At 39.5% G+C, this 562,462-nt stretch overlaps 12 protein-coding genes, 2 long non-coding RNA genes and 3 pseudogenes across 21 annotated transcripts; 12 read left to right on the forward strand and 5 right to left on the reverse strand.

Moving 5' to 3' along the window:
- Positions 1-8,587: 8,587 nt before the first annotated feature.
- On the reverse strand, positions 8,588-19,686 carry LOC127420302 (zinc finger protein ZFP2-like; annotated as a pseudogene).
- A 2,104-nt stretch (positions 19,687-21,790) lies between these two features.
- Positions 21,791-318,235, forward strand: LOC127420192 (zinc finger protein 850-like). The gene is made up of 10 exons (XM_051662245.1): positions 21,791-21,841; positions 22,391-22,552; positions 122,315-122,666; positions 255,163-255,233; positions 284,147-284,663; positions 292,778-293,611; positions 308,382-308,461; positions 310,603-310,797; positions 310,879-311,374; positions 316,052-318,235. Exons 2-10 carry the CDS (start codon positions 22,391-22,393, stop codon positions 317,521-317,523), a joined length of 4,179 nt encoding a protein of 1,392 aa, XP_051518205.1. The 5' UTR covers positions 21,791-21,841; the 3' UTR covers positions 317,524-318,235.
- Positions 26,773-31,360, forward strand: LOC127420334 (zinc finger protein 239-like). Its single transcript, XM_051662548.1, has one exon. The coding sequence runs from the start codon at positions 29,250-29,252 to the stop codon at positions 30,279-30,281; it is 1,032 nt and encodes a 343-aa protein (XP_051518508.1). The 5' UTR covers positions 26,773-29,249; the 3' UTR covers positions 30,282-31,360.
- Positions 107,763-157,151, forward strand: LOC127420320 (zinc finger protein OZF-like). 2 transcript variants are annotated; one of them, XM_051662526.1, is made up of 4 exons: positions 107,763-107,836; positions 140,369-140,439; positions 140,536-140,887; positions 152,971-157,151. In XM_051662526.1, the coding sequence occupies exons 2-4, from the start codon at positions 140,416-140,418 to the stop codon at positions 154,065-154,067; spliced, it is 1,473 nt and encodes a 490-aa protein (XP_051518486.1). In that variant the 5' UTR covers positions 107,763-107,836; positions 140,369-140,415; the 3' UTR covers positions 154,068-157,151. The 2 variants fall into 2 exon arrangements, with proteins under 2 accessions (XP_051518486.1, XP_051518485.1); XM_051662525.1 differs by lacking the exon at positions 107,763-107,836 and adding an exon at positions 138,694-138,845.
- LOC127420316 (zinc finger protein OZF-like) lies at positions 168,926-183,180 on the forward strand. Its single transcript, XM_051662516.1, has 2 exons — positions 168,926-169,098; positions 171,603-183,180. Exons 1-2 carry the CDS (start codon positions 168,972-168,974, stop codon positions 173,054-173,056), a joined length of 1,581 nt encoding a protein of 526 aa, XP_051518476.1. The 5' UTR covers positions 168,926-168,971; the 3' UTR covers positions 173,057-183,180.
- LOC127420341 (uncharacterized) lies at positions 200,899-214,995 on the forward strand. Its single transcript, XR_007893791.1, has 3 exons — positions 200,899-200,913; positions 214,579-214,702; positions 214,799-214,995. It is a non-coding gene; the product is annotated as an uncharacterized LOC127420341 (long non-coding RNA).
- Positions 255,542-266,773, forward strand: LOC127420331 (gastrula zinc finger protein XlCGF17.1-like). The gene is made up of 2 exons (XM_051662542.1): positions 255,542-255,774; positions 265,352-266,773. The coding sequence occupies exons 1-2, from the start codon at positions 255,579-255,581 to the stop codon at positions 266,284-266,286; spliced, it is 1,131 nt and encodes a 376-aa protein (XP_051518502.1). The 5' UTR covers positions 255,542-255,578; the 3' UTR covers positions 266,287-266,773.
- Positions 299,784-301,399, reverse strand: LOC127420340 (uncharacterized). The gene is made up of 2 exons (XR_007893790.1): positions 301,317-301,399; positions 299,784-300,390 (listed from the first exon to the last, which is right to left on the reverse strand). It is a non-coding gene; the product is annotated as an uncharacterized LOC127420340 (long non-coding RNA).
- Positions 318,236-339,996: 21,761 nt separating the features above from the next.
- Positions 339,997-368,035, forward strand: LOC127420311 (zinc finger protein ZFP2-like). Its single transcript, XM_051662510.1, has 5 exons — positions 339,997-340,035; positions 340,417-340,519; positions 340,616-341,120; positions 356,299-356,445; positions 366,721-368,035. Exons 2-5 carry the CDS (start codon positions 340,451-340,453, stop codon positions 367,749-367,751), a joined length of 1,752 nt encoding a protein of 583 aa, XP_051518470.1. The 5' UTR covers positions 339,997-340,035; positions 340,417-340,450; the 3' UTR covers positions 367,752-368,035.
- LOC127420333 (zinc finger protein 239-like) lies at positions 341,329-347,900 on the forward strand. Of its 2 annotated transcripts, none has more exons than XM_051662546.1 (2): positions 341,329-341,488; positions 345,460-347,900. In XM_051662546.1, exon 2 carries the CDS (start codon positions 345,465-345,467, stop codon positions 346,542-346,544), a length of 1,080 nt encoding a protein of 359 aa, XP_051518506.1. In that variant the 5' UTR covers positions 341,329-341,488; positions 345,460-345,464; the 3' UTR covers positions 346,545-347,900. The 2 variants fall into 2 exon arrangements, with proteins under 2 accessions (XP_051518506.1, XP_051518505.1); XM_051662545.1 differs by lacking the exon at positions 341,329-341,488 and adding an exon at positions 341,503-342,224.
- Positions 368,036-374,227: 6,192 nt separating the features above from the next.
- On the forward strand, positions 374,228-388,927 carry LOC127420325 (zinc finger protein 664-like). Its single transcript, XM_051662534.1, has 4 exons — positions 374,228-374,265; positions 374,607-374,709; positions 374,806-375,146; positions 386,028-388,927. The coding sequence occupies exons 3-4, from the start codon at positions 374,849-374,851 to the stop codon at positions 387,047-387,049; spliced, it is 1,320 nt and encodes a 439-aa protein (XP_051518494.1). The 5' UTR covers positions 374,228-374,265; positions 374,607-374,709; positions 374,806-374,848; the 3' UTR covers positions 387,050-388,927.
- LOC127420313 (zinc finger protein 436-like) lies at positions 374,242-407,167 on the forward strand. Its single transcript, XM_051662514.1, has 4 exons — positions 374,242-374,265; positions 374,607-374,709; positions 403,721-404,213; positions 405,230-407,167. The coding sequence occupies exons 2-4, from the start codon at positions 374,641-374,643 to the stop codon at positions 406,357-406,359; spliced, it is 1,692 nt and encodes a 563-aa protein (XP_051518474.1). The 5' UTR covers positions 374,242-374,265; positions 374,607-374,640; the 3' UTR covers positions 406,360-407,167.
- A 30,179-nt stretch (positions 407,168-437,346) lies between these two features.
- LOC127420304 (protein-glutamine gamma-glutamyltransferase K-like) lies at positions 437,347-451,628 on the forward strand. Its single transcript, XM_051662493.1, has 14 exons — positions 437,347-437,456; positions 439,261-439,385; positions 440,037-440,228; positions 441,774-442,025; positions 442,105-442,223; positions 443,371-443,478; positions 444,499-444,676; positions 445,143-445,281; positions 445,395-445,587; positions 446,204-446,357; positions 447,250-447,534; positions 447,729-447,889; positions 450,985-451,121; positions 451,381-451,628. The coding sequence occupies exons 2-14, from the start codon at positions 439,274-439,276 to the stop codon at positions 451,523-451,525; spliced, it is 2,175 nt and encodes a 724-aa protein (XP_051518453.1). The 5' UTR covers positions 437,347-437,456; positions 439,261-439,273; the 3' UTR covers positions 451,526-451,628.
- Positions 451,629-453,573: 1,945 nt separating this feature from the next.
- On the reverse strand, positions 453,574-458,627 carry LOC127420321 (E3 ubiquitin-protein ligase TRIM39-like; annotated as a pseudogene).
- A 26,187-nt stretch (positions 458,628-484,814) lies between these two features.
- LOC127420315 (E3 ubiquitin-protein ligase TRIM39-like) lies at positions 484,815-487,509 on the forward strand (annotated as a pseudogene).
- A 2,100-nt stretch (positions 487,510-489,609) lies between these two features.
- Positions 489,610-504,551, reverse strand: LOC127420305 (protein-glutamine gamma-glutamyltransferase K-like). Its single transcript, XM_051662495.1, has 14 exons — positions 504,518-504,551; positions 502,583-502,701; positions 501,740-501,931; positions 499,941-500,192; positions 499,743-499,861; positions 498,482-498,589; positions 497,326-497,503; positions 496,721-496,859; positions 496,415-496,607; positions 495,641-495,794; positions 494,464-494,748; positions 494,109-494,269; positions 490,087-490,223; positions 489,610-489,856 (listed from the first exon to the last, which is right to left on the reverse strand). Exons 2-14 carry the CDS (start codon positions 502,686-502,688, stop codon positions 489,712-489,714), a joined length of 2,169 nt encoding a protein of 722 aa, XP_051518455.1. The 5' UTR covers positions 502,689-502,701; positions 504,518-504,551; the 3' UTR covers positions 489,610-489,711.
- An 8,851-nt stretch (positions 504,552-513,402) lies between these two features.
- Positions 513,403-555,051, reverse strand: LOC127420336 (AP-1 complex subunit sigma-2). 6 transcript variants are annotated; one of them, XM_051662550.1, is made up of 8 exons: positions 554,944-555,051; positions 553,310-553,488; positions 540,324-540,432; positions 540,111-540,248; positions 534,626-534,656; positions 525,462-525,539; positions 517,449-523,502; positions 513,403-514,876 (listed from the first exon to the last, which is right to left on the reverse strand). In XM_051662550.1, exons 2-6 carry the CDS (start codon positions 553,486-553,488, stop codon positions 525,487-525,489), a joined length of 510 nt encoding a protein of 169 aa, XP_051518510.1. In that variant the 5' UTR covers positions 554,944-555,051; the 3' UTR covers positions 513,403-514,876; positions 517,449-523,502; positions 525,462-525,486. The 6 variants fall into 6 exon arrangements, with proteins under 6 accessions (XP_051518510.1, XP_051518516.1, XP_051518512.1 ...); XM_051662556.1 differs by lacking the exon at positions 534,626-534,656; XM_051662552.1 differs by lacking the exons at positions 525,462-525,539; positions 534,626-534,656 and adding an exon at positions 530,203-530,285 and having other exon boundaries at positions 517,449-523,196.
- Between the last annotated feature and the right edge of the window lie 7,411 nt (positions 555,052-562,462).

Here is a 562,462-nt window from a genome sequence, read left to right on the forward strand (position 1 = left end):
GACATGTAAGGCAGGTGCTTCAGCGGCTGTTAGAGAACCGGCTGTTTGTCAAGGTGGAGAAGTGCGCTTTTCACACACAGTCAGTCCCTTTCTTGGGGTTCATCGTTTCATCCGAGGGAGTACGTATGGACCCGGTTAAGGTAAATGCCGTCTCTGAGTGGCCAACCCCAGATTCTTGCAAGGCATTGCAGAAGGTTTCTGGGGTTCACCAACTTTTACAGGAGATTTATTTGCAATTATATCCAACTCGCTGTGCTGCTGATGGATCTCACCTCCACGCGCACTGACATTAGTTGGTCCCTGTGGGCTGAAGCCGCATTTGAGAACCACATAAGAAGTGGTTTTCCACTGCACCAATTTTGATTACCCCCGACCCTGCTAGCCAGTTCGTTGTGGAGGTGGATGCGTCCGAGGTCAGCGTTGGAGCGGTCCTTTCTCAGCGCTCTCCCTTGGATGGAAAGATTCATCCTTGTGCATTCTTTTCGCACCGGCTGACCCCTACAGAATGGAATTACGACATTGGTAAACAGGACTTACTGGCTGTCTGGTTGACTTTGGGTGAGTGGCTTCATTGGTTAGAGGGTCCGGAGATAGCTTTCGTGGTTTGGACTGATCACAAGAACCTAGAGTACATCTGTTGCGCCAAACATTTTAACTCTAGGTAGGCTCGCTGGGCATTATTTTTCACTCGTTTTGATTTCACCTTCTCATATCGTCCGGGCTCCAAGAACGTCAAGCCCGACTCTTTATCTCAATTTTTCAAAATCGAGACCTCCACCGCTCCAGTGGATACAATCCTCCCTGCTCCTTGAGTTGTGGGCATGGTATCCTGGGCAGTGGAGGCTGAAGTCTGCACAGTTCTACGACACCCTGTGTCTCCCGCTGCCTGCCCAGTGGGCAAACTGTTTGTTTCCGCGATCAGTTCGAACGCACATCCTTCAGTGGGGTCACTTGTCTAATGTCGCCTGCCACCTGGGAGCTACTCATACCCAAGTGGTCATTAGACAGCGTTTCTAGTGGCCATCGCTTGTACGATCAATAAGACTTCCTGTAACCCCCCAGTCGGGCTCCTCCAACCACTGTTATTGCCTTTGTGACCCTGGTCGAACATAGCCATGGATTTTGTAACTGGTCCCCCCCCCCCATGGTAATACAGTCATTTTGACTGTAGTGGCTCATTTCATTCCCCTCCCCAAATTACCTTCAGCGAGGGAAACATCGGTAGCGGTCATAAGTCACATCTTCCATATTCATGGCCTCCCGGTCGACGTGGTGTCTGACAGAGGCCTCCAGTTTATGTCACGTTTTTGGGAAGAGTTCTGTCGACAGCTGGGGGCAACAATTAGTTTGTCTTCTGGGTTTTATCCCCAGACAAATGGGCAAGCAGTGCGAGCAAACCAGGAACTGGAAACGACCCTGCGGTGTATGGCCTCCCATTACCCATCTTCTTGGAGCGAGAATTTGGTTTGGGTCGAGTACGCTCATAACTCATTACCGTCGGCGTCTACTGGGTTATCGCCCTTCCATTGTAGCCTCAGCGACCAGCCCCCTCTTTTCCCTGCCTAAGAGCCTGATGCTCAGGTCCCGTCCGTCCATGCATTTTTTCAGAGGTTTCGATGCACCTGGAAAGCCGCCAGAGAAGCCTGGTTACGGACTGGCGCTCGGGTTAAGAGGTCAGCGGACCGATACCAATCTAAGCCCCCAGCTTAAATGTGCAGGCAGAAGGTTTGGTTGTCCCGCCAGGACATCCTAATCCATCTCCCCTCACGTAAGCTGTGCCCCAAGTTTATCTGAGCATTTCTCATCGCCAAGGTCATTAGTCCGGTGACGGTCTCCCTCAAATTACCTCCTCACCTTCGTTGTATCCACCCTGTTTTCCACGTTTCAAAAATCAAACCTTTTTTACGTTCCAATTTGCACATTGTTATTCCTGTCCCGCCCCCTCCACATCTGGTTGAGGGCTCTCCAGCGTACTCGGTCAGGAGACTGATTGACATTAGGCGGAGGAGCAGAGGGTAACAGTAATTGATGGACCGGGAGGGTTATGGACCTGAGGAGAGGTGCTGGGTCCCAGCGCAGATATTCTGGATCATGTCCTCATCGATCGGTTTCATCAACAACGAAGTAAATCGGGGGGGTGGGGTACTATCACAGTTCCGGTTCAAACTGTGTGCTGGCTCAAACTGTTGTTTATTTTTCTCTGCCTCGTGTCTCACAGGTGGAGCAGGCACGCGTGATCAGCGTTTCCTTGGGAACACTGATCGGTCCCAGGGAGATGCTGATCGCCTTCCACCTGCTTTCCTCTAACTGCACTCCCTACTTATTCCTTGTGATTCCCTCCTTCTTTGCCAGTTTATTGTTCACTGTCATGTCTAACATTTCTCTCTTGTGTAGTTGGAGCATGCTCGTGTATATGTTGGTTGCCTGGTTGAGGTGCGGTTACCTGCCTGCTTGTAGTTGCTCTCACCAGTTGGTGCCCAATATTGTGGAGGATATGTGATTCCTCAGTATCTGCCCACGTCTTGGGAGATTCGTCTGGGCATCACTTCCCACCACACCAGCTTCAACGGACTCTCTTCGGGTTGCTCCTGACTACCACAATGCATACACTCATCTTAAGAACACACTAATTCTTACCAGTGGCTTGGTGTATCAGCCATCTGCAGCTTTTCTGTGACTTCATTACATTTGTTTAGTAAATAATATTGAACTGTCTCTGCTTTTGGGTCCTTTATCCTCCCCCACTCCCCAACCGTGACACAGTATGACATGACTATTGTCATTTGGGTGTACTACTGAAATTAAGTTGTGCATCTATTAAAACTCAATAAGTTCCTCAGAAAATACTTGTGTAGCTTGTTTGTACCTTATGTGTATATGTGTAGCTGATGTGTAGATTATGCTGTTCTGTGTAGCTCAATAGGTTTTTAACAGCCAGTTGCGTCTCATGAAATTTCAGCGTGAAAGTAATGAATCCTGTTCTAGAATTGTCCTGATTTGTTGCATTCTCTCTCTGATATGTTCTTACATCCCCTAGGGGTAGGACAAAAAAGTAAAGGGAGGTGTGCTCCCCACACAACATTCAGACCGGAAACCAGACATCAACTGATCATAGATCCAATATTGGTTTTTATTGGAAGTTACCTTTTTACATTTTTATGCATCAAAACAAATTCATCAGCACGGACAGCGGCCTGTGCGAGTGTGGTCCCATTTTGTTAGTTCAAATGGACCAAACTTTTGTCCGACAATGAATTCTTGAAATCTTCAAGCAACAAGAGTTCGCAAATGTTCTCAAAAGTATTCTCCTTACTGGACTGGCACCATTTATCAAAAAGAGTTTCCTTTTTTAGGGGCAAACTGAATGAAGGTCTGATTGGCTGTTTTTACATGATTTCAGAATATTTGGAGAGAAGCTTCCGGCACTAATTCGTATGCTTCAAGAACAGAAGCTTTCAAAACATCATAATTGAGGCTATCTTCAAAAGGCAGTGGAGCACAAACCCCCTTGGCTTTTCCAACAAGTTTACACTAGAGTAAAAGCAGCCAAATCTCTTTAGGCCAATGCAAAGTGGTAGCTATGTGTTCAAACGCATTAAAGTAAGCGTCATCCTCAGTCTCTCTAAACGGTGGGACTAACTGAATTTGCGTACTGATATCAAAATCACAAGTGGTCGAAGTGGCACAGGAGCAGTGGCACCTTCAGCTGTACGGCCAGACGCTCCGACTGATCTAAGAAATATTTAATCTCTGAATATTTCATCAATCATGAAGTGTGTCCCGTATTTCTGTTGGCTGTTTAAAAGAACTAGCAGTGACCAATTTGTGAATGAATATATCTTTTGAGTGAATTTAATTCAGTGAATTGGCCAGACGGGCTTGCAAAATGATTTGAATTGATTTGTGATTCAGTTCAGAGCACTTTCTCACATTAACCATTTGGAGCGGTAACTCACACAGTAAAACAGTATATGGATATTTACGAACACGGAGAATAAACAGCACTGAATATAGTGGAAATTCACCTAAAATCAACTGAAACAAAAGCTGTCTTTTTGAGAGGTACCTTTGAGAAACTTCAGCCAGTGCTGTGTCATGTGAACAAGGGGCTGTTCAAACTGAACGTGTTTTTGCGTCTGCCTGTTCTGTTTTCAATCATTTTCCATGTAAGCATTAGCTAGATGGATGTCTTTTTGAAAACTGCATCACGTTTCACTGTGTTTTTACAATCTCACACAGGAGCACTGCATTTTTAGAAGCTGTGTCAAGTTTAAAAGAACTTCTTCAACCGATAAAAACGCGAGACACCTGCATTCTGCCCTTTTCGTTGTGGTGCATTTTGCTTATTTTGCGCAACAATGCGTATGTTTGAATGGTTACTGGAAGAAATGCTTTAGCCAATAGTTACATGAACGCTACTCATACTCGAGCAAAAAAAAAATGCTTCTCTCACCACTGTCACAGCACTGAACGCTTTGGTGTTGTTTTTTGCATGCCCCCGGACCCCCTAGATACGTATAAGGTTTATTAGCCAGATTTCTGTATGTACCCTCAGATTAAATCCTGCAGGCACCCATGAACAGGAGAAAGAGTGTTTGGAGCTAAAAGCTGAGGTGACATAGGAGTTTGTGGAAAACACTCCAGCGCTACTTGGGAACAGCATGCATTTTGAGCTTCCAGCTCACACTGCATCAACCGCAAAAGCTGTGTAGAGTATTCTTGGCATTGGACTTCCAAGACAAGCTCTTTAAGTTGGACTGCAAGTTTGAGATCCTCTGTATTCTGACCCACAAGTGGATGAGAAGAAACACTTGTGACTATAGGCAACACCCCGACAGAAGCTTCTGCTGTTCGTCTCAGATGCAGCAGCCTCAACATTCAACAACTCTACACTAGTTACTCCGACTTTACAGACTCCAGCCTCTAACAATTTCTCCTGCAACACTTCCATAATTGCCTGCTCAATTGATGCTTTAGGAACAGGTGTCCTAAATTCTTGCTATCAGAATTGTTGGGCCTCATGTATTCAGATAGAAGACAAAGGCAGGCCTAACACCTAGATCAAGAGTTCAAAAGTCTGATTGCTTGGGGGAAGAAGCTGTCATGGAGTCAGCTGGTGCGGGTCTTGATGCTGCGATACCGCCTGCCTGATGGTAGCAGTGAGAACAGCCCATGGCTCGGGTGGCTGGAGTCTCTGATGGTCCTCCGAGCTTTTTTCACACACCGCCTGGTATTTATATCCTGGAGGGAGGGAAGCTCACCTTCGATGATGTGTCTGGCAGTTCGCGCCACCCTTTGCAGGGCTTTGCGGTTGTGGGCGGTGCTATTGCCGTACCAGGCGGAGATGCAGCCAGTCAGGATGCTCTCTACAGTGCAGGTGTAGAACTGCGTGAGGATGTGGCGGTTCATTCCAAACTTCCTCAGCCGTCTCAGGAAGAAGAGGCACTGATGAGCCTTCTTCACAACGGCCTCAGTGTGGACCGACCATGTGAGTTCCTCAGTGATGTGGACACCCAGGAACTTGAAGCTGCTGACTCTCTCCACTGGTGCTCCATTGATGGTGATGGGGCTGTGTTCTCTTTCTCTTCTCCTGAAGTCCACCACAAGCTCCTTTGTCTTACTGACGTTGAGGGAGAGGTTGTGCTCCTGACACCAGTGTGTCAGAGTGTGCACCTCCTCTCTGTAGGCTGTTTCATCATTGTCAGTGATCAGACCTACCACCGTCGTATCATCAGCAAACTTAATGATGGCATTGGAGCTGTGTATTGCCACACAGTCATGTGTGTACAGAGAATACAGGAGTGGGCTGAGAACACAGCCCTGCAGGGCTCCAGTGTTGAGGGTCAGTGATGAGGAGATGTTGCTGCCCATGCTAACCACCTGGTGGCTGCTTGACAGGAAGTCCAGGATCCAGCTGCACAGCGAGCTGTTTAAGCCCAGAGCCCGAAGTTTCACATAAAGCTTGGAGGGCACTATGGTGTTGAATGCTGAGCTGTAGTCTACAAACAACATTCTCACATAAGTGTTCTTTTTTTCCAGGTGGGAGAGAGCAGTGTGTATTGTGGATGCAATGGCATCTTCAGTGGAGCGGTTGTTGCGGTAAGCAAACTGCAATGGGTCCAGTGATGGAGGCAGCACAGAGCAGATGTAATTTCTGATTAGTCTCTCAAAGCATTTGCTGATGATGGGGGTCAGAGCAACAGGATGCCAGTCATTTAAGCAAGTGATTTTTGATTGCTTTGGAACAGGCACAATGGTGGACGTTTTAAAGCATGTGGGGACCACAGACAAGGAGAGGGAAAGGTTGAAAATGTCCGTAAAAACACCAGCCAGTTGGTTCGCACACGCTCTGATGACGCGGCCCGGAATGCTGTCTGGACCCGCGGCTTTGCGTATATTCACCCGTTGGGAGGATCGGGTTACATCCGCTACAGAGACGGAGAGTGAACTAACCTCTGTAGCATCGGCCGCGAGAGCTCTCTCCGCGAGGGCGGTGTTATTTCCCTCGAAACGAGCATAAAAATGATTTAGCTCATCCGGGAGAGAGGCAGCGGTGTTCACGGCGAGAGTTTTTATTCCCTTTAAAGTCTGTGATGATGTTAATTCCCTGCCACATGCTTCTAGAGTTGGTGGTGTTGAACTGTCCTTCAATCTTGTTCCTGTACTGACGTTTTGCTGTTCTGATTCGGAGAGCATAACTGGCTTGTTTATGCTCCTCAGTGTTCCCGGAATTAAAAGTGGAGGTCCGCGCATCAAATGCCACGCGAACATCGCTATTAATCCAAGGTTTCTGGTTCGGGTAGATCCGTATTGTTTTGGTCGGAACAACGTCCTCTACGTACTTTCCGATGAAACACGTTACGCTATCAGCATAAAGCTCAATGTCATCATCAGAGGCAGACCGGAACATCTCCCAGTCCGCGTGATCAAAACAGTCTTGTAGCGTAGAGTCTGATTGGTCCGACCAGCACTGGATTGTTCTGAGGGTGGGTGCTTCCTATTTCAGTTTCTGCCTGTAAGCGGGCAGAAGTAGAATGGAAGAGTGGTCCGATTTGCCAAATGGTGGGCGGGGGAGGGATTTGTAGCCATCCCGGAAGGGAGAGTAGCAATGGTCCAAAACCTGGTCCCCTTGTGTGTTAAAACTAATGTGTTGGTGGTATTTTGGTCGACTGATTTGAGATTGGCTTTGATAAAGTCCCCGGTCACAATGAACGCGGCCTCAGGGTGCACGGTTTCCTACTTGCTTATATTCCCGTACAGTTCCTTGAGTGCCCGGTCTGTGTCGGCTTGTGGCGGGATGTACACAGCAGTGATAATGACCGCTGTGAATTCCCTCGGTAGCCAGAATGGTCGACACAGAAGCATGAGAAATTCCAGATCAGGAGAGCAGAAAGACTTGATAGAATGTACATTCCTCTGATCACACCATGATTTGTTGATCATAAAACATACACCACCACCTCTGCTTTTACCTAAGAGGTCTTTCGAACCAAAAATTGTGAGTTGGGTTTCCCCCCACAATTCATCGCACAATCAGGCAATGCTGCATGGAAACACAAGCCCTTCCATAGTTTTTGACACCTGGCAGAAACAAACATAGATATGGGAACGGCTACTTCTGTTCTTCTGTGTTCCGTGTCTTGAAAGAAATGGGCCGAGCACATTTGGGTGCATTCTTGGGTGTGAAAAGGAGGCCAGCATGGCCTCTAGAGACGACAACAGGAGTTGAGGTGAGTGTTGTTTAAAGTTAAACTCCACTTGAGTGCTTGTTTGCAGTCTCTGTTCCTTGAGCTTCGTGGCCCCATGGGCTCAGTTTCCACAGGCTGCTCACCATATTACTTTACATTTAAAGGTGCATTAAAATTGAATTTTCAGAAGTATGTCGAAGTGGCTTACATTTGCTTACACTGATTCCTAGTGGCCTGGATGCTGCATCATTCAAACACAGTAGTTTTCAGTTACCAATGCTATTGTAGATATTCACTATACACAGTAAACCAGGATTAATTTAATCCATGAATGAAAGTGTCCAATAACAGGGCAGTTACTGATTTTATCGAGTAGTATTCAGCTGGTCATGTGATGCTAACATGGCTGCCCTCTTGTGGCACCCCTGCTCCATGTAGAATAAAAGAGCTTATATAAGGTTACTGATATAACTGAAATCTTCATCTCACATGAGTGGTCATGCAGTCATACAGTATGTTTCAAAATTTAAATTACTATTAATTTCTTTAGAAGTAAAACTTGTTAATTGAGGAAAAAATTACTGAGTAAACCTTAAGTCACTGAGTGTCATACACTACAAGATTTCTTCTGTAGTCATGGATAGTCACCTCAAAAATATCAAACATGTTTGATATCCTCAGACTAGATGGAATCATTGTCCATCACTTGTCTCAACTAAATGCATAACCTAATTGAGTCAGAAACAATTAAGCTGAAAGTAAACAAAGGTCAATGTTAATAAATGTTACAGTAAGTGGAAAAAGCTTTATAATGTTAATATTTACATTTTACACACACATGCTAATATTAGTCAGTGCAAATCAAACACTAAATACAGCCTCTGATTATTAAGGATGGGCTTTAATAGTGACATCAGACAAAAAAAGTTCACAGCATCACAATTTATTTTAAATCAGATGAACAGAGAAATTCATTTAAAGATAGACTCAGAAATTTTTTTGTGTGTCGTCATGGCCTGGATGCAGCATCATGGAAAATACAGTGGCATGCAAAAGTTTGGGCACCCCTGATCAAAATTTCTGTTGCTGTGAATAGCTAATCGAGCAAAAGATGGCCTGATTTCCAAAAGGCATAAAGTTAAAGATGACACATTTCTTTAATATTTTAGGCAATTTTACTTTTTTATTTCCATCTTTTACAGTTTCAAAAAAACAAAAAAGGAAAAGGGCTCAAAGCAAAAGTTTGGGCACCCTGCATGGTCAGTATTTATTAACACCCCCTTTGGCAAGTATCACAGCTTGTAAATGCTTTTCGTGGCCAGCTAAGAGTCTTTCAATTCTTGTTTGGGGGATTTTCGCCCATTCTTCCTTGCAAAAGGCTTCTAGTTCTGTGATTCTTGGGCCGTCTTGCATGCACTGCTCTTTTGAGGTCTATCCACAGATTTTCTATGTTTAGGTTGGGGGACTGCGAGGGCCATGGCAAAACTTTCAGCTTGCGCCTCTTGAGGTCATCCATTGTGGATTTTGAGGTGTGTTTAGGATCGTTATACCGTAGTAGAAGCCATCCTCTTTACATCTTCAGCTTTTTTACAGATGGTGCGATATTTACTTCCAGAATTTGCTGGTATTTAATTTAATCCATTCTTCCTTCTACCAGTGAAATGTTCCCCATGCCGCTAGCTGCAACACAAGCCCAAAGCATGATTGATCCACCCCTGTGCTTAACAGTTGGAGGTGTTCTTTTCATGAAATTCTGCACCCTTTTTTCTCCAAGCACACCTTTGCTCATTGCAGCCAAAAAGTTAGATTTTAACTTCATCAGTCCACAGGACTTGTTTCCAAATGCATCAGGCTTGTTTAGATGTTCATTTGCAAACTTCTGACGCTGAATTTTATGGCGAGGATGCAGGAAAGGTTTTCTTCTTATGACTCTTCCATGAAGGTCATATTTGTGCAGGTGTCACTACACAGTAGAACAGTGCACCACTACTCCAGAGTCTGCTAAATCTTCCTTAAGGTCTCTTGCAGTCAAACAGGGGTTTTGATTTGCCTTTCTAGCAATCCTATAAGCAGTTCTCTCTGAAAGTTTTCTTGGTCTTCCAGACCTCAACTTGACCTCCACCGTTCCTGTTAACTACCATTTCTTAATTACATTACGAACTGAGGAAACGGCTACCTGAAAATGCTTTGCTATCTTCTTATAGCCTTCTCCTGCTTTGTGGGCATCAATTATTTTAATTTTCAAAGTGCTAGACAGCTGCTTGGAGGAGCCCATGGCTGCAGATTGTTGGGACAAGGTTTGAGGAGTCAGAGTATTTGTAAAGCTTTGAAATTTGCATCACCTGGCCTTTCCAAACGATGATTGTGAACAAGCCATAGCCCTAACAAGCTGAGACCTTGGTAAAAGTTATCTGAGAGCTAAAATCTCTTGGGGTGCCCAAACTTTTGCATGGTGCTCCATTCCTTTTTTCATTCTAAAATTGTGAAAAACAAAAATAATACACTTATCTTGCTTAAAATGTTGAAAAGAATGTTTCATCTTTAACTTTATGCCTTTTGGAGATCAGTTCATCTTCTACTCACTTAACTATTCACAGCAACAGAAATTTTGACCAGGGGTGCCCAAACTTTTGCATGCCACTGTTTTACTGAGTTCTTTGGGTTTATCTGACTTTCCTACTATTTCCTTGATCTTGTTGGACCTGAAGATGATTTTTGCTCACTGTGACTACTTGAACAATTCTTTTCTACATGTTTCCATAGAGTACTGGCTGCTCTGAAACTTTTCCCACATGAAGAGCAGTGGTATGGTTTCTCTCCGGTATGAATTCGCTCGTGATTTTTCAGCTTTTGTGACTGAGAGAAACTCTTTTCACAGTGTGAGCACTTGTAAGGTTTTTCTCCAGTATGGATTCTCTCATGTGTTTTCAGGTTTTGTGACTGAGTGAAACTCTTTTCACAGTGTGAGCATTTGTATGGTTTTTCTCCAGTATGAATTCTCTCATGTGTTTTCAGGCTTTGTGACTGAGTGAAACTCTTTTCACAGTGTGAGCACTTGTACGGTTTTTCTCCAGTATGAATTCTCTCGTGTGTTTTCAGGTTTTCTGACAGAGTGAAACTCTTTTCACAGTGTAAGCATTTGTAAGGTTTTTCTCCAGTATGAATTCTCTCGTGTGTTTTCAGGTTTTGTGACTGAGTGAAACTCTTTTCACAGTGTGAGCACTTGTACGGTTTTTCTCCAGTATGAATTCTCTCATGTGTTTTCAGGTTTTCTGACAGAGCGAAACTCTTTCCACAGTGTGAGCACTTGTAAGGTTTTTCTCCAGTATGAATTCTCTCGTGTGTTTTCAGGTGTTCTGACAGAGCGAAACTCTTTCCACAGCGTGAGCACTTGTAAGGTTTTTCTCCAGTATGAATTCTCTCATGTGTTTTCAGGTTTTGTGACTGAGTGAAACTCTTTTCACAGTATGAGCACTTGTACGGTTTTTCTCCAGTATGAATTCTCTCGTGTGTTCTCAGGTGTTCTGACAGAGTGAAACTCTTTTCACAGTGTGAGCACTTGTAAAGTTTTTCTCCAGTATGAATTCTCTCATGTGTTTTCAGGTTTTGTGACAGAGTGAATCTCTTTCCACAGTGTGAGCACTTGTAAGGTTTTTCTCCAGTATGAATTCTTTGGTGCTGTTTCAAGTGGCCGGCTGTAATAAAGGTCTTCTCACATTCAAGGCACATAGGAGCCCTCACATCAGTAGGAATTGTCTGGTGCTCTTTAAAATAGGACATGTCTGCAAAACTCTTTCCACAAAAAGAACACTTGTAAGGCTTCACATTTGTGTGAGTTTTCATATGTAGTTTTAGGCCTGAATTTAAAACAAATGTTTTACCACACTGATCACATTCAAATGGTCTTTCTCTAGAATGACAGCGGAGATGATCCTTAAAATTGTTTGGATATGCAAAACGTTTCCCACACTCATGGCACGTGTAAGGTCTCTCTCCTGTGTGAATTCTCATGTGTGTATTAAGATGACTTTTACATGTGAAACTCTTTCCACACAGAGAACAGGTTGAAGTATTTTTGGTTGCTCTTCTTAAAGGCTTTTTTGGTTTGAAATTATGTTTAGACTTTAAGTTTTCTCCAGTTATTAAATCATGATGTTTCTGATCCTGAAGTTTCTCCTCCACTTCATTCAGCTCTTGACTTTCCTCTTTCGCTTCCATCAGATCTGCAATGAACACATTAAAGTGACAAAAAACAATTCAAGAGGGTCAAATTTAAATAATCAAACTGAACCCTAATTTAATGGCAGAACACAACAAACGTCCAGTATTTGTGATTTTTGCTGTGCATAAGGTATATATTTATACCATCAATTTTAAATAATAACTGCATATCATGATTATGTATTTCATTTAGATTGAATGTGAACTACAGTCACAGAAAGAAAGTCATACATGTTTGGAACAACATAAATGTTGAGTACATCAGTGTTTCCTGAGTGAATCCTACAGGATGTGTTAGCAGTGGGGGGATTCATCTTTTTTTTCTTTTTTTTTTTAAAGGGTGAGGAATTTGTAAATTAACTTGTAGTGGCCAATCATGTCTGGAATTCCTCAAAAGTGAAATTAAAATGAATCTGGAGTGCTGTAGCTAAATATAATGCAACTAGCACACATTTGCAAATGGAAAAGAACTCAGAGCCTCATGCCATCACAGATGTGTATGACTTTCTTTCGTCTGCAAAACAACGATTTTTAGAAGAATATCTCAGCTCTGAAGCTCCATACAATGCAAGTAATACACAAGTAAAAAAGAAGAAAAAAACCTCCACTTAATTAGGCTCTTAATTATTTAAGTCATTTCTGTATAGAATATTTGAATATCTTATGGCAAACTTGGCCAGTTTTTCATATTATCAAACATAATTCAAACTGAATTTCATTAAGGATGATGATGTGTAATTTAAAAAACCTGCATTACACATAACCATAAAGAGTAGCGCGAGTGATCCCGCTCTGTGCTTTCTTGTATCTGGAGTACAAACGGGAAGCATTCAGGACTCATGCGCACTTGAAACAAATCACGTGAAACAAAGCTGCGCATGTCAGATGAGAAGCATATTTAGATTGCAAGATGAACGTCACTGAATTTGCTTCTGCACCCCGAATTTTGGCTTGGGCTTTTGGTTTATCATGTATACCAAGGGTATGGTAATATATCAGGGTATGGGGACACTGCCCACCCCTAAATGCAAGTGAATGGGGATTACAATTTTGAAGTTCCAAAAAGCACATAAAGGCAGCATAAAAGAAATCCAGAAGATTCCTGTGGTCTAATCAATGTCTTCTGAAGTGATCCAATCAATTTTGGGTGTAGACAAACCAAAATGGAACTCCTTTTTACTGTACCAGTCTCTAAATTTTAAGCCCGATTAAGTTCTTTGCACACCAAATGTGAATTTTCTCCACAATTTCTCACCGTGATTAACATTTTGAATCGAAACATTGGATTCCTATAAAGCCATTCACAGCTAGAGCGAACATTATTGAGATTGAACATTAACTGAGTTTTTTTTTTTTTTTTTTATGGTGGGTGTGTCGATTTATTTATTTATTTTTGCCGGGTGATGAAATTACCTGATCAATAAAATATGATCTTCGGATCACGTGTCAGGAGGCACTGTAGTTTGCGCTAAAGCACAAAAATCTGTTTTGACCACTGAAATTAAATGCTGAAGAAACTCGAGGAAGAAATCCTGAACAAGCAGTGAGGAAAATTTTTCTCAACATATAACGGACACTGCAGCATCACTGCCTTGCATCCTCTTTAAAAAAAACTCTCTGATCTTCCATGGATTGTCTTCATAATTAATTAAGTGTTGCTGCATTTTCTGCCTTTGCATTTAATCTTACCTGAGTTCTCTTATATCTCTTATATAATATACATAGGGGTGTAAAGCAATTGAGTAAAAATACAAGTATTATTCTTAAGAATTATTTTTTTGGGATTTGTACTTGGGTGCAATTTAAACAGAATACTTTTACTTAATTACATTTCCAAACAAAAAAAATAGTAATTTTTATATTTTATATAAACTTGAAAAGTTCTCAATACATTTTTGAAGGTCATTTTCTTTCATCTAACTGGACTTAAGCGCCTTTTACTGCATCCGGCAAACGACCAATGACAGACCAGAGGTCAGTCATTTTAAATGGAGTGTTGCACGGCGGCAGTGTGGAGTTCCGACCATCTGCAGAAGCAGAATTTCGGATCTAATTTGAGCTTTGGATACGTTGAAATATTTGTGCGTCTAGACAGTATGTGACTATCCAACTGAATGTGTTGTATTCATTCAAAACTATGAGCAAGAATTGGGAAACACTGACAGTATTTTTCTTAAACTTTATTCTAAACGATTGCTACTTAGGGCTGCACAATTAATCATATTTTGATCGTGATTACGATTTCTGCCTCTCACGTTTAATTAAGCATAATCGTCTGCGATATTAGTGAGCTAGCAAACAGGAGGTGTCAGCCAGGTAAAGTTGCAAAGTGTCGTTCATTTTCATTATAGGCTGTGTCTAAGGATGATAGACCAATCACAAACTCTTTCCTAGTCTGTTTTCACCTCACCTTACCAATCACGCTCTCTTCAGAAGTTCGCTACTAACCAATCACTGTTTCTCTTTCGAGCAGGCGCTGAAATACAGAACCGCTCTGCAGATGTTTACGAGTCTCGTATGTGCAGCACACGAGGATAATGATTCGGCTTCTGTGCACATGAAATTAATTCCAAATATATCTGGCCATAACAAGTGTGTAACAAATCTAAAGTAACCACATGGCACTGGGGTTGTGTGGCGCGAGGAAGAGACAAGAGCATTTCTCCATGTATGGAAGGGGCACAAAACGCCACTGTCACCTGTGCTGGTAACACACAGAAATATTCTGAATAAAAGGCTTGATAAAATAATTAGGCTTCTTTCAAAATAGACACTCGAGACTGTATAGCAATTCTGCACGCTCAGTTATTACAGAAATATATTACTATTAGCCTATATATTACTGCAGGGTATGGGGATATAATAATGTGGGGATGGGGGCGTGGTTGTGTGTCTGTCTGCAGTAGAGTGGTAAGGCTCATCACCTTGGCTGTCATTATCATTAACACCTGTCTCTTGTTATAGTGATGGCGGAGGGAGTCCTGAAAAGGCTGAAAAAGAGCATCAGTTGGCAGAAAGAGAGGGACCAGAGAGAAACTCTTGCTGTGTGTGTACAACCCAATTGAGTGACTTGTTTGTATGTGATTATATGGCCACCGAGTGCCCTTTTTGTTTGAGTTTTGTGAACGAAGCTGAAGAGTAATAAAGTACACACGTTGACTGTTTTTGCTGCCTCCTGACTCCTCCATTTGCCCTGAGAATACTATCTCTGTTACACTGGTGCCGAAACCCGGGAATGGATGATAACGTCGTCATGGACCCTTCACCACTGGGCGAAGTAATCAAGTTCCTTACCAGCATTCAGCAGAACCAACATCCTGCTCCAGGCATAAATCCATGAGGGCTTGAACAGCATTTCCAACTCCTGACCAATGGGCAGCCCGCCTGTTACAACTGCTCTCCAGGGAAGCGCAGCTAGCGGCCCAGCAACTTCCTGCCGCCAGCCTCCTCAGTTATGGACACCTGAAGGCGGCGATCGTGCAACGGGTTGGCCTTAGTCCTAAGCAGAGATGTCAGCACTTCCGGACTCTGAAGTTTGAGAAGGCCGGCCGCACGTTTGCTTTTGCACAACAACTCTGGGATGCCTATCAAAGATGGCTGATGGTTGAGGGAACCCATGGCGCCATGGATATCGTCAACCTGGTGACACTGGAGCAGTTCATCTCTCAACTCCCTCGGGGGATGACCGAGTTGGTCCAATGCCACTGCCCAGCGTCACTGGAAGAGGCCGTCCAGCTGGCAAAAGACTACATGGCAGCGTTCCCAGAAGGCAGCAAACCAGAGGCCCTTTCTTCTCTCTCTTTCTCTCCTACCTCTCAAACCCACCCCCCCCTTCTTGTCCTGTTCCAGCCCCACCCAAACCCTTCCCCTTGTCTGTGTCTCACCCTTCCCCTATCTCCCTCCACTCTCCCAACCCAAGTTGTTGAGACTGCCCCAATGGGCACGATCTGTGTGAGCTGCAGGGAAGCCGGGCACTGCCAGGATCGGTGTCCAGTTATGGAGGCGGGGACACTGATCTGGATCCCTGGTTACCACTGAGATACTATTTAGGGAGAAAAAGCATAGAGTAGAGGCCGCAGTTAATTCCCGCCTCACCCATCCACTGATTTTGGGAACGAATTGGCCAGATTTTAGGAATTTATTAAGGGAAATATGTGTGGATGGGTCCTGTAAAATGCTGTCTCGGTGTGTGACGTGGGATGCTATGGGAGGTGGTGCCAGGGCTGTCTACGTCTGCTCCGTGTCAAGATGACGCAAGAGGGGAAATTCCTGTCCTCAGGGGGTTCCCTGAGGGGGATTTCCCTCTAGAGCAGTCATGTGATGTGTCCCTCAAAAACGCATTTGACCAAGTGAGAGTCATCAATGGGCAACAGCTCCAGCCCGATGTTGCACTCACATACCCATATTTTTCAATTATTAAAGATCGGTTGTATCAAGTGATGCAGGACACTCAAACAAAAGAAAATATTACCCAGATATTAGTACCGAAGAGCTGTCGGGAAACCTTCTTCCAGGCAGCTCAGTATAATCCAATGACTGGCCATCTTGGTCACAAGAAAAAGCTTAACCGAATAATGGCCCGTTTTTTTGGGCTGGGCATTCACGGGGACGTTCACAAGTGGTGTGCGCTGTGCCATGAATGTCAGTTGGTGAATCCACCGGCCACCCCAAAAGCAAAATTGCGCCCTCTACCGCTAATCGAGGTCCCTTTTGAAAGAATTGCCATGGACCTCGTCGTGCCATTAGAACGGACAGCACGTGGGCATCGCTTTGTATTAGTTCTGGTGGAATATGCAACATGATTTCCGGAAGCAGTGCCTCTGCGCAACATCTCAGCATGTAGTGTTGCGGAGGCACTCTTCAGAGTCCCACAAGCCTCCACAGGGTTTTCCCCATGCAAGCTGCTGTACGGATGTCGGCCACGCGGCGTGCTCGGCGTGATGCTGGAAGCTTGGGAAGAGGGACCTTCAAACAGTAAAAACGAAATTCAGTACGTTCTTGATCTTAGAGCAAAACTCCACACTTTGGGTCAATTAACACAGGAGAATTTGCTCCAAGCTCAGGAACGTCAAAGCCGACTGTATGACAGGGGCACTCGACTCGCACCGGGAGATAAAGTGCTTGTATTACTGCCAACCGGTGAAAACGGTGTCCAAATTTGATGCGTACCCAATGCCTCAGATTGACGAATTTCTCGATCGGTTGGGCGTGGCTCACTTTTATTAGACATTGGATTTAACAAAGGGTTACTGGCAGATCCCTTTAACTCCAATCTCCAAACAAAAAATGGCTTTTTCCCACACTGTTCGGCTTACACCAATTTGTGACTGTTCTGTTCGGATTGTTCGGAGCCACGATTCAGCGTCTCGTGAACAAAATTCTCAAACCGCAAACAGCATATACTGGCGCGTATTTAAATGATATTATTTATATTAATGACTGGCGGCGGCACATGCAACTTCTGAAAGCCGTCCTAAGGTCGCTGCGGCAGGCGGGACTGACGGCCAACCCGAAGAAGTACGCAATTGGGCGGGTGGAAGTTCAGTATCTGGGGTTCCACTTGGGTCTCGGGCAGGTGTGTCCCCAGGTTAACAAAACCGCAGCGATCGCGACCTGCCCTAGACCCAAGACCAAAAAGGAGGTAAGACAGTTTCTGGGGCTGGCTGGCTACTACCGAAGGTTTGTGCCTAGTTACTCTGACGTAACCAGCCAATTGACTGATCTTACTAGAAAGGGGGCTCCCTATCTGGTCCAGTGGACGGAGTCGTGCCAACAGGCTTTCCTAAAAGTAAAGTCCGCGCTTTGTGGGGGACCGCTTTTACAACTTCTCTCTCCCCTTTATTTTGCAGACGGATGCATCTGACAGGGGGTTGGGGGCGGTGCTCTCGCAGGAGGTGGGAGGGGAGTAACGGCTGGTACTGTTCATAAGTTGCAAGCTCTCCTTGAGGGAGACTCAGTACCATCGAGAAGGAGTGTCTTGCAACCAAGTGGGCTGTCCTCACCCTCCGCTACTACCGGCTGGGGCGGGCCTTCACACTCTGCTCAGATCACGCCCCACTCCAATGGCTCCACCGCATGAAAGATACCATTATTATTTTGATGCACCCTAAATATGCATTTTGGACTGTCAAAAAAAAGGAGTACATTCACTTGCATTTTTTGAAGGAGGAGGCCTGAAATTAAATCCTAAAAAAAATTCTGTTTTGATGAAGAGGGTGAGTAAATTATCAGCAAATTTTCATTTTTGGGTGAATTATTCCTTTAAGTCTGATGGCAAGCGCACATCAGCACTATTTTTAATTTTCCTTCTTTCTTTTTTTGTGTGTGCAGTAAATCCAGAAGTGGTGCAGGAAACACTGGAGTACATGCACATTTTTAAAAGACAACGGAGCACTAAAACAAAAATAAACAGGGGAACATTTTTGTGTGACTTCTGAGTGATAAAACAATCTTTCTTGTAACAGATTTTGACATGACAGATGATTGTCATGAAAAAAAAACATCAAAGAAACATACCTGAAGGAATAAAATCACCATCTTCATCATTCTGTTCCTCTTCTTCTATCTCCAGCTTCACTTCCATTTTCACTGGTATCTGCAGCATCTGCTGTTCTCCAGCATTACAGACAGAAGCTAGAGACTCTGTGGAGGTTTTATCATCATCATCATCATCACCATCGCCATCTTCTTCACTCTGTTCCTCCAGTTTCACTTCAGTCTTCACTGGTATCTGCAGCATCTGCTGTTCTCCAGTGTTACAGACAGAAGTCAGAGACTCTGTGGAGGTTTGATCATCATCATCATATTTATTACTCTGTTGTTCCTCTACTTTGATTTCTCCTCTCATCTTCATCAGGTTCCTGCAGTCCAGCAGCTTCACTGAACACATTTTCACTGGTATCTGCAGCATCTGCTGTTCTCCAGCATTACAGACAGAAGTCAGAGACTCTGTGGAGGTTTGATCACCCTGATTACCATCAGTAGAACAGAGTAAAGTGAGCTGTGAGTCCTGTGTGTCTCTGGATCTCTGTTCAGAGAGTTTGTCCAGCAGTCGCTGTGGTGTGGACTGATCTCTGCCGCTCCACACTGAATCCTGACATTCTGTGGAGTTCCCATCAGTCACACACACTGAAGATTGACAGGAAACCTTTTCCAGCTCCTGACAAACACAACACAATCACATCTGTACCGTTCATCATATCACATCATTTGAAAGCTTACAATCTTAACTTTAAGGATGAAATGAATGTTTAACCTGTAACCTGTCCTCTCTCTCCATCAGCTCTGTCTTCAGTGACGTCACCTCTTTCTTCAGCTCTCTCATGATGAAAATATAAACACAAACAACACGAACAGCTCTGTAAAACAAAATAAATGTTTCTGAGATTATCTATAAATGTGTGCTTTGTGTTTGGTTTAGTTTTCCTGACAGCAGTATCGGATATTAGCCTTTAACAAGTTTTATTCAACATATAATCGCCTTCATTGAAATAATTTACAATCAGTTGATGGATTTAAAGAATTCATACATCAGAAACTAAACATGATATTGTTAGATTTCTGCTTGTTTTTCCTGAAACTGAATATTTTGAAGTGTCCACCACAAAACCGCTTCATTTAAACGCAAAAGAGAAAAAAACAACATGCAAATAAAAATTCACATGAAAACAAATATTAAATTCACAACTTACCTAAAACACATTAAACGTACTGCACTGTGCGCGCAAACTGTGAGTTCTTCTTGTGTTTAATGAAGGTTTGCAAAACAACTTCTGGCGCTTTCCCGCCAACTACTGGACTGGAGTGTGGATGAGTTTAGGAAACCTTTTGGGTTTTATAGTATATATTATAACATCGCTTTTTACAATAAATAAAATATCATACACCCGATCTCCTATTAAATCATAGCAATCATCTTCTCTATATGCCGGTCGATTTGACACCTCATTAATAGGTGTACTTCAAACATCAAACATCAAACATTTTGTACAGAATAAGAATTGGTTTAGGGATTTTGGACAATCACTAAATGAAGGTCAGAGTAACAGTAATTGTGGCTCCTATGTTAAAATAAGCACCACTAATAAATCTTGACATGACTAGGAACGTTCTCTTTTGGTTCTGTTTTTAAAACTATAAAGTAACGTTCATAGAATGTTGCAAGGAGGTTTTATGTGTGACAACTTAAGAAAAAAGAACTTATACAGAATGTATACTTACACTGTATGTGTAATGTGTTCTTACAGCTATTGACTTGAACGCATAAATTAACAGATGTAAAAGTGTACAATTAATCATATAATCAGGGTTGAAAGGGTTACTTTTCAAATGTATTCCACTACAGATTACAGAATACATGCTGTAAAATGTAATTTGTAATGTATTGGATTACTTAAAGTCAGTAATGTAATCTGAATATTTTGGATTACTTCAGTGCTGTTAAATTTTTTACTATAAACAAGTTAATAACAAGTGAAAAAAACATCTGCAAGAACAGTGAGACAAATTATACTTATATTAAAAATACATTTTCTGATAAAGTAAATGTATCTTGTTTAAACCATTTTTTTAATTATTTTTTTTATGGGAAAACAATAAAAAAATTCTCATCAAGAATAAGATTTTTCTAGTATATCTTTGCCCTAATATCAAAGGTCTTACTAGAGAAAAAATATATGTATGATCGAACATGGATTTTCTTGTTTAAAAAAAATGTAATCGTGGCTGGTAACATGTACATGTAAAAGGGCTAGAAATAGCATTTTAGCTTAGCATAAAGCTAAATGTTTACATTACAATTTACACAAGGTTAACTATTTCAGCTGCCCCAAACTTACTTCAAACAGAGTGCACGCAATGACATCTTTTTCGTCAATGACGTCACATACACCTTTTAAACAGTATAAAAGTGACCTGCTGTCTGCTCGTATGAATGTTACACACTATAAGAAAATGTTACACCGCTGTTCCAACGTTTCTCGGATTGCATCATTTATACAAGCAAATATTTTCCAACTGAATAAACAAATATTAAATGAAACAAATGACAATAAAATGCAAAGTAATCTCTTCGGTAATCAAAATACTTTTTGAATGTAACTGTATTCTGATTACCAATTATTTCAACTGTAACTGTAGTGGAATAAAGTTACTTATATGTTGTATTTGAATACGTAATCCTGTTACATGTATTCCCCAACCCTGCATAAACATGCCTTCTATCTTCCTACTTTGCGGCATTGCATATTGTATTTGAATCAAAAAGAAAATATAAATGTAATCAATACATTTGTGTGAAAGAACAAATGAAGAGAAATAGAGATGTCTCTGCTAAACTGTTCACTTCACTGGAAAGATATTAATTTTATATTGGCATAGTTAAGGTTAATTAAATGTTTATTCAATTGTAATGTCTATCAATCATTTTCTGACTTAAAAACACTGTGCTGAAGTCATATTTGGAAGGATTTGCTTCATATCTGCACATTAATATCCGGTGCTGAAATAGTGTTTTAATAAACCCAAAATCAAGGCTCAGTTTTCAGTGTGGTGTTGACATGACTTCAACAGTGTTATTAATTTAATTAATTGAATTGTTTTGTAAGTATTCAAAAGGGTTTTGACTACAAATGACAAAACATTATCTTTTTGTGACTTTTATTATATATATAAGACAATAATACAACAAAAATAGTTTCTAAAACTACTAAAATGACACTTTTAATTATAATGCATCTGCATTCTTTCTCTCCAAAGTGAATTATTACTAGTCAAAATTGAACTTCAAGATTAACTTTGCGAGTTTTTCAGGTTAAATCAGTTTGTGTGATTCACTCCAGTCCAGTAGATGACGGAAACACACCGGGAGTTGTTCTGCAAACCGACATAAAACACGAGAATAAACAAGAGCTGCTGCCAGTTTAAACACTCAGGTAAGTGTTTAATGTGTTTGATATCATTTTATGTGTTTATGTGGGATGCACATCAAGATCTGTGTTGATGTGTATTTTTCTGTGCATGTTGTTTTTATGGCCATAAACAAAGCTTATTATCTCAGCATGGAGCTTTGTTTTGTGACAGACGCTTGAAAATATTCAGTTTCAGGAAAAACAAGCAGAAATCTGAGAATATCATGTTTCATTTCTGATATATGAACTCTTTAAATAAAGCAGCTGATTGTAAAGGAGTTCAATGTAGGTGATAATATATTGGACAGTTTATAGCCTTGGTTTAACTATGGGTGTAGTAGTAAAACCTTAGTTACTACAGTTTTACTACAGTAAAATCATGGTTATTTTGCGTAAGGGCTGAGCTGATAATATTCCTGCTGTCAGGAAAATTAAACTAAACACAACACACTTATTTTTTAAACCATATCAGAATTTTTATTTAACAGAGCTGTTTTTGTGTATAATCATTTAATAATCTTTTTAGGTCTGATGAATGTCAGTTTATTATAATGATGATGATTTTGTGTTCAGATGTTCATCATGAGAGAGCAGGTGGATGTGATCTGCTGTAAATCAGTAGGAACTGATCTGTCCATGCTGGATATTGATGATTTCATCACAGAAATCTCTCAGCTGAAGAAAGAGGTGACGTCACTGAAGACAAAACTGATGGAGAGAGACGACAGGTTACAGGTTAAACATTCATTTCATCCTTAAAGTTGAGATTGTAAGCTTTCAAATGATGTGATATGATGAACGGTACAGATGTGATTGTGTTGTGTTTGTCAGGAGCTGGAAAAGGTTTCCTGTCAATCTTCAGTGTGTGTGACTGATGGGACCTCCACAGAATGTCAGGATTCAGTGTGGAGCGGCAGAGATCAGTCCACACCACAGCGACTGCTGGACAAACTCTCTGAACAGAGATCCAGAGACACACAGGACTCACAGCTCACTTTACTCTGTTCTACTGATGGTAATCAGGGTGATCAAACCTCCACAGACTCTCTGATTTCTGTCTGTAACACTGGAGAACAACAGATGCTGCAGACACCAGTGAAGATGTGTTCAGTGAAGCTGCAGGACTGCAGGAACCTGATGAAGACGAGAGGAGAAACCACAGAAGAGGAACAGCTGAGTGATGAAGATGATGATGATGATGATGATGATGGTGATCAAACCTCCACAGAGTCTCTGACTTCTGTCTGTAACGCTGGAGAACAGCAGATGCTGCAGATACCAGTGAAGATTAAAGTGAAGCTGCTGGAGGAGATAAAAGAACAAAACACAGCAGAGGAAGAACAGAGTGATGATGATTTTATTACTTCAGGTATGTTTCATAAATGTTTTTCATTTTATGGCAGTAACCCCTCCAATGCTCCGATCCGAACATGAGTCCAGAACCGGAGGTGCACACTCGTAAGCCGCCACATGGGAATTCTACTTTCTCAACCAGGCCCTACAGTGAGAGTAAGCATGTAGGGGATACCTCTCCAGGCCAGCTCGCACCCGGTCGGGGACAGAGAAAACACAGGATAAACATGACAGCCTCAACCAACCGCAGGGTAAATGCTTATTAAGTGCCACTTACACTTATGATGGTTGAGAGGCCATCCCCATGGATTCTCTGTCCCGCTCCAGGCTTTCCATCTTACCAACAAATTAGAGGGCGCAGGGCTCGCAAAATTTCAAATCTCTGGTAGCCCTTTGGGCAGGCACTCTTCAGATTTTGGTAGCCCGAAATGAATTTTACTAGCCCAAATAAAAAAAGAATTTTTTTTTAATGTAGAAAATTGGTTAGGAGTCAAAACATCAATCAAAAACTTTTTCAAAACACAAATATTAACAATCGGAGAGAAAATAATCAAATTAGAATCATAAATACAAATATGCATCTGGTTCTAACTGAACTGAAATTTCTATGAATTAATAAATTTTGCCAACGGTAATTCATTTTTTGCAACATAGTATGCTATTCTGAAAAGTTTTTTCAGGACTTCATGTTGTGCTTGGTTTATTTTTAGTATGTTTTTTGCAATTGGCGTTCGTTCTGGGAAAGACGCTGCAGACTGGGCACCAATGCACTTTTTGTGATGCAGGGATTTGTCATGGGATCTGATGGGGTCTTTCCTAAAATTACTGGTTCCAGTGACAAAAACACTCGTTGAGTCAGAAATAGTGGGGAATTGTTGACACACTTGACAGAACATTGTGTCGTTTACCATGTCATGTTCCAGCCACAGAAATTGTATTGTCCATGACACCACCATTTTTGCCTCGTAGTCAGATTTTTCTGAACTCTTCCGCTTTGTTGGCTGTCTACTTTTCTTTGTCTGTCCCTTCTTCATCCTGACCTGTTTTTTTGGGCCGAGTAGAACTGAAATACCGCCGTAAATCCATGCTCCTTTTAACATTGTCACACATGCACACACAAAAGTGTCAGCGATTTTCGCAATGTTCTCCACTGCGCACGCGATCTCTATCACTTAGCAACAGTAAATTAAGTGAGAACGACACTGCTTTACAGGGGGTGGCAGCACCAATTGTCTTTCCCAAATGTCAGAACTTGCAGTTGGATTCAGGAGGGATGGAGAAATAATGACTCTTAAAGGTTTGACGCTTAAAAGATTCTAAGCATCAGGAGTGTTGAAAACAGTGTCACCTTGTGGCAGGTCAAATTTATAGCAGCCATAAACCCGAGCGCGTAGCTCTGTTGTGTTATCCATTAAGCACAAATAAAAGCCTGACATCGCTAAATGTGTTCAATTTCTGATGGAATAATTCACATATTAATGTGTGGCAATAAATTCAAAATTCAGTTTGAGGCAAGTAAATGGTGCTCTAATTATTTTATGCTGTTTATATAGCAGAATATATGATAGTGTGTGTGTTAGCACATGGATTCAAACATTCTGACACGCAAAGTGAAGCATTCACGTGAAAGTGGGGCTTCGTTTTTTATTGATCATGTGTTTCTCTGAAAACAATAGCTCTGGCACGGAGATTCATGAGAAATTGCGCTGCGTACTCGATACACGTTTTGAAGCTAAACTTCACTGCGGACAAATCGGCATGATCAAAAATGTTTCCTTAAAATAACAAGTCAAGAGAGAGAATAACGTGAATTTGATTACACTATTTCAGATAGCCCGTTGGGCATGCCGGTGATGCATTTTGGTAGCCCGACTGGAAAACACAATAGCCCTGGGACGTCGGGCTAGCGATTTTGCGAGCCCTGGGGCGAGTGTATTGGGGTTAGCAAGAAACAGGCCTTCTAGAGGTGGTTATTTTAAATAATAAACATAAAATGTTCAAAATGGGGGAATAAAAGTGTTCATAGGGGTCTAAAAATAAAGGGGAATCTGGCCTTCTCACAGTGCAGTGGGGGCTGTGTGAAGATTGGGGAGTGCCCATGGGATGGTCCAGGACATGGGCGAGGTCTGGCGGTCACACACACGCTCTCCTCATAGGTTCTGGGCGTGATGGGCGGTGGCTTCTGTGGTGGCCTGTCTTCCCAGTGTGTGAGGGGATGGGCAACCCAGCATCCAAGCCCATCGACTGCAACGGGTGCTGTTAGGCCTGTCACGATTATTAAATAATCGCCTAATCGCGATTATTTGATCTAACCCCGGTTGTTAGTGATAACCCCGATTATTGTGCAATTCAAATTCCAGTCACATCTTAATGCACAAATATGGTAATTTTAAGGGCATATATTAATACCATGAACACCATGCCATCTGCTTGTCATTCAGTTGAACTGCGAGTGTCACTGAGCCACACCGCAAAAGCGTGTGAAGCACTTCTTATGCACTCTGATTCGCACGCCCGGCAGAGCCTTGCGCAAAAATATAAATGAATAAATATAAACTTTGACAGCGAATGCAAAGCGCACCGGTTTAACTTTAAAGAGCCCATATAATGCTAATTTACAAGTTCATGACTTTATTTTGGGGGTATACTAGAATAGGTTTACATGCTTTAATGTTCAAACACATTATTTTTCTCAATGTACATTTCTGCTAAACCTATTTTCATCCTCTGGCTGAAACGCTCTGTTGTAGCTCCTGTCTCTTTAAAGCCCCCCTTTCCGAAAAGCCCAGTCTGCTCTGATTGGTCAGCTGGCCCACTCTGTTGTGATTGGTCAACCGCTTGTCGGAAATGTAACGGCCCTTACCATAACTGAATTTCAGGCTTCCTTAACAGCTGTAAACACTGTTGTAACTATGGTAACAGTGGCATTGGTTTTTGCCGTACCAGCTCTAGCCCGAGTCCGATAATGATAGTTTGGAAGAACAAGCTAACCGACCCGAACCACCTTGACAAGCACGACTTGAGCAGGACATTTCACAGTGGTAAGTTTTAATTTTATAGCTTTCTTACAAGTACACTGATTATTGTGAACCTAACAAAGCTTCAAATTAAAGACACGTAGTGCACCTAAGTTAGTCATTTTTTGCTGGAGCGGGTGTAGCCAAACTTTTTCCACCCGAGCTATGAACAGAGAACAGAGGCTTACTTCCGGTTGGACATTTCCAGGTTGTATTTGAGAGTTAGTGAGCAAGTTAGCCATTGAATACCGTGAATAGTGGCTGTAACATTACAGCTTGTAATTATAAGTAAACTTCCACACTTTACCACTTATAAAGACTCTTGAGATCGACAATTTTGTGACACAGTTTTAGGTAAAAGCCGGCCCAAAGCTGAATAGTACACCCTTACCAAAACAATAACGTTACATAGCAAGTTAGCCGAGCACTACCGTGGATTGCAGACGTAAAATTACTGTTTGTAAAATAAATCCATCCCCACACTTGATCACTATTTGTGATAGTAAGAATGACAAACAATCTGCATGATTCTACACAATTGTGGGTAAAAGTGGGCCTGCAGCTGATTAGCAAAACTATTTCAACACAATAACATTAGCTAGCAGGTTAGCAGAGGCCTACAGCTGTGCACTGGGTGTACACCGTAGCCATAACACAAAACTCTGCATTTGAACTCTCGGTAGCAGATGAATCCACAAATAATCAAGCATACTTGCAGGTTGTAAGCACCAGATTGTCCCAACAAAGTGGGAACTGCACCATCTTTCAGGAGTAACCATCTTGAAAATTCGATATTGGTTATGGTTGTACTGCCGTGGAATAGTAATAAAAATCAATTTTAAACACTTATTCTTCAATTCGTCTGCCTTTGGAAGTCCAAACAAAGAGGTTTTGCTTTTGCAGTGAAGAAAACAACGTCTTCTCGACATGGCGACAACACTAACCCAACTCATCCTGGCCTCGGCATTAACTACATTTGTTTGAGGGCAGGCCAATGTAGCCCGTAGGCGGGCATTTTTCAAATGTGTTACATAGTGACGTAGATACCTCAAGGAAGGAATGGCCGGACTACAATCCAGCCGTTTATTGTAGTTCTTGAGCAGTGTTGTCTGTGGGAGAAAATAACTCCTTTTTGCATGGACTTTGTGCTTTATAACTTTGCAGACCTTTTACATGCACAAGCAGCTACATTACACACTAAAGGAAAGGTAAAATCCTATAAAGCATAATAGGGCCTCTTTAATTTAAAGATTGTGTAATGGCAAATGTTAAAAAAAACTTTTTTCTAACAAAGCAGCGTTCTGAAACATCATGTAAATGAGAACGCCAATTCTCTTACGCTGCTTAATAGATTAAGAGAAAGCGGCTTAACACACCTAGGTTTCTCCCAGAAAACGCAGCTTAATGTGGCCATGTAAACACATACGTGGCATTCTAACGTTTTTTTGGAGGAGTGCGAATGTGTGTGGAATAGACCGGAGAACAAACGTCTTAGGTTGGAGTCCAACAACAAGTTAACAGCGGAAAGAATTCAACATTTCTTTGAATACAGCGGGAAAAGCACATACACTATAAACAATACCCATTTACACACACCAATGTAAAATATCGATGGTCCCTCACGTTCACGTATATGCGCTGGTACATTGAGGGAATCCCAGAGTTTTATTTAAGAGTGAAACCCCACTATTGCAGCGCAATTCTGCTGTAGGTCACGATAGAAATTTAAGGAAACACAGCAACAACTCTGGAATATCTGGAAATAAAGCGAAGCAACAGAGAGTAAAGTATTGAAGTCTTCATCGGATACCATATGTATTATTTACACAAGCGTCGCGGGGAAATTACATTGCTGTGGAGAAAGCTGCTTATTGATTGAGCCGATTGTATATGGGAATAAAGAAACGCCGCTTAAAACGTGCATGTAAACAGGAATGCTGCTTTCTCGCAAAAAGCTGCTTTCTGGTGTCCATGTAATCGTAGTCAGTGTTAATGACACAGTGACACAAAGGAGGAGATGCACACTTTATTTCTGTGGAGTGATAAAATGATGAAACGAAATCTCAAAGGTTTTGCTTCATGAGAAATAAGGACTCGTGGGTTTAATCAACGAGCGTGTGAAAGTGAAGAAATTAGGATGGAAATATTTTACCATTGCATAAAATAATATACAATATTATATAATTATATAATATAAATATAATTTTTTTATGAGTTCCAAAAACAATGCAAATCTAAAATTGACCAAAACTAAAGTTAACCAGAAAGAGAGACATATTTTAAGTATTTAGAAATATTTTGATATTGAAAACATTATTTTTCATGTCATTCATAAGTTTTTAAAGACTTAAAAGGAAATAATATATCCCTATTTTATTATTTGATGTATATATTTGAAGTTACATATGTAAAAATGACTTCTTAAGGTGTATGAAGCACACATGCACCTTAAGAAATATGACAATTTATATGACAATTAATCTTCATAATCACAATTAACTGACAATTAATCGTCAGCCAAATTTCTTAATTGTGACAGCCCTAGCTGCTGTCCTCCCCTACAAAACATCTCATGCTGCGGGTCCAGCGGCGCAACTAATATGTCCAGTACCCTCCCCGCTCTGCTCCTGGATCTGCGAGGATGCCAGTGTGTGAGCACAGGGAGATAGAAGCCGTGGTTAAGAGGCTCTTCACATCAGGTGCACCTCATCATCCGCTACCCAAATGAGGCTTATTAAATTGCGCCCTTCCTCTCTCCTGCCCACTCCCATTGTGAACCGGGCTGAAGGACGGACTTCAGTTCCTCCACATTTGTTTCTGACTAGTGAATACTGTTCATGTCACTCATAATGCAAATTGAACACTCAGAATTATATGAAAGCTGAATTTTCTCACATGTATTTAGTTCTTGAAAATGAAAAATTGGTAGTAGTTTGCACATGAAAAATAAATTAATAGTAGATGTTTTTGTTCTGCCGGTGTGATTTCATTTTTGTTTTTTTTAATACATTTGTTCCTGTTGAACTGATTTTTGTAAATTTACTGTGTTCATTGTAGAGCTGATGGAAGTGAAAGAGGAACGTCAAAAACTGAAAGAAGTGGAGGAGAAACATGTTTTCACAACTGGAGAAAAATCTTTGAGTTGCTCAAAGACTAAAAAGAGTTTCTCTCTAAAAAAGCCTCAAAGAACAGCAGCTAAAAAATCATTCACCTGCCCTCAATGTGGAAAATATTTCACAAATGAAAGACGGCTTAATATGCACATGAAAGTTCACAATGGAAATGTCACACCTTACACGTGCAATCAGTGTGGAAAGAGATTCAGAAGTAAAGAAGGCCTTAATTATCACATAAGGATTCATACTGGAGAGAAGCCTTACACGTGCCATCTGTGTGGAAAGAGTTTCACATGTGCAGCTAGTCTCGCATATCATATCCGCTCTCATTTAGGAATAAGGCCATTTGAATGTGATAAGTGTGCTAAAACATTTGTTGGGGAATCGTGCCTAAAACAACATCTGAAAGTGCACTCAAAAGAGAAGCCTTACAAGTGTTCTTTTTGTGGAAAGAGTTTTGCAGACCTGTACTATTTTAAAGAACATCAGAAAATTCATACCGGTGTGAGCGCTCATATGTGCTTTGAATGTGAGAAGACCTTTATTACAGCCAGCCACTTGACACTGCACCAAAGAATTCATACTGGAGAGAAACCATACAAGTGCTCACACTGTGAAAAGAGTTTCTCTCAGTCAGAAAACCTGAAAAAACATGAGAGAATCCATACTGGAGAAAAACCTTACAAGTGCTCACATTGTGAAATGAGTTTCACTTGGTCACAAAGCTTGAAAACACATGAGAGAATTCATACTGGAGAAAAACCTTACAAGTGCTCACACTGTGAAAAGATTTTTACTCGTTTAGGAAACCTGAAAAGACACAAGAGAATCCATACTGGAGAAAAACCATACCACTGCTCTTCATGTGGGAAGAGTTTTAACCAATCAGCTCATTTACAGAAACATGTAAAAACAATTTGCCAAAGTAGTCACAGTGAGCAAAAATCATCTTCGGGTTTAGCAAGATCAAGTAAATAGTATGAAAAATTTGGTAAATGCAAAGATGGAGTTTCTCTCATAAGGGCAACATCATCTACAGTAAGGCCCCATTTGCACCATTTCATATCCGGATAGTATTTGGCTATTCTTTAGCTGGATTTGATTTACACCTTGTAGTCAAATGCGGTAGTTGAAGGGAATGTTTCCTCCTCTGTCCAAACGGAACTCATACTTTTCCATTGTTTAACTCATTACCTCTAAATCATCATTTCTTGTAGTACGTATTAGTTCACCAAAAAATTACAATTATAATTTTCTCACCCTCATGCCATCCGATATGTATGATTTTATTTGTTCTGCAGAACACAAAGCAGGATTTTTGGAAGAATCATTGTTTTGAGGAATGAATGCTATACAATGCTTGCAATTGCCAAAAAACTGAAGATTTCACACAAAGGTGTACACTACAGTCTTCAAAGACAAAGGACAACTGGCTCTAACAAGGACAGAAAGAGATGTGGAAGGCCAGATGTACAACTAAACAAGAGGATAAGTACATCAGAGTCTCTAGTTTGAGAAATAGACGCCTCACATGTCCTCAGCTGACAGCTTCATTGAATTCTACCCGCTCAACACCAGTTTCATGTACAACAGTAAAGAGAAGACTCAGGGGTGCAGACCTTATGGGAAGAATTGCAAAGAAAAAGCCATAAACAGAAAAACAAAAAGAAAAGGTTAGAGTGGGCAAAGATACACAGACATTGGACAACAGATAATTGGAAAAGAGTGTTATGGATCTTAACCCCATTGAGCTTTTGTGGGATCAGCTAGACTGTAAGGTGTGTGAGAAGTGCCTGACAAGACAGTCACATCTATGGCAAGTGCTACAGGAAGTGTGGGGTGAAATGTCACCTGAGTATCTGGACAAACTGACAGCTAGAATAACAAGGATCTGCAAAGCTGTCATTGCTGCACGTGGATGATTTTTTGATGAGAACTCTTTGAAGAAGTTTTTTTCAAATTGTAATAGTAATGTTTCTTGTTGTTAATTTCCTGACTATATACACTGTAATCAGTTGAATGCCACTTTGGTGAATAAAAGTATCAATTTCTTTCCATAAGAGCAAAATCTGTACATTATTCCAAACTTATGGCCGCCAGTGTAAATCGAGGCATTTACACATGAACGAGTTTTGAATGGAATGCATCTCAAACCAACTCCGAAGGTGATTTGAGTGATCGGATTTATATCCGCCTCTAATCCGTCCTGGGGGGCATTTACACTTGGTCTTTTCGTGATGGTATAGCTATCCAATCAGTAAAAATGCATGAAGTGAAAGTGCAAATACCGCCAAAGAAACTTAAGTAAACTAATACTTTGAGTTACAGAATATGAGTTAAAAATAAATGATTGGTTACAAAATTCTTTGTTTTCTTTGTAACACCATGGTCAGGTTTGACTGTAAACAAAATGTGACAGCAAAAAATAACACAAATGATAAAAAAGACAAACTTTGACATAATAGTTTGATAACATCTGAATATAATTTGTGAATCACTGATCTCTCCAACAGTGCAGCACTTTATGTAAAAGTTCATTTCTGATACTACAAGTATGGCATTTTTGGCATAATCTACACATCAGGGTAGAGTTCTCACGTAAGTTAGGACGTGAAGTTCACACTAAGGACTTAGTAACTACAAGTTAGTTTATAACTAAGTCAGTGCTTAATTTGGTTGCACCACCTGTTCTTAAGGCAAGACTTAACTAGTAAGTTGTGAGCTCACCGTGAAGTAATGCATAGTCGCATAATATGACGTTAATATTAATTGATCCAATAAGCAGCCTTCAAATTTGTATACAGAAGTGTTAAAAATCCATCAGTTTCAGTTTTATTTAGTTACAGTTGATGTTCAAACCTTGTTTTCTCACGTAATTGTCCACTGTAATAAATTATATCCCTATTAATATATGAAACGTAATAAAACAAGATTTCATTAATTATTTATTTAGCTTATGTAAATAACAATATTCAATAACTGTATCTAAAATGAATAAGGGACAATACATAAATAAATACTAATACAATAGGCTGGAAAAATAGACATTTATTCATTTTAATATCTATTTCGTATATGTTGAAACTTGACACCGGGCGGCGTACACAGGAAAGTGCACCGTTAGTTCGGTTTCATGCTGAAGAAGTACGTTTTTTACATAATGTGTTCTCCTGTAAATGTAAATGAGTGTAAATGCCAACATCATCATATACATGTCGAAAGGATTGGAGCCTGTCAACCAAAACAGCTCATTGATGTCATTAAGTGAGTCTGCTATTTATTCCATCCGTTACTTCTGGTCGGAGGCTTCCGTAAATATTTAGTTCGTACATAGGGTTATGTCCTACATAAATATAATGGTGCAACGCTCAAATATTTAGTAGTGCTTAAAATTGTGACTTAGTGCCCATTTACGCCACAACTAGGCTAAGTCATAACTTACGTATAGTTGGTCAACTGGCCCCAGTTGCCTTGGTACATGTTTATAGGGTTTACATACTAAACTCAGCAAAAAAAGAAATGTCCCTTTTTCAGGACACTGTATTTTAAAGATAATTTTGTAAAAATCCAAATAACTTTACAGATCTTTATTGTAAAGGGTTTAAAAAGCATCTATTATGGTTTTTCAAATATTACCTTTCATGTAGTGTGTAATATAGCTGTTTGTGAATGTAAAAAAGTCTGCAAAGTTTCAAAAATCAAAGTGCATGACAAATGGAGTTATTGACACCCAACAGAAAGAACCGATTCTGACCACCTGAAACGAGTCGTTAGTAATTCCAGACTTACTTCCTGTACTAACCTACGTAATTTGGTAAAAAACCCGCCTCTGGTCTTCTTTGGCTGCTCGCAAACAGCTTTGACCCACCCTCAAACACTACACTAAGCGGTAGACCAATCACAACAGACTGGGACATCTGACCAATCAGAGCAGTGTAGGCTCTCTGAAAGGAGGAGTTTAGAATGAATCCTTTAGAACTAGGGGTGTGACAATACACTTAGCTCATGAGACGAGATGATACACGATACTGGGATCACGAGAACGAGACGATATTTTAACACTATATACACTACCGATCAAAAGTTTTGAAACACTCATTCTTTATTATAATTGTTTTTTTTGTTTTGTTTTTTTTTTCACATTTTAGAATAATAGTAAAATCATCAGAACTATGTAATAATATAAATGGAACTATGGGAATTATGTTGTGACTAAACAAAATAAAGTTATATTTTAGCATCTTCAAAGTAGTCACCCTTTGTCTAGAATTTGCAGACATGTACTCTTGACATTTTCTCAACTTCTTGAGGTATCACCCTGGGATGCTTTTTAAACAGTATTGAAGGAGTTCCCATCTATGTTGGGCACTTATTGGCTGATTTTCTTTATTATTTGGTCCAAGTCATCAATTTCAAAAACTTTTTTTTTTTTAATAAATTTTAGTTTTATAATGAAATAAATTAATATGGTGGCACAATTATATTTTTGTCTACAAAACTAATTTCAAACATTTAAGCATACACCTTCAGATCAAAAGATTTTTAAGATCATGAGAAACATTTCAGTCAAGTGTTTCAAAACTTTTGACCGGTAGTGTATGTGACTGGAAAAATAGTCTTTTATTCGACTGAAAGTCACAAAATGCAAAACAATGCAGGTGCATTTTGAAATGTTTTAACTAATCATCTTGTAGTGAATGTCACTTCAGTTCTACTGCAGTAAAAGACAGAACAATATGCAAGCACTGTAAAAGGTTTTGCCACAAACTCAACTGACTGGCTTCTCTCCTGTATGATTTCACATGAGTCTCTTCAGACCTGGTTGATTTTATTTGAGAGCTGCAGTGGTTCTGTATGTGTCTTTGCATAGTGCTTGTGTTAGCCGCGGTGTACGGCACTATTTTCTTACAGTGCTTACATATTGGCTGTGTCTCGTTTGGAAGGCTGCGTCCTCTGGAGGTCGCATTAGTCGGCCGCATACGTCATCGAGGCTGTCTCGTTTCATTTATTTATTTATTTATTTTTTTGGGAATGCAAAAAAGGTTAACAATTGTATAAATGTAAGTGCATGTACATAATTGACAATAGATAAAAAATAAGGAAAAGACAAAAAATAAATAAATAAAATGAAACAAGAGGATGCAGCCTTCCAAACGAGACATGGCCTTTGTTCGTGTCTTGTCTGTTACTCTGTCACCGTTTATTGTTTCCACCGGGTACCTAAAATGCTGCCACACAAACGATTTAAAAGTGGCGGGGGCATCTTCTATGCTAATTTCACCCTCACACGCCGTCATGCTGATATCGTGAGACAGCTTTTCACCTCAATGAGAAATATCGTCACGTTTTAATATCGCGAGATTTCGTGGCACGAGATCTCGTCACACCCCTGTTTAGAACGAATCATTGAACGAGTCGTTTTTGACACTGGGGGAAAAAAACGCTGCATTTTAAATTATGAGCAAATTAAAGTGTTTTTTGACCTTGGATGCATGTAATTCTATTGTATGAGACCTTTAAAACAAAATTAGGCACGTTTAAAAACCATAATAGGTGCTCTTTAAACTATGTTTTCCATGCTTGTTCAATGAACCATAAACAATTAATGAACATGCACCTGTAGAATGGTCGTTAAGACACTTAAAGCTTACAGACGGTAGGCAATTAAGGTTACAGTTATAAAAACTTAGGACACTAAAGAGATCTTTCTGCTGACTCTGAAAAACACCAAAAGAAAGATGCCCAGGGTCCCTGCCCATCTGTGTGACCGTGCCTTAGGCATGCTGCATGGAGGCGTGAGGACTGCAGATGTGGCCAGGGCAATAAATTGCAATGTCCTTACTGTGAGAGGCCTAAGACAGCGCTACAGGGAGACAGGAAGGACAGCTGATCATCCTCGCAGTGGCAGACCACGTGAAACAACACCTGCACAGGATCGGTACATCTGAATATCACACCTGTGGGACAGGTACAGGATGGCAACAACAACTGCCCGAATTACACCAGGAACGCACAATCCCTCCATCAGTGCTCAGGCTGTCCGCAGCAGGTTGAGAGAGGCTGGATTGAGGGCTTGTAGGCCTTTAACAATGTCGCTTATGGGCACAAATCCACCTTCGCTGGACCAGACAGGACTGGCAAAAAGTGCTCTTCACTGACGAGTCGCGGTTTTGTCTCACCAGGGGTGATGGTTGGACTCGCGTTTATCATAGAAGGAATGAGCGTCACACCGAGGCCTGTACTCTGGAGCGGGATTGATTTGGAGGTGGAGGGTCCGTCATGGTCTGGGGCGGTGTGTCACAGCATCATCGAACTGAGCTTGTTGTCATTGCAGGCAATCTCAACGCTGTGCGTTACAGGGAAGACATCCTCCTCCCTCATGTGGTATCCTTCCTGCAGGCTCATCCTGACATGACCCTCCAGCATGACAATGCCACCAGCCATACTGCTCGTTCTTTGCGTGATTTCCTGCAAGACAGGAATGTCAGTGTTCTGCCATGGCCAGCGAAGACCCCTGATCTCAATCCCATTGAGCACGTCTGGGACCTGTTGGATCGGAGGGTGAGGGCTAGGGCCATTCCCCCCAGAAATGTCCGTGAACTTGTAAGTGCCTTGGTGGAAGAGTGGGATAACATCTCACAGCAAGAACTGGCAAACCTGGTGCAGTCCATGAGGAGGAGATGCACTGCAGTACTTAATGCAGCTGGTGGCCACACCAGATACTGACTGTTACTTGTGATTTTGACCCCCCACCCCGTTCAGGGACACATTACTCCATTTCTGTTAGTCACATGTCTGTGAAACTTGTTCAGTTTATGTCTTGGTTGTTGAATCTTTTTATGTTCATACAAATATTTACACATGTTAAGTTTGCTGAAAATAAAAGCACTTGAAAGCGAGAGTACGTTTCTTTTTTTGCTGAGTTTATGATGCTTTGAGGAATGGATGTAATCTATTTCATCAGTTTCAACATAGATTTTTTTATATCTACAATTGAGTGTTGTTGCATGTTCAAATGTAAAATTTAAGTTGAAAGGGTTTTTAAGAAATCTTTTATATACCAATTATTTTCATCATATAAAAAGTGTATACATTAACGGATATAGCAAATAAAGCATATTGCACACTTTTGTAAGAGTGGGTCCCAGGAAAACACAAAATGTCTCATTTGTGCCCTGGGCCGAGAAAATTTAAGAACCCCTGCCTTAAATGTATCTTTAGCAACCTGTCCTGACAGTTGCCTCTATTATCAAATATTTATACGCAAATTGCATACATGTTAAATCACGTTAATGACAGTTAGATAAATAATACATTATTTTGTTGAACTCTGATTATTTCTGTTTCAACATGTCTGGCCTGCTGTGTGTTTACTTGTTATCTTGTCTGATGTTCGTTCTCTAAAGGTTTGTCTATTGGTTTGCATTGACTCACATGTGCACAGAAAATATTTCCATTGACATTAAAGCTTTTTAAAATGTTATCATTTGAATGCATACATTTTAAAACACACACATACATATACAGTAATATAGAGTATACAGTATAAATATACAAATAAATAAAAATGAGGGTTTCCTAAACTCATCCACACTCCAGTCCAGTAGTTGGCGGGAAATCACCAGAAGTTGTTTTGTAAACCTTCATTAAACACAAGAAGAACTCACAGTTTGAGCACTCAGTTCGGTACATGTTAATTGTTTTTTGTGTCATTTTGAGATTTATATTATTGTGCCTGTTGTTTTTCTCTCTTTGGCGTTTTAATGGTTATAAAAGAAGCTTATTATCGCCGTATGTGGCGGTTTTATGACTGACTCTTTAAAATATTTAGTTTCAGGAGAAACAAGCAGAAATCTGAGAATATCATGTTTAATTTCTGATATATGAGCTCTTTAAATCCATCAGCTGATTGTAAATTATTTCAGTGAAGGAGGTTATATATCAAGCATCTGGAACATTGTGAATTTGAGAGGGTTTTTACATTAAGGTGCTGTTGGAAATCAACCTAAAATCTCATTATTTTATTTCTATAGTGTTATAATTTTCTGACTGTACATGAATACACACATTACTGAGTTGAGATTGGGATTTTAGTGAAAATGTTTCTACTTTTTAATAGATTTTACAGTAATTATTTTCATTAGGCTGTTATTCATTTAAATCTATGAATATCTGAAGGCAAACATGGCCAGTTTGTTTCCTAATATCAATATCATCAAAACAGAATATATATTACACTGGAGGACAGCTTTATTCATAATATGTCCATCATTTTAGGAGATCCTTTTAAGCCCTTTATTTTACTGGAGAAACAAGCAGAAATATCTGAAAATCATTTTTTATTACTGATTTATGAGCTTGATAAAATGGAAAAATTGGAAATTAGTTCAATGAAGGTTGAATAAAGGTTGCTATGGGCTAACATCTGATAATATTCCTACTTCCTACAGGTAAGTTAAACCAAACTCAAGGCACACATTTATATATTTACCATCTCTCAGCTGAAGAAAGAGGTGACGTCACTGAAGACAAAGCTGATGGAGAGAGACGACAGGTTACAGGTTAAACATTCATTTCATACTTAAAGTTGAGATTGTAAGCTTTCAAATGATGTGATATGATGAACGGTACAGATGTGATTGTGTTGTGTTTGTCAGGAGCTGCAAAAGGTTTCCTGTCAATCTTCAGTGTGTGTGACTGATGGGACCTCCACAGAATGTCAGGATTCAGTGTGGAGCGGCAGAGATCAGTCCACACCACAGCGACTGCTGGACAAACTCTCTGAACAGAGATCCAGAGACACACAGGACTCACAGCTCACTTTACTCTGTTCTACTGATGGTAATCAGGGTGATCAAACCTCCACAGAGTCTCTGGCTTCTGTCTGTAATGCTGGAGAACAGCAGATGCTGCAGATACCAGTGAAGATTGAAGTGAAACAGGAGGAGATAAAAGAAGAACACAGTGATGAAGATGGTCATTTTATTCCTCCAGGTATGTTTCTTCCTTTAAAGTTTTAAATTTTCATGTCAATCGACTATCATGTCCGTTTTACTCAAAAGTGAAAATAAAAAGTTCCCTGTTGTTTTTATTGTTTTTAAAGTGTTCAGTTGTCTTTTAAAAAGGTACATCTCTTTATTTTAATTGTTCCAAAGTCATAAAAGTTCTGCAGTATTAGTGACTCTGGATTATAGTTTTAGTCTTAATTTGATATTTTAATGAACAAAATAATTAATTATTGCATTAAAGGAATAGTTCAGCCAAAAATTAAATTGTCGTTATGTACTCACCCAAATGTTGTTCCAAACTAGGAGTGTAACGGTTCAAATTTCTCATGGTTCGGTTTGAATCACGGTTTTTGGGTCACAGTTTTGGTGCGGTTCGGTATTTGCTATGTTCAGAAAAAAAATATATTACTGCCAAATCCAAAGTAAGAACACTCTATTTGGTAAATACTTCAACAGGTTTGCCCTTAATAAAAATCACCATGGTATTACTACAGTAACCATAGTTTAACCATGTTATTTGTAGTAAAATCATAGTAATAGTTTGGAGATAATTGGAGTGAGGCGGCACCCCCTTGTTGGCGACTCTGCCACCTGTGCGTCTGTGCGTTTGTGATTCACTTTTTTTTGTGTGTGTGTTTTTTTAATGACTTTTGATTTATGATTATCAGCAGGATTGAACTTTGATGACGCAATTATGGCTGCATTCAATAATCGCACTTTGGTTCGCCTTCTGTGGCTTTGGGTAATAATTGTTTGGAGAGCTGCTCAAACACCAGGCCTACAAACTGGGAATGAACCAGGCCCACCTTTCATCACCTATAGTTGTGAGAAGCTTCTGCAGCTACAGCCTTTTGCATCAGGCAGATTGGATCTTGATGCTGACTTGTCGGAAATCAAGCTCAAGACTAGAAAGAGAGGCCGCAGAGGAGGGGTCCGGGTCAGGAACAGGCAGCAGAGGTACAAACCTGTGCTGCCCTCAGTTATCATGGGGAATGTCCACTCTTTGGTTAATAAAGTGGATGAATTGACAGTTTATTTGCAATATGATCGCTTATACCAACAGAGCAGCCTACTGTGTTTTACAGAAACTTAGCTATCAGACAGGATACCAGAGTCCCATGTGAAAATGGAAGGTTTTTCACTACACAGGATAGCAAAAAACAGGGTGGAGGTGTCTGACAGGTGGTGTCTTCCTGGTCATGTCATGGTGAAGAAGATAGTTTGTGACCCAAACATTGAGATATGTAAGTTGCCGACCTTACTATTTGCCAAGAGAGTTCTCTCATGTGATTGTACAAGTGGTTTATATTCCTCCATCGGGTAATGGGAAGTTGGCCACAGAGACAATTTCGAGGGTCACCCATGACTTGCAACGCTTCTCTCCAGATGCGTTGGTTATTAATAACGGGGATTTTAACCATTGCTCTCTCTCTGCTACCCTGCCCTCATTTAAACAAATGGTGTCATGTCCTACGAAGGGTGATAAAACTGTCGATCTGTTTTATACGAATATTAAGGAGAGTTTTGTTGCAAAGTTGCTTCCCCCTCTTGGGAAGCGGATCATAATTCAGTATCTCTGACATCCAGATATTTTCCTGTGGCTCCGAAGCAGCCGATTACATACAAGAGTGTGCGTGTGTGGTCGGTGGACGCTTCTGAAAAGTTAAGAGAGTGCTTTGATTGCACAGACTGGACTGTGTTTTTAGATGATGGCAATGATCTGGACAGTATCTTTGACAAAGTCAACTGTGTTGAGTCTGTCATTCCCTGTAAACGAATTAAAATGTTCCCTAATAATAAACCGTGGGTGACAAGGGAGGTCAAAGCTGCTATTAATAGGAAAAAAAACGGTATTCTTTAGTGGTGATAAAGAAAAGATTAAAATTGCTCAAAATGAGCTGAAAGCAATAATCAAACAGGGTAAGCATTAATATATGGAAAGGGTTGAAGGACAGATGTCCAGTTGTAACATAAGGGATCTTTGGAATGGCATGAAATCTGTTACTGGTTATGGGACAAGAAATCCCAGTTCTGGGATAAATGTAAATGAGGCAAATCAGTTCTTTGCAAGGTTTGATGAATCAGATTTTTCTGCTTCTCATGAGAGCATGCTTACATCTCTTGGACAGAGCAGTCCTGAGGACTAGTAGCCCAGCTATTGTTAATAATGTTGATGAGGTTCGACAGCAGTTAAAAGGCCTTAAGGCTAACAAGGCAGCAGGCCCTGATGGTGTTTTTTCCAGCAGTGTGGGAAAACATCTTGTCTTGTTCCAATTCCTAAAAAAAACTAATGTGAGTAGAAATCTTTAATCTTAGACCCATAGCCCACACATAATGAAATGTTTTGAAAGGATTATCCTTGGTCATCTAAGTAGACAAGTATCAGTCTTTCAAGACCCCTTGCAATTTGCATACAGGAAGGGTGTGGGAGTAGATGATGCACTACTTTTTATGCTTCACAGCATTTACAGCCACCTGGAAATAACAGCAAGCTCCGTAAGGATTATGTTTTTTGTTTTCTCTAGTGCTTTTAATACAATTCATCCACATCTTTTAGCTAATAAATTCCTGAATTTTAAACTGCATAACACAACTATTGCTTGGGTCCTAGATTATCTCTTATCTCGTCCTCAGTTTGTCAGACTTGATAATAAATTGTCTGAAATGATCTTAACTAAAACAGGAGCCACACAGGGCACGGTTTTATCCCCATTTTTATTTACACTTTACACCACTGATTATAGGCATAGTCAGGTGTCTTGTCAAATCCAAAAGTTTTCGGACGATACTGCCCTAGTGGGTCTACTTAGTCAAGGCAACTGGTGTGATGCAAATTTTTTTAAATTGAATGTTGGGAAGACTGAGTTAATTATTGATTTTAGAAGAAAGAAAGAGGAGATCTTCCCAGTGATAAAATAGGATCAGTAAGATGATTAGGAAGGCTGGCTCGGTGAATGGCCTTACCCCAGACTCTCTTGAGGTCACTGTAGAAACTAGAACAAGGGCCAAATTAAAATTGGTTTTGTATTTTGAAGGTCATCCATTACACAGTGTTTTTAATAGACTTAGAAGCTCATTAAGTGAGTGACTAGTGATGCCTCATTGTACTACTGAACAACTTAGAAGGACTTTTGTCCCTCCAGCGGTCAGATTTTTCAATGAACACTGGTAGATATGGTATAGATCTATAGCACCTTCAGCTGATAATCATGTCTCAGTTGTCATTTTATGGCTTTTTTATTCATTTGTTGATATCTGTGAATGCAGTGTCTATATTGTTTGCTGTTTGTGAACAGTTGATGTCAGAAGTTCACATACACTTAGGTTTAAGTCATTAAAACTCATTTTTTAACCACTCTTTTCATATTAGCAAACAATAGGCAAGTCATTTAGGACATCTACTTTGTGCATGACACAAGTAATTTTTCCAAACAATTTTTACAGACCGATTTTTTCACTTTTAATTGACTATATCACAATTTCACTGGGTCAGACGTTTACATACACTTTAACTGTGCCTTTAAGCAGCTTGGAAAATTCCAGAAAATTATGTCAAGCCTTTAGGCAATTAGCTTCTGATAAGCTAATTGGAGTCAACTGGAGGTGTACCTGTGGATGTATTTTAAGGCCTACCTTCAAACTTAGTGACTCTTTGCTTGACATCATGGGAAAATCAAAAGAAATCAGCCAAGACCTCTGAAAAAAAATTGTGGACCTCCACAAGTCTGGTTCATCCTTGGGGGCAATTTCCTCCCAATAGCCTGAAGGTACCACATTCATCTGTACAAACAATAGTACGTAAGTATATACACCATGGGACCACGCAGCCATCATACCACTCAGGAAGGAGATGCATTCTGTCTCCTAGAGATGAACGTAGTATGGTACGAAAAGTGCAAATCAATCCTAGAACAACAGCAAAGGACCTTGTGAAGATGCTGGAGGAAACAGGTAGACAAGTATCTTTATCCACAGTAAAACTAGTCCTATATCGACATAACCTGAAAGGCTGCTGAGCAAGGAAGAAGCCACTGCTCCAAAAACTGCCATAAAAAGCCTACAGTTTGCAAGTGCACATGGGGACAAAGATCTTACTTTTTGGAGAAATGTCCTCAGGTCTGATGAAACAAATATGTTTGGAGGAAAAAGGGTGAGGCTTGCAAGCCAAAGACCACCATCCCAACCGTGAAGCAAGGGGGTGGCAGCATCATGTTGTGGGGTTGCTTTGCTACAGGATGGACTGGGGCACTTGACAAAATAGATGGCATCATGAGGAAGGAAAATTATGTGGATATATTGAAGCAACATCTCAAGACACCAGCCAGGAAGTTAAAGCTCGGTCGCAAATGGGTCTTCCAAATGGACAATGACCCCAAGCAAACCTCCAAATGGCTTATGGGAAAATACCTTAAGGACAACAAAGTCAAGGTATTGGAGTGGCCATCACAAACCCCTGACCTCAATCCGATTGAAAATTTGTGGGCAGAACTGAAAAAGCGTGTGCGAGCAAGGAGGCCTACAAACCTGACTCAGTTACACCAGTTCTGTCTGGATGAATAGGCCAGAATTGCAGCAACTTATTGTGAGAAGCTTGTGGAAGGCTATCCAAAACATTTGACCCAAGTTAAACAATTTAAAGGCAATGCTACCAAATACTAACAAAGTGTATGTAAACTTCTGACCCACCCTGGGAATGTGATGGATGAAATAAAAGCTAAAATAAATCATTCTCTCTACTATTATTCTGACATTTCACATTTTTAAAATAAAGTAGTGATCCTAACTGACCTAAGACAGGGAATGTTTGCTACGATTACATGTCAGGAATTGTGAAAAACTGAGTTTAAATGTATTTGGCTATGGTGTATATAAACTTCTGACTTCAGCTGTATTTATGAGTTGAACTGGTGGCAATGAGTTTCCGCACAGGGATTAATAAAACTGGCAAGTCAAGTAACCACGAAATCAACATGGTTACAATATACACTGATGAGCCAAAACATTATGACCACCTTCCTAATATAATGTTGGTCCTCCGTATGCTGCCAAAACAGCACAGATCCACCCGAGGCATGGACTCTAAAAGACCCCTGAAGGTGTCCTGTGGTATCTGGCACCAAGACATTAGCAGCAGATCCTTCAAGTCCTGTAAGTTACGAGGTGGATCCTCTGTGGATCAGACTTGTTGGTCCAGCATATCCCACAGATACTCAATCGGATTGAAATCTGGGGAATTTGGAGGCCAGAGCAGCACCATGAACACTTCATCATGTTCCTCAAACCATTCCCGAACAATGTGTGCAGTGTGGCAGGACTCATTATTCTGCTGAAAGAGGCCACTGCCATCAGGGAAAACCATTGCCATGAAGGGATGTACCTGGTCTGCAGCGATGTTCAGGTAGGTGGCATATTTTAAATTGATGTCAGGACCCAGGGTTTCCCAGCAAAAAATTGCCCAGAGCATCACACTCCCTCCACCGGCTTGTCATCTTCCCAAAGTGCATCCTGGTGCCATCACTTCCACGGGTAAATTACGCACATGTACATGGCACGTAATGTAAAAGAAACGGGACTCATCGGACGACGACCATCTTCCACTACTCCAAAGTACCAGTTCCAACGCTTACGTGCCCATTTTACGCGCTTTCAATGGTGGACAGGGGTCATCATGGGCACTCTGACCTGTTTGCAGCTATGCAGCCCCATACGCAGCACTGTGTGTTGTGACACATTACTCCCTTAACCATCATTAAAACATTTTGTGACTTGTGCCACAGTAGACCTTCTGTCAGTTCGGACCAGACGGGATAGCCTTCGTTGCCCTCTTGCATCGACATGCCTTGGGCGCCCAACACACTGTCGCTGGTTTGTTGTTTGTCCCTCTTCGGAGTACCCCACAAACCTTGCCATTTCAGAGATGCTCTGACCCAGTCGTCTTGCCTTAACAATTTGGCCCTTGTCAAAGTCACTCAGGTCTTTACTCCTGCCCATTTCTCCTGCATTCAACATGTTGACTTTGAGAACTGATTGTTCGTTTACCATCTAATCTACCCAGACCTTGACATGTGGCCTTGTTAGGAGATGATCAAAGGTATTCGCTTCACCTGTGTGTGGTCATAATGTTTTGGCTCATCAGTGTATAGAAAAATCATAGGTACTACATGGAAACTACAGTGTTACTGTTGTAAAATCATGGTTAATTGTATCAAAACCATGATTTCTGCTTAGAAAACCTTGGTGACTGCAGCCATGGTTACTACAGTGTTAGTAAAACCATGGTTAATTTAGTAAAAAAAAAAAAAAACTTTTCTGTATTTATTAAATCAACATTATGGTAATACCTGCATTATTATGCTACATGCATCAACATAAAGTGCATTTCAAACTCAACATATATTCAACATTCGGAAGCTGTGCATCACTATAGAACGAATTACCTTGCTATTAAAATAGATATGAGAAGGGATGTCGTAATGGCTCGAGTGTTTTAATCATACACTGAAATCCCAAATCTTCATCAGTGGAGTAGGGCAACATATCTTTGGCAATGAATACTTCAAGCATTTTAGTTATTGTTTCATGTCTGTCCGAAATAGTACTGAGTACCTGCTTAAAACCGGAAGGGAGTGTGTGCAGTTTCAGCTTATCTGCTGCTCAGTGCGCCGGTGATGTCGGCGAAAATGATTAATCATATATCCATGTTGAGCGATGTCAGTAATCAGTGCCTGTTTTGTAACGTTTTTTGATAATCGCTGTTGTAATTGATTGCAAAAACAAAATGTTCCCAGACAGGAGACTTGAATAACATAGGGGGATTCTCTATCAGCGGCTTGTTTTCTCCACTTGCCATTTTCATCTACATACAACATAGGGCTGGACGATTAATCAAATTTTAATTTCAATTACGATTGTGGCTTCCAATGATTATGAAAACGAAATAATCAAGATAAAACGATTATTGTGCTGCGTTCCATTTCGCAATGATGATCTCATTTTATTTTGTGTTATAAAAACAGAGCACCCCTTTCCTTTAAAGCGGTGTGCTTTTGCCCCTCCCTAAAAGACCAAACTCACTCCCCTCCAGGCTGTGATATGTTTAGTTCAGCTTGAGCCAAGATAACAGAAAGAGAACCTTTTGTCATTTTTATATATTTAATAAATGTTCAGTAGTTTTCAGTTGGTTGTTTAAGTGCACTAGGTCTGGGCGATAGGACTTACAAAGAACCCAATGCCGATTACGAAACTCAATTGATCAACGATGATCAACAATATCAGGAAATGGCAAAATCATGGATCTGGGAAGTCATAAAATATATTAAACAGTGGCCAGGGTGTGAAACTAGCACCCGCCACCAGCTAAATACGACGAGGTTGAATTCAATTCGCAAGCTCCTCGTCCAAATGTATTTCATGCGCGGGTAATTTTGGTCGTCTACCCGCAAAAGGTAGGATCTGTAAGACGTCTCAGAGTGACACATGACAAGAAATGCTGTTAGTCACAAAGACATGAGCTTGAAGAAACACACTATTATATTTTTAGAAACAGATAAAAGAAAATCTGTCAATGCTTGTGTCTGATTCACTGTTTCAGGGCTCCAGACTGCAACTAAAATGGTCGCAAATGCGACCAAAAATAATTTATTTTGCGACTATAATTTAAAATCTAGTCACCAATGGCGACAGTCGGGTTGTGTGTGTTCATATGCGGTTTCATCAGATATCATCTTGTGAGTTATTAAATACATCTTTAGAGTGCGCACCATCAGTGTGTCTCGCGCTGCTTTTCAACCGTTCAACAACAACAAACCCAGTGCGAGAGAGTCGTGACCAAATGATTCTTTTGAACTGGGTCTTTTTCATGAATCACCTGAAAAGAACTGAGGGTTTGAACTCAGGAGCTTAGGTTAGCAGTTTGAATCAGATTCACTTTTTCAGCGAATCAGCCATTAGTGAGCTCACAACTGGGGGTGCTGTCATTTCAATATAAGAGTCCTATGTGTATTTCGGGCTACTTTACAATTAAAAGTCTCATATTGTGTACCACTTTTTTTCTCCTGTTAATTATTGATTGAGACTGGAGTAGTACAATAAACTGCATCAGGGATTTCATCCAATTTGCACTCTTGTAGTCTTTGTGTCTGGCCATTTGGTAACAGTAAAAGACTAAGGCAATATTGTACAACATTTTATACACACACACACACACACACACACACTACCGGTCAAAAGTTTTGAAACACTTGACTGAAATGTTTCTCATGATCTTAAAAATCTTTTGATCTGAAGGCATATGCTTAAATGTTTGAAATTAGTTTTGTAGACAAAAATATAATTGTGCCACCATATTAATTTATTTCATTATAAAACGAAAATTTAATAATAAAAAAAAAGGTTTTGAAATTGATGACTTGGACCAAATAATAAAGAAAAGCAGCCAATAAGTGCCCAACATAGATGGGAACTCCTTCAGTACTGTTTAAAAAGCATCCCAGGGTGATACCTCAAGAAGTTGTTTGAGAAAATGTCAAGAGTACATGTCTGCAAATTCTAGACAAAGGGTGACTACTTTGAAGATGCTAAAATATAACACAGTTTTGATTTATTTTGGATTTTGTTTAGTCACAACATAATTCCCATAGTTCTATTTATGTTATTCCACAGTTTTGATGACTTTACTATTATTCTATATGTGAAAATATATATATATATATATATATATATATATATATATATATATATATATATATATATATATATATATATATATACAGGTGCATCTCAATAAATTAGAATGTCGTGGAAAAGTTCATTTATTTCAGTAATTCAACTCAAATTGTGAAACTCGTGTATTAAATAAATTCAATGCACACAGACTGAAGTAGTTTAAGTCTTTGGTTCTTTTAATTGTGATGATTTTGGCTCACATTTAACAAAAACCCACCAATTCACTATCTCAAAAAATTAGAATATGGTGACATGCCAATCAGATAATCAACTCAAAACACCTGCAAATGTTTTCCTGAGCCTTCAAAATGGTCTCTCAGTTTGGTTCACTAGGCTACACAATCATGGGGAAGACTGCTGATCTGACAGTTGTCCAGAAGACAATCATTGACACCCTTCACAAGGAGGGTAAGCCACAAACATTCATTGCCAAAGAAGCTGGCTGTTCACAGAGTGCTGTATCCAAGCATGTTAACAGAAAGTTGAGTGGAAGGAAAAAGTGTGGAAGAAAAAGATGCACAACCAACCGAGAGAACCGCAGCCTTATGAGGATTGTCAAGCAAAATCGATTCAAGAATTTGGGTGAACTTCACAAGGAATGGACTGAGGCTGGGGTCAAGGCATCAAGAGCCACCACACACAGACATGTCAAGGAATTTGGCTACAGTTGTCGTATTCCTCTTGTTAAGCCACTCCTGAACCACAGACAACGTCAGAGGCGTCTTACCTGGGCTAAGGAGAAGAAGAACTGGACTGTTGCCCAGTGGTCCAAAGTCCTCTTTTCAGATGAGAGCAAGTTTTGTATTTCATTTGGAAACCAAGGTCCTAGAGTCTGGAGGAAGGGTGGAGAAGCTCATAGCCCAAGTTGCTTGAAGTCCAGTGTTAAGTTTCCACAGTCTGTGATGATTTGGGGTGCAATGTCATCTGCTGGTGTTGGTCCATTGTGTTTTTTGAAAACCAAAGTCACTGCACCCGTTTACCAAGACATTTTGGAGCACTTCATGCTTCCTTCTGCTGACCAGCTTTTTAAAGATGCTGATTTCATTTTCCAGCAGGATTTGGCACCTGCCCACACTGCCAAAAGCACCAAAAGTTGGTTAAATGACCATGGTGTTGGTGTGCTTGACTGGCCAGCAAACTCACCAGACCTGAACCCCATAGAGAATCTATGGGATATTGTCAAGAGGAAAATGAGAAACAAGAGACCAAAAAATGCAGATGAGCTGAAGGCCACTGTCAAAGAAACCTGGGCTTCCATACCACCTCAGCAGTGCCACAAACTGATCACCTCCATGCCACGCCGAATTGAGGCAGTAATTAAAGCAAAAGGAGCCTCTACCAAGTATTGAGTACATATACAGTAAATGAACATACTTTCCAGAAGGCCAACAATTCACTAAAAATGTTTTTTTTATTGGTCTTATGATGTATTCTAATTTTTTGAGATAGTGAATTGGTGGGTTTTTGTTAAATGTGAGCCAAAATCATCACAATTAAAAGAACCAAAGACTTAAACTACTTCAGTCTGGGTGCACTGAATTTATTTAATACACGAGTTTCACAATCTGAGTTGAATTACTGAAATAAATGAACTTTTCCACGACATTCTAATTTATTGAGATGCACCTGTATATATATATATATATATATATATATATATATATATATATATATATATATATATATATATATATATAATAAAGAATGAGTAAGTGTTTCAAAACTTTTGACCGGTAGTGTGTATATATATATATATGAGATCAAGCTTTTGACACTTAGGACAATTGTAGGACTAGTTCACAACTGTTACACAAGGGAAAACATTCATTGATGCTCAAGCAGACAACACACTACTATATGCATACTATATTTTATGTAATTATCTGTAATATAGATTGTGAAGAGCAGTATTAAATAAAAAAAATATTTGATCTCTTATATTTTATAAATTATGAAAGGGGTGTGAACATTGATGAGACAAAAGGGGAATGCAAACATATGTATCTTCTCAACTATATATCCTGTTTATTAAACCTCCGATTAATGGGTTATCAGCTGTCTTCCTTTTCTTCTGCTTTCTATCTTGTTTCTGAACAGCAATCTAAATCGCGCAATTCTGTGATTTGGCGACTAAAAACAGCCATTTGGCTCCTTAATGTTTCAGTTTAGGAGCCAATGGCTCCTTAGTCATTTTTTTAGTCTGGAGCCCTGTGTTTGTTCAGAGGCGTGCAGCATGAGCCTGTCATGTGGAACAAGCACATATAAAGAGTTTTCACTCTTTTTTTCTCTGATTCATTTGTCTGAAAACTGTTTGCAAGAATAATGTCATCTGTGAGAATGCTGCAAATTATCTTAGATCATCACTGGACGGGAGGTGCTGTGAGTTTAGTAAACTTTATTTCCACATGGGTAAAATGCATTGTGAGCACAACTCTGCAAGTTCAGTAATGTATATCTTTGTATTAAAGAAACAAAGATGAAAGTGATTAAATCATAAAGTAATACAAGACACGTTCACCTTGAACCTAAAATGTAGTTTTATTTTCTTTCGGCAGTATTAACTATTACCAAAATGCAATACAAATTCAAATTCGATAAAAACACATTTGGCAGCATTATTTTGGGAACACAAGGGAAATTATTATGCTTTTTTATTTTGATTACATTTATAATTGTTTTTGTTCTTAATCTGTAGGCTATTCGTAATTTTCCATCTGTGTTGACGGATGCTAGCGTGATTGCAAATGGGGCCATTGGAGATGGTGAATGTTTGGATTTGGGGACATGGTTAAATAAGGTTTTTTAATCACTTTTTTATTTTAATTGCTTATTTATATATAAAATAAATTTTATGTATTATATGTTATTTTATCAAATTTTTTTTCATTTAAATTTTTTGTTTGTTTTTCAGTTGAATTATATTTACAGTTCAAGGAAAAAAGACTAGTTTTTTTTAAAGTTCAATAAATGCTTGATGTTTCCAAAGTCAATGAGTAATCCTGTTAAATAATCGTGATCCCAAAATTGACTAAAATAATCGTGATTATGATTTTTGCCATAATCGAGCAGCCCTACTACAATGCGTGCAGAACTGTGATGTCGTCAAGTTGACCCACGTGAAACACAGGTTGAGCGTATCCATCTACAGCACCATTCAGGTGCATTAGCGGAGCTTGTTACTGTGTCCATCTCTTTGATGCTTTGTTTTCTTCCCCAAACCTTGTGCTCCATATTCATCATAAAACTTGAGGTGAACCGCAGTGCCAATGCTTAACGAATCGTGGGTGGCGAAGTGTACGTTTTGTTTTTTTGCAGAGAACCGTTACACCCCTATTCCAAACATGTATGATTTTCTGTAACTGTGGCTCACATTCAGTCTAAATGACTATAATCAGGAAATGCATGTATTGGTCAGAATTGATGGTATAAATACTGTTTGCACAGCAAAAATCATAAAGATATTATGTATGTTGTTTATGTTCTGCCAATAAATTTACATTTGTCCATCTTGAATTGATTTTTTGTCAATTAACGGTGTTTATTGTAGAGCTGATGGAAGTGAAAGAGGAAAGTCAAGAACTGATTGAAGTGGAGGAGAAATTTCATTATCAGAAACATGATTTCACAACTGGAGAAAAATCTTTGAGTGGCTCAAAGACTAACAAGATTTTTTCACTAGAAAAACATAGAAGAGTAGTCAAGAAGCCTTTCACCTGCTCTCAGTGTGAAAAGAGTTTTTCATATAAAAGCCAGCTTAATATACACATGAGAGTTCACACAGGAGAGAGACCTTACACGTGCCATCAGTGTGGAAAAAGTTTCATTTTTAAAGGACACCTTATTGTACACATGAGAATTCACACAGGAGAGAGACCTTACACGTGCCATCAGTGTGGAAAAAGTTTTTCATCTGCAGACAATCTCAACAATCATCTCCGCTGTCACTCTGGAGAAAGACCATTTGCATGCAATGAATGTGGTAAAACATTTGTTTTGAATTCAGTCCTTAAACAACATCTGAAAACGCACACAAATGAGAAGCCTTACAAGTGTTCTTTTTGTGGAAAGAGTTTTACACGGCTGTACTATTTTAAAGAGCATCTGAAAATACATACCGGCATGAGCACTCATATGTGCTTTGAATGTGGGAAGATCTTTACTACAGCCAACCACTTGACACCGCACCAAAGAATTCATACTGGAGAAAAACCATACAGGTGCTCACACTGTGGAAAGAGTTTCACTCAGTCATATAGCTTGAAAAAACATGAGAGAATTCATACTGGAGAAAAACCTTACAAGTGCTCACACTGTGGAAAGAGTTTCACTCAGTCACAAGACCTGAAAAGACACAAGAGAATCCATACTGGAGAGAAACCATACAACTGCTCTTCATGTGGGAGGAGTTTCAGTGCAGCAAATTATTTAGTTACTCATATGAAAAGGTGTTGCCCAAAGTAATAACAGAGAGAAGTCCATCTGTAAAGAGATGGACCAATGAAGCAGAGCTGGAACTACAAGCCTGCTTTGACTGCACTGATTGGAGTGTTTTGCAGGATGCAGCCACAGACCTGGACGAACTCACAGATATTGTGACATCATATATCAGTTTCTTTGAGGATATGTGCATTCCTACTAGGACTCATTTAACATAAAACAATGACAAACCATGGTTTACAGCAAAACTCAGGCAGCTTCGTGAGGCCAAAGAGGATGCTTACAGAAGTGGGGATAAAATCTTGTACAGTCAGGCCAAAAACAGACTGACAAAGGAGATTAAAGTGGCTAAAAGAAGCTATTCTGAAAAGATGAAAAAACAGTTTTCAGCTAACGACCCTGCATCAGTGTGGAGAGGCCTGAAAGGTTTTACCAATTACAAGATAACATCCCACAACACTGTAGGGAATCAACAACTGGCTGACGACCTGAATGTGTTTTACTGTAGATTTGAAAAGCCCAGTCACACACCCCACACCCACTCCGACCTTCACAGCACACAAACATTTACACCTCCTGCAGCCGCCCTCCTTCCCTTTCCTGCTACTCAACCTGCACTTAAGATCTGTGAAGAGGATGTGTGCCGAGTCTTCCAGAAACAGAAGACATGAAATCACAGGGCCCAGATGGCTTTTCACCCACTTGTCTAAAATCCTGTGCTGACCAGTTGGCCCCCATCTTCACACAGATCTTCAACAGATCGCTGGAGCAGTGTGAAGTCCCCTGCTGCTTCAAATAATGCATCATCATCCCTGTTCCAAAGAAACCCAAAATCACAGGATTAATGACTACAGACTCGTCGCTCTGACGTCTGTGGTTATGAAGTCATTTGATAGACTGGTGTTGGCCCACCTGAAGGACATCACTGAACACTTCCTGGTTCCCATGCAGTTTGCCTATTGAGCAAACAGGTCTGTGGATGATGCAGTCAATATGGGACTGCATTACCTACTTCAGCATCTAGACAGACCAAGGACTTATGCAAGGATACTATTTGTTGACTTCATTTCAGCTTTTAACACCATCAACCCCGCTCTCCTATGGACTAAATTAACCCAGCCCTCTGTTCCTGTCTCTATCTGTCAGTGGAACACAAGCTTTCAGACAGACAGGCAGCAGCTAGTGAGAATGGGGAAATTCACCTCCAGCACATGTACAATCAGCACTGGTGCCCCCCAGGGATGTGTGCTCTCCCCAATAATCTTCTCCTTGTACACTAATGACTGCACCGCCATAGACCCCTCCATCAAGCTTCTGAAGTTTGCAGATGACACAACAGCCATCTGCCTCATCCAAGATGACAATGAGTCTGCAGTTGAACAGCTGGCCGTCTGGTGCAGTCAAAACAACCTGGAGCTGAGCACACTCAAAACAGTGGAGAAGATTGTGGACTTTAGGAGGAACACCCCAACATTAACCCCACTCACCATTATGAATAGCACTGTGGCAGCAGTGGAGTCATTCAGGTTCCTGGGCACTACCATCTCACAGGACCTGAAGTGAGAGACCCACATAGACTCAATTTTGAAAATGGCCCAGCAGAGGTTGTACTTTCTTTGCCAGCTGAGGAAGTTCAATCTGCCACAGGTGCTGGTTATACAGTTCTACTCAGCAGTCATTGAGTCTGTCCTCTGCACTTCTATAACTGTCTGGTTAGGTTCAGCTACCAAGTCAGATATCAGAAGACTTCAAAGGTAGTTCGGACTGCTGAGAATATTATTGGTGCTCCCCTACCCACCCTGTGATGAAAAGGGCTGGTAAAATCACACTTGACCCCATTCACACTTCCTTTTTGACCTGTTGCCCTTTTGGTCGTCGCTGCAGAGCACTGAGCACCAGAACAGCCAGGCAAAGGAACAGTTTTTTCTTCAGGCCATCCACCTCATGAACATTTAAAACTGCCCCCAAATACTTTCCTTTTGTCAATACAACCATGTGCAATATTCAATCCATCCATCCATTCCTACTTGTATCCATATTTCATTTATATTCGTTAACATATTGTACCTCTTCTTCAATATATTACATCACCTGCACATATCTGTATATAAAATATTTGAACAACATTATTGCTCTATTGTATATTTCTCTTTTATTATCTGTTATATCTTTTTTTTATGTCACTTTATGTATATATGTTTAAATGTATATGTTTGTATGTATGTATATAATGGTTTCATTCTCTTTACACTGGAAGCTTCTGTCAACATTACAAATTCCTTGTGTGTGTAAGCATACTTGACTGTAAAGCTGATTCTGATTCTAATCTTCAGGTACAAATAAATAGCTGTAAAATTCAGATAATCCCCAAGATGGAATTTCTTCCATACGAGCAGCATCATTTGCTAAAATCACCTTTAGTGGTGAAGTTTCGCCTTGTTTAAGATTAGCTGCTTTTCCACTATCGGGTAAAATGTGGGCTTGCTAGTGCGTGCCAGTTGCGTTCCCACTGTCACTTCCAGGGCTTCATTGTGCCTCCTCTGGGCTTTATCGGGGCCAACAGCAAATGGCCTTTGGCCAACGATTACCCTTGGACCAAACATGGCCAACTCGGGATTGAGGCAGAGTTACATTGGCACCAGGGAGGCATATTAAGTACGGGTTTTAGGGCAACGCTGCGGGGGCTATTGACCTTTTGGTGGGAAAGCAGATAGATTTTGGTATCGAAGTCCAAGGCTTTTGGCCCCGGCTGGCCAGTTGATAGCCCTGGCTCACACTGGCCCGATAGTAGAAAAGTGGTTATTGTATTAATGACCCATTTCCACCTGTTATTAAGATGTATTTTTAAGTCCCATTTACACCACCAGCGACACAGAGTGACAGGATGTCATTCATTTTCAATGAGAGCACAGTGACATCAGCGATAGAGACCGTTGGCGACAAGATGTGCGCGTGGCGATCGACATGACAAAGCTTAAATGTGGAGTGCAGGCAAGATTACAGAAAAGTTATAATGTTGTGAGGGAGTTCAATATCATTTGTCTGTAACCACATGGATGGATATAATAAAACAAGGATGCATGGAAAACCGTGTCCGAAACTGTTGGCATTCTGAGTGAGTTTGATTTATATATTGATAGATCATTCATTTTGTTAATACATTGATGCAGTTAGCACTGCAGCAGGTTATATAAAAACACTCTCCCCTGAAGAATTTTTAGAAGCAAGAGAACTAATTCCTCATCAGATTAGAATGATTTCTTATTTTTACCAGCAGTACATCTCATCTGTGAACAGATTTTCAAGAGGTATGGCGAGCCGTGCAGTCCACCAATAACGTTAGAGCAGCAAAAGTAGGAATGCCTACTGGTGACTCCAGTACAGGTACTAGCAACGTCCAGCGACAAAGTCACTGGTGGTGTGAATGGGGCTATAGTGATCACAAGTGGTCAACATTAAATACAGATGGAAATGGGGTTCAAAACGTTTTGTTATCCGATCACTGAAACCATATACAGAGAGGAAGTCAAAAGCTCATGAATATGCGAGAAGTGAATCTCTCTCTCCATGTTTCCTGCAATTTGCTGTTAGCTGCAAACGTCACTCATCCATGTGAACATGTGTGAACTAATCTTGCATCAAAGCCTGAGCTGACGGAGAAAGTTGATGAGCAGCATCATGGTACCAATTAAGCTTGATTGGATTAGTTTGGTTTGGATTTGTCAGCTGGAAACCAATCTTGCAACCCAGAGTTTGTTCAACTAGCTTGAAGCTCAGGTTAATAAAATAAGTATAATTCTGATTGAAAAGTTGAGTTTCCCTGTTTAAAAAACCCCCAGCTTAACCAGCATACAATTGCCATGCTGGTCTAAACTGGTTTTCACCAGCAAAACCCAACTGGTGAAGGCGATTGACCAGAATTGACCAGGCGATTGACCAGCCTGGGTGAAGACACCAGTATCCCATGCCGGGGGACAGCACCCAAAACAAAAATATAAGCTGGTGGCCAGCAATGCTGGTCTTTTCAGCAGGATTGTGCTTTGATTAAATTTCAGTTGCATCTGGTAGAAACGGTGTGCCAGTTTTTTTTTCACACTCTCTTTGTCTTTTTGTACTTTTTTGTGTATTATTATAATGCAGTATCACACTGACATAGTGATTAATGTGTGTCATCTTAAAATCAGGCACCTTCCTCTCGAAATCCAAACACAAATGGTCACAGGAGACGCATTTGAGACTGATGACAGTACCAGGTGGAAACAACAATGCATCTCAGCTGACCACTTGTAATTGGATCATCAAAATCTAATCTAAATACCATATGGAAACAGGGTCAATAAGGTCATGCAACACTGTATTAATAAGTAAAGACATTGCATTCTGAAAAGTCATAAATGACTCTATGGCGATAAAAGCTTAACCACTCAACAACTGTTACAATATGGATTAGAGGTTGACCGATTTATTGGTTTTGCAGATTTATAGCCCATAAATTTGCTTCTGGATAATAAACCGTGTTCCCTTATCGTTGTAAAGGCCATAAACGGCTTATGAATGACCTGATTGATATGGGTAGATTTTTGTCCATTAAGCCGATTTCGTGTGCCATGTAAACACCTTACCCGGTGTTCTTACTGGCTCATCCGATGTGCGCACGTGTTGAGTGCATGCCTCCACGGTTTGACGTCAAATGTAGAGAATAACGCGATTATTTCAAATGTCATGTAAACGAGGATTTCTTGCATTTCAGATTTTTAAAAATAAGCTGATTTTAGAGAGTAATCAGTGTATTGGTGTGCATGTAAACGTGCTCACTGACACCTTGTGGGGATTTGCTGCATTTATATCTGTCCTAATTGACAATATTCATCTATACTTTATCTTCACTTGGATAGAAAAATTTTAGTATATGGACACATGCTCCATCAGCACATACATTTTGTCTACAACTTCATCTGGTGCAAAATAATTAAAATGTAAGCTGGTGAATGAATACTGTATATAGGCTGTACATAAAAACTTAAGGCTAAATATCAATGGCTTTTTATCAACATCTTAGTTATTGGTATCTGCAAAATCCAGTATAGGTCAGCCTCTTATATGTATGAAAATGTATCCATTTCCTTATTGTTTAATTTCCAAAGATTCAAGACTGGCCATGTGGTTGCTTAAAAGAGTACATTAGAATCGACTAATGTGTAGTGTGCTGATTTTACATGAATTAATAAAAATAAAAGGACCAAAATCTATTACTGAGAGACCTATTTTTTATTTTTTAACTTTTGTATTATTTCAACAACATTTTACTGTTATTTGGCTTTTGGACATCCAATTTGCTGTATGCTCACAGCAAATTGGATGTGCTAACCCTAACCCTAACTGACATGTTTATTGTTCTTAACTCCTGGAGCCAAATAGACCAGTATCACATAGCAGTCGTAGCATGCATGCATCAACTGCCAAGTGCCAACATAAGCACTCACAGTCAAATTTGAAAGGCTATAAGTGTTCAATAGTACGCAAACATGTATCACTTTGGGCTTTAGAAGGCAGTAGACAGCAAAGAATCTGCCTAGCATTTTAGCTAATTCTGTACCTTTTTACATCTTTTTACACACTCAAAACTACTTGGGACAGTCAAGTGTTTACCACTGTACATATCTTTCTGCATTAATGGTGTCCTCACAGATGTGCAAGTTACCCATGCCATGGGAAATGTCAGACACTAGTTTTTAGACAACTCTCAATGGAGTGGATCAGAGACGTCAAGATACCAACACTGTATGATTTCTCTTCTTCTGTGTTTCTCTGATAAATTACATGAATTAACAAATTATTTATGTACTTATTTAAAAGGACACCTAAATATGAAACACACTAACGACTTCTTGCATCTTGCTGCTCTTTTTAAATTCATGGCAAGTCTTTTCATATTATTTCACCTTTGTAAAGGAAAGATAACTTTTTGAATGGGTCCACGTGACATTTCTCTTTGAAGTGACATCCACATTCCAGTCCAGTAGGAGAAGGAAAAGCACCATTAAACACAAGAAGATGAAAGAAGAATCTGAGCGCTCAGTTGGAACGTTTTGAATTTGTTTAACTTAATTTGTGAGTTTATTTATTTGTTCTGATGTGTTTGTATTTTTCTGTGCATGTTGTTTTTCTGTCTGTGGCGTTTTAATGATCGTAATCGAAGATTATAATCGGCGTATGTGCCGGTTTTGTGACTTGACATTTTCCTGTGTGACATTTTTTTCTTTCCTGAAAAAGAAAATATATTTTAACCATGATATTCCTAGTGAAACCACAGTAATACAGGAAAACGAAAACTGTTGTAAAACATTTTTTTTTTTATTTCTATGGTTTTACTACAAATACAATAGTTTAACTGTGGTTACTGTAGTAGTTTTACTATGTATTTGTTGTAAAACCATAGTAACCACAATACTATCCATGTCTAAATTATTGTAAAACATGGTTACTATGTTTGTTACTACAATATTACTATAGTAAAACCATGTTTCACACCAAAAAAACATACTGTCTTGGTAACCACTGTAGTAAAGCCATGGTTTTACTACAGTATGGTTAATTGGCTACAGTGTGTTTTTTTACTATAGTAAAACCATGGTTTCCACAAAAAAAATTATTGTTACAACAATTACGGTTACAATGTTAGCCTACTATAGTAAAACCTTGGTTTCCACCAAAATTCTGGTTACAACAGCCTACAATATTTCTATAGTAACCAGGTCATGCTAATTACTAGTAATTTTTTTCTACAGGATGATTTATTGGCTCAGTGTGTTTTTTTATAGATTAACCACAACATGTGTGTGACAGTAATCAGGGTTCTCAAACCTCCACAGAGTCTCTGGCTTCTGTCTGTAACGCTGGAGAGCATCAGATGCTGCAGATACCAGTGAAGACTGAAGTGAAGCTCGAGGAAATAAAAGAAGAAAATGCACTAGAGGAACAACAGAGTGATGAAGTTGATAATGATAATAAAACCCCCACAGAGTCTCTGTCTTCTGTCTGTAATGCTGGAGAACTGCAGATGCTGCAGATACCAGTGAAGATGTGTTCCGTAAAGCTGCTGGACTGCAGGATGATGAGAGGAGAAACCACAGCAGAGGAAAAACACAGTGATGAACATGATGATGATCAAAGCGCCACAGTGTCTCTGGCTTCTGTTTGTAACGCTGGAGAACAGCAGATGCTGCAGACACCAGTGAAGATTGAAGTGAAGCAGAAGGAGATAAAACAAGAAACCACACTAGAAGAGCAACAGAGAGACGAAGATGCTCATTTTATTCCTTCAGGTATGTTTCTTTCTTTAAAACAGCTCCGTTGTCTTTTAAAAATGTACATGTACTCCAGTGTTTCCTGCACCACTGTTTAGAGGCGGAGCTGCACTGCTTCTGGATCAAAAAACAAAGAAAGGAAAAAAAAAGTGCTGATATGCTCTTGCCATCAGAATAAGAAAAAGACTGGATGCCGTAAAATAATAAATAAAGCACACTTTTTTTCTATAATGCTTTCCTGTATGGGTTGGATTTCTAGAACAAACATAAAGTCAGATGTTGCAGGGAAACTCTCGTCTACAAGTGATCGCGTGCTACAAGCTGATGAGCAGCCGGTTCTGAGGGAACTTCTCTACGTAAAAAAAAAAAAAACTAAGATGAACGATAAAAGTATAGGGTCACTACTGGGGCTGCAAAATTAATTGAAAAAATAAAAGTAGCAATATGACCTTTTGTTATTATTAAACCGCAAAGGGCTTCGGTATAATGAAATAAGTAGTCTGTGTGCACTACTCGCTGTAACCTCCTGAGACCCGAGCGTGACTGCTGTGTGCATTTTCCATTTCCCTTTTTGATTTGTAACTAGTAGCACCTAATAAACATACACAAAAAAATACAAATTCTAGAGCAAATAATTTTCCTAAAAATGTATGCCCTCATATGAAGACAGCGGGACTAAGTTCAGAAATTTTAAATAATACCAAGCTATAGAAAGTCAGATTTTATCAAATTGTTTATGATGTTTCCAGAAATGTTGGTTATTCATTTTTAGACATTACAGACATTACAGCTGGTTTTCTGTAGAGCTGCTTTGGAAGGATGTGAATTGGGAAAGGCTGAAACAAATATCTATACAAATAAAAATGATTTGACTTGATTTTATGCTGCAGTGTTTTTTTTTTTCTACTTTTGCAACAAAATCTCAATTTTCTCTCTTTGCACAGGTAAACAAACAAGTGAAAGCAAGTGATGAAGCATTTTACCAATCAGAAATTAGCATAAATAATTCTGATTCAAAGTAATGGCTAGTATCATCCAATCACTGACAGCCATGTTAAAATAACATTTAGCATTATAAATGATAAATCTTAGTACTGATTACCATTGTCCCATGTCTGCCAAACATGTTGAGTGGTCCAAACATCATCTGCAGCCTGAAACTGAACATTTGATCGGAAGTTTGGAGTCAATGCACTTGACTTCATGGGAAAGTTATAGGATGCTCCCCTGCTCCTTATTTAGTGAATGACTTAACCTCCATTGTGCTGACTGTCTGCACTGGTCTCAGAACAGTTAGAAATGCACCTTATTTTCATCCTAACGCCATATAAAGCCTTTGAAATGCACAGTAAATACAGGATTTCTAATGAAAAACTAGCAGTGTTAGCTGTATTGTTGAGAGCCACTATGTACAAGAGTCCAAATTGTTTATTGTTTAACCAAAATCCCCAAATTAAACAGAAACAAATTAAGATTTGGTGCATAATGTGGGAATTTTAACTATATCACAGTTGGGGAGTGGGGAGGATGAAGGACCCAAAAGCAGAGAGAGAGAGAGTTCAAATAAACTTTATAATCGATTTCTCAAACAGTCAAGTCAGAGGCACGCCATCGCCAGCTGAAGCAGGATGAGAAGCAGCAAGCCACACCTCACCAGTGAAGTGTGTGTTCATGTGGGGAATGTGTGCGTTGCGGAAGTCAGGAGCACTCAGATGAGAGTCCGTAGGAGTTGGTGAGGTGCAAACGAAGCCCAGACGAATCTTCCGAGACGTGGGTAGAAATTAAGGAATCCTCCAACACAGTCTTGGGCACCAGCTGGTGAGAGTGAATGCAAGCAGACAGGTAACCGCACCTCAATAGATAGGTAACTAACAGATACTTGAGCTTGTTTGAACTACACAAGAGAGAAGAGTTAGACTTCACCATAAACAGCACGTCAACAGTAACAGGGAACAATAAACTGGCAAAGAAGTGAGGAAACACGAGGAATTGGAATGGGGGGTGGGGGGTGGGATGGGGTGCAAATTGGAATGTAAAACAGTGAAACACCGGGTGAACACGACAAAGATGAGGTGGTAATTTGAGGTGGATCGCCACCGGACTAATGACCTTGGCGATGGGAAACGGTCCGATGAACTTGGGGCCCAGCATACATGAGGGGAGACGGAGAGGGATGTCCTGAGAGGACAACCAAGCCTTCTGCCCGGACACGTAAGCTGGGGGCTTAGACAGGTGTCGGTCTGCTGACCTCTTATCCTGAGCGCCAGTCCGTAACAAGGCTTCTCTGGCGGCTTTCCAGGTACATCGGCACCTCTGCAAAAACGCATGGACGGATGGACCCTGAGCATTGGGCTCTTGAGCGGGGAACAGAAGGGGTTGGTAGCCGAGGCTACACTGGAAGGGTGACAACCCTGTAGATGGCGATAGCAACGAGTTATGAGCGTACTCGACCCAAACCAAATTCTCATTCCAAGAAGAGGGGTTATGGGAGGCCATACAACACAGGGTCTTCTCCAGTTCTTGGTTCGCTCGCTCCGCCTGCGCATTTGTCTGGGGATGGAATCCAGAAGACAAATTAACTGTCGCCCCAGCTGTCGGTTGAACTCTGCCCAAAACCGAGACACAAACTGGGGGCCTCTGTCAGAAACTACGTTGACTGGGAGGCCATGAATATGGAGGATGTGATTACCTGCTACTGCTGTCTCCCTCGCTGAAGGTAATTTGGGGAGGGTAATGAAGTGAGCTGCCTTCGAGAACTGGGCCACTACAGTCAAAACGACTGTGTTGCCATGCGAGGTGGGGGGACCAGTTACAAAATCCATGGCGATGAGCGACCAGGGTCTCGAAGGCACCGACAGCAGTTGGAGGAGCCTGGCTGGGGGGTTGCAGGAAGTGTTATTGATCACACAAATAGGGCAAGTGGCAGCAAATTGGCAAATGTCCCATGCAAGCAATGGCCACCAGAAAGCTGTCTAATGAGCGTTTGAGGACGAGTAGCTCCTGGGTGGCAGGCGATCTTAGACGAATGGCCCCACTGAAGGACGTGCATTCGAACTGATCATGGAACAAACAGTTTGCCCGTTGGGTAGGCGGCGGGAGACACAGTATGTCATTGCACTGTCTGGACTTTAGCCTCCACCTTCCAGGATACCATGCCCACAACCCGAGGAGCAGGGAGGATGGTATCCGCTGGGGTGATGGAGGTCTCGATTTCGAAACATCGAGATAAAGCGTCGGGCTTGCCGTTTTTGGAGCCCGGATGATACGAGGGGGTGAAATCAAAACGAGTGAAAAATAAGACCCAGCGAGCCTGCCTAGAGTTTAAATGTTTAGCACTACAGATGTACTCTAGGTTCATGTGATCAGTCCAAACCATGAAAGGTATCCCCAAACCCTCTAACCAATGACGCCACTCACCCAGAGCCAACTGGACAGCCAGTAATTGTTGGTTACCTACATTGTGATTCCGTTCCGTGGGGGTCAACCGATGCGAAAAGAACGCACACGGATGCATCCTTCCTTCCGAGGGAATGCGCTGTGACAGGACCACTCCAACATCGACCTCAGACACATCCACCTCCACAATGAACTGACTAGCAGAGTCTGGGGTAATTAAAATGGGTGTGGTGGAAAACCGCTTCTTGAGTATAGAAAACGTGGCTTCAGCCTGCGAGGACCAACTAAAGTCAGTGTGTGTGGAGGTGAGATCTGTAAGAGGCACAGCAAGTTGACTATAGTTATGAATAAACCTCCAATAAAAGTTGGCGAACCCCAGAAACCTCTGCAATGTCTTGCGAGAATCTGGGGTTGGCCACTCGGAGACGGGTTTTACCTTAGCCGGGTCCATATGTATTCCCTCGAATGAAACGATGAACCCCAGGAACGGAACCGACTGTGTTTGAAAAGCACACTTCTCTGCCTTGACAAACAGCCGGTTCTCTAACAGCCGCTGAAGCACCTGCCTGATGTGCCGCATATGGTCCTGCATATTCTGGAAGGTCAGAATGTCGTCAAGATAAACAAAGACAAAACGATTGACCATGTCTCTAAGTACAGCATTCATGAGCCCCTGGAAGACGGCGGGGGGCGTTGACCAATCCAAAAGGCATAACCAAGTATTCAAAGTGCCCCCTATGAGTGTTAAACGCCTTCCACTCATACCCCTTCCTGATATGAACCAGGTGGTAAGCATTGCATAAGTCCAACTTCGTAAAGATGGACGCCTCCTGCAAGAGCTCGAGGTGAGGACATCAACGGCAAAGGATAACAATTCTTTACCGTGATGTCATTCAGCCCCCGATAATCTATGTAGGGTCTAAGCGAGCCATCTTTCTTCTCCACGAAGAAGATCCCCACCCCTGTGGGCAATGAGGAGGGCAGATGAGACCAGCTGCCAAAGAATCAGTAATGTACCTGTTCATGGCCTCCCTCTCAGGAGCCGAGAGTGAATACAACCGTCCTTGAGGAGAAGTGCCATGAAGCAGTTCAATCACACAGTTGTACGGGCGATGAAGAGGGAGGGTAGCGGCGCGGGACTTGCTGAACACCACCCTCAGATCGTGGTACGCCAACGGCACTCCTGACATATCAGCCGGCTCATCCTGCAACGAAACACAAGACTGGACGGGGAGACAGCAGAGTTAAGACAATGTGAAGAACAAAAAGAGCTCCAGGCAAGTACAGTGTTGGTTGCCCAATCTATGTGTGGGTTGTCTAACCAACCAAGGGTGTCCCCCAGCACAAAAGTGGTCGATGGGGATCAGATGAGGTAGAAGAACAGCTGTTCAGTGTGGTTTCCTGAGATCAAAGTGACCGGCTTAGTGGTATGGGTTATGACTGCAAGGGGCGTACCGCTTAGCATGTGGGTGGTGATGTGCTCGTCCAATGGGATCCCTGGAAGCCGCCATTTGGAAGCCAAGTCAGAGTCAATGAAATTCCCTTTGGTGCCGGAATCCACCAGGGCAGAGATAATATGACTATCTGTACCAACCAACAGCCTAGCCGGAAGGAGCGTGCGATGTACAGGGGCTTTGTCCAAGGGTTTCATGCTTGCCAGTAAACCCCTAACTTCTGATGAGCATTGTCTTTTAACGGACAGGAGGCAAAAAGGTGGCCTGAGCAGATGTAGACAAAACACAAACCCTTTTGAAGTCGTCATTGCCTTTACTTTAGGGGCATGGGGAATCTTCCCACTTGCATAGGTTCAAAGTCAGGAGGGGAATCGGAAACTCTGGAAGCATGCGTAGATTGTGAGTAAGGTTTAACTGTCTGTGAAGGGGAAGAGTGGTGGTGACCAAGCGGTGATTTCCACCGTCGAACTGCGGGGGGAGGTCCAGAGAGTAAATTTCATCTTGAATAGAGTCCAAGAGCCCTCGCAAGAACAAATCCCACATAGCGGAACCATTCCAATTGCTGGAAGCAGCCAGGGTGTGGAATTCAATGGCGTAGTCGGCAACTGATCGATTACACTGAGACAGTCCTGACATTATCCTCCCAGCTTCCCAACCTTGAATTGCTCGGCAAAACACTCTGCGAAGTTCAGAGGAGAAAGCTTTATAAGCAACATGGATGCCGGTTATCCCACATCACTGTTCCCCATTCTCCAGCCCTCCCGGAGAGAAGTGTGATGATACACACAATCTTCATAGCATCTGAGGAGTACGTGGAGGGCTGCAAGGAGAAAAACAGTGAACAACGTGAGATGAAAGCCCTAACAGACCCCTCACCTGAGAATGGTGGTAGAGGAAGGGCACGTGCATCTGATCGCCAGGGGTCATGAGAAGCTGCCATAAAAGTGGGGGGTGTGTCTTGCGCTGGACTCGGATCAGAGGGAGAGCAGAGCTGCTGAACCATCATGGTCAGATCTGCTAGCTGTGAAGCCATAACCTCTAAAGCCCGGTTAGAAGCAGAAATCTGGTCTTGTTGTTGTCCAAGTAAAGCTCCTTGTTGAGAGAGGGTGGAGCGTAGAGTCGTCTCCTCTGCTGGGTCCATGGGGCCAGTTAGTCACGGTTGGGGAGTGGGGAGGATGAAGGACCCAAAGCAGAGAGAGAGAGTTAAAATAAACTTTATTATCGATTTCTCAAACAGTCAAGTCAAAGGCGCGCCAGCTGAAGTAGGACAAGAAGCAAGCTGCACCGGGCTAGTGAAGAGTGTGTTTGTATGGGGAATATGTGTGTTGTGGAAATCAGGAGCAATCAGATGAGAGTCCGTAGAAGCTGATGAGGTGCAAACAAAGCCCAGATGAACCTTCCCGAAACACGGGCAGAAATCAAGGAATCCTCCTCCACAGTTCTCGACACCAGCTGGTGAGAGTGAATGTAAGCAGAGAGGTAACTGCACCTCAATAGATACTCGAGCTCATTCCAGCTACACAAGAGAGAAGAGTTAAACTTCACCGTAAACAGCGCACATGTCAACAGTAACAGGGAACAATAAACTGGCAAAGAAGGAGAGGAAACACGAGGAATAAGAGGGGAGTGCAATTAGGGGAAAGCAGTTGGCAGCGGGCATGTAACTCATCAATTTGATCAGCGTCTCCATGGGACTGATCCCATGGAAACTCTGATCACGTGTGCTGGCTCCTCCTGTGAGATACGAAGGAGATAAAAATAAACAACTGTTAGAGCCGGCACACATGCCGGTACTTTGACAAACTATAAACACACTGAGGACTATTATTTTTAAATGAAAGGGAATTGGCTCCGTTAAAATGCTCTATATTAAGTATTAACTAAATTTATCTTTTTATAGCCTATGAACTTCACCAGATGAAGGGTTTTGTATGGGCTAAATATATTTCATTAGATGAGGTTTAATAAGCAATAAGGTTTATTATTATTCACAAAATATGAGGTTACAGATGTTCTTATACTGTAGAACCAAACGGTTCTAACTGTAGACTTCTCAGGCGCTGGTTATAGAGAAACACAGAGGAATAAAAACAACACTATCGGCATAGATTTTTTTAAATAACTGATAGTTCCAAAAATGCAAATATTGGCACAGATTAATCTGTAAAACTGATATACCAGCCTTCCTCTTATTCTAAGAGCACTTTTGATGTTTATAATAGTGTATTCAGAGCGGTTACTTAAACGAATAGTTCACCCAAAAATGAAAATTTCTATGAAATTATGTACTCACCTTCATGCTATCCCGGATGTGTATGACTTTCTTTTTTTAGCAGAATACAAATGAAGATTTTTAGATGAATATCTCAGCTCTGTAGCTCCATATAATTCAAGTGAATTTTTACCAAAACTTTGAAGCTCCAAAAGGCATCATAAAAGTAATCCATTCGACTCCAATGGTTTAATCAATGTCTTCTAAAGCGATCTGATTGGTTTTGGGTCAGAACAGTACTGACCTAAATTGCACTAATCCACAAGCAATTTTACTCCAGTACAGTAGGTGGCTCAATGAACCTTTGAGCTGGTCTGCTCTCTGCCCATGATGGATAAGAAGAAAAAACACATGTCAAGTTTGCAAAATTATGAAAGTAAAGGAGTTCTCTACCAGCTGCAGTTATGATGATGAGTGTGTTGTTGATTTGCTCATTGAGAAGGAAAACTTTCAAGACACTTTCACAAACTATTTCTGTTTACCTGCTGGACAAGTTGACTCACAGTATTATCATGTAGACACAGTCTGAGGGGTGATTAAAAAGAATTGAGTGTAAAAAATTATATTAACGATTTAAACGTTATCAATTGGAACAGTACTGATTATATGCCACTGCCACGCATACTGTGTTGTGTAATGTATTAACTGACAGCATTATCATGTAGACACAGTCTGAGGGGTGATTAAAAAGAATCAAGTGTAAAAAAAATTATATTAACGATTTAAACATATTATCAATTGGAACAATACTGATTATATGCCACTATCACGAATACTGTATTGTGTTAAGTACATTGCATTATGAAGACAATCCACATAAGAGAGTTTTTTTTTAAAGAGGATGAAAGGCAGTGATGCAGCAATATCATTTACATGTTAAGAGAACCCATATGAAAAAAAAATTGATGTGCTTATTTTGATGCAAATAAAATGCATGTCCTCACTTCTTGTTCAGGATTTCTTCCTCTAGTTACATCAGCATTTAATTTCATTACTAAAAACAGCTTTCTGTGTTTTAGCGCCACCAGCTGCATTGGTTTTGGTAACTACAGCGGCTCCTGGCACATGTTCCAAATAAAATATTTTATTGGACAGGGCATTTCATTGCCCATTGAAGAAATAAAAAAATCGACAAACTCACCGTAAAAAAAACCCTTGCTTTGTCGACCCGTGAATGTTCGCTCCAGGTGAGTATGGCTTCATCGGAATCCATTGTTTCGATTCAAAGTGTTAATCACTGAGAGAATTTGCGGCAAAAATTTGCACTTTGTGAGCAAAGGGCTTAATTGAGTTTAAAATCATGATCGTGCCTAGAGACTACAATGGCATTTTGGAGCTTCAAAATTTTTATCCCCATTCACTAGCATTAGATGGACCTACAGAGCTGATATTTTCTTCTAAAAGTCTTTGTTTTACAGAAGAATGTCCTACACATCTGGGATGGCATGAGGGTGAGGAAATGAGAAAATTTTCATTTTTGGGTGAACTATCCCTTTTATTCCATTTTGTGCTCAGAGTAACAGATGTGCTCTGAGTTCGGTTGTAGGGAACACTGATGTACTCAACCCTTGTTGTTCCAAACATGTATGACTTTCTTTCTGTGACTGTGGTTTACATTCATTCTAAATGACTATAATCATGAAATGCAGTTATCAGCCAGAATTGATGGTATAAATATATACCTTATGCACAGCAAAAACACAAATAAATACTGGACGTTTGTTGTGTTCTGCCATTAAATTAGGGTTCAATTTGATTATTTAAATTTGACCCTCTTGAATTGTTTTTTTGTTTAGTTTTTTTGTCAATTTACTGTGTTCATTGCAGATCTGATGGAAGTGAAAGAGGAAAGTCAAGAGCTGAATGAAGTGGAGGAGAAACTTCAGTATCAGAAACATCATGATTTAATAACTGGAGAAAATTCTTTGAGTGGCTTAATGACTAAAAATAATTTCTCACCAAAAAAGCCTCAAAGAAAAGCAGCCAATAAATATTTAACCTGCTCTCTGTGTGGAAAGAGTTTCACATGTAAAAGTCAGCTTAGTAGACATATGAGAATTCACACAGGAGAGAGACCTTTCACGTGCCATGAGTGTGGGAAAAGTTTTCCATATGTAAAGTATTTCAAGGATCATCTCCGAATTCACTCTGGAGAAAAAACATTTGAATGTGATCAGTGTGGTAAAACATTTGTTTTGAATTCAGGCCTAAAACTACATCTGAAAACTCACACAAATGAGAAGGCTTACAAGTGTTCTTTTTGTGGAAAGAGTTTTGCTCACCTGTCCAATTTTAAGGAACACCAGAAAATACATACCGGTGTGAGCGATCATATGTGTCTTGAATGTGGGAATGTCTTTACAACAGCTGGCAACTTGAATCAACATCAAATAATTCATACTGGAGAAAAAACGTACAAGTGCTCACACTGTGGAAAGAGTTTCACTCAGTTAAATTCCCTGAAAACACACGAGAGGATTCATACTGGAGAGAAACCTTACAAGTGCTCACACTGTGGAAAGAGTTTCACTCAGTTAAATTCCCTGAAAACACATGAGAGAATTCATACTGGAGAAAAGCCGTACAAGTGCTCACACTGTGGAAAGAGTTTTATTCAGTCACATAACCTGAAAACACATGAGAGAATTCATACTGGAGAAAAACCTTTCAAGTGCTCACACTGTGAAATAAGCTTCACATGGTCAAAGTCCCTGAAAACACATGAGAGAATTCATACTGGAGATAAACCATACAAGTGCTCACACTGTGAAAAGAGTTTCACTCAGTTAAATTCCCTGAAAACACACAAGAGAATTCATACAGGAGAAAAACCTTACAAGTGCTCACACTGTGGAAAGAGTTTCATTCAGTCAAGTAACCTGAAAACACACGAGAGAATTCATACTGGAGAAAAACCTTTCAAGTGCTCGCACTGTGGAAAGAGTTTCACTCTGTCACAAGACCTGAAATCACACGAGAGAATTCATACAGGAGAAAAACCTTACAAGTGCTCACACTGTGAAATGAGTTTCACTTGGTCACAAAACCTGAAAACACACGAGAGAATTCATACTGGAGAAAAACCTTTCAAGTGCTCACACTGTGGAAAGAGCTTCAATTGGTCAAAGTCCCTAAAAACACACGAGGGAATTCATACTGGAGAGAAACCATACCACTGCTCTTGATGTGGGAAAAGTTTCAGAGCAGCAAGAATTCCCTATGAATTATTTAAGTAGTCACAGTGAGCAAAAATCATCTTCAGGTCCAACAAATCAAGTAAATAGTTGGAAATTCAGATAAACCAAAGACCCATCTACACCCAGATGTCTATTTTATGTGTGTTTACATCTGGAAGAAGTATTTTTTAGGTTTGTTCATCTGCAATATTTATATAAGACGTTTCATCTTGGATGTCAATAAGACATCCATCAGATGTCTTTAAGGTGTTTATGATTTATAATATTTGTAAATCTGATATTTTTAAGATGTTTAGCAGATGTTTATTAGATTGCAATGCTTTCCAGATAAAAAGATCTAAAAAAGACATCTCAGAGATGTACATGTGCTATCTGGGGATATAATTTCTCCCAAAAGAGCAGCACCATTTAAGAATGTAATTACAGTACTGTGCAAAAGTTTTAGACACTTCCGAAAAATGATGTAGAGTAAACATGGTAGTCCACCTTGATCGTTTTCACCTGTGCCACCCTTTCACCTATGGTTCTTCCCTAGTAACAGCCTTGTATGAAAGCTTCAAAAGGTTCAGTGGTCATTCAGCATTCTCTGGGGCTGGGCAGGGCGCTCCCTCTGCTGACATGAGACACATGTAGCATATTCGGGACAGTTTAGTTTTCTGTTCATTTAAATTTAAAATGCATTTATCTGTTTATCTCATTAAAAATTAGTTGTGATGCTCTGAATAACTTTTTTGTCTGATGTCACTATTAAAGCCCATCCTTCATAATCTGAGGATGTGTCTAGTGTTTGATTTGCACTGACTAACATTAGCATGTGCATGTGCAGTTTATATATTCACATTATAAAGCATTTTTTGCATTTACAGTAACATTAATTAAAATTGACCTTTGTACTTTCATCTTAATTGTTTCTGATTTAATTAGGTTATGCATTTAGTTGATTCAAGTGATGACTGCTGACATCTCAAAGATTTAGGACATAATAATAATAATAATAATAATAATAATAAATATTAAACCAGAAACAATGTTTGCTTTTTTTTTTTTTTTTAATTGTTACAAATATGACAGAAAGGGAAAAGCACAGTGAGGCTGCAGGAAATGGCAGAGAAGAGATTACAGGGAAGACTGCAACAAAACTGCAATATTTGCTTTTAACATAATTTTTTATTGTTTTAAAATTATGCCATTTTAAATCAGAGTTCCTAGGTATTAAAATATAGAGTTTGTCAATGGCATCAAATAAACAGTAACCATTTTTTATTTATAATGAAAAAAGCTAATTTTGTAACAATGCTTTCAATACATTCAACTATAAAATTTATAGTAACAATCTGTATAATGGACATTCATGTTACACAATACTATAAGAAAATAATCCTGAAAAATCAGCTCCTGAAGTCACCAGAACTGAACAATAAAACCCAAAATGAGATTTCACAAATGCGAGCACACTCCAGTCCAGTAGGAGACGGAAAAGCGCCATTAAACACAAGAAGAAGAGAAGAAGAATTTGAGTGATCAGTCGGTATATGTTCAATGTGTTTAATTTAATTTGTGAGTTTATATTTGTTTTAATGTGTTTGTATTTTTCTGTGCATGTTGTTTTTCTGTCTGTGGTGTTTTAATGAACGTTTTGTGACAAACGCTTCAAAATATTTAGTTTCAGAAAAAAACGAGCAAAAAAACTTCGAATCCCATTTGGACAGGACATTTTTTTCTGAAATAGATTTACGTTCTCTCGCAAACAATTTACCATGGTTTTACTACAGTAACCATATTTTAACCATGATATTCGTAATGAAACCACAGTAATACAGGAAAAAGAAAACTGGTTAAAAATCATGATTTTGTGATTACTGTAGTTTTACCAAAATTACCATTGTTTAATTGTGGTTACTGTAGAAATTTTACTTTGGTATTTGTAGTAAAACCATAGTAACCACAAGATTATCCATGGCTAAGCTATTGTAAAACATGGTTACTATAGTAGGATACAGTATACTGTATCCAAACCATAGTTTTCACCAAAAAAACATGGCCCATCTTATTCATGGTTACTACAATATTACTATAGTAAAACCTTGGTTACCACCAAAACTCTGGTTACAACAGCCTACAATATTACTATAGTAACCACGTCATGGTAATTACTAGTGTAAGAAATGTATAGTAGAACGCTTAACGTAATGGGCCGATTTAAATACACCCACATTTATCCACCATTAATATGTTGGAAATTTAATTAAACTGTTCGCGTACTCAACCATTAATATGTAGGATACATGACAAATGATCAGATTAGAAATCTGAAAAAAATTCTCCATCATTGAAAATGTAATGCAACGGCTCGTTGCATGTGCTCACAATTTATAAGGAATTCGCTTAAGGGAATTATGATTAATTCACTTACTGGAGTAATACAATTCTCATGGCTTAAAATAATATCACAACTATGTTTAGATATGGTTTGAGCTTCAGAGCGCAGATCTTTTAAAAATCAAATGACAAGATTATTTATCAAAATACACAACAGTCAAATTAGCTTTGAATACAAACAAGACTTTATTGCTAATCTAAAACATCAAACTAACTAACACATCAGAAGAATCAGAATCAGAATGAGCTTTATTGCCAAGTATGCTTACACATACAAGGAATTTGTCTTAGTGACACGAGCTTCCAGTACACAACAATACAAAAACAGCAACAAGACTTTTAAAAAATAATTAATTTGAATAAAAAATAGATAAATATTGAAAAGAAAAAAGTATATATAGAATACACAATAGACTATATATATATATATATATATATATATATATATATATATATATATATATATATATATATATATATATATACACATACATATATACACACATATGTACATACATATACACATATATACACAAATGTGAATATATATATACATACATACACACATACATACATATACATACATATACACACACATACATATACATACATATACACATATATGAATATATATACATATACATACATACATACACATACGTAGTGCAAATCTAAATACAAATCAGTTATGTACAGTGCAAGGGAATGTAATAGCAGAAGAGGTAGGATGTGTTGGATAATATAAAAAGACTAAGCTGTGTATTGCACATTAATTATTGCTCAAAGGGGCAGTTTTAACTGTTCCTGAGATGGATAGCCTGGGGGAAAAACTGTTCCTGTGCCTGATGGTTCTGGTGCTCAGAGCTGTGAAGCGTTGGCCAGAAGGCACCAGTCCAAAAAGATAGTGGGAAGGGTGAGTGGGGTCCAGAGTGATGTTTCTAGCCTTTTTCCTCACTTTGGAAGTGTATAGTTCTTGAATTGGTAGGGGGGGGGGGCAATCAATAATCCTCTCAGCAGTCCAAACTGTCCTTTGTAGTCTTTTAAAGTCTGATTTCATAGCTGAACCAAATCAGACAGTTATTGGAGTGCAGAGGACAGACTCAATGACCGCTGAGTAGAACTGTATCAGCAGCGCCTGTGGCAGGTTGAACTTCCTCAACTGGCGAAGGAAGTACAACCTCTGCTGGGCCTTTTTTGCAATGGAGTCAATGTGTGTCTCCCACTTCAGGTCCTGTGAGATGGTAGTGCCCAGGTACCTGAATGACTCCACTGCTGCCACAGTGCTGTTTAGAATGGTGATGGGGGACAGTGTTGGGGGGTTCCTCCTAAAGTCCACAATCATTTCCACCGTTTTGAGCATGTTTAGCTCAAGGTTGTTTTGACTGCACCAGACAGCCAGCTGTTTAACTTCCCTTCTGTATGCAGACTCATCGTCATCTCGGATGACAGTGGTGTTGTCTGCAAACTTCAGGAGCTTGACAGAGGGGTCCTTGGCAATGCAGTCACAGGTGTAGAGGGAGAAGAGTAGTGGGGAGAGCACACATCCCTGGGGGCACCAGTGCTGATTGTACAGGTGCTGGAAGTGAATTTCCCCTGTCTCACAAGCTGCTGCCTGTCTGTCAGAAAGCTGGTAATCAACTGACAGATAGACTCGAGAACAGAGAGTTGGTGTAATTTAGTCCGGAGAATAGCTGGGATGATGGTGTTGAAAGCTGAACTAAAGTCCACAAAAAGGATCCTTGCATATGTCCCTGTTCTGTCCAGATGTTGCAGGACATGATGCAATCCCATGTTGACTGCATCATCCACAGAACTGTTTGCTCAATAAACAAATTGAAGGGGATCTAGAAAGGGTCCAGTGATGTCCTTCAGGTGGGCCAACACCAGTCTCTCAAATGACTTCATGACCACAGACATCAGGGCGACAGGTCTGTAGTCATTAAGTCCTGTGATTGTCACATAGACAAACATAAACAACAGGTTGTTAAGTGAGTTGTAAAAGAAGGTGAATGGAAATTATCTGTACAAAGAAAATTGAACTTCATGGGGTCTACAGACAATGCCTTGAGAATAATCTATACTTCATCTAGTCTGACTCGATTTCCAATCGGGCTACCCAAAGTATTCAAATAAAACACCAGCACTTTCAGCGAAAGTTTGGAGATGTACTTGCGTTTCCTTGTGTTGCTTTGGTTCTTTGGCTCTTTGTAGAAATGTTTGGTTGTTCCATCAATGTTTTGGACCTCTGTTAAGATCATCAACAGTTTGTTTCTGGAATGATAAGGCAGGGCTTTGAAGTGAGGCCTTCTGCAAGGAAGACTCGCGACTCCCGTCACCTATGTGAGTAGCAGAGCAGAGAGGGAGAAAAGCTTCCTCAGAATTTTGCGTTCCAAGCTTTCCTGGACTCTACATTGTGCAGACCTGGGCAAGAGAGGAAAGACTGGACGGGACAAGAGCACGAAGAGAAAAGAGGAAGAAGAGGACGTTTGTCCTAGGCGGGGAGGCTTTGTACTGTTGAGGTTGGATGCACCCCAAAGGTGTCTTGAGCCAATCAGAAGTGTGTTTTCAGATACCATATGATCATCTCTCTGTCCCTCCTTCTGAAGGTGATTAATGATCATTTGTCTGTGAAGATTCACGTTTCCTGCTCAAAAAGTACGTTTTAATGATACATTTTATATATCTCGGATACAACTGAATATATCAAAAAATTAATTTACATAAACATTCCTGAAATGCAAAAAGAATCTCAACGATAGTAAACATGATGTGCTTGTCATGAATTGTTACCATTCCAGTAAAATGACATAAAACAAGATTAAAGATTATAATCATCAATTTGTCAGTTAAAAAACTGATTATAGTTCATCACATCATTTTCAGAATTATCTAGCAAGGCTAGGTATTGTGTACATTTTGGTACAAAAAAATAGATTCTGTGCATTTTATAAGGTTAAATCAGCAAAGTACTGTTACTTTGTGTGAAATGTTCATGTTATGGTTTCACTTCAAATACCATAGTTAAACTACCACAGTAACCATAGCTATGGTATTTGCAGTAAAACCTCAATAACTACAAAATCAGGAGAGTCACGTGACACCATACGAGGTTCGGACGGTTGAATGGCGAGCTCTGCACACTTTGCTAGTTTTGATACTTTTAATGATATAAACCGGTGAGATTTGATACACCCTGATCAATAACTGTTCTAGGAAGACATGTCAAAGAATTCAAAATCCTCGGGCTCTGGAGACATTAAAAGACAACCCCCCCCCCCCATGTAGGCCTCAGACCAGGGAGTCAATTTGGCTGGAGAGGTGAAAGAGATTCAGCGAGATTTGCTTAACGTATCGGCAATGCTGACGAAGGTCATTGCTGACTTGGAGGATCTTGCCATGGAGGCGAAATGTACTGATGTGGTCACAAGAGTGGTGGATGTCGAGAAACAGATCGATTATCTGGAGTCATTGGAGAGGGAATTATCTGCTAATCCGCTAGCGACCAAGGTGGATTTGGAGCATGTCTGGGTGAAGTTGGAGGACATGGAAAACCGTAGCCGGCAGAATAACATCGTAGGAGTCCCGGAGGGAGTGGAGGGACAGGATATGGTGAAATTCCTGGATGGGCTCTTTCCGAATCTGCTCGATATAATAGGATCAGAGATCCGCGGAGGGAGACAGGCCCCAATCAATTCTGGCCAAATTTTGAGATCATCCGATAAAGATCTTGTGTTGCGTGAGGCGAGGAGTAAAGGAAGGCTTTCTTGGAAGAACCACAGCATTTTCTTGTTCCCAGACTTTGCAAAGTCGACAAGAGAGAAACGTGATCGATTCAAGGAATGCAAGAAACATTTACATCAAAGGAAGGTCGCTTTTGCAATGATATTCCCGGCCAAGGATGGCCGTAAAACATTTACATACCCACAGCAAGTGATTACCTTCATAAAGTCAATGGAGTGAGTGATTCGTGTTGTTGTACTCACGTTGCTGCCGAGTGGAAACCTCACTAAACATTCGGTTGACTGTTTGAAGATTCTGCGCACTCTTTTTACGCTGGTTCCGCCTAGCGGCTGGAGTTTATTTTGTGGAGCAGCACTGAGTGGGCCGGCTCACTGAACATCTATTTTACAGTTTGAGGAACCTGCACGTTTTTTTGTTGTTGTGCTGGTTCCGCCTAGCGGCTGGAGTTTATTTAGTAGAATAATACTCCTTAAGGACTATTTTATGGATGAAGCTACATGTTCTTTGTGTTTATTCTGCCTATTGGCTGGAGTTTGTATTATAGATTGAGTGATGGTGGCATAGTGGACTAAAGCACTGAACTGGTAAGCAGAAGGTTGTTGGTTCGATCCCCACAGCCACCACCATTGTGTCCTTGAGCAAGGCACTTAACTCTAGGTTACTCCAGGGGTATTGTCCCTGTAATAAGGGCACTGTAAGTCGCTTTGGATAAAAGTGTCTGCCAAATGCATAAATGTAAATGTAGATTATCTTTTGCTGTGTAATTCTGAAACACTGGACTTGAGCAATCCAACGGCAAAGTTGTCACAGAGATTCTCGTAGGCATACATGGACTGTTTGAGTTTGGAGGGATGGACGCCATTTGCCGCTGTCGTGTGCAGGGTTATGCGCACATTTTTCTTTTTTCTGTTTTTTTGTTTTGTTCTAGGGATTGTTTGGGGTTCGATTGTTTCACTAATGTTGGAATGTGGTCTTTATAATCTAGTTTTTGACACACAATCTTTTTTTTTTATGTCAAAATGTCAAATGTTAATATGAGTGGATTGTCTCTCTCCACGTGGAATGTGAATGGGTTGGGGCACCCCATAAAAAGAAGGAAGGTTATTTCTCTTCTTAAGCATAAGAAATATGATATAGTGTTTCATCAAGGAATGCACCTTTCCCCGCAGGAAGCTGAAAAATTTTGAAAGATATGGGGTGGGCATTTTTTTTTATAGTGCTGACTCGAGTAAGAGCAGGGGAGTCATTACATTAATAAGTAAACATCTACAATTCAAATGTCTCAAACAGAGTAAAGATAAATTAGGAACAGTCATTATTGTTTTAGCTGAAATTCAGGGACAAAGTCTTTATTTTGGCTAATATATATGTACCTAATGTTGATGGTCAGGGCTTTTTTATAGATCTTGAAGGGATGTTGCAAACTGCTGGCACCCCTCATGATATAATATTGGAGGGAGACTTTAATCTTTTGATGGACTCAGTCATAGTGCCTGTGCTGCTCTTCATATGAAGCTTTCTTTTCAGAATGTCGCCAAGTGTTTGATTGGGCAGCTCAAGTTCAGGAAGCTGGGAGGATTTTGTCAGGACTGTCCCAGGGAAATCGATCAGTAGTCAATTATGCGATAGAATTCCACACCCTGGCTGCTTCCAGTGATTGGAATGGCTCCGCTATGTGGGATTTGTTCTTGCGAGGTCTTTCGGACACTATCCAGGACAAAATGTATTCTTTGGACCTTCCCCCACGATTCAACAATTTGGTGGGCCTGGCCATCTGGGTTGATTACCGTTTGACTCAATGCAGTGAGCATCGTCGATGCCACTCTCAGCCCTCTCAGGCAGTTAATCCTCACTCTCAATCCATGCCTCTTACCAGAGCTTCTGATTCTCACCCCGACTTTGAACCCATACAGGTGGGTAGACTTCCAGTGTCGCATAAGGAAAGGCAGCAACAACTTCAAAAAGGTTAGTGCTTCATCTGCGGCCGCTTGGGCAATCTCGTTGCTTCCTGCCCCTTTAAAAGACAAGGCTCATCTGTAGTTAGGGGTTACTGGCGAGTACGGCATCCTTGGACAAAGCCCCCGGACATTGCACTCTCCTGACCCGGCTTGCTGACTGTCTTGTTATCTCGGCTCTGGTGAATTCCGGCATGGATTCCAAATGGTGGCCTCCCAGGATCCGATTGGATCAGCACATCACCCCCCACATGCTTAGTGGCACACCCCTTTCAGTCTTCACCCATTCCACTAAGTCGGTCACATTGATCTCCAGAAACCACACTGAACAGTTGTCCTTCTATCTCATCTAATCCCCATTGATTTTCTTGACGATATTCTGATCTTGTCCCAGAATATGTAGGACTATGTGTGGCACGTCAGGCGGGTGCTTCAGCGGCTGTTAGAGAATCGTCTGTTTGTCAAGGCGAAAAAGTACGCATTTCATGCACAGTTGGTTCCATTCTTGGGGTTGATCGTTTCATCCAAGGGAGTACGTATGGACCCGTTCAAGGTGAAGGCTGTCTCCGAGTGGCCAACCCCAGATTCTAGCAAGGTATTGCAGAGGTTTCTGGGGTTTGCCAACTTTTACCAGAGATTTATTCATAATTATAACCAACTCGCTGCGCCACTAACAGATCTCACCTCCACACGCACTGACTTTAGTTGGTCCCCGCGGGCAGAGGTCGTGTTTGCTAAGCTTAAAATGTGGTTTTCCACCACACCAGTTTTAATTACCCCTGACCTCGCTAGCCAGATGGTGGTGGAGTTGGATGCATCCGAGGTCGGTGTTGGAGCAGTTCTCAGATGGAAAGATGCATCCATGTTCTTGGAGCGAGAATTTGGTTTGGGTCGAGTACGCTCATAACTCGTTGCAGTCAGCATCTACGGTGTTATCACCCTTCCAGTGGAGCCTCGGCTACCAGCCCAATCTGTTCCCTGCCCAAGAGCCCGATACTCAGGTTCATCAGAACATCCCCATTACCCCTACCCACCCACCCCGGATTATCCCTCAGAAAATAAGGGGAGAGAAAGAGAAAAAAAGGTGGGGGGGGATTCAGATCTCCAGTGATGGTAGTGTCTCAAAAAAGGAGAGAATAGGATTCCAAGTTTTATAAAATGAGTTAACAGAATCCCTAATCTTGTTTTTAATTTTTTCCAGGTGTAGAAAGGACATTAGGTGCTTGAACCAAGAAACATTAGGAGGGGGGCTTGAGGATTTCCAATGCAGCAGTATCCATCTTCTGGCTGCTAATGAAGCAAGAGCAAAAACGTCAGCTTGGCTTTTATTGTTCAGGCCTTCAACAGGAGATACTCCAAAGATTGCAATCAATGGGCAGGGTTTCAGTGTAATATAAAGGGCCTTTATGAATTCAGTTTGGGGCATGTGTAGAATGTATGTGTATGGTCTGCTGGAGATAGCAAGCATCTAATGCAACAGTCATCCTCTGTTAAAGAAAGTTTCTTCAGTTTTGCTTTGTGTAATGAATTCTGTGAACCACCTTGAATTGGACAAGATTCAAATGAGCACAAATACAGGTAAAGTTAATTTTAGCAAGGGCATTATTCCACAGATCCCCATCAAGTTCTAATGCGAGCTCCTTGTCCCAGGTTTCCTTGAGACCAGAAAGAGAAGGTGATTGTGAGGAGCATAGCAGGTCATATATTGAGGATATGTGGCTACGTGATTTCAGAAGTGACATTGTATCCTCTATCAAAGTTTTTTTTGGCTGGTGAGGAAAGGATGCAAAGTGTACTCTAGCAAAGTCCCGTAATTGAAAATATCAGAATAGATTGGATTTAGAAATATTAAACATACTTAACAAGTCTTTGAATATCACAAATGTGTGACTGGAAAACAGATCATGAAATGGCACTGAGCCTTTCTCCCTGAACTGTACAAAAGTTTAATCTAAAGTGGGTGGTACGAATAAATGGTTACCACAGATAGGCATAAGAGTAGACAGTGTGTTTAATCCTAAATGCTGACAAAACTGTTTCCAAATTCTTAGCGAGGAATGCACAGTCGGGTTGTTGGTGTAGTTAGAGAGGCATAGTGAGCTGGAGTCAAGAACTAATGTGGGTAACAAGGACGACTTACAGGAGTTAGCTTCTATGATACACCAGTTAATCTCTGGGGAATTACACCATGCATATATTTTCTGGATGTTAGCTGCATATTTGGCAGTGCGAGACCTCCATCTTGTTTGGTTCTTTGAAGAGCGTTCATGCATTTTTGCTCCGGCGCACCTGGAAAGCCGCCAGAGATGCCCTTTTACGGACTGGCACTCAGGTTAAGAGGTGAGAGAACCGACACAAGTCTAAGCCCCCAGTTTACGTGTGCGGGCAGAAGGTTTGGTTGTCCTCCCAGGACATCCCACTCCGTCTCCCCTCTCGTAAGCTGGGCCCCAAGTTTATCAGACCATTTCCATCGCCAAGGTCATTAGTCCGGTGGCGGTCTGCCTCAAATTACCTCCTCACCCCCGTCATATTAACCCCGTTTTCCATGTTTCAAATATTAAACCCGTTTTACATTCCAATTTACAACCCGTCACTCCCAACCTTGTTGGATCAGCCAGCGCCGGGAGCGCCTTTCAGTAAATGTAATTCTTTGTTTAATAAAAACTATTGAACTGTTATCTCTGCTTTTGGGTCTTTTATCTTCCCCCACCCCCGCACCTCTGACACGCCGAGTCATAGAGGAACATGGAGGAATAAAAACAACACTATCGGCATAGATTTTTTCAGATAACTGATAGTTCCAAAAAGCAGCTATTGGCACAGTTTAATTGGTAAATCTGATAAATCTGTCTTCCTCTAATTCTAAGAGCACTTATGAGGCTTATAATAGTGTTTTCAGAGCAGATACTTAAACGAATAGTTCACCCAAAAATTTTAATTCTCAGTCATTTGCTCATCTTCATGCCGGATGTGTATGTGTATGTGTATGACTTTCTTTCTTCAGCAGAATACAAATAAAGATTTTTAGACGAATATCTCAGCTCTGTATCTCCAAAAAGCACATAAAGACATCATAAAAGTAATCCATAGGACTCCAGTGGTTTAATCAATGTCTTCTAAAGCGATCCGATTGGTTTTGGATCATGTAGGAATTTTGGTAGTATAAATGCACATGATATGGATTAAAGTGTCCACGTACCTCCACCATAATATGTAGGAAATTGTATAAAAGAACGCTAAATGTAATGGGCATATTATGCACCATTAATATGTAGGATAATTGACAAATGATCAGACTAGAAATCTGAATAAAATTCTCCATCATTAAAATTGTAATACAACGGCTCATTGTATCTGCTCACAATTTATATTTAAAGAGCCCATTTTATGCTCATTTACAGGTTCATAATTTTAATTTTATTTTCAGGGTCTACTAGAATTGGTTTACATGTGTATGCATGTGATGCTCTAAGTGATTGGTCAACCACTTAGAGCATCTGTCGGAAATGTAACGCCCCTTACCATAACTGAGTTTCAGCTCCTGTGAGGCTTCCTAAGCAGCACATTCCTGAGGCGGGCATTATGCCAATGTGTTACATAGTGACATAGCTATGTCACGGAAGTAATGGCTGGACTGCAAACCAGGCGTTTCAGGCACTTCAGGAGCAGTGTTTTCTGTGGGAGAGAGTAACTCCCTTTGGTGTGGACTTTGTGCTTTCTAACTTTGCAGACCTTTTACATGTACAAACAGCTATATTACACACTAAAGGAAAGGTGAAATCCCAAAAAGCATAATAGGGCCTCTTTAAGGAATTAGCTTAATAAGGGAATTATGATTGATTCACTTATTGGATTAATACTATTCTCATGGCTTATTGAAAATAATATCACAAATATTTTAGATATGGTTCAAGCTTCAGAGTGCAGATCTTTGAAAAATCAAGTGACAAGATTATTTATTAAAATATACCACAGTCAAATTAACTTTGAATCCAAACAAGACTTTATTGCTAATCTAAAACATCAAACTAACTAACACATATAGACAAACATAAAAAGGTTGGTAAGTGAGTTGTAACAGAAGGTGAATGGAAATGATCTGTACAGAGAAAATAGAACTTCATGGAGTCTATAGACATTGCCTTGAGAACCATTCAATACTACTTTTAGTCTAACTCGATTTGCAATTGGATACGATTTGCAATCGGATTACTCAAATTATATTAAAGAGACACCAGCACTTTCAGCAAAAGTCTGGAGATGTACTTGCATTTCCTTGCGTTGCTTTGGTTCTTTTGCTATTTGTAGAAAGTTCTGGTTGTTCCGTTGATGATTTGGACCTCTGTTAAGGTCGTGGATAGTTTGTTGCTGGGATGATGAGGCAGGACTTTGAAGCAGGGCCTTCTGCAAGGAAGACTCGTGACTCCCGTCATGTGTTTGTGTTGTAGAGCAGAGAGTGAGAAGGACTTCCTCTGAACTTTGTGTTCCGAGCTTTCTTGGACTCTACATTGTGTGGATCTTGAGGGGCGCTGGAGAAGGCTAAGAGCCACGAGGGCAAGAGCGTGGAGGATGAAGAGAGCTGAAGAAGCAGCAGAAGAAGAGAGAGGGTTTGTCTGAGGCCGGGAGGCTTTGTACTGTTGAGGTTGGCCACACCCCAAAGATGCCTTGAGCCAATCAGAAGTGTCTTTTCAGATACCATGTGATCATCTCTCTGTCCCTCCTTCTGAAGGTAATTGATGATCCCTTTGTCTGTGAAGATTCCTGTTTCCCACTCAAGGTAGGGCAGTGTTTAATCATGTCCTTTTATATGTCGGATACAATTGAATGTATCAAAAATTAATTAACATAAACATTCCTGAAATACAGAAAGAATCTCAATGATAGTAAACATGATGTGTTTTATCATGAATGGTCACCATTCTAGTAAAATGACATGAATAAAAGAATCATTATAATCATCAATTTGTCAGTTATAAGTGATTACAAATTACTACATATATTTTAAAGATTACATCAGGCTACAATAATTTGTGTAAGATAAAATTTTACTATAAAACCTGGACATTGTGCAGTGTAGAAAAATAAAAAGTCTTCTGATAGCATTATAGCTCATAATATGCATTGTTAAAACCCAAGAAAAGTTAGTTTTGTGATTGTGTCAAAGTTCCTGGATTTAAGATGAGATATCCTGATGTGTGTTTACACTTGAAAAGTTAATTTTGTACATTTCAAGTTATGAGTACAGCATTAGTTTTCTGTCCTGCTTAGAAGTTCAACAGTTCAGATCCAGAGAGTCTGTTCAATCTCTGTGTCTTAAACAATGACGACAGTCATGTGAGGTTTTGTTCTGACCATCACGTCTGCCCTTTAGGAGTGTCCACAGAACTCTCGTTGTTCTCAAGATGGTCACTATTAGGCAGCTGCGGGTTTTAGCTAGACTCCTTGGCAGAGTCTTTAAATTTATGACTTTGAGGAATGTCCGGAGTGACTGCTGGCCTGTGTTTCTTAGTTTTAATAACTTGGATGTAAATCCTGGATTTAAGTCGTTCAGCGTGGAAATTAATAATTCTTCTGCCCATAAGATCCTACAGTCAGAACAGGCCAAAATGTTACTCCTTTTTCACTATAAATCTTGACATTAGTAGTCTCCTTGGTGATCATGATTTCAAGCTCAATTACATTTCCTAGCACTCTGCACATACGTCAAGCACTAGGAAGTGTAATGGCCTTTGCACTCCAAAGGTGAAACGATTATGAGAGCCGAGTCTCAGACGAATGGACCATTCACATAAAAAGCAACGCAAATGTTCACTGTTAGTACATTCACCCTTTTACAATATATTGCGCTAATCCACAAGCAATTTTACCTCAGTATAGTAGGTGACTTTATGAACCTTTGAGCTGGTCTGCTCTCTGCCCATGATGGATAAGATGAAAAAACACTTGACAAGTTTGCAAAATAACCAAAGACAAGCAAAAGAGTTCTCTAGTGAGCAGATCGAATAAAAGAAAACAGATTTCTCTACCAGCTGCAGTAATGATGATGTGTGTATTGTTGATTTGCTCATTGAGAAAGAAAACTTTCAAGACACTTTCACAAACTATTTCTGTTCACCTGCTGGATAAGTTGGTTAAAAAGAATCAAGTGTAAAAAATAATATTAATGATTTAAACATGTTATCAGTTGGAACAATACTGATTATATGCTACTGCCACACATACTGTATTGTGTTATGTACATTACAATATGTAGACAATCCACTATTTTGTGTTTATTCTGATGCAAATAAAATGCACATACTCACTGCTAGTTCAGGATTTCTTCCTCGAGTTACATCAGCATTTAATGTCGGTAGTAAAAACAGCTTTCTGTGTTTAGCAGAAAATGATTAGCAGATCATTTGGTATCTACAGCGGCTCCTGGCACATGTTCCAAATAAAATATTTTATTGGTCAGGGCATTTCATCGCCCCGCAAAGAAATAAAAAAATCGACAATCTCACTGTAAAAAAAAAAAAAAAAAAAAAAACTTGCTTTGTTGGCCCACGAATGTTCGCTCCAGGTGAGAATGACTTCATAGGAATCCATTGTTTCGATTCAAAGTGTTAATAACAGAGTGAATTTGCGCCAAAAATTTGCACTTGATGTGCAAAGGGCTTAATCGAGTTTAAAATCATGATCGTGCCTAGAGACTACAAAGGCATTTCTGAGCTTCGATGTAATCTCCATTTACTAGCATTGAATGGACCTACAGAGCTGATATATTCTTCTAAAAGTCTTCGTTTTGCAGAAGAATGCCCTACACATCTGGTATGGCATGAGGGTGAGTAAATGTTGATAACATTTTTGGGTGAACTATCCCTTTTATTCCATTTTGTGCTCAGAGTAACAGATGTTGTAGGGAACACTAATGTACTCAACCCTAGTTGTTCCAAACATGTATGACTTTCTTTCTGTGACTGTGGTTTACATTCATTCTAAATGACTATAATCATGAAATGCAGTTATCAGCCAGAATTGATGGTATAAATATATACCTTATGCACAGCAAAAACACAAATAAATACTGGACGTTTGTTGTGTTTTGACATTAAATTAGGGTTCAATTTGATTATTTAAATTTGACACTCTTGAACTGTTTTTTTTGTTTTTGTTTTTTTGTCAAATTACTGTGTTCATTGCAGATCTGATGGAAGTAAAAGAGGAAAGTCAAGAGCTGAATGAAGTGGAGGAGAAACTTCAGTTTCAGAAACATCATGATTTAATAACTGGAGATAATTATTTGAGTGGCTTAATGACTAAAAATAATTTCTCACCAAAAAAGCCTCAAAGAAGAGCAGCCAAGAAATATTTAACCTGCTCTCTGTGTGGAAAGAGTTTCACATGTAAAAGTCACCTTAATACACACGTGTCATCAGTGTGGAAAAAGGTTTGCATATGTAAAGTATTTCAAGAATCATCTCTGGAAAAAGACCATTTGAATGTGATGAATGTGGTAAAACATTTGTTTTAAATTCAGGCCTAAAACAACATTTAAAAACTCACACAAATGAGAAGCCTTACATGTGTTCGTGTTGTGGAAAGAGTTTTGCTTGCCTGTCCAATTTTAAAGAGCACCAGACAATTCATACTGGTGTGGGGGCTCCTATGTGCCTTGAATGTGGGAAGATCTTTATTAGAGCTGGCAACTTGAAACAGCACCAAAGAATTTGTACTGGAGAAAAAACTTAAAAGTGCTCACACTGTGGAAAGAGATTCACTCAGTTAAATTCTCTGCAAACTCATGAGAGAATCCATACTGGAGAGAAACTTTACAAGTGCTCACACTGTGAAAAGAGTTTCACTCACTCACATAATGTGAAAACACACGAGAGAATTCATACTGGAGAGAAACCTTACAAGTGCTCACACTGTGAAATGAGCTTCACTTGGTCAAAGTCCCTGAAAACACATGAGAGAATTCATACTGGAGAAAAATCTTTCAAGTGCTCACATTGAGGAAAGAGTTGCACTCGGTCACAAACCTTGAAAACACACGAGAGAATTCATTCTGGAGAGAAACCATACCACTGCTCTTGATGTGGGAAATGTTTCAGAGCAGCAAGTATTCCCTATGAATTACTTAAGTAGTCACAATGAGCAAAAATGAACTTCAAAAGACCATGATCCCACACGTATATCACCCAGACGTCTCTTTAATGTGGGATTTTACATCTGCAAGAAGTATTTTTTAGGTTGTTTGTTCATCTGCAATATTTCAAGATGTTTCCTCTTGGATGTCAATAAGACATTCAGCAGATGTCTGTAAGATGTTTGTTATTTAAAATGTTTGTAAATCTGATCTTTTTAAGATGTTTAGCAGATGTTTATTAGATTGCAATGCTTTCCAGATAAAAAGATCTAAAACGGACATCTCAGAGATGTGTGTGCTATCTAGGGATCGAATTTCTCCCAAAAGAGCAGCATCATTTAAGAGAATAACATAGGACATATAAGAAGAATCAGAATGAGTTTTATTGCCAAGTGTTCTCACATACACAAGGAATTTTTGTGCACACAGAACATTACAGTGAGACACAGAATATAAAACAAGGTAAGAGTATAAATAGACATACAAATAATAATGGGACATAGAATGGCGTATGTACATGTGCAAGTGGTAGGGTTTGGTAAGGGTTTGTACAGTTATTGAATTAAATATGTGAATTTACATATGTACATGAGATATTTATTTACATTACCGAACTATGGGGGAGTCCTGAGGCAGTTTAATTGTTCATGTGGAAAATGGCCTGAGGGTAAAAATTGTTCTTGTGCCTGGATGTCCTGGCGCTCAGTGCTCTGTAGAGCCAGCCAGAGGGCAACAGTTCACAGAGGGAGTTGGCAGGGTGTGTGTGGTCCAGAGTGATTCTACCTGCACGTTTCCTCACTCTGGAGACGTATGGGTCTTGGAGGGTGAGCAGGGGGCCACCAATATTCCTCTTAGCAGTCCTGACTGTCCGTTGTAGTTTCGTTCTGTCTGATTTGGTGGCTGAACCAAAAGGAAAAAGGTAAAATAAAAAGGAACTAACAGCCAGGTTTTCACCATTAAAATGAAGTCAGAGGCTCTGTGAAATAATGGTGGTGAGCTGAATCCATTTGATACAAAAAAACGTTAAGAAGACGTAGGCATGAAGTAATACTAGATCACAAATTCTATAAGACAGGAGGGTTTTGACCGAGCAAGTCAGATCTCAGCTGACATCTTGGGTTTGTTGGTATGTTCAATAAACTCTAATGTTTGACACCTGGAACTCCTGACTTAGAGAGTTTTCTTACAGAGAGGGGAAGAAACATTTTCCACGCTCCACAACATAAAATTGGCAACCACGAAGGGACTGGCACCGGGCCAAGGGGAACTGCCGTGGGCTTCCTTGCACTGACTGAACAGACTCACTGGCACCAAAAAACCTGAGGTAAGCATTTTGCTTAAATGGTGTTTTTGTGCAGACTGTTGCAAGGTTTGGCCCAGATGGTCTAACCAAGGCCTTTCCAGTCTCAAACTGAATTAAATGACTAATCGTATGAAATAGAGAACTGGGTTCCAGGTTTCAAAAACTATGCATGCAAATGTAAATATATCTTGTAAATAAGTTGAAGTGCACATAAACTTAGCGGACACCACTCTCAGTGGAGCGCCAGCGACGAAGGGGAGCCTGCGGAGACAGAGGCCCCTGAGCAGGTAGTGAGCCCACTTTGATGGTTGGCACTGCTTGTCAAGATAGCAATATTGAGAGGGCTGAATAGGTAAGTTTGAAAAACCTACGGATTCCGCACCCTGGGAGTCTGGAGGTGGGCTGAATTGGTAGGTCCTGTGGATACCGCACCCCAGGAGTCTGGAGGTGGGCTGAATTGGCAGTGGTAGAAAACCTGCGGATACCGCAAGGTGCAGCGACACCAGTAGATGATAAGGAGCCCACATAGATGGTTGGCCTTTGACCTGGCTGAGACACAGGGAGCCCAAATTGGACGTTTGGCCTTGTTCTCAAAATAGCGCTGCATTTTGGGCTGAATTGGCAGGTATGCAAGAGGCGTGGTCGCCCAAGAGGGGCATAGTAATAGTTAAGATATTTGGATTTCAAATGATGTGCTGAAGATTATAAACAGGCTTGTGTTGAATAAGTTGCTGTGAATACATGTATTGCTTGTGTTAAGTCATGTACATATAAACTATATTGATGTTGCATGTTGGCTGCATATGTTGATGTGTTTATGTTGACTGTATTGTGCTTATGCTGGCTGCAATGTGTTATGCTGTATGTGTATGTGTGAGAGTAGGCTGTTGATATGTGTCCATGTAACTGTTTTTCTCGTAAGAAGTGTGATGTGAAGAAATATATATATTAGGCTTAGTATTAAGTTGTAGATAAATTATGAAGATTATAAAAGGTTAGAAATAATCTGAAGCATTGGTGGTGTTAATTATCTGACACCAATCATTATAGGTAAGGTGATTCAGATAAGAAACACATTTGCTGAAAAAAGGAATGAATTATTTTAAGAAAAAGCATCTGTTTTTCTCTCTCTTTCTCTGTTATACAGTGGGAGCATTGTAAAGGCTGCATTGTATTCAGTGGAGCTCAAAAGGTGGGGGTTGAGAGAGGCAGACAGAGCGAGTAAGAAAGGCGGGGCAGTGAGCGAGCAGACAGAAACACAGAGACACAGACAAGGATTTTTCTCTGTGTTTCCCCTACACAGCAACCAAATGTGGCAGCAAACTATTACTGATTCTGAATTACAAAGCTTAATGAAACAGACCATTATTAATTTTGCATTAAGAAGTGACCTAATGTGGAAGCAGACCCTTTCTGACTTTGAAAAACAAAAACAGCTCAAAGAAAAAAAGAAAAGAACTAGAATTAGGAAGACTATTAATAGAAACATGGGGAATTAGTACTCATTTTTGGAGAGAATCTGAATACATAGATTGTGCAGGAATAGATAAATGGGATCTCACAGAACAAAAGAAAAAAGCATTTATGCAAAAATTGACTACAGTCACTAATTTGCAGGAAATAGAAAGGGAGTGGCCGTCAGTAGATTGGAGAGCCATAGTGGATAAACATTTGACCTTTCCTAACTGGACTTTATAAGTTGAGTCCTTCTCAATTGGTGCAATTACATGCAGAAGTAAAATACCAATTGACTCAGTATATGTGCTTTATATCAAAAAGGATTCAAATAGCCCATGGCCAAAAGGGATACAAAGAGTAACCATCTTAAACGGTGGCTTCCTTTGGACAAGCACAGACAAACGTTCAGTGCAGTGGAAGAGCAAGGTGTTGTTTCATAGCAACATCAATGGTGAATTAACACCACTTTACACAACAAATGGAACTGTGGGTAAAGTGAATGTAACAATTGTTGTAGGCAGAGATCCAGAGCGTAGCCAACAGCTGTGAGTGGAAGTATTTGGGTGTTAAAACAAAAAGAAATAACAGCAACAATCATTGTAAATAATGAGTGATTTATATAGACACAGACGAGGGAAAGGGAGAAAGAGAGGAAAAAGAGGAAGGGGACTTTTAAATATTTTCTCACTTTTATGCATTGGGTAGGAGGTGTATCTGCTACAGGTCACTGGTTTGCTGCAGATGAACTTTGGAGTTTTGACATAATTAGCCTAGGAGGAGACATTATCTGAATGCAGAATAATTCACATTGGCCAATGTTAGATGAAGAAGAGGAAACACCTGTAAAACCACTGAATACAAAACAAATAAATGCTATTCTGAAATACTTAAGCAAGACCCATAAAATACGTTAGCAATTAAAACAAGTCCTCAACCCAGCAAAAGCCCAGGGGAAGTCAGGGGTTGGATACTTTTAGTGATCCTCGTCTGACCAGCATAGTGAAGACTAGTTAACTGTAAACACGAGCTGGGGTTAGAGAGGTACGTTTAAAAATACAAGATACACTGTCATAAAAAAGTAAGCAACAATGACATCAACACCAGTAGAACAGATGTGCTCAATGTATCCAATATGTAAAGACATCATAAGGGAGCTGTCTAGCAAATGGGAAAAAAGAACAAAAGGCTTAAACACAATATGGCCAGCAGAGGGAACATTTGTTGTGGCTATGTGTAGAGAAATGGAAGCACTGATTAAAAATCACAAAGCAAATATAAGAATAAAAAAAGAGAAGGTAAGAGTTAAAAAGAACAGGATGTGTTGCAATTGTTTAAAAATCATGGGATAAAATTAATAAAAGCTGAAGGACAGCAGACCAGCAGATGATAAAAGTGGAAAAATAGAGAGACCACCTCCCTATGCACCACCTCTTGACCAATCTGTGAAACAAATGCCTGCTATATCAGGAACTGTAGAAATAAAAGGGAACATAGACATCAAAGATGACAGTTCTGATAGGGACAGTGAAGGGGCAAGCCTGAGAGAAGACATGGGCCACATAGCTTCAGAAGGTATGGAGACCCTCAACGCCTATCAACATGTACATCAGCCTTAGCTGAAATGCAAGAAAGACAAAAAGAAGAACAGCGAATGTCACAGAGCCAAGCAGACCTGAGTTCTGAACAAGAAATAGAAGAGGAAGAGAAGCCAAGGGCAAGAGCAACACCTAGAAGAGACTTCTAAAAGCAGTGGAGCAAGAAGTGATGGAGGAGCAACTAGCTAAGGAGCAGCAAAAGAGAAGAGATGAAAGCTGCAGGGCATGCTCAACCAGCCCAAGAAAAGAGTATAAATATGTCACAGGCAACTTGGTTCTTGAATATGCTTCACAACCACAGCCAAGCTGGACAAGAGATCAGCAAAGAATATTGGTAAGAACAACGAGCATGCATCTTCCAAGGTACCCAAGCAATGTGTTTCTAACCCCTGAATTTTTAGACAGCCTGGGACTACCTAGAGACTGACCAAGCGGCAGGGACATGCTTGATGGAGCACAAGGCTGTGAACATCAACCCAGAAGATACCCAAGCGACATGCAACCACACAGTGAAGAACAGCAACAATATCTGCCTGTCTCTGCTGCCCAGTCTTCTCTGGTATAACCTGTCCCTGTTATGCAGAATACAATGTCACCAGTACCTGTTGTCCAGAACACAATGTCACCAGCAGGACAAGCGTCACAGCCACCAGCACCGCTTGTAATCTATGTGCAACCAGAACAACCAGGAAACTGGAACAGACTACAACAGGGAGGAAGAGGAACAGGTAGACAGAACAGTGGCCCTAGAACAAATGGCCCACCAATAATATGTTGGGGCTGCAATCAGCCTGGACACAACAGAAGAAATTGCCCTATTAATCCATGGCAAAGCAGTCAACCCCCTAGCCCAAGCAATGCCCCATGGCAGCAAGAATACCATGCTCCAGCACCAGGTCCACTCAATCCATGGCATGGACCACAGCAGGGCTACTGAGGCTGCCCAGAGGATCCTACGGGGAGGGGTCAGCTTCCAATGATATCATCTGATGCTGATCAAGAGCCTATGCTGCAGGTTAAAATAGAGGGAAAAACAGTACCAGTCATGCTAGATACTGGAGCTATGTTTACATGTATAAGTCCAAATTATGCCTCTCACCTCCCCAAGTCTGAAAAATATGTAAATACATAGGATTCTAGGGACTCACGCAGCTAATTGCAATGACAGCTCCAGTCAGCATAAAATTAAATGATGCAGAGATCAAAATTCCCATTCTAATATCAGAACAGACACCTGTCAACTTGTTAGGGAGAGATGCTACAGTGCATCCGGAAAGTATTCACAGCGCTTCACTTTTTCCACATTTTGTTATGTTACAGCCTTATTCCAAAATGGATTAAATTCATTATTTTCCTCAAAATTCTACAAACAATAAAGAAAGAAGTTTGTTTGAAATCTTTGCAAATTTATTAAAAATAAAAAACGAAAAAAATCACATGTACATAAGTATTCACAGCCTTTGCTCAATACTTTGTTGAAGCACCTTTGGCACCAATTACAGCTTCAAGTCTTTTTGAGTATGATGCTACAAGCTTGGCACACCTATTTTTGGGCAGTTTCTCCCATTCTTCTTTGCAGGACCTCTCAAGCTCCATCAGGTTGGATGGGCAGCGTCGGTGCACAGCCATTTTCAGATCTCTCCAGAGATGTTCAATCGAGTTCAAGTCTGGGCTCTGGCTGGGCCACTCAAGGACATTCACAGAGTTGTCCCATAGCCACTCCTTTGTTATCTTGGCTGTATGCTTAGGGTTATTGTCCTGTTGGAAGATGAACCTTCGCCCCAGTCTGAGGTCCAGAGCAGTCTGGAGCAGGTTTTCTTCAAGGATGTCTCTGTACATTGCTGCATTCATCTTTCCCTCGATCCTGACTAGTCTCCCAGTTCCTGCCGCTGAAAAACATCCCCACAGCATGATGCTGCCACCACCATTGTAGAGATGGTATTGGCCAGGTGATGAGTGGTGCCTGGTTTCCTCCAGACATGACGCTTGCCATTCAGGCCAAAGAGTTCAATCTTTGTTTCATCAGACCAGAGAATTTTGTTTCTCATGGTCTGAGAGTCCTTCAGGTGCCTTTTGGCAAATTACAGACGGGCTGTCATGTGCCTTTTACTGAGGAGTGGCTTCCGTTTGGCCACTCTACCATACAGGCCTGATTGGTGGAGTGCTGCAGAGATGGTTGTTCTTCTGGAAGGTTCTCCTTTCTCCACAGAGAAACGCTGGAGCTCTGTCAGAGTGACCATCAGGTTCTTGGTCACCTCCCTGACTAAGGCCCTTCTCCCCCGATCACTCGGTTTGGCCGGGCGGCCAGCTCTAGGAAGAGTCCTGGTGGTTCCAAACTTCTTCCATTTACAGATGATGGAGGCCACTGTGCTCATTGAACCTTCAATGTTGCAGAAATTTTTCTGTACCCTTCCCCAGATCTGTGCCTCGATACAATCCTGTCTTGGAGGTCTACAGACAATTCCTTGGACTTCATGGCTTGGTTTGTGCTCTGACATGCACTGTTAACTGTGGGACCTTATATAGACAGGTGTGTGCCTTTCCAAATCATGTCCAATCAACTGAATTTACCACAGGTGGACTCCAATCAAGTTGTAGAAACATCTCAAGGATGATCAGTGGAAACAGGATGCACCTGAGCTCAATTTTGAGTGTCAAGGCAAAGGCTGTGAATACTTATATACATGTGATTTTTTTCATTTTTTATTTTTAATAAATTTGCAAAGATTTCAAATAAACTTCTTTCACGTTGTCATTATGGGGTATTGTTTGTAGATTTTTGAGGAAAATAATGAATTTAATCCATTTCGGAATAAGGCTGTAACATAACAAAATGTGGAAAAAGTGAAGCGCTGTGAATACTTTCCGGTTGCACTGTATATGTCAAATGAATTTACAGATTTGGGGCACTCCAGAAGGCATTTATATAGACAACAGGGGCATCAAACAAATGACTGGCACACAGTTCCAAGAACCACAGGAGCCACAAGCAAACATATATTGGTTAGGAGATGTAGGAAAGGATGTAGAAAAAACAATAAACAAATGGGGAAAATACATTAAAGAACAGCTCTGTGAACCAAGCATGCCAAAAACTGAGTTTCATTGTACCATAGTATATGATTCAGAAAGGGACCAGAGCTTGAAAAGAAATGGTTAAATTACACCAAAGGACAAGAAGTGCCTTTGAGTTCACAATATATAATTGTAGGGCCAGAAGGTGCAGCACTACAAATTGAGAATTGCAACTTTACTGAACAATGGTTTCAAGTACCAAATTCAGTTCCACATGTTTCCTTATATGTAAGTAAGGGAAGTCTGGCAAAAGATTTAGGATCAATGATGAAAAGAGCGGAAAAGAAAAAGTGGGAAGCCACAGAAAATCCTTTAATATTTGAATCTGCAGATAAAACATGCCTAAAAATTCTGTGTTACACTGCTATGGAAGGCATTCCAATGGTTGTAGTGACTACTAAAAAAAGGAAAAATTAGAGTCAAGAACAGTTGAACTAATGTCAGAAATGGAAAAACATGTGTCTGCTGAACTGTGGTCTCAACATGATACAGATGTAGGTCTGGTAAAATCTGCTAATCCAATTAGAATCAAGCTTAAACAAGGAGAAAAACTACCAAGAAAACAACAATATCCCTTAAAACAGGAAGCAGTAGAGGGAATTAAAAAGACAATTGAGGGATTGAATAAGGCAGGGGTGTTAATTGAAACAGTAAGTAATTGCAACACACCCATATTGCCATTTGCTAAGGCAGATAAGTCAAAATGGCGCTTAGTGCATGATTTAAGAGCAGTTAATGAGGTAACAGAAGATTGGCCTGCTGAAGTTCCAAATCCACATATACTGTTGACTAATGTTCAACTGCTGCCAGTTATTTTACTGTTATTGACCTGTGCTCTGCTTTATTCAATATCCCTCTAGCAGAGGAAAGCAGACACCTTTTTGCATTCGCCTATCAAGGTAAACAATATACATACACCAGAATGCCCCAGGGATTTAAACATTCACCACATGTGTTAATCAAGTTTTGAAAACTGATTTGGAAGATCTTAGATTGGATAGCACACTGATACAGTATGTAGATGATTTGTTGATTTGTTCAACAACACTAGAGGAATGCCACCAAGATTCAATCAAAGTGCTTATAAAATTAGCTGAAGGAGGTCACAAGGTCTCAAAGGAGAAACTACAATACTGCCTACCACAGGTTGAATACTTAGGACGAATCATTGCGCATAAAACTAAAGCTATATCACCAAGCCAATTGGAAGGCATAAGTAAAGCACCCCAACCACAAACAGTGGGACAAATTATGACCTTTTTGGGCATGACAGGTTTTAGTGCAGATTGGATAAAAACTTATGCCATTAAAACAGCTCCCTTAAGAACACTAATGAAACAGACAGGGCATCAAAATTTCCGAGCTAGACTAACATGGGATACGGATGCATTGATAGCTTTTGAATCATTGAAAAAAGAGCTTCAAACAGCTCCAGCTTTAGCAACCCCAGACTATACTAAAGCATTTCATCTGTATGTAGCAGATAGAAGAGATGGATATGCCTCAGCAGTCTTAATGCAAGGGACCTGCAGTGGAAGAAAAAAGCAACCAATAGCTTATTATAGTACCAAATTGGACAATGTAGCACAAGGCTACCCGCCATGCTATCAAGGACTTTATCATAAGCAGCAGTGTATTTTGCTTATGATAAAGCTTCCACTGTGACAATGGGCTATCCAGTGATAATTTACACACATCACAAAGTGACAGAGTTATTGGAACAAGGTAGATTCGTTCTAATGCAAGCCAGATGTTTGACATATTCGACACTGTTGACTTACCCAGACATTACCATAAAAATGGTATACAACAATAAATCCAGCCAATTTCATTCCTCTTGAGGGAGAGGGATCTCCTCATAAACGCGTAATAGACTCTCTAGCTTTTACTCGTCTTAGACCAGATCTAGAATCAACACCAATCATACAGTAGATGCAGAAGTAGATTATTTTGTGGATGGGTCATGTTTCAGAGACTATATAGGCAATTATGCAGGGTATGCTGTTGTCAAAAGAAATGACAAAACCTTTGTTCCAATTGTGATGCAGCATTGTGAGCAGCCATGCTCAGCACAATTGGCTGAATTGAAAGCATTGACTGAGGCTTGCCTCTTAGCTAAAAATCAAATTGTTAATATTTATACAGACTCTGCATATGCACATGGAGTATGCCATTTATTTGGAGCAGTCTGGAAACAAAGAGGGTTCAAAAAGAGTGATGGGACACCAATTCAACATGGTGACCAAATAATCAAGCTCATTTCAGCCATGATGCATCCAAAGAAATTGGCTTATATCAAATGTCAAGCACATAAAAAAGGTAATGATTTTGTAATTCAAGGTAATAATGCTGCAGACTTACATGCCAAAAAGGCCTCAGGATTCCAAGCAGTAGTAATGGCACCTGTAGATGTTTTGCTTCAGCCTCAACCACAATTAGATGACATTGCACGAATGCAACAGCAAGCTGGCCCTTATGAGCATGCAGTATGGCAACAAAGAGGTGCAAGCAGAGATGTCAATGGCATATGGCGATCTCATGAAGGACATATGATTGCTCCAACAGCACTCCTTACTATTTTAATCTCTGATGCGCATGGTTTTGACCATTGCGCAAGGGGGGAGGTAATAAGAAATATAAAAAGACAGGGATTTTGGTCCCCATACCTACAGGCCATGGTAGACGAATATTTGGCTGAATGTGACATTTGTGTGCAAAACAATATCAGAAAGGGTGCATCAGCACTAATAGGTCACATACCAGAGGGCCCATTCAAACATCTGGTAATGGATTATGTGGACATGGCAAGATCAATAACAGGAAAAATTCAGCAGATGGGTAGAGGCAGTACCATCAGCAGACCAGGGAGCCCAAACTGTGATAACATTTTTAACCAGAGAGGTCATTCCAAGATTTGGCATACCATCTCAAATTAGCTCTGACAATGGCTCAGCATTCATTCAAAGAACAGTGAAAACAGTGATACAACAGTTGAGAATCAAACAAAGACTAGGGTGTGTCTACCATCCACAATCTCAGGAAATGGTTGAAAGAGTGAATGGAACTCTCAAAGCTAAGATCAATAAAATTTGCCGTGATACCAAACTCAATTGGGTAGATGCTCTACCCCTTGCATTGATGAAATATCATATGCAGACCAATAGAATCACTAATCTGTCACCACATGAAACAGGCAGACCCATGCCAGTACCCTACCTGAGAGGTCCTTATGAAGGCTCACCTTTAGAACAACTACAGATGGAGCTAAGGGCTTACATGAGACAATTTACTGCTATACACAAAGCTATTCATTCACAGGAACAGAACAGGGGACCCAGACAGGATGAAGAAGCTCCATGTCCCGTAGTTCCTGGTGACCAAGTGTATTTGAGAGTTTTTAGGAGAAGATGGAATAAACCCAGAAGGCAAGGCCTGTATAAAGTAGTGAGGGCAACCCCAACAGCAGTACAGGTTGAAGGTAGCACCACGTGGTATCATTTAAATCACTGCACTAGAGTACCTCTGCTGAGGTTACCAAGACCAGCAGAGCAAAGAGGTAGAGCAGAAGATCAAGAAGATTTAGATATAGAGTCTCCTGAAACTGAGGGAGAACCTGAAACCCATGAACAAGAAAGGGCTGGACAAGAGGAAAGCTCAGAGCAGGAGGAAGAATGTAGTGATGCTGTTACACCTCATTCTAGGGCAGCTGAGCATGCTGGAGATAGAGATGAAGTACAGCTGCAGGAGGATGTACGCCAGCGAGTGGGGTCAGAACTGGAGGGTGAGGAAAGTTCTGCTATGGATCTTGGTGTTGGTACACCTACTGCAATAACTTCCCCAGACCCAGGGTCTCCCAGCCTCCACTCCCCACGACTCTCCAGTGACCACTCCCCAGACTCGGAGCAGGCAGGGCCTTCTCAACCTTATTCTACCCAGGGCCAGAAGAGTTTCAAACAATCGACTTCTCAGAGCTGATATCCGCTTCCATTAAGTCAACTCAAGGTATGCCAGTAAACAAATCTAATAAAAGAAGGTCTGTATATGCAGAAGACTATGAGGATCCATATGGAGGAATAGATTATCAATCTATCACATTGCCACTGCCACTACAACCTACTAAGGAAACACAAAATAAGACGTCAGAAGGATTAGTAGCAATGCCCAACAATGACACGGATTATGAGACTGATTTGACATTGTCAAGAAAAGAATTATTAGAAAGTACACATCATAATGATTGGTTCAAATGGGCAGACTACACAGCAAAACAATCAGGAATGTCTAACTGTCTGTTATGTTCACCATCACCTTTGAAAGAACTTATGGTAATGCCCAATCCCCATGATTATACATAATGTGCACAGCATTATAAAAAAAATTGCAATGCAACAGGTCGAATACCTTTCTGCCCAGCTGAGTGTTTGGCCATATTAAGCAATGCAGCATTTTACTTATATTATGAGACAAATGGGTGGGGAGATGAATGTAAAAGCCTAGATGTCCGAGTGCCTGAAGCAAAAGAGACAAATGCAATATGAGTGCTTTAACAAAACAAAAGGCCAGGTCAATGTGGGTAGATTTAGAGGCAACTGTACTGTAACCTGGCATTTGAATGAAAAACTGCATGACCCTACAACAAGCATCTATAATACGATATTTGCAAAAGTTACACTACAAGGAACACTAATTACAGGACGTCCAAGATGCCCAAATGAAACCTGGTGGTATGCAGGAGAGGTAGACCAAACTGTAGTACCTCCTGTGGTAGACCTGTATGAAAGTCAAACAGTAGCCATAGCAGATTATTTCTGGGTCTGTGGTGGGAAAAGTTTGAGGGCTACATTGCCAAAAAATTGGAAGGGAATATGCACTAGAGTAAGACTAGCACAAGAAGTGACTATGTTAACATGGAACCTGGACGACTCTGAAATCCTGACTGCACCTAGAAACACTGTGCAAAGCAAACTGTAAGGGGGTTCCGTGGAAAGGAGGAGGCGAGAACCGGCTTGACAACTTAAATAATAGTTTAATAATAAACTTAACCAAAAACACACAACCATAAACACACAGTACAGCTGCCTGTAATTCTCTCTCTCTCGAACTGTCGTCCCCGGCCGCCTTTATCCCTTGCGCGCCCCATCAGGCTGATTGGGGACCGGGCGTGCGTCATTCCAGCCCGGCCCCACCCTCCTCGACTCTACACAAACATAGAGTGAGAAGGGCATATCAGCCTGACCCTAATGTAAATAGATACAATTGGTCAACCAAGAGGAATACCACAAGAATTTAAGGCCAGAGATTAAATAAAATCAGGCTTTGAGTCTATATTTGTGTGGATAACACCCAACAAGAATGCAGAATGGATCATCTACATTTATTATAATCAGCAGAGATTCATTAATTACACTGATGAAGCATTAAAGGCCTTAGGTGATCAGTTAGCTGCAACCAGCAAAATGACATGGCAAAATAGACAGGCCCTAGACTGGCTGTTGGCAGAAAAAGGAGGGGTTTGTGTAATGTTTGGAGCTGACTATTGTACTTATACCCCAAATAATACAGCTCCTGATGGATCTTTTACCATAGCCATGAAAAAGCTGAAAAACTTACGAGAGGAAGTGACTGCCAATGCTGGAAGAGATCAACATGTTGGCAAATGGCTGACAACCTATTTGGATCCTGGGGAGAATGGCTTACAAAATAGGAATAATAATGGCTGTAGCTATTGTTATTTTTGTGGTGTTGTTGTGTTGTGTTGTGCCTCTCCTCAGATCAGTGATGGCCAATGTTGCAGCTAAGCAGATGCTCAATGGTTCGGTGAACCATCTGGAGTAGATATAGGGCTTACCATAGGCCCTGGACTGGATGAGCTGGATGAATTCTAGTAAAACCCCTGGCATGACACAAAGTGGTAGGGAAGGGGTGCCTTTTTATTTTTGATATTTTATTTTCAATTTCTCCTGTTTTTTTAAAAGCAAGGGAGTCAGTATACTCATTGTATTTTCTTTTATACTAAAATTAGTTAGTCCTGTAGATGGATAGAGTAGGCAGGAAGTTAGAGGGTATTATGTTTATTATTTTGGCATAAACCCCTTCCTGAAGTGATTAATTTCTTTAATCGATATTGTTTAAATCAATCCATGAAGGGAATGATGAAGGTTTGAAGCAGATCATTATCCATGTTATGAGGTAATGTTACTTGGTAATGCAACCAGAATTTAAAATGAAGAAGGTTTACTGTAATTATCTGCACTATATGTACTTATAATGTTTTGTTCAATCATCTTTGAAGGTACTAATAATCAAGTGAATTACTATAGAATGTACCTTTATGAATTCTAAAATCACTGTAAGTGCCACTGGAAATCCAGAGACTTGAACATCACAAAGACAGGATCGACGAGCACCTCAGTGCTTAGCATCAAGAGCAAGACTCTACTGGTGGTTTAAAACCCGTTGTCTGCTCCAACACCACCAGATAGCACTCTAGGCTACCGGGAATGTCTGTGAGTTCCTCTGGCACCGTGGGACATATAATACGCTGAATGATTCATTTGACATTGTCTAATCACTGTAGTATGTTAACCTACTGAAATAAGTCTAATCACTGATGTACTCTACATAACGCAAGGCCACCTTCGCATGCACATTCTTTATCCAAGAATGTGATTACTTACCCTCCAACATAGAACTTAGCTAGGGAGCAATGGGATCTTTTACTCTCTTCTAGTCAATTGTGGAGAGAGTGTTGTTGATCCTCTGGAGTGCAGTTTCATAAGAATAGGCATTGGTAGAAGAATGTGTGACTTATATTGGTCACTTGAAAGAAATAAAGGAGCCTGGCTTGTGAGATGGCACTCTGGGAAAAGGGCAAATAGAAGGTGAGACTTTTTGTAAGTCTCAAAGGAGGGAATATATGGTAGATTTTTATATTAAAATACACTAAATTATAGAAAAGAACTAACATAGAAAGCCTGGACTGTGTGTGACCTAGGATAGGGCATTTGAGGACACTGAAAGTGCTAATATTGCAAGAATGCTCTGTGCACTCAGCTGTAAGCACAGAACAATGGTACTGAGTCATGAAAGTATGCAAAGTTAAAAGACTGACGCAACCAATAATCAAAGTAACTATATATGCTCAGATTATGACATATTATTCAGTAAAAATGTATACTTTCATAATAAATTAATTTAAAAGTTTTTTAAAAAGAAAAGGAACTAACAGCCAGGTTTCCACCATTAAAATGAAGTCAGAAGCTCTGTGAAATAATGGTGGCGAGCTGAATCCATTTGATACAAAAAAACATTGAGAAGGCATAGGCATGAAGTAATGCTAGATAACAAACTGTATAAGACAGGAGGGTTTTGACCGAGCAAGTCAGATCTCAGCTGACATCTCGGGTTTGTTGGTATGTTCAATAAACTCTAACATTTGACACCTGGAACTCCTGACTTTGAGAGTTTTCTTACAGAGAGGGGAAGAAAAATTTTTCATGCTCCACAACAAGGGGTCCTTTGCAGTGCAGTTATTCGTGTACAGGGAGAAGAGCAGTGGAGAGAGAACGCATCCCTGAGGAGCACCAGTGCTAATAGTGAGGGTCCTGGATGTGAGTTTCCCCAGTCTCACTAGCTGCTGTCTATCTGTGAGAAAGCTGGTGATCCATCGACAGATTGCGGTGAGCACAGAGAGATGGGTCACTTTGTTTGAGAGAAGATCATGCATGATGGTTTTGAAGGCTGAACAGAAGTCCACAAATAGGATCCTTGCATAAGTCCCAGGTCTTTGAGGTGTTGCAGGATATACTGCAGGTCTTTGCTTTAATTGAGAATACATGTTTGTGCATGTGTATTTACAGTACTGTGCAAAAGTTTTAGACACTTCCGAAAAATGTTGTAGAGTAAACATGTCAAAGATTTAGGCCACTTTTAGGCTTGACATTTCCTAAATGAATGAACAAAAATCCCTGCTAATTTGTATAAACTTTATGCATCATATAAAAAAACATAAGAACTAATAAAGTAATAAGCAAAGCACAAGAAATGCTGTGTCAGTAATCTTATATAGATAATCTTACAACAACAAAAATTATTTATGGAAGTGCAAATATATTACCACATACATGTTTCAGGTCTCCAGCAACCATCAATACCTTTTAAAGCGGTTAGTAATTTTGGCAATTTCCTTTTACAATTTTGGCATGATACGTTATTTGTACGATAATGGTTGAGGAATGCCAAAAATGTGGGTGGCATGTAATATGCATTTTAGGGTTGAGGAAATAATAATAATAATAATAATAATATATGTATAATAAACCAGGAAAAATGTCTGCTATTTAAAAAAAATTTAAAAAATTATACATAAGACAGAAAGAGATAAGCAGGAAATGGCAGAGATGAGATTACAGGGAAGACTGTAACAAAACTGCAATATTTGCTTTTAACATAATTTGTTATTGTTTTAAATTTATGCCATTTTACATATATAATGAAAAAAACTAATTTTGAAACAATGCATTAAATAAATTCAACTATAAAATGTATAGTAACAATCTGTATAATTTGTATTAATGCTACAGAATATTATAAGAAAATAGTCCAGAAAAAACAGCTCCCAAAGTCACTAGAACTGAACAATAAAACCCAAAATGAGTTCCCTTACGCTTCAGTACACTTGGCATTGCATTTACTAATGCATATGGGGATAGCCTTCTTACAAGACCTAGTTGAAACCTCTCTACAATAATGGCAATATTCTAATATTGGCTATGGTGTTTGAGCCCTGCCTGTTTTGGCGCAAAACTGTCCGCTATAAAAACAGGTGCACAAACACCATTTCCTCAGAATTTCTTCCTTCAAGACAGCGATCATCTCTAGTCTAGAAGCCCTCTACCTTCGCCGTCGATATACATGAGTCAGCAGGCGGAATCTTCGCTGGAAGACTTTCCGCTCCCCTGCAGTGTTCCAGCGAACATCACACCGCTTCGCCGCTTGCCACTTCGCTGGTGAACGGGCCTCAGCATCCTGATTCCCCGCAGCGCTTCGGCAGGGTTTGTGTATCCTTACAAATCAATTGTATGTATATTGTTTGAGATAAATATGTATATTTATTTACATATTTATATATCTAAAAGAATCACTTATGTGTTCGTGTCTTTCTAAAGATGTTATTCCGTAAGTGTTCCTTCTGCGAGAGGCACATCCTGCCGTCAGATCAGCATGAGAGCTGTGTTTACTGTCTGGGTCATGCCCATGCAGAGACAGCTCTCATGGAGACAGACTGTCCTCACTGTGAGGGCATGAGTCTCAAGACGCTTCGCTCGCAAATCACCCTCGTTCTGAGGGACGATTCAGCCTAATGTGCCCACCCTCCCCTTCTGTGATACCTGAGGATTCACATGAGGAGGCACGGTGGGGCCGCTAGATTGAGCAGGATGACTTTGAGGTGGTCCTTATAGCGGCACATGCCCTGTGAGCCCCTCAATCTCTACGAAGCACATGTTTTCCAATACGCTATGTGCGAGACGAGTTCCGGGCTTCTGAAAGAGCGGGTCTCATTCAGTGGTTCTGACACTGGGGATAATAATGACGATGTCATGTCTTTCGCTGCATCAGGCGAGTGGTCAGTGGATGATGCTGCCGCCTCTCCCCCAGCAAGGCAAGGAATGTGCATGAGCAACTGACAGGGAGATGCTCTGTGTCCTTACAAGGGCGGTCGAAGAGCTTCACCTTGATGGTCTCCCCCAGAGGAACGTGAACAGTCTCGCAGAAAAAGCTTACTCAGCGTCAGGACAAGCTGGATCAGCACTCCACACAATGGCAGTGCTCCAGGTATTTGAAACCAAGCCCCTCAAGCAAATGGACGAACACGGCTTCGATCCAGAGACATTCAAAGAGCTCCGCACCACTACAGACTTAGTGCTGCATGCCACGAAAGTCACTGCGCAGTCCATCGGCAAGTCCATGGGTAACCTGGCAGTTCTGGATTGACATATATGGCTGACCCTCACAGAAATTAGTGATAAGGAAAAAAACACTCTGTTGGATGCTCCATTGTCTCCAGCCGGCCTCTTTGGCAGCTTTGTGAATAAGTTTGCTGAGCATTACGTCGCGACTCAGCAGCAGTCAAAGGCTATGAGACACTTTATTCCCAAATGGAGTATATCACAGCCGGTTCGCCCTCACTCGGTTTCAAGTCAGCGCCCGACTAAAAGCCCAGTGCCTGCTGCATCACCGGCACCTGCGTATCAGCACGCGCAGCAAAAGTGCTCCTAACGGGCACAACCTTTTGAAGCGGAAAGCAGAGCCCGTGGTTCCCTCCGGGTCTGCTCCAAAAAAGGCACGATTGGAGACACAAAACACTGTTCACCATCTCCCCACTACTGTTTGTCGGGAAAGGAATATTGTTGTTCACAATATTATTCAAAATGTTGTCTGTCTCTTGCACTCAAATAAATGCAATAAAAATGCAATACAGTGCATCCGGAAAGTATTCACAGCGCTTCACTTTTTCCACATTTTGTTATGTTACAGCCTTATTCCGAAATGGATTAAATTAATTATTTTCCTCAAAATTCTACAAACAATACGCCATAATGACAACGTGAAAGAAGTTTGTTTGAAATCTTTGCAAATTTATTACAAATAAAAAACGAAGCAAAAAAGAATACAGCATTCGTTGCAAATGCACAAAACACTCACACATTCTCAATAAAGGGCCCTTTTCCTCTTCAAAGCACACAAATTATGCGCAACCGCTTCCCTATAGTGAGCGACGCATTATATCAAACGGTAAACACACCAAAGTGCCCTCTGTCCTGTTACGCAGATGCGTGGCGAGCCCTAATGGGTATTTCAGGATGGGTGCAAAAAATGATCGAACATGGTTATACGATCCAATTTACATGCCGGCCACCCCGTTTCAATGGTGTTCTGTCCTCCACGGTTTCGTCCGAAGACGCGCCAGTGTTACAAGCCTAAATACACAATCTTCTCGTGAAAAGCGCGATAGAGATTGTGCCAAATTGCCAAGCTCAAAAAGGGTTTTACAGCCATTATTTTCTCAAAGAAAGATGGCAGGCTTCGGCCAATCCTAGATCTGAGACATTTAAATCACAAAGAAGCCATTCAAAATGATTACTCAGAAATGGATCTTATCAAATGTATGCCCACACGATTGGTTTGTGTCGATAGATCTGAAGGATGCGTAGTTTCATATCCAAATTGTATGACATCATGATAGTTCTGAGATTAGCATTTGAGGGAACAGCGTATCAATTCAAAGTCCTGCCCTTTGGACTGTCTCTGGCTCCTCGCACATTCACAAAGTGTATCGATGTGGTTCTCGCCCCCTCCGAGACTGCGCATCTTGAACTACCTCAACGACTGGCTGATACTGGCGCAATCAGAGGCTCTGTTATGCCAGCACAGAGACTTACTGCTTCAGCATCTAAACAACTTAGGCCTCAATGTGAATTGGCGAAGAGCATGCTCTCGCTCAGCCAACAAATCTCCTTTCTGGGAGTCCGCCTCGACTTCACGAGCGGGCACATGCTCCTCATGAGTGAACGCAGTGTCTGTCTCAGTTCAAACTGGGGAGAACACTTCCACTGAAGCTGTTTCAGAAAGCATTGGGATTTATGGCGGCGGCGGCATCCGCCTCATTCCATTAGACCTCTTCAGGGCTGGCTGAAGCGCCGTGTGCTACGTCATGCTTGGCGACAAGGGCGCATGAGCATCACTATTTCCTGCCACTGTATAGCTGCTTTAGCACCATGGACATCTCCTGCGTTTTACCAACGAGGTGTCGCGCTGGGGCAAGTTGTCAGGCGGAAAGGTGTGACTACAGATGGTTCCAACACAGGTTGGGGGCAGTGTGCGATGGACACCTGACTTTCAGCACCTGGACAGGGGCAAAGAAAGTGTGGCACATCAACCGCCTAGAGCTATCGGCTGTATTTCTAGCCTTAAAGGCTTTTCAGTCAGACATAGCGAACTGTCATGTCCTGGTTCACTCAGACAACATGATAGTTGTGGCATATATAAAGCGAATGGAGACTTCATCCTCAAACTGTATTGAGGATTTGGGAAATATTCGGCAAAGCAGAAATCAATCTATTTGCCTCAGTGGGGAATACCCACTGTCCCTTTTGGTACTCGAAGTCACAAGCCCCGCTGGGAGTGGACGCAATGGCACACAAATGGCCGGTGAAATGCAAATATGTGTTTCCCCCGGTATGCCTGTTTCACTCTGTCATATGCAAAGTCCGAGAGGACAAGGAAACGATTATATTGGTTGCGCCGAAATGGCCCAACCAGCCATGGTTTCTGGAAATGATACAGCTCGCCATGGGAAATGCCACTGAGGAGGGATCTCCTCTTTCAGCTGCAAGGCGCAATCTGGCATCCCCAGCTCCAGCTGTGGAACCTGCATGTGTGGCCCCGGATCATTTTACAGGCCAGAGCACCATCCACGAGATGCTTCTGCGCACTAAAATGGAAGGTGTTCACTGATTGGTGTCTCTCACATAGCAAACCCAGTAAACTGCCCAATACATGAAATTCTCATATTTCCTCAAGAGCGATTAGACGCAGGACTCACTCCGTCAACGGTCAAAGTGTATGTGGCAACTTTATCTGCGTATCATGCACATGAAGCTGGTGCCTCTATAGGCAAGCATGATTTAATCATAAAGTTCCTTAAAGGAACAAGATGATTAAACCCACCTCGCCCTGCTACAGTCCAGACTTGGGACTTTAGTCCTAAAAGCTCTAGCAGGGCCCCCCTTCGAGCCTTTAGACTCTTGATTTGCACATGCTCTCCATTAAGACAGCACTACATGCACTGCCAATTGACAATTCATGTCTGGAGTTTGGCCCTGGACTTTCAAAAGCCGCTGTCAAACCCAGAAAAGGCTATGTGCCTAAGGTCCTAACCACACCCTTCAGAGCACAGGTGGTTCACCTTCAGGCATTCTTCCCTCCATTTAATTCGGATGAGGAACAATTATTGCATTTGTTATGCCCTGTGTGGGCACTACACGCATACGTTGAGTGTACACGCCAGTTTAGACTGTTTGATCAGCTCTTTATATGCTATGGAGGATGCACAAAAGGAATGTCCGTCTCCAAGCAAAGACTTTCTCACTGGATTGTCGATGCAATTGCCCTGGCTTATGAGTCGCAGGGTAAGATTTGCCTAATTGGTGTTAAAGCACACTCAACTAGAGACATGGCCTCCTCATGGGCATGGTTAAATGGTGTGTCCTTACAAGACATGTTTTGCAGCAGGATGGTCTTCTCAAAACAGATTTGCAAGGTTTTACAACCTAGACATAACATCTCTCTCTTCACAAGTCCTTTCTGTTTAGAGCGTTTGCTATTCATTGGCCAAATATATATACTTATGCTCCTCCCTTTAAGGATGAGCTCCCCATCATTTTACACAACCGCCTGCATTCATGCCAGTGTAATTTACCATAAGTCACAAGCCCTTACATTATAAATAAACTCCCTTCCCGACTGGGTTCCTGAAGGAGTTAATTCATACTATATACTATATTCATACTACAGTTCATTGTAATGCTTAAGACGGTAAGGAGGAAGCTGGGACTGGCTTGACAAACACATAGACATTTAATGACACTTTTCAGTGTATAAAGAAATAATAACACACTCTGCTTTTCAGCCAGCTGCGTCAAATCATAAAGACAGTCAGACACGCGGACAAGCTTCGTACATCTCTCTCCTGTCTGCCGCTGTCTCTTCTCCTTAAATACTCCCGCCTCCCCTCGCTGGAATGTGAGGCCGGTGTGGCGCGTAGGTGGAAGTCATCCACCACGTTCTGCCCAGATACCACTCGGCTCTGCCCTGCTCACCACATTCATATATTCATTCAGAGTGCTCCTCTCCTGGCCCAACATGAGGGTCATGTCGGTTGCCGTCCCACCAGACTGCAGCGTCATGCTTCCTTTCTGGGGGGTTATGTCATGTAGTGCGGCATGATGGGATTCTGTTCTCCATATGCGTTAATAAACTCAATGTTAAAGCTGTGTCTCGTTTCGAAGGCTGCATGCTAGGTCGGACGTGTCCTTTGAAGGCTGCAGTATATTGAACAAGCCTCGTTTAAATGAGACGGCCTTCGTAGGACAAACAGAAACGAAACGTAACATGGTTGCTATGACAGCACACCCCTCTTTAACAAGCGCAAGCGCTTTGAGTGAGAAGGGAACAAAGTCCCTTTAGAAGGCAATGTATGAGGTAAATTTTAGGAGTGTTATAATAATATAAAGAGAAAAGTAAATAGATTTTACAGGTGTACTTTTAGTCTAATACATTATCTTAATTATATATTAATATAATTATACATATTATATACTCTGCACCCATCTACTGAGGTACTTCAACTTGGGAATTAACATTCCTTGCGTTTGAACATCATATTTACGACATTTCCGTTGAAGCAAAGAACTGTGGGTTGCGAGTGCCCACGAAGGATACACCTCATGCATCCTCCGAATTCCTGTGAAAGAAGGTTGCATTCAACGGCTGCATTCGAAGTGTCCTACTCGCTTTTCTGAAAGGAGACAGCCTCGATGACGTATGTGGCCGACAAATGCGACCTCCGGATGATGCAGCCGTCCAAATGAGACACAGCCCAAGTGTACTGAGTCGTAAGGGAACGTCACGGTTATGTACATAACATCGGTTCTCTGACACGGAGGGAACAAGACATTGCGAACGCTAGCCGCACTACAAGACTCAGAGTTCTTGAGGCAGGAGCGATGTGCCCCTTGTTCTCAGTCAAAAATTCTGAGGAAATGGTGTTTGTGCACCTGTTTTTGTAGCGTACAGTTTCGTGTCAGGTTTAAACACCATAGACAATATTAGAATATTGGTGTTATTGTAGAGAGGTTTAAACTAGGTCATGAAAGAAGGCACACCCCATATGCGTTAATAAACACAATGTCTCGTTCCCTTCGTCTCAAACGCGTGCACACTCCAGTCCGGTAGGAGACGGAAAAGCGCCATTAAACACAAGAAGATAAAGAAGAATTGAGCGCTCAGTCGGTACATGTTCAGTGTGTTTAATTTCATTTGTGAGTTTATATTTTAATGAGTTTGTATTTTTCTGTGCATGTTGTTTTTCTGTCTGTGGCGTTTAAATGATCGTAATCGAAGCTTATTATCGTCGTATGTGTCGGTTTTGTGACGAACATGTTCAAATATTCAGTTTCAGAAGAAACAAGCAAAAAACTTTGAAGCTTCAGGGGGAAACTAGTTTTCTGACATAGTTTTACGTTCCCTCGCAATAAATTTACATGGTTTTACTACAGTAACCATAGTTTAATAATACCGTAGTGAAACCACAGTAATACAGGGAAACGAAAACTGGTTAAAAAGCATAATTTTGTGATGACTATGGTTTTACTAAAATTACAATAGTTTAACTGTGGTTAATGTAGAAATTTTACTTTGGTATTTGTAGTAAAACCATAGTAACCACACGATTATCCATGGTACTATTGTAAAACATGGTTACTATAGTAAGATACAGTATACAGTATACCAAACCATAGTTTTCACCAAAAAAACCTAAACCAAACATGGCCCACCTTATTCATGGTTACTACAATATTACTATAGTTGGTTACCACCAAAACTCTGGTTACAATCTACAATATAACTATAGTAACCAGGTCATGGTAGTAAAGCCATTTTTACTACAGTATGATTTATTGTCTACAGTGTGTTTTTATTATAGATTAACTATGGTTAATTGTGTGGTTACTATGGTTTTACTACTAAATACCATAGTTAAATCCTTAATAACCTCAAAATGAATTTGAATTTTATTGCCACAGATAAAATTAAAAGAATAATGAGGACAGTTTTTGCATTAGTAGGATTGGGTCAAGTGCTCATGAAAGAGATGCGTCTTTAGATGTTTCTTGAAGATGGCTAAAGAATCAGCTGCTCAGGTGGGGTTTAGCAGGTCGTTCCACCATCAAGGAACAGTTTAAGTGAAGGTCTGGGAAAGTGATTTTGTTCCCGTGTGAGATGGCACAATGAGGTGCCGCTCACACACTGATCTTTAGCTTCTGGATGGCACATAGACTTGAAGTAGTGAGTGTAGATAAGGGGATGTGGAGACAGCAGAGCCAGTGGTTATATATAATGTGGTCGAGTGACTGTGATGCTTGTGTGACACTCCATGAAAACAGGTTTCAAAAGAGAAGCATATTTAGGGCTTATGAAGCGGGAACATGAGATGAAAATCATTGAACTGATCTTTTCTAGTCTGATCAATGTCAGTCTATTAAATCATGATTTTTTTATATTGATGATTTCATCACAGAAATCTCTCAGCTGAAGAAAGAGGTGACGTCACTGAAGACAAAGCTGATGGAGAGAGAGGACAGGTTACAGGTTAAACATTCATTTCATCCTTAAAGTTGAGATTGTAAGCTTTCAAATGATGTGATATGATGAACGGTACAGAATGTGATTGTGTTGTGTTTGTCAGGAGCTGGAAAAGGTTTCCTGTCAATCTTCAGTGTGTGTGACTGATGGGACCTCCACAGAATGTCAGGATTCAGTGTGGAGCGGCAGAGATCAGTCCACACCACAGCGACTGCTGGACAAACTCTCTGAACAGAGATCCAGAGACACACAGGACTCACAGCTCACTTTACTCTGTTCTACTGATGGTAATCAGGGTGATCAAACCTCCACAGAGTCTCTGACTTCTGTCTGTAACACTGGAGAACAGCAGATGCTGCAGACACCAGTGAAGATTGAAGTGAAACTGGAGGAGATAAAAGAAGAAAACACAGAAGAGGAAAAACATAGAGAGGATGTTGATTTTATTCCTTCAGGTATGTTTCTTTCTTTAAAACTGCTCCTTTGTCTTTTAAAATGTTACATGTACTCCAGTGTTTCCTGCACCGCTGTTTAGAGGCGGAGCTGCACTGCTTTCGGATAAAAAAAAGAAAAGAAAAAAGTGCTGATGTGCACTTGCTGTCAGAATTAAGAAAAAGACTGGATGTTGTAAAATAATAAATAAAGCACACTTTTTTTTTATTCTATATTGCTTTCCTGTATGGGTTGGGTTTCTAGAACAAACATAAAGTCAGATGTTACGGGGCAACTCTCGTCTACAGGTGACCGCGAGCTACAAGCTGATGAGCAGCCGGTTCTGAGGGAACTTTCTACGTAAAAAACAAACTGAGATAAATGATAAAAGTACAGGGTCACTACTGGGGCTGCAAAATTAATTGGAAAAATCGAAACAGAAATATGACCATTTGCTATTATTAAACTGAAAAGTGCTTTAGTCTGCGTGTGCTGCTCGCTTTAACCTCCTGAGACCCGAGCGTGACTGTTGTGTGCATTTTCCATTTCCTTTTTTGATTTGTAACTAGTAGCACCTGATAAACATGCACAAAAAAAAAAAAAAAAATATTATGTGCACAGCTCATTTTTATTTATATTGTGTTAGTGCTTTAAACATTCCAAGTGGAGGTTGAACAATAGTGGATTTTAAGGTGGTGGGAAAGGCCGATAATTCAAAAATGTATTTATAGAATGTTAATAACTTTTCTTAGACTTTCCTTAATATAACAGCATAGACATAGAGTCTCTATGTACAAGAGTCCAAATTGTTTATTGTTTAACCAAAATCCCAAAATTAACCAGAAAAAAATTACGTTTTGGTGCATAACATGGGAATTTTAACTATAAACACACTGGGGACTGTTATTTTTAAATGGAAGAGAATTGGCTCTGTTAAAATGCTCTATATTAAGTATTGAAAAGCCCATATTATGCTCATTTACATGTTCATAATTTTATTTTGGGGGTCTACTAGAATAGGTTTACATGCTTTAATATTCAAAAAACACATTATTTTTGTCATACTGTACATTGTTGCAGCACCTCTTTTCACCCTCTGTCTGAAATGCACTGATTTAGCTCCAGTCTCTTTAAAGCCCCTCTTTCCGAAAAGCCCAGTCTGCTCTGATTGGTCAGCTGGCCCAGTCTGTTGTGACTGGTCAGCCGCTTAGAGCATGTGTCGGAAATGTAACGCCTTTACCATAACCGAGTTTCAGCTCCCGAAGCTAAATAGCCCTTAGGCGGACATTATGCAAATGTGTTACATAGTGACATAGCACGGAACTAATGGCTGGACAGCAAACCAGGCATTTCAGGCAGTTCAGGAGCAGTATTTTCTGTGGGAGAGAGTAACTTCCTTTGGCGTGGACTTTGTGCTTTGTAACTTTGCAGAACTTTTACATGCACAAACAGCTATATTACACACTAAAGGAAAGGTAAAATCCCAAAAAGCATAATAGGGCCTCTTTAACTAAATTAATCTTTTTATAGCCTATGCCAGTGGTCTTCAAACATTTTCAGGCCAAGCACCTCTTGGTTGGTAGAGAGGACCCCCATTACATTTTGTATAAAATTGAGTGTTTTGTTTTATTCCTATAAAAACGTGTATAATAGGCTACCATATTATTGTATATACATACTTCATTATGTTTACATTGCAAAGCCATTGAAATAATCATTAAATACTGCCCTGCTGAAAAGACCACCCAGCCTGGTCATAGCTGGTCATGCTGGTTTTAGAGGGGTTTCGAACAATTCTTTTTTAGTTGGTCAGGCTGGTTATTCTGATCTTAGTTGGTCAGGCTGGTCTTAGCTGGTTTCCCAGCCTGACCAGCTAAAAAGTGTTCAAAACCCCTCTGAATCCAGCGAACTGACCAGCCTGGCTTGGCTGGGTGGCCAGCTAAAACCAGCCAGTCAGCTTAGGCTGGTTTATCTGGTCTTTGCAGCAGGGTGTATAACAGGGGTCTGCAACATTTTTGACATGAAGTGAAATTTCCTTGGTAATCCCTGTGCCAAACCATCTCCAAAAAGACAAAGAGATAGTTAAACAGACAGACAGAGAGACAGAAAAACAGACATCCTGTCCATGCAGAATAAAACAGCTTTTATAAGGTTACTAAAATCTCATTTGAGTTGTCGATTTAATATATATAATTCAAAATTACTGTTCATTGAGTACACATTTGCAATGAGGAAAAATATAACTGAGTGCACCTTTAATTATGTTGATTTGGGAGTCACCATCTTGTGTATGGAACATTAAAGTCATGTATGCCAGCTTGATAATCTCAGTGGTAAATTTACACCAGACAAGTGAGCTATTGTTCTGAAAACAAAAAGTAACTAATAATAAAAGAAACTGTAGGCTGTCATCTGCTGAACCGCAAAGCGCGACCAACACAAGCAGATGTGTTTACTTATGCGAGCCTCCAATGCAGCTTTGAGCGGCTTGTGATGAGCAGCGGTCGCTTGAATGATTTACACTTAGTTACACTTTAAGATTTGGCATGCAGATGCAAGGGACTTGCCAATAACATGTGGATGGATTAAAATGCATACTCCTCTCTCACTATCGCTCGCGTGTGAGTGAGTGATTATTACAAATGCCAATGGTGGATCAAACAATAATTTGCAGACCCCCTGCGATACCACCTCGGACCCCCTGGGGGTCACGGACCCCCTGTTGAAGACCCTTGGCCTATGCAATTCAGCAGATGAAGGGTTTGTGTAGGCTTATTATATTTCACTAGATGAGGTTTAATAAGCAATAAGGTTTATTATTATTCACAAAATATGAAGTTAGAGATGTTCTTATACTGTAGAACCAAATCGGTTCTAACTGTAGACGTCTTTAGCACCGGTCATAGAGGAACACGGAGGAATAATAACAACACTATCGGCATAGATTTTTTCAGATAACTGATAGTTCCAAAAAGCAACTACTGGCACAGATTCATCGGAAAAACTGATATATTTGTCTTCCTCTAATTCTAAGAGCACTTATGAGGTGTATAATAGTGTTTTCAGAGTGGTTACTTAATAGTTCACCCAAAAATGAATATTCTCTCATCATTTACTCACCCTCATGCTGTCTCAGATGTGTATGACTTTCTTTCTTCATTAGAATACAAATGAAGATTTTTAGACAAATATCTCAGATCTGTAACTCCGTGTAATTCAAGTGAATTGTGACCAAAACTTTGAAGCCCCAAAAAGCACATAAAGGCATCATCCAAAGACGGTTTAATCAATGTCTTCTAAAGTGATCCGATTGTTTTTTTTTGCAGGGTTGGGAGTGTTACTTTTTAAATGTAATCTGTTACAAATATATACTACTTAGTAAAAAAAAATGTATTCAGTAACATAATCCTGTTACCTCAATATGAAAGTAATGTAATCAGATTACTTTTAGTTACTTTTTGATTACCTCAAGATCGCATATGTGAATACAGTCAAGAGAAAAGCAATATTTTCTCAATATTAAGACTTTAATCATGCCTTCTGAATGCAAACAAACCATATTTGAATAATGTTAAGAGTGATGTAGCTACTATTATATACAGTTTAAGAAAAAAACATGAAACACAGGGACACTGCCTCCTTAATAGGAAAACAGAATATCTCCACATTTTTACCAAATCAGGTGATCTGTTACAGAAAACAGTTTATTTTCTCATCAAGCAAATACAGTTAGAACATTTGCACTGAATTATGTCTTGGTTAACATTAAACAAAATCTGACAAGATATACCTCAGAACACTGCAAAGTTGAATTCTACCATGTATTGCAGTTAGTGTGTGAACTATTTGGCACTGACCATTCATTAATTGTGACTGCAATAGGTAGCTCACAGGCTGTCTTCATCATCATCCATATTATTATTACTACTAATGCCTCCAGTGTCTGTCCTCTACTTGCTCACGATCCACAGTCGAATATCACAAGCTAACGTTTATGGGTGATTCTATGTTTATGTTTAAGGAGACAAAAAATATATATTTAATGACAAATAAAAAAATAATAATAATTTTAAAAAAAATCTTGTTTTAAAGAATAAATAAAAATAGATTTAGAACATTTTAGTGTCAAGTCATTTTTATTTGTATAGCGCTTTTTACAACACATCATTTCAAAGCAGCTTTACAGGAAATCATGCATTTACAAAAACAAAAAAAATGAAACTAATATCTATAAAGTCTTAGAGTTATCATTGTGTAGTTTGATTAAATATGATTGCAGATTGTGTATAGAATATTTTAAATAAATATTAATTGTATTTAGAACCCCAGTGAACAAGCTGAAGGCGACTGTGGCAAGGAACACAAAACTCCATAAGATGTTGGTTAATGGAGAAAAATAAGCATGAATATAATGCCAATATTATTTATTTATGTGCAGTGCAATTCATGGTTTTAAATTTGTAAATTAAGTAAGCGTTAAGGTCCAGTGTTTTAAAAATAGAAAAGAAAAGATTTTTTATGAACTTTTAAGATGAATGTCTAATGTCTTTGAAATCGATCCTGGATTAACTGCAGAAGTTCACATAGATGCATTGTCCTTTGTTAGTTGGCTGATGAAGGCTTTTGTTGGCAATTAAATGATAGTCTATGTATTCCATTTCAAGTATGTAGTCCATCAATAGACAAAGGTGATGCGGGATTAATGCCCGATCTTCTGTAAAGCTGCTTTGAAACGATGTGTGTTGTGAAAGGCGCTATACAAATAAAAATTACTTGACTTGACTTAATGAGGTGCATGGCAGTTCAACCTGCAGGTCATTTCGGTGAGTTTCGTTGGGGTCCATCCTAAGTCCAAGGTTCAGACAGTGGCATATGAAGTATCTAATGTCTTGTTTTGGCATCAATTCATCCTCTGAAGTCAAAAGACTGAAGTGATGTCTGGCTAGCACCGGCTGTAGTTTGTTGTCATCTCTCAGCGACACGTAGCAGTGGAGTCCGACACCAATCAGGAACAGAGCTGGATCTGGCTGGCTCTGGTAACCTTGGGATATGAATTCTGGGGTTGAGACATGGAAACAAATAGAATAATATTAGCGTAGATGCCATTCAGTTTTATGCAGAGTTATAGATCGTGATGGATGTTTCTGGTTCCGGCAGACCTAACTAAAGCAGCCTAATTGTGAGTTGAAGGATAAATTAGGTGAATGCCTGGCTAAATAGATGAGTCTTTAGTCTAGACTTAAACTGAGTGAATGTGTCTGCATTTCGTGTTAGGGAGACTATTCCATAGTTTAGGAGCCAAATATGAAAAGGGCGACACTATCAAGAGTGCTAGAGAGGACTGTATTTATACTTTCTGTTATTACATCAAGTTCTTCTAGACCTTTTGGCTTACTGAGTATGTGAGAATTCTGGAAGATTATTAGTAAAGCTATCTTTAGTGGTCGAAAGAATAGTTCTACCTGAACAATAGCGTGGTGTAGATTGAGTGACATTAGCTGATCGCAACAAACAAGAGATGAGGTAATGATGTGAGATGTCATCGCTCTGCGGTAGACTATCTATAATAACAGCATCAACTCCATATGACAGAATTAAATCTAGCGTATGATTATGCAAAAATTGCAATTTTACCTCAGTACAGTAGGTGGCTCAATGAACCTTTGAGCTGGTCTGCTCTCTGCCCATGATGGATAAGAAGAAAAAACACTTGACAAGTTTGCAAAACAACCAACGACAAGCAAAGGAGTTCTCTAGCGAGCAGATTGAAAAAAAAAAAGCAGATTTCTCTTATCAGCTGCAGTAGGGATGACGAGTGTGTTGTTGATTTGCTCTTTGAGAAAGAAAACTTTCAAGACACTTTCACAAACTTTCTGTTCACCTGCTGGACAAGTTGACTGACAGCATTATCATGTAGACACAGTCTGAGGGGTGATTAAAAAGAATCAAGTGTAAAAAATAATATTAACAATGTGAACATGTAGGGGGCCTGGGTAGCTCAGTGGTAAAATACGCTGGCTACCACCCCTGGAGTTCGCTAGTTCGAATCCCAGGGGGTGCTGAGTGATTCCAGCCAGGTCTCCTAAGCAACCAAATTACCCCAAGTGACTCTACCCTTGCTAGGGAGGGTAGAGTCACTTGGGGTAACCTCCTCGTGTTCACTATAATGTGGTTTGTTCTCGGTGGGGCACGTGGTGAGTTGAGCGTGGTTGCCGCGGTGGATGGCATGAAGCCTCCACACACGCTATGTCTCCGTAGCAATGCGCTCAACAAGCCACGTGATAAGATGCGCGGGTTGACGGTCTCAGACGCGGAGGCAACTTATTTCTTATTTTAAAAGATAAAATTTTTTTTTTTAAGATTATGCAAGATTATGCATTACCACGGAGACATATGGCTTCACGCCATCCACCGCGGCATCCACACACAACTCACCACACACCCCACCGAGAGCGAACCACATTATAGCGACCACGAGGAGGTTACCCCATGTGACTCTACCCTCCCTAGCAACCGGGCCAATTTGGTTGCTTAGGAGACCTGGCTGGAGTCACTCAGCACACCCTGGGAATATCATTTACATGTTAAGAGAACCCATATGAGAAAAAGTTTTTGTGTTTATTTTGATGCAAATAAAATGCATGTCCTCACTGCTGGTTCAGGATTTCTTCCTCAAATTACATCAGCATTTAATGTCGGTATTAAAAACAGCTTTCTCTGTTTTAGCGCCACCAGCTGTGTTGGTTTTGGTAACCACAGTGGCTCCTGGCACATGTTCCAAATAAAATATTTTATTGGTCAGGGCATTTCATCGGCCAGTGAAGAAATAAAAAAAAATCGACAAACTCGCCATAAAAAACCTTGCTTTGTTGGCCCGCGAATGTTCGCTCCAGGTGAGAATGGTTTCATAGGAATCCATTGTTTCAATTCAAAGTGTTAATCACAGAGAGAATTTGTGGCAAATATTTGCACTTCCAGTTTAAAATCTTGATCGTGCCTAGAGACTACAATGGAATCCCCATTCACTAGCATTGTATGGACCTACAGAGCTGATATATTCTTTTAAGTCTTTTTATTTGTTATGCAGAAGAATGTCCTACACATCTGGGAAATTATGAGAAATTTTGTGCTCAGAGTAACAGATGTTGTAGGGAACACTAATGTACTCAACCCTAGTTGTTCCAAACATGTATGACTTTCTTTCTGTGACTTTGTGGTTTACATTCATTCTAAATGACTATAATCATGAAATGCAGTTATCAGCCAGAATTGATGGTATAAATATATACCTTATGTACAGCAAAAACACAAATAAATACTGGACGTTTGATGTGTTCTGCCATTAAATTAGGGTTCAATTTGATTATTTAAATTTGACTCTCTTGAATTGTTTTTGTCAAATTACTGTGTTCATTGCAGATCTGATGGAAGTAAAAGAGGAAAGTCAAGAGCTGAATGAAGTGGAGGAGAAACTTCAGTTTCAGAAACATCATGATTTAATATCTGGAGAAAATTCCTTGAGTGGCTTAAAGACTAAAAATAATTTCTCACCAAAAAAGCCTCAAAGACGAGCAGCCAAAAATACTTGCATCTGCTCTTTGTGTGGAAAGAGTTTCACATGTAAAAGTCACCTTAATACACACATGAGAATTCACACAGGAGAGAGACCTTTCACGTGCCATGAGTGTGGGAAAAGTTTTCCATATGTAAAGTATTTCAAGAATCATCTCCGTATTCACTCTGGAGAAAAAACATTTGAATGTGATGAATGTGGTAAAACATTTGTTTTGAAATCAGGCCTAAAACAACATCTGAAAACTCACACAAATGAGAAGGCTTACAAGTGTTCTTTTTGTGGAAAGAGTTTTTCTCGCCTGTCCAATTTTAAAGAGCACCAGACAATTCATACCGGTGTGAGCGCTCATATGTGCCTTGAATGTGGGAAGATCTTTATTAGAGCTGGCAACTTGAAACAGCACGAGAGAATTCATACTGGAGAAAAACCTTACAAGTGCTCTCACTGTGGAAAGAGTTTCACTCAGTTAAATTCCCTGAAAACACATGAGAGAATTCATACTGGAGAAAAGCCGTACAAGTGCTCACACTGTGGAAAATGTTTAACTCGGTCACAAAGCTTGAAAACACATGAGAGAATTCATACTGGAGAAAAACCTTACAAGTGCTCACACTGTGAAAAGAGTTTCACTCTGTCACAAAGCTTGAAAACACATGAGAGGATGCATACTGGAGAGAAACCATACAAGTGCTCACACTGTGAAATGAGCTTCACTTGGTCAAAGTCCCTGAAAACACATGAGAGAATTCATACTGGAGAAAAACCATACAAGTGCTCACACTGTGGAAAGAGTTTCACTCGGTCACAAAGCTTGAAAACACATGAGAGAATTCATACTGGAGAGAAACCATACCACTGCTCTTGATGTGGGAAAAGTTTCAGAGCATCAAGTGTTCCCTATGAATTATTTAAGTAGTCACAGTGAGCAATCATCTTCAGGTCCAACAAGATCAAGTAAATAGATGGAAATTCAGATAAACCCAAAGACCCTGATAGCACACATACATCACTCAGACGTCTATTAATGTGTGTGTATTTACATCTGGAAGACGTATTTTTTAGGTTGTTTGTTCATGTGCAATATTTCTATTAGAAGTTTCCTCTCTGATGTCAATAAGACATTCAGCAGATGTCTTAAAGATGTTTGTGTTTTAAAATGTTTGTAAATCTGATCTTTTTAAGATGTTTATTAGGTTGCAATGCTTTCCAGATAAAATGATCTAAAACAGACATCTCAAAGATGTACGTGTGCTATCTGGGGTTGGAATTTCTCCCAAAAGAGCAGCACCATTTAAGAGAATAACAAGACATTGAAGAAGAACCAGAATCAGAATGAGCTTTATTGCCAAGTGTTCTCACATACACAAGGAATTTTTGTGCACACAGAACATTACACTGAGACACAGAATATAAAACAAGGTAAGAGTATAAATAGACATACAGATATTAATAGGACATATAACAGAATGGCGTATGTACATGTGCAAGTGGTAATGTATGTGCAAGGTAGGGGTATGTACAGTTGTTGAATTAAAAATGTGAATTTGCATATCTACATGAGATATTTATCTACATTATTGCACTATGGGGGAGTCCTGAGGCAGTTTAATTGTTCATGAGGAAAATGGCCTGAGGGTAAAAACTGTTCTTGTGCCTGGATGTCCTGGCGCTCAGTGCTCTGTAGCACCGGCCAGAGGGCAACAGTTCAAAGAGGGAGTGGGCAGGGTATGTGGGGTCCATAATGATTCTACCAGGACGTTTCCTCACTCTGGAGATGTACAGGTCTTGGAAGATGGGCAGTGGGGCACCAATAATCCTCTCAGCAGTCCTGATTTTCCATTGTAGTTTCATTCTGTCTGATTTGGTGGTTGAACCAAACCAGATATTTATAGATGTACACAGGACAGACTCAGTGACGGTCGAGTAGAACTGTGTCAGCAGCTCCTGTGGCAGGTTGAACTTCCTCAGCTGGCGAAGGAAGTACAACCTCTGCTGAGCCTTCTTCACAGTGGAGTCTATGTGGGTGTCCCACTTCAGGTCCTGAGAGATGGTAGAGCCCAGGAACCTGAATGACTCCCCTGCTGCCACAGTGTTGTTCAGGATGGTGAGGGGGGATTTCTCCTGAAGTCCACTATCATCTCCACTGTTTTGAGCATGTACATCTCAAGGTTGTTGTGACCACACCAGACAGCCAGCTGTTCAACCTCCCTTCTGTATGCAGACTCGTCACCGTCGCGGTTGAAGCCAATGACCGCGGTGTCGTCTGCAAACTTCAGGAGCTTGACAGAGGGGTCTTTGCAGTGCAGTCATTCGTGTACAGAGCAGTGGAGAGAGAACGCATCCCTGAGGAGCACCAGTGTTAATAGTGAGGGTCCCGGATGTGAGTTTCCCCAGTCTCACTAGCTGCTGCCTATCTGTGAGAAAGCTGGTGATTCATCGACAGACTGGGGTGGGCACGGAGAGCTGGGTCAGTTTGTTTGAGAGAAGATCAGGCATGATGGTATTGAAGGCTGAACTGAAGTCCACAAATAGGATCCTTGCATAAGTCCCAGGTCTTCGAGGTGTTGCAGGATATACTGCAGGTCTTTTGCGCATGTGTATTTACAGTACTGTGCAAAAGCTTTAGACACTTCCGAAAAATGATGTAGAGTAAACATGGTAGTCCACCTTGATCGTTTTCACCTGTGCCACCCTTTCACCTATGGTTCTGCCCTTGTAACGGCCTTGTATGAAAGCTTCAAAAGATTCAGTGGCCATTCAGCATTCTCTGGTTCTGCACGGGGCAGGGCGCTCCCTCTGCTGACATGAGACACGTAGCATATTTGGGACAGTTTAGTTTTCTGTTAATTTAAATTTAAAATGCATTTATCTGTTCATCTCATTAAAAATGAGTTGTGATGCACTGAATAACTTTTTTTGTTTGTTTTTTTGTCTGATGTGACTATTAAAGCCCATCCTTCATAATCTGAGGATGTGTCTAGAGTTTGATTTGCACTGACTAACATTAGCATGTGCATGTGCAGTTTATATATTCACATTATACAGCTTTCTCCATTTACAGTAACATTAACATTGACAATAATCTTATATTGATACAACAACAAAAATGATTTATGGAAGTGCAAATATATTACTACATACATGTTTCATGTCTCCATCAATATCTTTTAAAGCGGTTAGTAATTTTGCTTCCTTTTGCTTATGTTATTTGTACGAGAAAGGTTGAGGAATGCCAAAAATGTGGGAGTATATCTCTAAAAAATAGATGAGGAAAATGGGGTGGCAAATAAAAATGTTTTTAAATAAATAAGGCAGAAAGAGAATAGTACGCGCGCACACTCCAGTCCAGTAGGAGACAGAAAAGCGCCATTAAACACAAGAAGAAGAAGAATTTGTCTGTAAGTGTTTGAATATGTTTAACTTCATTTGTGAGTTTATATTTGTTTTAATGTGTTTGTATTTTTCTGTCTGTGATGTTTTAATGATGGTAATCGAAGCTTATTATCGTCGTTTGTGGTGGTTTTGTGATGAACATGTTCAAATATTCAGTTTCAGGAGAAACAAAATTCTCGTTCCCTCGTAATAAATTTACCATGTTTTTACTACAGTAACCCTATTTTAACCATGATATCCGTAGTGAAAGCACAGTTATACTGGGAAACGAAAACTGGTTAAAAGTCATAATTTGTGATGACTATGGTTTTACCAAAATTACAATAGTGGTTACTATAGTAGTTTTACTGTGGTATTTGTAGTAAAACCATAGTAACGACACGATTATCCATGGCTAAACTATTGAAAACATGATTACTATAGTAAAATACAGTATACTGTATCCAAACCATAGTTTTCATGGCCCTCCTTATTCATGGTTCCTACAATATTACTATAGTAACCAGGTCATGGTAGTAAAGCCATTTTTACTACAGTATGATTTATTGTCTACAGTGTGTTTTTATTATAGATTAACTATGGTTAATTGTGTGGTTACTATGGTTTTACTATAAATACCATAGTTAAATCCTTAATAACCTCAAAATTATGAATTTTATTAACACAGTTAAAATTAAAGGAAGAATGAGGACAGTTTTTGCATTAGTAGGATTGGGTCAAGTGCTCGTGAAAGAGATGCGTCTTTAGATGTTTCTTGAAGATGGCTAAAGAATCAGCTGCTCCAACATACTCTCAAGGCGAAATCGTCAGGATTCGTACGACTTTTCTAAATTTGGCTGATTCGTATGATATCGTGCGACTGCACTCGTTTGAAGTCCTACGATTTTCACTACAGCCAATGACGTCACTGGACATCGTTTCCATGTAATATGCGACAATTACTTGCTTCTGTCACACACAACAGCTTCCTATCATGTTTACACACTCTACTGATTGATTAAGTTTAGATAAAGGGTTTGGATAAGGGCATACAATTAATAAGCATGTCCTTGTGGCCTCGTGTGCGGAACTCGCGCTTCTGCATTAGACATCTGGAAATTTGCACGTGATGAAGTCGTACTAGTTTATGCGAACATCGTGCCTGACCATACGAAATAGCCAACTTGTAAATTATGTTCGACTTTTCATGAGATCGGGTTGGTTGCTCAGGTGGGGTTTAGCAGGTTGTTCCACCATCAAGGAACAGTTTAAGTGAAAGTCTGGGAAAGTGATTTTGTGCCCGTGTGAGATGGCACAATGAGGTGCCGCTCACCCACTGATCTTTAGCTTCTGGATGGCACATAGACTTGAAGTAGTGAGTGTAGATAAGGGGATGTGGAGACTGCAGAGCCAGTGGTTATATATAATGTGGTCGAGTGACTGTGATGCTTGTGTGACGCTCCATGAAAACAGGTTTCAAAAGAGAAGCATATTTAGGGCTTATGAAGCGGGAACATGAGATGAAAATCATTGAACTGATCTTTTTGAGTCTGATCAATCTCAGTCCATTAAGTCATGATTTTTTTTTAATATTGATGATTTCATCACAGAAATCTCTCAGCTGAAGAGGTGACGTCACTGAAGACAAAGCTGATGGAGAGAGAGGACAGGTTACAGGTTAAACATTCATTTCATCCTTAAAGTTGAGATTGTAAGCTTTCAAATGATGTGATATGATGAACGGTACAGAATGTGATTGTGTTGTGTTTGTCAGGAGCTGGAAAAGGTTTCCTGTCAATCTTCAGTGTGTGTGACTGATGGGACCTCCACAGAATGTCAGGATTCAGTGTGGAGCGGCAGAGATCAGTCCACACCACAGCGACTGCTGGACAAACTCTCTGAACAGAGATCCAGAGACACACAGGACTCACAGCTCACTTTACTCTGTTCTACTGATGGTAATCAGGGTGATCAAACCTCCACAGAGTCTCTGACTTCTGTCTGTAACACTGAAGAACAACAGATGCTGCAGATACCAGTGAAGATTGAAGTGAAACTGGAGGAGATAAAAGAAGAAAACACAGAAGAGGAAAAACATAGAGAGGATGTTGATTTTATTCCTTCAGGTATGTTTCTTTCTTTAAAACAGCTCCGTTGTCTTTTAAAATGTTACATGTACTCCAGTGTTTCCTGCATTGCTGTTTAGAGGCGGAGCTGCACTGCTTCTGGATAAAAAAAAAGAAGAAAAAAAGTGCTGATGTGCACTTGCCATCAGAATTAAGAAAAAGACTGGATGCCGTAAAATAATAAATAAAGCACACATTTTTTCTATATTGCTTTCGTGTATGGGTTGAATTTCTAGAACAAACATAAAGTCAGATGTTACGGGGCAACTCTCGTCTACAGGTGACCGCAAGCTACAAGCTGATGAGCAGCCGGTTCTGAGGGAACTTCTCTACGTAAAAAACAAACTGAGATAAATGATAAAAGTACAGGGTCACTACTGGGGCTGCAAAATTAATTGAGAAAATCGAAATAGTGAATTGAACTTTTGCTATTATTAAACTGAAAAGTGCTTCAATATAAGTAAATAATTAGTCTGCGTGCGCTACTCGCTTTAATCTCCTGTGACCTGAGCGTGACTGTTGTGTGCATTTTCCATTTCCTTTTTTGATTTGTAACTAGTAGCACCTGATAAACATGCACAAAAAATAAATAAATTCTAGAACAAATAATTTTCCTAAAAATGTATGTCCTCATATGAAGACAGTGAGACTAAGTTGTGACATTTTAAATAATACCAAGCTATAGAAAGTACGATTTGATCAAATTGTTTATTATGTTTTCAGGAGTGTTGGTTATTCATGTTTTTCAGACGTTACAGACATTACAGCTGATTTTCTTGCGAGTGGAGTGCATCTAACGTGTACAGCGGGAGAAGCGGATGTAAACACGGAGACGGTGCGCAACAGCTAAATCCGTCTGTGTAGCACGTTTACAGAGTACAACTTTTACTCGGCTCTGTAGCCAGCAGTTGTGTGTGTGCTCCAAGAGTGCTCGCGATGTGGATTCGCTCAAGAATGCTCAAAAACGCTTAAAAATTCTGTCAAAATACCCATCTGTTGACTTATCGAGGTATGAATGTAAACAAAGAGAGTTATTTCTAAAGTAAACATAAACAGTGGGAAAAAGCCTGAGTTGTATTAAAATATTTACATTATAAATGTGTAATTCCAGCTCTGTCTCTGTCTAGCATGTCATTAATAATAATCAAACAACAATAACGGGAAACCGAGAAAACCATTCACTGCTCTTGGCTGGGTTATTTTAGTAGCTTTTAATTACTCAAGTATTATAATCTTACAGTGAAGACCACCAGTAATAAGTACAATCTTGAATCTGCTGTGTGTGTATATATATATATATATATATATATATATATATATATATATATATATATATATATATATATATATATATCACTATATTGCCAAAAGTATTCGCTCACCCATCCAAATAATTGAATTCAGGTGTGGAAGAACTTGACTGGCCTGCACAGAGTCCTGACCTCAACCCCATAGAGCACCTTTGAGATGAATTAGAGCGAAGACTGTGAGCCAGGCCGTCTTGTCCAACATCAGTGTCTGACCTCACAAATGCGCTTCTGGAAGAATGGTCAAAAATTCCCATAAACACACTCCTAAACCTTGTGGAAAGCCTTCCCAGAAGAGTTGAAGCTGTTATAGCTGCAAAGGGTGGGCCGACGTCATATTAAACCCTATGGATTAAGAATGGGATGTCACTTAAGTTCATATGCATCTTCATATATACAAATACAGATTACTTAGTAGAAAATGTATTCAGTAACTTAATCCTGTTACCTCAATATGAAAGTAATCAAATTACTTTTAGTTACTTTTTGATTACCTCAAGATCACATATGTGAATAAAGTCAAGAGAAAAGCAATATTTTCTCAAAGACTTTTAATCATGCCTTCTGAATGCAAACAAACCTTATTTGAATAATGTTATGAGTGATGTAGCTACTATTATTTACAGTATAAGAAAAAAACATGAAACACAGGGACACTGCCTCCTTAATAGGAAATGAGAATATCTTCAAATGTAGAACAACTCCACATTTTTAACCAAATCAGGTGATCTGTTACAGAAAATAGTTTATTTTCTCATCAAGCATATACAGATAGAACAGATGCACTGAATTATGTCTTGGTTAACATTAAACAAAATCTGACAGGATATACCTCAGAACACTGCAAAGTTGAATTCTGCCATGTATTGCAGTTAGTGTGTAGAGTAGACTAATTGGCACTGACCATTTATTAACCTCCAACTGCAATAGGTAGATCACATGCTATCCTCTTCCTTATTATTATTATTTATTTATAATTTATTAATTATTAATCAGTGTCTGTCCTCTGCTTGCTCACGATCAAGTCAAGTAATTTTTATTTGTATAGCGCCTTCCACAACACACATCGTTTCAAAGCAGCTTTACAGAAAATCATGCATTAACAGTAAATGAAACCGTAATATCTATACAGTCTTAGAGTCATCATTGTGTACGATCAAGGAGGCTCGAGGGGCGAAGCCTTGGCATGTGGAGCCGTGGGAGGCTCGAGGGGCAAAGCCGTGGAAGGCGGAGCCGTGGGAGGCTCGAGGGGCAAAGCCGTGGAAGGCGGAGCCGTAGGAGGCTCGAGAGGCGAAGCTGTGGAAGGCGGAGCTGTGGGAGGCTCGAGACTAAGAGTCCTGGATGACTGGGAAATGACCTCCGTGGTCGCGAACACGAGCAGAGACTCGGGAACGACCTCTGTGGTTGCGGGCATGGGCAGAGACTCGGGAACGACCTCTGTGGTCGTGGGCATGGACAGAGACTTGGGAACGACCTCTGTGGTTGTAAACACCGGCAGAGCCTCGGGAACGACCTCTGTGGTCGTGGGCACGGGCAGAGACTCGGAAATTACCTCTGTGGTCGTGGGCATGGGCAGAGTCTCGGGATGGCCTGTGTGGTCGTGGGCATGGACAGAGACTTGGGAACGACCTCTGTTGTCGTGAACAGTGGCAGAGACTCGGGAACGACCTCTGTGGTCGTGAACACTGGCAGAGACTCGGGAACGACTTCTGTGGTCATGGGCACAGGCAGAGACTTGGGAATGACCTCTGTGGTCGTGAACATGGACAGAGACTCCGGAACAACCTCTGTGGTCATGAACACTGGCAGAGAATCGGGAACGACCTCTGTGGTCGTGGGCATGGACAGAGACTCGGGAACGACCTCTGTGGTTGTAAACACTGGCAGAGACTCGGGAACGACCTCTGTGGTCATGGGCACGGGCAGAGACTTGGGAATCACCTCTGTGGTCGTGAACATGAGCAGAGACTCTGGAACAACCTCTGTGGTCGTGAACACTGGCAGAGAATCGGGAACGACCTCTGTGGTCGTGAGCGTGGGCAGAGACTTGGGAACGACCTCTGTGGTTGTGAACATGGGCAGAGACTCGGGAACACCCTCTGTGGTCATGGGCACGGGCAGAGACTCGGGAACGACCTCTGTGGTCGTGAACACGGGCAGAGACTCAGGAACGACCTCTGGTAGTGAACACGGGCAGAGACTCGGGAACGATCTCTGGTCGTGAACATGGGCAGAGACCCGGGAACGACCTCTGTGGTCATGAACATTGGCAGAGACTTGGAAATGACCTCCGTGGTCATGAACATGGGCAGAGACTTGGGAACAACCTAAGTGGTCATGAGTACGGGCAGAGACTTGGGAACGACCTCCGTGGTCGTGAGTACGGGCAGAGACTGTGGAACGACCTCCGTGGTCATGAGCATGGGCAGAGACTTGGGAGCAGAAGCCCTTCTTCTCCTCCTCCGATTCTGGGCAGACATATACGCTGGCTCTGGGACGGACAAGGCTGGCAACACTGGCTCTGGGATGGACGAGGCTTCAAGCTTGGTGGCCGTGGCAGGCGCGGGCGTTGGCTCGGTGGCCGTGGCAGGCATTGAGCAAGGAGCCATGGGCGGCTTGGCTATGACATGGCATGGAGCAGATTCAGGCGTGGCTGTGACATGGCGTGGAGCAGACTCAGGCGTGGCTGTGACATGGCATGGAGCAGACTCAGATGTGGCTGTGACATGGCGTGGAGCAGACTCAGACTTGGCTGTGACATGCCGTGGAGCAGACTCAGGCGTGGGAGGTTTGGAAGCCAGGTTCAGGGTAGGGAGAGGAGGATCCTCTGAACCGAGAGTTTCTAGTGTTAAACTCACGTATTCCTCCCAAGTGTAGTCTCCTGTCTCCAGCAAATCCCTCCACCTGTGAGCTAAGAGTCCGATCCGATACAGGGATTTCAGGTGGGAATCAGCAAATCCTGTGTATCTGGCAATGGTGCTAAAAAGATGTGAGTATTCCTTAATGGGTAAGTCCGTCCGGCTCAACTGGACAAAGTAAGCCGCTAGATCCATTTCAGTTTGGTCAGTTGTTCTGTAATGTTTAAAGAAGGTCACGAGAGCAGGATCTAGGAGCAGCTTAACTTGAATGTAAAAATAAAACAAAATAAAAAACAGGAATACAAAACAGGATAAATGCTGGAACAAGGCAAGACTGGGAACCAGGAAGCAAAAACAAAAGTAAACAAACAGGATAGAAACTGGAGCACGAACTGGAGAGAAACACAACTACTGACAAAGGTAAAACAGACATCAGGGCAATATATACACAGGGATAAATGAGGTAAATGAAACACAGGTGAGAACAATAGGGAACAGCTGGTAGTGATCAGGAACTATGGAATTATGGAATATGGAACATGTAGTGCAAGGGAGACTAGAGACAGATGACAGAGGCAAAACAACAGTGAATCATGACACAATGTAATGAAGATAAAATGAGGCTAATATGATCATATTTCTTGGTTCTAGTCAGCACTCTGGCTGCTGCATTTTGAACCAATTGAAGTTTATTTATTGAACTTGCTGAACATCCTCCTAGTAATGCATTACAATAATCTAGTCTTGAGGTCATGAACGCATGAATTAGTTTTGCGGCATCAGCAACAGAGAGCATGTGTCGTAATTTAGTAATATATCTTAGGTGGAAGATGCTGTTCTATAAACACTGGAAATGTGATCTTCAAAGGACAGATTGGTATCAAATATAACACCTAAGTTCTTTGCTGTTGAAGACGATGTAACAGCACATTCATCGAGAGTCAAATTATATTTTAGCGGCTTGTTTTCCAGAGGTATTTGGTACAATAATTAGTACCTCTCTTTTTTCGGAATTGAGTAGAAGGAAATTTCTGGCCATCCCATCACTGATACACAGAATTGTGAGATTTTGTCAGGTTTCGAAGAAATATAAAGTTGGGTATCATCGGCATAACAGTGGAAACTTATTCCATGATTCCTGATAATATCTCCCAAGGGAAAGCATATTTAAGGAGAAAAGCAGAGGCCCTAAAACTGATCCCTGTGGCACTCCATACTTTTTGTTTGATTTGACAATTCCTCGTTTACATAGACAAAGTGGTAGCGGTCTGCTAAATAGGACCTAAACCATGCAAATGCAAGTCCACAAATGCCAACATAATTCTCTAGCCTATTCAAGAGAATATTGTGATCTATCATGTTGAAGGCAGCACTAAGATCTCAAAGCACTAGAAGAGAAATGCAGCCGCGATAAGATGATAGGAGCAAGTCATTAGTAACTCTGATAAGTGCAGTCTCTGAACTGTGGTGGGGCCTAAATCCTGACTGTAATTGTTCATATATACTATTTCTCTGTAGAAATGAACATAATTGGTAGGACACTACTTTTTGTAGTATTTTTGACATAAATGGGAGATTTGAAATCGGTCTATAATTAGCCAATTCTCCAGGATCAAGTTGTGGCTTCTTAATAAATGGTTTGATAGCTGCCATTTTAAAGTTTATTGGGACATGTCCTAAGGATAGCGAGGAGTTCATAATATTAAGAAGTGGTTCTGAGATTACAGGGATTGCCTCTTTTAAGAGCTTAGTTGGTATTGGATCTAACATTCATTTAGTGGCTTTTGATGTTTCGATAATTTTGTTAGCTCTTTATGACCTATGACAGCGAAGGATTGAAGTTGCATGTGAGTTACGATCCACAGTCAAATATCACCAGCTAACGTTTATGGGTGACTCTATGTTTATGTTTAAGGAGACAGAATAATACATTTAAAGACAAAAAATAAATATTAAATATTAAAAAATATATATTGTTTTAAAGAATTGATAAAAATAGATTTAAACCTTTTTAGTGTGTCTTGATTTACTTATTCCTACTTTCTAGGAGTTTTCAAATGTTACATTTGCAAGTATTTCTCCCTCACCCATACTTTTGAACTTCTTAACAATACATTTATAACAAGTATCAAAATCAGATAAATTATCCATTCACTTTCCCCTAAGAACTTAAAAATATATTCAATTCATTTAGTATTCATGTGAACAATCTGGATTTTTTTCAACAAAGAAAAAAATAAATGCTGTCCCAATTACTGTTGTCATTACAACATTTCAGATAACAATTTTAGAGTTTCAACTGAAGTTAAGATGGAAATGAGAAGTCACACTAAGGTTTTGACAGTAGGCGTCCAGTGTACTGGAATACTGGCCGTTTGCCGGGGGTAGTGGTCGTTTCTCCGCTTCTATTCCTGCTCCCACGAAAACAATCGAAAGATGGTCTGATGGCAAAATTAGGGAACACTTATGACTAATTTTAGCTATCCTAGCTAAAATAATTTTCATATGGGTCTTACCTTTAAATGTTTCTTTATATTATGCATTGGGTCCTTGGACAAACACTCTATCTATCACAACTGGAAAGTATCAATTGCACTGTAGTGTTGTTTCCCTTTTCTCCATTGAAGTGACAAGAATGTTGGAATTTCCACAAAAATAATCATATTTCTCCAGTGGCCATTGCGATGAAACAGCCCTTAATGGTTTGACCTCGTTTGGAGAGCACAGTGTTGATGTGAGACAGGTGTTATTTGCGCATGTGACAGTAAGTGGCGCCAGATTCATGTGATTCACGAGAGAGAAACAGAAGAGATCTCCAGCCTGCATCTGATCATATCTGTGCCACTCTAAAGCAAGCAGCGGTCTTTATAATTTTATGTCAGGAGGATATTTTGTTTATTTTTTTATATATTGAAAATTTTAATCCTTCTAGTAATCCCAATTTGTACCACTTGTAACTGTAATCTGTTACATTGTTACGTAATAAGTTGAGTTTTTATGTAAATGTAATGGATTACATTTTTTGTATCCTGATTATGTAACGCAGTTACAAGTATTCCATTACTCCCCAAGCCTAGTTTTAGGTTAGAACAGGCCAAAACATCACTCCTTTTTCACTATAAATCTTGACATCAGCAGTCTCTTTGGTGATCATGATTTCTAGCTCGATTACATGTCCTAGCACTCTGCACATGCATCAAGCACTAGTAAGTGTAATGGCCTTTGCACTCCAAAGGTAAAATGATTATGAGAGGCGAATCTCAGACGAATGACCCATACACATAGAAAGCAACGCAAATGTTCGCTGTTAGCACATTCACCCCTTTACAATAGATTGCACAAATCCACAAGCAATTTTACCCCAGTACAGTAGGTGGCTCAGTGAACCTTTGAGCTGGTCTGCTCTCTGCCAATGATGGAAAACAACCAAAGACAAGCAAACGAGTTCTCTAGTGAGCAGATAAAAAAAAAAAAAAAAAAAAGAATTCTCTACCAGCTGCAGTAGTGATGACGAGTGTGTTGTTGATTTGCTCATTGAGAAAGAAAACTTTCAAGACACTTTCACAAACTATTTCTGTTCACCTGCTGTTCAAGTTGGTTAAAAAGAATCAAGTGTAAAAAATAATATTAATGATTTAAACATTATCAGTTGGAACAATACTGATTATATGCTACTGCCACACATACTGTATTGTGTTATGTACATTACATTATGTAGACAATCCACGTAAGATAAGAGAGTTTTTTTTAAAGAGGATGCAAGGCAGTGATGCAGCAATATCATTTATATGTTAAGAAAACCCATATGAGAAAAAATTTTTTGTGTTTATTTTGATGCAAATAAAATGCATGTCCTCACTGCTTGTTCAAGATTTCTTCCTCGAGTTACATCAGCATTTAATGTCGGCAGTAAAAACAGCTTTCTGTGTTTTAGCGCCGTTTTGTTAACCACAGTGGCTCCTGGCATGTTTCAAATAAAATATTTTATTGGTCAGGGCATTTCATCGCCAGGCGAAGAAATAAAAAAAATCGACAAACTCACCGTAAAAAAACAAAACCTTGCTTTGTCGACCCGTGAATGTTCGCTCCAGGTGAGAATGGCTTCATAGGAATACAGTCTTTCAATTCAAAGTGTTAATCACTGAGAGAATTTGCGGCAAAAATTTGCACTTGGTGTGCAAATGGCTTTATCGAGTTTAAAATCATGATCGTGCCTTGAGACTACATTGGCATATTGGAGCTTCAAAATTTTAATTCCCATTCACTAGCATTGTATGGACCTATAGAGCTGATATGTTTTTCTAAAGGTCGTTTTACAGAAGAATGTCCTACACATCTGGGATGGCATGAGGGTGAGGAAATGATGAGAGAATTTTAATTTTTGGGTGAACTATCCCTTTTATTCCATTTTATGCAGAGTAACAGATGTGCTCTGAGTTCGGTTGTAGGGAACACTGATGTACTCAACCCTTGTTGTTCCAAACATGTATGACTTTCTTTCTGTGACTGTGGTTTACATTCATTCTAAATGATTATAATCATGAAATGCAGTTATCAGCCAGAATTGATGGTATAAATATATACCTTATGCACAGCAAAAACACAAATAAATACTGGACGTTTGTTGTGTTCTGCTATTAAATTAGGGTTCAATTTGATTATTTAAATTTGACACTCTTGAACTGTTTTTTGTCAATTTACTGTGTTCATTGCAGATCTGATGGAAGTAAAAGAGGAAAGTCAAGAGCTGAATGAAGTGGAGGAGAAACTTCAGTATCAGAAACATCATGATTTAATAACTGGAGAAAATTCTTTGAGTGGCTTAACGACTAAAAATAATTTCTCACCAAAAAAGCCTCAAAGAAAAGCAGCCAATAAATGTTTAACCTGCTCTCTGTGTGGGAAGAGTTTCACATGTAAAAGTCAGCTTAGTAGACATATGAGAATTCACACAGGAGAGAGACCTTACACGTGCCATGAGTGTGGAAAAAGTTTTGCATATGTAAACTATTTCAAGGATCATCTCCGAATTCACTCTGGAGAAAAAACATTTGAATGTGATCAGTGTGGTAAAACGTTTGTTTTGAAATCAGGCCTAAAACTACATCTGAAAACTCACACAAATGAGAAGCCTTACAAGTGTTCTTTTTGTGGAAAGAGTTTTGCTCGCCTGTCCTATTTTAAAGAGCACCAGACAATTCATACTGGTGTGAGTGATTATATGTGCCTTGAATGTGGAAAGATCTTTATTAGAGCTGGCAACTTGAAAGAACACCAAAGAATTCATACTGGAGAAAAACCTTACAAGTGCTCACACTGTGGAAAGAGTTTCACTCACTCACATAATGTGAAAACACACGAGAGAATTCATACTGGAGAGAAACCTTACAAGTGCTCACACTGTGAAATGAGCTTCACATGGTCAAAGTCCCTAAAAACACATGAGAGAATTCATACTGGAGAAAAACCTTACAAGTGCTCACACTGTGGAAAAAGTTTCACTCACTCACATAATGTGAAAACACACGAGAGAATTCATACTGGAGAGAAACCTTACAAGTGCTCACACTGTGAATTGAGCTTCACTTGGTCAAAGTCCCTAAAAACACATGAGAGAACTCATCTTGGAGAGAAACCATACCACTGCTCTTGATGTGGGAAAAGTTTCAGAGCATCAAGTGTTCCCTATGAATTACTTTAGTCACTGAGCAAAAATCATCTTCAGGTCCAACAAGATCAAGTAAATAGTTGGAAATTCAGTAAAACCAAAGACCCTGATAGCACACATACATCACCCAGACGTCTATTCAGTGTGTGTGTGTTTACATCTGGAAGAAGTATTTTTTAGGTTGTTTGTTCATCTGCAATATTTCTATAAAGCAATGTTTCTGCAATAAAGATGTTTCCTCTCTGATGTCAATAAGACATTCAGCAGATGTCTTTAGGATGTTTATGGTTTAAAATATTTGTAAATCTTTTTAAGATGTTTAGCAGGTGTTTATTAAGTTGCAATGCTGTCCAGATAAAACGATCTAAAACGGACATCTCAGAGATGTGTGTGCTATCTCTGGATCGAATTTCTCCCAAAAGAGCAGCATCATTTAAGAGAATAACAAGACATTGAAGAAGAACCAGAATCAGAATGAGCTTTATTGCCAAGTGTTCTCACATACACAAGGAATTTTTGTGCACACAGAACATTACAGTGAGACAGAATATAAAACAAGGTAAGAGTATAAATAGACATACAAATAATAATGGGACATATAACAGAATGGCATATGTACATGTGCAAGTGGTAATGTATGTGCAAGGTAGGGGTATGTACAGTTATTGAATTAAAAATGTGAATTTGCATATCTACATGAGATATGTATTTACAGGTGCATCTCAGTAAATTAGAATGTTGTGGAAAAGTTCATTTATTTCAGTAATTCAACTAAAATTGTGAAACTCGTGTATTAAATAAATTCAATGCACACAGACTGAAGTAGTTTAAGTCTTTGGTTCTTTTAATTGTGATGATTTTGGCTCACATTTAACAAAAACCCACCAATTCACTATCTCAAAAAATTAGAATATGGTGACATGCCAATCAGCTAATCAACTCAAAACACCTGCAAAGGTTTCCTGAGCCTTCAAAATGGTCTCTCAGTTTGGTTCACTAGGCTACACAATCATGGGGAAGACTGCTGATCTGACAGTTGTCCAGAAGACAATCACTGACACTCTTCACAAGGAGGGTAAGCCACAAACATTCATTGCCAAAGAAGCTGGCTGTTCACAGAGTGCTGTATCCAAGCATGTTAACAGAAAGTTGAGTGGAAGGAAAAAGTGTGGAAGAAAAAGATGCACAACCAACCGAGAGAACCGCAGCCTTATGAGGATTAAGCAAAATCGATCCAAGAATTTGGGTGAACTTCACAAGGAATGGACTGAGGCTGGGGTCAAGGCATCAAGAGCCACCACACACACACGTGTCAAGGAATTTGGCTACAGTTGTCGTATTCCTCTTGTTAAGCCACTCCTGAACCACAGACAACGTTAGAGGCATCTTACCTGGGCTAAGGAGAAGAAGAACTGGACTGTTGCCCAGTGGTCCAAAGTCCTCTTTTCAGATGAGAGCAAGTTTTGTATTTCATTTGGAAACCAAGGTCCTAGAGTCTGGAGGAAGGGTGGAGAAGCTCATAGCCCAAGTTGCTTGAAGTCCAGTGTTAAGTTTCCACAGTCTGTGATGATTTGGGGTGCAGTGTCATCTGCTGGTGTTGGTCCATTGTGTTTTTTGAAAACCAAAGTCACTGCACCCGTTTACCAAGAAATTTTGGAGCACTTCATGCTTCCTTCTGCTGACCAGCTTTTTAAAGATGCTGATTTCATTTTCCAGCAGGATTTGACACCTGCCCACACTGCCAAAAGCACCAAAAGTTGGTTAAATGACCATGGTGTTGGTGTGCTTGACTGGCCAGCAAACTCACCAGACCTGAACCCCATAGAGAATCTATGGGGTATTGTCAAGAGGAAAATGAGAAACAAGAGACCAAAAAATGCAGATGAGCTGAAGGCCACTGTCAAAGAAACCTGGGCTTCCATACCACCTCAGCAGTGCCACAAACTGATTACCTCCATGCCACGCCAAATTGAGGCAGTAATTAAAGCAAAAGGAGCCCCTACCAAGTATTGAGTACATATACAGTAAATGAACATACTTTCCAGAAGGCCAACAATTCACTAAAAATGTTTTTTTTATTGGTCTTATGATGTATTCTAATTTTTTGAGATAGTGAATTGGTGGGTTTTTGTTAAATGTGAGCCAAAATCATCACAATTAAAAGAACCAAAGACTTAAACTACTTCAGTCTGTGTGCATTGAATTGATTTAATACATGAGTTTCACAATTTGAGTTGAATTACTGAAATAAATGAACTTTTCCACGACATTCTAATTTATTGAGATGCACCTGTACATTATTGCACTATGGGGGAGTCCTGAGGCAGTTTAATTGTTCATGAGGAAAATGGCCTGAGGGTAAAAACTGTTCTTGTGCCTGGATGTCCTGGCGCTCAGTGCTCTGTAGCACCGGCCAGAGGGCAACAGTTCAAAGAGGGAGTGGGCAGGGTATGTGGGGTCCATAATGATTCTACCTGGACATTTCCTCGCTCTGGAAATGTACAGGTCTTGGAGGGTGGGCAAGGAGGCACCAATAATCCTCTCAGCAGTCCTGACTTAACGATGTAGTTTCCTTCTGTCTGATTAGGTGGCTGAACCAAATTAGTTGTGTTAAAGCACACTCAACTTTAGGCATGGCCTCCTCATGGGCATGGACGAATGGTGTGTTATTAAAAGACATGTTTTGCAGCAGGATGGTCTTCTCAAAAACATTTGTAAGGTTTTACAACCTATACATAATGTCTCTCTTCACAAGTCCTCTCTGTTGAGAGTGCTTGCCATTTCATTGGCCAAATATATATACTTATGCTCCTCCCTTTACTGATGAGCTTCCCATCTTTTAGACAACTGCCTGCATTCAGGCCGTTGCAGTTTAACATAATTCACAAGCACTTACATTATAAATAAACTCCCTTCCTGACTGGGTTCATGAGGGAGCTAATTCATACTATATGACTATAGTTCATATATTCATTCTGAGTGCTGGCCAAACATGAGGGTCACTCACTGCGGCATACTCATGTCAGTCACCGTCCCATGAGACTGCGGTGTCATGTTTCTTTTCTGGGAGGTTATGTCATGTAGTGTGGCATGATGGGATTCTGTTCCCCATATGTGTTAATAAATGCAATGCCAAGTATAATTAATTAAATAATTTTTTTTATTTATCACATTATACATTTGCACATATACAGTGAAATTCTTCTTTTTTCACATATCCCAGCTGGGCTGGGGTCAGAGTGCAGGGTCAGCCATGATATGGTACCCCTGGAGCAGATAGGGTCAAGGGCCTTGCTCAAGGGCCCAACAGTGGCATCTTGGTGGTGCTGGGGCTTAAACCCCCAACCTTCTGATCAGTAACCCAGCACCTTAACCGCTGAGCTACCACAAGCCCAGGTGTACTCAGTCATTAGGGAACATCTCGGTTATGTACGTACAGTTCCCTGAGACAAAGGGAATCAGACATTGCGAACGCTAGCCGGACTACAGGACTACAGTTCTTGAGGCACGAGCAATGCGCTCCTTGTTCTCAGTCAGAAATTCTGAGGAAATGGTGTTTGTGCACCTGTTTTTATAGCAGACAGCTTCGCGCCAAAACAGGCGGGGTTTAAACACCATAGCCAATATTAGAATATTGCTGTTATTGTAGAGAGGTTTCAACTAGGTCGTGTAAGAAGGCATTCCCCATATGCGTTAATAAACACAATGTCTCGTTCTCTTCGTCTCAGGGAACTGAGGTTACGTACTTAACTGAGATGTTCTCTGTCCATTTAAATTTAAAATGCAGTTCTCGGTTCATCTCATTACTACCACCCCTGGAGTTGCAAGTCCAAATCCAGGGCGTGCTGAGTGACTCCAGCCAGGTCTCCTAAGCAACCAAATTGGCCCAGTTGCTTGGAAGGGTAGAGTCACATGGGGTAACCTCCTCGTGGTCGCGATTAGTGGTTCTCGCTCTCAATGGGGCGCGTGGTAAGTTGTGCATGGATCGCGGAGAGTAGCATGAGCATGAGTCTCCGCAGTGTCATGCACAATGAGCCACGTGATAAGATGCGCGGATTGATGGTCTCAGAAGCGGAGGCAACTGAGACTTGTCCTCCGCCACCCGGATTGAGTTGAGTAACCGCGCCACAAGGAGGACCTACTAAGTAGTGGGAATTGGGCATTCCAAATTGGGAGAAAAGGGGATAAAAATAAATAAATAAATAAAATTAGTTGTGATGCTCTGAATAACTTTTTTTTTTGTCTGATATCACTATTAAAGCCCATCCTTCATAATCTGAGGATGTGTCAAGTGTTTGATTTGCACTGACTAACATTAGCATGTGCATGTGCAGTTTATATATTCACATTATACAGCTTTCTCCATTTACAGTAACATTAATTAACATTGACGTTTGTGTACTTTCAGCTTGATTGTTTCTGATTTAATTAAGTTATGCATTTAGTTGATACAAGTGATGACTGTTGACGTCAAAGATTTAAGCTATTTTTAGGCTTAACATTTCCTTAATGATGGAGCAAAAATCCCTACTAATTTGTATAAAATGTATGCATCCTATAAAAAACCTTAGTACTAATGAAGTAATAAGAAAGCACTAGAAATGCTGTTGCAGTAATCTTATATTGATACAACAACAAAAACGATTTATGGAAGTGCAAATATATTACTACATACATGTTTCATGTCTCCATCAATATCTTTTAAAGCGGTTAGTAATTTTGGCAGTTTCCTTTTGCTTATGTTATTTGTACGAGAAATGTTGAGGAATGCCAAAAATGTGGGAGTATATCTCTAAAAAATAGATGAGGAAAATGGGGTGGCATGTAAAATGCATTTTAGAGTCAAGATAATAATAATAATACTAAAATTGTCTGCTATTTAATTTGTGTTTTTAACTAAATAAAACAGAAAGAGAAAAGCATGGCGAGGCTGGAGGAAATGGCAGAGAAGAGATTACAGGGAAGACTGCAATATTTGCTTTTAACATAATTTGTTATTGTTTTAAAATTATGCCATTTTAAGACAGAGTTCCTAGGTATTAAAATATAGAGTTTGTCAATGCATCAACTAAACAGTAACCATTTTTTATTTATAATGAAAAAAGCTAATTTTGTAACAATGCTTTCAATACATTCGACCATAAAATGTATAGTAACAGTCTGTATAATTTACATTAATGTTACACAATAGTATAAGAAAATAATCCAGAAAAATCAGCTCCCGAAGTCACCAGAACTGAAATAATAAAACCCAGTGGTGCCTTCAGCTGTACGGCCATATGCACTGTGCATACCATAAGCGCTACTACTGACCTGAGAAATATTTACTCTCAGAATATTTCCTCAATCATGAAGTGTGTCCCGTATTTCTGTTGGCTGTTTAAAAGAACTAGCAGTGACCAATTTGTGAATGAATAAATCTTTTGAGTCGGTTCTTTTCAGTGAATTGGCCAAACGGGCTTGCAAAATGGTCTGAATCGATTTATGATTCAGTACAAATCGTTCAGAGCGCTCTCTCACTGAATCATTTGGAGCGGTTTCACACACAGTAAAACAGTATATGGATATTTACGAACACGGAGAACAAACAGCACTGAATATAGTGGAAATTCACCTAAAATCAACTGAAACAAAAGCTGTCTTTTTGAGAGGTACCTTTGAGAAACTTCAGCCAGTGCTTTGTCATGTGAGCAAGGGGCTATTCAAACTGGACGTGTTTTTGCGTCCGCTCACACCGTTTTCAATCGTTTTCCATGTAAGCATTAGCTAGAAAGAATTCTTTTGACAACTGCGTCACGTTTCTCTGCGTTTTTAGCCTCTCACACAGGAGCGCTGCATTTTTAGACGCTGTCAAGTTAAAAAGAACTTCTACAACTGATAAAAATGCGTCTTGAGACACTTACGTTCCGCTCTTTTCATTGTGGTGCGTTTTGCTTATTTTGCGCGACAACGTGTCTGTTCTGAATGGTTACTGGAAGAAATGCTTTAGCCAATAGTTACATGAACGCTACTCATACTCGAGAAAATGCAAAAAATGCTTCTCTCAAAGTCACTAGAATTGAACGCTTTTGATGTTGTTTTTGCAACAACAACAATAATAATAAGAAGAAGAAGAAGAAGAAGAATTCCCAGGGGAGCATGCCCCCGGATCCCCGTACATATAAAGTTCAATTAAGCAGATTTCCCTCAGAATAAATCATGCAGGCGCCCATGACAAAAACCAGTTTTCTCAAACGCGTGCACACTCCAGTCCAGTAGGAGACAGAAAAGCGCCATTAAACACAAGAAGATGAAAGAAGAATTTGAGTGATCAGTCGGTACATGTTCAGTGTGTTAAACTTCATTTGTGAGTTTATATTTGTTTTAATGTGTTTGTATTTTTCTGTCTGTGGTGTTTTAATGATGGTAATCGAAGCTTATTATCGTCGTTTGTGGTGGTTTTGTGATGAACATGTTCAAATATTCAGATTTAGAAGAAACTAAATTCTCGTTCCCTCGTAATAAATTTACCATGTTTTTACTACAGTAACCCTATTTTAACCATGATATCCGTAGTGAAACCACAGTAATACAGGGAAACGAAAACTGGTTAAAAGTCATAATTTGTGATGACTATGGTTTTACCAAAATTGCCATAGTTTAACTGTGGTTACTAGAGTAGTTTTACTGTGGTATTTGTAGTAAAATCTAATAACCACACGATTATCCATGGCTAAACTATTGAAAACATGATTACTATAGTAAAATACAGTATACTGTATCCAAACCATAGTTTTCATGGCCCTCCTTATTCATGGTTCCTACAATATTACTATAGTAACCAGGTCATGGTAGTAAAGCCATTTTTACTACAGTATGATTTATTGTCTACAGTGTGTTTTTATTATAGATTAACTATGGTTAATTGTGTGGTTACTATGGTTTTACTATAAATACCATAGTTAAACTACCACAGTAACCATAGCTATGGTATTTCCTGTAAAAAAACACATAATTATGATTTTTATTATCACAGTTTTCATTTTCCTGTATTATTACGGACTCTGTGGTGGTACTTCAAATATCATGGTTAAAATATGGTTACTGTAGTAAAATCATGGTAAATTTATTGCGGGCGGAACGTAAAACAATTTCAGAAAAGAAAAAATCCCGCCCTGTCCTCTAAGAGGCTCCATAGAAATCTGAGAATATCATGATTAATTTCTGATATATGAGCTTGTTAAATTCAGCGGCTGATTGTAAATAAGTTACGTGAAGGTGAGAATATGTTGTATATATCCTTTTATAGGCTAATTTCAGGGTTTTCCTGGGTCAGAAAAGTAGGATTTGGCTTGGGGCCCCCATATTCTCAGAAACAGCCCTGTATATATATAAATTATAATAAAAAGAAGAATGAAGACAGTTTTTGCATTAGTAGGATTGGGTCAAGTGCTCATGAAAGAGATGCGTCTTTAGATGTTTCTTGAAGATGGCTAAAGAATCAGCTGCTCAGGTTGGGTTTAGCAGGTCGTTCCACCATCAAGGAACAGTTGAAGTGAAAGTCTGGGAAAGTGATTTTGTGCCCGTGTGAGATGGCAAAATGAGGTGCCGCTCACCCACTGATCTTTAGCTTCTGGATGGCACATAGACTTGAAGTAGTGAGTGTAGATAGGGGGGTGTGGAGACAGCGGAGTCAGTGGTTGTATATAATGTGGTCGAGTGACTGTGATGCTTGTGTGACGCTCCATGAAAACAGGTTTCAAAAGAGAAGCATATTTAGTGCTTGTGAAGTGGGAACATGAGATGAAAATTATCAAACTGATATTTTTGAGTATGATCAATCTCAGTCCATTAAATCATGATTTTTTAATATTGATGATTTCATCACAGAAATCTCTCAGCTGAAGAAAGAGGTGACGTCACTGAAGACAAATCTGATGGAGAGAGAGGACAGGTTACAGGTTAAACATTCATTTCATCCTTAAAGTTGAGATTGTAAGCTTTCAAATGATGTGATATGATGAACGGTACAGATGTGATTGTGTTGTGTTTGTCAGGAGCTGGAAAAGGTTTCCTGTCAATCTTCAGTGTGTGTGACTGATGGGACCTCCACAGAATGTCAGGATTCAGTGTGGAGCGGCAGAGATCAGTCCACACCACAGCGACTGCTGGACAAACTCTCTGAACAGAGATCCAGAGACACACAGGACTCACAGCTCACTTTACTCTGTTCTACTGATGGTAATCAGGGTGATCAAACCTCCACAGAGTCTCTGACTTCTGTCTGTAACACTGGAGAACAGCAGATGCTGCAGACACCAGTGAAGATTGAAGTGAAACTGGAGGAGATAAAAGAAGAAAACACTGAAGAGGAAAAACATAGAGAGGATGTTGATTTTATTCCTTCAGGTATGTTTCTTTCTTTAAAACAGCTCCGTTGTCTTTTAAAATGTTACATGTACTCCAGTGTTTCCTGCACCGCTGTTTAGAGGCGGAGCTGCACTGCTTCTGGATAAAAAAAAGAAAAGAAAAAAGTGCTGATGTGCACTTGCCATCAGAATTAAGAAAAAGACTGGATGCCGTAAAATAATAAATAAAGCACACATTTTTTCTATATTGCTTTCCTGTATGGGTTGGGTTTCTAGAACAAACATAAAGTCAGATGTTACGGGGCAACTCTCGTCTACAGGTGACCGCGAGCTACAAGCTGATGAGCAGCCGGTTCTGAGGGAACTTTCTACGTAAAAAACAAACTGAGAAAAATGATAAAAGTACAGGGTCACTACTGGGGCTGCAAAATTAATTGAAAAAATCGAAATAGCGAATTGAACTTTTGCTATTATTAAACTGGAAAGTGCTTCAATACAAGTAAATAATTAGTCTGCGTGCGCTACTCGCTTTAATCTCCTGTGACCTGAGCGTGACTGCTGTGTGCATTTTCCATTTCCTTTTTTGATTTGTAACTAGGAGCACCTGATAAACATGCACAAAAAATAAATAAATTCTAGAACAAATAATTTTCCTAAAAATGTATGCCCTCATATGAAGACAGTGAGACTAAGTTGTGACATTTTAAATAATACCAAGCTATAGAAAGTCAGATTTGATCAAATTGTTTATTATGTTTTCAGGAGTGTTGGTTATTCATGTTTTTCAGATGTTACAGACATTACAGCTGATTTTCTGCAGAGCTGCTTTGGAACGATGTAAATTGGGAAAAGCTGAAGCAAATATACACTGGTGGCCAAAAGTTTGGAATAATGTACAGATTTTGTTCTTATGGAAAGAAATTGGTTCTTTTATTCACCAAAGTGGCATTCAGCTGATCACAATATATAGTCAGGACATTAATAATGTGATAAATTACTATTACAATTTGAAAAAAATGTTCAGAACTTCTTAAACTTCTTCAAAGAGTTCTCATTAAAAAAATCCTCCACGTGCAGCTATGACAGCTTTGCAGATACTTGTTATTCTAGCTGTCAGTTTGTCCAGTAACTCAGGTGACATTTCACCCCACACTTCCTGTAGCACTTGCCATAGATGTGACTGTCTTGTCGGGCACTTCTAACACACCTTACAGTCTAGCTGATCCCACAAAAGCTCAATGGGGTTAAGATCCATAACACTCTTTTCCAATTATCTGTTGTCCAATGTCTGTGTATCTTTGCCCACTCTAACCTTTTCTTTTTGTTTTTCTGATTCAAAAGTGGCTTTTTCTTTGCAATTCTTCCCATAAGGCCTGCACCCCTGAGTCTTCTCTTTACTGTTGTACATGAAACTGGTGTTGAGCGGGTAGAATTCAATGAAGCTGTCAGCTGAGGACATGTGAGGTGTCTATTTCTCAAACTAGAGACTCTGATGTACTTATCCTCTTGTTTAGTTGTACATCTGGCCTTCCACATCTCTTTCTGTCCTTGTTAGAGCCAGTTGTCCTTTGTCTTTGAAGACTGTAGTGTACACCTTTGTATGAAATCTTCATTTTTTTTGGCAATTTCAAGCATTGTATAGCCTTCATTCCTCAAAACATTGATTGACTGATGAGTTTCTAGAGAAAGCTGTTTCTTTTTTGCCATTTTTGATCTAATATTGACCTTAAGACATGCCAGTCTATTGCATACTGTGGCAACTCAAAAACAATTTAGCGTATTTAGCAATTTCATTTAACGAACCAAATAGCTGGGGTGTGGGTAGCTCAGCGAGTTTTGACGCTGACTACCACCCCTGGAGTCACGAGTTTGAATCCAGGGCGTGCTGAGTGACTCAAGCCAGGTCTCCTAAGCAATCAAATTGGCCCGGTTGCTAGGGACAGTAGAGTCACATGGGGTAACTTCCTCGTTGTCGCTATAATGTGTGGTTCTCGTTCTCAGTGGGGTGCGTGGTGAGTTGTGCGTGGATGCCGTGGAGAATAGTGTGGGCCTCCACACGCGCTTTGAGGCGAGTTACTACACCACCACGAGGACTTAGAGTGAATTGGGAATTGGGCATTCCAAATTGGGGAGAAAAGGGGAGAAAAAAAACAAAAACGAACCAAATAGCTTTCAGCTGTGTTTGATATAATGGCAAGTGGTTTTCTAGTACCAAATTAGCAATTTAGCATGATTACTCAAGGATAAGGTTTTGGAGTGATGGCTGCTGGAAATGGGGCCTGTCTAGATTTGAATAGTTATGGTGCTGTTTTTTCACATAAGTAATGTCCTGACTATACATTGTGATCAGTTGAATGCCACTTTGGTGAATTAAAGTAGCAGTTTCCTTCCGAAACAGCAAAATCTGTACATTATTCCAAACTTTTGGCCACCAGTGTAAATACAAATAAAAATTATTTTACTTGGTTGGACTTTTATGCTACAGTGTTTTTTTCTACTTTGGCAACAAAATCTCAATGTTCTCTCTTTGCACAGTCAAACAAAGTGACAGCCAGTGATGAAGCATTTTACCAATCAGAAATTAGCTTAAATAATTCTGATTCAAAGTAATGGCTAGCATCATCCAATCACTGACAGCCATGTTAAAATAACATATAGCATTATAAATTATAAATCTTAGTACTGATTACCATTGTCCCATGTCTGCCAAACATGTTGAGTGGTCCAAACATCATCTGCAGCCTTAAACTGAACTTTTGGCCAGAAGTTTGGAGTAAATGCACTTGGCTTCATAGAAAAGCTTTAGGATGCTCCCTTGCTCCCTATTTTAGTGAATGACTTAACCTCCATTGTGCTGTCTGTCTTCACTGGTCTCAGAAGAGTTAGAAATGCACCTTATTTTCATCCTAACTCCATATAAATCCTCTGAAATGCACAGTAAATACAGGATTTCTAATGAAAAGCTAGCTCTTTTGTCCAGTGTAGTGGCCATTGTGCTTAACAGCGTGCCGTTTCGCGATGAATCGCTCAAATTTTAAAAATGGGCTATTGGATGAAACTAGAGACTCTTTTCTTTTGACTCAAACATGTTTCAATGTAAAAACTTATAGTTCACTAAAAAATTTAAATTCTCTCATCATTTACTCACCCTTATGCCATCCCAAATGTACACCAATCATCCAGAATATTAAAACCACCTGCCTAATATTGTGTAGGTCCCCCTCGTGCTGCCAAAACAGCCCCAACCCACATATCTGAATAGCATTCTGAGATGTTATTCTTCTCACCACAATTGTACAGAGCGGTTATCTGAGTTACCATAGACTTTGTCAGTTCAAACTAGTCTGGCTAGTCTCTGTTGACCTCTCTCATCAACAAGGCATTTTCATCCAGAATGGTTTTTTTGCACCATTTGCAATAAATTCTAGAGACTGTTGTGTCTGAAAATCCCAAATCAGCAAGTACAGAAATACTCAAACCAGTCCATCGTGAGCGGCAGTTCTGTGGATGAAACACCTTTTTGATGAGAGAATGGCCAGACTGGTTCGAACTGACAAAGTCTACAGTAACTCAGATAACCGCTCTGTGTACAACTGTGGTGAGAAGAATATCATCTCAGAATGCTATTCTGAGATGCGGATTGGCGCTGTTTTGGCGGCACGAGGGGGGACCTACACTATATTAGGCAGGTGGTTTTAATGTTGTGGCTGATCGGTGTATATTATAACTGTGGGTGCACCGAGGGTATTACGATTCACTGTTGTCTGCCCTGTGTTTTGCCTCTGTCATCTGTTCCCCCCGGACTACACTTCCCATAATCCCCTGCTCTGATCACTTCCAGCTGTTCCCCATTGGTTCTCACCTGTGTTTCATTTACCTCGTTATCTTTGTGTATATATTGCCCTGATGTTTGTTTTTCCTTTGTCAGTTGTTAATTGTTTGTCGCCTGTTCATGCTCCAGTTTCCGTCCCATTTGTTTACTTTCGTTTTACATCCTGTTTTGTATTTTGTTTTATCTTTATTAAAGTAGCTGCTCTTAGATCCTGCTCTTGTCATCTCCCTCAATTTGCAACAGTACAACTGACCACGACTGTTATGGATCTAGCGGCTTAATTTATTCAGTTGAGTCGAGCAAATTTACCCATCAGTGAATACTCGCATCTTTTCAGCACCGCTGCCAGATACACGGGATTTGCTGATTCCCACCTGAAATCTCTGTATCAAATCGGACTCATCGCACACCATTGGAGGGAGTTGTCAGCGACAGGAGACTATACATGGGAGGAATACGTGAGTTTAACTCTAGAAACTCTCGATTCAGAGGATCCTCCTCTCTCTACCCTGAACCCGGTTTCCAAGCCTCCCACGCCTGAGTCTACTCCACGTCATGTCACAGTCACGCCTGAGTCTGTTCCATGCCATGTCACAGCCATGCCTGAGTCTGCTCCATGCCATAAAGCCCCAGGCTATCCATCTCATGAACAGTTAAAACTGCCCCTTTGAGCAGTAATACACAGCTTAGTCTTTTTATATTATCCAACACATACAACCTCTTATGCCATTACATTCCCTTGCACTGTACATAACCGATTTGTATTTAGATTTGCACTACATATGTGTATGTGTGTGTGTGTGTATGTATGTATATGTATGTATATATATTCATATATGTGTATATGTGTGTGTGTGTGTATGTATGTGTATATGTATGTACAGGTGCATCTCAATAAATTAGAATGTTGTGGAAAAGTTCATTTATTTCAGTAATTCAACTCAAATTGTGAAACTCGTGTATTAAATAAATTCAATGCACACAGACTGAAGTAGTTTAAGTCTTTGGTTCTTTTAATTGTGATGATTTTGGCTCACATTTAACAAAAACCCACCAATTCACTATCTCAAAAAATTAGAATACATCATAAGACCAATAAAAAAACATTTTTAGTGAATTGTTGGCCTTCTGGAAAGTATGTTCATTTACTGTATATGTACTCAATACTTGGTAGGGGCTCCTTTTGCTTTAATTACTGCCTCAATTCGGTGTGGCATGGAGGTGATCAGTATGTGGCACTGCTGAGGTGGTATGGAAGCCCAGGTTTCTTTGACAGTGGCCTTCAGCTCATCTGCATTTTTTGGTCTCTTGTTTCTCATTTTCCTCTTGACAATACCCCATAGATTCTCTATGGGGTTCAGGTCTGGTGAGTTTGCTGGCCAGTCAAGCACACCAACACCATGGTCATTTAACCAACTTTTGGTGCTTTTGGCAGTGTGGACAGGTGCCAAATCCTGCTGGAAAATGAAATCAGCATCTTTAAAAAGCTGGTCAGCAGAAGGAAGCATGAAGTGCTCCAAAATGTCTTGGTAAACGGGTGCAGTGACTTTGGTTTTCAAAAAACACAATGGACCAAAACCAGCAGATGACATTGCATCCCAAATCATCACAGACTGTGGAAACTTAACACTGGACTTGAAGCAACTTGGGCTATGAGCTTCTCCACCCTTCCTCCAGACTCTAGGACCTTGGTTTCCAAATGAAATACAAAACTTGCTCTCATCTGAAAAGAGGACTTTGGACCACTGGGCAACAGTCCAGTTCTTCTTCTCCTTAGCCCAGGTAAGACGCCTCTGACGTTGTCTGTGGTTCAGGAGTGGCTTAACAAGAGGAATACGACAACTGTAGCCAAATTCCTTGACATGTCTGTATGTGGTGGCTCTTGATGCCTTGACCCCAGCCTCAGTCCATTCCTTGTGAAGTTCACCCAAATTCTTGAATCGATTTTGCTTGACAATCCTCATAAGGCTGCGGTTCTCTCGGTTGGTTGTGCATCTTTTTCTTCCACACTTTTTCCTTCCACTCAACTTTCTGTTAACATGCTTGGATACAGCACTCTGTGAACAGCCAGCTTCTTTGGCAATGAATGTTTGTGGCTTACCCTCCTTGTGAAGGGTGTCAATTATTGTCTTCTGGACAACTGTCAGATCAGCAGTCTTCCCCATGATTGTGTAGCCTAGTGAACCAAACTGAGAGACCATTTTGAAGGCTCAGGAAACCTTTGCAGGTGTTTTGAGTTGATTAGCTGATTGGCATGTCACCATATTCTAATTTTTTGAGATAGTGAATTGGTGGGTTTTTGTTAAATGTGAGCCAAAATCATCACAATTAAAAGAACCAAAGACTTAAACAACTTCAGTCTGTGTGCATTGAATTTATTTAATACACGAGTTTCACAATTTGAGTTGAATTACTGAAATAAATGAACTTTTCCACGACATTCTAATTTATTGAGATGCACCTGTATATGTGTATGTATGTGTGTGTGTGTGTGTGTGTGTGTATATATATATATATATATATATATATATATATATATATATATATATATATATATATATATATATATGTATGTATGTATGTATGTATGTCTATTGTTTATTCTATATATACTTTTTTCTTTTCAATATTTATCTATTTGTTATTCAATTTTAATTATTTTTTAAAAGTCTTGTTGCTGTTTTTGTATTGTTGTGTACTGGAAGCTCCTGTCACCAAGACAAATTCCTTGTATGTGTAAGCATACTTGGCAATAAAGCTCATTCTGATTCTGATTCTGATATCACAGCCATGCCTGAGTCTGCTCCATGGCATGTGACAGCCATGCCTGAGTCTGCTCCATGCCATGTGACAGCCATGCCTGAGTCTCCTCCACGCCAAATCACAGCCACATCTGAGTCTGCTCCACGCCAAGTCACAGCCACGTCTGAGTCTGCTCCACGCCATGTCACAGCCCAGCCTTCCACGACTCCTTGCTCCAAGCCTTCTGCGGCCCCTGTCTCGAAGCCCTTCACGGCCCCGGTCTCCAAGTTGAATTATCCACCACTGATGTCTGTGTGTAGGGCCACGAAGACCCGTCCTCACAAACTGTCAGTGCCCATGCCTGCCACGGCCAATGAGCCAACACCCACACCTGCCACGGCCAATGAGCCAACGAAGCTTCGTCCATCCCAGAGCCAGCGTTGCCAGCCTCGTCCGTCTCAGAGTCTGCGTTGCCAGCCTCGCCCGTCCCAGAGCCTGCGTTGCCAGCCTCGCCCGTCCCAGAGCCTGCGTTGCCAGCCTCGCCCGTTCCAGAGTCTGCGTTGCCAGCCTCGTCCATCCCAGAGCCTGCGCTGCCAACTTTGGCCTCCCGGAGGAGGAGGACGAGAAAGGCTTCTGTTCCCAAGTCTCTGCCCATGTTCACGACCACAGAGGTCGTTTCCAAGTCTCTGCCCATGTTCACGACCACAGAGGTCATCTTCGAGTCTCTGCCTATGCCTGTGACCACAGAGGTCATTCCTGAGTCTCTTGTCTACGCCCACGACCACAGAGGTCGTCTCCGAGTCTCTGCCCATGTATACGACCATTGAGGTCGTTTCCAAGTCTCTGCCCATGTTCACGATGACAGAGGTCACCTCCGAGTCTCTGCCCATGTTCACGACTACAGAGGTCATCTCCGAGTCTCTGCCCATGTACACGACCATGGAGGTCATTTCCAAGTCTCTGCCCATGTTCACGACCACAGAGGTCGTCTCCGAGTCTCTGCCTATGCCCACGACCACGGAGATCATTCCCGAGTCTCAGTCCATGCCCATGACCACGGAGGTTGTTCCCGAGTCTCTGTCCATGCAGAAGACTACAGAGGTCGCTCCCGAGACTGAGGTCATTTCACAGTCATTCTGGACTCCTAATCTCGAGCCTACCACGGTTCTGCCTTCCATGGCTTTGCCCCTCGAGCCACCTACGGCTCCACCTGCCACGGCTCCGCCTCTCGTGCCTGCCACGGCTCCACCTCCCACGGCTCCGCCTTCCATGGCTTCATCCCTCGAGCCTTCTCTGGCTCCGCCTTCCATGGCTTCGCCCCTCGAGCCTCCTACGGCTCCGCCCTCAGAGTCTTCCACGGTTCCAGTCACTAGTCTGTGGTCACCACTCAGGCCTCCTGACCCTGTTTCAGCTCTGTGGCCATCAGCCAGGCCTCCTGATCCAGTCCCTACCCTGAGGTGGTCTCCCTGCTCTCATGGCCATCTGCCTGATCTGCTCTGGTCTCCTGGGTCCCCTGGCCATCCACCTGATCTGGTCTCCCGGGTCTCCTGGCCATCCACCTAATCTGCTATGGTCTACTGGGTCCCCTGGCCGTCCGCCTGATCTGCTCTGGTCTTCTGGGTCTCCTGTTTCCTTGGTCCCCTGGTCGTCCGCCTGATCTGCCCTGGTTTCCTTGGCCCCATGGTCGGCCACCTGATCTACCCTGGCTTTCTTGGTCCCCTGGTCATCTGCCTGGTCTGCCCTGGTTTTCTTGGTCTCCTGGTCATCCGCCTGACCTGCCCTGGTTTCCTTGGTATCATGCTCATCTGCCTGATCTGATCTGATCTGGTCTCCTGGGTCCTTTGACCACCAGCTTGTTCTGTTACAATGATATTTAGCCATTAATTTGACTTCTTTAATATTTCTAAACACACAGTTATAATTAGTGGTGCAGGAAATCAGGAAATTTGATGCCGATACAATCTATAATTTTTTAACACTAAGATGGGCCGATACCGATTTTTTTAAAAAGTGCCCTTTGACACACTTTTGCAAGTTATATGCTGCAGTTATATGTTTATGCCTCACACAGAAAAATTACAGTAACACTTTACAAAAAGTTTCCATTTGGTAACATTATGTAACAACATTACTGTAGTTAACATGAACTAATGAACTTAATGTTAGTTACAACATATACTAATACATTTTTAAAATCAAAAGTTGTATTAGTTAATGCACATTAATGCACTACGAACTAATATGAACTAACAATGAACAATTGTATTTTTATTAACTAACATTATGATTAATAAATGCTATGAAAAAATATATTGCTCATTGTTTGTTCATGATACCTAATGCATCAACTAACGTTAAAGAAATGAAACCTTTTTATTAAGTGTTACCAAAATTACACTAAAATTACATTAATTGTGAATTGCTAACATTTATTATCTGGTGGCGTATCGAGTTGTTCTAGAGTGGATGCTCAAAGGTGAAAGAATTGGTCAAAGGAACAGGAAAGATCTTCCGGCCTGTGTTGTTAGAGCCATATGAGAACAATACGCATTCGGACTGATGTGATAATGTTAAATTGTAAATAATAATTAGTGTTTAGTTTTAAGTTTTGTAATACATTTTGGATTTTGTAAATACAATTCTGTTACTCAACACATTTGTTTTTCACATTATTGGCAGTTCACTACACATAAGTATTATTGGTATTACATAACTAGTACCTCAAGGAATAGAACATAAACATCTTGCTCTTACTTGACCTATATTATATCATTGTAATATAACTGAAGCTATCTATCTATTATGGTACTGTTCCACATTACACATTTTCGGTTCCACCTATAAGAAGCAAAGACATATGTGACGAGGAGGAGGACATGGCCGAGCCGTGAGGGTACACGGCTGGCGCTGAGTCACTTAATCAGCGGGAGAGAAAGATAAAGGGGAGCCGGAGACACCAGTTTGAGAGAGAGACACACGTGGCTGTGTGTGTTTATCTTGTGTTTAATGTTGTTTTAAGTTGATTTATGACATTTAAGCTGTTGTGCCGCCCGCCTGAGGAGAAGGGGCTGTCATTCACCAGAGGATGGATTGGCTGAGGCCCAGGCGACACCGTGTCCGGGGACTGGCAAGCAAGCTTTTCTCACTCTCTCTGTGTCGTTCCCGCTCGCCCTTTCCCTCTCCCTCCCCTCATCTCTCCGCAGGTTCCCAGGAGGCGGGGTGGACCATCGGCTGGCAGAACGGCCAGAAGGGCAGCGTCTCCCCTCCAGAGATGGGTGGGGGGAGTAAGCCAGTCCAGATGGCACCCCAGCCTGAATCTGTCGGGGGAGGAGTGTGACGAGGAGAAGGGCGTGGCCGGGCCATGAGGATGCACGGCCGGCACTGAGTCACTTAATCAGCGGGAGAGAGAGCAAAAGGGAAGCCAGAGACGCCAGTTCAAGACTGCTGTGTTTGTGCGTCTTGTGTTTTATGTTGTTTTAAGTTGATTTATGACATAAAAGTTATGTTGACCACCTCCAACTTTCTGAGCTCCTGGTCAGAGTACTCAGGTTCAAATAAATATGGCTGTGCAAAAACTTGTATCTCCTCTTCTCCTCTTAAATCAAAATCTTCTGACATCTTTGTTTAAATTTGCTTCAATTTGTTTACGCCGTTCAGTCTGTACAGCGTTCCTCCTACTCAGTTGTAAACAGCGCTGCTCTTCCGGGTATGTCGCACATGCGTCACTTCTCGCGTGAACATGCCAATGCGAATGCATCACATGAGAGACCTCGTGACCTCAGACCTATCGTGAGCACGCATACTGCTGCTTACCCTGAAGCGATGATTTATAGTTAAAAAGTACTTAAATATTTATTTTTTTCTCATCAAAAGCGATCATATTGCTTTATAAGGCATTCATTTAACCACTGCATTCGTATGAATGATATTAATGCTGACTGCCTGTGCTTTTTGGACCATAAAAAATCGTGCTACCATCCACATTCATTATAAGTACCTACCGAGCTGAGATATTTTTCTATTTCTCTTCAAATGTGTTCTGCTGAAGAAAGGAAGTCATATACAGTACATCTGGGATGGCATGAGGGTGAGTAAATGATGAGAGATTTTTCATTTTTGGGTGAACTATCCCTTTAAAATCACGATCGTTTCTGGAGACAGCAGTGGCAAGATGTACAGTGAAAAAGAAGTTACATTTTGGTTTGTTTTCACCCAAAACCAATTGGATCACTTCAGAAGACATTGATTAAACCACTGGAGCTTCAGAATTTTAATCCCCATTCACTTGCACTGTATGGACATACAGAGTTGAGATTATAAGATAAAAATCTTCTTTAGTTTTCCAGAAGAAAGTCATGCACATCTAGGATGGCATGAGGGTGAGTAAATGATAGGGCTGGGTGATATAGCCAAAAATATTATCACAATATTCTTTTTCATATCGTTTGATATCGATATTTATCACGATATACATTCACATTTGCAATTTGCAAATGTTTTCATTTTTTTCCAAGTTGTCAGAAGAATTTTTTTATATATCCTAACAGTAAAAATACTAAAAACAAAAACTGAATTGGGGGCCCAGAGACAGCCAAAGCAGTTATGTCTGATGGATCTTCTAACAAAATATTCTAATATTTTATGCAGTTTATCAATCGAGTGCAGTTGGATATGAATGTTAAAAGACCATCTGTTCGTTTTGAAGCTTAATAACATCAGTCCAATTTGCTTGAATATTTTACATTCAGATTACATATTTTGTATATCATTTTTATTCAGGTACTCAAGTATGGGTGCACAGAAGCCCTTGTGACTGAGGAATGATACTGTATTGGGTTCAGAGTTATCCCCTGAGAGAAAATGTAGATGTCTGAATTGCCCATTTTATTATTTTCATTAAAGTGAGAAAGACTAGGCTCCCAACTAATAACTAATAATATTTCTTATTTTATTGATTAATAAAGCTAAATTTAGAAGGAAAAAACGTTATGGTCTAAAGGCGCTCTGAACCACGTTAACTTATGCGGCGCCTCATGTTTACTCACAGGTGGGGAAAAGAGGCAACACATGCAAAGTGGGACAGGACATAAATGAAGCATGTTTGGTGCTAGAGAAAAATATTTAAGAATACAGCGCAGAAAGATCAGATCTTGTGTATACAGCACTGTTTTGTTGCGCTGTTCACTAGAGATGATGAGAGGGCGCAACCATCGTCATCATGTCTTGCAGTCCAGATGGAATCAATCCGGGGTCTGGGCTGTGACCGGCATAGCCTAATCTAGCAAGGCAGCTAACGTTAGCAACTTAATGCAGTCTGAGAAAGCCAAACTGCTTGCTAAGCGCGTTATATTTAGCTAATGTACTCCAGATTCATTTAAATTAACTTTTGTGTAATTCCGCTACAAATTTATATACAAATCTTAAGTAACCCTCATGACACCGTGTATTTGTGTACATGGGAAATTGTTCTGCCATTAAATTAGGGTTCAATTTGATTATTTAATTTGTCCCTCTTGAATTGATTTGTCAATTTACTGTGTTCATTGCAGATCTGATGGAAGTAAAAGAGGAAAGTCAAGAGCTGAAAGAAGTGGAGGAGAAACTTCAGTATCAGGGTGGCTCAAAGACTAAGAAGAATTTCTCAACAAAAAAGCCTCAAAGAAGAGCAGCCAAAAATACTTTCACCTGCTCTCAGTGTGGAAAGAGTTTCACATGTTTGAGCCATCTTAATAGACACATGAGGGTTCACACAGGAGAAAGACCTTACAAGTGCAATCAGTGTGGAAAAAGTTTCTCATCTGTATACTATTTCAAGGATCATCTCCGCTTTCACTCTGGAGAAAAAACATTTGAATGTGATCTTTGTGGTAAAACATTTGTTTTGAATTCAGTCCTAAAACAACATCTGAAAACACACACAAATGAGAAGCCTAAGTGTTCTTTTTGTGGAAAGAGTTTTGCATGCCTGTCCAATTTAAAAGAGCACCAGACAATACATACCGGTGTGAGCGCTCATATGTGCCTTGATTGTGGAAAGATCTTTACAACAGCCGGCAATTTGAAACAGCACCAAAGAATTCATACTGGAGAAAAACCTTACAAGTGCTCACACTGTGGAAAGAGTTTCACTCAGTCACAAGACCTGAAAAAACACAAGAGAATTCATACTGGAGAAAACCCCTACAAGTGCTCACACTGTGGAAAGAGTTTCACTTTGTCACAAGACCTGAAAAAACACAAGAGAATCCATACTGGAGAAAAACCGTACATTTGCTCACACTGTGGAAAGAGTTTCACTCAGTCACAAACTCTGAAAACACATGAGAGAATCCATACTGGAGAAAAGCCGTACATTTGCTCACACTGTGGAAAGAGTTTCTCTCAGTCACAAAACCTGAAAACACATGAGAGAATCCATACTGGAGAAAAACCATACATTTGCTCACACTGTGGAAAGAGTTTCACTCTGTCACAAAACCTGAAAACACACGAGAGAATTCATACTGGAGAGAAACCATACCACTGCTCTTCATGTGGGAAAAGTTTAAGAGCAGCAAGTGCTCTATGGAAACATGTAAAAAAGAATTGCCAAAGTAGTCCCAGTGAGCAAAAATCATCTTCAGGTCCAACAAGATCAAGTAAATAGTTGGAAATTCAGATAAACACAAAGACCCTGATACAACACTACATCACCCAGACGTCTATTTAATGTGTGTTTACGTCGTTACATTTTTTTTTTGGGTTGTTTGCTCATCTGCAATATTTCTATATGATGTTTCCTCTCGTATGTCAATAAGACATTCAGCAGATGTCTTTAAGATGTTTATGATTTAGAATTTTTGGAAATCTGATCTTTCTAAGATGTTCAGCAGATGTTAACTGGGGGTTTTCACACTGACAGTTTAATCCAAAATATAGCACAGTTCGTTAGAAAAGTTGGTAATGCGAAAGCTGTTTTGAAGACCATGATTCCTAACCTGGGACTACATTTAGGAGGTTGTCTGAGTTTGTATTGCAATGGAACTTTGGCATGGTTCGCATGAGTGAGAAAGCAAACTGTACTCAGGCCCACACTTGTTCAGGAAGTAAAATAAATTGTGCATGTGTTTAAGCATAATGACATTATCAATTGCACAAAACCAAACACACATGTGCACCGTGAGTGGAGGGGACCGCTTTTGGACACAAAAGAGACGAGGTGCCTTTTATATACATGCGCGAGTGAGCTTGCAATCTGTGTTTTAATAACTGTGTTATTAAAAAAGATGGTGAGCATCAGATATAGTTACTTTCTTGGATATCTACAGCTGCTGAATTACAGAATGCGACACACAGAGGCACAAGTGTTGTTCACTCTGGTGCGCATAATGATGGCAAATTAATAAAAGACACAAATATAGAGACCTACGTTGTGTTCTCCATCATGTGCAGGTTTGTGATGATGCAAGTTGATGATGGAAATGCAACAGGGTTCAACAGAATAGATAGATAGAGGCACAAATTACCTTCTGTAGTGCTCCCTGTTGCACAGATGTAGGATTAGTCTACTGCTGAAGGTGCTCCTCGTTTCATCAAGCATGCCAAATAGGGTGTGAGATATATTGCCCTTGATGGTCAGAAATTTAGACATTCTCTTCTCAGCAACCACCTCCAGAGGGTCTAGGTCCACCCCAATGACAGAGCCTGCCTTCCTAATGAGCTTATTCAGCCGGTTAACTTCTCCAGCTTTAGCCCCAGCACACCACAGCATAGAACAAAGAGCTGGCGATGACAGATTGATAGAACATCTGAAGCATCTTATCACACACTGAAGGACCAGAGTCTACTTAATAAGAAAAGAGGGCTCTGACCCTTCTTACAGGTTGCTTCTGTGTGTTTAGTCCAATCAAGTCTGTCATCAATGTGAACCCCCAGGTACTAATATGAGTCCATTATCTCCACGTTACAGCAATGTATACAGACAGGAAAGGGTTGGTCCTTTTTTCTCAAGTCGATTACCAGTTTATTGTTTTTGTGACGTTGAGTTGCAGGTGGTTTGCTCCACACCACTCCATGAAGCTGTGTCCTATACTCAGTCCCCTGTCCACCCTCAATACTGCCTACAACAGCAGAGTCATCCGAAAACTTCTGCAGGTGGCATAACTTTGTGTTGTACCTAAAGTCTGAAGTGTAGAGTATGAACAGAAATGGAGATAGGACAGTTCCTTGAGGAGCACCTGTGTTGCTAATCACCTGCTGGGACACACTGTTCCTCAGCCTCAAAAACTGAGCTTGTGAGGAAATCTGTGACCCAGGAAATCATGGGGCTGTCAAACCACATTTCTTCTAGTTTCCTTTCTAGTAATGCTGGTTGAATGGTGTTGAAGGCACTGGAGAAGTCAAAGAACATAACCCTCACAGAGCTGCTGGCCCTATTCAAGTGTGAGTAGACCCTCTGAAGCATATAGGTTATTGCATCATCCACCCCCACCTGGGGGCAGTAAGCCTTCTCATCTCCCTCCTAACCTGATCCTCCGTGATAGTCAGTCCCACCTGGGGGGAGTCAGAAATCATGAATGTGTGTGAGGGAGGAAGCTGTGGGCGTTGTCGGTTTGAATGACTGCTGAGCACTGTCGGCAGACGCAGTGGAGTTGCTGTGGGGCAATGGGTGATAGAGTGTAGCACTGGGTTCCGAGTCAAACTTATTGTAAAACTGATTCAGCTTGTCAGCCATCTCCAAGTTACACCCCCTGACTGTTTGAAGCCAGTAATTTCCCTCATACCACTCCAAACGTCTTTAACCCTATTCTTCCGCAGCTTTTCCTCCAGTTTTCTCCTATAGGTGTCCTTACTCTCCTTCAGCTTCCATTTGAGTTCCTTTTGTATTTGCCTCACCTCCTCCTTTGTTTCCTCTCCTGAAGGCTCTTTTCTTGTCATTTAATATAGCCTTCAATTCACTGGTAATCCACGGCTTGTTGTTGGGGAAGCAACAAACTTTACTGGTGGGAATGATATTATGAACACAGAAGTTGATGTATTTAGTTACACAGTCTACTATGCTGTCGATGTCATCCCCGTGTTGTTCGCACAGCACATCCCAGTCAGTGATCTCCAGGGTGCCACACAGATCTTCAACCCCATCTTGGGTCCATCTCTTCACTGTCCTAGTAGTCACAAGTTGACACTGAACAACAGGCTTGTAGAGTGATGTGAGCAGGACCAGGTTGTGATATGATTTTCCAAGTGGGGGGAGGACAGTGGAGTTATAAGCCTCCTTAACATTGGCATACAGTAAGTCCAGTGTTCTGTTCTCTCTGGTTGAACATTTCTCATTATTTAAAAGTATGTAGAATTGATGAAAGAGAGACATGGTTGAAGTCTCCTGAAATGGCAATGAAAGCATTTGGTTGTTGTCTTTGGATTCTGGCTGTGACTGTGTGTATGACGTCACACGCTGCCTCCATGCTTTCCGTAGGGGAATGTAAACCGCAACAAAGATAGTAGATGTAAACTCCCATGGCAGATAAAAAGGATGCATTCCTATGGCAATCGGTTCAGTTTCTAGGCTACAGAATCTTTCGTTAACAAACAGTAGATTGCCTAGGATTGCATCATCTGCTGTTAACAAACACTGCGAGCCCCCCTCCTTTCTGTAACACATGCTTATGGACCAGATATCAGAAGCTAGGATTCAGCTTTGGCGAGAGAGAGTGCGCAGAACAGGGGGGTGAATAACCAGTTCAATTTTAAGGTAAGTATATTTTAAATGAATTTCTCTTTTCTCAAAGGGGGGGGGGGGGGGGTCAGGTCAAGATCACAATACAGTGTGAATACAATTAGACATTAAATGTGATTTAAATATTTAGACTCTTGAAAGTGTCTCTTCAAGTGACACTTTGGTTTCTTTTTTTCCAGAGAAAAACAATGAAAATCCCATGAAAAGGTATGTATGAACTTCCTGTTCAATTTCAATAAATGTTTAAATTTTCTCTTTATTATTCAGTTGAATCAACTTCAAATATTAACTCTTGTAACATGAATACTCTCAAAGTTCCCTTCAGATACATTTAACACATTCAACATATGAACAGTATATCACAGTATTGAAAATAAATATATAAAACAATCCAATGTTCACAGTTAATGAATTGTTTACAATAAACCACTAAAATGTCAAAACTCTGGTTAGTTTCACTCTCCTACAAGAATAGTTCAATTAATCCGTTTCAATATGATTCTTTTTTGACAAATGAATCAACTCAATAACTGTCAGTTATTTGACTCAGTAGGCTCATTAGATCAGTTCAATAGGTCAGTTCAGGTAATTGACTCTTTTGAATGAATCAGTTCAGGTAATCGACTCTTTTGAATGAATCAATTATTGTGAGGTTCAATGTTCAAAGTAAAATGAATGGCACACTCAATGGCACAATTGATTCAATTCTCAGGTTACAGATTAATTTGGTTGGCTCGCCGTGTCCAAACAACGTTTTACACATCAAGAGTGCATTCAATGTCCGGACAAGATCACATGCAACATCATGGAATCACAGAAGTTGTCACATCAGTGGAACACACGCTCGATGGAGCCAAAAAAAAAAAAAAAAAGAAACGGCCTTGCATAACACAAAGCAAAAAGATTCATTAATCATCTTTTCACATAAAACAACTTATAATAACATATAATCAACTCATAATACAATATTCAGTTTTGCAGATCAAACACTTCAAATGTTTTACAATACATGAAACATATCTGAATCTTGTATCATTTAATTTCTATTTCAAATAAAATCATTTGTTCTCACTCAATGTCTCTGTATTCTCTTTGTTCAATTTTTTTCAAAATAAATGGCCTAACTCTGGTGCATGATTAATTAGCATTGCGTGATAAGCATGGTCACACAAATGTTGGCGATTCATGATCTTATTATCACAGTCGACATCCATCCATCTCAATTTCCTCATTTTTATCAATAATGTTTTTCTAAATAGATATTTTGGAGGATTTCACTCACCAAGGATTATCTTTTTTAGATCGCACATACGCGCAGAGAATATTCTCGAAGCGCTGTATTCGGCCTTCACAATCTCAAATTTTTCCGTGTTTCCAAGTTATTCTTGTGCATGTTAGCGTCGAGAATCTTCGATCAGGGTTTCACCATCTCATATCAGTTTTCATCAGTTCTCAGTGTCGTTGATTTACAGCACTGATGATTTCGTCAGACGCTTTAAACGGAGAAAAGTTTCACTCAACATTTCAATATACAGGTGCATCTCAATAAATTAGAATGTCGTGGAAAAGTTCATTTATTTCAGTAATTCAACTCAAATTGTGAAACTCGTGTATTAAATAAATTCAATGCACACAGACTGAAGTAGTTTAAGTCTTTGGTTCTTTTAATTGTGATGATTTTGGCTCACATTTAACAAAAACCCACCAATTCACTATCTCAACAAATTAGAATACATCATAAGACCAATAAAAAAAAACATTTTTAGTGAATTGTTGGCCTTCTGGAAAGTATGTTCATTTACTGTATATGTACTCAATACTTGGTAGGGGCTCCTTTTGCTTTAATTACTGCCTCAATTCGGCGTGGCATGGAGGTGATCAGTTTGTGGCACTGCTGAGGTGGTATGGAAGCCCAGGTTTCTTTGACAGTGGCCTTCAGCTCATCTGCATTTTTTGGTCTCTTGTTTCTCATTTTCCTCTTGACAATACCCCATAGATTCTCTATGGGGTTCAGGTCTGGTGAGTTTGCTGGCCAGTCAAGCACACCAACACCATGGTCATTTAACCAACTTTTGGTGCTTTTGGCAGTGTGGGCAGCTGCCAAATCCTGCTGGAAAATGAAATCAGCATCTTTAAAAAGCTGGTCAGCAGAAGGAAGCATGAAGTGCTCCAAAATTTCTTGGTAAACGGGTGCAGTGACTTTGGTTTTCAAAAAACACAATGGACCAACACCAGTAGATGACATTGCACCCCAAATCATCACAGACTGTGGAAACTTAACACTGGACTTCAAGCAACTTGGGCTATGAGCTTCTCCACCCTTCCTCCAGACTCTAGGACCTTGGTTTCCAAATGAAATACAAAACTTGCTCTCATCTGAAAAGAGGACTTTGGACCACTGGGCAACAGTCCAGTTCTTCTTCTCCTTAGCCCAGGTAAGATGCCTCTGACGTTGTCTGTGGTTCAGGAGTGGCTTAACAAGAGGAATACGACAACTGTAGCCAAATTCCTTGACACGTCTGTGTGTGGTGGCTCTTGATGCCTTGACCCCAGCCTCAGTCCATCCCTTGTGAAGTTCACCCAAATTCTTGAATCGATTTTGCTTGACAGTCATAAGGCTGCGGTTCTCTCGGTTGGTTGTGCATCTTTTTCTTCCACACTTTTTCCTTCCACTCAACTTTCTGTTAACATGCTTGGATACAGCACTCTGTGAACAGCCAGCTTCTTTGGCAATGAATGTTTGTGGCTTACCCTCCTTGTGAAGGGTGTCAGTGATTGTCTTCTGGACAACTGTCAGATCAGCAGTCTTCCCCATGATTGTGTAGCCTAGTGACCCAAACTGAGAGACCATTTTGAAGGCTCAGGAAACCTTTGCAGGTGTTTTGAGTTGATTAGCTGATTGGCATGTCACCATATTCTAATTTTTTGAGATAGTGAATTGGTGGGTTTTTGTTAAATTTGAGCCAAAATCATCACAATTAAAAGAACAAAAGACTTAAACTACTTCAGTCTGTGTGCATTGAATTGATTTAATACACGAGTTTCACAATTTGAGTTGAATTACTGAAATAAATGAACTTTTCCACGACATTCTAATTTATTGAGATGCACCTGTACTTTAGAATTAGTGATACTCATTTTTAATCTAATCTTAATCTAATCTCATCTACACTCTTGTTTTCTATTGGATGACATTCATTTCCAAGTCACCGTCATTGGTTCTCATCATCATATTTGAGAATGAGAGTTGAAAAATATATGAATTTTTATCTCTTTTTTTTCTCAATTTAATTCAGTTCACTCCCTAGTAACCTGGATTACAGTTCCTCTTACTGCTTGTAGCTGTGTCTCTCTCTGCCTGCACTGTTTGAAAATAATTTACTGTAGCGTTAGAGTATGTTCATGCAGCCACATCTCAGTAAAGCACATAATCCTGCATTCCCTATATTCCCTCTGACTCCTCACCAGCGCTGGCAGCTTGTCCATCTTCACAGAGCTGCTGTAGCTGGCTACCATTAGAACGGTGCCAATGAGCACGAATCATGAGTAGTCTGAAACCAGTCCAACGCTGCGAGGGGCACCAGGAACAATCGCTCTCGGATTCGGGCAGCAGCAAATGTCCCCAGTGTGAAAACCACCTTAGGTTGCAATGCTTTCCAGATAAAAACATCTAAAACGGACATCTCAGTGATGTACGTGTGCTATCTGGGGATGGAATTTCTCACAAAAGAGAAAAGGATACTTCAGGAAGGTCTTTGTATTAATTGAGAAAACATGTTTGTGCGTGTGGATTACAGTACTGTGCAAAAGTTTTAGACACTTCAGAATAATGCTGTAGAGTAAACAATGTTGTCCACCTTGATCGTGATTGACCGTGCCGCCCTTTCACCTATGGTGCTGCCCTAGGCAACAACCTAGTTCACCTGTGACTAGTAATGGCCTTGTATGAAAGCTTCAAAAGATTCAGTGGCCATCCAGCGTTCTGTGGGGCTGCACGGGGCAGGGCGCTCCCTCTGCTGACATGAGACACATGTAGCATTTTCGGGACAGTTTAGTTCTCTGTTCAGTTAAATTTCAAATTAATTTCTCTGTTCATCTCATTAAAAATGAGATGTTTTTTATCTGATGTCACTATTAAAGCCCATCCTTCATAATCTGAGGATGTGTCAAGTGTTTGATTTGCACTGACTAACATTAGCATGTGCATGTGCAGTTTATATATTCACATTATACAGCTTTCTCCATTTACAGTAACATTAATTAACATTGATGTTTGTGTACTTTCAGCTTAATTGTTTCTGACTCAGGTTATGCATTTAGTGAATAAAAGTGATGACTTGTCATGTCAAAGATTTAGACCATTTTTAGGCTTAACATGAAATGTAAATAAGGTTTTGATAATTTAAGTACCAGGGGCCGGTTGCACCAGCTATACGTAAGTTACAACTTAGCCTAGTTGTGGCGTAAATGGGCACCAAGTCACAATTTACGCACTACTAAATATTTGAGCATTGCACCATTAAACTTGGGTAGGATGTAACCCTACCTACGAACTAAATATTTACAGAAGACTCTGACCAGGATTAACGGCTGGAATAAAAAAGCAGACTGATATTTTATGTCATCAATGAGTTCACGTTTTGCGTGATAGGCATCAATCATTTCGACATACAGTAAGATGTTGACATTTACACTCATTTACATTTACGAGAGAGAGAAAAAAACGTACTTTTATGCAGCTCTTCAGCATGAAACCGATCTAACGGTGCAGTTTTCAGGGTGCGTCGCCCGGTGTCAAGCTTCAACACATTCAAAATATATATAAGATATTAAAATGAATAAATGTCTATTTTTCCAGCCTGTTGTATTAGCATTTATTTATCACCCCTTATTTATTTTAGATACAGTTCCTATATATTGGTATTTACACAGGGCAAATATACGATTTATCAAATCTGCTTTTATTACGTATTGTATTTTAATGGGGATATAATTTATGACAGCTGACAGTTACGTGAGCAAACAAGGTTCAACATCAACTGTAACTAAATAAAACTGAAACTGATGGATTTTTAACAGTTCTGTCCACAAATATGAAGGCTGTTTATTGGATCAATACAGGTAAACGTCATATTATGCAACTAATAGTTAAAGTCTTGCCTTAAGAACAGGTGGTGCAACAAAATTAAGCACCGACTTAGTTGCAAACTAACTAGTGGTTACTAAGCCCTTAGTGTGAACTTTACGTGCTAACTTAAGTGAGACCTTACGCACAGCTGGTGCAACCTTACCCAGATGCACACATACTGAATAAAATGAAAAGATTGTGAATGAATACATATATTTTTAATTTCCTTTTATACTCCAGTCCAGCAGGTGGCGGTAAAGCATCAAGAGCTGGTTTGCAAACCGCCAATGACACTCAGAAGAAGAAGAGGAACTCATTTCGGTACGTGGTCAATCTGTTATACATATTTTTTTTTTTTTTTTTAAGATATTTTTTCGATGTGTATTTTTCTGTCCGTGTATTTTTTCCTCTCTTTGGCTCTTTAATGGTAGTAAAAGAACTTGATGATTCGCTTATGTGGCGGTTTTGTGACGGATGCTTTAAAATATCCAGTTTCAAGAGAAACAAGTAGAAATCTGAGAATATTGTGTTTAATTTCTGATATATGAGCTCTTTAAATCCATCAGCTGATTGTAAATGAGTTCAATGAAGGCGGTTGTATAGCTATAGACATTTATAAGCTTATTTCAGGGGTTTTCCTGGTCAAAAATGGTCTTCGGTCGTTATTGCTATTAATATTTAACATTATCTGGTTGTATATAATGTTTACATTGGATATACGAGTTACTTTGATCATCTAAGCATGAGCAATGTGAATTTGAAAGGGTTTGGAAGGTAAATTTAATTATCATCTAATTTCAAAAGTGTTTGTTATAATATTGTGACTGTGCATGAAAACATTACTGAGTTGAGATTTGTGATTTAAGTGAAAATGTTTGTTTTTACTCCTTAACAGATATTACATAAATCTCTTCATTAGGCTATTAAATTTAAATAATCTCTATGAATATCTGAAGGCAAACATCACTGGAACAGAATAAATATTAGTTGGAGGCAATGGCGTAGATTTGGTTTGAACACTGGAGGGGACCAAATGGGGGGCGGGGGGGATAAGATAAAGTCTGTTCAATGTAAAGATGCCATGGTGTGAGTTTTTGATGGTTAGATTACCTTCTGAGAAAAAAAATCCCAGTTAACCGGTTTAACAATTATTTACTTATTATACAACAGCACTGATGCAAAAAGTGCATATCACGTAACGGTTTTCTAAATTTCTAAGTGGATGTATTTCTGGGGGTTGTGTGGTTGCTAAGTGAAGCCCTATAATAAGTAAACTGATAAATACACACACAAAAAAAAATAAGAGACGCTCCAATCTAGGGCACAAAACCACTTATGCACATCCCGAGCTCAGTGATGTGCTCAAGGGCGTTTTCACACCTGGCTCGTTTGGAGCATTTGTTTCGGAACCTGGCACGTTTTCTCCCTTGGTTTGGTTTGTTTAGGCATATATGAACAAGGCAGTCACACTCAGATCTGCACCAAAACAATCGGTCTGAGACCGCTTGAATGAGGTGGTCTCGGACCGGTTGCAAACGAACTCTGGAGCGGTTCGCTTTTGGTGAGATTGCAAACCGACCCAACGGACCAATGAACCAAACAATATCCCTATAAAAACCATCAACGTAACTGAGGGATCTTCAAAAGTGCGTAACAGTAAGATTATTGTGGGTGCGCAACATGTAGTTCATGGCATTAAACTGTTTTTTTCTTCTGTATCAGTTTATTAAACACAAAACCTTACAAATAAACTTTTGGACTATGCATAATAACGGGAACATTGCTTGCAGCAGGCAATTTAAAGTCCGATCATGACTAAAATTGACATTTATTGTTGATTGCAGTGAATTTGTACAGAAGCAGTGCTTTAAATAATTAGGACGATTTAGATGGAATTTTTCAAAGTTTACTTGCTGATAGTAACTACAGCATGTGGTCTGCATGTTTAAACATTACAAAAAGTGGCATCATTTATTCATGACTTCTGTCTGCTTGTTTACATCCGTCGTCTTCAGTCAGTCATTTAAATGCTGCCAAACAGTCGATTTAAGTCACTTTTTTGATGGATATGAGTCTGGTAGATCAAATTCCTCTGTTATATTTTGGAATTTGTGTGTTTAAGCTTCATTTTAAAATGAATTGAAACCATAGCAACAGCTCCAGTACACACACATGCGTGTTTTTCCATTTAGGCTTACAAAATCTTATGAAAAACTGAAATTGCACGTTGTCAGCCACTGACAGTCTTGTGAGTTTTATTCCTGCAGGGGGCGCTTGACGCTCTGAAAACCGAATCCTCTATTTATCTGCATTTAAATCTAAGAACGCTTTATATATCCATTTGGAGACATTTTACACTGGATAGTTATTTTTAATAAAAACTGATCATTGCAAGGAGTCATACCTGTGAATGAAAATTCGCCTCAGCATTATCTGTAATAGCATTTTTAAAAATCGTCGGTAGATAGCAGTTTCTTCTGATTTCTGTTTAGTCATCAAATTTTTTTAATTTATGTGCACTTGAAGAAATTGTTAATATATTAGGAAGAAGGAAATAACAGTGCACACAGTAGTCCAGCAACCATGAATGGCATGTCCACGTTAGCAATCGCATTTACTCAAAAAATACAGAATCAAACCAACTGCGCATGCAGTGCATAGTGAATAGGATTGGGAACCGAGAACCGGTTCTTGTTCAGAACCAGTTCCATTCTTTAAAAAATGATCTTCGTGACTTTTCTTCCGGTTCTCTTGCATGCAATTTTCCGCTGACGTGGCTGGAACAGCGTCCTGAAATAGTCTGACAGTGTTTCCAGCAGCACATCTCTGCAGCAGCGCTGCTCTCTACTGACTCTACAGCGTAAAACACACAGTTCTACCAGTGTATTTGATTCCCGATCTCAAGCTGGCTCTTTTGGATCTACAGCATGAAACATATGCACTTCCGTTATAGTTCGATTCCCGAAATAATTATTCAAAGGAGCCGGTTTTTTTGAATCTTCAGCGCAAAACATACAGTGCTTCCATGTATAGTCCAATATACAAGTAATTTTTATACTGATGTGCAAGTTAAGAATGTCTAACTCAAAATTAAATAAGAGCTGTTGAAATCTCACAAGCCTGAAGTACGACATTAGGCTACAAAACACTGTCTCTGGAACTGTTACTGTTTATTTAATGATCAGCTGTGAGACTTAAATCAAGCAGTGCAGTTACTGACTAGTATGCAGTGGCGGATTTAGGCATGGGCAACATGGGCAGTCGCCCAGGGCGGCATCTTGCTGGAGGCGGCACAGGGCACTTGCGGGGGGCGGCACGTTCGCCCAGGGCGCCATACAAAATAGAACTGCCACTGCTAGTATGACAATGTATAATTAAGCTACTTGAGAGTTGTTGTAATAAGTGGAATTTTATAAAAGAATAAACAAATTAATGAAATATGACATCACATTTCTTGTTGGTTTAGGTTTGTTTAAAATATAGTTAGGATCTATTATTGGATTGTAATTATGTCTCTAAACACAAGTCTGCAAACACACCTTTTACAAGAATTGTATTACATTTATTTCTGATTTGTTATATCTGCTCTGTAGAAATCTGAAATGATCTCATCATTTGGTAACAGACTGCAAAGGGTAGTAAATACAAAAGGAATTGCATTTCTCATTTCCAGATAATTATTTAAAAAAAATGTACTTAAAGAGTTACTGGAACCGTTAAGGAACCGGAATTGTTAAGAGGAATTGGAACCAGAATTGTTAAATTCCTTAGAATTTCCATCCCTAATACTGAATAAGGCATTTACTTATAGCACACGTGAAATGCTTTTACCTTGGGCTGCATCTGAAAATGTATGCAGCTGACTTGCTACCTTGCTGCCTAATCAGTTAATGGCTTAACTGACAGCTGTTTTCAGTGAATGGAACTCTTAAGGAAACTGGACTCCGAACAGTTTGAAAAGCACCTTTTTTTTCATCCTACCTCCGTATACAGCCTCTGGTGGCAGCATTTTCCTAGTTTTGCTTGGATTGACATGGACTGACCATCATGATTTGTGAATCAGAGGAGCTTTTGATCCTGATCCTGAAGTTTTTTATTCTGGCTGATAGAATACATGCTTCAGAGGAAGATATTAGATGAGCGCTCGACGGAACTCTTTCGTGAGGTTCCTGAATTACATGTTTAGACAAGATATCTGCATATTTGCAAACGGTATAGAATAAAAGTCCATGCACACCTTGATTGACCTGGCTGTGTGGTCTGGAGCATTGTCCTGCTGGAAAAACCAATCCTAAGAGTTGGGGAACATTGTCAGAGCAGAAGGAAGCAAGTTTTCTTCCAGGATAACCTTGTACGTGGCTTGAGTCGAATCTGCCCGATTCAAGCCTCGCTGAAGCACCCCAGATCATCACCGATCCTCCACCAAATTTTACAGTGGGTGTGAGACACAGTGGCTTGAAGGTCTCTCCTGGTCTCCGTCTAACCATTAGACGACCAGGTGGGGGATCGGTGATGATCTGGGGGTGCTTCAGCAAGGCTGGAATCAGGCAGATTTGTCTTTGTGAAGGACGCATGAATCAAGCCACGTACAGGTAAACCCCCCCCCCGGACATGTCACGTGACTTTGATCACTTTTATGCGCTACAGGACGCTTGCCACACCATGAACAAACTTCATGAAATCAGCCCTATTGTTGGCAAAAGAAGCTCCTCTCAGTTTTCAAAACGCTGGGACCAGATCGTCTACACCTGCTGTCGAATAGGTCACTCCAGGATGACACTCAAGTTTTTAATACTGGGAGAAGTTTCACCAACATGTGCCTTCTGCCAGAATCCATTATCCCTGAAACATGTTTTATTAGACTGTACTGGTCTTAACCCCGTGAGAAACCTTTTTTATTCAGTCAGCACTCTGGAAGAAATTGTTAACAAAGTCAAACCGAATGCAATTTTAGAGTTTTTAGGAAAAATAGAATTTAAAAACCTTTTATAGAATTCCTTACATATTTCTCACCATGGAAATAGCCATAGAAGCTGGCATGGCATTAAAAACAAACAAACAAACAAACAAGACGCTTGCCAGATTTGGTTGGATTTTTCAAATTGATGGAAGAAAAGTTTGGAGCAATGTCTTGCACGGCCAGTTATATGTACTTTTTAATAAGATGTGCATGGTATTCGAATACCAAAATCACTATTCAGTTATTCTGCACGTGTTTAGAGGTCATCAACCCGACCTGAGTCTGACGGTTCTCTACAAACCCACTGGTTTTGGGCCAGGTTTGAGTCAGTTTATCAAGTAGGCCTTAGGGTGAGTTACGGGCTGTTCACACGTTCGTCGAGGCCATGTAAACTGGACGGACGTCTTTGATCATTGTGCCACAACTCACTTTTTTCAGCCTACTGCGCAGTTACATTTTTTAGACACTATGTTATGTTTAAAAGAACTTTAATATTTATAAATGCATTTAACACCTGCATTCTTTGGGTTTAGAGGCCCCTGGGCAATGGCCCAATCGGCCCGGTGGTTAATCCATCCCTGCCAGTTGTCATTTTCTGCAAATAAATGCTCTAAATGAAAATATTTGTGATTTCATCCCAGAAATATCTCAGCTGAAGTAAGAGGTGACGTCAATGAAGACAAAGCTGATGGAGAGAGAGGACAGGTTACAGGTTAAACATTAATTTCATCCCTAAAGTTGAGATTGTAAACTTTCAAATGATGTGATATGATGAACGGTACAGATGTGATTGTGTTGTGTTTGTCAGGAGCTGGAAAAGGTTTCCTGTCAATCTTCAGTGTGTGTGACTGATGGGACCTCCACAGAATGTCAGGATTCAGTGTGGAGCGGCAGAGATCAGTCCACACCACAGCGACTGCTGGACAAACTCTCTGAACAGAGATCCAGAGACACACAGGACTCACAGCTCACTTTACTCTGTTCTACTGATGGTAATCAGGGTGATCAAACCTCCACAGAGTCTCTGACTTCTGTCTGTAACGCTGGAGAACAGCAGATGCTGCAGATACCAGTGAAGATTGAAGTGAAACTGGAGGAGATAAAAGAAGAAAACACACTAGAGGAACAACACAGTGATGATGATGATGATGATGATCAAACCTCCACAGAGTGTCTGACTTTCTGTAACGCTGGAGAACAACAGATGCTGCAGATACCAGTGAAGATGTGTTCAGTGAAGCTGCTGGACTGCAGGAACCTGATGAAGATGAGAGGAGAAACTACAGCAGAGAAACAACAGAGTGATGATGATGATCAAACCTCCACAGAATCTCTGACTTCTGTCTGTAAAGTTGGAGAACAGCAGATGCTGCAGACACCAGTGAAGATTGAAGTGAAGCTGGAGGAGATAAAAGAAGAGGAACACAGTGATGATGATGATCAAACCTCCACAGAGTGTCTGACTTTCTGTAACACTGGAGAACAGCAGATGCTGCAGACACCAGTGAAGGTTGAAGTGAAGCAGGAGGAGATAAAAGAAGAGGAACACAGTGATGATGGTGATCAAACCTCCACAGAGTCTCTGACTTCTGTCTGTAACGCTGGAGAACAGCAGATGCTGCAGACACCAGTGAAGGTTGAAGTGAAGCAGGAGGAGATAAAAGAAGAGGAACACAGTGATGATGATGATGGTGATCAAACCTCCACAGAGTCTCTGACTTCTGTCTGTAACGCTGGAGAACAGCAGATGCTGCAGACACCAGTGAAGATGTCTTCACTGAAGCTGCTGGACTGCAGGAACCTGATGAAGATGAGAGGAGAAACCACAGCAGAGAAACAACAGAGTGATGAAGATGATGATTTTATTCCTTTTGGTATGTTTCTTATTTTGTGTGATCCGTTCACAAGTGGATCTAGTTGCCTTTTTTTCCACTTGTGTTCAGATTTCAAAGGGTAAGTCTCTGATTTCAGGATGGCATACATCAGTCATTACATCAGTGTAGTACAGCATGATTAAAAAGTGCAAAAACGTGAGAAAAGAAAGTGCTAAACACTGGTGCACCATGTCTTTTAATTAGGGGGCCAAGCACCAAAGGTGCTCTAACCCTAATGTTTAGAGCTAAAGATGCCAAGATGCCTCACTGGAGAAAACGCCTGCCTCACTCCCAGCCACCAATCACCGCAAGAACAACCAACGTTTCCTTTCAGTTATTATAACTCATTCCATTTAGACATTTTATTTCCACGTTTAAAATACTTTGTTAACATTTATTAAAATAAAGTGTGTGTCTTCGATGAAATGAAATGTATATGAAAGAGTTGAATCAGAAAAAAACGATTGGAACATGGATGTGTCTTGACGTCCTCTACAGATACAGTGACCATAGTATCACCATGGTATTCTGTAGTAAAATAATTGTAACCACAAGATTAAACATGGTTACTATATTAACACCATATTACTGTAGTAACACATTTGTTAATTGCATCAAATCTATGTTTTCTGCAAAAAACTACAATAATACTGTAGTAAAACTACATTTCTATTAATTTTTTAAGTATTGTTATAAGTAGTATTAAAGAAAATATTAAGAGTGGAGAAGGGAAATAGAATGGGAAACAATATTTGACAAATGTGGAATTTGTAGATTTCTATGTTGCCAATTGACTATTGGGGTGCGAATAGCCGCACTGTGTGCAGGTGCCCTTTACACCTGGGTGAAAAATAATCAATGTTATTCAGCTTTGGGGCAACATAGGTTAATAGCAAATATTAACTACTAATAAAATACTAGACAGATAACGAATAACAAAGAATGTAATCTACAGTTTTGAATTGCATAGCATTTCTGCTTATTACATGTCATGTAAAACTCAAACTCATATATTGAGACAAATATTATACAAATAATACTTCCAGTCTAATTCATGGAATAGAAAATTGCGATTCTTATTAAAAATATTTTGCAATATTTAATTTGATGCTTCCATGAAGAATAATTCTGTTCACCTTTTCTTTAATCTGTTCCTGTTTGAAAACAGAAAATATGGGCTTGCCCATCGGCACATTAAAAGAAATCAAAGGTTTAGAGTCTTGACAGGTTTTGGTAGTTACAACCAGTGTTGGGGGTAATGCGATAAAAGTAACATGCGTCACGTAATCAGATTACTTTTTCAAGTAAAGTAACGCAATATTTTTTATTTTAGACCATAATATCTGAGTTACTTTTTAAATAAAGTGTTGCTTTTGTACACCTCTACTGTCCCTGTATTGTGAGAAATCCGGAGTAAAAATATGCCAACTTCGGGAGGAAGCGTAGTGCATGATTGGCATTGTTGTTCTATAGAGTGTGAGGACAGAGACTATTTAGCAGAGACAAGTCACTTCTGTTTAAATGAATGGGAGAAATTGGAGTGCCCAACCAAGAAGCTCTAGCACCCAACAGTCAATGGATGTAGACAGGAAGTCCCACCTTACAGGTAAAAGAGCCGATTACCTTTTAGATACAGGCATCGCCTGTCAATCAACTCGCTAACGTGCATGCGCATTTCATGTTTTAGGGTAAAATGAGGTCAACATTCTGTTGAGTGAAACACGGTTGATTCATGTGTTAATACACACTGCATTAAAAAATCAGTAAACACGTTTAGGCAGAGGGATTATAAGACTAGTCTTCCACTGGCCACGACATGATACACAGGGTGAAATACTCGTTCAATTCACTGACTTAGGCAGCCGAACTGCTCTGTGAGACAGCTCACCGTAAATAGGAGAATAGGATGAGAAAAGCTGACTCTGGATCAGTGGCTCAGAGCAACGTTCTACATCGATTGTGTACGCAGAGAAAACGTCTTAATTTCTAAAAAGATTCTACATTTGTGTTTTATAATAAACATGTAGTTTGATTCATGAAACAAACCGTTTTTATGACATTTTGGTAGCATTAAAAATGATTCCATTCAAGTTGTATCAACATGCGCCTTTGAAGTTGTGGCATCTGTACTCGCTGTGGATCAACTCAAAACAAGCGTGCACTGAGATGACTTAAGTGAAAAATATTCATTTATTCATCAGACTATACTGGAAGCACTGTATATTTTGTGCTGTAGATTCAACAGAGCTGGCTCATAAGAGTCATTCATTTGTGTTCAACCTCATGTTGTCTTTCTGTGACTGAGGCTAACATTCAATCTAAATAACCATAATCATGAAATGTAGTTACTGTATTCATTTAAATTGGTTTAATATATAAAAAATATTATAAATATGTACTTTTTGCACATGCTTGTTGTTTTCTGCTATTAAATTAGGGTTCAATTTAATTTCTTTTTTGTTTTGTTTTTGTTTTTTACATTTGTCCCTCTTATTGTGTTTTAGACCTGATGGAGGTGAACGAGGAAATTCAAGAGCTGAATGAAATGGAGGAAAAATTTCAGAAACTTCATCATTTCAAAACTGGAGAAAATGATTGGAGTTGCTCAAAGACTAAAAAGAATTGCCCACCAAAAAAGTCTCGAAGAACTGCCAAAAATACTTTCATCTGCTCTCAGTGTGGAAAGAATTTCACATATAAAAGTCACCTTAATACACACTTGAGAGTTCACACAGGAGAGAGACCTTACTCGTGCCATCAGTGTGGAAAAAGTTTCACATCTGTAGGCCATCTGAAAGATCATCTCTGCTGTCACTCTGGAGAAAGGCCATTTGAATGTGATCAGATAACGTTTGTTGTGGATACAAACTTAAGAAAACACCTGGAAACTCACTCAAATGAGAAGCCTTACAAGTGTTCTTTTTGTGGAAAGAGTTTTGCACACCCGTCCTATTTTAAAGAGCACCAGAAAATTCATACCGGCACGAGTGCTTGTGTGTGTTTTGAATGTGGGAAGATCTTTATTACAGCCAGCGACTTCAAACGGCACCAAAGAATTCATACTGGAGAGAAACCTTACAAGTGCTCACACTGTGAAAAGAGTTTCACTCAGTCAGAACACCTGAAAAAACACGAGAGAATCCATACTGGAGAAAAACCTTACAAGTGCTCACACTGTGGAAAGAGTTTCACTCAGTCACGAAACCTGAAAATACACGAGAGAATCCATACTGGAGAAAAACCTTACAAGTGCTCAACCTGTGGAAAGAGTTTCACTCACTCACTTAGCCTGAAAATACATGAGAGTATTCATACTGGAGAGAAACCTTACAAGTGCTCACATTGTGAAAAGAGTTTCACTCAGTCAGAACACCTGAAAAAACACGAGAGAATCCATACTGGAGAAAAACCTTACCAGTGCTCACACTGTGGAAAGAGTTTCACTCACTCAAATAACCTGAAAATACACCAGAGAATCCATACTGGAGAGAAACCTTACAAGTGCTCACACTGTGGAAAGAGTTTCACTCACTCACATAGCCTGAAAATACATGAGAGTATTCATTCTGGAGAAAAACTTTACAAGTGCTCACACTGTGAAAAGAGTTTCACTCAGCCACAAAACCTGAAAATTCATGAGAGAATCCATACAGGGGAGAAACCTTACAAGTGCTCACACTGTGGAAAGGGTTTCACTAATTCCCGTAGCCTAAAAATACATGAGAGAATTCATACTGGAGAAAAACTTTACAAGTGTTCACACTGTGAAAAGAGTTTCACTCAGTCACAAAACCTGAAAATACATGAGAGAATTCATACTGGAGAAAAACCTTTCCAATGCTCTTCATGTGGTAAGAGTTTCAGCCAATTAGGTAATCTATATAGACATATAAAGAATTGCCCAAGTAGTCATAGTGAGCAAAATAATCTCCACTGTCACTCTGCAGAGACCATTTGAATGTGATAAGTGTGGTAAAACATTTGTTGTGGAGATAATGCTAAGAATACACTTGAAAACTCACAAAAATGAGAAGCCTTACAAATGTTCTTTTTGTGAAAAGAGTTTTGCAGACTTGTCCTATTTTAAAGAGCATCAGAAAATACATACTGGTTTGAGCACTCATATGTGCTTTGAATATGGGAAGATTTTTTTTTAGAGCCGGTGACTTGAAACGGCACCAAAGAATTCATACTGGAGAGAAACCTTACAAGTGCTCACACTGTGAAAAGACTTTCACTCAGTCACAAAACCTGAAAATTCATGAGAGAATCCATACTGGAGAGAAACCATACCAATGCTCTTCATGTGGGAAGAGTTTCAGTCAATTAAGTAATCTACATACACATGGAAAGAATTCCCTAAGTAGCAGAGGTCTGCAGGGGTCTTAAAATTTAACCCGACCCGTACCCGAGACTGTGTGGTCTGACCCTACCTGGCCCGAATGATACCATCAGATTTTAAGCCCAAACCCGACCCGAACCTGAAATTGCTTAATATCTAATTTCTTCTCCTAGCAAGTGTTGCAATAGTCTATATTTTATGTAAGCATATAGGCAACATTTGTAACAGTACTGAAACAGTAAACATACAGAGTTTTAAGAAGGCAAAGCAGCCCCTCAATACACTAGAGCAGAAGGGAAAAAAGCATTGACTTACCGTTTATTTGCTGAAAATTCACTTGGTGCAAAACAATTTGGAATAATATGAAACACTGCAACATCCCACTCTGTGCAGCCTGAACTTGTTTAGAATGTTGAATCTTTGTGACAACTGCTCTGAAAACAATCTAGACGCAGCGCAAAGAATGAAACAGCACAGGTGTCTTAACAGGCATTTTTGACAGTTTGAAGTTCTTTTTAACTTGACATGGTGTTTAAAATATGCCGGTCCTGCACGAGACACTGAAGAAAAAGCAAATGTGAAAGACATTCGTCCAGCATGTGTTTAAACAATGGCAAAACAGAACAGACACGTGCAAAAACACATTCGGTGTGAACGACCCCTAACTCATCTGTTCCCATGTCTGTGAGAGACAAGTTTGGTAAGCCGTTACAAACCCGAAGTCCTACTTGAAGAACTGACCCAAACCCGGCCCGAAAGCCACCGGGTTCTTGGGTCCCGTCAGGGTCGGTTCGAGTTGCAGACCTCTACCAAGTAGTCACAGTGAGCAAAAATCCTCTTCAGGCCCTTGATATCAAGTAAATAGTTTGAAATTAACACTTCAGCATCACTGTCCTGTCATCACAGGTATGTGTGGAACATTGACCGAACATTGTGTGAGAAGTTCAGACAACAAACTTGATTCAGCAGTTAAAGGGATAGTTCACCCAAAAAAATAATTTATTTACCCTCATGCCATCTCAAATTCGAATGATTTTTTTTTTTTTGTGGAACACAAAGTATTTTGATGGAGATATGATGTAAATCAATCCATCCAATGGAAGTGAATGGGGACAAAATTTTCAAGCTCCAAAATGACAAAAGCAGCATCAGGGTAATCCATTGGGACTCCAGTGGTTTAATCCATGTCTTTAGAAACGATGCGATCAGTTTTGGGTGAGAACAGGCCAAAATATAACTTCTTTGTAACTATAAATCTTGACATTGCAGTCTCTAAGCACACTCGCCAAGGAGACTGCAGATGTCAAGATTTATAGTGAAAAAGGAGTTGCACTTTGGTCTGTTCTTACCCAAAACAGAGCTTGAATCGAGATTGTGATCTTTGAACGATTAATTGTGCAGCTCTATTGGCAGCTAATCTTGCACCCCAACAGCTCTTATAAGGTGCCAGTATGGTGTCCTGCATCTGCAAAACCCCTTCCCCCATTTTAATGATGATTAGATAAATAATACAATATTTTGAGATGAGAGAGGCAGACATGTGAGCGACAAGCTCTGTGCACTTTGCTAGTTTTTTAATTATTTTCATTTTATAATCCGGTGTGATTCGATACACCCAGATACATATTTGCTCTTTGAGGTAAACATGGTAAAGAAGTGAAAATCCTCAGACTCTGGAGACATTAAAAGACACTTACGTGCTCTAGCTGAAACCTCTGACAGGCCTGCTAGCGGGGGACTCGATTTTCAGTGTCAACTCTCCATCATATCGGTGATGCTGACGAAGGTTGTTGCTGACTTGGAGGATCTCGCTGTAATACATCGATCGATTACGGCAATGGAAACAAAATTCTCTGAGTTGGTTACAAGAGTGGCAGAAGTTGAAAAACGGATCGATTATTTGGAATCATCGGAAAGGGAATTATCCGCTAATCTGCCTGCGTCCAAAATAGACCTGCAACACATTTTGGAAAAACTGGAATATTGCGAAAATATGAGCCGAAGGAATAACATACGGATTGTTGGAATTCGTGAGCATGAAGAAGGCAGAGATATGGTGAAATTCCTAGACGAGCTCTTCCAGAGTCTGCTCGACGTAACAGGCCATAAGCTGGAAATCAAGTGAGCTCACCGAGTCCCGGCTCACAGATCTGCTGAGGGAGACAGGCCCCGATCAGTTCTGGCCAAATTTCTGAGATCATCCGATAAAGATCTCGTGTTGCACCAGGCGAGGAGCAAAGGAAAGCTTTCTTGGAAGAATCACAATATTTTCTTATTCCCGGAATTTGTGAATTAGACAAGAGAAACGTGAACTCTTACATCAACGGAAGATCGCTTTTGCACTGATGTTTCCAGCCAGACTGAGAATAGACACCAAGGACGGCAGCAAAGTATTTTTATGCCCCAATAAGGGACTGGCCTACATAGAAACTATGGGCGAGTAAAACGATTGGGCGTTTCTTATGTGAGTGGACTGACTCGCTGTTCAGTGACTCGACTATCGAAGCAAGCCGGGCGCCATTTTTGTTTCTTTTTGCGTTGGCTCTGCCAAGCGGCTGGAGTTTGTTTTGTGGCAGGACTCCTTCAAGAAACTTTTGCATTGACGGAAGATCGCTTTTACTCTGAAGTTCCTGGCCAGATTGAGACTGGTCTCTATGGATGACCGCAAAATATCTACATGCTCACATAAAGGACGTCCTTTATAAAGTTGACGGACTGAGTAAGTCATGGTGTTTTTTCTCTACGCGGCCTCCGAGAGAATTTGACTCTTGATCATCCAAGGAATTTGACTCTTGATCATCCAAGGAACTATGCCTATTTTGTTTCTTTTTGTGCTGGTTCCGCCTAGCGGCTGGAGTTTGTTTTGTGGAATAACACTGCTTCGGGACAGTTGTGGATGAATCTGTTCGTTCTTTGTGCTTGCGCCTCCTGTTTGCTGGAGTTTGTTTTGTGGAGTATTTTCGTGGGACATTGGAATGATTACGTCATCTGCTGCACTCATAATAGCTGGCTCACTGAACACTTGTTTGTCTGTCCGAGGAAACTAAATGGCTTTATATCAGCTGGAAGTTGTTTTGTGGAGGACCACACCTTCGAGACTGTTCTGTGAATGAATCTACAAGTTCTTTGTGTTTATTCTGCCTGTTGGCTGGGGTCTGTTTTACAAAGTATTTGCTGTTATGTAATTTTGCCTCACAAAATTTGTGCAGAAGCAGCGGACTTAAACAATCCGATGGCAAAGTTGTCACGGGGGTCCTCGTAGGCATACATGGACATTTTGAGTTTAGAGGGATTGATGCCGGTTGGCGCTGTCGTGCGTGGGGTTAATGTGCACGTTTTTCTTTTTTCTATTTGTTTTGTTCGGGGTTTTATTGTTGCACTAATGGGGAGTGTGGTCTGTATAATCTTATTTTTGACACACAGTTTATTTTTTCTGTCATATCAAAATGTCAAATGTTATTATGAGTAGGTTATCTCTCTCCACATGGAATGTGAATGGGTTGGGGCACCCCATAAAAAGAAGGAAGGTTATTTCTTAAACGCAAGAAATATGATATACTGTTTCTTCAAGAAATGCATCTCTCCTCGCAGCAAGCAGAGAAATTTGGGAAGATATGGGGTGGACATGTTTTCTTTAGTGCTGGCTCAAGTAAGAGCTGGGTAGTCATTATAGTGATAAACATCTACAATTCAAATTTCTCAAACAGATTAAAGATAAATTAGGAAGAGTCATTATTGTTTTAGGAGAAATTATGGGGCAAAGGTTGATTTTGGCTAATATTTACTCACCTAATGCTGATGATCAGGGCTTTTTTATAGATCTTGAAGGGATGTTGCAAGCCGCTGGCACCCCTCATGATATAATATTGGGAGGAGACTTTAATCTGTTGATGGATTCAGTCTATGATCATAGTGAAGCAAAAGTGTGTAAGCCCCGTAGAGCAACGGTGACACTTCAAAGGATGTGTAAAAATCTTGGTCTTTCAGATATTTGGCGACTTTTGAACCCATCTGGTAGGGACTAGACATTTTTTTTCATCAGTCCACAAGATTTATTCTAGAATAGATTTCTTTTTATATCTAAGTCTCTCATTTAATCTGTTGTTGATTGCTCAGTTGGAAACATCTTAGTCTCAGATCATGCCCTGGTGAGTTTAGAGGTGTTGCCACATACAGAGAAAAAGAAATCATATAGTTGCCGCTTTAATGTATCACTTTTGCAAAATCCTAATTTCCAACAAATGTTAAAGACTGAAATCAATGTTTATATGGAGACCAACTGGTCATCGATATCCTCTGTGGGCGTGGCTTGGGAGGCACTTAAGGCAGTTCTGAGGGGTCGGATCATACAGTATGCAAAGCACGAGAACTCGTGGAGTTTGAAGGGAATATTAAAAGTGCAGAGGCAGAGCTGAAGCACAGAATATCGTCTGATGGCCTCAGAGAACTGACCCATACTATTTTATCGTGGAAAGTGGAGTTTTGGCTATTCAGGGCAAGACAGTCATACTGTATCAGGAGACAAAGCAGGGAAGCATTTGGCTAGATATATAAAGCAGAGAGAGTCTTTTTCTACCATTCCCTCAGTGAAATCTGCTGGTGGTGAAATTTTTACCTCAGCCATTGATATTAATAATGCCTTTAATCTCGATCTCTATAGTTCCACGTCTTCATCTACTGATGAAGATATTAGAACATTTGTGGAACCATTAGAACTCCCTAAATTGACGACTGAGCAAAAAAATTATCTGGATTCTGAGATAACCTTGGAGGAGCTTGATGAGGTAATTAAAGCCTTACCTACAGGCAAGGCTCCAGAGCCAGATGGTTTTGCTGCTGAATTTTTTAGATCTTATGCTACAGAATTGGCTCCCCTTTTGTTAGTATATACAGAATCATTAAAGAATGGAAAGTTTCCTCCAACCATGACAAAAGCTCGGATCAGTCTGATTCTTAAAAAGGACAAAGATCCAAGCGAGTGTAAAAGTTACCGTCCAATTTCCCTGAACCAGCTAGATGTAAAAATTTTGGCAAAGATTTTGGCTAACTGATTAAGATATGACATCTTATAGATCAAGTGGGGTTTATTCGGGGTCGTAGCTCTTCTGATAATATTAGGCATTTCATTGATATCATGTGGTCAGTAGCGAATGATCAGTCTCCGATCGCTGCCATCTCACTTGACGCCGAAAAGGCGTTTGATAAGGTAGAATGGGATTATCTATTTAAGATTTTGGAAATATATGGGTTCGGGAGTACATGTATTACCTGGATTAAGTTACTTTATAGACGCTCTGTTGCAGTGGTACAAACAAATGGATTAATTTCAGATTATTTTACTCTGAATAGGGGCACTCGGCAGGGTTGCACTCTTTCCCCATTATTGTTCTGTCTTGCCCTGGAACCATTAGCAGCCGCAATAAGAAATGAGGAGGATTTTCCAGGGGTGATTACTGGAGGTATGGCGCATAAGCTTCTGCTTTATGCAGATTATATTTTATTATTTGTCTCTGACCCTACTAGATCTATGCCTTGCCTCCACAGAATTATTCATTCCTTTTCCAAATTCTCAGGATACAAAGTTAATTGGGCTAAATCCGAAGCTTTGGCTCTGACAGCGTACTGTCCAGTAGCGGCCTTACAGCTGGGCGCCTTCCAGCAGCCCAAACAGGGCATCAAGTATTTGGGTATTTTATTCCCAGCAAATTTGTCTGATTTAGTTAGTTCATTTTGATCCTATAATAAAAAGATTTTGGAGCGATGTGGACATGTGGGCTTCATTACATTTATCGATGATTGGGAAGGTTAATGTTATTAAAATGAATTGTATTCCAAAATTCAACTACCTGCTACAATTTCTCCCTGTGAATGTCCTCCTCTCTTATTTCATACAATTTGATAGCATAGCGAAGTCCTTCATTTGGAATGGTAAACGTCCCAGGTTACATTTCAGTAAGCTGCATAGGCAGATTGACAAAGGTGGGCTAGGCCTACCCAAGATTTTGTTTTATTATTATGCGTTCGGTCTCAGGCATTTGGATCATTGGTCGCTTCCACCTGAGAGAGCCCCTCCCTGGTTTGGTATTGAACAAGAAGTCCTTGCCCCTATTTTGCCATTACAAAGCCTTTCTATCAAACTAACCAGAGAAGCTAAGTCACACCCCGTTATTTCTCATTTGCACTCAGTATGGACAAAAGTGTCCAGAGTGTTTAATTCAGACATTTATCAGAATGCTGCCTCGAGCATATGGCTGAACCCAAAATTATGTATTGATAAGTCCCCTTTCTGATATAGTGGATTGCGAGGGGGGTTAATAAACTCGGTGACCTATATGAGAGTGGAGTGTTGAGATCCTTTGGTAATTTGGCTCAACATTTTGGGATTCCCAGATCTCAGTTTTTTAGGTATTTACAGTTGCGCCACCTGCTCTGTTCTATTTTTGGGAGTAGCATACATCCCCCTAAAGTGGCAGATACTTTGGGAGAGGTGATTACTGCTTTTGGAAAAGGTCATGAGGCATCAGTGTAATACTCCCTGCTAGTTCAGAGTCTGGGGGACGGAGCTTTACCTCTATCAATAGATTATGGGAGAAAGATTTTAATTTGGTATTGGAGGATGGAGTGTGGGCTGGGATTCTAAAATACGTCAAGACTGCATCTAGAGACGCAAGAGTGCAACTTATACAATTCAAGATTTTACATAGATTCTATTGGACCCCCACTAGACTGTATAGGCTTGGTCTTAAAGACACACCCGCCTGCTGCCGTTGCCAATCAGAGGATGGAGACATAGCGCACCACCAAAAAACATGGGCCGAGATTCAGGAATTTTGGTTGAAGGTACAGAGTTTTGTATGTGACATGTTGGGCATTCGGATTTCGTTTTGCCCCAGACTCTGTGTCTTGGGTGATGGGGCAGTCATCAAAATAGGCTATAAATACATAAAAGATTGGGTCATCGCCAATGTGATGATAGGCAGGCAGATTGTTTTAAGGGGTTGGAAGTCGGTGGGAGCACCCTCAATTCGGGAGTGGTGCGAGGAGATGGTAAGGGTGGCAGCCTTTGTAGAAAGCTGGGATTATGGGATTCTTTTAATGGGAAATGAGGTAAATATTTTATGTTTTGGGGGGCTTTCGGAGTAGGTCTGTGGAGAGAGGAATGTAGTTTAGAGTTGTATGTTTATTATATGTGTATGTATATATGTGTATGAGAATGTGTATGTATGCGTATATACATATGTATATGGGTGTGTATGTATAAACAGTTCAAACGTGCTCAAAAGTTTGCATACCCTTGGAGAATTGGTAATATACACTATATTGCCAAAAGTATTCGCTCATCTGCCTTTAGACGCATATGAACTTAAGTGACATCCCATTCTTAATCCATAGGGTTTAATATGACATCGGCCCACCCTTTGCAGCTATAACAGCTTCAACTCTACTGGGAAGGCTTTCCACAAGGTTTAGGAGTGTGTTTATGGGAATGTTTGACCATTCTTCCAGAAGTGCATTTGTGTGGTCAGACACTGATGTTGGACGAGAAGGCCTGGCTCGCAGTCTTCGCTCTAATTCATCCCAAAGGTGCTCTGTCGGGTTGAGGTCAGGACTCTGTGCAAGCCAGTTCTTCCACACCAAACTCACTCATCCATGTCTTTATGGACCTTGCTTTGTGCACTAGTGCGCAGTCATGTTGGAACAGGAAGGGGCCATCCCCAAACTGTTCCCACAAAGTTGGGAGCATGGAATTGTCCAAAATCTCTTGGTATGCTGAAGCATTCAGAGTTCCTTTCACTGGAACTAAGGGGCCAAGCCCAGCTCCTGAAAAACAACCCCACACCATAATCCCCCCTCCACCAAACTTCACAGTTGGCACAATGCAGTCAGACAAGTACCATTCTCCTGGCAACCGCCAAACCCAGACTCGTCCATCAGATTGCCAGATGGAGAAGCGTGATTCGTCACTCCAGAGAACGCGTCTCCACTGCTCTAGAGTCCAGTGGCGGCGTGCTTTACACCACTGCATCCGACGCTTTGCATTGCACTTGGTGATGTATGGCTTGGATGCAGCTGCTCGGCCATGGAAACCCATTCCATGAAGCTCTCTACGCACTGTTCTTGAGCTAATCTGAAGGCCACATGAACTTTGGAGGTCTGTAGCGATTGACTCTGCAGAAAGTTGGCGACCTCTGCGCACTATGCGCCTCAGCATCCGCTGACCCCGCTCTGTCATTTTACGTGGCCTACCACTTTGTGGCTGAGTTGCTGTCATTCCCAATCGCTTCCACTTTGTTATAATACCACTGACAGTTGACTGTGGAATATTTAGTAGCGAGGAAATTTCACGACTGGACTTGTTGCACAGGTGGCATCCTATCACAGTACCACGCTGGAATTCACTGAGCTCCTGAGAGCGGCCCATTCTTTCACAAATGTTTGTAGAAGCAGTCTGCATGCCTAGGTGCTTCATTTTATACACCTGTGGCCATGGAAGTGATTGGAACACCTGAATTCAATTATTTGGATGGGTGAGCGAATACTTTTGGCAATATAGTGTATGTACCATTTTTAAAGAGAACATGAGTGAGCAGGCAAAACACATTTATTTCTTATGGGATTCATATTCAAATGTAGGTTATAACAGAATGGCACAATCATAAAACAAATCATGGCAACAAAGAAAAAAATAAAATGACACCTGTTCAAAAGTCTGCATACCCTTAGTTCTTAATACTGTGCATTGCCCCCCTTTAGCATCAATGACAGCGTGCAGTCTTTTGTAATAGTTGTCAATGAGGCCCCAAATTCTTGCAGGTGGTATAGCTGCCCATTCATCTTGGCAAAATGCCTCCAGGTCATGCAAAGTCTTTGGTCGTCTTGCATGAACCGCACGTTTGAGATCCCCCCAGAGTGGCTCAGTGATATTAGGGTCAAGAGACTGTGATGGCCACTCCAGAACCTTCACCTTTTTCTGCTGTAACCACTGGAGGGTCAACTTGGCCTTGTGCTTAGGGTCATTGTCGTACTGGAAAGTCCAAGAGCGTCCCATGCGCAGCTTTCTTGCAAAAGAATGCAAATTGTCTGCCAGTATTTTCAGATAACATGCTGCATTCATCTTGCCATTAATTTTCACAAGATTCCCCATGCCTTTAGAGCTTACCCCCCACCCCCTCCAAAACATCAGTGAGCCACCACCATGCTTCACAGTGGGGATGGTATTCTTTTCACTATAGGCCTTGTTGACCCCTCTCCAAACATAGCGCTTATGGCTGTGACAATAAAGCTCTATTTTGGTCTCGTCACTCCAAATTACAGTGTGCCCACAAGCTGTGAGGCGTGTTGAGGTGTTGTTGGGCATATTGTAACTGGGCTTTTTTGTGGCATTGGTGCAGTAAAGGCTTCTTTCTGGCAACTCAACCATGCAGCTCATTTTTGTTCAAGTATCGCCGTATTGAGCTCCTTGAAACAACCACACTGTCTTTTTCCAGAGCATCCTGTATTTCTCCTGAGATTACCTGTGGGTTTTTCTTTGTATCCCGAAGAATTCTTCTGGCAGTTGTGGCTGAAATCTTTCTTGGTCAACCTGATTTCTGTTATCATTATGATTTAAAAAGGAGCCAAACAACTATGTGATAATAAATGGCTTCATATTATCACTATCCTTAAAGACAGTTTTTTTTTTGCATGATCAGTCATATTTTCAAAATCTATGCCAGGGTATGCAAACTTTTGAGCACAACTGTGTGTATATATATATATATATATATATATATATATGTGTGTGTGTGTGTATATATATATATATATATATATACACACACACACACACACACACACACATATATATATATATATATATATATATATATATATATATATATATATATATATATATATATATATACAGGTGCATCTCAATAAATTAGAATGTCGTGGAAAAGTTCATTTATTTCAGTAATTCAACTCAAATTGTGAAACTTGTGTATTAAATAAATTCAATGCACACAGACTGAAGTAGTTTAAGTCTTTGGTTCTTTTAATTGTGATGATTTTGGCTCACATTTAACTAAAACCCACCAATTCACTATCTCAAAAAATTAGAATACATCATAAGACCAATAAAAAAAACATTTTTAGTGAATTGTTGGCCTTCTGGAAATTATGTTCATTTACTGTATATGTACTCAATACTTGGTAGGGGCTCCTTTTGCTTTAATTACTGCCTCAATTTGGCGTGGCATGGAGGTGATCAGTTTGTGGCACTGCTGAGGTGGTATGGAAGCCCAGGTTTCTTTGACAGTGGCCTTCAGCTCATCTGCATTTTTTGGTCTCTTGTTTCTCTCTTTCCTTTTGACAATACCCCATAGATTCTCTATGGGGTTCAGGTCTGGTGAGTTTGCTGGCCAGTCAAGCACACCAACACCATGGTCATTTAACCAACTTTTGGTGCTTTTGGCAGTGTGGGCAGGTGCCAAATCCTGCTGGAAAATGAAATCAGCATCTTTAAAAAGCTGGTCAGCAGAAGGAAGCATGAAGTGCTCCAAAATTTCTTGGTAAACGGGTGCAGTGACTTTGGTTTTCAAAAAACACAATGGACCAACACCAGCAGATGACACTGCACCCCAAATCATCACAGACTGTGGAAACTTAACACTGGACTTCAAGCAACTTGGGCTATGAGCTTCTCCACCCTTCCTCCAGACCCTAGGACCTTGGTTTCCAATTGAAATACAAAACTTGCTCTCATCTGAAAAGAGGACTTTGGACCACTGGGCAACAGTCCAGTTCTTCTTCTCCTTAGCCCAGGTAAGACGCCAGAAGTGGCATAACAAGAGGAATACGACAACTGTAGCCAAATTCCTTGACACGTCTGTGTGTGGTGGCTCTTGATGCCTTGACCCCAGCCTCAGTCCATTCCTTGTGAAGTTCACCCAAATTCTTGAATCGATTTTGCTTGACAATCCTCATAAGGCTGCGGTTCTCTCGGTTGGTTTTGCATCTTTTTCTTCCACACTTTTTCCTTCCACTCAACTTTCTGTTAACATGCTTGGATACAGCACTCTGTGAACAGCCAGCTTCTTTGGCAATGAATGTTTGTGGCTTACCCTTCTTGTGAAGGGTGTCAATGATTGTCTTCTGGACAACTGTCAGATCAGCAGTCTTCCCCATGATTGTGTAGCCTAGTGAACCAAACTGAGAGACCATTTTGAAGGCTCAGGAAACCTTTGCAGGTGTTTTGAGTTGATTAGCTGATTGGCATGTCACCATATTCTAATTTTTTGAGATAGTGAATTGGTGGGTTTTTGTTAAATGTGAGCCAAAATCATCACAATTAAAAGAACCAAAGACTTAAACTACTTCAGTCTGTGTGCATTGAATTTATTTAATACACGAGTTTCACAATTTGAGTTGAATTACTAAAATAAATGAACTTTTCCACGACATTCTAATTTATTGAGATGCACCTGTATATATATATTCACTATTATTATAATTATTTTATTCTCTGTATAAGTGTGTACTTGGGCAAGACCACTGGGATGTTTGTTTGGGGTTGCGTGGGGTTCTTGATTGGGGAGGGGTAGTAGTGGGAGTTAATGTTGATTTATTGTTTATATGATTTGTTTGTTTTGTTTGCTTTGAAAAAATCAATAAAAATGTTAATCACAAAAAATATTACAATATTTGGTTAAACTTTTATTTCAACTGTATATTGACTTGACTTGCCTGCTGTGTGTTTACATAATTCTGATGTCATTATTAAAGCCCATCATTCATAATTTGAGGTTGTGTCTAGTGTTTGATTAGAATTGACTAAAATTAGTGTTGGGCCTCATGTACTCAGATAGGAGACAAAGGCAGGCCTACATACAGTCATAAAGCCTGACTGTGGCCTGTAGGAACACTCAAGGCCTGATAACACAAACGGCGGCAAAATCAAACAAAGGGAGTCCAAAAAGACTACAGATCCCATCAAGCCTTGCTCACTTTACACCTATGTATGAAATTCTGAAGGATCGAACTCTCAACTCCTATTGGTTGAAACGCACGACAGAACATGCCCTTCAACCATGACATCATCGAGAGTATAATACCTCAGAAATCCTTCTAAGCTTTGCTTCCAGTGACAGTATGCACCGCATCTAGTTGCAGCCCTGCTACTCCCAGGTGTAGCCTCATTTCCCAAGGAAGTAACGTACATACCTGAACTTTGGCCATACAATCTCCATCTCGCTGGATGAGCTGAGATTCCTCTGTGTTCCGAGCACGTTAACGGATCCGAAGGAGACCGCCGAGCAATCTGCGTCTCACCCTTTTTCCTGCTGAAGTGAAGAAAGAAGATTTCTCTTCCTTCAACCGAGTCGACTTCGCCGATATCTCCGCCAACCCCCCAAGAATCAGCCGCCGTACCGCCCGCCAACAGAGCGAGGAAACCACCTCCCGTCACCACCCGAGCTTCTTGGAACCGAGTCAGATTCAAACGACGGACAAACACACATTCTACCCGCATCCTCATGTGACTCAAGTAAGAGGTTTATGTCTGGGCAGAAATAGATTATTATAGTGTGTTATACTTGTGTATCAAGTAGGTTTGCAGCGGTATACCGGTTTCACGGTATACCACTGTATGAAAATTGACGGTTTTCGTACCATGTACATTTGCTTATCTACGGTATGGAGGAAAAAAATGCAACTGGACGGAGAATCTCACCTGCGCGTGCGCATCTCCTTTCCTCCTCGACTGCCTGTCAGACTCGTGAACTTGCGCCACACACACATGCAGCATAGAAAATGTCAGAGAGAGGCGAGGCGAGGGGGTCTGACATAAGTGAGATTGTGTGTGAGTTAAAGCAGTGTTTCTCAACTGGTGGGTCATGACCCAAAGGTGGGTCGCAGGTCTATTCGGACTGGGTCGCGGACAGCAGGGAAAGAACAATGCCATGGTTCTCCCATTGAAGATATTTCGGCAGCCGCCCAAGTGATAGCCTATTTAGGACTGCTGAGGCAGATTTAATGATAATCTCGCAATCAGCTAAATGCTTCTCATCTGCACTTTTGCACGAGTGTAACGGAACCAACTCGCGATCATGATCTGCTCTTCTGCAACAACCGGACTTCCCTCTATTGCGGAGCGCAGACCTCAAAACTGATGTGACCAATTTCAATTCTAGTGAGACTTTTCTAGTTTAAAGCATTACGGAGGAAGTCAAGTCGAACCTCTCAAACAGTAGGCAGGTCTGACATGCCAAACAGTACTGAGGAGGAAAAGAGCAACACTGTGCTATGCGCAAATGTTTTTTTTCATTATACATCATCACCTTTACAAAATTGTTTCACGATTTTACGAGTAAAAGTAACTTATATTTTGACAAAATGTTATAGTTTCATGTGAAATAATCTAAAGGTAAAATCTATTAGACCTCATTTTATATCAACAGTGGCATTTGTAGTTAAAGTTTGAAGATGTGTTTCAGCTAGTATTTATTTATTTTTAATTTTTTTGATAAATACTATAATTTATTATTATTACTGTTATTTAAGACTAGCTACACTGACCTAACCATGGTAATGAGGAGCCTTTCCTCCTGTGTAGTATGTATGTTCTGTTTGAATTATGTTTGAAATTAGGAAACAAACGGGATAATAATGGGCTCATATAAGTAAATATGCTGATGTTAACCAGTTGAGAACCACTGAGTTAAAGATACAGACAGGAGCAGTCTGGCTGATTACACAACACAGTAATTTTATTGTATTATTGTAACTTTCTGTTACCACGAATGGGCTGTTTATAAATTTCCACCATTGCAGGTGAGACTGGCACACTGAGTTTATCCATTAAAGAACCAACGACCGCGGCGGACGGATTGCGAGCCGTTCACCGCGTCTCTGAGTGATAAAATTAACAGTTGCCTTCTTTCCCACGATCACTAAAACCGGCTTCGGTGCCGTCACTCTGTTCTCTCTCTCTCTCTCGAACTAAACGCGCACACACACAACCCCTCACAAGCATACCCGCACACACATTTGGTGAGCAGATAATGTAGAATTTGTTTTATAAAGTTAAATATTAATTAATCAAGTATAATCAATTAAATTAGCCATTTTATTCTACAATTATTTCTGATGGTCAAGCATGCATCTTACTGAGTGTGTCTGTGTAGAGGCCTGTGTGGGAATGGAATGTGCTCACATATGGTAAACTGAGTTTCCTTTTTTGACACTAGAGAAAATATATGGTGAGGCCCCAGCAGGTGTAAACCCAGATTCTGGAGTTGCTCTGCAGAGCAACTCGGCTTTTTTATCTCTGATAATAAAGTCTATCTTCTGGCATCAAAACCCCAAGACTTTGAGAGTGATTTTTCATAGAGGTGGCAGAAGCCATGATAAATTGGTGACACTGGTAGGACTGGAAAGGAGCAGAAGAGTGGAAGACCACAGCGGGCTGGCTGGACGAGCAACACAAACAGGTGGCCACCTAAAGGTAAGCATTTTTTGCTTGTATAATTAGTTTGTGTCGCTTGCCAGAGTTTGCCCATGGTGGTAAGGACACTCAAAAAGCTCCTCCAAATTTAAAGAGCAAAAAAGACAAAGAGTTTTGATTCCAGAAGAAATAATTGCATGCAATGATCTGTTTTTACTGTTAAGAGGTCCTTGACGGATAGCAGTAAATGAAAGCAGATAAAGTATAAGAAAGGCCTAGGCATAAGCCCTGCGGATAACGTTCTGTTGTGTTGAGGAAGTGAATCACAGAGGTTTTGCCCAGGTAGGTAAAAAATCCCGCAGGGCATTGCTTTTCACTGTGTTGAGGAAGTGTATCAGTGAAGAGCAGAACTTATGTCACTCAAGGGAGTGTAGAATAGGAAAAGTGTATGTGTAATTGTCTGTGTCTGTGTGAGTATATCTGTGACTATGGCTGTATGAGAAAATAAACTCTGTATCTTGTGGACAGTGGGTGCCTCCTGGACCTTCACTTGAGTGTGACAAAACAGAGGGGCACAGTTATTGTCACACTTGAGAGGAGTGGATGAGAGAATGAGCCTTAAATATAAAAGGACAAAGAATGAGTGTATGAGCCCAAAAAAGGGGACAAGTATGTATGAGAATAGGTATGTATGAGAATTTGAGCCCCACAAAATAATAAAGGGACTTGTATGTGTGTATCAAAAAAGTGAAGGTGAAAGAAATTAGAAAAATTGTTTCAAGATATTGCCGGTGCAGATTATTGTAGTAGGAAATAAATTAAAATAGTAAGATATACATTTATCCTCTAAATTTAATGATTTATCTAAATTAATGTTGATGAAATCATTTTTAATTCTTTGTATTCCAAGTAAAAATAGTGAAAGAAATAAAGACTCAGCTTATTGAAGAAAAAGCTGCTGCTATTGTGGTTTGGCACTATTTGGATGCAGAGTGATCCTAAAAGTAAATTGACAACATATAGGAAATTTATACATGTATGTGGTATAATAATTATTACATTTAAAATGCATGTTATAGAAGAAGATAAGGGAAATTGGTTTATAAATAAATGAAAATAATTGAATTTCTTTTGGATGATCAAATTATTCGAACAAATAAATATTGTTACAGAAATTGATACATTGATACATTTTTCCTAAAGATAGGGTTTGTTGTATTATAGGAAAAATCATGGCAGCCACACCTGTGGACATATTAGGATTAAAATATCCATTGTGTAAAGAATTTATAGATAAGCTCTCAAGCAAATGGCAAAAGAGAACCAATATATGATGACAAAATGGCCAAAGGAAGGAACATTTGATGTAGCATTGTTCAAGGAAATGGAAATTTTGATAAAAATGATAAAACTAAAGATAAGAGTAAAAAGTAAAAAGAGAGAAACAAAAAGGTATAAGAGAGAAAAGGAGAAAATTCACAAAAAATACTGAAGGATGCAGAAAAAGAGATAAATAAAAAAGAAGAGATCCTTGCTAAACCACCTCCATATGTGCCCCCAGAAGGTCAGTTCCCAATACTCAAGGGAACTGTAGAAGTTTTAGTTGAAATGCAGATGGAGGGACAAGTGGAGTTAGAAAAGCAAAAACAAATAGGGCTAGGGGTAAAACCGAAGAAGGTACAGGATAGAAAAAATTAGAGAAATCTGCCTTTAGATTGTTATGAACAGGCACGGACAGCATTAGAAAAAATGAAAGCACAGTATGAAGAAAAAACAGTATGTAAAAATTATATTTTGTAACTTGAGTATGAAAAGTAAACCTTAAATGTGAAAACTTCATGTGTCTGTTTTATGTTATATCTGGTCCAGTTTATGAGAGAATAAAATTTTGAACAATATTAAACACTATAAAGTCTTGATATTTAATATTCTGGAGAACAAATTTACATGTGAGTTGCAACTTTATCGGTGTAAACTTGATTAACCAACAAAACTAAGATAGGTAGAGTTGATTATTTTTGTTAGGGACTGTCTGATTGTAATGACATGCCAACTCAGAAACTTGAGATGAACCCAGATGTGGGAGTTTATTATACAGGACACTGGAAAAGCAGGTAAGCAAGCAAGGTAAGTATTCAGGTATGGTACACAGTCTTTGGAGACAGTCTTTGATCAAACAGAGAACCAAGGCTGAAGGCCCAAAGTGGTAATTTCCAAATCAACATGTGCCCAAAGAGGTAACTTCAACATCAGACAGGATCACAGGTGAGTCACATACATAAACAGAGGAGCAGGTTACTATATCGAAATATATTTTCAGAGTTCTCAAAGTCACGTTTCCTGAGCATTCAGAGAGGTTCGTGGTATAACAGGTAAGTTTCAAATAGGTAAGTAGATATGCAGTAAACTTGGATTTCACAAAGTCACTTATCTTGCACGTCTGGAGCAGATTGTAGACAAACAGGTGAGATTAGCCCAGGTTGGAAATGCCATATTCTCAGAGACACTTGTTGTGTATATTCAGAACAGTTCGTTAACAAACAGTTGAGGTTAACACAGGTGAGTAGATATGCCGTAATCACAAAATTCTCAGAGTAACTTATCTTATATCTCTAGAACAGGTCGTTGACAAAGTAATAAACAGAAAAACAGCTTTCTACTGCGGCTGAGCAAAAAGGTGAGTCCGAGGTACCTACAAAAATGCTAGACGCTGACTGAGAGTGAGAGTGATGTTTGCAGGTGTGCGTGATTAGAACTCAGGCGAGTGAGAGCGGGTGACAGATGGTGAGGGAGAGGGAGTGCGGAGGATACGTGACACTGATGGAGAGATTGAGTGAGATGCTGTTAGTGCCCTGAATAAACAGAGACCTATGACCCCGTACTCTGTGAGGATGGCACCAATGATACTCTGCAGACTTTGAATGGGAAAACCTCGTCTCTCTTGGTGTCTCCACACAGACAGGGGCACCCTGAATTTAGAAAAGATAGATAGCAGATTCTTTTAGTTAAGATTAGATATTTTTTCTTTTATTTTCTTGTTTTATATATACAGTGTAGGCATTGGTTGATCATGGGTACACTGAGAGCTGCCTTTGAGACTAGAATTAAAGGAAAGAAAATTAAGAATGATTTGGATCATTTCATGTTCTCTGCATTTCAATTCGCTGTAGTAGTGCTCTTAATACCCGTTTTCTGATTTTTATGTGTGGCAGCCTTGACAATATTGTAATGATTTTTCCTTGGGTTTGTTCTGTGACCAATCATGCCAGATAAAATGGAAAATAAAGTCCCAACCTTCAATAAGGAGGCAGAACTAAGCAGACGTAAACAGTTTTGCTCAGATGCTCTGATATTTAACAAAATAGAAGTTTTCTTCTTTTGGAAGTGCATAAAATGGAAAAAGTTATTCATGCTAGAAAATTTAGAAATATCTTTGATGTATTTGATTGTAAAAAAAATGTGATAATGCTAATGCTATTGGTCATTGGTAGCAGGTGAAACCCATGGACAAACAATAAGATTAAAATTGAACATCGTAAATTCCTCAACTATGAATGTTAATAACTTCATATTCATGTGTCTAGTCTGTGTGTGTTTTTGATACTAACTATGTTTTAGCATTTCTTTAGTCATCATTATGTGTATGTTGTTTCACTAACTCATTCTGGAACAAGTCTCTCACCATTGCAGATGGCTGGGCCAGATGATTTATTGAAGCTGCTAATACTGCAGGAGGAAATCAGGAGAAAAAAAGACTGAAAATGATGTGGGCTATTATCTTGGGAGGACATTTCAAATTTCATTATAATTTAAACTTTCAAATGTGGATTCAAATTTCTCTGCATAAGTTGATTTCAGTCTTATACCACCAATTGGGCGTATGATTTTCCAGACTGCCATCCATGGGTTTAATACCCATGTCTAAATTGTTCTGAGGGTCTAAATTTAAATCCAGCATCTAACCGCTGAGTTATTGATTTAAAGAGTAAATATTACAAACTTGATGGCAAAGTTAGTTATTGGATTGGTTACTCCCCTAAATTTTCCAGAGAGTACCCTCACTTTAAAAAAAAGGTTAGTGGGTGTTACAAAAGTTGATTGAGTGTCTTTTTCTAGTACTATTATTTCTATTTTGAGAATAATCTATGAAAGTTTCACTTTAGAGGCATACAGTTTCTGCACTGTGACGTTTGTTTCTGCTATTTAACTGAATAATTTGTCAGGAAATGCTGATAAGTATAAGAGAATAATAATTGAAAAATCTTATTGTTAAATGATGCTGAAATAGCTGAAAGAGACATGAGAAATTAAAAGGACGTAGTGTATTTTACTGATCAATTATTTCAAAACACAAGAAAAGAGATTTGTTTTTGAATTTACATTTTGCCTCTTTACTATATTTTGTTTAAACTTTTAATTACTTTCCTGTTTGTTTAAAAAGGTGATTTATGTTGTTTCATTAGATATAATGGAAGTTCCTTCTCCTGACAGAGAGTAAGGAAAGAGAGAAAGTGATCATAAGGGAGTAATTCGACTTAAAAAAGAAAAGAAAAAAAAGAGGGGATAAGATAGGTGTTGTAAATTTAAAGCTCAGCTTGAACAGAAGGCTAAAGTAAGTTGTATTGAATGTAAAGGGAATGTTGAAAAAGAAAGGAAACGTTTGTGTTTTATTAAAGATTTGAACTAGCAGAATTAAAAGCTCTTACTGCTGCAAGTCAGTTAGCTAAAGGACAAACAGTTAACATTTGGCTTATGCTCATGGTGTTTGTCACCTGTTTGGAACAATATGGAAACAAAGAGGTTTTAGAAAAAGTGATGGAAGCCTAATTTAACATGCAGAACAGATTGAACAGTTGATTTCTGCAATGATGTTACCTAAAAGATTGGCTATCATTAAATGTCAAGCCCACAAAAAGGGCAATGACTTTGTCATTAAGGGAAATAATGTCACAGATTTAGAAACCAAGAAGGCTTCTGGCTGTCAAGTTGCAGTATCAGCACCAGTGCTTCTTATTGAACCACAACCACAACTGGATGAGATACAGTTGTGCTCAAAAGTTTGCATACCCTGGCAGAAATTGTGAAATTTCAGCATTGATTTTGAAAATATGACTGATCATCCAAAAACCTGTCTTTTATTTAAGGATAGTGATCATATGAAGCCATTTATCATCACATAGTTGTTTGGCTCCTTTTTAAATCATAATGATAACAGAAATCACCCAAATGGCCCTGATCAAAAGGTTACACACCCTTGAATGTTTGGCCTTGTTACAGACACACAAGGTGACACACACAGGTTTAAATGGCAATTAAAGGTTAATTTCCCACACCTGTGGCTTTTTAAATTGCAATTAGTGCCTGTGCATAAATAGTCAATGAGTTTGTTAGCTCTCACGTGGATGCACTGAGCAGGCTAGATACTGAGCCATGGGGATCAGAAAAAAACTGTCAAAAGACCTGCGTAACAAGGTAGTGGAACTTTGTAAAGATGGAAAAAAAGATATCCAAAGCCTTGAAAATGCTAGTCAGTACTGTTCAATCACTTATTAAGAAGTGGAAAATTTGGGGATCTCTTGATACCAAGCCAAGGTCAGGTAGACCAAGAAAGATTTCAGCTACAACTGCCAGAAGAATTGTTCGAGATACAAAGAAAAACCCACAGGTAATCTCAGGAGAAATACAGGCTGCTCTGGAAAAAGACAGTGTGGTTGTTTCAAGGAGCACAATACGACGATACTTGAACAAAAATGAGCTGCATGGTCGAGTTGCCAGAAAGAAACCTTTATTGTGCCAATGCCACAAAAAAGCTGGTTACAATATGCCCGACAACACCTTGACACGCCTCACAGCTTCTGGCACACTGTAATTTGGAGTGACGAGACCAAAATAGAGCTTTATGGTCACAACCATAAGCGCTATGTTTGGAGAGGGGTCAACAAGGCCTATAGTGAAAAGAATACCATCCCCACTGTGAAGCATGGTGGTGGCTCACTGATGTTTTGGGGGTGTGTGAGCTCTAAAGGCATGGGGAATCTTGTGAAAATTGATGGCAAGATGAATGCAGCATGTTATCAGAAAATACTGGCAGACAATTTGCATTCTTCTGCACGAAAGCTGCGCATGGGACGCTCTTGGACTTTCCAGCATGACAATGACCCTAAGCACAAGGCCAAGTTGACCCTCCAGTGGTTACAGCAGAAAAAGTTGAAGGTTCTGGAGTGGCCATCACAGTCTCCTGACCTTAATATCATCGAGCCACTCTGGGGAGATCTGAAACGTGCGGTTCATGCAAGACGACCAAAGACTTTGCATGACCTGGAGGCATTTTGCCAAGACGAATGGGCAGCTATACCACCTGCAGGAATTTGGGGCCTCATAGACAACTATTACAAAAGACTGCACGCTGTCATTGATGCTAAAGGGGGCAATACACAGTATTAAGAACTAAGGGTATGCAGAATTTTGAACAGGGGTCATTTCATTTTTTTCTTTGTTGCCATGTTTTGTTTTATGATTGTGCCATTCTGTTATAACCTACAGTTGAATATGAATCCCATAAGAAATAAAAGAAATGTGTTTTGCCTGCTCACTCATGTTTTCTTAAAAAATGGTACATATATTACTAATTCTCCAAAGGTATCCAAACTTTTGAGCACAACTGTAATTCGAATTCAACAGGAAGAGGTCCATATGGACATACTACGTGGGAAAATAGGGGTGCAAAGAAAGATTCACAAGGTATATGGTGTTCTCATGAAGATTGTTGCATCAACTAAGCAAGGGGGACGTGATAAGGAGAATTAAACAACAGGGATATTGGTCTCCATTTTTGCAAGCAAAGGTTGATGATTTTTTGTCCACATGTGAAGTCTGTGCTCAAAACAATGTCAGAAAAGGAATAATAACACCCACAGGTCATATACCAGTGCCAGAAGGACCATTCAAGCATTTGGTTATGTATTATGTGGCCATGATAAAGAAAGTGCATGGAAAGCTTTATATGCTTGTGGTAATATGCAGATTTAGCAGATGGCTGGAAACAGTGCCATCAGCAGATCAGGGGTCAGGAACCAGGGTTGGGGAGTAACGGAATACATGTAACGGGAATACGTATTTAAAATACAAAATATAAGTAACTTTATTCCACTACAGTTACACTTTAAATCATTGGTAATTAGAATACAGTTACATTCAAGAAGTATTTTGATTACTAATGAGATTACTTTGCATTTTATTGTCATTTGTTTCATTTAATATTTAGTCCTTTCAGATGGAAAACATTTATATAAATGATGCGATCCAAAGTGCATTTGAACAGCGGTGAAACACTTTCTTATGATGTGTCACATTCATACGAGCAGACAGAGAAGTAAGTTTGAAGTAAGTTTGGAGCAGAAGAAATAGAAATAAACCTTGTGTAAATTGTCAGCTTTACGCTAAGCTAAAATGCTATTTCTAGCCATTTTACATGCACATTTTACCAGGCACGATCATATTTATTTTATCAAGAAAATTCACGTTAGATCATAATTTCTTTTTTTCTAGTAAGACCTTTGATATTAGGGCAAAAATCATATTCTTGATAATAATTTTTGAATTGTTTTCCTGTAAAAATCCTTAAAACAAGATCAATTTGATTGATCTTGTTTTAGAAACAACACTGCATAAGATATTTCGGTTTTTCAGAGAATGTATTTTTAACGTGTATTTTGTCTAAATGTACTGGCAGAGTTTTTATAGTCAAAACAAGTGAAAAAATCTACCAGTGCTGAAGAAGTAATCCAAATTATTTAGATTACGTTACTGACCTTGAGTAATCTAAAGAAATACGTTACAAATCACATATTACAGAATGTATTCTGTAATCTGTCGTGGAATACATTTCAAAAGCAACCCTCCCAACCCTGTCAGGAACAGTAATCAAATTTCTAACAAGAGAGGTAATACCTACACTACTGTTCAAAAGTTTGGGGTCACTTGCCTGAAATGTTTCTCATGATCTTAAAAATCTTTTGATCTGAAGGTGTATGCTTAAATGTTTGAAATTAGTTTTGTAGACAAAAATATGATTGTGCCTACATATTAATTTATTTAATTACAAAACTAAAATTGTATTTAAAAAAAAAAATAAAAAAGTTATTGAAATTGATGACTTGGACCGAATAATTAAGAAAAGCAGCCACTAAGTGCCCAGCATATAAATGGGAACTCCTTCAATACTGTTTAAAAAGCATCCCAGGGTGATACCTCAAGAAGTTGGTTGAGAAAATGCCGAGTACATGTCTGCAAAATCTAGGCAAAGTGTGGCAACTTTGAAGATGCTAAAATATAACATAGTTTTGAATTATTTTGGATTCATTTAGTCACAACATAATTCCCATAGTTCCATTTCTATTATTCCATAGTTGTGATGACTCTACTATTATTCTAAAATGTGAACAAAATAAAATAAAATAAAGAATGAGTAAGTGACCCTAAACTTTTGAATGGTAGTGTAGATTCGGAATACCGAAAGGTTCTACAGTTTGTGATGTATGTTGTTTGAATGGACAAAAGAAAGTAGGGAATGAGTAGGTTGAAAGTTCTGGAAGAGGTTTTTTTGGAGATGGTTTAACCCTTTAAAGCCTGAGCCCAAAATTCCAAAAATTACATTCTGTGCCAGAATATGATATTTATATCCATATTCATATTGCATTCATATTCATATAACATCACACACCTCAACTGTATATACCATATTGAAGAGAAGAACTAGGGCTTTCAAATGATATAAATATATGTATGATCAATAAGATTTCACACAGCAATTTTTTTAAAAATCTTCTCTGGCCACCATTCTTCATCAGACAACTGTATTTTCAACCATTTTAATTACAAGCTAGAGGGAAACTTAAGAATGTTTGAAATGTACATAATTTTGTGGGCAATGTAGAATAGCAGACAGATTAGAAATATAATCTGTTGTTTAAAAGTTATGACCATTCTAGTGATTAGTGGGAAAACGGAATAAAACAAACATTTAGAATGTTAAGATACATTTCACATGACCACACCTCAAATACTCCTTTTGAGCACCTGTAATAATAAATTGAGATTGCATCTGAAATTGAAGGACACAAGCACTGAAATATACATTTTATGTGTTCAATAAAACACACACGTTAATGTGAACATTAGAATTACACACGAATTACACAGCAAAACATACAAAGTCAAACTTTCGAACTATCTGCAGTAAATACATTTTTAATAAAGAGTGCAGGATCAGAATATATAAACTTGGAGGAGCTTGATGAGGTAATTAAGGTCTTGCCTACAGGCAAGGCTTCGGGGCCTGATGGCTTTGCCTCTGAGTTTTTCAAATCTTATGCTACAGAACTGGCTCCACTTTTGTTAGAAGTTTATACAGAATCATTAAAGAATGGAAAGCTTCCGCCAACCATGACACAAGAACGGATCAGTCTGATTCTTAAAAAAGAGAGTGTAAAAGTTACCGTCCAATTTCCCTGATCCAGTTAGATGTAAATATTTTGTCAAAAATTCTGGCTAATCGATTAAGTTAAGTTATGACATCTCTTATACATATAGATCAGGTGGGGTTTATTCGAGGCCGTAGCTCTTCTGATAATATTAGGCGTCTCATCAATATCATGTGGTCAGTAGCGAATTATCAATCTCCGGTTGCTGCCATCTCACTTGACGCCAAAAAGGCATTTGATATGTTAGAATGGGATTATCTTTTTAAGATTTTGGAAATGTATGGGTTTGGGAGTACATTTATTGGTTGGATTAAGTTACTTTATAGACACACTGTAGCAGCGGTACAAACAAATGGATTAATTTCAGATTATTTTACTCTGAATAGGGGCACTCGACAGGGTTGCCCTCTTTCCCCATTATTGTTCTGTCTTGCCCTGGAACCATTAGCAGCCGCAATAAGAAAGGAGGATGATTTTCCAGGGGTGATGGCGGGAGGTGTGGCGCATAATCTTTGGCTTTACGCAGATGATATTTTATTATTTGTCCGACCCTTCTAATCTATGCCTTGCCTCCACAGAATTATTAACTCCTTTTCCAAGTTCTCAGGATACAAAGTCAGTTGGTCTAAATCCGAAGCTTTGGCTTTGACAGCGTACTGTCCAGTAACGGCCTTCTAGCTGGGTGCCTTCCAGTGGCCCACATTAATTTTGGTTAATTTTGATCCCTTAATAAAAAGGTTTTCGAATGAAGTGGACAGGTGGGCTTCATTACATTTATTGATGATTGGGAAGGTTAATGTTATTAAAATGAATTGTATTCCAAAATTCAACTACCTGCTTCAGTCTCTCCCTGTAGATGTCCCCCTCTCTTATTTCAAGCAATTTGATCACATAGCGAAGTCCTTCATTTGGAATGGTAAGCGTCCCCGGTTAAATTTCAATAAGTTACATAGGCCGATTGACAAAGGTGGGCTATTATTATGCATTCGGTCTTAGACATTTGGCTCATTGGTCGCTTCCACCTGAGAGAGCCCCTTCCTGGTTTTGTATTGAAAAGGAAGTTCTTGCCCCTATCTCACCACTGCAAAGCCTTTCGATTAAACTAGCCGGAGAGGTTAAGTCGCACCCCGTTATTTTGCATTTGCACTCGATATGGACAAAAGTGTCCAGAGTGTTTAGTTCAGATATTTATTTAAATGTAGCCTTGAACATATGGCTGAACCCTAAACTATGTATTAATAAGTCCCCTTTCTGTTGGTCAGTTTGGATTGTGAGGGAGGTTAATACACTTGGTGACCTATATGAGAGTGGAGTATTGAGACCTTTTGAAAATTTGGTTCAACATTTTGGCATTTCCAGATCTCAGTTTTATAAGTATTTACAGCTGCACCACCTACTCTGCACTGTTTTTGGGAGTGGCACGCACTCCCCCAGTGCGGCAGATACTCTGGGAGTGGTGATTGCTGCTTTTGGGAAGGGTCATGAGGCATCAGTGTATTACTCCCTGCTAATTCAGAGTCTGGGGGACGGAACTTTGAATTCTCTCAAACAATTATGGGAGAAAGATCTAAACTTGACATTGGAGGAGGGGGTGTGGGCTAGGATCCTCAAAAGCATCAAGTCTGCATCAAGAGATGTAAGGGTTCGCCTTATGCAATTTAAGATTTTACATCGATTTTATTGGACCCCCTCCAGATTGTTTAGGCTTGGTCTTAAAGACACACCCACCTGCTGGTGATGTAAATCAGAGGTTGGAGACATAACTCATGTCTTTTGGGGGTGTGTTGAGATCCAGGAGTTCTGGTTGAAAGTTCATAGTCTTATATGTGATGTATTGGGCACTTGGCTTTCGCTTTGCCCCAGACTCTGTATTTTGGGCGATGGGGTGGTCATTGACGTTGCGAATCGGCACATAAAGAGTTGTGTCCTAATGAGCATCATGATTGCCAGACAGGTTATTTTAAGGGGATGGAGGTCGGTTGTAGCGGCCTCATTTCATGAGTGGTGCTCGGAGATGGGGAGGGTGGCGGCCTTTGAGGAAGGGATGTATAGAAGGCTGGGAAATCTGGGGTTATTTGATAGGAAATGGGGCAGATATTTGGCCTTTTTGGAAGGCTTTCGGGGAGAGGTAGTGGAGAGGGATCTCTAGTTTTAAATATGTGTGTGCAATTTGATTGTTTTTTTGAAAATATGCTTTTTATTTTATTAATTGTTTTTTGTGTGTGTGTGTGTGTGTGTGTGTGTGTGTGTGTGTGTGTGTGCGTGTTTTGTGTTTTGTGTTTTTTTTTTCGTTTTTTTTTTCGAATACTTATGACCACTGGGGTGAGTGTTTGTGTCAGGTGAGGGTGTTCGGGGGGAAGGGTTTAATTGTATATAATTTGTAATCTGAGGATGTGTCTAGTGTTTGATTTGCACTGACTAACATTAGCATGTGCAGTTTATATATTCACATTATACAGCTTTCTCCATTTACAGTAACATTAATTAACATTGACATTTGTGTACTTTCAGCTTAATTGTTTCTGACTCAGTTAGGTTATGCATTTAGTGAATAAAAGTGATGACTTGTCATGTCAAAGATTTAAACCATTTTTAGGCTTAACATTGCCTGAAATGTAATAAGGTTTTGATAATTGAAGTACCAGGGATGGTTGCACCAGCTATAGGTAAGTTACAACTTAGCCTAGTTGTGGCGTAAATGGGCACTAAGTCACAATTTACGGACTACTAAATATTTGAGCATTGCACCATTAAACTTGGGTAGGACGTAACCCTATGTATAAACAAAATATTTACGGAAGACTCTGACCAGGATTAACGGCTGGAATAAAAAAGCAGACTGATATTTTATGTCATCAATGAGTTCATGTTTTGTGGTGCAGTTTTCAGGGTGCGTCGCCCGGTGTCAAGTTCAACACATTCAAAATATACAGGATATTAAAATGAATAAATGTCTATTTTTCCAGCCTGTTGTATTAGCATTTATTTATCACCCCTTATTTATTTTAGATACAGTTCCTATATATTGGTATTTACACAGGGCAAATATACGATTTATCAAATCTACTTTTATTATGTATTGTATTTTAATGGGGATATAATTTATGACAGCTGACAGTTACGTGAGCAAACGAGGTTCAACGTCAACTGTAACTAAATAAAACTAAAACTAAATGAAACTGATGGGTTTTTAACAGTTCTGTCCACAAATATGAAGGCTCTTTATTGGATCAATACAGGTAAATGTCATATTATGGGACTAATAGTTAAGTCTTGCCTTAAGAACAGGTGGTGCAACCAAATTAAGCACCGACTTAGTTGCAAACTAACTAGTGGTTACTAAGCCCTTAGTGTAAACTTTACGTGCTAACTTAAGTGAGACTTTACGCACAGCTGGTGCAGCCTTACCCAGATGCACACATACTGAATAAAATGAAAAGATTGTGAATGAATACATATATTTTTAATTTCTTTTTATACTCCAGTCCAGCAGGTGGCGGTAAAGCATCAAGAGCTGGTTTGCAAACCGCCAATGACACTCAGAAGAAGAAGAGGAACTCATTTCGGTACGTGGTCAATCTGTTATACATTTATTTTTATTATTTATATTTTTTCGATGTGTATTTTTCTGTCCGTGTATTTTTTCTCTCTTTGGCTCTTTAATGGTAGTAAACGAAGCTGATTATTCGCTTATGTGGCGGTTTTGTGACGGATGCTTTAAAATGTCCAGTTTCAAGAGAAACAAGTAGAAATCTGAGAATATTGTGTTTAATTTCTGATATATGAGCTCTTTAAATCCATCAGCTGATTGTAAATGAGTTCAGTGACGGCGGTTGTATAGCTATAGACATTTATAAGCTTATTTCAGGGGTTTTCCTGGTCAAAAATGGTCTTCGGTCGTTATTGCTATTAATATTTAACATTATGTGGTTATATATAATGTTTACATTGGATATACGAGTTACTTTGATCATCTAAGCATGAGCAATGTGAATTTGAAAGGGTTTGGAAGGTAAATTTAATTATCATCTAATTTCAAAAGTGTTTGTTATAATATTGTGACTGTGCATGAAAACATTACTGAGTTGAGATTTGTGATTTAAGTGAAAATGTTTGTTTTTACTCCTTAACAGATATTACATAAATCTCTTCATTAGGCTATTAAATTTAAATAATCTCTATGAATATCTGAAGGCAAACATCACTGGAACAGAATAAATATTAGTTGGAGGCAATGGCGTAGATTTGGTTTGAACACTGGAGGGGACCAAATGGGGGGCGGGGGGGATAAGATAAAGTCTGTTCAATGTAAAGATGCCATGGTGTGAGTTTTTGATGGTTAGATTACCTTCTGAGAAAAAAAATCCCAGTTAACCGGTTTAACAATTATTTACTTATTATACAACAGCACTGATGCAAAAAGTGCATATCACGTAACAGTTTTCTAAATGTCTAAGTGGATGTATTTCTGGGGGTTGTGTGGATCCTAAGTGAAGCCCTATAATAAGTAAACTGATAAATGCGCACACAAAAATAAATAAAATAAAAATAAGGGTGCTTTCACACTGGCAGTTTAGTTCGAAACAGAGCACGGTTCGCATGAAAAATTGGTAATGTGAAAGCTGTCATGCGGACCGGGGAGCGCACCGCGGTACCGAACCCGAGACTACCTGTAGGAGGTGGTCTGAGTTCGGTTGCAATGGAACTGTAGCGCGATTCGCGTGAATGTGAAAGCAACTCGGACTCAGGTGCGCATTCATTCAGGAAGTAAAGTAACCTGCGCATGCATTTTAGCCGTAGACGACATCTATCTATCTATCTATCTATCTATACACCTTATAAATACTATGGCTGTGTCTCGTTTGGAAGGATGCATCCTCCGGAGGTCGCATATGTCGGCCGCATACATCATCGAGGCTGTCTCGTTTCATTTTTTTTCTTTCTTTTTCTTTTTTTTTAATCTATTGTCAATGCCTTTTATGTATATGCACTTACATTTATACAATTGTTATTAGCATTCCCAAAAAAACAAAAACAAAAAAAAAATGAAACGAGACAGCCTCGATGATGTATGCAGCCGACAAATGCGACCACCGAGACACAGCCTATATATAAATACTATTATAGGTTATAAATGTAGGGTATAATAGGAGATTACAGTGGCGATAACTTCACCTTGGACACGAGCATAAGTGTGTAGTGTAAACAAAGATGCAAATTAATTCCTTGCAATCAGCTGTCTCCTCAAAATACGTCGTTTGTGAGCAGCAGCAAGCCACCTTCCCCTGGACATCTGATGAGTTACGCCATGAAGCGCACATATACGCAGTTGTCGTTCACTCTGCTGTGCATAATGGCACCAAAAAAACAAAAAGTATGATGAGTCGTGTTGTGTTCTCCATGCGCGTTTGTGATGATGTAAGATGAACGCAAATGGACCGGCGTTTGATAGAATCAAGTGAGTGTGAAATCAGACCAACGCTGCGGGAGGCACTGGGAACGATCGCACTCGGAATTGGACCGCAGCAAACGTGCCCATTGTGAAAGCCCCCTAACAGACGCTCCAATCTAGGGCACAAAACCACTTATGCACATCCCGAGCTCAGTGATGTGCTCAAGGGCGTTTTCACACCTGGCTCGTTTGGAGCATTTGTTTCGGAACCTGGCACGTTTTCTCCCTTGGTTTGGTTTGTTTAGGCATATATGAACAAGGCAGTCACACTCAGATCTGCACCAAAACAATCGGTCTGAGACCGCTTGAATGAGGTGGTCTCGGACCGGTTGCAAACGAACTCTGGAGCGGTTCGCTTGTGGTGAGATTGCAAACCGACCCAACGGACCAATGAACCAAACAATATCCCTATAAAAACCATCAACGTAAATGAGGGATCTTTGGAGAAGACATCTGTAGATCAGCACTTCTCTGTAATTCATCATCAAAATGTGGATTAGACATAATCGCACATTTAAAATAGGAGCTGTTTTATAATTCCTGAGGTAATTTTAGTACGATCGTTTCTCTCTTTTGGATAGTGGCAGAACATGGGTAGGATGGTGTTAGCAACTTTTTGACAAATAAAAAAAAAAGATTTTTTTATGCAGCTTTACTCCGCTGTTTGTGTGTGTGTATGTGTGTATGTGCAAGAGAGGGAGAGAGAGAGATGCCTGTTGCACGTTTCAATGGAGAAATAATGAAAAAGCAACTAATGATGGATAAAAATAACCATGACGGAATCTTTACAACTCCTGTCCATCCGAGTGACAGATCATTTGTATTTGGAGCACAACCTCTTAACTGGCGACGCTCGAACATTCTCAAAATTTTTTAATGGTTGACACATTTTTTACAGGCATATAATTTTAAGCGGTGTATCTATGGATGAGCTTAGTCCTGGAATAGCGAACAAACATAGTGACCATTAAGGGGACAGCTTGCTCACATGTGACTTTTATTGACATAGTTTTGGTCCATTTTGAAATGTTGACTCGTGAAAGTGAACCGAACCAAGAAGAAAATGCAACATTGTAACAATTTAGTCCCCGCTTCGGAACAAAGCAAACAGTCTACAGGTCTGAAAATGCCATAAGCGTAAACAGAGTGCTTCAAAAGTGCGTAACAGTAAGATTATTGTGGGTGCGCAACATGTAGTTCATGGCATTAAACAGTTTTTTTCTTCTGCATTAGTTTATTAAAGCAGTCCGTTGTTCTGTCAGACACCCCAACATAAAGAATCGGCAACAGTCTAAATACTGTCTACAACACCTTACAAATAAACCTTTGGACTATGCATAATAAAATTGACATTTATTGTTGATTGCGGTGAATTTGTACAGAAGCAATGCTTTAAATAATTAGGACGATTTAGATGGAATTTTTCAAAGTTTACTTGCTGATAGTAACTACAGCATGTGGTCTGCATGTTTAAACATTACAAAAAGTGGCATCATTTATTCATGACTTTAAAATCACCACAAAAAATATTAAATTTACTTGTTTGTTGTTGGGTGACTAGTGGAGCAGCCTGTCCAATTCGTAGGATATGTGTCTTTCTAGGACTTCTGTCTGCTTGTTTACATCCGTCGTCTTCAGTCAGTCATTTAAATGCTGCCAAACAGTCGATTTAAGTCAATTTTTTTGATGGATATGAGTCTGGTAGATCAAATTCCTCTGTTATATTTTGGAATTTGTGTGTTTAAGCTTCATTTTCACATGAATTGAAAGTTCACGTTCAGTTCGTGACACCTGGCCATTAAAGCACCATGCGGCCACCGTCCGTAACCATAGCAACAACTCCAGTACACACACGCGCAAGAGTTTTTCCGTTTAGGCTTACACAATCTTATGAAAAACTCTTTTATTATATATTTATACATTATATCTATTATTTTTCCACGTGTAAATAAAGCATTTCATGGTTTTTAATTGTTGTTTCTAAATTCTTACTGTTAAATTAACCGTCTAATCGCGTCATCCCAAATTCACTGCATACTCTTAAATATATATACACTGTATCATATCAAACATTCAGAAACATTAGAGTTAGTGTTTCATAAAAAATGAACCCTTTCAGAAAATTACAATTCTTAGCTGCTCATCTGAAATGCCTTTCTGCTTTCTTCACCATGAAAAACAACTGATCATTTATATGGACACCTTTAACATCTTCACTGACTCCACTTATGACTCATGTGATATATTTCATGTTTTCTAAATTCATAAGAATGTTTTATGTGGGTAACAGACCTACAGACCGAAATTGCACATTGTTAGCCACTGACTGTCTTGTGAGTTTTATTCCTGCAGGGGGCGCTTGATGCTCTGAAAACCGAATTCTCTATTCATCCGCATTTAAATCTAAGAACGCTTTATATATCCATTTGGAGACATTTTACACTGGATAGTTATTTTTAATAAAAACAGATCATTGCAAGGAGTCATACCTGTGAATGAAAATTCACCTCAGCATTATCTGTAATAGCATTTTTAAAAATCGTCGGTAGATAGCAGTTTCTTCTGATTTCTGTTTAGTCATCACATTTTTTTAATTTATGTGCACTTGAAGAAATTGTTAATATATTAGGAAGAAGGAAATAACAGAGCACACAGTAGTCCAGCAACCATGGATGGCATGTCCACGTTAGCAATCGCATTTACTCAAATACAGAATTAAACCAATTGTACATACAGTGCATAGTGAATAGGGTTGGCAACCGACCATTCTTTAAAAAATACCGGAATCAGATGATCTTCATGACTTTCGGTTCCATTAACGTTTCTCCTGCATGCAATTTTCCACCAACGCGGCTGGAACAGCATCCTGAAATAGTCTGACAGTGTTTCCAGCAGCACATCTCTGCAGCAGCGCTGCTCTCTACTGACTCTACAGCGTAAAACACACAGTTCTACCAGTGTATTTGATTCCCGATCTCGAGCTGGCTCTTTTGAATCTACAGTAAGAAACATATGCACTTCCATTATAGTTCGATTCCCAAAATAATTATTCTAAAGAGCGCAAAATATACAGCGCTTCCATGTATAGTCCAAACTGTTTCTGGAACTGTTACTGTTTATTTTGTATTATTATTAACAGTTTTATTGATTCCATATAACATATATAAATATAATAATAATAAAAAATAACACACGAACAGATCCCCCAGTGGTCAAACATAATTGACAAAGACACACAAAAAGACAATAAAACAGTAGAAAATATTTAGAAATACATAATGGAAAGTATACTTTCAATAACAAAAAGGCTACAACACACACATTTAAAACAACATGTCTCCCTCCACTGCCCCTCCCCGAGAGCCCTCCAAAAAGGCCAAATAGCCACCCCACCTCCTGATGAACATATCCATGTTGCCTAGCCTTCTATATGACAACTCCTCCAAAGCCGCTACCCTGCCCATCTCCTCGTACCACTCACGAAACGAGGGGGCTCCAGCTGACTTCCATCCTCTAAGGATAACCTGTCTGCCTATCATAACACCAGCCAGGATCCAATACTTCATATACTTATCCCCTACATCAATGACCGCCCCGTCACCTAAAATACAGAGTCTGGGGCAAAATGAAATTTGAGTACCTAATACATCGCCCATAAAACTGTGGACCCTCAACCAAAATTCTTGAATTTTAACACATCCCCAAAAGACATGGGTTGTGTCTCCATCTTCTGATTGACATCACTAGCAGGTGGGTGTGTCTTTAAGACCAAGCTTATGCAATCTAGAGGGGGTCCAATAGACTCTATGTAAAATCTTAAATTGCATAAGGCGAACTCTTGCACCTCTAGATGCAGATTTGATGTTTTTTAGAATCCTAGCCCACACTCCCTCCTCCAATGCCAAGTTTAGATCTTTCTCCCATAATCTCTTAAGAGAAGTTGAAATTCCGTCCCCCAGACTCTGCATTAGCAGGGAGTAATACACTGATGCCTCATGACCTTTTCCAAAAGCAGTAATCACCACTCCCAGAGTATCTGCCACTTTAGGGGGGTGTAAACCACTCCAAAAAACAGTACAGAGCAGGTGGCACAGCTTTAAATACTTATAGAACTGAGATCTAGGAATCCCAAAAAGTTTAACCAAATTTTGAAAGGATCTCAACACTTCATTCTCATATAGGTCACCGAGTGTAGTAACCCCCCTCCCAATCCACTCTAACCAGCAAAAAGGGGACTTGTTGATGCATAATTTGGGGTTCAGCCATATGCTCGAGGCAACATTTAAAAAAGTGTCCGAATTAAACAGTCTGGACACTTTTATCCATACCAAGTTCAAGTGCGAGATAACGGGATGTAACTTATCTTCTCGGATTAATTTGATATAGAGGCTCTGCAGTGGCGAAATAGGGGCAAAAACTTCCTGTTCTATACAGAACCAGGGAGGGGCTCTCTCAGGTGGAAGCGACCAATGAGCCAAATGTCTGAGACTGAAAGCATAATAATAAAATAAAATCTTGGGTAGGCCGAACCCACCTTTGTCAATCGGCCTATGTAACTTATTGAAATGTAATTTGGGACGCTTACCATTCCAAATGAAGGACTTCGCTATGCTATCAAATTGCTTGAAATAAATGAGGGGGACATCTACAGGGAGAGACTGCAACAAGTAATTGAATTTTGGAATACAGTTAATTTTAAAAACATTAACTTTCCCAATCATAGATAAATGTAATGAAGCCCACCTGTCCACATCACTCGAAAACTGTTTTATTAAGGGGTCAAAATTAACTCTTAACTAAATCAGACAATTTTGCTGGGAATAACATGCCCAAATACTTAATGCCTTGTTTGGGCCACTGGAAAGCGCCCGACTGGAAAGCCGTTACTGGGCAGTACGCTGTCAGAGCCAAAGCTTCAGATTTAGACCAGTTGACTCTATATCCAGAAAACTTAGAAAAGGAATTAATAATTCTGTAGAGGCAAGGCATAGATCTAGTGGGGTCAGAGATTAATAATAAAATATAAAATGCGTAAAGCAAAAGTTTATGCGCCATACCTCCTGCCACCACCCCTGGAAAATCGTCCTCCTTTCTTATCGTGGCTGCTAATGTTTCCAGGGCAAGACAGAACAATAATGGGGAAAGAGGGCAACCCTGCTGAGTGCCCCTATTCAGAGTAAAATAATCTGAAATTAGTCTATTTGTTTGTATCGCCGCTACCGGGTGTCTATAAAGTAACTTAATCCATCCAATAAAAGTATTCCCAAACCCGTACATTTCCAAAATCTTAAAAAGATAATCCCATTCTACCATATCAAACGCCTTTTCGGCGTCAAGTGAGATGGCAGCGACCGGAGATTGATCATTCGCTACTGACCACATGATACTGATGAAACGCCTAATATTGTCAGAAGAGCTGCGGCCCCGAATAAACCCCACCTGATCTATATGTATAAGAGATGTCATAACTTAATCGGTTAGCCAAAATTTTTGACAATTTATACATCTAGCTGGATCAGGGAAATTGGACGGTAACTCTTACACTCGCTTGGATCTTTGTCCTTTTTAAGAATCAGACTGATCCGGGCTTGTGTCATGGTCAAACTTCTAACAAAATTGGAGCCAGTTCTGTAGCATAATATCTAAAAAATTCAGCGGCAAAACAGTCTGGTCCCGGAGCTTTGCCTGTAGGCAAGGCCTTAATTACCTTGTCAAGCTCCTCCAAGGTCATCTCAGAATCAAGAGAATTTTTTTGCTCCGTCATCAGTTTAGGGAGTTTGAATGGTTCCACAAAGTCTCTAATATTCTCATCAGTAGACGAAGACATGGAACTATAGAGATCAAGATAGAATTATTTAAAAGCATTATTAATATCGATGGCTGAGGTAAATATTTCACCATCAGCAGTTTTCAATGGGATCTGAATGGTAGAAAAAGACTCTCTGTTTTATATATCTAGCCAAAAGCTTCCCTGCTTTGTCACCTGACTCAAAATATGACTGTCTTGCCCTGAATAACCAAAACTCCACTTTCTGCGACAGAATAGCATTATATATGTATTTCAATCGAGTCAATTCTCTGAGGCCATTAGATGACATTCGGTGCTTCAGCTCTTCCAACTCCGTGAGTTCTCATGCTTTGGATTTTTTGGTGAATGAGGCATACTGTATGATCCGACCCCTAAGAACTGGCTTAAGTGCCTCCCAGGCTACATCCACAGAGGAAACTGAGGACCAGTTGGTCTCCATATAAACATTGATTTCAGTCTTTAACATTTGTTGGAAATCAGGATTTTGCAAAAGGGATACATTAAAGTGCCAGCTGTATGATTTCTTTTTCTCCATATGTGGCTACATCTCTAAACTCACCAGGGCGTGATCTGAGACTAAAATGTTTCCAATTGAAAAAATCAACAACAGATGAAATGAGGGACTTAGATATAAAAAAAAAAAACCTATTCTAGAATAAATCTTATGAACTGAAGAACAAAATGTATAGTCCCTACGAGATGGGTTCAAAAGTCGCCAAATATCTGCAAGACCAAGATTTTTACACATCCTGTGAAGTGTCAATGTTGCTCTAGGAGGCTTACACACTTTTGCTTCACTATGATCAAGGACTGAATCCATTAATAGATTAAAGTTTCCTAATATAATATCATGAGGGGTGCCAGCGGCTTGCAACATCCCTTCAAGATCTATAAAAAAGCCTTGATCATTAGCATTAGGTGCGTAAATATTAGCCAAAATCAACCTTTGCCCCTGAATTTCTCCTAAAACACTAATGATTCTCCCTAATTTATCTTTAATCTGTTTAAGACATTTGAATTGTAGATGTTTATTTATCAGTATAATGACCCCCCCTGCTCTTACTTGAGCCAGCACTAAAGAAAACATGTCCACCCCATATCCTCCCAAATTTTTCAGCTTCCTGCGGGGAAAGATGCGTTTCTTGAAGAAACACTGTATCATATTTCTTACGCTTAAGAAAATAAATAACCTTTCTTTTTTTCATGGGGTGCCCCAACCCATTCACATTACACGTGGAGAGAGACAGTTCACTCTTATTAACATTTGACATGTTGATATAATAAAAAAAATAAATTGTGTGTCAAAAACAAAATTACACAGACCATGTTCCCCATAAGTGCAACAATCAAACTCCAAACTTCCCCCCAAACAAAACAAACGGAGAAAAGAAAAACGTGCGCGTTAACCCCGCGCACGACAGCGCCAACCGGCGTCAATCCCTCTAAACTCAAAAGGTCCATGAACCTCTTCATTGTTCAAGTCCGGTGCTTCTATTCAAATTTTGTGAGGCAAAATTACATAACAGAAAATACTTTGTAAAACAAAACCCAGCCAACAGGCAGAATAAACAAAAATAACATGTAGATTAATTCACAGAACTGTCTTGAAGGTGTGTTCCTCCACAAAATAAACTCCAGCTGATATAAAGCCATTCAGTTTCCTTGAACAGACAGACAATTGTTCAGTGAGCCAGCTGTTATGAGTGCAGCAGATGACGTAATCATTCTAATGTCCTTTAAAAGTACTCCACAAAAATAAACTCCAGCCAACAGGAGGCATAAGCACAAAGAGCGAACAGATTCATCCACAACACTGTCCCGAAGCAGTGTTATTCCACAAAACAAGCTCCAGCCACTAGGCGGAACCAACACAAAAAGAACAAAACAGGCGCCCCGGTTTCTTGAATGGTCAAGTATGTATTAATCACTCGGAGGCCGCATAAACAAAATGCACCATGACTTACTCAGTCCATCAACTTTATAAAAGACATACTTTGTGTAGGCATGTAGATATTTTGCAGTCCTTCTTAATATCTATTATCAGTCTGGCCGAGAACTTCAGTGTAAAGTGATCTTCCGTCCATTCTAAAGTTTCTTGGAGTGATATTCCACAAAACAAACTCTAGCCGCTAAGTGGAACCAACACAAACAGAAACAAAAATGGTGCCCAGCTTCCTCGGACAGCCAAAGTATAGTGAGTTAATCCACTCTGGAGCTACATGGAAAAACCCCAAATGGCTTACTCACCCATTGTTTTTATAAATGACATTGCTTGCTTTGGACACGTAAATACCCTGCGACCATCCTTTGTTTCTATTCTCAGTTTGTCCAGAAACATCAGTGCAAAAGCGATCTTCCGTTGATGTAAGTGTTTCTTGCATTCCTTGAACCGATCGCATTTCTCTCTTGTCGAGTTCGCAAAGTCCGGGAACAAGAAAATACTGTGATTCTTCCTAGAAAGCTTTCCTTTGCTCCTCGCCTGGCGCAACACGAGATCTTTATCGAATGATCTCAGAAATTTGGCCAGAATTGATCGGGGCCTGTCTCCCTCAGCAGATCTACGAGCCGGGACTCTGTGAGCTCGCTTGATTTCCAGTTTATGGCCTATTATGTCGAGCAGGCTCAGGAAGAGCTCGTCAAGGAATTTCACCATATCTCTGCCCTCTTCATGCTCAGGAATTCCAACAATTCAAATATTGTTCCTTCGATTCCTATTTTTGGTCGCAGGCGGATTACCGGATAATTCCCTTTCCGACGACTCCAAATAGTCGATTCGTTTCTCAACGTCTGTGACTCTTGTGACCAGCTCAGAGAATTTTGTTTCCATTGCCGTAATCGATCGACGTATTACAGCGAGATCCTCCAAGTCTGCAACAACCTTCTCGCATGGCGTCAATTGAAAGCCCCCCCCCCCCGTTACTGTGTATTTAATGATCAGCTATGAGACTTAAATCAAGCAGTGCATTTACTGACTAGTATAACAATGTATAATTAAAGCTACATGAGAGTTTTTGTAATAAGTGGAATTTTATAAAAGAATAAACAAATTAATGAAATATGACATCACATTTCTTGTTGGTTTAGGTTTGTTTATTTAAAATATAGTTAGGATCTATTATTGGATTGTAATTATGTCTCTAAACACAAGTCTGCAAACACACCTTTTACAAGAATTGTATTACATTTATTTCTGATTTGTTATATCTGCTCTGTAGAAATCTGAAATGATCTCATCATTTGATAACAGACTGCAAAGGGTAGTAAATACAAAAAGAATTGCATTTCTCATTTCCAGATAATTATTTAAAAAAAAGGTACTTAAAGAGTTACTGGAACCGTTAAGGAACCGGAATTGTTAAGAGGAATCGGAACTGGAATTGTTAAATTCCTTATGATTTCCATCCCTAATACTGAATAGGACATTTACTTATAGCACACGTGAAATGCTTTTACCTTGGGCTGCATCTGAAAACGTAGGCAGCTGACTTGCTACCTTGCTGCCTAATCAGTTAATGGCTTAACTGACAGCTGTTTTCAGTGAATGGAACTCTTAAGGAAACTGGTCTCCGAACAGTTTGAAAAGATCCTTATTTTCATCCTACCTCCATATACAACCTCCGGCGGCAGCATTTTCCTAGTTTCGTACGCAGCCTCGAAGTTGCACTCAGGCACTTGTGCGGATCCAGCGCAAGCCTCAATCTCCTGACAGTTTAAACGGCCTAGATTGCCTACTTGGATTGACCTGGACCGACCATCATGATTGTGAATCAGAGGAGCTTTTGATTCTGATCCTGAAGTTTTTTATTCTGGCTGATGGAAAAGCGCTTCAGAGGAAGATATTAGATGAGCGCTTGACGGGAAGAAGACACTAGATTTTCATGAGGTTCCTGAATTACATCTGTTTAAACGAGATATCTGCATATTTGCAAATGGTATATAATAAAAGTTTTATTGATATTTACCTTTTATCATTAGAAAAGAAAGTTAAATATGACAGGGAACTGTTGAGGAGTGCCTGTTCGAATACATGCTTTAGAGGTAAATAAATGAGCACTCCACAGGATGCTGGATCTGCTCACGTTGTGAGGTTGGTTTATTACATCTGGTTTATGAGGTATGTGCATATTTGCAGATGGTATATGATATTTTTTTGTATTGGTATTTTATCATTAGACAAGACAGTTAAGTTACAGGGAACTGTTGAGAAGAGAGAGGGAGAATGAAACGGGCGAGCACTTTAACATTATGAGCTCAAAAGTGTCTGCAGCAGCTCTGATATGTGGACTGTTTTAATGACACTGTTGCACACCGGTCTATTATTGTAGTAACACGATGGCACGTAACAAGAAAATGAACTGTGACTGATCGTTTACATGCCTTAGTCGCTCACATGCAAGCAGGCGATTCTCAGCGCCCTCAAGAAACAAATTGGCCAATCAAGAAAATGTATGGGCCTATGCGCTAATTAAAAAAGTCAGAATATCGGATGATTTATCTGCCTCTACGATATATCGGTCGACCACTATATCAGTCATATTCATTTTTAAACAACACAATACTAATGTTTGAAATTATTTTCAATCACAGCTTTCATGCGTCTTGGCATGCTCTCTACCAGTCTTTCACATTCCTGTTGGGTGACTTTATGCCACTCCTGGCACAAAAATTCAAGCAGCTCAGCTTTGTTTGGTGCTTGTGGCCATCTATCCTCCTCTTGATCACATTCCAGAGGTTTTCAATGGGGTTCATGTCTGGAGATTGGGCTGGCCATGACAGAGTCTTGACCCGGTGGTCCTCCATCCGCACCTTGATTGACCTGGCTGTGTGGCGTGGAGCATTGTCCTGCTGGAAAAACCAATCCTCAGAGTTGGGGAACATTGTCAGAGCAGAAGTAAGCAAGTTTTCTTCCAGGATAACCTTGTACGTGGCTTGATTCATGCGTCCTTCAAAAAGACAAATCTGCCTGATTCAAGCCTTGCTAAAGCACCCCCAGATCATCACCGATCCTCCACCAAATTTTACAGTGGGTGTGACACTGTGGCTTGAAGGTCTCTCCAGTTCTCCCTCTAACCATTAGATGACCAGGTGGAGGATCTGTGATGATCTGGGGGTGCTTCAGCAAGGCTGGAATAGGCATGAATCAAGCCAAGCACAGGTAACCACCTTCCCCCGCACGTGTTTAGAGGTCTTCAATCCGATCTGAGTCTGACGGTGCTCAACAAACCTACAGGTTTTGGGCCAGGTTTGAGTCAGTTTTTCAAGTAGGCTATAGGGCGAGTTACGGGCTGTTCACACGTGCGTCGAGGCCATATAAACTGGACGGACGTCTTTGATCATTGATCATTGTATTTGATCAAAGTTCTTTATTCCCAAGTCCTGACAAATAACAGAATAACCGTTTGTGAACTCTTGCGGTTAACCAAATATTACAAAAGGTTACAGTGCACATATTTAGGGTATTAAGGCACCTTTCTCTTTATCATTAAACATTAAATGCATGCAGGACTTAAACATTTTAAAGTGCTCTATACTGTTGCACGAATGCTGTCGCTTATATGAATTTAAACCATCAGCTTTGTACACAGCCAGGGTAAGCTGCACCTTTTCTTTGTGTTTTGAAGCGTTTTTATTAATCTTTACAAATGGTATTTCGCACAAGGCTGACATTTAAGTGGATTTATAATAGATATCTCAAAATAAATAAATAATTGATTTAGAGCTCAGGGCCCTTTGGGTTTAGAGGCCCCTGGGCAATGGCCCAATTGGCCCGATGGTTAATCCATCCCTGCCAGTTGTCATTTTCTGCAAATAATTGCTCTAAATGACAATATTTTTATTTGGAATTTGGGAGAAATGTTGTCAGTACTTTATAGAATAAAACAAAAATTTTCATTTTACTGAAACACATACCTATAGATAGTAAATCCAGAGAAACTTATAATTGTGCTGTGGTCTCTTAATTTTTTCCAGAACTGTATGATCTCCTTAAATAAAGATGCTGGATATTAATGATTTCATCCCAGAAATCTCTCAGCTGAAGAAAGAGGTGACGTCACTTAAGACAAAGCTGATGGAGAGAGAGGACAGGTTACAGGTTAAACATTCATTTCATCCTTAAAGTTGAGATTGTAAGCTTTCAAATGATGTGATATGATGAACGGTACAGATGTGATTGTGTTGTGTTTGTCAGGAGCTGGAAAAGGTTTCCTGTCAATCTTCAGTGTGTGTGACTGATGGGATCTCCACAGAATGTCAGGATTCAGTGTGGAGCGGCAGAGATCAGTCCACACCACAGCGACTGCTGGACAAACTCTCTGAACAGAGATCCAGAGACACACAGGACTCACAGCTCACTTTACTCTGTTCTACTGATTGTATTCAGGGTGATCAAACCTCCACAGAGTCTCTGACTTCTGTCTGTAACGCTGGAGAACAGCAGATGCTGCAGATACCAGTGAAGATTGAAGTGAAGCTGGAGGAGATAAAAGAAGAAAACACACTAGAGGAACAACACAGTGATGATGATGATGATGATCAAACCTCCACAGAGTGTCTGACTTTCTGTAACGCTGGAGAACAGCAGATGCTGCAGACACCAGTGAAGATTGAAGTGAAGCAGGAGGAGATAAAAGAAGAGGAACACAATGATGATGATCAAACCTCCACAGAGTCTCTGACTTCTGTCTGTAACGCTGGAGAACAGCAGATGCTGCAGACACCAGTGAAAATGTGTTCAGTGAAGCTACTGGACTGCAGGAACCTGATGAAGATGAGAGGAGAAACCACAGCAGAGAAACAACAGAGTGCTGAAGATGATGATTTTATTCCTTTTGGTATGTTTCTTATTATTTTGTGTGATTGGTTCACAAGTGGATCTAGTTGCCTCTTTGTCCACAAGTGTCTTATTTCAGGATGGCATACATCAGTCATTACATCAGTGTAGTACAGCATGATTAAAAAGTGCAAAAACGTAAGAAAAAGGAAGTGCTAAAAAATGGCGCACCATGTCTTTTAATTAGGAGGCCAAGCACCAAAGGTGCTCTAACCCTAATGTTTTTGTACTGATTTTTTTCTTCTTATTATTATTCTTTTTTTCTGCCTTAAAAGTGTCTGTGCAGCAAAAACCACAAGTCCTAGATACACCAAACTTAGTGCCACTTTTGTTTTTTTACCTCAATTGACAAATGGAAAAAGAAAAGCAGCTTGGCAAATGCTTTTTATTTTGTTACATTTAACTACAATATAAAACATCAATTAAATAAACATTTTAAAGAGATAGTTCATTCAAAAATGAAAATTCTCTCATGATTTACTCACCTTCATGCCATCCCAGATGTGTATGACTTACTTCTGCAGAACACAAAGATTTTAAGAAGAATATCTCAGCTCTGTAACTCCATAAAATGCAAGTGGATTGTGATCAGCACTAAAGCTCCCAAAAAAAAAGCACAGACAATCGTTGTAAAAGTAATCCATATGACTCCAGTGGTTAATCTCTTCTAAAGCAATACAATCACTTTGGGTGAGAAACAGAACAATATTTAAATCCTTTTCACTATAATTGTTTACTTCCGATCGAGAGGACTCTGTTCACGCATTGGTTCACGCGCTGACATGTGAAGCTTGTAAACACTTTCACTTGTAAACAAATCAAGCTACACTTCCAGTTGTATCGCATCAGTTCTCCCGTGAACATGCCAATGCAGTTACGTCATACTATCTGTCTTTGCTGCTGATATGAGATGGAAAGAAAAGAGGATTCGGTAATAGGTGGATTCGAACCAGCGTCATGAGCAGAATCAACACCACTAACCAACGTGCTACTGATCACAGCATTAGAGTTTCTAGGAGTGACCAAGATGCCGAGACGCCTCGCTGGAGAAAATGCCTGCCTCACTCCCAGCCACCAATCACCGTGAGAACAACCAACGTTTACTTTCAGTTATTATAACTCACTCCCTTTAGACATTTTATTTCCACGTTTAAAATACTTTGTGAACATTTATTAAAATAAAGTGTGTGTCTTCTATGACATGAAATGGATATGAAAGAGTTGAATCAGAAAAAAACTATTGGAACATGGATGTGTCTTGACGTCCTCTACAGATACAGTGACCATAGTATCACCATGGTATTCTGTAGTAAAATAATTGTAACCACAAGATTAAACATGGTTACTATATTAACACCATATTACTGAAGTAACACATTTGTTAATTGCGTCAAATCTCTGTTTTCCACAAAAAACTACAATAATACTGTAGTAAAACTACATTTCTATTAATTTTTTAAGTATTGTTATAAGTAGTATTAAAGAAAATATTAAGAGTGGAGAAGGGAAATAGAATGGGAAACAATATTTGACAAATGTGGAATTTGTAGATTTCTGTGTTGCCAATTGACTATTGGGGTGCGAATAGCCGCACTGTGTGCAGGTGCCCTTTACACCTGGGTGAAAAATAATCAATGTTATTCAGCTTTGGGGCAACATAGGTTAATAGCAAATATTAACTACTAATAAAATACTAGACAGATAACGAATAACAAAGAATGTAATCTACAGTTTTGAATTGCATAGCATTTCTGCTTATTACATGTCATGTAAAACTCAAACGCATGTATTGAGACAAATATTATACAAATAATACTTCCAGTCTAATTCATGGAATAGAAAATTGCGATTCTTATTAAAAATATTTTGCAATATTTAATTTGATGCTTCCATGAAGAATAATTCTGTTCACCTTTTCTTTAATCTGTTCCTGTTTGAAAACAGAAAATATGGGCTTGCCCATCGGCACATTAAAAGAAATCAAAGGTTTAGAGTCTTGACAGGTTTTGGTAGTTACAACCAGTGTTGGGGGTAATGCGATAAAAGTAACACGCGTCATGTAATCAGATTACTTTTTTAGAGTAAAGTAACAATATTTTTTATTTTAGACCATAATATCTGAGTTACTTTTTAAATAAAATAACATGTTGCTTTTGTACACCTCTACTGTCCCTGTATTGTGAGATATCCGGAGTAAAAATGTGCCAACTTCGGGAGGAAGCGTAGTGCATGATTGGCATTGTTGTTCTATAGAGTGTGAGGACAGAGACTATTTAGCAGAGACAAGTCACTTCTGTTTAAATGAATGGGAGAAATTGGAGTGCCCAACCAAGAAGCTCTAGCACCCAACAGTCAATGGATGTAGAAAGGAAGTCCCACCTTACAGGTAAAAGAGCCGATTACCTTTTAGATACAGGCATCGCCTGTCAATCAACTCGCTAACGCGCATGCGCATTTCGTGTTTTAGGGTAAAATGAGGCCAACATTCTGTTGAGTGAAACACGGTTGATTCATGTGTTAATACACACTGCATTAAAAAATCAGTAAACACGTTTAGGCAGAGGGATTATGAGACTAGTCTTCCACTGGCCACGACATGATACACAGGGTGAAATACTCGTTCAATTCACTGACTTAGGCAGCCGAACTGCTCTGTGAGACAGCTCACCGTAAGTAGGAGAATAGGATGAGAAAAGCTGACTCTGGATCAGTGGCTCAGAGCAACGTTCTACATCGATTGTGTATGCAGCGAAAACGTCTCAATTTCTAAAAAGATTCTACATTTGTGTTTTATAATAAACATGTAGTTTAATTCATGAAACAAACCGATTTTATGACATTTTGGTAGCATTAAAAATGATTCCATTCAAGTTGTATCAACATGCGCCTTTGAAGTTGTGGCGTCTGTACTCGCTGTGAATCAACTCAAAACAAGCGTGCACTGAGATGACTTAAGTGAAAAATATTCATTTATTCATCAGACTATACTGGAAGCACTGTATACACTATATTGCCAAAAGTATTCGCTCATCTGCCTTTAGACACATATGAACTTAAGTGACATCCCATTCTTAATCCATAGGGTTTAATATGACGTCGGCCCACCCTTTGCAGCTATAACAGCTTCAACTCTACTGGGAAGGCTTTCCACAAGGTTTAGGAGTGTGTTTATGGGAATTTTTGACCATTCTTCCAGAAGTGCATTTGTGAGGTCAGACACTGATGTTGGACGAGAAGGCCTGGCTCGCAGTCTTTGCTCTAATTCATCCCAAAGGTGCTCTATCGTGTTGAGGTCAGGACTCTGTGCAGGCCAGTCAAGTTCTTTCACACCAAACTCGCTCATCCATGTCTTTATGGACCTTGCTTTGTGCACTGGTGCGCAGTCATGTTGGAACAGGAAGGGGCCATCCCCAAACTATTCCCACAAAGTTGGGAGCATGGAATTGTCCAAAATCTCTTGGTATGCTGAAGCATTCAGAGTTCCTTTCACTGGAACTAAGAGGCTCCTGAAAAACAACCCCACACCATAATCCCCCCTCCACCAAACTTCACAGTTGGCACAATGCAGTCAGACAAGTACCGTTCTCCTGGCAACCGCCAAACCCAGACTCGTCCATCAGATTGCCAGATGGAGAAGCGTGATTCGTCACTCCAGAGAACGCGTCTCCACTGCTCTAGAGTCCAGTGGCGGCGTGCTTTACACCACTGCATCCGACGCTTTGCATTGCACTTGGTGATGTATGGCTTGGATGCAGCTGCTCGGCAATGGAAACCCATTCCATGAAGCTCTCTATGCACTGTTCTTGAGCTAATCTGAAGGCCACATGAACTTTGGAGGTCTGTAGCGATTGACTCTGCAGAAAGTAGGCGACCTCTGCGCACTATGCGCCTCAGCATCCGCTGACCCCGCTCTGTCATTTTACGTGGCCTACCACTTCGTGGCAGAGTTGCTGTCATTCCCAATCGCTTCCACTTTGTTATAATACCACTGACAGTTGACTGTGGAATATTTAGTAGCGAGGAAATTTCACGACTGGACTTGTTGCACAGGTGGCATCCTATCACAGTATCACGCTGGAATTCACTGAGCTCCTGAGAGCGGCCCATTCTTTCACAAATGTTTGTAGAAGCAGTCTGCATGCCTAGGTGCTTCATTTTATACACCTGTGGCCATGGAAGTGATTGGAACACCTGAATTCAATTATTTGGATGGGTGAGCGAATACTTTTGGCAATATAGTGTATTTTGTGCTGTAGATTCAACAGAGCTGGCTCATAAGAGTCATTCATTTGTGTTCAACCTCATGTTGTCTTTCTGTGACTGAGGCTAACATTCAATCTAAATAACCATAATCATGAAATGTAGTTACTGTATTAACTTAAATTGGTGTAATATATACAAAAATATTATAAATATGTACTTTTTGCACATGCTTGTTGTTTTCTGCTATTAAATTAGGGTTCAATTTAATTTCTTTTTTTTTGTACATTTGTCCCTCTTATTGTGTTTTAGACCTGATGGAGGTGAACGAGGAAATTCAAGAGCTGAATGAAGTGGAGGAAAAATTTCAGAAACTTCATAATTTCAAAACTTTAGAAAATTATTTGAGGTGCTCAAAGACTAAAAAGAATTGCCCACCAAAAAATTCTCGAAGAACTGCCAAAAATACTTTCATCTGCTCTCAGTGTGGAAAGAATTTCACATATAAAAGTCACCTTAATACACACATGAGAGTTCACACAGGAGAGAGACCTTACTCGTGCCATCAGTGTGGAAAAAGTTTCACATCTGTAGGCCATTTGAAAGATCATCTCCGCTGTCACTCTGGAGAAAGGCCATTTGAATGTGATCAGTGTGGTAAAACGTTTGTTGTGGATACAAACTTAAGAATACACCTGGAAACTCACTCAAATGAGAAGCCTTACAAGTGTTCTTTTTGTGGAAAGAGTTTTGCACACCCGTCCTATTTTAAAGAGCACCAGAAAATTCATACCGGCACGAGCGCTCGTGTGTGTTTTGAATGTGGGAAGATCTTTATTACAGCCAGCGACTTCAAACGGCACCAAAGAATTCATACTGGAGAGAAACCTTACAAGTGCTCACACTGTGGAAAGTGTTTCACCCGGTCGGAAGATCTGAAAAGACACAAAAGAATTCATACTGGAGAGAAACCTTACAAGTGCTCACACTGTGGAAAGAGATTCACTCAGTCAGAACACCTGAAAAAACACAAGAGAATCCATACTGGAGAGAAACTTTACAAGTGCTCATACTGTGAAAAGAGTTTTACTCAGCCACAAACCCTGAAAATACATGAGAGAATTCATACGGGAGAAAAACTTTACAAGTGCTCACACTGTGAAAAGAGTTTCACTCAGTCACAAAACCTGAAAATACATGAGAGAATTCATACTGGAGAAAAACCTTTCCAATGCTCTTCGTGTGGTAAGAGTTTCAGCCAATTAGGTAATCTACATAGACATAGAAAGAATTGCCCAAGTAGTCATAGTGAGCAAAATAATCTCCGCTGTCACTCTGGAGAAAGACCATTTGAATGTGATAAGTGTGGTAAAACATTTGTTTTGGAGATAATGCTAAGAATACACTTGAAAACTCACACAAATGAGAAGCCTTACAAATGTTCTTTTTGTGAAAAGAGTTTTGCAGACTTGTCCTATTTTAAAGAGCATCAGAAAATACATACTGGTGTGAGCACTCATATGTGCTTTGAATGTGGGAAGATTTTTATTAGAGCCGGCGACTTGAAACGGCACCAAAGAATTCATACTGGAGAGAAACCTTACAAGTGCTCACACTGTGAAAAGAGTTTCACTCTGTCACAACACCTGAAAAAACACAACAGAATCCATACTGGATAAAAACCTTGCAAGTGCTCACACTGTGGAAAGACTTTCACTCAGTCACAAACCCTGAAAATACATGAGAGAATTCATACTGGAGAGAAACCATACCAATGCTCTTCATGTGGGAAGAGTTTCAGCCAATTAAGTAACCTACATACACATGGAAATAATTCCCTAAGTAGTAGAGGTCTGCAGCGGTCTTAAAATCAAACCCGACCCATACCCGAGACCGTGTGGCCCGACCCTACCCAGCCCGAATGATACAGTCAGATTTTAAGCCCAAACCCGACCCGAACCTGAAATTGCTTAATATCTAATTTCTTCTCCTAGCAAGTGTTGCAATAGTCTATATTTTATGTAAGCATATAGGCAACATTTGTAACAGTACTGAAACAGTAAACATACAGAGTTTTAAGAAGGCAAAGCAGCCCCTCAATACACTAGAGCAGAAGGGAAAAAAGCATTGATTTACCGTTTATTTGCTGAAAATTCACTTGGTGCAAAACAATTTGGAATAATATGAAACACTGCAACATCCCACTCTGTGCAGCCTGAACTTGTTTAGAATGTTGAATCTTTGTGACAACTGCTCTGAAAACAATCTAGACGCAGCGCAAAGAATGAAACAGCACAGGTGTCTCAACAGGCATTTTTGACAGTTTGAAGTTCTTTTTAAATTGACATGGTGTTTAAAATATGCCGGTCCTGCGCGAGACACTGAATTAAAAGCAAATGTCAAAGACATTCGTCCAGCATGTGTTTAAACAATGGCAAAACAGAACAGACATGTGTCTGTGAGAGCGCATGCGCGAAACAAGTTTGGTAAGCCATTACAAACCCAAATCTGAAGTCCTACCTGAAGAACTGACCCAAACCCGGCCCGAAACCCACCGGGTTCTCGGGTCCCATCAGGCCCGGGTCGGGTTGCAGACCTCTACCAAGTAGTCACAGTGAGCAAAAATTCTCTTCAGGCCCCTCGATATCAATTAAATAGTTTGAAATTAACACTTCAGCATCATTTATTTACCCTCATGCCATCTCAAATTTGAATGACTTTATTTTTTCGTGTGGAACACAAAGTATTTTGATGGAGATATGATGTAAATCAATCCATCCAATGGAAGTGAATGGGGACAAAATTTTCAAGCTCCAAAGTGACAAAAGCAGCATCAGGGTAATCCATTGGGACTCCAGTGGTTTAATCCATGTTTTAGAAATGATGCGATCAGTTTTGTGTGAGAACAGGCCAAAATATAACTTCTTTTTAACTATAAATCTTGACATTGCAGTCTCTAGGCACACTCATGATTTCAAGCTCGATTACACTTCCTAAGCACTTCATGTATGTGCGTAGAGCACTATGAAGTGTAATCGAGCTTGAAATCATGATCGCCAAGGAGACTGCAGATGTCAAGATTTATAGTGAAAATGGAATTGTACTTTGGTCTGTTACCCAAAACAGAGCTTGAATCGAGATTGTGATCTTTGAATGATTAATTGTGCAGCTCTATTGGCAGCTAATCTTGCACTCCAACAGCTCTTATAAGTTGCCAGTATGGTGTCCTGCATCTGCAAAACCCCTTCCCCCATTTTAATGATGATTAGATAAATAATACAATGTTTTGTTAAACTTTATTTCAACTGTATATTGTCTTGCCTGCTGTGTGTTTACATACTTCTGATGTCATTATTAAAGCCCATCATTCATAATTTGAGGTTGTGTCTAGTGTTTGATTAGAATTGACTTAAATTAGTGTTGAGCCTCATGTACTCAGATAGGAGACAAAGGCAGGCCTGCATACAGTCATAAAGCCTGACTGTGGCCTGTAGGAACAGTCAAGGCCTGATAACACAAACGGTGCCAAAATCAAACAAAGGGAGTCCAAACAGACCCATCAAGCCTTGCTCACTTTACACCTATGTATGAAATTCTGAAGGATCGAACTCTCAACTCCTTTTGGATGAAACGCACGACAGAACATGCCCTTCAACCATGACATCATCAAGATTATAATACCTTGGAGATCCTTCTAAGCTTTGCTTCCAGCGACAGTATACACCACATCTAGTTGCAGCCCTGCTGCTCCCAGGTGTGGCCTCGTTGCTCAAGGAAGTAACGTACATACCTGAACTTTGGCCATACAATCTCAATCTCACTAGATGAACTGAGGTTTCTCTGTGTTCCACCGAGCACGCTAACGGGTCTGAAGGAGACCGCCGAGCAATCTGCGTCTCACCATATTTCCTGCAGAAGTAAAGAAACAAGATTTCTCTTCCTTCAACCGAGTCGACTTCGCCGATATCTCCACCAACCCCCAGAGAATCAGCCACCGTACCGCCCACCAACAGAGCGAGGAAACCACCTCCCGTCACCACCCGAGCTCCTTGGAACTGAGTCAAGAGTCAAATGACGGATGAACACACATTCTACCCACGTCCTCACGCGACTCAAGTAAGAGGTTTATGTCTGGGCAGAGATAGATTATTATAGTGTGTTATACTTGTGTATCAAGTAGGGTTGCAGCGGTATACCGGTTTCACAGTATACCATGGTATGAAAATTGACAGTTTTCATTCCATGTACATTTGCTTATCTACGGTATGGATAAAAGAAATGCAACTGGACTGAGAATCTCACCTGCGCGTGCGCATCTCCTTTCCTCCTCGACTGCCTGTCAGACTCGTCAACTTGCGCCACACACACATGCAGCAGAGAGAACGTCAGAGAGAGGCGAGGCAAGGGGGTCTGACATGAGTGTGTGTGTGAGTTAAAGCGCTGTTTCTCAACTGGGTGTTTCTCAATTGTGTAATACAGTATACCGTGAAACCGTGACATTTTCTAAGATGGTTATCGTACCGTGAAAATCTCATACCGTTGCAACCCTAGTATCAAAGCTATTGCTTGTATAGTCTACGGACCGCCGAGTCCGCTCGTTGATGCTAATAATACTCGAGGTGTCAAATCAAATCACTTTATTGTCACTCAACCATACAAGTGCAACAGTGGGTGAAAGTCTTGGGTGCAGTTCCAAGCAACATAGCAGTCATGACGTCGATGAGACATTATATCAGTTTACAATAACATCAGATTACACAACACAGTAACTTTATTGTATTATTGTAACTTTCCGTTAACACGAATGGGCTGTTTATGCATTTCCACCATTGCAGGTGAGACCGGCACACTGAGTTTATCCATTAAAGAACCAACGACCACGGCAGATGGATTACGAGCTGTTCACCGTGTCTCTGAGTGATAAAACTAATGGTTGCCTTCTTTCCCAAGAAACCTGCTTCAGTGCCGTCACTCTGTTCTTTCTCTCTCGTACTAAATGCACACACACATGACCCCTCACAAAACATACCCGCACACACATTTGGTGAGCAGATAACTTGCCGATAGAGCCCAGCCTTGTCCCTAAGTTATTATACCAGCGGAGACATGCGTTAAACGGGCAGACGCCATTAACCAGTCTCTCCACCCACATTCGCGGCCACATTCTCTGGCTGGAAACCTTGCGTGATGTACTCTACACGAGAGCCACGTCCACCATTTGTGCCCTCCTTCTCTCCTTACACACACACACACACACACCTACCCTCCTCATGTTTTATAGGATTATTTGTTACCATATCTAATCATGTTACCGTTTTGTTTGTAGTTGGAAGTCGGAAGTTTATTGAATGCATTGTATTGATTATTATTTTATATTACTGCATCAATAAACTTTGTTATACTTTAAAGAGAAGTGTTTTGGGATTGTTCTGCATGCACCTGTGCTAAGGGCTGGCAGGAGTATGTCAGTGCTCGGATTCAAGCCTTCATTGTTTTCCTTTTGAATATCGATGTTCTCTGGACGTCGACTTTCCTAAGAGAACAATCTTATTGTGAGACTGCTATACTGTTACAACCTATACAGAATGTTTTCTAATAGTTATATTTAGGTTTTATTTGACCATAAGCTAAAAAACATACTGCAGAGAGGCTTTTGTGGGACAACCAAATAAGAACTTAACATTCTCTAATGGTTATTTTTAGGCCTTAATTTTTTGTTCCTCCTTTTGCATTATTTTTCATGTTTCATTCATTTTCATAAACGTTGCAGAGAGGTTGTTAGACAACAATGACTGACATTATTGCAGTACAGTAATTAAATAGATGTAGAAATAAAGATCACAGTGTGTATGGGATTTGAACGGATAGCCTACAAGAATCATGATACGTGCCTTCTATCTCTGGCTCGCTGACAGATATTAATTTATCGATTTACTTAATAAATAATTACTTCTAGGTGTGAGATTGCATATATATGTTATTGATTTGATAAATATCTAACTCATGAAAACGAAAATATATATTTTTTTTATGTATATTTTTGTTTATTGACTACAAATGAAGAGAAATAGAGATGTCTCTGTTAAACTGTTCATTTTAGTAGTAAGATATTAATTTTATATTGGCATAGTTAAGGTTAATTAAATGTTTATTCAATTGTAATGTCTATCAATCATTTTCTGACTTAAAAACACTGTGCTGAAGTCATATTTGGAAGGATTTGCTTCATATCTGCACATTAATATCCGGTGCTGAAATAGTGTTTTAATAAACCCAAAATCAAGGCTCAGTTTTCAGTGTGGTGTTGACATGACTTCAACAGTGTTATTAATTAAATTAATTGAATTGTTTTATAAGTATTCAAAAGGGTTTTGACTACAAATGACAAAACATTTTCATATGTCTTTTTGTGACTTTTATTATATAAGACAATAATACAACAAAAATAGTTTCTAAAACTACTAAAATGACACTTTTAATTATAATTCATCTGCATTCTTTCTCTCCAATGTGAATTATTACTAGTCAAAACTGAACTTCAAGATTAACTTTGCGAGTTTTTCAGGTTAAATCAGTTTGTGTGATTCACTCCAGTCCAGTAGATGACGGAAACACACCGGGAGTTGTTCTGCAAACCGACATAAAACACGAGAATAAACAAGAGCTGCTGCCAGTTTAAACACTCAGGTAAGTGTTTAATGTGTTTGATATCATTTTATGTGTTTATGTGGGATGCACATCAAGATCTGTGTTGATGTGTATTTTTCTGTGCATGTTGTTTTTATGGCCATAAACAAAGCTTATTATCTCAGCATGGAGCTTTGTTTTGTGACAGACGCTTGAAAATATTCAGTTTCAGGAAAAACAAGCAGAAATCTGAGAATATCATGTTTCATTTCTGATATATGAACTCTTTAAATAAAGCAGCTGATTGTAAAGGAGTTCAATGTACGTGATAATATATTGGACAGTTTATAGCCTTGGTTTAACTATGGGTGTAGTAGTAAAACATTAGTTACTACAGTTTTAATACAGTAAAATCATGGTTATTTCTCTGTAAAAATAAACCAAACTCAAAGCACACATTTTATACCATCACAACAGATCTGGGCCTCGTTTCCCAATAACGATTGATCTCAGCGGTCAAGATGTTTTCTACGAGCGATTTTACGAACCTTCTTTATTTTTTAGGTGCGTTTCCCAAAACTGCTCTTAACATGAAGAGGACGCGCTTGATGTCGCTGTCCATAAGCGGGAAGTGCTGAAATGTGACCGTATAGTGCTGCTCGCCATTGCAACTTTAAAAACGTTTGTAATTTTCCTCGCCTGGAAATATTTTACAAATATTTTCTTAAATGTACAGCTTAATTCACCACATAAGTGCATTTTGTTTTGCAATCGTTTTGTGCAGAACCATATATTTCATTTACAATCACTGCTTCGTTCATCAGATGTGCATTTTGATATTTCGTTTTCAAAATTTGCTCTGTGGGTCGAGATGAAAGCTTCCAGGATCAGTGAAGACAGCGGATGCCCTGTGTATGGTCCTGCTAATGATAAGCATTAATTAAATATAACGAGGTTCACCGTGTTATTGCGGAGCGCAAAATAAAGAGACATTCACCAATCAAAGGGAGATTTGCTCTTTACTCCCAAATGTGATAAATTACAGCTATCCAACACAGTCAGTGTCAGCAGCCATGTCACCCTGCAGCTCTCGCCTGGTTGCCCACTAAAGCTAAGCAGGGTTGAGCCTGGCCAGTACCTGGGTGGGAGACCTCCTGGGAAAACTAAGGTTGCTGCTGAAAGTGGTATTAGGGAGTGGTATTTCTGTGTGGGTCCTAATGCCCCAGTTTAGTGACGGGGACACTATACTGTAAAAAAACACCGTCTTTTGATGAGAGGTTAAACCGAGATCCTGACTCGCTGTGGTCATTAAAAATCCCAGGGCAATTCTTGTAAAGTGTACGGGTATAACCCCAGTGCCCTGGCCAAATTCTCCCCATTGGCCCTTTCTATCATGGCCTCCTAATAATCCCCATCCCTGAATTGGCTTCATCATTCTACTCTTTCCTCTCCACCAATAGCGGGTGTGTGATGGGCGTTCTGGCGCACTATGGCTGCCGTCGCATCATCCAGGTGGATGCTGTACACTGGTGGGGGGGTGAGGAGATTCCCCCTATACTATGTAAAGCGCTTTGAGCGCTATATAAATGTGAGGAATTATTATTATAATTACACAACATGTGCAGTACTACACAACACGTGGTGTGGGCGAGAGTGCCCTTAGGTGTCAGAGAGGAAGAGGAGCCAGTATAATGTACGGATGATTTTCATGCACTGCAGCAAGTTATTGACTTTTTTTCCTTCTCTCACTGATTGTAATTTTTACAGTTCTCTGCAACAATCTTTGATTTTTGTTTACTTTTGTTTACTTCTTAATTTATCTGTTCATCTAATATTAACTTACCATTTTCTGCATTTATTATTATTATTAGAAATAAAAAATAAAATGTATGTATACTGACATTAAATGTATCAGGTGTAATTTCGCATTTATCCTGCAGGTGTCTGCATAAGTCTATGTCCTTACGATGTTCTTAGCGCTGTACGATTACTCCAGAGCACTCGTTAATCTACGAGAATTTTCAAGTACAACTTAAATTATGATGCTTTTGGGAAACGGGCCATAAAATTAAGATGAATTGTAAGCTGGATTTTACAATCTACTTGGACTTACGATGCTTTTGAGAAACGAGGCCCTGATCTTGTGTGTAATAATATAATAATCTTTTTGACTTTGATGAATCTTAGTCCATTATAATGATGATGTTTTTGTGTTCAGATTATCATGAGAGAGCGGGCGGATATGATCTGCTGTAAATCAGTAGGAACTGATCTGTCCATGCTGGATATTGATGATTTCATCACAGAAATCTCTCAGCTGAAGAAAGAGGTGACGTCACTGAAGACAAAACTGATGGAGAGAGAGGACAGGTTACAGGTTAAACATTCATTTCATCCTTAAAGTTGAGATTGTAAGCTTTCAAATGATGTGATATGATGAACGGTACAGATGTGATTGTGTTGTGTTTGTCAGGAGCTGGAAAAGGTTTCCTGTCAATCTTCAGTGTGTGTGACTGATGGGACCTCCACAGAATGTCAGGATTCAGTGTGGAGCGGCAGAGATCAGTCCACACCACAGCGACTGCTGGACAAACTCTCTGAACAGAGATCCAGAGACACACAGGACTCACAGCTCACTTTACTCTGTTCTACTGATGGTAATCAGGGTGATCAAACCTCCACAGAGTCTCTGACTTCTGTCTGTAACACTGGAGAACAGCAGATGCTGCAGACACCAGTGAAGATGTGTTCAGTGAAGCTGCTGGACTGCAGAAACCTGATGAAGACGAGAGGAGAAACCACAGAAGAGGAACAGCAGATGATGCAGACACCAGTGAAGACTGAAGTGAAGCAGGAGGAGATAAAAGAAGAAATCACAGCAGAGGAACAACAGAGAAATGAGGATTTTATTTCTTCAGGTATGTTTCTTTCTGTAATGGTTAACATTTTTATGACAATTGCCTGTCATGTCAGAATCTGTTACCGGATGATTTTTATCAATCAAAAGTTTAGATCTGCTTTGAGTGCCCCGTGACAAATATATGATCACATATAAGGCTGTAGAGATTTTTGTAAACCGTCTATATCGCGGTACGTAAATATACGTGTTTGCGACGTTCCTCCAGGCTGCATGTGAAACTGATAGCGAGAATCAAACATTCTGTTTTCATCTTTCACAATGCGGGAGGACTCCAAATCAAGTCAATCTCAGGAGAAGAAATGTAATTTATGCATTTAAAGGTGCCATTTTCTCACATTCATGAATGAAAGCTCTCTTTCTAATGTAGCGTGGGGGGAGAGAGAGTGCAAACGGTCAGTGCTAAATAAAGTTATAAACAGAGTGCAAAATGTTTTGTGATTGAATCACAAAAAAAAAACATACAGAGGCAGTCAAAAATGGATGTTACCACATCACATTTGAGGTGTAAACGCTGTCCTGAATAGGGATACCTGGATCGGTATCGGCTCTGATACTGAAGCTTTTAGACGGATCGGGTGTTGGTCCGACGAGCCCGATCCAAATCCGATACTGTGTGTTAGTCATGTTCGTTACTGTCAAGCTCCAAAAATGACATAAAAGAACCATAAAAACACCATTAAAGCAGTTCATATGACTCGTGCATTTAATTCAAAGCCACTTGAAGACGTGCGATAGCTCTGTGAATCACAAAAGGCTGTGTTTAATAAGTAAATATATAGTATGCGCAGCGCCAGCGCGTTAGTGAACGGTGCTGCTCTGTTGACACAAACTCACGCACAGGCTGGTGATGCACTCGCGGATATTTTTATCCTTCACAGCGGTGTGCAATATTTGAGCACTACTCAAGAACAGCATCTCAGATGTAGATGCTCAATAGTTCGGTTCACTTATTATATGCATTTAGAACGGCACCAGAGGAGCATTTTACCAGAATTTGAATAAGAAGCGAATTAAACTACTGTGAACTTGTCTACAAACAGACACATACAGGATTCCTGGAGAGTTCAGAATGTCAAAATAAAAGCGTGAGGATTTAAAAAGTGCACGATTTAAATATATTACTGTTGTATTTCAAATGAATAGTCAATCATAATAATATTAATAACAATTTATTATTATTGTCATCATTAGTATTTGTTTACAATTTATAACAATATTTAAGTTGAATAAGTTGTAAAAAATGAATGAAAAGTGAGCTGATGTCTTACAACTAAATTGAACAAAAAAAAAAAAAGAGATCTGAATCCTTTAAAGTCCAGATGCAAGTTGAAACATTTTTAGAAAAAAAAAAAAAAAGGCAAAAATAAAACACTGGTTTCTTTTCTACTGAAGACATGAAGACTGGAATTACTGTTAATTTTGCTGCTACATTATCCAGTAAACTAGTTAATAATAAAGTGTTTCTTAATGAGCTATACATTTATATTGAAGTAATGTGTAGTTAGAGGTTTGTGTTTCTTTACATATTAAAGAGTACTCCCAATTAGTTCCACACAATAATATAAAGATATTCTAAACTGATTATGAAAAAAAACAACACTGGTATCGGCTTGGGATCGGTATTGGCCGATACTGAGATTTCCGATATCGGAATCAGATCGGAAGAGAAACACAGAGAGAGAAGTGATCGCACTGAGTAAATTCCCTCAGGAATTATTAAATAAATGACACCTTAGTCAACCGTACATTTGTATCTAGTAGGCTATACAATAGTTGCCAAAAAGGTTTGCGGTGTCCAGTAGAAGGCTAAATTCAGAGGGGTTTGCTCCAGAATAATAATAATAATAAAAAAATGATGTTCGATTACAGAGAAGCCTTTTTTTTTTTTTTTTTTTTTTTTTGGATTGAAAAAGGATGCATAGAAAATTAAATGGGTTTTATTATTATTTTAATACATTTGTACTGATTGAGAGTTTTTTTTTTTTTTTTTACATGACAGTTTTAGGCTACTTTTGACATTGTTTTAAATAAAAATAGAAACTTTTTGAATCACTTTTCATCTAAATAAATGTAAATGTAGACTATATGCCTATATCTTCATGTATATCTTTATCAGCTAAAACTTCAAAGAATATCACTATATAATTTTTTGCTTATCGCCCACCCCATCACATGTATACTTTTTTTTTTGTTTTTTTTTTGTTTGCTGATTTTCCGAAAGAAAAAACTATACTGAAATATATACTATTACTGTGATATCAAATGATATAGATTTGTGGTCATATCGCCCACCACTAATCACATACAGATGTGCTCAAAAGTTTTGCTTTGTCTTTGTCTTTTATTTAAGGATAGTGATCATATGAAGCCATTTATCATCACATAGTTGTTTGGCTCCTTTTTAAATCATAATGATAACAGAAATCACCCAAATGGCCCTGATCAAAAGTTTACATACTCTTGAATGTTTGGTCTTGTTACAGACACACAAGGTGACACACACAGGTTTAAATGGCAATTCAAGGTTAATTTCCCACACCTGTGGCTTTTTAAATTGCAATTAGTGTCTGTGTATAAATAGTCAATGAGTGTGTTAGCTCTCACGTGGATGCACTGAGCAGGCTAGATACTGAGCCATGGGGAGCAGAAAAGAACTGTCAAAAGACCTGCGTAACAAGGTAATGGAACTTTATAAAGATAGAAAAGGACATAAAAAGATATCCAAAGCCTTGAAATGCCAGTCAGTACTGTTCAATCTCTTGTAAAGAAGTGGAAAATTTGGGGATCTCTTGATACCAAGCCACGGTCAGGTAGACAAAGAAAGATTTCAGCCACTGCCAGAAGAATTGTTCGGGATACAAAGAAAAACCCACAGGTAACCTCAGGAGAAATACAGGCTGCTCTGGAAAAAGAAGGTGTGGTTGTTTCAAGGAGCACAATACGACGATACTTGAACAAAAATGAGCTGCATGGTCGAGTTGCCAGAAAGAAGCCTTTACTGCGCCAATGCTACAAAAAAGCCCAGACAAAACCTTGATACGCCTCACAGCTTCTGGCACACTGTAATTTGGAGTGACGAGACCAAAATAGAGCTTTATGGTCACAACCATAAGCGCTATGTTTGGAGAGGGGTCAACAAGGCCTGTAGTGAAAAGAATACCATTCCCACTGTGAAGCATGGTGGTGGCTCACTGATGTTTTGGGGGTGTGTGAGCTCTAAAGGCACGGGGAATCTTGTGAAAATTGATGGCAAGATGAATGCAGCATGTTATCAGAAAATACCGGCAGACAGTTTGCATTCTTCTGCATGAAAGCTGCACATGGGACACTCTTGGACTTTCCAGCACGACAGTGACCCTAAGCACAAGGCCAAGTTGACCCTCCAGTGGTTACAGCAGAAAAAGTTTAAGGTTCTGGAGTGGCCATCACAGTCTCCTGACCTTAATATCATCGAGCCACTCTTGGGAGATCTCAAACGTGCGGTTCATGCAAGACAACCAAAGACTTTGCATGACCTGGAGGCATTTTGCCAAGACAAATGGGCAGCTATACCACCTGCAGGAATTTGGGGCCTCATAGACAACTATTACAAAAGACTGCACGCTATCATCGATGCTAAAGGGGGCAATATACAGTATTAACCCTCTGGGGTCGACGGACGCACCGGCGCATCCTGCTGGATTTTTTCCTCATAACAGCGGAAACAACTTAAAATACTCCGTCATTTTTGGGCATACAGATAAGTGTAAGACATCATTAGAGACTATAAAGAGTCTACTTTTATTTGTGTACACTCACAATAACAACAAAACCTTGTGATTTTGTAAAATAAAGAAAATAAACAGGGTGCGCTTTCAGCCGTCTCTGTCTCCGTGAGCATCTTTCTGAAACACTTCACAAAAATGAACTGAAATGTAATCTGTATTAAACCTTTATATTATAACCAAGCGATGTACAGTTTCTACTAGCTCAGTTAATTATCGCTAATGTGATCACAGCCACCAGCAGAGCACGCTATTCATATGGTAATGTGCTGAGGTGATCAATGCAAATGCTAAACGCCCCCAACAATGCCTTAAAAAACATCGTTCATTCACTTTTCTGCGCGTTTGGAAGATGGCACGCTACACAAGTGAGGAAGCTCCTGGATAGTGACGAAGCGTTCACATTTTCCTCAGAAGAAGAGCGGGAGGCCGACGAGGAACATTTGCATTTTGAAGAGCGAATTGATCCAGCCGAGGATACAGTTTCGGATGAGTAAGTCATTTAGTTTTACTTACATATTAGTTGACATGCTATTTTATATAAACATGAACATATTTTACTAGTTGGATTATTTCCAGACTTGCCAGCCAGGATTCAAAGTATTGAAATTTGAAATATGTCCTAATAGGCAAGTTTTAGTTACATTTAAATGTTCTTTCGGCTAAAGCAGGTATTTAAATTGTATGCTGTATGATATAAATATGACATGTAATATGATATAGAAATAATATGAATGTTTAGATTATATTTTAACTAGTGTTTATGCTGCCTCATTATCATCAATGAAGCTTGTGCTTGCAAATATTTGTTCATGTGTAAATGTGTAAAATGTGTTGTAAATATGCCCATATTAGAAAATCAGCATATTAGAATGATTTCTGAAGGATCATGTGACACTGAAGACTGCAGTAATGATGCTGGAAATTCAGCTTTGATCACAGGAATAAATTGCATTTTACAATATATTCAAATAGAAAACAGTTATTTTAAATTGTAAAAATATTTCACAATATCACTGTTTTTGCTGTATTTTGGATCAAATAAATGCAGCCTTGGTGAGCAGAAGAGACTTCTTTTAAAAACATTAAAAAATCTTACAGATCTATAGACTTTTAAACGGTAGTGTAGGTCTAAAGTTAAGTCTTTATGTAAAGAAAATGTATAGTCAGATTACTTTTTTTTACTTAAACTTGATTTTGTGAATAAGCTACAAACAATACATTCAATCATTAAGTCTCCTCACATTCATTCTCTCTCAGGGGAGGGGTCTTTGTCTCCTCAGGTGTGAATCACATCAGTATTCATGATCATCCACGCCTCCTCGCATATGGCCTTTCTAACACTAAAAGTGTCTTACAAAAGTTAAATGACTATATTGTTTTGTATGAATGAGTGATCAGGATGGTTTAATATCATTTTTGTAGCAAAAACTCTAGGCTACAAGATCCAGTTCTCAAAAGTCTTGTGAACAAATGTTTAGTATGTGATATGTGGCCTTATTTCAGTGACTTAAAATTTGTGTTTTTTCAAAAACCATGCATAAATGTTATTTTCTCAAAAATACAAATGTACATACATGTAGTTCACATATTATTGTAGCCCAGTTTGTGCTGAATACAGTGTTATCACACTTTAGCCATTAATATGTTTTTAAGCAACTGAAAAAAGCACAAATGTCAAGGCATGTCAAAACTTCTCCAGGGCCCAAAACACCCTCAGACCCCAGAGGAATAAGAACTAAGGGTATGAAGACTTTTGAACAGGGGTCATTTCATTTTTTTTATTGTTGCCATGTTTTGTTTTATGATTGTGCCATTCTGTTATAACCTACAGTTGAATATGAATCCCATTTTCATCAAAAATGGTACATATATTACCAATTCTCCAAGGGTATGCAAACTTTTGAGCACAACTGTATATATTGTATGAAGTGATCATCCCGATGCCCTGTTCCCCTCAAAGACTTTACCTAATAAAATGGTTATTTTGAAGTCACTTTTTAAATAATTGTTATTAATAATTCTGTTTTTAACAATCCTGCTGAATGGCTGTCAGGGTTTTCCCTTTAAAAGTGTCCTGTGAAGACAATATTTATGCTGTTTCAAACGCAGTACAAATTGATGTGCTAAAACATTGACCACCTGCTTAATATGCTGTTGGTCCTCCGCATGCCGCCAAAACAGCGTGACCCGCTGAGGCATGGACTCTACAAGTCCCCTGAAAGTGTCCTGTGGTATCTAGCACCAAGACATTAGCAGCAGATCCTTCAAGTCCTGTATGTTGCAAGGTGGAGCCGAAGTGGATTGAACTGGTTCGTCCAGTACATCCCACAGATGCTCAATCTGATTGAGATCTGGGGAATTTTGAGGCCAGGGCAACACCTTGAACTTTTCATCATGTTCCTTAAACCATTCCCGACAATGTGTGCAGTGTGGCAGGGTGCATTACCCTGCTGAAATAGGCCACTCCCATCAGGGTATACCATTACCATGAAGGGGTGTACCTGGACTGCAACTATGTTTAGGTAGGTGGCACATGTCAAACTGACATCCACATGAATGGCCAGACCGAGGGTTTTCCAGCAGAACATTTCCCAGAGCATCACACTCCCTCCACCTTTTTTTCATCTTCCCACAGTGCATCCTGGTGCCATCACTTCCCCAGGTAAACGACACACACATACACGGCAGTCCACGTGCTGTAAAAGAAAACGGGACTCATTGAACCAGGCGACCTTCTTCCACTGCTCCAAGGTCAAGTTCCGACACTCGCATGCCCATGGTAGGCGCTTTCGACAGTGGTCATCATGGGCACTCTGACCGGTCTGCGGCTACGCAGCCCCATACTCAGCAGGGTGCGATGCACTGTGTGTTGTGACACATTCCTGCCATAACCATCATTAACATTTTCTGTGACTTGTGCCACAGTGGACCTTCTGTCGGTTCGGACCAGACGGGATAGCCTTCATTGCCCTCATGCATCAATGAGCCTTGGGTGCCCAACACCCTGTTGCTGGTTTGTGGTTTGTCCCTCCTCAGACCACTGTCGGTAGATACTCTGCTGACTGGGAGCACCCCACAAGCCTTGCTGTTTCAGAGAGGCTCTTACACAGTCGTCTGGCCATAACAATTTGGCCCTTGTCAAAGTCACTCAGGTCTTTACTCCTGCCCATTTCTCCTGCATTCAACACGTTGACAAAGAGAACTGATTGTTTGCTTACCATCTAATCTACCCAGACCTTGACATGTGGCCTTGTTAGGAGATGATCAATGTTATTTGCTTCACCTATGCATAGTCATAATGTTTCAGCTCATCAGTGTATGTCCTCTTGCCGCACACAAAGAATGGTGAAGAAAACATGAAAATCGACCTGACTGTTCAGACTGAAATGCATTAACAAAAATCTGATTTTAATCTGATTTCAAGTCGTATGTGGTTTGGATCAGGTTTGCAAAAATTGGATTTTCTGTGTTTTTATCCTGTTCAGACTAAAAACCTAAAAAGTTTTGATGCTGATTGGCCAAAAAATCTGGATTACACAAGGTCCTTGAAATTTAGCTTAAATTTCTTTTCTTTATATAAATCTATTTATTTTAAGCTCTGCAATACCTTAATTAGCTTGTTTTGTTGAAAGGTATTTAAAATGCTTGAAATATAAATGGACTATATTTGTTTAGTTAGCATGCCTGAGAAAACAATATTAATTTTCCTCACATCTTTTTTTCTCTTTTTTTGTGGAGTTTTCCCCTTTTTTCACCCAATTTGGAATGCCCAATTCCCAGTGCGCTTTTAAGTCCTCGTAGTCGCGTAGTGATTCGCCTCAGTCCAGGTGGCGGAGGATGAATCCCAGTTGCCTCCGCGTCTGAGACCATCAATCCATGCATCTTATCACGTGGCTTGTTGAGGGCATCTTTGATGATATTTGCAATATCCACAGCAGGTGAATTTCCAAAATGTAGGACTGAACACTGCCTGATTGCACCTGATTTGTTAGGTTTAGTGGTTGGGTTGTTGTTTCTCCGGCCAATCATCAGGTAACACGTTCAGATGAATATTACTAAATGGCTTAATGCATTAATTACTCTTCTCCTGCCATACTACGTTTAGAAATCTACCTGTGGAGGATATCACAAAAATGTGTGGAAAAATAATATTTGTTTCAAAGGCATGCTAAAGGCCTAGAAATAGTCCCAGACACCACCCATGATTGGAGGGGGCCATCTCACCGACGTGAAAAGCTACCAGCAGAAGCTAGTTTTTTTCCCCCTGTGATATTTAGGGGTGGGAAAAAAACAGGCGCCTCTGTGTTGTTGCTGAATGACGATGTGGATACACAGCCCTCTAAAATGCTTTTTTTGCAAATTCAAGACGATTGGATTCAAAACACAATTAAATTTGATTCGATTAACAATTCGACTGCATTTTTTAAAATGCTTTTATAGTATTCTTTAAATTGTCCCCTAATGTGTCTTAAGCAAGAAAAAGACAAAATACTTAAGATTGTTTATTGCACTAAAAGTAACTTGAAAGAAAACACATTAAATACATGTACATACAGACTTCTTGAAATACAATGTGTAATGCAGTGTGTCAATATTTTAATATTTTAGAGCCGAGCATAACTAGAAAAGTATTCCATATTTCACCATATTTTTAAGATTGTATTAATAAGCATGACTTTTCCAGTTTGGAAATCCCAAATTTAAAATTCCTTAATATTTCTAGGTTTTCTGTGACCATGGTGACCCTGAATCAGAAAACGAATCCAAATATTAAAACATTAAAGTAACATCATCTGACTACATTCAGCAGTTTAAATCAATGATTGACCAACACTAACGATTCTCAATTCAAAAATCAAATTTTAAGATCAGTGCATATGAACTGGCAGGACTAGTAGTCAATGTATCGAGAAAACAAGTGAACCGTTACATCCCTAGCTAGGTGACAAATAATAGACACTGCCTAGTACATTTTCACATTTCACTTGCCAATGATTGAGTTGTGTAGTGGCGAAGAAGTTTATCACCGAGATCCAACTGCGTGTTGTTGAATGAATGCCCATTCCCTGAAATATGTGTCCATCATAGATCAAATCCGCGCAGTCCATTTTTATTGAATAATGTCCCTTTTAATATTAGTTTTTCACAGGCAGTTGTTGATCATGAAGTAAAAAAGAAACATTCGTTTTTACCTGACATTGCATGGATGCGGTGAAGAAACTGTGCAACTCTTCTCTCGAATCACATCAGATGCTCGCTACTGTTTTTTTTAAAGAGACAGTACCATTTTAGTGCTTGTTATACAATTGTATGTAAACTCAATGTAAACACTGGTAAATTGTACAAATTATTTAGAAGAGTGACAGCTCATATCATTAATGTATAAGCAATTTTATGACATCATATTAATTGATAGAATGTGGAAATTATTCATTTTAAAAAGCTAAAGTGTGATTTTATAATAATTGCAAAAATTATAAATTAAAATATAAACTTTTACATATTATAAATATATAGCATGCTAATTTTCCTGGCTGGTTACATATTTTCTACATTTGTTAATAGTCTGTTCATGCAGTGTTGGATTAACTGTAATTATTAGTTTCTGACTAGTAAATACCATTCACATTACTCAATGCAAGTTGGACATGAGTTTTCACACATGTATGAAGTTCTTGAAAATAATAGGTTAATTATAAATGATTAGTGGTTGTTTTTGTTCTGCCATTATATTAGGGTTCAATTTGATTTCTTTTTACATCTGTTCCTGTTGAATTGATTTTTGTCAATTTACTGTGTTCATTATAGAGCTGATGGAAGTGAAAGAGGAACATCAAGAGCTGAATGAAGTGGAGAAGAAATTTCAGTATCAGAAACATCATGATTTAATAACTGTTGAAGAATCTTTGAGTTGCTCAAAGACTAGAATGATTTTCTCACTAAAAAAGCCTCAAAGAGCAGCCACATTTTTTTTCACCTGCTCTCCGTGTGGAAAGAGTTTCACATGTAAAAGCCAGCTTAATAAACACATGAGAGTTCATACTGGAGAAAAGCCTTTCACGTGCCATCAGTGTGGGAAAAGTTTAGCAGATGCAGACCATCTCAAAGATAATCTCTGCTGTCACTCTGGAGAAAGATCATTTGAATGTGATATATGTGGTAAAACATTCGTTTTGGATTCATGCCTAAAGCGACATCTGAAAGTGCACTTAAAAGAGAAGACTTACAAGTGTTCTATTTGTGGAAAGAGTTTTGCAGACCTGTCCTATTTTAAAGAGCATCAGAAAGTACATACCGGCGTGAGGGCTCTCATGTGCTTTGAATGTGGGAAGACCTTTACAACAGCCGGTATCTTAAATCGGCACCAAAAAATTCATACTGGAGAGAAACCATACAAGTGCTCACACTGTGGAAAGAGTTTCAATCTGTCACACAACCTGAAAACTCATGAGAGAATCCATACTGGAGAGAAACCTCACAAGTGTTCACACTGTGAAAAGAGATTCTCTCAGTCACAAAGCCTGATAAAACATGAGAGAATTCATACTGGAGAAAAACCTTACAAGTGCTCACACTGTGGAAAGAGTTTCACTCAGTCAGAAAGCCTGATAAAACATGAGAGAATTCATACTGGAGAAAAACCATACACGTGCTCACACTGTGGAAAGAGTTTTAACCAATCTGCTCATCTACAGCAACATCTAAAAAAGTATTGCCCAAGTAGTCACAGTGAGCAAAAATGATCTTCATGTGCAGCAGTACCAAGTAGATTGTTTCATATTAACCCAAAGATGCAGCGTCTCTCAAAAAAGCAGCATCATCTGAAGGCAACAGTTTACATCGGTTTTTCCGTGTTCTAGATCGCTCCGCGAGCAGACTAGTTTTCCTCGACAATCGGACAGTTCTCGTCTGTGCGCATTGTTGCCATTTGCACTTAAAAGTGTATCACAAAGCAGTCGTGGTGCTCAGGTGTTGCCCGTGTCAGTATTTGCTTGTGGTCAAAAGAGTATACTTTGAAAGGCTGAGCGCTAGGGCTGGGCGATATATCGAATATTAATGATATAATCGAGATAATTTTGCTGACGATGTAAAATTGACCAATGTCGTGAATATCACGATGATTTTAATGTGCTTTCATTTGGCCATTATGTTTAATAAAGAGCGCATCAGTAGACTAATTTCACGATCCTTCAGGGCTGCGCAATTAATCAAAATATCATCAAAATGGCAAGTTGGTCATATGTGATTATTAATCCACAAAAGGCTGTGATTTAAAGATAAATAAACATGCTCTGTGTGTGATTCAGAACATACAGTGCATCCGGAAAGTATTCACAGCGCTTCACTTTTTCCACATTTTGTTATGTTACAGCCTTATTCCAAAATGGATTAAATTCATTATTTTCCTCAAAATTCTACAAACAATACCCCATAATGACAACGTGAAAGAAGTTTGTTTGAAATCTTTGCAAATTTATTAAAAATAAAAACCAAAAAAAATCACATGTACATAAGTATTCACAGCCTTTGCCATGACACTCAAAATTGAGCTCAGGTGCATCCTGTTTCCACTGATCATCCTTGAGATGTTTCTACAACTTGATTGGAGTCCACCTGTGGTAAATTCAGTTGATTGGACATGATTTGGAAAGGCACACACCTGTCTGTATAAGGTCCCACAGTTAACAGTGCATGTCAGAGCACAAACCAAGCCATGAAGTCCAAGGAATTGTCTGTAGACCTCTGAGACAGGATTGTATCGAGGCACAGATCTGGGGAAGGGTACAGAAAAATGTCTGCAGCATTGAAGGTCCCAATGAGCACAGTGGCCTCCATCATCCGTAAATGGAAGAAGTTTGGAACCACCAGGACTCTTCCTAGAGCTGGCCGCCTGACCAAACTGAGCGATCAGGGGAGAAGGGCCTTAGTCAGGGAGGTGACCAAGAACCCGATGGTCATTCTGACAGAGCTCCAGCATTTCTCTGTGGAGAGAGGAGAACCTTCCAGAAGAACAACCATCTCTGCAGCACTCCACCAATCAGGTCTATATGGTAGAGTGGCCAGACGGAAGCCACTCCTCAGTAAAAGGCACATGACAGCCCGCCTGGAGTTTGCCAAAAGGCACCTGAAGGACTCTCAGACCATGAGAAACAAAGATTGAACTCTTTGGCCTGAATGGCAAGCGTCATGTCTGGAGGAAACCAGGCACCGCTCATCACCTGGCCAATACCATCCCTACAGTGAAGCATGGTGGTGGCAGCATCATGCTGTGGGGATGTTTTTCAGTGGCAGGAACTGGGAGACTAGTCAGGATCGAGGAAAAGATGAATGCAGCAATGTACAGAGACATCCTTGATAAAAACCTGCTCCAGAGCACTCTGGACCTCAGACTGGGGCGAAGGATCATCTTCCAACAGGACAACGAACTAAGTACACAGCCAAGATAACAAAGGAGTGGCTTCGGGACAACTCTGTGAATGTCCTTGAGTGGCCCAGCCAGAGCCCAGACTTGAACCCGACTGAACATCTCTGGAGAGATCTGAAAATGGCTGTGCACCGACGCTCCCCATCCAACCTGATGGAGCTTGAGAGGTCCTGCAAAGAAGAATGGGAGAAACTGCCCAAAAATAGCAAAGGCTGTGAGCAAAGACTATGAATACTTATGTACATGTGATTTTTTTCGTTTTTTTATTTTTAATAAATTTGCAGAGATTTCAAACAAATTTTTTCATGTTGTCATTATGGGGTATTGTTTGTAGAATTTTGAGGAAAATAATGAATTTAATCCATTTTGGAATAAGGCTGTAACATAACAAAATGTGGAAAAAGTGAAGCACTGTGAATACTTTCTGGATGCACTGTACCAGTGATGTGCTGATCTGTGTGCATGGCAGCGCTCTCCGATCAGTTCACGTGCATTGTGAAATCAAAGTAATGCAGGTTCAAGCATTCGCGCAGTTCCAAACATTATATATATTTAAAGATGAGTTCAGCAAAATAACAACGGCATGCTCATGAACTGCTTTTAATTTTAAACAACATAAGCGTTAATTATAAGTATTAGATGATAGCAACATATGTGCTGCAGGGATGTACTTGAGGAATTGAGAATGGGCGTGAGCACACCTAGTTGCTGCGAGTTCCGCAGCTCGTGCTCCTTTCTTGTCGAATTGCATAGAAAAATGCAAACAAATGTATCCCCGCTCAAGAAATACATCCAATGAGGTGCGGATGCAATCTTTGTTAATTAAAATATAATGTTGCATTTGGGCGGATTAGAACCCTACGCATCTTATGCACGGGACGAATTAGTTTCCACTAGACTCCTACTACTGGCGCTGATTGATGTACTTCTCCACTAACTTATAATATCTCATGACCAACAGTAGCACACATAGAGATGAAGTTATCAAATGTATTATGTGAAATATTTATTTTAGAGATTGAATTGATCATCATGAATGATTTGTATCAAAACAGACAGTTTAAAAATAATCTTTTACTAGCGCTCTCTGTTGCTGTGTGACTTCAAATGTTGTGTATAATCTGTAGAATTGCAGAATGTCGCAAGATTGACGAAAGAGGGATCCCTTCTAGACACGACCCCTTTTCTGTGTCGAAATAAAAGCTCCTTGTGAAGTTGAAGTAAATATGACAGCACTTTCGGTGTCAAAATAAAAGCCCCAGGTGAAGGTGAAGTAAACAGGACAGAAATATATTACTTTTGTAAAACGTAAATCTAATAATCAGAATAATAATGATAATTCAGATTTATATTATAATAATCAACCTGATGTGTCCCACATTAATAATTTCGTATTATGCAATGTTCAACTGGGGTTTCAAAAATAAGTCAGTGAAGTAGCTTTGCACACCTTGTTCATTCACAAAAACGTATTAGTGAAAACATTTGAAGGTAAATAATGCTTTTTATTAAGCTACTATTTATCATTGTGGATGAAATATAAAGTTCATATCAATGAAAATGGTTGAATTTCATTCTCCATTGTGTTTATTTAATGAAACACTAATTATATATATATATATATATATATATATATATATATATATATATATATATAAAAAAAGTCTCCCCTTTTCTCCCCAATTTGGAATGCCCAATTCCCAATGGGCTGTAGGTCCTCGTGGTGGCGTAGTGACTCGCCTCAATCTGGGTGGCGGAGGACGAATCTCAGTTGCCTCCGCGTCTGAGACCGTCAATCCGCGCATCTTATCACGTGGCTTGTTGAGCGCATTACCGCGGAGACATAGCGCATGTGGAGGCTTCACGCTATTCTCTGCGGCATCCACGCACAACTCACCACGCGCCCCACCGAGAGCGAGAACCACATTATAGCGACCATGAGGAGGTTACCCCATGTGACTCTACCCTCCCTAGCAACCGGGCTAATTTGGTTGCTTAGGAGACCTGGCTGGAGTCACTCAGCACACACTGGATTCGAACTCGCGACTCCAGGGGTGGTAGTCAACGTCTTTACTCGCTACCCAGGCCCCCAATTATTAGATTTATATTTAATGTCTTTAAAATATTTAAGCTACTTTGCTACAGTTGCTGTTTGAATGAAATGATTGAGCCATTTTAGAGCAAATGCATAATTATCGAGATATATAGAATATCGTCAGTAGGCTGAAAAATATCGAGATATAATTTTTTAAGACATATCGCCCAGCCCTACTGAGCACTCGAACGTGTGTGAGGCTATCCGGAACATGGAAAAATGAAATATACTTGAGCCTTAAGAGACTACAAAAGACATTTAAGGAAGGTATTTGTATTAATTCAGGTAACTAGTTTGAACGTTTGTGGGAATTCTTTTTTGTTATTAGTGGGCAAAAGTTCCATATTCTTGTTATGGAAACAAATGTATATTATTTCTCAGTTACATTTTTGTTGTCTTAGTTGTTGACTGAAAAAAGTAGTGAAGCCAACAGCTAAGGCATCAAAATTGTTTACTGCTCTTGATTAAAAGCCTCCAGGTACTGTAAATTTAGTTATTTCACATGTTTTGCATGTTCAGTCATTGATGCAGCACATAATAATAAACTAAACTGTAAATGTCTGAACAGGATAATTTGTGTAATTTCAGTTTTTATTTTGTCTAGTGGAATATACTGTATCTGTTATGCATCCTCCCTTTGGCAGAACTCAAAAAAACAAAAAAAAAACAAAAAAAAAATCATTCTGCCCCCACAATCCTATTAAGGTAAGTTTTTCCCTTTTTACCAAATAGAATTTATTTTCAGAAATGCCATCTTTGATTTTTGACAGGAATGACAATGAGGCTGTGAGGGATAGAAGTACAGTCTCTTCAATGGGCTGTCATGCAGTTTAAAGTGTTTCTGGATCGTTCCATGGACAAAACATTGAAAAAACATATTTCCAAGAACATTTAGTAGATAAAAAACTCCAGACAACATGAATTGTGGAAAATCAGATGTGATCCAAGAGATCGTTACGGCTTTATACGATATATGCCATTGAAGAGATGGTAAGTCTGTCCCTCACAGCCTCGTTGTCATTCCTATTTTAACCCTTGTGCGTCAACAAAAAATAGTTACTCAGAGATCCTTAGAGAACAAAAATGTCTGTGTCAAAAAACTGCCATAATATTATATATTAATATTATTTTCCACTTTCAACAAGTTAATTTTTTTTAACCAACATCAGTCCTGATCATAACTACCAAATATTCATTCATTTTCAAGATTTTAACCCTTTAAATGCCAGTTTGTTTATATAATGCCACTGTTGTTTTTAATGAAAAAAATTAATAGAAAATAAAAGAATTATTTTCCATATACTAAATGCTTTTTTTTTTTTTTTTTTTGGATTATCACAGTCTGGGATATTTCAATGATTAACAACAAAATTTTGATGCATTATTATTTTTTGTGCAGTGTCAGATTTAAAAAAAAAAAAAAAAAACACTCAGGACTTTAGAGGACAAAAATATCAGCATAAAAAAACTGCCATAAAAATATTATATATTAATATTATTTTCCACTTTTACTGACTTTTTAACCAACATCAGTCCTGATCATCACTACCAAATATTCATTCATTTTCAGGATTTTAACCCTTTAAATGTCAGTTTATTTACATAATGCCACTGTTGTTTTTTACACACACACACACACACACATACACACACATTTCTCAATACACACATACAAAACACACTCTGACATCCATACCAACACACCCACACAATTTTAGCTGCATCATTTATTCAGCTGGCCTGCAGTGCTCTATAATACAGCAAACACAAAAAAATAGGAAAAAAGCATGTATTTGCTCCATAGGCTAAACATGAGAAAAATGGCGCCATCTGGTGGAAAATTTTAAATGAAATGAAAGCATAGTATAATAGAATTCATGATTTTATGCTTTAATGGCACTGGGATCAAATATTGCAGTTTTAATGGGTTTCAATGGGGACATTTTTGTCCTGAAGGTCCTGAGTGTAACTATTTTGTGTACACAGTGTATTATATATGTATTATAAGAACTGAGGTTGAAATATCAAAATTCCTCCAAAAATACACACCTTTGGCAAAATTTATGCCGTTGGCATTAACACAGCCAAAATGATCAAAAAAACAATATGAAAGACAAAAATGTCCCAAAGGTCATACAAGGGTTAAACTCAAAGAAGGCGCTACCACAAATAAGGTATATTACCACACACTAATAACAACCCACAGCACCCCAAGAGCATGTGGCAGCAAGTTTTGCACAGGCAAACACTCCACGTTTTCTTAAAATCTAATTTTCTTTCCACAACCAGGAGATGGCAGCATCTTCAGACATCCGACTAGATGCACTCATCATGAAAACATTTTAAGTCATTTTTTTTGTCCTCAGTTTCACAGGAAGGTTCTGCGACTTCTAGTCTGAAGCTACTTGTATAAGTAATTTATATGTAACTGATGTCGGCCGATGTTACAATATATTCAGTTCCTGAGAAATTGTGTTCCAGTGGGCAGAGCATACATGAATATTCATTAATTATCCTGACATGCGCGTTGAGGTTGAACTGAAAACGTTAGCGCACCACCATCATGATTCAACTTGTATGAAGGATTATTTCGAAAAGGTAATAAAAAGTGTTGACAAAGTTAAGTCTAAACTGCAACTGTTTACATTTCTGTATCAGATGAGATGTTAAACCAAGGTCCTGACTCTCTGTGGTCAATTAAAATCCTTCTTCTCGTAAAGAGTAGGGGTGTAACCCCGGTGTCCTGGCCAAATTCCCTCTATTGGCCCTTCTCAATCATGGCCTCCTAATAATCCCCATCCATTAATTGGCTCTATAACTCTACTCTCTCCTCTCCACCAATAGCTGGTGTGTGGTGAGCGTACTGGTGCACTATGGCTGCTATTGTATCATTCAGGTGGATGCTGCACACTGGTGGTGGTTGAGGAGAGTCCCCTGTTCACTGTATATGCTATATAAATGTAACGTTCATTCATTCAGTAGATAGTTTTGTCAAAAGTGCTTTTGATCCATCAGTGAGCTTTCTGTTGGGCCGTCATGAAAACCAGCTTTCCTCCTCCAACTGAGCCATGGAGCTGATGGCATCCCAGAATGCTGACCTCACAGCCCAACTCCAGAAACTCCAGTCTGACAGGGACTCAGCTGCTGCTTATGTCACCTTACCCCAAGTTGCTAAACAAGTGCCTGAACCCAGAGTCAATCCTCCGCCTTGCTATGATGGGGATCCTGCTGTCTGTCGAACTTTCCTGACTCAGTGTTCACTGGTCTTCGCTCTACAACCAGCCACATTATCTTCAGAAGAGTCCAAGGTAGCCTTTGTGATCACCCTGCTCACTGGCCGTGCCCAGGAGTGGGGAACCACTGTGTGGCAAGCTAAATTCCCCTGCTGTTCCAACTTTGAGGAGTTTGAGGCTGAAATGATCAAAGTGTTTGACCGGTCGGTACATGGTAGGGAGGCGGCACGACACCTGGTTTCACTATGCCAAGGTGACCACTCAGAATCTGACAACTCGATCCAGTTCTGCACCTTGGCCCTATTCCTGTGGCTGGAACGAGGCAGCATAGTGGGACCAGTTCTTACATGGGCTCTCGGATGGAATCCAGGATGAGGTTTCTACCCATGAGCTGCCCTTCAAGTTTGATGACCTGGTGGATCTGGCCATCAGAGTTGATCACTGGCTGGCAGTGTGCTTGTGTAGTCATTTGGATCTTCTGACTTTGATGTCAAGGGGAGCCCAGGATTCAACTTCTGAAGAGAGGCAGCTCCGCATCTCCAAAGGGCTGTGCCTGTACGGGGCAAGTTGGGGCACTTTGCTTCATCCTGCCTTTTACAAGCCAATGCTCACCAGTAGCCTGGGAGGAGGGGGTACTGGTGAGCGTAACACCTGTCAATGACCCCCCTGCAGTGTGCACTCTCCTTCCTGCCACCCTACACTGGATCACTCCTCTCACACTTGGTCCATTCTGGTGGACTCTGGAGCAGAGAGCAATTTCATGGACTCGTCTCTGGTGGCAAAGTCGTCTCCACACCCCTCTGACTGCTCGCAGACACAATGGGCTGCACCTCGACCAGATCTCCTAGTCTACTGGTCCCTTAAATCTTACCATCTCGGGCAATCATCGTAAGGAGGTTGTGTTTTACCTGCTCAAGGCCCCCAGTGCTTCCATTGTGCTGGGGCACCCATGGATGGTGGAAAACAAAAAGAGATGTTAATGTTATTCAAGAATCTACCTACTACTTTAACTCCTTTTTTTATTTGAGACTTGTAACAAATATTTAACGGACTAGGGCTGGACTAAGATAACATTTTTACTCCATGCACATTATATTGTGATTATGCTAATAATCAGAGTAATTATAATCGCAGAAAGATATGTGGAGTACTTCTATTTTAATCACTTTATACAAGCATGTAATTAATCACTTTATTCGCATTTCTTCCACACTGACAAAAGTGCGCCTGCACTAGTGCTGCAGACGAATGATGTTACACTCGAGCACAGCTTCGAAAACATCATGAAACGGAAGAAGCTGCACTTACTTCTCGGCTCCATGTGAAAAGGCAGTTTCTTGCAATGTTTTCCTGCAGTGGTTTTCCCCCCTGCAGAATCAAGCCCCATGGCAAAAAACATCAGATTTTCCAGAGTAGTAAATGTCCGGTTGCAGTATGAATTTAATATTGGTGAGATAAAAAGACTATATACCGCAAAATAATGGCAAGGAAATGCATCTTGCAAATGAGTTTGTCCTCGTGGGCGGAACACAACAACATCCAGCGCAACGTGTACCCCCGTTTGGGAAACCTGATCTAGACCAACAAAGACATTTTTAATAATTTTGTTGCCATTCGAGATGGACTCTGTAATTGCAATGAGGCATTTACTGTTTTTCACTTCCCTAAAAATGTATACTTATTCCAACAAACCATTTGCCTTAAGTCTATGAAATGGTTTAGAAAGTTTGTGTCGACACGCCCGATTTAGACAGCCTCAAGACGTTGCATCGCGTCAACGGATGCACCCAGTGTAAACAGGGTGTCAGCACCATAAACACACAGTCAAATCACACAGTCATGACATAAAATGTTCATGACTAAAACAGTTTACACATGGTTTTTGAGATCACATCAAAGTGTTTTAACTGCCCCTTCCTTCAACAGTTCCTTTGCAAAGCTTGAATCATATTATGACTGGTATGAGCCGAACATATATACTGGCGGCCAAAAGTTTGGAATAATGTACAGATTTTGCTCTTATGGAAAAAAAAATTTACTTTTATTTGCCAAAGTGGCATTCAACTGATCACAATTTATAGTCAGGACATTAATAACGTAAAAAATTGGGGGCATGAGTAGGTCTGCGAGTATTGGCGCTGACTACCACCCCTGGAGTCACGAGTTTGAATCCAGGGCATGCTGACTGACTCCAGCAAGGTCTCCTAAACAACCAAATTGGCCCGGTTGCTAAGGAGGGTAGAGTCACATGTGGTAACGTCCTTGTGGTCGCTATAATGTGTGGTTCTCGCTCTCGGTGGGGCGCGTGGCGAGTTGTTTGTGGATGCCGCTGAGAATAGCGTGAAGCCTCTACATGCGCTACGTCTCTGCGGTAACGCGCTCAACAAACCACGTGATAAAATGCGCAGATTGACAGTCTCAGACGCGGAGGCAACTGAGATTCGTCCTCCACCACCCGGATTGAGACGAGTCACTACGCCACCACGAGGACTTGGGAATTGGGCATTCGAAATTGGGGATTTATTAAAAATTAATTCAAAAATAAATAAATGTCATGAAAAATTACTATTACAATTTGAAAAAAACAATTCAGAACTTCTTTAACTACTTCAAAGAGTTCTCATCAAAAAATCCTCCACATGCAGCAATGACAGCTTTTCAGATCTTTGGCATTCTAGCTGTCAGTTTGTCCAGATACTCAGGTGACATTTCACCCCACACTTCCTGTAGCACTTGTCATAGATGTTGCTGTCTTGTCGGGCACTTCTCACGCAAATTGCAGTCTAGCTGATCCCACAATAACTCAATGGGGTTCAAATCCATAACACTCTTTTCCAATTATCTGTTGTCCAATGTCTGTGTTTCTTTGCCCACTCTAACCTTTTCTTTTTGTTTTTCTGTTTCAAAAGTGGCTTTTTCTTTGCAATTCTTCCCATAAGGCCTGCACCCCTGTCTTCTCTTTACTGTTGTACATGAAACTGGTGTTGAGCGGGTAGAATTCAATGAAGCTGTCAGCTGAGGACATGTGAGGCGTCTGTTTCTCAAACTAGAGACTCTGATGTACTTACCCTCTTGTTTAGTTGTACATCTGGGCCTTCCACATCTCTTTCTGTCCTTGTTAGAGCCAGTTGTCCTTTGTCTTTGAAGACTGTAGTGTACACCTTTGTATGAAATCTTCATTTTTTTGGCAATTTCAAGCATTGTATAGCCTTCATTCCTCAAAACAATGATTGACTGACGAGTTTCTTTTCTTGCCATTTTTTACCTAATATTGACCTTAACATATGCCAGTTTATTGCATACTGTGGCAACTCAAAAACATAAAGACAATGTTAAGCTTCATTTAACGGACCAAATAGCTTTCAACTGTGTTTGATATAATGGCAAGTTAATTTTTTAGTACCAAATTAGCAGTTTAGTGTGATTACTCAAGGATAAGGTGTTGGAGTGATGGCTGCTGTCTAGATTTGATCAAAAATGACTTTTTTCAAATAGTGATGGTGCTGTTTTTTACATCAGTAATGTCCTGACTATACTTTGATCAGTTGAATGCTTCTTTGGTGAATTAAAGTACCAATTTCCTTCCGAAACAGCAAAATCTGTACATTATTCAAAACTTTTGGCCGCCAGTGTAATCCACTCTAAAATACGCTGAAGACACATCCACATTCCAGTATCATTCCATCATGTTTTCATACACCAACAACTAAAAAATAAAGCAGATGGGCAAAAGAATGCGAGGCAGCAGCTGAATGACAGAGAGTGGGTTCTCCTTTTCAGAGTTGTAACTTGACACGTCTATTAAAAGCATCCCGATATATGTATCAATCGGTCAAAGACGTCTGTCTGTGCATGTTTATGTAGAAAAACATTTAAATTCAGACAGGCTCATGAAGGTGTCCTGTGTAAGTCTGTATACGTATATGAAATTTCAACATACACATGGATTACATTAAAAAAAGGTAAAATGTGACATGATGAGAAACAAATACTTATATTTGTAAAATTATTATTTTCGTAATGCACCAAGGGAAACAAGTGTCTGGCTCCTTCTCCTCCTACCCCGTACAGTAATCGGTTCACCATACTGCAGCGCAATTGGGTCGAACACTCGACAAAGCTCCGCACTGAAACCCAGGAACGAGGCACAGTAAGGGCGTTCATTGTCCCACATGGCGATTCCCCAATAAGCCACCTTCATCATCTCAGTAGGGAAATCAGAGGGATGCGAAGAAAAAAACAGCAGACGCTGCGATGCCATCCTCTCCAACATGCAGCTCGAAGCGGAGAGCTGATCCTGGTGCCACCTCAGCTGGGCTTCTCGCTGCGAGAGGGCGGAGTGAAGAGATAATTCTTCCGCTGAGTCTGGGTGTAGTCGGATCATTCTTTTAAGCTGCAGGGAAGACAGGACCTGAAAGCAGAAGGGAAACAGTTAAATTAGATTTATTAATCAACTCAAACAGCTCCTTTTCAAACTCAAATCAAAGTAAAGCCCAGACAATCTTTCTCCACCGAGACACAGGCTGAGACCAAGGAATCCTCCTCTACATGAACTGGCAAGGGCGGTGGTGAACGAGGACAGAAGGTACTCCACTTCTGATTCAGCATGCCAGCGACCCTTGAAACACATAAGGGCAAAAGGTATACACGCTTTGACAGAAACGGACAAGGGAATGCTGATGTCACGGTCCTCATAAGGCAAAAACGCAACCTGGCAAGGTGCCATGACCGTGACATCACCGGAGGGTGCACAGCGGCAAATCGCGAACAGCGATAACCCACTGCCAGACTCGTGCGCCCAAACAAAACATGAAACACAAGACAGACAGGGGGAGCGATGATGTTATGGTCCTCGTCAGACAAAACCCAACCTGACGGGTTGACAAGACCATGACATCACCGGAGAGCGCACTGCGGTGACATGCGCACGGCGGTACCAAACAACCGGACCCGGGCGCTCACACAAAGGGGTAACACAAAATACAGAGGCAGGCTGATACTGCCACGGTCCCATCAAGTAGAACCTCAACCCGACAAGGTGACCGGACCGTGACAAGGGCTGATTAATCGGATGCAAGTATTTTTTCTCCCAAATGCATCCACACTCCAGTGTTTTCTTATAGTTACATTTAGGTTTTATTTGACCATAAGCTAAAAAACATACCGCAGAGAGGCTTTTGTGGGACAACCAAATAAGAACTTAACATTCTCTAATGGTTATTTTTAGGCCTTAATTTTTTGTTCCTCCTTTTGCATTATTTTTCATGTTTCATTCATTTTCATAAACGTTGCAGAGAGGTTGTTAGACAACAATGACTAACATTATTGCAGTACAGTAATTAAATAGATGTAGAAATAAAGATCACAGTGTGTATGGGATTTGAACGGATAGCCTACAAGAATCATGATACGTGCCTTCTATCTCTGGCTCGCTGACAGATATTAATTTATCGATTTACTTAATAAATAATTACTTCTAGGTGTGAGATTGCATATATATGTTATTGATTTGATAAATATCTAACTCATGAAAACGAAAATATATATTTTTTTTATGTATATTTTTGTTTATTGACTACAAATGAAGAGAAATAGAGATGTCTCTGTTAAACTGTTCATTTTAGTAGTAAGATATTAATTTTATATTGGCATAGTTAAGGTTAATTAAATGTTTATTCAATTGTAATGTCTATCAATCATTTTCTGACTTAAAAACACTGTGCTGAAGTCATATTTGGAAGGATTTGCTTCATATCTGCACATTAATATCCGGTGCTGAAATAGTGTTTTAATAAACCCAAAATCAAGGCTCAGTTTTCAGTGTGGTGTTGACATGACTTCAACAGTGTTATTAATTAAATTAATTGAATTGTTTTATAAGTATTCAAAAGGGTTTTGACTACAAATGACAAAACATTTTCATATGTCTTTTTGTGACTTTTATTATATAAGACAATAATACAACAAAAATAGTTTCTAAAACTACTAAAATGACACTTTTAATTATAATTCATCTGCATTCTTTCTCTCCAATGTGAATTATTACTAGTCAAAACTGAACTTCAAGATTAACTTTGCGAGTTTTTCAGGTTAAATCAGTTTGTGTGATTCACTCCAGTCCAGTAGATGACGGAAACACACCGGGAGTTGTTCTGCAAACCGACATAAAACACGAGAATAAACAAGAGCTGCTGCCAGTTTAAACACTCAGGTAAGTGTTTAATGTGTTTGATATCATTTTATGTGTTTATGTGGGATGCACATCAAGATCTGTGTTGATGTGTATTTTTCTGTGCATGTTGTTTTTATGGCCATAAACAAAGCTTATTATCTCAGCATGGAGCTTTGTTTTGTGACAGACGCTTGAAAATATTCAGTTTCAGGAAAAACAAGCAGAAATCTGAGAATATCATGTTTCATTTCTGATATATGAACTCTTTAAATAAAGCAGCTGATTGTAAAGGAGTTCAATGTAGGTGATAATATATTGGACAGTTTATAGCCTTGGTTTAACTATGGGTGTAGTAGTAAAACCTTAGTTACTACAGTTTTACTACAGTAAAATCATGGTTATTTCTCTGTAAAAATAAACCAAACTCAAAGCACACATTTTATACCATCACAGCAGATCTGGGCCTCGTTTCCCAATAACGATTGATCTCAGCGGTCAAGATGTTTTCTACGAGCGATTTTACGAACCTTCTTTATTTTTTAGGTGCGTTTCCCAAAACTGCTCTTAACATGAAGAGGACGCGCTTGATGTCGCTGTCCATAAACGGGAAGTGCTGAAATGTGACGGTATAGTGCTGCTCGCCATTGCAACTTTAAAAACGTTTGTAATTTTCCTCGCCTGGAAATATTTTACAAATATTTTCTTAAATGTACAGCTTAATTCACCACATAAGTGCATTTTGTTTTGCAATCGTTTTGTGCAGAACCATATATTTCATTTACAATCACTGCTTCGTTCATCAGATGTGCATTTTGATATTTCGTTTTCAAAATTTGCTCTGTGGGTCGAGATGAAAGCTTCCAGGATCAGTGAAGACAGCGGATGCCCTGTGCATGGTCCTGCTAATGATAAGCATTAATTAAATATAACGAGGTTCACCGTGTTATTGCGGAGCGCAAAATAAAGAGACGTTCACCAATCAAAGGGAGATTTGCTCTTTACTCCCAAATGTGATAAATTACAGCTATCCAACACAGTCAGTGTCAGCAGCCATGTCACCCTGCAGCTCTCGCCTGGTTGCCCGCTAAAGCTAAGCAGGGTTGAGCCTGGCCAGTACCTGGGTGGGAGACCTCCTGGGAAAACTAAGGTTGCTGCTGAAAGTGGTATTAGGGAGTGGTATTTCTGTGTGGGTCCTAATGCCCCAGTTTAGTGACGGACACACTATACTGTAAAAAAACACCGTCTTTTGATGAGAGGTTAAACCGAGATCCTGACTCGCTGTGGTCATTAAAAATCCCAGGGCAATTCTTGTAAAGTGTACGGGTATAACCCCAGTGCCCTGGCCAAATTCTCCCCATTGGCCCTTTCTATCATGGCCTCCTAATAATCCCCATCCCTGAATTGGCTTCATCATTCTACTCTTTCCTCTCCACCAATAGCGGGTGTGTGATGGGCGTTCTGGCGCACTATGGCTGCCGTCGCATCATCCAGGTGGATGCTGTACACTGGTGGGGGGTGAGGAGATTCCCCTATACTATGTAAAGCGCTTTGAGCGCTATATAAATGTGAGGAATTATTATTATAATTACACAACATGTGCAGTACTACACAACACGTGGTGTGGGCGAGAGTGCCCTTAGGTGTCAGAGAGGAAGAGGAGCCAGTATAATGTACGGATGATTTTCATGCACTGCAGCAAGTTATTGACTTTTTTTCCTTCTCTCACTGATTGTAATTTTTACAGTTCTCTGCAACAATCTTTGATTTTTGTTTACTTTTGTTTACTTCTTAATTTATCTGTTCATCTAATATTAACTTACCATTTTCTGCATTTATTATTATTATTAGAAATAAAAAATAAAATGTATGTATACTGACATTAAATGTATCAGGTGTAATTTCGCATTTATCCTGCAGGTGTCTGCATAAGTCTATGTCCTTACGATGTTCTTAGCGCTGTACGATTACTCCAGAGCACTCGTTAATCTACGAGAATTTTCAAGTACAACTTAAATTATGATGCTTTTGGGAAACGGGCCATAAAATTAAGATGAATTGTAAGCTGGATTTTACAATCTACTTGGACTTACGATGCTTTTGAGAAACGAGGCCCTGATCTTGTGTGTAATAATATAATAATCTTTTTGACTTTGATGAATCTTAGTCCATTATAATGATGATGTTTTTGTGTTCAGATTATCATGAGAGAGCGGGCGGATATGATCTGCTGTAAATCAGTAGGAACTGATCTGTCCATGCTGGATATTGATGATTTCATCACAGAAATCTCTCAGCTGAAGAAAGAGGTGACGTCACTGAAGACAAAACTGATGGAGAGAGAGGACAGGTTACAGGTTAAACATTCATTTCATCCTTAAAGTTGAGATTGTAAGCTTTCAAATGATGTGATATGATGAACGGTACAGATGTGATTGTGTTGTGTTTGTCAGGAGCTGGAAAAGGTTTCCTGTCAATCTTCAGTGTGTGTGACTGATGGGACCTCCACAGAATGTCAGGATTCAGTGTGGAGCGGCAGAGATCAGTCCACACCACAGCGACTGCTGGACAAACTCTCTGAACAGAGATCCAGAGACACACAGGACTCACAGCTCACTTTACTCTGTTCTACTGATGGTAATCAGGGTGATCAAACCTCCACAGGGTCTCTGACTTCTGTCTGTAATGCTGGAGAACAGCAGATGCTGCAGACACCAGTGAAGATGTGTTCAGTGAAGCTGCTGGACTGCAGAAACCTGATGAAGACGAGAGGAGAAACCACAGAAGAGGAACAGCAGATGATGCAGACACCAGTGAAGACTGAAGTGAAGCAGGAGGAGATAAAAGAAGAAATCACAGCAGAGGAACAACAGAGAAATGAGGATTTTATTTCTTCAGGTATGTTTCTTTCTGTAATGGTTAACATTTTTATGACAATTGCCTGTCATGTCAGAATCTGTTACCGGATGATTTTTATCAATCAAAAGTTTAGATCTGCTTTGAGTGCCCCGTGACAAATATATGATCACATATAAGGCTGTAGAGATTTTTGTAAACCGTCTATATCGCGGTACGTAAATATACGTGTTTGCGACGTTCCTCCAGGCTGCATGTGAAACTGATAGCGAGAATCAAACATTCTGTTTTCATCTTTCACAATGCGGGAGGACTCCAAATCAAGTCAATCTCAGGAGAAGAAATGTAATTTATGCATTTAAAGGTGCCATTTTCTCACATTCATGAATGAAAGCTCTCTTTCTAATGTAGCGTGGGGGGAGAGAGAGCGCAAACGGTCAGTGCTAAATAAAGTTATAAACAGAGTGCAAAATGTTTTGTGATTGAATCACAAAAAAAAAACATACAGAGGCAGTCAAAAATGGATGTTACCACATCACATTTGAGGTGTAAACGCTGTCCTGAATAGGGATACCTGGATCGGTATCGGCTCTGATACTGAAGCTTTTAGACGGATCGGGTGTTGGTCCGACGAGCCCGATCCAAATCCGATACTGTGTGTTAGTCATGTTCGTTACTGTTAAGCTCCAAAAATGACATAAAAAAACCATAAAAACACCATTAAAGCAGTTCATATGACTCGTGCATTTTATTCAAAGCCACTTGAAGACGTGCGATAGCTCTGTGAATCACAAAAGGCTGTGTTTAATAAGTAAATATATAGTATGCGCAGCGCCAGCGCGTTAGTGAACGGTGCTGCTCTGTTGACACAAACTCACGCACAGGCTGGTGATGCACTCGCGGATATTTTTATCCTTCACAGCGGTGTGCAATATTTGAGCACTACTCAAGAACAGCATCTCAGATGTAGATGCTCAATAGTTCGGTTCACTTATTATATGCATTTAGAACGGCACCAGAGGAGCATTTTACCAGAATTTGAATAAGAAGCGAATTAAACTACTGTGAACTTGTCTACAAACAGACACATACAGGATTCCTGGAGAGTTCAGAATGTCAAAATAAAAGCGTGAGGGTTTAAAAAGTGCACGATTTAAATATATTACTGTTGTATTTAAAATGAATAGTCAATCATAATAATATTAATAACAATTTATTATTATTGTCATCATTAGTATTTGTTTACAATTTATAACAATATTTAAGTTGAATAAGTTGTAAAAAATGAATGAAAAGTGAGCTGATGTCTTACAACTAAATTGAACAAAAAAAAAAAGAGATCTGAATCCTTTAAAGTCCAGATGCAAGTTGAAACATTTTTAGAAAAAAAAAAAAAAGGCAAAAATAAAACACTGGTTTCTTTTCTACTGAAGACATGAAGACTGGAATTACTGTTAATTTTGCTGCTACATTATCCAGTAAACTAGTTAATAATAAAGTGTTTCTTAATGAGCTATACATTTATATTGAAGTAATGTGTAGTTAGAGGTTTGTGTTTCTTTACATATTAAAGAGTACTCCCAATTAGTTCCACACAATAATATAAAGATATTCTAAACTGATTATGAAAAAAAACAACACTGGTATCGGCTTGGGATCGGTATTGGCCGATACTGAGATTTCCGATATCGGAATCAGATCGGAAGAGAAACACAGAGAGAGAAGTGATCGCACTGAGTAAATTCCCTCAGGAATTATTAAATAAATGACACCTTAGTCAACCGTACATTTGTATCTAGTAGGCTATACAATAGTTGCCAAAAAGGTTTGCGGTGTCCAGTAGAAGGCTAAATTCAGAGGGGTTTGCTCCAGAATAATAATAATAATAAAAAAATGATGTTCGATTACAGAGAAGCCTTTTTTTTTTTTTTTTTTTTTTTTTTGGATTGAAAAAGGATGCATAGAAAATTAAATGGGTTTTATTATTATTTTAATACATTTGTACTGATTGAGAGTTTTTTTTTTTTTTTTTTACATGACAGTTTTAGGCTACTTTTGACATTGTTTTAAATAAAAATAGAAACTTTTTGAATCACTTTTCATCTAAATAAATGTAAATGTAGACTATATGCCTATATCTTCATGTATATCTTTATCAGCTAAAACTTCAAAGAATATCACTATATAATTTTTTGCTTATCGCCCACCCCATCACATGTATACTTTTTTTTTTTGTTTTTTTTTTGTTTGCTGATTTTCCGAAAGAAAAAACTATACTGAAATATATACCATTACTGTGATATCAAATGATATAGATTTGTGGTCATATCGCCCACCACTAATCACATACAGATGTGCTCAAAAGTTTTGCTTTGTCTTTGTCTTTTATTTAAGGATAGTGATCATATGAAGCCATTTATCATCACATAGTTGTTTGGCTCCTTTTTAAATCATAATGATAACAGAAATCACCCAAATGGCCCTGATCAAAAGTTTACATACTCTTGAATGTTTGGTCTTGTTACAGACACACAAGGTGACACACACAGGTTTAAATGGCAATTCAAGGTTAATTTCCCACACCTGTGGCTTTTTAAATTGCAATTAGTGTCTGTGTATAAATAGTCAATGAGTGTGTTAGCTCTCACGTGGATGCACTGAGCAGGCTAGATACTGAGCCATGGGGAGCAGAAAAGAACTGTCAAAAGACCTGCGTAACAAGGTAATGGAACTTTATAAAGATAGAAAAGGACATAAAAAGATATCCAAAGCCTTGAAATGCCAGTCAGTACTGTTCAATCTCTTGTAAAGAAGTGGAAAATTTGGGGATCTCTTGATACCAAGCCACGGTCAGGTAGACAAAGAAAGATTTCAGCCACTGCCAGAAGAATTGTTCGGGATACAAAGAAAAACCCACAGGTAACCTCAGGAGAAATACAGGCTGCTCTGGAAAAAGAAGGTGTGGTTGTTTCAAGGAGCACAATACGACGATACTTGAACAAAAATGAGCTGCATGGTCGAGTTGCCAGAAAGAAGCCTTTACTGCGCCAATGCTACAAAAAAGCCCAGACAAAACCTTGATACGCCTCACAGCTTCTGGCACACTGTAATTTGGAGTGACGAGACCAAAATAGAGCTTTATGGTCACAACCATAAGCGCTATGTTTGGAGAGGGGTCAACAAGGCCTGTAGTGAAAAGAATACCATTCCCACTGTGAAGCATGGTGGTGGCTCACTGATGTTTTGGGGGTGTGTGAGCTCTAAAGGCACGGGGAATCTTGTGAAAATTGATGGCAAGATGAATGCAGCATGTTATCAGAAAATACCGGCAGACAGTTTGCATTCTTCTGCATGAAAGCTGCACATGGGACACTCTTGGACTTTCCAGCACGACAGTGACCCTAAGCACAAGGCCAAGTTGACCCTCCAGTGGTTACAGCAGAAAAAGTTTAAGGTTCTGGAGTGGCCATCACAGTCTCCTGACCTTAATATCATCGAGCCACTCTTGGGAGATCTCAAACGTGCGGTTCATGCAAGACAACCAAAGACTTTGCATGACCTGGAGGCATTTTGCCAAGACAAATGGGCAGCTATACCACCTGCAGGAATTTGGGGCCTCATAGACAACTATTACAAAAGACTGCACGCTATCATCGATGCTAAAGGGGGCAATATACAGTATTAACCCTCTGGGGTCGACGGACGCACCGGCGCATCCTGCTGGATTTTTTCCTCATAACAGCGGAAACAACTTAAAATACTCCGTCATTTTTGGGCATACAGATAAGTGTAAGACATCATTAGAGACTATAAAGAGTCTACTTTTATTTGTGTACACTCACAATAACAACAAAACCTTGTGATTTTGTAAAATAAAGAAAATAAACAGGGTGCGCTTTCAGCCGTCTCTGTCTCCGTGAGCATCTTTCTGAAACACTTCACAAAAATGAACTGAAATGTAATCTGTATTAAACCTTTATATTATAACCAAGCGATGTACAGTTTCTACTAGCTCAGTTAATTATCGCTAATGTGATCACAGCCACCAGCAGAGCACGCTATTCATATGGTAATGTGCTGAGGTGATCAATGCAAATGCTAAACGCCCCCAACAATGCCTTAAAAAACATCGTTCATTCACTTTTCTGCGCGTTTGGAAGATGGCACGCTACACAAGTGAGGAAGCTCCTGGATAGTGACGAAGCGTTCACATTTTCCTCAGAAGAAGAGCGGGAGGCCGACGAGGAACATTTGCATTTTGAAGAGCGAATTGATCCAGCCGAGGATACAGTTTCGGATGAGTAAGTCATTTAGTTTTACTTACATATTAGTTGACATGCTATTTTATATAAACATGAACATATTTTACTAGTTGGATTATTTCCAGACTTGCCAGCCAGGATTCAAAGTATTGAAATTTGAAATATGTCCTAATAGGCAAGTTTTAGTTACATTTAAATGTTCTTTCGGCTAAAGCAGGTATTTAAATTGTATGCTGTATGATATAAATATGACATGTAATATGATATAGAAATAATATGAATGTTTAGATTATATTTTAACTAGTGTTTATGCTGCCTCATTATCATCAATGAAGCTTGTGCTTGCAAATATTTGTTCATGTGTAAATGTGTAAAATGTGTTGTAAATATGCCCATATTAGAAAATCAGCATATTAGAATGATTTCTGAAGGATCATGTGACACTGAAGACTGCAGTAATGATGCTGGAAATTCAGCTTTGATCACAGGAATAAATTGCATTTTACAATATATTCAAATAGAAAACAGTTATTTTAAATTGTAAAAATATTTCACAATATCACTGTTTTTGCTGTATTTTGGATCAAATAAATGCAGCCTTGGTGAGCAGAAGAGACTTCTTTTAAAAACATTAAAAAATCTTACAGATCTATAGACTTTTAAACGGTAGTGTAGGTCTAAAGTTAAGTCTTTATGTAAAGAAAATGTATAGTCAGATTACTTTTTTTTACTTAAACTTGATTTTGTGAATAAGCTACAAACAATACATTCAATCATTAAGTCTGCTCACATTCATTCTCTCTCAGGGGAGGGGTCTTTGTCTCCTCAGGTGTGAATCACATCAGTATTCATGATCATCCACGCCTCCTCGCATATGGCCTTTCTAACACTAAAAGTGTCTTACAAAAGTTAAATGACTATATTGTTTTGTATGAATGAGTGATCAGGATGGTTTAACATCATTTTTGTAGCAAAAACTCTAGGCTACAAGATCCAGTTCTCAAAAGTCTTGTGAACAAATGTTTAGTATGTGATATGTGGCCTTATTTCAGTGACTTAAAATTTGTGTTTTTTCAAAAACCATGCATAAATGTTATTTTCTCAAAAATACAAATGTACATACATGTAGTTCACATATTATTGTAGCCCAGTTTGTGCTGAATACAGTGTTATCACACTTTAGCCATTAATATGTTTTTAAGCAACTGAAAAAAGCACAAATGTCAAGGCATGTCAAAACTTCTCCAGGGCCCAAAACACCCTCAGACCCCAGAGGAATAAGAACTAAGGGTATGAAGACTTTTGAACAGGGGTCATTTCATTTTTTTTATTGTTGCCATGTTTTGTTTTATGATTGTGCCATTCTGTTATAACCTACAGTTGAATATGAATCCCATTTTCATCAAAAATGGTACATATATTACCAATTCTCCAAGGGTATGCAAACTTTTGAGCACAACTGTATATATTGTATGAAGTGATCATCCCGATGCCCTGTTCCCCTCAAAGACTTTACCTAATAAAATGGTTATTTTGAAGTCACTTTTTAAATAATTGTTATTAATAATTCTGTTTTTAACAATCCTGCTGAATGGCTGTCAGGGTTTTCCCTTTAAAAGTGTCCTGTGAAGACAATATTTATGCTGTTTCAAACGCAGTACAAATTGATGTGCTAAAACATTGACCACCTGCTTAATATGCTGTTGGTCCTCCGCATGCCGCCAAAACAGCGTGACCCGCTGAGGCATGGACTCTACAAGTCCCCTGAAAGTGTCCTGTGGTATCTAGCACCAAGACATTAGCAGCAGATCCTTCAAGTCCTGTATGTTGCAAGGTGGAGCCGAAGTGGATTGAACTGGTTCGTCCAGTACATCCCACAGATGCTCAATCTGATTGAGATCTGGGGAATTTTGAGGCCAGGGCAACACCTTGAACTTTTCATCATGTTCCTTAAACCATTCCCGACAATGTGTGCAGTGTGGCAGGGTGCATTACCCTGCTGAAATAGGCCACTCCCATCAGGGTATACCATTACCATGAAGGGGTGTACCTGGACTGCAACTATGTTTAGGTAGGTGGCACATGTCAAACTGACATCCACATGAATGGCCAGACCGAGGGTTTTCCAGCAGAACATTTCCCAGAGCATCACACTCCCTCCACCTTTTTTCATCTTCCCACAGTGCATCCTGGTGCCATCACTTCCCCAGGTAAACGACACACACATACACGGCAGTCCACGTGCTGTAAAAGAAAACGGGACTCATTGAACCAGGCGACCTTCTTCCACTGCTCCAAGGTCAAGTTCCGACACTCGCATGCCCATGGTAGGCGCTTTCGACAGTGGTCATCATGGGCACTCTGACCGGTCTGCGGCTACGCAGCCCCATACTCAGCAGGGTGCGATGCACTGTGTGTTGTGACACATTCCTGCCATAACCATCATTAACATTTTCTGTGACTTGTGCCACAGTGGACCTTCTGTCGGTTCGGACCAGACGGGATAGCCTTCATTGCCCTCATGCATCAATGAGCCTTGGGTGCCCAACACCCTGTTGCTGGTTTGTGGTTTGTCCCTCCTCAGACCACTGTCGGTAGATACTCTGCTGACTGGGAGCACCCCACAAGCCTTGCTGTTTCAGAGAGGCTCTTACACAGTCGTCTGGCCATAACAATTTGGCCCTTGTCAAAGTCACTCAGGTCTTTACTCCTGCCCATTTCTCCTGCATTCAACACGTTGACAAAGAGAACTGATTGTTTGCTTTCCATCTAATCTACCCAGACCTTGACATGTGGCCTTGTTAGGAGATGATCAATGTTATTTGCTTCACCTATGCATAGTCATAATGTTTCAGCTCATCAGTGTATGTCCTCTTGCCGCACACAAAGAATGGTGAAGAAAACATGAAAATCGACCTGACTGTTCAGACTGAAATGCATTAACAAAAATCTGATTTTAATCTGATTTCAAGTCGTATGTGGTTTGGATCAGGTTTGCAAAAATTGGATTTTCTGTGTTTTTATCCTGTTCAGACTAAAAACCTAAAAAGTTTTGATGCTGATTGGCCAAAAAATCTGGATTACACAAGGTCCTTGAAATTTAGCTTAAATTTCTTTTCTTTATATAAATCTATTTATTTTAAGCTCTGCAATACCTTAATTAGCTTGTTTTGTTGAAAGGTATTTAAAATGCTTGAAATATAAATGGACTATATTTGTTTAGTTAGCATGCCTGAGAAAACAATATTAATTTTCCTCACATCTTTTTTTTCTCTTTTTTTGGGGAGTTTTCCCCTTTTTTCACCCAATTTGGAATGCCCAATTCCCAGTGCGCTTTTAAGTCCTCGTAGTCGCGTAGTGATTCGCCTCAGTCCAGGTGGCGGAGGATGAATCCCAGTTGCCTCCGCGTCTGAGACCATCAATCCATGCATCTTATCACGTGGCTTGTTGAGGGCATCTTTGATGATATTTGCAATATCCACAGCAGGTGAATTTCCAAAATGTAGGACTGAACACTGCCTGATTGCACCTGATTTGTTAGGTTTAGTGGTTGGGTTGTTGTTTCTCCGGCCAATCATCAGGTAACACGTTCAGATGAATATTACTAAATGGCTTAATGCATTAATTACTCTTCTCCTGCCATACTACGTTTAGAAATCTACCTGTGGAGGATATCACAAAAATGTGTGGAAAAATAATATTTGTTTCAAAGGCATGCTAAAGGCCTAGAAATAGTCCCAGACACCACCCATGATTGGAGGGGGCCATCTCACCGACGTGAAAAGCTACCAGCAGAAGCTAGTTTTTTCCCCCCTGTGATATTTAGGGGTGGGAAAAAAACAGGCGCCTCTGTGTTGTTGCTGAATGACGATGTGGATACACAGCCCTCTAAAATGCTTTTTTTGCAAATTCAAGACGATTGGATTCAAAACACAATTAAATTTGATTCGATTAACAATTCGACTGCATTTTTTAAAATGCTTTTATAGTATTCTTTAAATTGTCCCCTAATGTGTCTTAAGCAAGAAAAAGACAAAATACTTAAGATTGTTTATTGCACTAAAAGTAACTTGAAAGAAAACACATTAAATACATGTACATACAGACTTCTTGAAATACAATGTGTAATGCAGTGTGTCAATATTTTAATATTTTAGAGCCGAGCATAACTAGAAAAGTATTCCATATTTCACCATATTTTTAAGATTGTATTAATAAGCATGACTTTTCCAGTTTGGAAATCCCAAATTTAAAATTCCTTAATATTTCTAGGTTTTCTGTGACCATGGTGACCCTGAATCAGAAAACGAATCCAAATATTAAAACATTAAAGTAACATCATCTGACTACATTCAGCAGTTTAAATCAATGATTGACCAACACTAACGATTCTCAATTCAAAAATCAAATTTTAAGATCAGTGCATATGAACTGGCAGGACTAGTAGTCAATGTATCGAGAAAACAAGTGAACCGTTACATCCCTAGCTAGGTGACAAATAATAGACACTGCCTAGTACATTTTCACATTTCACTTGCCAATGATTGAGTTGTGTAGTGGCGAAGAAGTTTATCACCGAGATCCAACTGCGTGTTGTTGAATGAATGCCCATTCCCTGAAATATGTGTCCATCATAGATCAAATCCGCGCAGTCCATTTTTATTGAATAATGTCCCTTTTAATATTAGTTTTTCACAGGCAGTTGTTGATCATGAAGTAAAAAAGAAACATTCGTTTTTACCTGACATTGCATGGATGCGGTGAAGAAACTGTGCAACTCTTCTCTCGAATCACATCAGATGCTCGCTACTGTTTTTTTTAAAGAGACAGTACCATTTTAGTGCTTGTTATACAATTGTATGTAAACTCAATGTAAACACTGGTAAATTGTACAAATTATTTAGAAGAGTGACAGCTCATATCATTAATGTATAAGCAATTTTATGACATCATATTAATTGATAGAATGTGGAAATTATTCATTTTAAAAAGCTAAAGTGTGATTTTATAATAATTGCAAAAATTATAAATTAAAATATAAACTTTTACATATTATAAATATATAGCATGCTAATTTTCCTGGCTGATTACATATTTTCTACATTTGTTAATAGTCTGTTCATGCAGTGTTGGATTAACTGTAATTATTAGTTTCTGACTAGTAAATACCGTTCACATTACTCAATGCAAGTTGGACATGAGTTTTCACACGTGTATGAAGTTCTTGAAAATAATAGGTTAATTATAAATGAATAGTGGTTGTTTTTGTTCTGCCATTATATTAGGGTTCAATTTGATTTATTTTTACATCTGTTCCTGTTGAATTGATTTTTGTCAATTTACTGTGTTCATTATAGAGCTGATGGAAGTGAAAGAGGAACATCAAGAGCTGAATGAAGTGGAGAAGAAATTTCAGTACCAGAAACATCATGATTTAATAACTGTTGAAGAATCTTTGAGTTGCTCAAAGACTAGAATGATTTTCTCACTAAAAAAGCCTCAAAGAGCAGCCAAATTTTTTTTCACCTGCTCTCCGTGTGGAAAGAGTTTCACATGTAAAAGCCAGCTTAATAAACACATGAGAGTTCATACTGGAGAAAAGCCTTTCATGTGCCATCAGTGTGGGAAAAGTTTAGCAGATGCAGACCATCTCAAAGATAATCTCTGCTGTCACTCTGGAGAAAGATCATTTGAATGTGATATATGTGGTAAAACATTCGTTTTGGATTCATGCCTAAAGCGACATCTGAAAGTGCACTTAAAAGAGAAGACTTACAAGTGTTCTATTTGTGGAAAGAGTTTTGCAGACCTGTCCTATTTTAAAGAGCATCAGAAAGTACATACCGGCGTGAGGGCTCTCATGTGCTTTGAATGTGGGAAGACCTTTACAACAGCCGGTATCTTAAATCGGCACCAAAAAATTCATACTGGAGAGAAACCATACAAGTGCTCACACTGTGGAAAGAGTTTCAATCTGTCACACAACCTGAAAACTCATGAGAGAATCCATACTGGAGAAAAACCTCACAAGTGTTCACACTGTGAAAAGAGATTCTCTCAGTCACAAAGCCTGATAAAACATGAGAGAATTCATACTGGAGAAAAACCTTACAAGTGCTCACACTGTGGAAAGAGTTTCACTCAGTCAGAAAGCCTGATAAAACATGAGAGAATTCATACTGGAGAAAAACCATACACGTGCTCACACTGTGGAAAGAGTTTTAACCAATCTGCTCATCTACAGCAACATCTAAAAAAGTATTGCCCAAGTAGTCACAGTGAGCAAAAATGATCTTCATGTGCAGCAGTACCAAGTAGATTGTTTCATATTAACCCAAAGATGCAGCGTCTCTCAAAAAAGCAGCATCATCTGAAGGCAACAGTTTACATCGGTTTTTCCGTGTTCTAGATCGCTCCGCGAGCAGACTAGTTTTCCTCGACAATCGGACAGTTCTCGTCTGTGCGCATTGTTGCCATTTGCACTTAAAAGTGTATCACAAAGCAGTCGTGGTGCTCAGGTGTTGCCCGTGTCAGTATTTGCTTGTGGTCAAAAGAGTATACTTTGAAAGGCTGAGCGCTAGGGCTGGGCGATATATCGAATATTAATGATATAATCGAGATAATTTTGCTGACGATGTAAAATTGACCAATGTCGTGAATATCACGATGATTTTAATGTGCTTTCATTTGGCCATTATGTTTAATAAAGAGCGCATCAGTAGACTAATTTCACGATCCTTCAGGGCTGCGCAATTAATCAAAATATCATCAAAATGGCAAGTTGGTCATATGTGATTATTAATCCACAAAAGGCTGTGATTTAAAGATAAATAAACATGCTCTGTGTGTGATTCAGAACATACAGTGCATCCGGAAAGTATTCACAGCGCTTCACTTTTTCCACATTTTGTTATGTTACAGCCTTATTCCAAAATGGATTAAATTCATTATTTTCCTCAAAATTCTACAAACAATACCCCATAATGACAACGTGAAAGAAGTTTGTTTGAAATCTTTGCAAATTTATTAAAAATAAAAACCAAAAAAAATCACATGTACATAAGTATTCACAGCCTTTGCCATGACACTCAAAATTGAGCTCAGGTGCATCCTGTTTCCACTGATCATCCTTGAGATGTTTCTACAACTTGATTGGAGTCCACCTGTGGTAAATTCAGTTGATTGGACATGATTTGGAAAGGCACACACCTGTCTGTATAAGGTCCCACAGTTAACAGTGCATGTCAGAGCACAAACCAAGCCATGAAGTCCAAGGAATTGTCTGTAGACCTCTGAGACAGGATTGTATCGAGGCACAGATCTGGGGAAGGGTACAGAAAAATGTCTGCAGCATTGAAGGTCCCAATGAGCACAGTGGCCTCCATCATCCGTAAATGGAAGAAGTTTGGAACCACCAGGACTCTTCCTAGAGCTGGCCGCCTGACCAAACTGAGCGATCAGGGGAGAAGGGCCTTAGTCAGGGAGGTGACCAAGAACCCAATGGTCACTCTGACAGAGCTCCAGCATTTCTCTGTGGAGAGAGGAGAACCTTCCAGAAGAACAACCATCTCTGCAGCACTCCACCAATCAGGTCTATATGGTAGAGTGGCCAGACGGAAGCCACTCCTCAGTAAAAGGCACATGACAGCCCGCCTGGAGTTTGCCAAAAGGCACCTGAAGGACTCTCAGACCATGAGAAACAAAGATTGAACTCTTTGGCCTGAATGGCAAGCGTCATGTCTGGAGGAAACCAGGCACCGCTCATCACCTGGCCAATACCATCCCTACAGTGAAGCATGGTGGTGGCAGCATCATGCTGTGGGGATGTTTTTCAGTGGCAGGAACTGGGAGACTAGTCAGGATCGAGGAAAAGATGAATGCAGCAATGTACAGAGACATCCTTGATAAAAACCTGCTCCAGAGCACTCTGGACCTCAGACTGGGGCGAAGGATCATCTTCCAACAGGACAACGAACTAAGTACACAGCCAAGATAACAAAGGAGTGGCTTCGGGACAACTCTGTGAATGTCCTTGAGTGGCCCAGCCAGAGCCCAGACTTGAACCCGACTGAACATCTCTGGAGAGATCTGAAAATGGCTGTGCACCGACGCTCCCCATCCAACCTGATGGAGCTTGAGAGGTCCTGCAAAGAAGAATGGGAGAAACTGCCCAAAAATAGCAAAGGCTGTGAGCAAAGACTATGAATACTTATGTACATGTGATTTTTTTCGTTTTTTTATTTTTAATAAATTTGCAGAGATTTCAAACAAATTTTTTCATGTTGTCATTATGGGGTATTGTTTGTAGAATTTTGAGGAAAATAATGAATTTAATCCATTTTGGAATAAGGCTGTAACATAACAAAATGTGGAAAAAGTGAAGCACTGTGAATACTTTCTGGATGCACTGTACCAGTGATGTGCTGATCTGTGTGCATGGCAGCGCTCTCCGATCAGTTCACGTGCATTGTGAAATCAAAGTAATGCAGGTTCAAGCATTCGCGCAGTTCCAAACATTATATATATTTAAAGATGAGTTCAGCAAAATAACAACGGCATGCTCATGAACTGCTTTTAATTTTAAACAACATAAGCGTTAATTATAAGTATTAGATGATAGCAACATATGTGCTGCAGGGATGTACTTGAGGAATTGAGAATGGGCGTGAGCACACCTAGTTGCTGCGAGTTCCGCAGCTCGTGCTCCTTTCTTGTCGAATTGCATAGAAAAATGCAAACAAATGTATCCCCGCTCAAGAAATACATCCAATGAGGTGCGGATGCAATCTTTGTTAATTAAAATATAATGTTGCATTTGGGCGGATTAGAACCCTACGCATCTTATGCACGGGACGAATTAGTTTCCACTAGACTCCTACTACTGGCGCTGATTGATGTACTTCTCCACTAACTTATAATATCTCATGACCAACAGTAGCACACATAGAGATGAAGTTATCAAATGTATTATGTGAAATATTTATTTTAGAGATTGAATTGATCATCATGAATGATTTGTATCAAAACAGACAGTTTAAAAATAATCTTTTACTAGCGCTCTCTGTTGCTGTGTGACTTCAAATGTTGTGTATAATCTGTAGAATTGCAGAATGTCGCAAGATTGACGAAAGAGGGATCCCTTCTAGACACGACCCCTTTTCTGTGTCGAAATAAAAGCTCCTTGTGAAGTTGAAGTAAATATGACAGCACTTTCGGTGTCAAAATAAAAGCCCCAGGTGAAGGTGAAGTAAACAGGACAGAAATATATTACTTTTGTAAAACGTAAATCTAATAATCAGAATAATAATGATAATTCAGATTTATATTATAATAATCAACCTGATGTGTCCCACATTAATAATTTCGTATTATGCAATGTTCAACTGGGGTTTCAAAAATAAGTCAGTGAAGTAGCTTTGCACACCTTGTTCATTCACAAAAACGTATTAGTGAAAACATTTGAAGGTAAATAATGCTTTTTATTAAGCTACTATTTATCATTGTGGATGAAATATAAAGTTCATATCAATGAAAATGGTTGAATTTCATTCTCCATTGTGTTTATTTAATGAAACACTAATTATATATATATATATATATATATATATATATATATATATATATATATATATATATATATATTAAAAAATGTCTCCCCTTTTCTCCCCAATTTGGAATGCCCAATTCCCAATGGGCTGTAGGTCCTCGTGGTGGCGTAGTGACTCGCCTCAATCTGGGTGGCGGAGGACGAATCTCAGTTGCCTCCGCGTCTGAGACCGTCAATCCGCGCATCTTATCACGTGGCTTGTTGAGCGCATTACCGCGGAGACATAGCGCATGTGGAGGCTTCACGCTATTCTCTGCGGCATCCACGCACAACTCACCACGCGCCCCACCGAGAGCGAGAACCACATTATAGCGACCATGAGGAGGTTACCCCATGTGACTCTACCCTCCCTAGCAACCGGGCTAATTTGGTTGCTTAGGAGACCTGGCTGGAGTCACTCAGCACACACTGGATTCGAACTCGCGACTCCAGGGGTGGTAGTCAACGTCTTTACTCGCTACCCAGGCCCCCAATTATTAGATTTATATTTAATGTCTTTAAAATATTTAAGCTACTTTGCTACAGTTGCTGTTTGAATGAAATGATTGAGCCATTTTAGAGCAAATGCATAATTATCGAGATATATAGAATATCGTCAGTAGGCTGAAAAATATCGAGATATAATTTTTTAAGACATATCGCCCAGCCCTACTGAGCACTCGAACGTGTGTGAGGCTATCCGGAACATGGAAAAATGAAATATACTTGAGCCTTAAGAGACTACAAAAGACATTTAAGGAAGGTATTTGTATTAATTCAGGTAACTAGTTTGAATGTTTGTGGGAATTCTTTTTTGTTATTAGTGGGCAAAAGTTCCATATTCTTGTTATGGAAACAAATGTATATTATTTCTCAGTTACATTTTTGTTGTCTTAGTTGTTGACTGAAAAAAGTAGTGAAGCCAACAGCTAAGGCATCAAAATTGTTTACTGCTCTTGATTAAAAGCCTCCAGGTACTGTAAATTTAGTTATTTCACATGTTTTGCATGTTCAGTCATTGATGCAGCACATAATAATAAACTAAACTGTAAATGTCTGAACAGGATAATTTGTGTAATTTCAGTTTTTATTTTGTCTAGTGGAATATACTGTATCTGTTATGCATCCTCCCTTTGGCAGAACTCAAAAAAACAAAAAAAAAAAAAAAAAAAATCATTCTGCCCCCACAATCCTATTAAGGTAAGTTTTTCCCTTTTTACCAAATAGAATTTATTTTCAGAAATGCCATCTTTGATTTTTGACAGGAATGACAATGAGGCTGTGAGGGATAGAAGTACAGTCTCTTCGATGGGCTGTCATGCAGTTTAAAGTGTTTCTGGATCGTTCCATGGACAAAACATTGAAAAAACATATTTCCAAGAACATTTAGTAGATAAAAAACTCCAGACAACATGAATTGTGGAAAATCAGATGTGATCCAAGAGATCGTTACGGCTTTATACGATATATGCCATTGAAGAGATGGTAAGTCTGTCCCTCACAGCCTCGTTGTCATTCCTATTTTAACCCTTGTGCGTCAACAAAAAATAGTTACTCAGAGATCCTTAGAGAACAAAAATGTCTGTGTCAAAAAACTGCCATAATATTATATATTAATATTATTTTCCACTTTCAACAAGTTAATTTTTTTTAACCAACATCAGTCCTGATCATAACTACCAAATATTCATTCATTTTCAAGATTTTAACCCTTTAAATGCCAGTTTGTTTATATACAGGTGCATCTCAATAAATTAGAATGTCGTGGAAAAGTTCATTTATTTCAGTAATTCAACTCAAACTGTGAAACTCGTGTATTAAATAAATTCAATGCACACAGACTGAAGTAGTTTAAGTCTTTGGTTCTTTTAATTGTGATGATTTTGGCTCACATTTAACAAAAACCCACCAATTCACTATCTCAAAAAATTAGAATATGGTGACATGCCAATCAGCTAATCAACTCAAAACACCTGCAAAGGTTTCCTGAGCCTTCAAAATGGTCTCTCAGTTTGGTTCACTAGGCTACACAATCATGGGGAAGACTGCTGATCTGACAGTTGTCCAGAAGACAATCATTGACACCCTTCACAAGGAGGGTAAGCCACAAACATTCATTGCCAAAGAAGCTGGCTGTTCACAGAGTGCTGTATCCAAGCATGTTAACAGAAAGTTGAGTGGAAGGAAAAAGTGTGGAAGAAAAAGATGCACAACCAACCGAGAGAACCGCAGCCTTATGAGGATTGTCAAGCAAAATTGATTCAAGAATTTGGGTGAACTTCACAAGGAATGGACTGAGGCTGGGGTCAAGGCATCAAGAGCCACCACACACAGATGTGTCAAGGAATTTGGCTACAGTTGTCGTATTCCTCTTGTTAAGCCACTCCTGAACCACAGACAACGTCAGAGGCGTCTTACCTGGGCTAAGGAGAAGAAGAACTGGACTGTTGCCCAGTGGTCCAAAGTCCTCTTTTCAGATGAGAGCAAGTTTTGTATTTCATTTGGAACCAAGGTCCTAGAGTCTGGAGGAAGGGTGGAGAAGCTCATAGCCCAAGTTGCTTGAAGTCCAGTGTTAAGTTTCCACAGTCTGTGATGATTTGGGGTGCAATGTCATCTGCTGGTGTTGGTCCATTGTGTTTTTTGAAAACCAAAGTCACTGCACGCGTTTACCAAGAAATTTTGGAGCACTTCATGCTTCCTTCTGCTGACCAGCTTTTTAAAGATGCTGATTTCATTTTCCAGCAGGATTTGGCACCTGCCCACACTGCCAAAAGCACCAAAAGTTGGTTAAATGACCATGGTGTTGGTATGCTTGACTGGCCAGCAAACTCACCAGACCTGAACCCCATAGAGAATCAATGGGGTATTGTCAAGAGGAAAATGAGAAACAAGAGACCAAAAAATGCAGATGAGCTGAAGGCCACTGTCAAAGAAACCTGGGCTTCCATACCACCTCAACAGTGCCACAAACTGATCACCTCCATGCCACGCCGAAGTAGGCAGTAATTAAAGCAAAAAGGAGCCCCTACCAAGTATTGAGTACATATACAGTAAATGAACATACTTTCCAGAAGGCCAACAATTCACTAAAAATGTTTTTTTTATTGGTCTTATGATGTATTCTAATTTTTTGAGATAGTGAATTGGTGGGTTTTTGTTAAATGTGAGCCAAAACCATCACAATTAAAAGAACCAAAGACTTAAACTACTTCAGTCTGTGTGCATTGAATTTATTTAATACACGAGTTTCACAATTTGAGTTGAATTACTGAAATAAATGAACTTTTCCACGACATTCTAATTTATTGAGATGCACCTGTAATGCCACTGTTGTTTTTAATGAAAAAAATTAATAGAAAATAAAAGAATTATTTTCCATATACTAAATGCTTTTTTTTTTTTTTTTTTGGATTATCACAGTCTGGGATATTTCAATGATTAACAACAAAATTTTGATGCATTATTATTTTTTGTGCAGTGTCAGATTTAAAAAAAAAAAAAAAAAACACTCAGGACTTTAGAGGACAAAAATATCAGCATAAAAAAACTGCCATAAAAATATTATATATTAATATTATTTTCCACTTTTACTGACTTTTTAACCAACATCAGTCCTGATCATCACTACCAAATATTCATTCATTTTCAGGATTTTAACCCTTTAAATGTCAGTTTATTTACATAATGCCACTGTTGTTTTTTACACACACACACACACACATACACACACATTTCTCAATACACACATACAAAACACACTCTGACATCCATACCAACACACCCACACAATTTTAGCTGCATCATTTATTCAGCTGGCCTGCAGTGCTCTATAATACAGCAAACACAAAAAAATAGGAAAAAAGCATGTATTTGCTCCATAGGCTAAACATGAGAAAAATGGCGCCATCTGGTGGAAAATTTTAAATGAAATGAAAGCATAGTATAATAGAATTCATGATTTTATGCTTTAATGGCACTGGGATCAAATATTGCAGTTTTAATGGGTTTCAATGGGGACATTTTTGTCCTGAAGGTCCTGAGTGTAACTATTTTGTGTACACAGTGTATTATATATGTATTATAAGAACTGAGGTTGAAATATCAAAATTCCTCCAAAAATACACACCTTTGGCAAAATTTATGCCGTTGGCATTAACACAGCCAAAATGATCAAAAAAACAATATGAAAGACAAAAATGTCCCAAAGGTCATACAAGGGTTAAACTCAAAGAAGGCGCTACCACAAATAAGGTATATTACCACACGCTAATAACAACCCACAGCACCCCAAGAGCATGTGGCAGCAAGTTTTGCACAGGCAAACACTCCACGTTTTCTTAAAATCTAATTTTCTTTCCACAACCAGGAGATGGCAGCATCTTCAGACATCCGACTAGATGCACTCATCATGAAAACATTTTAAGTCATTTTTTTTGTCCTCAGTTTCACAGGAAGGTTCTGCGACTTCTAGTCTGAAGCTACTTGTATAAGTAATTTATATGTAACTGATGTCGGCCGATGTTACAATATATTCAGTTCCTGAGAAATTGTGTTCCAGTGGGCAGAGCATACATGAATATTCATTAATTATCCTGACATGCGCGTTGAGGTTGAACTGAAAACGTTAGCGCACCACCATCATGATTCAACTTGTATGAAGGATTATTTCGAAAAGGTAATAAAAAGTGTTGACAAAGTTAAGTCTAAACTGCAACTGTTTACATTTCTGTATCAGATGAGATGTTAAACCAAGGTCCTGACTCTCTGTGGTCAATTAAAATCCTTCTTCTCGTAAAGAGTAGGGGTGTAACCCCGGTGTCCTGGCCAAATTCCCTCTATTGGCCCTTCTCAATCATGGCCTCCTAATAATCCCCATCCATTAATTGGCTCTATAACTCTACTCTCTCCTCTCCACCAATAGCTGGTGTGTGGTGAGCGTACTGGTGCACTATGGCTGCTATTGTATCATTCAGGTGGATGCTGCACACTGGTGGTGGTTGAGGAGAGTCCCCTGTTCACTGTGTATGCTATATAAATGTAACGTTCATTCATTCAGTAGATAGTTTTGTCAAAAGTGCTTTTGATCCATCAGTGAGCTTTCTGTTGGGCCGTCATGAAAACCAGCTTTCCTCCTCCAACTGAGCCATGGAGCTGATGGCATCCCAGAATGCTGACCTCACAGCCCAACTCCAGAAACTCCAGTCTGACAGGGACTCAGCTGCTGCTTATGTCACCTTACCCCAAGTTGCTAAACAAGTGCCTGAACCCAGAGTCAATCCTCCGCCTTGCTATGATGGGGATCCTGCTGTCTGTCGAACTTTCCTGACTCAGTGTTCACTGGTCTTCGCTCTACAACCAGCCACATTATCTTCAGAAGAGTCCAAGGTAGCCTTTGTGATCACCCTGCTCACTGGCCGTGCCCAGGAGTGGGGAACCACTGTGTGGCAAGCTAAATTCCCCTGCTGTTCCAACTTTGAGGAGTTTGAGGCTGAAATGATCAAAGTGTTTGACCGGTCGGTACATGGTAGGGAGGCGGCACGACACCTGGTTTCACTATGCCAAGGTGACCACTCAGAATCTGACAACTCGATCCAGTTCTGCACCTTGGCCCTATTCCTGTGGCTGGAACGAGGCAGCATAGTGGGACCAGTTCTTACATGGGCTCTCGGATGGAATCCAGGATGAGGTTTCTACCCATGAGCTGCCCTTCAAGTTTGATGACCTGGTGGATCTGGCCATCAGAGTTGATCACTGGCTGGCAGTGTGCTTGTGTAGTCATTTGGATCTTCTGACTTTGATGTCAAGGGGAGCCCAGGATTCAACTTCTGAAGAGAGGCAGCTCCGCATCTCCAAAGGGCTGTGCCTGTACGGGGCAAGTTGGGGCACTTTGCTTCATCCTGCCTTTTACAAGCCAATGCTCACCAGTAGCCTGGGAGGAGGGGGGTACTGGTGAGCGTAACACCTGTCAATGACCCCCCTGCAGTGTGCACTCTCCTTCCTGCCACCCTACACTGGATCACTCCTCTCACACTTGGTCCATTCTGGTGGACTCTGGAGCAGAGAGCAATTTCATGGACTCGTCTCTGGTGGCAAAGTCGTCTCCACACCCCTCTGACTGCTCGCAGACACAATGGGCTGCACCTCGACCAGATCTCCTAGTCTACTGGTCCCTTAAATCTTACCATCTCGGGCAATCATCGTAAGGAGGTTGTGTTTTACCTGCTCAAGGCCCCCAGTGCTTCCATTGTGCTGGGGCACCCATGGATGGTGGAAAACAAAAAGAGATGTTAATGTTATTCAAGAATCTACCTACTACTTTAACTCCTTTTTTTATTTGAGACTTGTAACAAATATTTAACGGACTAGGGCTGGACTAAGATAACATTTTTACTCCATGCACATTATATTGTGATTATGCTAATAATCAGAGTAATTATAATCGCAGAAAGATATGTGGAGTACTTCTATTTTAATCACTTTATACAAGCATGTAATTAATCACTTTATTCGCATTTCTTCCACACTGACAAAAGTGCGCCTGCACTAGTGCTGCAGACGAATGATGTTACACTCGAGCACAGCTTCGAAAACATCATGAAACGGAAGAAGCTGCACTTACTTCTCGGCTCCATGTGAAAAGGCAGTTTCTTGCAATGTTTTCCTGCAGTGGTTTTCCCCCCTGCAGAATCAAGCCCCATGGCAAAAAACATCAGATTTTCCAGAGTAGTAAATGTCCGGTTGCAGTATGAATTTAATATTGGTGAGATAAAAAGACTATATACCGCAAAATAATGGCAAGGAAATGCATCTTGCAAATGAGTTTGTCCTCGTGGGCGGAACACAACAACATCCAGCGCAACGTGTACCCCCGTTTGGGAAACCTGATCTAGACCAACAAAGACATTTTTAATAATTTTGTTGCCATTCGAGATGGACTCTGTAATTGCAATGAGGCATTTACTGTTTTTCACTTCCCTAAAAATGTATACTTATTCCAACAAACCATTTGCCTTAAGTCTATGAAATGGTTTAGAAAGTTTGTGTCGACACGCCCGATTTAGACAGCCTCAAGACGTTGCATCGCGTCAACGGATGCACCCAGTGTAAACAGGGTGTCAGCACCATAAACACACAGTCAAATCACACAGTCATGACATAAAATGTTCATGACTAAAACAGTTTACACATGGTTTTTGAGATCACATCAAAGTGTTTTAACTGCCCCTTCCTTCAACAGTTCCTTTGCAAAGCTTGAATCATATTATGACTGGTATGAGCCGAACATATATACTGGCGGCCAAAAGTTTGGAATAATGTACAGATTTTGCTCTTATGGAAAAAAAAATTTACTTTTATTTGCCAAAGTGGCATTCAACTGATCACAATTTATAGTCAGGACATTAATAACGTAAAAAATTGGGGGCATGAGTAGGTCTGCGAGTATTGGCGCTGACTACCACCCCTGGAGTCACGAGTTTGAATCCAGGGCATGCTGACTGACTCCAGCAAGGTCTCCTAAACAACCAAATTGGCCCGGTTGCTAAGGAGGGTAGAGTCACATGTGGTAACGTCCTTGTGGTCGCTATAATGTGTGGTTCTCGCTCTCGGTGGGGCGCGTGGCGAGTTGTTTGTGGATGCCGCTGAGAATAGCGTGAAGCCTCTACATGCGCTACGTCTCTGCGGTAACGCGCTCAACAAACCACGTGATAAAATGCGCAGATTGACAGTCTCTGACGCGGAGGCAACTGAGATTCGTCCTCCACCACCCGGATTGAGACGAGTCACTACGCCACCACGAGGACTTGGGAATTGGGCATTCGAAATTGGGGATTTATTAAAAATTAATTCAAAAATAAATAAATGTCATGAAAAATTACTATTACAATTTGAAAAAAACAATTCAGAACTTCTTTAACTACTTCAAAGAGTTCTCATCAAAAAATCCTCCACATGCAGCAATGACAGCTTTTCAGATCTTTGGCATTCTAGCTGTCAGTTTGTCCAGATACTCAGGTGACATTTCACCCCACACTTCCTGTAGCACTTGTCATAGATGTGGCTGTCTTGTCGGGCACTTCTCACGCAAATTGCAGTCTAGCTGATCCCACAATAACTCAATGGGGTTCAAATCCATAACACTCTTTTCCAATTATCTGTTGTCCAATGTCTGTGTTTCTTTGCCCACTCTAACCTTTTCTTTTTGTTTTTCTGTTTCAAAAGTGGCTTTTTCTTTGCAATTCTTCCCATAAGGCCTGCACCCCTGTCTTCTCTTTACTGTTGTACATGAAACTGGTGTTGAGCGGGTAGAATTCAATGAAGCTGTCAGCGGAGGACATGTGAGGTGTCTATTTCTCAAACTAGAGACTCTGATGTACTTACCCTCTTGTTTAGTTGTACATCTGGGCCTTCCACATCTCTTTCTGTCCTTGTTAGAGCCAGTTGTCCTTTGTCTTTGAAGACTGTAGTGTACACCTTTGTATGAAATCTTCATTTTTTTGGCAATTTCAAGCATTGTATAGCCTTCATTCCTCAAAACAATGATTGACTGACGAGTTTCTTTTCTTGCCATTTTTTACCTAATATTGACCTTAACATATGCCAGTTTATTGCATACTGTGGCAACTCAAAAACATAAAGACAATGTTAAGCTTCATTTAACGGACCAAATAGCTTTCAACTGTGTTTGATATAATGGCAAGTTAATTTTTTAGTACCAAATTAGCAGTTTAGTGTGATTACTCAAGGATAAGGTGTTGGAGTGATGGCTGCTGTCTAGATTTGATCAAAAATGACTTTTTTCAAATAGTGATGGTGCTGTTTTTTACATCAGTAATGTCCTGACTATACTTTGATCAGTTGAATGCTTCTTTGGTGAATTAAAGTACCAATTTCCTTCCGAAACAGCAAAATCTGTACATTATTCAAAACTTTTGGCCGCCAGTGTAATCCACTCTAAAATACGCTGAAGACACATCCACATTCCAGTATCATTCCATCATGTTTTCATACACCAACAACTAAAAAATAAAGCAGATGGGCAAAAGAATGCGAGGCAGCAGCTGAATGACAGAGAGTGGGTTCTCCTTTTCAGAGTTGTAACTTGACACGTCTATTAAAAGCATCCCGATATATGTATCAATCGGTCAAAGACGTCTGTCTGTGCATGTTTATGTAGAAAAACATTTAAATTCAGACAGGCTCATGAAGGTGTCCTGTGTAAGTCTGTATACGTATATGAAATTTCAACATACACATGGATTACATTAAAAAAAGGTAAAATGTGACATGATGAGAAACAAATACTTATATTTGTAAAATTATTATTTTCGTAATGCACCAAGGGAAACAAGTGTCTGGCTCCTTCTCCTCCTACCCCGTACAGTAATCGGTTCACCATACTGCAGCGCAATTGGGTCGAACACTCGACAAAGCTCCGCACTGAAACCCAGGAACGAGGCACAGTAAGGGCGTTCATTGTCCCACATGGCGATTCCCCAATAAGCCACCTTCATCATCTCAGTAGGGAAATCAGAGGGATGCGAAGAAAAAAACAGCAGACGCTGCGATGCCATCCTCTCCAACATGCAGCTCGAAGCGGAGAGCTGATCCTGGTGCCACCTCAGCTGGGCTTCTCGCTGCGAGAGGGCGGAGTGAAGAGATAATTCTTCCGATCAGTCTAGGTGTAGTCGGATCATTCATTTAAGCTGCAGGGAAGACAGGACCTGAAAGCAGAAGGGAAACAGTTAAATTAGATTTATTAATCAACTCAAACAGCTCCTTTTCAAACTCAAATCAAAGTAAAGCCCAGACAATCTTTCTCCACCGAGACACAGGCTGAGACCGAGGAATCCTCCTCTACATGAACTGGCAAGGGCGGTGGTGAACGAGGACAGAAGGTACTCCACTTCTGATTCAGCATGCCAGCGACCCTTGAAACACATAAGGGCAAAAGGTATACACGCTTTGACAGAAACGGACAAGGGAATGCTGATGTCACGGTCCTCATAAGGCAAAAACGCAACCTGGCAAGGTGCCATGACCGTGACATCACCGGAGGGTGCACAACGGCAAATCGCGAACAGCGATAACCCACTGCCAGACTCGTGCGCCCAAACAAAACATGAAACACAAGACAGACAGGGGGAGCGATGATGTTATGGTCCTCGTCAGACAAAACCCAACCTGACGGGTTGACAAGACCATGACATCACCGGAGAGCGCACTGCGGTGACATGCGCACGGCGGTACCAAACAACCGGACCCGGGCGCTCACACAAAGGGGTAACACAAAATACAGAGGCAGGCCGATACTGCCACGGTCCCATCAAGTAGAATCTCAACCCGACAAGGTGACCGGACCGTGACAAGGGCTGATTAATCGGATGCAAGTATTTTTTCTCCCAAATGCATCCACACTCCAGTGTTTTCTTATAGTTACATTTAGGTTTTATTTGACCATAAGCTAAAAAACATACCGCAGAGAGGCTTTTGTGGGACAACCAAATAAGAACTTAACATTCTCTAATGGTTATTTTTAGGCCTTAATTTTTTGTTCCTCCTTTTGCATTATTTTTCATGTTTCATTCATTTTCATAAACGTTGCAGAGAGGTTGTTAGACAACAATGACTGACATTATTGCAGTACAGTAATTAAATAGATGTAGAAATAAAGATCACAGTGTGTATGGGATTTGAACGGATAGCGTACAAGAATCATATGATACGTGCCTTCTATCTCTGGCTCGCTGACAGATATTAATTTATCGATTTACTTAATAAATAATTACTTCTAGGTGTGAGATTGCATATATATGTTATTGATTTGATAAATATCTAACTCATAAAAATGAAAAGAACATGATGTAGAAAGTGTAACCCAGAAGTTTTTGTTTATTGACTACAAATGAAGAGAAATAGAGATGTCTCTGCTAAACTGTTCATTTTAGTAGTAAGATATTAATTTTATATTGGCATAGTTAAGGTTAATTAAATGTTTATTCAATTGTAATGTCTATCAATCATTTTCTGACTTAAAAACACTGTGCTGAAGTCATATTTGGAAGGATTTGCTTCATATCTGCACATTAATATCCGGTGCTGAAATAGTGTTTTAATAAACCCAAAGTCAAGGCTCAGTTTTCAGTGTGGTGTTGACATGACTTCAACAGTGTTATTAATTAAATTAATTGAATTGTTTTGTAAGTATTCAAAAGGGTTTTGACTACAAATGACAAAACATTTTCATATCTATCTTTTTGTGACTGCTGAACATTTTTATTATATATATAAGACAACAATAATACAACAAAAATAGTTTCTAAAACTACTAAAATGACACTTTTAATTATAATGCATCTGCATTCTTTCTCTCCAAAGTGAATTATTACTAGTCAAAACTGAACTTCAAGATTAACTTTGCGAGTTTTTCAGGTTAAATCAGTTTGTGTGATTCACTCCAGTCCAGTAGATGACGGAAACACACCGGGAGTTGTTCTGCAAACCGACATAAAACACGAGAATAAACAAGAGCTGCTGCCAGTTTAAACACTCAGGTAAGTGTTTAATGTGTTTGATATCATTTTATGTGTTTATGTGGGATGCACATCAAGATCTGTGTTGATGTGTATTTTTCTGTGCATGTTGTTTTTATGGCCATAAACAAAGCTTATTATCTCAGCATGGAGCTTTGTTTTGTGACAGACGCTTGAAAATATTCAGTTTCAGGAAAAACAAGCAGAAATCTGAGAATATCATGTTTCATTTCTGATATATGAACTCTTTAAATAAAGCAGCTGATTGTAAAGGAGTTCAATGTAGGTGATAATATATTGGACAGTTTATAGCCTTGGTTTAACTATGGGTGTAGTAGTAAAACCTTAGTTACTACAGTTTTAATACAGTAAAATCATGGTTATTTCTCTGTAAAAATAAACCAAACTCAAAGCACACATTTTATACCATCACAACAGATCTGGGCCTCGTTTCCCAATAACGATTGATCTCAGCGGTCAAGATGTTTTCTACGAGCGATTTTACGAACCTTCTTTATTTTTTAGATGCGTTTCCCAAAACTGCTCTTAACATGAAGAGGACGCGCTTGAAGGCCCTGTCCCAATACCCACAATTGTGGTTTTGGTCTGATGTATTTCTGGTGTTTGGCCTCTAGTGTGCTAGTAGATGTGAAGACTGCGAGTGTGTGTGACACTTGATTGCACGTTGGGACACTCGTAGACTTCAAGATGTTGGTGCTGGTTCTGTCAGCTGTTTTTGTCTTTTCACTCAGCTGAAGACTGATTGTTTTTGGTAGCAGTGACTGTTATAGCCTACTTAAAATAATAAATAACTGAATATTTTACCCATCTTTTCATTTATTAATGCACTACTGGTTGCTGGAAGTGTATTGTGCTGTAGAAAATAAGCAAATTTTTTATATAATGTTTTTATTGTGTGAAAATAATTGTAAAAGTTAATTTTGATTTTCAATACTTTGCACATAAAAAAAAAAAGTTTGTGTAAAAGTGCATCGTTCATAACTGCTGTAAAATTTGAAATATAAGCAGTTTCTTTTTCACACTGTTTCTCAATACACTGCATAAAATTTGATTCTATAAACCTGTGTGAGCCATTAATAGCTACTAATACAAACCATTTAAATAATATATGCTTTGGCTTGTCATTTATATAAGATGAACAAAGACTGCTTTACACAACTTATCAGTATGTGGTTTCATACAACAAATAAAAAGCATTAAAATGGATATTTTAAATACATAAAGATGAGAAAGAAACTGTGGTAGTAGTTGATACATTTTTAATTTTAAAAACATCTAGACCGCATATTGTATGCCACACTGGCTGATAAATTACCAGAATCACCAGCAGTATTAGGCAAGAACAAACAAAGTAAGGTGATTACTGTGCGAAAAGGATAACAAAGAGGTACATGAATATACACATAAATAATATTTTGTAATTATAATGCTGATATTAAGTCATCCCAAGCACGTTATATAATGTTGAATGCTTTCATACATGGGACAGTCTTGAACACTTACTTCCTGTCACGTGCACACGCACTCAAGTGGCCAAGAATGCAAGTGTTGGTATTGGGACAGGGCCTAAGTCGCTGTCCATAAACGGGAAGTGCTGAAATGTGACCGTATAGTGCTGCTGGTCATTGCAAATTCATTATTTGTGCGTAACTTTTAAAAACGTTTGTTATATACCTCGCTGTAAATATTTACAAATATTTTCTTGAATGTACAACTTAATTCACCACATAATTGTATTTTGTTTTGCAATCGTTTTGTGCAGAACAATATATTTCTTTTACACAATTCCTGCTGTCGGTAAAAAATAAACCAATCTCAAAGCACACATATTATCCACCTTTATCCTGGGGGTCTTGCTTGGGAAACGAATGTGGGTGGGACTTCCGCCGGAAGTCATTCTATAGCATTCCCCAGCTCTGGCTGCAGTCATTTTAGACCCTGTTTACAGCTGGTAATAAGATGCATTTCAGATGATCCGATCGCAAATGGTCAGTGCTAAATATAGTTGTAAACGGGTTACAATGTACTTTGTGATTGGATCACAAAAACACATACAGATGTAGTCAAAAACCACATCGCATTTGAGGTTTAAAACGGTGTCCTGATGCGTTCCGGACAGCAGCGAAGCCCCAGCTTTCACCAGTCAATCACCCACCAAACAAATGTTTAAACTTGCGTGCGGATTTAAAAAGAAATTACCATCCGATTGGAAAAATTGAAAAAGCAATTACATACCCAAGGATGAGAACTTCACAGCTCTTCCTCAGTGTGTCTGTCTGATATCTACATGCAGGATGACAAGCACACACATCTGAAGCTGAACTAACATACAGTAGGTACTCCACTGAAACAACCAATCATTTTGCTCGAAATGTTGTGTTTGTGCTTGGATTAATTCTCAACTGCATCTGGGAGAAATAGCACGGCGGTTTTGTTCACACTTTCTTTGACTTTTTGCAGTTTATTAACGTTCAGTAACACACTGATATAGTGATATGAAATCATACACGCTCTCCTCAAAATCCCAACACCGCAATGAAAGAATGAATGGACGAACGCTGCAACAACAGCTTTAACTTGAAAATGGAAGTAACGCCCATATTTCTCACTAAGCATCATGGGACGTAGGAAAAAGGTGGATACCATCACACAAACCAAGATTTTTTGACAGATCTGATCTTGTGTGTAGTCATATAATAATCTTTTTGAGTCTGATGAATGTCAGTTTATTATAATGATGATGTTTTTGTGTTCAGATGTTCATCATGAGAGAGCAGGTGGATGTGATCTGCTGTAAATCAGTAGGAACTGATCTGTCCATGCTGGATATTGATGATTTCATCACAGAAATCTCTCAGCTGAAGAAAGAGGTGATGTCACTGAAGATAAAACTGAAGGAGAGAGACGACAGGTTACAGGTTAAACATTCATTTCATCCTTAAAGTTGAGATTGTAAGCTTTCAAATGATGTGATACGATGAACGGTACAGATGTGGTTGTGTCGTGTTTGTCAGGAGCTGGAAAAGGTTTCCTGTCAATCTTCAGTGTGTGTGACTGATGGGACCTCCACAGAATGTCAGGATTCAGTGTGGAGCGGCAGAGATCAGTCCACACCACAGCGACTGCTGGACAAACTCTCTGAACAGAGATCCAGAGACACACAGGACTCACAGCTCACTTTACTCTGTTCTACTGATGGTAATCAGGGTGATCAAACCTCCACAGAGTCTCTGACTTCTGTCTGTAACACTGGAGAACAGCACCAGACACCAGTGAAGATGTGTTCAGTGAAGCTGCTGGACTGCAGGAACCTGATGAAAATGAGAGGAGAAACCACAGCAGAGGAACAACAGAGTGATGAAGATGATGATGATGATCAAACCTCCACAGAGTCTCTGACTTCTGTCTGTAACGCTGGAGAAGAGCAGATGCTGCAGACACCAGTGAAGATTGAAGTGAAGCAGGAGAAGATAAAAGAAGAAATCACAGCAGACGAACAACAGAGAGATGAAGATGATTTTATTTCTTCAGGTATGTTTCTTCTTGTAATGTTTAACATTTTTATGACAATCACTTGTCATGTCAGAATCTGTTAGCAGATGATTTTATCAATCAAAAGTCACTCTTAAAATTTTAATGCTGTTTTTATTGTCATTTTAGAAGTGTTTAGTTGTCTTTTAAAAAGGTACATCTGCTTTGATTGCCCCGTGACAAATACAGCTCTGGAAAGAATTAAGAGACCACTGCAAAATTATCAGTTCTCTGGATTTAGGTATGGTTCGAGTAAAATGAATTTTATTGTTTTATCCTATGAAACGGGTTTTTAAAGTCAAAGACAGTGGGCCTCCCTTGTGACACAACGTACATAAGATCTGTAAAAGAGTGTGTGTGTGTGTGTGTGTGTGTGTTTGGGCGGGCAAAGGACTACTGAATAGAAACTCTTCTTGAATGTCCATGTTTTTCACGTACCTCACATATGTTAACAGCTGTGCACAGCTGGCCACATCAGTGGATTCGTTGATCTGGTGTGCAAAAAATGGGCTGTGCCTGATACTGTCTAACACTTGCTCCTTCACATCCTGTGCCATGTCAGAAATGTGCCGACCGTCACATGTCAGACAGTGGAATAGAATCAAGCTTAGAAGCCGCTGCCTCTCCTACCATCAAGGAACACGTATCTTTGGCCGCCGGCAGAATCAATATCTCTCTGATGTTATGTGCTTTGCCCACCTTGGCAATACGCAGCGCAACGTAATATGAAGCTTCAGTGGCCTTTACATTTAATTTGACATTCTCTGACAACGTTTTTTTTTTTTTTTTTTTTACCTTGATAGGCTTAAGGTTTTATTTGAAAAAACTCTGGAGGTTTTCCCACTGCCTTGGCATGCTTGGTGTCAAGGTGCCTGCGAAGTTTAGCAGGTTGCATGCTGTCAGTAGCTAAAATCTCCTGACAAACGACACAAAGGTCGTGCATCAACTGATCCTGTCCATGTAAATCCTAAACTTAAATACTGCTCATGGTATCATCGTCTTTTGGGTTTGACCCCTGAAATGGATTAGAATTTGGTGGTCTCAGAAACCCCACCATTGTAATTACATATTAATACATCACGTCTACTTCATTGGTGGGCTTGACAAATATCAGAGAATCTTCACAAAGATTCTTGATATTTTTTTTGCCTATTATTTTCAGAACTGTTTAAATAAAATATAATAGTTAAACTCAATACATGTACAATTGAAGTCAGAATTTTTCATACACTTAGGTTTGAGTCATTAAAACTCACTGTATCATACATACACTAAGTTAACTGTGCCTTTAAGCAGCTTGGAAAATTCCAGAAAAGCCATTTAGCTTCTGATTGGAGGTGTACTGAATTGGAGGTGTACCTTTGGATGTATTTTAAGGCCTACCTTCAAACTCAGTGCCTCTTTGCTTGACATCATAGGAAAATCAAAAGAAATCAGCAAAGACCTCAAAAAAAAAAAAAAAAACGTTGACCTCCACAAGTCTGGTTCATCCTTGGGAGCAATTTCCAAATGCCTGAAGGTACTACATTCATCTGTACAAACAATAGTACACAAGGATAAACACCATGGGACCATGCAGCCATCATACCGCTCAGAAAGAAGACACTTTCTGTCTCCTAGAGATGAACGTAGTTTGGTGCGAAAAGTGCAAATCAATCCCAGAACAACAGCAAAGTACCTTGCGAAGATGCTGGAGGAAACAGGTGGACAAGTATGTATGTCCATATGTAAGTCCTATATCGACATAACCTGAAAGGCTGCTCAGCAAGGAAGAAGCCACTACTCCAAAACCACCATAAAGCCAGACTACAGTTTGCAAGTGCACATGGGGACAAAGATCTTACTTTTTGGAGAAATGTCCTTTGGTCTGATGAAACCAAGGGTGAGGCTTGCAAGCCAAAGAACACCATCCCAACTGTAAAGCATGAGGGTGGCAGCATCATGTTGTTGGGGTGCTTTGCTGCAGGAGGGACTGGTGCACTTCACAAAATATATAGCATCATGAGGAAGGAAAATTATGTGGATATACAGTGCATCCGGAAAGTATTCACAGCGCTTCACTTTTTTCCACATTTTGTTATGTTACAGCCTTATTCCAAAATGGATTAAATTCATTATTTTCCTCAAAATTCTACAAACAGTACCCCATAATGACAATGTGAAAGAAGTTTGTTTGAAATCTTTGCAAATATACTTTGTTGAAGCACCTTTAGCACCAATTATAGCCTCAAGTCTTTTTGAGTATGATGCTACAAGCTTGGCACACCTATTTTTGGGCAGTTTCTCCCATTCTTCTTTGCAGGACCTCTCAAGCTCCATCAGGTTGGATGGGGAGCGTCGGTGTACAGCCATTTTCAGATCTCTCCAGAGATGTTCAATCGAGTTCAAGTCTGGGCTCTGGCTGGGCCACTCAAGGACATTCACAGAGTTGTCCCGGAGACACTCCTTTGTTATCTTGTCTGTGTGCTTAGGGTCGTTGTCCTGTTGGAAGATGAACCTTCGCCCCAGTCTGAGGTCCAGAGCGCTCTGGAGCAGGTTTTCATCAAGGATGTCTCTGTACATTGCTGCATTCATCTTTCCCTCGATCCTGACTAGTCTCCCAGTTCCTGCCGCTGAAAAACATCCCCACAGCATGATGCTGCCACCACCATACTTCACTGTAGGGATGGTATTGGCCAGGCGATGAGTGGTGCTTGGTTTCCTCCAGACATGACGCTTGCCATTCAGGCCAAAGAGTTCAATCTTTGTTTCTCATGGTCTGAGAGACCTTCAGGTGCCTTTTGGCAAACTCCAGGCAGACTGTCATGTGCCTTTTACTGAGGAGTGGCTTCCGTCTGGCCACTCTACCATACAGGCCTGATTGGTGGAGTGCTGCAGAGATGGTTGTTCTTCTGGAAGGTTCTCCTCTCTCCACAGAGAAATGCTGGAGCTCTGTCAGAGTGACCATCGGGTTCTTGGTCACCTCCCCGACTAAGGCCCTTCTCCCCCGATCGCTCAGTTTGGCCAGGCGGCCAGCTCTAGGAAGAGTCCTGGTGGTTCCAGACTTCTTCCATTTACAGATGATGGAGGCCACTGTGCTCATTGGGACCTTCAATGCTGCAGAAAATTTTCTGTACCCTTCCCCAGATCTGTGCCTCGACACAATCCTGAGCTCAATTTTGAGTGTCATGGCAAAGGCTGTGAATACTTATGTACATGTGATTTTTTTCATTTTTATTTTTAATAAATTTGCAAAGATTTCAAACAAACTTCTTTCACGTTGTCATTATGGGGTATTGTTTGTAGAATTTTGAGGAAAATAATGAATTTAATCCATTTTGGAATAAGGCTGTAACATAACAAAATGTGGAAAAAGTGAAGCGTTGTGAATACTTTCCAGATGCACTGTATTGAAGCAAAATCTCAAGACATCAGCCAGGAAGTTAAAGCTTGGTCGCAAATGGGTCTTCCAAATGGACAATGACACCAAGCATACCTCCAAAGTTGTGGCAAAATGACTTAAGGACAACAAAGTCAAGGTATTGTAGTGGCCGTCACAAAGCCCTGACCTCAATCCGATAGAAAATGTGTGGGCAGAACTGAAAGCAAGGAGGCCTATTAACCTGTTCTGATGGAGGAATGGGCCAAAATTATTGTGTGAATCTTGTGGAAAGCTACCCAAAAAGTTTGACCCAAGTTAAACAATTGAAAGGCAATGCTACCAAATACTAACAAAGTGAATGTAAACTTCTGACCTTCAAACTGATTTTTCTCCCCCTTTCTCCCAAATTTAGAATGCCCAATTCCCAATGTGCTCCAAGTCCTCATGGTGGCGTAGTGACTCGCCCCAATCCAGGTGGCGGAAGACGAATCTCAGTCTGCCTCCACGTCTGAGACCGTCAATCTGCGCATCTTACCACGTGGCTTGTTGAGCGTGTTACCGCTGAGATGTAGCGCGTGTGGAGGCCCACGCTATTCTCCGCGGCATCCACACACATCTCACCACGTGCCCAACCACACGTTATAGCGACCATGAGGAGGTTACCCCATGTGACTCTACCCTCTCTAGCAACCGGGCCAATTTGGCTGCTTAGGAGACCTGGCTGGTCACTCAGCATGCCCTGGATTTGAACTCGTGACTCCAGGGATGGTAGTCAGTGTCAATACTCGCTGAGCTACCCAGGCCCCCGATATTTCGTATTCTTAAAATAAAGTAGTGATCCTAACTGACCTAAGACAGGGAATGATTTCTACGATTAAATGTCAGGAATTGTGAAAAACTGAGTTTAAATGTATTTGGCAAAGGTGTATGTAAACTTCTGACTTCAGGCTTGTGGCCATCCATCTTCCTCTTGATCACATTCCAGAGGTTTTCAGTGGGGTTCGGGTCTGGAGATTGGGCTGGACATGACAGTGTCTTGATCCGGTGGTCCTCCATTCACACCTTGATTGACCTGGCTGTGTGGCATGGAGCATTTTCCTGCCGGAAAAAACAATCCTTAGAGTTGGGGAACGCTGTCAGAGCAGAAGGAAGCAAGTTTTCTTCTAGGATAACCTTGTACGTGGCTTGAGTCATGCGTCCATTACAAAGATGAATCTGCCCAATTCCAGCCTTGTTAAGCACCCCCAGATCATCACCGATCCTCCACCTGGTCGTCTAATGGTTACACGAAGACCTGGAGAGGCCTTCAAGCCACAGTGTCTTGCACCCACTGTGAAATTTGGTGGAGGATCGGTGATGATCTGGGAGAGCTTCATCAAGGCTGGAATTGGGCAGATTCATCTTTGTAATGGACGCATGACTCAAGTCATGTACAAGGTTATCCTGGTAGTAAATTTGTTTGTTTGGTAGTAAATCTCACCAATGTGAAAAGAACCAACAGCTGCTTGTTTTTTCCCCTGTGATATTTAGGGGTGGGAAAAGAACAGAAGTCTGCACCTCTGTGTTGTTGCTGAATGACGATGTGGATACACAGCCCTCTAAAATTATATAAGAAAAGTAAATCTGGTCACATATACAAGTGATTCAATGCTAGGTGTAGGGGTGTGAATATATTTGGATTGAAAGGGAATCGATTCCATTCATGATTTATAGGTTTTTAATTCAGAAGGAAAAATTAATTTTTAATTAAAATTAATTTTGCAATTCAAAATGATTGGATTCGATACAAAAATTTGATACGATTAACAATTTTAAAATGCTTTTATAGTATTTTTTTTAATTCTCCCTTAATGTGTCTTAAGCAAGAACAAGACAAACTACTTAAGATTGTTTATTGCACCAAAAGTAAATTGAAAGAAAACGCATTAAATACATGAACATACAGGCTTCTTGAAATACAATGTGTAATGCAATGTGTCAATATTTTAATATTTTAGAGCCGAGCATAGCTAGAAATGTATTCCATATTTCACCATATTTTTAAGATTCTATTAATTTGCATGACTTTTCCAGGTTTGGAAATCCAAAATTTAAAATTCCTTGATATTTCTAGGTTTTCTGTGACCATGGTGACCCTGAATCAGAAAACTAATCCAATGGAAGCATAATGGTAGTTATAGCAGGAAGACTCTGGATCCTTACGCTTTCATTCAATCAGGCATCTCGTCCAATCACAATACAGCCTCCGCTTTATAATCCAACACACCTGTCTCTATTGTTCACATACTTCAGTTGTTTTCACGTCTCACACTATGCCTCGCTTCTCCAAGCAACAGTCGCTTCATGTTGGATTATACATCATGGTCTACTGACCGTGATGTTCACGCTCCTCAGCGCAGCTGTTCTCCATCAAGAAATATGCCAAGTTCTCCATCTATTCTTCTTTGGGGGAACAAGGAATGGGCTTCATCAAAGCTTTTGCATCAAACATCACATCACTATTCATATTTATGTTTTCCCTTTTGATATGCATCTGTGGGATTCGCAGTCCCTTACTCCAGCTTAAGATTTCAAATAGTTATATAGCCATTTATTAATTCTAAAATCCTTAACTTCTTTAACAATTGATGTCCATACTCTCTGCAGCCGAAAGGAGCCCTGACTTTGCAACTGCAAGTCTCCCTGGCCTTCAATACATTCATAGTTCCTGGCGCTCACTGCTCTATCCTCTTTTTGGCCAGTGTTTGCGACACCACGGTGCTCCTGCTAGTTGCTCAATTAATCTCCTGAGCAGCGCAAATGTGCTGTTCAAGTGCTGCAACTGCGGCTTGTCTTTCATTCCATGCAATTAAGCGTCCCACAACACCACAGCTGTGGTGTGGTATCTGCTTCGGCTCAGTACATCTCCTAGGGAGCGCAAATGTGCTGTCTAGGTGCCGCACTTCAGCATGTCTTTTGGGCCACGCTCTAAGCGTCCCACAACACAGCAAATGTGGATATAAACAAAGCATTAATTTCTCTTCATATGGCAAAGCTTTGTTTATCTTTGCAGGGGTTTGCACAAACAATGCTCGCCCCCATCATAGGGCTCAAATGCAAAATGTTGTTCAAACACAAAATGTGTTATTCTTTTGCAAAGGTATTGCACAATGTCAAACTTATCAGGGCTTAAACGCAAACTACTTCTGTCCTTCTGCAGGGGTATTGCACAAACCACATCGCCCCTATCATGGGGCTCAAACGCAAATAGCGTTTGTCCTTTTGCAGGAGTATTGCACAGAAGACGTCGCTCTTATCAAGGGCTCAAACGCAAAATGTTGTTTTGTACTTTTGCAGGGGTACTGCACAACTCTGCCTTTTTGCAAGGGCTCAATGACAAGCAAGGGCTCAATCACAAGCATTGTTTACTGCTCTGCAAAGATATTGCACAACAAGGCTCACCCATTCGCAGTGGCTCTACAATCCTAATAAGCTTGCTTAACTTTCTGCAGGGTCTGGCACAACATTAGCATGTTGCACAGTCATATACAGGCTTATGTTTGCATCATTCATTGTTATTTCCTCTCTTTCAGATTTGACCCTCACCTTCTGAGGACCTGGGTGTTGTCCTGAGTCTAATTATTTGGTTTTATATTTTCATTTTTGGGGCCTTGGTTAAATTAGGTTCTTATTTCTTTTGGGGTAAGCTCTGCTCCCCTGCCGTCATCACCTCCGGCAGGATCTGACGGTTCAAGCAAGTATCTGAGAGCTGAACCGTAGGATGAGGCTTATAAACAAATGTTATAAGTTTCTCTATATTTGTAATAATTCCAATCATCCAGAATCTTTTCTGATAGAAAATATTAAAGCCATTAAAGTAACATCATCTGACTACATTCGTTGCATCCCTAGCTAGGTGACAAAAAATAGACACTGCCTAGTAAATTTTCACATTCCACTTGCCAATGATTGAGTTGTGTAGTGGTGAAGAAGTTTATCACCGAGATCCAACTGTGTGTTGTCGCATGAATGCCCATTCCCTGAAATGTGTCCATCATAGATAAAATCCACACAGTCCATTTTCATTGAATAATGTCCCTTTTAATATTAGTTCTTCACAGGCTGTTGTTGATCATGAAGTAAAAAAGAAACATTCGTTTTTACCTGACATTGCATGGATGCGGTGAAGAAACTGTGCAACTCTTCTCTCGAATCACATCAGATGCTCGCTACTTTTTTTTTTTTTTAGAGACAGTACCATTTTAGTGCTTGTTATTCAATTGAATGTAAACAATGTAAATACTGGTAAGTTATACAAATTATTTAGAAGAGTGACAGCTCATATCATTAATGTACAAGCAATTTCATGACATAATAATTGATAGAAATTGTTATTTTATAATAACTGCTACAAATTATAAATTAAAATATAAACTTACATATTATAAATATATAGCATGCTAATTTTCCTGGCTGGTTACATATTTTCTACATTTGTTAATAGTCTGTTCATGCAGTGTTGGATTAACTGTAATTATTAGTTTCTGACTAGTAAATACCATTCACATTACTCAATGCAAGTTGAACATGGGTTTTCTCACATGTTTCTCACAAGTGCTTGGAAAATAAAAAATTGGTTATACATTTTTTGCAAAGCAATTATAAATGAATAGTGGTTGTTTTTGTTCTGCCATTATATTAGGGTTCAATTTGATTTATTTTTACATCTGTTCCTATTGAATTGATTTTTGTCAATTTACTGTGTTCATTGTAGAGCTGATGGAAGTGAAAGAGGAACATCAAGAGCTGAATGAAGTGGAGGAGAGACTTCAGTATCAGAAACATGATTTAATAACTGTTGAAGAATCTTTGAGTTGCTCAAAGACTAGAATGATTTTCTCACTAAAAAAGCCTCAAAGAGCAGCCACATTTTTTTTCACCTGCTCTCCGTGTGGAAAGAGTTTCACATGTAAAAGCCAGCTTAATAAACACATGAGAGTTCATACTGGAGAGAAGTCTTACACGTGGCATCAGTGTGGGAAAAGTTTAGCAGATGCAGACCATCTCAAAGATAATCTCTGCTGTCACTCTGGAGAAAGATCATTTGAATGTGATATATGTGGTAAAACATTCATTTTGGATTCATGCCTAAAGCGACATCTGAAAGTGCACTTAAAAGAGAAGCCTTACAAGTGTTCTATTTGTGGAAAGAGTTTTCCATACCTGTCCTATTTTAAAGAGCATCAGAAAGTACATACCGGTGTGAGGGCTCACATGTGCTTTGAATGTGGGAAGACCTTTACAACAGCCATCCACTTAAATCGGCACCAAAGAATTCATACTGGAGAAAAACCTTACAAGTGCTCACACTGTGGAAAGAGTTTCAATCTGTCACAAAACCTGAAAACTCATGAGAGAATCCATACTGGAGAAAAACCTTACAAGTGCTCACACTGTGGAAAGGGTTTCGCTCGGTCACAATGCCTGAAACGACATGAGAGAATTCATACTGGAGAAAAACCATACACGTGCTCACACTGTGGAAAGAGTTTTAACCAATCTGCTCATCTGCAGCAACATGTAAAAAAGTATTGCCCAAGTAGTCACAGTGAGCAAAAATGATCTTCATGTGCAGCAGTACCAAGTAGATTGTTTCATATTAACCCAAAGATGCAGTGTCTCTCAAAAAAGCAGCATCATCTGAAGGCAACAGTTTACTTCGTTTTTTCCGTGTTCTAGATCGCTCCGCTCGTGGCCCAGTTTTTCTCGACAAGTGGACAGTCCTCGTCTGTCCGCATTGTTGCTGTTTGCCCTTAAAAGAGTATCACAAAGCAGTTATGGTGTGCATGCATTGACTGTGTCTGTATTTGCTTGTGGTCAGAAGAGTATACTTTGAAAGGCTGATCGCTCAGCTGTGTGCGAGGCTATCCAGAATGTGGAAAAATGAAGTATACCCGAGCCTTTTGTGTATCTAATCAATTTTTCACTTATTTGTACAGTATTCTCTTTATTGTTAAATAACATTTATAAGTCTATTTTGCTGTTAGTGAAGAGTTTGCTATGTTCCACTGGGTCTTTCTCTCTTGCTCAGTTGGGGCTTAAACAGGCCTGGCTCCAGCTCTAAGATGTAAGGTGGGCCATATGACCCGCCAGGTGGGCCGAACATTTGGAGGGGTGGGTGTAGGTGTAGTTCTCAAGGTGGGCCAAGTTCATGATTGGGTGGGCCAGGCCCACTGTGGAGCCGGGCCTGGGCTTAAATTGATCGAGGGCAGGTAGGCATCACATATGTCTGTTAATAATGCTAAAAATAATCAAATTATTTTTGTAAGATAGTGGTTGTTTTACCATTTAATGTTTCTCTATGGGGAGTTTTAAGTCATAATTGTGCGGGAATATACTGTGTAGTTGTGCTGCCTTCATGTGCTATCGGAATTATCGTAAATGTGAGTTTCTTATTCTGAAGTTACCCATGAATGACCCATCAATTTGTAATTACGACTGGGAAGCTCATGAGATAATTTTGATACCTGAATTGGAAGTAGATTTAAACTTTCATCATGGTGGAGCAGAGTAATGTTTCTGTAGTGAATGATAGGTTCAAAATACAACTAATTGACCCTTTTCACAGACATGTTATGACGCGTTTCTGCCTTCCTTAACAACGTAAATGTAGCTAACTTTTTTGTATTTCCAATTTTAAAAAATATTTAGTGTAAATTTATAACATTGTACTTAGTATTATATTACTGTAACGGGAGGCGGGAACCGGATCAACAAGACTTTAATTATAACACATCAAACTGAACAGGAACATAATAACACATGTCGACGACACACACAGCTCCATGTGTCTCTCTCTGTCTCTCTGGCATCCCCGACTCCTCTTATCTCTCTCCCGCTGATTGAGCTACTCAGTGCCAGGCGTGCACCCTCAAGGCCCGGCCACACCTCCTCCTCATCACATACTCTCACCGCTCGATTCAGACCTGGGAAAGCTCCGGACTGACTTACTCCCCCCCCCTGGAGGGGAGGAGTTGCCCCTTCGGCCATGTCCTCGCTGGCTGATTCTCCCCACCTCCTGAGTACCTGGGTAGGATGAGGGGAGGGGGAGAGGAAAGGGGGGGATACAGAGAGAGAGAGAAAAGGAAAAAAACTCCAGTTCCCGCCCACGCTGCCATTCGGTCCTCGGCCAGCTGGGCAGTGGTCCTCCACAACACCGGGCGATGGCACTGGACTTCGCCTCCCAGCAGATGGCATCGAGCTCCCCCGCCTCCCTGCAGACGTCAGTGGCTGCTCCGCCTCCCGTCTGATGGCGGCGAGCTCCCCTGCCCCCTGGTGGACTTTAGCGGCTCCTCCGACCTCTAGCGACCAGCAGCGGCTTCTCCACTTCCTGGCAGATGGCAGTGAGCTCCCCCGCCCCTTGGCGAATGACGGCAGCAGGCTCCTCCGCCCTCGGGCGAACTGCTCCAGCACCACCTCATCACGCCTCCTCGGCATCGCGATCCCCCATCAGGGGCGAGGGCTCTCCGATGGCCCGTCCTCCTCCAGTCCCGGGTTTTAGCACCAGTGTAACGGGGTTCAGTAAAGGAGGAGATGGGAACCAGATCAACATTCAACAAGACTTTAATTATAACACAACATCAAACTGAACTGGAACATAACACACGTCGACGACGCACAGCTCCGTGTGTCTCTCTCTCTCTCTCTCTGGCATCCCCGACTCCTCTCCTTAACTCTCTCCCGCTGATTGAGCTACTCAGCACCAGGCGTGAACCCTCACGGCAACGCCCTCCTCCTCGTCACAATTACCCTGGAATAAGTTTTTAAAAAATCAGTTACCAAGGCTGCGATGAGGCTTCTAACCCAGCTGCTGAGGGATTGACAGAAAATTTGGCCTGTTTCTCTCTTTTTACTACTGTTATCCAACACTGTATATTTTTATCTTTTTTTTTTGCAAAGCTGTGTAATCGACTTTTTTTTTTTGCAGTTGGAGCAAACAGGTATGGAGCACAAAACCTGCAAAAATAATAAACAAATCTGCATATTCATGCATAAAAAAAAAAATAAAACAAAAAAAGGGGGCAGTGGTGGCTCAGCGGTTAAGGCTCTGGGTTACTGATCAGAAGGTCGGGGGTTCAAGCCCCAGCACTGCCAAGTTGCCACTGTTGGGCCCTTGAGCAAGGCCCTTGACCCTATCTGCTCCAGGGGCGCCGTATCATGGCTGACCCTGCACTCTGACCCCAGCTTAGCTGGGATATGTGAAAAAAAGAATTTCACTGTATATGTGCAAAATGTATAATGTGTGATAAATAAATATAATTATTAATTAAATACAGGTGGCATCTCAATAAATTAGAATGTTGTGGAAAAGTTCATTTATTTCAGTAATTCAACTCAAATTGTGAAACTCGTGTATTAAATAAATTCAATGCACACAGACTGTACAGGAGTGGCTTAACAAGAGGAATACGACAACTGTAGCCAAATTCCTTAACACGTCTGTGTGTGGTGGCTCTTGATGCCTTGACCACAGCCTCAGTCCATTCCTTGTGAAGTTCACCCAAATTCTTGAATCGATTTTGCTTGACAATCATAAGGCTGCGGTTCTCTCGGTTGGTTGTGCATCTTTTTCTTCCACACTTTTTCCTTCCACTCAACTTTCTGTTAACATGCTTGGATACAGCACTCTGTGAACAGCCAGCTTCTTTGGCAATGAATGTTTGTGGCTTACCCTCCTTGTGAAGGGTGTCAATGATTGTCTTCTGGACAACTGTCAGATCAGCAGTCTTCCCCATGATTGTGTAGCCTAGTGAACCAAACTGAGAGACCATTTTGAAGGCTCAGGAAACCTTTGCAGGTGTTTTGAGTTGATTAGCTGGTTGGCATGTCACCATATTCTAATTTTTTGAGATAGTGAATTGGTGGGTTTTTGTTAAATGTGAGCCAAAATCATCACAATTAAAAGAACCAAAGACTTAAACTACTTCAGTCTGTGTGCATTGAATTTATTTAATACACGAGTTTCACAATTTGAGTTGAATTACTGAAATAAATTAACTTTTCCACGACATTCTAATTTATTGAGATGCACCTGTATATAATTAAATGTGCGAGGAGATCTACAAATAAATAAATACACCAGTTAATGCAAAAATAATACAATATAAAATCTAAAATTGTTGGGGAAATGTAAATTGTTATAGGAAATTGAAAATTGAAAGTTGATTTTTATTCCACAATTCTATATTTCTTGAATCATTAATTTCTGTATGCTGTTTTTTTTTTCCTTCATGCAACATGCTAATGAGAGGATGTCAATAGCTGTTCAGGCATCTTTTATTTAAACTTTTATTTATTGATTAATTGTGAAAATTCGTTATTGTCCTTTGACAAAAGTCTAGCAAAGCACTTTTACAATGATCAGCCAGTGGTGTCAAACTCCGCCTACTGATGTTTGATTGACATCCTCCCATTAGCATTTTGCATGAAGTAAATAAGGAACTACATACAGAAATAAATGATTAAAGAAATACAGACTTAAAAATCCACTTTCAGTTTGACTTTTCCTTTAACATTTTTGCATTTCCCCAACGTTTTATATTGTATTATTTTGAATTAATGGGTGCATTTATTTATTTGTATATCTCCTTACACATTTAATTATTTATATATTGATTTATGAACAAATATATGTATTTACTTATTTTTATATGTATTTGTGTATTATTTATTATTTTTGCAGGTTCTGTCCTCCATTAACAGGTAAGCAAAAATTTAATTTGCTGTGGTCCCCCATTCACCACCATTCAAGTTTAACAAACTATGATGACTTACGCTTTGCGAACACGGATGTGTAAAAAGGGTCCATTGTTAGCACTAGCTGTTTCGGTCATATACATTCACATATTAGCAATGATTTTATGCATGTTGTACAATTTTACACCAGGAAAATACTATGTATTTGCCTAAAATACCATTATTGTCAGCAAGCTGCCTGAGTAATACTTATTTTAAAAATAAACGCTTTTTTCATTGCAAATTCAACATATACAAAGGAATAGGACTATACCAAACATAGCAAAAAAAAAAAAAAAACTCCACATTCCATTATCAAGACAAGTTACAAAGGCAAATAATTACAAAAGAAAAACTAATAGAAGATATCAACAGTGAAGAGCAATTAAGGAAAAAGAAGTAATTAAAAGAGAAAGAAAAAAAGAAAGGAGGGTACACAAATGGTGGAGTGCACATTAAGAAAGATTGTCAAACATGGTACATGTTCTAGACGTTTTGACCGCTTTCTTATTAATAGATGAGATTATATCTGCATACAAATTCAATTCTTGCTTAAAGACATTAAAGTGGGGCTTACATTTTGTTTATTTACATTTATGGATGTAAAAATTTACAATAAATAAAAGTTTATGCAGAAACCTGCATTGTCCACATTCTTGTCATAAAGAAAAATCACATAAAACAATCTGGACATTAACAAAGCATTAACACTACTCCAAAAAGACTGAATAAAAGGACAATCCCCAAAATAAATTTATAGTTTGGGGTAAAGTTTCACAAAAAGAGCAGGATGTATCAATATAATTTTTAAACTTTTGTAAAAAAAAAAAAAAAAAAAAAAAATGTAAATAAAATGCTTGACAGGGTAAAGCTTTGTGAATAATTTTATAAGATATTTCTTTAACTTTGTTAGGAACATTTTTTTGTGGGAGTGACCATACATGGGGCCAATTTATATAATTAAAAAGGTTGTTCCAATAGGAAACGGCGGAAGGAATAGAAATAGCAAGATCCGAAATTAATGATCTATTTTAATAATTGAACTTCCGCAACGAGAAACAAACGGAACCAATCAACGTGGATTCAGGGCTGAGGGGGCTGGGCAAACAGATCATATAGAGTTGTTATTATTGTTTTAAAAAATAAATAAACGTATATTTCCAAAGGGATAGCCTTGGTAACTAGGCTATATTAAATTCTTTCCTTGTTACTGGGACAACCAAAGATTATTTTTTCCCACATTTTTATCAACAATTGGGTTAAAGTTCACCTGACATCTCAACTTAGTACCTTTTGTTATTTCTTAAATATGGGACACATTCTTTAAAGCTGCACTACGTAACTTTATGCTCTCTAGCGACATCTGTGGTTGAATCTTAAAATTGCAAGCAGTCTGCGGAAGAACACTTTACGTGAATCGTGTTTCGGCACTGCTCTTCTGGCGGATGAATCTCATGATATGAGCTTTCCTGAACATTGATGAATCGCCTGTCTGTGATCATGACTGGAGATATTCAGAGCTGGAGTCATAACGTGCTATTTTCATGTTGATGTAATGTTCTACGATTAAACATTTAAAACTTTTAATATTACTTGCTTTGATGAAGATAAACAGCACTCCTATTCACATATTTTTAATGAATGAATTTTACACTTATAGCACTTTTCTGACACTACACTCAAAGTGCTTTTACATAAAGAACATTGGACTCAATAAGCTTAATTACTACCAGTATATTTTAATATAATTTTTCAAGTGTTTTATCTACTATTAATGTTTGTATTATACTACACTTATCAATTTAAGAGGTGATACTTGTGATATGGCTGATACGAGTTCAATGGAAGACTTTATTATTTTTGTATTATATTGTACAGCCTCAGTTGATAATGCAAGTGAACTGTAATACTACAACAGTGTACTTATACACTGCACACAATAACAGAATAAACTAAAAAAACATAAAACAAGGATTCAATAATGATGGGGATAAAATATACTTTATTAAACATGAAAATTATATGCTTTAAAATGCTATATAACAGTTACAAGAAGACAATTTCAGAAGTCATAAATATTAGTAAACATGCCACAGTAACTTCCCCCGACAACGTAGATACATCGCAGTCGTTTAACCCACAAGTAATGTTTGATTCATACAAGCATGACAAGCAATATTAGCTTCAACAACCCTACCAGAAAACATATCCAAGCGTTATAGCAGGTAAACAACCTCGAAAAACGGATAACAGTTAAACATCCATCCAGATTGCTGTCCTGAACTGTGTGGTTGCGTCTGAAATCAGGAAAATGCTGCCTCCAGAGGCTGTATACGGAGGTAGGAAGGGATCACAGCATGTCCGAATCCAATGTTTGCGTCACATCCTGTCTACTGAGACGCTTTCATCTGATTGATTTTTGAAGGCAGCATAGATGTATCCTTCACTGTCTATGAAATCCCACAATCCTGTGCTCCCGAATCTACGGCGGTTGAGCTGAAGAACAAAATTGGCGGCCAAAAAGGCAGTTGATAGCCAATTTGTTTATAAGTTTACTTTTTTGTTAACTTTTTCCAACTTTTGATTCCATTTCTAGCGAGAAAGAAGTATTGTAGTTATTAATAAATATACATTTGATTATCGTCAAAACTCTCTTGATTTTGTTCTAGATTATTAGACCGTTGTGGTTTGGTTGGACTGAATGAAGCAGACGCGTTATTTTTAGTGGATGTAGTACTCTTGAAAAGAAGTATAATATAGTTAAGAGAAGAATGCTGATGTGATGGCTTCTCGTCGCTGTATTTACTACGAATGTATAAAAACATGCATTTTACAACAGTTCAGCACATTAAATTATCAATACAGGTATCATGTCTTTGCATAGTAATGACTGGCTATACACAACATAAATAACTTAAAACATTTTCCATATGCAGTATTTACAACTGACAGAGTGACACTCAAAGCTCATATGCTTTACAAGCAGAATAAGATTTCCAGACTGTACGCATAAGCACTGAATCAATATATAGCATTTTCATTCATATATACCCTTAATCCAAATGACATGAAATTGATGAATGTAACTATGCAGTTGGCACGCCAACCAAATTCTCAATGTGAATACTGCTGAGTCCATTCTCTGATGTATTACATTCAATTAAGACACGTACGAAATTCACTCAGCCAAATGTAACATTACTCACAGTTAACTGAGATCACAGGGGGGTTAAATGACCAAATATGTAAGTTGAAGATAATTCATAACTCTGAAACAACATTATCAACTTATATAGATTCGAATTACATCGCTATTTTGACCATTTATTGCATATAGCGGGCAGTCGCGCTAATCGCGGAGGACCCATGCTAACCATGTGCTCGGCCACACTGAACTCATGACAAACTATTAATAAAGTTAAAAGAACTGCTTTCAACATGTACAACTCATTAGTATTCTGTTTAACAGTGTTTATACTCAAACCGGAAGTGTTTTGTGCATTTTGTTGCCCAGTTACCTGAAAAGAAGTATAATATAATTTAGAGAATAATGCTGATGTGATGACTCCTCGTCGCTGTAGTTACTACGAATGAAGCACTTCTCAGGCGCGCGCTCAACTGACGCGTGCGATGACGTCATGACGCAGGTACGCCAAATGAAAATAATTAATTCACTACATGCACGTAACACTCTTTTTTTTTTAACATAAAGCACAAATAGGAAATCTAACAATATTTAGCAGTATTAGAAAAATAACATTTAGCAATTTTATATAGAAAATAGAAATATACATAAACATAACTTGTATTCACTATATCACATGGACACCAGATGGCGATAATCAGTTGCTGGAATCCTAGCAACGATGTGACGTTATGCTGCCTCAGCTGTAGTTTCTTCTTTTTAACGGCTACTTGCAAACTAAAACAGTGCAGTACTGCCATCTACTGTTTATGTGGGAATGATACAGCCGGCTCTTCTTTCCTGTGTTCACGGACATGATGTAATGATGCAAGGATGTATGTTATATGCCAAATCAGTCCCAACAGCTCAAAATACAAATTATTTTTATAGGCTTACTGTACTGAATCGGGGTACATTAAGAACATTGTTTGAACACTGGTTGCTTATGTACTCAATCAATAATTGCAATTTGTTGATTTTTAATCAAAAAACATACATAGTGCAGCTTTAACAAGAATACTACAGGTAGAGGATGTTACACAATTTTTAACCGGGAGTAATTCACATATATTAATATTGAGCAAAAGGCCAGAAGCATCCGAAAAAAGATCGAAGAGAAGTTAAAGCAACCAGGATCTGAGAGGCATCCTCCAGAAACCAAGTGTCCCTGGCTGCAGCTTGCAGAACAGGGCGGGGCAACACATTGGGGCATGGCTACATGTGTCGCCCCGCCCATAACTTACTCTCATTGGCTCTGTCATCTTTTATAGGTGTACATTATAGGAGATGCATTTTAAAATATTGTAGCCTGATAATTTTCATTATAGTGCTGCTCGTAAGTGAAATTAAATTGTGTTGTACCTCACAGTTCATTACAAACAGATGTAGTAGGAGTCTGACTGAGCAGCCTGTTGTTGTTTCAGTTGTGTTGAAAGCGGAGGGCAAAATTACTAATCCTACTATGGCGAAGATTCAACTATAATGCGGTCGTCGTCAGTGTTGAAGTAATTAGGAAAGATCATTTTGATTTTAGTGCTATGACTCGTAAGTGACTTTGTTGTACCTCACATGTCATTTCAAACAAATGTAGTAGGACTGAGTCGCATGGACTGATGAACAAACGGTGTTGATGTGTCTGCTGTCATTCAAATCTGTAAATCAAAAAGTTGAGCAATTTCACAAAGCCTTCATTATAGCGCATGGTTAGAGAAATTAATTAATTAATTAATATGGTAATTTTTTTATATCACCATAGAGTGAAAATGAAAAAGGTGTATCAGTGTTGTTGTAATATAAACATATTAATTTATAACCCAGCATATGGGTTATGAAAACCAACAGCACCATCTACTGTAAATTAACTGTAAATTACACTCCAATTCTCACAAAAGTTATAAAGATGCAATATAAACGTATTTTCAAATATCCTAATACTAGGGGGCAGAATACAAAAACCATGTCGTTTGTTCGTTCAATCATTCGTTCATAAGGTATGTGCTTGTATGCAACAGATAACAGGCAATTCTCAACAACAAAAAAACGAGATCATGCATGCACTTTTAGTCTCCCGGTTTTTGCCATAACAGCTCATCATCATGAGTGATTGTTTTGAATGATTAGTGATAGATTCTTTCATTGACCAAGTTTGCATTATGCACGCCGTCTGTATCTGCTCAATCTATTGATTACTCTGCATTTTAGGAATTTAGTTATTTTAATTTATGACATCAACAATAGCAAACAAGAGGCTGATGAACTGATGAAAATTGTTATGCCATTCTTGATATAGTTGCGGTGCTTTCACCAGTATTCTATATTGATTCATATTCATTTCTTTGAAGGATTGTAAACCATTGTCTCTCCTCCTTGCTCCAAAAATATGCACTCCAAAAATATGTGCTCCATTATCCCACTTGTCTAAAATTCTGTGCTGACTAGCTGGCCCCCATCTTCACACAGATCTTCAAAAGATCACTGAAGCAGTGTGAAGTTCCCTGCTGCTTCAAACACTCCACCATCATTCCTGTCCCAAAGAAACCCAAAATCACAGGACATAATGACTACAGACCTGTCACTCTGACGTCTGTGGTCATGAAGTCATTTGAGAGACTGGTGTTGGCCCACCTGAAGGACATCACTGGACACTTTCTAGATCCCCTTCAATTTGGTTATCGAGCAAACAGGTCTGTGGATGATTCTGTCAGCATGGGATTGCATCATATCCTGCAACATCTGAACAGACCAGGGACATATGCAAGGATCCTTTCTGTGGACTTCAGTTCAACACCATCATCCCAGCTTTTTCCGGACTAAATTACACCAACTCTCTGTTCCCATGTCTATCTGTCAGTGGATTACCAGCTTTCTGACAGACAGGCAGCAGCTAGTGAGACAGGGGAACTTCACTTCCAGCACATGTACTATCAGCACTGTTGCCCCCCAGGGATGTGTGCTCTCCCCATTACTCTATTCCCTCTACACCAATTACTGCACCGCAAAGGACTCCTCTGTCAAGCTCCTAAAGTTTGTAGATGATACTACTGTCCTCTGCCTCATCCAAGATGACGATGAGTCTCTATACAGAAGGGAGGTTGAACGGCTGTCTCACTGGTGCAGTCAAAACAACCTGGTGCTCAACATGCTCAAAATGGTGGAGATCATTGTGGACTTTAGGAGGAACACCCCAACATTGACCCTGCTCACTATTCTAAACAGCACTGTGGCAGCAGTGAAGTCATTCAGGTTTCTTGGCTCTACCATCTCACAGGACCTGAAGTGGGAGACCCACATTGTGAAAAAGGACCAGCAGAGGTTGTACTTCCTTCACCAGTTGAGGAAGTTCAACCTGCCACAGGCACTACTTATCCAGTTCTACTCAACAGTCACTGAGTCTGTCCTCGAAATCGGATATCAGAAGACTACAAAGGACAGTTCAGACTGCTGAGAGTATTATTGGTTGCTCCCTGCCCTCTCTTCAAGAACTGTACACTTCCAGAGTGAGGAAAAAGGCTGGAAAAATCACTCTGGACCCCACTCACCCAGCCCACTGCCTATTTGAACTGTTGCCTTCTGGCAGGCGCTACAGAGCTCTGAGCACCAGAACCGTCAGGCACAGGAACAATTTTTTCCCTCAGGCTATCCATCTCATGAACAGTTAAAACTGCCCCATTGAGCAATAATTATGTGCAATACACAGTTTAGTCTTTCTTATATTTATCTAACATACCATACCTTTTCTGCCATACATTACCATGCATCTGTATGTAACAGATTTGTATTTATATTTGTACATATGTGTGTGTAGATATATATATAATATATATATACAGTCATGTGAAAAAGAAAGTACACCCTCCTTGAATTCTATGGTTTTATGTATCAGGACATAATAAAAATCATCTGGTCCTTAGCAGGTCTTAAAATTAGCTAAATACAACCTCAGATATTACATCATGTCATGATTTATTTAACAAAAATAAAGCCAAAATGAGGAAGCCATGTGTGAAAAACTAAGTACACCCTTACTGCTTCCATAGGAATTAAGAGGCTAAGTAGTAGCCAGGTGCTGCTAATCAAATGCCCTTGATTAATTGATCATCAGCAAGTGTGACCACCTCTATAAAAGCCGAAGTTTTAGCAGTTTGCTGGTCTGGAGCATTCAGGTGTGTGTTAACACAATGCCAAGGAGGAAAGACATCAGCAATGATCTTAGAGAAGCAATTGTTGCTACCCATCAATCTGGGAAGGGTTATGAGGCCATTTCCAAACAATTTAAAGTCCATCATTCTACAGTGAGAAAGATTATTCACAAGTGGAAAACATTCAAGACAGTTGCCAGTCTTCCCAGGAGTGGACGTCCCAGCAAATTCACCCCAAGGTCAGACCGTGCAATGCTCAGAGAAATTGCAAATAAAAAAACAGAATTACATCTCAGACTCTACAGGCCTCAGTTAGCATGTTAAAGTTCATGACAGTACAATTAGAAAAAGACTGAACAAGAATGGTTTGTTTGGAAGGGTTGCCAGGAGAAAGCCTCTTCTCTCTAAAAAGAACATGGCAGCACGGCTTAGGTTTGCAAAGTTGCATCTGAACAAACCACAAGACTTCTGGAACAACATCCTTTGGACAGATGAGACCAAAGTGGAGATGTGTGGCCATAATGCACAGCGCCACGTTTGCAAACACAGCATATCAGCACAAACACCTCATACCAACTGTCAAGCACGGTGGTGGAGGGGTGATGATTTGGGCTTGTTTTGAGTCGACCATGAACTCCTCTGTATACCAAAGTATTCTAGAGTCAAATGTGAGGCCATCTGTCCGACAGCTAAAGTTTGGCCGAAATTGGGTCATGCAACAGGACAATGATCCCAAGCACACCAGCAAATCTACAACAGAATGGCTGAAAAAGAAAAGAATCAAGGTGTTGCAATGGCCCAGTCAAAGTCCAGACCTCAACCTGATTGAAATGCTGTGGTGGGACCTTAAGAGAGCTGTGCATAAACAAATGCCCACAAACCTCAATGAACTAAAGCAACGCTGTAAAGAAGAGTGGGCCAAAATTTCTCCACAACGATGTGAGAGACTGATAAAGTCATACAGAAAACGATTAGTTGAAGTTATTGCTGCTAAAGGTGTTTCTACAAGCTATTTAATCATAAGGTGTACTTAGTTTTTCACACATTGCTTCTCCATTTTGGCTTTATTTTTGTTAAATAAATCATGACATGGTGTAATATGTCATGTGTTGTTGTTCATCTGAGGTTGTATTTACCTAATTTTAAGACCTGCTAAAGACTAGATGATTTGTGTTGTATACTGATACGTAAAACCATAGAATTCAAGGAGGGTGTACTTTCTTTTTCACATGACTGTGTATATGTATATATATGTGTGTGTGTGTGTGTGTGTGTGTGTATATATATATTTGTCTTATTGTGTATTTCTATATATACTTATTTTCTATTCACTTTTTTTAAGAACCTTTTAACGTCAGTTTCAGCCTTTATAAATCCAGATTTGTTCCTCACTTATAGCGTAGGATAACATCCATGGAATTTAGGATTGAATATCACATACAAGTAAGCACTAGAATCAAATGGTTTGGCTCAACTATTCAATATCTCTCAAACACTGATAACACACCAGCAACGACGACATCTCCTATCATGTACAGGTGCATCTCAATAAATTAGAATGTCGTGGAAAAGTTCATTTATTTCAGTAATTCAACTCAAATTGTGAAACTTGTGTATTAAATAAATTCAATGCACACAGACTGAAGTAGTTTAAGTCTTTGGTTCTTTTAATTGTGATGATTTTGGCTCACATTTAACAAAAACCCACCAATTCACTATCTCAAAAAATTAGAATACATCATAAGACCAATAAAAAAAACATTTTTAGTGAATTGTTGGCCTTCTGGAAAGTATGTTCATTTACTGTATATGTACTCAATACTTGGTAGGGGCTCCTTTTGCTTTAATTACTGCCTCAATTTGGCGTGGCATGGAGGTGATCAGTTTGTGGCACTGCTGAGGTGGTATGGAAGCCCAGGTTTCTTTGACAGTGGCCTTCAGCTCATCTGCATTTTTTGGTCTCTTGTTTCTCATTTTCCTCTTGACAATACCCCATAGATTCTCTATGGGGTTCAGGTCTGGTGAGTTTGCTGGCCAGTCAAGCACACCAACACCATGGTCATTTAACCAACTTTTGGTGCTTTTGGCAGTGTGGGCAGGTGCCAAATCCTGCTGGAAAATGAAATCAGCATCTTTAAAAGCTGGTCAGCAGAAGGAAGCATGAAATGCTCCAAAATTTCTTGGTAAATGAGTGCAGTGACTTTGGTTTTCAGAAAAACACAATGGACCAACACCAGCAGATGACATTGCACCCCAAATCGTCACAGACTGTGGAAACTTAACACTGGACTTCAAGCAACTTGGGCTATGAGCTTCTCCACCCTTCCTCCAGACTCTAGGACCTTGGTTTCCAAATGAAATACAAAACTTGCTCTCATCTGAAAAGAGGACTTTGGACCATTGGGCAACAGTCCAGTTCTTCTTACTCCTTAGCCCAGGTAAGACGCCTCTGGCGTTGTCTGTGGTTCAAGAGTGGCTTAACAAGAGGAATACGACAACTGTAGCCAAATTCCTTGACACATCTGTGTGTGGTGGCTCTTGATGCCTTGACCCCAGCCTCAGTCCATTCCTTGTGAAGTTCACCCAAATTCTTGAATCGATTTTGCTTGACAATCATAAGGCTGCGGTTCTCTCGGTTGGTTGTGCATCTTTTTCTTCCACACTTTTCTTTTTCTTCTCAACTTTCTGTTAACATGCTTGGATACAGCACTCTGTGAACAGCCAGCTTCTTTGGCAATGAATGTTTGTGGCTTACCCTCCTTGTGAAGGGTGTCAATGATTGTCTTCTGGACAACTGTCAGATCAGCAGTCTTCCCCATGATTGTGTAGCCTAGTGAACCAAACTGAGAGACCATTTTGAAGGCTCAGGAAACCTTTGCAGGTGTTTTGAGTTGATTAGCTGATTGGCATGTCACCATATTCTAATTTTTTGAGATAGTGAATTGGTGGGTTTTTGTTAAATGTGAGCCAAAATCATCACAATTAAAAGAACCAAAGACTTAAACTACTTCAGTCTGTGTGCATTGAATTTATTTAATACACGAGTTTCACAATTTGAGTTGAATTACTGAAATAAATGAACTTTTCCACGACATTCTAATTTATTGAGATGCACCTGTATGTCTATGAACGAGCTGATGAGACTGTTATGGGCGGGGCGACACGTGTAGCCCCGCCCCATATGTAGCCCCGCCTCATTCTGCAGGCTGCAGCCAGGTCCACAGTATGAGGTAGAGTAAGTCACCACGTTGGATGCACAGTGCACAATAGGTGGCGGTATGTGCTGCTTTATGGCACAAAACCGCCAGTTAAGGCAAAGAAGAATTTGAGCGCTCAGTCGGTACGTGTTCATTGTGTTTAACGTCAGTACAGATTGTTTTAGTATGTTTGTATTTTTCTTTGCCATGTTGTTATTGTTTCTTTGGCGTTTTAATGATCGTAAAAGAATCTTAATAGCGCCGTATGTGGTGGTTTTGTGACTCTTAAAATATTCAGTTTCAGGAGAAACAAGCAGAAATCTGAATATCATGTTTAATTTCTGATAAATGAGCTCGTAATATCCAACGACTGATTGTAAACGAGTTCAATGAAGGCCATTAGTTGTATATTGACTTATATAGGTTTTCGGGGTTAAAATGTTTTTTTTCGTGGTGGCTAACGCACATGATGTTGGTTTATCACATAATAGCTATTAATTTATATTAAACATTATTTAGTTGTGTGAAATGTTAGCATTGGTATTAAAAGTTCTTTTGATATTCTAAGCATCAGGAGCATTATGAATGTAAGAGTTTTTCTTTTTCAAGGTGTAGTGGAAAATCAAATTAAGGTAAATTTCATTATATTTCTGTAGTGTTTGTCATGGGCTTCGAATACGCAGGGGATGTGGGGGGACGTGTCCCCCTCACTTTCAATAAAACCAAAGTTCGTCCCGTGCACTTTCACAGGGGAAATGTGTTAACGCTGTGTCTTACATACAGCAAATGTCTAAATGTGTAAATGCAAAAGTAAAAATCCACTAGTCAATCTTGTAATTAATTCAATACAATTTTTTAATTGATTTTGAGAGCCTTAAAAGTATATCTCTATTTATGTTTGTCTTGCGCTAATCGTTCTGTCCCCCTCACTTTTGAAATGATTGCTACACTTGTTTGTTATAATATTGTGACTGTACATGAATACACACATTACTGAGTTGGGATTGTGATTTAAGTGAAAATGTTAATTTCTACTCAACAGATATTGCAGTAATTATTTTCATTAGACTCTAGATGATTTTAATCTCTATGAATATCTGAAGGCAAACATGGACAGTTTGTTTCTTAATATCAAACATTATTTTGCTTAACAGATCTGTTCTTGTGTCATAATAATCTTTTTGAGTTTGTTGAATGTCAGTCCGTTATAATGATGATTGTAGCAGCCCGGTTGAATAAAACAGTTGCTCTTTCACTGCTGTTTGTGATTGTCTTCCTTTCTTTAGTTCTTTTCTCATATTTAGACACACCGTAATAGCTACAAGAAGCAAATAAAAAAATAGTATGGGTATTTTGCTGGGGGTAAATCAATTTAAATCAATTTAAACAAAACAATTAGACAATACAATTGACTATTTTACAACAATATTACATGTTAAACATAACATCTAAACAAACAACACAAATCAGTCCTTAATCCAAACTAAACTGACAAAGAGGCACAAAATATAGACATAAAATAAACTTTACCAACCGTGTGCCCTTATCAACCAAGTACTATAAAAAAACAAAACAAAAAAACCTTATTGCACACATTTTTAAAAATCTCTTTAAACTAGGGGGGTAGCTCAGCGAGTGAAGACGCTGACTACCACACCTGGAGTCACAAGTTCAAATCCAGGGCGTGCTGAGTGACTCCAGTCAGGTTTCCTAAGCAACCAGTTGGCCCGGTTGTTAGGGTGTGTAGAGTCATGTTGGTTTAACCTCCTCGTGGTCACTATAATGTGGTTCTCACTCTCGGTGGGGCGCGTGGTGAGTTGTGCATGGATGCCACAGAGAATAGAGTGAAGCCTCCACACGCACATGTCTCTGCGGTAACGCGCTCAACGAGCCACGTGACAAGATGCGCAGATTGACAGTCTCGGACATGGAGGCAACTGAGATTCGTCCTCCGCCACCCAGATTGAGGCGAATCACTACGCCACCACGAGGACTTAGAGTGCATTGGTAATTTGGCATTCCAAATTGGGGAGGAAAAAAAAAACTCTTTAAACTACACTGTAGGCTCATTAGCTGTTAGGTGTGTGCATAGGTTGAAAACTCTCTCCATTCTTTAGAGGAACAGCACTTCAAAATAAAAGTCTTGATTGGCAAAATAACAGTGGGAAAAATAACAAAACACATATCTTGTGTCTTTAAATGCTATATTAATATAATAACACCAAAAAAAACTAAAACTATTTAAATAATTGAGGGTTATTTACAATACTGTTTTTGTGTTCAGATGTTCATCATGAGAGAGCAGGTGGATGTGATCTGCTGTAAATCAGTAGGAACTGATCTGTCCATGCTGGATATTGATGATTTCATCACAGAAATCTCTCAGCTGAAGAAAGAGGTGACGTCACTGAAAGTAAAGCTGAAGGAGACAGAATTTGTTTCACCCTGCACCTGTTTTGAGCGAGTTAAAGTTGAGATTGTAAGTAAGCTTTCAAATTATGTGATATGACTCTGACTCTCATAATGAATGGTACAGATGTGATTGTGTTGTGTTTGTCAGGAGCTGGAAAAGGTTTCCTGTCAATCTTCAGTGTCTGTGATTGATGGGACCTCCACAGAATGTCAGGATTCAGTGTGGAGCGGCAGAGATCAGTCCACACCACAGCGACTGCTGGACAAACTCTCTGAACAGAGATCCAGAGACACACAGGACTCACAGCTCACTTTACTCTGTTCTACTGATGGTAATCAGGGTGATCAAACCTCCACAGAGTCTCTGACTTCTGTCTGTAACACTGGAGAACAGCAGATGCTGCAGACACCAGTGAAGATTGAAGTGAAGCAAGAGGAGATAAAAGAAGAAATCACAGCAGAGGAACAACAGAGAGATGAGGATGATCAAACCTCCACAGAGTCTCTGAATTCTGTCTGTAACGCTGGAAAACAGCAGATGCTGCAGATACCAGTGAATACTGAAGTGAAGCTGGTGGAGATAAAAGAAGAAAACACACTAGAGGAACAACAGATTGATGAAGATGTTGATTTGTTTCCTTCAAGTATGTTTCTTCCTTCAGTGTTGTTTTACATTTTCGTGTCAGTTTAATTTTATTTATTTATTTTTTTTTTTTACCATGGAAAACGAAAAGTTATTCAAGAATCCACTTACAGTTGAAGTCAGAAGTTTACATACACCTTAGCCAAATACATTTAAACTCAGTTTTTCACAATTCCTGACATTTAATCATAGAAAACATTCCCTGTCTTAGGTCAGTTAAGATCACTACATTATTTTTAAAAATGTGAAATAGAATAATAGTAGAGAGAATTATTTATTTCAGCTTTTATTTCTTTAATCACATTCCCAGTGGGTCAGAAGTTTACATACACTTTGTTAGTATTTGGTAGCATTGCCTTTAAATTGTTTAACTTGGGTCAAATGTTTTGGGTAGTCTTCCACAAGCTTCTCACAATAAGTTGCTGGAATTTTGGCCCATTCCTCCAGACAGAACTGGTGTAACTGAGTCAGGTTTGTAGGCCATTTTGCCACAACTTTGGAGGTATTCTTGGGGTCAGTGTCCATTTGGAAGACGCATTTGTGACCAAGTTTTAACTTGGCTGATGTCTTGAGATGTTGCTTGAATATATCCACATAATTTTCCTTCCTCATGATGCCATCTATTTTGTGAAGTGCACCAGTCCCTCCTGCAGCAAAGCACCCCCACAACATGATGCTGCCACCCCCATTCTTCACGGTTGGGATGGTGTTCTTTGGCTTGCAAGCCGCACCCATTTTCCTCCAAACATAACGATTGTCATTATAGCCAAACAGTTACATTTTGTTTCATCAAACCAGAGGACATTTCTCCAAAAAGTATGATCTTTGTCCCCATGTGCACTTGCAAACTGTAGTTATGGCGGTTTTGGAGCAGTGGCTTCTTCCTTGCTAAACAGCCTTTCAGATTATGTCGATTTTGGACTCGTTTTACTGTGGATATAGATACTTGTCTACTTGTTTCCTACAGCATCTTCACAAGATCCTTTGCTGTTGTTCTGGGATTGATTTGCACCTTTCACACAAACTACATTCATCTCTAGGAAACAGAATGCATCTGCTTCCTGAGCGGTATGATGGCTGTGTGGTCCCATGGTGTTTATACTTGCGTACTATTGTTTGTACAGATGAACGTGGTACATTCAGGCATTTGGAAACACCTCCAATTGACTCCAATTAGCCTATCAGAAGCTAATTGCCTAAAGGCTTGACATCATTTTCTGGAATTTTCCAAGCTGCTTAAAGGCACAGTTAACTTAGTGAACATAAACTTCTGACCCACTGGAATTGTGATATAGTCAATTAAAAGTGAAACAATCTGTCTGTAAACAATTGTTGGAAAAATTACTCGTGTCATGCACAAAGCAGATGTCCTAAACGACTTGCCAAAACTAGAGTTTGCTAATATTAAATCTGTGGAGTGGTTAAAAAATGAGTTTTAATGACTTCAACCTAAGTGTATGTAAACTTCTGACTTCAACTGTACTACTTTAACTTATTTTTTTATTTGAGACTTGTCACAAATATTTACTGGACTAGGGCTGAACTAAGATCCAAATTTTATTCCATGCACAGAGTAATTACAGTGTTAAGTAAAAGATTCTAAATCACTTTCATAAATGACCAAATCATGGTTCCCATGCATCCTGGAAAACCTGAAATGTTGCAGTGCAGTTTTCAGTCATGGAAAAGTCCTGGAAAGTATTTTAGCATAGTTACAGGGTTTACATTTTTGGATTGAAAGCAAATCTACTTGATTCTTGATTCATAGGTTTTCGGTTAGATTCAAAGCAATTATATTGCAATTATGCTAATAATCAGAGTAATGATAATCGCAGAAAGATATATGGAGTACTCCTATTTTAATAGCTTTACAAGCATGTAATAAATCGCTTTAATCGCATTTCTTTCACTCTGACAAATGTGCGACTGCACCAGTGCAGCAGACGAATGATGTTACACTCAAGCACAGCTTCGAAAACATCATGAAACAGAAGAAGCTGCACTTACTTCTCGGCTCCATGTGCACTGTTTTCCTGCAGTGGTGTTCCTCCCTGCAGAATCTAGCCCCACAGCAAAATACAAACAAACAAAAAAACAAATTTTCCCGAGTTGTGAATGTCCGGTTGCAGAGTGAATTGAACGTTGGTGAGATAAAAAGACCATATACCACAAAATAATGGCAAGGAAACATGTCTTTCAAATAAGTTTGTCCTCGTGGGCAGAACACAACAACATGAAGCGCAACGCAAACCCCCGTTTGGGAAACCCTGATCTTGACCAACAAAGACATTTTTTTATAATTCTGATGCCATTCGGGATGGACTCTGTAGTCGCAACAATGTATTTACTGTTTTTCACTTTCCTGGGAATAAATACTCCAGCAAACCATTTGCCTTAAATCTATGAAACAACACCTAAACCTTTTAAACTGTAGTTTAAAATGGAAGATCATGTTTATGCAATGTTGGTAGGCTTCTTTATGTTCTCCGTTTGAAAACATCAGACGTTTTCAATTTGTTTTGCCTATTATTGACGTTGCTGCTACTGCTGCTGTTGTTATTATATACAAAAAACATGGTATGTTATTATAGTTGTAATATAATAATTTTGCTGATTTTTTTCTCTGTAGGGTCCTCTTAAAGGGGTCATGAAATGCTCTTTTTATATATATATAGTTTTATTATCTTCCCTGAGGTCCACTGATAATGTTAGTAAGGTTTTTTGTTTTTGTGTTAAAACAGTCATAATTTAGTAATATATGCTCATTTTGCGCCGTCTCTGGCTCTCTTGTCTGAAAGACTCAGTTTTGGCCTAAGCGCCTCCTTAAAACTTCAGTGTAAACGCCCACTGTTATGATTGCTTACATCGTGCAGCCCCTCGAATAGAGCCATTTTTGAAACTCAGTCAGAAGAGAATGAACCAGCTTAATAACATTATAAAAATAAATGTCAGGGTTTACACATAATGCACATCCAACACATTGCATTTGAATATATTAAACTGTTCATCTCATGCACAACTGTTAACATTCACACCCTGTCTACACCAGACACAAGAGTCGCGTCAAAAGCAATAGAACCCTTTATAATTAACGATGCTGTCTACCATGGAAGCGTCCATTGCGCCGACAGTAAACAGATCTCCCATTTCATTTTGCACTGCATGCGGTGGCGCTACTACTGCCAACAACACAGATAAACGGTTTAGAAAGTTTGTGTTGACGTGCACGGTGTAGACAGCCTCAAGCCGTTCCATTGCGTCACATCAAAGGATGTTGTGCCTGGTGTAAACAGTGTGTCAGCACCATAAACTATCACACAGTCATGACATATGAAATATTCATGAATGAAACCATTTCCTCACGGTTTTTGTGATTGCGTCCAAGTGTTTTAACTGCCCCATCCTTCAATAACAGTTCCTTTGCAAAGCTTGAATCATTTTATAACTGGTATGATATGAGCCAAACATATAACCCACTCTAAAATACGCCGAAAACACATCCAGTTTCCAGTATCATTACATCATGTTTTCATACACCAAGAACTGGAAATGGCGCAGAGTTGTAACTTGACACCGCGTCTTTTAAAAGTGTCCCGATATATGTATCAAGCGGTCAAACATGCCTGTCTGCGTGTTTATGTAGAAAAACATTTAAATCCAGACAGGCATATGAAGGTGTCCTGTGTAAGTCCACTTTGGATAAATCTCCCATGGCAGGTTTTGCCTATCTGTTATCAGACATGCAAACATACAAATAATCAGTTTCATATCGGTAGTAAAAATCAATATCGATCGATCTCTAGTAATCACACACAGTATGAGTGTGGTACAGAAGCCGTGGGACTCCAGTCTCGTTAATGTGCACTCAAACAAAACTCTTCTGAGACGCTCACTAAACTGCTGCTTTTTTTAAAGAGACAGTACATGGTTTAGCACAGTGGTTCTCAACCTTTTTGACTCCAAGGACCCCCACTGTCCAAGACAACATTTGAAGGCCCCTTCGGCCAAAACTAGACGTGTCTGATTAAAATAATTAATCATGGATCATTTTTGATTCTAGAAGTTTTAGAAAGAGTCTGTTTATAATTTGTAGGCATACATCTTAATGTATTTTTTAGCATTTTAATTAAGTTGTATTTATTTTAATATTTCTTATTTTAAATTAATTTAAGTCATCTTGAGTCCCCCTTGGAAGTGTGCTGAGGCCCCTTAGTGGGTCCCGGCCCCCTGGTTGAGAACCACTGTTTTAGCACATGTTCTACAAATCAGTGTAAATACTTGTAAATAGTAAAAAATTATGCATGTAGTCAAATGTAACTGTATATGAATATGAAATTTCAACACACATGGATTACATAATTAATAAAAGGTCAAATGTGATATGATGAAAAACTAAGTTACATTTGTAAAATTGATATTTTCTTAATGCACAAAGTTAGAAGGCTCCTTGTTTAACTATGAGAGAATTTCTTTCGTAAGTGAGCAGAATCGACATTATAATGGAAATACCCATATTAATTTGAGGAAATATTTATGAATACTTAAACCATTACTGGACATTTGTGTTCTGCCATTAAATTAGGGTTAAATGGTTGTTTGTCATTTGATTGTTGTCAATTAATGTTTCACATTTGTCCCTCTTGAATTGATTTTTGTCAATTTACTGTGTTCATTGTAGAGCTGATGGAAGTGAAAGAGGAACATCAAAAACTGAATGATGTGGAGGAAAAACTTCAGTATCAGAAACATCATGATTTTACAACTTCACATAAAAAGTCTTTGAGTTTCTCAAAGACTAAGAAAAAATTAACTCTAAAAAAGCCACAAAGAAGAGCAGCCAAGAAATCTTCCACTTGTTCTCAGTGTGGAAAAAGTTTCGCATATAAAAGCCAGCTTAATGTACACATGAGAGTTCACATTGGAGAGAAAATTTACATGTGCCATCAGTGTGGAAAAAGTTTCAGAAGTAAAGGAAACCTTAATTCACACATGAGAGTTCACACAGGAGAGAGGCCTTACACGTGCCATCAATGTGGTAAAAGTTTTGCATATGCAGGCCATCTCAAGAATCATTTCTGTTGTCACTCCGGAGAAAGACCATTTGAATGTGATGAGTGTGGTAAAACATTTGTGTTGGATACAGGCCTAAAACAACATCTGAATACACATGCAAATGAGAAGCCTTATAAGTGTTCATTTTGTGAAAGTAGTTTTGCACGCCTGTCCCATTTTAAAGAGCATCAGGAAATAGATATCTGTGCCGGGGCCCATATGTGCTTTGAATGTGGGAAGACCTTTATGAAAGTCAACAACTTGAAACGGCACCAAAAAATTCATGCTGGACTGAAACCTTACAAGTGCTCACACTGTGGAAAGAGTTTCGCTCAGTCAGAACGCTTGAAAACACACGAGAGAATCCATACTGGAGAAAAACCTTACAAGTGCTCACACTGTGGAAAGAGTTTCATTCAGTCACAAGACCTGAAAAAACACGAGAGAGTTCATACTGGAGAAAAACCTTACAAGTGCTCACACTGTGGAAAGAGTTTCATTCAGTCACAAGACCTGAAAAAACACGAGAGAATTCATACTGGAGAGAAACCTTACAAGTGCTCACACTGTGGAAAGAGTTTCACTCAGTCAGAACACCTGAAAACACATGAGAGAATCCATACTGGAGAGAAACCTTACAAGTGCTCACACTGTGAAAAGAGTTTCAATCACTCAGAAAACCTGAAAACACACGAGAGAATCCATACTGGAGAAAAACCTTACAAGTGCTCACACTGTGAAAAGAGTTTCAATCAGTCAGAAAACCTTAAAACACATGAGAGAATCCATACTGGAGAAAAACCTCATAAGTGCTCACACTGTAAAAAGAGTTTCAATCAGTCACAAAACCTGAAAACACACGAGAGAATTCATACTGGAGAAAAACCTCACAAGTGCTCACACTGTGAAAAGAGTTTCAGTCAGTCACAAAACCTGAAAACACATGAGAGAATTCATACAGGAGAAAAACCTTACAAGTGCTCACACTGTGAAAAGAGTTTCACTCGGTCGCAAAGCTTGAAAACACATGAGAGAATTCATACTGGAGAAAAAAGTGCACATACTGTGAAAAGAGTTTCAGTCTCTCAGAATACCTGAAAATGCACAAGAGAATCCATACTGGAGAGAAATGTGTGGGATTGCAAATTTAAGTGTCTATAAGATCAGGTAGTCCAATGTCTTTCATGTAACATCACATGAAAGACTCAAGTGATTCACATTGTATTGGGCTTTCAAGGTTTTTGGTATTGTGATTCTTGGAGATCATCTATCAATGGCTGCATCCTGTTAGTGTATGTGAATGAAGACATGTTTCTCATGCTAACTAGGTCTATCCCCTTTTTGTCTCTTGATGGCTCAGTCATCATTGTTTATGTTTCAGTTACTTTCTGAGGTGAATGCAATGCCAAGGTGTGAATGTCTCTCAAGCCATTTGGACGATACAATTTTGTTAATTAGATTAGGGCTGGTTGAATTCAGAGTCTTCGCCCATTGGATATTTTGTTTAACCTTGAAACCTTTGTCGACATCTGGAAGTACTGCCGCCTGAATGCCTATGAAATACAATGTATGCCTCTCTAAGTCAGACTTGATGACTGCAGCGAAAGACAGCACGTTCGGAGATGTAGACTGATGCTCTTGGTCTTCTGCAATAAAGAATACTGCTGAAGATTTATCCAAGTCTCCTGGTTTTCTCTGCTGTTCTTCATGTGGGAAAAGTTTCAGCACAGCAAGTACTCTACAGAAACATTTAAAAAAGAATTGCCCAAGTAGTCACAGTGAGCAAAAATCATCTTAAGTTCTAACAAGATCAAGCCAATAGTTTGAAATTCAGATAAACCCAAATATGGAATTTCCCCCAAAGGGCAGCAACAATCAGACAATAACAAAGGATATTTAAGAAATTCTTTGTATTAATTCAGAAGATTTACAGTCATTTTTGTTGGAATGGGCTACATTTTTTGTTTTGAATGGGCTAAATTATTTGTGATGCCCTGATCAATCCGGTCAATTATCGATATTGGCCTTTAATCACTTGCTATGATTTGTGTTCTCATAATTCATGGTTCATCAAACCGTTCAAAGTAACACATTATAGGGCCATACCGCCAGTTAGTATCACACACAAGTGAAATGGAAACTCCTGCTCAAGAACTGGCAATGTTTCTTCTGCACTTAAAGCTATTTCAAGAAGTTGTGGGGACAAAATTGGCAAAGGCAAGAAGTGTTAAGGACATGTCCCACCCATTACACCCATAAATGATGCCTATGTTTAAATGTTGTTATTTGTGACAAATGTAGTCAATTGCTGAACGTAGTTAGATATACCATGCGTAACATTGGTTCTTCTGTTACACATTACTTGGCTTGCTACCAATAAAATGGCAGTGATGGGAGTGGCCTACAATAAAAACATAAATTTAAGTTATCAATTAGGCAATAATCAATCACTCATATTGTATGCATTATTAATAATAACAACAATACTTTTCAAATCTTTACCAACAATAAAACCTCCACGAAAAACTTGTTAGTTCTAAATTTTTTAGCTCTAAAAGAAACAAATGTCTTTAAACAGCCAACGCGTTTTAGTTCATAATTTGTTATTACTGTCAATTAAGTCATAACAGAAATAAAGTTATATGTGCTCTAACATGAACTTCTGTCAAAACATTACTGTACCCTAGAAACATGGGATGCAGTATGAGATATCAAGAAGATAAAAGGATTTTTTTAAGTTATGCATGGCACGTTTGATCATCAATGCATAATAATAACAATAATAAATATTATAACCATCCAAAAAAATCTATTTGGAAAAGGTAACAAAGACAGTAACAGAGACCATAACAGTAATCAAGACTTTAACATTCTAACAATAGCTAAACAGAATTAACTGTACATTAACAACATTAGGAATAGCAGGTATATTATAAAATATGATGCGTATTATAAATAATATAAAAGAAAACACAGGCTCATGGTCTTTTCTTTATTTTTATTTTTTCTCTTTTTCTCCCCAATTTAGAATTCCCAATTCCCAATGTGCTCTAAGTCCTCGTGGTGGCGTAGTGACTCGCCTCAATCCGGGTTGTGGAGGACGAATCTCAGTTGCCTCTGTGTCTGTGACAATCAATTCACGCATCTTATAACGTGGCTTGTTGAGCGAGTTACCATGGAGACATAGCGCGTGTGGAGGCTTCACGCTATTCTCCGTGGCATCCACGCACAACTCACCACGCGCCCCACCGAGAGTGAGAACCACATTATTGCGACCATGAGGAGGTTACCCTATGTGACTCTACCCTCCCTAGCAACCGGGCCAATTTGGTTGCTTTGGAGACCTGGCTGGATCCAGCATGCCCTGGATTCGAACTTTGCGGCTCCAGGAGTGGTAGTCAGCGTCTTTGCTCGCTGAGCTACCCAGGCCCCACAAGGCATATTTTATTAACAGAAACTATAAATGTAAGAGCAATACTTAAAAATGGGCGTTTCATTTAGTTTTGACACAATTCCAGTTTAAGCCCCACCCACACACGGTTCTTCATGAATGTAACTGTTTACTTACTATTTTGCATCGGGTCCAAGTGTTTTTAACTGTTCCGTCCTTCAATAACAATTCCTTTGCAAACTTTGAATTGTTTTATGACTGTTCACATGCAATCCACGCTGATATGAAAAACATGATATCCACGCTGAAATACGCTGAAGATACATCCAGTTTCCAGTATCATCCTGCACTGAAATGCACATCACCGGAAATGCATCGAAATGGTCAAAGACGTCCATCCAGCGCATGTTTTCATACATTAACAATTAAAAATAGTGCAGATGAGAGAGTCGCGTGGTGCCATATGAGGGTAGGACGTGTGAATGATGAGCTCTGCTCAATTTGCTAGTTTTTAATTCTTTTTATGTTATAAACCGGTGAGATTCAATACATCCTGCTACATAACTGTTCTAAGAAGTCAACATGACGAAGAATTCAAAATCCTCGGGCTCTAGAGACATTAAAAGACACTTGCATGACCAGGGACTCAGTTTGGACGGTGCGGCAGGAGAAATCCAGCGGCAACTGTCCAGCATGTCTGTAATGCTGACGAAAGTTGTAGTGGACCTGGAAGATCTTGCTGTAATACGTCGATCGATTACGGCGATGGAGGCGAAATTCTCTGAATTGGTTACAAGAATCAGGGACGTTGAGAAACAGATCGATTATCTGGAGTCATCGGAGAGGGAATTAGCTGCTAATCTGCTAGCGACCAAAGTAGATTTGCAGCACGTTTGGGAAAAACTGAAAGACCTTGAGAATTGTAATCGATGAAACAATGTCTGAATTGTTGGAATTCCTGAGCATGAAGAAGGTCGAGATATGGTGAAATTCCTAGACAAGCTCTTCGCGAGTCTGCTCGGCATAACAGGCCATAAGCTGGAAATCGAGTGAGCTCACAGAGTCCCTGCTCGCAGATCCACTGAGGGAGACAGGCCCGATCAATTCTGGCCAAATTTCTGAGATCATCCGATAAAGATCTCGTGTTATGCGAGGCGAGGAGTAAAGGAAAGCTTTCTTGGAAAAACCACAGCATTTTCTTGTTCCCAGACTTTGCGAATTCGACAAGAGAGAAACGTGATCGATTCAAGGAATGCAAGAAACTCTTACATCAATGGAAGATCGCTTTTGCACTGATGTTTCTGGCCAAATTGAGAACAGATACTAAGGATGGCCGCAAAATATTTACATGTCCACAGCAAGCATTGTCTTTCATAGAGACAATGGGGTAAGCCATTTGGTGTTTCTCATGTGGCCCCCAAGTGAACTTGACTCGCTGAATATACATTTGATTGTCTGAGGAATCTGAGCGCCATTTTGTTTCTTTTTGTGTTGGTTCCGCCTAATGGCTGGAGTTTGTTTTGTGTAGTAACACTCCTTAAAGAAACTCTTGCATCGACGGAGGATCGCTTTTGCACTGATGTTTTTGGCCAAATTGATACTAGATACTAAGGATGGCCGCAAAATATTTACATGCCCACAAGTGATGTCTTTCATAAAATCAATGGACTGAGGATGTCATGGTGTTTCTCACGTTGCCCCCAAGTGAGCTTGTCTCGCTGAACATTCACTTGACTGTCCGAGGAAGCTGGGCGCCTTTCTTGTTTCTTTTTGTGCTGGTTCCACCTAGCGGTTGTTTTGTGGAATAACACTCCTTCGGGACAGTTGTGGATGAATCTGCTCATTCTTTGTGCTTATGCCTCCTATTGGCTGGAGTTTGTTTTGTGGAGTATTTTTTGCAGGATATTGGAAGGATTAGGTCATCTGGTGCATTCATGAACAGCCGGCTCACTGAACATTCATTTGACTGTCTGAGGAAACTGAATGTTTTTTTTTTTGTGTGTGTACTTGTTCCGCTTGTGGCTGAAGTTTGTTTTGTGGAGGAGCACACCTTCGATACAGTTTTGTGAATGAATCTACACATTCTTTGTGTTTATTCTGCCTATTGGCTGGAGTTTGTAGTTATTCAATTCTGCCTCACGAAATTTGTACAGAAGCACTGGACTTGAGCAATCCGACAGCAAAGATGTCGTGGGGACTCTCGTAGGCGTACATGGACTGTTTGAGTTTAGAGGGATGGACACCGGTTGGCGCTGTCGTGCGCGGGGTTAATGCGCGTGTTTTTCTTTTTTCTGTTTGTTTGGTTCGGGGGGAAGTTCGGGGTTTGATTGTTGCACTAATGGGGAATGTGGTCTTTATAATTTTATTTTTGACACACAATCTATTTTTTCTAACATGTCAAAAAGTCAAATGCTAATATGAGTGGATTGTCTCTCTCCACGTGTAATGTGAATGGGTTGGGGCACCCCATAAAAAGAAGGAAGGTTATTTCTTTTCTTAAACGTAAGAAATATGATATAGTGTTTCTTCAAAAATGCATCTTTCCCCGAAGAAATCTGAAAAATTTGGGAAGATATGGGGTGGACATTTTTTCTTTAGTGCTGGTTTGAGTAAGAGCAGGGGAGTCATTACACTGATAAGTAAACATCTACAATTCAAATGTCTCAAACAGATTAAAGATAAATTAGGAAGAATCATTATAGTTTTAGCAGAAATTCAGGGGCAAAGGTTGATTTTGGCTAATATTTACGCACCTAACGCTAATGATCAGGGCTTTTTTATAGATCTATGCTGCAAGCCGCTGGCACCCCTCATGATATAATATTGGGAGGAGACTTTAATCTATTGATGGACTCAGTCCTTGATCATAGTGAAGCAAAAGTGTGTAAGCCCCATAGAGCAACATTGACACTTCAAAGGATGTGTAAAAATCTTGGTCTTACAGGTATTTGGAGACTTTTAAACTCATCTGGGGGGACTATACATTTTTTTCATCAGTACATAAGATTTATTCTAGAATAGATTATTATTATTATTTTTTTATATCTAAGTCCCTCATTTCATCTGTTGTTGATTGTTCAATTGGAAACCTCTTAGTCTCAGATCATGCCCTGGTGAGTTTAGAGATGTTGCCACATAAGGAGAAAAAGAAATCATATAGTTGGCACTTTAATGTATCCCTTTTGCAAAATCCTGCTTTTCAACAAATGTTAAAGACTGAAATCAATGTTTATATGGAGACCAACTAGTCCTCAGGGAGGCACTTAAGGTGGTTCTTAGGGGTCGGATCATACAGTATGCCTCATCAAAAAATCCAAAGCACAAGAACTCGTGGAATTGGAAGGGAATATTAAAAGTGCAGAGGCAGAGCTGAAGCACCGAATATCGTCTGATGGCCTCAGAGAATTGACCCGATTGAAATACAGATATAATACTATTTTGTTGCGGAAGGTGGAGTTTTGGCTATTCAGGGCAAGACAATCATATTTTGAGTCGGGGGACAAAGCAAAGAAAGCTTTTGCCTAGATATATAAAGCAGAGAGAGAGTCTTTTTCTACCATTCCCTCAGTGAAATCTGCCATTGATATTAATAATGCTTTTAAAGAATTCTATCTGGATCTTTACAGTTCCACATCTTCATCTACCGATGAAGATATTAGAAATTTTGTGGAACCATTAGAACTCCCTAAACTGACGACTGAGCAAAAAATTCTCTTGATTCTGAGATAACCTTGGAGGAGCTCGGCGAGGTAATTGAGGCCTTGCCTACAGGCAAGGCTCCAGGGCCAGATGGTTTTGCCGCTGAATTTTTTTAGATTTTATGCTACAGAATTGGCTCCACTTTTGTTAGAAGTTTATATGGAATCATTAAAGAATGGAAAGCTTCCACCAACCATGACACAAGCCCGGATCGGTCTGATTCTTAAAAAGGACAAAAATCCAACCGAGTGTAAGAGTTACAGTCCGATTTCCCTGAACCAGCTAGATGTAAAAATATTGTCAAAAATTCTGGCTAACCGATTAAGTTATGACATCTCTTATACATATAGATCAGATGGGGTTTATTCAGGGCCGCAGCTCTTCTTATAACATTAGGCATTTCATCAATATCATGTGGTCAGTGGCGAATGATCAGACTCCGGTCGCTGCCATCTCACTTGACGCCGAAAAGGCATTTGATATGGTAGAATGGGATCATCTTTTTCAGATTTTGGAAATACACAGGTTCGGGAATACTTTTATTGGATGGATCAAGTTATTTTATAGACACCCTGTAGCAGCGGTACAAACAAATTGATTAATTTCCGATTATTTTACTCTGGATAGGGGCACCCCACAGGGTTGCCCCTTCCCCCATTATTGTTCTGTCTTGCCCTGGAACCATTAGCAGCCATGAAAAGAAAAGAGGATGATTTTCCAGGGGTGGTGGCGGGAGGTGTGGCACATAAGCTTTTGCTTTACGCAGATTATATTTTATTATTCGTCTCTGACCCTACTAGATCTATACCTTGCCTCCACAGAATTATTAATTACTTTTCTAAGTTCTCGGGATACAGAGTCAGTTGGTCTAAATCCGAAGCTTTGGCTCTGACAGTGTACTACCCAGTAACTGCTTTCCAGTCGGGCACCTTCCAGTGGCCTAAACAGGGCATTAAGTATTTGGGCATTTTATTCCCAGCAAATTTGTCTGATTTAGTTAGAGTTAATTTTGACCCCTTAATAAAACGTTTTTCGAGCGATGTGGGCAGGTGGGCTTCATTACGTTTATCGATGATTGGGAAGATTAATGTTATTAAAATGAATTGAATTCCAAAATTTAACTACCTGTTACAATCTCTCCCTATAGATGTCCCCCTCTCTTACTTCAAGCAATTTGATAGCATAGCGAAGTCCATCATTTGGAATAGTAAGCATCTTAGATTACATTTTAATAAGTTACATAGACCGATTGACAAAGGAGGGCTTAGCCTACCCAAGATTTTGTTTTATTATTATGCATTCGGTCTCAGACATTTGACTCATTGGTCGCTTCTACCTGAGAGAGCCCCTCGCTGGTTTTGTATTGAACAGGAAGTTCTTGCCCCTATTTTGCCATTGCAAAGCCTGTCTATCAAACTAGTTGGAAAAGTTAAATTACACCCCGTTATCTCGCATTTGCACTCGGTATGGACAAAAGTGTCCAGAGTGTTTAATTCGGACATTTATTTAAACGTTGCCTCGAGCATATGGCTGAACCCTAAATTATGTATTGATAAGTCCCCTTTCTGCTGGTCAGACTGGATTGTGAGGGGGGTTAATACACTCGGTGACCTATATGAGAGTGGAGTGTTGAGATCTTTTGAAAATTTGGTTCAACATTTTGGGATTCCCAGATCTCAGTTCTATAGGTATTTACAGCTGTGCCACCTGCTCTGTATTGTTTTTGGGAGTGGCACGCACCCCCCTAAAGTGGCAGATACTCTGGGAGAGGTGATTACGGCTTTCAGAAAAGGTCACGAGGCATCAGTGTATTACTCCCTGCTCATTCAGAGTCTGGGGGACGGAGCTTCAACTTTTCTCAAGAGATTATGGGAGAAAGATTTAAATGTGGTATTGGAGGAGGGAGTGTGGGCAAGGATTCTAAAAAATGTCAAGTCTGCATCTAGAGATACAAGGGTGCACCTTATGCAATTAAAATTTTTACAAGATATTTTTAAATAGTCCAGATGGGTCCCCTTTGGTGTTCAGGAATAGTTAGGCCATATTTGTCCTTTCTCTCAGTTGACGAACTGAAGCACCAGTGGGCGGGGCCAAGGGTGCATTGATGTCAAAGTAGGTGTTGCTGTTTTTGAGCTGTAGAAGCGGTCTTGAATTAATGTACCCCACGTGACGTTGGGTAATCATGGAAGTAGAGAACAAGGCATTTTTGCAGCTTGGTTTCAATAAATGTTTTAATTGCATTGGGTATTAATTTTTGAGTTCTGAAATTTACAGTATGTTTTATAGTAAAAAAGACCTCTTCTATGTCAAAATATCAAGGACATTTTTATTCCTCATGACATGACCCCTTTAATTCACTCTGGCATGAAGCCTGAAAACACACAAGAGAATCCATACTGGAGGGAAACCTTACAAGTGCTCACACTGTGAGAAGAGTTTCACTGTGGCACGAAGCCTGAAAACACACAAGAGAATCCATTCTGGAGAGAAACCTTACAAGTGCTCACACTGTGGAAAGAGTTTCATTAAATCACAAAACCTGAGTATTCACAAGAGAATCCATACTGGAGAGAAACCTTACACGTGTTCATATTGTGGAAAGAGTTTCACTGTGGCACGAAGCCTGAAAACACAAGAGAATCCATACTGGTGAAAAATCTTACCACTGCTCTTCATGTGGGAAAAGTTTCAATGTAGCAAGCAATCTTGACTCATATGAAAAGGTGTTGCCCAAAGTAATCACAGGCAGCATCATTTAAGAAGAGTAATTTGCTAAAATCACCTACAGTGATGAAAGTTTGGCCTTGTTCAAAAGAAGTTTAGGGGAGGTAATTGTAATAATTCAGAAAACTTGTTGATGCTTTTCTGTATGAGTGGTTTAAAATAGTATTTTAACATAAACAAATATTAATTCAGTTTTTGTTGTCTTATCTGTTGACCGTTAACCAGTCCACAACTCTTATAATGTGGGTTAGAGGTTTTGATTATTACTATCATCATCAACAAAAATAAATGACAATAATTAACCATTAGTTTTTTATTTTGCCTAAGGTGTTGGAGGGTTCTAGAGCATGACCGCAGCCTCTGGAGGTGAACTGTAAACAATCACTGACACCTTGTGGGGATTTGCTGTATCTATATCTGTCCTAATTGACAATAGTCATCCATATTTTTATTCACACTTTAAAGCATATTTTGTTATTGTGATTAGATGCAAGCAAATGGAAGCGTTTCCTGTTAGCATAAACACCCACTGAGCACTTTATTAGGAACAATATACTACTACTGGGTAGGGCCTCCCTTTGCTCTTAAAACAGCCTCAGTTCTTCATGGGATGGTGTAACAGGTAAAGGATCAGGCAAGGAAGAGGTGGGAACCGGCTGAACAGTAAACAAAGTTTAATGATAAAACTTAACTTAAAACAAACACAGACACACATGCAATGTGGCCGCGTGCATCTCCCTCTCTCTCGAACTGGCACCTCTGGCTCCCCTTTTTCTCACTCTCCCGCTGATCAGATGATGTGTACCATCACGGCCCAGCCATGCCCATCTCCTCATCACAGATGGATTCCACAAGATTTTGGAAACATTCCTTTGAGATTCTGGTCCATGTTGACATGATTACATCACAAAATTTCTGCATATTTTTCAGCTGCACATTCATGCTGCGAATCTCCCATTCTACTACATCCCAAAGTTGTTCTATTGGATTCAGATCCGGTGATTGGGAAGGCCACTGAAGAACATTGAACTCATTGTCATGCTCATGAAACCAGATTAAAACCACTTTTGCTTTGTGACATGAAGGGATACACATGTTCAGCAACAATACTCAGATAGGCTGTGGAATTCAAGAGATGACTGATTGGTAACTGGCCCAAAGTGTGCCAAGAAAACATTCCCCACAGCACTCTACAGCCACCAGCCTGGTCTGTTGACACAAGGCAGGTGGAGTACATGGATTCATGCTGTTAGTGCCAAATTCTGACCCTGCCATCAGTGTGCCTCATCTGAAATCGAGATTCATCAGACCAGGCTACGTTTTTCCTGTCTTCAACTGTCCAGTTTTGGTGAGCCTGTGCCCACTGCAGCCTCAGCTTTCTGTTCTTGACTGACAGAAGTGGAACCGGACGTGATCTACTGCTGTTGTAGCCTCAAGGCTGGACGTGTTGTGCATTCTGAGATGCTATTCTGCTCACTACAATCTTACAGAGTGATTACCTGAGATACCTTAGCCTTTCTGTCAGCTCCAACCAGTCTGAACATTCTCCGTTGACCTCTCTCATCAACAAGGCATTTCCGTCCACAGAACTGCCGCTCACTGGATGTTTTTGGTTTTCAGAAGGGAGGTTAAACAGCTGGCTGTCTGGTGCAATCAAAACATCCTGGAGCTGAACACGCTCAGTGGAGATGATAGTGGTCTTTAGGAGGAACACCCCAACATTGACCCCGCTCACCATTCTGAACTGAACTGTGGCAGCAGTGGAGTCATTCAGGTTCCTGGGCACTACCGTCTTACTGGACCTGAAGTGGGAGACCCACTTTGACTCCACTGTGAAAAAGGCTCAGCAGAGGTTGTACTTCCTTTGCCAGTTGAGGAAGTCCAACATGCCACAGGCGCTGCTGATACAGTTCTACTCAGCAGTCATTGAGTCTGTCCTCTGCACTTCAATAACTGTCTAGTTTTGTTCAGCTACGAAATCAGACATCAGAAGACACAAAGGACAGTTCGGACTGCTGGGTGGATTATTGGTTGCCCCCTTTCAAGAAATGTAAGCACATTGTAGTTCTAGCAGCAAGACTAGCAGCTGTACATCATCGCACCATTAGCAAGGTAACTCCTAGCCAATCACATGTAAGCCATTGCTTCAATCTACAATCTATCACGTTGCTGTTTCAGTGTGCTAACACGGCATCCTCCACCACCCCACCACCACCAGTTGAGCCCCGTCCTGCACGGGGGTAGGCTCCTCGCCCCTGCCTCCTATCTCCGGCAGGATATCGGACCACCATATGGGGCTTACGCCAAAGAGAGACATTACATTTCTGTTTTATATTCATCAAATAAATGTAATCTTGAATTTCACTCAAGTCTGCGAGTCTTCCTGATAGAACTGTATATTTCCAGAGTGAGGAAAAGGGCTGGAAAAGTCACTCTGGACCTCACTCACCCAGCCCTGTTGAACTGTTGCCTTCTGGCCGGCGCTACAGAGCACTAGAACTGTCAGGCACAAGAACAGTTTTTCCCTCAGGCTATCCATCTCATGAACAGTTAAAACTTCCCCATTGAGCAATAATTATGTGCAATTCACAGCTTAGTCAATTTATATTTATCCAACATATCTTACCTCTTCTGCATAACATTCCCTTGCACTTCCTGTATATAACAGATTTGTATTTGTACATACGTATATATTTATATATATATATATATATATATATATATATATATATATATATATATATACACACACACACACACACACACATATATATATAGATAAACTCAGCAAAAAAAGAAACGTCCCTTTTTCGGGACACTGTATTTTAAAGATAATTTTGTAAAAATCCAAATAACTTTACAGATCTTTATTGTAAAGGGTTTAAACAATGTTTTCCATGCTTGTTCAATGAACCATAAACAATTAATGAACATGCACCTGTGGAAAGGTCGTTAAGACACTAACAGCTTACAGATGGTAGGCAATTACGGTCACTGTTATAAAAACTTAGGACATTAAAGAGACCTTTCTACTGACTCTGAAATACACCAAAAGAAAGATGCCCAGGGTCCCTGCTCATCTGCGTGAACGTGCCTTAGGCATGCTGCATGTAGGCATGAGGACTGCAGATGTGGCCAGGGCAATAAATTGCAATGTCCGTACTGTGAGATGACTAAGACAGCGCTATAGGGAGACAGGAAGGACAGCTGATCATCCTCGCCGTGGCAGACCACGTGTAACAACACCTGCACAGGATCGGTACATCCGAATATCACACCTGTGGGACAGGTACAGGATGGCAACAACTGCCCGAGTTACACCAGGAATGCACAATCCCTCCATCAGTGCTCAGACTGTCCGCAATAGGCTGAGAGAGGCTGGACTGAGGGCTTGTAGGCCTATTGTAAGGCAGGTCCTTACCAGACATCACCAGCAACAACATCGCCTATGGGCACAAACCCAGCTTCGCTGGACCAGACAGGACTGTGCGTAGGGTCATTGTCGTGCTGGAAAGTCCAAGAGTGCCCCATGCGCAGCTTTCGTGCAGAAGAATGCAAATTGTCTGCCAGCATTTTCTGATAACATGCTGCATTCATCTTGCCATCAATTTTCACAAGATTCCCCGTGCCATTAGAGCTCACACCCCCCCCAAAACATCAGTGAGCCACCACCATGCTTCACAGTGGGGATGGTATTCTTTTCACTGTAGGCCTTGTTGACCCCTCTCCAAACATAGCGCTTATGGTTGTGACCATAAAGCTCTATTTTGATCTCGTCACTCCAAATTACAGTGTGCCAGAAGCTGTGAGGCGTGTCAAGGTGTTGTCGGGCATATTGTAACCGGGCTTTTTTGTGGCATTGATGCAGTAAAGGCTTCTTATATTTATTCATTTGGCAGACACTTTTATCCAAAGCAACTTACAAAAGAGGAACACATAAGCAAATCATTTTAAGGAGACAGTGGTACGAAAAGTGCCATATTACAAAGTTTCAGATTAAAGTGCAACAAGGATTTTTTTTATTTTTTATATGCTCATGGAAAAGATGTGTTTTTAGCCGTTTTTTGAAGACAGGAAGTGAGTCAGCTTCATGGATGGAGTTGGGAATGTCATTCCACCAACATGGTATGATGAAGCCGAAAGTCCGGGAAAGTGTTTTGGTGCCTCTTTGTGTTGGTACAACAAGGCAACGTTCCTTAGCTGACCGCAGGCTTCTAGTGGGCGCGTAGCTCTGCAGACCCAGTGACTGTTTTGTATGCCAGCATCAGAGCCTTGAACTTGATACTTGCATCAACCGGTAGCTAGTGAAGAGAGACAAAGAGTGGTGTAACATGCGCTCTCTTTGGTTGATTAAAGACCAGACGTGCTGCTGCATTCTGGATCATTTGCAGGGGTCTAATTGCACATGCAGGGAGGCCTGCAATGAGAGCGTTACAGTAGTCCAGTCTAGTTATGACAAGTGACTGAACAAGAAGTTGTGTGGCATGTTCAGAGAGGAAGGGTCTTATCTTCCTCATATTGTAAAGTGTAAATCTACATGATCTTGCAGTCTTTGAGATGTGGTCTGTGAAATTTAGTTTGTTATCGATAGTTACCCCTAGATTTCTGACCATTTTGGAAGGCGTTACTGTAGTTGCACCCATCGCACGGTGATGTTGTGTTCAACAGCAGAGTTGGCTGGAAAGACAAGGAGTTCATTCTTGGCTGGGTTAAGTTGCAGGTGGTGTTCCTTCATCCAGGCCGAGATGTCTGCCAGGCAGGAAGAGATTTGAGCAGTCACTGTGGTGAAGTTGGTCTGGAAAGACAAGTAGAGTTGCGTGTCATCAGCGTAGCAGTGGTAAGAGAAACCATGTGCCTGAATGATGGGTCCCAGTGATGTTGTGTATATAGAGAAGAGAAGTGGCCCAAGCACTGAGCCCTGAGGTACCCCAGTAAGTAGCTGATGTGACTTGGACACCTCACCTCTCCAGGCTACCTTGAAGGACCTACCTGAGAGATAGGAATTAAACCAGTCAAGCACAGTTCCTGTGATGCCCAGGGTAGAGAGGTTGGAGAGTAGGATTTGATGGTTGACTGTGTCAAAGGGTGCAGAAAGGTCCAGTAGAATCAGGATAGATGATCTGGATCCAGCTTTCGCCTGTCTCAGTGACTCAGTGACAGACAGCAGTGCAGTCTTGGTGGAGTGTCCACTTTTGAAGCCTGACTGATTGTCATCCAGCAGCTTGTTCTGTGAGAAATGGGAAGAGATCTGATTGAAAACTGCTCTTTCAAGTGTTTTCGCCATGAATGGGATGAGAGAGACTGTAGTGTTCTACTTGTGTGGGGTTAAGTGCAGGTTTTTTCAGCAGCAGGGTTACTCGAGCCTGCTTAAATGTAGTGGGAAAAATGCCTGTAAGTAGAGATGTGTTAATTATGTGTGAGTGCAGGTAGGATGGATGGACTGATGGCCTGGAGAAGGTGGGAAGGAATGGGGTCAAGGGAACAGGTGGTGGGGTGGTTGGAGAGGAGGAGTTTAGAGACCTCAGTGTCAGTCAGAGGAGAGAACATAGAGACAGAAGAGCTGCATACAGTAAGTGGGTGTTTGACAGGGTGTGGTGCTGTGAATGTATTGCTGATGGCTGTAACCTTATTAGCAAAAAATGTGGCGAAGACATCTGCTGTCAGTGATGTGTCAGGCAGTGGAGGGGGAGGACAGAGAAGTGTGTTGAATGTTCTAAACAAGCTGTGAGTGTCTGTGGTGGTGTTGATCATGTTCTGGTAATAGGAAGTTTTTGGAGATTTAACATTATCTGAAGAAGTTGGAAGCAGAGACTGATACTTACCCAGATTTGCTGGATCTTTAGATTTCCGCCATCTCCTCTCAGCCACCCTGAGGTTAGTCCAATGTTCACAAAGGATGTCAGAGAGCCAGGGGCTGGGTGGTGTCATACGTGCTGGCCTAGAGGAGAGAGGTTAGATGCTGTCTAGATAGGTTGTTAAAGTAGAGTTTGTGTGTCTGTGGCAGTGTTTACATCCAGGGTGGAAAATACGTTTTGTGTGGGAAGAGAGGTAGAGACAGCAGTGGAAAAGTGCGAGGGTGAAAGAGAATGGAGGTTATGGCGAAAGGAAACCAAAGGCGGAGTCTGTTTTAATATAGATGGGAGAGTCATGTTGAATTGAACAAAGTAGTGATCAGAGACATGTAAAGGAGTAACAAGAATATTTGAGTTGGTACAGTTACATGTAAAAATGAGGTCCAGCTGGTTGCCCGATCTGTGACTTGCTGTAGTGCTTAGTCTTTCCAAGTCAAACGAGGCCAAAAGAGCATGAAGTTTAGTGGCCTGGGGCTTGTCTTGGTGTATGTTGAAATCTCCAAGAACCACAAGTGGCCTACCATCTTCCGGGAAGGAGGACAGCAGGACATCCAACTCCTCGAGAAAGTTTGCCAGCTGACTTGGAGGGCGATAGATGACAACAACATGGATTTTTGTGGGTTGCATTGTAGTAATAGTATGTATTTCAAGAAGTATTATTACATAGAGAGGAGTGTGGTGAAAATGTCCAGTTGTTTTGAATGAGCAAACCTGTTCCCCCATCCCTACTGGTGTGTCGAGGAGTGTGAGAGAAGGAGAAGTTGTTGGAGAGAGCAGCGGGTAGTGGACTGTGTGGCGAAGGCTGGAATGAAGTCAGCTTTGTTCACAGTTGACTGGCAGTCCCACTGAGAAAGAGAGCGGAGCAGACGCTGAAGTGCAAAGTGGCCGTAGGTTGTGAGGGTTGCATTGTGTCTTGCGTCTATATCGTGTAAACTGTCTGTAACAGATAACAGGGATGTGCTTGAGGGCATGTTATTCATGAAGTAGACATATTAGAAATATATGTTATATATATTTGTTATATATATATATATATATATATATATATATATATATATATATATATATATATATATAAATTTTATTATATTTTTTTATTATCTCTGTGTAAAGGTTCAATGAAATGAGGAAGTGGGGAACAGCGATTCCAACTCAGGTACGTCACTTTTATTTATAAATCAAACACGTCTGCCTCAAGTGTGATGGTAAAGCTTCACAACAGCCTTTTATCTCCCTGCCTTTCACTGTAAACACATTTTCACAGGTGAAAACCCTTAACGCTTCCTCTCTCCCCAGATGAACACTCATCCATGCCCTCACCCCCACATACCCCTACCACCCGACTCAGGTTGGGGGAACAGCCCGGCCTGCCCACTCCCCTCCCTCCCCCTTTTCTAGAAAGGAAGGCCATGACAGCCATCTGCGCCCCCAGCCTGTGGACCACCTCGAACTTAAATGGCTGGAGTGCCAGATACCAATGAGTGATCCGGGCATTGGCATCCTTCATGTGGTGGAGCCACTGGAGCGGGGAATTGTCCGAACAAAGGGTGAATGCTCGTCCCAGCAAATAGTAGCAGAGAGTGAGGACTGCCCACTTGATGGTCAAGCACTCCTCTATGGTGTTGTACTTAGTCAGAAACTCCCTATGAGAGAGACTAATGTACAGCACTGAGCACTCCTCCCCCTCCACCACCTGGGACAGTACAGCACCCAGCCCCCTGTTTTTAGTGAGATCAGTCAGCGGGCTGGTGACATTCAAATAATTAGGCACAAACCTTTGATAATAGTCAGCCAGTCCCAGGAACTGTCTCACCTCCTTTTTGGTCTTGGGTCTTGGGCATGTCGCAATTTCTGCGGTTTTATCAATTTGGGGCCGCACTTGCCCATGACCCAAGTGGAACCCCAGATACCGTACCTCCACCCGCCCAATTGTGCACTTCCTCGGGTTTGCTGTGAGCCCCGCTTGTTGCAGCGACCTCAGAATGGCCCTCAGATGCTGTATGTGGTGCTGCCAATCATTACTGTAAATAATGATATCATCCAAATAAGCAGTGACATATGCAGCGTGCGGTCTGAGGACTCTGTCCATAAGATGCTGAAACGTAGCCAGGGCCCCAAACAAACCGAATGGAAGGGTCACAAATTGGTGCAACCCAAACGGTGTGGAGAAGGCCGTTTTCTCATGGGACATCAGCGTTAAGGGGATCTGCCAATATCCCCATGTTAAATCCAGTGTCGAATAAAAGTGAGCTGTGCCCAACCGATCGAGCAGTTTGTCAATATGAGGCATTGGATATGGGTCAAATTTCAACACCTTGTTGACTTATCCATAGTCTACACAGAACCGGACCGAGCCATCGATCTTAGGTACCAGAACTACCGGGCTGGCCCATCGCTATGGGATTCTTCTATTATCCCCATATTGAGCATGGCCTTTAATTCTTCCTGTGTTCAGGTAACTGATAGGGCCGACTACGTACCACTACCCTGAGGGTTGTCTCGATGTGGTGTTTTATGAGATTACCACAGAGAAATTCTTTTGCAATCTGGCAACCTCCATATGTTGTGATGTGAGAGGTGGTCTCCACAAGGGACCGGGGTGAACAGATTGGCTTTTAGACTCACCTCTGGACTGAGCTCTTCTCTCTCCGGAACTACCATCACCAAGGATACGGGGACCACCTCTCTCCATGGTTTTAGTGGTTGATGTGGTAAATTTGACGAGCCCCGCCCCTATCCGTACACACTACCTCATAGTCGACTTCCCCAACTTGCCGTGTGACCTCAAAGGGCCCTTGCCACTTCACGAGTAATTTCGAGCTTGATGTGGGCATTAATACAAGTACTTTATCTCCCAGTGCAAATTACCGTAGCCGAGCTCCCCTGTTTTACAGCTGGGACTGACATTCTTGAGCCTGTAGCAAATTTTCCTGTGATAGTCGCCCAAGTGTGTTGAGTTTTGCTCTCAGGTCAAGAACGTATTTAATTTCATTTTTACTCTGTGAAGGTCCCTCCTCCCAATTTTCCTTCATGACGTCTAACACGCCATGGGGCTTACACCCATATAACAATTAAAATGGGGAAAACCCAGCGGAGGCTTGCGGGACCTCTCATACTGCAAATAACAGGAGTTCAAGCCATTTATCCCAGTTCTGAGTATCTTCGTGCATGAACTTACGAATCCTGTTTTTTAAGGTCTTATTAAATTGTTCGACCAAGCCGTCCATTTGTGGATGGTACACACTTGTCCGAATCGATTTAATACCCAATAATTCATACAGCTCGCATAGTGTATATGACATGAAAGTGGTGCCCTGATCAGTGAGGATTTCTTTCGGAATACCCACTCGGGAGATGATTCTGAAGAGTGCCACTGCCACACTACATGCTGAGATGTTGCGCAGAGGCACTGCTTCCGGATATCGCGTTGCATAATCCACCAGGACTAACACAAAGCGATGCCCGTGTGCTGTCCGACCTAATGGCCTGATGAGGTCCATGCCAATTCACTCAAAATAACCTCGATCAACAGAAGAGGGCGCAACAGCGCTTTAGGAGCGGCCAGCGGATTCACCAACTGATAGTCACAGCATGCCTCACACCACCTGCGAACATCTCCGTGAATGCCCAGCCAATAGAAATGGGCCATGAGACTGCTTGGCATTTTCCCCTGTCCCAAGTGACCTGCCATCAAATTATGATGAGCCGCCTGGAATAACATTTTCCTCTGTGTGAGTGTCCTGTGTCACTCTATACAACTGATCTTTTATAATTGAAAAATATGGATAGGTGAGTGCAATGTCCGGCTGAAGACTTTGACCGTCAATCACTATCACTTGGTCAAATGCATGTTTCAGGGTCTCGTCTCAGGACTGCTATAGAGGGAAATCCTCTACCGGGAATTCCCTAAGGGTGGGGGAGGATGACACCTCCCCTTCCCCAGCGTCAGCCTGATGCGGAGCAGACGTAGATGGTCCAGGACACGGCTCCCCAGCCAGAGCTTCGCACATCCCACACGATTCACTTCCTAACAGGACCCATCCGTACACAGCCCCTTCAATAATAAATGAAAATCTGGCCAGTTAGTTTCCAAAAATAGCGGATGGGTGAGGCACGGAGTGACCACCAGCTCAACATTATGCTTTTGTCCCCGGAACATTATCGTGACAGTCACTACAGGATAATCATGAATATTCACGATTATTTGTTTCCAATGCCCCGTTTTGAACCAAGCATTGATGAATGGAGGTTTGATTACAACCTGAATCCACCAAGGCTTGGTATGTACCCCCCTTAATACTCACGGGTACTTGGTACGTCCCTGCTCAACCGGGGGTGGTCTGTGGGGTGTCAGGGATCCGAATCAAGGCCCCCACCTCCAATACAGGGCACTGTTCTTGGACATGACCTGGCTCCCCGCAACCCAGCAGACCGGCCCAGGCCTCCCACCCACACTCGTGGCAGCGGACTCCACCTGAGAGGAAGAGAGAGGAGAGACGGGGTTTGTTAGAGCAGGGAACCCCCATGACCGGGGAGCCAGTCTTGAGGGAATGTTCCTCCGTTTCTGGGGAAATGGAACAGGGCAGATGGAGGGGAGGGGGAAGAGAACAGGGGAGGAGACAACGGGGGGGGGGGGGTTAAGGGCGTGGGGCATGCCGGTCCCAGTATACTCCGTCAAATGGTCTTCCGCCAGCTGGACCACTTCGTCCAGTGATGCCGGCCAGTGGCACTGGACCCACTCGGCCGTCCCCTTCAGCAGCCAGGAGATGAGTTGCTCCAGCACCATCAAGCTGATGACGTCATCGGCGTCGCTGTCTTCCTTGGGCTGCACCCACTGCTGGTAGGTGTCACAGAGCTGCTGAGCAAAGGCAAATGGGCGGCCGACCTCGCTCAGCATCGAGGAACGGAAACACTGGCGGTGCTCTTCTGGGCTGCAGCCGACCCGTTGTAGGATTGACTTCTTCAACCTTGCGTAGTCCAGTAAGTCGGCAACCGGAAATTGTTGCGCCGCGATCTGGGCTTCCCTGGTCAGCAGCGGCAGAAGATGTACTGCCCATTGTTCCTGCAGCCATCTCAGGGCTTTGGCCGTGTGCTCAAAGAGCTCGAGGTAGGCCTCCGGTTCATCTTGAGGCTCCATCTTCGTGAGCAGCACGTGAGGGTTCGCTGCTGCCGGGGAACGGGCTGCGGCCGCCACTCCCTGGGTTACTAAGCTCTGCAGCACCCACCGATCCTTTCCTGGGCCTGAAGGAGAAACTCAAAATGCTACTGCTGCACAACATGCATGTCCATGATGGCCTGGTGTTGGGCCTGGTGGATGCTGGCAAGGGACCTGAAGACACTCTCGGCAATGACACCATGGCAGCATATCCTTCTTCCTCTTTTATCCTGGGTTTCTGCACCAGTGTAAAGGTTCAATGAAATGAGGAAGCGGGGAACAGCGATTCCAACTCAGGTATGTCACTTTTATTTATAAATCAAACATGTCCGCCTCAGGCGTGATGGTAAGCTTCACAACAGCCGACAGCGGCCAACACACACACAGCTTGTCAGCTGGGCTCTCTCTCTCCCTCTTTGGGGTTTTGGGCAGCCTTTTATCTCCCCGCCTCCCACTGTTAACATAGAAATCACAATTAGCAGTAATTCATCTCAGGTGAAAACCCTTACCGCTTCCTCTCTCCCCAGACGAACGCTCGGCCATGCCCTCTCCCCCACACTCTGTCTTGTTGTTGTATTGTTTGTGCACTGGAAGCTTCTGTCACCAAGACAAATTCCTTGTATGTGTAAGCATACTTTGCAATACAGCTCATTCTGATTCTGATTCTCTTAACCAACAAAAAGTTTAAGATATTGAATAAGGTCCCGAGACGTTGTTGTGTTCTTGGTTTTGGAAAAACTGCATCTCTGCAATGCCTTCCGAAGGATCCCAACATTAGAAGTGAGTGGTTTCAATTTATGTAAACAAAGTTCCTGAAGGCACTAAGGATTCTTTCAAGGACCATTATGATTCATGCTTTGCAAATAAATTTTTATTGAAAGATGGAGCAGTGGCAACCATATTAACACGACAGTAATGCTGGTTACAAATTTCATCTGTTTGTGTTTGATATGCAAGTGCTGCACTTCTAACAGATTTCTTTTTATTTCCTTTTATATATATTTTGCTTGTGGAATATTATGATGCATAATCACTTGTAATCAGTTATGAAATCTTATTCATGTATCCACATTTCTGTATTCTTCACACCTTAATAGGCTAGAACAATGTGACCTGACACTTGAGTTATTTCTTTAAGTGGAAACTGTAAGCGTCACAGAAAACATCTTATACTTATAAAGGAAGTGTTTCTTGCACTTATATTGTACCTGTATAGTTCTGACAAAATATCTCAAAATTGTGTCAGTCTTCTCGCTCTCTGCATTAAGGCCTCTCTGAGACCTCAGACTCTAGGTTCTAACTTTTAGTTCATTCATTAGAAGAGACAAAGTACTATTAGTTAATACTAGAATTAGTTCACGGGTATATCTTTAGATCTGTTTATTCAAATGTTTTATTTTTGCATTTATTCAGTGCGTTTATTTTATTCTGGTTCATATAATTTATTCAGTTTTTACAAATTAAGTGTTTTATATTCCTTCAACAGATTCTGTCAGATTGTTGTGTAATCATTTGTCTGCTGGATCTTCTTGCATCAGCAAGGAATTGTATAGTCAGCCGGGTTTATCACAAAATAAACCATGATCAGGACTCTCCAATGCAGAATGGATCATGCTTATTACACAGTTACTTACCGAAGAAATATGTAATTGCACATGAAATATTGATTTGAGATTAAATGATTGTATTATGTAAGAAGAAAGAGTAGCGTGAAGTGCAATGAAATTCATTGGTGTACTATACGCTAGTGTCTTCCGTCTCATCTGTTTCATATTAGCCAGGATGACCTGTATTTTCTGAGGGAATTCAGAAATTGAAAATATGCTCATCATAGAAAAAGTGTACTCAAGTAATTGTTTTGTGTGAATTGGAATTTGTAGGTATTTTTTATTTTTTTTAGAAATGTAATATATCTGGACAAAAAGTTAGTGTCACATTATTGGCCATAACACACATATGCCTACGTACATATGTTTAAGATGATTTAAAGGAATATTCCGGGTTCAGTACAAGTTAATCTCAAGCGACAGCATTTGTGGCATAATGTTGATTACCACAAAAATGTATTTCAAATTGTCCCTCCTTTTCTTTAAAAAAAAAGCAAGTAAACAAAACAAAAATCGAGGTTACAGTGAGGCACTTACAATGGAAGTGAATCAGGGCAATTTTTTAAGGGTTTAAAGGCAGAAATGTGAAGCTTCTAATTTTATAAATGTATTTACAATAATTATTCTGTTAAAATGCGCATATTATTTGAGCTGTAAAGTTGTTTAAATGGTCATTTTTACAGTCATTTTAGGGTTTGTTACATCGTCATGTCAAAGTTGTAAAATTTTCTATAACTTTACACAGAAAAGGTTAGTAAGCGGTTTCATCACACTAAAATCATATTAACATGCATATTGTTTATGTCTTGTGACATATAATACTTTTGAAACTGTATTTTAACGTTAAAATTTGCCCCATTCACTTCCATTGTAAATGCCTCACAGTAACACAGATTTTTGCTTTTATATACTGTGTGTATATATATACATATATATATATATATATATATAAAATGTGGGGCAAGTTAAAATGTATTTTTGTGGCAATCAACATAATGCCACAAATGCTGCTGATTGAGTTGAACTTGTATTGAACCCGGAATATTCCTTTAATCCCACCTAAAATGAGTTTTCCTAAACTCATCCACACTCCAGTCCAGTAGTTGGCGGGAAAGCGCCATTAGTTGTTTTGCAAACCTTCAATAAACACAAGAAGAACTCACAGTTTGAGCACTCAGTGCGGTACATGTTCAGTGTGTTTTATTTAAGTTGTGAATTTTATATTTGTTTTCATGTGTATTTTTCTGTGCATGTTGTTTTTCCTCACTTTGGCATTTTAATGATTGTAAAAGGATCTTATAATCGCTTATATGTGGCTGTTTTGTGGTGGACACTTTAAAATATTCAGTTTCAATAGAAACAAGCAGAAATCTGAGAATATCATGTTTAATTTCTGATATATGGATTCTTTAAATCCATCAACTGATTGTAAATTATTTCAATGATTATATGTTGAAAAAGCCTGTTATTGGATAATACTTCTGCTGTCAGGAAAATAAAAACCAAACACAAAGCACACATTTATATTTATACCATCTCAGAAACATTTATTTTGTTTTACAGAGCTGTTCGTGTTGTTTGTGTTTATATTTTCATCATGAGAGAGCTGAAGAAAGAGGTGACGTCACTGAAGACAGAGCTGATGGAGAGAGAGGACAGGTTACAGGTTAAACATTCATTTCATCCTTAAAGTTGAGGTTGTAAGCTTTCAAATGATGTGATATGATGAACGGTACAGATGTGATTGTGTTGTGTTTGTCAGGAGCTGGAAAAGGTTTCCTGTCAATCTTCAGTGTGTGTGACTGATGGGACCTCCACAGAATGTCAGGATTCAGTGTGGAGCGGCAGAGATCAGTCCACACCACAGCGACTGCTGGACAAACTCTCTGAACAGAGATCCAGAGACACACAGGACTCACAGCTCACTTTACTCTGTTCTACTGATGGTAATCAGGGTGATCAATCCTCCATAAAGTCTCTGACTTCTGTCTGTAACACTGGAGAACAGCAGATGCTGCAGATACCAGTGAAGATGTGTTCAGTGAAGCTGCTGGACTGCAGGAATCAGATGAAGATGAGAGGAGAAATCAAAGTAGAGGAACAACAGAGTGATGAAGATGATGATGATGATCAAACCTCCACAGAGTCTCTGACTTCTGTCTGTAATGCTGGAGAACAGCAGATGCTGCAGACACCAGTGAAAATTGAAGTGAAGCTGGAGGAGATAAAAGAAGAACACAGTGATGAAGATGATTTTATTCCTTCAGGTATGTTTCGTCCTTTAATGACAATCGACCGTCATGTCAGAATCTGTTACAAGAATGGCGGTTTAAGATGCACTAAAAAGTTACCTGCTGCTTTTATTGTTGTTTTAGAAGTTCTCAGTTGTCTAATAAAATGGTACGTTTTTATTTTTATTTTTGGCAATTAAGTTTTCCCTTTTACATTGTTCATTTAGGTCTATGGGCCCTATTTTAAAGCGCTATGTGATGTGTCATATGTGCAAATCAGTGGAAATGGCCATGAAGTTGTTGGTATGTTCGTGCAAGCATGCGCTATGTCCAGGTGCAAGTTGCACGCACGAAGCGCTAATGGGCTGGGTCAAGTGTAATTTAATTCAGAGGTTATAGAGAATGTAAGTATTATTAATCATATTGATCTACTGACACACAAATCATGGACAGTATTAACAGTGATTGCATCAGCCTCCCAGGTTAAGCTCGCACTTCACTTCTACCGGTCAACTTTGTTTTTACATTTTTAATTAATTAATTGACACATGAAAAAATTAAACAAAACATATTTCTAAATTCAATGTACACTTAAGGCTACACTATGTAAGATTTTTTTTTGCTAGAAATGAAATTGCATTAATGAGCAAGTACGCCAATAATCCATCTTCCAAACCATGTTTTTTCCTTACCCCGATTCACTATGGTAAGCCTGTAATAATTATTTATATTTTAGAGCTATCGGGATGGATTTGGCTGGAAATTGCATACTTCCGTCAATTGTCCGGGCGTGTTTACGTCATGTCCGTAAATAAAAAAAAAAATAAAATCCAGCTACTACAGCACGTGTATGTACGCTGATAGGTTCGGTAGTAGTTTAAAGCTGAAAGCTTGTAGCCACAACAAATGAGCGACATTGACCATGGATCATTCAAAAAGGCAACCCTTTGGGGAATCACATGTTTTCAAAATAAAGAAACCTTGAACAGAGAAGAGTCTGCAAGCAAAAAGGGAAAGCGACAGAGCACATAATAATAAAACACAAAACAACATTGGATTGGCATTTCAGAGGTGGCGACAACTCCGAGAACTTAAAGGATTTAAAACCGACCCAGAGATGGAGTTTTTCTTGCTGGACAGGTAAGATATTTTATTTGACTGATAGTTAGACAGGTAGCTGTCTTAGCGCCTTTGTTTGTTAGATAGCACTAGCCACTCTAATGGGGCATTTTATTATGGATTTTGATACTGCAGTGCTTTCAGTTTCATTTTCGAGTAAGGAAGGAAAATTGACTTTTATAACTTTTATAAGAAATATAACTTTTATGCTGGTAACAATGCCAGTCTCTAAACCAGTTGCTAAGGTATAATAGTTTCCACCATTTTATTTTATCTGATATGACTAGTAAGTGTTCTGTCTAATGTCATTGTTGCCTAACTTTTGTAACGCTATTTATTTTAAAACAGCTGTTTTCAATAAGTCAAAACTACAGCGGAAGATATGCTACTTACCTGCTCGTTAGACATATTTTCGGATATCTGTCTTTTTCTTCCTTTCATTATTTATTCATTTTCTGAGGGGAGGGGACGAGTTTTGTTGTTGTTAGTGACATTCGCTCTGATAAGATGATCACCTGTAACCATGGTTACACCAGTACTCCTCAAACCATCAGATTCATCTGCGCAGAAGTGCGGAGGCAAAGCACAACTCGCGTAATTACCAAAACAATGTTCCTCCACAAGTAACCTGCAGTTTAATGCTTCAACCGCTAGAGGGCCAAAAGTTACATAGTGTAGCTTTAAAACAAAAATACAAATTTTCTTAGTATCTTGCACTTTCGAGTTTTTTTCTCCCCAATTCCCAATGCGCTCTATGTCCTTGTGGTGGCATCATGACTCGCCTCAATCCAGTGGTGGAGGATGAATCTCAGTTGCTTTACGTCTGAGACCGTCAATCCGTGCATCTTATCACGTGGCATGTTGAGCGCGTTACCGCGGAGACAGCGCGTGTGGAGGCTTCAAGCTATTCTCCGCGGCATCCACACACAACTCACCATGCACCCCACCGAGAGCGAAAACCACACATTATAGCGACCACGAGGAGGTTACCCTATGTGACTCTACCCTCCCCAGCAACCGGGCCAATATGGTTGCTTAGGAGACCTGGCTGGAGTCAGTCAGCACGCCCTCGATTCTTAACTCGCAACTCCAGGGGTGGTAGTCAGCATCAATACTTGCTGAGCTACCCAGGCCCCTGTAAAGATGTGCTTCTTAATGTGCTTGTCACTAAAATAGAGCCCTATATTTTACTGTAAGAAGTTAAATTATTTATCCATGTCACATGAGGTGTGCACAGTTTCTAAAACAGCATTTGAACCAGCTGTATTTTTATATTTTAAAAGATGGGTCAAAGAGCTCTTTATTTTTACTTTATGTACCATAATAATCATTTTCCAGAAAGATAAGGAAATGTCTGCGAAATATACACACTTTGCCATTATGGCGCCTTTTTTTAACCCTTGTGCATTAAAAGTTAGTTTTAAAAGTTACTCAGAGATCCTTAGAGGACAAAAATGTCTGCGTCACGAAACTGGCAAAATAATATTATATATTATATGTTATATATGTTATTTTCCACTTTCAATTAGTAATTTTTTTTTAACCAACATCATTTCTGATCATAACTACCAAATATTCATTCATTTTCAGGGTTTTAATCCTTTAAATGCCAGTTTGTCTACATAATGCCACTGTTGTTTTTTACACACATATACAGAACACATTCTGACATCCATACCAACACACACAATTTTAGCTTCATCATTTATTCAATTGGCCTGCAGTGCTCTATAATACAGCAAACAGAAAATAGGAAAAAAGCATGTATTTGCTCCATAGGCTAAACATGAGAAAAATGGCGCCATCTGGTGGAAAATATAAAAAATTTAAATTTTGAAGTTAGGGCTCCGGAATGAAATGAAAGCATAATATCATAGAATTCATGATAATATGCTTTAATGGCACTGGGATCAAATATTGCAGTTTCAATGGGGACATTTTTGTCCTGAAGGTCCTGAGTAACTATTTTGTGTACATAGAGTATTATAGATGTATTAGTAACTGAGGTTGAAATATAAAAATTCCCCCAAAAATACACACCTTTGGCAACATTTATGCCGTTGGCATTAACACGATCGAAAAAACAAAAATGAAAAAGACAAAAATGTCCCGAAGGTCGCACAAGTGTTAATTATAAGAACCACATTTATGTACTGTCGTGTCCGTATGTTTAAGAGGTGGTATGAACGTGAAACTAACAGATGCTTTATATTAATATCAATGGAGACAATCAGAAAGCTTTTTTTACCATGATGATTTAGATAGATTGCTCTTTATTGCTTTGATCTGTGATGTGTTTTGATATTATTGCATTAAAAGCCAACATTTGAAAGGGAACATTTTGACAAACTTAGTGATTTGTCACGCTAGAGGGCGCCGCTTGCTCACACAGCGGTGACTGAAGCGCTCAGTGCAGACGATATTTTAAAACAGCTTTTTGCGGTTTAGTAATCAGCAAGGCCGAATGGCGATTTCATTCCTATTTCTATCCATCATGCAGCCTTGATGGATACCACACTAATGTCTCAGAGGTTTTTAAACCGTTTTGGATGGATTTCCCTTCATGTAAATGCCGCTTTCACAACCGCCACGTCCGTAACGCTGTTTTTTCCCCTATATATGTGAAGACAATAATGAATAAAAATTAAATGTTCTTAGGAGTGCCAACCCTTATTCATTTTGTGGCTATTATTATTTCTGGATTGTGCACAGAGTTTTAAAAAAAAATTTGGTCTTACAAAAACTAGGGTCCATTTTTATCACGTCTGTAACATTAATTTCCGGTTCTAAACTGAAAAAACCTCGTCTAGACTGAATACTTTCTTATATCTGGACCCAGTGTGCAGGGGTTTGTGATTAAACACAATTAAACGTTTGATATACTGGCAGTGAGTACTTTATATGAAGGAAATTTCACATTTTCATTGCAAATGTCACATTTGTAATGCAGGAATTGACCTTTTAATTTTTTCATAACAGTCATTACAGTTCTTCAGGGACAGTGACTCTGGATAAGGGTTCATGCTTAAAGTCTTTTTTTTAATTATGGCTTCAGCCAGAAATTAAAACTGTCATCATGTACCATGACACGTTATGACTTACTTTTAGTGAACGTCTCGCATTCAATCTAAATGACTTTGATCATGAAATCTGCCAAGATTGATGGTATAAATAGATCTACTAAACTAGGCTTCAATTTTAAGTTTCACTTTTGTCCCTTGAATTGATTTTTGTCCATATACTGTGTTCATTGCAGAGCTGATGGGAGTGAAAGAGGAAAGTCAAGAGCTGAATGAAGTGGAGGAGAAACTTCAGTATCAGAAACATCATGATTTCACAACTGGAGAAAAATCTTTGAGTGACTTAAAGACTAAAAATAATTTTTCACCAAAAAAGCCTCAGAGAAGAGCAGCCAAGAAATCTTTAACCTGCTCTCACTGTGGAAAGAGTTTCCCATTTAAAAGCCGGCTTATTAGACACACAAGAATTCACACAGGAGAGAAGCCTTACATGTGCCATCGGTGTGGAAAAAGTTTTATAGATACAGACACTCTCAAGTATCATCTCCGCTGTCACTCTGGAGAAAGACCATTTGAATGTGATGAGTGTGGTAAAACATTTGTTGTGAGTTCAAGCTTAAAACGACATCTGAAAACTCACACAAATGAGAAGCCTCACATGTGTTCTTTTTGTGGAAGGAGTTTTGCAGACATGTCCTATTTTAAGGAACATCAGAAAATTCATACCGGTGTGAGTGATCATATGTGCCTTCAATGTGGGAAGACCTTTATTACAGCCTACAACTTGAAACAGCACCAAATAACTCATACTGGAGAAAAACCGTACAAGTGCTCACACTGTGGGAAGAGTTTCAATTTGTCACAAAACCTGAAAAAACATGAGAGAATTCATACTGGGGAGAAACCATATGAGTGTTCGTTCTGTGGAATGAGTTTTGCACGCTTGTTCTGTTTGAAGGGGCACCAGAAAATACATAATGGCACGAAGGCTTATTTGTGCTCTGAATGTGGGAAAATCTTTACTACAGCCAGCAACTTAAAAATACACCAAATAATTCATACTGGAGAAAAACTTTTCCAGTGCTCACATTGTGGAAAGAGTTTCACTTGGTCACAAAATTTGAAAAAACACGAGAGAATCCATACTGGAGTGAAACCTTACAAGTGCTCACACTGTGAAATGAGATTCACTTGGTCAAAGTCCCTAAAAACACACGAGAGAATTCATACTGGAGAGAAACCTTACACATGCTCATACTGTGAAATGAGATTCACTTGGTCAAAGTCCCTAAAAACACATGAGAGAATTCATACAGGATAGTCTTGTCTAATTCTTGTGATGACTCCTCTCCACCACAGGATATCAGCACCTTCGATCATTAGACTACATGCACGTATTGGCGATATGATTTTGTACAACTCATGTCATGAGAACATTTTACGTATGTACTGTATTGTTGTTCTTGTGTTCCAGATGACCAAGTGCTGCTGATGTGAGCAGAATCTTACTAAATGGTTGCTAATGACTTTAAAGCATTGGTTCTTAACCATTTTCAATTCACATTCAAGGCCCTCCATTGCCCATGAAAATCTTTAAAGGCCCCTTTCCCCAGAAAACTAACAGTGTCAGTAGAATAAAATACAGTAATTATTTAAGTAATTTAATTATTTTAGTCTTGAGGCCCCCTAGTGGGCCCTGGCCCTGACACCTCTGCTTTAAAGGCATGGTTCAATACAAGTTAAGCTTACTCAACAGCATTTGTGGCATTATGTTGATTAGCACAAAAACATTTTGTCTAGTTTTGGAGGGTTTAGACAAATTTTTTCTGTATTTGAGCTGTAAAGAGCGTTACATCGTCATGGTAATTAAGTTACCAAATTGGACTGTTCTGTACACGATTTTATCACACTAAAATCAGGTTAACACATTTTGTGTACGTCTTGTTGCTCTACTTTTGAAGCAGAATTTAAATGATTACGGATTGACTCCATTCTCTTCCATTGAAAGTGCCTCACTGTAAACCATATTTTTGTTTAATTCAAGGGACGAGTTTAATTAAAGTTTTGTGGTAATCAACATTATACCACATTTTTTTTGATTGAGCTTAACTTGTATTGAACCCAGGTTCCACGTTATATATAGTTTGTCATTGGCATCAATCAAACAGTAACCATTTTTATTTATAATCAAAAAAACTTTTGTTGGTAATTGTAAATTTAACTATACAATTTAAAGAAAAATTTTAAAGTAAATAATTTTTTGAAGTAAAGAAGAAACAACTATTCCCATAAAACAATTAAATGTGATGGATCACGCAGGGAATTCTGGGAACGCTCAATTATTATAACAATAATTTACTGTAAGTTAATGTACATGTACTCTCTTGTAAAACATAATATACATTTTTACTGTTAATTATACGGTAAAATTATACTTTTAACATCGAAAAAAACATGATTTTTACAACATTTTACTGTATTGTCTTGTTAAATTTATTCGTTTTTTTTTTACCTGTTAACCAATAATTTTTTTTTGACTAGCATTTTTACAGTCTTTTACCGTTAAAATTACGGATATTTTTTACAGGTAGTTAAAGATACATATTTGTTACTGTAATAAGTGATTTTATTATTTTAATGCATGAATTTTAAAATGGAATAAAAAATAAAAACATTGTATAGGCAATATGTGTGTGTCATTGGCAAAAATTGTTGTCTGATAAAAATGAGAAATCTTTTTAAAATCTAGTTTAAAACACATTTGTCAAGTTCATAGAAATGTAATCTTTGTGTACAATTTGGTTTCATTCATTTTTGAAAAACATTTATTGCATTTTCTACAAAAAAAATTATTTAATGACTTAAATTTAATTGATTTAAACATAAAATTAAGTCATGTGATGTAACCATCAACTAAGGTATTAAAATACTTTTCTTGCACCTTGAATACATAAGAGTGTACACTTAATTATTAACTAATTATTAATTAATGAACAAATTAAGTGTAATAATTTATAATAATGGAGGCCCACGCTGTTCTCTGCGGCATCCACGCACAACTCACCACGCGCCCCACCGAGAGCGAGAACCAGACATTATAGCGACCACGAAGAGGTTACCCCATGTGACTCTACCCTCCCTAGCAACCGGGCCAATTTGGTTGCTTAGGAGACCTGGCTGGAGTCACTCAGCACGCCCTGGATTCGAACTTGTGACTCCAGGGGTGGTAGTCAGCATCAATACTCACTGAGCTACCCAGGCCCCACATTTTTCCATTCTTATAAGCATAATAAACATATAAAATTACACTGGTGAATATGATTCTTTCAGAAAAATCTCTCACAGTAAACATGGTGAGGAGTGAGGCAAAATCTGTAATAAAAGGAAAATGTATAAAAGCATGGCAAGGAAGGTGCGAAAGCAGTAATACAGGTAGGTGGTTTTATAGTATTGTACAGTTAGTGGGGAAGGCACAATGTATTGGAGGGAACAGAAGTGAAGTGGTAATATTGTCTAGATTAGGATTAGGGCATACAGGTACTCTGGCAATTATGGGTAAGCATGAAAATGGATTGTGTGGTGAATGTGGTGTTCGAAATACTGTAGAATATGTATTTTTTGTTTGCAGTAAATATGAGGTATATTGAAGTAGTCTGTTTAGTAGTATAAAGAGTAGACTAGTAAAGGCTGTGCATATTTTTGGAACAGGTGTGAGGGATACATGGGTATATAGGGCAATTTTTTCATTTTTACAGAACACAGGATTAGGGCGTAGAATATAGTGTGTATGGATGGTGGTGCTCTGCACTGCTCTGGAGCTTGAGGAGCCCAGTGTGAAAGCTGGAGGTGCTGAACATGCAGCACTAGCTGAAGCCTGGGATCTCATTTTCCGGGGGTAGGGCAGAGTATTGCATCCTCACAAAACTATTGCATTGCAGATGTATCACCCATGCAAGACGTATATTGCACAGTAGATGGCAGTAATACTCCTAAGGAGTGAATGGCCATTAAACAAGAAGAAGTTGGCAATTGAAGGGATGATACTGTTATTTCATGTCTTCGTATAGGGCACACTGCATTGAATCAGTCACTAAATATTATTGGTAAACATGACGCTGGATTGTGTAACACATGTGGACTACCGGAGATGGTAGAGCATGTGTTTTTACAGTGCATTGGATATAATAATGAAAGAGCCCAGCTTTCAGAAGAAGTCCTTAGGTTTAAGTAGTATGACAGTACAGAACTTGTTAAGGAATACATTAAGTAAGGAATAATTGACGACGGACCGTTGAGTTATTGAAAAATAATGCACACACACCCGAGGCGGTAATGCGGTCACGACACGCAGCAGTGACCATTGCACCTCGGGTGTGCATTATTTTTCAATAATTCAATGGGACGGGGCTGGGTAGCTCAACAAGTAAAGACACTGACTACCACACCTGGAGTTCGCTAGTTGGAATCCAGGGCATGTTGAGTGACTCCAGTCAGGCTTCCTAAGCAACCAATTGGCCCGGTTGGTAAGGTGGGTAAAGTCACGTTGGGTTAACCTCCTCGTGGTCGCTATAATGTGGTTCTTGCTCTCGGTTGGGCGCGTGGTGAGTTGTGTGTGGATGCCGTGGAGAATTGTGTGAAGCCTCCACACGCACTAGGTCTCCGCGGTAACGCGCTCAACAAGCCACGTGATAAGATGCGCGGATTGACGGTCTCAGACGCGGAGGCAACTGAGATTCGTCCTCCGCCACCCGGATTGAGGTGAGTCACTATACCACCATGAGGACTTAGAGCGCACTGGCAATTGGGCATTCCAGATTTGGGAGAAAAGGGGAGGAAAAAATAAATAAATAAAAATAAATAAATAATTATACGGGATGGAGTCAGTTATTCCACTTATACTATGGTTATCACTCCTTAAGACATTGTTCAGGGTTTTATGTCAAGATATTTTCTGGTTTTTGTCCCTAAAACACTCTTGTGAGTGGAACTACTTTCTTCTGCCACAGATTCATCGTCTTGCTCTGATACAGCTCAAGCCTTCGTTGCTAGTTCGAAAACGTCACTTTAGAACTAGCAACGGAGGATTGCGAGGCTTGTGCTGCTTTACTGGAGTGAGAAGGTAGTGCGTTTGTTTATGTGTGTGTGAGTTTGTATGTGAGTTAGTTTTTGAGGGATCGAAAGAGAGAAGCTCAGAAACTGAGAGAGATCGCCAATGGGATTACCTTTATTTGTTGCAGCTCTTGTCGGAAGCAACATCGCTTCAAAATCGCCAAGATGTAGGTTTAAGCACTTCTCAGCAGCAGCAACTGTCGCCATATTTCCGATGTAAACATTAACAACTGTTTTCAACCCCACTCAGTGAGATTCAGGTGTGCGCTAACATGACGTGTGTGCGTAATGTGTATAATGTATGTGTGTCCATGTGTGTGGGAATGTGTCTGTGGGGGAGGGGGGGGCAGGCAAAGTGTTTTCCACAGATATTTCAGATAATATAGGAACTGTTGTTTTGATCAAGTGTCTCTAACTTTGATACAGCTCAAGCCTTCGTTGCTAGTTCGAAAATGTCACTTTAGAACTAGCAACAGAGGATGTGCCGCTTTTCAGCATTGGAGTATATATTATACATATATTTTAACATTAGACGTTAAATTTCGATTTTAAATTCACTATTGTATTTTATAGAATTGTTCTATAGTCTATAAAGTATTTATCACAATTACATCAGAAGTGACTATAATTAAATTACTGAAAATGTAAGAGTAATCCCAAGAGAAATGTATTCCACTACAGATTACAGATTACATGCTGTAAAATGTAATTTGTAATGTATTTCATTAGATTACTCAAGGTCAGTAACGTATTCTAAATACTTTGGATTACTTCTTCAGCACTGGTTGATTTTTTCACTTGTTTTGACTATAAAAACTCTGCCAGTACAGTAAGACAAAATACACATATTAAAAATACATTCTCTGAAAAACCGAAGTATCTTATGAAGTGTTGTTTATAAAACAAGATGAATCAAATTGATCTTGTTTTTAGGAATTTATAGATATTTTTATAGAAAAACAATAAAAACATTTTTTATCAAGAATACGATTTTTGGCCTAATATCAAAGGTCTTACTAGAAAAAAAATTATGATCTAACGTGAATTTTCTTGATAAATAAATATGATCATGCCTGGTAACGTGCATGCAAAATGGCTAGAAATGGCATTTTAGCTTAGCGTAAAGCTGATAATTTACACAAGGTTTATTTCTATTTCTTTTGCTCCAAACTTACTTCAAACTTACTTCTCTGTCTGCTCGTATGAATGTAACACATCATAAGAAAGTGTTTCACCGCTGTTCAAATGCACTTTGGATCGCATCATTTATATGTATAAATGTTTTCCATCTGAAAGGACTAAATATTAAATGAAACAAATGACAATAAAATGCAAAGTAATCTCTTCAGTAATCAAAATACTTTTTGAATGTAACTGTATTCTAATTACCAATGATTTAAATTGTAACTGTAGTGGAATACAGTTACTTATATTTTGTATTTTAAATACGTATTCCCGTTACATGTACTCCGTTACTCCCCAACCCTGGTAATACATTACACCGAACACTGGTGTGTGTGTGTGTGTGTGCATGCGTGTGCGTATGTATGTGTGTGAGCGTGTATGTGCGGGGGAGGCGAGGGAGGTTTTTCGAGGGAGGATATTATAGACATTGTTTGACGTGTTCTTAACCGAATTTAACCAATGTCTTTGTTTACTGTATATGGTTATTTTGCTGTGGTAGCATATGCGTGTGTGTGTGGGTGAGACGAGAGAGAGAGAAAGAGAGGGAGCCCAAGGTCGCATTTCAATCGAAACTGAAATAAATGTAGGATATTATAGATATTGTTTGTCATTCTTATCCGATGTACTTTAACCAATGCCTTTGTTTTAATTGGTTATTTTGTTGTGGTAGCCTGAAGGGCTCTTTGAAATGACTGAATAATTTGGCGAAGTGATATGGAACCATTATGCAGTCAAGACCTGGAACTGCTTCATAGCCGTGTGTTTACTGGAAAATAATTGCACACATTAGAACGTCCGTCAACCAATCAGAATCAAGCATTCAACAGATCCGTGGTATAACAGTATCTAAGGCTCTGTTAGACTATTTAAAGCAACAGATATGATTAATAGAAAAAATATCTTTACTTTCCTTCAACATCAATGCTCCACACTTCTCCCCAGTAGGCGGCAGAAATGCACCAAAGTTTGTTTGCCAACCGCCATAAAACCCAAAGAAGAAGAAGAAGAAGAAGAAACAACAACAATAACAACAGGAAGAACGCACAGTTTGAGCGATCAGTTCGGTACGTGTTCAATGTGTTTACATCATTTTTGAGGATTATAATTATTTGAATCTATATTTTGATATTTCTCTCTCTCTCTCTGTCTCTCTCTCTCTCTCTTTGGCGTTTTAATGATCTTAAGATGAAGCTTATTATCGCCGTATGTGTTAGTTTTTATGACGGACGCTTTAAAATATTCAGTTTCAGGAAAAACAAGCAGAAATCTGAGAATATCATGTTTAATTTAAGATTTATGAGCTCGTTAAATCCAGCGGGCTGATTGTAAATTAGTTCAAAGAAGGCGATTATATATTAAATAAACGTTTTACTTGCTAATATCCCATAATATTTCAGCTTTAAACAAAACTAAACCAAACACAAAGCACACATTTATATTTATACCATCTCAGAAACATTTATTTTGTTTTACAGAGCTGTTCGTGTTGTTTGTGTTTATATTTTCATCATGAGAGAGCTGAAGAAAGAGGTGACGTCACTGAAGACAGAGCTGATGGAGAGAGAGGACAGGTTACAGGTTAAACATTCATTTCATCCTTAAAGTTGAGATTGTAAGCTTTCAAATGATGTGATATGATGAACGGTACAGATGTGATTGTGTTGTGTTTGTCAGCAGCTGGAAAAGGTTTCCTGTCAATCTTCAGTGTGTGTGACTGATGGGATCTCCACAGAATGTCAGGATTCAGTGTGGAGCGGCAGAGATCAGTCCACACCACAGCGACTGCTGGACAAACTCTCTGAACAGAGATCCAGAGACACACAGGACTCACAGCTCACTTTACTCTGTTCTACTGATGGTAATCAGGGTGATCAAACCTCCACAGACTCTCTGACTTCTGTCTGTAACGCTGGAGAACAGCAGATGCTGCAGACACCAGTGAAGAATGAAGTGAAGCTGCTGGAGATAAAAGAAGAGGAACACAGTGATGAAGATGATTTTATTCCTTCAGGTATGTTTCTTCCTTTAATGTTGTTTTACATTTTATGTCATTCGACTGTCATGTGAGGATCACTTGAAAAATTATGTTTTTTGTCATATTGAAGTTCTCAGTTGTCTTTAAACAAGGTACATCTTTTTATTTTAAAATTTCCCCAGTTAAAACAGGTGACTGTATTAGAGTTTCTGCTTAACCCTTTAGCATCCGGCCCTATTTGTGAGCAAAATGCGGAAAGCCACCTATCCAAAGACAAAATAGCTCTAGCTCTTGAACCCTTAGGCCTAGTGACCTAAACCTGGTCTTTTTTAAAAGGTCATGAAACCCCTAAACACATTTTTTGAGATGTTAACATATACACCGGTGGCCAAAAGTTTGGAATAATGTACAGATTTTGCTGTTTTGGAAAGAAATTGGTACTTTAATTCAACAAAGTGGCATTCAACTGATCACAGAGTATAGTCAGGACATTACTTGTGTGAAAAACCTCACCATCACTATTTGAAAAAAAGTAATTTTTTATCAAATCTAGACAGCAGCCATCATTCCAACACCTTATCCTTGAGTAATCATGCTAAATTGATCATTTGGTACTAGAAAATCACTTGCCATTATATCAAACACAGCTGAAAGCTATTTGGTTCATTAAATGAAGCTTAACATTGTCTTTGTGTTTGAGTTGTCACAGTATGCGATAGACTGGCAGGTCTTCAGGTCAATATTAGGTCAAAAATGAAACAGCTTTCTCTAGAAACTCATCAGTCAATCATTGTTTTGAGGAATGAAGGCTATACGATGCTTGAAATTGCCAAAAAACTGAAGATTTCATACAAAGGTGTCCACTACAGTCTTCAAAGACAAAGGACAACTGACTCTAACAAGGACAGAAAGAGATGTGGAAGGCCCAGATGTACAACTAAACAAGAGGATAAGTACATCAGAGTCTCTAGTTTGAGAAACAGACGCCTCACATGTCCTCAGCTGACAGCTTCATTGAATTCTACCCGCTCAACACCAGTTTCATGTACAACAGTAAAGAGAAGACTCAGGGGTGCAGGCCTTATGGGAAGAATTGCAAAGAAAAAGCCACTTTTGAAACAGAAAAACAAAAAGACAATGTTAGAGTGGCAAAGATACACAGACATTGGACAACAGATAATTGGAAAAGAGTGTTATGGATCTTAACCCCATTGAGCTTTTGTGGGATCAGTTAGACTGTAAGGTGTGTGAGAAGTGCCCGATAAGACAGTCACATCTATGGCAAGTGCTACAGGAAGTGCACGTGGAGGATTTTTTGATGAGAACCTTTGAAGTAGTTTAAGAACATTTTATTTCAAATTGTAATAGTAATTTTTCATGTTATTAATGTCCTGACTATACATTGTGATCAGCTGAATGCCACTTTGGTGAATAAAAGTACCAATTTCTTTCCATAAGAGCAAAATCTGTAAATTATTCCAAACTTTTGCCCACCAGTGTATGTACAGGTTGCACATAACTGAAAACAATGTTGGCACCCATTATGTTTATTGTTAGAGTGAACTTCTCCATCGAAATTGATGTCTCTTAATCTTTCCCTCGGCCGCTTCTGTCAAGTGTCCCATCTGAATACTGGAGCAACAGCCGATGTAAGGGCTCTCCCACGAAAAGGTTTCTGTTTCAGGTCTATTTCTCTGGATTTGTTTTCCATTCTAATATGCAATTATTAACATTGACAGATGTATGTGAAATTGATGCAAAAGCAAATTGATATACACTGGTGGCCAAAAGTTTGGAATGATGTACAGATTTTGCTCTTATGGAAAGAAATTTGCAACATATGTAACCAACCTATTAATTATGGAGCAAATGCTAAGACTGCACTACGGAAACATATGGAGCATCCAGAACATAAAAAAATGGAGAATCCAACAGCAAAACATGCACATTGAGATAGCACCCACAGATAATGCTATTGTTATGTCCAAGGTCAATTCCTCTGTGTGACCTAATATAATATAAGGGGTGTGTGTGTGGCGCATGGGGGGGGGGGGGGGGTCACTGGGGTTGCGGCCTTCCTTCCTTCCTTCCTTCATTGTCCTTGGGTGATCACATACCTGATAGCATTCATTCCTCAAAACATTGATTGACTGATGAGTTTCTAGAGAAAGCTGTTTGTTTTTTTTGCCATTTTTGACCTAATATTGACCTTAAGACATGCCAGTCTATTGCATACTGTGGCAACTCAAAAACAAACATAAACACAATGTTAAGCTTCATTTAAGGAACCAAATAGCTTTCAACTGTGTTTCATATAATGGCAAGTGATTTTCTAGTACCAAATTAGCAATTTAGCATGATTACTCAAGGATAAGGTGTTGGAGTGATGGCTGCTGTCTAGATTTGATCAAAAGTGACTTTTTTTCAAATAGTGATGGTGATGTTTTTTACATCAGTAATGTCCTGACTATACTTTGTGATCAGTTGAATGCCACTTTGGTGAATTAAAGTACCAATTTCCTTCCGAAACAGCAAAATCTGTACATTATTCCAAACTTTTGGCCACCAGTGTGTGTGTGTGTGTGTGTGTATATTCTGCTGTTTGGATTAGGCGATAAAATTCTAGACAAAGTGTGTCCCGTATTGATTTAATATTGAACGCAATACCGTTCCCTTTAATACGGATGATTATTATACGTGACGGTTTATATTTTGAAGAACAGACAGAGATCCAGAGACACACAGGACTCACAGCTCACTTTACTCTGTTCTACTGATGGTAATCAGTGTGATCAAACCTCCACAGAGTCTCTGATTTCTGTCTGTAACACTGGAGAACAGCAGATGCTGCAGATACCAGTGAAGATTGAAGTGAAACTGGAGGATATAAAAGAAGAAAACACAGAAGAGGAACCACAGAGAGATGAAGATGATGATGATTTTTTTCCTTCAGGTATGTTTCTTCCTTTTAATGTTTTACATTTTCATGTCAATCGACTGTCATTGTAGAATCTGTTACAAAAATGATGGTTTTTGTCATTTAAAAGTCACACTAAAAGTTCCACGCTGTTTTTATTGTCATTTTTGAAGTTCTCACTTGTCTTTAAAGAAGGTACATCTTTTTAATTTAAAGGGGTCATGTCATGAGGAATCAAATTTTCCTTGATATTTTGACATCTAATAGGTCTTTTTGCTATAAAAACCCACTGTAAATTTCAGAACTCAAAACTTAATCCCAATGCAATAAAACCATATTTTGAATCCAAGCTGCAAAAATGCCTCGTTCTCTACTTCTGCAACTTCCCTGCATCATTTGGGGGCTCATTAATTCATGACCGCTTCTACGGCTTAAAAACATCAACGCCTACTTTACATCAACGCACCCTTGGCCCCGCCCACTGGTGCTTCAGTTCGTCAACTGAGAGATAAGGACAAATTCTGTGGCCTCACTATTCCTGAACACCAAAGGGGATCCATCTGGACTATTTTCAATTATTTTTGTAATTAAACATGCACAGACAGACGTCTTTGACTTTGAATAGTTTGTGCCACTTTTTAAAAGACACGGTGTGAAGTTACAACTCTGAAGAGGTGAAGCTCTTCTCTGTCATTCAGCTGCTGCCTCTTGCTGTTTTGAGCACAAACGGACGCGTTCTTTCACCCATCTGCGCTATTTTTAATTGTTGGTGTATGAAAACATGCGCTGGACGGATGTCTTTGACCATTTAGATGCATTTCCGGCAATGTGCATTTCAGTGGATGTGTCTTCAGCATATTTCAGCGTGGATTGCATGTTTTTCATATCGCCGTGGATTGCTTGTGAACAGTCATACAATGATTCAAGCTTTGCAAAGGAACTGTTATTGAAGGATGGAGCAGTTAAAAACACTTGGACCCGATGAAAAACGAAGTAAATAGTTCCATTCGTGAATATTTCAAATGTCATGACTGTTTGATAGTTTATGGTACTGACACGACGTAATGGCTTGAGGCTGTCTATACCGGGCGCGTTGACACAAACTTTCTAAACCGTTTATTTATGTTGTTGGCAGTAGCAGCATCAAGGTGCGTGCAGCGCAAAATGGAACGGGACATCTGTTTACTGTCGGAAGCTTCCATGTTAGATAGCATCATTGATTATAACGGGTTCTGTTGCTTTTGACGCAACTCTCACGTCTGGTGTAGACAGGGTGTGAGTGTTAACAGTTGTGCTTGAGATGAACAGTTGAATATATTCAGATGCAATCTGTTGGATGTGCATTATGTGTAAACCCTTAAATGTTGTTTTATGTTGTGGAGCTGGTTCATTCTCTTCAGACTGAGTTTCAAAAATGGCTGAATTTGAGTGGCTCCACAATGTTAGCCAATCAGAACCGTGGGCATTTACGTTGAAGTTTTAAGAAGTAGCTTAGGACAAAACAGAGTGTTTCTGACAGAGGGCCAGAGACAGGGTGCAAAATGATCATATATGAGTAAATGATGACTGTTTGAATGCAAAACAAATGTTACTAACATTATCATTGGACCTCAGGGAAGATAATAAAAGGAAATAAAAAAAAAGAGCATTTCATGACTCCTTTAATATTTCCTCAGTCAAAATAGTTCTGTAGGTGACTGGATTAGAGTTACTAAAGTCTTAATTTGGTTTTGTTTTTTAAATTAATGCCTTAAAGGGATAGTTCACCCAAAATTACAATTCTGTCATCATTTACTCTCCCTCATCTTGTTGCAAACCTGTATAACTTCCTTTTTTTTTCACCGTGGAACACATAAAGAGATGTTAAGTACTGTTATTCAAGAAACAAGCTACTTCTTTTAGTACTTTAAATTTTTTATTTGAGACTTGCCACATACTGTATGTACTGGACTAGAGCTGGTTAAAAATATAGATTTTTCCAATGAATTGTGATCTTTATTTGATGTACATAGTAAATAGAGTAGAGAGTAAAAGGCCCAAAAATCACTTGCATTAACACACGATCAAAATGTCTGTGATTAGCCACTCAGTGTTGTGCAAAATTCAGAATTTCTGAATTAAGAAATTCAACACAGACACACTACACAATGTCATTGGTCCAAGACACATTTTGTGAAAAAATGACACAATTAAATGATCATTTTTGACCAAGTAAGCCTATTTATTCTCTAACTTTGACATACAGTTTCTCTCAAAATAAATTAATTAATAACATTTACATAGCCATCAAAATATTTTATTTTTACGGTCGACCATGTTGTATTTAGATAACTTCATAAAAATAGATTCAAATTGTTTAATATATACAATGGAATGAAGTGTTCTTCCGCCATGGTCTATAGGTATTAAATATAGTCAAATAAATGAAATTACTTTTTCTAAAAAGGGCATTTTTAACAATATTTTATTATTCATTATTCTGTAAAAAGTGACGTGTTTGTAGAACTTAAAGAAATTAAAGCTGCACTACGTAACTTTATGCTCTCTAGCGACATCTGTGGTTGAATCTTAAAATTGCAAGCAGTCTGCGGAAGAACACTTTAGGTGAATCGTGTTTCGGCACTGCTCTTCTGGCAGATGAATCTCATGATATGAGCTTTCCTGAACATTGATGAATCGCCTGTCTGTGATCATGACTGGAGATATTCAGAGCTGGAGTCATAACGTGCTATTTTCATGTTGATGTAATGTTCTACGATTAAACATTTAAAACATTTAATATTACTTGCTTTGATGAATATAAACAGCACTCCTATTCACATATTTGAAATGAATGAATTTTACACTTACAGTGCTTTTACATAAAGAACATTGGACTCAATAAGCTTAATTACTACCAGTATATTTTAATATAATTTTTCAAGTGTTTTATCTACTATTAATGTTTGTATTATACTACACTTATCAATTTAAGAGGTGATACTCGTGATATGGCTGATACGAGTTCAATGGAAGACTTTATTATTTTTGTATTATATTGTACAGCCTCAGTTGATAATGCAAGTGAACCGTAATACTACAACAGTGTACTTATACACTGCACACAATAACAGAATAAATTAAAAAAAACATAAACAAGGATTCAATAATGATGGGGATAAAATATACTTTATTAAACATGAAAATTATATGCTTTAAAATGCTATATAACAGTTACAAGAAGACAGTTTCAGAAGTCATAAATATTAGTAAACATGGCACAGTAACTTCCCCCGACAACGTAGATACATCGCAGTCGGTTAACCCACAAGTAATGTTTGATTCATACAAGCATGACAAGCAATATTAGCTTCAACAACCCTACAGAAAACATATCCAAGCGTTATATAACTTCGAAAAAAGGATAACAGATAAACATCCATCCAGATTGTTGCAATGCTGTCCAGAACTGTGTGAATATGACTGATTGAGCTGGAGTTTCTTTCTTCTTTTTAACGGTTACTCGCAAACTAAAACAGTGCATTACTGCCATCTAATGTTTACGTGGGAATGATACAGCCGGTTCTTCTTTCATATGTTCATGGACATGACATAATGACGCAAGGATGTACGTCATAAGCCAGCGATTCTGCGCCAAATCTGACCTGACAGCTCAAAATACAAATAATTTTTATAGGCTTACCGTAGTGAATCAGGGTAAGTTAAGAACATTGTTTTGAAAACTAGTTGTTTATGTACTCAATCAATAATGGCAATTTATTAATTTTTAACCAAAAAATCTTACAGTTGAAGTCAGAAGTTTACATACTCCTTAGCCAAATACATTTAAACTCAGTTTTTCACAATTCCTGACATTAAATTGTAGAAAACCTTCCCTGTCTTAGGTAAGTTAGGATCACTACTTTATTTTATAAATGTGAAATGTCAGAATAATAGTAGAGAAAATGATTTATTTCAGCTTTTATTTCTTTCATCACATTCCCAGTGGGTCAGAAGTTTACATACACTTTGTTAGTATTTGGTAGCATTGCCTTTAAATTGTTTAACTTGGGTCAGATGTTTTGGGTAGCCTTCCACAAGCTTCTCACAATAAGTTGCTGGAATTTTGGCCCATTCCTCCAGACAGAACTGGTGTAACTGAGTCAGGTTTGTAGGCCTACTTGCTCTTTCATGCTTTTTCAGTTCTGCCAACAAATTTACAATTGGATTTAGGTCAAGCTTTGTGTTGGCCACTCCAATACCTTGACTTTGTTGTCCTTAAGCCATTTTTCCACAATTTTGGAGGTATGCTTGGGGTCATTGTCCATTTGAAAGACCCATTTGCAACCGAGCTTTAACTTCCTGGCTGATGTCTTGAGATGTTGCTTCAATATATCCACATAATTTTCCTTCCTCATGATGCCATCTATTTTGTGAAGTGCATCAGTCCCTCCCGCAGCAAAGCACCCCCACAACTCGAAGCTGCCACCCCCATGCTTCACGGTTGGGATGTTGTTCTACAGCTTGCAAGCCTCACCCTTTTTCCTCTAAACATAACGATGATGATTATGGCCAAACAGTTCAATTTTTGTTTCATCAGACCAGAGGACATTACTTCAGAAAGTAAGATCTTTGTCCCCATGTGCACTTGCAAATTGTAGTCTGGCTTTTTTATGGTGGTTTTGGAGCAGTGGCTTCTTCCTTGCTGAGCAGTCTTTCAGGTTATGTCAATATAGGACTCGTTTTACTGTGGATATAGATACTTGTCTTCCTGTTTCCTCCAGCATCTTCACAAGGTACTTTGCTGTTGTTCTGGGATTGATTTGCACTTTTCGCACCAAACTACGTTCATCTCTAGAAGACAGAATGCGTTATGATAATTGCGATAACATGGTGTTTATACTTGCGTAGTATTGTTTGTACAGATGAACGTGGTACCTTCAGGCGTTTGGAAATTACTCCCAAGGATGAACCAGACTTGTGGAGGTCCACAGTTTTTTTTTCTGAGGTCTTGGCTGATTTCTTTTGATTTTCCCATGATGTCGAGCAAAGAGGCAACGAGTTTGAAGGTAGGCCTTAAAATACATCCACAGGTACACCTCCAATTCAGCACACCTGAATTGTTTTAATGACTTAAGTGTATGTAAACTTCTGACTTCAACTGTACATAGTGCAGCTTTAAGTTTGCGTTGCTTTTTAAATAAGTTGAATTAATCCTCTTCATTTTAAGTAAATTAACTGAACTTAAAATGTCACCATGCCATAATGTTAACATATTAACTGTACATATTACATATTTAGCATATTTAACAAAAACATATTAACATTGTTACTTTAAGAAGATTTCTTAAACTCTGTTAACTTAGTCCCATAACAACTTCTTCCTTTATTTACATGTTTTTAAACTTTTCAGTATTCTGAGCATCTCATGTACATTTCTATAAACATCTGTTTCATGGAAAGCGATGTGCTTGCTGTCTCAATAATATCATATTTTGACTTATCACATGAATACTTATGTAAAAAATTAAAGTATTCTAAAATGGCACACACAGACCTCGATAATTGGTACATTAAACACGACAATGTTAACATTTACAAATCTATAATTTTATTAGAGAAAATAGCTCATCCTGACATTGCAAAACAACAAGTTAACCACTGTGACAAAATCAACAACAACAATGTATGTAAATAAAACCATGCATATGGCCAAACAATGCACCACATAAACACTGTGTAGGCCAATATGAACTCAAACAAATGCATTAATCCGACTCTGTGCTATGAGTTTCTGACAGTTGGCAAGCAAAAAACAAACAAACAAACACTTCAATAACCAGTAACAAAGTTTTACAGTTTCATTCCATTTTAATTTTAATTCATTAAATTCAAATTCGAATTAAAATTCCACATCCTTTTTGCTGCTTTTTTGCTATGTTCAAATGACGTAACTCGCTGGCCGTATTTAGAAATGGCTGGTTGACTCTTCATCAAACCAGTCATAATTACTGGTCAGACACTTTCTTTTTCCAGAACAGTGTTAGTCTCAGCCTCAGATGGCACGCTAACAGACCACCCACAGTCCATAATCTAACATTCTGATGCATATAGCACTCAAAATTGGAAAACGCATTATCGATCAACTCAGCCCGAATCTGATAAACCTGAATACTACCACCTCTGGACGTGGTGCCCACGCACCAATAGGGGTGGGACTCTTAAGGCACCTAACGATTCGATCCGATTCTGGGCATCACGATTCATTTGACTTATTGATTGTTCTGCGGTGCAAAAGCAAAACACAGTAACTTAACATTGGCTCAACTATTACCAGGTGTTGAGAAAATTGCAGTAACTACAAAATACCTAATCTATTTCAACAACCAAATCCGGCACTAAATGCCACTGAAAAGGGTAATTTATCTGCCACTTGCTTACCTTGCATTGTGATAATTGTACATTTAATATAGAACATGACACGCATTCACTGAATCAACGTTAGTGAGTACAGGCATATTTATTGAAAACAATTGAATGAATAGTGCTTGAAATAATACTAAAACAGTCAGCACCTTGTTGAAATGTATGAACTAGGGTTGTACCACAGTGGTTGACTATTCGTCCAACAACTGGACTAGTCGATTAGTGGGGTCATCTACTAATATTAATATTTTAGTGGTGATGCTTTTAACGTGAGATGCGATTCTCATACTGAGTGAAGTCTAATCTGATTCACTAGGTTAAAATTTTGTTGTTGTTTTTTTAATTCTTTTTTTTTATTATCTGTCAAAATAATGGAGATCATTTGGAATTGCCTTTCAATGTTTCAAAAATCTGTAAAATCGAGTTAAGTGATTGTTTGTGCCCCACCAGAAATAATGAGCATGAGACGCCACTGATATCTAGGCCACAACCACAGGTGAGACCATGGATGGCTCCTTATTACTGTTAGACTGATTTAGGTAGTCTTTAATTAAAAAAAAAATAGCAGTGATTCCCGACCTGGGGTATGCGTACCTCAGGGGGTACGTAAGCAGGTCCCAGGGGGTACACGAAAATAATTGGATTTTGAATTGATATTGAATTTATAAACCAAAATGTACCACTTAAAATAAAAATAACATAATAATATAGATTTTCCAATTAATCGTGATCATTATTTGAAGTCGTTTGGTGGTTTATCCCAAGCGCTTTTTATTTTAAGTGCTGTCATGAACCAGGCTTGACTAAACGTGCGGAGCGGATTACACTAAACAGGGTGCGCAGACCACAAAACCTGTGAGACTCATTCGAATTAAACTTACATTTTCTGCTTTGAAGCACTGTGGTGAGTGTCAGACTTCTCATAAGGACATACAGCCCCAACATTCTTCATCCATCATGCAGGTACAGTATACACCAGCTTAAGACCATAACTGGCCTCGGCATGTGCATGTTGATGAACGGTCTCCTTTTCTTTTTACCCATAAAAGCGTTAGTTACGTGACAGATACAGGCGCTTCATTTCAAATCATGGAGAGGATATATATGGGAGAATCAAACATCCACCGCTCCTTTTGCCATGATGATTCAGATAGATCACTAATTATTGCTTTGTTCTGTGACGTGTTTCAAGTGTACTGCATCTATAGCCAACATTTGGCAAGCGATCATTTTGACAAACTTTGCTAGTTGAATTGTAATGATAAATTATTTCATATTGCTGCTGCTCAGCGTGAATCACTAGAGGACGTGTCTCTATCTGCAGGGGTTTATGAATATACACAAATTGTTCGATATACAATGAGTACTTTCTAGATAAATGTGATCATTTACTGATATTGATTTCAATAGATAGACTAGACAGACTTTGTTTAGATCAAATGAACACCTACACTGGCTAAGAATTATTTAGCAGTTTTCTTATTCTATTCTAAACAAACAGATATTTAGAAAGTAGGTCTTCATTCATATTTATAATAAAGAATCAATAAAATGAATATGCATGATTTGTTTTTCCATCGACATACCATCCAATTTGAATAATGAAGAATAACCACTGTCGTGGTCCAACACTTGAACCTGCATCATATCTGTCATCATGTGCTGTGCCCATCGACGATGTCAGAGACCACTTGAGTGTTTTTCAAAAGTCAGGATAAAATTCAGTGGGGAATGCCAGCATAACATGTTCAAGGTATAAGTCTGATAATAAAATAATATTTTTCACTTGCAGTAAGTCATCTCAGTGCACGCTTGTTTTGAGTTGATTCACAGTACGTACAGAAGCGCATGTTGATACTTGAATGGAATCGTTATTAAGGCTGACAAAATGTCATAAAAACGGTTCGTTTCACGACATATATCAAAATACTTGTTTATTATAAAACAAAAATGTAGAATCTTTTTATAAACTAAGAAATTTTTTCTGCATACACAATCGATGTAGAACGTTGCTCACAGCCACTGATCCAGAGTCAGCTTTTCTCATCCCATTCTCTCAGTTACATGGAGCCGTAACATGGAGCAGTTCCAAGTACTCCTCGCTGCAGACTGTAGCGCGATGACATAGTGGATCTAATCCCATGCGTATTGGATTTTAGTGACGTAGTGGATGCTTTAATGCGCATGCATATTCACAATTTAATGTTTTGTTTTATTACTGTAGCGTACTTAACGGTCATTAATACAGTATATATTCATATAACACACACGCACATTTATATATTAGGGCTGCACAGTTAATCACATTTAAATCACGGTATGACACTGTGCGATTATTTAACCGCAAAGGGCTATGACAATTTAATTAAATTAATAGATAAATCGAGCTGTTCGCTTCAGAGTCTATGCACGCTGCTCTGTCCTGTCTGTATTGTGTATAAGCATTATTACAGTGTATTGAGGGCAGTTCTGTGCTCCACAACTCCATCTCGTGCTCAGAGTAACGTGCTTCATTAGGTTCCGTGTGCTGAACGCGTCATTTTAAAAACAAATTATTCATTTTTGCATACTTCCAAGTATGTTTGACCACTACATGTTAATATACAAATACAAATAATTCACCCCATGGCATTTATGTACAGTGGAGGAGATGTTAAAATGGGGAGCATATGAGGAGTATATTGCTTAATTTATATATTTGTTCTCTGTGGGTGAAGAGGAAAAACAAGGAAAAGTAATTTACGAAATCCATGGTTATGACCATTTTTAAAAGCTAAGCTATATTAAACAAATGTCTCAGTGTAATACTTTAATACTTCACCCTGTGTATCACGCCGTGGCCAGTGGAAGACTAGTCTTATAATCCCTCTGCCTAAACGCGTTTATTATTCGTATTAACAAATGAATCATTTGCATTTCACTCAACCGAATGTTGAATATTATCTGCTTTAAAGCGGAGCAGTTTGGATGCAAACTGATCCTAGGGCAGTGTTTATGGCAGCTTTAAAACAAAGCAATTCAGATGCACAAGCAGTCATTGATCATTCTACGTTGTATGTAACTATAATCATGCCATGGCCACGGGAAGACTTCTCCCAGATTCTATATTATACCATGAAAATCTGTGTTTACACAATTTTAAATGCAGCGTAAAAACAAAGTTTCTCTTACCACTTTCACTTATGAGGAAACATTTTTTTTAACTCTCGGTTTGATTGTCATGACAGTAGCAAAGTTTATAACAGCTGCTCAAGTAAGCTCCAGCACACAACAAATCCACTGCTGCAAATGATGAGTACAACTGGATTCCACCGAAGCATTCAGATTTACATTCCTTTACCAGCAATATTTCGCAGTTTTTAAAACAAATCTCAGGGTGGGCTAAAAGAAGACTTGTTGTGCTCTCTGCCCATCGCTGATAAGCATGGCTCATACTCTCTAGAACTACAATACCCATCATGCACACACATACTACAACTTCATTATCTATGCATCTCTGGAAGGCAAGCCTCACACTCTCTAGAACTACAATACCCATCATGCATTACGTGTCATCGAAGTTTGCACACTTTTTCTCGCAATATGGGGAATTAAGTGTACAAAAGCAACGCGTTACTTTATTTAAAACGTAACTCCAATATTATGGTCTAAAAAATATATATATTGTGTTAGTTTACTCGTTACTCGAAAAAAGTAATCTGATTATGTTACCCACGTTACTTTTAACGCATTAACCCCAACACTGATTATCAGAGGCATTATAAATTAATACCGTTTGCACAGCAAAAATCGCAAATTAATACTGTTCGTTTGTTGTGTTCTGCCATTTAAAAAAGGTTTCAGTTTTATTTCTTTGCAAATTTTTCCCTCTTGAATTGATTTGTCAATTTACTGTGTTCATTATAGAGCTGATGAAGGGGATAAAGGAACGTCGAGAACTGAAAAAGCTGAATAAAGAGGAGGAGAAACATCAGTATCAGAAACATCATGATTTCAGAACTGGAGAAAAATCTTTGAGTGGCTCGAAGACTAAAAATAATTTCTCACCAAAAAAGCATCAACGAAGAACAGCCAAAGTTCCTATCACCTGCTCTCAGTGTGGAAAGAGTTTCATACATAAAAGCAAGCTTATCATGCACATGAGAGTTCACACAGGAGAGAGACCTTACACGTGCCATCTGTGTGGGAAAAGTTTTCTTTATAAAGAACAGCTTTATGTACACATGAAAATTCACACAGGAGAGAGACCTTACATGTGCCATCAGTGTGGGAAAAGTTTCGTATTTGCTTGGCAACTCAAAAATCATCTACTTGGTCACTCTGGAGAAAGACCATTTAAATGTGATAAGTGTGGTAAAACGTTTGTTGTGGCACAGTATCTGAAAAATCATCTGAAAATACACACAAATAAGAAGATTTACAAGTGTACTTTTTGTGGAAAGAGTTATTTACACCAGTCCTATTTTAAAAAGCACCAGAAAATTCATACCGGTGTGAGGGCTCATGTGTGCTTTGAATGTGGAAAGACCTTTTTGACAGCTGGCACCTTGAAACAACACCAAATAATTCATACTGGAGAAAAACCATACAAGTGCTCATACTGTGGAAAGAGTTTCGCTCTGTCACAAAACCTGAAAACACACGAGAGAATTCATACTGGAGAAAAACCTTTCAAGTGCTCACACTGTGGAAAGAGTTTCATTCAGTCACAAGACCTGAAAAAACATGGGAGAATTCATACTGGAGAAAAACCTTACAAGTGCTCACACTGTGGAAAGAGTTTCACTTGGTTACATTGCATGAAAACACACAAGCGAATCCATACTGGAGAAAAACCTTACAAGTGCTCACACTGTGGAAAGTGTTTCACTCAGTCAGAAACCTTGAAAAAACATGTGAGAATCCACACTGGAGAGAAATCATACCACTGTTCTTAAGGAAAAAAATTTCAGCACAGCAAATGATCTACACGGACATGTAAAAAATAATTGCCCAAGTAGTCACAATGAACAAAAATTATTTCAGGGGCCGTATTCACAAAAAATCTTAAAGCTAAATGTAGCTCATAATGCAGAAATTTAGCACAGGTTTTGTATTTCTTTTTTGAGCTTATTGATCGAAGGCCTCATTGACCTGAGCTTACTGACCTCCATTTTTGAGTGAAAAAAGCATTATTTGTGCATAATTTTGGCAATATTAAATAAAATATGAAAACATTCTATACTATTTATCACACTAGACTGCTTTAATGTTTAACCAGGAAGTTTGTTTTGAAATGCTTTTATTTTGTACAAAATGGTATACTTGTGGTGTTCCCGGTCAAAAATGACCGGCCACTGAAAATGATTGGGGGAGATCAAAAATAAGAGAAAAATTGAGTGTTGAGCTTTGTGTGTCTGTTCCAAGTGCAGCTGATTGTCCAATCATTTGCTACACCTGTGTGATGGCGAATGGCTGTTCCTGATTGCACTGCTATAGTGACCATGAGGAGGTTACCCCATGTGACTCTACCCTCTCTAGCAACCGGGCCAATTTGGTTGCTTAGGAGACCTGGCTGGAATCACTCAGCATGCCCTGGATTCGAACTCGTGACTCCAGGGGTGGTAGTCAGCGTCTTTACTGGCTGAGCTACCCAGCCCCCCACAGGGGCTGGAATCTTTAAAGTCTGAGTTACTAGTTCATAGTTGTTGAATGTTGAGGCTGCTGCTGCGTCTGAGACAAACACGTTGGCTGCAGCAGAGGCGTCGCCTGGAATTGCGAGGGTTGCTCCTCATCCACTTGTGGGTCTGAACACAGAGGACCTTTAACTCACAGTCCGACTTAAAGAGTTTGTCTTGGAAGTCCAACCCCAAGAATAATCTACACGGATTTTGCAGTTCATGCAGCGTGAGCTGGAAGCTCAAAATGCGTGCTGTTCCCAAGTAGCGCTGGAGTGTGTTCCACAAACTCCTATGCCACCTCAGCTTTTAGCTCCAAACACTCTTTCTCCTGTTCATGGATGCCTGCAGAATGTAATCTGAGTGTACGTACAGAAATCTGGCTAATAAACCTTATATCTAGGGGGGTACGTGGGCGTGCTCCCCTGTGAGAATTTTCTTTTACAAAAAAAAAAAAACAGCGCAAGTAGACGCAAAAACACATTCAGTTTGAACAGCCCCTTGTTCACATGACACAGCACTATCTGAAGTTTCTCAAAGGTACAAAAAGACAGCCTTTTGTTTCAACTGATTGTAGGTGAATTTCCACTGTATTCAGCGCTGTTTGTTCTCCATGTTTATAAATATCCATATACTGTTTTACTGTGTGAGAAACCGCTCCAAATGATTCAGTGAGAGAGCGCTCTGAACCATTTGTACGGAATCACGAAGGATGACACTTACTTTAACGCGTTTGAACACATAGCTACCGCTTTGCATTGACCTAAAGAGATTTGGCTGGTTTTACTCCAGTGTAAACTCGTTGGAATATCCCTGGAGGTTTGTGCTCCACTGCCCTTTGAAGATAGCCTCAATTATGATGTTTTGAAAGCTTCTGTTCTTATTGCTTAAGAATTAGTGCCAGAAGCTTCTCTCCAAAAATTCCGAAATCATGTAAAAACAGCCATCAGACCTTCATTGAGTTCGCCCCTGATAACTGAACTCTTTGATAAATGGTGCCAGTCCAGTAAGGAGAATAATTTTGAGAACATTTGTGAACTCGTGTTGCATGAAGATTTCAAGAATTCGTTGTTGGACAAAATTTTGGTCCATTTGAACGAGCAAAAAGTGACCACACTAATGCAGGCCGCTGTCCGTGCTGATGAATTCGTGTTGACGCATACAAATATTTTCATTTTGTCCACCCATCGAGAAATTACACAAATTAGCTTGGATAAAAGCTTGAAAGACAGAGATGTGGGTACATCTCCTAAAAATGGATGAGGTACAGGGGGTGAAATGAGGTCCCAGGTCTCTAAAGACCCGAGGTATGCGCTTAAGGGTTAAATGTTAAATTGAGTTCAAATCTTTGAAGAAAATGATTTCTGTAAGAATCTGTCTATATCACAATTCATTCACAAATCATTACAAAGTTTATACATTAATAGATATAACAAATACAGCGAATTGCACGGTTTTGTAAGTGTGGGTCCTAGTTAACCGCAAAATTTCTTATTTTGATCCTAAAGATCAAGAACCCTTGCCATAAATGCATCTATCTGTTATCACAAATAGATCTACAAATTGTAATCACAATTAGATAAATAATTAAATGTTTTGGTTATTTGGTTATTTGCAAATTAACTTGTATTGAATGCAGTTAAAATATAATTAAATCCTTTCTTTCGAGTCACAGAGAAACGCGGAAATGTTTTTATTGTTGTCAGATTGGTCATCTCATTGCTGTCTGCCCAGCACTGAAAAAGACAAATTAGTCTCCCAAGAAGCAGTCACTAAAGAGTGAAGAGTGTAGGTTTTGTTCATGTATTTAGTTTGCAGTCTTATTCGGAGAGGCACGAGTCTTGTGTGGATTCTGTGTGTGAACCGCTCACTTCAAAAGGGCGAGAAGTTGATTTGGTTCACGATTTGTTTGTTTCTGATAACATGGTTTTGAGTTTGTTCTGTGTGTTCTGCTTGTGAAGTGACAAGTCTTGTAAATTTAGAGATTCGCTTGATCATTCTGAAAACCTTTGGCTTCGACTGAATATTCGGATGTGTTTCAATCTCCAGATCAGCCTGAATGCAAGTGCTCCAAGTCACTGTCCACCACTGCTGGTGTTGAAATTGACCTGGTGCTGCCCATCAATGGATTGACACTTGTCGATGAGCAAAAACAGGGTGCATCTCTCGCTCATTTTCAAACTGCTGCTGTTGAGAAAGATGTCACCCTTAAACCAAATACCTGCTGCTTATTTTACATCTTTGGAAATATCTACTTCCAATAAAAACCAATATTGGATGATCAGTTGTTGTCTTAGGTTTCTGGTCTGACGGTTGTGCGGGGAGCACACCTCCCATTACTATTTTGTCCTACCTCTAGGGGATGTAACAACATATCAGAGAGAGAATGCAGCAAATCAGGACAAATCTAGAACAGGGTTCATTGCTTTCACTCTGAAATTTCATGAGACGCAACTGGCTGTCAAAAACATTGAGCTGGGGGGCCTGGGTAACTCAGTGGTAAAAGACGCTGGCTACCACCCCTGGAGTTCGCTAGTTCGAATCCCAGGGTGTGCTGAGTGACTCCAGCCAGGTCTCCTAAGCAACCAAATTGGCCCGGTTGCTAGGGAGGGTAGAGTCACATGGGGTAACCTCCTTTGTGGTCGCTATAATGTGGTTCGTTCTCAATGGGGCGCGTGGTGAGTTGTGCGTGGATACCGTGAAGCCTCCACATGCGCTATGTCTCTGTGGCAATGCGCTCAACAAGCCACGTGATAAGGTGCATGGGTTGATGGTCTCAGACGCAGAGGCAACTCATCATGGGACCACAAGGACTTAAAACACATTGGGAATTGGGCATTCCAAATTGGGTGAAAAAATGGAAAAAATCCCCCCCCAAAAAAAACATTGAGCTACACAGAACAACATAATCTACACATCAGTTACACATAAGGTTCAAACAAGCTACACAAGTATTTTCTAAGGCACTTATTGAGTCTTAATAGATGCACAACTTATTTTCAGTAGTACACCCAAATGACAATAGTCATATCATACTGTTCAAGTGTTGTACTTGCAATAGTTTACTTCAATGTTGTTTCTTCATCAGATAGCAATGTCAAATGTAAATAAAGTCAATCACTGAAACATCAACACCACATTGAGTAAGAAATACCATGTATGTATGTGTACACGCATATGGGATACAGATAATTGACCATTGTTATACAGAATATCAACATGATATAGTATTTATTTATACAGTACATCCGGAAATTATTCACAGCGCTTCACTTTTTCCACAATTTTGTTATGTTACAGCCTTATTCCAAAATGGATTAAATTAATTATTTTCCTCAATTCTACAAACAATACCCCATAATGACAACGTGAAAGAAGTTTGTTTGAAATCTTTGTTTGAAAAAAAATAATCACATGTACATAAGTATTCACAGCCTTTGCTCAATACTTTGTTGAAGCACCTTTGGCACCAATTAAAGCCTCAAGTCTTTTTGAGTTTGATGCTACAAGCTTGGCACACCTATTTTTGGGCAGTTTCTCCCATTCTTCTTTGCAGGACCTCTCAAGCTCCATCAGGTTGGATGGGGAGCATCGGTGCACAGCCATTTTCAGATCTCTTCAGAGATGTTCAATCGGGTTCAAGTCTGGGCTCTTGCTTGGCCACTCAAGGACATTCACAGAGTTGTCCCGTAGCCACTCCTTTGTTATCTTGGCTGTGTGCTTAGGGTCGTTGTCCTGTTGGAAGATGAACCTTCACCCCAGTCTGAGGTCCAGAGCGCTCTGGAGCAGGTTTTCATCAAGGATGTCTCTGTACATTGCTGCATTCATCTTTCCCTCGATCCTGACTAGTCTCTCAGTTCCTGCCGCTGAAAAACATCCCCACAGCATGATGCTGCCACCACCATGCTTCACTGTAGGGATGGTATTGGCCAGGTGATGAGCGGTGCCTGGTTTCCTCCAGACGTGACGCTTGCCATTCAGGCCAAAGAGTTCAATCTTTGTTTCTCACGGTCTGAGAGTCCTTCAGGTGCCTTTTGGCAAACTTCAGGCGGGCTGTCATGTGCCTTTTACTGAGGAGTGGCTTCTGTCTGGCCACTCTACCATACAGGTCTGATTGGTGGAGTGCTGCAGAGATGGTTGTTCTTCTGGAAGTTTCTCCTCTCTCCACAGAGAAACGCTGGAGCTCTGTCAGAGTGACCATCGGGTTCTTAATCACCTCCCTGACTAAGGCCCTTCTCCCCCGATCGCTCAGTTTGGCCAGGCGGCCAGCTCTAGGAAGAGTCCTGGTGGTTCCAAACTTCTTCCATTTACGGATGATGGAGGCCACTGTGCTCATTGGGACCTTCAATGCTGCAGACATTTTTCTGTACCCTTCCCCAGATCTGTGCCTCGATACAATCCTGTCTCAGAGGTCTACAGACAATTCCTTGGACTTTATGGCTTAGTTTGTGCTCTGACATGCACTGTTAACTGTGGGACCTTATATAGACAGGTGTGTGCCTTTCCAAATCATGTCCAATCAACTGAATTTACCACAGGTGGACTCCAATCAAGTTGTAGAAACATCTCAAGGATGATCAGTGGAAACAGGATGCACCTGAGCTCAATTTTGAGTGTAATGGCAAAGGCTGTGAATACTTATATACATGTGATTTTTTTTTTTTTTTCTGTTTTTATTTTTAATAAATTTGCAAAGATTTCAAACAAACATCTTTCACACTGTCATTATGGGGTATTGTTTGTAGAATTTTGAGGAAAATAATGAATTTAATCCATTTTGGAATAAGGCTGTAACAAAACAAAATGTGGAAAAAGTGAAGCGCTGTGAATACTTTCCAGATGCACTGTATGACTATAGTACTAATTTATCTCGTAATAAACAAAGAAAACAGTATTCTGTGATGGTAAACTTGTATAGATATGAAACAACTATAATATATATATATAATTTATGGAAGAAAAAAAACACTATTACATACCTAAGGTCTCTAATGAACCTATACACTTTTGGTACTTAAACCATTATAACATTTTGTGTGTGTGTGTTAGACTATTTATAAGAGATAGACTGCGGAATACTAAAGTGGTGTGGGCACATCTCCAAAAAATGGTTGAGGTACAGGGGTGAAATGAAGTCCCGGGTCTCTAAAGATCCGAGGTATGCGCTTAAGGGTTAAATGTTAAATTGAGTTTAAAAGTCTTTGAAGAAAATGATTTCTATAAGAATCTGTCTATATCACAATTCAATCACATATCATTAAAAAATGTATACATTAATAGATACAACAAATTCAGCAAATTGCACGGTTTTGTAAGTGTGGGTCTCAGGTAAACACAACAAATATCTTATTTTGGTCCTAAGCCAATAAAGATCAAGAACCATTGCCATAAATGCATCTATCTATTATCACAAATAGATCTACAAATTTCTGATATCAATTTCACAATTAGATAAATAATTAAATGTTTTGGTTATTTGTACATTCACTTGTCTTGCCTGTGATTACATTTTGTCTGCCATCACTATTAAAACCCATCTGATAAACTGAAGATTTGTCTAGTGTTTTAACAGTAGCATGTGCACGTAAAATATTTCCATTCATATTATAAAGATATTTTAATATATATATTTATTTATTTATTGTAAAAAGCGATGTTATGATGTATATAAAACCCGAAAGGTTTCCTAAGCTCATCCACACTCCAGTCCAGTAGTTGGCGGGAAATCACCAGAAGTTGTTTTGCAAACCTTCATGAAACACAAGAAGAACTCACAGTTTGAGCGCTCAGTGCGGTAAAAAAATAAATAAATGTTTATGTTTTATTTAAGTTACACATTTTATATTTGTTTTCATGTGTATTTTTCTGTGCATGTTGTTTTTCCCCAATTTGTGACGGACGCTTTAAAATATTCAGTTTCAGGAAAAATAAGTAGAAATCTGAGAATATCATGTTTAATTTCTGATGTATGAATTCTTTAAATCCATCAACTGATTGTAAATTATTTCAATGAAGGCGATTATATGTTGAATAAAACTTGTTAAAGGCTAATATCCGATACTGCTGTCAGGAAAATCAAACCAAACAAAAAGCACACATTTATATAATCTCAGAAACATTTATTTTGTTTTACAGAGCTGTTCGTGTTGTTTGTGTTTATATTTTCATCATGAGAGAGCTGAAGAAAGAGGTGACGTCACTGAAGACAGAGCTGATGGAGAGAGAGGACAGGTTACAGGTTAAACATTCATTTCATCCTTAAAGTTGAGATTGTAAGCTTTCAAATGATGTGATATGATGAACGGTACAGATGTGATTGTGTTGTATTTGTCAGGAGCTGGAAAAGGTTTCCTGTCAATCTTCAGTATGTGTGACTGATGGGACCTCCACAGAATGTCAGGATTCAGTGTGGAGCGGCAGAGATCAATCCACACCACAGCGACTGCTGGACAAACTCTCTGAACAGAGATCCAGAGACACACAGGACTCACAGCTCACTTTACTCTGTTCTACTGATGGTAATCAGGGTGATCAATCCTCCACAGATGTCTCTGACTTCTGTCTGTAACACTGGAGAACAGCAGATGCTGCAGACACCAGTGAAGATTGAAGTGAAACAGGAGGAGATAAAAGAAGAGGAACAGAGTGATGAAGATGGTGATTTTATTCCTTCAGGTATGTTTATTTAATGTTTTTTCATGACAGTCGTCTGTCATGTCAAAATCTGTTACAAGAAAGATTGTTTTATCACTCGGAAATGTTCGCTGTTACAAATTTGTTGTTGATTTGCATTATGAGACAGAAAACATTTTGAACATTTCACAAACTATTTCAGTTCACCTGCTGGAAAGCTTGACTGACAGTATTATCATGTATACTCAGTCTGATGGGTGTAAAAAATTATATTAACAGTTAAAACATGTTATCATTAGGAACAATACTGATTATATGCCACTTTTACGTATACTGTATATACTTGTGTTTAGTACATTTGTTTGAAATTGCTACATAATACACACTCAGTGACTGTTAAAACACATTTTTAAAACATATATTTGATTGTATCTTATTGCCATGCACATCTACTTGTTATAGATTTGCTCAAAACCCTGCATGTTACGAATTAAACATGACAAAATGTAAATGCTCCAAGAGTCTATGTAATGCATGCAGTAAAACACAGATCTCACCCAACAAAACCCATCTTCAGTTTGACCCATTATTAGATACTTTAAAACTTACCTGCTGTCAGTAATTGTAAATGATAGCACAGCAATAACAATGACATAATTTTGTGGGGACACCACCACGTTTTAGGTACACAAAGGCATTTTGATACAAAGATATACATATAGAGTGCATTGCAAGTCACACCAATAAATAGTATTTTTTTTTTTTCTTTTTTTTTTCTCTCTCCAATTTGGAATGCCCAATTCACTCTTAAGTCCTTATTTTTCGACTTAGTGACTCAATCAGGGTGGAGGACGACGAATCTCAGTTGCCTCCACATCTGAGACCGACAATCTGCACATCCTATCGCGTTACCGCGAAGACATATCGCATGTGGAGGCTTCACGCCATCCACGCGCCCCACCGAGAGCGAACCATATTATAGCGACCACGAGGAGGTTACCCCATGTGACTCTACCCTGCCTAGCAACCGGACCAATTTGGTTGCTTAGGAGACCTGGCTGGAGTCACTCAGCACGCCCTGGGATTTGAACTCATGAACTCCAGGGGTGGTAGTCAGCGTCTTTACTCGCTGAGCTACCCAAGCCCCCAAATAGTATTAATATGTAACAAAGTTCTTAGTTTTCGTGGAAAGGAAGAAGCAGGAGGCGGCGAGATCCAACTCAAAAGAGGCTTTATTTCCCACACTTTTCATAGACTCAAAATCACACTTTTCATTGGACACACTCAAATAATGCTTTTCAGCATAACACAAATATTGCACACTGGAACAATCTGCTCCATGCAGCTCTCTCTCCCCTCACTGGTGTCTGGCTCGCTCTTAAAGCCTGTCTCCACTGTATTGACAAACAGCTGTTAGCTGACAATCATTGTCAGGTGATGATCCTTACCGTTCTCATCTCCTGATCTCGCTCTCCATTCACAAACTGTCGCCTCCACCACCACATACCCCCATCGCCCAACTCAGGCCAGGGAGCCATCTGGCCTGCCCATTACTTCCCTCCCATTTCTGGAGAGAAAGTCCACGACAGCCATCTGTGCCCCCGGTCTGTGCACCACCTCAAACTTGAAAGGCTGAAGAGCCAGATAGCAACGAGTGATCCGCATGTTGGTATCCTTAATGCGATTAAGCCACTGGAGCGGGGCGTGGTCCAAACAGAGGGTGAAAGATAGGGATGTGCTGAACAACTAATTTCACTTACGTTTAAATGGAAATTTTGAATTCATCTAGTCTAAAAAGAAACCAACCTTCAGAAAATAGTCCAAAAAAATAATGTATGCAACCCATTTAAAATACTTAATCTATTCCAAATCCAAAGCTAAATTCCACTGAAAAGGGGCATTTATCTGCGACGAGCTTGCCTTGCATTATGATCATTATAAAAAATGATTTTTCTCCCCAATTTGGAATGCCCAATTCCCAATGCGCTCTAAGTCTCATGGTGGCGTAGTGACTCACCTCAATCCGGGTAGCGGAGGACAAATCTCAGTTGCCACCGCATCTGAGACCGTCAATCCACGCATTTTATCACATGGCTTATTGAGCACATTACTGTGGATACGTAGCGCGTGTGGAGGCTCATGCTATTCTCTGCGACATCCACGCGCAACTCACCACACGCCCCAGCGAGAGCGAGAACCACATTATAGTGACCACGAGGAGGTTACCCCAACATGACTCTACCGGGCCAATTGGTTGCTTAGGAAGCTTGACTGGAGTCACTCAGTACGCCCTGAATTCGAACTTGCGACTCCAGGTGTGGTAGTCAGCGTCTTTACTTGCTGAGCTACCCAGGCCCCGATCACTGTACATTAAATATAGAACATGACACACATTCACCGAATCAACATTAGCGAATATTTAACAAGCATATTTATTGAAAACAATTGAATGAATAGTGCAGGACCAATAGAGCAACCCAGCCTGTTCTAAACGGAACTCACCACGTTAAAGTTAGAAAAAAATGCGTGTATTTCACGACGTGCAGTCGTGCATTAGCCATTGATCTAATATGACAGCTGTTCGATAAAGAACATTAACCAATAACTGTTACATTGTAAAAAAAAAAATAAAAATAAAAAAGTAGGCATAGGATACAATAGGCCTGTGATGTAGCCTACAATAAACCTAATGTATTTTAAATATGATGTGCACACAGAATAAAAGGTAGTTTAACCCGCTAAGCAGTCGGCACCTGTTGAAAATAAACAGTCATTTTCTAGGCTACTTATTTAAAAGCATACATTTTTTGATGAGCAAAATTAACACGTCCACATGGTCCGGTGAACGACAGGACTTGACTCACCTGAGGCAGCTATCCTGCACTTGAAGAAGCCTGCACAGCGGAAAAATAACATACAAGCATGCACAGATTTAAAGAAGATGCAAATGTGTAAACATCCATAGGGACTTTCAAACGTTTGGAAATCCGATTCCCGCACCACCACCGAAATGATTCCATAATTACTTTGCTGAGTTTGCTTGCCTAGCGCGAGGACATTTTCCTGCACACCTCGAGTGAGAGGGAAGAAGAACGCGCAGCCTGCGGTGAAATTAAACTTGGTATCTGCTCCAGATATCCTCTTTTTTTTTTATAAAATTTGTATTATTAATTCTATTTAAAATATGTAACATTAATATGACAGTAATTTAAGTGCAGCCTCTGTAAAAAATATTAAGCCAAACGCAAATGTGTAAAAATGTTGATTTTAATGGGGGGAAATATTAATCAACTAGTAATTCCAGTGTCGACTTGCAGCATCAGAACAGTTTAGTCAACTAGTCTCGCACATCCTTAGTGAAAGCCCGTCCCAGCAGGTAATACCGAAGGGTGAGGACCACCCACTTGATGGCCAGACACTCCTTCTCAATGGTGCTGTACCTCATCTCTCTCGCCGAAAGCTTACGGCTGATGTAAATCACTGGGCGCCCGACCATCTGACACAACACGGCTCCCAACCCCCTGTCCGATGCATCGGTCTGTACAACAAAAGTGAGAGAAAAATCAGGAGCATGTAACAATGGCCCACCACAAAGCGCAGCTTTCACCTGCATAAAAGCCTGTTGGCATGGCACCGACCACTGGACCGGGTCTGGGGTTCCCTTTTTAGTGAGATCAGTCAGCGGGCTGGTGACGTCCGAATAATAGCCAGCCAGCCCCAGGAACTTTCTCGCCTCCTTTTTGGTCTTGGGTCTCGGGTGCTGAAACGTAGATGGGGCCCCAAACAAACTGAACGGAAGGGTCATGAATTGGTGCAAGCCAAACGGTGTGGAGAAGGACATTTTCTCACGGGACATTGGTGTTAAGGGGATCTGCCAATGACCCTTCGTTAAATCCAGTGTCGAATAAAAGCGAGCACCCAGCTGATCGAGCAGTTCGTCAATACAAGGTATTGGATTCTCATAAAATTTAGACACCACATTGACTTTTCTATAATCCACACAGAACCAGACCGAGCCGTCACTCTTTGGAACCAGAACCACGGGGCTGGCCCAGTCACTGTGGGATTCTTCTATTACCCCCATATCGAGCATGGCCTTTAAATCTTCTCAAACCACTTTTTTTTGTGCTCGGGTAATTGGTAAGGATGACTGCGCACCACTAACCCTGGGTGTTTTTTCGATATGGTGTTTTATGAGGTTCGTACAAACATGAAGGGGCGAGAACATGTCCAAAAATTATCTTTACAACCGGGCCACGTCCGTGATTTGCGACGGTGAGAGGTGGTCTCTGCAAGTGACCGGGGTGCCGCGATTGGCTTTTAAGTTCACCTCCGGACCAAGCTCCTTCCTCTCTGGTACCACCATTGCCAAAGCCATGGGGACCACTTCCCTCCACGGTTTCAAGAGGTTGAGGTGGCAAATTTGCCATGCTCCGCCTCTGTCCATTAGTTTAACCTCATAATCGACTAATCCGATTTGCCGTGTGACCTCAAAGGCCCCTTGCCATTTTGCGAGTATTTTAGAGCTTGATTTGGTTAGTAATACAAGGACTTTATCTCCCTGTGTAAGTCCCTGTAGCCGAGCTACCCTGTTATACAGCCGGGTCTGACGTTCTTGAGCCTGTAGCAAATTCTCCGTAGATAGCTGCTCCAATGTGTGGAGTTTTGCTCTCAGGTCAAGAACGTATTGAATATCATTTTTGCTGTTTGGAGGTCCCTCCTCCCAATTTTCCCTCATGACATGTAAGACACTGCAAAGCTTACGCCCATACAATAATTCAAATGGAGAGATCCCCGTGGAGGCTTGCAGGACCTCTCGAACTGCAAATAACAGGGGTTTAAGCCACTTATCCCAATTCCGAGCATCTTCGTGCACGAACTTACAGCTAATTTTTTTCAGGGTTTTATTAAACCATTCGACCAAGCCGTCTGTTTACGGGTGGTAGACACTTGTCTGAATCGATTTAATGCCTAATAATTCGTATAGCTCACATGGTGTACGTGACATAAAAGTAGTGCCTTGATCAGCGAGGATTTCTTTCGGAATCCCCACTCGGGAGATTATTCTGAAGACTGCCTCCGCAACACTACGTGCTGAGATGTTGCGCAAAGGCACTGCTTCTGGATATCGCATTGTGTAGTCCACCAGAACCAACACAAAGCGATGCCTGTGTGCCATCCGCTCTAATGGCCCGATGAGGTCCATACAAATTCTTTTGAAGGGGACCTCAATCAAAGGAAATGGGTGCAAAGGCACTCTTGGGGTGGCCGGTGGATTCACCAGCTGACAGTCACGGTATGCCGCACACCATCTGCTAACATCCCTGCGAATGCCCGGCCAATAGAAATGGGCCATTAGATGGTTCAGTGTCTTTTCTTGCCCAAAGTGACCCTCCATCAGATTATAATGAGCCATCTGGACTAACATTTCCTGACGGCTCTTCGGTATATCAATCACTGGGTTGTATCTTACTTTGTCTGAGCATTCGATACAACTTGTCATTTATAATAGAAAAGTACGGATATGCGAGTGCAATGTGTGGCTGAAGGCTGTGACCATCAATCACTCTTACTTAGTCGAAGGCGTGCTTAAGAGTCTTGTCTCGCATCTGCTCCAGAGGGAAATCCCCTATGGGGAATCCTCTAAAGGCTGGGAAAGCCGAGACGTCCCCCTCCCTTACGTCATCCTGACGCGGAGCTGACGTAGACGGCCCTGGATCCGCCTCCCCAGCCAGTGCATCACAAATTCCACACCTAGATGCTCTGTAACAGGACCCATCAGCACAAATTTCCCTTAATAGAATGGGAAACGCTATCCAATTAATGCCCAAAATTAGCAGGTAGGTTAGATGCGAACTAACCATGCTTTTGTCCCCGAAATTGAATCATCACGGTCACTACAGTATAATCGTGGATATCCCCATGCACACACCTTACCTTCACCTTGTGACTAGCACCCAAAGCCTCGTCTTGAACCAGGCATTGACGGATGGAGATTTGGCTGCATCCCAAATCCACCAAGGCCTGCTATGTACCCCCCTTAATACTCACAGGTATGCGTTACATCCCAGCTCGATCGGGGGCAACCTGCGGCGCGTCGGGGACCCAAACAAATGTGCCCACCTCCATCAGTGGACACTGGTCCCGGAAATGTCCAGGCTGTGACAGCGGGTTCACCACTCTGGAAGTGAGAGCAGAGAGGGGCAGGGGAAACGAGCGGGTAGTGCAATCTCCGGAGTCGAGGAGCCAGAATAGGAGGAGCTCCTCCCCATTTCCGGGGAGGAGGAACAGGACGGAAAGCAGGGGGAGGGGGATAGACAAGGGAATGAGAGAGAGAGAGAGAGAGAGAGAGAGAGAGACAGAAGTATCTCTGGGCTCGCCTGCTTCCGAATATGCTGCCATGTGGTCCTCTGCCAGCTGGATGGCCGTTTGGAGGAATGCCGGACGGTGGCACTGGACCCACTCCGCCGTCCCTCTCAAATCAAATCAAATCACTTTATTGTCACACAGCCATATACACAAGTGCAATGGTGTGTGAAATTCTTGGGTGCAGTTCCGATCAACATAGCAGTCGTGACAGTGATGAGACAGTACCAATTTACAATAACATCAAATTAACACAGCACAATTTAAACATCTGATATACACATAATTACACTCAACAATATACAAATAATAACATGCACTGTACAGTATACAATACACACTATATAGATGCACATTATTCAATAAAAATAAAAATATATAAAAAAGTATATATAGAATGTCAATACAGTACAATACTGTACATTCAGGCTGTCGGTTGATAGTCAGTTGTTAAGAGAGAATATAATATAATAATAATATAATTTATGACAGTCCGGTGTGAGATACTGTATAAGAGTAAGGGTAATAAAGTGCAGTGCTGATGTATTTGATCGTGGGAGATCAAGAGTTCAGAAGTCTGATTGCTTGGGGGAAGAAGCTATCATGGAGTCGGCTGGTGCGGGTCCTGATGCTGCGATACCGCCTACCTGATGGTAGCAGTGAGAACAGCCCATGGCTCGGGTGGCTGGAGTCTCTGATGATCCTCCGAGCTTTTTTCACACACCGCCTGGTATATATTTCCTGGAGGGAGGGAAGCTCACCTCCGATGATGTGTCTGGCAGTTCGCACCACCCTTTGCAGTGCTTTGCGGTTGTGGGCAGTGCTATTGCTGTACCAGGCGGAGATGCAGCCAGTCAGGATGCTCTCTACAGTGCAGGTGTAGAACCGTGTGAGGATGTGGCGGTTCATTCCAAACTTCCTCAGCCGTCTAAGGAAGAAGAGGCGCTGATGAGCCTTCTTCACAACGACTTCAGTGTGGATGGACCATGTGAGTTCCTCAGTGATGTGGACACCCAGGAGCTTGAAGCTGCTGACTCTCTCCACCGGTGCTCCATTGATGGTGATGGGACTGTGTTCTCTGTCTTTTCTTCTGAAGTCCACCACAAGCTCCTTTTGTCTTACTGACGTTGAGGGAGAGGTTGTGCTCCTGACACCAGTGTGTCAGAGTGTGCACCTCATCTCTGTAGGCTGTTTCATCATTGTCAGTGATCAGACCTACCACCGTTGTGTCATCAGCAAACTTAATGATGGCATTGGAGCTATGTGTTGCCACACAGTCATGTGTGTACAAGGAATACAGTAGTGGGCTGAGAACACAGCCCTGCGGGGCTCCAGTGTTGAGGGTCAGTGAGGAGGAGATGTTGCTGCCTATTCTAACCACCTGGCGTCTGCTTGACAGGAAGTCCAGGATCCAGCTGCACAGCGAGCGGTTTAAGCCCAGAGCCCGGAGTTTCTCATCTAGCTTGGAGGGCACTATGGTGTTGAATGCTGAGCTGTAGTCTACAAACAGCATTCTCACATAAGTGTTCTTTTTTTCCAGGTGGGAGAGAGCAGTGTGTATTGTAGATGCAATGGCATCATCAGTGGAGCGGTTGTTGCGGTAAGCAAACTGCAGCGGGTCAAGTGAGAGATGCAGCACAGAGCAGATGTAATCTCTGATTAGTCTCTCAAAGCATTTGCTGATGATGGGGGACAGAGCAACAGGACGCCAGTCATTTAAGCAAGTTATTTTTGATTGTTTTGGAACAGGCACAATGGTGGATGTTTTAAAGCATATGGGGACTACAGACAAAGAGAGGGAAAGGTTGAAAATGTCCGTAAAAACACCAGCCAGCTGGTTTGCGCACGCTCTGATGACGCGGCCCGGAATGCCGTCTGGGCCCGCGGCTTTGCGGATATTCATCCGTCGGAAGGATTGGGTCACATCCGCTACAGAGACGGAGAGTGAACTAACCTCTGTAGCTTCAGCCGCGAGAGCTCTCTCCACGAGGGCGGTGTTATTTCCCTTGAAACAAGCATAAAAATTATTTAGCTCATCCGGGAGAGAGGCAGCAGTGTTCATGGCGGAGTTTTTATTCCCTTTAAAGTCCGTGATGATGTTAATTCCCTGCCACATGCTTCTAGAATTGGTGGTGTTAAACTGTTCTTTAATCTTGCTCCTGTACTGGCGTTTTGTGGTTCTGATAGTTTTTCGGAGGGCATAACTGGCTTGTTTATGCTCCTCCGCGTTCCCGGAATTAAAAGTGGAGGTCCGCACATTAAGTGCCGCGCGAACATCGCTATTAATCCAAGGTTTCAGATTCGGATAGATCTGTATTGTTCTGGTCGGAACTACATCCTCTATGCACGTTGTGATGAAACACATTACGCTATCAGCGTAAAGCTCGATGTCGTCATCGGAGGCGGACCGGAACATCTCCCAGTCCGTGTGATCAAAACAGTCTTGTAGCGTAGAATCTGATTGGTCCGACCAGCACTGGATCGTTCTGAGGGTGGGTGCTTCCTGTTTCAGTTTCTGCCTGTAAGCAGGCAGTAGCAGCATGGAAGAGTGTTCCGATTTGCCAAATGGTGGGCGGGGGAGGGATTTGTAGTCATCCCAGAAGGGAGAGTAGCAATGGTCCAAAACCCGGTCCCCTCGTGTGTTGAAACTAATGTGCTGGTGGTATTTTGGTGCGACTGATTTTAAACTGGCTTTATTAAAGTCCCCGGTCACAATGAACGCGGCCTCAGGGTGTGCGGTTTCCTGCTCACTTATACTCCCATACAGTTCCTTGAGTGCCCGGTCTGTGTCGGCTTGTGGGGGAATGTACCCAGCTGTGATAATGACCGCTGTGAATTCCCTCGGTAGCCAGAATGGTCGACACAGAAGCATAAGAAATTCCAGATCAGGAGAGCAGAAAGACTTGATAGAATGTACGTTCCTCTGATCACACCAGGATTTGTTGATCATAAAACATACAGCACCTCCTCTGCTTTTACCTGAGAGGTCTTTCGCTCTGTCCGCTCGGTGCACGGAGAACCCCGCGGGTTCAATGGCTGAGTCTGGAATCTCCGCAGACATCCAAGTTTCCGTAAGGCAGATAATGCAGCAATCCCTTGTATCTCGTTGGAAAGAGATCCGCGCTTTCAGCTCGCAGAGCTTGTTATCCAGAGACTGAACATTTGCCAGTAGAATACTGGGTAGCAGGGATCGATTTGCGTGGCGTCTTACTCTGATGAGAACGCCGGCTCTGTTTCCCCTTTTCCTTTTGCGTTTCCGCGGCCGTGCTGCCCAGACAAAGGGCTCCGCTTGCATGTTTGTAAACAGCGGGTCGGCATTGAGAAATTTGAAGTCCAATTTACGGTGTGAAATTGCTGAACCAATGTCCAAAAGTGTTTGTCTGTCGTAGACAATAAGGCAGACAACATCCAAGACAAAAAACATAAGAATTGTGAACAAAACATACAAAACACTACTATGTTGTGTCGGAGCTCGCAACGCAGCAGCCATACTCGGCGCCATCTTGAGTCCACTCAGAAGTCGAGTGATGGTAACTGCTGCACCGCAAGTTGGGCTTCAGTGGAATTAATCGGACCGCCCACTGGGTGCTCGGCCAGCCGCTAACAAACTCATTGACTATTTATACACAGACACTAATTGCAATTTTAAAAGCCACAGGTGTGGGAAATTAATCTTTAATTGCAATTTAAACCTGTGTGTGTCACCTTGTGTGTCTGTAACAAGGCCAAACATTCAAGGGTATGTAAACTTTTGATCAGGGCCATTTGGGTGATATCTGTTACCATTATGAGTTAAAAAGGAGCCAAACAACTATGTGATAATAATCGGCTTCATATGATCACTATCCTTAAATAAAAGACAGTTTTTTTGCATGATCAGTCCTATTTTCAAAATCAATGCCAAAATTTCACAGTTTCTGCCAGGGTATGCAAACTTTTGAGCACAACTGTATATTATATAAGAGATATAAGAGAAGTCACGTAAGATTAAATGCAAAGGCAAAAATGCAGCAATATTGAATTAATAAATTGTTTGTATTGCAGACGAAAGTCATACACATCTGTGATGGCATGAGGCTCCGAGTTCCTTTCCATTTGCAAATGTTTGTAAGGTGCATTATATTTAGCTACAGCACTCCAGATTAATTTTAATTTAACTTTTGAAGAATTCCAAACATGTTTGGCCACTACACATTAATTTACAAATCCCTCTCCTTTTAAAAATAATTAATAAAAAAGATGAATCCCCCCACTGCTAACACATCCTGTAGGATTCACTCAGGAAACACTGATGTACTCAACATTTATGTTGTTCCAAACATGTATGACTTTCTTTCTGTGACTGTAGTTTATATTCAATCTAAATGAAATACATAATCATGATATGCAGTTATTATCCAGAATTGATAGTATAAAAATATACTTTTTGCACCACAATAAAAAATCACAAATAAATACTGGACGTTTGATGTGTTCTGCCATTAAATTAGGGTCCAATTTGATTATTTAAATTTGACCCTCTTGAATTGTTTTGTCAATTTACTGTGTTCATTGCAGATCTGATGGAAGTGAAAGAGGAAAGTCAAGAGCTGAATGAAGTGGAGGAGAAACTTCAGTATCAGAAACATCATGATTTAATAACTGGAGATAATTCTTTGAGTGGCTTAAAGACTAAAAATAATTTCTCACTAAAAAAGCCTCAAAGAAGTGCAACCAAAAATACTTTAAACTGCTCTCAATGTGGAAAGAGTTTCACATGTAAAAGTCAGCTTAATACACACATGAGAGTTCACACAGGAGAGAGACCTTACACGTGTCATCAGTGTGGAAAAAGTTTTGCATATCCAGTCGATTTTAAGAATCATCTCCGCTTTCACACTGGAGAAAGGACATTTGAATGTGATGAATGTGGTAAAACATTTGTTTTAAATTCAGGCCTAAAACGACATCTGAAAACTCACACAGACGAGAAGCCTTACAAGTGTTCTTTTTGTGGAAAGAGTTTTGCACGCCTGTCCTATTTTAAAGAACATCAGAAAATACATACTGCTGTGGGTGCTCATATGTGCTTTGAATGTGGAAAGACCTTTATTACAGCCAACAACTTAAAACAGCACCAAAGAATTCATACTGGAGAAAAACCTTACAAGTGCTCACACTGTGGAAAGAGTTTCACTCAGTCAGAACACCTGAAAAAACACGAGAGAATTCATACTGGAGAAAAACCTTACAAGTGCTCATACTGTGAAAAGAGTTTCACTCAGTCTCAAAACCTGATAATACACGAGAGAATTCATACTGGAGAAAAACCATACAAGTGCTCACACTGTGAAAAGAGTTTCAATGGGTCAGAACACCTGAAAAAACATGAGAGAATTCATACTGGAGAAAAACCTTTCAAGTGCTCACACTGTGAAAAGAGTTTCACTCAGTCACAAAACCTGAAAAATCACGAGCGAATTCATACTGGAGAAAAACCTTACAAGTGCTCAACCTGTGGAAAGAGTTTCACTCTGTCACAAAACCTGAAAAATCATGAGAGAATCCATACTGGAGAGAAACCATGCCACTGCTCATGATGTGGGAAAGGTTTCAGAGCTGCAAATAATTTGCATAGACATGTAAAAAAGAATTGCCCAAGTAGTTACAGTAAGAAAAAATCATCTTCAGGTCCAAAAAGATCAAGTAAATAGTTGGAAATTCAGATAAACCCAAAGACCCTGATACCACACGTACTTCACCCAGACGTCTGTTTACACCTTGAAGATGTATTTCTTGGTTGTTTTTTCATCTGCAATATTTCTATAAGATGTTTCTTCTTGGATGTCAATAAGACATTCAGCAGAAGTCTTTGAGACATTTAAGATTCATAATGTTTGTAAATCTGATCTTTTTAAGATGTTTAGCAGATGTTTATTAGATTGTAATGCTTTCCAGGTAAAAAGATCTAAAACTGATATCTTGGAGACGTACATGTGCTATCTGGGGATGGAATTTCATCCAATAATGCAGCATCATTTCAGAGAATAGCAAAGGACATTTAAGGAAGGTTTTAGTATTAATTGAAAAAACATATTTGTGCGTGTGTATATATGGTACTGTGCAAAAGTTTTAGACACTTCTGAAAAATGCTGTAAACAACGTTGTGCACATTGATCGTTTTCGCGCATGCCGCCCCCTCACCGATGGAGCTGCCCTAGGCGACTGCCTAGTTCGCTGTGCCCTAGAAACGGCCTTGTATGAAAACATTAAAAGGTTCAGTGTCCATCCAGCTCTCTGATGTGCTGCACGGGGTGTTTCCTCTGCTGACATGAGACACATCCAGCATATATGGGACAGTTTAGTTAAAAATGCGCTTGGTAATATTTTCCTCATTTAAAAAGTTGTAATTTTTAACAATTGTATAAACTCATGAGAACTGACATGAGATGAGGACTCATCAATTTCAATTTATGTCTTTAGGAGTTAAACTTTTTTAATGAGGAAAAGTTACTGAGTGAACCTTTAAAGCTTGTCCGCTGTTCGGGTCTTTTTGACCCATTTTCTTTTTTATTCTTTTTTTTTTTTTTTTTTTTTTTTTTTGATTTTCCCCTTTTTCACCCAATTTGGAATGCCCAATTCATGAAGTCCTCGGAAGTCCTCGTGGTGGCGTAGTGATTCGCCTCAATCAGGGTGGCGGAGGACGAATCCCGGCTGCCTCCGCATCTGAGACCGTCAACCCGCGCATCTTATCACGTGGCTTGCTGAGCGCGTTGCCACGGAGACATAGTGCGTGTGGAGGCTTCATGCCATCCACCGCAGCATCCACGCTCAACTCACCAAGCGCCCCACCGAAAACGAACCACATTATGGCGACCACGAGGTGACTCTACCCTCCCTAGCAACCGGGCCAATTTGGTTGCTTAAGAGACCTGGCTGGAGTCACTCAGCACGCCCTGGGATTCAAACTAGCGAACTCCAGGGGTGGTAGCCAGCGTCTTTTACCACTGAGTTTCCCAGGCGCCTCTTTTTGATTCTTTAATAAAAATGGTATCCTTTCTCTGAGTGGTTCAAGACTTGGTGACTTCCTCCACTAGCTATCTGAACACACTAAAAACCTCACATAAATGAAGGGGTGAGTCTATAAAACAAACACAATGCCACACACACACATACAGGTTTGTTTGACTATATTCGTGATCTCTTTGACTTCAATTGAATTCATATTAGGCTAACAATATTTTCTGTTTCCAAACTCTATCCCTAAACCTAAACCTTACCATCACAAAAACATTTGCCCAGCACTAGATTTGAATATCAATATTATCTTACCCATTTAAGAGCTTTTTTTTCTGATTAGGCCATTTGGCCCTCACAGGTGTAGACAGTCCTGTCTTTATATATTCTAAATGTACCACACAGGTTGAAGTCTGAGTCTGATCCCTGTGTGACAAAGTTTATGCTAGAATTTTGATGTTTGAAATAAATGACTGGTAACAAAATAATAACTGTCTTTTCTTTGTAGCGCAATCAGATTTGCCTGTGGAGCATTGTCATGTTTGACAGCATATTGGAGCATCATTGCCAAATCTGACACATCAACACAAGTGGTTTTGAAAAAATGCTACAATTTGACAAGTAATAGTTTTTTATAATGTCTAAATATATATCAAATGCATAAATTGTGATAATATCTAGAAATTAAGTTTGTTAGAACATGAGCTTATAGAGATCACCCAATGCATGGAGCACTGAAGTCATCTACTAGTTCATCTGTGTGGATTCGTTTCCTAAAGCTGGCTCTACACTAGCAGACTCAAAACAACTAATTTTAGCCGAGGGTGTCACACATGCAGACTGTTTTGCTGAGATCTCGTTCTCTTCAGTCAGAGGTATGACTCACTTGGGTGACAAACATAACAACTTGCTGCAACTATCTCTCTCTGATCCCCGTCCCGTGGAACTTGCCAAAATAACAACATGAGTAAAATTGCAATTGCGTTAGATTGATTTGGAGTGTTTTCAGACCTGTAGCTTGCATTATTTTCTTCTGAAACAGTGGCTGATGTAGCTACAATGTTGCATTTCCTTCATGGTTCAGTTGGCTTTCACAAGTTTATATTTTAAAATTCACCAAAAATTGCAAACATGGTTATTTTTTTTTTATCCATTATTAGTTCCTTTTGCATTGTTTCTGCACTGAAAAGTACCTGTTCTCATGGTCACGGAGCTCTCTCTCTCTCGCTCTCCAGCTGCACACTTGCACACACATACTAATTACATACAGAAAGAGTGAAGCCATGTTTTTATCTTTCAAAAAGTAGCTTAAGCTGTTCTACCTGTGTCTGTTCTGCTGCTATCCAAAAGAGACATGATCGTAAAGACCTTGTGAAAGTGTGTGATTGTGTATCTATCCCATCGAGGTGCCCATATGCAGCTTTCAGTGAGTAAAAATACATTTCGTTTAATAAAAACAGACTGTTGTGACTGTTTTCTGATGTCATTTTAGTGTTAAAAAAGGGGAAGAGATGGCAGCAGGATGCACTATGGGAAGAAGGCAGGTCGGTGGAGGCAGTGTGATGCTCTGGGCAATGTTCTGCTGGGAAACCTTGGGTCCTGGCATTCATGTGGATGTTACTTTGACACTTACCACCTACCTAACGATTGTTGCAGATCATTTACACCCCTTCATGGCAACGGTATTCCCTGATGGCAGTGGCATTTTTCAGCAAGATAATGCACCATGCCACACTGCAAAAATTGTTCAGGAATGTTTGAGGAATGTGACCTAGAGTTCAAGGTGTTGACTTGGACTCCAAATTCCAATTGGTGATTCCAGTTTCAAGATTGAGCATCTATGGAATGTGCTGGACCAACAAGTCTGATCCATGGAGGCCCAACCTTGCAACTTACAGGACTGCTAAAGTCTTGGTGCCAGATACCACAGGACACCTCCAGAGGTCTTGTGGAGTCCATGCTTTGATGGGTCAGAGCTGTTTTGGTGGCATGACAACAATACCTACAAGATATTAGGCAGGTGGTTTTAATGTTGTGGCTGATGGGTGTAAGCGGCGTTCTAACAGGTTTTTGAAGAGAGTGCATGTGTGATTAACACCTCCCGCTGAGAAGTGCTAATGCGCGCATCGACTCCCTCTGTCTGTGTGGTAAATATGTTAATGAAGCTAACACCTGAAAATCATTGGTAAAATCAGCTAGTTGCCAGTTTAATTCTCAGCTACATGTTAAGGCCTTTAAGACGAACTCATGAGAGGCGAATCGCTGACGAATGGCCCTTTCACATAGCGACATGAATGTCCACAGTTGGCACATTCACACCTTTTCAATAGGTGGCACTAATCGGCGCAAAGCACCTTTGAGCTGGTCTGCCCTTCGCCTATGACGGATGAGAACAACCACTTAGCAAGTTTACAAAACAACCATAGACAAGCAAATGGGTTTTCTAGCAAGCAGATCAAAAAAATAAAACTGATTTCTCTACGAGATGCAGCAGTGATGATGAATTTGTTGTTGATTTGCTCAACGAGACATTTCACAAACTATTTCTGTTCACCTGCTGTACAAGTTGATTGGCAGTATTATCATGTAGACACTGTCTGAGGGGTGATTAGAAAGAATCAAGTGTAAAAAAATAATAATAATATTAACGATTAAAACATGTTAGAGTGATTATATGCCTCTGTCACTCATACTGTAAATACTTGTGTTTTTTAAATTAGTTGAAAGTCACTGTGTAATGCACTCTCATAATGACTTAAAACAAATGTTTAAAACTAATGTTTAATTGTACACCGATCAGTCACAACATTAAAACCACCTGCCTAATATTGTGTAGGTCCTCCTCGTGCTGACAAAACAGCACCAACCCTATTCTTCTCACCACAATTGTACAGAGTGTGTAGAAGCCAATAATGTAATAACTACCGTTAATGTAATAGCTGCCAATAATGTAATACATTTTCCATACAATTTTTATTATTTTTTTTATTAACCCAGCCAATAATGTAATATCCAGCCAATAATCTAAGAACTTATTACATTATGGGCAAAAAGTTATTACATTATTGGTTCAGAAATTGTATTACATTATTGGTAAGTTAATACATTATTGACTTATTACATTAAGAATGGAAAATATATTACGTTATTGGCAGTTATTACATTAACTGTAGTTATCACATTATTGGCTGCTACAGAGTGGTTATCTGAGTGTACCGTAAACTTTGTAGGTTCATACCAGTCTGGCCATTCTTTGTAGATCTTTTTCATCAACAAGGCATTTCCGTCCACAGAACTGACCCTAACCGGATGTTTTTTGTTTTTGGCACCATTCGGAATAAATTCTTGAGACAATAATGCCACGGTCCAAATCACTGAGATCACATTTTTTATCCATTCTGATGGTTGATGTGAATGTTAACTGAAGCTCCTGACCCGTATCTGCGTGATGTTATGCGCTGCAGAGCTGCCACATGATTGGCTGATTAGATAATCGCATGAATGATTGTTGGTGCCAGACGGGCTGGTTTAATTTTTGCTGTAACTGCTGATCTCCTGGGATTTTCACACACAACAGTCTCTAGAATTTACTCAGAACGGTGCCAATAACAAAAAACATCCAGTGAGCAGCAGTTCTGTTGTCGCAATGCCTTGCTGATGAGAGAGGTCAACAGAGAATGGCCAAACTGGTTCGAACTGACAAAGTCTACAGTAACTCCGATTATTGCTCTGTATAATTGTGGTGAGAAGAATATCATCCCAGAATGCTGTTCTGAGATGCAGGTTGGCGCTGTTTTGGCAGCACGAGGGGAACCTAAACGATATTAGGCAGGTGGTTTTAATGTTGTGGCTGATCGGTGTATCTTATTGCCTTGTACATCTGCATGTTACTAATTAAACGTGACATTTAAATGCTCCGATATAAACGTTGATGTAATGCACACACAATTATTTTCTTCAAACAACATTACATTGTATTATTTTTTTATCAAATGAAGTGCTATCCAGATCCTCACAGTGTAATCCAAAACACAACACTGGTGTTATTTTTCTGGCTTCGCACATTCCCTTTGAATCGTGCATCAAATGCCGACTATATATATTTAATTACATTTGCAGTTTTTTAGCAGAGTTTGTCCAGGTGGTTTGGACTGATCTCTGCTGCTCCACACTGAATCCTGGCATGCTGTGAAGAAATAAAGCACGTGCGGATCAAATGCGCATGGGTATATCAGACGCAGCGAGATAGGAGGATAGAAGGTAGGTATTATGACCCTTGTAAGCTTTTCACATCAGTTCTTCGTGTTCAAATCCCATACACTATTTTTAGTCTTTTATTGTTGACTAAATATAAAATCATGCTCAGCAGTTACAAAATAATAGGCCTAAGCTTTGTCATTTGTGGGAAAAATCACTGCATGAAAGGAGCTGTCTCCGGACCAGAAGGCTCCTGTATAAACCGCTGAATTTCAGATGTATTCAGAAATCTACTGGCCCGGAGTCTCAAATTCCACAGGCCCGTTTACAACTGATTATATACCATTTCGGATGTATAGTGATTGACGATTCCTTCCGTGCTATGGCCATTTGTTGCCATGTTAAGTAATCTTTCTAAGTTGTCTCTCAGGAGACTTTTTCACACCTGAGTCACATTTGCATTTTTCAACTTTTGGATAAAATGGTCACCCCTATTGGTCATTTATCTGAAACTGGATTGGCTAGGGTGACCAGGTGTACCTGTTTTCCAGGGACAGTCCCTTTTTGACTGTCTGTCCCCGACTGGAGCTGTCCCCGGAAATGCCCCTGTTGTGTTAAAAACAATCCGCTAAGCTAAAATTCATGGCAAGAAAGCACCTATTGAAGACTACCAGCAACAAGGTTAATCGTGTGCTATTTATTTTGACCAACAGAGGGGGCTACTCGCTATAGCAGCTTTAAATAATTAGTTTTCCTTTATTGATTAATTGTTCGTGCCAGTTTTGCCACTAAGAACTGGACCAGGGTGCAAGTGCATCGTCATTGTTATCAGCTTTGAGGTGAGGCACATACTAATTATGTTATAAAGAAGTTATTAACAACCTGGAAAAATAAATGAAATGTATAATAAAGTATCTGCAAAGAACAACAATACATTTAAGTCAGCACATTACAGCATAGATTGCATTGTGCCTTGCTGGGAAACAAGTGACTAAAAAGAAGCATCATAATGCATAATAGTTGATCAAAATAAAAGGTATAATTAAGAAAACAGGTCCATATGAGCTACCATGAGATAACTGATGGAAACAGTTAGGTAATTATTATTATACAATATTGAATATCTTTGTATCATGATTACAAAGTGGGGGAAAAAATCCCCAGCAATATGAGGCAAGCCCCCCTTCAGAAATGAATTCCAGGCCCTGGAATAACATCTGAATTGTCCCTGTTTTTTAATTCATAGATAAGTAACATGAAATTTCAATGAAATATTTACCAATGAACTAGAAATGTTCTCGTTTTTCATTCCAGAAATTTGGTCACCTTAGGATTGGCTGCCCTTAAACCTAACCTACCCTTAAATCCTGACAACCACACTCTATACACTGGCTGGCATTTTATTGGTTACAATTTATTTAGCACAGCTTGACAGCTATTGGGCCACTGCATTAATTGGCTTTAATTTTATTGGTTAAATTTAAAATGTATCCCACCCAATCCCAAACAGCATTTAGGTTATGCCTCTTATTACAGGCCTTTAATCAATGTTGACACAACATAAATGCTGAGACAATAATTGGGTTTAATTGGATCTTTATTAAAAGGAAAACGTGAAATATACAAAATATAACAATAATAAAATATCTGAAACACTGTGTGAACCTTCAATTCGAGTTCAGTAAATGAACTGGCATATGACTGTGTTACTTGCCATCACAAGAAAGTGTTTAGTTCCCAGTATAGTGTGGGACTGCATCAAGTCTCTTCTTAAGCTCCTGAAACGATCTTCTCAAAGCTGCTGGTTTTACAACCCACACAGGCCTCTCATAGACAACACCATCTTCTTTATCAGACATCATGTCCACGGAATACACAATACTCCTGTGTCTGTTTCTGTTGACCTGGTCTCCAGCAACTGCAAAACACAATAGTCATTTGGCCAATGAAAACACCCACTTAAAGAACTCCTAACAACACTGTGACGAGAAGGAGGCCGGGGCCGGGCTGTGACTACGCACACTCGGCCCCCAATCGGGCTAATCAGCCGAGGAGAGGGATAAATGCAGCCGGATACAGCAGTTCAGGAGAGAGAAAGCTACACGCAGCTGCCGTGTGTGTGTTTGTGTCTTTTTGTTTAAATTAAATATTACTTTGACTGTTCAGCCGGTTCCCACCGCCTCCTTTCCCATTTTAACCCTGTTACACTGGTCCCAAAACCCGGGAAGAAGGAGGGATGCGCTGTTGTGGAGTCCTCGCCACTACCATCCGCCCAAAGAAGCAGCCGGGGGACGGAGTTGCTACTGGCCTACCGGACACGGAGGAACGGCCACCATCGCGAGGGGAGGAGGGGCTCGCTACCGGCCGCCTGGAGCGGTGGAGCCGCTGCCAGGGGCAGAAGGGCGTTCCATCCACCAGTGGTTGGAGGACTCGCTGCTATCTTCCCAGAGAGGAGCGGCTGTCATCTGCTAGAGGCTGGAGGAGTGGTCGAGGACCAGGCGACGGCATGTCTGGGAACCGGTGAGCAATTTTTCTCTCTCTCTCTCTCTCTCTCTCTCTCTCTCTCTCTCTCTCTCTTTCTCTCTCACTGTCGCTCCGCCTCGCCCTTTCCCTCTCCTCTTTTTTTCCCCTCCCCTTGTCCCCCTCCCCAGCTCTAGAGAGGTTCTGTTCTCTAGAGCCAGATGGGCAACACAGAAAGGAGGGGATGTACGTCAAGCCGGGGGTTCCCCAACCTAAGGCAAAGGAGGGAGGAGTGTGACAAGGAGGAGGGTGGGGCCGTGACTATGCACGGCCGGCCACTAATCGGGCTAATCAGCCAAGGAGAGGGATAAATGTAGCCGGATGCGGCAGTTTGGGAGAGAGAGAGATTCACGCGCAGCTGCCGTGTGTGTGTGTTTGTGTCTTTTTGTTTAAATTAAATATTACTTTGACTGTTCAGCCGGTTCCTGCCTCCTCCTTGCCCATTTTAACCCTGTTACTAACGTATGCAATGAAAAAACGATACATCAAATGTATAATAGATTTTAAACTTACTCTTCTCTCTCTTTGCCACAATCTTGATTGAGTCTCTCAGCCCTGCCTATTCCTGGATGAAAGTAGGAATGCTTCTTCCTTATAGTCTCATTATAAATCTTGCAGGAAACTTAAAAGACATAAAATATTGTTAGTAACAGGAGATTGGATAGGTAAACCAACATCAAAATGGATATAAAAGATTGCAACAACAGTTTGAATGTTACCTTACATAATCTCTGAAAATGAGTTGAGTCTGCTCATGTGGAAAAAATTGTTCTGTGGAAAAGAGGAATCATGATGTGAGAGATTATAATACAGTTAAAATCAGATGAAGTTAAATACAGTATTGGTATTTAATACAGTATAAATCATTGGTCTCACCTGGTTAGTGGATTATTTTTATGAAGATTCTTCTTAGAATGTTGCAGTCTGACAATCTGTCTGTAGCATCTGTTGGTGTGTTTGAAATGACTGAAGTCTGACCAGAGATCAGAATAACAAAAGTCTGTGCAGGAGTAGGTAGGGTGTGAGGTGGAGATGTTTGTGTGGGGATGGGGGTCAATCATGAATAGTCAACAAAGGGGAAGACCGGGGCTAGTCATTACACTTTTTACTCCAGTAAATATTTATCAGAGTTGGTATCACGGAAACCTGGCTGAGTGAAGCCATCCCGGACAGTGCGTTACATCTGCCGGGTTTTCAGCTGTTCAGAGCGGATCGCATCGCAGGGTTATCAGGGGAAATGAGAGGCAGTGGAACATGCTTTTACATCAGTGAATGTTGGTGTACAGATGTAACAGCGTTGAAGAAGTTGTGCTGTCCTAATTTAGAGGCACTCTTCATCAACTGTAAGCCTTTCTACTCGCCATGGGAGTTTTCCTAGTTTTTGTGTTTATATCCTGCCACAAGCATGTGTGAATGCAGCGTTGCACAGAGACGGAGCAACAACACTTGAGTAACACAGAATTATGACTCTTATCATTATTCTGGGAGATTTTAATAAAGCTAACCTCACCCATGAACTGCCAAAATACAAACAATACATCTCATGCCCACCAGATAAAGAAATATATTGGACCACTGCTACACCACTGTAAAGGATGCATATCATTCTGTCCCACGTGCAACTTTAGGACTCTCTAATCACTGTCTGGTTCATCTTCTCCCGACCTACAAGCAGAAACTAAAATCAGCTAAGCCTGTAGTAAGGACTGTAAAGAAATGGACCAATGAAGCAGAGCTGGAACTACAAGCCTGCTTTGACTGCACTGATTGGAGTGTTTTTGAGGCTGCAGCCACAGACCTGGATGAGTTCACAGATACTGAAATCATATATAAGTTTCTGTGCATCCCTACTAGGACATTTTTATCATTCAATAACGATAAACCATGGTTTACAGGAAAACTCAGACAGCTTCGTCATTCCAAAGAGGATGCTTACAGAAGTGTGGATAAAACATTGTACAACCAGGCTAGGAACACACTTACTAAGGAAATCAGAGTGGCTAAAAGAATCTACTCTGAAAAGCTGAAAAACCAGTTTTCAGCCAACAATCCTGCATCTGTGTGGAAAGGCCTAAAAAGCATCATCAAGTACAAGACACCTCTCCCTCACTCTGTAGAGAGTCAACTAATGGTTGATGAACTGAATGTGTTTTACTGCAGGTTTGAAAAGCCCAGTCTCACACCCCTCCCCCGCTCTGATCTTCACACCAACACCTCCTGGAACTCCCCTCGTCCCCCCTCCTGCTACTCAATCACAGCACTTATGATCTGTGAGGTATTTCGGAAACAAGAGAATAGGAAAGCTTCAGGCCCAGATGATATTTCACCTGTTTGTCTGAAAGTCTGCACTGACCAGCTGGCCCCTATCTTCACACAGGTCTTCAATAGATCACTGAAGCAGTGTGAAGTTCCCTGCTGCTTCAAACGCTCCACCATCATTCCGGTCCCCAAAAAACCCAAAATCACTGGACTTAATGACTACAGACCTGTCACTCTCATGTCTGTAGTCATGAAGTTGTTTGAGAGACTGGTTTTGGACTACCTGAAGGACATCACTGGACCCATGCTGGACCCCTTTCAGTTTGCTTACCAATCAAACATGTCTGTGGATGATACTGTCAATATGGGACTGCATTATATCTTGCAACACCTTGACAGACCTGGGACTTATGCAAGGATTCTATTTGTGGACTTCAGTTCAGCCTTCAATACCATCATGGCTGATCTTCTCTCAACCAAACTGACCCAGCTCTCCGTACCCACCCCAATCTGTCAATGGATCACCAGCTTTCTGACAGATAAGCAGCAGCTAGTGAGACTGGGGAAACTCACATCCGGGACCCTCACTATTAGCACTGGTGCTCCTCAGGGATGCGTTCTCTCTGCACTGCTCTTCTCCCTGTACATGAATGACTGCACTGCAAAGGACCCCACTGTCAAGCTCCTGAAGTTTGCAGATGACACCATGGTCATTGGCCACATCCGCAACGGTGACGAGTCTGCAGAAAAAGAGTATCCAGTCTACATACTGGCGGTTGATCAGCTGGCTTTCTGGTGCAATCACAATAATAAACAGTGGAGATGATAGTGGACTTAAGGAGAAATCCCCTGGCTCCCCCCCACCCCCACCCACCACCACCATCCTGAACATCACTGTGGCAGCAGTGAAGTCATTCAGGTTTCTGGGCTCTACCATCTCTCAGGACCTGAAGTGGGACACCCACATACAGTGCATCCGGAAAGTATTCACGGCGCTTCACTTTTTCCACATTTTGTTATGTTATAGCCTTATTCCAAAATGGATTAAATTCATTATTTTCCTCAAAATTCTACAAACAGTACCCCATAAAAACAATGTGAAAGAAGTTTGTTTAAAATCTTTGCAAATTTATTAAAAATAAAAACCGAAAAAAAAAATCACATGTACATAAGTATTCACAGCCTTTGCTCAATACTTTGTTGAAGCACCTTTGGCACCAGTTACAGCCTCAAGTCTTTTTGAGTATGATGCTACAACTTGGCACACCTATTTTTGGGCAGTTTCTCCCATTCTTCTTTGCAGGACCTCTCAAGCTCCATCAGGTTGTATGGGGAGCGTCGGTGCACAGCCATTTTCAGATCTCTCCAGAGATGTTCAATCAGGTTCAAGTCTGGGCCACTCAAGGACATTCACAGAGTTGTCCCGTAGCCACTCCTTTGTTATCTTGGCTGTGTGCTTAGGGTCGTTGTCCTGTTGGAAGATGAGCGCTCTGGAGCAGGTTTTCATCAAGGATGTCTCTGTACATTGCTGCATTCATCTTTCCCTCGATCCTGACTCGCCTCCCAGTTCCTGCCACTGAAAAACATCCCCATAGCATGATGCTGCCACCACCATGCTACACTGTAGGGATGGTATTGGCCAGGTGATGAGCGGTGCCTGGTTTCCTCCAGACATGACGCTTGCCATTCAGGCCATAGAGTTCAATCTTTATTTCATCAGACCAGAGAATTGTTTCTCATGGTCTGAGAGTCCTTCATGTGCCTTTTGGCAAACTCCAGGCAGGCTGTCATGTGCCTTTTACTGAGGGGTGGCTTCCGTCTGGCCACTCTACCATACAGGCCTGATTGGTGGAGTGCTGCAGAGATGGTTGTTCTTCTGTAAGATTCTCCTCTCTCCACAGAGAAACACTGGAGCTCTGTCAGAGTGACCATCGGGTTCTTGGTCACCTCCCTGACTAAGGCCCTTCTCCCCCGATCGTTCAGTTTGGCCAGGCGGCCAGCTCTAGGAAGAGTCCTAAACTTCCAAACTTCTTCCATTTACGGATGATGGAGGCCACTGTGCTCATTGGGACCTTCAATGCTGCAGAAATTTTTCTGTACCCTTCCCCAGATCTGTGCCTCGATACAATCCTGTCTAGGAGGTCTACAGACAATTCCTTGGACTTCATGGCTTGGTTTGTGCTCTGACATGCACTGTTAACTGTGGGACCTTAAATAGACAGGTGTGTGCCTTTCCAAATCATGTCCAATCAACTGAATTTACCACAGGTGGACTCCAATCAAGTTGTAGAAACATCTCAAGGATGATCAGTGGAAACAGGATGCATCCGAGCTCAATTTTGAGTGTCATTGCAAAGGCTGTGAATACTTATGTACATGTGATTTTTTTTTTTTTTAATACATTTGCAAAGATTTCAAACAAACTTCTTTCACGTTGTCATTATGGGGTATTGTTTGTAGAATTTTGAGGAAAATAATGAATTTAATCCATTTTGGAATAAGGCTGTAACATAACAAAATGTGGAAAAAGTGAAGCACTGTGAATACTTTCCGGATACACTGTAGACTCCATTGGAAGAAGGCTCAGCAGAGGTTGTACTTCCTTTGCCAGCTGAGGAAATTCAACCTGCCACAGGAGCTGTTGACACAGTTCTACTCGGCCATCATTGAGTCTGTCCTGTAACTATAACTGTCTGGTTTGATTCAGCCACCAAATCAGACAGAAGGAAACTACAACGGTCAGTCAGGATTGCTGAGAGTATTATTGGTGCACCCCTGCCCACCCTTCAAGACCTGTATGTTTTTAGAGTGAGGAAATGTGCAGGTAGAATCACTCTGGACCCCACACACCCTGCCCACTCCCTCTTTGAACTTTTGCCCTCTGGCCGGTGCTACAAAGCACTGAGCGCCAGGACATCCAGGCACAAAACAGTTTTTACCTTCAGGCCATTTTCCTCATGAACAGTTAAACTGCCTCAGGACTCCCCCATAGTGCAATAATGTAAATACATATTTCATGTACATATAATAATTTTACTTCATAGAAAATACTTTAACTTTATAGTATTTTATTTTAATATTAATGGCTATTAAAGTTTCTTTGTATCATTATTCCTGTGTAAATTATTGTCCAACCTCTTCTGAATCAGTGCGTAAACAGCGTTTTCACATGTCACCTGTTAGATTTCACAGCCCTTTTCAGTATGCACCAGTCACAGTAGTTTATGATTACTGCATAAATATTTTTTCAAACTCATTTTCTGGAGGATATACAGGCGGATTTCCATTTGTATCTGAGGTACAATCCTCAAATTTAATCGATTCAAACACTTTTTCCATGTACATATTTTCCTGTGTAAACGTCATGAGTTTTGCATGCAGACTAATTAATGGAGGATTCTGCTTTTATGGCCTTTTAAGAAAGACACCTTTGAAAGACTGCCCGGTAAGAGTTGGATTAGAGGTGTAAGATGTTAAGATGCTTGTATAACTGTGCAGAGAACTGATTGCAATCCCAAATTAAGAATATTAGTGGCAGCCAGTAGGGGTGTAGGATATATATAAAAATTAGCGATATATCACAAATGAACTTGTTTGATTTTAATTCATTCATTTATTCAGTTCATAAAGATACAGAGAGCAGATAATACTGGGTACACTTCTGGTTTGTGCATGTTCCTATTAGATCACCCTCCAGCTTGTTAACGATTTCTCATATTGCGTGACCGTCAAATCTGTACTCCTGCAACAACTGCAACAGTTATTCATCGCTTAAAATGGTCGAAACTGGGTTCTCGCTATCGTGAAAATTTTGCCTTGGCATACTATACTCTTCAGTTGGTTGTATAAACGTAGCTATTTATTCATTTTTATAAACCTTGAAACTCTTAACCTATACTTAAGGTGAAGTTTTCCTAACCTTAGGAAAATGGCAGTTAAGGGGCTTTAAGCAACACTTAAGGGCGCACTTAAGTACAAATAAATACTTAAGGGAAATCGTAAGGGATTGTGACGTTTTAACCATAAATTTTTATTTATGCAGGTTATGCAGGTTATTTCCTGCAACACCCTTAAGTTTAAGAGAAGCATTAGGGTGATCTTAAGGGGAAATTACACTTAAGGGGCCGGTTGCACCAGCTATACGTAAGTTACAACTTAGCCTAGATGTGGCATAAATGGGCACCAAGTCACAATTTACGGACTACTAAATATTTGAGCATTGCACCATTAAACTTGGGTAGTGGTGGCGTAGTGGACTGAAGCACTGATCTGGTAAGCAAAAGGTTGTTGGTTCAATCCCCACAGCCACCACCATTGTGTCCTTGAGCAAGGCACTTAACTCCAGGTTGCTCCAGGGGGATTGTCCCTGTAATAAGTGCACTGTAAGTCACTTTGGATAAAAGCATCTGCCAAATGCATAAATGTAAATGTGGGTAGGACGTAACCCTACGTATAAACTAAATATTTACGGAAGACTCTGACCAGGATTAACGGTTGGAATAAAAAAGCGGACTGATATTTTATGTAATCAATGAGCTTATGTTTTGCATGACAGGCATCAATCATTTCGACATACAGTAAGATGTTGACATTTACACTCATTTACATTTACGAGAAAGAGAAAAAAACGTACTTTTATGCGGCTCTTCAGCATGAAACCGATCTAATGGTGCAGTTTTCAGGGTGCGTCGCCCGGTGTCAAGTTTCAACACATTCAAAATATATATAGGATATTAAAATGAATAAATGTCTATTTTTCCACCCTGTTGTATTAGCATTTATTTATCACCCCTTATTTATTTTAGATACTGTTCCTATATATTGGTATTTACACAGGGCAAATATACGATTTTTTACGTATTGTATTTTAATGGGGATATAATTTATGACAGCTGACAGTTACGTGAGCAAACAAAGTTTAAAAATCAATTGTGACAAGATCAAACTGAAGTTCACAGCTTTTTAACACTTCTGTCCACAAATTTGAAGGCTGTTTATTGGATCAATACAGGTAAATGTCATATTATGGGACTAATAGTTAAGTCTTGCCTTAAGAACAGGTGGTGCAACAAAATTAAGCACTGAGTTAGTTGCAAACTAACTAGTAGTTACTAAGCTCTTAGTGTGAACTTTACGTGCTAACTTAAGTGAGACCTTACGAACAGCTGGTGCAACCTTACCCAGATGCTTTATGCAACCTTCATCCACACTCCAGTCCAGTAGTTGGCAGAAAATCACCAGAAGTTGTTTTGCAAACCTTCATTAAACACAAGAAGAACTCACAGTTTGAGCGCACAGTGCAGTATATGTTTTAGGTAATTTGTGAGATTTCTTTTTATTTCTGTGTGTATTTTTATGCATGTTTTCTCGCGTTTGTGTTTTAATGACTGTAAACGACGCTTATCGCCGTATGTGGCGGTTTTATGACAGACTTTTTAAAATATTCAGTTTCAAGAGAAACAAGTAGAAATCTGAGAATATCATGTTTAATTTCTGATGTATGAGCTCTTTAAATCCATCAGCTGATTGTAAATTATTTCAGTGAAGGAGGTTATATATCAAGCATCTGGAACATTGTGAATTTGAGAGGGTTTTTACATTAAGGTGCTGTTGGAAATCAACCTAAAATCTCATTATTTTATTTCTATAGTGTTATAATTTTCTGACTGTACATGAATACACACATTACTGAGTTGAGATTGGGATTTTAGTGAAAATGTTTCTACTTTTTAATAGATTTTACAGTAATTATTTTCATTAGGCTGTTATTCATTTAAATCTATGAATATCTGAAGGCAAACATGGCCAGTTTGTTTCCTAATATCAATATCATTAAAACAGAATATATATTACACTGGAGGACAGCTTTATTCATAATATGTCCATCATTTTAGGAGATCCAGACTTTTAAGCCCTTTATTTTACTGGAGAAACAAGCAGAAACATCTGAATATCATCTTTTATTACTGATTTATGAGCTTGATAAAATGGAAAAATTGGAAATTAGTTCAATGAAGGTTGAATAAAGGTTGCTATGGGCTAACATCTGATAATATTCCTACTTCCTACAGGTAAGTTAAACCAAACTCAAGGCACACATTTATATATTTACCATCTCTCAGCTGAAGAAAGAGGTGACGTCACTGAAGGCAAAGCTGATGGAGAGAGACGACAGGTTACAGGTTAAACATTCATTTCATCCTTAAAGTTGAGATTGTAAGCTTTCAAATGATGTGATATGATGAACGGTACAGATGTGATTGTGTTGTGTTTGTCAGGAGCTGGAAAAGGTTTCCTGTCAATCTTCAGTGTGTGTGACTGATGGGACCTCCACAGAATGTCAGGATTCAGTGTGGAGCGACAGAGATCAGTCCACACCACAGCGACTGCTGGACAAACTCTCTGAACAGAGATCCAGAGACACACAGGACTCACAGCTCACTTTACTCTGTTCTACTGATGGTAATCAGGGTGATCAAACCTCCACAGAGTCTCTGACTTCTGTCTGTAATACTGGAGAACAGCAGATGCTGCAGACACCAGTGAAGATGTGTTCAGTGAAGCTGCAGGAGGAGATAAAAGAAGAGGAACACAGTGAAGAAGAAGATGATGATGATGATGATGATGATCAAACCTCCACAGAGTCTCTGATTTCTGTCTGTAACACTGGAGAACAGCAGATGCTGCAGACACCAGCAGAGATTGAAGTGACGCTGGAGGAGATAGAAGAGGAGGAACAGAGTGATGAAGATGGTGATTTTATTCCTTCAGGTATGTTTCTTTAATGTTTTTTCATTTTAATGATAATCGTCTGTCATGTCAAAATCTGTTACAAGAAAGATTGTTTTATCACTCAAAAGTCACACTAAAATGTTCCCCAGTTTATTTTTGTTTTAGTGCTCCTTTGTCTTTTAAAAATGTGCATGTACTCCAGTGTTTCCTGCACCACTTCTGGATCTACTGCAAAAAAAAAAAAAAAGAAAGAAAGAAAACGAAAAATTGTGCTGATGTGCACTTGCCATCGGACTTAAGAAAAAGTCTGGACTATAAAGCAGACTTCATTGTTCTATATAGTTGTCCTGTATGGGTTGGATTACTAGAACAATCATATTGCGGGCAATTCTAGTGCTCCAAAAGTGAATGGTCACCAAAGCATAAAGGCAGCATAAAAGTAATCCATACGACACCAGTGGTTTAATATTGCTACATCCGAAATCATATGTACTGTATATGATGAAGGACGTGCTTAGTTGAGTGTGCTTTAACACCAATTAGGCAAATCTTACCCTACGACTGTATATCATGAGGCTCTGAGTTCTTTTCCATTTGCAAATGTGTGCTAGTTGCATTATATTTAGCTACAGCACTCCAGATTCATTTTAATTTCACTTTTGAGGAATTCCAGACATGATTGGCCACTACAAGTTAATTTACAAATTCCTCACCCTTTAAAAAAAAAAGAAAAAAAAAGATGAATCCCCCCACTGCTAACACATCCTGTAGGATTCACTCAGGAAACACTGATGTACTCAACATTTATGTTGTTCCAAACATGTATGACTATCTTTCTGTGACTGTAGTTTATATTCAATCTAAATGAAATACATAATCATGATATGCAGTTATTATCCAGAATTGATAGTATAAAAATATACTTTTTGCACAGCATAAATCACAAATAAATACTGGACATTTGTTGTGTTCTGCCATTAAATTAGGGTCCACTTTGATGATTTAACTGTGACCCTCTTGAATTGGTTTTTGTCAATTTACTGTGTTCATTGCAGATCTGATGGAAGTGAAAGAGGAAAGTCAAGAGCTGAGTGGCTTAAAGACTAAAAAGAATTTCTCACCAAAAAAGCCTCAAAGAAGAGCTGCAACAAATACATTCACCTGCTCTCTTTGTGGAAAGAGATTCACAATTAAAAGTCAGTTTAATACACACATGAGAATTCACACAGGAGAGAGACCTTACACGTGCCATGAGTGTGGGAAAAGTTTTGCTTATCCAAACAATTTTAAGGATCATCTCCGCTGTCATTCTGGAGAAAGACCATTTGAATGTGATGAATGTGGTAAAACATTTGTTTTAAATTCAGGCCTAAAACTACATATGAAAACTCACACAAATGTGAAGCCTTACAAGTGTTCTTTTTGTGGAAAGAGTTTTGCTGATTTGTCCTATTTTAAAGAACACCAGACAATTCATACCGGTGTGAGGGCTCATGTGTGTTTTGAATGTGGAAAGACCTTTTTGACAGCCGGCCACTTGAAACTGCACCAAAGAATTCATACTGGAGAAAAACCTTACAAGTGCTCATACTGTGATAAGGGTTTCACTCAATCACAAGACCTGAAAATACATGAGAGAATCCATACTGGAGAAAAACCGTTCAAGTGTTCACACTGTGGAAAGAGTTTCACTCAGTCAGAAAACCTGAAAACACACGAGAGAATCCATACTGGAGAAAAACCTTACAAGTGCTCACACTGTGAAAAGAGTTTCACTCAGTCACAAAGCCTGAAAACACACGAGAGAATTCATACTGGAGAAAAACCGTTCAAGTGCTCACAGTGTGAAAGGAGTTTCAGTCAGTCAGAAAACCTGAGAACACACGAGAGAATCCATACTGGAGAAAAACCTTACAAGTGCTCACACTGTGGAAAGAGTTTCAATAAGTTAGAAAACCTGAAAAGACATGAGAGAATTCATACTGGAGAGAAACCTTACAAGTGCTCAACCTGTGGAAAGACTTTCACTCGCACACAAAACCTGAAAAATCATGAGAGAATTCATACTGGAGAGAAACCATACCAATGCTCTTCATGTGGGAAAAGTTTCAGAGCAGCAAGTACTCTATGGAAACATGTAGAAAAGAATTGTTCAAGTAGTCACAGTGAGCAATGTATTTTTTAGGTTGTTTGTTCATCTGCAATATTTCTATAAGATGTTTCTTCTTTGATGTCAATAAGACATTCATCAGATGTCTTTAAGGTGTTTATGATTTATAATATTTGTAAATCTGATATTTTTAAGATGTTTAGCAGATGTTTATTAGATTGCAATGCTTTCCAGATAAAAAGATCTAAAACAGACATCTCAGAGATGTACATGTGCTAACTGGGGATATAATTTCTCCCAATAGTGCAGCAGCATATCAGAGAATAGCAAAGGACATTTAAGGAAAGTCTTAGTATTAAATTAGAAAACATGTTTTTGTGTGTGTATTTACAGTACTGTGCAAAAGTTTTAGATGATTCTGAAAAATACTGCAAACATGGTTGTCGACATTGATCGTTTTCGCCCATGCCACCCCCTCACCGATGGAACTGCCCTAGGCCACCACCTAGTTCACTTGTAACTAGAAACGGCCTTGTATGAAACCATTAAAAGGTTCAGTGGCCATCCAGCTCTCTGATGGGCTGCACAGGGCGTTTCCTCTGTTGACATGAGACACATCCAGCATATTCAGGACAGTTAGTTCTGTCTGTCATTTAAAGGTGCACTCACTAATATTTTCCATGATGCTGCACCCAGGCCACTTGGTGTCAGTGTAAATCCAAAACGTCTCACCAAAAAAAAAATAAAAAAAAATTAATAAATGACGGAGTGCACCTTTAAATTTAAAATGAATTTCTCTGTTCATCTCATTTAAAACTAATTGTGATGCTGTGAAAATTGTTTTGTCTAATGTCACTATTAAAGCCCATCCTTCATAATCTGAGGATGTGTCTAGTGTTTGATTTGCACTGACTAACATTAGCATGTGCATGTAACATTTACATATTCACATTATAAAGCTTTTTTCCAACTTACTGTAACATTTGCAGTTGAAGTCAGAAGTTTACATACACTTAGGTTGAAGTCATTAAAACTAATTTTTTAACCACTCCACAGATTTAATATTAGCAATCTATAGTTTTGGCAAGTCATTTAGGACATCTACTTTGTGCATGACACAAGTAATTTTTCCAACAATTGTTTACCTTTTTATTGACTATATCACAATTCCAGTGGGTCAGAAGTTTACATACACTAAGTTAACTGTGCCTTTAAGCAGCTTGGAAAATTCCAGAAAATGATGTCAAGCCTTTAGATAATTAGCCAATTATCTTCTGATAGGAGGTGTGCTGAACTGGTATACCTGTGGATGTATTTTAAGGCCTACCTTCAAACTCAGTGCCTCTTTGCTTGACATCATGGGAAAATCAAAAGAAATCAGCCAAGACCTCAGAAAAAACATTGTGGACCTCCACAAGTCTGGTTCATCCTTGGGAGTAATTTCCAAATGCCTGAAGGTACCATGTTCATTTGTACAAACAATAGTACGCAAGTATAAACACCATGGGACCACGCAGCCATCATACCGCTCAGGAAGAAGATGCATTCTGTCTCCTAGAGATAAACGTAGTTTGGTGCGAAAAGTGCAAATCAATCCCAGAACAACAGCAAAGGACCATGTGAAGATGCTGGAGGAAACAGGCAGACAAGTATCTATATCCACAGTAAAATGAGTCTTATATCGACATAACCTGAAAGGCTGCTGAGCAAGGAAGAAGCCACTGCTCCAAAACCACCATAAAAAAGCCAGAATACAGTTTGCAAGTACACATGGGGACAAAGATAATACTTTTTGGAGAAATTTCCTCTGGTCTAATGAAACAAAAATCGAACCTTTTGGCTATAATGACCATCGTTATGTTTGGAGAAAAAAGGGTGAGGCTTGCAAGCCGAAGAACACCATCCCAACCGTGAAGCATGGGGGTGGCAGCATCATGTTGTGGGGGTGTTTGCTGCAGGAGGCACTGGTGCACTTCGCAAAATAGATGGCATCATAAGGAAGGAAATGATGTGACTATACTGAAGCAACATCTCAAGACATCAGCCATTAAGTTAAAGCTCGGTCGCAAATGGGTCTTCCAAATGGACAATGACCCCAAGCATACCTCCAAAGTTGTGGCAAAATGGCTTAAGGACAACAAAGTCAAGGTATTGGATTGGCCATCACAAAGCCAAAATTCCAGCAACTTATTGTGAGAAGCTTGTAGAAGACTACCCAAAAAGTTTGACCCAAGTTAAACAATTTTAAGGCAATGCTACCAAATACTAACAAAGTGTATGTAAACTTCTGACCCACTGGGAATGTGATGAAAGAAATAAAAGCTGAAAGAAATAATTCTACTATTATTCTGACATTTCACATTCTTAAAATAAAGTAGTGATCCTAACTGACCTAAGACAGGGAATGTTTTCTACGATTAAATTTAAGGAATTGTTTTGGCTAAGGAGTATGTAAACTTCTGACTTCAACAGTATTAACGTTGACCTTTGTGTACTTTCAGCTTAATTGTTTCTGACAAAATTAGGCATTTAGTTGAGACAAGTGATGGACTATGATTCCATCTAATCTGAGGATATCAAACATGTTTGATATTTTTGAGCCGACTATCCAAGACTACAGAGGACATCTCATAGTGTATGATACTCCACGACTTAAGGTTTCTCAGTAATATTTTTCCTCATAGTTTTCTAAAGAAATGAATAGTAATTTTGAAATATACTGTATGAAATCATGACCACTCATATGAGATGAAGATTTCAGTCATATCAGTCACCTTATTTAAGCTCTTTTATTCCACATGGAGCAGGAGTGCCTCATGGGGGCAGTCATGTTAGCAACACATGACCAGATGAATACTAATGAATACTTTCCCGGTGGGCCACTGGGTAATTTGGGACCGGCCCATTGCTGCGCAAGTACCAGCCCATCTTACAGGCGATATAGGTGGCCGCTCTGGGCTCCAACATGTCCACACGGACCCCACCACAGAGTGAATATTCAAAAAATTTGTAAGGTGAAGCCAGTGCAGTGGCTTTTATTTTGAAAAACTGAAATGACTTTTATTCTGTATTTACTTACACATTGTAGTGCATTTCCGTGTGTGCGCATTAATTCCATACCTCGCGTGGACCTAATTATTTGACATACAAATCACAATAATGGTGACAACCAAAGACAACATATTAAGCATAAGGTGAGCTCTGAATAATCACAAAATGACAAATAGCTGCAAGTTACAACAAATACAATAACAGCAGCATATATAAAATCTGCAAATAGTAAAGCTATGAGCAGTACATTTTAATTTCCATAATTTATTCATACCGCAGGGAGCTGAAGTGCGGCTTGCTGGATAATGCTCACGCCTGATGAAAATGCAAAAAATAAGTTATGAAAAATATTACTTTATGGCTATTTGAGACTTTGAGACTTACTTTGTTTAAAGGAGAGCAGAAACGGCGCTTGTCAGAGCAAAGGGATTTTCTCTTTTTCTTCAAGAATAATCTGAGGAAGGTATTAAAACTGCAGGGATAAAGACCGGCAGGCGTTCTGGAGCCTGATGGACTGAGAGGGGGCTGCAACTGCGATCCCGGAGCCCATATCACCAGTGGGGCCAGGCGATGATTCCAAGGCCTTCCTCGACCTCTTTGAAAAGACCGCTGAAGTATGGAAGTGGCCTCCTGACCAGTGGGCAGCCTGCCTTTTACTGCTACTCTCTGGGGAAGCACAGCTAGCGGCCCAGTAACTTCCTTCTGCCAGCCTCCTCGAGTATAAAGACCTCAAGAGGGCCATCATGCAATGGGTTGGCCGTATTCCCGAACAGAGCCGCTTTTGCACAACAGCTCCGGGATGCCTGCCAGAAATGGTTGCTGGCTGAGGGAGCCCACAGTGCCGTGGAGATCGTCGATCTGGTGACACTGGAGCAGTTCATCTCCCAGCTTACTCGAGGAATGGCAGAGTGGGTCCAGTGCCACCGCCCGGCGTCGCTGGAGGAGGCAGTCCAGCAGGCCGAGGACTACATGACGGTGTTTTCCAGGAGGCAGCGAACCAGTAGCTTTTCCTTCCCTCTCTTCTCTCTCTCTCCCCCTTGCTCTCTTCTCAACCCGCCCCCCCCCCCCCCCCCGCCTTTTCGTCCTGTTCTGACTCCCTGGAGGTAGGGAGGCTGCCCCTGGAGCAGTCACGTGACAAGTCCCTCAAACGCACGTTTGACCATGTGAGAGTCACCGATGGTCAACAGCTCCAGACTGGTGTCGCACTCACATACCCATATTTTTCAATGATTAAAGATCTGTTGTATCGAGTGACACAGGGCACTCAAAAAATACAACCTAGTTATTAGTACTGAAGAGCTGTTGGGAAACCCTCTTCCAGGCAGCTCACTATAATACAATGGCTGGCCATTTAGGTCATGAGAATACACTGAACCGAATAATGGCCGTTTTTTTTTTTTGGCCGGGCATTCATGGGTATATATGCAAGTGGTGTGCAACGTGCCGTGAATGTCAGTTGGTGAATCCACCGGCCACCCCAAAAGTGCCATTGCGCTCTCTGCCGCTGATCGAGGTCCATTTTGAGAGAATTGGCATGGACCTCATTGGGCCATTAAAATGGACAGCATGTGGGCATCACTTTGTATTTGTCCTGATGGACTATGCAACGTGATATCTGGAAGCAGTGTCCTTGTGCAACATCTAAGCACATAGTGTGGCGGAGGCACTCTTCAGAATAATCTCCTGAGTGGGGATTCCAAAAGAAATCCTCAATGATCAAGGCACTACCTTTATGTCACTACTGTACATTTTACGAACACTACACGAATTATACAAATTGTTAGTTATTAAATCAATTCGCACCAGTGTTTATCATCCACAAACAGATGGGTTGGTAGAACAATTTATTAAAACCTTTTAAAAAAATGTGATTCGTAAGTTTGTACATGAGGATGCTAGGTATTGGGATAAGTGGCTCGAACCCCTGTTATTTGCAGTGCGAGAGGTCCCGCAAGCCTCCACAGGGCTTTCCCCATTCGGGTTGGGAGAAGGGACCTTCAAACAGTGAAAATGAAATTCAGTACTTTCTTGATCTTAGAGCAAAACTTCACATTTTGGATCAATTAACACAGGAGAATTTGCTCCAAGCTCAGGAACGTCAATGCCGGCTGTATGACGGGCATTCGACTATGCAAATTCACACCGGGAGATAAAGTGCTTGTATTACTGCCCACCTCAAGCTCTAAATTGCTCGCCAAGTGGCAAGGGCCATTTGAGGTCAAACAGCAAGTCAGAGATCTCGATTATGAGGTTAAGCGAACGGATGGGGTGGAGCACATCAAGTTTACTATCTCAACCTCCTAAAATCATGGAGGGAAGCGATCCCTGTGGCCTTAGTGACGGTAGTCCCCGAGAGGGCGGAGCTCAGGCCGGAGGTGTCTCTCAAACCAAATTCATTCACCCCGGTCCCATGTGGAGGCCACCTCTCACGTCGCAGCTCACAGACATGGCCTATCCATCCAATAATCTATCTTTCTATCCGCCTATCTATCCATTCAGCCATCCATACAGATAGATAGGTGGATAGAAAGATAGATTACTGGATAGATGGATAGAAAGTTGGATAGATTTTTGGATGGATGGATGGATAGATAGGTGGATAGAAAGATAGATTATTGGATGGATGGATAGATAGGTTGATAGAAAGATACATTACTGGATGGATGGATAGATGGATAGATAGGTGGATAGAAAGATATTTTATTGATGGATGGATAATGGATGATAGATAGGTGGATAGATGAATGGATGGATAGACAGGTGGATAGAAAGATAGATTATTGAATGGATGAATAGATAGGTGGATGGATGAATGGATAGATAGGTAGATAGAAAGATAGATTACTGGACGGATGGATGGGTAGGTGGGTGGATGGGTGGATAGATAGATAGATAGATAGATAGGTGGATAGAAAGATAGATTATTGAATGGATGGATGGATAGATAGATAGTTGGCTAAATAGATTATTGGATGGATGAATGGATAGATAGGTGGATAGAAAGATGGATTACTGGATGGATGGATAGATAGATGGATAGAAAGATAGATTACTGGATGGATGGATAGATAGATAGATGGATGGATGAATGGATAGATAGTTGGATAGAAAGATAGATTATTGGATGGATGGATAGATAGATGGATGGATGAATGGATAGATAGGTGGATAGAAAGATATATTATTGGATGGATGGATGGATAGATAGATAGGTGGATGGATGAATGGATAGATAGGTAGAAAGATAGATTACTGGATGGATGGATGGATGGATGGGTGGGTTTGTAGGTGGGTGGATGGGTGGATAGATAGGAGGATAGATGGATGGATAGATAGTTAGATAGGTAGGTGGATGGATGAATGGATAGCTAGGTAGATAGAAATATAGATTACTGGATGGATGGATAGATGGATGATAAATAGATAGATAGGTGGATAGAAAGATAGATTACTGAATGGATGGATGGATAGATAGATAGTTGGTTAAATAGATTATTGGATGGATGAATGGATAGATAGGTGGATAGAATGATGGATTACTGGATGGATAGATGGATAGAAAGATAGATTACTGGATGGATGGATGGATAGATGGATGGATGAATGGATAGATAGTTGTAGAAAGATATATTATTGGATGGATGGATGGATAGATAGATGGACAGAAAGATAGATTACTGGATGGATGGATGAATGGATAGATAGGTGGATAGAAAGATAGATTACTGGATGGATAGATAGTGTAGAATATTTTTATCAAGTTGAGTATAAATTAATCAAGTATAATCAATGTTAATATAGCCATTTTATTCTACAATTATTTCTGATGGTCAAGCATGAATCTTAGTGTGTGTGTGGATAAGCCTGTGTAGGAAAGGAATGTGCTCACATATAGTAAACTGCTCTCATGACTCTGAGAAAATATGTTGAGGTTCCTCCACAGGTGTCTCCTGTCCACTTTTTAAAATAAACAGACTGGAGTCAAAGATTAGGATGATGGATAATGGTGACGTGTATGGAATGTTTTAGCCATGCCTTGGTAGGTCATATATAAGTGGGAAGGAACATTTGCTGGAGTTGTTATGCTGGGAATAACTCAGCTTTATTATCTCTGATAATAAAGTCTATCTTCTGGCATCAAAACCCCAAGACTTCAAGAGTGATGTTTCACAGAGGTGGCAGAAGCCACTACAATAGATAGATAGATAGGAGGATAGATGGATGGATAGATAGGTGGATAGATATATGGATATGTGGATAGACAGATAGATTATTGAATGGATGGATGGATAGATAGGTGGATAGAAAGATGGATTACTGGATGGATGGATGGATAGGTGGATAGAAAGATAGATTATTGGATGGATAGATATATGGATAGAAAGATAGATTACTGGATGGATGGATAGATGATGGAAGAATGGATAGATAGGTGGATAGAAAGATATATTATTGGGTGGATGGATAGATAGGTGGATAGAAAGATAGATTATTGGATGATAGATAGATAGGTGGATGGATGTATGGATAGATAGGTGGATGGATGGATGGATGGATGGATAGATGGATGATAGATGATAGATAGGTGGATAGAAAGATAGATTATTGAATAGATTTATTGATAGATAGTTGGGTAAACAGATTATTGGATGGATGAATGGATAGATAGGTGGATAGAAAGATGGATTACTGGATTACTGGATGGATGGATGGATAGATAGATAGGTGGATGGATAGGTGGATAGAAAGATAGATTATTGGATGGATGGATAGATAGATAATAGATAGGTGGATAGGTAGAACAATTATTGGATGGATGGATGTATGGATACAGTAGATAGATAGATAGATAGATCAGTGGATAGATAGGTGGATAGGAAGAAAGATTATTGGATGGATGGGTGGATAGATAGGTGGATAGATGGATTTTTAGATGATGGATGGATATACTCTATTAATAGATTATTAGATGGATGATGGATGGATATATAGGTGGATAGTGTGGCAGCGAGGGCGTGTTCAAGCATCCGTCCGGAGAGAGAGAAAGCGGTAAGGGCGCTTGCACCTGAGCTAGATTATGTTTAACACCTGTCTCTAATTCCAGTGAGCATGGGGAGAGCGGCATATAAACAGCCATGCCACCAGCAACCCAGAGAGAGAGACTGGCACAAGGAAGGCCACGGTGCTACAGAAGCTGTTGTGTTTATTGTGTTTGTGAAGCTAAAGTGTTTAAGTAACTATATGCCTGTGAAGCTGATGTGTTTAAATAACTCCGTGCCTGTGAGACTGTTGAGATTGTGAAACCGTAAGCATCAAGGTGGCCAATTAAACGCATACCTGAACCTGGAAACCTTGCTTCCCTGTTCTCCTTCCCTTCTGCCTGTGAGGTTGTATTATACTGGGCCGAAACCCAGGAAGAAAACTGAAGTCTGGCCGCGTGATCAGTGGGCGGCCAGACTCCTCCCCTTGCTGTCCGTGGAAGCTCAGCTTGCCGCCCAACAGTTTCCGGCGACTAATCTCCTGGCCTATGATGACCTGAAAAAGTCCATCCTGCACTGGGTGGGTCGTAGCCCAGAAGAGTATCGCCAGCTGATCTGGACCTTGAAGCTGGGGAAGACTGACCGCCCGTTTGCTTTTTCCCAACGGCACCGAGACGCATGCCAGAAATGGCTGCTGGGGGGGAATTGTGATGTCACAGGAATTGTCGACCAGGTGGTACTGGAGCAGCTGATCCATCAACTGCCAAGAGGAACGGCGGAGTGGGTCCAGTGCCACCGCCCAGCATCGCTGGAGGAAGCCGTTCGTCTGGCGGAGGACCATTTGGTGGCGTACCAGAGGGCGGAAGAGCCCTCCCACTCTCTCTCCCCCTCCCCTATGTTTTCCCCAATCTCTTCCCCTCCCCTTCTCTCTCTCACTCTGCTCTCTCCCCAGAGCCCATTCCTGCCCCGCGGAGGCGAGGAGTCCTGCCACCAAAGCCAGTTCCTCATGTACGGGGTTTCCCGTCGTCCACGGCAGCAACAGTGCCCTGCCGCTCTCCCCTTCAGGTGGAACCCTTAAGCACGCCTTTGACCAAGTAAGAGTGATCGATGGTCAACAACTCCAGCCGGGTGTCACCCTTTCATATCCTTACTTCGCAATTATAAACGAGCGGTTGTATAGAGTGACGCAGGATGCTCAAACAAAGGAAGATACAACCCAGCTCCTAATACCACGGAGCCGTCAGGAAATAGTGTTGCAGGCAGCTCATTGTTATCCCATGGTGGGTCATCTAGGGGAAAGGAAAATGCTGAACCGTCTAATTGCCCATTTTATTGGCCGGGCATTGGTGGCGATGTCCGCAGGTGGTGTGCGGCATGCCGCGAATGCCAGCTGGTGAATCCACCGGCCACCCCAAAAGCACCATTGTGTCCCCTTCCATTGATCGAGGTCCCCTTTGAAAGAATTGGAATGGACCTCGTCGGGCCATTAGAGCGGTCTGCACACGGACATCGCTTTGTATTAGTCCTAGTGGACTATGCAACGGGATATCCGGAAGCAGTGCCTCTGCGCAACATCTCAGCACGCAGTGTTGCGGAGGCACTCTTCAAAATAATCTCCCGGGTGGGGATTCCGAAAGAAATCCTCACCGATCAAGGCACTACATTTATGCACGAACACTACGAGAGCTTTACGAATTATTGGGCATTAAATCAATCCGCACCAGCATCTATCATCCACAAAGAGATGGCCTGGTGGAGCGATTTAATAAAACCCTTAAAAATATGATTTGAAGTTCATACACGAAGATGCTAGAAATTGGGACAAATGGCTCGATCCCGTTATTCACAGTACGAGAGGTCCCGCAAGCCTCCACAAGCCTTTTCCCCATTCGAGCTACTATATGGGTGGCGCCCGCATGGCATGCTTGATGTTATGCGCGAAGCTTGGGAGGATGGTCCTTCAAACAGTAAGAATGAAATTCAATACGTTCTTGATCTTAGAGCAAAACTCCACACCTTGGGACAACTAACACAGGAGAATTTGCTCCAAGCTCAAGAACGACAGCGCCGACTGTATGACAGGGGAACTCGGCTACGGGAATTTGCACCGGGAGATAAGGTACTCGTATTACTTCCCACATTGAGCTCCAAATTACTCGCCAAGTGGCAAGGACCCTTTGAGGTCACACGACGAGTGGGGGATCTCAATTATGAGATAAAGCGAACCGATAGAGGGGACGCACATCAAATAAACCTCCTGAAATTGTGACGTTGGCTATGGTAGTCCTGGAGAGGGTGGAGCTCAGGCCAGAGGTGAATACAAAACACAATCATTTCACCCCAGTCACTTGCGGAGACCACCTCTCACCATATCAACTCTCAGAGGTTGCCAAGTTGCATAAGGAGTTTGCAGACGTGTTTTCCCCTCTACCAGGTCGAACAAACCTCATACAGTACCACATCGAGACCGAGCCAGGGGTGGTGGTATGTAGCCATCCCTACCGATTGCCCGAGCACAAAAAGAAAATTGTCTGGGAAGAATTGGATGCTATGCTCAATATGGGGGTAATAAGAGGAATCCCACAGCGATTGGTCCAGCCCAGTTGTTCTAGTTCCTCAGAGCGAGGGGTCTGTACGATTCTGTGTGGATTATAGAAAAGTCAACGCGGTGTCTAAATTTGAAGCATACCCAATGCCACGCGTTGATGAATTGCTTGATCGGTTGGGCACTGCTCAATTTTATTCAATGCTGGATTTGACCAAGGGTTATTGGCAGATCCCCTTGACACCAATTTCCCGTGAAAAAACGGCTTTCTCCACACCGTTCGGATTACACCAATTTGTGACGGTTTGTTTGGAGCCCCGGCTACGTTTCAGTGTCTCATGGACCGAATCCTCAGACCGCATTCGGCCTACGCCGCTGCATACTTGGATGACATCATCATTTACAGCAATGATTGGCAGCGGCACATGCAACATCTGAGGGCGGTTCTGAGATCGCTGCGATCAGGGCCAGACTCACAGCAAACCCCAAGAAGTGTGCGATTGGACGGGTGGAGGTACGGTATCTGGGGTTCCACTTGGGCCACGGGCAGGTGCGTCCCCAAATTGACAAGACTGCGGCGATTGCGGCCTGCCCGAGGCCCAAGACCAAAAAGGGGGTGAGACAGTTCCTGGCTGGCTATTATAGGAGATTCATGCCTAATTATTCGGACGTCACCAGCCCGCTGACTGATCTCACTAAAAAGGGAGCTCCAGACCCGGTTCAGTGGACGGAGCAGTGTCAACAGGCGTTTATGCAAGTGAAAGCCGCACTTTGCGGTGGGCCGCTCTTATATTCACCTGATTTCTCTCTCCCTTTTGCCTTACAGACGGTTGCTTCTGGGGGCCGTACTCTCGCAGGTGGTTGAGGGGGAGGAGCGCCCGGTGCTGTACATTAGCCGTAAGCACTCGTTAAGAGAGACTAAGTACAGCACCGTGGAAAAGGAGTGTCTCGCCATCAAGTGGGCGGTCCTCACTCTCCAGTACTACCTGCTGGGGCGGGCCTTCACCCTCTGCTCGGATCACGCCCCGCTCCAATGGCTCCACCGCATGAAAGATACTAATGCGCGGATCACTCGTTGGTATCTGGCTCTTCAGCCGTTTAAGTTCAAGGTGGTCCACAGACCGGGAGCGCAGATGGCTGTCGCCGACTTCCTTTCCAGAAATGGGGGGGGGGAGTGGTAGACAGGCCGGATGCCTCTCTGGCCTGAGTTGGGCGGTGGGGATATGTGGCAGCGGGGGCGTGTTCAAGCATCCGTCCGGAGAGAGAGAAAGCGGTAAGGGCGCTTGCACCTGAGCTAGATTATGTTTAACACCTGTCTCTAATTCCAGTGAGCATGGGGAGAGCGGCATATAAATAGCCACACCACCAGCAACCCAGAGAGAGAGACTGGCACAAGGAAGGCCATGGTGCTACAGAAGCTGTTGTGTTTATTGTGTTTGTGAAGTGTTTAAGTAACTATATGCCTGTGAAGCTGATGTGTTTAAATAACTCGGTGCCTGTGAGACTGTTGAGTTTGTGAAACTGTAAGCATCAAGGTGGCCAATTAAACGCATACCTGAACCTGGAAACCTCGCTTCCCTTTTCTCCTTCCCTTCAGACTGTGAGGTTGTATTACAGATAGATAGGTGGATAGAAAGATGGATGGATGGATAGATATGTGGATAGATAGATTATTAGATTGATGGATGGATAGATGGGTGAAGAGATAGATAGATTATTAGATGGATGGATGGATAGATAGGTGGATGGATGGATGGAAAGATAGATTTAATGGAGAAAATTACAGGTAAAGAAAGTTGAATTTAGTTTTGCCTCAAAAGACTTGAAATAATGCAGGCTGTGTTCAGGTTATTTTAGGTAAAATGCCATTGTCCTTAAGAAATAAAACTGAAAAAAATATATTTGAGGTAATCAGAATAGCAGCTTTGAAACAGATTACAAAAAAACTGACTTAAACCAGAGCACTCTCAATTGCAAAGATGGAGAGAAACGATTTGGGAAATACATTAAATAACATTTATAATTAATAATAAAAGTCTGGAATGTGAACATAATGGGATTTGCTTAAAAATATTATAAATTCATTTAGATAGATATTTTTCTTCAGATTCTTGAATTTTAAACAAAATTAGTTAAAATATGAGGTATGATGTCCTATCTCATTTAATATTTAAAAAAAGGAGGTGATGCCTTAACTTTATTTCCACTTTATTTGAAATAAAATATAACATGTAAATGAATGAATTACACATGTTATTTATCAAATATGTTGTGAATGGTTATTTGATATGGTTATTCAAAATAACATTATGTTTTTAATTTTATTTCTCTTTCTTGATGTACAATTTGTACATTGTCTTTAGTAATAAAATTGCAAAAATAAAAAGCATAAAAAAGGCTACTACTGATTAATTAAAAAGTAAGCACTTGGAATACTGTATGCAAAAAATTGTTATGCAATAATCAGTATTTGTTCATGAGAATATTCATCTTTATAATCTCTATTCATTTTGTAATCAGTAGTGGCCTATATTTATTTGTGATAGTTTTTGAATGATATATAAAGTTTTCAATTCAAAGAAATACAAAAGCTTTTATATTTTAAATAAATTTAAGCTTTTAAAATTCATAAGCCTGTGTGTTCTTGTTGTGGGCCTAGATGAATTCACTTACACATTTATATACCAGCTGTTTTATATTTTTATCACATTAAGAATTTGTGATAGCAGTCCTCTTGAGCTCTCGTAGCAGCCGCTGTTTCTTCTTGTTGTGTAAATGTCTTTAATTGCGTAAATCATAATTTGGTCATATTTGGTCCAAAAATCAAAATATAGAAATAAATGTGGTTTTGCTTAAAGAAAATGAAACATACCGTGGCAAGAAAAAGTATGTGACCCTTTGGAATTAGCTGGTTTTCTGCATTAATTGGTTATAAAATGTGATCTCATTTTCTTCAAAGTCACAAGTATAGAAAAACACAATGTGCTTAAGCTAATAAACACACAAACAATTATAATCTTTCATGTCTTTATTAAACACATCCCATTAAACAATCACAGTGCTGTAGATTTAATAACTGGTCAATCCTCCTTTGGCAGCAATAACCTCAACCAAGAGTTTCTGGTAGCTGTGGATTAGACCTGCACAAATTTCAGAAGGAATTTTGGACCATTCTTCCTTACAGAACTGCTTCAGCTCAGCCATGTTCTTAGGATGTCTGGTGTGAACGGCTCTCTTGAGGTCATTCCACAGCATCTCTATTGGGTTAAGGTCTGGGCTCTGACTGGGCCACTCCAAAAGGAGGATTTTCTTTTATTGAAGCCATTCTGTAGTGGATTTACTTCGATGTTTAGGGTCATTGTCCTGCTGCCCTTTTTACGCCATACGTAGTGCTGCATGTTCTTCCCAAACAACTCAACCTTAGTTTCATCAGTCCACAAAACATTTTCCCAGTAGCGTTGTGGCGTGTCAAGGTGGTTTTTGGCAAACTTCAGGCATGCAGCAATGTTTTTGTTGGAAAGCAGTGGCTTCCTTCGTGGTGTCCTGCCATGGACACCATGTATGTTTAATGTTTTCCGTATAGTAGACTCATGAACAGTGACGTTAACCAGTTCCAATGATTCCTTCAATTCTTTAGCTGTCACTCTTGGCTTTTTTTACCTCATTGAGCATTCTGCGGTGTGCCCTTTTAGTCATCTTGGCTGGATGGCTACTTCTAGGGAGAGTACCCACAGTACTAAATCATCTCCATTTATAGACAGTTTGTCTAACTGTGGACAGATGAATATCTAAACTCTTTGAGATAACTTTCCAGCTTTATGCAAAGCAACAATTCTTGAGCGTAAGTCTTCTGAGATATCGTTTTTGTGAGGCGTGGTCCACACCAGCAGATGCTTCTTGTGAATAGCGAACACAAATTTTTTGAGTGCTTTTTATAAGTCAAAGTATATCTAACCCACACCTCCAATCTCGTTTTAATAATTGGATGCCAGGTTTGCCAACTCCTGACTCTAATTAGCTTTTTTTGTCATCTTTAGCCTAGGGATTCACTTACTTTTTCCACAGCACTGTTAATGTTTAATGGGATGTGTTCAATCAAAGAACAATCTTGTTCAATGAAGATGAGATCACATTTTATGAGCAATGAATGCAGAAAACCAGCTAATTCCAAAGGGTTCACATTTCTTGCCACTGTATTTTTATGACCATTAAGATTTTTTTTTGTATTGTGACATTATTTTCATGGAAATTAAGCACGTTTCAATGCGTTTAATTTATGTTGACAGTTAATTTAGATGAAAAATCATTGTATTCAAATATATTTTACTGTAATAAAAAATACTCTGACAGTATTGGGAATCTATTTGTTGTATTGCCTTTATACTGACTTTTTGATATCATTGTATTAAACTAATGATAATCTAATCAGTGATAGTAATGGGAATTAGCCTACAAAAAAAAACTTGAAAATGTCAAGTCCGGACACATTATATTAATCAGAATTTGTAAAAAACTATATAATTTATTTTATTTTGATTATGGGTGAAATATGACCCAGATGTGTTTTTGTGCGATTCACTCAGAGGAAAGCTTGAACACAGTTGAACTGAATGAAATTAGTGTTTGTGTTATTTCCTGTGACCAATCAAGTTCATTTTTGCTCTTCCTGCCCATCAGCAGTCGAGAAGAGAGAATCCTCCTCTGGCTCGACACGAAGGGGGTGAAACACTAATTGGGTTTTAATTCCGACGGGAATGTTAACAACTCAGTACTCATGAATGATTCAAGACTCTTAAAGAGAAGCATACATTAAATATCTGTCTAAACAGCACTGAGCTGATTCTGTCTTTACCCTGCGTTAAAGATTACAGAGCCAAAGAGATGTTTAAAATCCAACTTGTCTGGAGCTGGAAAATTATTTTTGCTCATTATGTGTCATTATCTGACAGTTTTACACTTAAAAATGTACAAAGCAAAAAATATTTTAATCACAATTTTTGTATTGTTTAGTTAAGCATATACTAAAAACTTAGTCAATTTTGTTTGATTATGCTTAAAAAACTTTCCAGTTGGGTAAGAAAAATAAACTTGTTGGATATATTTGATATTCTATATTTTATTTTCTACATTCACTATTTTTAATATTGAATTTATACTAAATATATTAAATACATTTCTAACGGATTTCTGCTCATTACAGTATATGCCACTTCAGAATGTGTTGAATGTACATTGCAAATCATTTTCTTAATCAGAATTTTTGTCTTGTTTTCCTGTAAAAAAATATCTAAACATCCTTAAAACAATATACATTTACTTTGAGAGGCAATATTTTGTTTTCAGAGAATATTTGCTGTATTAAAGATGCTGTAAGCGATTTTAGCTGTTCAAACTTCCACGAGACTGAGCCGTTGATTTAGCCACACCCCATCTTTCTAAAACACCGCACCAATACCGTTTAAAACCGACACAAAGCATGTTCCCACGGTTGTCAAATACAACAGTAGCAAAATAGCGCCTGACAACTGACAAATTATGAATCAGAATATGGCATTTTTTTCATGGAAAAGTATGCAAAAAAATGTCCTACACCATGAAAGATATTAATAAAATAAGTGTCCTGAGATATCTCACCGGTCTCTGTGACAGCTCTGGACTCTGTAAACAGCCGCTTTCTGCCTGTCAATCATTTTGCACGTTATTGAGGCATAATGCCATTTTATGCCACGTTGTTCATTACAGTTGTCAGTTGAGGGCGCTATTTTGCTGCTGTTGTTTTTGTCAACCTCTTCTGATCGTGTCAGTCTCAATAAATCTCATTTGGTAACTTTGGATTGCAGGATTTTGGAAAGAAGGGCTTGGCTAATCCAATGGCTCAGCTTGTGGAAATTCTAGAACGGCTAATCGCTTACAGCACCTTTAAGCCTCAATAATTCGGTGCAACTACAACACTATTAGAATGTGCAAAATTTGCCGTTTACACAGTCTAGTGATGTCACAGAGACTGCTGAGATATCTCACAAGACTTATTTCAGTGAACAAAAACCAAACTTCAAACTAAAAGTCCTAAACCTCCTAGCGACCTCTAATGGCCGCTAGGGAAAATGTCCCAAATATTACATAGTATTCCATTCCAAACATAGCCTTTCTTTTTATATAGGGTGAATTAGAGTGATCTGAAACATTTTTGCTCTTTCAGCATATGCAATTTACTGGGAACGGAGTATAGACCTTCCATACTACCAAACGTCTCAGATTACCCTAATTTAATCTAATTCAAAGGAATAGTTCACCCAAAAATGAAACATTTTGTTTCTGTAAATTTCTTGTAAAGACTGCCCTCTGGTGGGTAGAAAACACACAAGCACTGGTAGAATCATGATGCATAACATGCAGTGTCAGACGGGGCCTGAAATGGTTCCTCAGATGCAATCAATGTGTGTTGTTGAGAGCTAATTCGGTCACAGATTCTCCTTAGAAACACTTTCTTTTTTTGTCTGTCTTTCTATTTTTCTTTTTGTCTGTCTGTCTTTGTTTATTTTTCCTTTTATTCTTTATATCTTTTCTCATTTTGTCTGTCTGCCTTTCTTTCTTTCTTTGGTTCTTTCTTTCTTTCTTTCTTTCTTCAGGGAACTCACCAGGGTTAGATGGACTAATTTCTGAATTTTATAAAGCTTTTTGGCCTCTTATTCGACCAGATCTCTATGCTGTTTTTCTTGAATGTTGGATCAAGAAAATCAAGGTGGTTACCTTCTTCCCGAGGTGATATTGGTTTATTTAAGAATTGGTGTCCTGTCTATCTGTTAGGAACTGATTATAAGATTTTATCGAAGATCTTCTGTCTGTCTTTCTTTTCCCTTCCTGTCTGTCTCTTTCTTTCTTTCTTTCTTTCTTTCTTTCTTTCTTTCTTTTATTCCTTCTTTCTCTCTTTTTCTTTTTCTTTTTGTCTGTCTGTCTTTCTGTTTCTTTTTTCTTTCTTTTATTCTTTCTTACTATCTTTCATTCTTTCTTTTCTTTCTATTTTATTTTTCAGTTTTTCTTTCTTTTTCCTGTCTGTCTGTCTCTCTTTCGTTATTGTTTCTTTCTTTTTGTCTGTCTGCATTTGTTTCTTTTTTCTTTTATTCTTTGTTCTTTCTTTCTTTTTCCTGCCTGTCTTTCTGTTTCTTATTTCTTTTATTCTTCTTTCTCTCTTTTTCTGTCTGTCTCTCTGTCATTTTTCTTTTTTCTTTCTTTTATTCTTTCTTTCTTTTTCCTTTCTTTTTATGTCTGATATTATTTCTTTCATTCTGTCTGTCTTTCTGTTTATTTATTCTTTTATTCTTTATATCTTTTTTCATTTTGTCTGTCTGCCTCTCATTTAGGAACTGATTATTAGATTGTAACGAAGACCTTCTGTCTGTCTTTCTTTTTCCTTCCTGTCTGTATCTTTCTTTTTGTCTGTCTGTCTGTCTTTCTATGTTTCTTTCTTTTTTCTTTCTGTCTGGCTTTTTCTTTCTTTCTTTCTTTCTTTCTTTCTTTCTTTCTTTTTCCTGTCTGTCTGTCTGTCTGTCTTTCTTTCATTATTCTTTCTTTCTTTCTATTGGTCTGTCTGTCTTTCTGTGTTTCTTTTTTCTTTTATTCTTTTTTCTTTTATTATTTCTTTCTTTTTCCTGTCTGTCTTTATTTCTTCTTTCTGTCTTTCATTCTTTTTGTCTGTCTGTCTTTCTGTTTCTTATTTCTTTTATTCTTTAATTTCTGTCTGTCTGTCTGTTTTTATTTATTCTTTATTTTATTCTTTCTCTCTCTTTCTTTATTTCTTTCTTTTGCCTTTCGAATGTCTGTTTTTCTTTTTGTCTTTCTTTCATTCTTTCTTTTTGTCTGTCTGTCTGTCTTTCTTTTAGTCTGTCTGTTTTTCTGTTTAGTTTTTCTTTTATCTTTATATCTTATTCATCATAACAAAACTACGTCTGTTAATTTTGTGATAATAAGCAAAAACAGCAAATTAAAACTTTGTGTCACACATGGGTTTTTTGGATTTGCCTTGTAATTATTATTTGAACGAGGCATATCAGATATTGTGCTTAACTTGGCAAGACAACAAAGAGACGTTTCCAGGCTTTTGTCTTGAGTCATTGTAATGAAACACTGAATCATCCTGTGGGTCCGCTGATACTTTCTCAACACTTTTATTTTTGCAGGTCTGTGACATCTTTAATAACCATAATTGGAGATACAAGTAAATTAGTTCATTTAATAATTTTACATTTCAAAAGGGCCTTCAATGAACGAGGCCATGAGTCAGTAGGTACATGGGTGTGTACTTGATGTGATGAACAAACCAAATGACCTTTAATTGTCTATATTCACTTAATTGATTACCTAATTGCTAATAATGTTTTTTAGAAATTAAAAAGTGTATTTTCTTTCTAACTACAGTACACAAAGGTATTGGAGAGTTAGTTGAAACAAACAAGACATTTTGTTTTGGTCTTGCTTATTTTTATTTTATTTATCCTTTATTTAGCCAGGAAAGTCCCATTTAGATTCAAGATCTCTTCTTCCAGGGAGTTCAGGTCAAGAGGGCAGCACAAGCAGTTTCACATAATAAAAAATAAAAACAATTTCACATTGTATTACGGTTATCTCTGGTATGGCCTGTATGCCTTCTTTACCTCTTTTATTATGTCTCTCATGTTGCTTTTATGTTTTGTATATGTGTGTTACCTTTCACCTCAGGTCAATGATTATATAAAACAGCAGCATCTTTCCTTCAGGGCAGTTTGTTATAGACCTTTAAGAATCTTCAAAGAAGGGAGTGTTTCTTAGGTAATAGTAATTTGCAGCTCATTCTATACCCAGGGTGCATTAAACGAGAAAGCAGTTTTAACAAGCTCTGAGTGTAACCTGGGAATATTTAAATCAATTCCTGTAGTTGATCTTGAGCTATAGTTGCTGGTATAATAAGATAAAAGGCTGGAGATATAAGTAGGTAATTTACCTAACAATGCCTTAGCAATAAATAGCAACATGTGTATTTTTCTCCTTTGGTATAAGGATGACCATCCTACAGTTTCATATAAAATACAATGGTGAGTGTTTGAGCCTGCACTTGTTACAAAGCGTAATGCAGCATGATATGCAGAATTTAATTAGAATTTAACAGAAATAGTTTACCTAAAAAAGACATGTTAGGTGGGATGAAAACCTCAGTCACCATTAACTTTCATTGCATTTTTTTCCTTACAGTGAGGCTGATAACATTCTGCCATCTGCTTTTGTGTTTCATTTACTTTTGTAAATGACATGAAGGTCGTAGTGACAGAATTTTAATTTTAGCTGCTTGAGATACACTTGGTGTGGTTTAAAAAAATCGAATTCTAATGCAATGAGATAATTTAAAGCAGTGGCGTCGTCAAGGGTGGGCATTGGGGGGCCGTACCCCCTCTCAAGTTAAACTGCTGATGGAGAACAAATCACACAGCTATATGCCTGCTCATTTTGCTTTAGTAATTATCAATATGGCGGGAATGGGCCTCATGTAAACGAGAACAAATATTTCCTTTTGAAGCGGTATTTTGAATGGGATGTGAACGTTTATGTACATTTATGATCAGTAAGTCACTTTGGTGTTAAATGTGTAGTTGTAGGAGTCACGAAATCTTTTTTAAATGTAGTAATGTAGTCAAGACAAAAAGAAAAAAAGTTGTACCCGCAACACAGTATGTTACCAGTTGGTAATGTTATCAAGAGACATGATTTATAAATATTCATAAATATGCAGATGATTTACAACTACATTTCTTTTCCTTCTGACAATAAAAACAGTTAATCATGGATGTCACTATATTATTCTACTGTTAAATAAGAACTTGACTGAAATATTAATAGCTGAAGCAAAGATTCAGAGAATTCTCTTGAATGTAGAAGAATGAGCTCTAGCTTCAAATGTTAAATCTGAAGTATGAAATCTTGGTGTTACTTTACATTCTAAATGTTTTGTGCCTCATACTGTGTAATTATAGTTAGAAATCTTGCATTCTGTCATTTGAAAAACATTATAAAAGTTAGGTCATTTTGTTAGGTCATTAGGTCACAGCATATATCACCACTGTTTAAAAAATAAAATAAAAAATAACTTGACAAGTCACCTGTTAGGTTTCAAGGTTGTTTTGCGTGTTTTTAAGCTCTTAATTGCTTTGCATTAGCCTACCGTGACGACTGTTGAGCCTGGTATGTTCTTTCAAATTATCCTAAATCTGCAAATAACAATTAGTGACTGGACATTTAATTAAATTAGACCCATTCTGTGATCTCATTCATACACAGGGTTGGAAGGGTTACTTTTACACAGTTCTAACAAATATTATTGACACACTGTAATTTGAATGTTATTTTCTAGTTTGGACTGCTATTTTATCAAGTATAATTCATAATTTCATTTCTTAGTTTAGAAATACAGATGGCTATTAAAATAAATGTGTGTTTTTGATTACCTGGATAATTAAGGATAGTAAAAATTGTTTTGTTTTTTTTGGTAATTAACATTTTTATTGATTCATATGCATATGACAGTAAAAAACTCAACACATATATAAAAAATCAACATTTTACATATAAACCCCACTAATACAATCCCACCCTGACCCCTAATGAACACCCCTGTGGTCCCACATAACACACACACACAATCCAAAAATATATTATATAAATAAATATATAAATAAATAAAATAATAATAAGCATATATGATTAAACTAAACTACACTCTCCACATCCCCTCCCAGAGAGTCCCCACAAAAAACTAAATATTTGCCCCATTTTTTAACAAATAAGTCCCTAAACCCTTCTGCTTCCTTAAATGCAGCTACCCTCCCCATTTCCACACACCACTCCGAAAAAGAGGGTGCTCCACTTGACTTCCAACCCCTTAAAATTACTTACCTGCCAATCATGAAACTGGTCAGAATCCAATTTTTTATGTGATTATCCCCTAAATTTATGACCGCCCCATCACCCAAAATACAGAGTCTGGGACAAAGCAAAACCTGAATGTTCAAAACATCACACAAATAACTCCGAACCCTCAACCAAAACTCCTGGATCTTAACACAACCTCAAAAGACATGGGTAGTGTCTCCAACTTCTGACTGGCATCGCTAGCAGGTGGGTGTGTCTTTAAGACCAAGCCTATATAATCTAGAGGGGGTCCAATGAAATCTATGTAAAATCTTAAATTGCATAAGGCGAACCCTTGCATCATCATGGTTACTTGTGTAACCTCCATTCCCTGATGGATGGAACGAGACGTTGTGTCGATGTAGTGACACTAGGGGTCAATCTTGGGAGCTGAGACACATCTGGTCTTTGAGAAAAGACCAATGAAAATTGGCGAGTGGTATTTGCATGCCACTCCCCCAAACATACAGGTATAAAAGGAGCTGGTATGCAACCACTCATTCAGGTTTTATGCTGAAGAGCCGATATAAGGTCCGGGCATTTCAGCGTTGTGGCAGGAGGGACACAACGCCTCGTTCCCTCCATCAGGGAATGGAGGTTACACAAGTAACCATGACGTTCCCTATCTATCACTCACTCGACGTTGTGTCGATATAGTGACACTAGGGGTCCCTATACGAAACGCCACAATTGGCTGAACTGTGTTATGTGAACTGGCAGTGTGTGGTGGGCAGACTACTGTGTGCCTCATAGCCAGCACACCAGGTCGACACTTAACCAGCCCCAACATAGTTATGAGTGTCGAACGGCCCTTTGGGGACAAGTCGACTACCCAAAAGATAGAAACAGGCTTCACCCAGTCGTGGCCTCTTTTCCCCCTTCTCTTTTTTCCATTCCTTAAAAAAGAAGGGGGATTATCCGACTGGGCCGCCAGGTCTAGTCGGGGGTGTCCCTCCAAAGGGGAAGACACTGCAGAGACCACACCTCGCCCAAAGAGAGGGGGGGATATTTAAGTGGAAGAATACGTCACATGGTCTTTCCGACCATGTGGAGAGTCTTCAAGGTAGATCCTACCCAGTGGGGGAGGAGTTACTACAAACATGGAGACTGGGGCAGAGGGGCTCTGCCAACAGGGAAACGAATTAGTGGAATATATATATCGCATGGGGTTAGCCTTACAGGGAACCGCCACATGCAGAGCACCTACCCCAGAACAGGGCTCTTAGCACGTGTACTGGGCCGGCAGCGAGTCTCTCCGAAAACTCGACTGCCACAGGGCTCGGAGGAAGTCAACCAGGGAACAAAACTTGTGAAAACTACTGGGAATTAATGGCGCACATCTTCAGCTCAAAAGGAGGTGGAAGGCGCTATGTGCAAGCGATACACCCGGCCGGCTATCCTGGGCTTATCCACTTGTATTGCATGCCACTACCTGGGATGAAACCGGCTCGTAGCCCTACCGGGTGGTGGTATGTCCTGGGTATGATATGCCATAGTTATGGTGTCAATGAGCCAGTGGGCGATCCTCTGCTTGGAGACAGCGCTTCCTTTCTGCTGTGCACCAAAGCATACAAAGAGCTGCTCAGAGATCCTAAAGCTCTGCGTGCGATCCAAATAGATGCGTGAAGTGTGCACCGGACACAGCAGCGACAGGGCTGGGTCTGCCTCCTCCGGGGGCAGCGCTTGCAGGTTCACCACCTGGTCCCTAAAAGGGGTTGTGGGAACCTTGGGCATATAGCCCGGTCGTGGTCTCAGGATCACGTGAGAGTAACCCGGACCGAACTCCAGGCACGTTTCGCTGACAGAGAATGCTTGCAGGTCTCCTACCCTCTTGATGGAAGTGAGCACAGTCAGGAGGGCAGTCTTCAAGGAGAGTGCCTTAAGCTCGGCTGACTGCAAAGGCTCAAAGGGGTCTCTCTGTAGACCCTGCAGAACTACAGAGAGGTCTGATGAGGGAACGAGGCATGGTCTGGGGGGATTCAGCCTCCTGGCGCCTCTTAGGAACCTGATGATCAGGTCGTGCTTCCCTACGGACTTACCGTCGACTGCGTTGTGGTGTGCTGCTATGGCGGCAACATACACCTTCAAGGTGGAAGGGGACAGCCTCCCTTCCAACCTCTCCTGCAGGAAGGAAAGCACTGATCCGACTGCACATCTCTGGGGGTCTTCCCGTCGGGAAGAATGCCACTTAGTGAACAGATGCCACTTAAAGGCATACAGGTGCCTCATAGAGGGGGGTGCCAGATGGTGCCCCGTCCCTGAGAAAGAAGGTCCTTCCTCAGGGGAATTTGCCAGGGGGGGCTGTCGCAAGGAGTGTGAGGTCTGAGAACCACATCTGGGTGGGCCAGTAGGGTGCTACCAGGACGACCTGCTCCTCGTCCTCCCTGACCTTGCACAGGGTCTGTGCAAGTAGGCTCACTGGGGGAAATGCATATTTGCGCATGCCAGGGGGCCAGTTGTGTGCCAGCGTGTTTATGCCGAGGGGGGCCTCGGTCAGGGCGTACCAGAGCGGGCAGTGGGGAGGATTCTTAGGAGGCGAACAGGTGCACCTGTGCCTGTCTGAATCGACTCCAAATCAGCTGGACCACCTGAGGGTGGAGTCTCCACTCTCTCCTGAGGGTAACCTGTCATGACAGCGCGTCCGCTGTAGTGTTGAGGTTGCTCGGGATGTGAGTGGCTCACAGCGACTTGAAGTGCTGCTGACTCCAGAGGAGGAGACGGTGGGAGAGTTGTGACATACAATGAGAGCACAGACTGCCTTGGCGGTTGACATATGCTACTGTTGCCGTGTTGTCTGTCTGAACTAACACGTGCTTGCCCTGGATCAACGGCCGAAACCTCCACAGGGCGAGCAGAATTGCCAACAACTTGAGGCAGTTGATGTGCCAATGCAGTCGCGGGCCCGTCCACAAGCCGGCGACTGCGTGCCCGTTGCAAACAGTGCCCCAACCCATTTTGGAGGCATCCGTCGTGACCACGACGCGCCTGGAGACCAGTTCTAGGGGAACACCTGCCCGTAGAAAGGAGAGATCTGTCCAAGGGCTGAAAAGAAGGTGACAGACCGGTGTGATGACCACGCGATGTGTCCCACGGCGTCATGCCCATCTCGGGACTCGAGTCTGAAGCCAGTGCTGAAGCGGTCTCATATGCATCAACCCGAGCGGGGTAGCCACCACTGAGGATGCCATATGCCCCAGGAGCCTCTGAAAAAGTTTCAGTGGAACCGCTGTTTTCTGTTTGAACGCCTTCAAACAGACCAACACCGACTGGGTGCGCTCGTTTGTGAGGCGCGCTGTCAAAGAGACTGAGTCCAACTCCAAACTGAGAAAAGCGATGCTCTGAAATGCACCGTCAGATCCAGAAGAGGTGAATGAACAGTCGTGGGAATTCAGCTCAGTAAGCATGACCATTCGGCTCCGAAGAGAAAATCTGAATGAGTGGTTGCATACCAGCTCCTTTTATACCCGTATGTCCGGGGGAGTGGCATGCAAATACCACTCGCCAATTTTCATTGGCCTTTTATCAAAGACCAGAGGTGTCTCGGGCTCCCAAGGGTGACCCGTAGTGTCACTACATCGACACAACATCGAGTGAGTGACAGATAGGTAACTCTAGATACAGACTTGACATTTTTCAGAATCTTAGTCCACACTCCATCCTCCAATACCAAATTCAAACCTTTTTCCCATACTCTTTTGTGAGAAGTCAAGGTTCCATCCCCCAGACTCTGAATTAGCAGGGAGTAATACACTGATGCCTCATGACCTTTTCCAAAAGCAGCAATCACCTCTCCCAAAGCACTAGCCGCTTTAGGGGGGTGTGTGCTACTCCCAAAAACAGTACAGAGCATGTGGCACTGCTGTAAATATTTATAGAACTGAGATCTGGGAATCCCAAAATGATGAACCAAATTCTCAAAAGATCTCAACACTCCACTCTCATACAGGTCGCCGAGTGTAGTAACCCCCCTCACAATCCACTCTGACCAGCAGAAAGGGGACTTGTTGATACATCATTTGGGGTTCAGCCATATGCTTGAGGCAACATTTAAATAAATGTACGAATTAAATACTCTGGCCACTCTTGTCCAAATCACGTGCAAATGTGAAATAATGAGGTGTGATTTAACTTCTCCGGTTACTTTTATAGAAAGGCTTTGCAGTGGCAAAATAGGGGCAAGGACTTCCTGTTCAATAGAAAACCAGGGAGGGGCTCTTTAAGGTGGAAGCAACCAATGAGCCGAATGCCTGAGGCCAAACGCATAATAATAAAACAAAATCTTGGGTAGGCCTAGCCCACCTTAGTCTATCGGCCTATGTAACTTATTAAAATGCAATCTGGGACGTTTACCATTTCAAATGAAGGACTTCGCTATGCTATCAAATTGCTTGAAATAAGAGAGGGGGACATCTACAGGGAGAGACTGTAGCAGGCAGTTAAATTTTGGAATACAATTAATTTTAATAACATTAACCTTCCCAATCATCTTTAAATGTAATGAAGCCCACCTGTCCACATCACTCGAAAACCTTTTTATTAAAGGGTCAAAATTAACTAACTAAATCAGACAAATTTGCTGGGAATAAAATCCCCAAATACTTAATGCCTTTTTTGGGCCACTGGACGGTGCTTGGCTGGAAAGCCATTACTGGACAGTAGGCTGTCAGAGCCAAAGCTTCGGATTTAGACCAACTGACTTTGTATCCTGAGAACTTGGAAAAGGAATTAATAATTCTGTGGCGGCAAGGCATAGATCTAGTAGGTTCAGAGACAAATAATAAAATATAATCTGCGTTAAGCAGAAGCTTATGTGCCACACCTCCCACAATCACCCCTGGAAAATCATCCTCCTTTCTTATTGCGGCTGCTAATGGTTCCAGGGCAAGACCATATAAAAGGGAAAGAGGGCAACCCTGCCGGGTGCATCTATCCAGAGTAAAATAATCTGAAATTAATCCATTTGTTTGTACCGCTGCTACAGGGTGTCTATATAGTAACTTAATTCAACCAATAAATGTACTCCCGAACCCATACATTTCCAAAATCTTAAAAAGATAATCCCATTCTACCATATCAAATGCCTTTTCGGCATCAAGTGAGATGGCAGCGACCGGAGATTGATCATTCGCTACTGACCACATGATATTGATGAGATGCCTGATGTTATCAGAAGAGTTATGGCCCCGAATAAACCCCACCTGATCTATATGTATAAGAGATGTCATAACCATACTTAATCGGTTAGCCAGAATGTTTAACAATATTTTTACATTTAGTTGGATCAGAGAGATTGGACGATAATATTTACACTCGCTTGGATCTTTGTCCTTTTTAAGAATCAGACTGATCCGGGCTTGTGTCATGGTTGGAGGAAGCTTTCCATTCTTTAATGATTCAGTATAAACTTCTAACAAAAGTGGAGTCAGTTCTGTAGCATAAGATCTAAAGAATTCTGCGGCAAAACCATCTGTTCCTGGAGACTTGCCAGGGTCATATTACCTCCTCGAAGGCTGCCACCCTTCCCATCTCCCCCCACCATTCCCGAATTGAGGGTGCTCCCACTGACTTCCAACCCCTTAAAACAATCTGCCTGCCAATTATCACACTGGTGAGGACCCAATGTTTTATGTATTTACGTTGATGACCGCCCCATCACCCAAGACACAGAGTCTGGGGCAAAACGAAATCTGAATGCGCAACACGTCACATACAAAACTTTGTACCTTCAACCAAAATTCCTGAATCTCAGCAGACCACCAAAAAACATGGGCCATGTCTCCATCCTTGGACATGGGCCATGTCTCCATTGTTGACAGAACAATAATGGGGAAAGAGGGCAACCCTGCCGAGAGCCCCTATCCAGAGTAAAATAATCTGAAATTAATCCATTTGTTTGTACCACTGCTACAGGGTGTCTATAAAGTAACTTAATCCAACCAGTAAATGTACTCCCGAACCCATACATTTCCAAAATCTTAAAAAGATAATAACATTCTACCATATCAAACTCCTTTTTGGCATTAAGTGAGATAGCAGGCTTGTGTCATGGTTGGAGGAAGCTTTCCCTTCTTTAATGATTCAGTATAAACTTCTAACAAAAGTGGAGCCAGTTCTGTAGTATATTATCTAAAAAATTCTGCAGCAAAACCATCTGGCCCCGGAGCCTTGCCTGTAGGTAGGGACTTAATTATCTCGTCAAGCTCCTCCAAGGTTATCTCAGAATCAAGATATTTTTTTTGCTCAGTCGTCAGTTTAGGAAGTTCTAATGGTTCCACAAAGTTTCTAATATCTTCATCAGTAGACAAAGACGTGGAACTATAAAGATCAAGATAGAATTCTTTAAAGGCATTATTAATATCAATGGCTGAGGTAAAAAGAAGGAGACTCTCTCTGCTTTACATATATCTAGCTAAAAGCTTCCCTGCTTTGTCCCAATAATAATTATTATTGAATGTTGTAATAAATATTATTGTTAATTATTTTTGGTAGACAAACACACATTTTTAGGTAATACATTTTCTGTGTTCCTGTATCCAGGGAATGCACATACTGATAAAATGTATAGCTTAATGCGTTGTAAGTGTGCCTCATACTGTGTAATTATAGTTAGAAATCTTGCATTCTGTCATTTGAAAAACATTACAAAAGTTAGGTCATTTAAAAAAAATGATAACAATGAAGACAGCATATATCACCACTGTTTAAAAATAAAAAAATAATAACTTGACAAGTCACCTGATAGGTTTCAAGGTTGTTTTGCGTGTTTTTAAGCTCTTAATTGCTTTGCATTAGCCTACCGTGACGACTGTTGAGCCTGGTATGTTCTTTCAAATTATCTTAAATCTGCAAATAACAATTAGTGACTGGACATTTAATTAAATTAGAACCATTCTGTGATCTCATTTATACATTACATATGCAAAATCTGTTTTGTCTTTGGACAAATGTGCAAAAAGCATCCAACAACACAGTTCTAACGAATATTATTGATACACTGTAATTTGAATGTTATTTTCTAGTTTGGACTGCTATTTTATCAAGTATAATTCATAATTTCATTTCTTAGTTTAGAAACACTATTCAAATAAATGTGTGTTTTTGATTACCTGGATAATTAAGGATAGTAAACTAGGGATTTTCTTGTTAGGAACTAGTAAGTCATTTAGTATTAAAGCGTTTGCCACATAACTGTAACTGTAGTGAATTTTCTCAGCGCAGCCCCAGACGTCAAACTGATCCATACGATACACATTCCAGTGTGATGACAGCAATGAAAGAGTAGTGAAAATTAAGTGATACACACCTCTTTTTCTATTTCTTCCTCCTAATCTCTTCCTCCCTCTGTTTTTCCCAGCTGTGTGTTGATCAGGTTTCATTTCTTTTGTTTGAATTCATGTAACATACATCGTGGGTTTAAGGAAACGTGTTTGTAACGGGTAAGGATGGGCAAGGAGGAGGCGGGCAGAACATTCAGCATAACTTTAATGACGTAAAAGAACTGAAACATAACATAAAACACAGACACACACACAGCGGCCACGTGTGTCTCTCTCTCTCTATCAAACTGGCGTCTCTTGCTCCCCTTTATCTCTCTCTCCCGCTGATTAAGTGACTCCCTCACGGCCCGGCCACCCCCTCCTCCTCGTCACAGTGTTTATGGACATTAATTTATTATTTGTCAGTTACATATTTGTTAGTAAGTGTGTGTATTTGTTATCTGGCAGGAACTGTGGGTAGATAGTTTCCGTCACCAAACGCAATTGAAAAAATATTGATTGTTACAGAATTGCCTGATTTTTAAAAATATATAAATATATCAATTAAAAACTAATGATTAAAAACCAAAGAACAATTAAAGGCAGCACCAAACATAATTCCAAAAATTACTGTTTTCAAAAAGATTTCCTGAAGGTTTCCCCCCGTCTTCCATTGGTTGAACTAACAGATAGTCCCCCCCCAAACTCACACCATTGGTTGTGTCGGGCTGGTTGCGATGCTCTAACAAACAGAGCAATGTTTTAATAGAGAAACAGTGCAATATCAGTTTTCAACTCTAAATAGTTATTGTGATCGAATATTGTAATAAATATTTAAAATATTATTATTAATTATTTTTATTGGAAAACACACATTTTTAAGTAATACATTTTCTGTGTTCCTGTATCCAGGGAATGCACATACTGATAAAATGTATAGCTTAATGCATTGTAAGTTGCTTTAATAATAGTGCCTGCAAAATGTAATAGAATTGCAGGGTTGGGAGTGTTACTTTTGAAATGTATTCCACTACAGATTACAGATTACATGCTGTAAAATGTAATTTGTAATGTATTCCATTAGATTACTCAAGGTCAGTAATGTAATCTAAATACTTTGGATTACTTCTTCAGCACTGGTAGATTTTTTCACTTGTTTTGACTATAAAAACTCTGGCAGTACAGTAAGACAAAATACACATGTTAAAAATACATTCTCTGAAAAACCTAAATATCTTATGCAGTGTTGTTTCTAAAACAAGATAAATCTAATTGATCTTGTTTTTAGGAATTTATAGATATTTTTACAGAAAAACAATACAAAAATTATTATCAAGAATATGATTTTCGCCCTAATATCAAAGATCTTACTCAGTCAAGAATATAATGGAACATGGATTTATTTTTTATAAAAATAAAAATGATCAGGCCTGGTAACAGGTGCATGTAAAGGGGCTAGAAATAGCATTTTCGCTTAGCCTAAAGTTAAATGATCATATGATAATTTACACAAGGTTTATTTCTATTTCTTCTGCTCCAAACTTACTTCAAACTTACTTCAAACTTACTTCTCTGTCTGCTCGTATGAATGTAACACATCATAAGAAAGTGTTTCACCGCTGTTCAAATGCACTTTGGATCGCATCATTTATATGTATAAATGTTTTCTATCTAAATATTAAATGAAACAAATGACAATAAAATGCAAAGTAATCTCTTCAGTAATCAAAATACTTTTTGAATGTAACTGTATTCTAATTACCAATTATTTAAATTGTAACTGTAGTGGAATAAAGTTACTTATATTTTGTATTTTAAATATGTAATCCCGTTACATGTATTCTGTTGCTCCCCAGCTCTGTAGAATTGTAATATTTAAATGTATTATTATTGTTATTATTGTTGTGAACTATTGTATAGACTTCTCCAAATTCCACATTTTGAAGACTTCGATTCTTTCTGAATTTTACTGAAACAGATTTCTCTCTCATCAGGCTTTTACTTGCATTTATTCAGCAGATATTTCATGAATTTTCATTTGTGACTTTTGTGATGTAGAATTTTTGAGCTCTCTGGTTTATAATCATTTGTATTTCCTGGAATATTTGCAATATAATATCTGAACACTAACAGGTACATCTTGTTTCACAGACAAAAAAAGAAAACAAAACAAAAAAACTGTAAAATGACTGTAAAATAATTTAATGGTTTCCGTAATTTCTCTGACACACTCTGTGTGTGTCACCGCCTTTGTTCTGGTCTATTCTTATGAAGGAGGGGCGACTGGAAGGTCAATAAAGACTGCGGTCACAGGTGATACTTTGCCAAAAATTTGTTGAATTGCAGCAATCAGTCGGGTGGTGAGACAGCAGGTCCTTCAGAGATTCACAGCGATTTCAAACACAGGTAACACTTTATAAGAACTTGGTCAGGACTTATTCAATTTTATGTTCTTTAATGATTTTAAACTTGACTTTGATATAAAAAAATATCTTCTTTATTATGCAAATTTCTTAAGCAGTTTGAATTAACATTGTGAATTAAATGAGCTATATAACTTCACATAATTGCCAATATGAGAAAGAAATTATCATTCTCCATCAATCTTTATTAAATATGTATATGAATAAACATCTTAAACCATTTCTAATTTAATAAACACTAAATCGTGATCTATTAAATAATGTAATTATTATGTTATTAATAAAGGTTTATATAGTAATCAGTGTTAACATTACATTTCAATATTTAGGACTTATGACAGCACTTAAAGTTTATTACATTATATAGTCTAAACTTTAACAGCTTTCTTAAGCTTATTTAAAGTACATCATTTTGATTCATACTTTCATATATTTTATATGTATTTATAATTAAATTGGCATGTATGTGAGACTTATTAAATAATAATTATTTATTAATCCACTGGTTTGCGTTAAGATGCTACTGAAAAAAATGTTTGTGATGTATTTTCTACTTAATTGTTTTCTACTTTAAAAAGTAAAAGTATATAATAACTTTATAATCCTTGAAAGTTATTCTAAAACGACAGACACATTTTACAACCAGCATGCACAATGTATTCTCCAAAAGACAAAAGAAAAACAAAGAAGAAAAATACTTTTTTATTATTATTATAAAAGAACAGATTTGTTTTGTTTAGAGTAATCTATTAAATACTACACTGACAGTGTCAGTTATTGCAGGCACTGATGGCGTTTCTATGAATTATGTCATGGGATTATAACTTTAGCCTCCAGGTGAGAGGCATCTGCCCTACAGGCCATTATTAATGTGAGAGCGTTACCGACGCTTTTGTTACAAGTTCTTGTATGGAAGGACCATGATAATTGCTGTACATTCTGTGTGGGAGATACTGTGTTCAAGAATCAAGATATTCTTCTTTCTGATTTGATAATTGTCTTCTCAAGATACTTAGACGATTACATCACACCACTTTATATCAGTGCCAGAATCAATGCTGAAATGAAAAGAGAAAAAGGAGGAGGACTCATGTAGATGACGGAGAAAAGCAGACGATACAAAAACTGAACTGCATTAGGATAACCTTTGACCTTTATTTGTACTTGGGAAGCAAGATATTAATATTTGAGCTATGTGACTCATATTTATATCAGCTTTATGAGATATATATATATAAATATACACAGTATATACTTATGTACTTATATACTTTATATATATATATATATATATATATAATTGTCATAAAAGTCTAATCTTTTGACATTAAACTGTTTTTAATACCATTAGACAAACTATAAAAAGACATTGCACATGTTTTATTGTGTGTGTCATATCTGATACATGGATTTCAAAGGGGGGTTTTCAATAAAATAATATACAGACTTTTAACCAAGCACAAGTTGCTTATATTCAGCAAATATCAGTAACTATATAATCATTACAGTCACTTTTACTTTATTAAAATAAGCTGTCATTTATCCCAACATAAGAATCACTTTCTAAGAAGTCCACCGCCATTTTAAATAGATCGATATAAACATTGAAACCACTTTTTTCACAAATAACCACTAGATGGTGCCATAAACGTGAAACTTACATACCATTGGTTGTTTGGCTCGTCAGCTTTAACAGAGAGTGAAACAGGAGCTGTCAAACGTTGTGTTATAGGGTGTTAAAGTCTTTCTCTCTCTGTTTATATCTCATGCTCTTCTATATATTTCAGTCTGCTTCTAGAAATGTTTTCTCCTAACCCAAAACCTACTGGTGGTCCAAGTGCCAGCACACCTGCACCTGCGCCTGCACCTGCGCCTGCGCCTGCATCTGCATCTGCATCTGCGATAGCTGCAGGTGAGGAGAAAATATTAAAGTTCTTGTAGTGACTCAAAAGAAGGTGCTAGCAACACCAAGGTCATGGGTTTGATTCCCAAGGAACCCACATACAGATAAAATCTAGCTTGAATGCACTGTAACTCACTTTGGATAAAAGCATCTACCAAATGCATAAATGTAATGAGGAAGAGGCTAATTGTGGGAGTGGCTCCAGTCCAGCTCATTTGAATAAGATCAGTGCAATCTGGCCATTATCACCGAGAAAGTACGAAGTAAACATATGAGAAACTTATGAGATTTCATTTAGATTGATGAAATTTAGGAAGAAATGTTGCATTAAGGCAGCAATTCTGGGATTTTAGATATCAGACAAGTACATACAGCAAAGTTTTGGAAGTGACAACTGCATTTAAAGCAATAGTTCACCCAAAAATGAAAATGTTGTCATCGTTCACACATGCAGTCACAATTACTTTTATTGCATCTTTTTTCCATACAATGAAAATGAATGATGGCTAGGCGAACATTCAGTCTAACATCTTCTTTAGTGTTCCACTCAAGAAACCCCGTAAATAACGGAATTAAACACTCAAAATAGGAGTGACACCTGCTGTGTGAACGCATCATGTATCTCTTAATGATCTCTCACTGTTTCTCGTTCTTTCTCAGACACTCTTTTGTCGGTACGATCCATCGACCTCCTGAAATCCAAGGATGGACAGAACCGGCGAGAGCATCACACAGATAGTTACTTTAGCCAAAAACTGATCGTTCGCAGAGGACAAACATTCCAGATGTGGATCGAGCTCTCGCGACCTTTTAACCCCAAATCTGACAAACTTCAACTGGACCTGAACTTAGGTGAGTGTTTGACTGCTGTCGGGATTCACTGTACCTGTGTGTTTTTAGTTCGATCAGCTCCTTTTTTAAATCAGAACACAGCAAAATCCTGATTTACCTCCTTATGGTGCCACCAAAATCAGAATCACAATTAAAAGTATATTCAGGGTTTAATATAAGATAATCTCAATCAACAGCATTTGTGGCATAATGTTGCCACTGGTGTAGAATTATGGGAGACAGGGGGTACACGTACCTCCCAATATTAGAAGGGGGTGAATTGAACCCCCCCAATCATGTGTCTGTCCCTGTTTATAGATTTTTAATCAATGTGGAAAATAATTGAATGAGCATGAGATGCCGGCAAGGCTCGCAATAATAACCCCACCTCCCCCCAATAATCAAAACAAGCAAGTACAACCCCCCCATTATTTATACCATGATCAGTGGAAACATGGGTAAATATTTCACACTGAATATATATATATATATATACTGTATATAATAAGTGCTTTTATAAAATTATAAGATTCCCGTTTCTGCCTTTAAACCCTCCAAAAATTGGCCCCATTTTATTCCATTGTAAGTGTCTCACTGTAACCTCGATTTTGCTTTTTTTTTTTTTTTTTTTTTAAAGAAAAGGAGGGATGAGTCGATCTTAGTTTTTGTGGTAATCAACAAAATGCCACAAATGCTGTCGATTTAGCTTAACTTGTACTAAACCCGGAATATTCCTTTAAGTAGAGGTGCATCAGCACAATAAAAACACATGAATTTTGCAAGATATGCTTCACCTTTCACTAATAAAACATTGTCAAAGCTGCAGCTATGGAAATGAAAGAATGAGTTATGTTTATCATCGTAGGTTTTTCATGCGGAGTTAAACTGTTTGAATTGTAATTCACTTTTGTGACAGAGAAAGAAAGATTAATACTGAACATTTCAATGGTCTCCTCAATTATCAGCTCAACTTTCTGTTTATTCAGAACAGTGAAACTGACAGAAGAATTAATTCACTGCACTGCTCGTCTGATTCCTGAAGGATATGAGTCACGTAGCATTTGGGTTTGGGCCAGGACGAGTTATGACATCTAATCTGCTGATAATCACGCCGCTCCTAAATTCTCTGTTCTTAACAGACTTTGAATACAGTTAAATCATTAAGACATTTAGCAGACTGCCAGACTTATTAGTATGTCTTATTAATGTTTAATAGCTTCACTGTTCCTGAGATGAATATGCTATGTAAAAGGGATAGTTCACCCAAAAATAACAAATAGTCATCATTTATTCAGCTCATGATGATTCAAACCCATATGACTTTCTTTCCTCAGTGGAACACAGAAGGAGAGGTTTAGCAGAATGTTATCACTGCTCTTTTTCATACAATAAAAATAACTGGTGACCTGTCAAGCTCCCAAATGGACAAAAATTTCAGCCAAACGTGCAGCCTCAAGACGAGTCGAGCTAGGTCTAATATCAATGAAGACAAACACGTATCACATGGACGATCACAACTATTTGTAATATTTACATTTCCATATCTTTGTTTTGTGTTTGATACAGATTACATCTTTTCGAGCATTAGGGGGATACGAGTCACTGTTCCATTGGTAGATGAACTGGAAGACGGCCGCTGGGAGATGAAAATCGTCGAGCAGAAAGACACCAAGATCAAACTGTCAGTCAACACCTTACCGACCGCTCCTATTGGCCAATATAAGGTCTCCGTGATGACATACTCATTGAAGGGTGGTTCGTCTTTCCCGTACACCGCAAACAATGACTTCTACATGCTGTTCAACCCCTGGTGTGAAGGTATGGACTGAAATCCTTTTTTTCTTCATTTATTGCACTGAAGTGACACTGTATCTTTAAATGTCTCTCTCTCCCTCAGATGACTCTGTGTATTTGGATAATGAGGCTGAGAGGAAAGAGTATGTTCTGAATAATATGGGCAGAATTTACTACGGAACCGAGCAACAAATTGGAACAAGAACATGGAACTTTGCGCAGGTGAGAAATTTGCTTACAGTGAACAGCCACTCTTTTAGCTGCCTTGGTTCGGGAAGTATTTTTCCACACTGAAATTATTATTTATTTATTTTTGCACACAGTTTTTGCACACAGTTTTCTAAATAAATCTTATTGGTTTAAAACTAAGTAAAATTGACTTAACTTTGTGACATAACATTGATTAAAGTGAGTGATCCCTTTGGTATTCGCGGCCATTTTTGACCGGAAGGGTCAGATGTGTAAACCTTCTTTTTGATGATGATGATGATGATACCATTTTTTCTTCTTGTCAAAAATGACTGAATACCATAGGAAGGTTAAACATTTTAGTAAATTTTATAACTCATAAATATTATATACATACTACTTAAGGAAACTTTGTAAATTTTAAATAAACATCTTATTAGAAAGTCACATTTTGAATTTTTCTTACAAACATATGTTTAATCGTACTACATGACATACTATGCAGACCTCAGCACTCTGTGCACAAATGACGGTGACAATCAGAAGACATTTTTTTTCATCATAAATCAGTAATTTTGAGTAGAAAATGAACTTAGGACAAAACAAGAAGCTACCAAACATAACAACAAAATTAACAAGAAAAATGGTGTAAATAAACTTGTAAATAATGAAATCATGCAAGCTCATTCATTATTCAAGCCCAGTGCATGCTGGGAACACCAGCTTTGAAAAGTTAAGTCAAATGTACTTATTTTATTAAGTGAGATGTACTCAAATAAGCAAATAAATATGACAAGGTTTTCTACTTTAGGATAACTACATGATGACACATTGTAAAAATAACAAACAATCATAAATAAGCTAGAGCATTCATTTTACATGTTTGAATGTAGAATTTACTTAATATTTTCAAGGTCACACTTTAACTTATTCAATGTAGAAAGTACTTAATATTTTTTTGCTATATTTACTTAATCACAAAATATATTTTTTTCAGTGCATTTCAGTCAATTCTATAAACCAAACCCATGCAGCTCCAAATCACAGCATTACAAACTTTGATTTGAAGGAAAAAAGTATTTGAAAATAAAAAAGCAGCTCACAGGAACAGAGATGAAGCAAAGTTTGCTTAATCTATATTGCTTTAGTTACATTGTATAATTTGTTTTATTTGTTTCAGTTTGAAGAGGGCATTCTGGAAGCCTGTCTGTTTTTGTTGGAAAAGGGTCGGGTTGCTGTAACGGCATGGAGAGACCCTGTGAACGTGACCAGAGTGATATCTGCTCTGGTGAGTCATGCTGAAAGCCATAAATTAAGAAATCATGGATTTGACAATGATTTTGTAATTACATTCACAAGGATCTGATTTTTATTTTAAATTTACTATGTGAATTATTGGAATAAAAATTGGAATCACAGTTCAAATCTGTGTGATATTATACTCATGAACATGAACCAATCTAATGGTTTAGCAAATACTTTTCTAAGATGGAACATGTTGATGTCAGTACCATTTTTTATTTATTTATTTATTTTTGTATAATGTATAAATAATAATAATAATAAATACAAATTTCATTTTTTTAAAAACCTATTTAGGATAGGAAATGCAGAAGAAAAATCTCCAGTTTTTGAAGCAGGAGTTTATGTTTCTTTCATGTGTGTTATATTAAGTGATGATCCAACGCTTGAGTTTATTATTTTATATTATGTTATGATGAGTGCTCACTGCAGCTGTTATCAGTGCCGTTGAGTTACAGTGGGCGACGATATTTTCTCGCGCACACAGATGTGAACTCTACTTACTCAGCTGTTCCGCAGCTCGTGCTCCTTTCCAGTTAAATTGCAAAGCAAAATGCAAACAAATTATATACAGTACATGCAATGACGAACAGATGCAATATTTGATTAAATTAAAAAGGTATATTAGGGCAGATTAGAACCAGCAACTCCTTGTACTAGAGGTGATATTACAATATTACTATGAGACCAATCAGTCATTTAGGACTAAATTCTCTTAGATCCATGTATCTATCCATTGACTAACAAAATCCCAGAACTGACAGTTTTAAATATATGGGTCAAGTTATTAAATTAATTATGTGAAATTTTTATTGGAGCGCTTGAATTGGTCATCAAGAACAACTATTTATCAAAACAATAAAGATTATTTGACATTATCTGCACATAACCTAATTAATATTTATGAGTTAGGGCACTTTGTGATGTCACCCAAACCCTCCAACTGCCCCCACCACTTTTTAAAACAGAGTGACGCCCATGTTTTCACCCTTTTTTTCTGTGACAGGTTAACTCCAATGATGACCGTGGTGTGCTGCAAGGTAATTGGTCAGACAGCTATGAGGGCGGGACTTCTCCCACAGCCTGGAGTGGGAGTGGTGACATCCTGAGACAGTACTACAAAAGTTCAGGAACACCTGTCAAATTCGCCCAGTGCTGGGTCTATGCTGGAGTCACTAACTCGGGTAAGTTAGTGACTAAAAATACCATGCCAGTTACCAGAAACATACTAATATGTGTATGCAAATTCTTTGCTAATGCATTGCAAGCACGTGGTTCTAACATATGTTGTTGCATTACTGTGGCAGTAACAAACCTCAGTACTCAAGGGGGCGATAGAGTTACCCTCAAATGTCTGCACTTTTAAACTGATTTGTTATTTTGGTAGCTAGCTATAGGTATCAATAGTTAACCAACTTTAAGTAACTTGCTAAGCAAGATTTTCATCATAGTGTTTGCGTTCATGTACTTGCATACTTGAGTACTTGTGTGTTTTGGGCATGTAAAATAGGAAACAAAATAAAACACCAGACAATGCTATGCCCCACACATTTTTGTTTCATGCTATTCACCATACTACCCCTTTATTCTATTTCTGTGTCCAGATTTTTCATGGCGATGTATATTTCTTTCTCTGTTTTTTTCTCTCAGTGTTAAGATGTCTTGGAATTCCTACCCGTTGTGTGACCAACTTCAACTCAGCTCACGACACAGATCTTTCCTTGACCACAGACATTTATATTGATGAGAATCTGAAACTCATTGAAGAACTTAACAATGATTCTGTCTGGTAAGATCCAAATTGCTTGCCCTACCCAATCACCTCAACAACCATAAGTTTCTTTTTCTTTGTGATAAATTATGTTAATACCAGCTTTGTTTTGGAACTTTCTCTCTCTGTAGGAACTTCCATGTGTGGAACGAGTCCTGGATGTCCCGTCCAGATCTCCCAGCAGGTTATGGGGGTTGGCAGGTTGTGGACGCAACCCCACAGGAGCAAAGCAAGGGATTCTACCGCTGTGGCCCGAGCTCTGTCACCGCTGTCCGAAACGGACAAGTCAACCTGACGTACGACACTCCATTCGTCTTTGCTGAAGTGAGAGCTTTCATATTTACATTAAATCTTGTACCCTCATTTGTCTCACTCTTTTACAAACAAAGAATGAACTGTGCCCAATGATAGCATGGTTTATTTGCATGCAATTTTTGCATTGCTTTAGTGCCTGATTTACTAAAGGAACTGTGCAAATGTTGAACACAATTTGCATGATGCAGTTTCCCATGCAGGATTGTTCTGAGTGCTAGAATACCTCTCGTCCAATCAGATTCGAGGACCAGAACTAACTGTTGTATAATATGTGATATTGAAATACACAACTGGAATGGAAATTAGAATCTGTGCACCTTTAAGACAGAAAATGGACACTGACAAAGTTTGCCATAAAAAGCCATATGTAAACAAAAACAAACAAATTAATGAGGTTATTTTCGCATTTACAGGCAATAGTCAGGGATAAGTAAAAAAAAAAAAAAAATTCCAAAAATGTTGTAATGTGGCCATATTGTATTTTATATATTGCATCTAATCAAGTTTGGTTTGTGGATAGTTTATGAATATGATGCGGGGTTTTGCGATAATACCATGTTATAAAGTGGTGCAACAGTTCAGTAAATTTGCACCTACTGTAAATGTTGAATTTTGTTTGTTTCAGGTGAATAGTGATAAAATCTACTGGCAGCGGAAAGCAGATGGAAGTTTCATTCAACTCAAAATGGAGAAGAATTCCATTGGCCAGCGCATCAGTACTAAAGCAGTGGGCTCGGACCAACGTATCGAGATCACAAACCTCTACAAATACCCAGAGGGTAGCAAAATGTCTATATGCATTAACTCTGTATCAACACAGTTGCTCTGTTCTGAAACTGAGTGAGATGCCTACCTAAACAGTATTTTAAAGCTTCATTGGTGCACTGCCAACACAAAAGCTGTTCTTAAAAGTTAGCAGGTATGCTGTTCTCTGAGAGAGGGGTTTTTCCCCGGACCAAGTTTGAAAACCCCTGCTTTAAGACACTCCATTTTACCCAAATTCAAAAGCAGCATCACATGTATCCTTTACGTAGAGAAGGCATTGTGAGGAGCTCAGAGGAAAAAACAATCATCCAAGATGGCCGACAAGTACAGCAACATAATTTTTTTTTTTTTTTAATTAATTTTTTTTATTAATTAGACTATCATGTCGTTAGCTAACATCAAACACTATAAGAATCAATTGCAAGTCTTCACACCAGGAGCACTATTTGTGTGGTCATAGTTGTTGCTTATGTGGAGAGTTTCAAATCAGTCATTTATCAGGTTCCATTTTAGTTAGGATCATGCTTTAGGGTTCCTTCAGACCGAACATATGTTGGCTTGTCAGCACTGTATTTCAGTTGTTTTTCTATGTAAACATGCTAAATGGGCATCTGTTTCTGTTTCACTGTTTCTTCATTGTCTGGCGCAGGAATGTTGAATATTTTAGACGCTGTGTCATTTTAACTTTAAAAACGCATCTTAAGAAACACCAGCTCTCTGTTCTATTCTTTGCGCTGCATCTAGCATTTTTTGTATAAAAACACGTTAAGTCTAAATAGCGCCTTAGAAGGCAGTAGACAGTTGCCAGCACGCTCCTTCCTAGGGTTTGGAACGGAGCTAATACTTCAACTCTTGAATGACAGCAAAAATTCACACTTCCCTTTACCTTGCTTTCACGTCCTTCAGGTTCAGAGGAGGAGCGTATGGCTGTGGAAACCGCCAGTCATTACGGCTCCAAGCCGACAGTGTATCCCTCTCCCACCGCCAATGATGTGACCATTGAAATCGTAATGGAGGGGACGGGACCTCGTATTGGTGGTGATGCCAAACTGTCCATCGTTCTGAAGAACCAAAGTTCAGTGCAGCGCACTACAACTCTCTTCTGTGAGGTGGCGGTCATGTACTACACTGGCGTTCTGAAAGCTACTGTAAAGAAGGAGCAAATTCCTGTTGTCCTCAAACCGCAAGAAGGTGAGGATGTATACAGAACATGCCCAAACTATATAAAATATATAAAAACCAAGACTACAAAAGGAAATGTTTAGAAGAGTGATGGATGGTTAGTCAAATTCTTTGCAACAAAACTACAAAGCAAAATGTTAAATATAGATTTCTCCTTAGAATTTTAGCATTGTAAATAATATACTGTTCGTTGCCTCCTTCAGTCAAGACCATTCCTTGGACACTGCAGTATCGGGAGTACATAGACCAGCTGGTGGACCAGGGCGCTCTGATGCTCACAGTCACTGGACGGGTCAATCAGACCAGACAGATTCTGGCCACCCAGTTCAACTTCAGATTGCGCACACCAGATCTTACCCTAACTGTAAGCGAACATTACTTCTTGACTTTATCTGGATCTGTTGGGAAAACGATTTAAAGATGTCAAATTTTACCATCATTCTCATGTCAGTCTAGCGTAAGATGAAGAAAAATAGTGTAATGTGTAACAACCAAGCAAGCACAAATAGTTTTGACATTGCAATTCGGTTGCAGTTCGGAACAGTCTTGAAATTGCAATGTGCAATTTACACATGACATGCAATTTACGCATTTGGAAAATCAACAAAAACAATGGTATTAGATGTTCAGATTTAGTATAACAGTGATGCCTCTACACCAAAAAAAGGTAAACGGCAATTCTGAATACAATTTATGGCAAGCCGAATTAACATTTAACTCAAATGCTGGATATGAATTATAAATATCTACTAGGGATGTGCACAGATAGTCATTATTTGGTTAACCGTTCAACGCACCTGTATTCGAATACCAAAATCACTGTTCGGTTATTCTACACGTGTAATAGAGGTCTTCAGCAGTATTCAATATTCTTCAAAACCTGTCTCGTGACTGACGGAACCCTATCGTTTTGGGCCGGGTTCAGGTCAGTTTTTCGAGTATACGTTTTCTTGCGCAGGACCGCCGCATGTTTTAGACACCATGTCAAGTTAAAAAGAACTTCAATATTTATAAAAGCATCTTGAGAAACTTGCGTTCTGTTTCATCTGTTGCGCTGCATCTAGCTTTATTAGCGCACATGTCACCGGTGTTCTTAAGAAGTTTAGGTTGCAAAGAGAACTTTATGTGACTGTAACACTTGAATTCAGATTGTTTTTCGTGTGGCAAAGTTTCAGCGCTTAATAAACGGGAAGCCAATGTTTTTTGATTTTGTATTGGTGTGCAGACAAAATTCCACAAGTTAAATGCCAAACTATTTAAAAATCAAAGGACCCCAAAGAGGCTAATAAACTGCAACAGTTTAACTCCATGCACATCACAATACTAGTATTCACTGCCTTTACGGAAATGTGGACCTGCCTGGGCAGAGTACATATCAGGCTTGGCACTTGGTACGTATTTTCATTGGTTAAAGAATATTATGTTGCATGCAGTGACAGTTTGATCATTTTTGTTAGCCTTTAATGTAAGTGATTCTCTCATTTGAAGATCTATGTATTGTTCAATTTAGACTCATGGCTCACTGTGCGCTATAATACCTGCTATTTTGAGTAGTGTTTGATGCATATCCATTAAAATAAACGTTCTTTATTCCTGAGTCCCGTCTCCCAGCGAATTACAGAATAACCATTCGTGAACCCTCGCAGTTAAACGAATATTGCAAAAGGTTACCGTGCACATCCATAATATCTAGTGGTGTGGATTTTGATTAATCCCAGTGTCTTTTGAATTCGTTCACCAAAAAGATTTGTTTAGATTCGTTCAATGATTCGTTTATTGACAATTTTTGCAAATTACACCTTTGCGCAAGTTTTGAACGAGTAATTTGCATTGAAAAAAAGCCAGAACAAGTCTAATGATCCTTGCGATCTGATTATTGTAAACTGCTGAGCATGAATTTTTATCAAACTATAAAAAGGACAACAATACTAGCCTAAAAAATAATCATGCATTTCAATAACGTCCTTATGTCATTGTAATTTGGGGTCATCACTCACTTTTATTCATAATTTATCTGGCCCGATAGACGAACTGAACGAATGACTTGCCTCCTCTCATTCAGCCAGTCAGCAGATCCTTGTTCATGAATGAGATGACTGATTCATTCATTTTGTTTGCGAACGAGTGTACCAGTAAATTCAGTTCATTCATGAGATGTGTCCTCTCATTCAGACTCAAATGACCGACTACTATTTCAATCAAGGGGTGCATTCATTCAGTGGGTCAAGCCAATGATATGCTTCTTCACAGCCTGCACTCGAATTCTACTGGCTTATGCTATAGTCAGTCTTTAAAAGCAGGACAAAGCAACACAAATGGAATTTGCATTTTGAAAAATGTACGAAGACACTTACCATAGCCGTTTTCCCCACAAATGACAAGACAGCAGGACTTATTTTTCATTTATTTAAAAAAATTCTGGTCTTCACTTTTTTCAAGATATTCAAGTAGTTCAAGAAAAGCCGTCATCTTACACCATCTGTGCACCAGAGCGCAGCATTTCCATTCGCAATTCATATTTTTTTTTAGCTGTATAGTCTTCAGTCATTTTGACACATTCATAAACTGGGGTTTATGTATCGTGCATACCTTTAAACTTGTCAGTGCATTTCACCTCTTTCTCTCCTTGTTGAATGTGACTGACTCACATGCCAAACTGAAGAAACAACATGCCTCCTCTCATCCAGCTTACTGCTGGAATGTTTGCAATTCCATATTCATATTAACAAACACTGAAGATAATAACCTACTGTGGGAGGCAAGCAGAGCTTAAAAATTCTTAAAAGCAACAAGCATGTCACCAATACCTGGACAGATAGGAGCTTACAGCAAGAAGCATGTCGCCGTTACCCGGTCCGATAATAGTTTATGGCAACAAGTATGCTGCCATTACACGGCCGGATAGGAGCTTACAACAATAAGCATGTTGCCATTAAACGGCTGGATAGGAGCTTACGGCAACAAGCATGTCGTCATTACCCAAACAGGTAAAAAGAAGCATGCACCCATGAAACAGAAAGGCAGTTAAGTCAATGAATATTGTATAATCTTGAAATGTATTGGTAGATGTCATGATCAGCTAAACATCTGCTGATTGCAAGCTTGACTAACGTGACCTTCCTGAACTGATACTACGCTTGATTTATGGCAGGATATGAATTATACATATAAAATTCCATTTTCACTAGTTAAAATATTAATTCTTGATTTAAGCAATGGAATTACTACTAGTGAATATGTTAATTCTTGATATCAGTAATTAGGTTTGCGATAGTAAAAACGTTAAACCTTCATAAAAAAATGATAAAACCGCTTCACATCAAAAATGGAATTTCAACTAGAGAAACATAATTACTGATCTGTAACTGCATTTTCACAATTATCTGTCATTCACTCCTGTTCAAAATGCCTTTACTGTAATGCTATATATACTGTAATTGTGTGTTTTCACTCTTTCAGGCTCTAGGGGATGCTGTGGTGGGTAAAGAGTTGACAGTCAAGATCACTTTCCAGAATCCACTGCCACAAGTGTTGAAGAACGTTTTGTTTCGTATAGAGGGACTGGGAATGCAGAGCATCAGAAAGATTACATATGGGTAGGACACTTTATATAACGTGAACGTTTTGAGGAGTGATATTGTCGTGCACTTTAGATTTGATGAGAAAGTGTCTGCTAAAAAATCTAAATGTAAATTATTTGATAGAAGTGCTTAAAGTTCTTAAGTGTGAAAAAATTTAAGTTTTTAAAATGAAAGTTTATTTTCAAAATTAAAGTTTTATTCTCTCTCTCTCTCTCTCTCATCTCTCTCTCTCTCTCTCTCTCTCTCTCTCTCTCTCTCTCTCTCTCTTTCTTAGTGATGTGAAAAAGCTTGAAACAGTTACATTGATGGAGAAGTTTATTCCCATGTTTCCTGGCGCTCAGAAACTCCTCGCTTCGATGGACTGTCGTCAACTCACTCAAGTGCACGGAGTCACAGATATTGTAGTCAAACCAAAGTAAAAAAAAAAAACACTATAATTTTAAAACCTTGTTAAACATTTTGAAGAACATTACGTAGATTGAAGGATAATGATAATCTACAGATAAACAACAGTTTTCAGCAATAAAGATCTTACATGTTTACTTCATATCCTGTCTGTCTGTTCGTAATCTATATTGTTTATTTACATTGTAGTTTATTATCAATATCAGTAATACAGTTAAAACTTTAATGTCTTTATTCAGATGCTGTAAATATTTCTATATAACCTTAGCTACAGTATATTGCATTGTTGACAGCTTACAGAGGGGAGACAAAATGGTCTGAACACATTTTGTTTTTTGTTTTTTTGCAATTTACATTAACATGCAGAAGATGATTTATGGGAAAACTCTGGAAATTTCTGAAATTTGACATTTCACTGTATTATGAAGAATGTTACAATCTGTAATTACATCAGATTTTAACAACACATAAACATTCGCATCTCAAATAAGCACCACCTTGTGGTTAAAATTTTAAAACAGCACTTAAAGAGACAAATCATATATATCAAATGAAAGCTCTCATTCCAGGAACATGACTGAACAGTTTATTTTGTTGCACTAATACCAGTTTAAAAGATTTTCAAAAGAATCACAAAGTGAAATATGATATTTATAAGACATCAAATACAAACATCTCATTTATGCACCGATAACTGCTGCTGTATGTCCCAAATAGCTAAAAACTTTATATCTGCTTTTACCTTAGGAAATTCTCTAAAAAATTAGCCATTGTTTACTTGTCTGTGAGCTTGCTTGTATGAATAATCCAATTTTAGGTTTTAGATGTCCAGATCAAAATATGCAGTGCCGCAGGAAAAGCATGCTAAAAAAATCATCAGAAATATATGTTATCGAATATTAATGATAAAATGTCTCAAAGGGGAGGATCTCAGCTTTCTAATGACACCAAGATTGAGCTTCTAGTCCACTCAGAGGCCGAGATATTCAATGAAAAATGGGGGTGAACTGAAAATTAGACTGAATGTCTATGGACGAACACATTTGTGAGGGCTAAAATACATTATAGCGCCACCTACATTTCAGATCCACATTTTGTAATGGAAGGTGATAGAGGAAAAACATTTCTAGTACTTCATGCCATCTAGTGGAATAAAATAAGACTATTTGGAAGGAGATAATGTGAACAGAATCAAAATTACATGCTTACAAATTTAGGACAACAACAACAAATTAGATTAAAAAAAAAACTCTATTCATCATAAGATTGTAAACATATTCAATATTATTTATGAATAATTGGAGTCTTTTTTATTTTGGGGGAGGGGGTGTTCTGAAAAAAATTTGACCAATTTTTGGCAGTTAGTCCAAAGTATGTGTGAATGATGAGCTTTTACATTTGAGTGTGAAAAATTGCTGGCGGCAGCCCAATAACGCTTCAGAGTTTAAGAGGCTAAGGCAAACATTTTTACTATTGCTTATACTATTGGGTGAGTGATTTGAAAATATATATATATAACACCAAGTGGGTAACAGCTGCAGGGGACATGAGGGACACGTCCCCCCACTCTTTAAAAAAAGGGGATTAGGTCCCCCACACTTTTTTATGGTACTTTGCCCCTATTTCAAGCTAAGCTCCAAAATCTGGAGTTGTATACAGTATGTTTCAGAATTTTTGGGGATTTGTTACTTTGGGCTGATTAAGCGACCACCCAGCCAATTACAGATTACATGTTTAAAAAAATATATATGAATGATACCTCCCTCCAAACATGCGGTTTGCTGAGAAGAGTTGTCATATAACTTTTCTAAGCAATCAGACTTTCACCTGGCAATCAGATTATTATTATTTTTTGCCTGGCAGACAATAAAACAGGTGCAAAACACCATGTAGTATTACACTAAAGGAAGTATACGAGCCATATCTACAGGTTAAAATGGTAACACTAGCAACCACCACTAAAACCCTAGCAACTGCCTAGGAACCTTCGAGATCATCCTAGCAATTGCCTAAAATGTAAAAATCTAGTTTACATGTATTGTTTCATCTTTGGGGTGTAAATTCATTCAGGGTAACTGATAGTTGTGATGATCAGTGGAGTTGAGTTTTTACCTTTATCATTAAGGCCTGGGGAAAACGTCATGGTTACTTGTGTAACCTCCGTTCCCTGATGGAGTGATGTAGTGACACTCGGGGTCACTCTTGGGAGCCCGAGACACCTCTGGTCTTTGATAAAAGGCCAATGAAAATTGGCGAGTGGTATTTGCATGCCACTCCCTCAAACATACAGGTATAAAAGGAGCTGGTATGCAACCACTCATTCAGGTTTTATGCTGAGGAGCCGATATAAGGTCCGGCCATTTCAGCGTTGTGGCAGGAGGGACACAACGCCTCGTTCCCTCCATCAGGGAACAGAGGTTACACAAGTAACCATGACGTTCCCTATCTATCACTCACTCAACGTTGTGTCGATGTAGTGACACTAGGGGTCCCTATACGAAACGCCACAATTGGCTGAACTGTGTTACGGGAACTGGCGGTGTGTGGTGGGCAGACTACTGTGTGCCTCATAGCCAGCGCACCAGGTCGACACATAACCTCCCCCAACATAGTTATGAGTGTCGAACGGCCCTTTGGGGACAAGTTGACGACTCAAGAGATAGAGACAGGCTTAACCCAGTCGTGGCCTCTTTTCTGCTTCTCTTTTTCCACTCCCTAAAAAAGAAGGGGGATTATCCGACTGGGCCGCCAGGTCTAGTCAGGGGGTATCCCTCCCAAGGGGAAGACACCGCAGAGACCACACCTCGCCCAAAGAGGGGGGGGATATTTAAGTGGAAGAATACATCACATGGTCTTTCCAACCATGTGGAGAGTCTTCAAGGTAGATTCTACCCAATGGGGGAGGAGTTACTTCAAACATGGAGACTGGGGCAGAGGGGCTCTGCCCAAGAAAGACGTAGTTTGCCAACAGGGAAATGAATTAATGGAAGATATATATCGCATGGGGTTAGCCTTACAGGGAACTGCCACATGCGGAGCACCTACCCCAGAACAGGGCTCTTAGTTAGCACATGTACTGGGCCGGCATGTACTGGTCCCTAAAAGGGGTCGTGGGAACCTTGGGCACATGGGGTCAGGGTCTCAGGATCACGTTTCGCTGACAGAGAATGCTTGCAGGTCTCCTACCCTCTTGATGGAAGTGAGCGCAGTCAGGAGGGCAGTCTTCAAGGAGAGTGCCTTAAGCTCGGCTGACTGCAAAGGCTCAAAGGGGTCTCTCTGTAGACCCTGAAGAACTACAGAGAGGTCCCATGAGGGAACGAGGCGTGGTCTGGGGGGATTCAGCCTCCTGGCACTTCTTAGGAACCTGATGATCATGTCGTGCTTCCCTAAGGACTTACCGTCGACTGCGTCATGGTGTGCTGCTATGGCGGCAACGTACACCTTCAAGGTGGAAGGGGACAGCCTCCCTTCCAACCTCTCCTGCAGGAAGGAAAGCACTGATCAGACTGCGCATCTCTGGGGGTCTTCCCATCGGGAAGAACACCACTTAGCGAACAGACGCCACTTAAAAGCATACAGGTGCCTCGTAGAGGGGGCCCCAGCCTGAGTGATCGTGTCTACCACTGCGTCCCGTCCAGGTGACGGATCTGCTTACCAGCTCCAGAGCAGTGGGTTTCATCATCCCTAGTGCCTTGGCAGACTTGCAGGAAAGCCATGGCTTGCAGGGCGGAGGTGGCTTGTCCAGTGGCACCGTAGGCCTTGGCCGTCAGAGACGACATAAACCTACAGGCCTTGGATGGGGGCTTTGGGCACCCACACCAGGCGGTGGCGCTCCGCGAGCGCCCTTATCCACTGGGGGATTGCCGAATAGCCCTTGGCCGCCCCACTATTGAGGGTAGTGAGGGCGGGGAAGCTGAAAAGATCGGGACTGTCAGTAAAAAAGTGCCTCCCATGACCTTGTCAGCTCTTCATGCACTTCTGGGAAGAAAGGAACGGGGGCGGGGCGTGACTTTGAGCGGCGCCGCGAGCCCAGGAACCAATCATCGAGCCGTGAGGGTTCAGGGAAGAGCGGAGGGTTCCACTCTAGCCGATGCTCGCGGCTGCCCAGAAAAGCATGTCGTCATCTCCGCGTCAGCCTGTGACTGGGCAATCGTCCCCGAAGGGAGGAGCCCAGCTGAGGCTTCCACGTCCGACTGGACGAGCCCGCTCTCCGATGCTGCGCTTGAGAGCTTATCAGTTTTGCGGGCTCCAAATAAGAGGTCGAACTCGCTATGAGACGAGCCGGCGGACTCATCCGGAATCCCGATTGGGGCAGATGAGCATGCTGGGGAATGGGAGGTCCGCGGGGGGTTACCCGGCAGAGGCTGTCCCATTGGGGTCCCCAAATCACCCCCAGTGCTAGCCGCGCTGGCCTCATACCCGTGGGTAAAAGGACCGAGGCGGGGAGCTCTAGGGTGGCTTGCTTTCTTACGAAGGCAAGCTGCAACCGCATCATTTCCATGGACATGTCCTCGCAATGTGTACATGACCATCCACGAACGCTGTCTCCGCGTGAGCAGTGCCCAGACACGAAAGACAGTGATCGTGACCATCAGAAGACGAGAGATAACGAGCGCAACCAGGAATAACACACAATCGGAAAGGCATCTTTAAAAAGACGCATCTTTAAAAAGACATTCCGTGTGTGCCACTCTTTTAGAGAAATATACTCTTTTAGAGAAATATACTCTTTTACAGAAATATACTCTTATTTCTGCCGAAGTGCCCAGGGGCATTCTCTGCAGTGCACCAGTGCAGAGGAGGGAGAAGCCACTGAAATGCGCCATCAGATCCAGCAGAGGTGAATGAACAGTTGTGGGAATTCAGCTCAGTGAGCATGACCGTTCGGCTCCGAAGAGAAAATCTGAATGAGTGGTTGCATACCAGCTCCTTTTATACCCGTATGTCTGGGGGAGTGGCATGCAAATACCACTAGCCAATTTTCATTGGCCTTTTATCAAAGACCAGAGGTGTCTCGGGCTCCCAAGAGTGTCACTTCATCGACACAACGTCGAGTGAGTGACAGATAGGGAACTATGGATAGAGAGTTTGAGTGAAAGACTGACCAGTGAAAGAGTAGATATGAGAGCTGGACTCCATATCATAAAAGGAGACCAGACCATCTTCATTATCCACAAACACACCAACCTTCTGTGGCTTCACTCTCACACACACAGAGAAACTGGAGGATCATTAGCAGCATGATATTTATTATCATTCCTCAGAATCACAGTCCAGAATTCATTCACTGGAGTCGGTGTGATCTGTCCCTTCCTGTTAATGGATTCTCTGGCCACTCCTAAATCCCACTTTCCCTCCACCTGCACCTCAAAATAAAATCTACCTGAGTCAAATCTCTCCTTCCGCAGAATACAGGGACATTTATTAAATCTCTCTACTTTAACTGGATTTTTTTTTTGTCTAATGTCTCCATATCTCACTTGTTTTACATCATCAGACAGGATGAGATTTGGGTAAGCTGTATCAGGATCCAGAGTCACATCCACTGAGAGAGATCAGAGAATATCAATCACTTCAGAATACAAACATGTTGATATTTGTAATATTAAATACAGAATATAATGAAACTGTATTGCAGTAAGTCAGCTGTCAGAATATAAATGTAAAGTATTGTAAGTGTGTATGAGAGAACAGTGTTGATCACACACTGTACCTGCATACTGCTGCATCCTCCTCAATACTGTCAACACAAATCACAATAAAACATGATCAGTTGTTTATAGAAAAGAAAAGAAAACTACACTGTATTTGATATTTACTTACCATTTTGAGTGAGTTTGTCATCTAGAGTGTTCTTATGTTGTGTCAGAGCTCTATTCAGAGTGTCCACACTCACATGAGTGTTAATGCTGATCTCAGTCCAGTTCTTAGTGTTTTTAGGACTGTACAGGGACGAGTAAATCTACAGCAAGAGAGAGGAGAAATCCATCAGCATGAGGAGTGTTTTCTAATCATTCTCACTGATGAGAGAGATGGACACTGACCTGTAGGAGATGAAGATGATCTTCAGTATGTGAGATCTGCTCCAGCTCAGAGTTTCTCCTCTTTTGCTCAGTGATCTCCTGCTCCAGCTCTATAATGAGATCTTCAGCCTGTTTCTCTGCTGCTTTCTGCTTCTCCTCCAACATCTCATCAACTTCAGTCTGACATCTCTCAATGGAGCAGATCAGAGCAGTGAACATCTCTTCAAAGGATGATTTTTCTTCTTCTGTGCATCTCTGATAAGATCAAGTAACAGTTTCACTATTTTAAAATGTACTTAATTACACATTTTAATTTATTAAGCAGATCCTGAAACATTATGATACATAACATTTTTCATTTTAATAATTTCTTCCACCCACCTTTCTGATCTCTACAGAGTGTTGGATATCTTGAATCTTCTTCATTCTGTCCTGGATCATTTGCTGCACGTCTGTCTGTGTCTTTACCAGCTGATTCTATAGACAGAGAACAACACAGACACATTTCATCACTCAACAGCTTTTCCATCTTCAAAATAAGTATTGATTGAATATTAGTAACTCTTGCCTTCTTCTCTCCACTCTCGTCCTCTATAGGAACAGTGTTGTGAGTCTTGTGGTCTCCTTCAGTGCAGAAATCACAGACAAATATCTGATCATCTCTGCAAAACCACTCCAGAGGTCTCTTGTGTTTCTGACATATATAATTCTCCAGTTTCTTTAGACGTGGGACTCTCTGATGAGGCTCCAGGTGAGTTTCACAGTCAGAGCTTTAACACGTCAGGCAAGACTTCGCGGCTTTCTGCTATCTTTCATCACAGAAGTCACAGAGAACTTTAGATTTACCCAGATTAAACTTTTCCTTAAAGAGTCACACAACCACTCTGAGTGTTGTATTAATCTTCAGATCAGGTCTTTTGCTGAATTTTTCTTTACAGAATGGACAGCTGCAGTCCTGAGTGTTTTTCCAGCATTCATTCAGGCAGGTCTTGCAGAAGCTGTGTCCACATGGAGTGCTGACTGGATCAGTGAACACATCCAGACAGATTGAACACTGATGCTCCTCATTTAGAGCACTACTGGAGGCTGACATGACTGGAAACACAAATAGTGAAAAAGCACATGTTGGCTGGGTGCAAGACCGCCTTGGCACAAGGACGGTACAGGTGGTGGCATGATCAGCCCTGAGAATGCTGGTAGAGATTCTAGAGGTGTGTAGAGTAAAGGCAAACAAAGGCCATCATGCTCCTCAGAGGAAGTTCATTGAGTTTGTAAAAAGGGAGGTGCCGCAGGCATGGAGGTTAGCAAGATCAATCCTGGTGCCGGGAAGTGATTGGTCAATGGTGGTCAACCTTAGCCAGCAGCTAAAATTTCCTTCTTAGGTCACCATTACCTCCTTAAGGGTAGACGTAGTGTTATGGTCAGCATCAACTAGAAAAATCATAATGATTGAGCTTACTTTCCCATGGGAAGAGGGACTGGAGGCAGCCTATGAGAGGAAGAAGCTATAAAATGGATGGAGGGCTGCAACTTACCCTGTGGAGGTCGGATGTTGAGGATTTATGGGAAGATCAATACAGCATTTATTGAAAGAAATTGGTGTCCTTGGATCAGCGTTGAAGATGTCTCTGAAGGAAATTGCAGAGGATGCCGAGAAATCAGTTTCTGGTTATGGTTAAGAAGGAAGGATGAAAAGTGAGGTGTGCAGAAGTGAGAAAGTAGGAACAGGGAACATTTATGATATGTAGTGAGGTAGTATGTAGGAGAGGGAAAGGGTAGGGAGAAATTATTTCTGCTGACATACTCTGTCCTTATATGGGTGTTTCTGGAGAGGGATTAAGTGGGGGAGCAAAACCATACCAAGCTAGGCATTGGAGGGGCAGCTGTCGCAGTCTCGTGGCTTGCCTCTCACATCGTTCTCCTTTGGGGCATTCGTTTAAGGATAGGCATTGGAGGGGTTGGTAGGCATAGTCTAATAGCTTGTCTTTTCTAACTGAGAAGAGGCATTGTACGTAGGGTAGGACTGCTTATGGGGAAGAGACGTCTGATGATTATTGAATTGTTTAAGCACTGATAGTGACAATAGAATGCAATAATTTATTCTTTGAGGGTAAAATATTCCAGTGAGTCTCTGCATAAAAGCCATTGAAAGTATTTGAACTATTGCACTGCTGATGATTGTCATCAACTCTCTCCTATGCAGTAAAATAACTGAAATACAATATCTACAGGAGCCACAGAGCAGAACATAGAAACAGATACAACAACACTTTAACAACACGATGAAAGGCTCTTTCTACATATGCAAGACTAAATAGCAAAAAGGTGAAACATTTTCACTGGACTGTGTTCATACATTCTGCAGTTCATACGCCATTTCAGGTATAGTCTGATTCCCCAAAGAATGATTCTAATGAGTTGGTCCTTTTGAATCTACAGTGTCAATCATTTGTTTCATTTAATATTTGTTTATTCAGTTGGAAAATATTTGCTTGTATAAATTATGCAATCCGAGAAACGTTGGAACAGCGGTGTAACATTTTCTTATAGTGTGTAACATTCATACGAGCAGACAGCAGGTCACTTTTATACTGTTTAAAAGGTGTATGTGACGTCATTGACGAAAAAGATGTCATTGCGTGCACTCTGTTTGAAGTAAGTTTGGGGCAGCTGAAATAGTTAACCTTGTGTAAATTGTAATGTAAACATTTAGCTTTATGCTAAGCTAAAATGCTATTTCTAGCCCTTTTACATGTACATGTTACCAGCCACGATTACATTTTTTTTAAACAAGAAAATCCATGTTCGATCGTACATATATTTTTTCTCTAGTAAGACCTTTGATATTAGGGCAAAGATATACTAGAAAAATCTTATTCTTGATGAGAATTTTTTTATTGTTTTCCCATAAAAAAAATAATTAAAAAAATGGTTTAAACAAGATAAATTTACTTTATCAGAAAATGTATTTTTAATATAAGTATAATTTGTCTCACTGTTCTTGCAGATGTTTTTTTCACTTGTTATTAACTTGTTTATAGTAAAAAAATACAAATTACATTTTACAGCATGTATTCTGTAATCTGTAGTGGAATACATTTGAAAAGTAACCCTTTCAACCCTGATTATATGATTAATTGTACACTTTTACATCTGTTAATTTATGCGTTCAAGTCAATAGCTGTAAGAACACATTACACATACAGTGTAAGTATACATTCTGTATAAGTTCTTTTTTCTTAAGTTGTCACACATAAAACCTCCTTGCAACATTCTATGAACGTTACTTTATAGTTTTAAAAACAGAACCAAAAGAGAACGTTCCTAGTCATGTCAAGATTTATTAATGGTGCTTGTTTTAACATAGGAGCCACAATTACTGTTACTCTGACCTTCATTTAGTGATTGTCCAAAATCCCTAAACCAATTCTTATTCTGTACAAAATGTTTGATGTTTGATGTTTGAAGTACACCTATTAATGAGGTGTCAAATCGACCGGCATATAGAGAAGATGATTGCTATGATTTAATAGGAGATCGGGTGTATGATATTTTATTTATTGTAAAAAGCGATGTTATAATATATACTATAAAACCCAAAAGGTTTCCTAAACTCATCCACACTCCAGTCCAGTAGTTGGCGGGAAAGCGCCTTTAGTTGTTTTGCAAACCTTGAAAGAACTCACAGTTTGAGCGCACAGTGCGGTACATGTTTAATGTGTTTTGTGAGCTTTTTATACGCTTATCGCCGTATGTGGTGGTTTTGTGACGGACTCTTTAAAATATTCAGTTTCAGGAAAAATAAGTAGAAATCTGAGAATATCATGTTTAATTTCTGATGTATGAATTCTTTAAATCCATCAACTGATTGTAAATTATTTCAGTGAAGGCGATAATATGTTGAATAAAACTTGTTAAAGGCTAATATCCGATAATGCTGTAAGGAAAATTACACCAAATAAAAAGCACACATTTATATATAATCTCAGAAACATTTATTTTGTTTTATAGAGCTGTTCGTGTTGTTTGTGTTTATATTTTCATCATGAGAGAGCTGAAGAAAGAGGTGATGTCACTGAAGACAAAGCTGATGGAGAGAGAGGACAGGTTACAGGTTAAACATTCATTTCATCCTTAAAGTTAAGATTGTAAGCTTTCAAATGATGTGATATGATGAACGGTACAGATGTGATTGTGTTGTGTTTGTCAGGAGCTGGAAAAGGTTTCCTAAACGACTCGTTTTCTACTTCCTCGTCTCTATTATGTAATAGAGATGAATACATCAGCACAAGTCTGCCTCTGCATAAACAGGTCAATGCCTACTTCATCATCGCCTCTTTGGCCCGCCCACAGGTTTGCGGTTAGAGCGGTGATGAGAGTCGGCACGGCATGGAGAAACACAGGGATTATTGGAGCAACAAAAGGTTCGAGAGGCCTGCAAAGTTTACAAAACGCTGTGCAGTGCCAGGTTGTGGAAAAACAGACTCTTTGCATTTGATTCCTAATAATCCTAACACGAGGAAAGAGTGGCTGATGTTTATTTTTAATGAAGTCCCGGATCACGTCAGTAAGACAGTGTTTGTTTGTTTGTTTCATTTTACTGTGGATTCTTTTTCAAACAAGACACAGTTCGACGCAGGCTTTGCAGGCTTTACTGAAATTGATTTATTTTTTTCAGATATAAATAGAGCTGCTCATTGCACAATAGTCTTTGTCTCTTCAGACATATTTCTCTACACAACTTTGGTCAACTGTGAGTGGCAGGGTAAGTTAAAGGGGGTCGCATACCGGACGCATCTGGTGGACGACATGGCACAATTATTTATTTTCCACAAATGTATGCACACACCCCCAACACTCAGCAACTAGAGTAAATAATCTTTGTCCTTTGATAATGATTTGGGTCGAATTTAATGGAAAAGTATGCAAGTTGATGCTATGTTCAATTCAACTCGGATATTCCTACTTGATATCTCCAATCTCCAACCATAAAGACATTCCACTGCGAGATGCTCGGAAGACGACGTGTATGGAAACAAAACTGCAATGCTCCCGTTAGCTTAGCAGGTGTTTGACTCTCATTAGAGATGTCTCCAAGCAACCCAACTGATAAACAATGCTGCAACGCTAGCATTTGTGATACAAGTGTACGATTATGAGACGAGAGTATAATATAACGTTTTATACACCTGTTTTTGCAATTTGTTAAACACGCTTTAATATCATGTAATGTAGAAACTTTGACTCATTTATCGATATTACTTAATAAAAGTGAATTTTTGTTGAAAATTTCGCACAAGTTTCCCAGTTGGAATTACGACTTCAGGTGGCATCCATTGCACTGTTCCTTAAAGGAAGCTGGAAAATCCAACTTTCCTGGTTGAATGGAACGCAGCATAACTGGCTTCAGCTCGTCCTGTGTGTGTATGTTTGTGTGCGATTGTGATCATGACCAGCTTCAGTACATGGTATATCACAACGCTATTATGCCAGACTGTTAAACAGAGGCCAACTGAGTGATTTGGAAAGCAAGCCAGTTGGGCTTCTAATTTAAATGGGTCCGCGACTGCATTGGCACATCAAATGTCTCGAGTTGTTGGCAATCCTGCAGAGGTTCCTGCCGTTGATCCAGGGCAAGCACGTGTTAATTCGGACAGACAACATGGCAACGGTAGCATATGTCAACCGCCTAGGTGGTCTGCGCTCTCACTGTATGTCACAACTCGCCCGCCGTCTCCTCCTCTAGAGTCAGCAGCACTTCAAGTCGCTGCGAGCCACTCACATCCCAGGCAACCTTAACACTACAGCGGACATGCTGTCACGGCAGGTTACCCTCAGGGGAGAGTGGAGACTCCACCCTCAGGTGGTCCAGCTGATTTGGAGTCGATTCGGACGGGCACAGGTGGACCTGTTCGCCTCCCAAGAATCCTCCCACTGCCCGCTCTGGTATGCCCTCACCGAGGCTCCCCTCGGCATAGACATGCTGGCACACAGCTGGCCCCCTGGCCTACGCAAATATGCATTTCCCCCAGTGAGCCTGCTTGCACAGACCCCGTGCAAGGTCAGGGAGGATGAGGAGCATGTCGTCCTGGTAGCACCCTACTGGCCCACCCAGACATGGTTCTCAGACCTCACGCTCCTCGCGACAGCTCCCCCCTGGCAAATTCCCCTGAGGAAGGACCTTCTTTCTCAGGGACGGGGCACCCTCTGGCACCTGCAACCAGATCTCTGGAATCTCCATGTCTGGCCTCTGGATGGGACGCGGAAGCCCTAAGCAGTGGTAGACATGATCACTCAGGCTAGGGCCCCCTCTACGAGGCGCCTGTATGCCTTTAAGTGGTGTCTGTTCGCTAAGTGGTGTTCTTCCCAACGCGAAGACCCCCAGAGATGCGCAGTCAGATCAGTGCTTTCCTTCCTGCAGGAGAGGTTGGAAGGGAGGCTGTCCCCTTCCATCTTGAAGGTGTATGTTGCTGCCATAGCAGCACACCACGACGCAGTCGACGGTAAGTCCTTAGGGAAGCATGACCTGATCATCAGGTTCCTAAGAGGCACCAGGAGGCTGAATCCCTCCAGACCACACCTCGTTCCCTCATGGGACCTCTCTGTAGTTCTGCAGGGTCTACAGAGAGCCCCTTTGAGCCTTTGCAGTCAGCCGAGGTTTAAGACACTCTCCTTGAAGGCTGCCCTCCTGACTGCGCTCACTTCCATCAAGAGGGTAGCTGACCTGCATGCGTTCTCTGTCAGCCAAACGTGCCTGGAGTTCGGTCCGGGTTACTCTCACATGATTCTGAGACCCCGACCGGGCTATGTGCCCAAGGTTCCCACCACCCCTTTTAGGGACCAGGCGGTGAACCTGCAAGCGCTGACCCAGGAGGAGGCAGACCCAGCCCTGTCGTTGCTGTGTCCGGTGCACGCTTTACGCATCTATTTGGATCGCACGCAAAGCTTTAGAATCTCTGAGCAGCTCTTTGTCTGCTTTGGTGCACAGCGGAAAGGAAGCGCTGTCTCCAAGCAGAGGATCGCTCACTGGCTCATTGAGCCCTTTCTACCAGGGGTATAGCGGCTTCCTGGGCCCTGGGCCCTGGCCAGAGGTGCCTCTCTAACAGAAATTTGCAGAGCAGCGGGCTGGGCAACACCCAACATCTTTGCCAGGTTCTACAACCTCCGGGTGGAACTAGTTTCGTCCCAGGTAGTGGCACGCAACACAAGCAGATAAGCCCGGGATATTCGGCTGGGTGTATCGCTTGCACATAGCGCCTTCCACATCTTTTTGAGCTGAAGACATGCGCCATTAATTCCCAGTAGTGTTCACAAGTTTGTTCCCTGGTTGACTTCCTCCGAGCCCTGTGGCAGTCGAGTTTTCGGAGAGATTCGCTGCCGGCCCAGTACACGTGCTAACTAAGAGTCCTGTTCTGTGGTAGGTGCTCCGCATGTGGCGGTTCCCTGTAAGGCTAACCTCATGCGATATATATCTTCCACTAATTTGTTTCCCTGTTGGCAAACTGCGTCTTCCTTGGGCAGAGCCCTTCTGCCCCAGTCTCCATGTTTGTAGTAACTCTTCCCCCATTGGGCAGGATCTACCTTGAAGACTCTCCACATGGTTGGAAAGACCATGTGATGTATCCTTCCACTTAAATATCCCCCCCTCTCTTTGGGCGAGGTGGGGTCTCTGCTGTGTCTTCCCCTTGGGAGGGACACCCCCCGACTAGACATGGCGGCCCAGTCAGATAATCCCCCTTCTTTTTTAGGGAGTGGAAAAAAGAGAAGGGGAAAAAAGGCCACGATTGGGTTAAGCCTGTCTCTATTTCTTGGGTAGTTGACTTGTCCCCAAAAAGGGCCATTCAACACTCATAACTATGCTGGGGGAGGTTACATGTTGACCTGGTGTGCTGGCTATGAGCTACAGTAGTCTGCCCACCACACACTGCCAGTTCACGTAACACAGTTCAGCCAATTGTGGCGTTTCGTATAGGGACCCCTAGTGTCACTACATCGACACAACATCGAGTGAGTGACAGATAGGGAACGTCCTGGTTACTTGTGTAACCTCCGTTCCCTGATGGAGGGAACGAGATGTTGTGTCCCTCCTGCCTCTAATGCTGAACTACCCGCTGAAATGGCAGGACCTTATATCGGCTCCTCAGCATAAAACCTGAATGAGTGGTTGCATACCAGCTCCTTTTATACCCGTATGTCTGGGGGAGTGGCATGCAAATACCACTCGCCAATTTTTATTGGCCTTTTATCAAAGACCAGAGGTGTCTCGGGCTCCCAAGAGTGACCCCTAGTGTCACTACATTGACACAACATCTCGTTCCCTCCATCAGGGAACGGAGGTTACACAAGTAACCAGGATGATTTTTTATGACATCCCTAATAGTGTAGCTTTAAAATATAGTTAGAATCTATTATTGGATTGTATTATGTTTCTAAAAAGTCTGCAAACACACCTTTTACAAGAAATGTATTACATTTATTTCTGATTTGTTATATCTGCTTTGTAGCATAGGGTTGTAAATACAATAGGAATTGCATTTGTCATTTCCAAATAATTCTTTTTTTAAAAGTACTAAAAGAATTACTGGAATCATTACTTTAACCAGAATCATAACCAGGATCGTTAAATTCTTAATCCCTAATTAAGACCATAGTGTTCCTGATAAAGTGCTCAGTGAGTGTATTAGACTATGTTAAAAAACTGATTGACTGTTTCAAAGTTCAGACATAGATGGCAAACTTCAACTGCAAATAAGTTTATGCAATTAATTCGCTTTTATTAAAGTAACATACACTTTCCCTTTGGAGCTCAACATTACCAGCGAACGTGAGCTCTTGTTAGCCAGCGGTATGCTGCCTATATCAGAACATGCGTGGAATGATTGAATGGACCAAATTTAGACATGTGAATGAAAATTTCTGCCCCAGCAATTTAGACAAACATTATTTTTTTATATACAGTAACCATTCTATTTAATTATGGAAATATCAAATACATTTTTTAAATAATAGTTCAAATAATCCATTCAAAATCCACTCGGGGGTACGTGCCACCTCAGTTTGAATGGATGACACTTCTGGCTACAAATTGAACTGGTTAATTTAAAAAAGTACAGCCCCTAAGACTGAAATACTAGAATTAACTTTTGTGTGTGATACAGTGAAACTTTAGAGGTGTTGGTTGCTTAAGCTTTAAAGTAGTTTGTAACAATTTCAGTACAAGAAAGTATTTTCAGTCAACAGCCAAGACATCAAAATTTAACAAAAACAATATACATTTGTTTCTGTTAAATTTATTATTTAGTACACTCATAACAGACATGCATTACTACAAAAATACAAAGACCTTTCTTAAATGTTCTTTGATATTCTCTTAAATTATACTGCTCTTTTGGGAGAAATTCCATCTTTGGGTTTATCTAATCTTTGAACCATTTACTTCGTTATCGTTGGACCCGAAGATGAATTTAGCTTACGGTGACTAATGGGGCAATTCTTTTTAACATGTTTCCGTAGATAGCCCGATTGATTAAAACTCTTCCCACATGAAGAGCAGTGGTATTGTTTTTCTCCAGTATGGATTCTCTCGTGTGTTTTCAGGTTTTGTGAGTGAGTGAAACTCTTTCCACAGTGTGAGCACTTGTAAGGTTTTTTTCTCAAAGGTACATCTGTACAAACAATAGTATGCAAGTATAGACACCATGGGACTACGCAGCCATCATACCGCTCAGGAAGGAACATTCTGTCTCCTAGAGATAAACGTAGTTTTGTGCAAAAAGTGCAAATCAATCCCAGAATAACAGCAAAGGACCTTGTGAAGATGCTGGAGGAAACAGGTAGACAAGTATCTATATCCACAGTAAAACAAGTCCTATATCGACATAACCTATAATGCTGCTCAGCATGAAAGAAGACAATGCTCCAAAACTGCCATTAAAAAAGCCAGACCTCAGTTTGCAAGTGCACATGGGGACAAAGATCTTACTTTTAGGAGAAATGTCCTCTAGTCTGATGAAACAAAAATTGAACTTTTTGGACATAATGACCATCGTTATGTTTGGAAAAAAAAGGGTGAGGCTTTGTGTTTTCTTCTTTTATCTCCTCCTGCTTCACTTCAGTCTTCACTGGTGTCTGCAGCATCTGCTGTTCTCCAGCATTACAGACATTATTATCTTTTATGATGGAATTTGTGAAAATAGTCCACATAAGATCATGAAAAAGTTGTTTTATTCTTGTTTATAAAAGAAAGACATTTGATGCAACTGCAAAGATGGTGTTGGGTGATATGAGTGTTATTCATTGCAGACAGATAAGGGGCAGAATACAGACAAAAGAATAAATGATCAGAGCCACATCCATGTGTCACATGTGTGAATAGTTTACAGACTGCTGATCCCACCAAAAATAAACATTTCTAGCATTCGCCATGTGTCCCTCTGTTCCAAACGGGAGAAATCAAAGGCACTTTGATGGGATAAAATCATGATAGCCATGCTGTAAGATTACTTCAAACAGAATTTCTAATAAAAATGACTTAAAAGGCGAGTTCTGAATAAACGTTATTTTTTAATCCCACATCTTTCGGCCCTCCAAAGCTCTCACAGTGGATGGAAGTCTTCGAAGGGAATATGGTATTGGGATTATCACTTCTGAAATGCAGACTTTTTTGTTGTTGCTCTTCTTCTTCTTCTTCTTTGCTTTGTGTTGCGTTCAACTTCTGGGTTAATTACATATTACGAGAATGGTTTCTCTCCAGTATGGATTCTCTCGTGTGTTTTCAGGTTGTGAGACAGAGTGAAACACTTTCAACAGTGTGAGCACTTGTAAGGTTTTTCTCCAGTATGAATTCTTTGGTGCCGTTTTAAGTGGTTGGCTGTAGTAAGGGTCTTCCCACATTCAAAGCACAAATGAGCCCCCACAAAGGTATGTATTGTCCGGCGATCTTTAAAATTCGACAGGGTTGCAAAACTCTTTCCACAAAAAGAACACTTGTAAGGCTTCATATTTCTGTGAGTTTTCAGATACTTTTTCAGGGCTGACTCCACAACAAATGTTTTACCACACTTATCATATTCAAATGGCATTTCTTCAGAGTGAGAGCTGAGATGATCTTTTAGATGGTCTGCATCTGCAAAACTTTTCCCATTTGGATTGCACGTCAGGCCTCTCTCCTGTGTGAACTCTTGTGTGGGCATTAAGATGTTCTTTACATTTAAAACCTTTTCCACACTGTTGGCACATGTAAGACCTCTCTCTAGTGTGAAAAGTTGTGTGCTTGTTAAGGCTTGCTTTATTTCCTAAAAATTTTCCACACTGATGACATAAGTAAGGCTTCTCTCCAGTGTGAATCTTGTGTGTACATTAAGATGTTCTATACACGTGAAACCTTTCCCACACTGATGACACGTGAAAGGGCTCTCTCCAGTGTGAACTCCAATGTGCTCTGATGATGTGGCCCGGAATGCCGTCTGGACCCGCGGCTTTATGGATATTCACCCGTTGGAAGGATCAAGTTACATCCACTACAGAGACGGAGAGTGAACTAACCTCTGTAGCTTCGGCCGCAAGAGCCCTTGCTACGAGAGCATTGTTATTTCCCTCGAAATGAGCATAAAAATATTTAGCTCATCCGAGAGAGAGGCAGTGGTGTTCACTGAGTTTTTATTCCCTTTGAAGTCCGTGATGATATTAATTCCGTGCCACATGCTTCTAGAGTCGGTGGTGTTGAACTGTCCTTCAGTCTTGTCCCTGTACTGGCCTTTGGCTGCTCTGATAGTTTTGCGGAGTGGATAACTGGTTTGTTTATGCTCCTCCGCATCCCCAGAATTAAAAGCGGAGGTCCGCGCATTAAGTGCCGCACGAATATCACTATTAATCCACGGTTTTTGGTTAGGGTAGATCCGTATAGTTTTGGTTGGTACTACATCATCTATGCACTTCCTGATGAAACACGTTACAGTATCAGCGTAGACCTCGATGTCGTCATCAGAGGTGGACCAGAACATCTCTCAGTCTGCGTGATCAAAGCAGTCTTGTAGCATAGAATCTGATTGGTCCGACCAGCACTGGATCGTTCTGAGGGCGGGTGCTTCCTGTAAGCGGGCAGAAGCAGAAAGGAAGAGTGGTCTGATTTGCCAAATGGTGAGCGAGGGAGGGATTTGTAGCCATCCCGGAAGGGAGAGTAGCAATGGTCCAAAACCTGGTCCCCTCGTGTGTTGAAACTGATGTGTTGGTAGTATTTCAGTGCTATTGACTTGAAGTTGGCTTTGTTAAAGTCCCCGGTCACAATGAACACGGCCTCAGGGTGCGTGGTTTCCTGCTTGCTTATACTTTCATACAGTTTCTTGAGTGCCTGGCCTCAGGGTGCACGGTTTCCTGCTTGCTTATACTCTCATACAGTTCCTTGAGTGCCTGGTCTGTGTCGGCTTGTGGTGGGATGTACACAGCTGTGATAATGACCGCTGTGAATTCCCTCGGTAGCCAGAATGGCTGACACAGAAGCATGAGAAATTCCAGATCAAGAGAGCAGAAAGACTTGATAGAATGTACGTTCCTCTGATCACACCAGGATTTGTTGATCATAAAACATACACCACCTCCTCTGCTTTTACCTGAGAGGTCTTTCACTCTGTCCGCTCGGTGCATGGAGAACCCCAAGTTTCTGTAAGGCAGATAATGCAGCAGTCCCTCGTATCTCGTTGGAAAGAGATCTGTGCTCTTAGCTCGCAGAGCTTGTTGTCTATAGACTGAATATTTGCCAGTAGAATACTGTGTAGTGGGGGTCGATTTGCACGACGTCTTAGTCTGACGAGAACGCCGGCTCTCCTTCCCCTTTTCCGGCTGCGTTTCCGCGGCCGGGCTGCCCAGATAAAGGGCTCCACTGGTGTGTCTGAAAACAGCGGGTCGGCATTGAGGTATTTAAAGTCCATTTTTCGGTGTGCTATTGCAGAACCAGTGTCCAAAAGTGTTTGTCTCTCATAGACAATAAGGCAGACAACATCCAAGAAAAAAAAAACATAAGAATTGTAGACAAAACATACAAAAAACTGCAATATTGGGTCGGAGCTCGCAACACAGCAGCCACACTCAGCGCCATCTTGAATATACACGCAGTGTCAAAGACAATCATAGTCCTTTTCCACTGAAATGCCGATGGTTCTCGTGCCAAGCCTGTGCTTGGCTGGTTCACGGCCGGGGCAATCTGAAGATTATCTGAAGCTTATGAAGGAAAATAGGTGCTTTTCCACTGACATGAACGCCTAGTGGTGACATAACGGGTTACGTGACTACGTGGTAGTTTTACATGACTACCTCAAGCATAAACAAACATGGTGCCTCACAGTGTTTGTGTAGCCTACAGTTTTAACTCCAGTTTTTTGAGGACATATTTAAAAATACAGAGAAATGCAATCCAACATTATTACATTACTCATCAAGATTGCCAGAGACGATACTATGCCCAAGACGACAGGTAACCTAATTAAATACTGTATGTACTGTATGTAATGTTTTTAAAGTGGCTTATCTTGCTAAGTACTATAAACTGTAACAGTGGAATCATTATTAACATTGGTGTCACAGATAGTTATATTTGGATTTTTGCCAGTGCATATAATATTATGTTTATTTCTTGATTGAGAATCCCACCAGATTAGCAGCGATCTTCCTAACTAAATGAGTTAGGAACAAAACAATGCACAAAATAAGATGAGAAGAGTGTTAGGAAAGCCATCAAAGTTGGCAAATATAGGGGGGCCTGGGTAGCTCAATGGTAAAAGATGCTAGCTACCACCCCTGGAGTTCGCTAGTTCGCTAGCTCAAATTCCAGGGTGTGCTGAGTGACTCCAGCCAGGTCTCTTAAGCAACCAAATTGGCCCGGTTGCTAGGGAGGGTAGAGTTACATGGGGTAACCTCCTCGTGGTCGCTATAATGTGGTTCATTCTCAGTGGGGCGCATGGTGAGTTGAGCATGGTTAGTTAGCTGGTTGGTCAGTGTCCGAACACAATAATAATAGTCAGTCAGTCAGTCACTTTTATTTATATAGCATATTTAAAAACAATAACAGTTGGCCAAAGTGCTGTACAAAATCAATAATTAAAAAATTCCTAACAAAACACAAGGACAACATGAAAGACACAATGACAATAAAAGAGTACCTCTAAACCTGCATATTTCCATAAGCTATAGAAAACAAATGAGTTTTAAGAAGAGATTTAAAACCATCAAAAGTTGGGGAAGACCTTATATGGGGAGGTAAAATATTCCAGAGATGTGGGGCTGCAGTTGAGAAGGCACGATCACCCTTCAGTTTTAGGCGTGACCTGGGAACAGTCAGCTGCATATTACTTGATGACCGAAAAGGTCTAGAGGTGTGATGGTGAGAGAGGAGATCCACAATATAATAAGGAACCAAACCATACAGACCTTTATAGACAAACAATATGATTTTAAATTGGATTCTGTAGTTGACAGGAATAAATAATAATTAAAAATAAAAAACAAAATTTTGGTTTTTGGATTGTGCTGTGAAGATCAGTATAGACATACAGTATTATATATAGATCAGTATAAAATAATGCAATGGCATGTTAAAAAGTAATTGTTCTGTTTTCATTTTATTAAAATTTTGTTCATTAATTTGATTAGACAGTTTTTTTAATGATAAAATGTTATTTAACTTTAAAACACGGGATTCAGAGAAAATAAAACTGAAAACATGGAATTTGGCAAAAAAATGAAACAGAATTTGGAAAAAAATAAAACAGATTTTATAGGGCCCTACAATAGTGTAAATCTAAAATGGACCAAGAATAATGTTATATTTTATATTTTAAGTACTTGAAAATATTTCGATATTTAATATATTATTTCATGTCATTCAGTTTTTAAATCCTTAAAGGAACTCATACATCCATATTTTATTAAATGATATTATTATAAGTTAAATATGAATAGAAGACTTTATAAATTGTATGAAGTGCACATATACCTTAAGAAGTGTGATCCTTTGTAAGACAATTAATCTTCATAATCACGCTAATTGTTTGACAGTTAATCGTCAGCTAAATTTCATAATTGTGACAGCCCTAATTATAGTCATTTAGATTGAATGTGAACCACATAGGGCTGCACGACAGAACGATGTAATCAGATATCGATGCACTTACATTTTTAGATACTAATCAAATCATTACAATGTTTAAAGCATTGTGGATTAAAGAGGCCTGTTGTGTCCATTTTTACTGCCGACACGTTCTCTGAATAGCATCTAGACTCAGACATGAACTGTAACAAATACGCTTTGACTTAGCAACTAGCCTTTGGATTAGCCACGCCCCCTCTTTCCAAAACCCCGAGCTCCAAAGATAACACATGAGATTTATTGAGAGTAGAAATGGCTGTTATAAACAACAGCTGCAAATTAGCGCCTTCAACAGACAACTGTTATGAACAACATGGCATAAAAATGCATTATGCCTCAATAATTTGCTGCAATTACAATAATATGAAAACGTGCAAAATGATTGACAGGCAGAAAGTGTCATTTTCCGCGGACCGTGGACACATTTTTGTTTGCTGTTTACAGAGTCTAGAGCTGTCACAGAGACAGGTGAGATTTCTTACAACACTTATTTCAGTAATATCAGGGAGTAGGAAAATGTTTTGCATACCTTTCCATTAAAAAAATCGCTTACAGTTATTTCAATGGAATCTGAGAATAAAACAACATTGGCATGATTGAGTCATGCCAAACCAAATGTATATCTCCGATTTCTGCCTATAAAATGTTTCCGCAATCTTTAATTTTTTGAAAAACGTCTCTTTTTTTTTTAAACTCCTATACCCTTTGTCCGATATGCCCAAGCAGTGGCGGATTTAGGCATGGGTGACATGGGCAGTTGCCCAGGGCAGCATCTTGCGGGGGGTGGCAAGAAACCCCCCCCCCGTCAACAACTTTGAAGTGTTGAAGCAGGTTTCGCCCAGGGTGCCATACAAGCTAGAACTGCTACTGTGCCCAAGAGTTGGTGTACAACATCTTCAGACCCTCCATTTCAAAAACGAATTAATTTGTTTGGTGGTACACAATTTGATTAATTTACCAATATCTACTTAATGCAAAGTCCAAACGTAACAAAACCAAGCATACATAGATAACAGGACAATTTGAGGATGCATGCAAAGTTTTGTACAATTCTGCCCATAGGGGCCATACAACTAAAAAACTGTCATAAATCTGCAGCATATTGATAAAGAAAGTTCAAAATAAATATACGACTTCTTTGGGTCAAATGCTAATATTTTCTTTAAATAATGATTTGATAAATCAACAAAAATGGCCACCAGCAGCCAATCAAATTTCAGTAGCTAATAACTTGTGTTGTGAATGGCCGATCGTTAAGAAATTTGGCATCCACTTACAGGTATCTAAAATTAGGCTGTATACCAAATTTTGTGAGAATCGGCCACAAGGTTCCACTATAATGAACTGATTTCCATTTTTGCTAATAAATTTGGAAACAGTAAGGGCTAGAATAAAAACGTCTATTTAGGCATAGTTTAGGCATCTCATCCAATCATTATCCAGCCTATACTTCATGAGCTCTGCACAGCTGTCCTTCATCGCTTCAATAAACCGTTGTTGTTTTCACCCCCCACCACCAGTTTAGGTCCCATCTTGCTGTAAGGGGTAAGCTCCTCTCCTTATAGCCTCCAAGTCTCTCTGGTAGAGGTAAAGTGCATACAAAAATAATCTCCAGTTCCTCAGTAATGGGGCAGTGAGTTTGACTATGTACTCGGATATCACAATATTTTTATATAAAAATATCCTTTAAATAGTTCTTGCATATTGCCCAGCCCTAGAACCATGGTCATGTTTGGAACAACATGAGGGTAAGTAGTACATGATGACAATTTTCATTTTCTGAATTGCAGATCTTTCATGACTTTGGGAAAATCTAAATATACCATACATTTTTTTTAAAGTACCTTTTTTTCAAAGACAACCAAGCACTTCTAAAACTATAACAAGATCAGCTGGGAACTTCTTAGTGTGCTTTTGAGTGACAAAAACATATTTCTTTTAACAGATTCTAACATAACCGTCAATTGTCATGAAAACATAAAACTTTAAAGGAAGATACATACTCTGTTGTTCCTCTGCTGTGGTTTCATCATCATCTTCATCTCTCTGTTGTTCCTCTTCTGTGGTTTCATCATCGTCTTCATCACTCTGTTGTTCCTCTGCTGTGGTTTCTCTTCTCATCTTCATCAGGTTCCTGCAGTCTAGCAGCTTCACTGTACACATCTTCACTGGTATCTGCAGCATCTGCTGTTCTCTAGCTTGAATCACATACACTTGCTTTTTCATGATGAACTTCTGAACACAAAAAACATAATTTTGATGAACTGACATTGATCAAATTCAAAAAGATTGTTATAGGATTACACATAAGAGCAGCTCTGTTAAATATGAAACATGTTGAACGGCTCATCCTTTTTAAAAATTGTCAATAGGCATACACATACGCAGACACGTGCACGCACACACACCCCTGTTCACAATATTGTTCATGCCAGAGCCGGTTACTGGTGTCGTGCCGAATTTGGCTCCCTATATCCTTATATGGGCTTTAGTGGTCGTGACCAATGACGGTTAGGGTTAGGGGTGTGTATATAGCTGGGCTTTAGGGATAAAGGCCATTCAGGTAGTGAGGAGTCAGAATCTGGCAGGGTCAAATTTCGGCACAACAGGTGTCACTGTCTGTGCAAGTCGATGAATGAGAAACTAGTGAATAAAACATCACAATTTATAAATGTTTTAAATCACAATACACTAAATGTTTAGAATAAAAAACACTTACTTGTGCTGTACTACCCAAAATACATCAGTAACATAAGTCACTTTGGAAAAATTCAGGCCTGAAATGTCTCGAACACAACCACAAATTCGCCATTATTCCTTCTTTGAAATGTAGAAATTCAAGCCAGTGACCACTTAAACAAAGTAGTTTGGGGTAGAACAGGTTTTCGGAGGGAAACAACTGAAAATATACCTCTTCACTATCTCTATGTGTTTGCTGCTTTGACACCAGGATAGTTTTGTGTCCATGAGAGGCTCTTAAAGGGGCAGAGATAAAACTGACTGCGGAACAGTAATGGGTGTTTTCAGGAATGCTCTGGGTTCAATACAATTTAAACTCAATCAACAGCATTTGCAGCATAATATTGATTACCACAAAAATTTATTTTTGTCTTGTTTTCCAGTGAAAATATCGTCCTGGTTACTTTCGTAACCTCCGTTCCTGATGGAGGGAACGAGACGTTGTGTCAATGTAGTGACACTAGGGGTCGTCCTTGGGAGCCCCAAACACCTCTGATCTTTGAGAAAATGCCAATGGGAATTGGCAAGCGGAATTTGCATGCCACTCCCCCGGACATACGGGTATAAAAGGAGCTGGCTCGCAACCACTCATTTAGGTTTTGTGCTGAGGAGCCGAGACAAGGTCCCGACCATTTCAGCGGGTAGTTCAGTGTTGTGGCAAGAGGGACACAACATCTCGTTCCCTCCATTAGGGAACGGAGGTTACGAAAGTAACCAGGACGTTCCCTATCTGTCACACACTCGAAGTTGTGCCGATGTAGTGACACTAGGGGTCCCTATACAAAACGCCACAATAAGCTGAACTGTGTTACGTGGACTGGCGGTGCGAGACAGGCAGACCGCTGTGTGCCTCGTAGCCAGTGCACCAGGCCATCATGTAACCTCCCCAACACTCCTGCGATCTGAGGGGATTCAACCTCCTAGCACCTCTCTGGAACCTGATGATCAAGTTGTGCTTCCCCAAATACTTACCGTCTACTGTGTCATGATGTGCCAATATAGCGGCAACATACACCTTCAAGGTGGAGGGGGACAGCCAATCCTCCAGCCTCTCCTGCAGGAAGGAAGCACTGATCCAACTGCGCATCTTTGGGGGCCTTCGCGTCGGGAAAAACACCACTTAGCGACCAGATGCCACTTCAAGGCATACAGGCATCTCGTAGAGGGAGCCCTGGCCTGAGTGATTGTGTCTACCACTGCAGGTGGTAGGCACTTAGGTATTCCATGTCCCTTTAAGGGCCAGACATGGAGGTTCCAGAGGTCTGCCAGTTTGCGGGTGCCAGATGGTGCCCCATCCCTGAGAAAGAAGGTTCTTCCTCAGGGGAATTTGCCAGGGAGGGACATGAGGTCCAAGAACCAAGTCTGGGTGGGCCAGAAGGGTGCTGCTAGGATGACCTACTCCTTGTCCTCCCTGACCTTGCACAACGTCAGTGCAAGTAGACTCACTGGGGGGAACGCATACTTGCACAGCCCCAGGCTCCAGCTGTGTGCCAGCGCATCTGTGCCGAGGGGAGTCTCGGTCAGAGAATACCAGAGCGGGAAGTGGGAGGATTCCTGGGAAGCGAACAGGTCTACCTGCGCTTGAATGAATTGACTCCAAATCAGCTGGACCACCTGGGGGTGGAGTCTCCACTCTCCCCTGAGCGTGACCTGCCGTGACAACGTGTGTGTTGAGGTTGCCCAGGATGTGAGTGGCTCGCAATGTCTTGAGCCGCTGCTGACTCCAGAAGAGGAGACGGCGGGCGAGTTGCGACATTTGACGAGAGCGCACGCCGCCTTGGCGGTTGATGTACACTACCATCCCCGTGTTGACCGTCCGGACCAACAGGTGCTTGCCCTGGATCAATGGCCTGCGACTGGGTGACCGCACCCGAAGGTGGGAGCCCAGAAGAGTCCTCAGTGTCAGCCCACTCTCCGATGCTGCAATCGAGAGCTCATCCACTTTGTGAGTGCTGAAACGAGATCGCAAACTCGCCCTGAGATGAGCTGGCAGTCTCATCCCAGCGGGGCAAAGGAGCGTACTGGGGAATGGGAGGTCCGTGGGGAGTTACCTGGTGGATTGTCTCCCATTGGGGTCCCAAAATCGCCCCCAGTGCTAACTGACACGGCCTCAAACCCGTAGGTAGAAGGACCGAGGTGGCGAGCCGCTGGGGTGGCTTTTTCCTCTAAGGAAGGAAAAACCACAACGTTGCCATGGTCACGCTCTCGTAGTGAGAACGTGACCCGTCCACGAACGCTGTCTCAACATGGGCAGCACCCAAGCACATAAGACCGCGATCGTGGCCATTGGAAGCAGAGAGGTAATGACCGCAACCAGGAAAAAGACACAAACAGAAAGGCATCTTTAAAAAGACGCTCTCTGTTAATGCCACTCTTTTAGAAGGGAAAATATACTCTTTCAGTAGAAAGAATATTCTCTTTTAGCTGCTGAAGCGCCCAGGGGCATTCTCTGCACTCCACTGGTGCAAGAGGGGGAGAAGCCGCTGTAATGCGCCATAAATCCAACAGCTTTTTGAGGTGAATGGAACGGCAGAGGATTCAGCTCGCTGAACACAGCCGCTCGGCTCCGAAGAGAAAATCTGAATGAGTGGTTGGGAGCCAGCTCCTTTTATACCCGTATGTCCGGGGGAGTGGCATGCAAATTCCACTTGCCAATTCCCATTGGCCTTTTCTCAAAGATCAGAGGTGTTTGGGGCTCCCAAGGGTGACCCCTAGTGTCACTACATCTACACAACATCGAGTGAGTGACAGATAGGGAACTAAACATTCTTAAAACGTGATTTATTTACTTGACGAGCAAACTGGCATAAGATTTTAAGTCTTGTTTTGAGGCGGTCATGAAATAATGTACCCCTAGTGACATAGGGTTGTCATGGAAGTAGAGAATGAGCCATTTTTGTAGCATGATTTCAATTAATGCTTTTATTGATTACAGTGCACATTCGTTGTGGCATTGTTTCGACAACCTTATGCAACGTCACAACATTTATTTTCCCGTACATTCATTTTTGGCTGAGATCTTGTATTGATGACGAGAGTGTCGAACCACTCCGTAAAGTCTTTTCCAGCACATCCCAAAGACTTTCAGTGGGGTTAAGGTCAGGACTCTGTGGTGGCCAATTCATGTGTGAAAATGATTCCTCATGCTCTCTGAACCACTCTTTCTCAGTTTGAGCCCGATGAATCTTGGCCTTGTTGTCCTGGAATACACTATATTGCCAAAAGTATTCGCTCACCCATCCAAATAATTGAATTCAAGTGTTCCAATCACTTCCATGGCCACAGGTGTATAAAACGAAGCACCTAGGCATGCAGACTGCTTCTACAAACACTTGTGAAAGAATGGGCCGCTCTCAGGAGCTCAGTGAATTCCAGCATGGTAGTGTGATAGGATGCCATCTGTGCAACAAGTCCAGTTGTGAAATTTCCTCGCTACTAAATATTCCACAGTCAACTGTCAGTGGTATTATAACAAAGTGGAAGCGATTGGGAATGACAGCAACTCAGCCACGAAGTGGTAGGCCACGTAAATTGACAGAGCGGGGTCAGCGGATGCTGAGGCGCATAGTGCGCAGAGGTCGCCAACTTTCTGCAGAGTCAATCGCTACAGACCTCCAAAGTTCATGTGGCCTTCAGATTAGCTCAAGAACAGTGCGTAGAGAGCTTCATGGAATGGGTTTCCATGGCCGAGCAGCTGCATCCAAGCCATACATCACCAAGTGCAATGCAAAGTGTCGGATGCAGTGGTGTAAAGCATGCCGCCACCGGACTCTAGAGCAGTGGAGATGCGTTCTCTGGAGTGACGAATCATGCTTCTCCATCTGGCAATCTGATGGACGAGTCTGGGTTTGGCGGTTACCAGGAAAACGGTACTTGTCTGACTTCATTGTGCCAACTGTGAAGTTTGGTGGAGGGGGGATTATGGTGTGGGGTTGTTTTTCAGGAGCTGGGCTTGGCCCCTTAGTTCCAGTGAAAGGAACTCTGAATGCTTCAGCATACCAAGAGATTTGGACAATTCCATGCTCCCAACTTTGTGGGAATAGTTTGGGGATGGCCCCTTCCTGTTCAAAAATGACTGCGCACCAGTGCACAAAGCAAGGTCCATAAAGACATGGATGAGCGAGTTTGGTGTGGAAGAACTTGACTGGCCTGCACAGAGTCCTGACCTCAACCCGATAGAGCACCTTTGGGATGAATTAGAGCGAAGACTGCGAGCCAGGCCTTCTCGTCCAACATCAGTGTCTGACCTCACAAATGCGCTTCTGGAAGAATGGTCAAAAATTCCCATAAACACACTCCTAAACCTTGTGGAAAGCCTTCCCAGAAGAGTTGAAGCTGTTATAGCTGCAAAGGGTGGGCCGACATCATATTAAACCCTATGGATTAAGAATGGGATGTCACTTAAGTTCATATGCGTCTAAAGGCAGATGGGTGAATACTTTTGGCAATATAGTGTATGTCCGTGTCGTCAGGGAAGAAAACATCCATTGATGGGATAACCTGGTCATTCAGTACATTCAGGTAGTCAGCTGACTTCATTTTATTGCCGCATAACGTTGCTGAGCCTAAACCTGACCAATTGAAGCAACACCAGATCATAATATTGCCTCCAGAGGCTTGTATAGTGGGCACTATGCATGATGGGTGCATCGCTTCATGCGCTTCCCTTCTTACCCTGACGTGCCCATCGCTTTGGAATAGGATAAATCTGGACTCATCAGACCACATGACCTTTTTTCATTGCTCCACAGTCCAATCTTTGTGTTCCCTAGCAAATTGAAGTAGTTTTTTTCCGATTAGCCTCAATAACAAGTGGCTTTCTTGTGGCCACACAGCTGTTTAGTCCCAGTCCTGTAAGTTCTCGTTGCATTGTGCATGTGAAAATGATCTTACTTTTGCTATTAAACATAGCCATGAGATCTGCTGTCGATTTTTTTAAGATGTGACTTAAAGCATTTTAGTGATCTCTGATCACGATCATTCAAGAATTTTTTCCGACCACATTTCTTCCGCGAAGCTGATGGTTCACCACTATCCCTTCAGGTTTTAATAATGCATTGGACAGTTCTTAACCCAATTCCAGTGATTTCAGCAATCTCCTTAGTCATCTTCTTTACTTGATGCAGTCCAATAATTTGCCCCTTCTGAAACACAGTAACATATTTTCCATGACCACGGGATGCGTCTTCCTACATAGTTGTTTAAGAAATGAGAAGCTACACACAGCATCATTTAGGGTTAAAAGAATTGTTGCCAGCTGAAACATATTATTCAAATCAATCAAATCACTTTTATTGTCACACAACCATATACACAAGTGCAATAGTGTGTGAAATTCTTGGGTGCAGTTCCGAGCAACATAGCAGTCGTGACAGTGATGAGACATATACCAATCTACAATAAACATCAAATTTACACAACACAATTTAAAATCTAATATACACAAAATTACACACAACACAATATACAAATAATAACATACAATGTACATTATACAATACACACAATATAGAATACACATTATACAATAAAAAAAAACACTGTAATAATGATCCAATCATAGGCTCTTAAGTATCTGCTAATTTAAATCCAAATGGCAACTTTTCTTTTAGCCAGGCCGTGTATAAACACTCTTTATACAGACACACACACAACAGGTATTAATTATGACCTGTAAATATGGGTGGAGCTATGACATTACTACAGCTGTATAAAAAATTTCAGCTAAAGTAAAATTAAACTGATGAACAACTGACGGCTCTTCAAACAGGTATCATACATTTGGAAACTTCAGTGATCACAACTGATATTATCTCACAGGTAAGTGATGGAAATATAAGCGCTAGTTCAGGAGATTATTGCCCTTTTTAACTCAATCTGAAGAGAATGAACAAGCTCCACAACATTATAAAACTAAATTTCAGGGGTTACACAATGCACATCCAACACATTGCATCTGAATAATTAAACTGTTCATCTCATGCACAACTGTTAACACTCACACCGTCTAGAGTCGCGTCACGTCAAAAGCAATAGAACTCATTATAATCAATGATGCTGTCTACCATGGAAGCGTTGCGGCGTCACATTGCGCCAACAGTAAACAGATGTCCCATTCCATTTTGTGCTGTATGTGCTGGTGCTACTTCTGCCAACAACACAAATGAAAGGTGTAGTAAGTTTGTGCCAACCTGCATGGTGTAGACAGCCTCAATCCGTTGCGTCATGTCAACGGACGCACCCAGTGTAAACAGGATTTCAGCACCATAAACTATTAAACTGTCATGACATTTTAAATATTCATGAATGGAACTGTTTACTTACTGTTTTGCATCGGATCCAAGTGTTTTTACATTAACATTTACATTTACATTTATACATTTGGCAGACGCTTTTATCCAAAGTGACTTACAGAAGAGGAATACATAAGCGAATCATCTTAAGGAGACAGTGATACGAAAAGTGCCATATTACAAAGTTTCACTAGCATCAGAATAGTAGTGTTCAAGACAGATTAAAGTGCAACAAGATTTATTTATTTTTTTCAGTGACTGGTTTAGTGATCATGGATAAGATGTGTTTTTAGCCATTTTTTGATGACAGAAAGTGAGTCAGCTTCACCGATGGAGTTGGGAAGGTCATTCCATTAACGTGGTATGATGAAACTGAAAGTCCGGGAAAGTGTTTTGGTGCTTCTTTGTGTTGGTACAACAAGGCGACGTTCCTTAGCCGACCGCAGGCTTCTGGTGGGAATGTAGCTCTGCAGAAATGATTTTAGGTATGCTGGAGCAGACCCAGTGACTGTTCTGTACGCCAGCATCAGAGCCTTGAACTTGATATGTGCATCAACTGGCAGCCAGTGAAGAGAGACAAGAAGTGGTGTAACATGCGCTCTCTTTGGTTCATTAAAGACCAGACGTGCTGCTGCATTCTGGATCATTTGCAGGGGTCTAATTGCGCATGCAGGGAGGCCTGCAATGAGAGCATTACAGTAGTCCAGTCTAGTTATGACAAGTGACTGAACAAGAAGTTGTGTGGCATGTTCAGAGAGGAAGAGTCTTATCTTCCTGATATAGTAGAGTGTAAATCTACATGATCGTGCTGTCTTTGAGATGTGGTCTGTGAAATTTATTTGGTTATCAGTGGTTACCCCTTGATTTCTGACCATTTTGGAAGGCCTTACTGTAGTTGAACCCAGCTGCATTGTGATGTTGTGTTCAACAGCAGGGTTGGCACATTGGACAATCACGGACTTGTACATACCTGCAAATTTTCACTTTTTATCTGAGAAACATTGTTCATTTTTACCCACTCATGGCAATGATGACAACATGGATGATTGACAGATACAAGAAAAACTATTAGAATGGGAAAATATGCATGTGTCCTTTGCTGTGTATTCTTGAGCACTTTGATAGCACTTTATACGGTAAAGATGTGCTTATGTTAGCTATTCTACTTCCACGAGACGTCGAATTAGCCACGGCCCTCTTTCCAAAACCCCACACTACAAATAGACCAAATGAGCTTCATTGAGACCGACATCATGCATAAATGGTTGTTAAAAGAAACAGCAGCAAAATAGCTCCCTCAACTGACAACTGCTATGAGCAACATGGCATAAAAATGGCATTAACTCCTAAAGACATGAATTGTAATTTTGCAATATATGTAGGAAATCATGACAACTCGCATTAAAATGAAGACTCCAGTCATATCAGAAACCTTATAGCTGTTTTATTCTACATGGAGCGGGTCCGCACATGGGGGCTGCCATGTTTGAATCACATGACCAGCCGAATACTACTCGCTTAATCTCAGTAACTGTCCTGTTATTTAACACTTTCACTCATTGATTAAATTAATCATGGTTGACTGTGAATACTTAATTTCTACAGTAGCATTTAAACTGAAAACTATTGGTTTTAAGTGATGCTGCATCCAAGCCGCTAGGTGTCAGTGTCCACCTAGTCCAAGATGTCACACATACAAAAGTTACTGAGTGCACCTTTAAGCCACAATAATTTGCTGCTACTACAATACTATGAGAACGCGCAAAATGACTGACAGGTCAAAAGCCTCATTGCCCGCGGACACATTTTTGTTTGCTGTTTACAGAGTCTAGTGCTGTCACAGAGACCAGTAAGATATCTCATGGCACTTACTACATTAATATCTTTTAGGGAGTAGGACCATTTTTTGCATACCTTTCCATGAAAAAAATCTCTCAACTGGTGAGACTAGTTTCAGTCTCGGTGTGAATAGACCTTTCGCCAACAATTTGTCTCGCAAATTCTTCACAAATTTGGTGTGAATAGGCCTTAAATCTGTATTCAGTGTAGTCCAGGCTGTATTTTCTTTTACCTTGTGACGTTTTGTTGATGGTTTTTGAGGATGAGGGCATGCAACTCAGTCTGTCCATGTTAAATCTGTCTAATTTGACAACCTTTTACCAAGTGACTGAAAAAGTGTGCCAGACAGACTAAAGTTTGATTGAACACACGGACTTTGACATCAATAACAAAAGTTTAAAAGTTGATAAGCCTATTTCATTTGTTATTCTAAATGCACGATTTTATGGTTAGTTGGATTTTATTATTCACATTTAGCATTTTTTTTCCCCTGCTGCCCATGACACTCTCAGAACAGACCTGCAACCCATTTTGGTGACACAACACACAAGCTCAAAATAACTGGTTTACCAGTCACCAAATCTAAAGTGCATGAAAACATCACACCTCAAATTAAAAAGTTATTAAAAGTTAATAACCCATACTTAGTCTTTCTGACACTCTATCTGAATCTGCATTCCCAATCTCTTTACATGGATCAAAACGATCTTTAACACTTGGGCAGTGGATTCTGGAATGTGATCTTGACTGTCAACTCTTTACTTACTACATCGTCCCCTAGAGACTGAAAGAGGAAAAACACAATCACACAATCAATCAACTATTGCTGTGAACTTCATGAGTCAGAGAGACATGAAAATTTGATCCAGAGTCTGGAGTCTGTTTTTTGAGTTCCACTCGGATCAGTCTGGTCAATTTAGATTTTCTTTTGGCCAAGTCAACAGATGACCTGATTGCACACAAATTGACAAATGCACATGTTTACAGGGTTCCTTAGCATGGAATATTGTTGACAAACTGGCAAATTACCTTTGAGACACACCTGTGTGAAATCAGTTTTATATGATCACACCTAATACAGACAAGCACAACACAGCCAATAGGAATTAATTTATACCTGTTAAATATTCATGAGAAGATAGGGGAGGAGCTATGACATCACTGTAGCTCAGTGAAAGTGAAACTGATTTAAAAACAGGAAGCCTTTAAACTTTTTCTCTCTTTAAATGGCAAAATATTTATTCAGATACTGGGTTTGTTCCAAAACTTAGTGAGCTGCCTCGCTGTCTCCTTCCTGCATAGGCAGCTGTCTTCTATGGCAGCATCCTAAATGGAATGATGCCTCATAAGACAGATAAGATTGAACCAGTCAATCAGATTTGTGCTGACTTGATTGAGAAAGCTTTTTCCAGTTTTGTGTGCTATAAGCGTCAGACGTAGAGCATGGACTGTGGTCTGAGACTACCTCCATGTAAGTCAGTGACCTAAAAAAGAATAAGTTAATGAATGAAGGAAATAACATCAACAAAGACAATGCCATGTAAAAATGTAAACATCACATCAAATTATTTACCTCTCTTCTTCATTCTGTCTGGTTAACTTTTTTCCTAATTTCAGAATTTTTAATATTTTTTCACTATTTGTATTTCCAGTCATGTCAGCCTCCAGTAGTGCACTAAATGAGGAGCTTCAGTGTTCAATCTGTCTGGATGTGTTCACTGATCAAGTCAGCACTCCATTTGGACACAGCTTCTGCAAGACCTGCCTGAATGAATGCTGGAAAAACACTCAGGACTGCAGCTGTCCATTCTGTAAAGAAAAATTCAGCAAAAGACCTGATCTGAAGATTAATACAACACTCAGAGTGGTTGTGTGACTCTTTAAGGAAAAGTTTAATCTGGGTAAATCTAAAGTTCTCTGTGACTTCTGTGATGAAAGAAAGCAGAAAGCCGCGAAGTCTTGCCTGACGTGTTAAAGCTCTGACTGTGAAACTCACCTGGAGCCTCATCAGAGAGTCCCACGTCTAAAGAAACACAAACTGATGGACGCTGTGGAGAACCTGGAGAATTATGTATGTCAGAAACACCTCAGAGACCTCTGGAGTGGTTTTGCAGAGATGATCAGACATGTGTGTGTTTGTTTTGCACTGAAGGAGACCACAAGACTCACAACACTGTTCCTATAGAGGACGAGAGTGGAGAGAAGAAGGCAAGAGTTACTAATATTCAATCAATACTTATTTTGAAGATGGAAAAGCTGTTGAGTGATGAAATGTGTCTGTGTTGTTCTCTGTCTATAGAATCAGCTGGTAAAGACACAGACAGACGTGCAGCAAATGATCCAGGACAGAATAAAGAAGATTCAAGATATCCAACACTCTGTAGAGATCAGAAAGGTGGGTGGAAGAAATTATTAAAATGAAAAATGTTATGTATCATAATGTTTCAGGATCTGCTTAATAAATTAAAATGTGTAATTAAGTACATTTAAAAAAGTGAAACTGTTACTTGATCTTATCAGAGATGCACAGAAGAAGAGAAATCATCCTTTGATGAGATGTTCACTGCTCTGATCTGCTCCATTGAGAGATGTCAGACTGAAGTTGATGAGATGTTGGAGGAGAAGCAGAAAGCAGCAGAGAAACAGGCTGAAGATCTCATTATAGAGCTGGAGCAGGAGATCACTGAGCAAAAGAGGAGAAACTCTGAGCTGGAGCAGATCTCACATACTGAAGATCATCTTCATCTCCTACAGGTCAGTGTCCATCTCTCTCATCAGTGAGAATGATTAGAAAACACTCCTCATGCTGATGGATTTCTCCTCTCTCTTGCTGTAGATTTACTCGTCCCTGTACAGTCCTAAAAACACTAAGAACTGGACTGAGATCAGTATTAACACTCATGTGAGTGTGGACACTCTGAATAGAGCTCTGACTCAACTTAAGAACACTCTAGATGACAAACTCACTCAAAATGGTAAGTAAATATCAAATACAGTGTAGTTTTCTTTTCTTTTCTATAAACAACTGATCATGTTTTATTGTGATTTGTGTTGACAGTATTGAGGAGGATGCAGCAGTATGCAGGTACAATGTGTGATCAACACTGTTCTCTCATACACACTTACAATACTTTACATTTATATTCTGACAGCTGACTTACTGCAATACAGTTTCATTATATTCTGTATTTAATATTACAAATATCAACATGTTTGTATTCTGAAGTGATTGATATTCTCTGATCTCTCTCAGTGGATGTGACTCTGGATCCTGATACAGCTCATCCTGATCTCATCCTGTCTGATGATGTAAAACAAGTGAGATATGGAGACATTATACAAAACCTACCAGATAAACCAGAGAGATCTGATCCATGTGTCTGTGTCTTGGGAAAGAAGGGATTCAGCTCAGGTAGATTTTATTTTGGGGTGCAGGTGGAGGGAAAGTGGGATTTAGGAGTGGCCAGAGAATCCATTAACAGGAAGGGACAGATCACACCGACTCCAGTGAATGAATTCTGGACTGTGATTCTGAGGAACGAGAATAAATATCATGCTGCTAATGATCCTCCTGTTTCTCTGTGTGTGTGTGAGAGTGAAGCCACAGAAGATTGGTGTGTTTGTGGATTATGAAGATGGTCTGGTCTCCTTTTATGATGTGTAGTCCAGCTCTCATATCTACTCTTTCACTGGTCAGTCTTTCACTCAAACTCTCTACCCATATTTTTCCCCAGGCCTTAATGATAAAGGTAAAAACTCAACTCCACTGATCATCACACCTATCAGTTACCCTGAATGAATTTACACCCCAAAGATGAAACAATACATGAAAACTAGATTTTTAAATTTTAGGCAATTGCTAGGATGATCTCGAAGGTTCCTAGGCAGTTGCTAGGGTTTTAGTGGTGGTTGCTAGTGTTACCATTTTAACCTCTATATATGGCTCGTATACCTCCTTTAGTGTAATACTACATGGTGTTTTGCACCTGTTTTATTGTCTGCCAGGCAAAAAATAATAATAATCTGATTGCCAGGTGAAAGTCTGATTGCTTAGAAAAGTTATATGACAACTCTTCTCAGCAAACCGCATGTTTGGAGGGAGGTATCATTCATATATATTTTTTTAAACATGTAATCTGTAATTGGCTGGGTGGTCGCTTAATCAGCCCAAAGTAACAAATCCCCAAAAATTCTGAAACATACTGTATACAACTCCAGATTTTGGAGCTTAGCTTGAAATAGGGGCAAAGTACCATAAAAAAGTGTGGGGGACTTAATCCCCTTTTTTTAAAGAGTGGGGGGACGTGTCCCTCATGTCCCCTGCAGCTGTTACCCACTTGGTGTTATATATATATATTTTCAAATCACTCACCCAATAGTATAAGCAATAGTAAAAATGTTTGCCTTAGCCTCTTAAACTCTGAAGCATTATTGGGCTGCCGCCAGCAATTTTTCACACTCAAATGTAAAAGCTCATCATTCACACATACTTTGGACTAACTGCCAAAAATTGGTCAAATTTTTTTCAGAACACCCCCTCCCCCAAAATAAAAAAGACTCCAATTATTCATAAATAATATTGAATATGTTTACAATCTTATAATGAATAGAATTTTTTTTTTTTTTTGTAAATCTATTTTTGTTGATGTCCTAAATTTATAAGCATGTAATTTTGGTTCAGTTCACATTATCTCCTTCCAAATAGTCTTATTTTATTCCACTAGATGGCATGAAGTACTAGAAATGTTTTTCCTCTATCACCTTCCATTACAAAATGTGGATCTGAAATGTAGGTGGCGCTATAATGTATTTTAGCCCTCACAAATGTGTTCGTCCATAGACATTCAGTCTAATTTTCAGTTCACCCCCATTTTTCATTGAATATCTCGGCCTCTGAGTGGACTAGAAGCTCAATCTTGGTGTCATTAGAAAGCTGAGATCCTCCCCTTTGAGACATTTTATCATTAATATTCGATAACATATATTTCTGGTGATTTTTTTAGCATGCTTTTCCTGCGGCACTGCATATTTTGATCTGGACATCTAAAACCTAAAATTGGATTATTCATACAAGCAAGCTCACAGACAAGTAAACAATGGCTAATTTTTTAGAGAATTTCCTAAGGTAAAAGCAGATATAAAGTTTTTAGCTATTTGGGACATACAGCAGCAGTTATCGGTGCATAAATGAGATGTTTGTATTTGATGTCTTATAAATATCATATTTCACTTTGTGATTCTTTTGAAAATCTTTTAAACTGGTATTAGTGCAACAAAATAAACTGTTCAGTCATGTTCCTGGAATGAGAGCTTTCATTTGATATATATGATTTGTCTATTTAAGTGCTGTTTTAAATTTTACTTTAATATTTCTACCACATAACCACAAGGTGGCGCTTATTTGAGACGCGAATATTTTAAGGCCTTATTTTGTTATTTTAAGTAATATTAATGCAGAATTGATGGTATTTATCTATGAAAAGTTCAGATTGTAAGCTTTCAAACGATACCCCATATGCCTGACTTATGTATACGGGGACTTGAGCATTTTAGGCTTAAACCTTTTTCGCGATATAGCGTCTCTTTGACTTTAAGAGGTTAGCAAACACCACTAATAATAATACTTTTTTATAAATAAGAATCTGAATATATTAAAAGCTTTTAAAACAATGTAATTAAATATATTTATATGTTGTTAAAATCTGATGTAATTACAGATTGTAACATTCTTCATAATACAGTGAAATGTCAAATTTCAGAAATTTCCAGAGTTTTTCCATAAATTATCTTCTGCATGTTAATGATGTAAATTGCAAAAAATAAATAAATAAATAAATAAATAAATAAATGTGTTCAGACCATTTTGTCTCCCCTCTGTAAGCTGTCAACAATGCAATATACTGTAGCTAAGGTTATATAGAAATATTTACAGCATCTGAATAAAGACATTAAAGTTTTAACTGTATTACTGATATTGACAATAAACTACAATGTAAATAAACAATATAGATTATGAACAGACAGACAAGATATGAAGTAAACATGTAAAATCTTTATTGCTGAAAACTGTTGTTTATCTGTACATTATCATTATCCTTCAATCTACGTAATGTTCTTCAAAATGTTTAACAAGGTTTTAAAATTAGTGTTTTTTTTTTTTTTTTTTTTTACTTTGGTTTGACTACAATATCTGTGACTCCGTGCACTTGAGTGAGTTGACGACAGTCCATCGAAGCGAGGAGTTTCTGAGCGCCAGGAAACATGGGAATAAACTTCTCCATCAATGTAACTGTTTCAAGCTTTTTCACATCACTAAGAGAGAGAGAGAGAGAGAGAGAGAGAGAGAGAGAGAGAGAGAATAAAACTTTAATTTTGAAAATAAACTTTCATTTTAAAAACTTAAATTTTTTCACACTTAAGAACTTTAAGCACTTCTATCAAATAATTTACATTTAGATTTTTTAGCAGACACTTTCTCATCAAATCTAAAGTGCACGACAATATCACTCCTCAAAACGTTCACGTTATATAAAGTGTCCTACCCATATGTAATCTTTCTGATGCTCTGCATTCCCAGTCCCTCTATACGAAACAAAACGTTCTTCAACACTTGTGGCAGTGGATTCTGGAATGTGATCTTGACTGTCAACTCTTTACCCACCACAGCATCCCCTAGAGCCTGAAAGAGTGAAAACACACAATTACACAATCAGTATTATAGCATTACAGTAAAGGCATTTTGAACAGGAGTGAATGACAGATAATTGTGAAAATGCAGTTACAGATCAGTAATTATGTTTTTCTAGTTGAAATTCCATTTTTGATGTGAAGTGGTTTTATCATTTTTGATGAAGATTTAACATTTTTACTCTCAAAAACCTAATTACTGATATCAAGAATTAGCATTTTCGGCATCAGTGTATTACTCCCTGTTAATTCAGAGTCTGGGGGACGGAGCTTCATCTTCTCTCAAGAGATTATGGGAGAAAGATTTAAACTTGGTATTGGAGGAGGGAGAGTGGGCTAGGATTCTAAAAAGCATCAAGTTTACATCTAGAGATGCAAGAGTCCGTCTGATGCAATTTAAGATTTTGCATCGATTCTACAGGACCCCCTCTAGATTGTATAAGTTCGGTCTTAAAGACACACCCACCTGCTGGCGGTGCCAATCAGAAGACGGGGAAACAACACATGTTTTTTGGGGATGTGCAAAGATCCAAGAATTTTGGTTGGGGGTTCAGTACTTTATGTTTGAGGTATTGGACACTGAATTTTCATTTAGCCCCAGACTCTGTATCCTGGGTGATGGGATGACTCTTAATATTGGGGACAGATATTTAAAAAGTGGGGTCCTAGCCAGAGTCATGATTGATAGAAAAATCATCCTCAGGGGATGGAAGTCAGCTGGGGCATCCTCATTTAGGGAGTGGTGCAGTGAGATGGGCGAGGTGACGGCATTTGAAGAGATATTTTTTTGAAGGCTGGGGAAATGGGATGTGGGGTGGTTATTTGGCTTTTTTGGAGGGTTCTCGGGGAGGGGCTGTGGAGAGGGATTTGTAATTTAGTTGGGTATGTGTTTTATTGGTGTTGTTTGAATGTATATCTTGTTTTTTATTTTATTTTTATTTTTTTATTTTGATGCTCTAATTGTTGGTGACCACAGTAGTGCGTGTTTGTGTCGGGTGGGGGGGATGTTCAGGGGGAGGGGGTTTAATGTGAATAATTGATTCCATTTTTTATGTTGTGTTTGTATGTTTGGAATCAATAAAATTGTTAATAACGAAGAATTAGCATTTTCACTTGAAGTAATTCCATTGAAAATGGAATTTTATATGTATAATTCATATCCTGCCATAAATCAAGCGTAGTATCAGTTCAGGAAGGTCACATTAATCAAGCTTGCAATCAGCAGATGTTTAGCTGATCATGACATCTACCAATACATTTCAAGGTTATACAATATTCATTGACTTAACTGCCTTTCCATTTCATGGATGCATGCTGCTTTGTTTTATCTGTTTGGATAATGCTGACTATCCGGCCGTGTAATTGCGACATGCTTGTTGCCGTAAACTCTTATCGGACCGGGTAATGGCGACATGCTTCTTGCTGTAAGCTCCTATCTGTCCGGGTATTGGTGACATGTTTGGTGCTTTTAAGAATTTTTAAGCTCTGCTTGCTTCCCACAGTAGGTTATTATCTTCAGCATTTGTTAATATGAATATGGAATTGCAAACATTCCAGCAGTAAGCTGGATGAGAGGAGGCATGTTGTTTCTTCAGTTTGGCATGTGAGTCAGTCACATTCAACAAGGAGAGAAAGAGGTGAAATGCACTGACAAGTTTAAAGGTATGCACGATACATAAACCCCAGTTTATGAATTTGTAAAAATGACTGAAGACTATACAGCTAAAAAAAAACATGAATTGCGAATGGGAATGCTGCGCTCTGGTGCACAGATGGTGTAAGATGACGGCTTTCTTGAACTACTTGAATATCTTGAAAAAAGTGAAGACCAGAATTTTTTTAAATAAATGAAAAATAAGTCCTGCTGTCTTGTCATTTGTGGGGAAAACGGCTATGGTAAGTGTCTTCGTACATTTTTCAAAATGCAAATTCCATTTGTGTTGCTTTGTCCTGCTTTTAAAGACTGACTATAGCATAAGCCAGTAGAATTCGAGTGCAGGCTGTGAAGAAGCATATCATTGGCTTGACCCACTGAACGAATGCACCCCTTGATTGAACTAGTAGTCGGTCATTTGAGTCTGAATGAGAGGACACATCTCATGAATGAACTGAATTTACTGGTACACTCGTTTGCAAACGAAATGAATGAATCAGTCATCTCATTCATGAACAAGGATCTGCTGACTGGCTGAATGAGAGGAGGCAAGTCATTCGTTCAGTTCGTCTATCGGGCCAGATAAATTATGAATAAAAGTGAGTGATGACCCCAAATTACAATGACATAAGGACGTTATTGAAATGCATGATTATTTTTTAGGCTAGTATTGTTGTCCTTTTTATAGTTTGATAAAAATTCATGCTCAGCAGTTCACAATAATCAGATCGCAAGGATCATTAGACTTGTTCTGGCTTTTTTTCAATGCAAATTACTCGTTCAAAACTTGCACAAAGGTGTAATTTGCAAAAATTGTCAATAAATGAATCATTGAACGAATCTAAACAAATCTTTTTGGTGAACGAATTCAAAAGACACTGGGATTAATCAAAATCCACACCACTAGATATTATGGATGTGCACGGTAACCTTTTGCAATATTCGTTTAACTGCGAGGGTTCACGAATGGTTATTCTGTAATTCGCTGGGAGACGGGACTCAGGAATAAAGAACGTTTATTTTAATGGATATGCATCAAACACTACTCAAAATAGCAGGTATTATAGCGCACAGTGAGCCATGAGTCTAAATTGAACAATACATAGATCTTCAAATGAGAAAATCACTTACATTAAAGGCTAACAAAAATGATCAAACTGTCACTGCATGCAACATAATATTCTTTAACCAATGAAAATATGTACCAAGTGCCAAGCCTGATATGTACTCTGCCCAGGCAGGTCCACATATCCGTAAAGGCAGTGAATACTAGTATTGTGATGTGCATGGAGTTAAACTGTTGCAGTTTATTAGCCTCTTTGGGGTCCTTTGATTTTTAAATAGTTTGGCATTTAACTTGTGGAATTTTGTCTGCACACCAATACAAAATCAAAAAACATTGGCTTCCCGTTTATTAAGCGCTGAAACTTTGCCACACGAAAAACAATCTGAATTCAAGTGTTACAGTCACATAAAGTTCTCTTTGCAACCTAAACTTCTTAAGAACACCGGTGACATGTGCGCTAATAAAGCTAGATGCAGCGCAACAGATGAAACAGAACGCAAGTTTCTCAAGATGCTTTTATAAATATTGAAGTTCTTTTTAACTTGACATGGTGTCTAAAACATGCGGCGGTCCTGCGCAAGAAAACATATAACTGACCTGAACCCGGCCCAAAATGTTGGGTTCCGTCGGTCACGGGTCAGGTTTTGAAGAATATTGAATATTGTTGAAGACCTCTATTACACGTGTAGAATAACCGAACAGTGATTTTGGTATTCGAATACAGTGGCGTTGAACGGTTAACCAAATAATGACTATCTGTGCACATCCCTAGTAGATATTTATAATTCATATCCAGCATTTGAGTTAAATGTTAATTCGGCTTGCCATAAATTGTATTCAGAATCGCCATTTACTTTTTTTTGGTGTAGAGGCATCACTGTTATACTAAATCTGCACATCTAATACCATTGTTTTTGTTGATTTTCCAAATGCGTAAATTGCATGTCATGTGTAAATTGCACATTGCAATTTCAAGACTGTTCCGAACTGCAACCGAATTGCAATGTCAAAACTATTTGTGCTTGCTTGGTTGTTACACATTACACTATTTTTCTTCATCTTACGCTAGACTGACATGAGAATGATGGTAAAATTTGACATCTTTAAATCGTTTTCCCAACAGATCCAGATAAAGTCAAGAAGTAATGTTCGCTTACAGTTAGGGTAAGATCTGGTGTGCGCAATCTGAAGTTGAACTGGGTGGCCAGAATCTGTCTGGTCTGATTGACCCGTCCAGTGACTGTGAGCATCAGAGCGCCCTGGTCCACCAGCTGGTCTATGTACTCCCGATACTGCAGTGTCCAAGGAATGGTCTTGACTGAAGGAGGCAACGAACAGTATATTATTTACAATGCTAAAATTCTAAGGAGAAATCTATATTTAACATTTTGCTTTGTAGTTTTGTTGCAAAGAATTTGACTAACCATCCATCACTCTTCTAAACATTTCCTTTTGTAGTCTTGGTTTTTATATATTTTATATAGTTTGGGCATGTTCTGTATACATCCTCACCTTCTTGCGGTTTGAGGACAACAGGAATTTGCTCCTTCTTTACAGTAGCTTTCAGAACGCCAGTGTAGTACATGACCGCCACCTCACAGAAGAGAGTTGTAGTGCGCTGCACTGAACTTTGGTTCTTCAGAACGATGGACAGTTTGGCATCACCACCAATACGAGGTCCCGTCCCCTCCATTACGATTTCAATGGTCACATCGTTGGCGGTGGGAGAGGGATACACTGTCGGCTTGGAGCCGTAATGACTGGCGGTTTCCACAGCCATACGCTCCTCCTCTGAACCTGAAGGACGTGAAAGCAAGGTAAAGGGAAGTGTGAATTTTTGCTGTCATTCAAGAGTTGAAGTATTAGCTCCGTTCCAAACCCTAGGAAGGAGCGTGCTGGCAACTGTCTACTGCCTTCTAAGGCGCTATTTAGACTTAACGTGTTTTTATACAAAAAATGCTAGATGCAGCGCAAAGAATAGAACAGAGAGCTGGTGTTTCTTAAGATGCGTTTTTAAAGTTAAAATGACACAGCGTCTAAAATATTCAACATTCCTGCGCCAGACAATGAAGAAACAGTGAAACAGAAACAGATGCCCATTTAGCATGTTTACATAGAAAAACAACTGAAATACAGTGCTGACAAGCCAACATATGTTCGGTCTGAAGGAACCCTAAAGCATGATCCTAACTAAAATGGAACCTGATAAATGACTGATTTGAAACTCTCCACATAAGCAACAACTATGACCACACAAATAGCGCTCCTGGTGTGAAGACTTGCAATTGATTCTTATAGTGTTTGATGTTAGCTAACGACATGATAGTCTAATTAATAAAAAAGATTAATTAAAAAAAAAAACATTTTATGTTGCTGTACTTGTCGGCCATCTTGGATGATTGTTTTTTCCTCTGAGCTCCTCACAATGCCTTCTCTACGTAAAGGATACATGTGATGCTGCTTTTGAATTTGGGTAAAATGGAGTGTCTTAAAGCAGGGGTTTTCAAACTTGGTCCGGGGAAAAACCCCTCTCTCAGAGAACAGCATACCTGCTAACTTTTAAGAACAGCTTTTGTGTTGGCAGTGCACCAATGAAGCTTTAAAATACTGTTTAGGTAGGCATCTCACTCAGTTTCAGAACAGAGCAACTGTGTTGATACAGAGTTAATGCATATAGACATTTTGCTACCCTCTGGGTATTTGTAGAGGTTTGTGATCTCGATACGTTGGTCCGAGCCCACTGCTTTAGTACTGATGCGCTGGCCAATGGAATTCTTCTCCATTTTGAGTTGAATGAAACTTCCATCTGCTTTCCGCTGCCAGTAGATTTTATCACTGTTCACCTGAAACAAACAAAATTCAACATTTACAGTAGGTGCAAATTTACTGAACTGTTGCACCACTTTATAACATGGTATTATCGCAAAACCCCGCATCATATTCATAAACTATCCACAAACCAAACTTGATTAGATGCAATATATAAAATACAATATGGCCACATTACAACATTTTTGGAATTTTTTTTTTTTTTTTTTTTACTTATCCCTGACTATTGCCTGTAAATGCGAAAATAACCTCATTAATTTGTTTGTTTTTGTTTACATTTGGCTTTTTATGGCAAAATTTGTCAGTGTCCATTTTCTGTCTTAAAGGTGCACAGATTCTAATTTTCATTCCAGTTGTGTATTTCAATATCACATATTATACAACAGTTAGTTCTGGTCCTTGAATCTGATTGGACGAGAGGCGTTCTAGCACTCAGAACAATCCTGCATGGGAAACTGCATCATGCAAATTGTGTTCAACATTTGCACAGTTCCTTTAGTAAATCAGGCACTAAAGCAATGCAAAAATTGCATGCAAATAAACCATGCTATCATTGGGCACAGTTCATTCTTTGTTTGTAAAAGAGTGAGACAAATGAGGGTACAAGATTTAATGTAAATATGAAAGCTCTCACTTCAGCAAAGACGAATGGAGTGTCGTACGTCAGGTTGACTTGTCCGTTTCGGACAGCGGTGACAGAGCTCGGGCCACAGCGGTAGAATCCCTTGCTTTGCTCCTGTGGGGTTGCGTCCACAACCTGCCAACCCCCATAACCTGCTGGGAGATCTGGACGGGACATCCAGGACTCGTTCCACACATGGAAGTTCCTACAGAGAGAGAAAGTTCCAAAACAAAGCTGGTATTAACATAATTTATCACAAAGAAAAAGAAACTTATGCTTGTTGAGGTGATTGGGTAGGGCAAGCAATTTGGATCTTACCAGACAGAATCATTGTTAAGTTCTTCAATGAGTTTCAGATTCTCATCAATATAAATGTCTGTGGTCAAGGAAAGATCTGTGTCGTGAGCTGAGTTGAAGTTGGTCACACAACGGGTAGGAATTCCAAGACATCTTAACACTGAGAGAAAAAAACAGAGAAAGAAATATACATCGCCATGAAAAATCTGGCCACAGAAATAGAATAAAGGGGTAGTATGGTGAATAGCATGAAACAAAAATGGGTGGGGCATAGCATTGTCTGGTGTTTTATTTTGTTTCCTATTTTACATGCCCAAAACACACAAGTACTCAAGTATGCAAGTACATGAACGCAAACACTATGATGAAAATCTTGCTTAGCAAGTTACTTAAAGTTGGTTAACTATTGATACCTATAGCTAGCTACCAAAATAACAAATCAGTTTAAAAGTGCAGACATTTGAAGGTAACTCTATCGCCCCCTTGAGTACTGAGGTTTGTTACTGCCACAGTAATGCAACAACATATGTTAGAACCACTTGCTTGCAATGCATTAGCAAAGAATTTGCATACACATATTAGTATGTTTCTGGTAACTGGCATGGTATTTTTAGTCACTAACTTACCCGAGTTAGTGACTCCAGCATAGACCCAGCACTGGGCGAATTTGACAGGTGTTCCTGAACTTTTGTAGTACTGTCTCAGGATGTCACCACTCCCACTCCAGGCTGTGGGGGAAGTCCCGCCCTCATAGCTGTCTGACCAATTACCTTGCAGCACACCACGGTCATCATTGGAGTTAACCTGTCACAGAAAAAAAGGGTGAAAACATGGGCGTCACTCTGTTTTAAAAAGTGGTGGGGGCAGTTGGAGGGTTTGGGTGACATCACAAAGTGCCCTAACTCATAAATATTAATTAGGTTATGTGCAGATAATGTCAAATAATCTTTATTGTTTTGATAAATAGTTGTTCTTGATGACCAATTCAAGCGCTCCAATAAAAATTTCACATAATTAATTTAATAACTTGACCCATATATTTAAAACTGTCAGTTCTGGGATTTTGTTAGTCAATGGATAGATACATGGATCTAAGAGAATTTAGTCCTAAATGACTGATTGGTCTCATAGTAATATTGTAATATCACCTCTAGTACAAGGAGTTGCTGGTTCTAATCTGCCCTAATATACCTTTTTAATTTAATCAAATATTGCATCTGTTCGTCATTGCATGTACTGTATATAATTTGTTTGCATTTTGCTTTGCGATTTAACTGGAAAGGAGCACGAGCTGCGGAACAGCTGAGTAAGTAGAGTTCACATCTGTGTGCGCGAGAGAATATCGTCGCCCACTGTAACTCAACGGCACTGATAACAGCTGCAGTGAGCACTCATCATAACATAATATAAAATAATAAACTCAAGCGTTGGATCATCACTTAATATAACACACATGAAAGAAACATAAACTCCTGCTTCAAAAACTGGAGATTTTTCTTCTGCATTTCCTATATTTTTATTTATTATTATTATTATTTATACATTATACAAAAATAAATAAATAAATAAAAAATGGTACTGACATCAACATGTTCCATCTTAGAAAAGTATTTGCTAAACCATTAGATTGGTTCATGTTCATGAGTATAATATCACACAGATTTGAACTGTGATTCCAATTTTTATTCCAATAATTCACATAGTAAATTTAAAATAAAAATCAGATCCTTGCAAATGTAATTACAAAATCATTGTCAAATCCATGATTTCAACATGACTCACCAGAGCAGATATCACTCTGGTCACGTTCACAGGGTCTCTCCATGCCGTTACAGCAACCCGACCCTTTTCCAACAAAAACAGACAGGCTTCCAGAATGCCCTCTTCAAACTGAAACAAATAAAACAAATTATACAATGTAACTAAAGCAATATAGATTAAGCAAACTTTGCTTCATCTCTGTTCCTGTGAGCTGCTTTTTTATTTTCAAATACTTTTTTCCTTCAAATCAAAGTTTGTAATGCTGTGATTTGGAGCTGCATGGGTTTGGTTTATAGAATTGACTGAAATGCACTGAAAAAAATATATTTTGTGATTAAGTAAATATAGCAAAAAAATATTAAGTACTTTCTACATTGAATAAGTTAAAGTGTGACCTTGAAAATATTAAGTAAATTCTACATTCAAACATGTAAAATGAATGCTCTAGCTTATTTATGATTGTTTGTTATTTTTACAATGTGTCATCATGTAGTTATCCTAAAGTAGAAAACCTTGTCATATTTATTTGCTTATTTGAGTACATTTCACTTAATAAAATAAGTACATTTGACTTAACTTTTCAAAGCTGGTGTTCCCAGCATGCACTGGGCTTGAATAATGAATGAGCTTGCATGATTTCATTATTTACAAGTTTATTTACACCATTTTTATTGTTAATTTTGTTGTTATGTTTGGTAGCTTCTTGTTTTGTCCTAAGTTCATTTTCTACTCAAAATTACTGATTTATGATGAAAAAAAATGTCTTCTGATTGTCACCGTCATTTGTGCACAGAGTGCTGAGGTCTGCATAGTATGTCATGTAGTACGATTAAACATATGTTTGTAAGAAAAATTCAAAATGTGACTTTCTAATAAGATGTTTATTTAAAATTTACAAAGTTTCCTTAAGTAGTATGTATATAATATTTATGAGTTATAAAATTTACTAAAATGTTTAACCTTCCTATGGTATTCAGTCATTTTTGACAAGAAGAAAAAATGGTATCATCATCATCATCATCAAAAAGAAGGTTTACACATCTGACCCTTCCGGTCAAAAATGGCCGCGAATACCAAAGGGAGGTGCCCTTTTTCAATACCATAAGAGGGTTAAGTTAAATTTAATCACTCACTTTAATCAATGTTATGTCACAAAGTTAAGTCAATTTTACTTAGTTTTAAACCAATAAGATTTATTTAGAAAACTGTGTGCAAAAACTGTGTGCCTTCCCGAACCAAGGCAGCTAAAAGAGTGGCTGTTCACTGTAAGCAAATTTCTCACCTGCGCAAAGTTCCATGTTCTTGTTCCAATTTGTTGCTCGGTTCCGTAGTAAATTCTGCCCATATTATTCAGAACATACTCTTTCCTCTCAGCCTCATTATCCAAATACACAGAGTCATCTGAGGGAGAGAGAGACATTTAAAGATACAGTGTCACTTCAGTGCAATAAATGAAGAAAAAAAGGATTTCAGTCCATACCTTCACACCAGGGGTTGAACAGCATGTAGAAGTCATTGTTTGCGGTGTACGGGAAAGACGAACCACCCTTCAATGAGTATGTCATCACGGAGACCTTATATTGGCCAATAGGAGCGGTCGGTAAGGTGTTGACTGACAGTTTGATCTTGGTGTCTTTCTGCTCGACGATTTTCATCTCCCAGCGGCCGTCTTCCAGTTCATCTACCAATGGAACAGTGACTCGTATCCCCCTAATGCTCGAAAAGATGTAATCTGTATCAAACACAAAACAAAGATATGGAAATGTAAATATTACAAATAGTTGTGATCGTCCATGTGATACGTGTTTGTCTTCATTGATATTAGACCTAGCTCGACTCGTCTTGAGGCTGCACGTTTGGCTGAAATTTTTGTCCATTTGGGAGCTTGACAGGTCACCAGTTATTTTCATTGTATGAAAAAGAGCAGTGATAACATTCTGCTAAACCTCTCCTTCTGTGTTCCACTGAGGAAAGAAAGTCATATGGGTTTGAATCATCATGAGCTGAATAAATGATGACTATTTGTTATTTTTGGGTGAACTATCCCTTTTACATAGCATATTCATCTCAGGAACAGTGAAGCTATTAAACATTAATAAGACATACTAATAAGTCTGGCAGTCTGCTAAATGTCTTAATGATTTAACTGTATTCAAAGTCTGTTAAGAACAGAGAATTTAGGAGCGGCGTGATTATCAGCAGATTAGATGTCATAACTCGTCCTGGCCCAAACCCAAATGCTACGTGACTCATATCCTTCAGGAATCAGACGAGCAGTGCAGTGAATTAATTCTTCTGTCAGTTTCACTGTTCTGAATAAACAGAAAGTTGAGCTGATAATTGAGGAGACCATTGAAATGTTCAGTATTAATCTTTCTTTCTCTGTCACAAAAGTGAATTACAATTCAAACAGTTTAACTCCGCATGAAAAACCTACGATGATAAACATAACTCATTCTTTCATTTCCATAGCTGCAGCTTTGACAATGTTTTATTAGTGAAAGGTGAAGCATATCTTGCAAAATTCATGTGTTTTTATTGTGCTGATGCACCTCTACTTAAAGGAATATTCCGGGTTTAGTACAAGTTAAGCTAAATCGACAGCATTTGTGGCATTTTGTTGATTACCACAAAAACTAAGATCGACTCATCCCTCCTTTTCTTTAAAAAAAAAAAAAAAAAAAAAAAGCAAAAATCGAGGTTACAGTGAGACACTTACAATGGAATAAAATGGGGCCAATTTTTGGAGGGTTTAAAGGCAGAAATGGGAATCTTATAATTTTATAAAAGCACTTATTATATAGAGTATATATATATATATATATATTCAGCGTGAAATATTTACCCATGTTTCCACTGATCATGGTATAAATAATGGGGGGGTTGTACTTGCTTGTTTTGATTATTGGGGGCAGGGGGTTATTATTGCAAGCCTTGCCGGCATCTCATGCTCATTCAATTATTTTCCACATTGATTAAAAATCTATAAACAGGGACAGACACATGATTGGGGGGTTCAATTCACCCCCTTCTAATATTGGGAGGTACGTGTACCCCCTGTCTCCCATAATTCTACACCAGTGGCAACATTATGCCACAAATGCTGTTGATTGAGATTATCTTATATTAAACCCTGAATATACTTTTAATTGTGATTCTGATTTTGGTGGCACCATAAGGAGGTAAATCAGGATTTTGCTGTGTTCTGATTTAAAAAAGGAGCTGATCGAACTAAAAACACACAGGTACAGTGAATCCCGACAGCAGTCAAACACTCACCTAAGTTCAGGTCCAGTTGAAGTTTGTCAGATTTGGGGTTAAAAGGTCGCGAGAGCTCGATCCACATCTGGAATGTTTGTCCTCTGCGAACGATCAGTTTTTGGCTAAAGTAACTATCTGTGTGATGCTCTCGCCGGTTCTGTCCATCCTTGGATTTCAGGAGGTCGATGGATCGTACCGACAAAAGAGTGTCTGAGAAAGAACGAGAAACAGTGAGAGATCATTGAGAGATACATGACACATTCACACAGCAGGTGTCACTCCTATTTTGAGTGTTTAATTCCGTTATTTACGGGGTTTCTTGAGTGGAACACTAAAGAAGATGTTAGACTGAATGTTCGCCTAGCCATCATTCATTTTCATTGTATGGAAAAAAGATGCAATAAAAGTAATTGTGACTGCATGTGTGAACGATGACAACATTTTCATTTTTGGGTGAACTATTGCTTTAAATGCAGTTGTCACTTCCAAAACTTTGCTGTATGTACTTGTCTGATATCTAAAATCCCAGAATTGCTGCCTTAATGCAACATTTCTTCCTAAATTTCATCAATCTAAATGAAATCTCATAAGTTTCTCATATGTTTACTTCGTACTTTCTCGGTGATAATGGCCAGATTGCACTGATCTTATTCAAATGAGCTGGACTGAAGCCACTCCCACAATTAGCCTCTTCCTCATTACATTTATGCATTTGGTAGATGCTTTTATCCAAAGTGAGTTACAGTGCATTCAAGCTACATTTTATTTGTATGTGGGTTCCTCGGGAATCAAACCCATGACCTTGGTGTTGCTAGCACCTTCTTTTGAGTCACTACAAGAACTTTAATATTTTCTCCTCACCTGCAGCTATCGCAGATGCAGGTGCAGGTGCAGGCGCAGGTGCAGGCGCAGGTGCAGGTGTGCTGGCACTTGGACCACCAGTAAGTTTTGGGTTAGGAGAAAACATTTCTAGAAGCAGACTGAAATATATAGAAGAGCATGAGATATAAACAGAGAGAGAAAGACTTTAACACCCTATAACACAACGTTTGACAGCTCCTGTTTCACTCTCTGTTAAAGCTGAGGAGCCAAACAACCAATGGTATGTAAGTTTCACGTTTATGGCACCATCTAGTGGTTATTTGTGAAAAAAGTGGTTTCAATGTTTATATCGATCTATTTAAAATGGCGGTGGACTTCTTAGAAAGTGATTCTTATGTTGGGATAAATGACAGCTTATTTTAATAAAGTAAAAGTGACTGTAATGATTATATAGTTACTGATATTTGCTGAATATAAGCAACTTGTGCTTGGTTAAAAGTCTGTATATTATTTTATTGAAAACCCCCCTTTGAAATCCATGTATCAGATATGACACACACAATAAAACATGTGCAATGTCTTTTTATAGTTTGTCTAATGGTACTAAAAACAGTTTAATGTCAAAAGATTAGACTTCTATGACAATTTTACATATATATATATTAAGTATATAAGTACATAAGTATATACTGTGTATATTTATATATATATATATATATATATATATATATATCTCATAAAGCTGATATAAATATGAGTCACATAGCTCAAATATTAATATCTTGCTTCCCAAGTACAAATAAAGGTCAAAGGTTATCCTAATGCAGTTCAGTTTTTGTATCGTCTGCTTTTCTCCGTCATCTACATGAGTCCTCCTCCTTTTTCTCTTTTCATTTCAGCATTGATTCTGGCACTGATATAAAGTGGTGTGATGTAATCGTCTAAGTATCTTGAGAAGACAATTATCAAATCAGAAAGAAGAATATCTTGATTCTTGAACACAGTATCTCCCACACAGAATGTACAGCAATTATCATGGTCCTTCCATACAAGAACTTGTAACAAAAGCGTCGGTAACGCTCTCACATTAATAATGGCCTGTAGGGCAGATGCCTCTCACCTGGAGGCTAAAGTTATAATCCCATGACATAATTCATAGAAACGCCATCAGTGCCTGCAATAACTGACACTGTCAGTGTAGTATTTAATAGATTACTCTAAACAAAACAAATCTGTTCTTTTATAATAATAATAAAAAAGTATTTTTCTTCTTTGTTTTTCTTTTGTCTTTTGGAGAATACATTGTGCATGCTGGTTGTAAAATGTGTCTGTCGTTTTAGAATAACTTTCAAGGATTATAAAGTTATTATATACTTTTACTTTTTAAAGTAGAAAACAATTAAGTAGAAAATACATCACAAACATTTTTTTCAGTAGCATCTTAACGCAAACCAGTGGATTAATAAATAATTATTATTTAATAAGTCTCACATACATGCCAATTTAATTATAAATACATATAAAATATATGAAAGTATGAATCAAAATGATGTACTTTAAATAAGCTTAAGAAAGCTGTTAAAGTTTAGACTATATAATGTAATAAACTTTAAGTGCTGTCATAAGTCCTAAATATTGAAATGTAATGTTAACACTGATTACTATATAAACCTTTATTAATAACATAATAATTACATTATTTAATAGATCACGATTTAGTGTTTATTAAATTAGAAATGGTTTAAGATGTTTATTCATATACATATTTAATAAAGATTGATGGAGAATGATAATTTCATTCTCATATTGGCAATTATGTGAAGTTATATAGCTCATTTAATTCACAATGTTAATTCAAACTGCTTAAGAAATTTGCATAATAAAGAAGATATTTTTTTATATCAAAGTCAAGTTTAAAATCATTTAAGAACATAAAATTGAATAAGTCCTGACCAAGTTCTTATAAAGTGTTACCTGTGTTTGAAATCGCTGTGAATCTCTGAAGGACCTGCTGTCTCACCACCCGACTGATTGCTGCAATTCAACAAATTTTTGGCAAAGTATCACCTGTGACCGCAGTCTTTATTGACCTTCCATTCGCCCCTCCTTCATAAGAATAGACCAGAACAAAGGCGGTGACACACACAGAGTGTGTCAGAGAAATTACGGAAACCATTAAATTATTTTACAGTCATTTTACAGTTTTTTTGTTTTGTTTTGTTTTTTGTCTGTGAAACAAGATGTACCTGTTAGTGTTCAGATATTATACTGCAAATATTCCAGAAAATACAAATGATTATAAACCAGAGAGCTCAAAAATTCTACATCACAAAAGTCACAAATGAAAATTCATGAAATATCTGCTGAATAAATGCAAGTAAAAGCCTGATGAGAGAGAAATCTGTTTCAGTAAAATTCAGAAAGAATCGAAGTCTTCAAAATGTGGAATTTGGAGAAGTCTATACAATAGTTCACAACAATAATAACAATAATAATACATTTAAATATTACAATTCTACAGAGCTGGGGAGCAACAGAATACATGTAACGGGATTACATATTTAAAATACAAAATATAAGTAACTTTATTCCACTACAGTTACAATTTAAATCATTGGTAATTAGAATACAGTTACATTCTAAAAGTATTTTGATTACTGAAGAGATTACTTTGCATTTTATTGTCATTTGTTTCATTTAATATTTAGTCCTTTCAGATGGAAAACATTTATCCATATAAATGATGCGATCCAAAGTGCATTTGAACAGCGGTGAAACACTTTCTTATGATGTGTTACATTCATACAAGCAGACAGAGAAGTAAGTTTGAAGTAAGTTTGAAGCAGAAGAAATAGAAATAAACCTTGTGTAAATTATCATATGATCATTTAACTTTAGGCTAAGCAAAAATGCTATTTCTAGCCCCTTTACATGCACCTGTTACCAGGCCTGATCATTTTTATTTTTATAAAAAATAAATCCATGTTCCATTATATTCTTGACTGAGTAAGATCTTTGATATTAGGGCGAAAATCGTATTCTTGATAATAATTTTTTTATTGTTTTTCTGTAAAAATATCTATAAATTCCTAAAAACAAGATCAATTAGATTTATCTTGTTTTAGAAACAACACTTCATAAGATATTTCGGTTTTTCAGAGAATGTATTTTTAACATGTGTATTTTGTCTTACTGTACTGCCAGAGTTTTTATAGTCAAAACAAGTGAAAAAATCAACCAGTGCTGAAGAAGTAATCCAAAGTATTTAGATTACATTACTGACCTTGAGTAATCCAACGAAATACATTACAAATGACATTTTACAGCATGTAATCTGTAATCTGTAGTGGAATACATTTCAAAAGTAACCCTCACAACTCTGCAATTCTATTACATATATTAAAGCAACTTACAACGCATTAAGCTATACATTTTATCAGTATGTGCATTCCCTGGATACAGGAACACAGAAAATGTATTACTTAAAAATGTGTGTTTTCTAATAAAAATAATTAATAATAATAATATTTTAAATATTTATTACAATATTCAATAACAATAACTATTTAGAGTTGAAAACTGATATTGCACTGTTTCTCTATTAAAACATTGCTCTGTTTGTTAGAGCATCGCAATCAGCCCGACACAACCAATGGCGTGAGTTTGGGGGGGGACTATCTGTTAGTTCAACCAATGGAAGACGGGGGGAAACCTTCAGGAAATCTTTTTGAAAACAGTAATTTTTGGAATTATGTTTGGTGCTGCCTTTAATTGTTCTTTGGTTTTTAATCATTAGTTTTTAATTGATATATTTATTTATTTTTAAAAATCAGGCAATTCTGTAACAATCAATATTTTTTCAATTGCGTTTGGTGACGGAAACTATCTACCCACAGTTCCTGCCAGATAACAAATACACACACTTACTAACAAATATGTAACTGACAAATAATAAATTAATGTCCATAAACACTGTGACGAGGAGGAGGGGGTGGCCGGGCCGTGAGGGAGTCACTTAATCAGCAGGAGAGAGAGATAAAGGGGAGCCAGAGACGCCAGTTTGATAGAGAGAGAGACACACGCAGCCGCTGTGTGTGTGTCTGTGTTTTATGTTATGTTTCAGTTCTTTTACGTCATTAAAGTTATGCTGAATGTTCTGCCCGCCTCCTCCTTGCCCATCCTTACCCGTTACAAACACGTTTCCTTAAACCCACGATGTATGTTACATGAATTCAAACAAAAGAAATGAAACCTGATCAACACACAGCTGGGAAAAACAGAGGGAGGAAGAGATTAGGAGGAAGAAATAGAAAAAGAGGTGTGTATCATTTAATTTTCACTACTCTTTCATTGCTGTCATCACACTGGAATGTGTATCGTATGGATCAGTTTGAGGTCTGGGGCTCCGCTGAGAAAATTCACTACAGTTACAGTTATGTGGCAAACGCTTTTATGCTAAATGACTTACTAGTTCCTAACAAGAAAATCCCTAGTTTACTATCCTTAATTATCCAGGTAATCAAAAACACACATTTATTTAAATAGTGTTTCTAAACTAAGAAATGAAATTATGAATTATACTTGATAAAATAGCAGTCCAAACTAGAAAATAACATTCAAATTACAGTGTATCAATAATATTCGTTAGAACTGTGTTGTTGGATGCTTTTTGCACATTTGTCCAAAGACAAAACAGATTTTGCATATGTAATGTATAAATGAGATCACAGAATGGGTCTAATTTAATTAAATGTCCAGTCACTAATTGTTATTTGCAGATTTAAGATAATTTGAAAGAACATACCAGGCTCAACAGTCGTCACGGTAGGCTAATGCAAAGCAATTAAGAGCTTAAAAACACGCAAAACAACCTTGAAACCTATCAGGTGACTTGTCAAGTTATTATTTTTTTATTTTTAAACAGTGGTGATATATGCTGTCTTCATTGTTATCATTTTTTTAAATGACCTAACTTTTGTAATGTTTTTCAAATGACAGAATGCAAGATTTCTAACTATAATTACACAGTATGAGGCACAAAACATTTAGAATGTAAAGTAACACCAAGATTTCATACTTCAGATTTAACATTTGAAGCTAGAGCTCATTCTTCTACATTCAAGAGAATTCTCTGAATCTTTGCTTCAACTATTAATATTTCAGTCAAGTTCTTATTTAACAGTAGAATAATATAGTGACATCCATGATTAACTGTTTTTATTGTCAGAAGGAAAAGAAATGTAGTTGTAAATCATCTGCATATTTATGAATATTTATAAATCATGTCTCTTGATAACATTACCAACTGGTAACATACTGTGTTGCGGGTACAGTTTTTTTTTCTTTTTGTCTTGACTACATTACTACATTTAAAAAAGATTTCGTGACTCCTACAACTACACATTTAACACCAAAGTGACTTACTGATCATAAATGTACATAAACGTTCACATCCCATTCAAAATACCACTTCAAAAGGAAATATTTGTTCTCGTTTACATGAGGCCCATTCCCGCCATATTGATAATTACTAAAGCAAAATGAGCAGGCATATAGCTGTGTGATTTGTTCTCCATCAGCAGTTTAACTTGAGAGGGGGTACGGCCCCCCAATGCCCACCCTTGACGACGCCACTGCTTTAAATTATCTCATTGCATTAGAATTCGATTTTTTTAAATCACACCAAGTGTATCTCAAGCAGCTAAAATTAAAATTCTGTCACTACGACCTTCATGTCATTTACAAAAGTAAATGAAACACAAAAGCAGATGGCAGAATGTTATCAGCCTCACTGTAAGGAAAAAAATGCAATGAAAGTTAATGGTGACTGAGGTTTTCATCCCACCTAACATGTCTTTTTTAGGTAAACTATTTCTGTTAAATTCTAATTAAATTCTGCATATCATGCTGCATTACGCTTTGTAACAAGTGCAGGCTCAAACACTCACCATTGTATTTTATATGAAACTGTAGGATGGTCATCCTTATACCAAAGGAGAAAAATACACATGTTGCTATTTATTGCTAAGGCATTGTTAGGTAAATTACCTACTTATATCTCCAGCCTTTTATCTTATTATACCAGCAACTATAGCTCAAGATCAACTACAGGAATTGATTTAAATATTCCCAGGTTACACTCAGAGCTTGTTAAAACTGCTTTCTCGTTTAATGCACCCTGGGTATAGAATGAGCTGCAAATTACTATTACCTAAGAAACACTCCCTTCTTTGACCTGAGGTGAAATGTATTACGGTTATCTCTGGTATGGCCTGTATGCCTTCTTTACCTCTTTTATTATGTCTCTCATGTTGCTTTTAGGTTTTGTATATGTGTGTTACCATGTGAAATTGTTTTTATTTTTTATTATGTGAAACTGCTTGTGCTGCCCTCTTGACCAGGACTCCCTGGAAGAAGAGATCTTGAATCTAAATGGGACTTTCCTGGCTAAATAAAGGATAAATAAAATAAAAATAAGCAAGACCGAAACAAAATGTCTTGTTTGTTTCAACTAACTCTCCAATATGTTTGTGTACTGTAGTTAGAAAGAAAAAACACTTTTTAATTTCTAAAAAACATTATTAGCAATTAGGTAATCAATTAAGTGAATATAGACAATTAAAGGTCATTTGGTTTGTTCATCACATCAAGTACACATCCATGTACCTACTGACTCATGGCCTCGTTCACTGAAGGCCCTTTTGAAATGTAAAATTATTAAATGAACTAATTTACTTGTATCTCCAATTATGGTTATTAAAGATGTCACAGACCTGCAAAAATAAAAGTGTTGAGAAAGTATCAGCGGACCCACAGGATGATTCAGTGTTTCATTACAATGATTCAAGACAAAAGCCTGGAAACGTCTCTTTGTTGTCTTGCCAAGTTAAGCACAATATCTGATATGCCTCGTTCAAATAATTATCAAAAGGCAAATCCAAAAAACCCATGTGTGACACAAAGTTTTAACTTGCTGTTTTTGCTTATTATCACAAAACTGACTAATGTACATTGGCTTGTGCAGAGGATCAATTATTGTGTGTTATTATTTTTTTATGGATTATTACAGTACACATTTATTTGGATTACTACTGATGTCTAATTTTTATAGCTTGATAAATGTCAGGCCTAAAAAGTTGACAAAATGGAAGACAAAATAAAAGATCTGCGTGGCTGTCATTTGTGTAGACAACTCTACATTGTGCTTTAACACTTGTTGAATCATTTTAAAGATCTGTAGAGAGGCAAATTTTGTTTTTTAACAAATCCACTGAGTGAATTCAATGACATAAAATATACAAAAAGACACTCACTGGAGTAATGATGGCACATATTGAAAGAAAACTGTACAAATCAATGAACACATCTGAATGAATCTATTTGGTAAACTGATTCAAAAGATTTAAGTCACTGGGATTAATCAAAAAACCCTCCACCAGAAGGGTTCACCAGGTTTTTGAACAAAGGTAGAGAGAGAAGAAAGAAAGAATAAAAGAAAGAAAGAAAGAAAGAAAGAAAGAAAGAAAGACAAGCAGGCAGACAGAGAGACAGAAAGAAAAAGAGAGAAACAAAGACAGAAAGGAAAAAGAATGAAAGAAAGAAAACAGACAGATAGAAAAAGAGAGAAAGAATACAAGAAATAAGAAACAGAAAGCCAGACAGACAAAAAGAAAGAAAGAATGAAAGACAGACAGGAAAAAGAAAGAAAAAAGAAAGAATAAAAGAAATAAGAAACAGAAAGACAGACAGATAAAAAGAAATAAAGAAAGAATAAACGAAAGAAAAAGCCAGACAGAAAGAAAAAAGACAAAAAAAGAAAGACAAAAAAGAAAGAAAAACTCAAAAATAAAACAGAAAGGAAGAAATAAATAAAGAAAGAATGATAGTAAGACAGAAAGAATACAAGAAAAAAGAAACACAGAAAGACAGACAGACAAAAAGAAACAAAGAAAGAAAAATAAAGAGAGAAAGAATAAAAAATAAAAATAAAAAAGAGAGAAATAAAGAATAAAAGAAAGAAAGAAAGAGACAGACAGGAAGGAAAAAGAAAGACAGACAGAAGGTCTTATGATCTTATGATCTTAAAATCTTATGATCAGTTCCTAAAAGAGAGACAGGACGCCAATTCTTAAATTAAACCAATATCTCCTCGGGAAGAAGGTAACCACCTTGATTGTAAACATTCAAGAAAAACAGCATAGAGATCTGGCTGAATAAGAGGCCAAAAAGCTTTATAAAATTCAGAAATTAGTCCATCTACCCCTGGTGATTTCCCTGAAGAAAGAAAGAAAGTAAGAAAGAACCAAAGAAAGAAAGAAAGGCAGACAGACAAAATGAGAAAAGATATAAAGAATAAAAGGAAAAATAAACAGAAAGACAGACAGACAGACAAAAAGAAAAACAGAAAGACAGACAAAAAAAGAAAGGGTTTCTAAGGAGAATCTGTGACCGAATTAGCTCTCAACAACACACATTGATTGCATCTGAGGAACCATTTCAGGCCCTGTCTGACACTGCATGTTATGCATCATGATTCTACCAGTGCATGTGTGTTTTCTACCCACCAGAGGGCAGTCTTTACAAGAAATTTACAGAAACAAAATGTTTCATTTTTGGGTGAACTATTCCTTTGAATTAGATTAAATTAGGGTCATCTGGAACGTTTGGTAGTATGGAAGGTCTATACTCTGTTCCCAGTAAATTGCATATGCTGAAAGAGCAAAAATGTTTCAGATCACTCTAATTCACCCTATATAAAAAGAAAGGCTATGTTTGGAATGGAATACTATGTAATATTTGGGACATTTTCCCTAGCGGCCACTAGAGGTCATTAGGAGGTTTAAGACTTTTAGTTTGAAGTTTGGTTTTTGTTGCGTCTCTGTTCATTCCAGCTGAGCCTTTTTACCCTTGTTAGTTCTTGTGTATATATAGCCCTTATGTTTTCCCCGTCACTTGTCTTGCATTGTTTGATGTCAATGTAGTTTGGTGAGTTCTTGCTTGTTTTGCTTAGTTTTTGTTTACTAAGCTCAGCTCTCCTTTCGTTTTGAGCTTTATGGCTTTTGACTTTAATTTACTTAATAAACGCTTGCCAGACCCTCATCATTACAGTACGCAAGACCCATAATGAACCCAGCAATAGGGCTTATACATCTTTGCCAGGGGAATTGTCCACTTGAGGATTTTGTTGAGGGCTTCTGTGCCTTGTCCTGCAAGGTAGATTTTAGTGATGTAGCACTTAAGGACTTTTCATGCGGGAGTAAATGAGCCTGTGTACTCCATGCTGCCCTGTGGTGGAGTTCCTTGAATTCTGGCACAATACATTGACTATGCCCTGTTGCTCAGTGGTTTGTCATTTATTGTAAGAGTGGAGGATAAGGATGTCATCCCTCCCTTGGCAGCCGCCATGCCTGTGTCCCCCGTCATGGCCACCACGGTCAACGAGCCAGCGCCCACGCCTGCCACGGTCAACAAGCCAGTGCCCACGCCTGCCATGGTCAACGAGCCAATTCCTGAAGCCTCGTCCGTCCCAGAGCCAGTGCCTGAAGCCTCGTCCGTCCCAGAGCCAGCGCCTGAAGCCTCGTCCGTCCCAGAGCCAGCGCCTGAAGCCTCGTCCGTCCCAGAGCCAGCGCCTGAAGCCTCGTCCAACCCAGTGCCAGCATCCTCGGCCACAAAGCCCATTCCCACAGCAGTGGCCATTCCCACAGCAGTGCTCCCAGCCGTCCGGAGGAGGAGGAGGAGGAGAAGGAGAAAAACGGCTCCTGCTCCCTAGTCGCTGCCAGCGCCTATGGCCATGGAGGTCGTTTCCCTGTCGCTGCCTGTACTCCCAGCCACGGAGGCCATTCCCCAGTTGTTGCCAGCGCTTCCGGCCACGGAGGCAGTCGATGAGCCTGTCCAGTTCCCTGAGGCAGTCGACGAGCCTGTCCAGCCCCCGATGACCCCCAAGTCACTCATGGCTCTGCCCCCCGAGTCACTCATGGCTCTGCCCCCTGAGTTCTTCAGCTTCCCTGGCCTCTGAGCCCTCCGAGTTCCCAGCTGCCTTGCTCCCTATTGCCTTGCTCTCTGCGTCCCCAGTTGCTCTGACCTCTGAGCCCTCTGAATCACCAGATGCCATAACCTCTGAGCTCTTGCCTCATGTAGCATCTTCTGAGCCTCCTGTGGCTCCGCCTTCTGCGGCTCCGCCCCCTGAACCTCCGCCTCCTGAGGAGAGCAAGGCACTAGGGGACTCGGGGAGCAAGGGCTTCCACCTCCTTCTCCTCCCATGAACTATTTTTGTTCTTCAGCGGGGTGGGGGAGGTGGGGGGGGCTCTGTAATATGTGGGACATTTTCCCTAGTGGCCACTAGAGGTCATTAGGATGTTTAAGACATTTAGTTTGAAGTTTGGTTTTTGTTGTGCCTCTGTTCTGTGTTCCCTTTGATTCATTCCAGCTGTGTCTTGTTACCCTTGTTAGTTCTTGTGTATATATAACCCTTATGTTTTCCCTGTCATTTGTCTTGCATTATTTGATGTCTTGTAGTTTGGTGAATATTTGCTTGTTTTGCTTAGTTTTTGTTTGCTTTGCTCAGCTCTCGTTTCGTTTTGACATTTATGGCTTTTGATTTTCATTTACTAAATAAATGTGCTGCATTTGGGTTCTAAACTCCTACTCGCTAGACCCTCATCATTACATACTAGCATACCGCTTACTCTGCACAGTAGGCTGCACACTTTATACTGCATTACTGCATTAATACATTTAAAAAAAAAAATAGTTTGTTAGACAGTACACATTATACAGTGATAACCATTTCAAAGAGTGGTAATTACTTTTTAAAAGACATTAATCATTGACAACAGGCCAAATAGAGAGAAACCAATTATAACCAGCTGTAAACAAATTTATTCCATTTTCAGCAAACACTTTATTTCATTCTGACAACACAAAGCGTCTCTCCAGAGCGAGACAGACATGAGTAAACAAGATTACATCATGGGCTTTTGGATCTAATATTTAGAGTTGATCACAGAATAACAACTGTGTGTGATGTTATTTCTTTACATTGGCTGTTACTACATCATGTGATCAACAGGGAAAACAAACAAAATAACTGCTACTGTAGGTAACACATCTGTACAGACACACTTTTACGATTGTGTTGAACACACCATACATGTAAAAACCTTCTAGTCATTGCACGCATGCTAAATACTTGTTTATAGTGGAACAGCATGCACTTTAACAGCAACTAAACTAGTAACAATACTGGCATGATAAAACATCCGTATAAAGACTGACTGAGAAGTTTTGTGAAACATTATTTTGCCTAGACATAAACTGTAATTTCGTTACATTTTATGACTTGTGTGCAGTAATACAGTGAATATAACAGTGGTCGAGGGTTAGTTGCCTTCATTACACAGTGGATTATCAGTGAGGTTGTTCAGGTTAGTGGATTAAATGCAGATTTAGAGTAGAAACAAATTCTATGCAAGTACGCAAATGTCAATGTTTTATGAACAGGTTGCAAGAATATGGTGTTGCGTTACAGTACCAGTAACAAACTTAAGGGAGCAATAGTGTTCCAGAAAGAGAAAACTGACAGTAGAAGAAGAATGTTAAGCTAATGTTTGCCATAGCGCCCCTTGTGGCAACATAATTGCATTCTGACACATTTTGGAATGTGACAATGTGTGAAATTAAGTTTGAGTACAGTAGCTAGAAACGTTTACGTTCACACACTTGCGTAGATTATGTTTCAGGCTTTACAAATGCACTCTACACACAGTGTGCTGATGTTTACCAGTAAAAATCTAAAATCTAACGAACAAGAAAGGAAAAAGCATTCTTTGGTTTGTGAATAAATCCCTTTTTAATAGTTTTTCTACAACTATGTTTATGTGTTCATATGTGATGAGTCTCCAAAGATCTGTAATGTAGTAGTGTAGATAATTTATCGTGTTTTTTTCAGATTTCTGTGTGTAGTGTGTATACAGCAGGGATATATGATGATATTAAACCCAAATGATGAAATAATCATGTATATTTCATTAACCAGATCAGCACAGTGTGTGTTAAACAGAATGCAGTTATAAGAAACAATGAGTTTTACTTTAACATTAAACATTAAAAATGTTGAGGAAGAAATATCGCAATTGAATCTGTTCTGTGCCACATTTGTGTGTGTTGTACTAAACTCGCAGACTAAGTACAAATGTGAGATGACCAGTTAAAACCTAAACACATAGTAGTGCATGTTTGTGTGTGTTTGCTACATATTTAAGCGGACAGGCAGTTGTTTCAGAGTGTTTATGTGAGTCCAATCTCCTCTAGGACGCTGCGGGGAGTCTCTGCTTCCTGTGAGAGGGAAATAAATATTTTCCCTTATTACACTTCAAATGATGGGTTTGTTTTTGTTGCACAGACCAACATGTAACAGCAATATATACAGTATATATATATATATATTTGCTGCACTTAGTGATATATATATCACTCACCGGCCACATTATTAGGTACACCTGTACATCTACATATTCATGCGATTATTTAATCAACCAATCGTGTGGCAGCAGTGCAATGCATAAAATCATGCAGATATGAGTCAGGAGCTTCAGTTAATGTTCACATCAACCATCAGAATGGGAAAAAAAAGTGATCTCAGTGATTTGGAGCGTAGCATGATTGTTGGTGCCAGATGGGCTGGTATTTCTGTAACTGCTGATCTCCTGGGATTTTCATACACAACAGTCTCTAGAGTGTAAAGTGAACTGTGCGAAAAACAAAAAACATCCAGCGAGCGGCAGTTCTGTGGATGAAAACGCTGATGAGAGAGGTCAGAGGAGAATGGCCAGACTGGTCCAAGCTGACAGGAAGGTGACAGTAACCCAAATAAACACAATTTACAACACTGCAATGCTGAAAAGCATTTCTGAACACACAACATGTCGAACATTGAGGCAGATGGGCTACAGCAGCGGAAGACACCTCCGGGTACAACTACTGTCAGCTTAGAACAGGAAACTGAGGCTGCAGTGGGCACAGGCTCACCAAAACTGGACGATAGATGATTGGAAAAACATCGCCTGATCTGACAAATCTGGATTTCTGCTGAGGTACACAAATGGTAGGCCCACTGCAGCCTCAGTTTTCTGTTCTTGGCTGACAGAAGTGGAACCCAACGTGGTCTTCTGACGTTGTAGCCCATCCACCTCAAGGTTCGCCATGTTGTGCATTCTGAGATGCTATTCAGCTCACTACAATTGTACAGAGTGGTTGTCTGAGTTTCCGTAGCCTTTCTATCAGCTCGAACCAGTATGGCCATTCTCAGTTGACCTCTCTCATCTACAAGCCGTTTTTGCCCAGAGAACTGCCACTCGCTAGTTGTTTTTCGCACCATTCTCTATACTCTCTAGTCTAGAGACTGTTGTGCATGAAAATCCCAGGAGATCAGCAGTTACAGAAATACTCAAACCAGCCCATCTGGCACCAACAATCATGCCACGGTCTAATCACTGAGATCACATTTTTTCCCCCATTCTGATGGTTGATGTGAACATTAACTGAAGCTCCTGACCCATATCTGCATGATTTTATGCATTGCACTGCTGCCACACGATTGACTGATTAGATGATCCCATGAATAAGTGTACAGTGAACAGGTGTACCTAATAATGTGGCCAGTGAGAGTATATATTGGGTTAGGGTTGTGTTTATTATATAGACCTAACATTTAAATGCAAGCAATCAACCAAATCATTGGTTTGTTTTTGTTAAAGTGGTGTCATTTTTTGTCAGAAGATAAAATAATGGCTTATTTATGTTTTATAGACCTAAAATTTACCAGCAAACACTAAATGATCCAAATGTTTGGTTTATTTACATTACAAAGGCCTAACATTTAGCAGCAAACACTAAATAACCCAACTGTTTGGTTTGTTTTCATTATTAAGACCTAATGTTACCAGCAAATAGTAAATAATCCAAATATTTGGTTTGTTTTAATTTTAAATACCTAATATTTACTATCAAATAGTAAATAATCCAAATGCTGAGTTTGCTTTTGTTATAAAGATTTATCAGCAAGTACTAAATAATCCAAATATTTGGATTGTTTTCATTTCAAATACCTAATATTTAAATAATCCAAATGTTGTGTTTGTTTTTGTAATATATAGGCCTAACATTTACCAGCAAACACTAAATATTCCAGATTTTGGGTTGTTTTTGTTATAAAGACCTAGTATTTACTAGTAAACACAACAAAATCTAAATATTGAGTTTGTTTTTGTTCTAAAGGTCCAAGATTTACCAGCATACACTAAATAATCCAAATGCTTGTTTTCAAGTATGACAAATAAGGGCCAGTTTACAGGATTTAAGTTTACCACACTGTGATCCTGTACTGTAGTTCATCTTTATGTAAACATACTTTCATTGTAAACTCTATTTCCCAATGATATTTTTTTCTTTCCTGTTAGAAGAGCTTCTTTGTAAATCTGACACTGGATATTTTACTCTAACTTGCATTAACATGCCTGTAAACAGAGTTTATTTAACATAAAACTTTCAAACAGCAGAACACCATTTAAAATATATAACAAAACAAACACAAACACTATAACTGACTTGACAGACATGATGCCACACGAAACCAAGCCGTGTTTTATGTGTTTTGTTTACTGGCCAAAAGGTGACACCTGATAACAACTTTTCCCAACTTGTAAATCACATTCATGAGTCTTTTCCATTTGACTGTGTGCTGTATGTTACTACGTTGATTAAGATTTTGCATTGGCGTTGCTCGGTGTCACCCCTCTGGGCACAGCAGGTTTATATGAAGCACAGGGAGATGAGATGAGCTAAATTACAGAGGTAAACCACACACACACACACACACACACACACATATAGAGCAATCTGAACTTACTTTGGCATCCTGAACAGCATGAACAACAGAAGAAGAAAAAAAAGAGATTAAAGTGCATAAATGGCTTCAGTTTTTAAAAGCTTTCATTTTAAAATAAAGGTTCTAAAATGTGATTGGAGAACCATTTACATTCCACAAAGACTTTATATTCTTTAGAAAACCACATTCTGAAAAACCCAGAAACCAAAACATCAGGTCATCAGAAACATCAATAAGCTTTAAATCTCCAAAGAACCACACAGCAACTCAAGAGCCCAAATGTGGAAAATAGTTTGTGATTAAAAGAGTGTTTTTTTTACTGAACAAACCTGTTACACTCAATATTAAACTGGATTCACAATGCATTTGACTTCCGATGACATATATTTGGAGTGATTATCTACTATTATTTACTCAAATTACTTTATATATATATAATTTTCAAAATAGAATATGTTGGTTATCCTATCCTAATACAATATTAAAGTTTATATTTAAATAAAGTTAAAAAAGCATTTTTTTCTAACCCAAATGGAAAGTTTTTTTCTTGTAAGCATGAATCTAACCAACTTGCTAAATGGGGTGAGAAAAATAAACTTAAAGGTGCTGTAAGTTATATTTATTTATTTTTTTTCATGGAAAGGTATGCAAAAAATATTCCCTCTCCTTGAAAGATATCACTGAAATAAGTTTTGTGAGATATCTCAGCAGTCTCTGTGACATTACTAGACTGTGTAAACGGCAAATTTTGCACATTCTAATAGTGTTGTAGTTGCACCGAATTATTGAGGCTTAAAGGTGCTGTAAGCGATTAGCCGTTCTAGAAAATCCACAAGCTGAGCCACTGGATTAGCCAAGCCCTTCTTTCCAAAATCCTGCAATCCAAAGTTACCAAATGAGATTTATTGAGACTGACACGATCAGAAGAGGTTGACAAAAACAACAGCAGCAAAATAGCGCCCTCAACTGACAACTGTAATGAACAACGTGGCATAAAATGGCATTATGCCTCAATAACATGCAAAATGATTGACAGGCAGAAAGCGGCTGTTTACAGAGTCCAGAGCTGTCACAGAGACCGGTGAGATATCTCAGGACACTTATTTTATTAATATCTTTCATGGTGTAGGACATTTTTTTGCATACTTTTCCATGAAAAAAATGCCATATTCTGATTCATAATTTGTCAGTTGTCAGGCGCTATTTTGCTACTGTTGTATTTGACAACCGTGGGAACATGCTTTGTGTCGGTTTTAAATGGTATTGGTGCGGTGTTTTGGAAAGATGGGGTGTGGCTAAATCAACGGCTCAGTCTTGTGGAAGTTTGAACAGCTAAAATCGCTTACAGCATCTTTAATACAGCAAATATTCTCTGAAAACAAAATATTGCCTCTCAAAGTAAATGTATATTGTTTTAAGGATGTTTAGATATTTTTTTTACAGGAAAACAAGACAAAAATTCTGATTAAGAAAATGATTTGCAATGTACATTCAACACATTCTGAAGTGGCATATACTGTAATGAGCAGAAATCCGTTAGAAATGTATTTAATATATTTAGTATAAATTCAATATTAAAAATAGTGAATGTAGAAAATAAAATATAGAATATCAAATATATCCAACAAGTTTATTTTTCTTACCCAACTGGAAAGTTTTTTAAGCATAATCAAACAAAATTGACTAAGTTTTTAGTATATGCTTAACTAAACAATACAAAAATTGTGATTAAAATATTTTTTGCTCTGTACATTTTTAAGTGTAAAACTGTCAGATAATGACACATAATGAGCAAAAATAATTTTCCAGCTCCAGACAAGTTGGATTTTAAACATCTCTTTGGCTCTGTAATCTTTAACGCAGGGTAAAGACAGAATCAGCTCAGTGCTGTTTAGACAGATATTTAATGTATGCTTCTCTTTAAGAGTCTTGAATCATTCATGAGTACTGAGTTGTTAACATTCCCGTGGGAATTAAAACCCAATTAGTGTTTCACCCCCTTTGTGTCGAGCCAGAGGAGGATTCTCTCTTCTCGACTGCTGATGGGCAGGAAGAGCAAAAATGAACTTGATTGGTCACAGGAAATAACACAAACACTAATTTCATTCAGTTCAACTGTGTTCAAGCTTTCCTCTGAGTGAATCGCACAAAAACACATCTGGGTCATATTTCACTCATAATCAAAATAAAATAAATTATATAGTTTTTTACAAATTCTGATTAATATAATGTGTCTGGACTTGACATTTTCAAGTTTTTTTTGTAGGCTAATTCCCATTACTATCACTGATTAGATTATCATTAGTCTAATACAATGATATCAAAAAGTCAGTATAAAGGCAATACAACAAATAGATTCCCATTCCAAAATGATTTTTCATCTAAATTAACTGTCAACATAAATTAAACGCATTGAAACATGTGCTTAATTTCCATGAAAATAATTTTAATGGTCATAAAAATACAGTGGCAAGAAAAAGTATGTGAACCCTTTGGAATTAGCATTTTATAACACTCATAAAATGTGATCTCATATTCATTAAAGTCACAATGTGCTTAATCTAACAACACACAAACAATTATAATATTTCATGTCTTTATTGAACACATCCCATTAAACATTCACAGTGCTGTGGGAAAAGTAAGTGAACCCCTAGGCTAAAGATGACAAAAATAATCTAAATGGAGTCAGGAGTTGGCAAACCTGGCATCTAATTAATGAAATGAGATTGGAGGTGTGGGTTAGAGATACTTTGACTTATAAAAAGCACTCAAACATTTCAAGTTTGCTATTCACAAGAAGCATCTGCTGATGTGGACCATGCCTCACAAAAAATATATCTCAGAAGACCTACAATCAAAAATTGTTGCTTTGCATAAAGCTGGAAATGGCTACAAAGTTATCTCAAAGATATATTCATCTGTCCACAGTTAGACAAATGGTCTATAAATGGAGATGATTTAGTACTGTGGGTACTCTCACTAGAAGTGGCCATCCAGCCAAGATGACTCAAAGAGCACACCGCAGAATGCTCAATGAGGTAAAAAAGAACCCTAGAGTGACAGATAAAGATTTGAAGGAATCACTGGAACTGTTTAACATCTCTGTTCATGAGACTACTATATGGAAAACATTAAACATACATGATGTCCATGGCAGGACACCACAAAGGAAGCTGCTGCTTTCCAACAAAAACACTGATGTGCACCTGAAGTTTGCCAAAGACCACCTTAACACTCCACAACGCTACTGGGAAAATGTTTTGTGGACTGATGAAACTAAGGTTGAGTTGTTTGGGAAGAACACGCAGCACTACGTATGATGTAAAAAGGGCACCGTATACCAACATGAAAACATCATCCCAACGGTGGAGTACGGTGGAGGTAGCATCATGATTTTGGGCTGCTTTGCTGCTTCGGGGCCTGGACCGCTTGCCATCATCGAGGGAAAAATGAATTCCCAAGTTTATCAAGATATCCTACAGGATAATGTCAGGGTTGCTGTGTGCCAGCTGAAGTTCAGTAGAAGTTGGGTGATGCAGCAGGACAATGACCCTAAACATCGACGTAAATCCACTACAGAATGGCTTTAAAAAAAGAAAATCCAACTTTTGGAGTGTCCCAGTCAGAGCCCAGACCTTAACCCAATAGAGATGCTGTGGAATGACCTCAAGAGAGCCGTTCACACCAGACATCCTAAGAATATGGCTGAGCTGAAACAGTTCTGTAAGGAAGAATGGTCCAGAATTCCTTCTGAAATTTGTGCAGGTCTAATCCACAGCTACCAGAAACTCTTGGTTGAAGTTATTGCTGCCAAAGGAGGATTGACCAGTTATTAAATCTACAGCACTGTGATTGTTTAATGGGATGTGTTTAATAAAGACATGAAAGATTATAATTGTTTGTGTGTTTATTAGCTTAAGCACATTGTGTTTTTCTATACTTGTGACTTTGAAGAAGATGAGATCACATTTTATAACCAATTAATGCAGAAAACCAGCTAATTCCAAAGGGTCACATACTTTTTCTTGCCACGGTAGGTTTCATTTTCTTTAAGCAAAAGCACATTTATTTCTATATTTTGATTTCTGGACCAAATATGACCTGGATATGTTCTTGCCAAGTTTCATTAGATTCAAACTCTATAAAGAAAATTTTAAAATAAAGCTATTATAAAAGCACACAAATCACTTTTAAATGTAAATTTAACTTGTTTATTTCTATTGCATTACAAAACGCTCAATAATTAACATTCAAATCAGCCTACGAATATCACTGACCAAATCACAGATAATATTTTCAAGGGTAGATTCATAACATTTACTGTGCAAAGTAACGCTAATATTGATTTGTTCTTAAAATCTAATTCTATAAATATAGACCAAAATCTATTCATAAATATTACACTGAACATTGATGTGCAAATGGATTTCTAGTGTAAAACGTCTATATTGACGTCAGAAATCCAGAGGCTCCAAAAACTATAGTGATTTTTGAAATCAAAGACTCGAAGATAAATTGTCATCTACTTGCAATGACGTGTACATTTAAGTGGCACTTGAGTATTCAAATACCTTTTGGGGCCAAAGTATGTGTGTATGTATACATAAAAAACTTTGCACTAAATAAACTAAAAAAGAAATCACCACATGTGCACACAAACATCATTTACTCATTTATCAACCAGTGAACTGCGTAAACTTGCATAGCTGTGATTGTGTTGGTTTGGTTGTTCTGGTGTAGTTTACAGTGAAAGAACAGAATTCCAGATGACCTCAAGAAATAAACACACATAATTCATAACAATGCCAGTCTGTTCTGAACTGTTATGGGTCACTGACAAATAAGGTTGTCAGAGGTGATAAAAATGAGAAATCCTTCAAAAATGTAGTTTAAAACATGTGACAACTTTGTAGAAATCTAATATCTGTGCCATGTTTGTTTCATACATTTTTGAAAAACACTTACAGAATTTGCCTTTTTATAAAAATTTCAAATATTATATATTTCTTTATTTTTTGCCTGCATGTTGGTTACACTACCTGACTTTGATTTTGTGGACAAAAGTTTTTCAAATAATAATATTTAAAAATAAAGTTGTTTCACTGCTTTTTATTATTTATTTAAAAAAAAAAATAATAATAATAAAAGATTATTCCAAACAAATTTTTTAATGGCTTTCAATAAGACTTTTTATTACTATTTATTTATTTATTTACTTTCTCTGGACGGTTACACCACATAGACATTATTTCCTTTAAGATAATTTTGATTAAAAATATCAAACGACTTTGAACTCAGAAATTAAAAACGTGTTTATAGTAGAGGTGTATTCAAGTAATTGTTTGGCGTTAATTGCATTTTTTATGTATTTTCTAATAACTCAGATCGCGACAAAAAAAATAATTGAGCATTACATCGTTGACCCATACTCTAAACACTTTAAAAACAGTTTCAAACAAGACCTGAATGTCTTCATGGCAAACTAAATAGACGAAGTGCTAAAATGAAAGAATTTGCAATAATGTCCATTAGTGAGCTTTAAAAGGAATAGTTCATTTAAATGATTAAATAGTCTCTTTCTCACACAGAACTATTGTATGACTTCTAAAGACTTTTGGACTACTTTTATAGTAGTTTATTTAGTCATTTCTGGAGTTTGGCAGTAAAAATCACCATCCACTTTCATTGTAAGGAAAAGAACAGCTTGGACACACTACCTTATATGAGTAGATGATGACAGAATTTTTACTTCTGGGTGAACTATTCCTTTAAACACACAGATATCACACAGCCCCAAAGATAAATAATATATAATGAGAGAGAGAGAGAGAGAGAGAGAGAGAGAGAGAGAGAGAGAGAGGTGTGTATGTGTGTATGCAGTGAACACAATCCAACAGTGTGGTGGTGAAACAGGGTGCCCCAAGATGCAGCTCTTTGATTGGATGGTGGCAGAGAGAGAGGCAGAGCCAGCAGGCAAGTCATGCAGGGGGCGAGGCTCAGCATGCAGTATGGACAGCAACCAACAGCCGCGACACATCAGTACACAGGCACGTTAAAGTATTCATGTCGTGGCTGAAGGAGAAACACACACACACACACACACACTGAAAACAGTGCAGGCAACAGTGTCATACACAACTGTGAGAGATACACACATGCACAGTGCAGGACTCGAGACAACATGCAGTGGAAAACAAGCAACAACAGGACTGAAAGGGCAAAAATCGACAATAAACAGGACACAAAGTGGCTGTAACATAGTTATTTATAACTGCATTCTAAAACCAAATTCACTTTGAGCCTGATCTCATGAAAAAGAAACGTGACTGCGGCGACATTTTTCCAATATGATATTACATGGTTCTTTACACATATCGCTGCAGTTCTGAGCTGAAATGTCCACCGTGTGGTGCTAGTAGTGAGTTAAATATTGTCCCACACAGATGAGGGTTTTAAGGTTAATGTTCAATCAAGTTTTAAATCAACGAATCCGACCTCCCTACCCTAAACCTTGAACCTAAACCTAACCAATAGTGTCATAAAAACCAAATGCGAGATGAAAAACGTGATTCACGTCATTTTGTGGTGCTTCTATGACACGTTCTTCAGGACCCGTACTCACAAGTGCAAAACTCTATCAGTTGAGCTGCCACACAATTTAATTGCACTGATACAAGCTTTTAAATATGGTTAGTTATGTAATGCAAATGTAAAAATAAGTCATGCAGTAAAAGTGTTAAACTGCTGCAATACGTACAACGAGCCACGTAAAAATAATTTAGCAAAATAAAAATGGCGCGGTAGCTCAACTGATTGAGCGTTGCACTTGTGATGTAAAGGACCGGGGTACGAGTCCTGAAGAGCATGCAAGTCGCCACGTGAGCCGAAAGTGTCATAGAAGCACCATGAAATGACGCAATTGTGTTTTTCATCTCACATTTGCTTTTTCTGACACTATCGGTTAGGTTTAGGTTTCAGGTGTAGGGTAGGGAGGTCGGTTTTGTTGATTTAAAACTCAATGGAGCATTAACCTTAAAAACCTCATCTGTTTGGGAGAAAATTCTACTAGTTTTTAGCGCCACACAGTGGACATTTCACCTTGGAACTGCCGGGATACATGTAATCAACCACATAAAATCATTTCACAAAAATGTCGCCACAGTCACGTAATTTTCATGAGATCAGGCTGGTTTTGGAAGACTAAGGCCCATGCAAAAGCTCAGAGTGCACCAGACACCAGCTGACTTTCTGATGCTCTCTGGTACAAGAATAATAATTTTGGATGGTCTTTGATTTTCTCACCTCTAGTTAGAAAGCACTGTTGATATGCTTGATTATTAATGTTTGCCTCAAAGAATGGGCCCTTGTGGTTTTCGATCCTATTAAAGAAGTATACTGTGATTTTTAGTAGAATGATGGTATCAGATGGTAATACCATGGTACGGAATGATTACCATATTCATGTACAATGGGATTTGCATGGTACTCCAAAATTCTTCAGATAATTCCATGGTAATTCTATGGAACATGTCCAAAAACATGGTAAATGACTAAAAACATGGTACATTTTTGTAAGTATATTAGCAATACCATAACTGGCTGTAAGGTGGTCTGGTTTTACTACAAGCTCTTAGAGTATTTCACTAAAGCAGCTGTATTTACACCTCCTGTCCAGCAGAAGCCGCTCAACTGTCCTGCTCAACTTCAGTTGAGGCTACAACCTTCAGTGGGCTCTACAGTGTAGTATTAAATCCACATTAACAGACATTATTTAACATTATCAATACATTTTCTGTTTGGATGTAAACTGATTGACTATAATCTTTTAGGAAACAAACAAACAAACACATAAAACATCTGGGTGCTAACACAAATCTGCCTCTATGTTCACAAAGACAGAAACACAAACACTGAATAAATGTGAATAATTCATTACATCTACATAAACTGGTAATCTAACCGCCATTTTCCAACAGCTACAGTAACAACAGTGAAACGACTCTACAGACACAATAAAATCCTTTCACACACCTGAATCATGTTCACCTGATCCGGTTTAACTCTGGAATAGTCCAGAGGATTCAGGAGACACGTTCTGACTCAGAACACCTGCAGGACAGACATTTTACAACAGATAAATTGCAGCATCAGGCGACAAGCATTCGGTTGCTAACCACTTCAGCAGTGTGTAGTCCGGGTGGAAACTATATTTAAACTGACCTGAACACAGCCTGCATTATTTCAAGTCTTTTGAGGCAAAACTAAATTCAACTTTCTTTATCTGCAATTTTCTCCATTAAATCTATCTTTCCATCCACCCATCCATCCATCTAATAATCTATCTATCTATTCACCTATCTATCCATCTACCCATCCATCAATATAATAATCTACCCACCTATCTATCCATCCACCTATCTATCCATCCACCTATCTATCCATCTATTTATCCATCCATCCATCCATCCAATAATCTATCCATCTATCCATCTTACAATCTATCTATACAGTATATCCACCCATCCACCTATCTATCCATCTATTTATCCATCCATCCATCCATCCAAAAATCTTTCTTCCTATCCATCTATCCATCGATCTATCTACTGTATCCATATATCCATCTAATAATCCATCTATCCACCTATCTATTTATCCATCCATCCATCCATAAAATAATCATTCTATCTATCCACCTATCTATCATCTATCTATCCATCCATCCAATAATCTATCTTTCTATCCACATATCTATTAATCCATCCATCCATCCATCCATCCATCCATCCAATAATCTATCTTTCTATCCACCTATCTATCCATCCATCTATTCTCCCATCCATCCACCTATCCATCTATCTATCTATTCATCTATCCACCTATCTACCCATCCATCCAGTAATCTATCTTTCTATCCACCTATCTATCTATCCATCCATCCAATAATCTATCTTTCTATCCACATATCTATTAATCCATCCATCCATCCATCCATCCATCCATCCATCCATCCAATAATCTATCTTTCTATCCACCTATCTATCCATCCATCTATTCTTCCATCCATCCACCTATCCACCTATCTATCTATTCATCTATCCACATATCTAGCCATCCATCCAGTAATCTATCTTTCTATCCACCTATCTATCCATTCATCCATCCAATAATCTATTTATCCATCTATCTATCCATCCATCATCCATCAAATAATCTATCTTTTTATCCACCTATCGATCCATCCTGTATAATGGCAAGTTATTTTCTAGTACCAAATTAGCAATTTATCATGATTACTCAAGGATAAGGTGTTGGAGTGATGGCTGCTGGAAATGGGGCCTGTCTAGATCTGATCACAAATTACTTTTTTCAAATAGTGATGGTGATGTTTTTTACATCAGTAATGTCCTGATTGTACTTTGTGATCAGTTGAATGCCACTTTGGTGAATTAAATTAAAAATTTCCTTCTGAAACAGCAAAATATGTACATTATTCCAAACTTTTGGCTGCCAGTTTATCTATCCATCCATCCATCCAGAAATCAATCTTTCTATCCACCTATCTATCCATCCATCCAATAATCTATCCACCAATCCATCCATCCATCCATCCATCCTGTAATCTATATTTCTATCCACCTATCTATCTATCCATCCAACCACCTACCATCCATCTACCTGTCTGCTTGTCTGCAAATTCAGCCCTCTTCTTTTCGTGAATTGCCTGTTCAAAAGCTATAGCATCACATCCTGTCTCACTGCTAAATCTATACTGGATCCCACAGGTTATTCATCAAAGACTAATTCAAACCAACTTCACTCTAAATTTGCACTGCAGTGTTTCGTCTGTCCCCTATAATTAATCTGAATCACACTGCACACTGCAGGGGCTTTGAGAGCTGAGTCTGTGAGGAATTTCTTCTGTTCTTTCAGGAATGTTCCACAATAATTCTCCCAGGTCGAGTGCTCTCATTAGACGGCAGTGCACCGTGGCACACAGAATGAGGGATTGTGTACTTTCAATTAAAAAAACTCAGCAAATATAGGGAGGGGATTAAGTCGGTGGGGAGATTTGTTTGAAGTTTAAGCCGAAAGCTCTAAATTGGTTTAATTATTATAAATAGTAAAGCTACACAAAATTTAAACTGGATTCTAAAGAAGAGACAGATGTCTGTGTTATCTAAGAGACTATAATATGGTAATCAGATTAATAATATTAAAACTAAGCTACATAAAATCAGTGGGTGAATCTCATGATAACTGAGTCCAAGTCATATTTAAACCCCAAAGTCCAAAAGATCAAAAACAAAGAAAATAATGATATTTTGCATTGTGACATTATTTCCATGACATTTAAGCAGATTTCCCCCCAAATGTGTCTGGAGTTTTTTGTCTTTATTCTCAATGGTGATTCTACCATTGTTTTTTATTTCTTTTTTTAAGATTTATGTATTTCAAATTCACACAAACATCAAATTAAATTGTATCATCTTTAACAACAAAACCAACAAAAGCCTTCATCAGCCAGCTAACAAAGGACAATGCATCTATGTGAACTTCTGCAGTTAATCCAGGATTAACTTCAAAGACATTAGTCATTAATCTTAAAGTAAAAAAAGAAAAAAATTATATATATATATATATATATATATATAATGTTTTATTTATTTTTAAACAATGGACCTTAATGCTTAATTTTCACATTTTAAACAATAACTTGCACTGCACTGAAATAACTAATATTGGCATTATATTCGTGATGTTTAGCCAGAGGGGAACTGGCCCCCACAGTGAGCCTGGTTTCTCCCAATGTTATTTTGATCCATTAACCAACATCTTATGGAGTTTTGTGTTCCTTGCCACAGTCGCCTTTGGGTTGCTCACTGGGGTTCTAAATATAATTATTATTTAATTTCTATACACATTTTACAATTATATTTAATCAAACTACACAATGATGACTCTAAGACTTTACAGATATTACAGTTTCATTTTTTGTTTTTGTAAATGTATGACTTCCTGTTCAGCTGCTTTGAAACGATGAGTTGTGAAAAGCGTTATACAAATAAAAATGACTTGACTTAACATATTTAAATATCTAAAGTTTTTTTATTTTATTTTATTTTGTTCAAGACTAAATTCAATTTGATGGAAATTTATAATGAAAGTGAAATATATATAACTGAAATATGTTTTGTGTGAATAGAGGTGCAGTTTTTTACTGTATTACAATGTTTTTGTTATTTATATTAGCATAAATTGAAGGCAGTGCAACAAAAACTACCATTATGTAGAAATAGTGAATACTTTACAATATACATAATATACAGCCCTAGATACATGTATATTATATTTAATTAGTATTTTATAATTATATACAGTAGGCAAGGAAAGTTTATTTATCTAGAACAGTTTATACACAATGGTCATTCAAAGTGCTTTACATAGTAATGATAAAGAGAAATTAAAATAAAAATAAAGATACATAAATGTTATAATCACTAATGAGAATAAATTAGAAAATTAGCTTAATTCTCATGTCACAAAACAATGCAAAAACATAAATAAAATAAAAATCTTAATAGTACTAACAAATACTTCATTTTCTTTCTATATTAAACAGAAAATGATGTATATTAAATAAAGTGTATTTCATTTATTTTTGGATGACCTGGACATGTTCTTGTCTAATTTTGTGAGACTCACCCAGTTAATGTATTAAAAGGGATATTTCACCCAAAAATGTAAATGAAATATTACTCACCATCACACTGTTTCAAACCAGCATGACTTTCAGACTTTCAGAATCTCAGTCACTATTCACTTTAATTGCATCTTTTGTCCATACAATAAAAGTGGATGGTGACTGAGCCACTCAGTCCTTTACATTCTGACAAACATTTCCAATTGTGTCTTATTAAAGAAAAAAGTCATACAGGTTTGGTACAACATGAGGGTGAATAAATAACAATTTTTTTGGTCAACTCTCCCTTAAAAAGTCAATGAATGTGATATAAAAATTCAACCAAAACAAGAACATCAGCTGTACAAAAAAAAGAGAGAGAAACAGAGACGGAGGGATCACATCCTAAAATGCGAAACCTTCGGTCGCATCATGTGATTTACACTGATGCAGTGGGATATTAACGCAGAACCAAAACCCCAGAATGAAAAGGAAGACACACTCTCACGCTCTCTCTCTCATCCTAAACTCAGACACAAATAATCACATTCCCAATCCTCCGAGCCTTCACCAGTCCTTCGCTGAGGGAATATTTAATATCTTTATGCAGGCAAAACTGGACAGCATAAAAATGCAGTTAAAACATTTCTCAGCCAAGTTAGTTTCAAGCGTCGTCATGTCAAACGCCAACACACCGACATTAAGAGCGTCTGATTGTGGAGGGCGAGTGAGAGGGAGCACTGTGTCTTTAAATGCATGTATGACATGCATGTATTTGTAGAATTTGTGTTTGATCAATAATAGGCCTTATGACTGACACTGCATTCCAATATGCATAATATTGTTTTATATAGTATGCAAATCTGTAGTATTTTCTAAAAAGCACTTCACTATCACCAGCAACATTGTCATCACATTTAACAGTATGTTGCATGTTGAATTTAGTGAGTGCCGTTCAGGTATCATTTTGGAAATAAAAATGAAAGAATTAAAAGTTCAAACGCTCCCCCTCACGTCACCATGTCTCCTCCAATCAGGGCGAGTGTGAGCTACATCATGCCCAATCAGCAACCAGCTCAGGCAATTTACCAATAGGCAGACAGGGTGGGCGGGACTCCAGTCCCTTATAAGATCTCCTCATTGGCCAAACCTCCCCAGTCTTCAGTCTGGCTCTACATGGACAGAAACACCAGCCAATCAAACGGCCCGATTCTACGAACCGACGCCAATCTGTGCAAATCTTGTTTCACAGAGCGGCAGGAACTCTTGGAACTGGATTAAGACTGTCATCCATTTAATGCAAATGTTGATGTAGTGACTAGACAACACTTAAGACTAAAAACAAAACTAAATCTCAACCTGAAGGGAAATGTGATGGTTTTGGAAAGACATTCCAGGAAAAATCACTATCAGGATTAAATATTTAGATTCATGGAAATTTGTATAAATTTCAGTTTGGTGCATATCATGAAAACAAGAACCAGGTCATATCTCACCCAAAATGAAATGAAAAAAATGTGAAATTATATTTACCATTCAAAATTAAGTCTATTTGTGCAGCATTAAGATTTAGTGCATTGAGAGATTATTTTCATAACAGCTAAGCACAATTAATTTAATATTATCTAAATTGTAGAGTACATTTTGTAAAGTACAACTGTAAGTAAAACTATTTAATGGTCAAAACCTGTATCTGTTGAACTGAATTTAAATTTATTATGATTTTCAGGACTGTATGACAGTAACATAAAAAAAAATTGTTTTTTTTGTTTTTTATGGAAACAATCTTGCAATGCAAAAATTCTTATTGGTTCCCAAAAAAAAAAAATAAAAAAAAAATAAAAAATATATATATATGTTTTTTGTTTTTTTTGCCTATTTATTTTAATTATTTTTGCATTCAAAATTCATAAAATTCCTCCAAATTAATTGAGTAATCTTTGATAAAATAAAATTAATAAAACTTAAAATATTTTGCGTTTTTAATGTTATTTTATAAATATTACTCAATTCAATATGATGTAATTTTTTTCTGAAATTTAAATGCATAAATCTTAGTATAGGCTTCATGTTGAAAAAAAAAATAAATAAAAAAAAAATAAAAATAAAAATAAATAAATAAATAAATAAATAAAAAAAAAAATATATATATATCCTCCTGTGACCTGAGTGTGACTGCTGTGTGCATTTTCCATTTCCTTTTTTGATTTGTAATTAGTAGCACCTATTAAACATGCACAAAAAAATAAATAAATAAATAAATAAATCCTTGAGCAAATAGTTTTCCTAAAAATTGATGTCCTCATATGTGGACAGCGAGACTAAGCTGTGAAATTTGAAATGATATCAAGCTATAGAAATTCAGGTTTTTTAAAATCAGATTGTTTATTATGTTTTCAGGAGTGTTGGTTATTCATGTTTATGAGACGTTACAGACATTACAGCTGATTTTCTGTAAAGCTGCTTTGGAACGATGTGTATTGGAAAAAACAAACACACATATTTTTTTTGTACTTCAATTTTGTATTTATATTTGACTTGATTTGACTTTTATAATACAATGTTTTTTGTTTTTTTTACTATGGCAACAAAATCTCATTGTTCTCTCTTTGCACAGTCAAACAAACAAGTGACAGTCAAATGAGCATAATTAATTCTGATTCAAAGTAATGGCCAGCATCGTTCAATCACTGCCAACCATGTTAAAATATGAAACATTATAAATTCTGAATCTATGTACTGATTACCATTGTCCCATGTCTGCCAAACATGTTGAGTTGTTCAAACATCATCTGCAGCCTGAAACTGAACTTTTGATCGGAAGTTTGGATTAAATGCACTTGGCTACATAGAGAGCTATAGGATGCTCCCTTGCTCCCTATTTAGTGAATGACTTAACCTCCAGTGTGCTGTCTGTCTGCACTGGTCTCAGACCAGTTAGAAATGCACCTTATTTTCATCCTAACTCCATATAAAGCCTCTGAAAGCAAAAAAAAAAAAAAATTCTCAATATGAAAATGTACTGTAAATATGCTTAGGAGTTTTAATGAAAACCTTGTGCTATTGCACACATTAGTGTACATTGTGTTTATCAGTGTGGCGTTTCACGATACATCGCAAAAATGTTAAAAATGGCATATCAGATGAAACTAGAGACTCTAATCTTTTGACTCAAACAGGTTTCAATGTAAAAACTTAACTAGGTTTCTTACCAGATGTAGTTGTGTTGCCGTTTCTCCCAAAGACAAACCCCGCTAAGATGTTGTTTTGTCACATGACTCCGTATGTCGAAAGTTTAACCCTTTACTGACAGCACAGAGTCTCCTGAACTGAGATCAGTCAGTTTAAATTAAATTAAATTATGCGTTGTGTATAGCAAAGCCAAAACGTATGTGTATGGGGTCGCACGAGGATATATGCTGTACGTATATGTGAATTTATATTTATTTACTTTGATTTTGGGGTGAAATATGACCCAATCTCTTTCAAATTTAAAAATCCAGTAAATCACAAACAACCATGAAAATTCATTGGTCAAAAATTATAGAACTGGTGTACACATAAAATGCTGTTCTTAAACGTAAAAGTTACCACCATTAATAAGGTAATTTCACTATAATTTAATGTGTTTTAAAACAGCCATTACAACTGATCTTTTGTCCTGATCTTATGTCCCTGCTTAACAGATGACATGCATTTTACAAAACACAGATTTATTTACTACATTTCATAACAATATGATGATAAACCGCCAACACAGAGCAGCAGCACACTTCACAATTCTCTCAGACTCATTAAAACCCAAACATAAAACACAGAGGTGACCTCAAATCAGCACGTAAAGGCCAAAACCCACAAATCGAGATTACAGCAGCCTGCGCGGCTCAAACTGCATGCTAATGCCTTCACTGAAAACATCACTGTGGGTTTTCTATACTATTTATCAAACTCAAACTGTTACCTTAAATAAAACAGTTGAGTAAATCTGGTTAAATTGTTTTGGCATTGCTAAACCATTCCTGCTCCGTCAGTAAACTGCACATTTAGGTCACGTCTCGCTGTTAAAGCACGGACAACACGTCTTTGTGCTCTCGTTCTCTTTTGTCTGCCTGTAATTTGGCCCTCAGGACAAAGTCAGAGATGTTAAACCGGGACTCTGTTCTGCTTTGAAGGCTCCACAAACTCGGGTTTAAATCTCAAACCGTGATATAGACAGTGAATTAATGTGTCTATTTGCCTTCATCTGTACCTAATCCCTACATCAACCTTAATCTAGCATTAATTCAACCTTTTCTTCTGAAAGACACAGCCAATCACATCATTCATTCATTCATTCATTCATTCAAAGGCCCTTTTGTAGATGCATTGAGTTCATGTCAAGAAATTCTTGGGCAAGAAGCAAAAAAATAAACTGCTTGTTTTCATTAGTAACCAATTAGGTGAATCTCACAAAACACAACCTGTCGCGAAAATCTCTGGGTCATATTATATACTGTATATACAACGGCAAGAAAAAGTATGTGAACCCTTTGGAATTAGCTGGTTTTCTGCATTAATTGCTCATAAAATGTGATCTCATCTTCATCAAAGTCACAACGAGCTTAAGATAACAACACACAAACAATTATATACTTTCATGTCAGTATCGAACACATCCCATTAAACATTCACAGTGCTGTGGGAAAAGTAAGTGAACCCATGGAATTAATAACCGGTCAATCCTCCTTTGGCAGCAATAACTCCAACCATGTGTTTCCGGAAGCTGCGGATTAGACCTTCGTGTGAATAGCAAACTAAAAATGTTTGAGTGCTTTTTACAAGTCAAAGTAGCTCTAACCCACACCTCCAATCTCATTTCATTGATTGGATGCCAGGTTTGCCAACTCCTGACTCTAATTAGCCTTTGTTGACGTCTTTAGCCTTCGGGTTCACTTACTTTTTCCACAGCACTGTTAATGTTTAATGGGATGTTTTCAATAAAGACAATGAAGATTATAACTGTTTGTGTGTTGTTAGCTTTTATACTTGTGACTTTGATGAAGGTGAGATCACATTTTATGAGCAAATTAATGCAGAAAACCAGCTAATTCCAAAGGGTTCACATACTTTTTCTTTCCACTGTGTATGATATGGTATAATATATATGGTGCAACACAACCCTGCACATGTTCTTCACAGGTTTTGAGAGATTAACCATAGTAACTAATCACGCTATAGTAACTAGTTAAACAACTGTGACTGCTATGGGTTTTACTGAGAAGAATTTAACATGCCATCAACTTCCTGTGTCCAAATCAGAATAATTTATTCTCACAAGGAGGTTTTGGTTCAGGTTGATGTGGGTCCAGTGGACGGATCATCATTCGAGAAGTGTTGAAGTTCATGACATGTGAAAAACATTCACTCTTCACTGGGCTTCATGTTGATTAATGACTACTAGAGCTACAGGGAGACTGCGGACAACACACACTAACATCTGATGGGAGATTCCTAAATAATCAATAAATCATACCTGGAAGCAGACGGATCTGAAAATCTAGATTCTGTATTTCAAAAGATTTCAGTCAGGCAAAAGAAGGACAGACAGAAAGCAAGAGAGGTAAATACAAAATGTCAAATAGTGTAAAAGTTTACTGCAAAAAAATAATAATTTTATGAATCAGTATTTTTTTGTCTTGTTTTCCAGTAAACATTCCTGACATCCTGAGACCCCCGTGTGGCTGCAGTGTGCCTTTTTCATTTCCCTTTTTGATTTGTTACTAGTAGCAGCTAATAAACAAGCAAAAAATAAATAAAAATAAAATAATAATAATAATAATAATAATAATAAATGCATTTCTAGAGCAAATAGTTTTCCTAAAAATGTATGTCCACATATGTGGACAGCGAGACAATGTTTTAAATAACAAAAAGCTACAGAAAGTCAGATTATGTTATTACATTGTTTATTATGTTTCCAGTAGTGTTGATTATTCATGTTTTACAGCTGATTTTCTGTAAAGCTGAATTAATAATTCTTACTCAAAGTAATGTCCAGCATCATCCAATTACAATCAACCATGTTAAAATAAAATTTAGCATTATAAAATTCTGAATCTATGTACTGAAAACAGCCTGAAACTGAACTTTTGGTCGGATTTAACGAGTGAATGTACTTAGCTGCATAGAAAGCTATAGGATGCTCCCTTGCTCCCTATTTAGTGAATGACTTAACCTACAGTGTTAAGTCAATGTTTCAGCTTTTGGATGCACCCATTGATTCTCAATGTGAAAATGCACAGTAAATATAAAGGAATGCATTTACTAATGTTAATTAATAGAATCGTATTGAACAGTGATAAAATAAAATATAACAAAATGTATATTAAAATGAAGCTAAATGACCCACAGATGTTGAAAGTTATTAAAAATAACAAACTCTACAAAATAAAAATTCTACATTTGAGGAGTGTCCACATACTGTATGTAGACATCGTGTTTATCAGCGTGCTGACGCGTGAAAAATTAACAGATGTTTAAGGTGGCATATCAAACGAAACTTGAGACTCTCCTATTTAAAACCAAAAATGTTTCAATGAAAAATCTTACCAGAGGCACGCTGTTGGCGCTGCATCCATAGAAGCACTTCACGGAAATCGAAGTCATGTTGTTGTGTCACGTGACTCAGTGCGCCAGATGTTTAACCTTTAAATGACAGTCTAAAGTGTTGTGAGCAGTATTCAGTCGGTTTTTATTCATTTAAATTATCCGTTGCGTATAGCGTAGCCAAAATACAACATCCACGCATGTGGACATGGTGTCGCACAAGGTTAAACCAAGATTTAACACTAAGACAAATTTACAGAGATATAGTATAGTTTAAATTAAATTTATTCTTCTTATCCCATTGGAAAATAATTTTTTTGTTGAGATTTAGTGAGGTTTTTGCTTAAAAATGATAAAAAAAATAAAAAAAGAGCATATAATAATAAAAAAAAGGGTTTCATTATCTTACACACAAACAAAAAACTTAAGGCAAAACTGTTATATACTGAACGCCATACCAGCTTCCATGGCAATTTTTCTGGTAAAAAAATCAAAACAAGTTAAAATACAATAGAAAGCATAGTGATTAAAACCTGTAAGGTTTCTAAAATCTATTTTTATAAAAACAAACTGATTTAAGACAGACTTTTTTAAAAATCATTTCAAAGGTGTCATCTGAATAAAACTACTTCCTCAAGGAATTACATTGCTTTTCAAATAAATGTATCTTGTTTTAAGGAAATTTTGACATTTTTACAGGAAAACAAGACAAATATATACGGAATAAGACAATTAATTTTGCAGATACACTGTTAAATAATTCTGTATGACAGTAACAAAATAAAGAGAAAGAAACAGAGAGATTGGATATTTGTGTGCCAGCTGGCAGCAGCCCCTGAAATGCCAGCAGTAATTACAGAGCTGTGATAAATGCTGGCATCAGTTTCCCAGCATATCTAAATTTGAAGGTGAAATGTGTCATTTCTGTGCCACTAGAGGCACCAAAAAGAATTGCAATTGAATTTTAGCCCCACCCCCAGACGTACACCATTGGTCAAGTGGGGCCGATAAACAAACAAACAGAGCGATGTTTTTAAAGCACTAGAGTCAGTGTTTACCCCCTTTCTATTGTCTTAAGAAACTGATCCCTTGTTTTTGTCCTTCGGGTCATTTTTGACCCATATTGAACACCATTCAAAATGCATAAATTCTTGATTAGTGTTCAACGGTTCAGCGGGGCTAGAGAACAGTTTGGGGACTGGGGCTAAATTTGAGAAAATCTGAAATATGTTTAGGTCAAATTTGATTCGTAGATGTTCAAAAAACTATTTAAAGCTGTAAAACATTCAGAAAGTCCAGAGGTAAAAGGTCACAACTGGTTCTTCCCATACGGGTCAAAATTGACCGGTTAAGACAATGGAAGGAACAATTTGTTTTAAATGAAACAATTACATACAATATGTTTTCTTTTTTATTTCATTTGTTTTGATGGTCTTGACAAAGTTACAACGTACAACAAGTACCATAACCATGCGTCATTTATAACGTATTCTTTACCAGTCCCGGGTCAAAAATTACCCTAAGACATTAGGAGGGTTACACTCATCAGTCAAACTACAAATGGCTTACTTATAGTTGACTCTACATATTAAACTGAGATAGAAGAAAGTATTTCAACACTGAAAAAAGAATTACACAAATCTGAACACTCAACATCACATCAGATAATCGAGTTTGTACTCGACAATAAAACTCTGTCAATGGAAAGGATACTGTAGGCTCTGATTCTCTATACTCTAATGAACAAAGAAGTCCTTTGTTTTGTTTTCTTCAGAGTGAACAGTATGTGTGTGTGGCTGTTGTATGAGCCAATAAACAATGAGTCATTGTGAAACTGTGGCTCAAGGGGAAATATCTACCTTTCAACTTAACGAGAGAGACAGAACTGAAGCACTAAAGCTAGAAACATACTTTTCGCAAGTATGCAAACGTGAATGTGGTCCAATTTACATGTATATTTTATATTCAGTCATTTAGCAGACGCTTCTATCCAAAGAAAATAACAAAGGAGCAACATTAACAATTTGTCATACAAAAGCCAAATACAGTTGTACGTACTTGACGCACATTCTTGCGTTACTGTTCGTTCCATTCATCTATTTATTTGGTTAGTATCTGGTTAGATGCTTCGCATCAGGGTCCTGATCACCCTGTCAGGGGTTTATTTTGCGATAACCGACTGACTGTACATTATACCTTACATAGATAGCTGTAAACATGTCAACAATTTAACTAACTTTAAAGGGTTAGTTCACTCAAAAATGAAAATTCTTTCATGATTTACTTACTTTTAAGCCACCCCAGATGTGTATGACTTTTCTTCTTCAGCAGAACCGAAATGCTCTTTTTCTCCATACAATGCAAGTAAATGGGTGCCATCAGGCTGCTGGCTGTTTGACGGTCCAAAAGTCATATTTAGGCAGCATAAACGTAATCCACACGTCTCCAGTCGATCAATTAATGTCTTCTGAAGCGTGCGCTTTGTTTACAAGAGGAACGTACGTCAGAGTGAGAGTTAGATCATTTCAAACAGCATCCCAGTGCTGGCCGGAAGCAACGATTTAAAGTTAAAAATGTTTTAATTATCAATTTGTTTCTTACACCAACCTATCAGTTTGCTTCAGAAGACATCAATTGATCGACTGGAGTCGTGTGGATTACTTTTATGCTGCCTAAAGATACCTTTTGGACCGTCAAATAGCCAGCAGCCTGATGGCACTCGTTTACTTGCATTGTATGGACAAAAAGAGCTTGAATGTGCTTATAAAAATCTTCAATTCGGTTCTGCAGAAGAAGGAAAGTCATTCACATCTAGGATGGCTTAAAGGTGAGTAAATCATGAGAAAATGCTCATTTTTGGGTGAACTATTCCTTTAACTAACTTGCTCACTTTAATCTGTTGCTCCACCTGAAAGAGAACAATTGACTGAAAAATGTACACTAATTTACACTCTAGCGCTCCTTGTGGCAAGGGTGAAAGTAGAAAACATACTTGCGTTACGATATGAATTGCAATTTCCAAAACATACTCTACGCGAGTATGTGAACATAAACGTTTCTAAATACGCAAGCTCGATTTCACGCATCATTGCGTTTCAGAATGCGTCAAAACGAAAGTACGCATTGCAATCTCAGCATTACAAGGGGTTAGTTAGTTTAACCCTATATACAGTATTTATAGCTAGCTACCTGAATAACTTAAACAACTACAGACCAATCTAAAATCTTCCTTTCATAGGCAAGATCATTTGTTTTCAGTCAGCTGAACAAATTCTTAACCTCTAATGGCTAACTGGACAATTTCTAGTCTGGTGTCCGACCGTGTCACAGCACAGAGATGGCGCTTATAAAGATACTTAATGATATTGAGCTAAATACTGATACAGGCAAAATATCAGTGCTGCCTTTGACACTGTTGACCACAACATTCTACTCGACAGACTGGAAAACTGGATAATACTCTCTGGGACAGTCCTCAGCTGGTTCAGGTCATATCTAAAAGGGAGGGGTTACTATGTGAACATAGGGAACTATGAATCTGAGTAGACATCCATGACATGTGAAGTCCCACAAGGCTTAATTCTTGCACCGCTCCTGTTCAACCTGTATATGCTCCCACTAGGCCAAATTATGAAAAAGAACCAAATTGTGTACCATAGCTATGCAGATGATACCCAGATTTACCTAGCCCTATCGCCAAATGACAACAGCCCCATAGACTCTCTGTGCCAGTACATTCATGAAATTAACAGCTGGATGTGCCGAAACTTCCTTCAGTTAAACAACGACAAGACAAAGGCAACAAAGCTTAAATTCCCAAGGTGAACACATACATTGACTCCTTCAATTTATTTTATTACATTTTATTCTTATTTCTTGTTCTTAATTGGTCTTAAAATATATTTTATCTTGTGTTTTCTTTATCATTCTTATGTAAAGCACTTTGAATTGCCATTGTGTATGAAATGTGCTATACAAATAAACTTGCCTTGCCTTGAATAGTAACATGTCTGGTTTGATGGCACAGTCATCTGAAGGTAGTTCTATCGCCCCCTTGAATACTGAGGTTTGTTACCGCTACAGTAACGCAAGTATGCGGTGCCAATTGCAGTACGCGTGCTCTTGCAATGCATTGGCCGAGCATTCGCGTCTGTGTTTAGGTAATTGCATTGAGAATATTTCTGGTATAACATGTTCAGAACCGTATGTCACTCATATTTGGCCCGGTTTCCCTCAATTCGAACAAGCTGTTCCACACAAAATTCCTTTTCAATCTTCAACATTCACATTTCTTTGGAGTTTTTTTTCAGTCAGCATTATTAAAATCAAATCAGCGCCTCCCCAGTGTTCTCTAAATCAAAGATCTCTGCATGAACGGCAGTTAAACTCAACAGGAAGTAGACGTGTCTTACCTCCTGCAGGAGATCAGCCTGCTCGATGGCTTTCAGAACATTCTTCTTCGACGTCTCCTGAGCTTCTCCTCCCAGCAGGAACTCGTCCAGGATGAAATAGGCCTTCTCAAAGTTAAAGATGATATCCAGCTCGCACACCTGAGTTGGGGAAGAACATTTATTGTGTTTAACAGCCTATAACACCTCATTCAGACTCTTTCGGTGAAGACTTACACTGCCAAAGTATTTGTCGAGTAGTTCGACGTAGCGATGGATGATCTCCAGGGTGATCAGCTCGTTGTCCTGATCTTCAATGGCACAGCAGAAATACAAACTTGCGTATCTATGAGAACATAAAGAACAGAGGCTGTTTTAATACACAATCTCTAATTTAATCAAATCTACATGTATTTTATATATTTATTTAGTGGTCAACCAATGGTTTTTCTTACATTATATTATACAAATGATTATTCTCTACACACCAACTGTCTCTGAATTATTGACCTATGAGTATGTTTTTATTAGATTGTGTGCTCCATTTTTCAGCTAACAATTAATTTATCTTTCTATTCTAACACTAAGTCTCTCTCTGGATGTACGGCTGGTGAAAGCTGCTGAGCGAGCAGTTTTCTTTGTAATAAGAGTGTTGCTGTGTTCAGCAGAAAGGATGTTCATTCATTTAGTCTTCAGGACGGCCGTTCTTCACCGTGTCTCATCGAGTTTGTGTGTTGGTGTGTGAGAGAGAGGCTTGAGTCATGGTACCAAACAAGTCCTAGAATTTTACCTCCCGTTAGTTTGGAAAAAAGCAACATGTCCATCTTGAAATAACGCACTAAAATGTTCTTATACAAATGTACCATTTTATAAAATGTCCTCTTTATTTTAATCAAAATTATGACATTATCAGTGACTACCTTTCCACTTCATATTAAGGATGGGAATTGTAAGGAATCACAGTAACAGTTCTTTGTTCATTTCGAGTTGGACATGACAGAAGCCATAACTTCCAGGTCAGTGAGTTTAATTCAGTAATTTCTCCCACTGAAGTGTTTTTAATTCTTTAAAAAGAACTGTCATTTAGTTCGTGAATTGGGCTTCACTGGTTGTGCTTGTGCAGTGTTTCATGCTACTGATTCAAAAGAACCGTCTCATAAGAGACATTAATTCGGCAATTGGGATACACGAGTCACGCTGTGTTTCACACTATAAATTAAAAAGGACAGGCTCATAACAGAGGCGTTGCTAGACTTCAGTGACATCCGGGGTTTTCAACATGTGGGCGCCTGTCAAGGGAGGAGCAAGATATAGGCTCACACTCAAGTGAAGTGAAAAATAATTGGAACTGCTGTGAATTATATACAGTAGGTCCATTGTTGTAACATCCCCTCAGTTACAGTATTGTTTAGAGAGGAAAACCAACAACAACACCGAGCGGGACTGTGTGAATGGTGGTGGCGTAGTGGACTAAAGCGCATAACTGGTAATCAGAAGGTTGCCAGTTCAATCCCCACAGCCACCACCATTGTGTCCTTGAGCAACCTGGAGTTAAGTGCCTTGCTCCGGGAGGGATTGTCCCTGTAATATGGGCACTGTCTGTCGCTTTGGATAAAAGTGTCTGGCAATTGCATAAATGTAAATGTGAATCTGTCTGGTTCTTTCTCCTGAATAAATAATATTTCCTACATAACTGCTGCAGTGTATGGATGCTAATAACTCTGTGCTGATGCACCACAAGACAAAGGATTTCTTTATTGCTAAATCCTAAACTAAAGTAGGCCTATGATTTAACTACACCCTTGTATTGACGCTGACTACCACCCCTGGAGTCCTGAGTTCGAATCCAGGGCGTGCTGAGTGACTCCAGCCAGGACTCCTAAGCAACCAAATTGGCCTGGTTGCTAGGGAGGGTAGAGTCATATTGGGTAACCTCCTCATGGTCTCGATTAGTGGTTCTTGCTCTCAATGTGGCTCGTGGTAAGTTGTGCGTGGATCGCGGAGAGTAGCATGATCCTCCACATGCTGTGAGTCTCCGCGGTGTCATACACAACAAGCCACGTGATAAGATGCGTGGATTGACGGTCTCAGAATGGAGGCAACAGAGACTTGTCCTCCACCATCCGGATTGAGGTGAGTAACTGTACCACCACGAGGACCTACTAAGTAGTGGGAATAGGACATTCCAAATTGGGGAGAAAAGGGGATAAAAAATAAAATAAATACAAATAAAAATGAAGCTGCTGGCTTGGCAACCGTTCTATGGTTGTGATAATGACACTCTGTTTAGCCTAATATTGAGATTTTTTTCCCTCTAATATACTACTTTATTCTCACAATGCTATGACTTTATTCTAATAATTTTTCCTTTATTCTCAAAATATTAGGACTATAATATCAAAATGCTACGACTTTATTCTAATAATTTTGACTTTATTCTCATACGAAATTTAATATCATAATGATATGATTTTATTCTCAAACTATTACGACTTTAATCTCATAATGCTTCAACATTATTCTTGTAATTTTTTACTTTATTTGCAAATATTATGACTTTATTATCAAAATCGTATTTTTTTTAATTATTATTATTATTTTATTTAAAGTGGCAATATAATGCCATCGTGGGATCACCGAGTAAAGTTAAAAATAATGTAATTTTTTATAAACACATCTTGAAACACCTGCGTTGTTGGGTTTCATGATTCCAGCTTGTTTTTAACAAAACAAAGTTTCAACGCTTGATAAACGGTGTGATAGTTTTTTCCCCTTTTACTCTGGTATGCAGACTTAAATACAATAATAGACAAGTTCAATGTCATTTGATTTTAAACCATTTAAAAATCAAGGCACCCCAAAGAGGCTATTTAACTCCACGCACATGACATGGAAATGTGAACCAGCCCGGGTAGAGCGCATATACAGGCAGTGACAGTTTGATCATTTTTGTTTGAGTTTAATGTGAGATTTATCATTTTAAAACCTTTGTATTGTACTATTTAGGCTTATAGCTCACTGTTCTGCTATTTTGAGCAGCGTTTGAGGAAATTCCATTGCAATAAACATTATTGCCACATACTGACATCCGACTAAACCCGAAGAACCAAACAAGTTGACTGGCGCATGCAATAATTAATCTACTTGGTGTCTGGATTGTTAAAAACAAATGAAGATTAGAAATGAGGCTTGCATAATAAAAAGCTGCACCCCATGAGAGGAAATAGAAAGCTCCCACTCGAGGCGCTCGTAACGTGTCTGATGAACTTGAGCACGAACAGCAGGTAAAATCAACGTGCGAACTGTCAATTAATGCAAGTTGGGCTCACTGATTGGAATTAATTTACATATGAAGCCAGAATTGCAGCCTGCCTTGTTGCTTTTGTACCCTGATGTAATGAACATTAAGCCTTATTTTTTTTTTCATCACAAAAAAAATTTTTTAACCCAATTTGGAATGCCCAATTCCCAATGCACTCTAAGTCCTCATGATCGCGTAGTGATTCGCCTCAATCCAGGTGGCAGAGGATGAATCCCAGTTGCCTCCGCGTCTGAGACAGTCAACTCACGCATCTTATCACGTGGCTTGTTGAGCGCGTTGCCACGGAGACATAGCACGTGTGGAGGCTTCACGCCATCCACCACGACATCTGCGCTCAACTCACCACGCGCCCCACCAAGAACAAACCACTTTATGGCAACCACGAGGAGGTTACCCCATGTGACTCTACCCTCCCTAGCAACTGGGCCAATTTGGTTGCTTAGGAGACCTGGCTGGAGTCACTCAGCACGCCCTGGGATTCGAACTAGCGAACTAGCGAACTCCAGGGGTGGTAGCCAGCGTCTTTTACCACTGAGCTACCCAGACCCCACATTCAGGGCTATTAACAAAAGTTCCAGGGCTTCAGCCCTATCAGCCAGTGTCAAGCTACGCCGCTGGCTCATAAGAACCATTTGTTTGGGAATCGGACTACACTTGTAGCACTGTGTTTTGCACTGTAGATTCAAAAGAAATTGCTCAGAGTCATTCGTTCAGGAGTCAGACTACACTGGCCACAGTGTGTTTTTTTCAATATAGAGTCAAAACGACAGTATGTGTTCCAGTTCCCGAGCAAATGGATTCAAAAGAACCGGCTCATAAGAGTCATACGTTCGGGAATCAGACTTCACATGTAGCACTGTGTTTTACGCTGTAGATTTAAAAAGAAATTGGTCGGTCACACTGTGTTTGTTGTGCTTTAGATTCCAAACAACCGACTCATAAGATTCATTGTGCAACCAGTGTTGTCTGATTCCCGAGTAAGTGGATTCAAAAGAACCAGCTCATTAGAGTCATTCGTTTGGGAGTTGGACTACAATGGCCGCTGTGTGAGTTTCTTGCTATAGATTCGAAAGAACAGATTCATAAGAGAGCCGCATTACACTGTTTGCGCCATGTGTTTCGCACTGTAGACTCAAAAGAACCAGCTCATAAGAGTCATTAGTTCGGGAATCGGACTACACTGGTCATGCAGTGTTTTGTGATATAGTTTCACTAAAGAGGAAGCACTTTGAGAGAATATCGTGTTCCGTCCGCATTGGCGGAAAAATGCACGTTCAAGAAGCAAAATTATTATTATTATTTTTTAATGTAACCAGTTCCGAAAAAGAAATGGTCCTTACCCTGTTTCACATATATTAAAATATATAGTACACTTGAGATAAGCAGACATATAGACACGATTATATATATATATATATATATTTTTTTTTTTATCAAGAAAATCCATGTTAGATTCTTGATGAGAATTTTTGCTTTGTTTTTTCTGTAAAAAATATCAAAAAATGTATCTTGTTTTAGAAACAACACTGCATAAGATATTTAGGTTTTTCAGAGAATGTATTTTTAACATGTGTATTTTGTCTTACTGTATTGCCAGAGTTTTTATAGTCAAAACAAGTGAAAAAATCTACCAGTACTGAAGAAGTAATCCAAAGTATTTAGATTACATTACTGGCAGAATACGTTACAAATTACATTTTACAGCATGTATTCTGTAATCTGTAGTGTAATACATTTCAAAAGTAACCCTCCCAACCCTGTTGATAATATGAATCTTCAAAAGAGACATTCCCACTACTGTGTCCTGACAGAAGGAAGAGGTTAATTTTCATACACTTTCATAAAAATATACTTCTTTTATAAGGTTTCACAGCTTTGTACCTACTTTTTGTCAACATTTTCAGACATTTACGAAAACATTTATAAAATCAAGTAATATAAAACACTGCCGGCGTGCCATCTGAGGTCGAGCCGAGACTAAACACGGATTTATATTTTTATCCAAACAGACACGCATCCTCCACACTCCCTGCTTAGCAATCCTAATGCTGTGTTTGGACAGGTACAGAGACGGACTGTAAGTGTGTTAAGAGCGAGCAGCAGGGGTCAGAGGTCAGGCGAGGAGAGCAGAGAGGAATCTGGAACAGAAACAAAACCTGATCACATATCAGACTGAGAAGCTGCTGTAGACCAGAGGTCACAAGAGGTCACGTTCATCATCACTTCAGACCAACAAAGCGTTTGCAGCCTAGCTGCATACAAGGAAAATAATGCAAATAAAACAACTGTCGCTTATTTACTCAAAAAAAAAAAAAAAAGAAAAAACTCATAGGGGTCTGACTGTGTGTGTGGGTATGATTATGCATTCCTGCTTTCAAAAAAACAGTAAAAAAAATAATCTGTAGGTTTCTGGAGATCACGGCTAAATTCCTCATGAAATAAAGCACGGTACAAAATGAACGCACCCTTGCAGTGTTTCCCCGGAGATTTGCTGCTCGATACGAAACAGACTGATGAATAAACCAAACGTGTGGACGCATATTTTAAAAGCACTCGCACTACAGAATACAAATGATACTACCACACACACACACAAACTACAGCATAATAACAATAACAACATGCTGCTCGTTTCAGCCATAAAACACAATAAAAATGTCATACAGTGCATAATAATAAATCTATCTATATGAGTTTTTATTCCACCCTTGTTCTCTGTCACACATACACTTTAGTGCAAACACACACAGTGTGTCCTTTGTGTCTATATTACTAAAGGTGTTTAAGGCAAGCAACTTGTGCTTTTGGTGATTCTCCTGAAACCTCCCGGTCATGTTTAACCCCAAATCAATGCAAACTATATTTTATAAACAAAATATATTATGCGTAAGAAAATGAAGCCTACGTTTAAGACCATAAAGATTCAGGAGACTTAAAGGAATATTCCGGGTTCAATACAAGTTAAGTTTAATCAGCAGCATTTTTGGCATAATGTTGATGACCACAAAAATGTATTTAACTTGTCTCTTTTTTGATGATGATGTAACGCCGTAAACCTTAAAATGACAATTTCAACAACTTCACAGCTCAAATAACAGAAGAATTAATGTAAGTGCTTTTATAAAGTAATACATTTCTGCCTTTAAACCCTCTAAAAATTGGCCCCATTTGCTTCTATAGTGCTTCAATGTAACCTCGATTGTCTAAATAAATTTTTATGGATCAACATTACGCCACAAATGCTGTCGAATGAGCTTAACTTGTGTTGAACCCGGAATATTCCTTTAGACATATTTTATCCCCAATTCCCATTACTGTAACGCATCCGTACGTTTTACTTTAACTATTATCTTTGATTTTAATGACGATTGTCATGCCGTAACAGTTTTCTTTTTCACTGTAAAATTTGTTTTAAATTAAAATCAGCGAAAATGAAGGAGTGCTACTATGATGCATACATAGATAAAAAATTAATGTTGTGGTAATGAGAATATCATAATGACCGTCTTTTTGACCCCGTTTACACCTGGTATTACGATGCGTCTCGGGTGATCCGATCACGTGTGGTCAGGCGAGACACATCACTGTTTACACCTGGTCACTTAAATGCGTCTCCTGTGACCACCTGTGTTCAGATTTGGAGGGGAGGGTCTCTGTTTCAAGATGACCCACATCAATCGCTATGTCAGTGTGTCATGGTGCGTTCAAGTCCTCCCGGGAAGTTTGTGCTTGAGATCTGATATCGTAAATACAATGTGATGTGCGTTCAAGTGATTTTAGTCGCAAAGAACGGGCCCATTTTACAATTTCATATTTTTTTCTTTCTTTTTATCAGCTATTTTACAACCAATGCAACAAAATGAAGAGCAAAGCCACACATTAGGTGTGTAATTAATGCGGTATCTATCTAGTTTATCATTCTCGTGCGGCTACATATAATGATGGGATATGTAGTTTTATTGCATAAGCCTGTTGCTGCTTATGCAATAAATTTGACTTATTTTCTGGCAAGTTTATTAGTATTCTTCATTACAAGTGCAAACAATGCATACAGACTGAACTGCACAGTCAATCCACAAACAAAACGGAAATATTACCAATAACAATTTGCCACTCGTAATTACGACTTTGTGGTGCCGTTCATGTGCGCTCAACTCGTAAATACGACCATTCTGACATGACTTGAACGCAACACTTCTGCATGATAATAAAGCGCAACAAAGCCAGAAAAGACACAAAAAAAAAGAAAAACGCAAAAAAACGATGCGCTGATTCTTCCCACCGAACAGAGTCCTTCACAGGTTTAGACCCCATTTAGACCTGTATTTAGTGCTCGGATCACCCGAAACACATCTTAATACCAGGAGGAATTTGGGTCTTTCTGCAGTTATGCAATAATAAATGTGCATAACTGTCATGAAGATAATATAACAATGTAATCAAATCTTAGTAGTCCTTAACAGACCTGTCAGATAATAAAACAGCCGAAAAATCCCAAAGATTTTCACTGAAGGATGGACCCAAGTCACATCTAGAGACCAGGATATCACAGAGACTTGAGGGTGGACACTTTGGACTTGAGCCAGTAAGCAACCACCCAGTTCAACCTAGCAACCACATAGCAACATGCTTAAAACCACTCGGAAAACACCTCAAGCATTGTAGCGGTGAGTTTTGCAACCAAATATTTCAGCAAACAGGCAGGTGGGCTGTTTAAGGGTCCATTTTGATGTGTCTGTTTGTGTGTGTCGATTCTCAGGCCACTGTGCCCCCCCCCCCCAACCTTCCACTGCCATGGAAACAACATCATCTCAACACTCCCATCAACTGAACGATCACTTTTATGAGGAAACATATCGGACAGAGCAGTAACACAAACTACATGTATGGATAAGTTCTAAAAAAAATTGTGGAAATGACCCCGTTTGCCCGCGACATTCTCATTCCTGAGACCCAGAAAAAAAAAAAATCACATTCATCAAAGCTTTCAGTGTGCGCTCGGGGCTTAGTCAAATTCCTAAACGAATTAGTGTTCCTGTTAATTATTTTGTGCCCGTAAACCAGCTTTGCATGTGAATACTTTATTAATTCTGAGAAGTCCTTTCATACTTTGTTTAAAGTCAACATGAAATCAAAATGGCCTCCATTTACTTCTTTAATACACATTACTGCTCTTATTGTGTAAGATTCATCTATGCATTTTATTGTCTTAGTACAAGGCTCGCTGTACATATCGTGCCAGTTTCCTGGTGAAATGAACACTAGAGGCGCTACAACAACAACCACTTTTATTCACTTTCGTCAGATTATCAGTTCATAAACAATTATTTTCACCCTGTTCCTCATCTAAACACTTTTACTATAGCGCATGTCTCATTGTGACATTTGCATTACATAACCAACTACATTTACAAGCTTGTTCGAGTGCGATCAAATTGCACATAGCTCAACTGATATAGCGTTGCACTTGTGATGCAAAGGGCCGGGATACGATTCCTGAAGAGCACACAAGTCGACATGTGACCGAAAGTGTAAATGTAAATTGTTTTTTTCTTCCCGCATTAGCTTTTTATGACACTATTAGTTAGGTTTAAGGTTTAGGGTAAGGTTTTATTGATTTAAAACTCGATAGAGCATTAAACACCTCATCTGTTTGGGAGAACATTTAACTCGCTTTTAGCACCACCCAGTGGACATTTAACTCGCTTTTAGCACCACCCAGTGGACATTTAACTCGCTTTTAGCGCCACCCAGTGGACATTTCACCTCGGAACTGTCATGATACGTGAATCATTTTGTAAACCTGTTGACTTTAATACTAAAACATTCTAATACTTCAGAACTTTATGAGCAAAACTTAGAAATGAAGTAAAAGGAAGCACTGCTTTGACTAAAGTCAGACTTGGTCTAATATTTAAAGACATTCGCCATCAAGTTTTTCTTGGATGAATCAGTAGCTAAGACGTAATTCATTAACCTCTTTCTTCGAGTTTAATTATAAACAAAAAAACATCATTCCAACACCACAGAGCTCACTCTATACACTCATAACAACACATGAAGACTGTGCCTGCCACACACTCTATGTATTTATAGCCTGTGTTTCAGTTTAGTAAATAAAACAGTAGACAGTCTTCAACGATAACCATTTCCAACCGTAGTATGCTGCATTGTTGTTACATGACCACATCACTTTGTATGCGAGTGCCGTGTAGTTATTATGTCTGCTATAATACGGTTATTTCAATACTTTAATTTTGGCAGTCCATGCAAATAATGACTGAAAATAGAGAGGTTAAAAATTGTAGTTGATATTGTGCGACACAATATTTGGGGATACTCAAACAAACAGAGCAATGTTTTGGGAAATCCCCAGAGTAATAAATGTCCAGTTTTGGGTAAGTTACTCAAAAAAGTAATCCATTGCCAATTACTAATTACTTCTCTAAAAATTGTAATCAGATTACTTTGATTACTTCATAGTAATCACATTGCTAATTACTTTACTTTTAATTAACTTTTTAAAACACATTTCACGCTTGAACTCAAATGACTGTCTTATATATTCACGTCTAAAAAGTAATTATATATGATAATTAGGGCCGTCAATCAATTACACTTTTTAATAGAATTATTTACATGATATGCCGATTAATTAATCGAATTAATCGAACTTAATCGCATATATAAATATTAGAAGAGAAAGCCCCTCAAATAACAATAATTTCATATAAAATGATTAAATAATGATAGTTATATTTTAATAATTACAAATAAAATATAAGTATTATAAAAATAATAATTAAGATAATACAAATGCATAATAAGCATTGATAAGACAATACAGAAAGTGGCTTTAGAATACAATATATTGTTTATTGAACATAAGCCAATCATTGGCCTAGTCAAGTCATTTTTATTTGAATAATATAGTAATGTCTTTGAGTCATAATAGTGTTGTTTAATAAAAAACATGATTGTAAATTGCACCTTAAATTAAATAATAGAAAATGTAGATTTAGACTCCCTGTGAGCAAGCCGAGGGCGGCTGTGGCAAGGAACACAAAACTACATAAGATGTTGGTTAATGGAGAAAAATAACATTGGGAGAAACCAGGCTCACTGTGGGGGCCAGTTCCTCTCTGGCTAACATCATGAATATAATGCCAATATTAGTTATTTATGTGCAGTGCAATTCAAGATTTAAAATGAGCAAACTAAGTAAGTGTTAAGGGCCAGCGTTTAAACAAAAAGCTTTTCTATTAACTGTAAGATTAATGACTAAAGTCTTAGAATTTACATTCTTAAACAGTCTACAGTTCACATCAATCCATTTTGCAATTGAATTCATCAGTCATTCATTATTATTTACTATAATTTTATAAGGGCTTTTCTAAGGATGCGTCAATGTACAACTGCGTCAGACATACACCTTTGAATCGTCTCACTTTGGTTGCTTCGTATCATATACATACAATCTTTAGGTCGCTGTGTCAAGTAAAATGTGGTTTAACATGTAGAAAAACACGTCTTGAGATCCCTGCATTTGGATTTGCACTCCATCAAGTGTTTGAGCGCAAGAACGTGCCCTCATCTTGTGCTGTCTGCTGTCGGTGAGTGTGGTTTGTTCTCTGTATAAGCTGCCTGTTGCCTATACAGCTGGAGTTTTGCTTACTGCCCCCTGGAGAAAACAGATGGTACTTCAAGTTTGAACTGCTTTGATGGTAGGAATATTCCTTATTACGGTTCCGGGAAATTATTAATTATTATTATTATTTTTATATAATTAAATCGCACTGAATTAACTAATTCAATGTTTATACACTCCTTTCAGCTGTTAAACAAATGCAAACAGATGCACATGTGAACAATTCACGAATGGCCTATTATTGTAATCCAAATAACGTATTGAGAAGTAATTAACTTGAAAAATGAAAGTCAGTAACTGTAATCTGATTACAAGAATTTTAAATATAACGATTTGTACTTCTTTGATTTACAGTAAGATTACAGTACTTTGTAATCAGATTACTCCCAACACTCGAAATGACTTCAGTTATAGTTTAATGCATATTGAGATGTGATACAAGAAAGTTATAAACTCTGTGAACCCACCAGCGGGTCCAAAAGGGGGCGTTATATCGCGAATAAAGTTTACGCTTCAAAACGTTAAAGTCTACGTAAACATAAGTCAGGCATATGAGGCATCATATGAGGTATCATTTGAAAGTTTAGAATCTGAACTTTTCAGAGATAACCATCACTTCAGCATTTATGTCACTTAAAATAAAAAAATTAGGCCGCAAATCATCCGCTTTGAAAATTAGCGCCCTCTAGAGGAAACGGGGTAGCAATATTTATATGAAAATAAAAGTCCTTCGCATAGCACCTAAATCGACAAGTCATATATCAACTGAAAGCTCTCATTCTCAGGACTGTGACTGTACAATTTATTTTTTTGCTGTAATACCAGTTCAAAAGATTTTCAAAAGAATCACAAAGTGAAATATGATTTCTGTAAGTCATCAAATACAAACGTCTCTTTTGTGCTCTGATAACTGTAAGCCCCAAGAAGCCAAAAACATTATATCTGCTTTTACCTTAGGGAGATTTCTAAAACATAAGCCATTTTTTATTTGTCTGTGAGCTTGCTTGGCTGAATAATCCAATGTTATATCTTAGATCCAGAAGGAATAGCATGCAAAACAAATGATCAGAAAAATATGTTTTCGACTACTGATGATAAAATATATATATATATATATATATATACACAGAACTGGCAAAAGTCTTAGGCACATAAGATGTTTCGCAACAACGTTTGTCTTAAGATGGTTATTTATATCTTCAGCTTTAGTGTGTCAATAGGAAATATAAATGTTAGACTCCCAAACATTACTTTTGCAAATAGAAAAGATTAGAATAGAAGAACAGGGAGCCCTGCAACAGATGTCATGGCCCCCACAGAGCCCCCCACTGAACATTGTGTCTGTCTGGGATTACATAAAGAGACAGAAGCAATTGAGACAGCCTAAATAGATAGAAGAACTGTAGTGAATTCTCCAAGAAGCTTGGTACATCCTATCTGCCAACAACCAAGAAAAACTGTGTCCAGGTGTACCTAGGAGAATTGGTGCTGTTTTAAAGGCAAAGGTGGTCACACCGAATATTGATTTAGCTTTTTTTATGTTTACTGGACTTTGTATGACAATAAGTGATAAATGAAAACTATTTATGGCATTATTTTTGAAGACATCCTCACTATGCAACATTTTTCACAAGTGCCTAAAATTTTTGCACAGTACTGTATACCATTGCAAAGGGCCGGATCTCAGCCTTCTAATGACACCTAGATTGAGCCTCTAGTCCACTCAGAGGCCGAGATATTCAATGAAACAACGAGGGTGCTGTTTGAACTGAAAATTAGACTGAATGTCTATGGACGAGCACATCTTTAAGGGCTAAAATGTGTTAGAGCGCCACCTACATTTCAGATCTGTATGTTGTGATGGAATGTGAGAGAAAGAAAAAAAAATGTCTTGCGCTTTCTGCCACCTAATGGAATAAAATGAGACTTTTCAAAGTAAGTTAGAGTGAACAGAACCAGAATTACATGTTTACAAAGTTGTTGTTTTTTGGTTTGTTTTTCAAAAAAAATAAAAAATCTGTTTATCATTAGATTATAAACACATACAATATTATTTATGAATAATTGGAGTCTTTTTATATTTATTTGGGGGGGTTCTCTGAAACATCACAGTATGTGTGAATGGTGAGCTTTTAAATTTAAGTGTGAAAAATTGTGGGCGGCAGCCAAAAAATGCACCAGAGTTTAAGGGGTTAAGGCGTGAACAACTCAAAACATGCACATATCAAACTGAACAGCTTCTGTCACGCTGACCTTTTATACACTATCTTAAGGTCTCTCCACTCCAGGAAACTGCACATTTTGGGCTTTCGGGCCAATACAGTCTGCACCAGCTCCCGTGTGATCTTCTTCTTCTCCTTGTCGGACAGCGGCACGTACCATTTCTGCAGACGGAGCTTCCCCTGTCTGCTAAACAACAACATGAACTGCATCTGTGGGGACAACAGGAGACGATGAGAGATGTGCTGAGAATAGAAGAGAGATCCGAGAGAGGGAGCATGTTCTCTGTAAGGATTACCGGTAGACACATGTCGTCATGTGACTGATGTGAAGCTCAAAGCAGAACAGTGTCATCAAACCCTCTATCAAACAAAGATCTTTACACCCTCATACACAGACAAGAGTTACAAGTGTTTTTCGTAATAGCTCAACATTTACATTGAATGTGTGTTATTTTGTATTTTGTGCATGTGTAATGTATATAACTTCCAGCATAACTTGTAATGTGTTATAACCACTTAAAAATATCTTATGGATGTTCATAAGACATTGCTTTTGTAACTTTACTTGAAGCATACCTATTATATATATATATATCATCAGCTGACTATATACAAATATATATAATACATTATAACTTCTGCAGATAAAATGTAATGTTGCGTGTGTTATAATGCATTATACTCTAAGGTATAACTATGCCCCAAGTATTATAATGGGTCATGCTTTATATTAGGTGGCCTTAACTACTATGTACTAACATTACATATATACAAAACTATGCATTTACTGTGTAACTACATGTTGTTCTGCAAAATGCCCACATTTGCTGCTACTGAGGTTGAGGTATGGGTAGGTTTTGGGGTAAGGGTGGGTTAGGGGTCAAGTTAACAATGTAACTACAAATGTAATTAAATGCAAGTACTTTAAATGTAATTACAATGCAACAACATGTATGTACATAACAAGTACAGTGCATCAAATGGTTAAGTACATAGTAGTTAAAGACACCTAATATAAAGTGGGTCCGTATAATTGTGGTTACAATTATTTATGAGAAGTTATAACATATTATAAGGTGTATTATGAGACATTACTCATGCATTATAATGCCTTTACAATGCATGATAAATATGGGCTTCATAGAAAGTGTTACCAAAATAACATATTATATATTAATATATGTCACACTTTATAATGCAGCCTATTTTAAGATATGTAAAACCTTGTTTATTTTTAGATTCTGCATTTAGATATGCCATGCAACAGATTGCTTGTATTATAATAAACTATTATATTAATACACTAATTTAATATACTAGATCATAATAATAAAAGATTGTCAATATAATTAAACATTTCTATGTGGAGTTTATCAAAGAACTTCAATAGCCGTTTTCTTATGCCAGTCATTTGCATAAAGCACGGTATTGATTATTGATTATTATAACCGTAAATTAAGCAAATACAGCAATTTCAAAGAATAGGTCAACAGACTTTGAGTTAAGCAATAATGAAAATATTTTTCAAATGCAATTAATACATTTATTTAAACTTAAAATAGGCAATAAACATGTGATCTCCAACGCATGCTTCATGTTTGTGAGACACGCGAAGCTTTTAAAACCTTTTTCAGAATTAAATAGATCTAATGAAACAAGACGTACCTTTATGAAGAGGTCAGTGTGTAAATGAGAGATGAATTTACATGTGTTCAGGATTCACAGTGTTTCGCGTCTTGTGTACAATCTATGCCAAAGAGCGTCAGCTGATGATTCATTACTCATTGGTCGAAGGATTCACTCGGAGCTTTTTCATTGGCGCTGAAATACCGTTACGCCCGCCCACTCCGGTATTTGATTGGATGATTCTTGTGGCAGTCAGTGATAAAGTCACACCTCTCTTCAGTGTTGTTGGAGCAGAGACGGGTCACTTCTATTCAAATGAATGGGAGAAATTGGAACGCCCAATGGCGAATGGATGTAGAAAGGAAGTCCCGCCTTACAGTTAAAAGAGCCAATCACCTTTTAGATACAGACATCACCTGTCAATCAACTTTAGAACGCGCATGCGCATTAGCTACACAAACTGGTAAAATTGCGTTTTTTAGTGTAATATGAGGTAAAGAATCACAATTAATGATTCAAGTGTTGTCAGATTTTACTAGTGATTTTAAATATGTTCTTTGGTCGTAATACTGACCAGCCGTTTTTGAGATTTGGCTCTTTCTCCATTCAAGTAGATAGGAGCTGCACTATCATGACTGGAAATAGCCTCCCAAGAGCATTACAAATATGGCCGACAGTGACTTGCTAGACTAGGGGTGGGAATCACAAGGTAACTGGCGATACAATATTATATAGATATTTAGGTCACAATACGTTATTATTTGGTGTATTGCGATTTCAAAACTACGATATATTGCGATATTTCACTCAGTGTTTCTCATTCGTCTTCATTGGATTTCAGAAAACTGTTAACAAATCACCAAATGCATTGTTAAATTAATATAAGAGTGTCAGTTTACAAAAAAAAGGCGAGTTTATTTCCTAATATCCATGTTGAGTACAATGCAAAGCTATACGCATATAAGACCATAATGTGTCTTTATTTCTTTGGTTAGGTCAATGAAGCTAGTCTTTCTAAAAAATAAATGATAGTATTTATGAATACAATAGTAGCCTAAACACTTTAAAATCATTCTTTATTACAACACAGTTTCAATACACAAAGTATAACAGTTTTCACCTAAAAGGTTAGCGATATGATACGTTTTTGTTAATGTTCCGTTAATGTTACTACTGTAAAATTGTAATACATTTTAGTAATGGTGATTATCTGTAAAGCATGATAACTGCACCTTCTAAGGGACTGATGTTGATGGTTCCTAGATCGATTTGGTAAAGAGAAATAAAGTTTTTCATCACCATAATGTGAAAAAAATGTAAATTATAATATCGATACTTGGCCTTCAAAAATCGATACTATATCACTAGGAAAAATATCACAATATATCGATATTTTTTTCCAACCTCTATGCTAGACAGACTTGACAATTACGATAGGAATAAACAGTGTCAAATTCAATGTCACATTTAAAAGCATTTGTTCAGTCTGAATCCAGTAAACATGTTCCGTCTGAAAAGGCCTAATTACATTTGTGATAAACAAACCCTCAATAACATAATTATATTTTTATTGGCAATTATGAAATTAGGACATTAAATCAGTTGGGACTTATAATGCATTGAGCACAAACAACATGCACTCTATTGCTTCATACCAGTTTGTGCATCATGCATGTTGTATATTTGTGAATTGTGAAGTGTGTTTTAGTACACATACAATAAACAATGTTTTTAAAGATAAATAAAATTTTTTTTTTTTTAAGAATTTCTCTCACTTTGTATAGGGTCGTCCCACAAAAACCTCCCTGCAACGTTCTGAGAAGGTTAGTGTATGTTTATACAATTAAAACGTGAAAATAACCATTAGAGAACGTTCTGTATACGTTATTTTAAGGTTGTTAAACAAAAACCTCCCTGCAACGTTCTGAGAAGGTTAGTGTGTTTATACAAATAAAACGTGAAAATAACCATTAGAGAACATTCTGTATATGTTATTTTAAGGTTGTTATACAAAAACCTCCCTGCAACGTTCTTAGAAGGTTAGTGTATGTTTATACAAATAAAACGTAAAAATAACCATTAGAGAACGTTCTGTATATGTTATTTTAAGGTTGTTATACAAAAACCTCCCTGCAACGTTCTGAGAAGGTTAGTGTATATTTATACAAATAAAACGTAAAAATAACCATTAGAGAACGTTCTGTATATGTTATTTTAAGGTTGTTAAACAAAAACCTCCCTGCAAAGTTCTGAGAAGGTTAGTGTATGTTTATACAAATAAAACTTAAAAATAACCATTAGAGAACGTTCTGTATATGTTATTTTAAGGTCGTTAAACAAAAACCTCCCTGCAACGTTCTGAAAAGGTTAGTGTATGTTTATACAAATAAAACGTAAAAATAACCATTAGAGAACGTTCTGTATATGTTATTTTAATGTTGTTAAACAAAAACCTCCCTGCAGCGTTCTGAGAAGGTTAGTGTATGTTTATACAAATAAAACGTAAAAATAACCATTAGAGAACGTTCTGTATATGTTATTTTAAGGTTGTTAAACAAAAACCTCCCTGCAACGTTCTGAAAAGGTTAGTGTACAGGTGCATCTCAATAAATTAGAATGTCGTGGAAAAGTTCATTTATTTCAGTAATTCAACTCAAATTGTGAAACTCGTGTATTAAATAAATTCAATGCACACAGACTGAAGTAGTTTAAGTCTTTGGTTATTTTAATTGTGATGATTTTGGCTCACATTTAACAAAAACCCACCAATTCACTATCTCAAAAAATTAGAATACATCATAAGACCAATAAAAAAAAACATTTTTAGTGAATTGTTGGCCTTCTGGAAAGTATGTTCATTTACTGTATATGTACTCAATACTTGGTAGAGGCTCCTTTTGCTTTAATTACTGCCTCAATTCGGCGTGGCATGGAGGTGATCAGTTTGTGGCACTGCTGAGGTGGTATGGAAGCCCTGGTTTCTTTGACAGTGGCCTTCAGCTCATCTGCATTTTTTGGTCTCTTGTTTCTCATTTTCCTCTTGACAATACCCCATAGATTCTCTATGGGGTTCAGGTCTGGTGAGTTTGCTGGCCAGTCAAGCACACCAACACCATGGTCATTTAAACAACTTTTGGTGCTTTTGGCAGTGTGGGCAGGTGCCAAATCCTGCTGGAAAATGAAATCAGCATCTTTAAAAAGCTGGTCAGCAGAAGGAAGCATGAAGTGCTCCAAAATTTCTTGGTAAACGGGTGCAGTGGTTTTCAAAAAACACAATGGACCAACAGCAGCAGATGACATTGCACCCCAAATCATCACAGACTGTGGAAACTTAACACTGGACTTCAAGCAACTTGGGCTATGAGCTTCTCCACCCTTCCTCCAGACTCTAGGACCTTGGTTTCCAAATGAAATACAAAACTTGCTCTCATCTGAAAAGAGGACTTTGGACCACTGGGCAACAGTCCAGTTCTTCTTCTCCTTAGCCCAGGTAAGACGCCTCTGACATTGTCTGTGGTTCAGGAGTGGCTTAACAAGAGGAATACGATAACTGTAGCCAAATTCCTTGACACGTCTGTGTGTGGTGGCTCTTGATGCCTTGACCCCAGCCTCAGTCCATTCCTTGTGAAGTTCACCCAAATTCTTGTATCGATTTTGCTTGACAATCCTCATAAGGCTGCGGTTCTCTCGGTTGGTTGTTCATCTTTTTCTTCCACACTTTTTCCTTCCACTCAACTTTCTGTTAACATGCTTGGATACAGCACTCTGTGAACAGCCAGCTTCTTTGGCAATGAATGTTTGTGGCTTACCCTCCTTGTGAAGGGTGTCAATGATTGTCTTCTGGACAACTGTCAGATCAGCAGTCTTCCCCATGATTGTGTAGCCTAGTGAACCAAACTGAGAGACCATTTTGAAGGCTCAGGAAACCTTTGCAGGTGTTTTGAGTTGATTAGCTGATTGGCATGTCACCATATTCCAATTTTTTGAGATAGTGAATTGGTGGGTTTTTGTTAAATGTGAGCCAAAATCATCACAATTAAAAGAACCAAAGACTTAAACTACTTCAGTCTGTGTGCACTGAATTTATTTAATACACGAGTTTCACAATTTGAGTTGAATTACTGAAATAAATGAACTTTTCCACAACATTCTAATTTATTGAGATGCACCTGTATGTTTATACAAATAAAACGTAAAAATAACCATTAGAGAACGTTCTGTATACGTTATTTTAAGGTTGATAAACAAACCTCCCTGCAACGTTCTGAGAAGGTTAGTGTATGTTTATACAATTAAAACGTAAAAATAACCATTAGAGAACGTTCTGTATACGTTATTTTAAGGTTGATAAACAAAAACCTCCCTGCAACGTTCTGGGAATGTTACGTTTAAAAAATATAACCCAAAAAGAACGTTCCTAGAATTTTAGGAATTGGATCCCAAAAAAACTAAATAAAAAGGGAACCATATGCTAACATTATGGGAACGTTCTGTGTTTGCTAGGCTGTGTCAATAAGGTTATACAATATGTTTATCTAAATTTATTCAACATTTATAGACACTGAGGTTGAATAGGTAGCTTGTTATCTGGGAAATCCAGCTGGCCATACACCTTTGAAACAATAATAGAATATTTATATATCAAGAGTTAGGTGTGTATATATATATTTATGTAGGAAGGATTTACACTGTAGGAGGGATTTACACTGAATGTTCCTATAGCGCCACCTAGTGGAAAATCTCTCCAACAAAAAAGGAAATCAAAAGTGTTGGAAAAGTGTGTAGCTTTCAGCATTATCAGTATTACAGAACTTATACAAAGTCCAAACTAAAATGAAACCAGTTTAACAAAAACAAATAGTAGTACATTAATTCAAATTACATTTAGGAAAAGTAACAGTGTATTCAAATCAATTGTACTCAAATTCCTCTGAAGGGACTCTATAGTGGCAGTACCATGGCACAAGAATTCTACATTCCGTGCAAACTCGCATCCAGAGCAGCATATAAATGTTTAAATGGTGAAAAGCAGGGGCGTAGAATATGCGGGGGGCACGGAGGGACGTGCCCCCTTACTTTCAATAAAACCAAAGTTCGTCCCCCGCACTTTTTGATGGGGAAAATGTGTTTATGTTGTGTGGTTTATAAAGTAAATGTGTATGTGTAAATGCAAACATTAAAATTCACTGGTCAACATCTTAAGAGACGATAGCTGCTCAACCACATACTACGTGAGCTCGTCATGTAGTGTCATTTCAATGGCGACCGTGTCACTCAACCGAGCTCGATCTCAACATGACAAAATAACCTTTTTCTCTAGCTATCTGCTGTCAATTTCAGCCCCACAAAAGCAAAATGCAGTATCTGGCTTAAGTTTTTTAATCTTCCAGCCAAATGTTCATTATCAAAATTTCACACTTAGTTTTCTCTGAATCTTAGGATAGTAAAAATCACTGTAAAAAGTAACCTGCAGTTGTTATCTTAAGGAGCCATTTTTACTTGATCTAACCCTTAAAGCTGGCTTTTTGTGGTGTAACCTAATGAAGTTTATTTGGTTATGTTAAATAGTATTTTTTGACTTCAATCAAACCAGTTACTAGCAATTTAGATGTTACCACATGAAGCACATTTTAGCACAAAGACTGAAAAGACTCAATAAAACACATCATAATGCTGCTCGACCATGTGACATGCGCAAGTCATTTGTATCCCTCCTTTCAAAACTGTTTGGCTCTAAAAAAACATGAATTTTAAAATACGGGTTAAAAGCGGATATTTTTATTATCACAATGCTGTTGCCAGGCAATTCCTGGTGCGCGCCACCGCTAAGCACAGTAACAGACGCCTGAGCGGAGTTTCCTATTAACACAAGACGCCAACACTTTAAAATGAGAATAAATATACGGGTCTTTGAACATACGAATACATCGCTGACCTTTTCTGCATATCGTGGCACCATTTTGCAGCCCTCTTCAGCCAGTCGCGGCCTGTTTGGCATAACGCGGCAGCCCGTTTCAGCTTATCGCTACCCGTTCGGCCCCTTTTCGCGGTTGGCCCACTGGGAAAAGTCCCAGTTCTCCCTATGGCCAGTCCGCCCTGATTGCAGGCAATGAAACGTTAAGATAAAATTCATACAGAAATACATTATGAGCAAGAATTTATTGTTAGAGAACATAGTTATCACAAGCGCTATAAGCTGTGTCCCAAACGACACACTATACACTATTCAAAGTTTAGTATCACCCCAAATGTAACACTTAATGGTTTTTACTACATGAAAGCATTTGCTGTTTAACAGATGATGGAAGGGACGTTTCAAGCGCACGTGATGTGTTGCCGCTAGCTTTAGCATTAGCATTAGTTCATGTTGGTTCATAGTGCATTAACTAATGTTATATACTTTTGATTTTTAAAATCTCTTAGTATGATGAAATTAACATTTACTAAGATTAATAAATGCTGTAAAGGTATCATTGCTAATTCATGTTAACTAATGTTGTTAACTAATGTTAACAAATAACCTTATTGTAAAGTGTTACCAATTGTTTAATTATATCATTACTTTTATTTATGAATATTGTGGTATGATATTACAGATTATATGAATAAAAACGAATGAATCCACAACTGTGTTTTTTTTTTGTTTGTTTTTTTTCTCAGTAATGCTTTACTCATGTGTAATCTCATGCTTTGACTAAGGAAAAATATAATAATTTACAACACAAAAAAATCAGTACTGTGTGTAGTGTTCTCAGTGATGTTTCATCACCCTGCGGTTGGCGCTAAAACCTCCCACATCGTCTTCAGGACAGGTGATAGCTCTCCTATCGCATGTGTTGCTGTATTTCTCACTTGTAAATCACTGTACAATCGCTGGATGTAAACACTTCACACACAGAAGAAGCCTTACACAATGGTATAGCAGTGCTCAGCCGTTCTACAAGCTTAAAAACTCCAAACTAACTTTTGGAGCTCGTTACTGAGATAATTTTTATACTTTTACTAAATAAAAATCACATTTGTTGTTATAAAAAAAAATTAAAAAAGAGGGGGAAAAGCTTAATTTAAAAAAAGAAGAATAGTTTGCTACAACACTTGACACTTTCGTGTTAGCTGGATACCATACCGGAAGATTGTTAGCCCCCTGAGATTTGACCGGAAATACCTAGGCTACGTTCAGTGCAAAGAGTCCATTGTTTTTGTCAGACAAGCAGCGTAGCCAGGTAGCTCCGCCCCTTCCGCTATGAACGGAAAGCCGCGTGCGCTGAATGCATGAAGTGTCCAACATTCCACACTCTGTTTTGGCAGTTGAAAACGTGCATCATCCGGGTACTTAAAGTACACTTTTTGCTGCATTTTCCGTGTAAACGTACTACTCACACTACAAAATGGCGTAGATTAGTGCAGAAGTGTACAGTTTAGATGCACCTTTTGTCTCAATAACAAAGTCCAATTGCACAAAATTGTTTTCTCTAGGTTTTGTATGTTTGTTTTAAATAAGCTACAAAGTTAATTAACCTCTTTTCATTAAATCAGAATTTTTGTGGATTCTACACTC

The sequence above is a fragment of the Myxocyprinus asiaticus genome, chromosome 29 (genome assembly GCF_019703515.2).
Source record: "Myxocyprinus asiaticus isolate MX2 ecotype Aquarium Trade chromosome 29, UBuf_Myxa_2, whole genome shotgun sequence".
NCBI classification, from domain to species: Eukaryota; Metazoa; Chordata; class Actinopteri; order Cypriniformes; family Catostomidae; genus Myxocyprinus; species Myxocyprinus asiaticus.

Bases quoted from the DNA above. Each gene is read 5' to 3' on its own strand.
- LOC127420192 (XM_051662245.1), top strand. From the start codon at position 22,391: ATGTTCATCATGAGAGAGCAGGTGGATGTGATCTGCTGTAAATCAGTA. The intron at 122,667-255,162 runs GTATGTTTCTTT...ATTTCATCACAG, and splicing joins TGTTGATTTTATTCCTTCAG to AAATCTCTCAGCTGAAGAAA. The intron at 284,664-292,777 runs GTATGTTTCTTC...TGTTCATTGTAG, and splicing joins AGATGATTTTATTTCTTCAG to AGCTGATGGAAGTGAAAGAG.
- LOC127420334 (XM_051662548.1), top strand. From the start codon at position 29,250: ATGGAAGTGAAAGAGGAACGTCAAAAACTGAAAGAAGTGGAGGAGAAA.
- LOC127420320 (XM_051662526.1), top strand. From the start codon at position 140,416: ATGGAGAGAGAGGACAGGTTACAG. The intron at 140,440-140,535 runs GTTAAACATTCA...TGTGTTTGTCAG, and splicing joins AGAGAGAGGACAGGTTACAG to GAGCTGGAAAAGGTTTCCTG. The intron at 140,888-152,970 runs GTATGTTTCTTT...TGTTCATTGCAG, and splicing joins TGTTGATTTTATTCCTTCAG to ATCTGATGGAAGTAAAAGAG.
- LOC127420316 (XM_051662516.1), top strand. From the start codon at position 168,972: ATGCTGCAGACACCAGTGAAGATGTCTTCACTGAAGCTGCTGGACTGC. The intron at 169,099-171,602 runs GTATGTTTCTTA...ATTGTGTTTTAG, and splicing joins TGATGATTTTATTCCTTTTG to ACCTGATGGAGGTGAACGAG.
- LOC127420331 (XM_051662542.1), top strand. From the start codon at position 255,579: ATGCTGCAGACACCAGTGAAGATGTGTTCAGTGAAGCTGCTGGACTGC. The intron at 255,775-265,351 runs GTATGTTTCTTT...TGTTCATTATAG, and splicing joins TGAGGATTTTATTTCTTCAG to AGCTGATGGAAGTGAAAGAG.
- LOC127420311 (XM_051662510.1), top strand. From the start codon at position 340,451: ATGAGAGAGCTGAAGAAAGAGGTGACGTCACTGAAGACAGAGCTGATG. The intron at 341,121-356,298 runs GTATGTTTCGTC...AAACCTCCACAG, and splicing joins AGATGATTTTATTCCTTCAG to AGTCTCTGATTTCTGTCTGT. The intron at 356,446-366,720 runs GTATGTTTCTTC...TGTTCATTATAG, and splicing joins TGATGATTTTTTTCCTTCAG to AGCTGATGAAGGGGATAAAG.
- LOC127420333 (XM_051662546.1), top strand. From the start codon at position 345,465: ATGGGAGTGAAAGAGGAAAGTCAAGAGCTGAATGAAGTGGAGGAGAAA.
- LOC127420313 (XM_051662514.1), top strand. From the start codon at position 374,641: ATGAGAGAGCTGAAGAAAGAGGTGACGTCACTGAAGACAGAGCTGATG. The intron at 374,710-403,720 runs GTTAAACATTCA...TGTGTTTGTCAG, and splicing joins AGAGAGAGGACAGGTTACAG to GAGCTGGAAAAGGTTTCCTG. The intron at 404,214-405,229 runs GTATGTTTCTTT...TGTTCATTGCAG, and splicing joins TGGTGATTTTATTCCTTCAG to ATCTGATGGAAGTGAAAGAG.
- LOC127420325 (XM_051662534.1), top strand. From the start codon at position 374,849: ATGGGACCTCCACAGAATGTCAGGATTCAGTGTGGAGCGGCAGAGATC. The intron at 375,147-386,027 runs GTATGTTTATTT...TGTTCATTGCAG, and splicing joins TGGTGATTTTATTCCTTCAG to ATCTGATGGAAGTGAAAGAG.
- LOC127420304 (XM_051662493.1), top strand. From the start codon at position 439,274: ATGTTTTCTCCTAACCCAAAACCTACTGGTGGTCCAAGTGCCAGCACA. The intron at 439,386-440,036 runs GTGAGGAGAAAA...GTTCTTTCTCAG, and splicing joins TGCATCTGCGATAGCTGCAG to ACACTCTTTTGTCGGTACGA. The intron at 442,026-442,104 runs GTATGGACTGAA...TCTCTCCCTCAG, and splicing joins GTTCAACCCCTGGTGTGAAG to ATGACTCTGTGTATTTGGAT.
- LOC127420305 (XM_051662495.1), bottom strand. From the start codon at position 502,688: ATGTTTTCTCCTAACCCAAAACTTACTGGTGGTCCAAGTGCCAGCACA. The intron at 501,932-502,582 runs GTGAGGAGAAAA...GTTCTTTCTCAG, and splicing joins TGCATCTGCGATAGCTGCAG to ACACTCTTTTGTCGGTACGA. The intron at 494,749-495,640 runs GTAGCAAAATGT...CACGTCCTTCAG, and splicing joins CCTCTACAAATACCCAGAGG to GTTCAGAGGAGGAGCGTATG.
- LOC127420336 (XM_051662550.1), bottom strand. From the start codon at position 553,488: ATGCAGTTCATGTTGTTGTTTAGCAGACAGGGGAAGCTCCGTCTGCAG. The intron at 540,433-553,309 runs GTCAGCGTGACA...ATGTTCTCATAG, and splicing joins CTTAAGATAGTGTATAAAAG to ATACGCAAGTTTGTATTTCT. The intron at 534,657-540,110 runs GTAAGACACGTC...TTTGAAATACAG, and splicing joins AGGCTGATCTCCTGCAGGAG to AATCTAGATTTTCAGATCCG.